We start from the raw sequence: 576,716 nt of genomic DNA on the forward strand, positions 1-576,716 counted from the left end.
ATCATCCAATGCGAGACTGCCTCCATGCAGTTCCGAAAGCTGAGAGCGGAGGAACTGCCAGAATGGGAGAGGGACACCATAATCTGGGTGTCGTCAGCATATGACACCACCTCCATCCCAAAAGATCTTATTAACTTGGCAAGTGGGGCCACATAGATGTTAAAGAGGGTCGGACTTAAGGCCGACCCCTGGGGGACCCCACATTGAACCGGAAAGGATGGAGAAAGGTATTCACCCAATTTGACCCTCTGTTCCCTCTGGTCAATGAAGGAAGCCAGAAGGCTCAAGGCCACACCCTCCACCCCTATCTCCCTAAGGCGAAAAATTAAAACCAAGGGAGATAGGGTGTCAAAGGCGGCTGTCAAGTCCAGCAAAACCAGAAGGGCAGAATGGCCCTGATCTACCTCACTGCGGATGTTATTAAGCACTACCGTAAGGGCCGACTCCGTGCTATGATGTCTCCGAAAGCCATGCTGAGAGTGATCAAGACAACCCGAGATGTCCAAAAATGGCATCAGATGCTCATTCAGATGGATTTCGAGCATCTTTGCAGGCGCAGGAAGCAATGAGATCGGACGGAAGTTTTTAAGGATTTCAGGATCTAACGTTGGTTTCTTTAGAAGAGGCTTAACCAATGCACTCTTTCACACAGAGGGAAAGGTGCCCTCCTGTATTGCCCGGTTCATGATACTCAGGAGTGGAGGCAGGAGAGCTTCCCGACAATCCTTAAGGACTCTAAGGGGGCAGGGGTCCAAAGGAGACCCTGACCTGATCTTACTTAACAACAGGTCTAGTTTTTGAAGGGAGAGCAGTGGAAAGTTGGACAGATTCACCGAAGAGGCCACCGTTCCACCACCCACAGCAGATAAAACCGAGGGTAGGTGCGACAGCGCAGCCCGTTGCAACTCAAGGGCCGAATAAATATCGGCTATTTTAGAATGAAAAAAAGGGAAATCTTGTCACAAAGACCCTGAGAGCTGGGAATAGGGTCGGGCACTTGCAGGGAACACAGAGAATCTGCAATCTTAAAGAGTTCTCTAGGGGAGGTAAGAGCGGTGGTCAGCTTAGAAAAGTACTCCTGCTTTTCTTTAATAACCTCTAATTTATATCCCTTAAGGAGAAGTGTATGTCTTTCCCTCTCCTGATCATCCCAGCTCGCCCTCCATAGCCTTTCCTGCTTCCTGCAACCTTGTCTTAGAGCTCTCAGAGACTCCGAGAACCATGGGGCCGAAGGTCTCTTCATAGCCGAATAACGAAAAGAAACAGGAGCCAACACATCCACCGCCGAGGTGATGGAGACAGTCCATTCAAGTGCCACTGTGCTGACATCCTTTGCTGTCCCCGTAACTAAATTAGAAATTAAGGGAGCCAAGGTGTCATTGGAAATACTCCCATAATTGCGCTTAGGTTCTCTCTTACTAGGGCCACTCAGCTTAGTATTTGCGGGAGAGGCCAGAAGCTGCAATGGGACCGCTAAATGATCTGACCAGACCAACGGTACCGGTACATCTGTCGTCAGCCTTGAGTCATTCGAGAACACCCCATCCAGGATATGACCTGCCCGGTGTGTAGCACAGGTAACCAGTTGCTGAAAGCCACAAGCGGCCAGTGGCTCTAAAAGGGAAAGAGTTTCTCTAGAATCTAAATTTTCCAGATGAAAATTGAAATCTCCCAAAACGGTAAGTTGGACACAGCCAAAATAGGGCTCTAGGAGATTAAACAAAGAATGGCTGAACTCCCCTCTCGGTCCCAGGGGTCTATAGATCAGTATGCCAGCAAAAGGGGCAGCCGACGGAGAAGTTATCAAAAAGTGTACGGCCTGCAGGGTATCTGAAGGGGCGGATAGGACAGAAATACGACATGAGTGGGAAATCTTATAGAGGATCCCCAGACCACCTCCCCTATGCCCCTCTCGATCCGACCTGAGCAGCGCATAGCCCTCTGGGACAGCTTCCACCAGGTCAGGCCCCGAGGAATCAGATGCCCAAGTTTCAGTAATGAACACCCAGGATGGCTTTCTTACCTCCACAAACTCACTGAAGGCGATGTTATTCTTAACCAGAGATCTGGCATTAATGAGAAAGCCAGTTTCAATTGCAGGCATAGGGTGGAAAGGAGAGACTGAGGGAGGACAAACAGTAGCGGCACACTCTAACTGCGCCATGCCGTTTCTGAAGTAGCAGCAGCCAAACGTGGCATCGGAAAGAGCCTCCGGGCGGCATGTAAAATGACATGCTAACCATGGGGGTCTAAGGGCGAATAGCTCCTGGTAAAGATACTTAGAACTGACCTCTCTGTCACCACTTTCTCCTGATGATTTCATACCTTGCCTGACTCCTTGCCCGTCCTTGGCGCGGACGGGCGCAGACGGGCTGGACTCTGGCGTGACTCCGGTGCGATTTCGGCGCCCCCGCTGCGCGCCAACGCTGCGCGTATCCATACTAAGTTAATATAGGGATCTAGCGCGTCAGCCGAACAACTAGAGCGCAGACCAAAATGGCGCCCACCAAGTGACCCTTCCTACCCCCAAAATGAGAAACGCTGACATCCAATCTCCATCTGCCTGGATGACCAATCTCCATCTTCTTCTCACTTTACTGCGGTACACTTAGCCTTCTATTGTCTGTGATGCTCTCTGAGGACCAGAGATAAAACTTCATCGTGACAGGACAATTTTTGCACTGATACACGATGAACTATATTACAGCCCAGAGTAATTACAAGCAGCTGAGATAAATTCAAGCAATCAACTCATCACTTTTAGTTTTTTCCTTAATTTTGCTCTGAAAATCAAGGATTTTAAATCAGCAATTTCACTTTTCGATAAATAGAATATGTAATTTTTAGTTTGTGCAAAATATCTGCAGTGCAGTTTTAGTAAGCCATTGGTTTCAGGATATCACACAACCAGGACAGGACCACTGTGGTTTGATTGTTTTAGTCTGTGCAATGAGACATGCTTTGTTAAAGGCATTAAATGGTGTTAACACCACGTCCACAATGTCTGCATGCATTTTATGCGTGTTTAAACCTCTTTTAGAGTAAAAGTGAAAGTCGAAGATGAGAGGAACAACTTTGCACATCAAAAGCGAAAAGGAGTACATATACTCCACACCCGGGACCACAAGTGTTGAGTGCTCAAGCAGACCCATCTCCCGAGCAGGGAGCCGGGAACAGCGTATTCAGAGCCACACCAAGCATCATCCAGCAGCCCAGACAGGAAGACAAGGGCTTCCTACAGCCTAACCAAGAGGCCATGAACCTTTCCACCACATGCCACAGGCCCATCAAGAAGCTAATGGGGATGCCCAAACATAGCCTACCACAACAATTACCAAAGTTGTCTTACCTCCAGTGATGGTGGCACCTGTGTCATACAAAGAGCAGGCACATCCCAGAACTAATTCCTTTACGACAAACACATGGGAAACTTCTGCATGCATTGACAGAGGTTGGCAGCATAATTTGAGAAGAGTAAGCTTAAATCCTGCCTCAAGGAGCAAAGAGGAGGACTGGCTAATGATCGGAACCAGCACCACACAAATATCAGTCTTTACAGCGCCTGCCTTTACAACGCATTGCATAGACAAGGCATTTTTGGTTTGCCTATAACTTTGGCAACGTTTGACGAATCTTCACAAAACTTTCCAAAAAAGCAAATTCACCTTCACTGAGGGTTTTGGGGTTAACCTTCATTCGGGGAGTTGAGAAAAAATGATGGTCCTAAAAGCACATTCCCCCATGCATTGTCCATAGACTTCTTTAGGCAGCGGTACTACAAAAACTGTTGAACGGAATTACAACTAATTTGGCAGGAAGCTAGATCTTGGCCCACAGATTGTGCTTTAGTGGAAATCCTTTTACTAGTTTTGGGAAATTAAGGTTGAAAAATAATTGAGAGAGTTCTTCTAATGCAATAAAAAAAGAAGAGCATTCTGATAGGCCCAGGGAGCTTTTTTTGCCCTTGAGCAAATTAGTTCCCATGAGAGTCAGACTCCTGCATGAGTGAGTCCTCTATGGCCTGTTGGGGGACTGCCATTTTTCAATAAATATATATGGGGTGGGGCATGATTGGGGCCCCTCTGCCCAAGTCCATTTAGAACCTGCATCCCCGGGGCCAGGTATGTCAAATAAGGGTTGGCGGTGCAGCTTATCCCCACCCCAAGCCTTAAAAGGCCCCAGGAACCCCATCCTCCAGAGCAATAAATACCTTTAAAGGGAGAGGCCATAATGCATTTCTCCCTGAGCCTTCAAAGACCCTGGGGACCCCATCCACAGGAGCTGGCTCAGTGACTGTGTCCAGGGGAGCTGACCCCCGGGACACAGTTGTTTCCCTGCCCTCACCAGTGTACACAGGGAAACACATGTTTGCTCTCGCCTGGCAGTAGGATTTTTAAATCTCCTGCCAGATGGGAGCAAACACGCAAGTCTGCTCTCAGCTGGCAGGAGTTTTCAACATACTCCCATCAGCTGGGAGCTTCCCGTCTTGCACTCCTGCGGGCAGGGAAACAGAACAAATACTGCTCCCGCCCAGAGGAGCTGGCATTGTTAGCAGCGCCATCCAGCAGGAGCAATGTTAGCCCCAGCACCATGCGAAGACCCAGCTGAGGCGGTAGGGGCCCTGTGGTCCCCCTCTGCCACCAATGTTGGTGGGTGCCCAAGATGTGCACCAGGACACCCAACTATATTTTGGACATACCCCAGAGGATGGAGTCCCCGGGGCTGAAATAAGCTTGAGGAGGTGGGGGCGCACGGCACCCCTCCCCTTTAGAATAACATAGGGCCCCAGGGGATGGGTCCAAATATGGCTTGGGGAGGGGGCCATGCAATCCCTTCCCCTTTTTTATTGTATTTGGCCAAAGGGCCTATTACGGCTCAGGGAGGCCCGGGATTGCGACCCTAAGGGCCCAAGAAGGCTCGGGAGGGAGGCAGTGGTGTAACGAAATTTGAGAGGGCCCCCCTGCAAGATGCATGGAGGGGCCCCCGCTCTGAATTTTATCAAGAACTCCTAGGAGAAAGTACTGTGCTGAGGGGGCCCCCTCCAGTTCGGGGGCCCCTCCACACAGCGGGGGATGCGGGGGCCTGTGTTATGCCACTGGAGGGAGGCCTTAGATCCTCCTCCCCAGTTAAATTGTATGTGGCCCCCCAGGGAGATGAGGCCCTCTGGGGCATTTTAAGGTCTGGAGAGGGAGGCCACACCGCCCTCTTCTCTCTTTTATTGTATTTGGCCCCAAAGGATGGGGTCCCCGGGGCCTGTTATTGATCAGGTAGGGGTCTGTACACTCCTTCTCTTCTCAGAAATTGGCACTAGGGGTTACGGTCCCTGGTGCCCATGAAAGCTCGGGTAGGGAGGCCGCACATCCTGTCCCCTGTTTAATTGTATTTAGCCCTGGGAGATGGGCCCCCATGGCCTTTTAATGCTTGGGGAGGGGGGCTGCATGGCCCTCTCCTCTTTTTTCTATTGTATATGGCTCCAGGGGATGGTGTCCTCAAGGCCTATTTAGGTTCGGGGAGGCGGGCTGCACGCCCACATCCCCTTAGAAATTGGCACCAGGGATGGGGCCCTGGTGCAAAACAAGGCGGGGGGCACCCATCCCTGTCCCCTGTTTTAATTGTATTTGTCCCAGGGGCCTTTTAAGGCTCGGGAGGAGGAGCCACCAAAAATGGTGTGAAGTACTTTGTTGAAAAAGGCTTAACATATATTTCACTTGCTTTTATCTAGTTAAAATCTGCCACACCCACTTTCTTTTTGTGTGTCTTCTGCATGTTCTTGTCGATTGTTTGTAAAAAGATTACGCTGACTTTTAGAGAGGACTTTATGTAGATTGCATGTTTGTCCTTTCTGTTGCGGGTTTGTGAACAAAAATGATGGTGCAACGTTATTAAGTAAAACATTTCAATTTGATATGTTTAACTATCATGATTTATTTGGGGACGATTTGTATTGATGGTGGTGTGTGTGTTTTCTATGTGTGTGCGTCATCGATCATAAATAATGTTGCAAAGCTATCTGCAAATTTATATTCCATATTTTGTACTGTGGTATTATGTGCTTGAGGGAATTTGTATCAATGGTGTGTGTGTGTTGTGCTTCATTCGTGTGAGTTTTCAAACATAAGTAATGGTTCATAGTAGTTATGTCTAAATTTGAATTTATTGGACAATTCACAAAGATGTTCAGGAGTATGTGTTGCAGTATTGCTGTTGTACTACATCATATACTACGCCAGTCCTATCTCTTATGAGCAGGGCTCTCCACTGAGAGTGAGTAGAACTATGCACATATAGGGGCATATTTAGAAGGAGAACACAGTCCTGGGCACACGTTCTGGGTATATAACAATGGTAAAAATGTCTCATATTGTACCAATTTCTGTGGTCGACACCAGTATATTTGTTCGAAATTATTTAATAATGCAACAACAAACAAAACAACCAGTCGACACGTGTTTTGTCACATGAGAGAACTATCCCGTGACTTCTTCAGGGCTCTTGGAGGTTAAGACACGTCCTGGTGTGCCGTGTAGAGACGAGGGTGGAGTGCACGAGGAAGTGTGATTCGCCTTAGGGAAAGTGTTGCTTAGTATGTCCAGGTATTGGAGGAGGCAATTAGGTGGGTGAGCCGTACTGCGGGGAAGTGTGAGACGCCTAGGGTACAATATTCGGAACATCCAGTATCAGGAGTAAGCAAAGGGCGCGTGCGCCAAACTACTCAAGTGGGTTGGAGAGGACAAACAAACACTGGGTCTGTCTCGATTTCCGGATACCGCACCCACCCTTTGTTTACTCCTTACACTGGTCGTTCCGAATATTGTACCCTGGGCGTCTCACACTTCCCAGCAGTGTGGCTCACCCGCCTAATTGCCTCCTCCAATACCTGGACGTACTAAGCAACACTTTACCTAAGGCGTCTCACACTTCCTCATGCACTCCACCCTCGACTCTACACGGCACACCAGGATGTGTCTTAACCTCCAAGAGCCCTGAAGAAGTCACGGGATGGTTCCCTCATGTGACGAAACACATGTCGACTGGTTGTTTCTTTGTTGTTGCATTATTAAATACTTTCGAACAAATATACTGGTGTCGACCACAGAAATTGGTACAATACGTGAAATTTCTACCATTGTTATATACCCATAACTTGTGCCCAGGACTGTGTTCTCATTACTGGGGTGGGTTTTACGACTCACACGTTTACGGGGGTTACAGGGTATTTCCCCCGACCTGGTAGCTCCGTGCTTACTCTCAGCATAACAAACATAACGCGTACTAGTCTGAGCACCAAGCTTCCTGTTTTTACTAAAAACCCTACATCAAGATAGCATATTTACAAGGAATTAGCATAAAGCAGCATCGCAAATCATTTTGCCGCCCAGCCCTATGCCAATTAAAAAGGACAGGAATGCACTGTATTTACAAGATATGGTGCATTCCTGTCCTTTCAGCGAGGACCGGTGCACACTAAGTAGCTGTGCGCCAACACCGGCACCCTTGCACTTTAGTGCAAGGGTGTCTCTGTTGTTGGCACAATTGTTCTTGTGCAGGAAGGGGTACCATCCTGCACAAAAACAATCATAAGAGGCATTTTCCTTGTTCTATGTGTTCTGCATATGGAAAGAGGAAAAAACAAGGAAAAATGTAAACATTTCTCCTTGATACGCCTGCTCTCAGGAGGCGCAAGGTTTTGGCGCTGCCCCAGGTTTACCTGATATTGTACATCTTGGACAGCGTCAATTTCTATGGGGAAGATTTACAAGAAAGGGACGCATCTGTACAGATGCGTCACTTTCCCTGCGTCACCCTTAGAAACCCTTGCGCCACCATAGATGCGCCGTATTTACAATACGGCGCACTATGACGCAAGGATTGACGCATCTGTTGGCGGAAAAGTCACGCATTGCTGGAGTCGTGTCGCAAACACGATGCAACTTCAGCAATGCGTGTTGAGTCCTATTCCCACTACACTGCGTCACTACATACCCCTGCTTAAAGCAGGCATAAGGTTTTGACGCCGTGGCATCCTAAAAGTGGCGCAGTTACGAGGCCTTCCTGCATGGGAACGCGCACCCTGCATACATTATACCTGACGCAGGTATAATGTGACGCAGGGATTTACAACGTGACGCATCTCCCTAGATGCGTCACGTTGTATATAGGCTGCATTGTTTCCACTGCTGTTACGTCAAAAAAGTGACGCATCTGCAGTGCAAAAGTCATGCAAGGGGCTTGTAAATCTGCCCCTATGTTTGTTGAGTGGGAACACCCACAGCAACATCCATGGAACGCCTCTTTCATGCAAGCGACTTACTCTGCCTCGCCGTACACCATATCTACAAGGTCATGAAAAGCCACACAGGATGGCTTTATGTGCCCTTGTAGACATTACTTAGCCCTGTGCGCCACCGGACATCACAAAAAGAGACGTTCCGGCGGTGCGCAGAGCTTATAAATATGTCTCATAGTTCTACATTTTAGCTGTAAATGTGAAAGCGGCAACGGGTGGGTGGGTAAATAAATTAAGAATATCTACTACGACATGAGATAAGCAATGGGTACACCAAGGAGTGGCACAGAAACAGAAATTCAAAATACTACAGAGCATGCACTTGAAAAATTAATATTCACCTCAGGGGACAGCTTGGTGCTAAATAACAGAAGTTATTTAATGGTACTCTTTTTTTATGAACCTCGTAAGGATGATAGGTCACACTCTGGGGATATTTACATGGAGCTTGCACTTCTGTTGCGTCATCTTTTTGAAGCAGCCGCAGCGCTTTCTTTGCTCTATATTTACAAGGTGACACATCTAGCAGCTGTGTCACTTTTTCTTGGTCTGTGTCGGTTTTTACCTTCATCAGAATTGGCTGAGTCGGGTTAGTTTTAATGTATGCAAAGCAGACGTTCCCACCTAAAATCCCCCGGAAAACTGAGGTAGTGTTTATGACATTTTGTAAAAGTGCTGCAACTTTGGGAAGAGGCCCGATGAGCTTGAGATACGTCAAAGTTCATACGCCTCTAAAACCCAGGTGTAGGAATGACGCATTTGCCGTGGCTTAGGTATCTGACCAGCTGAACTGACTTGAAACAGTGTAATCTGCTTTGTCACATCCCCTCTACAGGTAAGTGCACACATAAGGTAGGTAGCACAGTAAATATCACATCACACATCATCAGAGAGTTGTATGCACTCACAATGTACTTTCACATAATATGTCACACATATGTGGTCATAGTGGTACACATAAGTACACTATGCCCACTTGTATATGTAACAACCAGGTCCAATGTAATAGAGTGCAAGGTAAGTTTTTCCTCTTTTCACAATCTATTACATTGGTCCTCACATATGAGGCTATTTTAATTAGGCAAAACTGACGCATCGCCTCTGATTTCTGATGCATTGCTGTAGTTACATCAGTCTTGTGACCAACTACAGAAATTCGCCACTTTTGGGACTGTTGAGTAAGAATTTCTGACACATCCTTGGGACCTTGCACCATGGAGTCCCGTATTGTAAATACAGCACTTCCATGGTGTTGTAAGGTTTTTGATGGCGGCACAAGACATTTTGACACATCGCTGCCTTGGCACCATTTTTTGTAAGTAAGGCACTTGGATTTGAACATGTGACCCTGAGGTCAAGCATATATACCTACAAAAGGGTAAATCAGTCGAAAGTCGCAACATCTATCCCAATCCAAAGAGGTTCAAATCTACTCCAGCCAAGTACTGGAGTAAGTAACATGCCACACATGGCTACTTACAGAAATCAATGAAGTAAGGAACCTAAACTAAAGGAAAATAAGTGGTCTTGTTCATTTAGGCATGGCAGACATCTGTAGAAAGCACATTGTAAAAATATATCTTTAAATTTTGAATGAAAAAAATGGTCATGTAACTTTAGACCTTGTAGGTACCTTGCAAATCACAATATAAAAATATAAACATACCATGAAGACACTGAGAAAGTTACAAATATATACATTATTAATACATTTAAAAAACACCACTATTCTCACATCTAACACTAATGAACACACACTCAAAGGCACATTCTAACATATAGCATGTGCTAAAAGCACACACACACACACACACACAGACAATGACACAATACAGCTTCAACTAATATTTGGCACCACAACATCTTGCAGCACAAGAGGAAGAGGGAATGTCCAAGGGTCGGGATTGTATTTTTGTGCTACCTCTTGTAATTCTTGTTGGGTGTGTATTATTTTCCTCAGTTGATGTCTATTTTCCTATTCTTTTCAATCCATTCTTCTTCATAGTTCAAGGGAGATATTCACCTATGCACATCTACATTTGGCTGATTATGCCCTAAATAAATCCATAAAGTTACTACTCATAGGTTTATGTTTATGGTTGTCTTTTGAATTGCACATGTCTACACCACCTCATGTAAGGGGATAGGGACAAGTATGCCTACAACTATACATAAATCTTCATCCAGAGATACTGAATTGCATCTAAGCAGTGATTGACACCCAAGCGAAGGTTTAAATATACATGCACAGAGCTCTTCACTCATAGATTTACTTTTCTATATCGAGCTCCATATGCTCCACTGTGAAGTTGTGCATCTGAGGGGATTTGAAGTGATGGTGTGGTGTGTGTTATATTTAATATGCGTGTGTATTTGTGTCTGTCTTTTTTATTAAGTGTTCATAAAGACAGACAATGGAGCAAAGCTGTTAGAAGCAAATTTAAATTCCATATGTTCTGCTGTGGTGTGTGTGTAAGTAGTGTGTATTGCTGGTGGGGCATGTATCTTGTGTACTTTATGTGTCTGTGTGTATAGGTATGTGTGTCTCTCTCTTTAATGAAATGTTGACGAACAATCAACATTATGCCCAGTAATTAGCTTGAACATGAAACTACGTTTGTTGCACTCTGTTGTGCCTATTCATGATCCACCAAGTTGTGAATTTTCACTGCACCAATTTCGGATTGTGTGTTGTCAACATGTTGTGTCCACCTTTACTACTGCAAGCATTCATACTGCTGCTAAGTACTTCTTTAAAAGATTCAACTCCACATGTCCCATTCATCTGTTAGGTGAAGAATGAGTAGGTTATGTCAAGGTGTGTGTTAGATCTGTCATCCTTAGGGTGGTCTTTCCCTAAGACTTTTTACATTTTGCCTCCTGTTTTTGCTGATTCTTTTTATTGGCCTTAGGACTCTGAGCACTTTACCACTTCTAACCAATGCCAAAGTGCATTTGCTTCTTCCCTAAACATGATGACATTGGTATATACCTGATGGGCATATTTGTTGTACTGGTAAATCACTTGTAAAGTGGTCCACTATAAACCCAGGGCTTGTATTTCAAATGCTACTAGTGGGCTGCATTACTGATTGTGCCACCCACAGAAGTAGCCTTTCAAATCTGTCTCACGCCTGCCACTGCAGTGACTGTGTGCAGCCGCGGCCACTTCAGGTAAGAGCGGTGGGGCAGTGGAGCTGGATGGGGGGATTTCAAGAGACGACCACGAGGGAACATTAATTATTTATTTAATTTTCCCTTGTGGTCGTCTCTCTAAATCCCCCCCCCCCCCCAGCCGGTCTGACTGCCCCACCGCTCTTACTTGCAGCAGCCATGGCTGCCTGTGTGTGCAGTTTATTGCCACTTCGACCTGGCATTTAGAACTAGTTGTCAAGCCATAAACTCCCCTTTTATTACATATAAGTTACTCCTAAGATAGGTTCTTGGTAACCCTAAGTGCAGAGTGCTAAGTGAGTAAAAGATGGACATGTACCTTTAGGTTTTGCATTTCCTGGTAGTGACAAACACCCACATTTGTTTTTCACTACTGTGAGACCTACCCCTCTCATAGGCTAGCATTGGGAATTCCTTAATACGTTTTAAAGCCGTAATTCCTTATCAGCAGCTTTTTCATGTTCCATATCTTAATGATGATATAATGATAAATCCTCCTCATTGGGGAGGTTGGATTTAACATAACTGTTTTAGAAATGCCACTTTTAGAAAGTGGACATTTCTCTCCATTTACTGCTCAGTGTGGTCCTGACAGCCTGTCTCCAATACACATCTGGCGTGGGGACCAGCTACACTATGTGCATTCCCTGTAGACTGCCACAACACAGGAATGATAGGTGTGTCTGAGTACCCATCTACAGCCATCTGCATTCTGATTGCCTTGTCTGGGCAGGATGGAAGGGAGGGGCTTGAGACTCAGGGATATCAAAGTCTCTACCCCTGCTTCTGTGCCTGGCTCACTGGAAGTGGTCCAGATACTTGTAACATGGATTTCGACCCATCTCCTGTCTGCGTGTAGCAGAAGTGGTGCATCAACCTGGTTTCAGGAGTAAAATCGGCGTATCGCATAGGAACCAGTGCTTTTCCTCCTGCATCGGACAGCGTATCGCTACCGCTGTTGCGTGGTGAGATTGATGCATCAGCTGGACTGCATGGCAGAATCTGGCACATCACTCAAAGCCTCTCAGCTCTGGCACCCTTCTTTGGAACTGACTTATTGCCTTTACTGTGTGGAGAAGATTGAGGCAGCTCGCTGTTTGCAACCAGGAAATGTACTTTGTTCACCGGATTCTGCATGGGTCATGTAACAGGCTGGCGCCTGAAATTTCACTTTGACCAGGTCCAGCGTGACCTAAAGCAACCTTTTTAGCGCTACTTGCTTCTAAGCACTTTACTAAATTTACTCCTTTAAAATTCAATATCTCAACTTCTATACATTGGATTTTTGTTGTTTTGATCTTGTTGTGTTCAGAAAATAATAATCTATTTTTATAAAGCTAAGTGGAGCCTTTGTGCTGTGTATTCATTGGGTTACTGTGTGCATGTTGCACAGATACTTTACAGATTGCTTCTTTCGATAAGCTTGATTGCTCTTAGCCAACCTATTAGAGGGTGAACATAGGTTATCTTTTAATGTGTATATAGCTTACCCTGACTAGAGTGGTGGTTCCTGCCTGTCATGGGTGTATACTTCAGCCAACCAGGAATCCCATTTCTAACAGTGTAGGCTTTGATCACACCGACTCGAAGCATGCAATGTTCATTTAAATGTGTTTTCAATGTTCCATTTTTATTTAAGTTTACAAACTTACAATGTATTCCACCAGAAATCTATGATGTTACCATGCATGCCTTTAACATACATGCCTTCACCACAGAGCCTTTCTCAGGCATACGACTTTACCAAACATGCCTTTACCATGCATGACTTTACTACACATGGTTAGTTTATGTAAGGTACTTAATTTGTATCTTTCCATAACTAATGGCCTTGCCATGCACTGCTTATGTCCTCACATATTACATCCCTATGACATGTTCTATGATATCATTGATAACATCAGTGATGACATCTTAAGTGACATCATTGATGACAACACCATGTATGTGTGGACTCGAGTTACAGTTACTTTAGTTAACTATAAATTTCAGTAGTTTTTAGAATTTAAAATATTATGTTTCACCTAACATAGTGTCACTGCAACCTTTCTTACTCCCGAAATGGGAGGACTCATACTTTGATCTTGGCAGATGATACAGGCTAGCAGCTCTATAAATAGAACAAACAGAATAGGAGACATTGGGCACCCTTGACAAGTGCCCTTTCTGACAGGTATCTCCCCGGCTAAAATATTATTAATAATTATGTTGGCTTTAGCATCGGAGTATAATGCTTCCAGCAATCACGTAAAACTATGCAGAAATTCAATCTTATGAAGATTTGCATATAAAACATCCCAGTCTATGAAATCATAGGCTTTTTCCACGCTGAGCATTATACTGGCAGCCTTCATGTTTGCAGAGACATTCTGCCAGGGGGGTATCCATTTTGGTCCATATGAATAACTGACTAGGCTGCCTATGATAGCCTGTTAGCAGTAATTTTAGTGAACAGCTTATAATCACTGATGAGAAGAGTTACGGGGGGGGTATAAATTAAGGCCCCTCTCTAGTTTATCTTTCTTTTAAAAGCTGCCCAGTGCCGACTCGGTAAAGGTGCTGGGTATGGTACACCGATGTAGAATTTGATTAAAGAGGTGAACAGTTGCGATAATAGCACCTTGTAAACCTCTGCAGGTATACTGTCCTTACCGCTAGCTTTGGCATTCTGTAATGACTTTACCATCTGCTAAACCATCACCAGAGTTATTGGAATAGTCATAGTTTTGACTTGTTCTGCTGACAGCATTGCAACATTGATATCTCTTACCCACTATGTCCAATATAGAAGGCGGTGAGGGCATCACACGTGTGCGCACTGGTGAGTATTTCAGTTATATTGACTGGAAGTATTGTGTTTGTTCAACGCTCAACTCTCCGTGGTCCACCGCTCCTAGGCCACAATCCTCATATAATCATCAGCTCATGGAAAGGAGCGTTTCTTGTTCTCCAATGTAATCAATCAATATTATTGTATCAAATAAGAATCAAGTCCGTAGGCAAGCTTTCTTTGTATAAAAGTTCTGTAGTTTATTTGTAGACATCAATTTTTCCCAAAAATCATCAATCGAAGAACTTGTATAACATAAATTACATCAGCCTACACGTTTCTTCTGTACTTGGACGTCATCAGGGCTGAAAAAAAGGAAAGAATATGTATATCAATTTTTATCACCTGAACTTATTCCATACAATCATTTTTATCATTACAAATAACATCATAAAGTATCCATATCTTGGATCGAACACTAACTGAAAAAGCCTGCCTATATCCAATCTATAAAACATTTGTTCGCCCAGGATGTTACTTAAATTTCATAAAACTTCATGTCATAATATCATGTGCCACATGGTTATATACATTCCCCTCCACTGATTATTATTTTGTTAATCTTAGTATTGGAGTTCCTGATCCATCCCCAATGTCCTTGTGTTATTAACAGCATCAATCTTCATAGATAATATATACAATTAATGAGAAATACCCCAATATTTATGCATTGTCACATGGGGCACATGATATTACGACATGATGTTTTACATAATTTAAGTAACATCCTGGGCGAACAAATTACATTGCGCCAAATGGCAATCGTGATGCAGCGTGCGCAATGTAATTCATTTATTTATATATTTATGTACTTACCTTGGTTCGGCCGTATGCCGGAGTTTACTACTTCCCACCCTGCCCCCCCACCCGGCCTCTCCCCGCCCACCGCCCAGCAGCACTCCCTCCAGGAGCCGCTACTGCTCAGCAGGTTAATAAAATTGTGACTCGGACCACTAAATAACTGGGTTCAAGATCTCAATTTAATCTGGGTTCAAAATCTCAATTTAAGCTTTACAGGGAAATGCTAAATATTTGCCCTGAAGGCTCAAGTACATAGTCGGAAATCAGAATTTTTCTGAATCCATATAAGCAGCAAAAATTATAAGAGGAATGCACAAAGTCTCGGGAAGAACAGGAAACTCATCCAAATTCTAACTTTCAGATTCACACGTAATACCAACAGCATCTTTGGAGGAAAATGAAGGGCTCTGGATAATCAGTCAGAGTTCATGGAATACCAGGACAAGTCTCTGGCTCACCCCCAAAATCAAGAGGCTTTCATACACATTTTATGAATTGAAAATGAGCGAAAACTGCAAATTCAGCACGGCATGACTAGTGAAAACACAGGTTGAGCAAATCAGAATTAAGATTGTCATAACTATCCAAATAATTCTAACCCATTTTCAAGGAACTGAAAAGTCCAGCAGCTTCTGTGTTGTTGCTGTCCTGAGATGCTCAACACAATATGAAAAATATTTCAAACAAAGACCCATACACCAGTCATTTTTGTGCCAGCAGATTGGTATCCCGGACACTTTAGTATATAGTACCACCTGTGAAGTTTTCAGATTTTTTTTCTGCTAACCTGATCCCTGTCTAAGCAATAGATTTCACTCTCTGCATGTACTCACATTAAAAAAACATACTTTTGATAAAATCCATGCTTATCTGTGCAAGCCGGCTGCTTTGTCATCACCTCCAGACATTGACTCAGGAAGGATGATTTATCAATACTGTAGAAAAATAAAATGGGTAGTTACTCATCGGACAAAGATGTGTAGAAACTGTGCAATTTTGCAAAATAGGGGCAAATATATTTCTGTCTCAGAAGAAGAAGCTAATCATTTTTTTCATTTCATTAGTCTTTATTCGATTAAAAATCATGAAAGACACAGCATCAACAAATATACAAAACCCACATCAATAAATTACATAAAAAGATATTAAATATTCCAAGACTAATATGATAGCAATAAAACAGTACAAATCAATAATCCACAAAACATGGAACCCAATAATAGATTTTAAGTCTGCAAATGTTTCCTTCTTATGACCCAACACAAGGACCAGAACTTCGCCACGGCAACTACAATAACCTCCTTTGTGTCGCACTTAAAAATGTGTAAAGCTGTTTGCGCAGAACTTATACCTAATTATTTGCACAGGGGCTTAATCCACTTCATACGGGGTACTCTATATGCTGGGCAAACAAATAGCACATGTGCAATAGTCTCTGGAATCCCTGGGCAACAGTGGCAGGAAGTATCCATATTTAAACCCAGATTTTGACCCCAATTTTTGGTAAATGATTTTAAAGGTAAGCATCCAACTCTGAATTGATGGTACAACTTCCTGTCTCCAATTCCAATAATAATGTCCCTGTAGGGTTCCAGTGAATAATCGAACTTATGGTCCATAAAGAGATCAGTTAGTGAGCCCCCAGTGATCTGAGCGTAAGATTTAGATTGGGACATCTCAACATACAGTCTCTTGAGCTCTATCTTCGACGGGAAGGAATTCCCAACTGGATCGAGCCAAAATTGTCCTAGGTTCATAGCCATAAGGACAGCTCTGATTTTTTAGAGCCAAGGGATTTGGCGGGACTTATCCACCCCTATAAGATGTTTGAGAGCCAAGGCGTAGGGTGCTAACTCTGGGGTGGTCCACAAGCGTCTCCAATAAGCCAGTGGTCTAAACCCTGCTATCTCTTCAAATGTTACACTCCCCAGATCCTGCAGCAATGGTTTTAGGGGTGTAGATTGAGGTAGACCAGGTAGGGATCGCAAAAACTTATTTTGGGCAAGTACCAGGGGTTGCAGGTTTTCAAAACCCCAAAGTTCCGCACCATAGAGTATTGACGCTTGGACCTTCCCATGTTACATCTTCATTACTGGAGCTATAGGTTTAGTTAAAGAGGATCTATGTTCTTTTAGGAGTGCTCCCGCTAGTTGGTTATGTTTAATTACCGAGAGATCCAACTGATGGTTCCAATTAAGTCTCCGTCCCAGAGTCACCCCTAAATATGCAAAATGGTCTGTTTGTTCAATAGGGGCATTATTCATTCTGAGTGATATACTAATTTTTTTCCTCTTATGTAGGACCATGAATTTTGTCTTCCCAACATTAACCTCCAACTCATTATACACTGCAAAAAAGTCAGAAGCGATCCAGAGCATGTTGGAGGCCCTTTTTAGTTTTGGACAATAAAAGAGTATCGTCCGCAAACATTAAAATCGGTATTCTTGACCCAGCAAGTGTGGGGGCATCCGTGGGGTAATCTGTGAAATAGGGGACAACGTTGTTAATAAAAAGGGAGAATAAAGTGGGAGCAAGCACGCACCCCTGACGCACACCTTTAACCACTTTAAAACTATTAGTGATCTCCCCTTGCCCTCCCTATCTCACACAAGCAGAGTTGTTTTCATGGAGCCCAACAATAAATGATAAAATCTCTAATGGCATCCCAGCCCTTTCCAAAGATTCCCAAAGCTTGTTCCGTGGAACCAAATCAAAGGCGGATTTAAGGTCCACAAATGCCGCATATAGGACACCACCACCCAACACTACTGTGTTCCAATACAGCATCATAAATCTGAATACCTGGTCAATAGTGCTGACATGGCTCCGGAAACCCGCCTGATAATTTAAAAGTATATCATTTTCATCTATCCACTCTGCTACCCGATTGAGTACAATTTTGGCCACCAGCTTCTGGGTAGTGTCAATCAGGCTGATAGGCCTATAATTGGATGGCAGGGCCCGATCGCCCTTTTTGTATATAGGGATTATTTCAGCCCCCCGCCATGAATCGGGTATGGGGGCACCTCCTGCAATACCATTAATCAATATTTGGATATATTTAACCCAATTTACACGATCAATTTTAAAAATATCTGAAGGGATCCCATCTGGGCCTGGTGCTTTCCCGGCCGGTAAACCTTCCAGTACATGCTCCACCTCTGCATAGGAAAATGATAATGCTCCCACTCTTGGGTAGGACAAAGAGGAAAACGGGATCATCGGATTAGTGCAGGCGAACTGGGTCTCAAAAAAGATAACCCAGTCATCAGGGGATACATGATTTACCGGATTAGGGTTATCAATACCGCTTCCCCATTTAATAAGGTGCCAGAATTTACTCCAATTCCTATCCCAACATGATGACAACAACTCCCTCCAACGTGACTCGTCAAACATCCTCTTTGCTGAATATTGGGTTTGCTTATATGCCGCACGACATCTCCTGATTTCTGGAACTTGCCCCACTTTAATTGCAAAAGATAAAGCCCTGAAATCCCTCTTACAGTCCCCATTGTACCACTTAGCCGACTTAAATATTTGTTTTTGTTATTGGCACAATTGGGGTTTGGGCCTGATTTAAAAAGGATTGACCTCAGCTTCTTAACCATTACTAAATGCTAATCATATATGAATATTGTGGGAAAAGGCATCCAGATTGGTTTATTGCTAGCATGAGGACTCTGCACACTGTATCCATCCCTGTCCACAGCAAGGGAGGAAGCTGTTTCCAGATCAGAAAGATAGGGCTCCTCATTTCCACAGTGCTGGATCTGGAATGGGCTTCAGAGCTCCTGCCAATGTTTCCAGTCAAGTGAAACACAAAGGGCCATGTGTACGAACACATTTTCTGATAGACACAGAATGGGCAAAACCCTTTGATACATCTGGCAAATGTGCTGAAATGTTTGCAACCTCCACTGTATTGGAAAAGTGGCATCCCACCACTAGCTCCTCCGAACACTCCTGAATCTTGCAAGAGACTAGAAGATAAGGACAGGCAGTCCATTTGCTTCCTGATATATGTTGTTTACCTGTGAAGAGGACTGAAATGTGATCTGATCTCCACTTGTACCTACTCAGTAGAAGAGAAATTTAAGGGTCAGCTGCCTGTTCCTCTGTACTGCCTCAGGGGCATAAGGGCTGAAGAAGAGCTGCATGCTGTGTCAGAAAACCAGCTGCCCAGAGTGGACAGCATTGGGGTCCCTGGGAGCCCTTCTTGAAAAAGACCCTCACACAAGAAGCCTTCACTGGAAGCCTGGGAGCTGTGGGGAGGACCAGGTCATTGTTTACAGCCTAGATACCCACGCCTGCAAGTGCCTCCACAACACCGGACCCCAATATCTCAACGATAGAATCTCCTTCCACGTACCCAAGAGTAACCTCTTATCGTCTGACCTTTCCCTTGCCGAACCACCGCGCATCTGCAGAGCAAGAACAAGTGGCAGAACCTTCTCCTACATCGCGGCCAAGACATGGAGCGAGCTCCAGATGAACATCAGACTCGCCCCCACCCTGCACATCGTCAGGAAGACCCTCACGATCTGGCTCTGCGACTGACCAGAGCTGCCCCCCTCTCAGCGCCTTGAGACCCATCACGGGTGAGTAGCACACTTAAAGAATCCCTGATTGAATGATTGACTGAGCCTCTTTAAGAAACCATGGGCCTCATGTAGGTAAATAAAAAATACAGATTCTTAAATACCGAACCGTACCGATCCGGTATTTAAGAATCGGTAAGTTATATGTAGGTAATAATTCGGTAATATTTACCGATTCGGTAACAGTCGGTATCCAAGAATCGGAATTTACCGAATCGGTAAATACCGAGGTGGTATTTACCGATTCGGTAAATACCGACGTGTTATTTACAGAATCGGTAAATACCGAAGTGTCATTTACCGAATCGGTAAATACCGAATCGGGAAAAAATAATCACATGACTGGATGAAACAGCCAATCCTGTGCAACCACACCCCACCCAACCTGGAAGTGGCCACACCCAGGCAGGTGCACACAATTAACAGACTCTGGAGAGCCTTGGAGTGCAGAGGAGAGGCAGGGAGCCAGTGCCTGTTTGTGCAGCACAAATTCATCATGTCGACGCAGGGGACACTGAGAGATGGAGGGGAAAGGAGGAGGAAGATGAAATTCAGCCCCAAGGAACTCCAGGTGCTGGTGGAGGAGGTGGTGAAGCAGCACCAGCAGCTGTTTGGGAGGCAGTCCCTGCAAGTGCCGGAGGCAGAAAAGCGCAATATTTGGCTGGGTATCCAGGCGCAGGTCAATGCTGTGGGAGTGACCCACAGGGACATAGAGGTACTCAAAAAGCGCTGGTATGACCTGAGGATTGTAACCAAGAGGAAGATGGGGGAAATCCAGAAGTAGGTCAGCCAGACTGGAGGTGGAACCAACAGGGCACCTGCCCTCACCGACCTGGAGGAGCTGGTGGAGGCCACAATCGAGCACGAGAGCGTCGTGGGCCTTGGGGATGCCGACAGCTCTGCCAGAGCCGCCACCCAACAAGGTAAGACCAATGCACAGCAATGTAGCCCCCCCTACCCCTATCCCACATCCCCCATTGTGAAATGAGAATCCCACTCCAGTCCATGTGTTAGTGCAGACAGGCAATGCATTCTGGGATATGTAGTCAGGGAACCCCCAACCATGAAGTAAATAGCACAGGACAACAAGGCATGGTACACACATTAGCCACAAGCAGGCAGAGGACAATGTGAGAGTGTAACATGAATTTATTGTGATGCATGCAATGCAGCCCTTCAGGTACACTGAGCTGATGTTGCATTTCTGTCCACAGATGTGACATCGCGCAGGACAGGACATGCTGCAGGAGAGAGGGCACACCGGCCACACAGATCAGCACTGGCCAGCACCAGTTCAGCCCAGGGAGCAGTGCCACAGGCAGCCGCACCACTAACACAGGCAGCCTCACCTCAACCACAGGCAGCCTCACCTCAACCAGAGCCAGCCTCACCTCAACCAGAGCCAGCCTCACCTCACCCAGAGCCAGCATCGCCACTCATGTTTGAGTCACCGGCCACATCACCGCCTGCATGTGTGAGATTGAGGAGGCGTGCTTCTGCCAGGCTGCGAGCCTTAGACACCTCGTCTGACGACAGCAGGGGCCCGGAGCAAAATACTATGGGCCAGGATGGGAGCCATGCCACTGTGCCCTACACCTCACAGGTAGAACAGACGGGTGCAAGACGGCGCCGCAGGTCCCGTGTGCAGAGTCCACCAGCAAACATTGACAGCCATGGGGTCTTCTCGGGGCTCGAGGGCAACATGTTAAAGCAACAGCGCCTGCAAACAAAGGCAGTCATGTCAGTCCAGAGGCATATACGGGGCATGAAATCAACTTTTGTCAACATGGACAAGAACATCAGCACAATGGCAGCGGGCATTCGGGACATGTCCCAGTCAATCCAGCTGTTGTGCAGCAAAATAGATGCTGACATGGATGCATGGCGCTGGGAACGGCAGAGGAGGGACACTAACACCAGGGCACTCAACCGTCTGGCAACTGCCACTTCTCTACTCTGCCGGCGCTCTGTGTCGATGCAGGAGGGCCTGACACACTGCTGCAGCGACGTGTCTCGGGGGATGGTGCAGGTCACAAGTGCACTTGAGGTGCTATTAACAAGTCAGGCGGCCACAACTGCTGCAGGGGATGCTGTGGAGAGCATCGACTCCAGCAGCAGGAGCAGCATCACACCCCCCGTCCCAGATACACGCAGGAGCAGCAGGCGGCTTGGGGTTGGCAGTAGTGAGGATGCTCAATCCGTGCCATCCCACACTGCAGCGCGTGTGCGCAAACATTGATGCAGCCCTGCATTGCAAATTCCCAATGGGTGACATAACCCTGGACTAACCCCTTGTAAATATACCATGTTGCCAGATTGACTTGATCTTGTTGTAATGGCGTAGTGGTGCATTAAAACTACGTCATGACATACCACAACTGGCTGTGTCCCCTTACTTACTCAGAAATAGTTGCATGTGATCTCTGCCCGTCTCTCTCTCCCATCTATTGCAGTTGGCACTCCAGCTGCGTTGGCCTCTGGCTGGCCTGACTCATCCTCGTTGTCCTCAAAATCTGTTAGTTCCACCTCTGTACCTCTCTTCGTGGCAAGGTTGTGCAGCATTGCACAAGTGGCAATGATCTTGCAGCAGTTGATGGGTGTGTACTGGCGTGCGCCTCCGCTCTTGTGGAGGCAGCGGAACCTGCTTTTCAGTAGTCCAAACGTGCGCTCCACCACATTGCGTGTAGATTTATGTGCCACGTTATATCGTCTCTCACTCTGGGTTGATGGGTGTAGGTAGGGAGTGAGGATGAATGACCGGCAGGCATATGCACTGTCTCCTAGGTGAGTAAAAGGGAACCATCAGTCACATGCCTCAATACACTATGATTTGCAGGTTTCATGGGGCGTCATTGTTACTTACCTAGCAGGTATCCCTCTCCAAATTCTCCGGCAAGCAGTCGTGTGTAGATCCCACTGTTCTGGAAGATGTAGGAGTCGTGGGTGCTCCCAGGAAACTTCGCTACAATATCAGTGATGATGTTCCCTGCATCACAGATTACCTGCACATTGATGGAGTGGGTGGACTTTCTGTTCCTGTAGATGTGCTCAGTGTCAGCTGGTGGGCAGATTGGGATGTGTGTGCCATCAATACAGCCAATGACATGGGGGAACTGTGCCATGTGATAAAAGTCAGTTTTAGTTTTCTGCAGTTCAGCCTGTGTGTTTGGGAAGCTGATGTAGTGGTGCATTCTCTGCATCATGGCATCCAGGAACTTCCTGAAGAAACGGGACAGGCAACTCTGGGATACACCGCCCACCGCAGCTATCACCCCCTGGTAACTGCCAGATGCCAGTAGATGTAGGCTGCAGAGCACCTGCACATGTGGTGGTATGGCATGCGCCCTTCTTGTTGGCTGGTCCAGGAGTGGGTGCAGGTCCCTTATGAGGTCCGTGATGGTTTGGGGGTGTAGCCTGTACCTTTCATGTATCTCTGCGTCAGTCAGTTGGAAGAGTATGATGCGCTGTCTGTAGATGCGTTCCTACCGTCTCCATATCCTCAGACCTGCTGCCTGTAGACGTAGGCGCCTTGCAATGACATACAGAGCGGCCATGTTGTCCACGCTGTTGCATTTTGGGATTGCTTATATGCTCTGTTGATGCTTACCACCTGCTTTCACTCAGTGTTAATTACCGACTCTTAATTACCGATTTTCAGGGATTTCTTAATTACCGAATTTACCTACATGTCTTTTTCAGTTTTACCACTTCATATTTACCACTTCATATTTACCACTTCATATTTACCACTTCATATTTACCACTTCATATTTACCGAATCGGTAAATATGTATTCGGTAAATATGAATCGGTATTTTAGTAATAGGTAATTATGAATCGGTATTTACCGCTTCATATTTACCGAAAACTGGTTTTTGGCCTCCTACATCTCACTTGACTAAATACCGGTCGGTAACGGCATATTTACCGAATTTCGGCCGTTACCGACCGGTATTTGGCTACCTACATGAGGCCCCATGTATATTGTTTGTGGTAAGAGGCAGGGAAGATGTGCAGAGAGGTCTGTCTCACCCTTTGAGCTGTAACTAGAGTCCATCCAAAGAATATCAGGAAGACTGAATGTGTTGAAGTGTGCCAGCATGGTAGGCACCAAACTCTGCCTCTGACTTCCCAGCATTTGGGCGGTACCACCGTTTGCTTGTAACTATTTATAGTTTTTGCTTTTGGGGCAAATATGGCATCTGTTAGGCCTTTGTGAGAAATGCACATAGACCAACTGTGACTTTTACATTACTTTTCTTCACAAGGGCATCTTTTCACATTTTCTTAAAAGCTACATATCTTTTGTCCCTTTAATCTATGCAGACCATTTTGTGTCATTTTGTTTATTAGAGTTTTCTTTGTTTGGTTTAGGAGTGTCCTATATTCTTATCTTTAATGTTGTTTGGTACTCTTTGAACCTATCTCCCATCTCTCTGGTAATAGCATGCTACCAGGGCCTGTGCAGAATTTCTCAGTGAATTGTGTTGTAACCAATACAATGTATGTCATTAGATTGGGAGGGACAGCTTCTTCCAATTTAATCTCACACTTTATGATAAGCTTTGCCACCGCGTATTTATGCATCTTATCTTCTGGGAGTGTAATAATACATTAACATGCACACGTTAAAAACAAGACCTACTGTCGTGCCCCATCATTTGAAAAAGAAGCCAACATGTTTCATTGCCTGTCAATGCTTTTCGGCAATTTCTTCAGGGCTAGGGGTCAATCCTTGCCACACTGAAAATCACAGTTAGATACCAGGTGGTTGCCCCCTTTTAGCATACCTGCAGCCACCTTCTAGGGGTTTAGTGCACGCGTCCACAATGCCCCCACATCTTAATCACAGTTGCTCTTCGTCAAACGGTAAATCGACGGCGTTTGGCTCACTCGCTCCCCGCTCCAACCGTGAGCAAACACACAGCAGGGGGAACAACCTTTACAACGCAACTTTTACAACGCACTACCTTTACAACACATTTTTTACAACGCATAATCCATTACAACGCATGACATTACAACGCATGACACTACAACGCATTTTTAAAAACTACCTTTACAACGCATTCCATTACAACGCATACTACCATTACAACGCATACCATTACAACGCATAATATTACACTACACTATCCAACACTTACCCTACTGTTGCACCCCCTGGAGTTAGAATAGTAATTCTTACCCCTATACTATCCAACACTTACCCTACTGTTGCACCCCCTGGAGTTAGAATAGTAATTTTTACCCCTATTCTATCCAACACTTACCCTACTGTTGCACCCCCTGGAGTTAGAATAGTAATTTTTACCCCTATACTATCCAACACTTACCCTACTGTTGCACCCCCTGGAGTTAGAATAGTAATTTTTACCCCTATACTATCCAACACTTACCCTACTGTTGCACCCCCTGGAGTTAGAATAGTAATTTTTACCCCTATACTATCCAACACTTACCCTACTGTTGCACCCCCTGGAGTTAGAATATTATTTTTTACCCCTATACTATCCAACACTTACCCTACTGTTGCACCCCCTGGAGTTAGAATAGTAATTTTTACCCCTATACTATCCAACACTTACCCTACTGATGCACCCCCTGGAGTTAGAATAGTAATTTTTACCCCTATACTATCCAACACTTACCCCACTGTTGCACCCCCTGGAGTTAGAATAGTAATTTTTACCCCTATACTATCCAACACTTACCCTACTGTTGCACCCCCTGGAGTTAGAATAGTAATTTTTACCCCTATACTATCCAACACTTACCCTACTGTTGCACCCCCTGGAGTTAGAAAAGTAACTTTTACCCCTATACTATCTAATACTTACCTTAAATGCAATTTAATATTATGCGTTGTAATGGTATGCGTTGTAAAGGTAGTATGCGTTGTAATGGAAATGCGTTGTAAAGGTAGTTTTTAAAAATGCGTTGTAGTGTCATGCGTTGTAATGTCATGCGTTGTAATGGATTATGCGTTGTAAAAAATGCGTTGTAAGTGCATGCGTTGTAAAAGTGTGCGTTGTAACATCATACATCCCACAGCAGAGATTAAAATTGGGAGTAGTGCCAGTGGTTGTTGAGCTCGTTTTTACAGTGTAGGAGCTAGAAAAAATTATTTTCAATTGCTCTTACAGTAGGGGTCAGGTTTTTCACATTTTTTTGTTTCAATTAAGTTGGGCACATTTCTTCACATATATTTTGTATGGTGTGGAGGCTGCCGATGATGATACGTGGAGCACACTGATGAGAACCTATCAGTAGCTCCCTGGAGGGTGTTTCCGTGAGGTGCCTCCTCACCTTTCACACACTTTTTGGTGGTGGAAGAAATTGCGGGTAGTGAGAAACACAAATGTTTTAAATATATTTTTAAATAGGGATAGGAGCACCCAGAGTGTACAGCATCGTTGAGCTAGTACCTAAAGTAGTGTCACCTTTAAGAGGTGTGGGGGTTGCTCATGCTGTTGTATCCCGAGATATAAAGCAGGTTTTTTGTGATAAAAAAAATGATTATTAACAAATCAAGGAACAAAATGAATAAAAGAGTGAACTCTACATATCTCAAATTATATTTCATCACACATCCCTAACTAATTAGTTTAGCCCATGCCATTTATAACTTGCTGAAATACTTGGTTACTTATATTATCTCTATGCAGCATTTTCTACAGCCCAGCATACCTCTATGCCATAAGCACTGAAGTTAGAGATTCGTTTTTCAGCATCACTCCAGCATCTGCCTTGCCCAATAAAATTGATTACTTTTTTTTTTATTCAATCCAATCCAAAGCAAGTGCCAATCTTAATCAATGACATGCATATTTTAACGCTCACTGACAAAAAATCATACAGAGAATGACAAAATTACAATATGAGGGCTGTGCCTAACAGCGAGAGAAACATACCAATATAACAAAATAAACTAGACAATAATTGAATGACACTGTCAATTCATATGTCCTATCATTGGCCCCCATATGTGAACACCCAATTTTGTCCTTTTCATTGATTTCAAACAATAGAGGCTATATTCCAAATTAAAAATATTGTAGACTTTGGCCAGCCACATCTCAAACGATGGGGCATCCTGCTGCAGCCAGGCAGACGCAACACATAACCGTGCTACCGCCACCGCTATAAATATGAGATATCTAAATGGATGGCATGGTTGGCCCAGCTTAAGACTATCGCCAACTCCTGTTATCATTACATCCTTTGTTATATAGACTTCAACCCCAGTGATTCCAGGCAAAAGTGCCTCAATATGCCCCCTCAATTGCACAAGATATATACAATCATAAAACATATGCATGATGTCAGCCCTCTCCATAGCACATCTAAAACACTTCCCATCATTTGAAACCCCCCACACCCCATTTCATCATCCTCGCTGGTGTGTGATACAAATTAAATAGTATTGAGCTTTCAAGTTGGCTGACATCAAGATTTTCCCTGCGATATCGATACAGACCATTTACACTAGAATTGATTACTAGTATACTTTACACCTTTTTCTTACATGGTAGCCCATGGAGTGAGGAGGGGTGTGCTGAAGCTTGACTGTTGACACTTTTAGACCAAATGGTAAAAGTGCTTATGCTGAGATTTCAGAAGTATGTAGAAGCGGCCACTGTTGCAGCATTACAGAGCAGCTCCGCAGATACAACACCAGGCTGCTGCAGAGAGTGAACAAGGCCCTTCTCTGGCTTGTTGAGAATAGTGAAACAATATGTGGCACTTGAGCAGACATACATCAAAAGCTAAAAAGCCCAGCTAAAAGGTCTAGCTTAATAATGAGCAGGCCTGTCATATATGCACTTCAGTGGAATCCCTGAACACACAATAGCCATGTTATGTGACATTATAAGGCAATTTTCATTGAGCTATACCACTCACATCAAGTTTTGTGCAGCTTTGCATCAATCTCACCCTATTTTATTTTACTTAAACCTCCAGCATATTCTCAATGTGTTCTTCTCTGATCTTATTCAGAGCAGAGCCAGATAACTGTAGCATGCAGAATCATCAGCTGCCTGAGAGAGGAAGCAAAGTGTTGACACACAAACACTAGAAGAGCTGATGAATTTTACATGAGAGAGTCAGGGCAGGCAGAGCTCACATTCACAATACAGAGGCAAACAAATGCAGTAGATTAAAAGTAAAAAAAATATGCAAGTTCCTGCCCTGCTATAGACTCTTTTGTATTCCACTGGCATCCTTGCTTGATTTTTGCTCGATTTTTCTTACTTAAGGACCCTAATGAGCTTGATCCCTAGAGGCTTGTTATGTTGACCCCTTTTAAGAAACAAGAGGTGGATGGAGTCACTAAAGTCTGCTAATGGATTTGGGATGCAATTGACATAATGGAATAGTATGTTCAGTTTGTGGGAAATTGACATAATGCCTGAAAAATGTACAATCCCGTAGAGGGAAGCTAATAAATTAGTGGTAATGGATTCAGACAGTACAAAATAACAGATGTTAACATGCAGCAGCAACCTGTCCATATGGGGAAGGGGCCACTCCCCCTTACCTTTTTTCATGGAAAAAAAGTGTCTGTCTGGATGAGCAAAGGTAAGCCTGACCGACACACTTCTGGTTAAGATCAGGCAGCCAGGAGTCTGACATGCTCTAAATGCGCAGGCTCCTGGCTGCCTGAGCAGAACTATGCTAGGCTAAGGATGTCATAGACCTTTAGGTGTGATCTCCTCAGCCTGGCAACGGTGCCTTGAGGCTCAGCCTTTCATCATGAGGTGGAGCACCACTGATTGCCTTGGACATTGTCTCTTCAGTTTTAAGCCCTGAAGTGCCCAGGGCCAAGTGTCAATCAGTAACACCTCGTCACAAAGTGGGGTGGGGTCAGCAGTCTCACTGACCTCATCCCACTCTGTGACGAGTGAGGGCCTGCTGCCTTCCCAGGGAAGGCAGTAGTTCCAACCCTCCTGAGAACTCCGAGGCATTCCACTTGTGCAGTGCGGGAACGTTGTTTTGTTTTTGAATATTTTGTGCATTTGCGCATCTATAAATGTATTAATTGTTTGTGTGTTGTGAATTGGTGTGTTTGCGAGCGCCTGGGTGTAAGTGAGTGTATATCTGTGTGGCCCTCCACCTTCGCCAAAATTACATAGCGCCACTGTTAACCTGCATATACCATAACAGGCTGTCGTGAGGTTGGCGCAGAAGAGACTCTTTGTACCGGGCTGACATGGTCCAGGTAGTACCCTATCTTATGGATAGGCCAGATAGGCTAGGCTAGTGCAATGTTGCCAATTGGATTCCATTACCTGATACTGGACAAGTCTTTGTTTTTTCAATGCTTCCTTAGGGCCTCCGACCCACCCTCTTCATCCACAAATGAATGAGTTCTTCAAGTGTCCAGGGATAGCTGCGAAGTCAGCATGGGTGAAGCTGCTATTGTCAGCTCTCTGCTCCATCCACAAATAAAAGGCAATGGCGTCCTTTCCTATTCAACAAAAAAGACAGTGTACAATTCACAGATATTGTTGAATGAGTAGCTGTGCCTTACTCTTGTAATACTCCAGGCTTACCAATGAATTTCAGGAGTACTCCTTGTTTACTGCAGGAATTCAAAAGTAAGCCATGAGTATGTCATATTTTCACTTAGCTTGGACCTTTTACTAGGTTCCAATGTGATGCAGCACACATATAAGCTGCAAAATCCATCAAGCTACTCAGGTAACCTTTGAGATTTATGTCCCTGGGTCTAATGGAACCTCATTCTATTTCTCAACCAACATGCTCTGTGGAATTATTGTGTGCATTGCAGAAAAATCTTTAATTCTTCTTTTCAATCACTGAAAAAGTGGCTTTTGGTTGAAACTTCCTTTCTACAACATCATCGTCAGCTCCTGCACTTAATATTCTTTCTACCCTTCATGATCTTTGCTGACTGCAGCAACGTTGGTTCTGGTACCATAGCAAAATGACCTTTTTTTGCTACAGTTCTTGCACTGGTTGTTTAAGTTGTAACAATTCTTAAACTCAGGCTATGGTAGTTACTACCATACCTACTGCATCCCCTGTGTCCTGAACCTCCAGTCCTCTTGCCTACTTATATGATTGAATCCTTCTCTTCTTGGATGCTATGTCAGTAACCCGTTCAATGTTCTCGATTCGCCATCTTGTTCAGGTAGGTGTTGACCTTTATACTATCTTAGTTATCTCAGTGACTTCTCTAAGCATAGGACTTTCTGGCAGCCCATATCCTTTCCTTCATGTTTTTAATGGAGGACTGAATTATCAATTATTAGTCCTTTTTTTATACACATATATATTTTTTATTAGTTACTTAAAATCCAACACATACATAACGACTTCTACATTTCCAGCGTCATGGTGGCGATCTGAAAACTGACCAAAAACTGCCCTGTATTACAGTGTAAAACATTTATACCCCACGTCCAGTCCTCAATTCCATGGTCTATCAGCCCTTCCCTCCCCTGTAAATATAGCATGTAGCACCACAGGACTCAGTTTAGCGGATCTCCACATCGACCCCATGGTGTGATCATGGCACCGGTACTCCTCAGGTCTCAAAGTTCTGTCAGAGACAACCTGTAGAGTCAGCCATACCAGGTTTTGGGGTGCCATTCCAGTGTGTTTCTAAGGGGGACCCATATGTCCTTCGGTTGTGAGGTCACTGGGAGCATCAGTACATAGGTTTCAGTGCAATCATTGGAGACGTTTTGGTCGTGGAGCCAGACATTGACCTTGTGCACTACAAAGCATTGCTACTCTGTGTTTAGACAAGAGCAGTGCTATTGCTGTGAAGCGCCTGGTTCCATTTGGTGTATCTTTAATATAAAACCCGAGAGCATTATGAGTGGATTAGCCATTAGGTGTTAATTTGTTGTCTGGTGTAACATGTTTAGGACTGCATTCAAATGGGCGAGAATGGGGGGCACTCCCAGGCCAGCTGTAAAAAGCCCACATGCTCTGTCCCACAACATGTGCAGCTATGAAATGGTGTTGGGTCGAGATCGTGTTGGTGGGTCGGTGTCCTCTATCCCTTGTGCAGGTATTTTAAATGTAGGATATGTGCTTGTAATTTGGGGATAACCATCCCAGCTGTGTACAAAAATATCTTCATTGCAGGTCAGACAGGGGCACACCCAGGTCAGTCTCCCATGGCTGCCTGGCTGGCTCAGTACTGGTCACTCAATTGTGTGATACACAGGCATACAGCCGAGGCAGCCATTGCTTCGTATCAGAGGACGTAATCAACTGAGTCAGTGTTGTGAAGTAAGCCGGTTCTGCAAGGTGCCCCAGAAGTTTTTCCTGTACAGTAGTCCAAAGCCTGGCTTATGTTAATTGCTGTAGTGTAAGGAAACGTTCATCTGGATACAGGTTACCAAAGTCGACGTTTTCTGTACTGCACATTCCAAAAGTGATGGCTAACAAAGGATTACTAAAAAAACGAAGGGCCAACAAGTATAGAAAGGAGGCATCCATTCTGTGAAAGAGCATGCGCTGTGGTGGCTCCTCCGCTAAGGCGGAGGAGCGTCGCCCCAGTGCTCATTAAGGGAGCAATTAAAAACAGAAAAATAAAATTATAATAACAACATTATTATATTTTGATTTAAATGTACTGGCTCTGTTGTTTGGGGGTGGGGCAGGGAGGGCTGTTTAGAGGCTGGGGGAGGAGTGGTGGTACCCTCCTAAGTGTGCATGAATGTTTGGCCGGCCCTCAGAGACTGGCCAAACATTTATGCGCACTTCACATGTTCTACACCCAATCTGCATTACAGCCTGGGTGGAGAACATGCCCAGGGACCTATTACCTATCTGAGCGCCAAACCACAGGTCTCAGACCAATCACAACACTGCATTGCAGCATTGTGATTGGCTCAGGGGGAGCCTGAGTGCTCACCAATCACAACGCTGCATTGCAGCATTGTGATTGCCTCACGGGAGCCTGGGCGCTTCCTGCTTCCATAGAAAGCAAAAAGAGGACAAGAGCACAGAGGAAAAGTGGCGGCCGGCCGCATCCAGGTTAGCAGGTTTTTAAAATTAAATTTTAATACCTTTCCCCCGTCCCTCCACCCCTACCCATGCCTATTTGGTAGCAGCTGCTACAGAGCGTTCGCCATGCCCAGTGTCAGGTACCTGGATTCTCCACAGGAGCAGAAGAGACGTAATCTCCAAATGCCCTCCTGCCGGCATTACCCACTAGAATAAAGTGCAGTCTTACCAGCAAGGGGGAAAGGGGAATGGGAAGAGAGAAGAGACTGCTCCTACATCCGCTATACTCTTTGGTAGGCTCACACTACTACTGGATTTCTTCTTTCAGAAGGAGGAGTACCTAATGCACAGAGAGGTGAACAATTAACATCCTAGCTACCATATACAAGATTTGCTAACTAATCAAAACAGTTATTTGCCTACCACGAGCCTTAGGAGTAATAGCTCCTCTTCTATATAATGTTTGATATTGCAGTGAGGAAATAGTAGATCAACAGTACTTTAAAGTTCCCTTGACAACTTCTTACTGTTCAGCATGCCGTACAGGAACACATAGTTTGTAAAGGATTTTTCTCTTAATACTAGATTGTGCTTCCAATGAGTGAGCTCCTTGTAGAGGTGTCACTGATGCTTATTTATCTCCAGCACATGGGCGCACAAAAAAGAAGCTGGAAGGGAAAGATAGGGAAGGTAAGGAAAGGAGAAGCGCCCCGAAAGGATTTGTCATGCGAAGGTTACGCAGGACGACAGCCCAGGAACAGGGCCGGACTGGGAACCAAAACCGGCCCTGGCAAAGTGCTCGGCCGCCCCCCACCCTCCCGTTGGGGGTGCGGCCGAGCTCTTTGCCAGGTCCGGTTTTCGTCCGATTTTGTTACAGGGCCGATTTTGCAGCTCTGCTGCAAAAACGGCCCTGTAACAAAAGTGGCCCCCAGGAGCCCAAAACCGGCCCCCACCCTTGCGGCGCACCGGGGGATTGCCCGGTGCCCGCTACGGCCAGTCCGGCCCTGCCCAGGAAGCAAGCGCTCTTTCTATCTTACATGTGGATTCTCTGAAGGTGTGATAGCGAAAGGTGGGAAGAGACGCCACTCTCCGACTGAAGGTTGACTGATGAGGAAAGGTGCTCTGAGGAGAGACGTCGCTCCCCGACTTAAGGCTAACTGCCGAGGAAAGTTGCGATGAGGTGAGACGCCACTCTCTGACTGACTGACTCACAAGAATAAGTGCGCTGAGAAAAGATGCTGCTCTACAACTAAATAGACTGCAGGAGACAGGAAGTGCTGGAGAATAAACGCTGCCCTCCCAAGGTCTTTGCGATACTCTGAGAGTCAAGGTAAGTCTTTTTCGAAGAAGAACAGAACTCCAAAAGTGACAAGATTTGTGGAGAAGTACACTAGAACTCTTAACCTTACTGTGGTTCTAATTGAAGTGCGTGACGTGTTGCTTGTGCACCTGCCTTAACACTTGAATTCTCACGAGAGTCCCCACATAGAACTTTAAATATTTGTGCAAACACTGTGGCCATCTTGTAGTGTGGATCCTTCTAAGGGCTCTAAATGGTCATCCAATGGTTAATCACTGGACGTTTGGTAAGAACTCTAAATCTGGATCCCTGCCTACTCCTCTTGGGACCCTGCATAATAGTAGCCTTATAAAAAAAGTTCCTGACACCCAACACATTGTAGATACTGTTTTCCCCTCCTCTGTGGTCTAGGCAACTCCGGAGGGAATGATTAACATCAAAGGAATTTTGTCGACCCGGTCCCATTTGAGTATTAAGCAAGGGAGTGTTCATCTAGGTGGTTTCAATGAGCAGCAAATAGGCATTGCACCACATAATATTAAAATTCAAAATTGGGGACATCAAGGCCACCATGTGTGTAAGGAAGAGTCATCATGTCTCAAGAAATCTGGCAATTCAGTTGGCCCAAAAAGGTTTGCCCAATAGGGATTTGAGGGTGAGGAAATAAGTGCTTTGTTAGTGGAATAGGGATATTTAAGAATAAATTAAGGAACTTCAGCAATACTACCATTTTAAGCAGCGCTACTTTACCTGCCAAGGAAAGGGAAAGGTTAGTCCAGGTATCTATTTGCCAATTTCACCTTATGACTTCATCTGCGACCTTGAACAGCACTCACATGCCCATCACTGACATTAAAAATTCCCCTACTAACGGTGACCTTTTCAAATCATTAAGGGACTCTAGTCCTTCATCCACTCTTCAGGCCCACCAAGGGGTCCCTTTACATAGCCCCAATCACATAATGACTTCCCCTGCTAACTTGAACAGCACACATATGACCATTGCCCCACTGCATCTAGGACGCACTGACTCACCCAACATGACCCGACAACCCAGACATCACCACCTCCACCCACTGATGTCTGGGTTCACTGACAGCCATAGCATTGGTTACCTTTCTAAAACTTCCTCCATACCCATACCTCCTTGCACTAACCTAGATACTGCTTTTTTGCCTACCACTTCGCCAAAGGTTCTCTCATTCTCCCCCATGAAGCCGGCTCTCTCAAGCCGCACTGACAGCAATATCCCTCAATCCCTTGTGATTCCCCATCTCTTGAACATAACTCCACTGCCTCCCAAGCTCCCTTACCACTCTAAAACACCCTACCCCCTGCCGCTCCCAGCTGGCCAACAACACCTGAACTCCTCCTTCGGGGTCGGCCCCTCTCCTTATTGTCCTCATTTGAGTTCCACCACTACTGCCACCCTCATGAACGGCCCCTCTCTGTCCCGATCCACGAACAATGATCCTCAGCACTATCCTACCTCTAGACTTAAGGAAATCAACTGGGTGCTACAAAAACTCAAAATTAACCCTGGGCGTAGTTTGCGTAGTAGCGCTATGTGTAGCTATGCGAAGTGCACTTCGCACTACGCACGCTGCGCGTAGCTACGCAAACTGCGTAGTGCGCTGGGGAAATGCTGTTCGCAATAATTGCACAGTGCCGGATGCTTGTCCCCACTGTGCAATCATTGCAAACGGCATCATGCACAGTGCAAGCAGTTGTTTTCTGCCGCTCAAATAGATTTGTACTCGAGCAGCAGCTTTCTCAACGCAGACTGGTAGTTTCTCATCGTGAGCGGTCGCGAGCATACGCGACCACTCGCAATGAGAAACCTGACCTCCCCGCGTTGAGAATTTCGCTGGGAGGTTTATTTTCCATGCTCGCGATCGGCAACTTGATGTTGCCGATCGCGAGCGAGGAAAAAGTCTCGCCGGGATGTTGATATTGCTTGCTCGTAGTCGCCAACTTGACATTGAGGACCGCAAGCGAGCAAAAAATGCCCGCTACGCTACGCGTTTTTGCACTATGCTATGTGCGATTCGTGTAGCGCGTAGTTGCGCAAACTGGGCCTACTCTAACTATGCCTCTAAACCCTCTTAGACATCCTGTCCATAAGCCGGTCATACTGGGGCCTATTACACTTAATCTGCATAGAGCTCCCAGAAATAACTCTAGTGCCTTAAACACTGCTAACCTTATGCAAGTTCACATTACACAGCCTATTCCCACTGACTCCAAAACACACTTGAAATGCATGCTTCTCAACTGTAGATCAGCTGTGAAACATGCCACGGAAATTGCTGGCCTCTTCCTTGATCAGGAACCTGACCTCCTAATCCTCACTGAAACTTTGCTTAAGGTCTCCTCAGGACCTGTCCTTGACATCCTAGTCCCTCCTATCAACAACTTTATCAGACTTGATAGAGATAAGAGAACAGGTGGAGGCATCACCTGTATATACCATAACAGTCTCTCAGCAAAGCAATCTCCCTCCGCAACTCTCTCATCTTATGAGTATTTGTGCATAGACATCATCAGCAAACAAAGACCCATATGCAACCTGCACATCTTTTACCATCCAAGAGGAGACAACCTCTCTCTGGTCGAACAAACTATGGAAACCATCTAATCCAATTTAGGTCTCCATTGCCCCCAGATCTTCCTGGGAGACTTCAATCTACATTGGAATGACCCGAATGATCAGGCTGTGAATAGTCTTAAAAACTTCTAGCTGACCCCAATCTGAGTCAATTGTGTGACACCCAATCGCACAGCTTGGGCTCGACCCTTGATCTAATCATCTCCAATCCCAACTCCATTCAGCTGGAATCGATTGCCCCTTGTGACTTGTCTGATCACTGCTATATCACCTTCCTCATCCTAGAACAATGGAACTCCCAAAGACTCCAACCCAAGAAACTGACACACTGGAAAAGATCGTTGCAGAATGCAAACGTAAATGAGCTCATAGCCTGTAGCAATCTGTCCTTGCCTCCTTCCATGTTCATGTCAGACGTCCATGAACTTACTGAGCACTACAACAACTCCGTGTTAAAAGGTCTGAATGCAATCGCCCCTCTGCAACAAAAAATAAAGTCCAGCATAGACTCTAAACCATGGTTCAATGATAGCTTAAACTGAGATTAGCAGAACGCTCATGGAGATCCTCCCCATCTATTGAACTCCTTAAGCTTTTGAGATTAAGCAGGAGTCTGTACAAAAAACACACCAGAACAGTGAAAGTGACCTTCTTCAGAAGCCAACTGGACCAAGCCAGAAATAACCCCAAAATGCTGTTTGATCTAGTTAAACTTCAATCCAATAACACTTCCGTTCAATCACCATTCATCCCCAGTCCACAACCTAACTGCGAGGACTTTGCCGGGTTCTTCCTTGGAAAGTCTAACAAGATTGAATCTGATCTAAGGTCTGCCCTGATTGATCTATCATGCTTACAGAACTCCCCCCTAACCCCGCAGTCCCATCTTGCGGCATGTCATACCCCTAAAAACAATGCTCTTTGGAGTCAATTCTCAACCTTCGACGATACATCCTTTCTCAACATTCTTTCTACCCTGAAACCCTCAAATCACTTCAATGATCCCCTTCCCTCCTATTTCTTTGATAAGGTCCCTAGTTCCACTCTGGATTAAGATTGTTAATGCCTCCCTAAGTCAAAGTTTGATCTCTGACTGCTTAAAGTCTGGGCTGGTTCTGTCTATTCCTAAAAAATCTATGGCAGACCCAGAGGATCTGTATAACTTCCGACTAATCACTTCCGACCAATCATAAACATCCCTACTCTGGCAAAGCTCCTTGAGAAATGTGTTCATGTAGAACTGTGTAACCACACTGAGGAATTCCAGCTTCTTGATCAATTTCAATTGGGCTTCCATCAGGGCCACCGCACGGAAAAAGCCATCACTCATATAGTCGATGACGCTTTTGCAATGCTTGACTGGAACGAATCCTGCCTATTAATCCTACTCGGCCTCTCATTATCTTTTGATACTGTCAAACATGACAATCTCCTAAGCCTTCTGGAACGTAGGCTGAGGCTCTCAGGCTCAGTACTAAAATGGTTTGCCTCTTTTCTCCATAGCCGAACACAGAGAGTTAAAACCAACAAAACCCTCTCCAATTCCAGTCCTTGCACTCTGGGGGTTTCCCAAGGCTCCTCTCTCTCATCCACACTTTTAAAACTATTCATTGAACCTCTTACCGAAATCCTCAAAGCATTCAACATCCAATATCACAAGTATGCAGATAACACCTAGATGTACATGAAAATCTCTTCTCCTGACAATATCAAAACACTCAACGGAACCCTGCACAAAACCCAAAACTGGTTAACCTTCAACCATCTCAAACTGAACGCCCTCAAAACGGAATTCCTCTGTATCTCCCCACCCAACCAAGCCCCCATCTTGGAGGAATATATGAAAAGTCTTTCTGTCCTCAACTGCACACCACATATCATAGACTCTACGAGATCCTTTGGAATAATGCTGGGCAAGAACTTGAACATTAGCGCATCTATCAAAGGAGCGAACCTCCAATTGAGCATCCTAAGAAAATTAAAACCCTTCCTTCCCCCGATGACTTCAATTCCACTGTACAAGCATTGGTCATCTCACGGCTGAAATATGGCAGTGTAATCCTCTGCGGTCTACTGAGGTACAGACTGGCCCATCTCAAGGCTTCACTGAAATCTGCTGCCAGGCTCATCACAGGCTCCAAGAAAAGCAATCACCTCTCCCCAGATTTGAAATTTCTAAATAGGTTACCTTTCGAGGCAAGTATACAACTAAAACTTGCCCGCATGACCAATAAAGCCCTTCATTTCAACACTCCTCTGAATCTTACAAAAAATCTAGAGCTTTCGGGCGGTGCCCGTTCCTCCAGGAGATCCAGTACCTTGTTGCTTAAACCAAATGTTTTTGTTTTAAATTAAAACTTATAATCGCTCCTTCTCAGGGATTTCCAGAACAATCTAGAACTCTCTACCTATGGAAACTACACTGATTCCATTAACAGTATCCTTGAAAAAGGAGGTGAAAGCTGTACTGATGAGTACTCTTCTGAGTTAGAAGTTTAGCCGCGGCCTTTCGTTATATCAGCCTAGAACTGGTTGGTCCTTCCTAGCCCATCAATCTGCTCCACCTCATCTACTGTCACAACAACTCTTCTTGCTGTATTATACTTACATGTTCTTTTGCCTTCCTTGTCATGCTCCTCTGCTTACTTATGATTTCTTGCAATGTTGCGGGGCTGATACCCGCCATTATTATGACGTATTATGTTGTTAGTTTTGTCTGTTGCTATGTTTTGTCACTACTGCCTCCCCTTATGTGTGTCGCTATTCTCTGTAAAGCACTCTGATACCCTCTAGGTTTATGTTCACACTATACAAAACTATTTTTAAAAAATAAATAAATTGTAGTTGGTCAATGATCTAACCCTAATTAAGGCATATAATATCCTCTACCTCCCTGTGTGGGATATTTCCCAACCCGAAACCCATCTAAGTGGGTACTGTAGATGGCAGGGCTCTGAGCCATAGGTTAGTGGGAATATATCCGTTTTAGCCTAGTTGATGGTGTGCCAGAGTACCTACGAAATCCAATAATTTCTCTAAACAACAATGATACATTATCTTCTGGGTGTTCCTCAAAAGCTAAATATAATTTGCATACATTGATAATAATATTTTGCTGGAGCAAAAGGAGAGCCCCCTATGCATGAGATTTTCTTTAAGGTGTCGGGCTTCCATGGCTAAGATGAAGAGTAGAGGAGAAACGAGTGCTTCTGTATATTGGGAATGGATCTGAAAGTAGACTATTAACAGTAACTCTCGCAGTAGGGTGAGTATAAAGCAGTTGATTCAATGCCTGGAAACCCTTCAGAAGCCATACCATCTTAGTGCCCAATCCTGATGCGGTTTAGAAATCTTCCCAACCAAATGGGTTTGGGAATGGTTTCTGACCGACTCGGATTGGGAGAGTCTGACCTACCGAGTACGATGCATCCGGATGCTTCCAAATACGATTTGATTGCACTCCCATTGGTTTCAATGGGAGCCTATGTTCCGACCGAATGCATAGGCTCCCATTGAAAAAAGGGGTGGCTGGGGAAAATCGGGCACCCTGTGGTGGGCACCCCCTGGTGCCTGCCACACTGTGCATGGCTGGTAAGGGGGGATCCATTGGTACCCCCAAGGGCCCGATTGGCAAGGCTCCGGGTGCAGGGGTTCCCAGTAAGGGGCCTCCAATGTCTCATTCCAACTGCCGATTCGAGTCAGACGGCACAATTATAAAGGCTGTCCAAATACAGCATCATACTCGGTCTATCGGAAATGCGGCCCATAGAGACGTACGATTCTGCTCCATACTGCTCAGTCATTCCAAATGCGTCGGGTTCAGATTGGGATTTTCCTAACGGCTAACTCGCATTGTACTCGGTCGGAAACCTTTCCAAGTAAGTCGGAAAGACACGTTCCTGATCCGATTAGGACGGAGAAAATGTCGTTAGGAGGACTTCCTAACCGCATCGGAATCGGGTCCTTAGTGTTTCCATAAGAAATGGCCATTCCAAGTAATGAAATTCCTTTTTGGCATCTTGCAATACCACCACCGTCCTAAACTGTGGTTTAAATAGGTGTCAAAAGGTGAATACAGTGCGCGGGGAAAATTGATGAGGAGATGTCAGGCACAAAACCAACCTGCACCGGGAAAATTATTTTCTTGAGTAAAAAAGACAGTCTATTTGCGATCACTTCATCTAAAAAAAAATTGTCAGGATGTAGTAGCGGTAATGGCTAGCACTCCATCAGAGAGCATCTCTGTGTATACTCGTAGGAGGTGAGGTACTAGAATATACTTATAACCCTTATAAAAATCTGTTGTCAAGCCATCAGAGCCTGGTGCCTTCCCCCATGCCAGGGCATCAGTGGCTGCCACTATCTCCTCTACCGAGATAGTATGGCTTAAAATATGCTAGTGGCAGCTGTCCACAAACAGGGAAGTGTAATAGCTGTCTTATAAGATAAAGTTGCTGCTGGACAGCTATGATAAGAAGCCCTGGCCTCGTTACATGTGAACTTATGAGCATACTCATGTGCACTTGCATGCGGGCTGACCATTTGCGACTACCATATTGAGCAGCCTGGTATCTGCATACTGGTAGCCTGTCGCAGAAGGGAACCTTCAAGGATTGGTGTTGACCTGGGTTAAGCCTTATAATGGGAGTGGTCATTCATAGTGTAGGTCGGTAGTGTTTACTGAAAGTCTGTGATATTTAACTGAGTTGCACATTATAAGTGAAATCTGCACCATAGTACAGCTTAGCCCCACGTAGGCCAGCAGGGTCCTGTGACATATCAATCTCAAGGTAAACATGCATCTCAAGTGTAGATTCACAGTCCCTTTCCTCATATCTACACTCCTTATGGCACCTTGTCTTTGTCCTCCTCAACTGGGCAAAGTGAATTTCTCTGCTGGCCAGCTGGAGGAACAAAGGCATCCCCACACAATGGAGTCATTAACAGCGCTTTACGCAGTTCCTAAAAAAGTAAAGGATGGAAAAGAAATCTGCATCTGTTAATTAACTGTTCACACTACAACTGGGCTGGGAAAGCCAAAGCCCACAAACATAAAGGAGGAAGGCTAAACCTCTGGAGCGAAACACAGGAGGGTCTCCCCTTTTGAGTTTTGTTGGGAGGGAATCAGCGAGCTGCATCAGATGGGGTCAGAGCTAATGCTCCCAGGACAGCTCTTTTCATGGACCACTTGGAGTCATAATTTAGAAATGTCCCAGAATGTTCTGAAGGAAGGCTTGAGCAATGTGGTGTGATGATGTGGCACCTTAGGATTTACCAGGGTGCCTGACTTGTAGAACTTTCCATCCTGGCTTAAATATCCTTGCACAAGAGAGAGACTTTGAGAAAACACAGGGCCTAGGAGTGACAATGGCAAATAAATATCCAGCTAGAAGGAAAAGTGTCCCTCGAGGATGGACTGAAGGACTGTACCTCTAGCTGCCATCCAAGACTTAGATTGGCTTCTCCAGGGCCATTGGCTCTGACCCTCTTATGCAGCTGAGAAACAGTTGGTGGAAAGGAACTGCTGGGGGACCCTGAATGGTTCTCCTGAGACTTCTGTGGACTGGCCCTTGGCTCCATGACACACAGGTGCCCTTCAAGAAGTCTGGAGGCTGTGGGACTTGGGGAGTGTGGCAGTGAGGGTGTTATGCTTACTGGCTGTTCAGGGGCTGTGGAAGATGCTCTTTAAGCAGGAGAGAGCTCCACGAGCCCAGGCAGAGGAGAGGTCTGGTGCAGAGAGGCAGAAAATCAAGCTCCCAGCAACAAGTACCCTTGAGAGGCCAGGAGTCCTGAAGGAAATGCCCCCAGTGGCCATGGTCCTAACCAGGAACAAAATGAGCCTGAGAACAGAAAACTTGGCTCTACGTAGTCGGAGAAATCCCCATTTAATCATTTCAGGTGGTGGCATCCTGAAAGATACTTTGCCAGACCCTCCAATGACTTCACCGAATGTCCAGACATTGGATAATTTCCCTGCTCTCACGCCTGAAGATGTAGATATACTACAAAAAATAGTTAAGTCTGGCTCTCCGTTAGATATTATTCCCACTAAGATCACTTCTCGGCTCTCCAATCAACTCGCTGCCCCCATTTTCTCAATTCTCAATTGCTCCTTGAAAGAAGGCTGTCTTCCTCTTGATTGGAAGACGGCACAAATAGTTCCTATTCAAAAAAATCCCAAAGCGCCCGTCGAGGATTTATCCAACTATCGTCCTATTTTGCTGCTTCCTTTTCTGAGCAAGCTTCCAGAAAAGCATATCAACAAACATCTGTATGAATTTGTCGAAACCTCAAACTGCCTTGATCCATGTCAATCGGGCTTCCGACCCAGACATAGCACAGAGTCTGCTTTGGTTGCAGTTACTGATAACATCAGAATGTCATTGGGCAATGGTCAAGCAGTACTTCTCGTGCTGCTTGACTTATCTGCAGCCTTCAACACTATCTCCCATTGTGGAAATGTGCTTTTTAGTGAGCACACCGGTGCAGGGGTCACCCATCTCTGTCCACGGGTCCTTAGACCAACAAAATAGAGATTGGCACTGAAGCTGGAATTCAAATAACAAGTTTATTAATCACTCATGAGTAGGACTACGTCCACACAGCACTCTCAAGTGCTGCCTGAGGTAGTACATTGAAGTCACAGATCATAGGGCATTATATACAGCTTTGTCTGCACTGGTAAGCATGTGGATACAAATAGAAGGTACAGGCGTACACAGGAATAGTTACCGACAAACATGGGGAGATGGGAAATCACTTAGTCAGCAAAGTGGGAGAAGGAACAGGAGTGCTTCTGGCAGTACTAAGAGATTGACAGTTGAGTCTGAGACCAGGTGTTCTGACAGCTACCAACTCTTAACATGCATATTGCTTTTAGCTGAGTCAGAAAGTCAACTAAAATAGACAGCAGAGGCAGGGAAAAAGATGAGTAGCAGAGGATGGGACAACACTGATAGAAACTCCCCTCTGGCACTGGTACTGTTGGATCTATCCGCCGCCTTTGACACGGTCAACCATACTATTTTGGCCGACCGTGTCAAGTTTGCTGGTATCCAAGGTGCGGCAGCCCACTGGCTCACTTCATTCCCGGAGGATGGCTCCCAGGCCGGTCGCCAAGGGCATTTCTTGGCTCCCCCGCGTAAAACTACCTGTGGTGTTCCACAGGGCTCGGCCCTCTCTCCACATTTGTTTAATCTTTATATTGCTCCCCTGATTCAGTCCTTGAAAGACAGAAAGGTGACGGTCTTCAACTATGCAGATGACTTACAGCTAGCCTTTAAGACTGACAATTCACATAGCTCTGTCTCCGATTTTCAGCCCACCATGCTGCATATCCAACAATGGATGGACCATAACCACCTCAAATTAAACCCTGGCAAGACAGAGCTTGTTCTCACTGGAGATAGCCACAGGTTCTGGGGCCCACACTATTGGCCTCCAGAACTAGGACCCGCCCCTTCCCCCTCGGCCAAAACACTAGGAGTCTCCCTCAACAATGATCTTTCATTGAAAACTCAGTTTGGCACAGTTATCTCCAAGTGTTTTTTTCAGCTGCGCAAGATCAGGAAGATACATCATTTTCTTACTCAGGATGCCCTGATCCAGGTTATAATTGCCACTGTCCTGTCGCACTTGGATTATGCCAACTCGGTGTACTTAGGCATGCCACTCTACCTATTTAAACGGCTGCAGATGGTTCAAAACCATGAAGCCAGACTGGTCTTTCGACAACCGAGATGGCAATCAGCAACTCCCCTACTGAGGAAATTGCATTGGCTCCCCATTTCCCAGCGCTGCACCTTCAAAACGGGCTGTCTCATCCTTAAAGCTCTGCATGGCAACAGTCCCGTATTCATCAACAGCTTGCTTCTTAGGCACACTCCATCACGCAATCTAAGATCTGCCCACCTCGCTCTCTTAACCACCCCGGTTTTCAAGAGAGTACGTCTAGGTGGTTGCAGATTTGCTGCTCTCGCCCCTAAACTCTTGAACTCCTTCCCACTAGAAATACGGTCCTGTACTGACCTTCTGCAATTCAGGAAATCCCTTAAAATGTGGTTATTCTCTCAAGCCTTCAATTAACTAATTCATTCCAGCATATCGAGCCTTACAGCGCGTACACCACCTGGTGTATGCACGCTCTATAAATTATTATTAACATTAACATGGGAAAATTACAAAGCCAACAAAATGGATGCCACAACCAAGATGGCTTCAGCTTATGCTAACGGAAATGAATCCAGATTTCCACAGACAACCCTTTTAGCATATGCTGATGAAATTTTCTTATGCTTTTGAAGGAATATGAAAAATATCACTGACATCGATCTGCATCATTTCATATACCCAGCAGTTGGTAATGTTTGTGGCATTGTGTGTATGGTGCAACATCTGAATGAAAGTGTTATTGAGGTAGGACATTTTGTGCTTCTGCTCATGATAAGGAAGAGTAACGTAATGATGTTCAACGGGGACAGGAGTAGTAGCAGTCAATAGATTTCGGATAGAAGCTACTTACTCTACAATCCATGTTATTATAGCAACAGTAACAACAGTCAAAGTAAGTCCAATAGCAATTATTGTTCTTTTGCTACAAATTCTTGCAGCAGTTGGTTTCTTCTCCTTAGGCATATTCATTTTGTCAACAAACAACAAAATAGATGGTGCCCTAAGGTCCTGGGCAGGCGTTGATTTCTTCACTAACATTGAGACGAGTAGTCACTAATAGACTACCCCCCTTTGTAGTCAGTCTTTAACTACGCAGGACAGTGGCTCAAACAGTCTTTTTCAGCAACGAAGTGTCTTTCTTCCTGGGTCGCAGCAGATATCAGGATGTATCAGGAATCGTGTTGTCCGGGAAGACTTCCTCAGATCCTTCAGGTGACGTGGCTTGTCCTTTCTTGGTGACCAGGATATCGCGGTGATCTGCCAACGCAGCTGGGCTCACTAGGTCTTGCAACACTTTTCGACAGTGTGTCGCATGGACCAAGTTCTTCCAGTTCGTCACTCAAACTGCAGTCCTGGTAGCCAATAGTACCTGCTCCGGTCCTTGCCACCTCGGTGCTAGGGAGCTGGTCCTCTGGAAGGACTTATTTACCACGTAATCCCCAGGGCGCAAGCAGTGGCCCTCACCTTGCGACTTGTCTGGAAGAGTCTCCTTAACCTGTTGATAAAAAGAAGACAACCTATCAGTCAATTGAGACAAATAGTAATTCATCAATACATAGCGTACATCATGTATAGGGCGTGGCATAGGAATTCCCCAAATATTCATTGGCCTTCCGAAAACCACCTCATATGGTGTGAGGCCAGATCGTGTATGTGGTATCGATCTAATGGATAGCAATGCTAAGGGCAATGCATCAGGCCATTTCAAAGATGTGGAAGCCTGTATCTTAGCCAATTTTAGTTTAAGGGTAGAATTGTAATGTTCCACTAGTCCTGCTGATTGTGGGTGAAAAGCAACATGAAACTCCTGCCTAATTCCCAACCCTTTCATGAGATACTCAGCAACTTGCCCAATAAAATGGAGTCTGTTGTCACTCCACAAAACTCGACAAATACCAACTCATGGAAAGGACTCCTTTAGGAGCACCTTTGCTACAGTACGAGCTGTATTATCTTTCATAGCGTATGCCTCCACCCATTTACTAAAGGCACAAACCACTACCAAGACATACTTCAGATTGTTACAGCGCTCAAGATGGATGTAATCCATTTGCAGGACCTCAAAAGGTGCAGCGGGTATCGCAAACCCTCCTGTTGGAGTTCGTGTTCCCTTTCCAGGATTATACTGGAGACAGATCAGACAGGACTGGACTATTTTCTTAGCCATGCCGACAATCTCTGGATGATCCTAAACTTGCATAAGTTGCTTTGCTATTGAGGATGCTCCAACATGTGCCATGTGAATCGTAGGGTGTAAATAGGCTGTGGGTAACTTCTATTTGGTCATTTCTTTATTCCTCCAACAGCCCTCATCATCCAATGCTCCCTCCTTGGACCATTGGTCTAACTCATCAACAAAGGCAGATTGTTGCATGTCCAGGACCTCTTGCCTGGCATCATGTCAACGTTCAGCCTGTGATTTAACTACATACATAGATGTGGTACTTTGCTGCATTGCGTTCTCCCGAGCTGTGTAATCCGCAAAGTCATTGCCTGCTCCTATTTTATCAGTCACTTTCTTGTGTGCACTACATTTAACAATCGCCACTTTCTTAGGATAGGTCAAGGCAGTAAGGAGATTATGTACTAATTCCCCATGCACTATTTGTGTCCCATGTGAAGTGAGAAAGCCTCTTTCTTTCCATAGCTGCTCAAAGTTATGAGCCACGCCGAAGGCGTATTGGCTATCAGTGTAAATGTTAACAAGCAAATCTGTACTAAGCTCACATGCTCGGTCAGTTCTATCAGCTCGGCTGCTTGAGCTGACTTCTGTGGGATACGAGCTGTCTCAACTACTCTCTGAAGTGTTATATTTGCATAAGCAGCAGATGTCGTGCCATCAGGCAACTTCAAGCAGGACCCATCAACCCACAATTCCCCATCAACACTAGAAAGAGGTGTATCTTGTAGGTCAACACGACCCTTTGTGTGTTCTTCAGGAAGGGATATACAATCATATAGCTCTTGTAACTGAGACTGGTTAGCTGAAAGTGGCAATAATGTACCAGGATTCAGAGTCAAACATCTTTTCAACGTGATATGAGAGGCCAAAAGTGTCAATTCATATCCTGTCAAGCGAGCACTAGTCAGATGCTATGTCTTTGTTTGATTTAGCAAGGCATCGACTGAATGAGGTACTAACACAAACAATCTATGTGACAAGACTATTCCCTCACTCTGACGTATGGACACAGCCGCTGCTGCTACCGCTCGGAAACAACCAGGCATCGAGCGAGCAACTGGATCAAGGACAGCTGAGAAATATGCACCAGGACATTGTTTATCACTGTGTTTCTGTGTTAAAACCGAGAGGGCAAACCTTCCCTCTCATGTACATAGAGTGTAATCTGGAGTTCCTAATACTGGTGCAGAACAAACAGCTTAACGTAGCTGTTGGAAAGCATTCTGGCATTCAGTAGTCCATGGGAGAGGCATCGGAGTGTCTTTAGTGAAAAAGGGCCAACAAGGGTTTAAAAATGTATGAAAAGTTAGGGTTCCACTGCCTACAGAAAGTAAGTAAGGCCAATCAATGCACGGACGTCCTTCTGAGTATGGGGCACAGGTGTGTCTAAAATGGTCTGTATGTGATCTGGTGTGAGTGCATGTCCCTCCTTAGACAGGAGGTGAACTAAATAGGTAACCTGCTGTCTACAAAATTGCAATTTCTTACATGAAACTTGATATTGAGAGGCAAGGAATGATAATAATGACAGCGTTCCTTCTTTACACTGTTCAGGGGTATTAGCAGTCAACAAGATGTCATCGACATATTGAATAAGAGCCACCCCTTTCGGCACAGGAAAAGAATCAAGCTGCCTTTTCAATGCCTGACTATAAATGCTAGGACTCTCTGTATACCCTTGTGGAGCTCTACAGAATCTGTATGATCTATTATTCAAAGTGAAGCAGAACAAATAACGTCTATCAGGGTGAATAGGTATTGAAAGAAATGCATTTTTCAAATCTATGACACTAAATGTAGTGGCAGTAGGAGGAACCATAGTAAGAACTGTTGTGATGTCAGAGACTACCGGGTATTGGGGCACTACACTTTTATTAACCTCTCGTAAAGCAATAATGAATCTGTACATTTTAGTGTCAGTGTCTCTTTTCAAAATAGGAAGGATAGGGCTATTACAAATGTTATAAGGGACTTCTTCCACAACCCCCACCTTGATCAAATCCTGAACAATGTGCGTCAATGCTTCCTCGCCTTCCCGAGATATTTTATATTGGGGCAGTTGAGGCAATGAAGCACCTTCCTTCACTTGAACATGCACTGGTGGAATAACCATTTGTCTCACATCGGTATCTGATGTAGCCCATAAAGTATTAGGTAACGATGCCAGAGCAATATCTTCTTTAATGAGACAAGACCTCTCAACCATTGGATAGTTATAATTTAAGACAAGACGCAAACCTTCTGGGGAACATCGTATTGTAGCATGAAAATGTTTGAGCATATTGATACCCACAATGTTATCCGGCGTGGTAGGGGAAAGTAAAAATGGACATACTGCAGTGAAATTATCAAGACTAAATGTAAGTGGCTGTGACAGTGGGATAGATGTAGGTGTCCCATCGAATCCTATCGATGTTATCATTGTACCAGACAGGGGAGCCCTGAGAACCAATTTTTTAGACAGAGCACTACAAGTAGCTCCTGTATCAACCAGAAACCGATCAGTAGAGCCCAAGACATTTACATCAACATAAGGACCTTTCTGATCTACTGGGACCTCAACCGGTTCCTTACCCCATCCTAGGCATTCCTATGCATAATCAGAATCCCCAAAAACATCAGCCGAATAATCTGACATTTAATATTGATTTCGTCTATCAAAAGTATTAGAATAATTTTGTCCGTGTTCAGCTGCCTCAAACCGGGGGCGAGGTCCTATTTCTCCCCTATTTCCTGAATTCCCTGGGCGTCCTCTCATGCTTCCTCTACCCCGTTGATACTGCTGACCTCGCAAAAGGGGGCACTCAGAACGCCAATGTCCAATGTCTTTACAATAAGCGCACTGACCAGAAGACAAAGTTGATCAAGAGAAAGGGGGTACACCAGGGGTATATACTGCACGTCCGCCTCTACCACCACCTCTGAATGGTGGACCATATTCTTGAGCCAACATAACTTTCGTTTTTAACTCCTTTACTCTCTTATCCTCTTTGCCTTTTGCTTCCAATTCCTGACGGTCATAATACTGGGCCATAGTCAAAAGGGAGACTAGGGAAGACGTAGTCCATGAACTCTCACTGGCCTTTAGGCGACTAGCTATTTCTGGCAACATGTTAGCAACAAATTTGTCGACGAACAAATGCTTACCCGTGTCATCTGTCAATGACTGCCCACTAAAGTCATGAAATGTTACATCAAATCGTGTAAAGAAATCAGAAACTGACTCATCCACTTTCTGTTTACAAGACGCTAACGTTGTCCAATCTATTTTCCTAGGGGGTATAAGAGTTTTCAACATAGTCACAATAGCTTTGGGAAGATCTCATTTCTCCTGTTGTGGTTTCTGCGCAGGCTCTCTAGCCGCATCTATTTCTTCTAAATGCACCCAAGTATCACCATATACTACATTATCATCTTTTTTCCGAATTGTTCTCCACGTATCAGGGGGCAAAATAAGTCCAAAAAACATATCAATATCTGGCAAGGCCATAGTGCAGGAGCTATTGGCGCCTTCCACTTCTTCATAGAAAGCGGCCGGATTTTTCCACGGCACACGCAAAGCAGCTTTAAGACCCATAAAATCTGTTCTACTCCAAGGAGTATAGACCCAATAATAGACAAAATATCCCTTTGCATCATCGGAATCTTTATCATCACTTGTTCCCGCACCCTTCGGAGGAACATACAAAGGTGCAGCTTTACGCATCGGTTTTACAGTAACTACAGTATCACTAGGGTCATTATCTGTCCCCGAAATGTCTTCTTTCTGCACTGGGGTCTGAACTGTTTGTGCAGTTTTAACTTTACCAGCTGATTTTTGCTCCGCTTTTAAACGTAGTGTATCATATCTTAATTTAACTACTCGCCTAATTAAATCAGGTATATTTGAAAAAAGAAAAGTTCCATCATTTAATTGTTTATAATCAGAATTGATATCAGTGGGCTCTAAGTTTTTAGAAACGTTTCTAAAACCAAGTATTACCTCCCAGGTAAACTTCTCTGCAAAATATAACTGCTCTAAATCCTTCCACTGCTGAACCAGCGCTACAAGATCTGGGGCAGAAGTAGTCCCATGAACTTCTTTGGGAGCAGTGGATCTGATAGTAGCTTTTTCATCAACAGTCAAAGTAGAGCGAGTCTGCCACCCATCTTGCTTATTTAAGTCTTTATCGTCTGAGGAAAAATGTTCTTCTTCAGAAAAATCATCCTCAGGAGCAGAGGGAAATTTATACGGGGCAGAGGTCGATCTAACAAGATGGAGTCATCCTGAGGTTTATTAAGTATGGGATAAATGGGGCGCCTAATAGGGTACTGGCCAGTTACCTCTAAACGACGCTCCCTTTCCTCTTTTTCTTTTATTGCCTTCATCTCTTTATTTTTTAATTCAAACGCTTTTTGATATATCGTTTTTCGCTGTTCTTTTTCTGCTATAGATTCTTCTTTCCTCACTCCCTCTCCCTCATTCGTACACAATTAAACACATCTTGTCAACTTTTTCTCTTGCTTAGGAGACTTAGGGAAATCGGCCTCCAAGGGAATGCTCTAAAATAGATGTTGAGTTTCTTGTCAGACAGAACTCAGACCATCAATTTGGGCTCTTTTCGTTCTGAGACCTCAAGACTGACTAATAGAGTACCTCAGGGCTCTTGTTTAAGCTCTACTTTATTCAACATATACTTTACCCCCTTAGCGGGATTACTGAGGAATTTACAATTTATTCCAATCTCCTATGCTGATGATACTCAGCTCCTAGTTTCCTTTGATAAAAACAATCCTAATGCTCATTCTACCTTTTCAGAGGGTATGACGGCTATCGCAGGCTAGATGAGGGATAACTTCCTCCAGTTTAATACGGGGAAATCTGAGATCATGCTCTTCAGAGATGCAGTGGTGAGGTGGGCCCGAAGATGGTGGCCAGAGGAAATGGGCTCCGTCTGGATCATAAACTAACATTCAAAGAGTATGTCACAACTACTGTTGGGGCATGCTTTCATGTATTAAGTCTCCTCCGGAGAATATTCCCGTTCTTACCATCAACTACTTGGAAAACTCTGATCCAGGAACTAGTGCTAAGCCGGCTGGACTACTGCAATGCCCTGCTGATCTCAGCTAATGAAGCTTCCTTAAAGAGATTGCAAGTAGTCTAGAATACTGAGACTCAGATTTAAAACCTGTTATATGGTCTACAAAGTTTTAAATAGCCTCGGTCCCAGCTATCTATCAGATAAACTCACCAAATATGTGCCACCCAGGTCTCTTGGATCTGGGTCTAAATCTCTACTTCTCATCCCGTGTTATAAAAAATCCCGCTTGGGTAGCAAAGCTTTCTCCTATCTAGCCCCTTACTATTGGAACCAGCTCCCCATCCATTTGCGCCATTGCCCAGACTATCTGAAGTTTAGAAGGCTGCTCAAAACCTCACTGTTCTGATTTGTGTGTTTTTTTGGTTGGCTGTAGCAATCTATAGCGCGGATTTACCCCTATTGGGGTAATTTGGACGCTTTATAAATTAAATTCAAATCAATTGGGGACCAACCACAAAACATAGCATGTATCACTCAGCTGTTTCTTTCAAACTTCCCCTGGGAAGGCCAACCCCCAGAGGTCCATACAACCTTGATGTTCTTTTTTTCAAAGAAAGGGGAGGGGTCTTACATGGGGCCCCCTCCCCAAAGCCACATTTGGCCCCAGGGACCCCATCTCTTTGGGCCAACTAAAAAACAAAGTACTGTCCAAGGGATCCCATCCTCTTGGAAACCAGTGAACTTGTCTGGTTGAGTCGCCCACCCCAATGCCCATGTTTAGGGGGGGTGAGGCACACCGACCTGCTGCCTCCCTGCCCATAGTCTGAACAAGCAGGGAAACTACACTTCTCACATGTGCTGGTCAAAGCCAAGAAAGGACTAGCTCCCACTGTGGCAGGAGCAAAGAAACCATGTTGCCAGCTTCCGCATCCCGCATATTAAGTGCAGTGCGTTCGAGACCCAGCTGGGGCCGTGGGTCTCATAATTCTCCCCCAACAATCCCCAAAAGCTTGTGGTGTCTCAGATTGCACCAGGGCACCTTAAAGAACAATGAAAAACATAGTGTAAGGCTGTCTTCTTACCAGCAAACCTCCATAAATCCACACAAGAAGCTTAATTGAGCAGATTCCTTCTTTGTGGTGTTCCAAGATTAGGCAGGGGCACCACAGTGTATGTAGACTGTGGTGTGGGGGGCTGCAGAGAGTGCAGTAGCGCTCCCCCCCCCCCGCAGACTATGCTTTGAAAGGTTGCCCTAAGTCTTCCCGGGGGTTATATTTATGTCCAAGGAGTGGTTTTGTTTGGTTTTGAAACTCTTGTGGTGCTTGGGATTTTGCTCATAGGTTCTGGAGTGTGGAGACCTCGCTTGGTTGGCCCTAAAGCTAAACTCTTGTTGATCAATTCAATGCTTTAATGATAATGTTGATTGTTAACAGCGATACAAGGTTTACAGTGCAATTAATGCTATCGAATGTTAGTCCTATCACATTCACTTCAGTGGTGGCTTATAACATTTGTGCATATTGGTACTGTCCCCACTGATTTCAAGGAGGGTGTAATGGTAGATTATAAATGGTTGTCTCCACTTAATAATGTGGTGACTGCCTGACAAAGGCAATAGGCCTGTCTCATTGATAATGAAACCCCTTAAATTGTGATATTGCATCTGGTATAGGTGGGAGGAGTATTGCGGTTAAAGTGTTCAAGACCCACTAGGGATGTGCCATGATAGGAGGATGTCACTAAATGTATATCCAGCTACCTGGTTGTATATTTTTGTAATGAATGCATAGTTGGTACTATATGTGTGATAAAAAAAAACACTTTTCCTTTTTATAAGAAAAACCACAGACTGGATAATTTATTGAGTGTTGTTTATGTTGCATACCAGTGAGTTGGGATTACTAGCCCATTCCACCTCCCTTGAGTAGACCTTGAACTGCTCTACTTCGCTACCCTAAGAGAGTCAAGTGCTACAATGGGGTACTTGATGCAAAGTAAAATGACAATTGCAGACTTATTACTTGTGAAGTACTCAAATCCTTCACAACTAATAACCCAATTTCTTACACTACTGATAGGAACGTTTTTGTGAAAGTTATTGTCGGGTGAGTAAAATGCATGTGCATATTTGCTCATGTGAAAACCCGCTGGGCAAGTTCAAACGCATGTGCCACCTTTTTGTTGTCAATGGACAATGGAGAGAGCCAGAGTACCACCATCTGTGAGAGTGTTCCGTTCCCTTTCTCTCAGGTTTACAACCTTTTCCATGGTGAAAAATGGTCATAGAAGAGAGTCCCACAAATGTGTAACGTTGTGTGTGCACGACCTCGCAGAGATCTCCAGAGCTGGAAATCCCATCCCTGCTCCTAGGATTAGATTTACTCGCATGAAAACCTTTGTGTATGTAAATCTTTTACACATGCAAAACCAACTTTTGGAAGTTCCAAAAGGGATTTTGCACTTGTAAGAAAGTCTATTTTAACGTGTAGGTGAACCACACTAACACGCACAAATAGACCTCGGAGTCTGACCTTTTAAGTATAGACACGTACCATACCACCGCCAGCAGTTAACATATGTGCCAAGCAAGGACCTGAAAAGGGAGGACCAAAAGTCTAACTAAGCGTGTGATGCAAGCCCAGAGCTTGCTTCAGACTTAGGGGCATATTATCAAGACAGGCGATAAAATTATCGCCGCTTTAGCGGCAGAAAACTGCCGCTAAAACGGCGATAATGACCTTGATAATATGCTCTATGGAATTCCAATTGAAGTCCATGTTAGATGTGAAGCCCATTATCTCAGTTTTAGCCGCAGTTTTCTGCCGCTAAAGCAGCGATAATTGTATCGCCTGTCTTGATAATATGCCCCTTAGACTTTAGTGAATTCATTTTGGATATTTGATGAATACAGTGTACAGATAGGAGACTCAAAGCTGGAAGTGGTCCACGTCTCTGCTCGCTTGCAAGACGTCTGCTGATAAGTGTCAGTTCCATTTTAAAAAGTTTGAATATTTTAATTGCCAAGAAACTTTAGAAGGTGTTTTAGGATCTGTGCAAGAGCCTCGCAGACTTTCTATAGTGTATGCATCGCTCAGGGCCTTTGCTAATGGAGCTATTTGCTTTCTAAATACATGTGAACACCATGGCCTGATTACAGGAGAGCCTCGAACACATATTTCAACGTGAAAAGCTAACTGTGGCATCTGCAATTACCTGAAATATGTTTTAGCTTAATGGTTTCAGTCAAGTTCAGTAACCATACAAGAGAAACATTAGGCCACTTAGAACATCACATAATTAATGTATACAGATATGTCAGCTTCCCTCAAGCACATCATAGATCAATTACTTCCTCTTATTAGTGCTGCCAATGAAATCAAGCGAAAGGAGCTATGTGCACAGCATAACTCCCATATCTCAAGGTTCATTTATTTGCTTCAATCTTTACATTTGGTACGAAGCTGGCAGCATTTAAAGGGGCCATGTAGCAACCCAGACCAATAGTATTAGAAGTGGTTTTGCCATTGTGCTTTGTAAAGGAATGAGCTGTTTATGCTGTGACTCATGCTGTGCTGTACGTGTATGTGCCAGCAATGCTTTGTGACCTCTTGCCCATCTCTAAATAGGCCATAGAAGGCAATAGTAACCAGGAAGTGTGCTATGCTGTAACACTTCTCGCAAGCTTTACATGTTGTCGTAGACAGGAATAGGGATGCAAATCCCAGGTGTATCCTCAGTCCTTGTAAATGTTCAAGCAGGGAGTCCTTCCTCAAAAGGCACGGCCATTCAGTCCCAGTTGCAGGGGTGAAACATGTACCCCATAGGTAGACTGGCCATTCTGGCATTCCTATATTTCCCAATTGCGCTTGCAGATGTTGTCCAGAAGCTGATCCCGTGCTCACTGTGCCACTGTCACCAAGTCATGCCCGGTTGAAGAGCTCCAATCAGAGTGAAACTGGTCTTGGTTTACTTGTGTTCTGGTTCAGATAAGACCTAGCCTTGCGGTTCGGGCTTTACTGTTCCTTTCGATGCAGGACCTGGACTCATTTGCATATGACTGGTTCTAATGTGAGGTGGCGCGGTGGGCAAAAGTATGATGGTTTACAATGCTACCCCAAGACGATTGGCGGTGGTTCGATTTATTGCAAGCATTCCTCCCATCACCTTTTGTGTTTTGGTGCATTCAAATGTGGGTCTGCATTTCTTTGTGTGCATGTATCTGTGTGTGTGCCTGTATGTGCGTCTGTGTCTGTGTGCTGGTGACACCCTGGCATAACAGAATCTCTTCCTGACAGTGTGGTAGTTCATGTCTGTTGAAGTGATGTCTTTGCATGTTGTAGCCCTCCTTCACAATAAGGACCCAATGCTGGTGCTTTGGTGACTTTGGCATGGTGTTTCCAAACTAGATAATATGGGGCTCTTTCCAAGAGTATTCTGCTTGCTGTGTCCCTCGCTGACATAATGGTGGCCTTCTGCTGGCATAACGGTGGCGCTGGCCAGTTGCAGCCTTTCTTCTTAATGTGGTTGCCCATTTGTGTGTAAAGGTGTCTTTGGAATGCTGTAGCCCTAACTAACATATGGTAGTTGACCTCTGGGATAGTAGTCGCATTGGAAGATTGTGGGGCCATATTATCAAAGAACGGCGGTAACATTATCGCCACTTTAGCGCAGGAAACTGCCGCAAAAGCGGCGATAATGGGCTTGATAATATGCCCTTGTGAATTCCCATAGAAGCCCAGGTTCACACCAGAATGTTATCGCCGTTCCTTGATAATTCTTATTGGGCGATGAGAGGCCGATCCCTTGCATAACAATGACATTGGCTTATTTTGGCATCCCTTGAAATAACGGTGGCCCTTCTCTGTATTATATTGACCTTGTGATATTGTAGTGCTTTTTCACATAATGGTGATTTACCCTTGGCATATTAGAGGGCCTGACATCAGAGTTAGATCCTTGACATAATTTCGTCATCTATGTCAAAATGATGACCCTAGCCTATGGTGTCCCTAACTTGCCTGGAATCAATTTTAAATGGTGGGCATCAAGGCATTTAGTGGTACCCCTGGCTTATTGTGCACATTCCTGACATATGATCGTGATACAAAGAAATGTTCAACAGAATCTGTTCAAGACTGCTTTAAGCCTAAGAATGCCAAAACTGGTCTGGCGTTTCTTTTCTACCACTCCGAGGGTAAAGTCCTGGCATTGTAGTCTGCACTGTTCCTCTTTGAGTAAGAACTAGTATAATTTGCATAATATAAGTGTTAGAAATGGGATTGCTGGTTGGGTGAGGTATGCACCCAGGCCAGCCAGGAACCACCACTGGAGACAGGGTAAGCTAGATACACACTAAAAGATAGCAGGTGCTCATTCTCTGGTAGTTTGGCTCAGAGCAGTCAGGCCGATCTAAAGGGGCAATGTGTAAAGTGTTTGTTGACAACACACAGACACTAACACAATTAATACCCTACAAAATGAGCCCACACAGGATTAGAAAAAGAAACAATATTCTGAGCACATTATGATCAAAACAACAAAAATCAGAATCAGTAGAATTCGAGATAGAATTTTTACAGAATAAATGCGAAACCAGTGCTTAGAAGTCACTAGCTTTAAGAGGTGTTGTGCAGTGGCCAGAGTGCCTGACTCCGGACTACAGGGTTCATGGTTCGATCCCCGGCGCCGGCAGCAGGTTAGCCCAGCACCATGTGATTCTGGGCAATAGCTCGCTGAATCTTCCCGACGGCTCCCAGCACCGGGACACCACTTCAGAGGTAGCTGTGTGCTTTACAAATACTGGTATTTCATTTCAAAAGGTTTCTTGAGGTCACGAGGGACTGGTGCAAATCTACATTTCAGGCCTACCACAATGGCTTACAAAACCCTGCTTCATAGTGGGTCACAATTCAACCTACCTCATGAATATTAATGAGGTAGGCCACAAATTGCAACAGACTACGAATCACAGCCATCACAGGGATGTGTAATGGCTTTTAAATAAACCATTTTTTAATGCAACCCATTTCATTTAAGGACAACAGGAAACGTGCACCACTGCTTATTCTTAAAATTGTTTTTGCCAACATGACAAAGGGGAAGGCACCCCTTGTTGCGAATGGCTTACCAACTCCTTTGAGGACCAGATTTTGGTTGCAAAACTCTGATACATCCATACCAGATTGGCATTTGGAAGGGAAGCTCTAAACACACCCCTTCCATATACCGATTGAGTATTTGGTTGCAAAGACTGATTGTGATTCGGTAACATGTTACTGAATCCTAATTTGTGTTTTGTACATACAAAAAAGCCTTTTTGCAGTTGCAAACAGTCTGATTCTGATAATCAGACGTTTTGTGAAGGCAAAAATGCTTCGTACAACAGGCCCAAAGTCTTTTTGACTACTTCAGCAGCGGCTCCTCTGCTATGGCGGAGGAGTGTCGCCCGCCCAGCCAGCAGTCAAAAAATGAAAAATAAAACGATAATGAACCTGTATTTATTATAGTTTTATATGTCTCTATAGCATTGCCTAGGGGCAGGGGCCATGGGAATGACAGGCAGAGAGGGAGTGTTAGGTGCACTGGATGTCAGTGCGCTTGACTGTTTGCCCGGCCATCTCAGGCTGGCAAAACCTTCATGCGCACTGATGCTCTCTCCAACCTAGCTGCGTTGCTGGCTCCCAGTCTCCCAAGGAGTGAAAATCATTGGCGCTCAGGCCAATGGTGATGCTGCTTTCATGCAGCGTCAGGATTGGTCCAGGGGATTCTGGGAGCCTGTGCCTGCAGTGCACGGTGATGAAGCCAGAGAGGAGTGTCAGAGCTTCGGACAGGTAAGTTCTTTTATTATTGATTTTTTGTTGTTGTCCGTCCCCAGTTCCCCCTCTCCCTCCGCCTCACCGCTTTGCCCAGACATTGGTCGCTACTGGACTTGTTTCTCAATATTTCCCATGAAAGGGACATGTGACATTGGGCTGTGGTTTGTTGGGTTGAATTGGTGTGTGGATGCTGCTGGGTCAGATGGCTTGCTTCCAGATTGCCGTGAGATGATATATGTAGATAGGTTGTGTGTCCTAACACAGTATTTATGTTTTTAGAGTGAGGCAGACTGCCCTGCTTGAGTACAAACTACATTATCGAAATCTCCAGCAGACTCGGGCTGAATGAATGAACTTCGCTTCTGCAGATTGCGAGCGTGATTCAATTCCTGACAATGGGGTCAGTCAATACTAGACTGATAGTCATATCCATCAGTTGACTCTTGGGTCTTTCAAGATTCCGAAGTAGGTCATCTCAGCCCAGTCCGCGATGGACAAACAACCCCCCAACTAAAACTACTGATGGATGCCATGCTGCTCTGGACATGCATAGCATTGACATGCAGAACCATTGCTCTTTCTATGTCAAATTACTATGGACTTTAAGATCCTCTGAGCAGGGATTTTCAAAGGTGATGAAAAATTCGGAAAAAATGTAAAGAATAGTTCAAGCATTCAATATAAATTCAAGAGGGATGCATCTATACCAAATAGGACAATAAATAACTAAGTAAATATTTGTATTTAAAACTGTTGTTAGTGCATTATACATGGATATCATGAACACTGGCATATTCCAGAGGACATGAACCAATAAGAGTGTTTTTTTTCCATCATAGAATTCAAGTAAAAACAAAAACGTCGCTCAAAAGTACAGTAAATGTTTTGCCTTTCAGAGTATGAATAAAGGGTGCGTGTGGAATTCTAATAAAATCTGCGAATAAGTGGGGAACTCTAAAGGACTGAATGTATGTTAAAGTATTACCTGAAAAGAATGCCAAGCTCTGGTATAAAGTGACACAGAACTTACTGCAAATGAAGCAGACTCAAAGCCTAATTTCATTAATAAGAATATTAGAAATTACATTTGTTATGAACCAAAAGACATCCGGATGTAGACAAGCAGTAAGTTATAGCAAGGTGGTTTATTAAGTCCAGTTACAGATAAGAAAGATGGTAAGTAAGATGTCTGTTAGCGCCTCCAGGAGCAGTGTAGTATCTTCAGAAGGACAACAGCCTCCCTGCTGCTCAGCCTGCACACTCCAACTGACACTCAGCACAACACCAGGCACCCATGCACTCTATGACATCATCAAGCACTCAGCATTCCACTCATCACCAAGCACTCCAACACTCATCCTGGTGAGCAGTAGGGAAGATGTAACTAAGGGAAAGGAGAGACGACAGTTAAGTCATAACAACATTATAAAGGTCTGAAAAAGTATTCATGCACCTAATGTATGACTTATGACAAGACGATATCTGTTTGAGTGCATACTTAAATCAGCCAATGGATTGCATGGTTGCCAATGTTGCAGCTAGACATGAGGGGCGAAGCTAAGAACCAATAGCCAGATGTAGGTAGCTAAATACCGGTCGGTAATACCGAAAATTGGTAGATTTTAGCGTTACCAGCCGGTATTTAGCAATCCCCAATGTAGGAAAGGAATCGGTAATAAGGAATAGGTAAATACCATTTCCTTATTAACGATACCTATTTTACCGATTTGGAGTTACCAAACCCCCAAATACCGAATCGGGAAATAAGAAACGGTAAAAACGAGAAAAGAGATGTAGAAAAATTTGGTAATACCGAATTTCCACAAGTTCGTTATTTAAGAGTCGGTAATTACCACTGACTCAAAGCAGGTGGTAATCAGGTGCACTGTATTTAAACAGCCCCAAAATGCAACGGTGTGATCACTATGGCAGCCCTCTATGTTACTGCAAGGCGGCTACGGCTACAGGCAGCAGGAGTGAGGATCTGGAGATGGGAGGAGCACGTTTACAGACAGCGCATCACACTCTTCCAACTGACTGAGGCAGAGATCCATGAAAGGTACAGGCTACACCCCCAAACCCTCCTGGACCTGATATGGGACTTGCACCCACTCCTGGAGCATCCAACACCAAGGGCGCACGCTATACCACCACATGTGCAGGTGCTCTGTAGCCTACACCTACTTGCATCTGGCAGTTACCAGGGGGTGATAGCTGCGGTAGGTAGTGTGTCACAGAGTTGCCTGTCCCGTTTCTTTAACAAGTTCCTGGATGCCATGATGCAGAGAACGCATCACTACATAAGCTTCCCAACCACAAAGGCAGAACTGCAGAAAACCAAGACAGACTTTTACCAAAAGGCACAGTTCCCGCATGATATAGGGTGCATTGATGGGACACACATTCCAATCTGCCCACCTGCAGCCACCAAGTACATCTACCGAAACCGAAAATCCACCCACTCCATTAATGTGCAGGTAATCTGCGATGCAGCCAACTTAATCACCGACATCGTGGCCAAATTTCCAGAGAGCACCCATGGCTCATGCATTTTCCAGAACAATGGGATCTACACACGCCTGGCTGAGGGAGAATTTGGAGAAGGATACCTGCTAGGTAAATCGCTGTGACACACCCCGATGTATACTGCAGATGAATGTGTTGGGGACTGTTATTAATGGCACTGTCTTTCCCACCTAGGTGATAGCACATATGCTGTGCAGTCATTCATCCTCACTCCTTACCTAAACCCATCAACCCCAAGTGAGAGACAATACAATGTGGCGCACAAATCAACACGCAACGTTGTGGAGCGCACGTTTGGACTATTGAAAAGCAGGTTCCGCTGCCTCTACAAAAGTGGAGGTGCACATCAGTACTGACCCATCATCTGCTGCAAGATCATCGCAACTTGTGGTATGCTGCATAACCTTGCCACTAAGAAAGGTACAGCAGTTGAATTAACTGACTCTGAGGACGATGATGATGAATTTGCACAGCCAGAGCCCAACACAGCAGGAGTGGCGCCAGCACCAGATGGGAGACAAAGACGGGCTGAGATCACACACAACTATTTTTGAGTAAGTAAGGAGACACAGCCAGTTGTTGTATTTGAATGACGTAGTTTAATATATTGGCACTACGCCACCACATGAAGGGCTCAATTTGGCGGTCCTATTTGTAAACACCCTACAACGATGTAATGGGTGAAGTCACCCAGTTAGCTAGACTAAGTGTGGCTTGCATTACCTCCTGCGGCCACGCAAAACATTGCTGCATTCCCTTTGCAGACTGTTGTCACTGGCAATCAATCCAGTGCCAGCACCTTGATGTCTGCTGCTCCTCCTGGACTCAGTTACAGGGGGCGTTACACTGCTGCGACTTGTTGTCTCCTCACTGTCGCCCACATCACCTGTACCAGTATTGGCAGCCCGATTATTTAGGAGCACTTCAAGTGCAGTGGTCACTGTCACAAGCCCCCTTGACACATCACTGCTGCAGTGTGCCATTCATTCTGCATGACCATGGACCGCCTGCAGAGCAGAGAAGTGGCAGTGGAGAGGCGGTTCACCGCCTTGGTATAATTCTCCATTTTGTGCCTCTCCCTGCACCGTGCCATCCTGTCCTCATCAAGCTTGCTGCACAGCAGCCTCACTGACTGGGACATGTCCCTCATGCCCTCAGCCATGTCCCTCATGCCCTCAGCCAGTGTTGTGTTCATTGAGCAGATGCCCTTCTCTATATTCTGCATGTTTGCTGTCACGTGTCCCATCTGCCGCTGAACTGATCGGATTGCTTTCGCTTGCAGGCGCTGGACCTTTAACATGTTCACCTCCAGACCTGCAAACGCACCATGCTCCTCGCCCTGTAAAGATGGACTGGGTTCCCTAGCCCTGCGGCGTCTGGCACCTGTGTGTGATCGCTCTGTGGGGGACTGTGATCCTGCATTATTGCCATCCACTGGCACCGTTGACTGTTCTCCACCCCTGCAGTCTTCCACGGACAACTCCATCTCTTGGAGTATGGCAACTGCATGCCTCCTGGGTCTTGGTAATGCTGGTGATGCAGGTGGTGGTGTTGTTGTTGCAGGTGGTGGTGTTGATGCCGGTTGTGGTGTTGTTGCAGGTGGTGGTGTTGATGCCGGTTGTGGTGTTGTTGCAGGTGGTGGTGTTGATGCCGGTGGTGGTGTTGATGCCGGTGGTGGTGTTGATGCCGGTGGTGTGGTGTGACCTGAAATGGCCTCCTCCGTTCTCTCCCTCTGGGGTGCCTTTCCTGCCTTGAAATGTGCAGACCTGCACAATTTCTCGCCTGTGGAGACAAATTGTACATTAGATCACTTGTCTGGCAGCATTTCGAAAAAATACATTTTCATGTGTGCCAATCTATCTGACTGTCCTCTGCATGCTTATCACTGATGTGTGTCACATGCCTTTGTGTTCAGTGAGATGACTGTTATGATAGCTGTTACACTGACTATATCTCCCATAATGCATTGCTGGAGTTTACTAAAACATGTACTGGAGTGGGATTCACACTGCCTCATTGGGGAATGGGGTGTGGGAGTGGGGGGCGCAGCTTGGTGTGCATGCATCTTACCTTGTTTGTTGCCAGCTCTAGCTGAGCTGTCTGCATCCCCGATCCCGCTGACACTCTCAGGCTCAATGGTGGACTCCACCAGCAGTTCCAATGCAGTCAGTGTAGGTGCTCTATTTCTTCCTCCACCTGTCAGGGTGGCTTGTTTTTTCCTTTCGGCCATCTTCTTCTTTGCCAGGCTCCTGACGTAGTACCACCTTTTCTTGAGTACGTCTATTTCACAGTGGGTCACTTCAATTGCATTTACCTTTTCCTGTCTTCCAATCCATATTTTTCCGTTCTGGGATTCTGGAACTTGCAGTGACTGTTTCCCAAACAGCTTTGTGTGTTCTCTTACCACCTCCTCAATCAGGCCCTCCAGCTCCCTTTCACTAAATTTGAGTTTCTTTTCCTTTCTGCGCCATCATTTTCACTCTCCTTGGTGGCCATTCTGCAGTTTGTATCAGGAAATGTTATTTCAGTTGCTCCTGTGTTTTCCTCTGCACTCCCTGCCTCTCCAGCAGATTCTGATTCAGTGCAGCTGCATGGGTGTGGCCACTTCCTGGTTGGGAGGTGTGTGGATGCACAGGATTGGCTAAATCTTCAATTTATGTTTTTTTGAATTACCGAATCAGTATTTACCGATTCGGTATTTAGGAATCGGTAATACCGATCGGTATTAAGGAATCGGTAAATGTTACCGATTATTACCGATTCAGTATTTTTTTCCGATTTTTTATCTACATCGGAAATACCGATTTCTTGATACCGATTCGGTAAAATTCGGTATTCAGAATTCGGTATTTCTATTTTACCTACATCTGGCCCTAAGTGTGAGAAATTGGGTTGTTGATTGCAGGGGCTGTGGGTGGGGAGGTACCTTCTCAAGCAACAGCCACAATCCCTGTCAGGGGAAGTACAAACAGTAACTAAATTAACCTGTGCTTAACCCTCTAGTAGTATGGCACAAAAGCAGTCCGGATTAATTTAGAGATAATGTGTAAAGTATTTATGCAGCACAAAAACAGTACTAAAGTGAAAATACAACACAATAAAAATCCCAAACCAATTCAGAGAACTAAAGTGCAATTTATTAAACATTTTTACACCAACATGACAAAAAATCCAGTCAGTAGAACCAGGGATGTGCAATTTTAAATGCATCAGGTAAGTATAGGGCCTAAAGACACAAAGCGTCATTTGGGCAATCTGGCCATCTGAGACTGGTAAAAGTCGCAAGTTTAGGCTGACCACGATGGAGCGTGGTCGGTCTGAATTTCTGCAGTGGACCTATTATACCCCTATAAGCCTATATATATTTTATCTAAGGAAAAATGATTACTCTACTAGATTAACCCAGTGGGTACCTCCACTTGACATGGTCCTGTGATGGAGTGCAATCACATTGAATGAAGGTTACGACAACTCTGTCAGGTGTGGTATGACTGGACCCTGTAGTTCCTGTCTTTGGCCACGTAAAAGTAATGGCATTGCTGAAGAGGGGATTTGTGTCCCTGGTTCTTCTGCTGGCTAAAAGATGGATGGCTTGGAGATAGCACAGGGGGATTGCTCCTAAGTTTAAAACAATGGCTTGATGACCTAATATACTGCAACAAACAATTGGACCTTTATGCTGAATCTTAGCCTCATACTTCTAGGCTTCACGATATATGGCACCCTTTAAAGCTGTATCTCTTGCACAGTTGTTGGCTCTGATGACTAGGGAAGATCTTGTTCTTGCTATGGAACCCATCAATGTCATTTTTGGTTTTGCTGCTGCACAATTTCTATGGAGTTAGGGCATTGATCAAAATGACTTTAATAATACACACAATATCAACTCTCACTGTTTTCTGGTCTACTCGAGGATCCGCTGTGTATGCTCCTCCTCTCCTGCTCAGGACTATGACATGATGTTGTACCCATGTGATTATAATCGACTTCTAATGCATAGATAACTCTGCATTGTACTTTGGTAAATTTCATGCATTGCCACTGATACCTATTTGAAATGATGCAGTTTGTTGTTGTCTAAAATAAAAAATAAAGTTATACTATTTATTTTTAAATACAGTCGACCACTTACTTAGCTAGGGCATTTGAAATATAGTCAAAAACTCTAAAAAAGTTTATACATCTTAAAACAAACTTGTTCATTAGGAGGATACATAAAAAGATGCAATAATTCATTATGTGTTTGTAGCATCAAGTAGAGACATGGTAAGAAAATTTGCCAAATAGTTTTATTTTAGATGCAGCATAAGCAGCCGCCCCGACAGTACACGCAGGTACTCTTGGTTTCCCGCAATCCAACGCTCAACTGCCACCCCTCTTGAATCATAGCATTCTATTTGGAACTTGAAATATATAACATTCTATCACAGGCAAATATATAGATTATTAGGCAGAATACAACACATCTTCCCTCCTCATCTCTCAAGATTCCTTCTCAACACAAAGAACACACAACAACACAGCACAACACAAATAACTTAAGAGAGATTCTATTCATGCCTGAAACCTGACTTGTTTGGCGGCCTTCTGTGAACTCCTGTGCACAGGAGGGTGTCCCTTCTCCCCTTTATGGTAAGTAGCAATGGAATCAACCACAGAAGTCTCCGGGTGAACACTTTTTCTGTCTGCTAGGTCAACTGTCTTATCCCCCACCTTCACAACCCTTGAGAGATTCCACCAATGACCACCCACAACTCTGACAGCATTGCCACAAATTTTCTCAATTTTTACAGTATCACCAAAAGTATCTCTACCATTTTGTGCATGGATAGCAGAGTTGACTCGTACCAAATCCCCTACCTGTACTACCACATTTTTCACACCTTTCTTTTGATCATACCAGCTCTTCTGCTTGCTCTGAGCGAGGCTGACATTCTCTCTGGCCAACTGCATCAGGTTTTCAATGTCTGACTCACTCTTCAAACGTTTAGACATCCATGCTGGACTGGAAAGTTGTATTTGCTTTCCTACTCCTCAATAGCTGAAATGGTGAACATTTGCTTGAAGAATGAGGAGTAGTCCTATAAAACCACAACCTACTTCTCACAGATTTGACAATATCAGGGTTTCCACTTTTTTGCCCATTTAATACATTCTCCATTGCTCCCAGTTCATTCATCAATGAAACCGCTGGAATGGGGATGATATAATGAGCTCCTGAGATATTTAATATCCCATGATTGAAGGTAACTCTTTAATTCCATGCTGAAAATTGGGTAACATTATCAAGAATTAGAATTTCTGAAAACCCCTCTCTCAAACAAATCTCTGTAGGGCACTCCAATACAGTGCTTGCACCAGGCTCTTTTACAAATGTACGATCCGGACACTGGGAACAGTAGTCCATCAATACCAGGACACATTTAGTACCATCAGGTAAAAATTCATAGGGGCCCATAACATCAAAACCCAATTATATCCAAGGTCGCAACGGAATCTCAGTGGAAGTCAGGGGAGGGGTTATACAAACTTTTTTCTGATGAAGAATATACACAGCAACCATCCACCACCTCTTCAATAACCGCATCCATTCTGGGACACCAAAACGAGTCACAAATGCACCTTTTGGTGAGAGTTGAACCAAGGTGCCCCTCGAGGGCCTTGTTAATTATGCCACACCTCAACTGATGTGGAGGAATCTATTTGTCAGACCTAAGTAACATCCCATCTTCCATTGAAAGATCCTAAGAAACTTTGAAGTATGGCTGAAGCATGAGAGGTAATATCTTTTCCCTCTGTCAACCATTTTTAATGTGCTTTAGCATCTGTTGTAACACCTGGTCCTCTGCTGGAGAAACTCTCCATTCTTCTTCAGAACAAACACCTAATTATGTTACCTCAATGGATGTCACCAAACAGTCCTCAACATCTCCATCCATAAGTTCTGCTAAAATTAGTTCATCATCATCACTGCTTTTATTTGGGAACCAGGAAAGAAATGTGGCTCTGCATTCTTTTCCCCAGCAATGCGTATAACTTCAAATTGGAACTGTAATAGTTATGTAGATAACCTCAACCTCCCTAAGGTACAACACTTAACATCTCCCCCTCTTAAGATAGATGCCAGAGGTTTCTGATCTGTTTGTAGACAGAACCGCTCACCCCAGATATAGCAGTATATATTAAAGATAGGTTCTGTCGAGAAAAGTACAATTGCTTTGAAAAGTTTTACGTTTGGCCTGTTGAACTAGGACAGCCAGTCAATGGTATACAATCAACGCTGATAACCACAAAGACAATAAAGATGAGCCTGAAGTTGTGAACTCAAATTGTGACCGGTATATTAAAAATCATATATTGTATAAAACATATATCAATATTTAAGGACACAATACTGTTCCACAACATATACAATTACATACATACATAAGAACCATATAAAATACATTGCATAAAACACAATCCAAAAGATAAGCCAATTGACATTATCAACACATATAGAAAATAACTTGATTGGGCATCTGTATATCATTATTTTACATATTCAAAAATATGGCCTTATTCTTTGGCGTAGATATGTCAGATATTACTACAGAACACCTATTCTTTACGTTGATGTTTCGACCCCCAATGTTGAGGGTTTTTACAGAACATCATCCAGGGTCTTCTTCAGGACAATGGACATACTTCAGTCTGTATGATGGAGGCAGTACCACAGTTAAAACCTTTCTGTGTGTTTGGGACTGTCCCCAAGGGCCAGTTAATGCTTCCTGAATTGCAAAAGCAAATAGATTCTATGGAAACAGGGAAAGGGATACTGGACTCAGTATTAGAACTACATATCCAGCACAGTTTACAGCCACACAGTGTGCTTAAACAGGGAGCAGTCGTACTTTAATTGTCTAGAAGCTCATATCAATTGAAAAGGACGCAAAACAACTTGTTCCATCATCTGTTCTGATACCTCAAGGGCTTACTGAATGGAGCTCAAAAAAGAGCTTGGTATTGCCACAGAGAAACTTTACTTGAAGTTAATAACAACCTTAATGGAGCTAACAATAGAGTAGTATGTGTATCCACATTCAACAATAGACATAATGAGATTAAAAAAGATAATTAATTATCTTATCTCGGATGAGAATGACACCGATTAGAAACCACTTTTTGACTTTCAAAGCGGTAGAAATGTACTGGATTTTGTGATTAGTTCATATTTGAGGACACCACCAGCTGGGCCCAACTGTTGTTACTTCCCTTTCCAGGCCACTTCAAATTTGGACGATGTAAGGCTTGTGACCTCACTTTGGAGAGAAAAGAATTTATTTACTCAAATCGTAGCTATAAACTCAAACATCGAACGAATGTAATTCTACAGATGTCATTTATGCTATCACATGCCCCTGCGCCATGCTATATGTAGAGCAGACTAGGCGGAAAGTCAAGGCTAGAATCCTACAACATTGCTCAAGAATTCCTTGCAAGACACAGGGTGCACCCCTGGTTGAACACTGCAATCTCATGCAACACACAGCTGACAGTCTACGATGGTGGGTATTGAAAAAATGATTCAGAACCCTAGTGGAGGGGACTTGCCATCCATTCCTAATTTGGGACAGTTTGTAGACAGAACCGCTCACCTCAGATATAGCAGTACATATTAAAGATAGGTTCTGTCGAGAAAAGTACAATTGCTTTGAAAAGTTTTACGTTTGGCCTGTTGAACTAGGACAGCCAGTCAATGGTATACAATCAACGCTGATAACCACAAAGACAATAAAGATGAGACTGACGTTGCGAACTCAAATTGTGACCGATATATTAAAAATCATATATTGTATAAAACATATATCAATATTTATGGACACAATACCGTTCCACAACATATACAATTACATACATACATAAGTACCATATAAAATACATTGCATAAAACACAATCCAAAAGATAAGCTAATTGACATTATCAACACATATAGAAAATAACTTGATTGGGCATCTGTATATCTTTATTTTACATATTCAAAAATATGGCCTTATTCTTTGGCGTAGATATGTCAGATATTACTACAGAACACCTATTCTTTACGTTGATGTTTCGACCCCCAATGTTGAGTGTTTTTACAGAACATCATCCAGGGTCTTCTTCAGGACAATGGACATACTATGATTCTAGCGAGTGCAAATGGAAACATTGCGAGATACAGTTAACAAGGGGTTGAATGAATCTGAGGAGATATCAAGACAGGTTTCCCTATTGTGCATGGGATAGACATCTAGTGACTCCAATTGCCTGTTACAGATCAGCCAAATAATGAGCACGGTATTGTTTTAGCATGCATTCAATCCATCACACGTGTATCTGCATAATTTCTGCACTTCAACGTGTATAACTAGAGCAATTGTTGTTGTTTTTTTACATAAGCTATGTTTTTCACATGAGCAAAGTTCTTCAAAGTAATGTGGATGCTTGACAATGCCATTTTGATCACCAAGTATGTTACATGTCAGCCTCCGAAACGCGTTCAAATGATCTATGTTTAGCATACAGCTTACTGAATCTAACATGTATTATGTGGCGGTATTGCATTTATTACCCCATCGCAGACATACACTTGAATATCCACAACCCAGAGGGTTATCGTTTGATTAACTTCGCACAAAATGGAGCACTGTCCTTTAACTCTGACAGACAGCTGGCCAGGTGCTGATTTCACCTGTTGTTCTTTGACAATGACGGCTGGCAGAGGATTTCTTATCCAGTCGATTTTGAATCGGCACCACGTTGACATTACTACCGGGAAGCTTGCGTCATACATAAACATTGAGCAGGCGGTGATTTTAGGATTCAGAAAGCCGCTGGCACCACGTTGTCATGACAACTAGTAAGCTCTGGTATGATGACTTTCACGTCATCTAGAGATATTGAGCAGGTGATCACTGACTCCGACATGCACGCTTAGGTAGAACCATTCCTTTTTTAACCTACACCTGGGGCTGTTCATTAGACTTTGGACACACCACGGAGACAGACCGATGTTTCAGTACCTCCTTTGAAGGTAGCCCGTACATGGTGGTTTTTAAACAGAAATCATTTTCTAGTAATAACTTTCTATATTTAATTTATCTCTACTGATCGGGTACAATCTGTGTTTTTTGTATCAACAGAAATAATTTGAACACTGAGACGCAGAAAGCATTATTGGCTCCTCCTGAACAGGAAGCACTATCAGCTTCAGTTATCTAACGCCAGCACCGATGATGGCGTCATTTCCAATTGATATGAGATAATAGACAATTAAGGTAGGACTGCTCCCTGGTTAAGCACACTGTACAGCTGTAAACTGTGCTGGATATGTAGTTCTAATATTGATCCTGGCATCCATTTCTAAGGGTGGGCAGAGAACTCCGCTCCGCCAGCGCAGTGTGCAGAGATTTGCCCACTGCATGCTCCGCTGAGAACGCGAAGGATAGGGCAAAACCACGACTCCGCAGCGGAGCGGAGCGGAGTTTGCCAGCCCCCCCCGCTAAATAGGCTCCCTGCCTCCACCCCCCCCAATAAAAAATATTTTACAATTAATTTAAAAAGAAATAAACACGAGATGAAATGTGCATGTGTGCGGGCATGCGCAGTTGTCGCAAGATGTACGTCTGACGTAGGGGGCTTGCAGGAGAGAGATGGCGAGGAGGAGCAGGGCAGCCCGGGAACGCCGCAGTACAGGTAAGTGTGTTTTTAATTTTTTTTATTAATTGTTAAATATTTTTTATTATGGGGGGTGGTGGCAGGTGGTGGAGCAGAGTTCTACTAAGTTTTTTCCCAACTCAGTGGACCTCCGCATAGTGGCACTACGCCAGCTCTGCCTGGGGTTATCTGTTTCCCTTTTTCCATAGAATCTATTTGCTTTTTCAATTCAGGAAGCACTATCAGGCTCCTGGGCACTGTCCCAAACACACAGGAAGGTTTAAACCATGGGGCTGCCACCGTGATACAGACTATTGAATTACAAGATAGGGATATTAACGGTCGGAGCGCCTTATATGCTGTTTTTCCCACATGTCTTATATCTCTGACACTTAGTCAATAGTGTTTCCCTAAATAAAGGCATCTACTGAGACGTTGTGAGATTGTGTGATCCCTCCTTTCCTATCACAACTAGGAAGCCTTTGTTGCAGGTGAGAGTGGCATGTATAACTCCACCAGTTATTTTACGAACATCAGGTTCACTATCACATTGACACGCAGTATTCTTTATCATACAGGCTGTTCAGAAATATGTCCATAGTCCGGAGGAAGACCCTGGGTGATGTTCTGTAAAAACACTCTACACTGGGGGTTGAAATGTCGATGTAAAGAATATGTGTTCTGTACCAGTATCTGACATGCCCACGCCAAAGAATAAGGCCATATGTTTGAATATGTAAAATAAGGATATACGGATGTCCAATAAAGTTATTTTCTATGCATCTTGATAATGCCAATTGTCTTATCTTTTGGATTGTGTTCTATGTAATGTATTTTATATGGCACTTTTGTATGTATGTATGTAATCTAATATGTTGTGGGACAGTCTTGTGTCCTTAAATATAAATATATGCATTGTTTTATAAGATATATGCTTTTTAATATATCGGTCACAATTTGAGCTCACAGCATCAATCTCATCTTTGAGGTTATCAGCGTTGATTGTATACCATTGATTGGTTGGCCTAGTTGAACAGGACAAACGTAAAACATTTCAAAGCAATTGTACTTTTCTAAACAGAACCTATCTTTAATATATACTGGGCCCTGTGAGCTACTGGGACACCCCATTGATATTAATCACATCAGATATAGCAGCAGAATTTTTTAATTTCCCACCCACACGCAAACAATTCTTTCTGAATAGGGGGGCGCTAGGTGGCGCATGTGCGGAATGGCTGCCTCTGGGTGAAGCTCCCGCAGTTCGATGGCACAATCCGTCCATTAATCCTCCTTCAAGGCCAGGCATCATCTCAAAATGTAAGGCATTGATGAAGAACTACTTGATATACAACTCAGGCGAGTTCTACGAATATTGGAGGCGTGAGGAGCCAGTAAGAGGAAGAAATAAACCCGACCGGCGACGGAGCCTGCCTGGCCGGAGACTGAGCTGGGAGAGGCATACCTACGGGAGGCCGCTGCGCTCACGTGGCGTGTGGGCCGCATCGGACTGAAGATCGCCGCTGCGGAGGTGGGGACAGGCCGCCGCCGCGCCCGGTGCGAACGGCAGCTGCGGCACGAGTAAGTAAGGACAGCCACGTCCAGGAAACTCGTGAGCGCTGCGGGTGGCAAACGCGGAGCGCATCGGGGCCTGGGCAGGACATAAGCTGCAAGCACTTGCGGAGGCCTGGGCCCGGATTGGAAACGCTAGAGGGGGAGCGGCGGTAGAGCCTTGCCCCAAACATCGGAGTGCTGCCTATATCAAAGTGAGCCCTTGGACCTGGCTGGCGGCAGAGCTGACAGGGACGCTGCACTGGGAGACACTGCCGTGTGTGCAGCTATACCGAAGCGTCCGGGGGCTGAGATGCCACTGATCAAAAGCCGCAGCGGTTGCTGCGCTGAGCGGCAACAGAGCGCGCCATTTCTGCCTGTGGGGGAACTATCGAACATAAGGCAGACACATAGGGACTTGGATATAGCCCGCATAATCTCCTGGAGACGCCACACACGGATGGGCCTTGACACTTGAAGGAACAGTGATGCTCAGACAAAGTCAGCGTGCTGAAGCAGGATGGGGGAGGACTGACCATATGAGGTGGCTGTGTGGGGCTGTCGGGGAGGCTGCGGACACCGCGAGTTGACTGATGTGCAACCCCTGAAGAGTGCTATACAGAATACCTGCGACGGCCTGGCCTCCGTTCTGCAGCCTACTGTCAGGATACGGCCCTTTGTGCGGACGGTGAGTGCGGCCTGCACGGCGTTCCCTTGCGCGGCAACTTACAGCGCTGTGCAGAATAGCGAGGTGTGCTGACCGGGGACTCCATGTGAGAAGCGAACATTGCCGGGGAATACTAACGGCCATGTGTGCTGCCCATGAAGCGTAGAAGATTGAGAGCAAACTGAGTGCTGCACTGATAGACCACGCTACGAGATCTCCTGGGGATACTCTATAGCAGGGAGGCACCCCGGTCACGCCACGAACTGCGGTGCCCTGTTCACTGGCCGATAGGGGCATCTAGGGATAACTCGGTGACGTCGCTCGCGGCGGAAAAACTTGTGCGGCTACCTGAACCCTCCTGGTGCCTGGAGGTGTCACTTCGCGACTCGGAGAGATGGGGCAGACAGATCCTCGCCAGCCTCGGCTCCAGTTTGAGGCGAAAAAGAACTCCAAGATGCTCCCGGAGGGCAGCACTGAACCCACGGCGACAAGCGCTCGAGACCTACCGATGGAACCTGACGTGGACATGAAACTATCCTAATGGAAGTACGACAGGGAATAGCTACAATTGCGGGCAAAATGGACGACATGACCACGCGCATGGATAATATTGTATGCAAAATAGATGGGCATGAGGACCGGCTCAAGGAGGCGGAGAAGCACATATCAGATTCGGAAGACGCTGCTGCGCACATGCAGAACACGATGACTCAAATGGACAAAATCCTAAAAGTCATTGCGGCTAAGAGCGAGGACATGGAAGCGAGAAGTCGCCGCAACAACCTCCGCCTCCTAGGAATAACCGAAACTACCAACACAGGCAGGTTGGAGCTGTACGTTGAGAATCTGCTGATGGCGACAATAAGGGTAGAATCCTTTTCCTCTCAATTTGTGGTGGAGAGAGCGCATCGGTCACTGGGCCCAAGACCACCGGTGGGCGGAACGCCGCGGGTCATCATCGCCCGCCTCCTCAACTATAGAGACCGTGATGTGGCCCTCAGGATGGCGCGGGAGAAGAAACAACTCCAATATGAAGGAGTAACTTTCACTATATACCCGGACTTCACCGCTGCAGTGCAGGAGGACAGTTGAAAATTTCTTCCTGTGAAACAAAAGCTCCGGCAAGCACAAATCGACTATGCGCTGCTTTACCCGGCCCGGATCCGCATCACTCACCAAGGCAAACAAACATTCTTCACTAAACCACAGCAAGCTGAGGACTTTCTGAAACAACTGAGACGCCATAATAAAGGGGAGCAACCTGTAGCAGGATCCCTGTCGCCCACCACATCGGACATTGATTGATCAGGTAGAGACGAAGCCGACAGATGCTGGCAACCAAATTAGATGTGAGCGACACATCTCATCTAAGCGATGGACATGAGTTACTTGACGAAATATTTCCTCACGTCACACAGCTTACTGGCCCTGGCAATGGAGAACTTTCATGAACCACATTGGACACGCTTGCCTTCTCGATGGGGTATAGAGGGCACTTGCGCTTGCGTGCCCCTGAGAAGGCAGGTGTTACCTGTGAGCTTCCTGGTGACAAACCCCACCTGGGAAACCCCTCTGTGTGTTTTTTCTTTTTCTAGATTTCTTTCGGCACTAAGCAGGGTTTCTTAGCCCTTTTGTAGCGGATTAATTTGGGAAGAGAGAGGGGGGGGGAACAGTGGTACTGGCATGGTTGGGATGCTTCAGTGGGAGGAGGGTGGGGGGATAGGTAGGGGGAATGTTTTAGAGTTTATTCTGATGTTTCTAGACAGACAAACGTGCAACTGTACAGATGGGGATAGTAGGACAACTAATAGGATACGAAAGGCTCCTATCACTGCTAATGGAGAGCGCGGAAGGCAGGACACTTGACAATTGTATGGGGATACTGTCCTGGAATGTAAGGGGGATGGCAGACCCTAGAAAGAAGAGACAAATACTCTCCTATTTAGATCGGCATAAAATCAGAGTAGCGTTCTTGCAGGAAACACACTTTGCTCCACAAAACATCACATTTGCGGGGAAATGGGTGGCTTACAGATTATTTTCCTCATACTCCTCCGATGCTTGCGGGGTTGCCATCCTCGTTAAGCGCCATGTGCCCTTCGTGCCGCAGGGAGAGCTCGTAGATCCACAGGGAAGATATGCGATAGAGGTTGGGAGCTGATACTTTCACGTTGGTGAGTTGCTACAGCCCAAATGTAGACACACCAGACTTCTTCACTGTCCTATGGGGTAAAATATTGGCGCTAGGCACCACACACGTCATCTGGGGGGAGATTTTAATGTAGCCTTCGACCCTGGCATGGATAGATCCACGGCGCTGTCGCATCATTCCAATCGCACGCAGGCAACGATGCGGGGGATCATGGAGGAGGGAAGACTAATCGATACTTGGCGTCACATGCACCCACAATCCACGGAGGGCACGCACTTTGTGTCAAGCGCGGCATCATGGGCACGGATAGATTTCTGCCTAACATCCAGAGGCCTAGGGCCGTCCATTAGAAGAGTAAGCCACCTGCCGCGCACATATTCAGACCACTCACCAGTACACCTTATGCTTGATTTGATGGGGGGGGGAGCAAAGCGGGTGTGGCGACTGCAGCCCACAGCATTGCTGGACGCGGTGTTTCATGCCGAACTGGAGGAGGAAATTCGGCTTTTTTTTCAGAGAAATAAAGGATCTGTGGACTCGGTGGAGACTATATGGGAAGCATTTAAGGTCACGATCAGGGGTGTGTGCATATCAAAAAGCTTTGGAGTGCTCCGAGATATTTGAGGGAGACTCCAGAGATTAGAAAGAGAGCTGAAGACACTGGAGGTGCAGATGACTCAGGAAGCCAGAGGACAGGCACAAGTAGAGTTCAGGGACAAACTATCGGAATACACAGACACAGCAGATCGTGAATCCAAGTTCTTGGGGAAATACTGGAAGGCTCGTAGATACGGAGAGGGAGAACGCCCGGGAAGGGCGTTAGCGGAAGCCATACAGAAACCTAAGTTCTCCAACTATATTCTTGAAATAACAGACCTGAAGGGGGAAATGTGCCGGGACGAGGGGATGGTGCAGGATATATTCGTGGACCATTATGCTAAACTGAATGCGACACAGCGCGGAGACCCCTTAGAATTTGAGACGTTCCTGGGAGATGTTGCATTGGGATGGCTGGAAGATCACCATCGAGAGTTCCTATGCGCCCCGTTTGAGATAGACGAGGTCCGTGAGGCAATAATGCAGCTGAAATCCGGGAGGGCGCCGGGTCTCGATGGACTCCCTGCTGAATTTTATAAAACGTACGTGGATATTATGGCCCCTATACTGAAAGAACTCTATGAGGAGGCCTTTTAGGGCGGATCACTACCCCCTTCCATGTGCGAAGCACTGATTACGTCGATCCTAAAGCCTGGCAAGGAACCACAGTTTTGTACCTCCTACAGGCCACTATCGCTTCTTAACTGTGACACCAAGATATTGGCAAATCTCATGGCGAATCGAGTCCTTCTCCTCATAGGCAAGCTGGTCCTGCCGGATCAGGCGGGCTTCCTTCCAGGGAGGGCAACCTTGCATAATCTTCGTACACTGTGTTCGGTTTTACAGAATGTATCGCCGGAGCTCCCGTTGGCTGCGGTGTTCCTAGACGCTACTAAAGCTTTTGACTCAGTTGAATGGGATTATCTATTTGGTATTATGCTCCGCATGGGGTTTCCCCCGGGATTTGTGTCATGGGTGCAGCTGCTCTACCGAAGACCCACTGCTAGGGTGCTCGTTAATGGTCGAGTTTCGCCTGCCTTTCCCGTTACAAGAGGGACTAGACAGAGATGCCCATTGTCCCCCCTCCTGTTCGCCCTCGCGATCGAACCCTTGATGTGCAGACAGCGACAGCATCACAACGACAGAGCGCTCCGATGCCCCCTACGGCAAATATTGATTTCAATGTACGCTGATGATCTGACTTTGTATGTTCGAGACCCCCATACTAACCTCAACCCCCTATTACGTGAATTTAAAATCTTTGGGAAAACTCTCTGGAATCCATATTAACTGGGAGAAATCGCAAGTATTTCCCTTGACATCGGCAGCGGTCAAATTCCCACTGGACTATCCGCTTGCGTGGTGCGACACAGACTTGAGATATTTGGGGATTCAGGTCTCGGGAGATAGAGAGGAAATGATTTGCCTAAACTACGGCACTGCCATGAGTCGGCTTACTGACAATGTCACTCGCTGGATTGCCTTGCCCCTGTCAATGGCAGGTCGAGCCTCACTGATTACGATGGTGATATTGCTGCAGTTTTTATACCTATTTCTCAATCTCCCTTACCATCCGGGACGGTTCTTTTGTAAAACACTGAGATCCGAGCTTATACGACTATATTGGGGTGGTAGGAGGCCGCGGGTACAGTGGAAGGTGCTTACCAGACCCGCACTGAGTGGAGGATTTGACATCCCGGACTTTGAGCTATACCATGCCTGCGCCCAAGCCCACTACGCCTACTACTGGGTGCATCCGCCGGCATGCATGCCAGAGGTAGCGGCGGAGCACTGGTTGGCAGACCCGATTCCCCTAGATGGAATGATACATGCACTCTCTTGCTCTCGAAACACTGCGCCAACTACAATCACAAGCACTGTGGACGCATGGCAGTATGTTATGAGGACCCTGGGGATATCGACCCTTTGCTCCCCGATTTTACCTCTGACGTATGACCCCCGACTGTCACTGCTGCAAGAAACAGGTTTCAGACACTTATGTGCCCGAGTGAGTAGACGAACCTGGGGAGATCTATTTTGTAGTGGTAAATTTTGTACGTCTGCTCAATTTTTTGGTGCCACACAACACACCCCTTTAGAAATGTTTTGGTATGTAAGATTGCGACAGGGCATGCAGGACATTCTCCCGAGCTTTCCGCAGGAGCCAGAGATACTAAAGCCACTGCACCAGATGTTACAGAGCGTGAGTCCTGGGCACTTAGGTGCCGATTACGATCCTGGAAAAAAATTCCCCGTACGACTCGTATCCGGTCTTTTTACCGTACGAATCGTACAAGTGCCGTAAAAACTGCCAAGTACGATTCGCATGGGAAAAAGTCCATACGAATCGCATTGGGAATTATTCCCCACACGTCCTCGGGTCGGAAAATGTGTCCGACACATCCTCGGACGATTTACCGTACAAATGTGAAAAGTGAAGTCCGACCGCGCTAGTACGATCCATCCCGTGCGTCCGATGTTACAACCGGATGGAAAAAACACTGTCCGCACCGAACTCCCATAGCAACCATGTAGACATGTGCCTGCATACGCACCCAACACTCCCCCCAGCCCTCCTATGTACGAGTCGAATCCCCACCCGTGTATGTACACCCGTGTATGTACGAGATGTACCCCCACCCCTGAATGTACACCCGTGTATGTACACCCGTGTATGTACGAGACGTACCCCCACCCGTGAATGTACACTCATGTATGTACACCCGTGTATGTACACCCGTGTATGTACGAGACGTACCCCCACCCGTGAATGTACACTCGTGTATGTACACCCGTGTATGTACACCCGTGTATGTACGAGACGTACCCCCACCCGTGTATGTACACCCCCGTACGTACGGCCCGTACCCCCACCCGCGTATGTATGGAGCGTACCCCCACCCCAACCGTGTATGTATGACCCGTACCCTCACCCGCGTACGTATGGAGCGTACCCCCACCCCAACAGTGTATGCACGACCCGTACCCTCACCCGCGTACGTATGGAGCATACCCCCACCCCAACAGTGTATGTACGGACCGTACCCCCACCCCAACCGTGTATGTACGGCCCGTACTCACATCCGCGTATGTATGGAGCGTACCCCCACCCCAACAGTGTATGTACGACCCGTACCCTCACCCGCGTACGTATGGAGCGTACCCCCACCCTAACAGTGTATGTACGACCCGTACCCTCACCCGCGTACATATGGAGCATACCCCCACCCCAACAGTGTATGTACGGACCGTACCCCCACCCCAACCGTGTATGAACGGCCCGTACCCACACCCGCGTATGTATGGAGCGTACCCCCACCCCAACAGTGTATGTATGACCCGTACCCTCACCCGCGTACGTATGGAGCGTACCCCCACCCCAACAGTGTATGTACGGACCGTACCCCCACCCCAACCGTGTATGTACGGCCCGTACCCACACCCGCGTATGTATGGAGCGTACCCCCACCCCAACAGTGTATGTACGGACCGTACCCCCACCCCAACCGTGTATGTACGGCCCGTACCCACACCCGCGTATGGATGGAGCGTACCCCCACCCCAACCGTGTATGTACGGCCCTTACCTTCACCCGCGTATGGATGGAGCGTACCCCCACCCCAACCTTGTATGTACGACCCGTACCCTCACCCGCGTATGTATGGAGCGTACCCCCACCCCAACCGTGTATGTACGGCCCGTACCCACACCCGCGTATGTATGGAGCGTACCCCCACCCCAACAGTGTATGTACGACCCGTACCCTCACCCACGTACGTATGGAGCGTACCCCCACCCCAACATTCTAAGTACGGAGCGCACCCCAGGCCCCAACACCAGCACATTCACCCAACATCACGCATGTACGAGTCGTACCAAGCCAGACACAAGGACAGCACTGTACAACAAAATTGCCAAAGTACACACCGTACACACGCTAAAAACGCACGTACACAACCAGGACAAAGCAAAACAACACAAGAATACACAATTCGAATGGCACAAAGCCACAAAACATGTCCAACAAGCACAAATACAACACATTCACTGACCTGAAACTGCCAAATTCTCAAACAGAGGCCCAAAACACAACCACTCCTTATAACACACTCACCCAAAGTTCAAACACAGCCACACCCACCAATAGACAAATAAAAAGGGCCAACAGACACAAACCATGAGCCTTTGCAACAGACTCACTGCTGCCAGACCCCACAGACAACCTACAGCACTATACTTGAACCTTTACTACACCTTACACTTGCACACCTTCACACACCCACCTTCACAAACACCCCCTCATCACATTCACACACACACCTGCACAACCACACCCACACACCCACAACCATCCACACCCACTCCCCCCACAACCATCCACACCCACACCCCTCACTATGCCCATTAACAAGAATCCAAAGTTCACTAGCCAAGAGTTGGAGGTCCTTGTCGACGAAATCCTCAGAGTCGAGCCACACCTCTTTGGAACATTGGTCAGACAGACCAGCAATTCCCAAACAACAGCCATGTGGCAGAGGATTGTCGATGCTGTGAATGCTGTTGCATCCACCAGAAGGACCAGGCATGAATGCCAAGCCAGGTGGTACGATCTGCGGAGGAGGGTCCGAGCCAAAATGACCGACGAACACAACCAGGCCAACATCACTGGAGGAGGGCCGCCCCGCAGACCCGTACAATACCATCCCTGGGAGGAGAGGGTGATAGCCATACTGCCGGTGGTGTCAGTGGACGGAGTAGAAGGACTCCGAGAGCCGGGTGAGTACACAAACAACTCACCTCACATGGGGGGAACGTCATCCACAACCAAACTCACAATCAGGCACGCAACCACCCCAAGCTATCGCATGACTCAACCACACTCCATGAACAGGCACATGCCACTAGCGCCACCATGCCCCATGCACCCAGCTGGACAATGCCTAGTCACAGGCCACAGAAAACACCAACACAAGACACGGTAAGCCGGATGGCGGGAGTGTGGGCCCCAAAAATCACATAGTGCAACTCAGAAGCAGACAACAATGCCCTCTGCCCATATGGCCTAGGTCACAGCCAGACAAACAGTGTGTCCCCACACAGGAAAGACTTGCCAGCAAATGGCGGACGCCTTGCATTAAGACATGGGGGTGAAGTCACGTTTTTGCACATGACAGCAGCTAATGAACAGCCAACACTGTGAAAGAGTGGCAGCACACACCACCACAGCAGCAGCGCAGACACAGACACTACAACCAATGGGTGCCTGGAGATCAGAAACAAACTCACATCAACAAGCCAAGGGCCATTCAAAGATCTGCAAAAAGTGTGTGCCTAGGAAGCTGGGCTGAGGTGACAGAGGGTGACACACAGACGGAGGGAGAGGGGGAGAGAGAGGGAGGGAGACACAGGGAGACGGACAGAGGGAGGAGGCTGACACAGGGAGGGAGGGAGAGGGGGACAGAGAGGGAGTGAGAAAGGGACACACAGGGAGACCAATTCAGCCTTGTGGGGTGTGGGAATGTCTGCTCGTCAGCAGGTGGACTGCGTGCATGTAGACAAGGGTGGCCAGTGCCTGAATCCCCCTCTCTTCTCCATGGCAAAACACTGGGCCATGTCTCAACCTGTGCACCAGCACAACGCCAGCTAGCTGCATTATATAAGTGTGTGGAACAACTCCATGTGCCCACGTACAGTGCAACACGGAAGGCGCCAATGCATGGCTCGCCACACCTGCTCACTCCACTGCTGACTGTAGTCACAATTGACGCAGCAAGTAAGACTGTGCCACACATAGGTAAAGTCTCAAAAGCTGGGGACAAGGGACATACCCATGCACAAGTGCACTGTGAGTGGAATGCAAGACATATCCAAATTCCCAGAGGAAATGTGCCAAATTAGAAACAAATGAAACATGGATGTTGCATTGAACAAAATTAACATTGTCTCTCTCACACACAGGTCAATGTTGTGGATCACCCCCCAACACTGGGGGGGAAGACTCACAGGACCCGGCTCTGCGGGATGACGGACCCACCGGCAGCGACGACTCTCACCACTCTGTGGACGACCCCGACCAACCTGGCCCCTCTGGTGTCCAACCACCTGCAGCACCTGCGTCAGGTACAACTGGGCAATCCACCACCCCCACTCCTGCCACATCCCAGGAGACACCCAGGATCCCTGCCCCACCACCACAACGCAGCCAGGCTGACCAGGAGGAACACGGTGTACCGGACACCCAGGAGGAGGCAGGCGACAACGCTAATGCCACCCCTCAGGGGTCCCGGAGACCCGATGTGCCCACAAGGGCAGGCTTGGTGCAAGTGGGCAGGGGTGGTGGGAGTGGAGGACGGCGGAGGCGTGAGCCTGACCAGTTGGCTGCGGAACCGGTATATTCCCATGTCAGAAACATCCTGGACACATACCGGCAGGACACCACGGGCATGGCCCAGGTTGTGTCCATCCTCGAGGAGATCAAGACCCAGCAGGCCCAGCAACATGCGGAGCAACATGCCTGTCTACTGCGACACCAAGGGAGGATGGAGGACAGACAGGCTGAGCTCGTGACGGTGTTCACGGGAATTCACCGTACACTCCGTCGGATAGCCGACAACATGGGCAACCCTCCCTGTGCCACCAGGCCAAGAACATCACCACCCACAGGGAGGGATCAGGAGGAGGAGGAGACATCCGACGGAGCATCCCAAACATCGTTACGGCCTGCTTCTGAGGGTTCCCGCAGGAGGGCGGGTCGTCCACGGAAAAGACCGTGAGGGTCGGCACAACAGCACCATCTCCCAGGACACCTGGCCTGGCACCTGGCCCACTGGACCAACAGCAGCACATTAGCAAAAGACATTCTCTGCCACATGGACTTGCTGGTCACTGTCTGACCAATGTTGACAAAGACCTCCTGAGGCGGAAAGCCGGGAGTTTTTACTTGAGACTTATTTAAAAAATTGTCTGTTTGTTTTGTGTTTGCCTGAACCTCGCTCCCCCCCTGGGCATTTCAAATATGTTTGGCCTACCTGCAGTTCCCGCACAGCGTCTTCATCGCTGCCTCGGGTCTGCATTCGCTCCTGCCATCACTTCCTGGAACTCCCCGGGAACTCCCCAGGACACGCCCACGAGCGCTGGGCGCGCCCCCTGCAATCGTCAATTGACTATTTAACGCGCATCTCGCACTCGCGCTCTGCATTATCAGCAACCTCGTGAGGCGGAAAGCCGGGAGTTTTTACTTGAGACTTATTTTAAAAATTGTCTGTTTGTTTTGTGTTTGCCTGAACCTCGCTCCCCCCCTGGGCATTTCACATTTGTTTGGCCTACCTGCAGTTCCCGCACAGCATCTTCATCGCTGCCTCGGGTCTGCATTCGCTCCTGCCATCACTTCCTGGAACTCCCCGGGAACTCCCCAGGACATGCCCACGAGCGCTGGGCGCGCCCCCTGCAATCGTCAATTGACTATTTAACGCGCGTCTCGCACTCGCGCTCTGCATTATCAGCAACCTCGTGAGGCGGAAAGCCGGGAGTTTTTACTTGAGACTTATTTTAAAAATTGTCTGTTTGTTTTGTGTTTGCCTGAACCTCGCTCCCCCCCTGGGCATTTCACATTTGTTTGGCCTACCTGCAGTTCCCGCACAGCATCTTCATCGCTGCCTCGGGTCTGTATTCGCTCCTGCCATCACTTCCTGGAACTCCCCGGGAACTCCCCAGGACACGCCCACGAGCGCTGGGCGCACCCCCTCCCTTCCTTCTCCTGCCTATAAACAATGTTGCTCCACCGGACGCGCAGCGGACGAGCGCAGCGAGGTGCGCCGAAGGCGCGCCTAAGGCAAGCCCGTCTGCGCCCGTCCGCGTCCGACCGGGGCTCGGGGCCAGTCACTCTGCCCTTCCTGTTCTTGTAACTCAATATTCTTCTGCGGACATTCTTAAGCTGCACGCCGCCTGGCCGCTGGCCTCCACTACATATTCGCAGCTTAACCATCTGGGGTTAGCCTGTACTCGTCGCTCCTTTCCCGAGTTAGTTGCTCGCACACACTTCCCCTCCCCTCAAATCTCTCCTCACCCTTCCTCCCGGCGCCCGCTCCCCAATCTGGAACTCAAAGTATGTTACCTTAATACCCGTTCATTCGCAAAGCATCAGACAGAAATCTTTCACCTCCTCGACACTGACAGTCCCGATATTCTATTTCTTACTGAAACTTGGTTGCACCACGGCTCCTCCCCTGACATTCTGGCCGCCATTCCTCCTGGCTACTATATTGTTCAAAGCAACCGGACTTCCGGTAAACCTGGAGGTGGCGTAGCAGCCATTATCAAACATCCTCTCAGGTTTTCCGTCGTCACCACTTCTTGCATCCCCCAGGTTGACTGTCTTGTTGTCAGATTGGATTCCTCTGCACCGCCCCTCATTTGTGTCTTAGTTTACCGTCCCCCTCAATCTATGCCAGACTTTCCACCCTTGTTTGGAGATTTTCTTTCCCAGATAACCATCAACAACTCCAAAATCCTTGTCCTCTGGGACTTCAATTATTGGCCTCTGGATGAGAAGGAAAGCGCCTGCTCGGCAGCCTTCTCTGAGCTATTGCGTAGTCTAAATTGGTGCCAACATGTCAATACTGCCACTCATACCAGAGGACATATTTTGGATCAGGTCTGGACCTCCAATCTTGTGATATCGGCCCTTCTCATCTCGCCATGTGCCTGGTCCGACCATTTTTCCATTGCTTTCTCTCTCAAAATCTCCACTCCCCCAAGCAATTCCCTTGATTCCAACCATTCCGCCCGTAATTGGAACAAAGCGGACATTGACCACTTCTTTCATCTACTCAGGACTTCCATCCCTTTGGAATCCGACTCTCTGGACATTCATGCTCAGAACCTAAATCTCTGGCTTGAGTCTGCCAGCGACGTGGTTGCCCCCCTCAGACGGATCAAACTCAGACGTCTTCATGACGCACAAAAATGGTTCTCTGAGGACCTTAAAGACTTAAAACTCGGCCTTAGGCAAGCCGAGCGCCAGTGGCGTAAAGATTACTCCTCTGCAGCTAGGGCAGAGTTGTTGTCCCTTCTTAAAGGCTATAAATCCGCCATCGCGTCTGCTAAAACTTCACACTTCTCCAATAAAATCATGGAGTCAGCCAATAAAGCTAAAAACATCTTCGCGATCGTCGAGGAACTATCCCATCCTGACAGAGTGTCCATCAAACCCCTCCCTTCCCAGATGCTCTGGGATTCCCTCAATCACTTCTTCATTGAGAAGATTGAAAAAATCAAAAACAGCATCCAGGCACCGCCCCTCCCTTTCCCTTCCCTGTCTCCAGTTTCCCCTTGTGTAGACCCCTTTCCTTCCCCTCCCCTTTCGCGGATCCCTGCCATCACGGAATCAGAGTTTCCCGCTCTCCTCAGTAAAGTCTCCTCAGGATCTCCCACTGACTGCTGCCCCCCCAAGATCTTATGCAAGGCCTTCTCGGCCTGCCCCGTCCCCCCTTTGGCTCTTCTGAATTCCTCCCTCACCTCTGGTCAAGTCCCCTGCATTTTTAAGACAGCAGAAGTGGTACCTATTTTAAAAAAACCGACTGCCGATCCAACAGTTATGAGTAATTTTCGCCCCATCTCTCTCCTTCCCTACCTCGGGAAGGTACTAGAGACCCATGTCACTAACATCCTGAGCTCCCATGTCGAGCGATCCCATTTTCTCGATTCCCAACAGGCCGGATTTAGGCCTGCTCACTCCACCGAGATGGTCATACTTTCCGTTATGGAAGCACTACGAAGAGGAGCCGACTCTAACATCTGCCAGGCCCTGGTTCTCCTAGACTTGTCGGCCGCCTTTGACACGGTCGACCATGTGATCCTGGTCGACCGTGTCAGACAGGCCGGGATCGAGGGTACTGCCCTTGATTGGGTTCGCTCGTTTCTCTCCTGCCGCCAACAAGCGGTTCGTCTGTCACAGTTCTCTGCAGATAAGGTTGACTTGACCTGTGGTGTGCCTCAGGGATCCTCCCTGTCCCCTCTACTCTTTAATCTTTACCTCACTCCTTTGATCAGCTCTCTCCGAGATAAAAATGTCTCCGCATTTAATTATGCGGATGACATTCAATTAGTCTTTAACATCGACTCCTCGGACCAGTCAGTTGCTGATTTTCAAACTACCCTCTGTCACATCAGTAATTGGATGGGGGCAAACCATTTGAAACTGAATCCCGACAAGTCCGAACTGGTTCTTGTCGGTGGCCCTTCCAATCCTTGGAACTCTAACTTCTGGCCCGTCAGTCTGGGTTTGCCTCCCTGCCCTTCTACCTCGGCTAAAAGTCTTGGAGTTATCATCAGTAAAGACCTTTCTATGAAACCTCAGATTAATGCCACTATCTCTGCCTGCTTCTTTCAGCTGCGCAAAATCCGCAAAATTGCTCGCTTTCTTACTACTGAAGCTCTTACTCTGGCCCTCTTAGCCCTAGTCATTTCCAGAATCGATAACGCTAATTCTCTATATGTAGGCATCCCCGACTATCAACTCAAACGCTTGCAACTTGTTCAGAATCAGGCAGCCCGCCTCATTTTCCATCAACCTAGGCACTGTCATACTCGCCCCTTGTTAAAATCTTTGCACTGGCTCCCTGTCTCTGAACGCTGCAAATTCAAGCTGGGGTGCCTCATTTTCAAATCTTTGGCTGGTCTTAGCCCCGTGTTTATTTCTTCTCTCATTCACCCTTATGTTCCTACCCGCAATCTGCGCTCGGCCCACCAGGCTCTCCTCAAAGTTCCCAGAGTTAAGCGCAAGAAATGGGGCGGTCTTAGATTCTCGTTTCTTGCCCCTTCTTTTTGGAACACTCTTCCCTTGGATATAAGATTGGCCCCATCTTATACTCACTTCAGATCTCTTCTTAAGACTCACCTTTTCCGTTTTGCTTACAACTAACTTTTCCCTCTTTTCTTCCTTGCTCTTCTCCCTTTCTCTATCTCCCCCCTCTCTTCCTTCCCTTTCCTCCTCAGGTAGCTGCTTATCCTAGCGCCAAGAAACCGCATGGTGAACGTCGCGCTTTACAAATTTCTTTTACATTACATTACATTACAAAGACTGTGGCATGGACTCTGAGGATTTCCAATGGCAAGGACACCAACTCCCCTAGTGAACTTTGGATTCCACACACCCGGAAAGCCCCTCATGTCATACCCCCCCACGTACCCCAACAAAAATAAAAAGTTACACGATAAAGAGATGATGCCTACATTTTGCATTATTACCTTACATGTGTCTTGTTAAGTCTAACCATGCCTGAGTTCTCATATGACTTCAACCATCCACACCCTGGGGCCTGAGTCTGGCACAGGACACACATGGGTCACAATGTATTAGGCAACACAGACATGGAGCACCATACACACCCGTGATGGGCCCAACCAGCTGAGGGGGTGGCCGCACAACCGTGCCGACAGACATGTTGAGTACAGCGACAGCCATTCGCAGAGGTCAGGGATCATGTGGAGTGTCCTGGGGGGCACCCAGGTATGTGTGGACAGGTGGCAGAACCATGTCCTGCAAGCTTGAGTCAGGTGGATGCAGAGAATGGTGGTGAAAAGAAGAGCCTTCACAGGTTTCTTTAAGGTTTTCTTGTAGATTTATTAATGGTACAGCATCCCAGCAGGGAGCAACTTCTCATACATCCAATGGCTCTCTTCAACTGTCCCCACTTAGAATCTTCCCCATGTCATTCTACAAGTAACTAGGTAACAGTCCATGACATCTCCTGGCTGGAGATCTCTACATATCTCCCTTTTATACAACAACAAATACAGTGTAAACACTATTATGGAAATACAGAAGGATCAATAAATTCAACATATTTGTTTCTCTAATAATACATTATATAAATGCAAAATCAAAATTAACATTTTTACTTTCTAATTATATTACCAGAAAACATCTTATAACCTTTGTACATTGCAAACATAAATAAAAATGCTATTTCCAATTTATGGCATTAGGAAACATAAATCAATATTCTTATTTCCCAACTTATGTTTCCAGGAAACATCCTATGGTCTTTGTACTTTGCAAACGTTTCCTAAACTCCACATCGTATCATCTTCCAATATCACGATATTGGACTTCACGCCTTTGATTTTTAAAGGTCCCAAATATTTACCTTCACCCTTACGGACCCATTCATTCTTCCGCACCACAACCCAATCACCAACATGCAATGTCATATGCTTAACTCCCTTTCTAAAATTATAAGTGTCTTTCATCTTCCGTTGACCCACTTCCACTTTCTTCAACACTTCCTCACGATCAATCCATATCTTATCCTTCTTATATAACCAAACAGGACATTCCTTTTTCCCTGGTTCTCTACCTTTAAGGGACACAAAAGGGGCTATTCCAGTACTAGAATGAGGGGTAATCCTATGAGCCCACATCATTTTTTGCAACTCCTCCCTCCATGACAAACCATTTGCAAGGGATAACTGAATGTTTTCCATTATTATTCGGTTAACCCTTTCCACCAAACCGTTAGCTTGAGGTCTAAAGAGAGCTACCTTTTCATGAACAATGCCCATTGTTGCAAGATACTCTTGCATCTCCCTTGAAACAAATTGCACACCATTGTCGGTCACTATACTGCCTGGTATACCTTCCTCCAGAAAGATTCCCTCAAGGAATTTTATTACGTTACCAGTATTGATTTCACCCATTGTCCCTATCGTGAACCATTTAGAGTGATAATCTACTAAGACTAAAATGAACTTATCTCTTAACCCCAACTTGTTCACTGGCCCTATAAAGTCCATGGCTAACTTCTCCCACGGTCTTGATGGAAATTTCGTACACTCCAATGGGGGTTGACGTACCACTTTAGACTTGTCACTGTTTAAACAAATTTGACAATTTTTTACTAAAGCTTCAACTTCTGAATCTACACCAGGCCACCAAAAAGATTCCCTCACTCTTCGTTTTGACATTCCTTGCCCAGGATGACCTTCATGAATTATGTTAAGAATATGTTTCCTCACATCTTTAGGAGGTACAACTTGCCATCTTCTCATAACATTTCCGTTACTCAGGCTTAACTCTTCTCTAATTTTGAAAAATTCCACAAGTTCCAAATCCTTGCAGTCTTCAGAATTCCAACCATTAATGATCTTACCTCCTACCTTCCTTAATACAGGGTCATTTTCCATAGCTTTGCTCCATTCTTCAGGCAATAAAGCAACAACATCAATCTTACTAATAAAGTCAGTATTTGTGTTCACACAAATCTCATCAGACTTCACATCAAGAGGCATCCTTGATAAGTAATCAGCGACTACATTCTTTACTCCTTTAACATATTCGATCTCATAATTAAATTCTAAGACAGACAATAGCCATCTAGAAATTCTTGGGGTTATACTCCCTTCTAACCCTCTTCCACCCTTGAAGATGTACAACAATGGCTTGTGATCAGTTCGTACTTTGAAAGGGAGACCCCATAGGTAAAACTTAAAATGGCACATCGCCCAACAACATGCCAAGGCTTCTCTTTCAATTACTGAATATGACTTTTCAGCACCTTGTAATCTCCTTGAAGCAAAACCAATGATCCGCTCCTCCCCACCGATAATTTGAGATAACACTGCTCCAACACCAACTCCACTCGCATCTGTAGTTAAAAAGGTTTTAGCACTCACATCAAAACGTCCTAAAGTAGGTGCTTCAGATATTTTCCTTTTTATAAGATCAAAACTTTCTTTACAACTTTTTAACCATTCAAAGAGAATATTTTTTTTCATAATTTCTCTTAATGGTTCAACAATCTCAGTAAAGCTATTTACGTATTTTGAACAACAATACTCCGCTAATCCCAAAAAGGATCTAAGCTCATCCTTATTAGTTGGTTCAGGAGCCATTGTAATAGCATCAACAATACTTTTCTTAGGTCGTATTCCCTCTGAACTCACCTCATGCCCCAGATATTCAACCTTTTCCTTTCTCAATTGACATTTTTCCCGTTTGATCGTCAGATTATATTTTTCTAACCTTTTCATCACTTCCTCAAACAACTTATCATGATCTAATAAATCAATCCCAGCAATCAAGATGTCGTCTTGGAAACACCAAATCTTCTGCATATCACCAAAAATGTTCTTCATTGCCCTTTGAAAGACGGCTGAAGCCGACGCCAAACCAAAAGGCATCCTCTTGTACCTGTATGCACCAAGAGGTGTAGCAAAAGAGGTCAAATGCCTGGATGATTCATGTAGCTTAATCTGATGGTAAGCGGCAGACATATCAAGGACACTAAAAATCTTGCCCTCACCCATTGTTGACAACATCTCCGATATATTAGGCAAGGGTTCTCTGTCTACCCAAATGTTTTTGTTAAGATCTCGTAAGTCTATGCAAAGACGAATTTTGTTTCCATCCTTAGGGGCAATCACAATCGGAGCCAACCAATCAGAAGCCTCAATTGGTTCTATGATGCCTTGCTTCAACAAATTATCTATTTCCTGACGTAAAGGTTCTAGCATGAGGTTAGGGACATTTCTCACCTTATGGACAACAGATTTGGCATTTTCTTTTAAAATAATTTTATGTGCAAATCCCTTCAATAATCCTAACCTAGAACTAAAAACATTAGGATATTTTTCAAAAATCTTTACATCATCATTTACATTATGGACATTACATTTTTCCAATACCATAACCGGTTCTTTGGCATTAGGATTGATGATGATATTTAGATCCTTCTGATGGCGCCATCCTAGAAGATCTGAGCCATAATCTGTGATATATATTCTGCCCCTAACTACCTCACCCTTAAATTTTAAAGACATCCAAGCCATACTTAGAATTTCAATCCTTTTCCCCGCATAACCTACTGCACGTATATCAGGGTTTTGCATGACAAGACCACTGCCCCCAGGCCAATTATTTTCAAAGGACTTATTTGATATTAGAGTATATAAACTCCCCGAATCAGCCAACACTCTTATCTCTTTTTCGTTGATCAAAATATTACAATGTGGCTTTTCTAGCTTATCAGTACTTTCCATCTTTATATTGGGCGTATGTCCCCCAAGGCTTTCTTTTATATCCCATCCTCGTTGCCATGAAAAGAAGAGCCTTCACAGGTTTCTTTAAGGTTTTCTTGTAGATTTATTAATGGTACAGCATCCCAGCAGAGAGCAACTTCTCATACATCCAATGGCTCTCTTCAACTGTCCCCACTTAGAATCTTCCCCATGTCATTCTACAAGTAACTAGGTAACAGTCCATGACATCTCCTGGCTGGAGATCTCTACATATGGCCTGGCCAACGTTGGATGCATGGGGATGGCACATGTCACAATACCCACACAGTCATGGACATCATGCACAATACACAGTCTAATCCCACACAAACAGCTTGCATCTTGCTACTCGACACATAGACACATAGCCACTATCACGGAAAACCATGCCAGACATGCCGTATGCACCATGGCAACACACCAGCATTGACTGAGAATAGGCACCTTGGAGGCATAGGGACACCTTTATAATTCATGTATTCGGGAATGCAGAGGCAACTCGGAGTACACATACACAGGTCATGTGGAGTAACATGTGGGTCCAACACTGGAACCCCCCTTCTGCAGCACAAATGCGTGATAGCCATGGAACTGGCACACAAGTGTCGCCTAACAGCTAAACACCCCCTGCTGCTCACGGAGAGGCTGCCATACACCATTGATCCTCTGATGTGGAAGTCCCACACCATGTCAATGTCAAGCCAATGCAAACCGTATGTGTCAGAGGGCAGTGTTACACACATTGATGCCATCATCACAATCCACTATCCCATCACAGATGACTGTCAACAAGTCTGACCATCTATTCAGGTGTACCCAGCTACATGTCATGTGTCCCATGGTGATGTGACATGTCTGCAGAGGAACCAAACATCGACAGGGGCAGTGTGCACACATCGTAAACAACTGCCACACCTAATACACCCCTGATGCATCCCTTACCCTAAGGAGACTTCCAAACGTGTCCGTGCGTGTAACGCTGAGTCAGCACACGATGACGTGTCCATGAGGAATAGCAGTGCCACAACAATGCAACCGGCAGACGGCATGTGCAGGTACCTGGGGATGAGAGACACACAAGTCAGCCACAAAAAGCACAGCCACTTGCATGTGCATGTACTCGACACATGTAAGGATGACAACATGCTAGGTCACAATTATGACTGGGGAAATACACTCATCACTGGCACCATCACTCGAGTGACATCCACACACACCTCTGACTCACGTGGCATACATGCAGATGGACACACACATCGCAACACATGCCACACGGGGACCAATGCGTGCACACTCAGACACTGGTACTCACCACTAAGCAAAGAAGTCGCGTATGAGCCGACTCCGGATGTCCTCTTGCGGAACCACATCCTCCACATCACTAGCCCCATTGCCAAGCCCTTCGTCCTCCATGGGTGGATGGTCCTGATCATCTTGATCCAGGATGAGTGGCACAGCTTTCTCAACTGCCATGTTGTGCAGCATGCAGCAGACCATGAAGATTTTGCAGACCTTCGCCGGGGCATATGGGAGGGCGCCGCCGGTCTTGTGGAGGCATCTGAATCGGCTCTTCAGGAGGCCAAATGTCCTCTCTATCACTCGCCTTGTCCGGCCATGGGCGGTGTTGTAGCGGAGCTGGGCCGGCGTGATGGGGTTGCGGAGAGGTGTGATCAGCCATGGCATGTTGGGATAGCCAGCGTCCCCTACATGGAAACCACATGGACATAAGTAGGACAGGAGAAGCGGTCGTGCTGGAAGTCTACGCAAAATACAGGACACAGAGTGTACCCACCAACAACACATGCTCGTTCGTTGCGCCTCATGATGTAGGCATCGTGTGCTGATCCTGGAAAACGAGCACAGACATGTGAAATCACCATGTTGGACAGACACACCACAAGGGCATTGATGGAGTGGTAGTGTTTGCGATTCCTGTACGCTACCTCCTGTGCCTGTGGTGGTACCAAAGCCACATGTGTCCCATCTATGGACCCAATGACATGGGGCATCCCTCCCAGGGCATAGAATCCACGCTTGACCCCAGTCAATAGTTCAGGAGTTGGGAAATGGATGAACTCATCCAGGTGAAGCAACATGGCCTCTAAGAAATCATGCAGCACACGGCTGAACATGCTCTGGGACATGCCACCAACATGAGCTATGGTATATTGAAAGGTACCCGTGGCAAGAAAATGTAGGGCTGCCATTACCTTCAGCTTGGGTGTCAGTGCCGTAGGAAACCTGTGCAGCGGTTGCAGGTGTGGTGCCAGCCTTGCCGTCAACTCCTCAATCAACGGTTGGGGGAAGCGGTAGCACCGTATACAGTCATTCTCCCGCATGTCAGCCAAGTCTGGAATTGGTCGGGGAAGAGGCGGCGCTCTGCAGTAATTTGGAAGTGACAAGGAAGAGTGAGTGCACTACACCAACAATTTATTTGTACTGAACACATGTTAATCTGTCAATACACATATGCTACATACGGAGTCAGGTATGTGCCACATGCCCTGGACACGTATGGCTGCCAGGTGTCACTCCTACCAAGACCCAGCTACACACGGAGATTGTGAACCTCCACATGCCATGGCATGGGATTAGCTGTGTCCCAGTGTAAGTGAACAGCCAGACGCAACACAGGAGTGACATACATCAACACATCAGCAGAAGTAGGATGTCGATTTCAGAGACAGGTAGCGGAACACTAGAGCCACAGGTCACATGACATTACACTAGGACAGCCCACACACCTTGCCAATAAGGTGTACATGTAATGACTCACCACACATACATTGAGAGGATGCAGACATGTCCTTGTTACGCTACTCTGTGTCCCATGCATACATACGCACCTCACATCCGATACCATATGTGGCCTGGTGTGCGTAACAGTGTGCCATGTCCATCTACACACAGACACATGTTGGTTGCTGCAATAGCTGATGCTTTTGAGGGAGCACCAACATCAAGCTAATGGGAACACACCACACATACATGACATAGACACATCGTGCACCGTGGGTAGTCACATGTCTGGTGTGGTAACCCCTGTAGCGGGCATCAGGGGACACTTGCGTGTGTTGTTGACTGTGCCATGCCAGTGACGCTCATCCCAAGTGTTCAGTACGACATGCACACATGTCAAAGGAGTTAAGGGCATGCCTGGCACATATTGCACCGTCACACATAACATCTGTACACATCTCATCATACATCTATTGCCTTCTCGACTCAGGAGTAATGTGCCACATCACAGCCTTTCACACCTGTGCCCCACACATGTAGTATTGCCCAGACAATGCCTTGATGTCCATCCATGGACAAGTATGTCAGCTCTATTCCTTCCTGTGTGCTGCCTGTCACCACTGTGATGTGTGAAAGGCACCGTACATTCGCTCAGAGGGCCTGTGTACGTTCCCTATCACTATGGGAGTGCTGCCGTATGCGTACCCATAGTGATAGTGAGCGTACGCACGCGTGTACGGTCCGTATCACTATGGGTATGCATACGCGAGCACACCCATAGTGATAGTGAGCGTACAGGCGTGTGTACGGTCCGTATCACTATGGGTGTGCTCGCGTATGGGTACCCATAGTGTTAGTGAGCGTACAGGCGTGTGTACGGTCCGTATCACTATGGGTACGCATTTGCGAGCACACCCATGGTGATAGTGAGCGTACAGGCGTGTGTACGGTCCGTATCACTATGGGTACGCATACGCGAGCACACCCATAGTGATAGTGAGCGTACAGGCGTGTGTACGGTCCGTATCACTATGGGTGTGCTCGTGTATGCGTACCCATAGTGATAGTGAGCGTACAGGCATGTGTACGGTCCGTATCACTATGGGTGTGCTCGCGTATGCATACCCATAGTGATAGTGAGCGTACAGGCATGTGTACGGTCCGTATCACTATGGGTACGCATACGCGAGCACACCCATAGTGATATGGACTGTACACACGCCTGTACGCTCACTATCACTATGGGTGTGCTCGCGTATGCGTACCCATAGTGATACGGACCGTACACACGCCTGTACGCTCACTATCACTATGGGTGTGCTCGCGTATGCGTACCCATAGTGATACAGACCGTACACACGCCTGTACGCTCACTATCACTATGGGTACGCATACGCGAGCACACCCATAGTGATAGTGAGCGTACGGGCGTGTGTACGGTCCGTATCACTATGGGTACGCATACGCGAGCACTCCCATAGTGATACGGACCGTACACACGCCTGTACGCTCACTATCACTATGGGTGTGCTCGCGTATGCGTACCCATAGTGATACGGACCGTACACACGCCTGTATGCTCCCTATCACTATGGGTGTGCTCGCGTATGCATACCCATAGTGATACGGACCGTACACACGCCTGTACGCTCACTATCACTATGGGTACACATACGCGAGCACACCCATAGTGATACGGACCGTACACATGCCTGTACGCTCACTATCACTATGGGTGTGCTCGCGTATGCGTACCCATAGTGATACGGACCGTACTCACGCCTGTACGGGCCGTTGCTATGCATTTGGGGTGCCCTAGCGCCCCGGAACGCACCGTACCTGTGTGTGAAACTCCAAATTACATAGGGGACACATGGGGGAAAAGTATAAAGGCCTACATGCATGCTGGTTGTCATGGAGACCAAATTTAAAGTATGATTTTTTTTCTGCAGGTGCAAGCAGAAGTCAGTTTGAATGAATCTACTTTGTTGCAATGTGGTTCTGGAGTTGACATCATGCTCAAGAAAAAAAACAATTAAAACCCACTGACTGTGCTAGGTTTGAAGGGATTGGAGGAAACATAGGATGCAAATGTGAGTGACCAATCACTCTGTACTCCTGTGCATGAAACAGGCCAGCAAGGCAGATATAAGGCAGCCAGGTCCCATGAGGGAGCACTTGCCTGCACATCTTTGGATTCTACGACCCAGCTGCTGCTCCTGAGTCCCTGGAACCATGTCAAGGTCTGTGGAGAGGGCACAGCCTTTCACCCTGGAGGAGAACCTGGCATTGCTGGATGTGATCCTCCCACAGTACCCCCTGCTGTATGGGCGACGAGGGTATCAGGTGAGTGCAGAGTCTACTAGCACACAGACTGTGTCCCTTTTTTGTGACTGTGACTTCTGGCATTGTGTCCAGGTGTGACACACATGCAATGTACTGTAGGGGGGGTTCCAGGGGGGGGAATGCCTGATATCTCCCAGCCAGAGCATGCTGTGGTGCATGTCTGCCTTTCTCACTTGCATTGTGTTTACTGTGACAATCACTGCATGGTGCATGCCACATTCTGCCTGTCTTATCCTCCTGGGAATGTAGCCTCTACAGTCCTCATGTGATTATGTGGTCAGCCCAGTGTGACAGGTGACTGTACCCACAGATGTGTGTTAGTTCTGTGTACCTGTGCTGAGAGTGTCCACATGATGTGTTCGTACCCTGGACATCGGTGTGTGTGTAAGTCCCCTGTCATGTGGGTGGGTGCATATGTGGAGTGTAGCACCCGGGCTGCATGAGGGATGGATATACCCTGCCCATCTGATGTGAGCAGGGAGCAGTGCTGTGTGTCTGACGTGCAGAGCCAGCCCCACACCTGTGAGCCCCCCCGTCTAGTGGCACATGTGCAGAGTGAGGTTTGTCGCTGCATTTGGCAATGGCAGGTGAATGTCCTGTGCCTGTGTGTGTCTGTGTACTCTGCTGAGGTAGCGTCAGTGGCCTGTGGCATGTGACTGCTTAGAGGTGCTGCACATAATCCTGGTGTAGCTTGTGATGCACAGTGTGAGCCTGGATCATTGATTGTGTCATTGCCCTCATTCCACCTGTGTACTTTCAATGGCACGTACTGCTTTTGCCCTTCCCCAGAGGATCATGTCCCTATGACAAAGGTGCAATGCGTTGGATGCATACTATGCCTTGTTGTAAACAGCAAATTTGTTCTAATATGTGTCTCTGTGACATGTGCCAGGTGTATTGATGTAGTGTCACTTGTTCATCCTCACAGGTAGGCGCCTCTGCCAAGAAGCAGATCTGGATGAACGCCGTCAGTGCCGTGAGGAGGACGGAGGGTCGCAAGCGGCACCTGGCCCAGGTGAGAAAACGCTGGCAGGATATCCGGTGCTGGACGCGAAGGATCGCACGGGTCCTGCTGGGGGACTCACCTGAGACCCAAAAGAACCATGGGCGCCGCCGTCTGACCCACATCCACAAGCGTGTTCTGGCGGTGGTCTTTCCAGAATTGGACAAGCGCTTACAGCAGAAGCAGCAGCAGGAAGGGGGTAGGTACATGTGTGTTTGTTGTGTGTCACCAGCATTTGTAAGTGCACAGTTGCATGGATACACTGCAAGGGTTTAAAGGTGCTGTGCAGATCCGGTTACCCACAGTATAGCGGTGCTCTCTTGCCTCCCTTCCCCTCCTTGCAATGTGTTCCCTGGTCTGTGTGTAGTCACTCCTTCACAAGGTTATCTAGGCTGGCACTTTATCCACGTGAACAATGCCTGTAGCATCATGTGTAGGGGTGGTGTGTTACAGGTTTTGGGACCTTGCCTGTGCCCTGTCCAGTTCAGTACTTGTGGGTTCCATGTCAGTTGGCACTGATGCTGAGTCCAGACATGGGAGTTAGTCTCTCAAGTGTCATGCCTTACAGCACGCATGTCCTATGTTGTGGCCTGTGACTTGATGTGCATGGGTGTGCGATACGCATGGTGCAGGGATGGTGGCGTGTGTTGCAGTCATTCCCATTCAGGACCATGGAGTTGTGTGGCCACTACTGTCCCCTGGGGCATATTTTCCTAGGTGTCATGTGTGTCATCACAAAATGTGGACACTCTCAGTGTCTACAGCATAGGTTGTGCTCTGTGCCATTGTCCCCTGGCACCATGTACATTGACGTAAAATGTAGTACAAGTGTCCACTGTACAGCCTGACCTGATTTTCCTTGTTCATACTCACGGTGGCCAGTACCTGTGTGTCTTGTTACAATCATCTGATGATGACCATTTGTACATGATTATTTGGACAGGCGCACCTTGGGTATTTTGTGTCCAATCTTGCATTTATCCAGCCCATGTGTATTTCACCCAGACTAAGAGATGTAAGTGCTTCCTGTGTCTCAACAAATTGTCTCATGTAGGGGGTGGTTGGTGCGGGCAAAGCCTACATGTCAAAACCTGATATCTCCTTGCTAGGTCTGGCCAGTGTGTGATGTTTGTCTGGACATACACTCAAGGTGCAGTGAGCCAGTCATGGTGGGCATGTTTTCAGTATTACCTATGCAGCATGTGCCTCAAGTTCATGGATATGGTCCCTGCTCATCCCTATTTTCGGCAACGCTGTGTGGTGCAGATGCAGTGCTGGATTGTCCCCAGAGCCTGGCTCCTCTGTCAAAATCCATTTCATGTCATTTGCTATTGTGTCATGCTCTCCATAGTTTTTCAGTGGCATGGTGGGTCAACCAACTGTGTGTTGCATGCCCTACATATGAACCTTGTTTTGTAGATGTTACTCATCTTTCTCTTCAGGCTATGCACTGTAACCTATGTAGATTGGACTCATGTGACATATGTATACAGGTGTATGATTAATTGCTGTCTCTTCACCTTGCCCACAGCATCGTCGGGGGACACGGAGGGAGACATCAGCACAGACGGAGCGGAGGGACCGAGCACCAGTGCCAGCGGTGACATCTTGGCTGGCACATCGAGTGGAACTGAGGCGGAGGAGAGTGAGGCCGAGGACCTGTCCAGTGCCACCACAGAATATGAAGCTGACGGGTCCGAGGATGAGCTCTCCGAGTGGGCGGAGGCTGCACCAGCAGCTGACAGCGGCACAACATCTCTCCCCGCCCCCTCCATTGCCATCAGCCGCCTCCCACTTGCTCGTGTCCCTTCCCAGCGTGCCCGGTCACCACATGTCTCCTTCCTGCCAGGCACCGCACCCCCTGCCCCTGTCTCCACTGCTGCCGCCAATGCCGAGTCTGTGGACATCCAGCGGCAGTTGCAGGTTGGTCAGGCTGCGATGCTTAATGTCCTCCATGGCCACAGCCAAGTGCTGAACAACATGGAGGCATACTTGGAGGGCATTTTCTCATTGCAGGCTGACCAACGCAACTTGCTGAGGTCCATTGACTCGACACTGACTCCAGCAGTGGGTCTCCTGCAGCGCTTCGTCCAACCCCCTACCCCTGACCCATCCACACTTCCCACTCCCATGCCTGTCCCACGTACACCCAGACGTCAGCATGCACCCACCACAACAGACACAGGCACCACACCAGCAGGGAAGGTCAAACGCACACCTCCTGGCACGCACACACAGGGTGAAGTAGGCACACCCACTGGGTCGGGGGGCAAACGTAAGACACGCAGCCAGAGTGGGAGTCCGCATTCCACCAAATCCACTCCCTCCAAATCCCCTCCCCTCAGCTCTCCTGGCCACATATCCAGAAAAGACTCCTTCATGGCCGCTCTGTCCCTGAGCCCCACAGTGACACCACCCCGCAAGCGGTCAAGGGAGTCCCCGGTCAGGGTGGTTGAGTCCCCCCCTGTCCACACCCTCCCCCAGTGGCGCTGCGACCCATCCCTCTGACCCCCCCCCTCCTTGGGGCCTGTGGTTCCTTCGGGTGCAGGGGAGTCGCTGGAGGACCTTGCTAAGGTGTGCAGCGACATCCTGGCCTCCGCCTTTGGCACTGCCCCACCCCCTGTGGTGGAGTCCTCCATCCCTGCACCCACAACGCCTACCCTTCGCCCTCATGTCCCTGCGGTGCCTGGTCCTTCCCCCCCACATGATACCCCCCCCCTCTGGAAGACGAAGGAGTCTGACTGTGCAGGCAAGCTAGGGGACACGCGTCTCACTGTGTCCTCCACCTGGATTTGAACTTTGGATTGCCCTATGGGCATTGTACATTTTGAACTTTCAAGGGACAAACAGATTTTTGGATGCTGAATAAAGCAATTTCATTTTCCTTAGTACACTTCTGTCTGTCTGGTATTGCTGTTGGTAGACCTGCTCCATTATTTTGGGTGGTGATAATGTGTTGGGTGTGTGGGAATTGTAGTCTTGTGCTGGTCATAGGGTGGATCCTGGTATCTGTGTGCCATCACAAGCTGTTGGCTACATCGCTTTGTTCATGTAAGCAGTTACTGCATGGTGACATCGTCCCAAGGTGTGTTCCTTCCTCTGTGTAACCTGACATCTTCCCTGCAGGGTCATTCCAATATGTGGTGCTGAGCTGTGTCTACATTGGCTGGGTGTGTGACGGACTCGTTAGACTTGGGCCATGCATGCTGAGCGATGTCTCCACCTGCATCATTCGTGGCGTCCTTGGTGGTCACTGTACTTGTGTATGTAGACTGTTGTGGACATGTTTTCTTTTCGGCGCTATGCATGTGTATACTCCCAGCCTCGCACACATGTGGTACATGTACCACAGGATCTTTGTGCACCTGACTGACATTTGTGGCCATTGGATCTGTGAGTACTCCACCCTTTTCTTTGAAGGGGCACTGCTGTGAGTGTTAGGCACCCACCCCTCCTGTGTCTGGCCACTGCTGGGAGGACTCTGCACACACCCCTCCTGTGTCTGGGCACTGCTGGGAGGACTCTGCACACACCCCTCTTATGACTGGGCACTGCTGGGAGTGTTAGGCACCCACCCCTCCTGTGTCTGGGCACTGCTGGGAGTGTTAGGCACCCACCCCTCCTGTGTCTGGGCACTGCTGGGAGGACTCTGCACACACTACTCCTGTGTCTGGGCACTGCTGGGAGGACTCTGCACACACCCCTCATGTGTCTGGGCACTGCTGGGAGTGTTAGGCACCCACCCCTCCTGTGTCTGGGCACTGCTGGGAGGACTCTGCACACACCCCTCTTATGACTGGGCACTGCTGGGAGGCCTCTGCACACACCCCTCTTATGACTGGGCACTGCTGGGAGGACTCTGCACACACCCCTCCTGTGTCTGGGCACTTCTGGGAGGACTCTGCACACACCCCTCTTATGACTGGGCACTGCTGGGAGGACTCTGCACACACCCCTCCTGTGTCTGGGCACTGCTGGGAGGACTCTGCACACACCCCTCTTATGACTGGGCACTGCTGGGAGGACTCTGCACACACCCCTCCTGTGTCTGGGCACTGCTGGGAGGACTCTGCACACACCCCTCTTATGACTGGGCACTGCTGGGAGGACTCTGCACACACCCCTCCTGTGTCTGGGCACTGCTGGGAGGACTCTGCACACACCCCTCTTATGACTGGGCACTGCTGGGAGGACTCTGCACACACCCCTCCTGTGTCTGGGCACTGCTGGGAGGACTCTGCACACACCCCTCTTATGACTGGGCACTGCTGGGAGGACTCTGCACACACCCCTCCTGTGTCTGGGCACTGCTGGGAGGACTCTGCACACACCCCTCTTATGACTGGGCACTGCTGGGAGGACTCTGCACACCCCCCTCCTGTGTCTGGGCACTGCTGGGAGGCCTCTGCACACACCCCTCTTATGACTGGGCACTGCTGGGAGGCCTCTGCACACACCCCTCCTGTGTCTGGGCACTGCTGGGAGTGTTAGGCACCCACCCCTCCTGTGTCTGGGCACTGCTGGGAGGACTCTGCACCAAACCCTCCTATTTCAGGATATGTTCGCTTAAAACATACATGGGTGTGGGTTCGCTCCATGCATACGCGGGTGGGGGTACGGTCCGTACATACACGGTTGGGGTGGGGGTACGCTCCATACATACGCGGGTGAGGGTACGGGTCGTACATACACGGTTGGGGTGGGGGTAGGCTCCATGCATACGGGGTGGGGGTACGGTCCGTAGGTACACTGTTGGCATGGGGGGTACGCTCCATACGTACGCGGGTGAGGGTACAGGTCGTACATACATGGTTGGGGTGGGGGTACGCTCCATGCATACGGGGTGGGGGTACGGTCCGTACGTACACTGTTGGCATGGGGGGTACGCTCCATGCATACGGGGGTGGGGGTACGGTCCGTACATATCCGTACCCACGCTGTGGAATGCTTGTGCGGGCCGTACCCAGGCCTTTGCCACGTGGGTACAGCCGTCCCGCCATTGTTGGGGTGACGTAGGTGTGGGCGTGGTACGACTCGTACCCACGCTCTTAAGGCATGGGTACGGGACTACCTGTATTGTTGTGTTACCGGTTCGCGTCGTCAACCACTTCCGTTGTGGCGGACGCTGGCTTTGCTGGACACGCCCCCACCCCCTCGTAGTGACCAGGGCCTGGGGGTCAGGTATGTCCAGGGCATGTGTGCTGTGTGACTTTGGTAGGGGTTTTGTGGCCTGCCCCTGCCCCCCCCTTTCTCCCCTCCCTTTGTTGTTCTGACCTTCTGCGGCGTCTGCGTCGTAACCTGTAGAGGAGGTCGACTGCTATGAGGGCCGGGATGACACGTAGGTTCGGGTCCATGTCTGTCCGTCGCGTGCAGGTACTCCTTGTTCGCGTCGTCCTTATTTCCCGGCAGTTTTTGGCTGCCGGAAAATATTCTCCGTGCGGGATGACGTCGGTGCGAATCGTACTTCCTGGTTTGTGAATGGCAGGCTGCGTGCGTCCCAACGTCACGTCGGCGCTTTCCCGTATCACATTTGTATGTATATTTTCGTCGGTCGGTGTTTTGTACGATTCGTACGGAAATAGTATTTCCGTGCGAATCGTACTTCCATGTTTGTATCTTGTTACAACTGAGTACGCGTCGGACGGGGAATATGCTCCGTCCGACGGTTCGTACCCGGTTTTTACAGGATCGTAATCGGCACCTTGGTGTCCAGCTTGTACCGCACGATACGAGCGGATTGCGAGATCCCTCATAACAAAGCGCGGATGCACTGGACGGCTGACTTGAACAGGAACATAATGGATGAACAATGGCGATACTGCTGCTCACAAACTGCGGAAATCTCAGCAAGTGCCAGGTTGCGTATCATCCATTATACATTTTTGCAGCGTATGTATACTCCGGCAGGGATGTGCCGCTTTGGGCTGCGGGACACGGACCGATGCGATAGGTGTGGTGGAATGGGAGCTGGGTTCCTGCATTTGGCCTGGGAGTGCCCGAGGGTGAAGGAATACTGGGGACAAATCTTTGAAGCGCTTTCTGAGATGACGGACTTACTGATAGACTGTGACCCCTTAGTTGCGCTGTTAGGCTACACTAGACAAATCCCAAAAGCACAACGCCGATATGTCTCACTTTCGCTGCTATTAGCGAAATGCAGGATGGCCTGCAGATGGGGTAGAGGGCGAGCCCCTAAATTTAAGGAATGGCTGGAAGACCTGGTATACTGTCAGGAACAACTTACAATACATGCGGAAACATTGCCCTACACTTCAAAACCAAGAGATATATGGGGTCCCTTAACGCAGTACTTGCAGGCTCGTGCTGGCGGATCCCCCCCGACTGACCCGACAGCAGCAGGGAGCGATGGTAGAATCTCCCCCTTGTAGCCAAGTGCTGTCTTGGAACTTGGAGAAATGATAATGCTTCCTCGTCTGGTGGTAGCGGGAGGGGGTATGATGTAGGAGTGGACCGATCTAGGCAATAGGCAATATACTGTGTACCTAGTGCCAACTAACTGACCCATCTGAAGAGATAGTGTCAATAGGGACTACACAGAGATATGTACTTTATCTGACTAAGGACTAGCTGAAATGAATAATGGGCCCCACGGGATGTACCCGTACATGCAATTGAATATTTAGGGGGAAACTACCAACGATTGTGGACATGTCCTATGGCCTTCCTGTTTGTGTATTTCTGTATCTGGTAATCATACACTTTGTATGTGTTGCTCTGTCTATGTACTGCATGTACTGTTGTTGCATTGAAATTTACAAATAAATAAAAATAAAAAAATAAAATTCTTTCTGAATAACCAAAAACTTGCAATTCGGTATCACGCAGAACCCTTGAAGCGAATTCAACATTATGCTCTACTTCATTATTTTTTTGAGTGAGCACAGCCCCAAAACCCACCGTGAAGAAACATTGTAAAGAAGGATTAAATGGTTTGAGAGCTTTACTCTCACCCAACTGAGATGTAATCTATGTAAAGGCTTCTGAACATGCCTAATCCCAAATAAATATGGACACTTTCCTGAGAAGACTAATGATGGGTCTAAATTTTCGTGTATGCTCTGAGTGAACCGTGAGTAGAATTCACACAGTCCTAGGAAGGCTTTAACTCTACACTTATCACTAGGAGGGGGTGCTTCTATGATAGATTTTATCAACTCCAGCATGGATTTTATGCCTTCTTTGGAAGTCACATGTCCCATATACTCAACCTCACTTGAAGATTTTGAGAACTCTTTTAATAATGACATTGTGTTCAACTGCATCTTTACCAAAATTCAGTATATTGTCTTGGAAGACCAAAACACCTTACACCCCTTTTAACATGTTGTACATTATGTTTTGAAAAACCCAATGCCACTGAGGCGAGCCCGAACAGCATATGGCGACACAGGAATATACCTATTGGGGAGACAAAAGATGTAAAGTATCTCAACTCCGGGCGAAAATCTACTTGCTGGTATGCTGAAGAATTATTGAGTTTAAAAAATAAACTTGCTCCAGCAGTTTGAGCAAACGTGTCAGTCATTTCAGGTAGTGGGTGTAAGACATCCCAGATTTCGTATTGCATCGCAGTGGGCTGTTCAATTTCCTTTCTGACCGTCTCATTAAAATGGAGATGGTTAGAAAGGAAATCAGCCGTTCATTCCAGCTGGCTTCCGACGGGCTCAGAGAGCCTGTTCGCCAGTTGGACAGTGGCCTATAATCTCAAGGGCGGCTCTATCTGCTCTTCAGATTACGATGTCGGTTTCCGACATGGTTTCCATGCTGGTCTGTCAGACATGGAAAACATGTTGGAAAGCGTCTGTGGGGGTCCCCAGCAGGGCCCCCTTGGGTGCATGGCCATTGGCTGCAGGCCGCCCCTGTTGATCCCTCCACCTTGTGTCAGGCACCTTGAGGGTATTTATGGGAGCATGCATTCCAGCCGGTTTACAGTCGGAATACATGCTGCCGTAGTAAAATGTAGGAATGCGACCGAACAGTGTTCTGACGCATCCTAATGAGGCGGTCGGGAACGCCGACTAGGTGTCGGTTGGTCCCATGACCGATGCGGTGTCGTGCTTAAGTGATTCCGCCTGGCATTGTAATGACCTCCTATGTGTGCTTAGATCAACACACATGCGCAGTTGGCCACTCCGCTTGCGCGCTACTTCTAATGGGGACAATGATAAAGATGATTTAGTAGGCTTGATGATACCCTGTTCACACAATGATTTGAGTTGGGTCCTTCCTTCACCTTCATCTTGTGTTTGAAACCCTTTATGTTACCCAGAGTATCTGAAAAGAATTCAGGGATCTTGCGTTTCATTCCTCTGCAACATCATTACATTCCAACACCAACAATTCCATTCCAAATAACCTCTGGTGAAACCACCGTAGAATGCTGAACCTCTTTATACTCACATAAATTTTTACTTCAGTTCTCCTACCCTTAAATTAACGTATATCCTCTATGTACCCTAAGAGCTCAATATTTTGCCATCATAGCAGACAGGAAAATGGTCCGATGGAAATAATTTTTTGTCACTCCATGTGTCCTTGAATAATGTTTGGGTGATCATAGTGATTCGTGCTCCAGAATCAACCAGGAGTCTTACGTTTTTGTTGCAATAGGATTGACACATGAGGATGGATCACTGGAAACAGGACTGCTGCAACTATGCCATTAGTACAAAAATACAAGAAAGTTCATCCTGCATGTGGAAATGTGGATTTTCCTGATCAGTTATGTCCCCTATCTTGGACCCCAACGGTTCTATATGCATGTTACAAGTACATGTATGTTCCCTCCAGTTCCAGTTTCTAAGACGCAAACATATGTGTGTCTACCGTCGACATGTTCTCTGTCAGATCCGCCATCGATGGGCTGGATATTCGATTCCTAAGTATGAAAGGCCACCGACTTTATATGGCTAAGTTACTCCATTTTTACAGTTCAGGCAAGTAGGCCCGATTCTGTCCTCAAAGCCTTTCCCTGCTCTCTGTCTCTGACAGCTTCAGCTTGAGCTCGCATCTGTATCCATGAACTTTGTCCTACTCCCTGTGCAGCTAACGGTGCCTGCCTCGGCCAGTTTTCGCCTGCCTGCCAAGAAGCTGTATTTCACCTTCGAATTATCTATTTTGCTCTCCAGCCGATGCATTCCTGTCTAGTGATTTAGGTAAACATTTCCTTTAGCTCACAAGCAAAGGACTCAGCCTTTCCGCCCTCCTGCAAATGATTCATAGCCCTGTTGCCATGGAAAGTTTTCTGCCCCTCGCATCTCATATAGACACTTAGACGCTTGTACACGCACACACAGTTAGTATAGAACAGATTCTGTCCGAGAGTCCTTCCTTGTGGATAACATAGTTCTCTAAACATAGGATGTTAGATATGATTTGGGATTAGGTTGACTTGACCCCCCAGACTTCTCGTCTCCACATGTAGAGCTAAATGTCAAGTCCCTTCACCCCCTAGTTGCACGTCACTCACACGTCATGCTGCTGCGCGCGCATCTATGCCAAGTATCATCTTATAGATCCACCTATGTCTGATAATCCTAACCAATCATGTTTCTTTTATTCCTTATTACGCCTAGTTTCGATTACGTACCTGTTATGTCACTTTTCTTATCAAATGTTACGCCTTCTACATTCGTTTCATTGTAATGTACTTATTATAAAAATGCATGTCTGTCAATAAAGTATTGTACTTCACTTCCTGAACCCTCGTGGTGACGGAACCTGAAGGCCGCGACTCGAGTCGGCCATTAAGAAGTGGAATAAAGCCCATTTAGAAAACCTCTTATACCACGGATTCTGCCTCTTGTTATTTTGAGCTATTTTACTTTATTTTAAGATTCCGTATGAAATTCAGTCCGGTAAAGAAGATTTTATTTACCACATAATGGCGCCCGAATAGGGACACTTTCTCATCTCACGCGCCGGCGGTGCGTTGCAGGCCCGGTCTCCTGCCACAGCTGGACGGACCATAAACGCGTACCAGCAGGATTTCCTGTAAGCTCCCTCCGGTCAAGCGGGGGCGACTGAGGCTGCGATCAACCCAGACGAGGCGGTGAGAAGTGCGAAGTATCCCGACCAGAGCCTAGCTGAGAGAGCAAGATCCGAGGTATACAGAGGCCCACCAGATATTTCGAAATCCCGATGTCCAGAGGGTCCGCTGTCCGCAGTCATCGAGTCCTGTCCATTCTCTGAGGCCTTCCGTTTCAAGGAGCTACTCGGTGAGTACCATCGCCGGGGAGGCGTGTTGACGCGCACATAGGTTGTGCCGGTCAAGACGGATTTGGGTACACAAATCCGGTCTGCACTGTTTTAGCAGTGTATATGTACTGTTTAGCAGTATATCAAGTATTCCGAAGTATTCAGTTACTGTCAAGAATTCAGCGTGGTGATTAGTTAGGCAGACTGTCATCATTGTCGGTCATTGTTAAATGTTTAATGTTTAATGTTTTCAGAAATGTCTTGCATATTGTGGTATGAATGATTGTTCATTGTACACTGTTCATTATTGGGGTTTTTTTCGTATTAAGTAAGTTCAAGAGTAAGTATCAGATCAGTTGTCAATATGCCGCTCTTCTCGAAGTTAAGACAGATTACTACCAGAAAAGGGGTGCTTGAAGAAGCAGTTCCTATTCCTCCTAGGGACACTCCAGGGCATTTTATGTACCATAAGCATGGCTTAGATGCCATATTGTTTCTTGATCTATGGGTAGATTATACCAAGGGATTGCCGGAAAGTCAAAGGTGGCCCGTAGCGGGAACCTGGGATGCAGAATGCATCATGAAAGTGGAGGAAGAGTTATGGAAAAGAAAGGTCAGACAATCACAGAAAGACGCTGTTGAGTTATGGCGTAAAGAATCTCATAGACGAACAGAAAAAGCACGTAGACAAGAAGAGAGGAGTAAAGAAAGTTCAAATAAAGTTCAAGAAAATCTATTAATTGAGGAAGGTATCCGAGTGAAATCAGAACAAGTAAATAGACAAAGAAATGCTCTTATGAATGGTATGTATCCCCTTCTAGCCGAAGGACTACCTAAGGCTGTTACAGAGATGCCAAAAGACTTGCCACCCCCATTATTTCCAATTAAGGTACATCAAAAAGGGCATCCCAGAACCGCAGAAGATGTTTTTCTTTCCTCATATCTAGACGATGCAGCTCCCGAGTATGCTAACGCCACACCACATAGACCGTCTGGCGGAGGGGTTCAACGTCAGGATCAGGTATCTGTACCCGTGCAACAGCAAGTCCCGACGCAAGCGTCGGCCAGCACATCTGTTTCCGCATCTGTCTCCGCAGTCGATTCTACAGGGGTGTCGACGCCCATAGTTGCTGTGTCACGTTCAACGAACCCATTCACACCCGACGCCCCAGATGGGGCCACGGGAGGTGCTAGCAGTACCTTTACACCACCCAGAATAAATAAACTTGTTTTTCAAGAGTCAGCGCATTCTCGTACACCTAAATTCGTAAGTGAACGTACGCTTAAAGAACTCCTTGTAAATTGTAGATATGACCCGGTGGTTGGTAAAGAGGATGAAATGGTCCTGGCATCATTACGTATCAGGCGAGCCGCAGAGTATTTAGCGAGGTTACCAGGGATGATTACGCATCTAGATAACATATATCATTTTGTTCAAACAGGACGAGATCCAGGATGTATTAACAGAGCTATGGAATTCCAGAAAGTAGAAATACAGGGGGAACTGTTACGTTTCCTCATAAACTGTGTGATCAGAAATCAAGACCGTCCGGGGGTAGACCCGAATGCAATGCTTATTCTTACAAGATGGAGTCAGAATATATCAGAAGGGAGACACGATAAGCAAAATTGTATAATAGCCATGTGCCGAAAAATCCGTAAAGAAATAGAGCGTATTCATGAAGAGAGATTGGGAACAGACGAGTTTGAGCAAGATGAAGTGTCCGAATCAGGGAATTCCGCAAGACAGTCAGAGACCATAGCCTATGTAGGCAGAGGAAGATCCTGTGAAAATACTAGATGTTTTTCTGATCCCATACACTCTGTATGTCCAAATAATAGCAGAACGTATGCGACGCCTATAATAAATCTGAAGTCTCCTGAACATTCGTTTCAAGCCGCAGATAAAATACTACGAGAACGAAGGGGTTACCACCTCCTCGATTCCATGGATGAGCAAGAATTAGCCAGATCAGCTGTTCACTGGATTGACAGTCCTGAAAAATACGGTGATGAGACCGTAGCACACACGTTTTTTAATCTCAGTACAGATGAACAACGTTTAGCTGGAATCTATATGATTCAGCAACTCCTCATATTATATAAGAGCCAACATGCTGACCCTGGTCCTTTACCTGATATATTAACGGAACTACTCACAAACAGATGGGGAGGTTCTAGTAACAAGCTAATTAAAGAGATATTAGTGTCACGTAAGCAGTATGTCCTTTTTGTAAGTCCGGATTCTCTCTCGCTGCCCCGCAGAGAAAGAGCGCCGTACTATATGGATAGACAAAATCCCTTACGAGAAGTGCACCCAATAAAAGGCGAAGACAATGAGTTTCACCGTGTATTTGTTTACACACCCATATCAAAAATGGAATTATTAGAAATGAAGAAAGTAGTACCTAGTCATGATAAAGACCCAGCGGGTTTCCACCGAGAAATTAAAGACATGTTACTAATGGGAGAGTACACCTTTCCTGATATTATGACGATATTAAAGGTGCTTTTGCCTGCTGGCATTTATGAAAAACTGAAAGAAAAAGAGTGGGAAGTGGGAGACCAAAAGATAGACTGGACAGCATTAGCAGAGGAAGAAAGGGCCCGAACTGCAGGTTCAGGGCTCGGGGATAAAGTTAAACTGTTACCAGGTTTACTAGTACAGGTACTGCCACGTTTATTAACTACAAAAAAGGAAGATTGGGGTGCAATCACAGCCTGCAAACAAAAGCAAGATGAAGACACAAGCGATTATTATGCTCGATTTGAAAAATGTTTTGGTATAAATAGTGGTATAAAAGCAAGTAGTGACTCATATCCACATTTATTTGTGACAAAATTAGTGGAAAATGCATTGCCTCCAGTAAAGAATAGAATATTGAAATTCGAGAGTACCTGGCAAAGTAACACTCCGTCGCAAATGCTACAAATGTTACAGTATCATCACAATAGAATTAGGGATGAACAAGAACACGAGCATAGACGCATGAAGGATACAAAAATGAAAATGCTAGTTTCTCAGACAGTACCAGCAGATGGTCACAAAAAGGGTGTGACACATTCTGGTGATTCTGCAGTTCCTGTAAAGGGAACCTGCAATTACTGTAAACAACTGGGCCATTATGTACACGATTGTCCAGTCCTGAAACGTAATATAGCTACAGGTATTGCAAAGGAGAGACCACGATTAGTTAGACAAGATCAGAATGAACAAGGAGCTATGCAGCATGGACAGTCCATGCCAGTTCAACAACAGTCCATGCCAGCCTCACAGCAACCCATACAGTTTGTGCCAGCTGCACCACCGTTGCCTGCTACTGCCACACAAACCACAACACGACAAATGTATCAGACTGCACAGTATGAATACCCTGAGTATCAGCGTTACGCATGAACCAGCCTAGAGAGGGAAGTTGACTTACCGCTTATCGAGATTCCTGTAGATCAAGAAGGACCTTATGTACATAGTGAATTATTAGGTCAAGATAGAAAATTCTTACTCGATACAGGGGCAAGTCGAACAACTATAAAACGTAGTGAAGTTCCAGGGGCACCCCTCTCAGGCTCTCAAAATGTTTCCCTTGGTTTTTCGGGAAAACCTATTGTTAATGAAGTATCACAGCCTCTACCACTTACGATAGGACCTTTGACACGAACTACAGATTTATTGCTTACTAAATCATGCCCAGAAAATCTGTTAGGAATTAAAACTCTGAAAGCACTAGGAGCCATAATATGTTGTTCTCCGGAAGGAGTAAGGTTGTTTTTACGTGATTTTAAAGGTCACTATGTGTCTAGAGACATGGATCCCCGACTACAGACTTTACCAGTACATCTATGGGCACAAGGCCCTACGGATGTTGGCTGCATGAACATTACACCCTATCGAGTCACACTGAAAGCAGGAGTGGTACTACCACGAATGCGACAATACAAGTTACCGCATGATGCTGTAGTGGCTTTGCTGAAAATCATTGATGAGCTGATTGCCCAGGGAGTAGTTGTAGAAACAGACTCCAATGTATGTAATTCACCGATAATTCCGATTCTTAAACGAACTGATCCTACTGCCCCACCAGTGTACCGATTGGTTATTGATTTGCGTGAACTAAACAAGTGTATTGTACCACAATTCCCTGTGGTCCCTGATATATCATCATTGTTGACAGCAATTGATTCCGAAGCAACATTCTTTACTGTAATCGATCTCAAGAATGCCTTTTTCAGCGTCCCAATAGATCCGGAAAGCCAATATTTGTTCGGATTCAGTTTAAATGGGCGCAGCTTTAAATTCTCACGCGCTCCCCAAGGATTCACAGAAAGCCCCAGCATCTACAGCCAAGCACTGAAACGAGAACTTGACAGTATCCACATGCCAGTCAATACTGCACTGCTTCAATATGTCGATGATCTGCTGATCACCGCAAGAAGCGAGCCAGAATGTGAAAAAGCTTCTCTGACAGTTTTACATTTCCTAGCCGACAAGGGGCACAAGGTGTCTCCTTCTAAGCTGCAATTCTGTGTCCAGCGAGTTATTTATCTTGGTCACTCGCTGTCCAAGGAGGGAAGGCAGCTTACACCAGATCGCATCCAGTTAATTGCTAACATGTCAATACCCCAGACACAAAAGGAGGTGCGGGCTTTCATAGGCCTCACTTCATATTGTAGGCAGTGGATCCCTCAGTACGCATTTCTAGCAAAACCACTCATTCAGTTAACCACACAGGAGGCAGCCACATCGACTGTTCTCCCTTGGACTCAGGAACATACACAAGCTTTTGAAAGCCTAAAGGAAGCTTTATGTCAAGCACCTGTTTTAGCAACACCATGTTATAGCAAACATTTTACACTCTTTGTCACAGAACGCGAAGGTACTGCCTTGTCAGTACTCACTCAGGATCAAGCAGGATCACGCAAGCCATGTGCTTATTTTTCCAGTACATTAGATCCCGTAGCTCAGGCTTTGCCTGCATGCCTGAAATCAGTGGCAGCGACAGCTTTAGCAATCAGACAAAGCGATGCCATAGTGTTAGGACATCCATTGACAGTACAAGTACCACATGCAGTAGAGGTTCTTGTGAACCGAACACAAACACAACACTTGACCATAGCAAGACTTACCGGTTATGAACTGACATTGTTTCAACCACACATAGAGATCCGACGGTGTAATACATTGAATCCTGCTACACTATTACCTGTAATTGGAACAGACCCACTAGCTCATGATTGTGTTGAAATCATTGAAATAAAGACGAAACCTAGACAAGACTTGACAGACGTTCCATTGTTAGATCCAGACCTGACGTTGTATGTAGACGGATCGTGCATGAGAACAAGTACAGGAGATTTAGTGGCCGCGTATGCAGTCACAACAGACACTAAAGTTATTGAGACAAATTGTATAGATACTTTGTCAGCCCAAGCAGCAGAACTTATTGCTCTAACGCAAGCCTGTATTCAAGCCACAAATAAGAAAGTTAATGTATACACTGATTCACGTTATGCATTCGGAGTTGTACACGACTTCGGCGTGCTGTGGCGAGAGAGAGGTTATTTAACCTCCCATGGTGCCCACATTCAGCACGGACCCCTCATTCATGCTTTGTTAGACGCAATACATCTACCCACTGCTATATCGATTATGAAATGTAAAGCACACACGAAGGTTACTGATATCATTTCTCAAGGCAATGATTTAGCTGACAGAACAGCTAAACAGACTGCTCAGAATCGCACATTAGACATGACAAAGCCAATAGTTCAGACACCAACACAGTGTATGACAATTAAGGATCCCGCACTTGACGTAATTGACATACAGACACATGCCACAGCAGAAGAAATAAAGAAGTGGACTGAACTAGGAGGGATCCAGACAGATCATGGATGGATGACGAAGGAGAAATCTGTATGGTTTCTCCCTGATTCCATGGTTCAAGCCATTATAGCTACAGTTCACAGTCCAGCACATTTAGGAGAGAAGGCTATGCTAGACAGCATTCAGCACATTTGGTTCAACAAACATTTACGAGCAGCAGCTAAACAAAAAGTTCGTACCTGTATGATATGTTGTCAGTTTAATCCAGGAAAGGGTGTTCCCGTAGAGCAGGGTGGATTTCAGCCTCCTGACCATCCTTTTGAAGTCCTCCAGATGGATTATATTCAGATGGAACGTTGTCGAGGATTCAAATATGTTCTCGTAGTTGTCTGCGCTCTCTCCCGTTGGACAGAGGCGTATCCCGTATCAGATTACACTGCCCCGACTACTGCCAAGCAGCTAGTTCGAGAATTCTTCCCACGGTACGGTTTACCACGTGTTGTATATTCAGATAACGGCCAGCCTTTCTCATCCGAATTAATGAAACATGTCTCACTTTTGTTGGGATATCAGTGGAAATTCCACTGTGTCCGACACCCCGAGGCAGCAGGTCTCGTGGAACGACATAATCAACTTTTAAAAATCAGATTGTCTAAAATATGTCAGGAAAAAGGTGTGGACTGGATAGTAGCCTTACCAGTTGCGCTATTTTACATGAGAATGGTAGCACACTCTCGAACAGGGCTATCACCTTATGAGGTGATCTTTGGTAGACCACCGAATATGTGGGGGACGCCTATACCCCGTAAAATAACTGATGTTGACTGTAATATGCTGACAGATTACCTGGCTTCCTTGATGTCTGCACTACAATCTTGTCGTTCACAGGTAGTCGCAGCTTTTCCCGACAACACCGAGGTGAAACCTCATGATGTAATTCCCGGCGATTATGTTCTCGTCAGGAATTTCGATCGGAAAACCCAACTGGAGCCAAGGTGGAGGCTTCCTAAGTTGGTCCTGCTGACGACCAGAACAGCTGTGAAGATCGAAGGGAGAAAAGGCTGGGTGCATTCCAGCCATATCAAGAAATTTCATGGACTTCCTCCTGACACAAACAGTACTCCCCGTGTGTCTTCCCCCATTGACTCAAAGCTACCCTTGGCTGAGGCCAGTAGCACTGAATTCTATAAGCAGAAACTCAGGTCCAGATCCAAACTGTCGGACGATTTGATTGTTTAAGTCCTCTCCAAGGTGAAGCGGTTGAATCTGTCCCGACATGTATCCCTTAGGTCTGAATGATGTAGAGTCCAGAATCATAATGAAACGACATGCTTATTGTAAATTACTGCGTAGCCACTGTATTGTGACTTTATTAATTTTGTTTTCCTTGAGTTTTTTAATAGTTACTGCAAGTATATTGTTGCATATGTATTATCCTGTTTCTAAACGTGCTTTCAATATAACTGATGAACATTCTTTTAGTGACCTACCCCCACATGAGTTGTCCTATAGACTTGCGCTGCGCAACAACACCTTCATTAGTATGTTACATCATTCCCATCAGACTAGTAATGCCACCAATTGTTGGGTGTGTGGCCGACTCCCTCCCTATCAGAATAACAAAGGAGTTCTGCCTTTCTTTCCACATCCGTTCACACACAATGGCTCCTGTGGAGCATGGTTTAGTTTATTAAATTCCATAGACCCAGACACAGCAGTTTATCAACAACATTGGATATGGGGAAATCTGAATCTAGTTTTATTCAAAGTCTGTCACCCCAATAAGGAGGGTCACCCCAGTAGAACAGGAACTGATTTAGAAAATGAAGTGTATAAATTAGGTAATTTTACGCCTAATCTTATGATTTTGAATGTCAAATCCGAAGTTGAACTAATTCTGCCCACTATGTCTGTATTTCCAGTTAAGGGTGAATTATGTGTGAGAAAAGTTGGTTCCATACATATGGGCCATAGCCAATGCGTTACTACAGTAGAATATAGTGATCAAGGTAAATCTTCATTTAGAGCTTCTCGCCATTCTTACTTTATATGTGGTCAGACTGCATATATGCGTCTGCCTCTAGATTGGGATGGTACCTGTTACATAGCATTCCTTCTGCCACCTGTTTTCCTAGCTCCCCCTGATTATTATCGAAATGTTCATTTAGTACACAAAAGAGAGCGTAGAGATCTCCCAGTTGTCGATTATACTGAGACGGCATGGGACAAGTATGTAGATTTCAATAAAGGTATCTTTCCCTATATAGGTACCATATCAAATAGTAAGCTGATACGCAGACTCACCAAGACTCTTGAAGCTGTAGTAAACGAGACTATAGCCGCCCTAGGCAATCTGACAGAGGAACAATCAGTGATGAGAATTGTTGTTCTCCAGAATCGTCTTGTCCTTGACGTCATCCTGGCCGATAGGGGCGGAGCTTGCAGGGTCATCGGATCCAGCTGCTGCATATTCATACCAGAAAATTCGCCATCTGTATATAAAGCTATAACACGCCTTCATAAGATTGTAAGCCAGATACACGAAAATCCAGGCACTTGGACGTGGTCCGGGTGGTTTTGGAGTGTGATATCAGCCTGGGGATGGAGAGTTCTATCCTTCCTAGGTATTGGCCTTCTTATGCTCTTCAGTTGTTGTTTATGCCTGCAATGTGGACCAGCGATTTGTGGTCTGTGTGCCACATCATGCATTCCATATCACAGTTCTCGTTCAAAATACCGGAAGAAGAAGGAAGAAGAAATGATGCTCCATGAGCAAATCGATGGAATGATGAAGATTGATATCTCTTGAAGGGCAAGTAGGGGACAAGGAGGGAATGTGGAAATGTGGATTTTCCTGATCAGTTATGTCCCCTATCTTGGACCCCAACGGTTCTATATGCATGTTACAAGTACATGTATGTTCCCTCCAGTTCCAGTTTCTAAGACGCAAACATATGTGTGTCTACCGTCGACATGTTCTCTGTCAGATCCGCCATCGATGGGCTGGATATTCGATTCCTAAGTATGAAAGGCCACCGACTTTATATGGCTAAGTTACTCCATTTTTACAGTTCAGGCAAGTAGGCCCGATTCTGTCCTCAAAGCCTTTCCCTGCTCTCTGTCTCTGACAGCTTCAGCTTGAGCTCGCATCTGTATCCATGAACTTTGTCCTACTCCCTGTGCAGCTAACGGTGCCTGCCTCGGCCAGTTTTCGCCTGCCTGCCAAGAAGCTGTATTTCACCTTCGAATTATCTATTTTGCTCTCCAGCCGATGCATTCCTGTCTAGTGATTTAGGTAAACATTTCCTTTAGCTCACAAGCAAAGGACTCAGCCTTTCCGCCCTCCTGCAAATGATTCATAGCCCTGTTGCCATGGAAAGTTTTCTGCCCCTCGCATCTCATATAGACACTTAGACGCTTGTACACGCACACACAGTTAGTATAGAACAGATTCTGTCCGAGAGTCCTTCCTTGTGGATAACATAGTTCTCTAAACATAGGATGTTAGATATGATTTGGGATTAGGTTGACTTGACCCCCCAGACTTCTCGTCTCCACATGTAGAGCTAAATGTCAAGTCCCTTCACCCCCTAGTTGCACGTCACTCACACGTCATGCTGCTGCGCGCGCATCTATGCCAAGTATCATCTTATAGATCCACCTATGTCTGATAATCCTAACCAATCATGTTTCTTTTATTCCTTATTACGCCTAGTTTCGATTACGTACCTGTTATGTCACTTTTCTTATCAAATGTTACGCCTTCTACATTCGTTTCATTGTAATGTACTTATTATAAAAATGCATGTCTGTCAATAAAGTATTGTACTTCACTTCCTGAACCCTCGTGGTGACGGAACCTGAAGGCCGCGACTCGAGTCGGCCATTAAGAAGTGGAATAAAGCCCATTTAGAAAACCTCTTATACCACGGATTCTGCCTCTTGTTATTTTGAGCTATTTTACTTTATTTTAAGATTCCGTATGAAATTCAGTCCGGTAAAGAAGATTTTATTTACCACTAAGTACAGGATCGAAACCTCATTATCAGACTCAGAATCAGTCTTACAATCAGAGTGTGTCACACATGCTACAGACCTGAAAGTATTCTTTCTCTTCTGGCAAACCTTGGCAAATTGTCCTAACTCTTTATAGCAATTGCTGGTGACATTTCTGGTTGGGCAAGGTTTACCATTTCTCACATGCAGAGGGTTAACACAACAGAAAAAAATATTAGAAGAGGAATGTTCAATTTGAAACCTCAAGATTTGTTACTGCTATTATTCTTGTGAAACTCTGACATTTTCTCTGATGATTTGCTAACTTCAACCACATTCACTGATTCCAAAGGTTTCTCTTCAAGTTCCTTTACAGAAATGTTGGCTACCTCTTTGCCATTTTGATGGCTTCATCTGAAGATGGGTTTCCAATGGATAATATTTTCTGACGGATCTATTTATCTTTGCACTGGCAAATAAAGTGGTCTGTAATCAACAGATCTGTAAAATATCGCAAACTGGCATTAAGAGACCAGTCTCTGAAGTGCTGTGATGTATGTGTCCACGTCTTCGTTGATCTTCTGTTTACGTTTGAAGAACTTGTGTCTGAGAACTATTAAATTGGGTTGTTTATTGAATCTCCTTTAGAGTTTCTTGACTGCCTCTTGACACTCATCAAGCACTTCACCTTCATCCAGCAGTAATTCAGGTACATTCTTAAATGTGGCTCTCCCCTAAAAACCCAATGAGGGTAAGAGCAGACTTTTTTTCTTTCTGGCATGAACCTGGAGGTGTCAATTGCTCCTAAATAAGTTTCAAAAGCATCAAACCAAACTGACCACCTGACAGATGGATCTCCAGGAGCGTCTTGAATAGATGCAGGTGGAGCGACTGATTGCATTACAAACACAGGAACACATGATAAATATGTTGCGTAATATCGTCAACCTAAAAAAAGTACATTTGCTAAATAGTATTAATGTTACTAAAGGTACAAATATGCTAGGTACAGGAAAAATGTAAAGAAAAACACACCAATGCCAACCTAGAGAATAAATTAACAAGCATCCATAAGTGTGCCTGTCCCTGTGCTAAACTTCTAAACGTCCATTAGTGTGCCTGTCACTGTGATAATGTTCTCAAAATGAAAAGCAATGTGGCTGTACCAATGGTAGCATAGTGACAAATAAATGAACAAGCATTTATAAGTGTGTCTGTCACTGAGGTAAATTTCTTGGCATCCATTGGTGTGCCTGTTATTGTGATAATGTCTTTGAAATGACAAGCAATATGACTCTGTCATGCAGCCAAAATATAGTGTGTATATCACAAGCAGGAGATGCTGTGAGTGTACTTGTCATTGATGCCAAAAAATGCAGGTGATAGATCACCCAAAATGGCAGCTGAAAAGATGGCTGAGTGTTACAGACTTTTCAAAACAACAACCATTGAATCAAACTTCCCAAAAAAACACAAGTTCGAGACCGATTTTTGAAAGGTAGGGAAAATTACCACAAGCATAGCGGCCACGAGTCTTTTCACTGTGTTAAACTCTGCTTACACTGTTTTAAACAAATGCAGCCATCAAAACTACACATAAACATGGCAGCCTCAACATGGGCTGGTTAGTGTTGCATGAGGTGTTTAAATAAAATATCGATTATCAAATATTGACATACAAGAATATCGGGTTTAAATTATCGTGACAAGGAAATATCGATGTCAAGAATATCAATGTCAAGAATATTGATTTGAAGGTAAGTAATATTGATTTTTTACATCTACAAGTCATTAATATCGTTTGCAAAAAACTCGTTGTTTGAAATATCGTTTTCTAATTAGTGTTATGCATTTTAGTATTTATTTTAAAGGTATGTGATGTAAGATTTTTGTGTTGTTTATGTTTTTTAATATATGTGTTAAATTTTTAGTAGGTATCAAATTTGATTTCATTTAATTATATGTTTTTAGTTCCGGAGTGGCTTGTCGGCTTAGAGGGGAATAAAATGGGAAGTAATTTAATTATAATAAATTAATGATTATTTTTTATTTAATAAAATTTATTTAATTGACATTTAATTGTGTTAATTGTGCTTTTATTTCTTTAGGTAAATTTTATGTGTGGGTTGTGGGGTTTATAGGGGTAAAGGGTGGCTAGTAAAATATTTTTAATAAATTAATAATTAGTTGTTAATAAAAAGTAATTAATGATGATTAATTATGTTAATAGTGTAATTTTTTTGGTGCGGGTTGTGGTGTTATGGGGTAAAGGGTGGGAAGTAATTTATTTTTAATTAATAGTTAGTTGATAATTAATATTAATTGATTGATAATCCATTATGTTAATTGTGTAAGTTTGTTAGGTGCGGGTTGTAGGTTTATAGGGGTAAAGGGTGGAAAGTAATTTATTTTAAATTTAATAACAACTAGTTGTTAATATTAACCCCTTCGATGCTCATGACGGAATGGTTCCGTCATGAGCATCGGTGCCCCTGTCTTCATGACAGAACCATTCCGTCATGAGGCCAGGGGCACGAAATACCTCTGCTGCAGATAGCAGAGGGATTTCTATTTCACCCCTGTGACCTTGGGAGCTGGGAAGAGCTTCCCCAGCTCCCGAGGCCCCCTCCCTGGTTTCTGTGCCATGAAGATCAGCGCGCACGTCGCGCTGTCTTCATGGCACAGAAACCGAAACTGAAATGAGCCTTTAGGCTCATTTCAGTTTCAGGCTCATTTCAGTTTCGTTTTCTATGTGCTCAGGGGGCTATCTCAGCCCCCCGGGCACGTAGAAAGACGGGAGGGGTATCATTGGAAAGGGGAGAATCTTCCCTTTCCAATGGTACCCCATCCCCAGTGGATCCTTGCTTGGGGATCGCCCCAGGAGGGCGCAAGCAGGGATCCACCCACTAGACACCGGGGGAGTGGCCCCTCGGGCAAGTGCCTTCGCTCCCCCCCTAAAGAAATGGGCAACATTTAGTCTTTCTGCCCCCCCCTGGGGGGGCAGATGGGGCAGTAGCCCCCAATATGCCCCCTGGGGGGGCAGAAAGCCCACTAAACACCAGGGATTTTTTTTGGTGCATTTATTTAGGGTGGGGGCTGCCTGAAATGGACACGCTAATGCCCCCACCCCCTGCCACCATTACAGACTTTCTGCCCCCCCTGGGGGGCAGATGGGGCAGCAGCCCCAATCTGCCCTTGCCCCGGGGGGGCAGAAAGCCCACTAAACGCCAGGGATTTTTTAGTGCACCAATTTTTAGGGTGGGGGCTGCCCGAAATGGGAACGCCAATGCCCCCAACCCCCTGCCACCATTACAGCCTTTCTGCCCCTGGGGGCAGATGAGGGCAGTAGCCCCGAATCTGCACCCCGGGGGGCAGAAAGCACACTAAACGCCAGGGATTTTTTTTTCGCACCATTTTATTTAGGGTGGGGGCTGCCCGAAACGGGCATGCCAATGCCCCCAACCCCTGCCACCATTACAGACTTTCTGCCCCACCTGGGGGGCAGATGGGACAGTAGCCCCCAATCTGCCCCCCCGGGGGGGGCTGAAAGCCCACTTGATGCCAGTGATTTTTTTTCCCGCAATTTTTTTTAGGGTGGGGCTGCCCAAAACGGGCATGGAAATGCCCCCACCCCCTGCCATCATTACAGCCTCTCTGCCCCCCCAGGGGCAGATGGGGCAGTAGCCCCCAATCTGCCATCGCCTGGGGGGGCAGAAAGCCCACTGTACACCAGGGATTTTTTTTCGCGCAATTATTTTTAGGGTGGGGCTGCCCGAAACGGGCACGCCAATGCCCCCAACCCCCAACCACCATTACAGCCTTTCTGCCCCTTTGGGGGGCAGATGGGGCAGTTGCCCGCAATCTGTCCCCCTAGGGGGCAAAACGCCCACTCGATGCTCGGGATATATTGGGGCAAATCTGAATTAGGGTGGGGGCTGCTCAAAATGGGCATGCCAATGCCCCCACCCCGCCCCCACAAAAATTACAGCCTTTCTGCCCCCCATGGGGGCATTAGCCCACAATCTGCCCCCCGGGGGGCAAAAATCCCAGTAGACGCCAGGGATTTTTTGGGCAAATTTTAATTAGGATGGGGGCATTGGCATGCCCGTTTTGGGCAGCCCCCACAATAATTAAAATTTGCCCAAAAAACTTCCTGGCATCTTGTGGACTTTCAGCCCCCCCTGGGGGGCAGATGGGGGTATTAGCCCCCAATCTGCCCCGCCAAGGGGGGCAAAAAACCCACTAGATGCCAGGGTTTTTTTTGGGAGCAAATTTGAATTAGGGTGGGGCTGCCCAAAACAGGCATGCCCATGCCCTCACCCTCTCACCGGCAACAATTACAGCCTTCCTGCCCCCCCTGGGGGGCAGATGGGGCATTAGCCCCAAATCTGCCCCCCAGGGGGGGCAAAAAGCCAAGTAGACGCCAGGGATTTTTTGGGCAAATTTTAATTAGGATGGGAGCATTGGCATGCCTGTTTTGGGCAGCCCCCACCCTAATTAAAATTTGCCCAAAATACTTCCTGGCGTCTTGTGGACTTTCAGCCCCCCCTGGGGGGCAGATGGGGGTATTAGCCCCCCATCTGCCCCACCAAGGGGGACAAAAAGCCCACTAGATGCCAGGGTTTTTTTGGGGAGCAAATTTGAATTAGGGTGGGGCTGCCCAAAACAGGCATGCCCATGCCCTCAACCTCTCCCCCGCAAAAATTACAGCCTTCCTGCCCCCCCCTGGGGGGCAGATGGGGGCATTAGCCCCAATCTGCCCCCCAGGGGTGGCAAAAAGCCAAGTAGACGCCAGGGATTTTTTGGGCAAATTTTAATTAGGATGGGGGCATTGGCATGCCCGTTTTGGGCAGCCCCCAACCTAATTAAAATTTGCCCAAAAAACTCCCTGGCATCTAGTGGACTTTCAGCACCCTGGGGGGGGAGATGGGGGCATTAGCCCCCTATCTGCCCTGCCGGGGGAGCAAAAAGCCCACTAGACGCCAGGGTTTTTTAGGGGCGAATTTGAATTAGTGGGGCTGCCCAAAACGGGCATGCCCATGCCCCCACCCCCTCCCCCACAAAAATTACAGCCTTCCTGCCCCCCCTGGGAGACAGATAAGGCAGTAGCCCCCAATCTGCCCCCCCGGGGGGGCAAAAAGCCCACTATACGGCAGGGATTTTTTGGGGCAAATTTTTATTAGGCCGGGGGCATTGGCATGCCCGTGTTTGAAACCCCCAACCTAATTAAAATTTGCTCAAAACAACCCTGGCGTCTAGTAGGCTTTCTGCAGATGGGGCATTTTGAGGCAAATTTTAATTAGGGAGGGGCTGCCCAGGTTGTTTGGTGATAGGCAATTTTGATGTTGCCTTAATACGTTTTGGGCCCCTGCCTGTCGCGGGTACTTGGGCCTCCCACACAAGTGAGGCACCATTATTATCGAGAGACCCAGGGAAACGCTGGGTGGTAGGAAATTTGTGTCAGCCAGGTGATGCCACAACTTTCCCACACAAAAATGTGTGAAAAAAGTGATTTTTTCAGCTAAAATTTAGGTTTGCAGGGATTCTGGGTGAGGAAACTTTGGGGAATCCACGCAAGCCATACCTCCCTGAAATCCCCCGAGTGTCTAGTTTTCAGAAATGTGTGGGTTTGGTAGGTTTCCCTAGGTGCCCGCTGAGCTCTGGGACAAAAACCCAAGTGACCCCCCCTTGCAAAACCAGGTCGTTTTGAGATAGGCAATTTTTATGTCGCCTCACTACGTTGTGGGCCCTTGTCTGTCGCGGGTACTTGGGCCTCCCACATGAGTGAGGCACCGTTTTTATCAGGAGACCCGCAGGAACGCTGGGTGGTAAGATATTTGTGTCAGCCCGGTGATGCCACAAATTTCCCACACAAAAATGTGTGAAAAAAGGTGATTTTTTCAGCCAAATTTGAGGTTTGCAGGGCATTCTGTGTTAGGAAACTTTGGGGGATCTATGCAAGCCATACCTCCCTGGAATCCCCCAGGTGTCTAGTTTTCAGAAATGTGTGGGTTTGGTAGGTTTCCATAGGTGGCCGCCGAGCACCGGGCCAAAAAACCACGTGACCCCCCTTGCAAAACCAGGTCGTTTTGAGATAGTCAATTTTCATGTCCCTCACTACGTTGTGCGCCTTTCCTGTTGCGAGTACTTGGGCCTCCCACACGAGTGAGGCACCGTTTTTATCAGGAGACCCTGGGGAACGCTGGGTGGCAGGAAATTTGTGTCAGACCAGTGATACCACAACTTTCCCACACAAAAAAGTGTGAAAAAGGTGATTTGTCCAGCTAAATTTGAGATTTGTAGGGCATTCTGGGTAAGGAAACGTTGGGGGATCCACGCAAGCCATACCTCCCTGGAATCCCCCCGGTGTCTAGTTTTCAGAAATGTGTGGGTTTGGTAGGTTTCCCCAGGTGGCCGCCGAGCACCGGGCCAATAACCCAAGCGTCCCCCCTTGCAAAACCAGGTCGTTTTGAGATAGGCAATTTTCATGTCGTCTCACTACGTTGTGGGCCCTTGCCTGTTGCGAGTACTTGGGCCTCCCACACGAGTGAGGCACCGTTTTTATCGGGAGACCCGGGGGAAAGCTGGGTGGTAGGAAATTTGTGTCAGCCTGGTGATGCCACAACTTTCCCACACAAAAATGTTTGAAAAAAGTGATTTTTCTGCAAAAATGTAGGTTTGCAGGGGATTCTGGGTAAGGAAATGTTGGGGATCCACGCAAGCCATACCTCCCTGTAATCCCCTGGGTGTCTAGTTTTCAGAAATGTGTGGGTTTGGTAGGTTGCCCTAGATGGCCGCCGAGCATGGGGCCAAAAACCCAGGTGATCCCCCTTGCAAAACCAGCTTGTTTGGTGATGGGCAATTTTGAAGTCGCCTCAATACGTTTTGGGCCCTTGCCTTTCGCGGGTACTTGGGCCTCCCACACGAGTGAGGCACCATTTTTATCGGGAGACCTGGGGGAACACTGGGTGATAGGAAATCTGTGTCAGCCGTGTGATGCCACAACTTTCCCACACAAAAATTGAGGTTTGTAGGGGATTCTGGGTAAGGAAACGTTGGAGGATCTATGCAAGCCATTCTTCCCAGGAATCCCTTGGGTGTCTAGTTTTCAGAAATGTGTGGGTTTGGTAGGTTGCCCTAGATGGCCTCCGAGCATGGGGCCAAAAACCCAGGTGATTCCCTTGCAAAACCAGGTTGTTTGGTGATAGGCAATTTTGATGTCGCCTTTCGCAGGTACTTGGGCCTCCCACACGAGTGAGGCACCGTTTTTATCGGGAGACCCGGGGGAACGCTGGGTGGTAGGAAATTTGTGTCAGCCTGGTGATGCCACAACTTTCCCACACAAAAATGTGTGAAAAACGGATTTTTTCTGCAAAAATGTAGGTTTGCAGGGGATTCTGGGTAAGGAAACGTTGGGGGATCCACGCAAGCCATAGGTGTGCAAGGGATTCTGGGTAACAGAACCTGGTGCGAGGCAGTCGAGGTCCCTATCCTGGAATCCCCCGAGTGTCTAGTTTTCAGAAATGTGTGGGATTGGTAGGGTTCCCTAGATGCCGGCAGAGCTAGGGTTCAAAAACAACAGCCAGGCACTTTTGCCAAAAAAGGGTCATTTTTCACTGTGAAATTGTAGTGTATCCACGTCGCGTTTTGCACTGTTTCCTGTTGCGAGCACTACGCCTACCCACAAAAGTGAGGCACCATTTTTCTCGGAAGGCTTTGGGGAACGCAGGGTGTGTGGAAATTTGTGGATCCATGCAAATTCCAGAACTTTCCACCACAGAAATGTGAGGAAAATGTGTTTTTTTGGGCAATTTTTTAAGTTTGCAAGGGATTCTGGGTTACAGAACCTGGTGAGAGGCAGTCAAGTCACCCCATCCTGGATTTCTCTGGGTGTCTAGTTTTCAAAAATGTATAGGTTTGCTAGATTTCCCTAGGTGCCGGCAGACCTAGGGTTCAAAAACTACAGCTAGGCATTTTGCAAACAAAAGGGTCTATTTCAAAGTGAAATTGTGGTGTGTCCTGTTGCGGGCACTAGGCCTAACCACACAAGTGAGGTACCATTTTTCTTGGAAGACTTTGGGGAACACGGGTTTGGTGGAAATTTGTGGATCCACACAAATTCGAGAACTTTCCACCACAGAAATGTGAGGAAAATGGTTTATTTGGGCAATTTTTTTGGTTTGCAAGGGATTCTGGGTAACAGAACCTGGTGAGAGGCAGTGGAGTCACCCCATCCTGCATTCCCCTGGGTGTGTAGTTTTAAAAAATGTATAGGTTTGCTAGGTTTCCCTAGGTACCTGCAGAGCTAGGGATCGAAAACTACAGTTTGGCACTTTGCCAAACAAGGGTCATTTTTCACTGTGTAATTGTGTTGCGTTTTGCGCAGTTTCCTGCCGTGGGCACTAGGCCTACCCACACAAGTAAGGTACCATTTTTCTCGGAAGACATTGGGGAACGCAGGGTGGGTAGAAATTTGTGGATTCACACAAATTCCAGAACTATCCACCACAGAATTTGAGGAAAATGTGTTTTTTTGCACAATTATTTAGGTTTGCAAGGGATTCTGGGTAACAGAACCTGGTGAGAGGTAGTCGAGTCACCCCATCCTGGATTCCCCTGGGTGGCTAGTTTTTAAAAATTTATAGGTTTGCTAGGTTTCCCTAGGTGTCGGCAGAGCTGGGGTTAAAAAACTACAGCTAGGCACTTTGCCAAAAAACAGTCATTTTTCACTGTGAAATTGTGGTGTGTCCACGTTCCGTTTTGCGACGTTTCCTGTCGCGGGCACTAGGCCTACCCACACAAGTGAGGTACCATTTTTCTCTGAAGACTTTGGGGAACGCGGGGTGGGTGGACATTTGTGGATCCACACAAATTCCAGAACTTTCCACCACAGAAATGTGAGGAAAATGGTTTTTTGGGGCAATTTTTTGGGTTTGCAAGGGATTCTGGGTAACAGAACCTGGTGAGATGCAGTCGAGTCACCCCATCCTGTATTCCCCTGGGTGTGTAGTTTTAAAAATGTATAGGTTTGCTAGGTTTCCCTAGGTAGCGGCAGAGTTAGGGTTCGAAAACTACAGCTTGGCAGTTTGCGAAACAAGGGTCATTTTTCACAGTGAAATTGTGTTGTGTCCACGTTGCGTTTTGTGCCGTTTCCTGCAGCGGGCACTAGGCCTACCCACACAAGTGAGGTACCATTTTTCTCGGAAGACTTTGGGGAACGCGGGGTGGGTGGACATTTGTGAATCCACACACATTCCAGAACTTTCCACCACAGAAATGTGAGGAAAATGTGTTTTTTTTGGCAATTTGTAGGTTTGCAAGGGATTCTGGGTAACAGAACCTGGTGAGAGGCAGTCGAGTCACCCCATCCTGGATTCCCCTGGGTGTCTAGTTTTTAAAAATGTATAGGTTTGCTAGGTTTCCCTAGGTGCCGGCAGAGTTAGGGTTAAAAAACTACAGTTAGGCACTTTGCTTAAAAACGGTCATTTTTCACTGTGAAATTGTGTTGTGTCCACGTTGCATTTTGTGCCGTTTCCTGTTACGGGCATTAGGCCTACACACGCAAGTGAGGTACCATTTTTCTCAGAAGACTTTGGGGAACGCGGGGTGAGTGGAAATAGGTGGATCCACGCAGATTCCAGAACTTTCCACCACAGAAATTAGAGGAAAATGGTTTTTTGAGACAAATTTTTAGGTTTGCAAGGGATTCTGGGTAACAGAACCTGGTGAGAGGCAGTCGAGTCACCCCATCCTGTATTCCTCTGGGTGTGTAGTTTTAAAAATGTATAGGTTTGCTAGGTTTCCCTAGGTACCGGCAGAGTTAGGGTTCAAAAACTACAGCTTGGCAGTTTGCGAAACAAGGGTAATTTTTCACTGTAAAATTGTGTTGTGTTCACGTTGCGTTTTGTGCCGTTTCCTGCCGCGGGCACTAGGCCTACCCACACAAGTGAGGTACCATTTTTATCGGAAGACTTTGGGGAAAGCGGGGTGGGTGGAAATTTGAGGATCCACACACATTCCAGAACTTTCCACCACAGAAATGTGAGGAAAATGTGTTTTTTTTGGCAATTTGTAGGTTTACAAGGGATTCTGGGTAACAGAACCTGGTGCGAGGCAGTCGAGGTCCCCATCCTGGATTCCCCTGGGTGTCTAGTTTTTTAAAATATATAGGTTTGCTAGGTTTCCCTAGGTGCCGGCAGAGCTAGGGTTAAAAAACTACAGCTAGGCACTTTGCCAAAAAACGGTCATTTTTCACTGTGAAATTGTGGTGTGTCCACGGTCCGTTTTGCGACGTTTCCTGTCGCGGGCACTAGTCCTACCCACACAAGTGAGGTACCATTTTTCTCTGAAGACTTTGGGGAACGCGGGGTGGGTCCACACAAATTCCAGAACTTTCCACCACAGAAATGTGAGGAAAATGGTTTTTTGGGGCAATTGTTTTGGTTTGCAAGGGATTCTGGGTAACAGAACCTGGTGAGAGGCAGTCGAGTCACCCCATCCTGTATGCCCCTGGGTGTGTCGTTTTAAAAATGTATAGGTTTGCTAGGTTTCCCTAGGTACCGGCAGAGTTAGGGTTCGAAAACTACAGCTTGGCAGTTTGCGAAACAAGGGTCATTTTTCACGGTGAAATTGTGTTGTGTCCACGTTGCGTTTTGTGCCGTTTCCTGCAGCGGGCACTAGGCCTACCCACACAAGTGAGGTACCATTTTTCTTGGAAGACTTTGGGGAACGCGGGGTGGGTGGAAATTTGTGGATCCACACATATTCCAGAACTTTCCACCACAGAAATGTGAGGAAAATGTGTTTTTTTGGCAATTTGTAGGTTTGCAAGGGATTCTGGGTAACAGAACCTGGTGAGAGGCAGTCGAGTCACCCCATCCTGGATTCCCCTGGGTGTCTAGTTTTTAAAAATATATAGGTTTGCTAGGTTTCCCTAGGTGCCGGCAGAGCTAGGGTTAAAAAACTACAGCTAGGCACTTTGCCAAAAAAGGGTCATTTTTCACTGTGAAATTGTGTTGTGTCCATGTTGCATTTTGCGCAGTTTACTGTCATGAGCATCAGGCCTACCCATGCAAGTGAGGTACCATTTTTCTCGGAAGACTTTAAGGGAACGCGGGGTGGGTGGAAATTTGTGGATCCACGCAGATTCCAGAACTTTCCACAGCAGAAATGTGAGGAAAATGTGTTTATTTGGACATTTGTTTAGGTTTGCAAGGGATTCTGGGTAACAGAACCTGGTGAGAGGCAGTTGAGTCACCCCATCCTGTGTGCCCCTGGGTGTTTAGTTTTCAAAAATGTATAGGTTTGCTATGTTTCCGTAGGTGCCGGCAGAGCTAGGGTTAAAAAACTACAGCCAGGCACTTTGCAAAAAAGGGTAAGTTTTCATTGTGAAAATGTGGTGTGTTCACTTTGCGTTTTGAGCCGTTTCCTGTCGTGGGCAATATGCCTACCCACACAAGTGAGGTACCATTTTTAGCGGGAGACTTAGGGTAATTCATATTTGTAAAGTAACTGTTATTACCTATTGACTTTCAATGCATTTCTGCCTTCCAAATGACAATGTGTAAAAAAGAAGTTATTTTGAAAAATGACTGATAATTCTCATGCTAGTATGAGTGTTCCCAATTTCGGAAATTTGCAAATATCTACTGTTTCTAAACTCTATATTTTGTTCCCATTTCATAAATACATAGGTGTCTTTCATACCAATTTTTACATGTATACATTTTCCCAGAATAATTACTAAATACCCGCTACATAATAAAAAACCATTGCAAGTTGCTGCTCAGTTTTTGGCTCTTGGTTCGTCGGGTTCTTGGTGAACCTACAAGCCCTATATATACCCACAACCATTATGGTCCTGCGGATGTAACGGTATATTGCTTTCAAAGAGCTGTCATAATTAGAAGAAGTTACAGGTGAAAACGTTGACATAAAAAGCTAGTTTTTTCAACTAATTTTCAATTTTTCCTATATTTAACTCTTAGTTTCTATAAAGAAACCTTGAAGGATCTACACAAATGACCCCATGCTGAATTCAGAATTTTGTCTACTTTTCAAAAATGTATAGCTTTCCAGGATCCATTATTGCTTTCATACCCATTTCTACCATTAACTGGAAGGTGGTTGAAAGCACAAAAAATAGCAAAAATAGGCTATGTCCCAGAAAAATGCCAAAACTGTGGAAAATATTTGGGTTTTCTGACAAAAGTCTGTCATTCCCTAAAAGCTGGGAAAATTGTGATTTCAGCCCCACAAACCCTTTTCTGAAACCATTTGCAGGGAAAAACTCAGATGCTTTCATTTGCAGCATTTTTTTCCTATTTTTCCCCAAAAAAACACAAATTAGCTGTATTTTGGCTAATTTCTGGGACCCCTTCAGGGGACTCCCCAAACCCTGGACACCTTTAGAATCCTCATGATACTGGAAGAAAAGGACGCAAATTTGGCGTGGATATCTTATGTGGTCAAAAAGTTACAGGGGCCTAAGCGCGAACTACACCAAGTAGCCAAAAAAAGGCTTAGCACATGGGGGAGAAAGGCCTAGCAGCAAAGGGGTTGATTAATTGATTGATAATTATTTATGGTAATAGTGAAAAAACACTAGGTGCAGATTGCGGGGCTATAGGTGGTAATGGGTAGAATTTTTTTTTTTTTAATTAATTAATAATTAGTTGATAATTAATATTAATAAATTAATAGATAATTAATTTTGTTAATTGTTTAATTACTTTTTTTAGATTTGGGTTTTGGGTTTATAGGGGTAGAGGGTAGAAAGTAAATACATTTTAATTACTTTATAATTAGTTGTTAAATACTATTAGTTATTTAATTGAAAGTTCATTTTAATTGTGTAATACATTTTTTTAAGTTTAAATTTTAGGTCCACGTTGTGGGGATTATAGGGGTAAAGGGTGGGAAGTTAATTAAGTTTCATGATTATAATTTGGTTTCTCATTAATAATATTTGTTTAATTGATAATTAATTATGTCAATGGTGCAAATCCATTTTTCTTTTTTAGATTTTAGATGTGGGTTGTGTAGGGGTTTGGAGATGGAAGTACATTAATTTTAAGCAATTAATAATTATGGTAATTGTGTAAATATTTTTTGTTAAATGTTATGAATGTGTTATGTGCTTAGGGGGTCATTGCGATGTCGGGCGGAATCCCTTCCGCCCAGCACCGCTTCAGTCATGGGACTGACCAAAACCCGGTCGGTGGTCCTGACTGCCTCAGTAAGATGCGGCTGAACACTGATCTTACATTTTACTATGGCAGCATGCATTCCAGCCATAAACCGGCCATAATGCATGCTCCCATAGTGAAATGGGAAGTGCGGTTCAATCCTGCATCCCGTGGCAGGCACCTCAAAGTGCCTGCCACAAGGTGAAGGATAAACAGGGGGGCACCATAGGTGCCCCCTCGGCCTTCAACCGGAGGTCGTGCACCAAAGGGGGCCCTTCTGGGGGCCCACAAAGATGCTTTCCGACATGGTTTCCATGCCGGACAGACCGGCATAGAAACCATGTCGGAAACGGTCATGGTAATATCAAGGGCGTAAAGAGCCGCCATTGAGATTACAGGCCGCATTCTGACTGGCGGACGGACTCTCTGAGCCTGTTGGAAGCCAGCCATAATGACTGTCCGGTTTCCTTTCCGACCGTCTCCATCCTAATGAGGTGGTCGGAAAGGAAATCGAACAGCCCATTACGATGCGACGGTAATGGCTCCGACCACAGGTCATAGTCTTTGCGAGCTGTGGTCGGAGCCTTTACAGCTGCATCATAATCAACCCCCCAATGTATGTAATAATTAATGTTTTTGTTAATAAATGAATTCTAAATAAAAATATTTATTCATATGAAAATATTTTTTTATTTTATTAATAATATTTGTAGGTTTTCGTGACATGTATTTATAATTGTGATATTTTTTTTATATTAAATATTGTTTTATTGTTCAACACATTTCTATATTTTTTTATTAACTTTGTTTTTAAAATATTTGTATATTGTTGATAGTATTTTGTTTGTTTTTAATGTTGAACAGACTGGAGTGGGAATAGTAAATTCTACCCTTCCGCAACCCAACACTTTCCCTACTGTTGTACTTATTGGAGTAGGAATAGTAAATTGTACCCCTCCACTACCCAACACTTTCCCTACTATTGCACTTATTAGAGTGAGAATAGTAAGTTTTAACCCTCCGCTATCCAAAACTTTCCCTACTGTTACACTCATTGGGGTGAAAATAGTAAATTTTATCCCACCGAAATCTAACACTTTCCCTACTGTTATAGTGATTGGAATGGGAATAGTAAATGTATCCATTTTTACTCAAACAGTTTTGCTACTGTTGTACTGGCTGGAATGGGTACAGTAAATATTACTTATCCGCAAACACTTTTACTACTGCTGCATGTATTGGAGGAGATTTGTAAATTTAACCAGTTTTATTATTTTTGCGTTGTGTGACGTGGGAGTAATAAATGTTTTATATATAAATTTTAATAGTTTGCGTAGTTTGGTATAAATTGTAGTGGGAACAGTATATGTATTACATTTACATTTTATAATTTATTTTCTGCTGGTACAATTTATATTATTATCTTTCTGTTTATTTAAAATTATAATATTTGTAATTATTAATATTTTTAATGTGTAAAATAAGTTTTGCTGCATTTAAAGAATGTTACGTTGTTTAGTTTTTATTTCATTAGAACTGTTTGTTTTTTAAAGATTTTATGTTAGCTGGTCAGAGCCTTTACAGGCCTCAGCGTATTCGGCCCTTAAACATACTATACCCCCTTTGGTGCACGGCCTGAATGTTAGAACTCCAGTCAACCTCAAAATGTCAGAGGTGATTCAAACAAGTTAGCGTTGCATGCACTAACTATACCAGACATTCACAGCACTAGGTAATGCTCCGGATAGTAACCGGAGTGAAATACAAGCCAGAACAAGCATTGGCATAGCCAATAGCTCTCGCCTTTGGGACCTTATAAGTGTTTAGCCATGCAACATTTGATGTTGTTTCACCAAGGATATTGTGCTGGATAACTAAACACTTATAAGGTCCCAAAGGCGAGACCTATTGGCTATGCCAATGCTTGTTGATATATACCACCATCCAGTGTCACTGGAAATCTGATTTCAAAATTCCTGAAAAAGAGCGGGCCCAACATGTCCGACCTCCATTTTCATTTTTCATAGACAAAGCCAGCACCTTCCCCAAGTTCATTCAAATCTACTATAAGTTGCGAAAACCAGAACCTTATCAGATGAATCAAATGAACGTCTAACATCCACATTACGAGCATGTAGATTGTAACTGTAACAGTAGGCAGAAAGGTGATATTTATGGCAACATGTTTATTTTTTGCACACCTTGGGTAATAAGTACAAAAGATAGACTCTCTTGGCATGTTTCTACACATTTCACTACAGTGCAATATTTTTTTAAAAATCTGACAGATAATAAACTGATTCTAATATATTTTCGTTACAAAAATTGAACTGCTTTTTGGTATATTTAATTAGAGATTCTACATGTATTCCTCATACTTGTAAATATGTGGCCTCTCATTTGAAAGAGCATCGCACCAAGGATTTAAGTGGTTTGTGGGAAAGGTGATGGTGTGACTGTTTATTATGCAGAATAAAGTTCCCCCTACCATACATTATGGGTAGATTTCAAGTCACTTTGGAGTTAAATGACCTTATATGTGAATTCTGTCCTCAGCCTCGATATGATCAAGGAACTCCTCAGTGACTTGCAATATCCCTATAATATATGTCAGGAGGTACATTAGCCCATATATAGGTCCTTCACTGGGTACCAGACAGAAAAATTATTTAACTGAGCAATAACAGTCGACAACAATAATGTATTAAAATTAAACAGTTCCAGAAGCAGCGGTCTTGTTTCACCAAAGAAATTCCAATAGCAGATTGACGCCACCCACTCATTGAAACATCGTTACGTCACATGAAGTTTCATCATAACATATTAGAGATAAATGTCTACCACATGTAATACTCCAATGAGGTATAAAGACCTGGTTCATACCCCTAAGACTAGGCAACAAAAATAACCAAATTCGAAAGGAAAAGATTGTTTGTACTCTGTCATACATTCCCCCGGTACTGAAAACTTGGAGCTGCCTTAGATGAAGCCAAACACACACTTTCTTTTAAAAGATCACAAGTCAGACAGGTTAAATCATGGGGCGTTTAAAGCATAACAGAGTTTTAATGCAGCAACATGACACTTTCTTCCCCCTTGACATCGCTTAATGATGCCCAGCCGTAGGACACTGCCAGCACTGTAAAACCTCGACTGCAGCAGCACTTAAAAAAGAAATACAAAAGTTACAAAATAAGTTGCACTTCTGTAAAACGGACTCTTCTAAAAAAAAAATAATAATAATTTGGATGCCACAACCAGTGCTTAAATAACAATAATGCGCTTAACACCCAGGTACGCTCTGGGTATACACCACTTTTCTTCTGGCTGTGTTCTGTGCTACATCCGCACTCTTGTAGTCATAACAATGCCACCCACCACCGCCGAGAAGCCGACCATCACCACCTGGGCCCCCGCATCCGTCGAGCTCATCTCCTCAACCATGAAGAAGACGCTATCAGGAGCCCCAATGGACCCCTGCCCCCCTCACATCTTCCACAGGGCCGCTGCTGTCATCGTACCCGAACTAGGACGAACAATCAACTCCTCCCTCACATCCGGCATCTACCAGGACGATTGGAAACGCGCAGAGGTGAAGCCCCTCCTCAAGAAACCAATGGCCGACCCAACTGACCTGAAGAACTACCAGCCCATCTCTCTACTCCCCTTCGCAGCCAAGGTCACTGAAAGACTCGTGAGCGCCCAGATGACCACCTTCATCGAAGAAAACTGCATCCTAGATACTTCCCAGTCTGGCTTCTGCAGCAACCACAGCACCGCGACCGCCCTCCTCGCAGCCACCGCCGACATCCGCAGGCTGCTAGACCAGGGGCACACCACGGCCCTCATCCTCCTAGACCTCTCAGCAGCATTCAACACCGTCTCACATCGCACACTAGCCACCAGACTCCACAACGCTGGAATACAGGGATCTGCCCTCGACTGGATCCAATCCTTCCTCTCTGGCAGAACCCAGAGGATCAGACCCCCCCCTTCCTCTCCGACCCCACTGACATCGTCTACGGAGTATCCCAAGGATCTTCACTAAGCCAACACTCTTCAACATCTACATGGCCCCCATCGCCGCCATCGTAAGACAGCACGGGCTTAGCATCGTATCCTACGCCGACGACACCCAACTCATCCTCTCCCTCACCAAGAACCCAGAAATCACCAGACTCAGCTTCCAGGAAGGAATGCGAAACGTAGCAGCCTGGATGAAGGACAGCTGCCTAAAACTCAAATCCGAGAAGACCGAGGTCCTCATCCTTGGGCCTTGCACCTTCGCCTGGGACAAAACCTGGTGGCCCTCTGCCCTTAGGAGTTCACCCACCCCGACTGACCAAACCCGGAACCTCGGCATAATCCTCGACTCCTCCCTCTCGATGAACCACCAGACCAACGCCGTCGCCTCCACCAGTTTCAACTGCCTCCGCATCCTCCGCAAGACCTTCAAATGGATCCCCCCGACTGCAGAAAGACTGTCACCTACGCTCTCATTACCAGCAGACTAGACTAAGGCAATGCCCTCTACGCCGGAATCAACAAAACTCTTCTACGCAAACTCCAAAACATCCATAACACTGCAGCCAGGCTCGTCCTAGGGACACCACTCCACGAAAATATGACCCACCACCTACGAAGCCTCCAGTGGCTCCCCGTCGAGAAGAGGGTCACCTTCAAACTCCTCACCCACGCCTACAAATCCCTCAACAACATCGGACCCAAATACCTCAACGATCGAGTTTGTTTCCACGTACCCAAGAGAAACCTCCGCTCTGCTGACCTCGCCCTGGCAGAGGTCCCCTGCATCCGCAGAAGCAGAGCCGGCGGGAGAGCTTTCTCCTACATCGCAGCCAAAACCTAGATCGAGCTCCCGGTCAACATCAGATGCTCCCCATCCCTCCACACGTTCAGGGAGGACCTCAAGACCTGGCTCTTTGACTGACCCAGAGCTGTCTCCCCCCCCCAGCGCCTTGAGACCCTCACGGGTGAGTAGTGCGCTCTATAAACCATTGATTGATTGATTGATTGAATGTTCACGTTTTAGGTTCTGTCTACTGCACGTACTCAAGATCAAAGAAACTTCAGATAAACTCAATCTCCAGGGGTGCAGCAATACCAGCAAACAGCTGTCCACCAAAAGCAGCACATCCCAACACTCCCAAATCAGGCGGGAGATTCCCAAATATAAGTCTTAACTCCCAGATTCCGAACGTGCTGAAAAAAATCCAATTGGTTTTGCTTTGCTGCAGACTCTAACCAACTTCAGTAAGTGAAGCTAAGAGGATATAATCGGAAAGCTAGTTTTATTATGATTGACAGGAGACTGGAAAGTAATAGGAAAGCCTTAGTTTCCATGTATCCAACTATTGGTTAGAAAAACTACCCACCCCTAGCAAAGACGGCCCCTGTGTTGTCAACCACGCTTCTGGTAAGCGATAGTGAGCCCCTTTCATCCCACTTTTTGTTTATAATTTAGTCAGTCGCTTATTGAAAGCTTTTGGAGAACTTTAGTTCCAAAAACATCTTGTTAATGGCTTATTTTAAAAAGCCCGATTCGTTGTAGACGTTTGTGCCCGACAGCTGCTACTAACAAGCATTGGCATAGCCAATAGGTCTCGCTTTTGGGACCTTATATGTATTTAGTTATGCAGCACAATATCCTTGGTGCAACAACAACTGTTTCATGGCAAAACACTTATAAGGTCCCAAAGGCGAGACCTATTGGCTATGCCAATGCTTGTTGCTATTTTGTGGTACTGCAATATAAAGGGATGTTATTTGTCACAGTTTACAGTTTGGATTAGATCATTGATGACACTATCGTTCATAGGATCACGATGTCTCCAGTGACAACTTCTTGCTGCCCAGGTTGCGCTGAGGGGTTCCTTTTCCGGTGGTTCTGCTGTCCTGATCGAGCCGAAGGTCCTGCTGCAGTTGTCTCCTCTCTTTGTGTGTGTGGTTGTGGCTGTGGGTGTGGTTGTGTGTGTGTGTGGTTGTGTGTGGTTGTGGGTGTGGATGTGGTTGGGCTTGGTTGTGTGTGTGGTTGTGTGTGTGGTTGTGGTTGTGTGTGGTTGTGTGTGTGGTTATGTGGTTGGTTGTGGTTGGTTGTGTGTGTGTGGTTGTGTGTGTGGTTGTGATTGTGTGTGTGTGTGTGTGTGTGGATGTGTGTGGTTGTGTGTGTGTGGTTGTGTGTGGGGTTGTGTGTGTGGTTGTTTGTGTGTGGTTGTGTGTGTGGTTGTGTGTGTATGTGTTGTGTGTGTGTGAGTGTGTGTGGTTGTGTGTGTGGTTGTGTGTGTGTGTGGTTGAGTGTGTGGGTGTGTGTGTGTGTGTGTGTGGTTGTGTGTGTGTTTATGTGTGTGTGGTTGTGTGTGTGTGTGTGGTTGTGTGTGTGGTCGTGTGTAGTTGTGTGTGTGTGGTTGTATGTGTGGTTGTGTGTGTAGTATTGTGTGTGGTTGTGTGTGTAGTTGTGTGTGTAGTTGTGTGTGTGTGGTTGTGTGTGTGGTTGTGTGTGTGTGTGTGGTTGTGTGTGTGTGGTTGTGTGTGATGTGTGTGGTTGTGTGTGTGTGTGTAGTTGTGTGGTTGGTTGTGTGTGTGTGGTTGTGTGTGTGGTTGTGTGTGTGGTTGTATGTGTGTGTGGTTGTTTGTGTGTGTGGTTGTGTGTGTGGCTGTGTGTGTGGTTGTGTGTGTGGTTGTGTGTGTGTGGTTGTGTGTGTATGTGTTGTGTGTGTGTGGGGAGGTGTGTGTGGTTGTGTGTGTGTGGTTGTGTGTGTGTGGTTGTGTGTGTTTGTGTGTGTGGTTGTGTGTGTGTGTGTGTGGTTGTGTGTGTGGTTGTGTGTGTGGTTGTATGTGTGTGGTTGTGTGTGTGGTTGTGTGTGTGGTTGTGTGTGTAGTTGTGTGTGTAGTTGTGGCTGTGTGTGTGGTTGTGTGTGTGTGGTTGTGTGTGTGTGGTTGTGTGTGTGATTTTGTGTGTGGTTGTGTGTATGTGTTGTTTTACCATTTGTAAGCCCTGCAAATGCGTAGTGTTACTATACCAGATTAATAGTGATCAAATTGCCGACCTCGAAAGGCGCGAAGGCTGTCTGTTTTGCAGGGATTTGAACATTTGACTTGTATAGCAGTGCAGATATCAGCAGTGATCATTTAACTTACAGAGCCATCATTTCGGTTCGATTTCGATATATATGTTGTATAGAAATGTTGATGTATTTGTGTATTGCATCCTGCAGATTAAATAGTTTGCGTTTCTCATGTCACCACCCACATATAATTATCCAGAAGGAAAAAAAGTGTAATGGCGATGGAGCAACTTACACTTCTAAAGGAGAGTTTGTAGATTTTTTTGCGCTGTAGCCCGATTTTATTGATGATTTTGACAAAGAGTTAGTAAAATTCAGAGATGCTGTTTACCGCTTGTAAATATCCTTACAACGAACATAACATAACTCGTATTGTTATTTTGAGTTGCTTGTTCGCTCTCTGTCCTCTGGGGGCAGTGGTGCTGTTGCAAATGCAAGCATCCAGGCATGAGAGTGGCATTCGCCCAGTATGTTGTATTTGCAAGTGGATTTGAATTAATGTTGGCTTTCTGAAATTTTAGCAGAATAAAAATTATGTATATCAGTAGCCATTATGTTATGCTGCATCATGTTAACTTGCTTACGCTTGGAAGCGCAAAGACAGGGGGAAGGGCAGAGGCAGGGAGCAAGCAAGAGGAAAGACAGATGGCGCTGAAGGCTGGCGGTTCGAGCGTGCACGCTCGCGTGAACGCAAGCTTGTCGCCAGCCAGCAGCACTTTGAAAACTCACCTACTAAAGTCTCTCCGAGCAGCGCATGCGCGCTGACTTAGCGAAACCTAAAAACTTGGCACTAGTCATCCAATAACAGGAGAGCTCTACATGCTCTTGGCCAATCATTGGCAAGGAGTATACAAAGGGGCAGATCCTTGTGTTTAAGAAGCACTGTGATTATGAGAAGGACGTCCTAAATAAATAAAGTCAACAAAACAAACAAGCAAGACGAATAAAGCGCTCCAATACCTTCGGGTCGAGTTCGTGCTGTATACATCTGCAAAAAAGAAACCGGCATGCGGAACTACACGCACTAGCAGGCCAAAATCCCAGGTTTCAATCTGCTGATTAAAAGAATCAAACTAGTTTGCTTCATCATTTGAGATCCTCTGCCGTTCCTGAACTAGTTTTAACACACTTTTTGCACTGAACTGTTTGTTTAATAGCACTGCACTCCTCATTCATACCATTAGCTCATCATTTGAGGATTTAGTACATCCTCCTGTGTGCTACTAAAACATCCCTGAGCTCCTCCCTCTCAGAGAGGGGGTTGTAGCCCCCAGAGGAACTAGGTTTTTCCTCTGGGAGGAGGATCCCAAATGATGAAGCATGTCACCTAGGGTGAGTGAGGGATTACGTCCTAAAAAGGGATTGCCCTTTGAATTATTCAATTGGGCATAGTCCGTTTACCACACTTCATCTTATTTTTCAGTTTTTTGTATGTATAGACCTCAGGGTTTCATATTGTTTTTTGAAACACAGCATTGCGCCTTCAACGCTGGTCAGGCCGGCAGCGTAGAGGCTTACAAGAATATCAGTATAACCAGCATGTGAATACATAGCATGCCGCCTACAACTACTTCGGGCCGGCCGCGTCAAGTTAAACATTGCACTAAAACTAAACAGGCTGTAGAAGGGCCTTCTAGCCATGTGGAGCATGGAGCAATATAGCATAACCAGTAGCATGCTAGTTCAATGATCAGGGACCCCAGGGAGGTACAACCAAATTTGTGGGGTTGGGGAGTGTGGACGTGCCCCGCAGGGTGTCTGTGCCTCAGCGACCCTTGCAGTACTTGTTGTCCCGCTGTGTCAACGCGTTTGCGTGCGTGGGTGGTTTCAAGGCCAGGGTGGCATTAAGAAAGAAAACGACAACGGCGATGAAGTAGAAACTGTACAGGTCGTGGTGTGGTGTATGGTGTGGGGTGTCTCGTGTCTCCTAAGCAGTAAAACGTGTGGGGGGGAGTGGTCGACAACCATGGTGTCCGGGCCCACCCATGAAGGCAGGGCATAGACACCTTTCTATCACTTGGGAAAAGCTGCAGGGCCCTCAGCTTTGGGGGACTAATGCAAGTGAATTCTATGCGCATTAAGTAGGATATCAGTGGCTGCCACATGCATTGGAATTTCTTTTCAGTGTTTGCGATGTTATGAGAGAGTCTCTCCATTGCCAGTATGTGCCACAATATGACGAACCACTGAGCTACAGAGGGGGGCAAGGTTTGTTTCCATGCGCACTCTATGAGCTGTCCACTGCTAATAGTAAATGGATGATAAGGGCCCAGTCCGTTCCGGTCATTGCTGCTAGGGTTGAGGGGCGTATACCTAAGACTGCCACGTGCTGCAAAGATGGGATCTGGTACCGCACGATGCCCTTAATGTGTCACAGGACCTCCTTCCTAAAGGTGGCTGTCACTTGGCATGACCACCATATGTGACAGAGAGTGCCTTCCTATTTCCCACATCTCCAGCAGAGGTTGGAAACTGTGCAGTATGTGGTGGCAAGGCGGAAAGGCATATAGTACCATTAGAGTATTAGCTTGTATGTGGGTTTACGGGAGGCAAGGCTGCGATATGTTTTGGGGATGTCGTAGTCTGTCCCACTGCTTGGGAGAGAGTCCTCCTGGGGGTTGGGTCCTGCCACGCGGTCTAGTAGCGGTGGGTGCGCATCAGGGTTAAGTGTTGTAGCACCTGAAGGTTTTGGAGATCAGTCCCCTAGTCCCCTCAAAGGCCAGCACCAGTTTTTCAAATAGGTTAAAAATGCGCGTTGCCGCAGCACAGATCTCAGGGGCAGAGAGACTGTGTTCCAGTTGCATGTATTGATGCCATGCGGGGTAGCTTAAATTCGGACCTGCAGGCATAGAATGTCATGATGTCATCCCCTGTAAATAAGTTGTGAATCGTGAGGCACTCCCCGTCGCTCCATCCACCAAACGCCTGTGTTGGTAAGCCCTGACGGAATTCAGGGTTGTGTGCAATAGCGGTATTTGGGGACAGAAACGTGGTCAGTCCCTTTTTGACCGCTATTTTGTCCCATATTTCAAGGACTGTTTTAGTTGGCGCCGAGACATATGCACTTCGGGCATCTTTAGGCAACCAAGCAAGGTCCCACAATGGCTGGCACGCCCCCATACGGTCCATGTCGAACCAATGCTTCTCACTCTCCTGCACGGCCCACTCGAAAACGTATCTCAGATGTGCTGCCCAATAGTATTCCTGTAGGTTTAGGGAAGCCAAAGCTCTTCTATCCCGTGGGTACATCAGAAGTGAATGTGCCACCCGTGGTCGCCTCCCGTTCCACACAAAGGCACGCAAGTCTCCCTGGAGGTGCTGAATGTCCACATGTGGAATCCGGGTTGGCAGTGCCTGAAACAAATATAGAACCCGCTGCGGAATATTCATTTTAATAATGTTGATGCGTCCCAGCCATTTGATTTGGAGGGGTTTCCATCCTTGAAGGTCGGCTAGCACTGAGAGGCGAAGCATTGCCCAATTTATATGGGACCAGGAGCAGAGTGTGGGGGTAATCTAGAGCCCTAAATACTTGATGGAGTCCACCGTCCATTGGATGGGGGTCATACCTTAAAGCAATCTGGCCTTGGGGACCAGGATATTGATGTTTAGAACAACTGATTTAGAGAGATTTATTTTGAAGTCGGAGACGGCTACAAAGGTCTGCAGGTTTTCAACCACGCATGGGAGCGAAAGTTCAGGCTGGGTCAGCGTGAGCAGGAGGTCATCGGCGAATAGGTTGAGCTTATGGATTTGGCCTCCAAAGGTTAAGCCCTTAATCCCCTCTGGCTTCCTCACTCATATGGCCAATGGCTCTCTGGCTAATGCAAAAAGGAGGGGCGAGAGTGGGCATTTTTCGCATGCCCCTATGTAATGATATCAAGCGTGTAGCCCGTCCATTCAGTTTGATGCAGGCTGTTGGGGCTACATACGATGCCATGATCTTCAAGATAAACTCCCATCCAAGGCCTATTTTACTCAACACGGTGCAGAGATAGGACCAGTCTACCTGGTCGAATGCCTTCTCCGCATCGAGCGAGAGGGGGCATATAGGGATGTTCAAGTGTTGTGCATTTTCGACAAGGTGTACTATGCGATGGACATTGTCTGCGCCCTCCCGGTGACGCATAAACCCCACCTGATTGGGGTTGATGAGGCCAGGTAGATAGGGCTCAAGGTGCGTGGCTAATATTTTTGTAAAAATCTTGCATCAGTGTTGAGCTAGGCTATCAGGCGTTAAGAAGAACACTGTGCCGGGTCTTTGCCTGTACTAGGGATTAGGGTGATCTCAGCCATGGCCATGGTGGGGGTGAGGCCTGTGTCACCCCCAAAGGAATTATACAGGTGCAAGAGGTGTTCCTGCAGCTGCGGGAGGAAGGCTTGGTAAAAATGCACAGTGAGCCCATCCTGGCCTGGGGCTTTACCTAGGGGGAGACTCTTGACGGCTGCACCTAATTCCTCTGTCGTAATGGGGCTATCTAAGAGGGACGTGTGATGCGTGGACAGGGGCTCCCACTCACAAGCAGCAAGGTAGGAGTGGAGCCTCTTGGGAGAGGGGTTTTCCTGGGAGTATAGCCGCTGATAAGAATCATGGAATGCCTCCGCTTTATCCTTTTCTGCCATTGCCCACGTGGCATCACCTGTCTGGATTTTGTCAATGTGTGCTTTTGCCTGGCGCTGTCGCAATTTTACGAGCCAGTAGCCTGCCCACCTTGTCCCCCTGCATAGTATTTCTGCTGCAGGGCCAGCAGGGCCTGCTCTGCCTTTCCCGTGCGATGCGCACGCAACTGACCAGGCAGTAGGGCTAATTGTCTTTTGATAGGTCGGGTTGGAGCCTCTTCGTCCATTCGCTCAAGCAGCTTGATCTCTGCAGTGAGTTTAGATTCTACCAGTTTCGCTTCCCACCCTCTGGCAATAGCAATGGACTTATTGTGCCCCGGACCGTTGCTTTGGACCCATCCCACAGAGTGTGCAGAGTGATCTCGGGGAAGGTGTTAAGGTGAAAGTATTTCTTGATACTCTTCCATATCTCCTCCACGACCACCGGGTCTCGCAACAGATGCAAGGGCATATGCCATTGGGGTGGGAAGTTCGATCCCCCCATGTGAGTTTGAGATGCGCAGGATCAGAGATGGAGCTGGCAAAGAGTTCCACTGAGCACAGGTGTGTAAGGAGAGATGGCGTGACGAAAGCATAAGTAATGCGTGAATGGGAAGTGTGTGCATGTAAATAGTAGTAGTCCCTGACGTCTGGATGTTTGTATCGCCAGGTATCCACCAGGCCCCATCCTTCAATGTCCCTCTTAAGATGTGCCAACATTGACCCCATATTTTGAAATGTCACATTGCTTCTGTCTAGGGTAGGGTCACAAACTAAATTGGAGTCTCTGCATACCACCTCATCCCCGTCCACCCCCTTGAGTTGTTCAGATAGTACGCACCGGATGTACATGTCTTGGGTGGTGTTTGGGGCCTAAATATTAAGTCCCGTCAACTGTTGCAATCTCAGATATCCCCCCATCCCCATTCACGTGAGTTACAGAGGTGCAATATTTGGCCTTGCTCAGCACCCCCACCCCTGGGTCTAAAAGATGGCATAGGCCCAGTAACGGGGGGGATACTTCGAATGCCCCATGCGGTGCAGGTCTGCCTTCATCAGGTGGGTCTCCTGTAACATTACGATGTCTGGGTCGTGGTGTAGGATGTAGCGCCATATTTGCTTACGCTTGTTCTGGGAATTTAGAACCTGGACATTTAGTGAGAGAAGTTTAGCGTCTCCCATGGGTAGTAGTTGATCCAGGGGGGAAACCTCGTCTGATGTATATTGTCTAACTGCACGAGGTTAACTTATGATGCGTTGCAGGTGAGAGTAACCGTCCACGCACTGGGCACCCGCCCTCCCACCATGTGGTCTCATCCCCCAGACCTCCATCTGTGTAGCCCACCCATTTATGGAGAGGTGAACGCCAGTTTGCCTGTGTCTCCCACCCCCTGCCCAAGGCCACAGTTACCCCACTGCTAGTGATGTCATAATCGATTTGTAGAAGCATCCAAAATAACATAAAAACCAACAGTGGACCAACTGGGCCCAACAAGGCCTTCTCTGGGCGTGGAGACCGGCACCAAGGTGCTCTGATCACGCTGGAGCTGTCACCCTTTATAGGAGAAGGTTTGGGGAGGCAGGCCATCGAGGGTGCAGTTTGAGTGTCAGAGTGCAGTCAAGGCAGGCCCCGTGACTTGGCAATGTCGCCATGAAAAGACTGGTGGGGATTAGTGAAGGGGGCCCATTGCACTTGGGGGGTACCTATGGTACCCCCCTACATTTCACGGCACTACGCGGCAGGCACCGTGTGGTAGATGCCACGTAGTGCTGGGAAATGCACAACATGGCATTTTAACATCGCGGCAGGTGCTGCTGTCAGCAGCACCCGCTGCAATGCTAAAATGCTGGATCCGTCCGCCATGGTGGCGGTCGCATCCTGATCTGGCGTGCGGGATTGCCGCATACATGGCGGGCGGTCCCGGTTTACACCCGGATGGCGGACGGACTCCAGTCCGACCGCCATTATAATGACCCCCTTGGTTTTAATAGATTAATTTTACAGAATTGTTTAAAAGTGGACAAGCCCTTTATGATCCCATGGCTGGTTTATACCTCCCATACCATAATGTCTTTAGAGAGGCCCGATGTATATGCTAATCCCAGTAGCATAGTTAGCTCTGATCACAAATGGGTTGCCGCAGCATCTATGGGCAAGATGGCAACGGACCGGAAGGACTCTGCAATATTGAAACTCTAAGTCTGACATGCGATCTTAGTGAAAACTGTTAGTAATTTAGAACCCTGTTTGACTTGGAATATGACACCTCATCAGTGACGCTTATTGACTTATTTTAGGTTGAATTTATTTCCGCGCTTAGGTACCTTTAAACATGGCTGTTTTAAGGAAACTTAATAATTTAGCATATACGTTTTTGCCACCAATTTTAAAATCTATTTATTTTACTCAAGTCAGTCTGGCTTTACTGTATTTACAGTTTTTAAATTTACCTGCAGTTTGTTTCTTTCTTGTATGTTTTCTTTCAGGATTTTAAAGCAAGTATGAATATGTTGATGTCAATTTTCGCTATTTTTAACTGATTTGTCTTTTATGATTTTATTTCTAAAATCTAATAAAGATTATGACTATGACTATAATTACAAGTAATTAAATGAACATTAATTTATTCTTTTTTACTAACGTATCATGTTTGTATAGGATTTACAGACCACAAGTTATTAGGGTAGTTTACATGTAACTTCAAGTCAATTGACGGGAGAAAATATATAAAGAATTAAAGAATTCAATGGATGAGAATTGTAAAGGCAGTATATAGCCAGCATTTATAATGTGTGTATAAATGCAAGTTAGGAGGGTAATTAAGTTACTACTTTCCTATGCCTGATACTAATCTGAATCCTAAACCCAATCATATTTGTAATCCCAGAAGAGGTTATATTGTTATAAAGGTAAAGGAGTAAAACAGCGACTCTTAACATTTTGGCTTCTGTGGACCCTTAATTAATCATTACTGGAGCCTGGGGTCCCCTCTGAATCATTATTGGAATCCAAGGATCCCCACTGAGTAATTACTGGAAGCTTCGGACCCTGGCTTAAGCATTTTCAATGATTTGAAATGCAAACCGATATACAAAAAATACAAAAACAAGCCTTTTTCAATCAAACAAATAATTGGTGAAACATTTCATTTAGTGTACAAACAAATATAGAAAAATCTGAATTTTAATTTTAACGGGAAGTTTAGAGCTGTTCTAAATTCAATTTAGGCCACTCATCATCCATACTATATTGTGTTTGATGCACTTGCACTGCTCCTACAAATCAGTCTGAGGATACTAACTCAATTTTTCTCCTCCTAATTCAAATTCTTTCACATTTACAGAGCATTTAAAATTTTCAACTTTAAATTTTGTTTTTTCATTCATGTACACTTTATTAATCTGTTTTCTAAGCAGTGGCAGACCCCCTAAGTAGGCTTTGTGGACCCCCAGGGGCCCCATGACCACAGGTTAAGAACCACTGGTGTAAAGGTAATGATCAGATGAAGTATGGGTAAGCATATTGTAGAGGTAATCAACAGGAGATTTAACATTGCTGTGGTGGTACATTTTCTAAGAGATAATATTTGGGGTGTAGTGGTATATCCCAAAGCTGTTATACTTGTTATATATTCGATCTAAAGCAACACTGGACACCAATAACCAATTTTAAATTTGAAGCTGAAGTGTTTTCCACATTAGTTTATTGTATGGGCTGTCAACAGAGAGCACAAGTAGGCAGCATAACCCATAAGGTCCTGAGGGAAAGAAAGGCACGGTGCCAGACTCTGTAACTGTGACTGAATAGCAAACAAGTAGGGGCATGTCACAAATAAATCATAAATACAATATAAGAGACAAGGAATGCAAAGAACAAAAAACATGTTGAAAACTGACATCCTAATGCCTACTGTGGTGCCTCTGCAGGCACCACCTCCATTGTAGGGATGAGGCTCTGACCACCGCCCCGAAGGGCTCCTTGAGCCTTTTGGAGGCAGCGGTCTGAATCTTAAAAGTACTGCCCTCTAGTAGGAGCAATGTCATATAGTTCCTATATATTCTATGTAGGATCTGCACGTTCGGATAACATAAACTGTGAGTTTGGTGGCAGACTGGTTCCGAGCACCCCCATCGGGTATGTTAGCCTGTTTGCATTGGCTAGCTCACAGTGCCACTAGAATTTCCTCTTATCAGGGAGAGAATAGTTTCTGGCAACCTCAGAACATGACAACCTTGATCCCTCAGGATCGTGGAAACAATGTACTACTTTTCGCTCAGTCACTCAAGCTCACTTAGTTCGTCTCAGGGATACACAGAATAAACAGTCTGGGCGTTTCAATAAGTATTTATTGAACGGTTGGTATTCTAGTGTAGAATATATGAGCTGTAACAACCATTAGACAGTAGCAGAAATATATGGTTAACAATACTACAAAAGTATAGGGATGGTATAGTTCTACCATCTTGCAGTAATCATAAATATATACAAGTACATAGAATACATGATAATAAGTGTGAACTCCTACGATGTCTCCCTAACTAGATGTACCTAAATGTACCTAGCATTTGTGTAGGTGTTATGCCAAGAACCCCGCTAAGGTCTAGTCAACCCCATTCCCTGAATAAGGAGAGAATATGGGACCCCGTCCTGGTCTCAATTTGGACACCCCGCAAGGGATGTTAGACCACTGCTAGCTGGAGTGTCTGCATGCAGGAACCTCAGCGTCTCTGGTCAGTGTGTCAGCCAGGAAGTCACGGTCTCCTCTGTATCTCTAAGCAAGACATGATGTATATTTACCCATAGGTCTCCCCAGGGGTCCTACCTTGGTTTGTTACTGTGTCGGCCTAAAGGATGACGTTGCGCTTGAACGTTAACATAGATATTATACAGGAGATGTTCGTCCTGCTGTGAGCCCTGCTGTGCTTCTAAGAAGCCGCATGCATAATGTATCAGTTTCGAACCAGGGAAAAACCTGAGTTCTGAATGCAGTGGTGTATCTAGGTAAAAGGTCAGTGCCTAAGAACCGTTATGTGTGCAATGTAGGGAAGAATGTAGGTGAAAGGTTATGATGTTACCTACGCCTATATAAGGTACCTATATGGAATACAACAGCACCTGGAAACCATTTGGGAAAAAAATGGCTACTAAAACAATTTTTGCATCACCTCACACAGTGGAGTAGTGCAGCTCACTGGTTAGAGGCAGCAGACCCGGAAGCAGAGGATGGCCCGGGACCAGGGTTCAATTCCTGACGCGGCAGGGTCTTGGACCAGGGCCAGCGGACTCGATAATTCTCGCCTCGGTGCCTACTCTAACCAGGGATCACACTCGACAACTCTGGGCATTAGCTTGCCTCATCTCCACAACAGCCCCCCACATTCGCCGGGGATGCCTGGTTTCACCTTGGAGATACCCATGAGGGACCATCTCACAGGGATAGCCAGGACGGGTTCCCCTGCAGTCTACAGCACCACGACGCCTCGGCAGCAGTGCGCTTTACAAAAAACACATACAAAAACACATACACAGTGTTGGTATGGATATTTAAACAGCACATTATCTCCATTTGCAAGGCCTCTAAGAATGGCACAAATAAACCTAAGTAACATTAATGCTGAGAATTAACAATATAATTCAAAGCAATAGGTTTCTCACTGTTTCCTAAATATAAGCTGAACATGTGTTCAGAGGGGATTCTTAACCATCTTTATATAACTCAGGGCAGCCATAGCCGCTGCAGGTAAGAGCGCTGGGGCCAGGTGAGGGGGGATTTCGAGAGACTACCACAAGGGAAAATTAATAATTTATTTAATTTTCCCTTGTGGTTGTCTCTCGAAATCCCCCTTCACCTGGCCCCACCGCTCTTACCTGCAGCGACCGCGGAAGACTCAGGGGCTTGGACTGTGAATGCTCATCTGTCCATTCTAAATGTAAAGAAGTAGAAGCCATGAAGATGCAGAGAGTAGGTGCCTGATCGGATCACAACTTGGCTTGAATGACTTGAAAGTAACCCTCCTAGGACATGAAGGGAGTTGCAAAAGGCAAGAATAGGGTGTCCTCTGTAGGGTGTTATCACTAAGACTTGAGGCGGTGTGGTTTGCAGTCAGTCGGGTGAAGGAGCATTATACAAGGCCGGTGATCAAGAATATTTTAAGGAAATGTATGGTCCCCCCATTGTTTTTGACCGATGCTGCTGGTCCCCCAACCAGACCTCAGTGCAAGCCTCTGACCAAAAAGTGTAAGTTACATTGGCTATACTTAATTGGCATAGGCTAACTTACATATGACTCGCTAGTATATGGTATCTAGGGTACCCATTGCATGTAAATTAGAGAGCCCCACAGGGACTGCAGCACTTGTTGTGCCACCCTGGATTTGACAAGAGTAAAACAAGTCTCCCAGTCCGCCATTGTAGACTGGAAGGGCAGTTTCAAGCTTCAAAATTTAAAAGTCATGGCAAAGTCAACTGTCCTCCTGAAACATGTGCAAGTCATCCCTATGGCAAGTCTACTAAGCCCTAAGGCAGGATGCAGCATATTTCATCCCAGGACATGTATTTTGCATGATCTGACAGTAAAAACACAAAACTGTTACATGCTGACCCCTCAGCTGTGCTAATTCTTGAACGGTGCAACCAAAGTTTATACTCCAAGGTATCAAACCACTTGTTACATTAAGCCAGACTTAGTTTTCAAGCTAAAATTAATGTAACAAGGTACAGTGTGCAACTTTTACAAAAGTTGCCACTTTCTTGTCTTCAATTTCCTGTGCCCTTAACAGTTGCACTTGGAGCTTGTACCTGAGACAGCTTTCTGCCCTCCTGAGGATACATTCTAAGAACTCTGAGGAAAGGAAACACTAGGACCCTGCACTGGAGAGAGATGTTGCCTCCCTTCTGCAGGAAGCAACACAGGTATTTGCCCAAAAGGTGAGCTCCAAAGCCGAAGCCACCTTTGGAGCAGCACCATTGTTTAGGCAGGCAAGCTTGCACCAAGGAAAAAGAGGTGAAAACTGTTTTTCAGGGGCGTTAGCCCCCTTGATAGTTACACCTCTGGGTTGGGTTAGGGAGCTCAGGACACGAAGAGAGGGATTCTGCCATCTTGGAAGTGGGCAGAATTGTGCAACCTAGCATAGCCAGATGCCAAACTTCCCAGGAAGTGGGCATCAGGAGTGAGGGAATCTGGTAGCCCATTAGTTACCAACCACATCCTACCCTGAGGGGGTATAACTTCTGGCACCCAGAACTCCTATCTCGCCTGGACTAAAAGAAGGACCAAAGAAGAACTGCCCTGCTGCACACTTTCCTGGTGAGGAGAGGCTGCACTGTCTTGAACTGCACCTGCTGCACCTGGTGGCTTGCAAAGAAGAGGAACTGTGCCTGCCTTGTGCTGCTCAAGCAGAATTCGTCTCCAGAGCCCAGCCAAAGCAAAGAGACTCCAAGGGTCAGACGACCGGCTTCTTCTTTGTAGCCAAGGAACACATCAGCTAAAGAAGCCTGCTAAGGGCGAGTGGTAGCCCAGATCCCCGGATTGCCGCTCCCCATGGTCTTGCAGCACCAGAGAGTACGAATCAATGCTCAGAAGTTGCACCCAAGGCTGAGGGAAATCATTAGAGTGCAGCTTGGTCATCCAGAAGGCAAGCTACAGCCCAGAGAAGGAGTTGGTTGTGACCGTTACCTCCGCCAACTGGTATTCCTGTGGCTACTGGACTTCAGCAAAACCAGAGACGACATTATGGGACATCGAAACCTGTTTCCAGGACCCCTTCATCCCCTTTGTGGACTTTGAAGTACCTTCAGGAACACCCTCATCCATAACGTTCCATCCACAGCATTCTTGAGCATCCTGTATCCTGAGCATCAGGACCACTCCATAGGAATCCATTGAACTAAGGATAAAGTGCCTGGATCTGCCTAAAGGCTGCTTCTTCTGTGGTGGCAATTGATTCTGAGGGCCTTGCTGGTCCCCCTGATTGGCTCCCTACTGGAGGTGGCCAGCTAAAATGACTCTAAATGACCAAAATGCAGCAAGTACAACTTTTTTCTGAAAACGTTTCTGTGTCAGATTTGTTTGAATTTGCCAATGCCTATTCACAGGACAGTGAATTGCTTTGATTTACTATACCTTGTAAATTCTATATCTCCGGAGCCCTCTGGTGGATAAGGATAAAGTGCCTGGATCTGCCTAAAGGCTGCTTCTTCTGTGGTAGCCAATGTTTGAAAAATTAAATAAAAGAGCAAAATGATAGAATTAATTGATGCTATAGCAATATTATCTGTTTAGAGGAGTTCTGACAACATTTGGGCCAGCTGTCACTGTACCTGCTGCACCATTCAAATCATGACCCTAGTGCCTGCAAGATAACTGCAATTGTAACTGCATGTTTAGTAGTAAAATATAGCAATATTTGGTGTTTAGGGAGTTATGTCAACTTTTGGCCCCAGTGCCACTGCCCCTGCTGCACCATTCAAATTATGGCCCTATTAGCTACAAGGTAGCTGCATTGTGACTGCCTGTTTAGTAGTAAAATATAGCAATATTTGGTGTTCATTCGGGTCCCTAGAGCTTTTGGCCCCACTTACTCTGGCCTGTATAGTACTAAAATATAGCAATATTACATGTTTAGAGGAGTTCTGACAACTTTTGGGTCAGCTGAGCGGGAACCTGCTGCACCATTCAAATCATGACCCTGTTGTCTGCAAGGTAACTGCGCTTGTGGCTGCTTGTTTGGTAGTAAAATTTGCAATATTAGGTGTTTAGTGGGGTACCTAGAGGTTTTGTTACTGGTGCTAGTGTACCTGCTGCACCACTTAAATCATGACTCTATTGCCTGCTAGATAAATGCACTTGTGACTGTCTTGTTTAGTAGTAACATTTAGCAATAATCTGGGTTTGATTGGGTCCCTATAGCTTTTGGCCACAGTGACACTGCGCCTCATGGAAACAGTCCATCCCGAATTGCCAAGCCATGTCTTCCCTGGACCAGAAACAAGCATCTTGGGACCGGTTTCGGGCCAACTGCCCTCATCAGCCAGGATAGCTTGAATCTAGTGGCAAAGTGAGCAAGAGACTCAAGTCTGGGCATACCATGCCAACTTAGGGCGAACAAAGCAAACACAAGGAGATGATGGACGGATCACTGAAACTTTTCAGACACAGATCTGGGTTGAATCCATCATTGTTCTTTAGCTCACTTTGCCACCCCTGTTCAGACATAGCTATATGCAAATCAGTCTTGACCCCGTGCATCATGGGAACAGTGCAGCCCGAACTGCCAAGCCATTGGGGTTCGCCCTTCTTTGCACAGTAGTCCTCAGACCAATAAGTAGAGATTGGCACAGAAGCTAGAATATCAAGAAAACAGTTTATTAAACCTCATGAGTGGAACTACATCTATACAAAACCCTCAGTGTATGAGGTAGTACAAGGAGTAGAAGAACTTTGGGACTTTTATACCCACACAGGAGTTCAAAAGGAGACGGTACAAGTACACACAAAAATAGCTATTCACTTACATGGACATACAGAAAATGCTCAGTCAAAAAAGTAGGAGGAGAAATGAGTTGCTGACATCAGTTGAAACAGTCTGACATTCACAAACTAAGACAGGTGCATTCTAGAAGCTGGGCCTTTCTGAGCATGTGCAGTGCTCTGGCTCAATACTGAAGGAGTTAATTATAGTTCGTGACTCAAGTGAAATACAAGAGCAGTCAACAGTGAAGAGGGAGAAAGCTCATGGCGAGCGCATGGTCAACTAAAATGGCTGCCAAAAACGAAATGGCTTCAGCTTATGCTAAGAATGATCTCTGCCAAACTTCCACAATGCCAACAATACCGTGACACTGGCCTTCGAAGGTGTGCGCCCACTTGGGTGTAGGCCAATGGTACGGACAGGGCGAACACCGGTGTTCAGCTCATGGCTGGCTGGGATCGCTCTGCGAATGAGGCCAGGCAACAGACTCATGCATCTGCAAGACTGATACACATGACACCTGGCATGCATGTGCCAAGAACTCGAGCGTCTTCACGCTCCCACCTGATCCCCGTCCCTGTATGCCCGCCCTCCTGGTACATGCCACATTGCAACATTGTGTACTGTAGCCCTGGTGGCGACAACACCCCAAAACAGAGACACACTTACCGTACTTCATGCACAGGCCCAGGTCCGGATCATGCCCTCCTCCCCCCTGCCGAACTAGCATACGCAGCCTGTGCATGCAGGGGGGCAGGTGCGGGGCTACATGTCCAGGGTCACTGCCAACACTGAGGAGACATGGCAACGTCCGCAGAAGACAGCACACTGTGATGTTGCAGGGCCCGTGCCCATCATGCTGCCACAATGAACACACAAACATACTTGCTCAGATGGAGAAAATGGCTACGGGCACGTGCGCATGGCCACATTTATTATCAGGCACACTTACCGAGTGACACCTGTGTTGGATGTGTGTGGGGTATGTGCACACCAGCTGGCAAGGGCTGCCTGGTGCAGTCAGAAACTGACAACAGTGTACATTGTAAAGGACACAACCATTCAACCATAAAGGCCCCATGATTTGTGCTGCACAGAGTTAGTAGCCCCGGATGCACGGCGTCCTGCATGGGCCTGCCGCCACGGGCCGCTGACTTGCAATGCACTGGGGCAGGGTCATGGGTGCACAGTAGGTTCACGGGATGACAAGGGGCCTTGTCGTGGAGTGTATCGATGGGCAGTGGAAGGTGTACCCCAAGGGCAGGATGCAGAGGGCATGCCCATGCTGATACAGTCACCATGGTGGAGATGAATGGAACAGACACATGTCGGACGCCAAGTCCGGTCCAGCCAGAAGAAGATGTAGAAAACCACCAGGCCATGGGCTCTGACGCCACCAAGGTCCAACCAGATGGTGCCCATGACTCATTACGCACAGAGTTAGTGGCACCAGTGCTGTTAGGGGATGCCTCCTGCGATGAGGCGTGTCCAATGGTGTGGAGTCCTTCACATCTTACCCAAGACACAGTTCCACATGTGTGACCTAATGGACCGCAGTGTAGGCCTGATGCAATGGTCAGCACGGGCCATTCACCGAGTGTCTCTGGCATAGGTTGGGTGGCCCCACCGCCCTGCGTAGTTGATGTTCAGTGGCACCACGGGACACGGACTTGCGATGAACAGGGTTGATGGCACCAGGTCAGTTGTTGATAGTGTTCGGTCACCTCCGTGACTGTGGTGCTGGATGTGGGACCTACTGGTCTGCAGGGTAGTCCTGGTCCCTCATCCACGTGTCGCCGGCTGGTGTTGAACAGGGTTAGTGTCGCCGGCTGGCATTGAACAGGGTTAGTGGCACCACGTGTCACCGGCTGGCGTTGAACAGGGTTAGTGGCACCATGTGTCACCGGCTGGCGTTGAACAGGGGTAGTGGCACCACGTTTCGCAAGATGCCCATATGGAACTATGCCTCACTGTGAGAAAGTGCCATCTTTCTTGCATGGTATGCCCCCACTTTTTGCTGAATTGCTGAATGCTTGACTGAGTGTGCCCTGGACTCCTGCCAATCAGGTGCCCAGGGCCTATGTTCCTTCCCTACAAATCTAAAACCCAAATTGGCAAACCCTGGCCACATGTCAGCCCCTGGTAAATGGTACCCTAGGTACCCAGGGCCTTGTGACCAGGGAAGGCCTCTAAGGGCAGCAGCACTCATTGTGCCACCCTTAGAGGCCCTGTACCCTAACACACACACACTGCCCTTGCAGGCTGAGTGTCTGGGTACAGGACAAAACAAAGAGTCGACATGGCACACATCCCTGTGTGCCATGCCCACCACCTACACTGCCCTGGCATACGTCAGCCACCCCTCCAGCTGGGTGCCCTATGCCAGTGGTGTGGGCACAGGAGCAGGAGCACTGTTCCCCTACAGTACCCAGGTCCAGTCCTGGGCACTGTAAGTGCAGTGCTGCCATTTAAGACTACTTGGTGCTGAGAGCTCGTCAAACACAAACTCCACAGCACCATAATGGCAACACTGAAGACTGAGAAGTTTGGCACCAAACTTCTCAGCACATTAAACCCACACTAATGCCAGTGTGGGATTTAATGTACCAAGCACCCCAGAGGGCATCTTAGAGATGCCCCCTGAAACCTAACCTACAATCCACGTCTGGACTGAGAGGCTGCCTAGGCTGCCACACAGCAGACATGTTGCAGGACCCCTGGGTAGGAGAGCCCCTGCTCTCCTGGGCCTGCAACAATGCACATCCTGGGCGAGGTGCTATATCTCCTTCCCCAGGATGGGCAGCGGGAAGCTTCAAAGGCACGCCGCTTCTGTGAGCTTCCCCAGGCCATTGCATCCCCCACTCTGGTGGGAAGCTTGGCCGGAAACCCCAAATAAGGACAGGGGATGTGCCAGTCTGCCAACCCCACCCCTCAGGTGGGGGAGGCGAGGTGAAGCACATCTCCGGGCTCTCGCCATCTTGAAGATGGGAAGCCCTGCCCCATCAGGACTAGGCTACTGCCTCCCTCCGACAGGAGAGAGGCAGGACAGGGGGTGTAAACATTGGTCCCTGCCCTTCACCTACCTGTAACGCCCCTAAATCTAGTATTTAGGGGCACCCTGAACCTTCCTTCCCCAGATTCCAGATTCCGAAATCAGAAAAAGAGCTAGAAGAAAGAAGACCTGCCCTGCAGCTGCTAAGAAGAGGAAGACACCAACAGCTTTGGCCCCAGCCCTACCGGCCTGTCGACCCTCGAACCTGCTTCTGCTCCAACCCGGCATCTCTTGCGGCCAGCAACCTCACAAACCCCAGAGGACCTGGCTACCTTTTGACGCTAAGCCCCTGGGACTCCCATGAGTAGAGGCTCTACTCAAAATCTACTTCTAATCCCTGGCAGCAGCCCGGGACCGCGAACCCTTTACACTCTGCACCTGCCAAGCCTGGCGTGTGCCGGAGTGAACAAAGACCACGAGGACGACCCCACGGCGACTGTGACCCAGAGTCCAGCACCCAAGGACTTCCCTCGACACTCCTGAAGAAGCCTGCAGCCTCAGAAAAAGGTGTCCCCCAACCACAATAAACAGAGGGTAAGATTTCCCGACACCAAAAGGCACCCCTGCACCCGGTGCCCCGCGGCCCCCTGTGCCCAATCCCGGGGTACCTACCTATCCTCCAACTACCCAACTTACCTCTCGAAGTGGTGGTGGCACCTGAAGAATCTTCGTCCCCGAGCCTGCAGTCTTTTTCTAAACCGGAGCTTTCCCATTGAAATCAATTGAGCGCCCGAAGGCTCAAAAGCACCCTGCACCCAGCTGCCCAAGTGGCCCTGTGTGAGACCGGCCTCACGGCGTTGCCCTCCCAATCATCCAGCCAACCTGCAACCACCCTCAAGACACGACATCCCCGACTCCGGCCGCCCCAGCCACCCAGATCCGAGGGCCGGCCAGAGCCCTGACAGACTCGACACCCTACCACGCATGTCCGACCGAGGGAGCGGGAACCCTCGAGCCAGACCCAGAGGCGCCAGCCCAGTCACACCTCGGGTCGCCTTCCCCGGGAAGACTCGATCGGCCACCAGGCCCCTGGGGAGCAGGCGCCTCCCCTGCCGAGCGTCTGGGGTCCCTCCCAGACCCACCTGAAAAGACCAAAGAAGTGAGCGGCAGGAAATCCCGCCGAACCCCCTCCGTCACCCCAGTCCCCCCCTCTGCGAGGACTCCGGACTTCAAAGAGCAAGCGGAGTATAACAAGGGGTGCCGGAGGAACGAATGGAGAGAAGACCTGGAACCATCCGAGCCTGCTGACGCTGTCGCGGCTCCTGAACGCTGAAGTCACCTGGGCCTGCTGAGTGACTCGCGGCCTCTCGCTATTGAACCATCTGAGCCCTGCTGACGAGGTCGCGGCTCCCGAACACTGAACCACCTGGGCCTGCTGAGTGACTCGCGGCCCCCAGCTATTGAACCATCTGAGCCTTGCTGACGGAATCGCGGCTCCCGAACTTCGACCACCTGTGCCTGCTGAGAGACTCGCGGCGCTCCCCTTGAGGACGACTCGGTAAGAGATCGCCCAGAGACACAACACCCTCCAGCTCGAGGATTGTGAGCTATCCGAAGGGTATTTCGCAGAGACACTATCTTGAAAGACTGTCCCGCTACCCCCATTCCCCACGACCGATTTGTGGTACCTTGTGCCACTGCTGTACGGCTTGCACCTTGGATCATAAAGATCCCTTGAAATCATCGATAAAAGAACCTATCGTCCCACAAAGAATACGTGTGGTGTCACTCTGTTCGTAGTGTTAGCTCAGGGTGTGCGCGCCTGGTTCGGCCTACGTAGGAGAGGTGGGTCAAAGGGGTGGGCAAGACGTGTTCGAACCCCCCTCCGGCGAACGCCTTTCCAACACCCTGGCCGTGCAACCTCTACACCTATCCACTTCCCCACTTTCCCTGAATAAGTGACCAGGAGCCCAGCTCCCACAGCAGTGTGGTCTGCTAGTCAGCAGCCACCAACCAAGGCCCCCCTACCTCTCGTAGGATAACATTGGGCCCAACTCTCTCTGCACCCGGCTGCCCCTGTGCCGCTGAGGGTGAACCAACTGTACCTACCTGACCCTGGGAGACCCCTGAGTCTATGCCCAGAACCTTAACTCTGCCAGTCGAGTACTTACCTTTAAACCGATAACTCAATTTTCTCCATAGGGTAACATTGACTGGTTTTTCCTGAAATTTCTTCTGTGTGGACTTTTCAAAACTTAAAATATTCACCAAAAATCAGCCGAGTAACGAAAACGAAAATACTCACCTGCTATTAGGTGAGCTCCCAGTGCTGGATCTTGGTGCCCAGCACTGACTCTGAAAAATACTTACAACTGTATTTACCAGTAACCCAATTTTCTCCCATAGGAAATCATTGACTGTTTTTCTGTGAAATTTCTTTTGTGTGAATTTCTGTAAACTTTAAATATTCTTTAAAAATCGTATAATTTCTGAAAACGTAATTACTTACCTGTTTTGGATAAAGGTCCCAGTAATGAGTCTAGGCACCCAGTACTGGAATACAAAAGTAACGAGAACATACTATACCTGCAACTTGAATTTTCTGCCATAGGGAATCATTGACTGTTTTCTATGAAATATTTTCTGTCAACTTTTAAAATAGCAAAATATTGTCTAAAAATCATCACAGTAATTAAGTCGACTTTTATCACTTGATTCCAAGTACTGACCCAGGACTGAATCTAGGATCCACTCCTGGAATTCCATAAGTAATCCTAAAAGTAATCTGTTGCAAATAACTTGAAACTTCCATTGAACTCAATGCATTTTTGTGTTTAATATTGTGTTGCCTATTGCAACCACTTGTAACTTTCTACAAAAGTCAATTGCATATTACAAAAGTATTTATATAAAGCATCTCATCCTGAGAAAGTATATTTTAATACCTATTGTTGGTTCTAAAATAAAACAAGCATATATTTTTTATATATAAACCATTGGCCTAGATTTCAGTTATTGAGTGTGTGAGACCATTTTCTGACTGAGTGCGTGCAACAAATGCTTTACACTGTCCTCTGATACTGCCTTACTGCTCGACAAAGCTACCACTTTAGAGAGTAAGGTTATATCTAACTTTAGCCTCTGCCAAACCTCTGGGGACTGTGGACTCTGTACACCCTGTACCTATTTGGGAACAGTATATACAGAGCCACTTTCTCACACTCACTGATCGGGGGAGTCTGGTGCTGTGGCCGCTGCTCTGGCTTTGGGGTCACTGCCATTCAGGACTGAGGACACAGTTTCACATATGGGACCTACTGGGCCAAAGATTGCGCCGGTGTAGTATGCGAATGAGGATGGAGTAATGTGGGCCAGCGTCAGGGGGCCAGCGATGTTCTGAGAGGCTGCCAGGGTCGCGGCCCTCGGGCTTTGAGCTTTTGCCTGAATGTAGTGGGCCCTGCGTGGCACACGCTGGTGTTGGCAGGTGATCAGTGTGACCTGGCTGCTTGGGGGGGGGCCTGACGGGTTCGGGGTCCAGCAGGCCGGGGTACGGCAGGTGCACAGGATCGCAGGCAACTCTGCTCACGTGGACGGCGGCGGCCTCGTGGCGTGGTGAGAGGCCCACCCTAGCAGAGACGTTGGGCTTTCCGGATGCCAGGCCATCCCACTCTGCGCACGCTTACGGGAGGGACGTAACAGGCAACATTTCCACTAACTACCCCACTGGCCGGGGTGACATGGTTGTGTCCACTGGCCACTACACTCCATACACCAGAGGTGCATGTCGCCATGGATATGGGTGTGTTCTGCATACTGCGGTCTGTCCAGCACATCTCCGCCACACTTGGCATTGTGTACTTTGTCAATCATGGTTCTCCTGCCTCATTCACACATGCCTGGTTGCTACCTCTCCCCACATTCGGCTAGGGTGTGGCTGAGGTGCCATGCTGTTGATGGCTCATGTGCAGGGCTTGCCCAGGTTAACATTGTGAGTTGTTCTGTCGTGTCTGGTGGCTGAGCATGTTGTTTTACTTATTGGTTGTGAATTTGTGATGTGTGCCTTTCCAGGGTTGTGAGTTGCATGGTTGTGGAGTTGAGGTGAGTGGGGTGTTCATTTGGAACTTGCCAAGTTGCTGTGCATTTCCCTTGGTGCCATCCTGGGAACGCTGGTTGCCGATGGACTGTCGGAGGATGGAGGTATCATGCACACTGGCTGGGTATTTTGAGGCTACATTGGTGAAGGTTCCACGGTGTTCGGTTGTTGCCTGCACATTGATGTGAGACATGTGCTTTCTGTCGCGGTGATTGTGTGCTGTGTCGGCAGGGAGCACAGGTATGACATGTGTGCTGTGGATTGCCCCAACACGTGCGTGCATCCAGATATTGCGTATGGTCCCTGCTTGGTGTCCAGCGGATCCTGCACATTGAGTTGGACTTATAGGGACTGGGGTACCAGGCTGTGGTAATGTCTAGGACAGGTGTGAGGGACTTGGATGTGGCTGGCTGTGTGACTCCTCCGACTCTGGCGGGTGTTGGTTGGGGGGTAGCAGGGGCCAACAGGTGCTGCACAGCCAGCAGCTTTGTGTGGGGTGGGATGTTGGTTGTCTGCTGTGTTGCTTCAGTCGGCCTGTTGGGCGTTGTTGGCCAAGGTTGTCCTTTCGGGCCTGTAGTGGGCAATGACAATGTCAGGTGTTTGGTCTGTGAGGCTGGTGCGTTTCCTGGGGGTCCGCTGTCTTTGGCTGCGCTGCCTCTGTGGTGGTCTGTGGGCTGGGGGGCGGGGTGTTCCGGGTGGGGGTTGGGGTCCTGGGGTGGTGGCGGTGGGTGTTGTGGTCCTCTTGGGTGTCCGGCCACATGACCAGTGGCTCTATGGCATCTGTTGCCCTTCCGATGTGGCTGTGGTCTGTGCTCCCTTTTGTGGTGCAGGCTGTAGTCCGACTTTGCACCAGGTCAGAGCAGGTGTTATTTTCCTGCTGCTAACGCACCTTATCGCCTCTTTTGTGTTCTTATTGCAGTTCTGTCTGGTCGTTGTGAATGTTGTAGAGTGGTGTTGTCGCGGATTTTGGCACGGGAACGCCTACTCTGCATCTCATTACCGATAGTTGCGGGGTTTTCTGTGGCGATGTCTTTTGCGGCTGCTATCGCAAATGAACTGGTGCTGTGGGCTGCTAACTCCAGCTTGTGAATGGGAAGATAAATTTATCGCAACTTTGGGTGCGATAAAGTGCCGTTAACTCCGCAATAGCTCCTTGAGAATATGCCCCCTAGACTTACTTGCCAATATTTTATCTCAATATTCTGTCCTCGGTATTATGTTCCATCAACGTTGTGGTTTATATGTTCAGGGTGCCCACCAGAGATGGCCCAAACTTGTGCAGCCCCTTGTCAAGATTTGCTTTATAATCAAAGAACAACAATTTTCTATTCTAAATCTGCGCCTCCTGCCCCCCCTCCCCCTTTGAGGTTGAGGGCAATTATCCCACCCAGAGCATCCTTCTGGGATGATCCGGTCTTCTGGGGACCATCAAAGTGACAGAGGCAGCAAGAATCAGCAATCAAGCACAGAGGAGGAGCTGTGCCTCTTGTTTATTCTCACCGGTGCACTTTTTTTCAGGGACTGTTCACTTTTGAAGATGTGATATTTAATTCATAAGACTCGCTGCGTGTCTGCTCGCGATGGAAGACTATTTTTTTTCTTTTTTTGAGACAGCCCTTGATTCCCCAAAAATGACAACAGCTGGGCTTTGAAAGTCTGCAAGCAGCAGACTGCGAGAAGGCGCTATTTGTTAGGAATAATGAGGCACGATGTGACACGGGATTTTATTACAAATAATGGACAGTAAACTTCAAACCGCCGTGCATGTCATTAAGACAGGAACAAGAGGGAGCGGAGCTGAGTCGGAGCCTAATTAGCATGCGCTGCAGAGCCGGGATGAACTGCGCCAGGAACCCTGCTCTTAAGGGAGTGTCTAAAAATTCCCTTTTGACTGGCTTTTCCACTGAAGAGTACAACGAGTACACATGGACATTTAGATTTTTTTCACTCCTCTCCTCTGAGGTAGATAAAAGTAGCACAACAAGTTTGAGTAGTCCTGATATCAGATGGCTCAATAAATAGTGCTCTGTCCCTACGGAAACACTCCACGTGATATTAATATTGACATAGTGAATAAAAGTCAGCCCCTGGGAACCATATATGGACTGCAGAAACCCACTGAAGCTTCACTGTCTAGGGTTGCCACCTGACCAGTATTTTACCAACCTGGCTGCTATTTCCAGACCAAGATAAGATTTAAAAACTGATAAAAGTCATTGAAATCCGATGTTTTTCCCCATTGAAATATAAACTTAAAGCAACTTTTTCTACAGTAGTGTGAACGTACTGTGTTGAAAAATAATGCAGTCAATTTCCCACTAACTGCTAATCTACTATGAACTTCTGGCCCTTCCAGAACTCCAGAACAAGCACATTTGGCTGGTATTTTTCTCTGAGAACTATACAATGTACAGCACAGTGTATGGTAGAATTTATGTAAGAATCTGTTCGTAGTTAGGAGACTCAACCACTGAGAGGGGTGCAGTTTGCTCTGTAAACTAGGGCCACCTTCTCACACCTCTTACTCCTGTTACTTCCTTCTCATCTTGTGGAACGCGTGATCTTATTGCTGGCTGTGAGAAGCTGGCCTGGTATATGATGTCTACTAATGTAAGTGGGCACCTTGCACCAGTCCAGACAATTTTATGGTGACTTAAGAGGTCGTAGACAGCCTTAGAAAGCTCTCTAAGTGGCAGCTGTGGAGAGCAGCTTTCAGGCTTATTCTAGAAGGAGTTTAAAGCAGCTTGTTTTACCAGAATGCAATCTTATAGTTTAGATTAATTTAAAAAGAAGCACACAAAGTATTTATAAAAATTTGTATTTATTATATAATACTCTCAAACACATAGAAATATCTCCTACCCGGAGATATATACAATGCACACAATACTTCAGCAAAGAAACCAAGTAAATAGCACGAAATACACAGTGGCCCCAAGGGGGGACCAAACCATACACAAAGAAAGTGGTACAAGAACCTTGACTCGGATCAAGACAAGGTAGTGAGGACGTAGAAGTGCTGTGACCCCTAGAAACCACCCAAGGTAAGTAGATAGGGACCCCACGGAGAGCGCGTGCAGTGTGGGAACACAAACGCGTGTTCCATCCAACTCTACATGTAAGCCGCGGTTGGCTTTTTAAAGTTTAAGGACCCTTCCCAGTGGACTCTGAAGAAACCCAGTGAAAGACAGAAGGTTGTAGAGCCACCCCACCCATGGATACCCTAGTACCCACATTACCTACACCAGGGAAGTCAGGTGCATATGTGTGAAGTGGTGTCGGAAACCGCCGTCGAACCCAATGGAGGACTTCAGGAAAGTGCCACTGCTGGAAGAGGAGAAAGTGTCTGGTGGAATCCGAACATAGATTCTTGATGAGAGGTACCTGCAAGCAGAGGGGACAGAGTCTATGTCACTCAGGAGTGACCTGGAGACTTGGAAGACGAATACCCTCCGATGTCGGGTGTTGCAGGATGGGTGACGATGACCTCGACTCAGCAGCTGTGAGGACCAGACCATGCTGAGGATGACCAGGAGCCTTGCAGGAGCTGTCCCATGAAGGATGTCGAGTGCTGGGGGGTCAGTGTCCGGCGGGAGAACCTACAAGCCTTGGCAAAGGTAAGCAATGCAGGAATCAAAGAAGGAGCAACGTCAGGAACAGCAAGGTCCAGGGGACTCACAAAAGGCAGGAGAGTCAGGGATGGCCCCGAGCAAACAGAGGAGCCCAAGAGAAGCAAAGGTGACCCTTAACTGGACCCACAGGCCGGAGGCACTGGAGTCACGAGAAGACCCCTAAGCACCTCACCAAAAGATGCAAGCCACGATACACATGATGTAGTGTGGCTGAAGATTCTGGTCACTGGAGGTGCTCAAGGTTGGAGCTACTTGGAGTCCAAAGATCTTCTTGGAAAGAAGCCAACAAGCCTTTGCAACTGCAAGTTGTACGCGGTGAACAGGGGTTCGGTTATTGCAATCCCCACAAGGGTTAATGGCCTCAAACTTGGTGAGACGGCTGTGCAGGCCTCAGGAGCTGTGGAAAACCACCACTAGTGTTGCAGAGCCCACAGAGTCCAGAGGGGCTCAGGATCTGCAGACCAGTCGACTTAGTTGCGGTGCCTTCAAATGCAGGGGAGTGACTCCACTCCAGGGGAGATTTCTTCAAGTGTCTTTGTTGCTTCACAGGCCTTAAAAGGTTCCTGTATCATGCACAGGCACAGACGATGCACCAGACTGGAAGGGAGACGAAGTCAGGCCCAAATGAAGTCCAGAGTGCCCAGACGGTAGACGTGCAGTGGTGTCAGATTTAAATCTTATCCCACGATGAATCTAGGGACCTACACCCAGGGAAGCCCTTAAGTACCCTAGGGAAGTGTTTGTAAGATTCAGGGGACCCTCCCAGGGTCGGGTCTGGACAGGGGGGAGGTTACTCCCATGTCCTTTGTCCAGTTTTGCACCAGGGCAGGGGCCAACCGCTCCCGGGACTGGTTTGAACTGAACTATGCACAGGGACACAAAATGTGCACCCCATGCAGACTGAGTGGCGCTGGCAAGCACACCCACCCTATCCCAATACACTAAATCCTGTCTGGGAGGTGGTCACACCTCCCTGTAACAGGATGCTTATTGTTTTGTCTTCCCCTGCTCGAGCTTGGCCCAGCAGCAGGAGGGCAGAATCGTGTCTCTGGTCGGCAGCAACCATTTTGTGCCGTCTGGGTTAAGAAAGCTGGTACCGGGAACACTGACAGCCTAACGGAGAGCTCTTCCCGTGCTTGGAATTATACCCCCACTCCGTTTATGGTGTGGGGGTATGATTCCAAGATGTTTGATACCAAACATGATAGGATTCGTTGCAACTGTTTTCGAGGTGGTCATCGTGTAATTACGCGGTGCTCTCTATATAGTAAATGGCTGCTTCACTGACAACCCGGGAGAATGGACTCCATAGGCTGCAGGGGTGTCGTGCTCATGCAGGGGCACCCTTTAACTTAAAACCAAGCACCCTGCCTTCAGTATGGCAAAGGCCTGCTCTAGGGGTGACTTATAGGTTTTAAGTGCAGTGACCTTTAGATATAGGCAACCTATATCTTTAGTAAGTGGTACTAGCACCAACTTACACAGGCTGCAATGGCAGGCCTGTAGTTCCATTTTGAAGGGTCTCTCATGGGTGGCATAATGCATGCTTCAGCCCATGGAAGACCTCTGGGGTACCTATGCCCTGGGTACCTTAGTACCATATACTAGGGACTTATAAGGGTAACCCCCATAGCCAATCTGGGATGTACCTAAGTACTGAACACAACAATTAGGGAGAAAGCAGGTAGACTGGGGTCCTGATTAGCCGGATCCCAGTCAGACTAGTCAATAATAGCTTAGGACCAGGCAAAAAGTGGGGGTAACCATAGAAGTAGATCATACGTTCCTACACTGGCCATCCAAAAGCAGGCTAACAGCTTCACTTTCAGAAAGTTAGTGGCTATCTGGAGTTATCTTAATGGGCTGGCTACTGCTGTTGACCTGGGTGGTGATATGTTTGAATTACTTCAGGACTCCCCTGAATCTGTCTTTAGTGCCCAAATTGTGATCTAGCTTCTGATACCTTCAGCTAGTGTTTAATTTGTAAAATAATAATAATAATAATAACTGGCAGGGCCAAAGATATTTCTCAGAAGCCCTCTATGGATGGCATCATCCACTGTCCCTGGCAGTTGTTGAAATACCAGAACTGATGCTACCTACAAACCATCACGTTCCTGAAAAGGTAACAATCTGGTCAATTACAGGTCACCCAAACCTGCATGGATACCCTAGGCAAGCTGGCGTTGCTACTGTTTAATGCATGTAGAATGGTTAAAGATGCTACTGTTACACTGTGTTTAAAACTAAACAAACATCCCCACCATGTGGTGGAATGTCATAAAAATGTGCTGTGTTAAGAGATGAGTGCCTGTGCTGAGCCCTGACAAACACCAGCACATATCAAGCACTGTCTTCCCTGGCTTTGTTAACCTCTGCTTTCTCAGCTGGAGTGGAGATGGTACTGCTAGCAGACCTCCTTACTCGGACAAACTGATCCTCAGCCAGCAGCGAACAGATTGGTTCTTGTCAAAGGTAAGTGACAAGCACTTTAGGGCAGTGTGACTGGTGTAGCCACACCTGGCAGTGACTGCGAAGGGGGAGGGGATGCTGGGTTTAGAAATATTGGGTTTAAAAGCTAAAACCACTGCAGTGTGCTTTGTGTGTCCTTCAGTTTTCAAAAGACACCCAATTGATGGAAGGAATGCAGAACAAATCAAAACATTCACCCCCAGTCAAGAGATCTGGGTTAAATCCATCATTCTTTTGCTCACCGTGCCACCCCAGATTAGACCTGGCCATATGCAAATTAGTCTTGAACCTGTGCCTCATGGGAACAGTCCAGCACGAACTGCCAAGCCAGGTCCTCCCTGGACCAGAAACAAGCATCCTAGGACCGGTTTCGGGGTTTCACCCCTCCTCAGCCAGGATAGCTTGATTCCAGTGGCACAGTGAGCCCAGGACCCACGCTTGGGCATACCTGACGCACTTAGGGCGAGAAAGCAAAAGACATTTCACCCCTCTTCATCCAGGATAGCTGACATTTCACCCCTCTTCAGCCATGATAGCTTGATTCAAGTGGCACAGTGAGCCCAGGACCCACGTCTGGGCATACCTGAGAAAGCAAAAGACACACAATTGATGGCCGGAATGCAGAACAAATCAAAACATTCACCCCCAGTCAAGAGATCTGGGTTAAATCCATCATTCTTTTGCTCATCATGCCACCCCAGCTTAGACCTGGCCATATGCAAATCAGTCTTGACCCTGTGCCTCATGGGAACAGTCCAGCCCGAACTGCCAAGCCAGGTCTTCCCTGGCAACAATATGTTAAGATAACTCTGGTGATCAAAGTTCCTGCTGGAGAGAGATTGTAGAACTGTCGAGTATCAGGTTTGACTCATCATAAAGAACGTGTACCATGCAGCCCACAGAACTGTATTTAATATGGATAGCTCAGTGGGTTACTGCTTTTCTCACAGAAATCCTCTTGTTACTTGCAGTCCATAAGTTGCGGTCCTAATAGAGCACAGTGACTAATGAACTGTCATCAAAGATCTGCTTGCAAACTGATTGATATAGGTTAGAACGCTGTGATTTTTACCCCGTCCTAAAGTTGCTAAAATGGGTTTGTTTGGGTAGAGATACATTCTATGAGTAAAGCCAAGCCGATCCACTTTGGTACCTTTTACTCCTGAGTTTGTTTATATCCAGACCAAACACTCTTAAAATGCACTGCATACTAGTGTGGATGACGTGATTCCTACACATTGTACTCCTTATTGTGTTATGTACCATTTCCTATAGACTGATTTACACGCATATGATTCACTGTTTCTGTATAATGTTTGTGTGGTATACAGTGCTCCAATATCCTACATTTGCATGAGTAGCGCTGTAAAACAACTGCAATGCATGTGAGAGAGGAGCTATGGAGGGATGAGGGACACTGTTGGAGGGTGGTAGTGAGGGAATCCGTGGAGAAGGGGGTTACTGGGGGCAGGGGGTGCCAACAAAGATTGCCTCACGGGGAGCCACAAAGCGCTAAAGCTGGCCCTGGTGACAAGAGAGCAGTGGTTTGGCTCACCCCCATTGGCTACTTGGAGCAGCTCTTGTTCATGGGCATTGCAGTCCACAGGTGTATTTCTCTTAGTGCCAGGAGGCTAGTTTAGATGCATATTTCACAGGAAGCCAGCCCTGGCTGCTCTATTGGTGTGTGCTCATCAAGGAGACTCTAAAGGGAGTGAGGGCACAGATCTCTCTACAGACTGAGTCTTGCACAGGTCAAGATATGCTGCAGGAGATCACTGGTCCCCACGTGCAACTTGTATCTGTAGCTGCAGCGGTGTCTCAGCAGCTGAAGGTTTTATCTGTGTGTCAATAAACTTCTCCCTTTGTACAATACAAACTGCATTTGGGGCAATATTAAATAAACATTTATTTCTACTGTAGCACGTTTCTTATATATTGGGCGTGGCTTACAAACTATAAACTTTTCTCTTATCCCTTACATACAGTCAAATAAAAGGAAATCAATAAAATGAAAGTATGTCTAGCTGAAGGCAGTCAACTGAACTTCCAGCTTTTACTTAGTAATACCTAATCAAACGTGTATTGAAGTATTCAGGGGGCGTGGTTTTCTGTCAAATGCATTTGGCTGTGAAGTCATAAAAGTCCAGTGATATCAATATGTAAATAGAGTGCTTCAGTTTCCTGACATGTAACTTTGTTGTATGGAAAACAACACAGAAGCATGTTTTAAAACATGTAGTACGCTTTAGTGCTTCTTACCAAGTGTGTCAAGGACTTTTTGGTGATTGGCACACATCATGTTCACCCAACATCTATCTAGGAAGATTTCCTATTTAGTTTCAGATAGGTCTATCCTGTTATTTGTATACTTTGAAAATCAGTTTGATGTAACATATTGAACAATTGTAATAATTTAACTCACAATGATAACTCCCTTCTTTCTTAGGTCTCGCTGGCGAGATTTAATGCTTTAGGGTATCTTTCACTAGTGCGGTTTAAGCCCCGCCCCTCTTTTCCATTGGCTGGCGTCACCGTTTACGGTAAACGGTGGCCAGCCATTGGAAAAGAGCTTCCAGTGACGTACACTTTTCTCTTTTAGAGCCGTCCCAGTTGGACTGGCTGCCCCGACTTACTGCTGGCGTAAAAGGTTTGTTATCTTTATGGGGCCAAACACATGGACCCCTAAAGATAAGAAACCTTTTAGCACAAAAGGAAGTCAGGCGAGCCAGTCCAACTGGGACGGCTCTAAAAGAGAAAAGTATCTCTGGCTTCTCTGGTGACTTTAACAGCCGTGGGCGCTATACCCCGACATTGTCACGTGAGGGCTTGTGTCTCACTCTTCACCAACCAGCAGGAAGCGCGTGAATCTTCTGGGAGCGAGGGGCACTTATGGAGGGGAGAGAGTGTATCCCCCACGAGCACGAGAGTACCTCTGAGGCACGTGACAGTGAGTGCACGTGTGAGGGCGTGTGAGATCCGCAGAGCCGTGTTTTTTGTCTTGCAATTTTATATAGCTCGAACTCAACTCGGAGGTATCATGGCGCTATACACGAGCACCAGCTGTTGCAGACGGGCACATCCATGTTTTGTTAGGTGTGGGGAGATGAAGTGATTTGCCCAGAATCACAAGAGGTTGAGCTGCAGAGACTTGAACCTGGTAAACCAGCTTCGAGGTCATATGCTCTAACCATTAGGCCGCATCTTAATGAGTCCAGCCTGCAGGGACAGGGGCCCATGTACTTTCACTCCAGAGTGTGTCACTCCTGGGCGTGTCACTCTTAAGTTTGTCAGTCCTGTGTTTCTCTCCTGAGGTTATCACTCCTGGATGTATCACTACTGGGTGTGTCATTACTGAGGGTGTCACTCCTGAGTGTGTCACTGGGGCGTGGGGGAGAGCAAACAACCCTGTACTGGTCACCATGTTCTATTTGTATGCCGATGCTTGTTTAAACCCGAGAGGCGCTTGGTGGGCGTTATACCCCAACCTTGTCACGTGAGAGCTTGTGTCTCACTCTTCGCCAACCAGCAGGAAGTGCATGAAACTTCTGGGAGAGAGAGGCACTTATGGAGGGGAGAGAGTGCATCCCCCACGAGCACGAGAGTACCTCTGAGGCAAGTGACAGTGAGTGCATGTGTGAGGGCGTGTAAGATCCGCAGAGCCGTGTTTTTTGTCTTGCAGTTTTATATAGCTGGAACTCGGGGTGCTTTACACAAGCATCAGCTGTTCAAGACGGGCACATCCATGTTTTGTTAGGCGTGGGGAGATTAAGTGATTTGCCCAGAATCACAAGAGGTTGAGCCGCAGAGACTCGAACCTGGTTACCAAGCTTCGAGGTCATACGCTCTAGCCGTTAGGCCACATCTTATTGATGCGGCCGCGAGACGCGATATGTGGTGGGGGAGAGGGAGAAGCGGGAGTTGTGTGCGCGCGCGGCCAATGCTTGGAAAAACAAGCATTGAAAATGCAATAGGTCTCTCCTTTGATTAAGTTAAAGCCATTTGCTTTGCTAATGGTATTGTGTAGAAAAGCAAATGGCTTTAACTTAATAAAAGACGAGAACTATTGCATTTTTAATGCTTGTTATAAATTAGAGACAAGGAGCTGTAACTCATGTGGCTACGTTGCACAGTGTGTTACTGGAAAACCTGGGCTGAAGTTAAGGCTTTCCCACTAGGCCGAGGTGAGTTGATCCTGGACAAATAACTTTACATCACTTTACCTGACTGCCCTTAATTGTAAAGTTTGGGAGAACATCAACCCAATGTACATCATATATATAATTTAAAAGAGTGCAATGTTGTTACCATTTATTAATATTAATGATCGTGCATACATTATGCAACTAAAATATATCTGTTTCTATGTACCCGTAACACTATCCATACATTCTTGCTTAAATGTTTCTAACATTTTCCTTGGAAACGATGAACTTTTATGTTTTATTTAGTGCAACATTCTGATGTAACATATGAAACTGTGGCTTAACGGCTAGCGCAGCGGACTTTGAAGCTGGGGATCCAGGTTTGAGTCTGGCGGGAGGCTGAAGCATCCTGTGATACTGGTCAAATCACTTAAAATCCCCGTGCCTAAGAAGCAAAATTAATGTGTCCGCCTGTAATGCAACTGGTGCTCATGTACAGCGCTCTGATACCTTTTGGCTGAGTCCGCGCTGTATAAAAATGCACAGAAAAAAATCTGTCATTCCTTGACTGAAGGATTTACAGACAGAGGTGAGATCTGGAGATGTGAAAAAATGCCTGGACTGGAGGGCAGGCGAGAAAGATTAGACCTGGACTGTCGAAGAGTTAATGCTCCAAGAAGACCAGAGGCATGGTATGGCAGAGTGGTCTGACCAGCCCAGAATGAGAGGAGGAGCAATGACAATACTATCAAAATATATTGCATCAGGCAAGTGAGCGGAACTAATGGTGGGGAGCTTAGTGTCTAGGACATTAATGAGAAGAAAGACATCTGCGTCCTTGGGGCCCTCCAAGCGAAGGCTGAGGCCCCTAGGAATAATACATGTAAGTGATTTAGCTGAAGCTAGGGGTTTTGTGAAGGTTCTTTTCTCTGATGAATATAGCAACCGGCTGACTTTCCAACATGAAATCTGAACCTGATGTTTAGTTAGGGAACCAGCTTTAATGAGGTAGCAGTTGGGAGGTAGTGAAGGGTCATCTGGAGAAGTGGAGTTAGCACAAGAGAAGATGCGTTGTGTAATGATGGAGAGAGATGAGAAGTGCAATCCATGAAAGAAAAAAAAAGTCTTCTTTCTTCAGGCAACGACGAGCACAGTTGGGGCAGGCCTTATCAGAGAAGTGATTAAAAACACTTTTTAATTGAGCCTTGTTAGAGGAGAGAAGTAGCCGCGATTTGTTGCGTTGAGTCTTTGTAAAAACACATTTTCCTTTTCACTCTGAGATTGGAGGTGTCTCCCTTTCATGGTTCACAGCTAGAGGTGTGTGGCGCGCGGATCTGACGCCAGGCGCGTGGCACGCGTGGCTCGCGGTCGGGCCCAGGCATATGTTTTGCTTATTAGCAGTGCGGGCGGCTTCCCATTGTTGTGTGTTTGGAATCCACACGCTCGGTGCGCCAGTGGTTGCTGCACGGCCTTCCATTAGCAGTGACCTAAAAAAGACCTCCCCCCCCCCCCCCCAAGCCTCCCCTTCGCCTGCCTCTGCCCCGCTTCTTCCATTAAGCCTGATGTTAATCTCCTGCCGCCGACCACGGGTCACAAAATGGAGCTAATTAAGCTGCAGCCCGCGAGCCGGGTGAGACCTGCGTGAGAAGTTAAAACTAATGACTGGTGGGAGATTCAGGCGCGAGGAGTCACTTCGGTCTCCGACCTCCAATGGGGTTGCATTCTAACAAACCTTCCAACTCTGAAATAGTACACGTATAACTCAATTATCCGCGAAAAGAGGGCCTGTACTAAAGCGCCCTTCTTCCATAATTCTTGAATTTAGGGTAGTAGAGCCCTTTGTTGAGGTTAAGCGATCTGAAGCAATTGTTGGGCGCGTAGTAAGTAGCACTATGAACTACAATAAATAAATACACGTTATAATTGAGACTGAGAGCAGAGCCTTCCTTAACGAAACTTAAATACGAATTCTCAAAGTTATAAGCCTCATATCATTGCTATTATGTGACCCCATGACATGCCCTACAATTTCACCGGTCATGACTTTCAAGCTAATAGCGCTTCACATGCTGGGAGTTTTTGAGCCCCTGCCTGCAGTAACAGTGCGCTAAAGGCCAGGACTCGCTGAAGCTATTCATGCCTAAAATTGTGGAATGCATTACGGTTTTCCGAAGACCTAAATTATGCCATGTATGAACAGTGAGGAGGAACGACTGTAAAACTGAAGTTTCTAAAAAAAACATAACTATTAGGTGAGGTGTAGTAAACACTCCTCGTGATATATATGTTTTGCAGTATTGAATTCTAAGAGCAAAACACAATAACGAACAGCCAATGGGATTTGAGGGAGCCAACATCTGAGTGAAGGGCACTGAAAAAGCTAGCCACCTATTGGTGGAAAGCACTCGTAGGGGCATATCAGCAACAACCGGCGATAATTATCGCTAAGCGCACTTAGCGCTGGGATAATTATCGCCGGCTAGCGTGGATTTTTATCACTGAGATAGCGTGCTATTAGCAACGCTTATCTCAAAAGCGATAATAATCCTCACGCTAACTGCCTAACGTGAGATTATCGCTGGAAACCCAGCGATAATCTCACGCAATGTGGCGTTAGCTTGATGATAGGGACTCACAAACTTAGCCATGATATCCACCTTCCATAGGATATCATGGCTAAGTCAGTCCTGAAGCAGGCGTAAGGAAAGTAGCGATAACAGGTGTTAACGCTACTTTTCTTGCCGCTATGCTTTATAGCTTGGGGCTTGATGATAGGAGAAATGTCGCTTAGCGACATTTCTCCTGTCATGTCAGGTCAGGAACGCCCACTTTGCATCTCATTAGAGATGCAAAGCTGGGCGTTAGGAATTCCTACGCTAACGCAAGTTTTCACGCATTAGCGTGAGCTTGCTAATTAGGTGATAAAATTATCGCCGCTTTTCGGCCGAAAACAGCCGCAAAAGCGGCAATAATTCTATCGCCTCGCCTTGCTGATATGCCCCTTAATTTCCTAGATTCTGTGTTTAAGCAGTTTATCCAGGACAGGACTATCAGAACCAAAAAGCTTTGGCAAAACCAAGAGGTCTAGCCTTGGCTGATGCTCCCACCTTGACATATGCTTCTAAAGAAAATTTGAATAAAAAACAAAAATAGTGATATGTCTGTTTTATTACTGATGTTTTAAACAACAGGTGTTCCATTTGCTGCATGTTACATTTTTTAGTGTTTTTGTTTGCGACCGATACACAAATAAATGACAGCCCAACAAAGGGGCATATTAGCAAGGGCGTCATCACCGCTTTAGCAGCACTTTTCGCCGCTAAAGCGGCGATATTTTCATCGCCCTATCAGCAAGCTGTCGCTAAGCTTCCTGGCAAAAGCGACCAGTTTGGGTGCAGCTTTGCATGTCAGCGATATCTATCGCTAATGACATGGAAAGTAGGTGTTCCCAACTTCAAGGCAACTGAAAGCAGTCGCTATCTTACCTTCCCCCTATTACCAATGGCCACGAAGCGATGAAATAACTCGCGCAAAACGCGATTATTGCTTGAATCTTACACCTGCAAAAATCCAGACATATGCATGCTTAACATGGGGGGTGGATTATGGTGATATGACCACAGGGTCTTATCAGCAAGATTATCGCTATTTTGCAGGGAGCATCGCTGGCAAACCAGCGATGTTCCCTGCTAAACGGCGATTTCCCCGCTATCGCTGGAATTTTTGTCGCCCTGGAGAAACGCGCTGTTAATAACGCGCTACCAGGGCAATAAATTCCAGTGATGGATGGTGATAAATAAAAAAGCGCTAAGCGCGCTTTGCGTTATTTATCACCGTCCCTAGATAATATGCCCCAAAGTACCCTAATCACAGGTAGTTGCAAGGTCACCTTAACACTTACCAAATAAATCCTCATCTAATTGGACAGCTGAAATGTAGTTAAAATAAAAAGTAAATAAAAAAGCCACTTTGAACCAACTTTGTCACCGAGGAGAAAGCAACTATTTTTAGGAGGATGTGAACAACGTGCGCAGGCTTTATGCAGTCACTCAAAGCGAAGGGAGCTAATGGGTTAACTGTGGTGGGCGGAAGCAAAGTTTGAATGGCAGTTTAATTGACTACTGGATGGAGCCTGCTGAATTTTTTGTAAAACGAAAAGTCTGGGGAAGGCTGGAAACTCAAAGAAACCCTTCATAGGTAAGCTGCTAGTGTGTGGAATTGGGAAACTTGAGATCTTGGTTAGGAATACTTCAAAGAGCCAAAGTCTAGAAGTAATAATTAATCCTTTTTTTAAAATGCATTGAGGATATTTGACTTTCCAGCTAATGTATTTGGAGGTTTGCTGTTTTATGGCTGTAAGAACATCTCGAAAGGGATTAACTGCAGTACTGATTGGGACAAATGTGTAGGATGTGAAAAAGGATGTCCACTTCAGCGGAGGTGTGAACTATCAGCAGAGTATGACTCCACATCACTCCTAGTCACCAAGGGAACAGAGCTGCATCCCTGATGTTTAGCTAAACAACCTGTAGCATTCTGAGAGTTGTAGTCCTCTTTCACTTTAAATATCCAGTTGAATGAACAACCCTAATTTGTAAAAGAACAGCCCAAAACTAAATCATTTCATCAATGGTGACATGGAGTCATCTGGTAATATGATGTAACACAAAGCAGTATCAATCTGCACAGTGTTTTGCGGGTGCATTTCAGCTAGTCATGCCTTTTTAGGTCAACAGTGCCATGCTTGCTGGGATCCGTGGCTTCATTGCTCCAAATGGGATAAATATCAAAGCCTGTTTAATATTGCTGGCTGACACATTAGGGCTGGCTTTAAGTTATACTGTGATGTGTGACAAGTTGTCAGAGATGGGGATACCCACAAAGCACACGACTGAAGTGCAGAGTATACTGTGCCTTGGATTTAAAATTAGATAAGTAATTTTCAACATTTTAATAAATAACAAATGGCCCAATTGATATGTGACCTCTACAAACAAACCTTTGTTCTTCAACTTTGAATTCTGGTTTGTATTTCTCATTGCAATTATGGGCTCAGAAATGCCAGTGAGCAAAGTGCTGATGGCATTTCAGTTTATGCCAATGTTATACTTGTGTGTATTAAATGGACATAATTACAATTGCTGATAGTAGGTGTGAAGACTTGGATGGGTGTTACACAGGCGTAATTAAGATGAATCCACAATGAATGGCATAGGCCAAGTTTGCAGAGTTTACTCACTTTTCCCACAGCTATGCACTCGCATAGTTTCACTTGCAAGTGTTGCATGACTCCGGTGACTGGCCAGCATTTTGTATGTGAGTGCATTCCTTGCTTAGATTTTCATTATAAATGACTTATTACAAGTTATACTTGCAGACCAAATAAAAAAAGACTTTCTACGGTCCCTTGTTTCACGCAAGAGGCCTACTCAAGTAGAACTTGAGTTTACGTGGAAACAAATGCATATTTTTAATTATTGTTCAAATCTGTTTTACTGAGTGTTTAAACAAGGGTAACACATACTCCCACCTACTACTGCTCGGCCTATCAAAGCTGGCTAAGGTAGGGAGGAGGTAAAGGGAAGGGGGAATAATGGAACTTTGGAGGGAGAAAGTAGGGGGAGATAACAAGAAAGACGCCCTGTTCGCCTTTGGGACCTTATAAGTGTTTAACCATGCAACACTTGATGTTGTTGCACCAAGGTGCTGGATAACTAAACACTTATAAGGTCCCAAAGGCGAGACCTATTGGCTATGCCAATGCTTGTTCAAGCTTATGAGTGAACAGGGCGTCTTTCTTGTTATCTCCCCCTACTTGCTTGTTTATTTTCCTAGACATGGAAGCTATTTTCACATGCTTCATTCTTCGAGCCAAAAATGCCTAAAGTTTCTAGATTCTGGGAAACGGAGCTGGATTTCTTTGGGAAGCCTTAAACTTAATGTTACTCGTTAAAGCTCTGTTTCTCAATTGGAGACGCAAGCTGGTTTTCCAAGATTTACCATATGTTCATGTACCTATCAGTATGCATTTGCCGAACATTCTTGCTGTCTGTCATTTGTATATTCAAAACCAAATCACACTCCAGTCTGGGCTTGAAATATTTGGGAAGTCATACCCTGGACCAACACAAGGCGCCCTAATGCGACATTAATGGCAACTTATTCGCGACAAAAGTGCCAATACAAAATGACTACAATTGTTATTTATTTAGTGAATCTGTTGTGCCTTATGGTACCAGTGCACCACATAGGGTAGTGACCTGGCCAGTATCTTACCAGTAGGGCTGGTATTTTCTTGTCATTCTTCTCATGGGTGGTAGTACAAATTGTGAAAGTCTGCACAAACCGGTACTTTACCACAGTGAAATGTAAGCTTAAAATAGCAAATAGATGAACAAAATACTTCAAATGTGCCTTACGAGTTACCTAAGCTCTTCCTAAATTAGTATTAAAATAAAAACTGCAGAATAGAAGAATGGATTTTTTCCTCACATTCGTACTGAAGTGCAACATCTTGACCCTTCCAGAATCTCAGTCCGTGTACAAATAACCGAAATTTTTAGCTCAGAAAGGTGGCAGTTTCTAACTGTGAAGAAACTTTGAAGACATGGAAGAAAGAGTACGGCGACTAAGAGGAAATGCGTGTATATTTTTTCTTGTCACATTTTGTGGACTCGAAAAAAAAAAAGACTCATCATGGCCTGTTTAATGGACAGGTTGTCATGGCAGCTGCAAGGCAAAGGGATGCGCTGGCCTTGGTAAATAGAAACTGGCTCCCGTGGAAGTCAAGACACAAGAGCACACCTTGCACCAGCTGGAGCCGTGCATGGGCCCCTCCGTGGCATGGCGCGCTCTCCAGGACGTCGTGTGAGCTCCGGCCTGTGCTCCCGGTCACTCAGGGAGCCGAGCCCTGCCTCCTAGCTGCCTGTGGGGCGGCGAGGACTGAGCTCCACCTTCTGAGTGGCGAAAGGAATGGACGCTGCCAAAGACAGCTCTGGGCAGACTTGAAATACCTGCCCGCTGCGCAGAGCGCTCTCTCGTGTGCATGTGTGTGCGTGAGCCTGTGTGTGTGTTTGCTGCGCGCGCTCTGTCCTCGCCGCTCCACACGTTTAACCGTGGATTGAAACCTGAGGGCGAGAAGGAGGTACAGGTAATGGGACAGAAAGGCTTCTCGAGGGAAGTACAGGTATGGAGGCAGAGGGGCTTCTTGAGGGAAGTACAGGTACAGGGGCAGGGGCAGAGGGGCTTCTCGTGTGGGGGTTTATGCCTTAACAGTGCCTGTGGAGGCTATTTTCAGTGGGCGCCGGCCATGCACCAGCCACGGCCAAAATGGAAGCAAGCGAGATCTGGCTGCCAGGTGAAGGCAAATGTGCGTTAGCGACGCTACTAGCCCTTTTGAGCTGGGCGATGGGTTAACGTGATGTACGAGAACGACTTTATAACCAAAACACCTGCTCCTTGTGGGACTGAGACGGCGCGATTCCCGGAGACGTTATGTGCAGTCCTGCTTAGTTTTTACGACTACATTATATAGTGACTTTATATATTATTTCTTTTTTTTGTTCTCAGGTGGCACAGGGGTCTACTCGAGTGGAGCGGGTTGAAAGGCTTTAAAAGGCACTTGTGCCAAATCTAAGCCCTATACCCTCAAAATATTAGCAAATGTATGTTGCTTTCGTAAGAAATGTACTTTAGAAGTAGATGCTTCTTGAGTTTTTGTTGTTGCTGATTGTTGAGTTTTGATGTGTTTTTCTTATATCAAGCCTTGTGTATATTACCAAAGCATGCCCCCTCATGTTTGTGCACAGTCAGCTTGTCATTTTGTTTTCGGAATGCTTTTTTGGTTGTAGCGAAAAAGCTATTGTCTTGCAGGATGACGCATGCCATAGTTTGATATTTTTCCAGACACAGCGTTATTACAACAAGCGTGCGCGCCTCACTGTAAAAAAAAAACTGTCGGCAAAAGTGAAAGCGTTGCCCGTGCGGGAGCGAGCAGCGCCAGGAGCGATAATTGAGAACAAATGGCAAAAAAGCTCGCTCCCGCAAGGGAATCGCCAGACGTGCACGTGTTGCCATTGGAAGCAATGCAACGTGTGCACGTTTTTGCCCGCAAAGCTGTGCCGATTCCTAAAGGTCTCTTTCCTAAGCAGCGCTTGCGCACTGCGTAGGCGAGACCTAAAAAGGATCCATTTGGCCCTTTAGGAGCAGGCCCATATACACCGTTGCAAACTAATCCGGGTTTGTGAAGTGCAGCGCTCATAGATATTTCAGGCAAGGGAGTTCTTAAAATTAATTTGTGAGAAAGTTCACGCAGGGGCCCCACTGCTTCTCAAACTGTTGAGGCTGGTGGTTTATTGTAGCAGAGATCTTCTCCATGCCCAGGGTGTGCCACAGCTTGTGAAACCAGTCAATATCTTCCGGCATGTAGCCCATACCCTAATGGGCTGTGAGTACCGGCCTGGCTGGCCACAGCACTAGAGTTATTGGCTTGCCTCTTGGAATATGTAGGGGGTGTGTGAGAGTGTTAGGGAGGCCAAGGAGGATATAGCTAGGGAGCTCGGGTAGGCCTGTGTTAAAAATTTTTTCAATGTCGACCAGCACTGAGTCCCAGTAATGTTTCAGTTTGTAGCAGTGCCAGAGTAAGTGTGTCAGCGTGCCTGTGGCCCCACAGTTACTCCAGCATGCAGGGTAAGTACCTAATTTCCACTTTGCTAGTCGTTCTGCCGAATATCAGTAGTGTGTTATTTTGAGCATTGTCACCTGCAATAAATGTCTGCCTATTATTTATCTGTTAGGGTACATTCTAACTCCGTTTCCTATCTGAGTTCCGCCAAAATCATGACAGGGGATGGCGTCCGGAGCAGCATTTTATAGAGTTTAGATAACAGCTGTTTGCTGTCTGGTTTAGTGATGAGACATTTTTCAAAACTGGAAAACTGGCAAAGGGCCTAGCAGCATAAGGCTTAATGGAAGGCTGGATGACCCAATTCTGAATGTGGATATAGCACCAGCATTCAGATTATGGTATCCCATGCTCAAGTCTGAGCTGGTCAAAGGTCATACAGCTCTCTGGGACGAAGAAGTCACCAATTCATTTGAGGTTAGATTCCTGCTACCCGATAAACCCCCTCATCCATTGTGGCCGGAAGGAAAGTCGGGATTGCCAGTTGCTGGTGTAAGAGGTGAAAGCAGTGTGGTTAGGCCTAGGGAGAAAGAAAGCCTGTCCCAGGCCTCCAAAGTGGCCCTGGTCACCCGCGAGAAGTGGACGCTCCGCGGCTAATGATGTTTCACCAACCAGGGGACCTTCCATATGCGCATCCCAGCGATTGCCTGATCTATGAGGGACCATTATTTCTCTGAATCAGGTCTGTGGCACTCCAACATGTAGCACCACTGAGCAGGTAGGTAGTAAATGGTAAGGTGTGGTATGCCAAGGCCGCCGTCTGCCTGCTAGAGTCAGGCCTGGTCCCGGCCTATATAAGGTGTTTTGCCCTTCCATCTTAAAGACTCAATCATGCGTTGTAGTTTGGAAAAGTGTAATTTTAATTATATTAACCATTTGCAATCTGAATCCGAAATCCGAAATGTAACTTTACCTCAATAATGGAATAATATTATTAGGATATTATTCTGTAAAAACATGCAGAGATCTTAGGAATAAGAAAAGCATGTGGTTGTACAATTCATTAAAGATTGAATCCTAGATGGAGTTATAACTTCTTTCTTTCATGTAGGCACCCGAGATCAGGAGGCCATATATTGCAAAAGGTTAGGCTAATTAAGCTATTTTATAAATCCAGGAATCTAGCAACTGCCATGAATCGCCTTCTGTAAATGATCTGGCTGGAATGTTGGTCTTGAAAAAACAAATTCATATCTTTAATTGTGGATTACCATGCTATGCTATGCTAGGCATTTGTAAAGCGCATGGCTACCCGGCGGGCTTCTCTGCGCTGAAGTCATATCCTTCCTATAGCTGCACGAAGGATGAATCACTCAGAGGTAAGTTTTGTGAAGCTTCCTGAAATTGGTTTCTTTGTTGGTCAGTCCTAAAGATAGAGGCAGGGAGTTCCAGAGTTTAGCTGCCAAGAAGGCAAGGGAACATCACCCACTTCCTACTTTCTTGATTCGAGGTACCAAAAAACAGCCTCTTGTCTGCGGAACGCAATGATCTTTTCGGATTGTGAGAGGTTCATGCTGAATTAAAGAGGAACTTTTACTGTGCATCTTTTTATGGGCCAGACAGAAGGACTTAAATCGGATTCTTCTACAAACCAGCAACCAATGCAGGTTGGCAAGGGAGGAAGAAATCAAATGATGCTTTGGGGTTTTCAACAAAACGCGTGCTGCAGCATTCTGGACCATCGGTAAGCTCTTGACAGCATACTGTGGGCTTCCAAATAGACTGAGCCACCATAGTTGAGGTAGGACAGGACGAGACCTTGAACCACAATTCTTTGACTGGCACGAGGGAGTGGGGTGGGGGGGGGTGGGGGAATGCAGCTCAGAATTTTCCTTAAGGCCCGTAGAAGGCCAACGCAGGAAGAAGCGAGTTTTCTTACTTTGACATCCATGGTGAGATGAATGTCTATACAAAAACTCAAACATTTAATTTCAATTTTAGGAGGGAGGTGTTCACTGCTATATATGGGCTACTGGAGTTCAGACCAGAGAGTGGGGGTGTTCCCAACTACCAGAACCTATGTTTTATCTCCATTGAGTTTTAGGTTACTGTTGGTCATCCAGTCAGTAATGCAGACATTGAGTTTGGAGTAAATAATTCCTATATTTGGAGGTAAAGAGATGACAATTTGTGTATCATCAGCATGTGATACTGGGGAGAATCCATGCTCTGTTATAATGTCTGCCAAGGGCTGCACATAGACATTAAACAGAATGGGGCTTAATGAGGAGCCTTGAGGTAGCCCAAATTCCAAGAATGAGGTGTCAGAACAAAAGGATTCCTCGCTCACTTGGGAAACTTCTTTTCCCCAGAAAAAAGGTTAGCCATTTCAGAGCTGTGCCTTTAATTCCTACCTGATCCAGTCTTTTGATGAGATTTGAATGGGTCACCATATCGAATTCAGCATTTAGGTCTAAAAAGATGACCACCGCTGTTCCGTTAGAGTCAAGGACTGCTTTAAGCTCTTCAGTCATGGATAACAATGCAGTTGCCGTGCTGTTTCCTACTCAAAGTCTGTTTGTGTGGGATGTAAGAGTCTCTCCTATAGAAATGTGGAAAGCTTCATGTTTACACATTTTTCCACTACCTTACTAATGCATGGAAGAAGAGAGAATGGTCTGTAGCTTTCGAGAAAAGAGGAATCCAGAGTCTGTGTTTTAAGGAGTGGCTTCAGCATGGCATGTTTCCATGCTTTAGGCACTTCGCCATTCTCTAGGGAGTGATTGAGTATTTTGGCCATGAAAGGGCAAATGGGATTTCGACATTTGACTAGGATGTTGGGAGGGCAATGTCCAACGGGGATCCTAATCTGATTGTAGTAAGAAGATTGTATATTTCTTCTGATTTGATTTCAGCAAAGGAATAGATTTGTAATTCTGTATTTCAGTTTTTACATTCTGTTTCCAGAGTGATGCTTGTGAAAACTTTGTGGATATGAACTGATAATTGCACATGGAATTCTTAAATATTATAAAAGTCCATTGTTTTTGTGTGTTTTTTTTAAACTTGTCTGATCATTGATTTTTTTTTATTGGTTTGTGAAATGGATGGGTGTAGGAAATGTCCATCATTTGTGTGATGTCCCACCAGGTTTTTGCCCTATCTGTTTTGCTGGCACTTTAGCCCTGCTAACCAATAGTAAAGTGCATGTGCTCCCCCTGGGTCAGATTGGCATACCCTAAATTGGTATAGTTAACTTGTCTATAAGTCCCTAGTATATGGATCAAAATGATTCAAGGGCCTGGAAGTTAAATACCACTGGTGGCTCCAGCACCTAGGGTGCCATCTACTATACTAGCAGTGCAAACATGGCTTCAAGCCTCCCATTGTAGCCAGACTGGAACAGTGCAAAACATGCACCGTGACCTGTAAAAATCAACCCCTTTTGACAGCTACAAACCCTCTGTTCAACCTGTCCGTCATAGGGTGGTCCTTCCCCAATTGATTTACTTCAAGATCTTCTTTTTTGCTGACCTTATGTTTGTTGGTCTTGGGACTCTGGTAACTAGTGCTAAAGTGCTTGTGCTCACTCCCTTAAAACATTGATAAATTGGCTTATACCTACTTGGCATATTTAATTTACTTATAAGTCCATTGTAGAGTGGTATACTGTTGGGTTTCCCTTCCATTCTCTGTACGTTTGGAACCCCTGTATGTCAAGAGAATGGAAGGAACATTGTGGAGCGGGGGTTCGGGGTCAGTTACTAGGTGTTCATTTCAGCGTCGGATCGCTTATGCTCTGTCCTGTTGACTACTAAATAAAAGTATCTTGAAGACATCTTACCGGCTTCCTGACTTCCTTACACTGGCGACGGGCTGCCAATCAACGGGCCCTCCACGTGGGCAAAGCTGTCGACGATTCGTCTGTCCGTGCTGTGTCCAGTAGGTGCTGGGAGCTTCTGATTTCGTTCCAGCTGATTTTGGACTGCATTCCTGCTTGTCGGTAAGGTGCATAGGTGGTATGGCACTCCCAGGATCACTGTTTTTGTGCCATTCTGCCTGGATTTGTTTTGCCTCCTAACCGCCATCGCTGCTGTGCGCGAGTGCTCCTCTTCTCATACGAGCGTTCTTTCTCCATTCTCCTCTGTGCGGTTCACGGTGATCCGCACACCATGTCACGTCACAATGCTTATGCTAACGTGTGACGTCACAACATTTACGGCAGTGGCCATCTTTAAATCAGGCCTTTCTCCATAGCCTGCAACGTTTTCTTCAGTCAGGCAAACATTCGTCTGTGCCAATCTCGGTGATCTGCACACCTTTTCAAAATAAATCATCTTCAGGCATTTTTCCTTTGCCTACAACAACTTTACAGTAATTTGGCCACACTTGCAGTGCCATTTTCGGTGATCCGCACACCATTTCTTTATTTAAGTATTATAAGTGCTGATCTCGGTGATCCGCACACCAGTCATTATAATGCCTTCCTAAAGTGCACACAATTTTACTATTTTGCAAAACATCATTTTAGTTAATTCGCAATGTTACTATCTATTTCTCCACCAGCGCCTTTTATACCCAATCCTGCTTCTCCAGAAATTGAATCGGAAAAATGGAAAGAAGGGTTTGAAGCGTATCTTGAAGCTCTTGATGGAGAATCTTTTACTTGTAAAAAGAAACATGCTGTTCTAAGGCATTGTTTAGGCACTGAAGGCCGCAATATATTAAAACACATTCCTAAGGAGACTGTCATCATTGGTAATGGGGAAGGCGACAATATGGTGGATGAATATGCTACTGCCATCAGAGCATTGGATAATTGTTTCAAAGCTTGCAAAAATATTACTTTGGAAAGACTTAAGTTCTATAAGAGGGTTCAATTACAAGGTGAATCTGCTTCATCATACGCTAGTGCTTTGCTCATTCTTGCTTCTTCTTGTGGATACCAAGCTTTCGAAGAGGATATGATCAAAGAACAGTTAGTTGAAAAGACCAACAACAAAAAGTTTCAAGAGGCACTTTTAGTCAAATCTGACCTGACTTTACAAAAGGCTTTAGAGATCGCAACAAGAATTGAAAGCACTTCTTCGTACATGGAACAAATGTCTTTAACCGACAGCAATAACCAAAAAGTGTTTGCAGTTAAATCAAAATATCAGATGTCTAAGGATCTAAAAGTTAAACCAGATAAAAAAGTACCAGCACTACGTCAAGCAAAACACTGATGTGTTACCGATGTGGTAGTACTACTCACCTTTCTAATGCTATATCGTGCCCAGCCATTGATAAAATATGTGTCAAATGCTCCAAGAAAGGACATTTTGCTGCTGTTTGTCACTCTAACAGGAACACACCGTTCAAGAAAGTACACAATGTCGAATCTTTAACAGAAGAAAATTGTTCATCTCGCGAAGAAGACGAAATTGTCACTATTGTGGACATGGACTGTTCCAATGGTATTTGGGGTGTTAGCCCCCAAGGTCTGAAGAGACCTTTGTGTACAATTATGGTGAATGGTGTAAATGTACAAATGTTGGCAGATTCTGGGTCTCCATTCACTTAAATAAGGGAATCACTCTGGAAAAAATATTCTCTAGAGCAAATTCTCAATTTGTCTTGTGTACATCCCATTGGTTATGGTGGAAAATTATTGATGTAATTGGCGAATGTAATGCTGATTTTGTATTCAGGGATAGTAAGTCCAAAGGTGTTGTATATGTGGCAAGGGATGAAGCATGTCTCCTCGGGTGGGGAGACCAAGGTAATCTTGGTATCATACTTGATCCAAATAACGCACAACAGGTAATGTTTAAGAAAGATTTCTTTCAGGTCAAACTGTTCAACCAAGTTCTTGGGTCTTTTCAAGGGTTTCAAACACATAATTAAATTATCAAGTGATGCTCAACCTGTGTTACACAAGGTAAGAAAGGTGCCTCTACAATCTGACTTAAAGAAAGGATTAAATAGATTGTGTTCATGCGATGTAATCGAACCTATTTAATCCTATGATTGGGTGTCCCCTGTGGTTCTGGCTAAAAAGGCCAATGGCAATCTGCACATGTGTGTGGATTTACGTGATCTAAATAAGAATATATGGATTTATCAGCACCCCCTGCCTAACATCACGCAGATGACATCTACTCTCAAAGGTGCCAAGTTCTTCAGTTTATTAATTATGTCATCTGCATATCATCAGATCGAATAACATGCTAAATCAAAACACCTTACTGCTTTCATCACTCCTGAAGGCCTTTTCCAATTTAAGCACATGCCTTTTGGTCTGGCCTCTGAATCTGCCATCTTTCAGAGAGTGGTTGAAAGTATGTTTAAAGGCATGCCCGGAGTCATGGCCTTTCAAGATGACGTATTGGTGTATGGCGAAGACCAGAATCAACACAATAACAGATTGTGCCAGGTTTTATCTTTGTTAAAATCAAAGGGTGTCACCCTTGGGATTGACAAATGTAAACTTAATTGCACTACTGTGGACTACTTAGGGGGCAAGTTATCTGCTGATGGTGTGCAACCCAAGCACAACCTTGTTAAGGCCGATGAAGATTTTAGAATTCCAAGTGACAAGGAACAATTAAGGTCCTTTATGGGCCTCATTGAATTTTATTCCCGTTTTATTCCTAACTGTGCATCCAAAACTTTCAACATTAGATCTCTCCACAAGGAAAACTTTTGTTTCTCTTGGAGTGATGCATGCACTAAGGAATTTAATTTAATCAAACATGAAGTAGCTCATGCTATTCCCTTTAAAGCATTTGATCCTTGTGACAAAACTATAATTATGACTGATGCCAGCCAAAAAGGTTTAGGTGCCGTTCTTTTGCAGAATAGAGATGGCAAAGATGAAGTGATTGCATTTGCTTCGAGGAGATTGCATGGAGCTGAACCTTCTTATTATGTGATTGAGCGTGAAACCCTTGCTTGTTGGTGGGGCATCACTCATTTCAAGCATTATTTGTGTGGTTCAAATTTCGTGGTACGGGTTGACCATAAACCACTTATCGATCTGTTCACTACTAAAGGGGGAGGGAAAGCAACCCCTAGAATTGCAAGATGGCAATTCAGACTTCTGGAGCACAACTTTAGCATTGAATATGTACCAGGGAAAAGGAATCTACTTGCTGATTGTCTAGCTAGGTTACCGTCTGACAACAGCATGTTTGTTGAAACCAGGGATTCTCATGATGATTTTGAATTGGTGTGTTGTGTTATTGATCACTCTGAGAATGTTATTTCAGAGAGGGAGTGGAGAGAAGCTTCTGAATGTGATCTGGAGTTTAAGAAATTTGGAATTTTTTTATGTCAAGGATGGTTTCACAACATTGACAAACATAATTGTGCCTACAAGTAAAAGCATGTTTTTGATGAGTTATTCACAGTTAACGGTCTTTTATATAGATCATCATTATTAGTTGTTCCTGAAGCCATCAGTAACATAGTTCTTACGTTGGCCCATGAGGGCCACATAGGTATGGGTGCCATGAAAAGAAGGATAAGAGAAAACTTTTGGTGGCCGACTTTAGACAGACAGGTTGAGCATTTTCGTAGGGATTGCATTTAATGTGCTCTTAGTGACAAATCACAAGTAACCTGTCCTTCTCCTATTGAAGCCATAGAAGTTCATGACAAACCTTGGTTTAAGGTTGCTGTTGACATTATTGGCCGTTTGAATTTGTCTGCCAATTTACCTGAGTTTGGCATTGTTCTTATGGATTTTCATAGTCATTGGCCAGAAATCAAGTGGGTAAGAACTGCGGATTTCTCCTCTATCATTAAATTTCTCAGGTCACTTTTCAGTAGAGAGGGTGTTCCGGAGGAGCTCCTCACTGATAATGGCCCCCAATTTGTTTCAATTCAATTTGAAGAATTCCTATGTTCTGTTGGTATTAAACATGTTAAAACCTCACTTTATCATCCAAGAAGCAATGACCTTGTGGAACATTTTAACAGGGTCATTAAACAGAATGTACAATTAGCTAAAGCTAGCGGATTGAATTACAAAGCAGACATTGAAAAAATCCCATGGGCTGTTCGCACTACTCCCAATTCTGACAAAAGTGTGTCTCCGTTTGTTTTGTTAAGAGGTCGCATACCTTCCTCTAAACTTTTGAGAAGGTGGATGGGTGATAAAGAGTTTGTTGTGTCCAAGGACAAGATTGATGATGTTGCACAAAACAAATATGATCAGACTCAGTCCAGCCCTGTTCATAAGCAATTGAATGTTTGTGTGGGGCACATGGTGCGGGTGAAGTGTTCTAGGATTTTACCCAAGGGGGAATCCAAATTTTCTGTTCTTAAGAAGGTGGTAAAGGTTAATAAAGGCGCTGTCAAATTGGTTGATGGTAGATGGTGGAACAAAGGGAAGATTGCTGTGTCCAAAACGGGTTTGGGTGTTCAACCTAATAGAAATATTAACAATGACACTAATTCCACTTCCCGTTCCCCGTCTTCCAGGACCGTCAAGTTACCTTCCAAGTTTCATGATTATATTTTGAAATAACTCTTATGATTTATCTACAATGTGACCCCCAAGTTTCCTTCCAAGTTTCATGATTATATTTTGTAATAACTTTTATGGTTTATCTTCAATGTTAATTTTGTCTTTACTTTGTGTACATAATTGTTCTCTGTTTCTATTTACATTTTTCATTGTTAAGGGGAAAGATGTGTTGGGCTTCCCTTCCATTCTCTGGACGTCTGGAACCCCTGTACGTCAAGAGAATGGAAGGAACATTGTGGAACGGGGGTTCTGGGTCACTTACAAGGTGTTCGTTTGAGCGTCGGATCGCTTATGCCCTGTCCTGTTGACTACTAAATAAATGTATCTTGAAGACATCTTACTGGCTTCCTGGCTTCCTTACATATACCATGTACCAGCGACTTGGCAATTAAATGCTAGCATGCTACCAGAGGGTCTGCAGCACCTATTGTGCCACCCACTTAAGTAACTCTGTAAAAACATGGCCCAGGCCTGTTATTGCAGCCTGAATGAAGTTTCAAACTGCCATGTCGACTTGGCATTTAAACACCCTTGCCAAGACTTAAATTCTCAATTTTTACAAATAAGTCACCTCTAAGGTATGTCCTAGGTAGTCCATAGTGAAGGGTGCCGTGTTATCAAAAAGTTGGACATGTACTTTAAGTTTTTCATGTCCTTGTAGTGAATATCTCACTAATTTGTTTTTCACTACTGTAAGGCCTATCTCTCCCATAGGATAACATTGAGGTTGCCTTATCATCTTTTAGAAGTCTAATTTCCAAATTGGAAGAGATAACAGGTTTGTCTTTTATGTCTCTGGTGTTGGGATTTATAATCCTAACTTATGGCGAAGTGAGATTTTAAATGACAATTTTGAAAATGCCACTTATAGAAAGTTGGCATTTTCCTGCCCTTTGCCCTTTTGTTCCCGCAGCCTGTCTTGGAATACATGACTAGGTGTTAGATTTTGTGAATTCTTCCCAGACAGTCACACAATAGAGAGGTTAGAGGTGCCTTGATGAGCCATCTGCTGGCAGGATGGGGGGAGGAGCTGAGCACAGCCCCACTTGCAACTGAATAGCATGTGCCGTGTCTTCACACAATGGGCCTAATGATCCTGCATTGTCACTTCAGCCGGCTGATTGGATTTTTGTCATTTTGGTCTTGTTTTATTTATTAACCTTTTGCTCTTTTTTCTTACCTGCTATGTGTTCTGTTTTGTGCTATTTTCACTGTTTTACAGTGTGAAATGATGCATAAATATTTTACACATAGCCTCTAAGTTAGGCTTGACTGTTCTATCGAAGCTACCAGGGGGTTGAACACAGGTTAATTTGGGTTTTGCCTGTGCCTTACCCTGACTAGGAATGTGGTTGCTGCTTGACTTGTGCACACACTCCAGTCAACCAGTAACCCAATTTCTATTCCCTCCTTTTAAATATCAATAACTCACCCTATCAAGCCCTTGTAGCCTGCAAGGAATCAAGCATGGTATTTAAAAGTACAACAGGGAGTAATCTAAAGTGAACGTTCTTACACTGACTAGCATCCAAAAGCTATTCTCACTGTAGGAAGTATGGCTGGCTCATTGAGAAACACTGGGAAGCAATATTAAATATTAATTCTTCTATCCTGAGGTATAGACTAGCTAGAAAAATGATTCAACGACTGTTTTTAATATTTATTAAGAGCCCAACTAAATGATAAAGTTGGATTGTTTAAAAATAATAAGGAAATGTAACTTTTAGAAAGTTACCTTTTCCCTGCCTGAAACTCCTGAAGGCTAATTTACATAAGCCTTCTAACTCTAAGTTCAAATAAGCTATGCGTCTTAGAGTTATTGATGGATGTTTGTCAAATTCAGTCAAACGACGAATGCTGAAAGAAACTCTTAGTCTGAAGAAAGTGTTGATGGGTGGCAGAGCTGATTATTATGCTGGAAGACAAGCTGCTAACATGGAGGCCGGAGGTCCCCAGAGTTAAACAGTCATGAGTATAAAAAGTACACACAGGGCCTGATTATGACTTTTGATGGTACAATGGCGGGCAACTTGCCACCACCATGACCCCACACCGCCAAGAGTTGCCACAACCCGCCCGCCAGATTACACTTTTTTTGTAGTCTGGCGGATGGGCGGTGTGTTGTTTAAAAGGCTCATTGTGAGCCTGAAACAGCAACTCTGAGGGACCGCCAGTGCACGTTCCTGCGCAGGAAGAAATACACCATGTCATGCATATCTTCCTGTGCAGGAACTGGGGTGCAGAAATACAGGGTGGCTCAACATGTCCCCTCTGCATGCACCCCTTTGAACAGGGGCAAGAGTTTCCTCACCACTAACCTTTTCATGGGGGAAGAACCTCCGTGGCTGTGCTAGCGGTGAGTAAAGTCGTAATATGCTTTGCAAGCATATTGCGGCCCTCAGACCACAGCGGGACCGCGACAGCTGAAGTCCTAATAGGGCGGTCGGATCGCAGGTGCGGTGGTGGCTAGACTGCCACAGCCGTGCCCACACAAGTCTGTCAGTCATTGACCCGCCAGACTCGTAATTAGGCCGAAAGTGATGTCTACATGTAAAAAAAAAGTTATGTTCTAGATGTGGATTTTCATTACCACACAAAGGTAAATGTCCCGCCATTGGACAGATATGTAAAGGCTGTGTGAAAGAGAACCATTGTGTGATGGTTTGTAAAGCAAAAGAAAAAGTAAGTGCGCACAGCACTAAGGCAAAATGGCCACCAGAACATTCTAGAGCCCTAAGGACCCTCAAGACACACGGGGACTTCATCCCCAACTAGTAGTGCACCAGGAGGCTCATTTGCAGAGTGGTGGAGAAAGGGGGCTGGCCTCTGAAGACCTCTCAGTAATCAGGCTGTGTGGGACTTACTGGAGGTAACAGGATGTGCAGTTGGGCCCTAAGGACCCTCAAGAGCCAAGGGGACTACATCTCCTAACTAGTAGTGCACCAAGATGCTTGTTTCCAGAGTAGTGGAGAAAGGTGGTGTGGTCACAAAAACCTCTCAGCAATCCCACTGCGTGGGACTTACTGGAGGTAACAGGAGAGGTAGTTGGCCCCCATGGACCCTCAAGAGCCAAGGGGACTTCATCCCCCAACTAGTAGTGCACCAGGAGGCACTTTTTCCAGAGTGGTAGAAACAGGGGGCGTAGCCTCCGACAACCTCTCAGCAATCCTGCTGTGTGGGACTTACTAGAGGTAACAGGAGGGGTAGGTCACCCCAAGAACATCCTTGGGGGCCAATTACCCCTCTTGTTACCTCCAGTAAGTTCCACGCAGTAGGATTGCTAAGAGGCCACACCCCCTTTCTCCACCAGTCTGCAAATGCTTCTTCTGGCGCACTGCTGGTTGGGGTATGAAGTCCTTTTGGATGGTTAGGGACCCTGGGGGCCAAAAAGCCCTCCTGGTACTTTCTGTAAGTCCTACACAGTGGGATTCCTGTGAGCTGGTCAGAAACCTGGCACCCTCTCCCCACCACTCTACAAACGCCAATATTACTTAAAATTCACTGAAAAAAATGAAGGTTAAAGGGACGAAATAGTAAGAAATTAGAATATAAAAAACTTTAGAAATTAGAAATTCACGGAAAAAAAACAAAGGTTACAGGGACGTTATAGTTAGGAAATAGAATTAAAAAAACCTTAGAAATTCACCGAAAAAAACAAAGGTTACAGGGACGTTATAGTTAGGCTCAGGTTTTACTCATACAAAACTAGTGAAATTCAGCAGTTATAGTTAGCTGAGCTAACTACAACTCACGCCACCATAATGCACTGCTTATAACCTCACATATTACATCCTTCATGACATGGTCAGTGACATCAATGATGACATCAATGATGACATCTCAAATGGCATCACTGATGACATCACTGATAACATCATCTACAAAATCATGGACACCCCCACTCACACACCCATAGAACCTTTCATACACCCATAGAATCTTTCATACGCCCAGTCCTACACAACCATTCACAAACTCATTCACAAACCCATACCAGAATTTACGCACCCACTCACTGATTCATAGATCTATACACAAATCCACTCACTCACCCATACAGCCACTCATACACCCACTCACTCCCTCACTCACTCACTCACTCACTCACTCACTCACTCACTCACTCACTCACTCACTCACTCACTCACTCACTCACTCACTAATACAGCCACTGGCATATCCACTCATACAGCCATACAACCACTCACACACTGAATCAGTCACCCATAGAACTACTCATATGTATCCAGTCACTCACCTATACAGTCAATCACACCACCACTCACTCACCCATATAGTTACCCATACAGTTACACACACACCTACTTACTTACTCATACATATACTAACACATACTCACTCACCTATACAGTCACTGACACAAGCACACACTCACCCATACAGCCATTCTCACATTTGCTCACTCACCCATACAGTCACAATGATATCCCTTTCAGTAGTCACACACCCCCTTGCCCACCCACACTGACATTCAGACACTCATACAGGTACTCAGACAACCAATCAATCACTGTTAGACCTGGCACCTTGGCGTGAGTTTCCCTTCCACTTTTTTGATGGTGTGCCTCGATTGTTTTGCTGGTGTTGTCCGCTCAGGGCACTGCGCCACGGCTGATCCGTGCCGCAGTGCAAGTGCTCCCTACGTAAAGTGTACCTGTAATTGATGTCCATGATTGGTTTATTGGATTCACTATCAGTCCCCAGTAAAGTGCACCAGGGGTGCCAGGGCTTGTGAATGCCAATGCTGCCGGTGGGCTTGCAGCGCTGGTTGCGCCACCCACAGAAGCGGCCTTGTAAAATGTGTCTAGGGTCCGCCACCGCAGACCCTGTGCGCGGTCCGGGACCGTCGCGCTGACTGCGCAAGTGCCCCCACTTGCCAGTCCCTAAACCTTCCCTTACTTGCATATTAGCCACCCCTCTGGTAGGCCCCCGGGCAGGGTGCATTGTAGGCATAAGGTAGGACATGCCCCGATGTGTGTGGCATGTCTTAGTAGTGAATTACAGCCCTTTCCGTTTTTCACTATTGAAGGCTACCTGCTCTCCATAGGCCAGAATGGGCTGCTGGGATCACGCCAACGCTGTGACCCCAGTGGACTCAGAGAGCATGGTAGAGTGTCAAGTTTAGTATGCCTGAACTCAGAATAATAAAATACTTCTTGTAGTCAAGTTTATTTTAATATCCTGGGTTTGTAAATACTACTTTTAGAAAGTTAGTATTTACTGACCTGACCATCTCAGTCCGCCTCTGCTGTATGTGTGTGTGTTCTGCCCAGCAACAGTAAGGAGCAGGGTGGGGGGATCCCCAGAGACAGGTTGGCTGCCAGGTGGTGGGTAGAGAGATTACACCTGGATGGGTGGGAGGAGTACACCTTGACTCTTGAATAGACCTGTGCTCTGCCACCACAAAGCCGGCGCCACCCCCTGTGGGGCGGCTGATGTCTCTGCCCTGCTGCTGAAAGGAAAGAGCAGAGTCACCATAACAAAGTGCTCCAGAACTGGACTGAGCCAGGCCTAGGCCCCCTGGCGCTAAAGAACAAAAGAATCATGGTATAAAAGTAGGAGCCTGGCTCCTAAGAAATCAGAATCCTGTTTACCACCAAGAACCTCTGCCCGACTAGAAGGAGAAGAAGACGCCGGAGGAGCTGGCCTGCTGCTTGCCTTGCTGAGAGAGGAGAGGAAGAGACTTACTGAAAAGACTTTGCTACTTTGTGCTTGAACATTCTCCAAGGGCTTGATCTGAGCTTGCCCCCTGAACTGAACCCCAGGAACAGTGGGTTCTCTGTGCTTCCTGCTCGTCCTCCAATTCGAGCCGTGTGTGCATCCCGCTGGAAAAGAGACTGCGCCCCTCATCGCCCCTCCTAGGGCCGTGACACTCAGAAGCTCGCCTGCCTCAAACCCGTGAGAGCCCCGCTCCGTCCCGAGCCGCTCTCTGTCCCCGGGCCAGGCCGCCTGCCTCCCTGTCACCGCCTGCTACTGGAGCGCGCTGACCGCGCTATCACCCCTCCTGCCGGAAGCCGTCCGACGACTGTGATCTACGCCGGGTCATCTAGCCGCACTGACCGTGCCCTGTGACCCCGCTTCGCTATCCCCGGACATCTCAGGCCGCGCCGCCCCCGCTGTGGAGACCCTCCTGCACCGCCGTGCTAAAGGGTCGCTGGCCGCGCCTGCCTACGTGCCCCCACCTGCTGATTGAGGACCCAAGAACACTTCCCAAGCTGAGAGTCGCACCGATCTGTGCCGGCTCTCCACATCACGAAAGAAGTTCCAGTATCGGGCTCGGGGCCCGCAACGCCTTATTTCCCCGTTCGCAGGAACCGATCTCTGTGAGTACTGGAACTACAAGTAAAGAGACTACGAACTATCCATTTGAAACTACGAACCAAGAACATTTGCCTGCTGTATAACCTGGTGGCCTAGCGACAACGTTATTGGTCTTGTGATAAATCTGTTGAGATATATATACCTTATTTTTACATAAAGAATCGTATTTTTATATATACCCAAGTCTGGTGTCCGTTTCTGGGGGGATTGATGTATTTACTGTGTGTACGATTGTAAGTGCTTAACCAACAACGCCTGAGGAATCGCCTTGGCTGCTCACGCCACGCACCTAGAGGGTGAGCAAGGGTCATTCGCGAGGGGTTATCCTGCGCCCTGACGTGGAGGAGAGGGTTCCTGCTTGACACAAGGGCAACCTTGCGCCAACCAGAGATCCCCGACTCTAACATTGGTGGCAGCGGTTGGGATTTCGGATTTGCACTTGTAATTTGCATACAGTGAATTATTAATCGCCAGATAGTGAGAGCAGACCAAATAACGCAGCCACAGGTTTGTAATTGTTGAACTTTGTTGAGACATCGGCCATTACTGCAACCATGCCTGGCTCGCTCTCTGCTGGAAGAGCGCTCTCTGTGATTTCTGGAATAGATGAGGTGGATTGGGAGAGACTGGAAGGTTACACAACGGAGCAATTGAAAGGCTACAGTGTAAAATTCAGAGTTCCCCATGCTGGATTCAGGAAGAAGAACCAGTACCTCAAGGCGCTGAGAGCCTGGAAAGAGTCACGAGACCCACGGAATGCGGGGGACATCGTTCCACCCGACAACCTTGAGGAGCCCAGCAGAGTCCGGTCGCCAGAGGAGCTGGCAGACAGGGCAGCCGACAGGGCGCATGCAATGGAGATGGCAAAGTTGGCCGGACAAATGGAAATGGAAAAGCAGAAGTTGGCCCTGGAGGCACAACAACGCCAAATGGATCATGATATACGATTGAAGGAGTTGGAGCTGAAGGCGAAAAGTTTGGACACCGCTCCTTCTGGTGGCAGCACTCCACCAGCGCAGGTAGAGTCTAAGGTGTACATCCCCAAAGATGTAGTAAAGGAGTATTTTAGAAAGGATGACATAGGGCAGTGGTTTGGAGCCTACGAGGTGGCCATGTCCTCACACCGGGTCCCTGAGAAAGACTGGGGAGCGGGGTTGTGGGGAAGGTTCCTTGCGGAAGGGCGGGACACACTGTTAGATTTGCCCTTAGAAGTCCAGACCTCATACCCCCATATGAAGGAAGCTTTAATGACCAGGTATGGGTTAACTCCGGAGCTATATAGACAGAGGTTCAGGGAGACCAAGAAGATCCCTGAGAGTACGTATGTGGAATATGTGACCTTTTTCTGCAGAGCGCTGGATGGTTGGGTGAAGGGTAGCAAAGTGAATGATTATCAAGGGCTGCTTGATTTAATTGCATGGGAGCACTTGTCCAGTCAATGTTTTCCTGAGCTACGCCAGCACCTAATTGATAGCAAGCTGTCCAACCCGAGGAAGCTTGCTGAGGAGGCGGACCGCTGGCTCAGCACCAGGGTCCACAAGGGTCAAGTGGGAGACTCCGCCAAAGGTGGGCAGGGTCCCCAGCAGAAGAGTGGGGGGGACAAGGGTAAACAGAAGGGGTTCCAAAAAGGCCCCCAAAGTAATTCCCAAGGGAACCAGCAGAAGGGTTCTCAGCCTCCCCCACCCCCGCAGCAGAACGGGGCCCCGACAGGTAGACCTGTTCCAAAGGGGCCCTTCAATTGTTATAGGTGTGGTGACCCGGGTCACATTGCCTCTGATCCTAAGTGTCGCCTGTTTGGTAAGACCGCACCCACTGGTGCTCCACCCCGGCAAGTAGCTAGTGTTAACTTTGGGGAGGAGGTAGCAGTCCAGGAGGGTGGGGGTCCCGGGCAGATGACCCTAGTCTCGCTAGGAGACAGTGAGATGGTCCCTGTAACCTACCTGCCCTCTAACACTAAGAAATATGGGCAGGTGGTGACCATCAATGGAAAGAAGGTTGAGGCTCTTAGAGATACAGGAGCCAGCGTGACCTCGGTGAGGCAACACCTGGTGTCTCAAGAGCAAATTGTACCCAATGCCTACTGTAGGGTTGTCAATGCTGACAACGTAGAGAGTCGTTGTCCAATGGCTCAAGTTCCCTTTGAGTGGGGGGAGGTCTCTGGTACTCTACAAGTCGCTGTGAGAACTGACATGCCTGTAGACTGTCTGCTAGGGAACGACCTGGAGAGTTCCCCTTGGGAAAAGGTGGAGAAGACCACGCATCTGAGGATGGTGGGTCTACCCGACTGGGCGTGCGTGACCACCCGGTCCATGGCAGCCAGTAGGGGTGTTGAGAGGGTCCTGGAGCCTGAGGGAGAGGTCCAGGAACCGGCCTTAGGGAGAAGGCGCAGGAGGCGCGGGAAACCGGCCCCCGAAGTTCCCACGGCCCGGGAGGAAGTAGACCCTGAGGGGGATGCTCTGGAGCCTACCGGGGAACAGATTGCCGAACTGGGAGATCTGCCTGAGCTGACCCATTGGCAGCAAGAAGGAGGTCCCTCCAGGGAGGAATTCTGCAGGGAGCAGAAAGAATGCCCTTCTCTCGTGGGTATGCGGCAACAGGCTGCAGACCAGGCCAATGGTGTTCAGGCCAAAACACACTACGTGTACTGGGAGAGTGACCTCCTGTATTCCGAGCCTAAGGCTGCTGAACCTGGGTCAGCCCGTGTGCTGGTGGTACCCCAGAAGTTCAGAACCTTCCTACTGGGGCTGGCTCATGATGTGCCTTTAGCAGGACATTTGGGGATGGACAAGACCTATGACAGGCTTGTCACCCACTTTTACTGGCCCCAAATGCACAAGAATTCCGATTCCTACTGCAGAACCTGTCAGACTTGCCAGGCAAGTGGTAAGAGCGGAGGGAAGCACAAGGCTCCTCTGCAACCTTTCCCTGTGGTCGGTACGCCATTCCAACGAGTGGGTATTGATATTGTGGGGCCTCTGGACCCCAAGACAGCCCTGGGCAACAGGTTCATCCTGGTCTTGGTGGACCATGCCACCCGGTACCCTGAAGCCATCCCTCTGAGGACAGTGACGGCTCCCGTGGTGGGACGGGCACTGATGGGAATTTTCTCCCGAGTGGGATTCCCTCTAGAGGTGGTGAGCGACAGGGGGACCAATTTCATATCCACGTATATGAAATCCCTGTGGAAGGAGTGTGGGGTAACTTACAAGTTCACCACTCCTTACCACCCCCAAGGAAATGGGTTGGTTGAGAGATTCAACCGAACCCTCAAAGGCATGATCATGGGCCTGGACGGTCCAATGAGGCGTAAGTGGGACGTCCTCTTGCCATGCCTGCTCTTCGCTTACCGAGAGGTGCCACAGAAGTCTCTAGGATTCAGCCCCTTTGAGCTTCTGTATGGTCACCCGGTAAGAGGACCTCTGAGTTTGGTAAAGGAAGGCTGGGAGCAATCTCCCAGGAAACCTCCCCAGAATGTATATAGTTACATGCTGGCCTTCCGAAACCAGACTCGGCGTTTCAGGCAACTTGCTGAGGCAAATCTGGAAGCCAGCCAGAAGGAGATGAAGCGGTGGTACGACCGGAATGCCCCTCTGGTAGAGCTTCAACCTGGACAAAAGGTGTGGGTCTTGGCCCCAGTGGAGCCTTGTGCACTTCAGGATAAGTGGACAGGTCCATTTGAGGTTGTGGAGCGCAAAAGTCCTATCACCTACTTGGTGGACATGCAGACTCCCAGGAACCCTTTGAGGGTCCTACATGTTAACCGCCTTAAGCCCCACTTAGAGAGGACCGAAGTGGGCATGCTGCTGGCCACTGATGATGGAATGGAAGAGGAGACCGAGCCCCTTCCTGACCTCTTAGTGGCCTCTGAGAAAGATGGGTCAGTGGATGGAGTTAACCTCTCACCCACCCTGACGCCCGAACAACAGGAAGATTGCCGCCACTTGCTGGGACAATTTTCCGACCGATTCTCCCTGGTTCCTGGTGTCACAGATTGGTGCGTCCATGATGTGGACACAGGAGACAGCTTACCTGTGAAGCACAAGGCTTACAGGGTAACTGACAGGGTCAGAGCTTGCATCAAGGAGGAGGTCTCCAAAATGCTTGCGCTAGGGGTGGTTGAGTCCTCCAGCAGTCCTTGGTCCAGCCCCGTGGTCTTGGTCCCAAAGGCTGCTGCGCCGGGAGCCACACCTGAACTCCGGTTCTGTGTGGACTACAGAGGACTCAATTCAGTCACGAAGACTGACGCGCACCCCATCCCCAGAGCTGATGAGCTCATTGATCGGCTGGGGGCTGCCCGGTTCCTCAGTACGTTTGATTTAACGTCTGGGTACTGGCAGATCGCCTTGACCGATGGGGCCAAAGAGAGGTCCGCATTCTCTACACCAGATGGGCACTTCCAGTTCCGAGTCATGCCATTTGGGATGAAGAATGCCCCTGCCACCTTTCAGAGGTTGGTCAACCAGGTACTGGTTGGGCTGGATGCGTTCAGTGCCGCCTACCTGGATGACATCGCAGTGTTCAGTGCCACCTGGCCTGAACACCTGCGCCACCTCTGGGAAGTGTTGATGGCGCTGCGCCGAGCAGGCCTCACGATCAAGGCAAGCAAGTGCCAGATCGGGCAGGGTTCCGTGGTGTACTTGGGACACCAAGTGGGGAGTGGCAAGGTGGCACCCTTGCAACCCAAAATTGAGACCATCCTGGCTTGGGAACCCCCCAAGACGCAGACCGCAGTGAGGGCCTTCCTGGGGCTCACTGGGTACTACAGGAGGTTTGTCAAGGGCTATGGAACGATCGTTGCCCCCTTGACAGAGCTGACTTCCAAGAAGCAGCCCAGGAACGTGATTTGGACGGACACCTGTCAGAAAGCTTTCGACACCCTGAAGACTGCCATGTGCACGGCGCCCGTGCTCTTGGCCCCTGACTTCTCCAGGGAATTCCTAGTACAGACAGACGCTTCAGAGCATGGTGTAGGGGCTGTTCTTTCACAGATGACTGAGGAGGGCTGGGACCAACCCGTAGCCTTCATCAGTAGGAGGTTACTTCCCCGGGAAAGTAGGTGGAGTGCAATTGAGCGAGAAGCATTTGCTGTGGTCTGGGCGCTGAAGAAGCTAAGACCCTACTTGTTTGGGTCTCACTTCCGGGTTCAGACGGACCACAGGCCCCTCAGATGGTTGATGCAAATGAGGGGTGAAAACCCGAAGCTGTTGAGGTTGTGGAAATGTGGATTTTCCTGGTCAGTTATGTCCCCTATCTTGGACCCCAACGGTTCTATGTGCATGTCACAAGTACATGTATGTTCCCTCCAGTTCCAGTTTTGATGACGCAAACACATGTGCGTCCACCGTCAACATGTCCTCTGTCAGATCCGCCATGAATGGGCTGGATATTCGCTTCCTAAGTATGAAAGGCCACCGACTTTATATGGCTCAGTTACTCCATTTTTTACAGTTCAGGCGAGTAGGCCCGATTCTGTCCTCAAGCCTTTCCCTGCTCTCTACCTCTGACAGCTTCAGCTTGAGCTCGCATCTGTATCCATGAACTTTGTCCTACTCCCTGTGCGGCTAACGGTGCCTGCCTCGGCCAGTTTTGCCTGCCTGCCAAGAAACCGTATTTCACCTTCGAATTATCTGCTTCCCCCTCAGCCGATGCATTCCTGCCTAGTAGTTTAAGTAAACATTCTTCCAGTTACCAAGCAAAAAGGCCCATCTTCTCTGTCCTCATGCAAGTAATTCATAGCCCTGTTACCATGGAATATTCCTACCCCCTCGCATTTAGTGTAGACACCTAGACGCTTGTACATGCACGCACAGTCAGTATAGAATAGATTCTGTCCGAGAGTCCTTCTTTTATGGATAACATAGTTCTTTAAACATAGGATGTTAGATATGATTTGGGATTAGGTTGACTTGACCCCCCAGACTTCTTGTCTCCACATATAGAGCTAAATGTCAAGTCCCCGTCACCCCCTAGTTACACGTCAATTACACGTCATACTGCTGCGCGCGCATCAATGCCAAGTATTATCTTATAGATCCACCTATGTATTACGTCATAACCAATCATGTTCCTTTCTACTCATTATTACACCCATTTTCGGTTACGCAAACCAAACGTCAATGTCCTTATCAATTGTTACGCCTACTGTATTCACTTCATTATAATGTATGTACTATAAAAGTTACTTCTTGTCAATAAAGTATGTACTTCACTTCCTGAACCCCCGTGGTGATGGAACTTGAGGCATCCGATTATAATCGCTTATTGGAATAAAGCCCATTCCGAACCTCTAATATCACGGATTCTGCCTCTCATTTTACTGAGCTATTTTATAATGTTTCTGTATCAAATTCAGTCCCGGTAAAGGAGAAATATTTACCACATGATGGCGCCCGAACAGGGACACTTTCTCATCTCACGCGCCGGCGGTGCGTTGCAGGCCCGGTCTCCTGCCACAGCTGGACGGACAATAACGCGTACCAGCAGGATTTCCTGTATCTCCCTCCGGTCAAGCGGGGGCGACTGAGACTGCGATCAACACCCAGACGAGGCGGTGAGAAGTGCGAAGTATCCCGACCAGAGCCTAGCTGAGAGAGCAAGATCCGAGGTATACAGAGACCCACCAGTCCGAAGTCAAGCCCAGTGTCCGACGAGTCGAGTCGAGTCGAGTCCAGTCCGGTTCAAGTTCAAGTTACTGAGGCCTTCCGTTTCCGAAGCTACCCGGTGAGTACCATTGCTGGGGAGGCATTTCTGACGTGCACATAGGTTGTGCCGGTCAAGACGGGTTTGGGTACACAAACGGTCTGCACTGTTTTAGCAGTGTATCTGTACTGTTTAGCAGTGTATCAAGTATTCCGAAGTATTCCGAAGTGTCTAGTTATTGTCTAGTTATTGTCGAAGATTAAGCTTGGTGATTAGTTATGCAGACGATCATCATTGTTGTTTCAGTTAAAGGTTTAATGTTTAATGTTTAAAGTGTTTAAGTATATCGTGGTATGAATGACTGTTCATTATCGTGTTTATTGTATTAAGTCTGTTCAAATTCAAGTATCAGGTCAAAATCAAGTATAAGGTCAGTTCTCAATATGCCGCTCTTTTCGAAATTAAGACAGATCACTACCAGAAAAGGGGTTCTCGAAGAAGCCGTCCCTATTCCTCCTAGGGACACTCCAGGGCACTTTATGTATCACAAACATGGCTTAGACGCTATATTATTTCTTGATTTATGGGTAGACTATACCAAGGGATTACCAGAAAGTCAGAGGTGGCCCACAGCGGGAACCTGGGATGCAGAGTGCATCATGAAAGTCGAGGAAGAGTTATGGAAAAGAAAAGTCAGACAGTCACAGAAAGACGCCGTTGAATTATGGCGTAAAGAATCACATAGACGAACAGAAAAAGCACGTAGACAGGAGGAGAAGAGTAAAGAGAATTCCAATAAAGTTCGAGAGAATCTATTAATTGAGGAAGGTATCCGAGTGAAATCAGAACAAGTAGACAGACAAAGAAATGCCCTTATGAATGGTATGTATCCCCTTCTGGCCGAAGGATTACCTAAGGCTACTCCAGAGATACCGAAAGACTTGCCAACCCCATTGTTCCCAATAAAGGTACATCCTAAGGGGCATCCTAGAACGGCAGAAGATGTTTTTCTTTCCTCATATTTAGATGACGCAGCTCCCGAGTATGCTAATTCCGCCCTACATAGACCGCATACCAGGGAGGTTCAACGCCAAGATCCAGTACCCGTATCCCTACAGCAACAAATCGAGTCACAAGTTCCGGCAAGCACATCTGTTTCTGTATCCGCTCCTACAGCTACTTCTATGGCTGTGTCCACACCTGTAGTTGCTGTGTCACGTTCGACGAATCCTTTTACACCCGACGCCCCAGATGGGGCCGCGGGAGGAGCTACCAATGTCTTTTCTACGCCACCCAGAATAAATAAACTTACTTTTCAAGAGTCAGCGCATTCACGTACACCCAAACTCCTTAGTACCCGTACGCTTAAGGAACTTCTTATAGATTGTAGATATGACCCGGTGCCTGGAAAGGAGGACGAAATGACCCTAGCATCATTGCGTATCAGACGAGCCGCAGTGTATTTAGCGAAGTTACCAGGAATGACTGCGCATCTAGATAATATATATCATTTTGTCCAAACGGGGCGAGATCCAGAATGTATTTACAGAGCTATGGAATACCAGAAAGTAGAGATACAGGGGGAACTGTTACGTTTCCTCATAAACTGTGTGATCAGAAATCAAGACCGACCGGGGGTAGACCCGGAAGCAATGAAAATTCTTACAAGATGGAGCCAGAATATATCGGAAGGGAGACATGATAAACAAAACTGTATAATAGCCATGTGCCGAAAGATCCGTAAAGAAATAGAACGCCTACACGAAGAGCGATTAGAGGTAGACGAGTTCGAACAAAACGAGGAAGAAGGGTCAGGACTGCCCACAGGACAGTCAGACACCATAGCCTATGTAGGTAGAGGAAGATCTTGTAATAGGAATCAGACTAGATGTCATACTGACCCAATACGTCCAATATGTCTAGATAATAACAGGAATTTTCAAATACCTATAATTAATATAAGGTCTAACGAGCATTCGTTCCAAACCGCCGACAAACTACTCCGAGAACGAAGGGGTTATCATTTCCTCGATTCTATGGATGAACAAGATTTAGCCAGGGCAGCTGTCCATTGGGTGGACAGTCCCGGAAAATATAGTGATGATACAGTAGTACGCACATTTTTGAATCTTACCCCAGATGAACAAAGGTTAGCTGGGATTTATATGATTCAACAACTCATTATACTATATCGGAGTCAGCATTCGGACCCTGGTCCCTTGCCTGACATTCTGACTGAATTACTTATGAATAAATGGAGAGGTCCAGGTACTGAATTAATTAAAGAAATTCTAGAATCAAGAAAGCAGTATATTCTTTTTGTATGTTCAGAACATGTTCCATTGTCCGTCAAGGAAAGAACTACGTATCACATAGATAGACAGAATCCCTTACGAGAAGTGCACCCAATAAAGGGTGAGGACAATCAGTTTAAACGCGTATTTGTATATACGCCCATATCGAAAATAGAATTGTTAGAAATGAAGAAAGTGGTACCCAGTCATGACAAAGACCCAGCGGGTTTTCACCGAGAAATTAAAGACATGTTACTCATGGGAGAGTATACCTACCCCGACATTATGACAATATTAAAGGTGTTGATGCCTGCTGGCATTTATGAGAAACTCAAGGAAAAAGAGTGGGAGATAGGTGATCAAAAGATAGAATGGTCAGCATTAGAAGCAGAAGAAAGGGCCCGAGGTCCAGGTTCGGGGCTTGGGGACAAAACTAAAGCACTACCAGGTCTACTAGTACAGGTACTGCCACGTTTATTAACTACGAAAAAGGAAGATTGGGGTACAATTTCAGCCTGTAAGCAGAAGCAAGATGAAGACACTAGTGATTACTATGCCCGATTTGAAAAATGTTTTGGTATAAATAGTGGCATAAAAGCAAGTAGCGAATCATACCCACATCTGTTTGTAACAAAATTAGTAGAAAATGCTCTGCCCCCAGTAAAGAATAGAGTATTAAAATTCGAGAGTACCTGGCAAGGTAACACTCCAACACAAATGTTACAAATGTTACAGTACCACCACAATAGAATTAAAGAGGAACAAGAACATGAACACAGACGCATGAAAGACACGAAAATGAAAATGCTAGTTTCCCAGACAGTTCCAGCTGAAGGACATAAAAAGGGTATGACACATTCCGATTCAGCAGGACCTGTAAAAGGGACATGCAATTATTGTAAAAAGCCAGGTCATTACGTACACGATTGTCCAGTGCTAAAACATAATATCGCCATAGGTAAAACACAAGAAAGATCACGGCCACTAAGACAAGATCAGAATGAACAAGGAGCTACGCAGCATGCCCAGGCCATGCCAGCCGCACAACAGCCAATACAGTTTGTGCCAGCTGCACCACCGTTGCCTGTTGCTGCCACACAGACAACAACACGACAAATGTATCAGACTGCACAGTATGAATATCCGGAGTATCAACGTTACGCATGAACTAGCCTAGAGAGGGAAGTTGACTTACCCCTTATCGAGATTCCTGTAGATCAAGAAGGACCTTATGTACATAGTGAATTATTAGGTCAAGATAGAAAATTTTTACTCGATACAGGGGCAAGTCGAACAACTATAAAACGAAGTGAAGTCCCAGGGGCACCCCTCTCAGGCTCACAGAATATTTCCCTTGGTTTTTCAGGAAAACCTATTGTTAATGAAGTGTCACAACCTCTGCCACTTACGATAGGACCTTTGACCCGAACTACAGATTTATTGCTTACTAAATCATGTCCAGAAAACTTGTTAGGAATAAAAACGTTGAAAGCCCTAGGAGCCATAATATGTTGTTCTCCGGAAGGAGTAAGGTTGTTTTTACGTGATTTTAAAGGTCACTATGTATCTAGAGACATGGATCCCCGACTGCAGACTTTACCTACACATCTATGGGCACAAGGCCCTACTGATGTTGGTTGCATGAATATTACACCATATCGAGTCACACTAAAGGCAGGAGTGGTGCTACCACGAATGCGACAATACAAGTTACCACCAGATGCTGTAACGGCTTTACTACAAATCATTGACGAGCTCATTGCCCAAGGAGTAGTTGTAGAAACAGACTCCAATGTATGTAATTCACCGATAATTCCGATTCTTAAACGAACAGATCCTACAGCTCCGCCAGTATATAGATTGGTTATTGATCTGCGCGAGTTAAACAAATGCATTGTGCCACAATTTCCTGTGGTCCCAGATATCTCGTCATTATTGACAGCTATTGATTCCGAAGCAACATTCTTTACTGTAATTGATCTCAAAAACGCCTTTTTCAGCGTCCCAATAGATCCGGAAAGCCAATATTTGTTCGGATTTAGTTTAAATGGACGTAGCTTTAAATTCTCCCGCGCACCTCAAGGATTTACAGAAAGCCCCAGCATCTATAGCCAAGCACTGAAACGAGAACTTGACAGTATACACATGCCAGTTAACACTGCTCTGCTTCAATATGTCGATGATCTGCTGATCACCGCTAGAAGCGAACCCGAATGTGAGAAAGCATCACTGACAGTTTTACAATTTCTAGCCGAAAAAGGGCACAAGGTGTCCCCTTCTAAGCTGCAATTCTGTGTCCAGCAAGTTGTTTATCTTGGACACTCGCTGAACAAGGAGGGAAGGCAGCTTACACCCGACCGCATTCAGTTAATAGCTAACATGCCAATACCCAAGACACAAAAGGAGGTGCGGGCTTTCATAGGCCTCACTTCATACTGTAGACAGTGGATCCCGCAGTATGCATTTCTAGCAAAACCACTCATTCAATTGACAACACAGGAGGCAGCCACATCGACTGTTCTCCCTTGGACTCAGGAACACACACAAGCTTTTGAAAGCCTAAAGAAAGCTTTATGTCAAGCACCCGTTTTAGCAACGCCATGTTACAGAAAACAGTTTACACTTTTTGTTACAGAGCGCGAAGGTACTGCCTTGTCAGTACTCACACAGGAACAAGCAGGAGCACACAAACCATGTGCGTATTTTTCTAGTACATTAGATCCCGTAGCTCAGGCTTTGCCTGCATGCCTAAAATCAGTAGCAGCAACAGCTTTAGCAATCAGACAAAGCGATGCCATAGTGTTAGGACATCCATTGACAGTTCAAGTACCCCACGCAGTAGAGGTTCTTGTAAATAGAACACAAACACAACACTTGACCGTAGCACGACTTACAGGGTATGAACTTACATTGTTTCAGCCACATATAGAAATAAGACGCTGTAACACATTGAATCCTGCCACACTTTTGCCAGTAACCGGAACAGACCCACTAGCCCATGACTGTATTGAAGTTATTACTGTAACAACAAAACCCAGACAAGACTTGACCGATGTTCCATTGTCAGATCCAGACTTGACATTTTATGTCGATGGTTCATGCATGAGAACAAGTACAGGAGAGTTAGTAGCCGCTTATGCAGTCACAACAGATACTGAAGTCATTGAAACTAATCGTATAAATACTTTGTCAGCTCAAGCCGCAGAGCTCATCGCTCTGACACAAGCCTGTATTCAAGCCACGAATAAAAAAGTCAACATATACACTGATTCACGTTATGCATTCGGAGTTGTACATGACTTCGGCGTGCTGTGGCGAGAGAGAGGTTATTTAACTTCCCACGGTGCCCACATTCAGCACGGACCCCTCATTCACGCATTATTAGATGCAATACATCTACCCACTGAAATATCAATTATGAAATGTAAGGCCCATACGAAGGTTACTGATATCATTTCCCAAGGCAATGATCTAGCCGACAGAACAGCTAAACTGACTGCTCAAACTCAGACCCCCGACATGACAAAGACAATAGTCCCGACACCGACACATTGTATGACCGTTAAAGATCCTACTCTTGACGTAATTGACATACAGACACATGCTACACCAGACGAAATAAAGAAATGGACCGAGTTAGGAGGGATCCAAACGGACCAAGGATGGATGATGAAGGAAAGGTCTGTATGGTTCCTTCCTGATTCAATGGTCCAAGTCGTAATTAACACTATACATAGTCCGGCACATCTAGGAGAAAAAGCTATGCTAGACAGCATTCAACACATTTGGTTCAATAAACATTTACGAGCAGCAGCAAAACAAAAGGTCCGTACCTGTATGATCTGTTGCCAGTTCAACCCAGGAAAAAGTGTTCCCGTAGAACAGGGTGGATTTCATCCTCCTGATCACCCTTTTGAAGTCCTACAGATGGATTATATCCAGATGGAACGATGTCGAGGATTCAAATATGTTCTCGTAGTTGTCTGCGCTCTGTCCCGTTGGACAGAGGCGTACCCGGTTTCAGATTACACTGCCCCGACTACTGCCAAACAGTTGGTTCGAGAATTCTTCCCACGATACGGTTTACCACGTGTTGTCTACTCAGATAACGGCCAGCCGTTCTCATCCGAATTAATGAAACACGTTTCACTTCTGCTAGGATATCAGTGGAAATTCCACTGTGTCCGACATCCCGAGGCAGCAGGTCTCGTAGAAAGACATAATCAGACACTGAAAATCAGACTGTCCAAAATATGCAGAGAGAAAGGGGTCGACTGGATAGTAGCATTACCAGTTGCACTTTTTTACATGAGAATGGTAGCACACTCTAGAACAGGGCTATCCCCGTATGAGGTGATCTTCGGTAGACCACCGAATATGTGGGGGACGCCTATACCACGCAAAATAACTGATATTGACTGTAATATGCTGACAGATTACTTGGCTTCCTTGATGTCTGCACTACAATCTTCTCGTTCACAGGTAGCTGCAGCCTTTCCCGACAACACTGAGGTGAAACCCCATGACGTTGTTCCGGGTAATCTTGTCTTTGTGAGGAATTTCGACCGAAAGACTCAGCTGGAGCCCAGGTGGAAAGCACCCAAGTTGGTCCTGTTGACCACAAGAACAGCCGTGAAGATCGAGGGCCGCAAGGGCTGGATTCATTCAAGCCACATCAAGAAATTTCATGGACTATCTTCGGATATAGACACTGTGCCCTGCACTCCCTCACAGACTGATACAAAACTCCCTTTTGTTGAACCTAACAAATCTGAAAATTATAAACTAAAGCTTAGGCCCAACCAGTCGAGCAATTTGATTGTTTAAGTCCTCTCCAAGGTGAAGCGGTTGAATTGTCTCTGACATGTATCCCTTGGACCTGAGTAGAGAAAATACCCGAAAAATGTTGAAACGACAGGCGTATTGTAAATCACTGCGTAGCCACTGCATAGTGACATTATTAATTTTGTTTTTATTGAGTCTTTTAATAATTTTTACAAGTATGTTGTTGCACATATATTACCCTATTTCTAGACATGTTTATAATGTTGCTGCTGAACATTCTTTTAGTGACTTACCTCCGCATGAATTGTCTTATAGACTTGCGCTGCGCAATAACACTTTCATTAGTATGTTACATCATTCCCATCAGACTAGTAATGCCACCAATTGTTGGGTGTGTGGCCGACTCCCTCCCTATCAGAATTATGAAGGAGTCCTGCCTTTCTTTCCACATCCATTTACACATAATGGCTCCTGTGGAGCATGGTTCAGTTTAATCAATTCCATAGACTCAGACACAGCAGTTTACCAAGATCATTGGATATGGGGAAACCTGAACCTAGTTTTACTCAAAGTCTGCTACCCTGACAAGGAGGGTCGCCCCAAAAGAACAGGAACTGATCTAGAAAATGAAGTATATGGATTAGGTAATTTTACACCTAATCTCATGATTCTAAATGTCGTATCCGAAGTTGAGCTAGTCTTACCCACCATGTCAGTATTCCCAGCAAAAGGTGAATTGTGTGTAAGAAAGGTTGGTTCCATACATATGGGCCATAGTAAATGCACTACTATGGTAGAATTCAGTGATCAAGGAAAATCTTCATTCAGAGCTTCTCGCCACTCCTACTTTATATGTGGTCAGACTGCATATATGCGTCTACCCCTAGATTGGGATGGTACCTGCTACATTGCATTCCTTTTGCCACCTGTTTTCCTAGCTCCTCCTGATTATTACAGAAATATTCATTTAGTACACAACAGAGAACGGAGAGATCTCCCCATTGTCGATTACACTGAGACGGCATGGGACAAGTATGTAGATTTTAATAAAGGCATCTTTCCCTATATAGGTACTGTTACTAATAGTAAGCTGATACGTAGATTAACTAGAACCCTTGAAGCAGTAGTGAATGAGACTATTTCCGCCTTAGGCAATTTAACGGAAGAGCAGTCTGCTATGCGGATTGTTGTGCTTCAAAATCGTCTTGTCCTTGACGTCATCCTGGATGATAGGGGCGGAGCTTGTAGGGTCATCGGATCAAGCTGCTGCGTATTCATACCAGAAAATTCGCCATCTGTATATAAAGCCATCACTCGCCTTCATAAGATTGTAAGCCAGATACACCAGAACCCAGGCACTTGGACTTGGTCCAGTTGGTTTTGGAATGCGGTATCAGCCTGGGGATGGAGAGTTCTATCCTTCCTAGGTATTGGCCTTCTCATACTATTCAGTTGCTGTCTATGTCTACAATGTGGACCAGCGATTTGTGGTCTGTGTGCCACATCGTGTATCCCACATCAAGATTTTCATTCAAGATCCCGGAAGAAGAAAGAAGAACAAATGATGCTATATGAACAGATCAATGGATTGATGAAGATTGATATCTCTTGAAGGGCAAGTAGGGGACAAGGAGGGAATGTGGAAATGTGGATTTTCCTGGTCAGTTATGTCCCCTATCTTGGACCCCAACGGTTCTATGTGCATGTCACAAGTACATGTATGTTCCCTCCAGTTCCAGTTTTGATGACGCAAACACATGTGCGTCCACCGTCAACATGTCCTCTGTCAGATCCGCCATGAATGGGCTGGATATTCGCTTCCTAAGTATGAAAGGCCACCGACTTTATATGGCTCAGTTACTCCATTTTTTACAGTTCAGGCGAGTAGGCCCGATTCTGTCCTCAAGCCTTTCCCTGCTCTCTACCTCTGACAGCTTCAGCTTGAGCTCGCATCTGTATCCATGAACTTTGTCCTACTCCCTGTGCGGCTAACGGTGCCTGCCTCGGCCAGTTTTGCCTGCCTGCCAAGAAACCGTATTTCACCTTCGAATTATCTGCTTCCCCCTCAGCCGATGCATTCCTGCCTAGTAGTTTAAGTAAACATTCTTCCAGTTACCAAGCAAAAAGGCCCATCTTCTCTGTCCTCATGCAAGTAATTCATAGCCCTGTTACCATGGAATATTCCTACCCCCTCGCATTTAGTGTAGACACCTAGACGCTTGTACATGCACGCACAGTCAGTATAGAATAGATTCTGTCCGAGAGTCCTTCTTTTATGGATAACATAGTTCTTTAAACATAGGATGTTAGATATGATTTGGGATTAGGTTGACTTGACCCCCCAGACTTCTTGTCTCCACATATAGAGCTAAATGTCAAGTCCCCGTCACCCCCTAGTTACACGTCAATTACACGTCATACTGCTGCGCGCGCATCAATGCCAAGTATTATCTTATAGATCCACCTATGTATTACGTCATAACCAATCATGTTCCTTTCTACTCATTATTACACCCATTTTCGGTTACGCAAACCAAACGTCAATGTCCTTATCAATTGTTACGCCTACTGTATTCACTTCATTATAATGTATGTACTATAAAAGTTACTTCTTGTCAATAAAGTATGTACTTCACTTCCTGAACCCCCGTGGTGATGGAACTTGAGGCATCCGATTATAATCGCTTATTGGAATAAAGCCCATTCCGAACCTCTAATATCACGGATTCTGCCTCTCATTTTACTGAGCTATTTTATAATGTTTCTGTATCAAATTCAGTCCCGGTAAAGGAGAAATATTTACCACAAGGTGGTCCATCTCCCTACAGGGTATGGACTTTACGGTGGAACACCGTCCTGGTACAGATCACGCCAACGCTGACGGTCTGTCCAGGTATTTCCGCCTTAGTGACGAGGAACCCCCTGGGCAAGGGTAGTTCTCCCCACATTTCAGCTGGAGGGGACACGTGTTAGACCTGGCACCTTGGCGTGAGTTTCCCTTCCACTTTTTTGATGGTGTGCCTCGATTGTTTTGCTGGTGTTGTCCGCTCAGGGCACTGCGCCACGGCTGATCCGTGCCGCAGTGCAAGTGCTCCCTACGTAAAGTGTACCTGTAATTGATGTCCATGATTGGTTTATTGGATTCACTATCAGTCCCCAGTAAAGTGCACCAGGGGTGCCAGGGCTTGTGAATGCCAATGCTGCCGGTGGGCTTGCAGCGCTGGTTGCGCCACCCACAGAAGCGGCCTTGTAAAATGTGTCTAGGGTCCGCCACCGCAGACCCTGTGCGCGGTCCGGGACCGTCGCGCTGACTGCGCAAGTGCCCCCACTTGCCAGTCCCTAAACCTTCCCTTACTTGCATATTAGCCACCCCTCTGGTAGGCCCCCGGGCAGGGTGCATTGTAGGCATAAGGTAGGACATGCCCCGATGTGTGTGGCATGTCTTAGTAGTGAATTACAGCCCTTTCCGTTTTTCACTATTGAAGGCTACCTGCTCTCCATAGGCCAGAATGGGCTGCTGGGATCACGCCAACGCTGTGACCCCAGTGGACTCAGAGAGCATGGTAGAGTGTCAAGTTTAGTATGCCTGAACTCAGAATAATAAAATACTTCTTGTAGTCAAGTTTATTTTAATATCCTGGGTTTGTAAATACTACTTTTAGAAAGTTAGTATTTACTGACCTGACCATCTCAGTCTGCCTCTGCTGTATGTGTGTGTGTTCTGCCCAGCAACAGTAAGGAGCAGGGTGGGGGGATCCCCAGAGACAGGTTGGCTGCCAGGTGGTGGGTAGAGAGATTACACCTGGATGGGTGGGAGGAGTACACCTTGACTCTTGAATAGACCTGTGCTCTGCCACCACAAAGCCGGCGCCACCCCCTGTGGGGCGGCTGATGTCTCTGCCCTGCTGCTGAAAGGAAAGAGCAGAGTCACCATAACAAAGTGCTCCAGAACTGGACTGAGCCAGGCCTAGGCCCCCTGGCGCTAAAGAACAAAAGAATCATGGTATAAAAGTAGGAGCCTGGCTCCTAAGAAATCAGAATCCTGTTTACCACCAAGAACCTCTGCCCGACTAGAAGGAGAAGAAGACGCCGGAGGAGCTGGCCTGCTGCTTGCCTTGCTGAGAGAGGAGAGGAAGAGACTTACTGAAAAGACTTTGCTACTTTGTGCTTGAACATTCTCCAAGGGCTTGATCTGAGCTTGCCCCCTGAACTGAACCCCAGGAACAGTGGGTTCTCTGTGCTTCCTGCTCGTCCTCCAATTCGAGCCGTGTGTGCATCCCGCTGGAAAAGAGACTGCGCCCCTCATCGCCCCTCCTAGGGCCGTGACACTCAGAAGCTCGCCTGCCTCAAACCCGTGAGAGCCCCGCTCCGTCCCGAGCCGCTCTCTGTCCCCGGGCCAGGCCGCCTGCCTCCCTGTCACCGCCTGCTACTGGAGCGCGCTGACCGCGCTATCACCCCTCCTGCCGGAAGCCGTCCGACGACTGTGATCTACGCCGGGTCATCCAGCCGCACTGACCGTGCCCTGTGACCCCGCTTCGCTATCCCCGGACATCTCAGGCCGCGCCGCCCCCGCTGTGGAGACCCTCCTGCACCGCCGTGCTAAAGGGTCGCTGGCCGCGCCTGCCTACGTGCCCCCACCTGCTGATTGAGGACCCAAGAACACTTCCCAAGCTGAGAGTCGCACCGATCTGTGCCGGCTCTCCACATCACGAAAGAAGTTCCAGTATCGGGCTCGGGGCCCGCAACGCCTTATTTCCCCGTTCGCAGGAACCGATCTCTGTGAGTACTGGAACTACAAGTAAAGAGACTACGAACTATCCATTTGAAACTACGAACCAAGACCATTTGCCTGCTGTATAACCTGGTGGCCTAGCGACAACGTTATTGGTCTTGTGATAAATCTGTTGAGATATATATACCTTATTTTTACATAAAGAATCGTATTTTTATATATACCCAAGTCTGGTGTCCGTTTCTGGGGGGATTGATGTATTTACTGTGTGTACGATTGTAAGTGCTTAACCAACAACGCCTGAGGAATCGCCTTGGCTGCTCACGCCACGCACCTAGAGGGTGAGCAAGGGTCATTCGCGAGGGGTTATCCTGCGCCCTGACGTGGAGGAGAGGGTTCCTGCTTGACACAAGGGCAACCTTGCGCCAACCAGAGATCCCCGACTCTAACAATCACCCATACAGCCACTCACATTCCCACTCACACACCCATCAGCCATATATATATATATATATATATATATATATATATATATATATATATTCACTGAAAAAACAAAGGTTACAGGGATGTTATAGTTAGGCACAGATTTCACTTGTAAAGATCCAGTGAAATTGAGCTGTCATGTTACCTGAACTAACTATAAATTACACTCCCGCAATGCACTGCTTATGACCTCACAAATGATATCACTAATGACATGGTCAGTGACATCACTGATGACATCATCAGGTGAGTGTAAGTGTATTTAAGAGTTTATGGGTGTAAAATATATATAGTAACCTACTACAGCAGTTAACTTAATATACTATGTGCACTACTATTGAGTGATACTACTTCTAACATATATTATGTGAGTGGCTGTGTGACTATGTCCTTGAGTGTATGGGTGTGTGAGTAGCTGTATGGGTGTATAAGTTAATGTGTGAGTCTGTGTGGGTGAGTGAGATGCTGTGTGAGTGGCTGTATTGGAGAGCAAGTGTTTGTGTGAATGGCTGTATGGGTGAGTGAGCAGATGTGTAAGTGCTTGTATGGATGTATGAATGGTATGAATGTAAGTGGTTGTGTGGGTGTGTGAGTGAGTGAGTCTGTGAGTGCTTAAATGGTATGAATGTAAGTGGTTGTGTGGGTGTGCTTGTGAGTGAGTGGCTGTGTTGAAAGGCTGTTTGGGTGAGTGAGTGGGTGTGTGGTGTGACTGTACAGGTAAAATTGATGGTCTGTTAGCAGCTGTATGGATGAGTGTATGGCTATATAAGTGGGTGTATGGGTGACTGGTTGCATGAGTGACTGTATGGGTGAGTGAATGGTTGTGTGAGTGGCTGTATGAATGAGTGAGTAAGTGGATGTGTGAGAGCCTCTACAGAGGAGTGAGTGGGTATTTGCATACTGGTATGTGTCTGTGAATGGGTATATGAGTGGTATGTGTCAGTGGGCATATGAGAGGTTCTATGTGTCTGTGTGGTTCTGTGGATGATGTCGTCAGTGATGTCATTTGAGATGTTATCAGTGATGTCACTGACCATGTCATGAGTTATGTAACATGTGAGGTCATAAGCAGTGCATTGCGGGTCATAAGTTATAGTTAGCTCAGGTAACTATAACTGCTGAATTTCACTGGTTTTGTATGAGTGAAATCTGAGCCTAACTATAATGTCACTTTAACCTGCTACTCCACATTTAAAACATATAATTCATAGGAGAAGCCAGAGAATTAATGAAAACTCTCCAACTCCCAAAACATTTACTGATAATAACATTCTTATGGAGTTGCCTGTAATGCATAACCACAAAATGCTTCTTATATATGACAACAAATGCCATGAAACATTAATACTAATATCTAGCACTCTAACTTAGCAATAGTAGAGAATCTGACATTTGGATGATGGATGACGATGGAAGGAACATTTAAAAGTATCCCCATCCATGATTCCAAAAAAACACTGTTCCTGCTAAAATAATACTACAAAGCCTCTTTAATATGTCTTGCTACCGGAAAAGTAGTCTTCCACTTACAGTGAACCTTTATTCTCGTGATAATAAAATGTAGCAAAGGTCCTGTGAAATAATTAAATAATTGAAAAAACACCCATCTCCAAATATAATTCACAACCAAGAATTAATACTCTTCCCATCCTTATCCACTATAACCCAACATCCCGTTCCTAAAAATATTTTTCACAAATAACATTAAAAAATAGAATAAATGACTGTTCCACAGATATAACTTGCAACCCAAACAAATTACCACCAAAAATTCAAATGCTGCCACCCATATCCCCTATAAATCTAACCTCCAGTTCCTAAAAATTAATTTGGACATACAAACTAAAATAAAAATAAGGATAAACTGCTATTCCCCCGAAATAAAGCCCCACATCAATGAAAAATGCCTAACACCCTTAATTTACGCAATTCCCAACATATTTCCGGTAACCTGAGCATCCTACATCACAAAATGTATCTGCACAAGTGAAACAAAATAAAAAAAAATGAATAGATTACTGTACCCTAGAAATAAATAGCCACATCCTAAAAGAAATGAAAACCCCTTGCATTAGTAAAATTGATACTTGTATAGCGCACTACTCACCCGCAAGGGTCTCAAGGCACTTGTACGCATACCGCTGTGGAACCCATCCTGGCTTTCCCTGTGAGGCGTCCACTCCTGGACACCCCCAAGGTGGAGGCCAGGCATCCTTAGCGTTGTGGGGATTAAGCAAGCTATTGCCCAGAGTTGCAGAGTGGGACTCCATGATTGGAATGGCACCGAGGCGAGAATTATCAGGTCCGTGGATTTTTTGTGCCCAAGACCCGCCGAGGCAGGGTATTGAACCCTGGTCCCAGGCTAGACCTCTGCATCAAGGTCTGCCGCTCTAATCATTGAGCCACACTTCTCCACGTAGTACACACCCCACCCTTATCCTCTGGAACTCTAGCCTCCTGCACCTAAAACTGAATATGCAGGAATAAAATAAAATACTGTATCTAAAAAAAAAATACCCACACCCTAAAGAAAAATACTTGCACTTCAAAAATTTAGCATCATAAAAATAAAAATACCGTGACCCCTGTAACTCTGACAAACTGTTCGTAAAAATTAAAGTACACTAAAGAAGTATAATAAAAAGAGCTTTGAGAGTGGGATATACTCCATTGCCACTACTTCTTGCTACTGTCAAGGATCTCAATATTTCCTGATGTTGGAAAAGTAATTCCTGGGCTCTCCTATAGTCCCTGTTTCACCAGGGCAGGTCTTTAAGCACTAATATGTACAGTTTTCAAATAAAGAATTTGGTAGAAATTGCTATTATGGAATTGCAAAATGAGATGTATGTAAGAGTGTATTCCACTTATAGAGATTTCTACAAATTCAAAATCACAATTCAGAAATTGCTATTTCAGAAATCACAAAACTGTGATTTACTAATAAGAAAATTGCAAACTAGGAAAAGTTGCATTCTGGATGCAGAATAATGATGTCAGACCAGGTAGGTAAGAAATATAGGGTGCGGCCACAACCCTGAAGCCTAAGAAGGTGCTGGAAGGAAGGAGTGCACCTGTCTCACCACTGGCAGTGGAATACCCATACTTAGAGAACACTATGTTTAAGGCAGATGGGGACAAGGATTCTGGAAGCAAGAAGCGCAAAGTCAAATTTCTCAGAAAAAGAGTTGGAGCTGCTAACTGAAGAAGGTGTGGCACATATGGACCAGCTCTTTAGAAAGACTTCATATACTGTTTCTGAGGGCCAGAAGAACAAAATATGGACCGGCATCCTAGAGAAGGTGAACTTCATTGTTGTTACCTAGAGGACCATTCCAGAGATCGGAATACACTGGTATGACTTGAGATTCTGCACCAAAGAGAAGGTGGACAGTAGGATGGCTGAGGGTCATGGCTCTGGTGGTGGACCCGCCAAACTCTCATGAATTCCCTGATCAAGGGGACACTGGAACCAGAAAACTTGTTGGGATTGTCAGACATTGACACCTCCAATCCTGCTGGGTCCAGTCAGGGTAAGTCAACTCCTCTTTACTTACTTAACATAGCATAATGTTTGTAATTCCTAAAGTACAACATGTCAACAAACTCTAGTAAGATGCTTGTTGTACCTTGGCAATCCATCATGCGAGTTGTAGTACACCAAAGTTACATGCTGTACTGTGTGCCAATAACTGCACTACACATATATGTACCTTATAAACATGTCACATAAAGCACAGTTACAACAACATTGTGAAGAACATTAAGCATTTATTTACACTAACCAGATAGATGCATTTCCACAGATCTCATACAGGACATGACAAAAACAATTGAGGCTGGAGAAGTTACTGACATACACGTAGAAATGGAGGACACAACAATTGCAACTCCTATACCCATCACTCCAACTCCAAATACTAGAGGCCCTATTATGCAAAGGGTGCACTTTCTCTGTTTGCGCCCAGCGCACCTTAAAACTGGTGTGCCAGTGCAAACAGGGAGAGTGTCCCCAATTACATGGAATGCAACTCGTCTGTACTTTTAAAGGAGATGTCTGAGGGGTCGATGGGACCCTCTCCTCCCCTCCAGAGTGCTTCCATCGGGGGGCGCACAGTGTGCCACCTATTAGATGGCGCATCCTGAGAGCATCTTTGCCTCTGCGCCCTCATCTATAATAGGGCGCAGAGGCAAAGGGATTCCCTCCTTTGTTTGGGGCACACCCCATACAAATGAGGGAATGCCCCCTGAAGATAGCGCTGATGCTTTATGTGGCCCAGCGCTATCGGTATTACGGAAGGGGCTGCACAAGCATCTGCAGCAGCTTCTGTAATACCTAAGTGCCCAGAGGTCATGCACAGTGGGTGTAAACACCCGTTGAGCCCTTGGGGCACTCTTGTAATACGACCCTAGGAGAGCAATCATTGCACCACTACCAGAATTTGTGGAAGGTCATGAGGGACAATTCCAAAGCAGGAACAGAACTACATCTGTAGGCAGGACACACAGACACAGTAGAGTCCAACCAGCAACAGTACACAATGACAATATGCCAAATGACATGACAGACAATTCTCCTGTGTACAGTGGCCTGGAACATTCCATCATCTCAGTACAGCCCCTGCAAACCAAACACATGTCTGTTAATTGGAATTTGCAAAGCATGTTAAGGCCAATGCTGTGATAGCAGAAAGGGCAAGAACGCTGTATTGCTGCTATGGAGAAGGAGCAACGTCTGGAAAGACGCAGGCACAAGCAGCACATGGCACGCTTTGATGCCTTCACTTGGCCAATAAATCGATTGGCAGTAGCCACAACCATTCTTGCAATGAAAACTGTCAACATACAAAATGACATGGGGCACTGCTGCCAAGATATTGCATGTGGGCTAGTACAAGTAACCACAGCCCTTGAAAACATACAGACCCAAGACCTGTCTGTCCCCAACATTCTGCCGCCACCTGAGAGTGAAGACGGCTCTAGCATCAGTGCCACATCTGTGCAAGAAGGATGCTGTACCAGGCGTACATGCTGAAACACTTCAGGATCTGAGATGTCCCCTCTTCCACAGGTCATGTTTCTGAGAAGGCAACCAACCCCAGAGGCCGGAAAAAAGTGATTTTAATAAACACTCAGAGTAATGAGACTGCTTTGTTTGTTTTTTCACACGTTGTTGCTTTATTGAAACAATTTCACATCCACAATGGAAACAATTAATTAAGGAGAGATGCATGGTCACAGCCTGAATAAATTGTGATTTTTCAGTTATGCACGAAGCCTTACCATCATGTGTGATGTCTATTTCTTAGATGTGGTGATCATTCTTACCTCAAAATAATTGTTGGTGATCTCTGTGCATCGAGCATGACCCTCTGCTGCACGTGTCCAGTCTTGCTGAACCTGTACTGGTGGTAATTCCTCCTCTGAGTTAGATTCAGCTTGATGCTGATGTTGTGCAGACCCTCTTGGCAATGGTGTGTAGAATGGCACATGTGACAATGATCTTGCAACAGGTCTCGGGTCTCTAGAGCCATGCGCCACCATTTTTGTGAAGGCAGCGGAATCTGCACTTCAGTATGCCAAAGGTATGTTCAATAATTGACTGTGTTGTCTAATGTGGCCTGTTGTACTGCATTTCATTCTGGTTCTTGGAGTCAAGTATTGTGTCAGTATCCAAGGACGCAAGTCATATGCAATTTCCATAATCTTTGCATAATCCATTAGGTCATATTACACAAACATTTCTTGCCACTGTAGGAACTGAGTCAGCAATTTTCTTACCAAGTAAAAAGCAGTCACCAAATTCTCCCTGAGACAGTCAGTTATGTATTTTACTGTGGTGATACTTGAAGAAGTCATGTGTGCTGCCTGGGAATCTGGCTGCAAGGCCTGTTATGATGCATGAGGCATCACACACTGCCTCTACATTGAGTGAGTCTGAGCATTTCCTATTTCTGTAGATGAATTAATTTGCTGATAGGAGACCTATGGAAATATGTGTGCCATCGACTTAGCCTATCACATTGGGTTACTGTGCAACCCAGTAAAACATTAATTTGGTCTGGGTCAAATATTGGAGGGTATTTAGAAAATATATGTATTGGTTAACTTTGCTAACCATGATGTCCAGAAACATGTGAAAGAACTTGGATAATGCACTTTGTGACACACTCCCTGCCACTACTATGCCCCCCTGGCAACTGACAGAAGATAAAAGGAGTAGCTAACACAATACCTGCAAATGTGGTGGGATTGCTTTGCTTCTAAGTATTGTGGTCTGTAGCTGGGGTTGTAACTCAGCAATTAATTAGAAGCTTAGCTCACTAATGAGTCTGTAGTTCTCACATATCTCCTCCTCAATTTGTTCAAACAGGGAGACCCTCACCCTAAAAATCCTCTTCTGTCTCCTCCTCCTTTTCGGTGCCTTTTTATAGTTTGAACATGGTTATAACCTGATACAAATTGATGGAAACTTCATTTCCTAAATGGCCATTTTGCAACTTTATTAATTTCATTTATTTATAAAGTTTCTATATAGTGCGAACTAGACCCGGTGAGGGTATCAGAGCACTTTACAAATGTTTCATCAAAAGAATTAAAGTGAGAACTACGCACATACATATAAGTAGCTAACAGGAGAGCGTAAATGTTGTCTGTACTCGTTGTAGGTCCGGAGGTATTCAGGAGTGCGTTAGCTATTCTCGCTTAGAGTTCATCGTGGATTATGGTAGGTGAGCTGCGTCTGGTTGGTACCCAACTCGCACCAGAACGGGGATTAGGAGAGAGATTTATTTATTAGTAGTAGTTTGACTTCTTTTTTTTTTTTTTTTTTTTTTTTTTATTCGAGCAAAATTCATACAGCATAATACGTCAAACAGTACATAGAAATACAATAACAAAACTGAAATAAGGGTTCAAATCAAAATTTAAACAAATAAGCAAATATAAAGCCCAGCAGATAACTTGTTTAGTTCAAAAGAGGTGGATCATTAGATCTATGTTTTAAATACCATTTAGAAATAGGAGCCCAAATCTGGGCCCCGAGAAGCCGGGCTTTTTTACCTCTAGAACTATAAATTAAAAGCTCCTGTTTGTATGTTGCTAAAAATCGGCTAAGCCACATCTGAAAAGTAGGTGAATCTGTGTCTTTCCACCATGCAGCTAAAATAATACGAAAAATAGCAGTACCCAAAAAAAGTATCCTTTGTTCTTCCATATTATGACCGAGCGATTCATCATGTCCCAATAAATAAAGAGTTATCGAGTCTTGAATATGATGACCAAATAATCGGTTCCAAAAGCCCATGAACGAAGCTTTTAATAAATCTAATTTGGGACAGCTTGCAAACATATGTACTAAATTCTCTTGGGGTTGATTACATCTCGGACAGCTATCATCAGCCCGAAGACCCCAAGAAAATAGCTTTGCGGGGGTAAAATAGAGGTTATAAAGAACTCTGTAATATTGGGCTTTAAGATTCGAGGGAATAAAAAGCTCAGATGAAAGAACCAGGCAAAGATCAACATTAACATTTGGATTAGCTAATCTTATAGCCCAGGCCTGTTCAACCCATTCGAAATCATCTGGAGTATTTTGGTTCAGCAGTTGATAAAAAGTGCCAATCCTAGTGGAATGTTTCCCAATAATAGAGAACAGCTTAATGTCATCCAATTTAATACTGGGCGTCCGGTCACGAATGCTTGTAAACACCTGCAGGTATTTCAAAAAGTCAGAGGAAGGAACATTAAATTTCTGTTGTAGCCGTCCAAATGACAAAGTAATATCATTGCCAAAGAAATCATCCACTGTATTAATACCTAAAAGTTCCCACCTACGGGTGGTAGAATCGTTAAGACTGACAGGTATAATTGCACTGCGCCATAAGGGGGTGTATTTCGAGTATTTTGGAATCGATAAATATTTAGATACAGATTTCCAAACCTTCCAAGCATATGTGACTACCCTTAATTTGATTTTTTTGTAGTATAATTGCTCAACCTGCCTTAAAAATAAACCTTGACATTTATTTCCAAGACTCAGCTCATAAATAGAAGGGATATAATATTCCATACTAGGCGAGATAGTAGTTTTATACCTAAATAGTGGAGCCATTTGTTGAAGGAATGTTGCCCATAAGTATAATTTTAAACTGGGAATCCCGAGCCCACCTCTCCTCTGGGGCAAAGTCAAAAACGATAGGGCTCTTCTGATCTTTCCAAAGCTCCAAATAAACTTAGACATGGAGGAATCAATAATCTTAATAAAGCTATCTCCGGGTAAAAGCGGGATTGCTCGAAACAGATAGAGTATTCTTGGAAAAATATTCATTTTTAAATAATTGGCCCTGCCAATTATAGATAGATGTAAATTATCTATTCTCCTAAGGTCAACCTTAATTTTATTAATCAAGGGAGTATAGTTAAGATGATCAATTTCACTTACATCAGAAGAGAGACATATACCTAAATAGGTAGCTTGTTTCACTCTTAGGGGACTATCAAAGACAGTATTATTTGTGCACAGAACCATTGTTTTATCCTTGTTGAGGGAATAACCTGAAAAGAGGCCAAAGGACTGAGTGATTGATTCGATTTCCTGAATGGCCTCAGCGGGATTTGTCGTTAAAATGGCCACATCATCGGCATAGGCCAATACTTTCGTCGATGACACACCAATATCAATAGGCCGGATAACGGGTGAGGAAAGCAATTTGACAATTAATGGGTTAATGTAGAGAGAAAATAATATAGGAGAGCAGGGACATCCTTGCCTCGTGCCTCTCTGTATATCAACAAACTCCGACTCAACACCGCCAATGGAGACTTTTGCTTTAGGATCGATATACAGGGATTTTATAGCTCTGATGAACTTATTCCCAAAGTTGTTAAAATCCAGGATGTTCCAAAGAAAGCTCCATGATACGCGGTCAAATGCCTTCTCGGCGTCGAGAAGGATCATCGACATCTCACCCCCCGTGCTGCCCATGATATTAAAAAGGGTGATGGCTCTCCGCGTATGGTCCGTGGTACCCCTACCTGGGATAAAGCCGTGTTGCCATGGGGAGACAAGATGTTCGATGATCCCACTCAAGCGATTAGCTAGAATTTTAGCATATAATTTTGAATCAGAGTTTATCAACGATATAGGTCTATAGGAGGATGGATTATGTGGGGGTTTGCCTTTTTTCAGGAAAATAGCTATGTTGGTATGTTTCCATGACTCCGGTGGAAGTGAGTGATACTGAACCCCCAAAAACAAGTCCAGTAGATAAGGTAGAATTTGTTTGCCTAGCGCCTTATAGAGATCAAGTGGAATTTTATCCGGTCCGGCAGCCTTCCCATTTGCTAAATCGTAAAGTGCAGTTTCCAGCTCCGACATTGAAATTTCTCTTTCGAGATCTTCTTTAACTAAATCATCAACCACCGGGTTGAGGTCCTGACCCGATAGCCAATTTTAAAAAAAGTTTTTAAGGCATTATCAGAGTGTGGATTATCATTGTGATACAGTTTTTGGTAATATTTTCTAAATGCCTCTACAATCTCGCTTGAAGATTCATATTCCTGACCCTCATACTCAATCTTCTGGATCTTGTTTTGAGATAATTTTTGACGTGTTCGAAGAGCTAAATATCTGCCTACATTCTCTCCGGACTCATATAACCTGTTTTTATTAGCTTCATATGTTTCTACCGCTTTCCTAGTTAGGGTACTGTTAATTTCAGCTTTTAATACCAGTATTTTTTGAAGAGTATCGAGAGTTGGAGCTCCCTGTTGTATCTGGGTAGCGTGCTGTGTCTCGAGGTTTGACAATTCTCTCATTAAACTCAGATTAATATTATCTTCAATCTTTTTACGTTTAGCAACGAACGCAATAGTCTCCCCCCTTAATGCAGCTTTAAAACAGTCCCATACGATCAGTCTCGAGGCACTAAATTGATTGCAGTCAAAAAATTCCTGGGCCCAAGATGTAATATGGGCTATGTATTGATAATTAACAAGTAACTTTCTATCAAAGGACCATTGCGTTTTCGGCTTCGTATTGTTTGGGGAGTCAAATATTAGGGTAAGTGCGTTATGATCTGAGATCGTTTTCGGGGATTTAATTATATCTACCAAGAGCTGGAACTCTAATGATGACATAATATAGTCAATTCGGACATACTTGTTGTGTGGATAAGAGAAATAAGTGAAACCGTCATCATTTTTTTTTTTAGCCCCCATATATCCTGTAAATTATGGCTATCCATCAATTGACGCAAGGCCCTATATACCTTAGGTTTACGTCCCTTGTAATTGATAGAATTTTGATTATAAAAATGACTCCCTGTAGCTATGTTTAAATCCCCACATAAAATAAGGGGTCCAAACCAAGAGGCTAATTCCAACTCTAGATCTCTGAAGAGTAGGGGATCATCCAGGTTTGAGCCATAAATTGCACAAATTACGAGACCAGATTTTAATTGAGCTATGGCCCACCTGCCATGACTATCGGCCAATGTTCGAATAGGATCATCGATTAAGGGCTTTACAAGAATGGCAACCCCGCGTGTTTTAGTTGTTTGTGATGTTGCTATAATAACATTATATCCTGGAATATTAAGCAGTTCTTTATCAGATTCAGAAATATGCGTCTCTTGTAAACATAAAATATCGACAGGATCCTGCCGCAAGAGTTGGAATAATTGTGCCCTTTTATTTCTGTCATTTAAGCCCGCAATATTCCAACTACAAAGTTTTATTCTCCCCATCTATAGAAACAAGAAAAATTTCCAAATCTAAATACAAGAAAGAAGATAGGTTTTATAGAAAACAAAGCATACATCTTAATCTGGTCCCCTCTGATTACTTGGATATATTCCATGTACAAAAAACTGAAAATTACCTTATTTGCATGAATTTGCTCATTTTGTGTTTTTTTCCCCTCTCCCCCCCTCCCCCCCCCTCTCCCTCTCCCCACCCCCCCCCTCCCCAAACGGCGGCCAACAGGGCATGAGACTCCAAAGGAGTCTAAGGCGATGGAGAGATATGCCCTAACCAGCATAAGAAGAATAACCATCAAGAGTGAAAAATCAATAAGACCATAATGGTGCAATCGTAGTAAAAAGAGCAAAAAGATAAAGAGAAAAAAAAAAAAGGGTAGACAAGCTAAGCAGCCCAACCCATTTCAGCAGTCAATGCTACAAGTACTACTAGTATATGTAATATGTAGTATGCATGATATAAACAAAATAGTTTAAAGTCTTTAAAGGGTTAAGTTCAGGACAGGCTATCCAAAAATTCCTTAGCTTTAATTTCTGACGTAAAAAATTTAGCCTGACCATTGTGAATAACTTTTAGCTTTGCAGGGTTGTTTAAATACACCTGTATTTTTTTTTCCTGAAAGGGTTTGATTAATTGGCGGAGACGCCATCTCCTTTCAACAGTAGTGTGACAAAAGTCAGGCCTCACAAAATAGGAGATAGTGCCTCTGTTACGCCGGGCTTCAGGTCTTGCTTTCTCCGTGATAGCCTGTCGGAGTAAAAAATTACCGAAAAAAACCAAAATTGCACGGGGGTACCCCCCTTGTGGTGAAGACTTTAAAGCAATTGGGACTCTATGGGCACGTTGGATTTCTAGGTCCCAGTTCCAAGATGCCAGCTCCGGAAGTGTGTCTTTGAACAGTTGAATTATAAATGAGCGTACATCATCGCCCTCAATTTTCTCTGGTATTCCAAGTACACGAAGGTTGTTGCGTCGAAGGCGATTTTCCATTTCCTCCATTTTCCACCTAACATCTTTCAAATCGTCTTCATGAGCCTCGGCTTTTTTCTGAATTGTAGCGGTTTCAGTTTCGTTGGCAACTATACGATCTTCAATCTCCGTCAGTCTTGTGTTGAAGGTTGTAACAGTTTTAGAAAGCTTCCGGACCACGCCTTGAACCTTATTAAGGGCTACTTGCGCCCTACGACCATCCCTGGAGGTCTGTTCCCGATGGGAAGCGATAGCCTGAAGTACTGTATCCATAACAGCTGATAATGTAGCGCTTTGCGGCTCAATGGCAGGCAACTCAGAATGAGACACAGAGGAATGGTCCTGTGGGTTTGATAGCACCGCTAGGGAATGATCCCGTGCTGACCCCGATGCTATATGAAGGCTCCTTCTCTTCCGCAGCACAGACCGCCTGCTCTCCCTAGACTCTCCATAATTTGAATCATAATCGCTTTCTGTTGGCGCGGTATCAAGACCAGTATTAATTTTAGAGTCTGAGTCTGAGTCCGAATCTGACTCTTGAGACCATCTAAGCTCCTCCAAACCTTCAGATATAGAATAGAAATCTGAGGGATCTTTATCAGTATCAAAAGAATCAGAGGCATACGCCTTCCCACTAGGAACCAAGGCGCGATGTACGCATTTTTTTTTGGTATTTTTGGCATTTGCAGGGGAATCGGCAGACACAAAAGGGGCATTAGAAGCCACAGCAACTAGTGAAGGGGGACAAATAACTTTGGCAACCCTACCTTCGAAGTCTTCATTCATTTGCACATGGTCTTCAGAGATCGGTGGTTGAATGCTCCCTTCTCCCCCCTCTCCTCCTTCTCCCCCTGGATTTACCGGTATACTTCTTACTGATTCAGTACCAGGCAAACTCGCCATAGTTTTTTCTTGTTCGAGAGCACAAGCTCCAGCTCCAGGCGGGTCATTCTGGATCAGCGAGACCAACTCGACAGGGGTGGACGGGGGAGCGGGGGAGGGAATCCCAGGCACTTTTTGAAGTAGCTCCATTACTGAAGGGCCGGGTCCCGGAGTAAGGGGGAGTTGCTTTGATGTCTTACTCGGTCTCACGGAGGCAACGCCTGGGCAGCTAATTTTGTCCGAATCCTGAATCTCCCCGCGTCGCGTTGACAACTCGCGGTCTCTTAGTGCCTGCTTCGCTGCTCGAGTTTTGGAGGCTGCCGAGACTGCCGCGGCGTTCTTTGGAGCCATTGACGTGCCTTGGTCCAAACCTGCCGTGACCAGCACACTAATAGTATTTCGCGTACTTTTTAACTTTTGAGCAGTCGCTGTGTCGTCTCCCTGGTCAGTAGCAGCGGAGGCTTCGATGCAAGATCCAGTCAGCCGTGAACGTGAGCGTCCGACTGCCCGCAGCACTACGAAGCCGATCAGAGAAGCCAGGACCCGCAGGTGAGAGTGCTTAGAAAATGAGATCGCCGAGCCTCCTCCCGATTCCATTAGGCTCGCAAAGTGCTTAATCCCTTGAGTCCTTTGAAGTTAAAATCGAAGCTTCAGCATAGTTCAGAAAAGTTTGTATATTTCTACCGATAATGAAAGGCACCCGTTTAGTCCATTATAGTCAGAGCCAGTGCTGGTCAGAGAGATCTCACAGCGGTCTAACACACCGCCGCCATCTTGCCCCCTGACTTCTTTTTTGAAGGAGGTGGTAGAGGGGTTCATTCTGATTGCCGGGGGCAGGGCATTCCAGATCCTAGGTGCTAGCCTGGAGATGCGGGTGTAGGTTTTCTTTTTCCAAAATTTTTGCGGTTTCAATAGCAAGGTGTTGGTGCTTCTCATAGTTCTGCTACTGCCTGATAATTCCAGTTTATTGGCTAGATACTTTGGTGTGTTGAAGTACAGGGCTTTGTGTGTCGTGTAGGCAATTTTTTGCTGTGATCTTGCCTCATACGGGAGCGAGTTCAGTGACTTTATAGCAGGGGTGATATGGTTGTTCTTTTTGGAGCCGGTGACGAGTGTTGCAGCCGCGTTGAGTCAGACTCTTAGAGGGGCTAGTCTGGAACTAGGTAAGCCAAATAGGGTTGTGTTCCCATAGTCTATTCTGGGTATCACTAGAACTTGTACTGCTGTTTTTAGGTCGTCGTCATTGAGGAAGGGTTTTAGGGGCATATCAACAAGGGCTTTATCTCTGCTTTTTTGGCTTTAAAAGCCAAAAAAGCAGAGATAAAACTAGCACCCTATCAACAACAGGGTGATAACATGCAAATTCGCATGTTAGCACCCTTTTACTCTACGCTTCTCCTTGCATCTCTAATGAGATGCAAAGGGGACGTTCCAGAGTAAAATAATAGGAGAAATGTCGCTAAGCCACATTTCTCCTATTATCAAGAATATCTCTAACCCTGTTAGAGACAAAAAAAGCAGCGCTAACCGCGGTTAACGCTGCTTTTTTACGTCTGGTATTTTTCTGACTTAGCCATGATATCCTATGGAAGGAGGATATCATGGCTAAGTTTGTCTGTCCCTATCAACAAGCTAACATGAGATTATCGCTGGGTTTCCAGCGATAATCTCACGTTAGCCACTTAGCGTGAGGATTTTTAACGCTATCTCAGCGATAAAAATCAACGCTAGCCGGCGATAAGTATCCTAGCGCTAAGTGCGCTTAGCAATAATTATCGCCGGTTGTTGTTGATATGCCCCTTAGTTTTTTGAGAATGTTCATTTGAAAGTTTGCTCCTCTGGTGGCTGTGCTGATGTGTTCCTGCATGGTGAGATTCTTGTCAAGTATTATTTCCATTGATCTTATAGGGTCAATGATGTGTGATGTGCAGTTGAAGGCTGTTAAGTGTTTCATCCAGTTTTCTATGTCGCCGTGTCCTTGTGGTGGGGAGATTAGGAGAAAGTCTGTTTTGAGTGCATTGAGTTTGAGGTGGTTTTTTGTCAGCCAGTTGTGGGTTTTTTGCAAAGTTGTGTTGAGTGAGCGGATATCATCCGGAGATTATATTTTTAGATATAGTTGGGTATCATCCACATACAAGTGGTAATGAAAATTGGAGAGTTTCCGAATTTCGGTTAAGAGTTCCATGAATGGATTGAAGAGGGTAGGTGATAAGTAGGAATCTTGAGGGACTCCTAGGGTGACCGGTGTGGTTGTGGACAGTGATTTGTTACTCTTGATTCTTTGAGTTCGGTTGTCTAAGAAGGAGGCAAAACACTCTGGGACAACCCCTGATAAACCCATTCTGTCAGGGCAGTTTCTGTGCTACGATTCTCCTGGAAGCCTGATTGGCACTGCTCAATGAGGTGGAATCGAGGTATGTGGTTGCACAGTTGGGAATGGATGCATTTCTCCAGGAGTTTTGCTAGGGAAGGAATAGTGGATATTGGAAGGTAGTTACCTGGCGTTTAAAAGTGCTCCAAGACTCTTTTGTTTTTGAGGGTAAGTCCATGTCGGCTCAGAGTTTGTTCAGTCTGTGGCATGTGGGGGTTAAGTGGAGGTGACAATGTGAGATGTTTGTTTGCTGTATAAAGCTCTTTTTCTATCATTTTAGATTTTTCCAAGAAGTGGGAGGCAAATGTGTTGCAATTAGGTTGCCAGTTGGGACCTAATGAGGAGTTGTCGGGTTGATGAGAGGATTGATGTTTGATAATTTCGAGCAGTTTTCTTGGTTGATTTCTAGCATTGTTTAGTTGATCTTTGAAGAATTTTGCTTTAGAGATTCTGATGTCTTTGTTAAAGATGCTCCTACTCGATCTTAGATGCTCAAGGTGCTCTAGGGACGGTGAGCATCTCCAGGCCCGTTCCCCTAGTGTTAGGTTGCTGTGGTGATCCTTCCAGTCACGTGGGTCGATTGATTAAAGTATGATGGAGTTTGACCTAGCAATGACAAGATCTAGTGTTGCGCTCAGGATGTATGTTGGGCTATCGCAGAATTGGACAAGTTCAAGGTCAGTTAGGAATGTTTTTAGGCTGTTAACTGTGGGGTCATTATGGTCGTTCCAATGAAGGTTGAAATCTCCGAGGAAGATTTGGGGGCAGTGTTGGAAGAGATGATTTCCATGATTTGTTTGGTGAATGCAAAATCGTTGCCTGAAGGGTGTTAGAACAAATGTAATTTACATAGGGGACTGTTGTTGGTTGCAATGCTTCTGCTTAGATATTCGCACGTGGTAAGGTCGGTTGCTTGTGACTAAGTCACCGTAAGTTTGATTTTATGTATGCAGGCTATGCCACCCCCAGACCTTTTTGGTCTATCTGCTCCTATATTTGTCATAGCCTTGAGGGATTAGAATGTCAAGTAATGGTGCTGAGTCGTTCTTTTGCCAAGTTTCAGTTAGAAAAAGTAGGTCATGGTCACGGTTGAGGATAATGTCTGCTATGTTGGCTGCATGTTTCCAGGCCGATCTGCAATTTAGGAGTATGCATTTCGGGTGGGGTTTGGTGTTCGGTGAGGTTTTCTCTGTGATGGGTACTGGTTTGAGGTTCGCCTATTTACCTCTCTGGTGTTTGGTCTGTGTTCTCTATGTGGGTTTGAGACACTTGTTAAGATGGGATTTAGGCTATGAGGCAGGTCATGGTGTGCATTCTTGTACGTACAGAGAATGACTTGGATGTCATTGTTTGATAAAGGGATATTGGTCCTGGCCGGTCTCGAGGAGGATATGTGTAGGGGAGTGGATTTTCATGTAGTGCACTGGGGTGTCTGGGAGTTGTAATAGTTTGATGGCCGGTCAGAGTGGTGTATGAATTTAACATATTTCATAGGGCCACCTGTTGCAGGCTAGCTCAGTGGTGAAGCTTGTTAGTTTCTGTAGGGCGAATTTAAGTTGTTGTAATACCTGTGTAATTTCCTCCAGTCTAGACTCAATCCCTGCGTGGTACCAGGAGGTTGGGGTTTGGGGCATGGTGTGCTGAGGTGTGTGTTTTTCCTGAGTCTCGTTGATGTGAAGAATAGGAGAGGGGAGGGTTGCATGGAGGGGGATTTGAGTTTATAATCTTGCCTTGTGTGTGGGGAGGGGGTGATGAATATACATTTGTCATTGCGCCGCTCTAAGGCCCTACTGGAATTGTTGAGAGCGCATGGGCTGAAGTGGGTAGAAGGGGGTTGTCTCTACCTCGTATGGCGGAGTGTCTACGATGGTATAGTGTGGTCTGATAGGTGTGGTGGAGCGTGGTGGGTGGGGGATGACTGTATGTGGTGGCAGAGCTGTGGGTGGATACAACCTGGGGCTGCTCGAGTGAAGATCTGGGGAGGTCTGGGAAGAGGGCAGTCTTATTTTTAATTACCTCCTGTTTGATGATAGGGAAGAACTCATTGAATAGGTTGAGGTTGTGGTCAGAAGCCTGTAGGAAAATAATCCCATTGTTAAAGATGGAGATGGTTAATTTTGCATTGAGGGCTGTTGAGGGGGCTACTGAAAGTCTAAGGCTGTGAGAAGTTTTCCTAGATGTAGGGATATAAAGCATTGAGTAGAGGGCTTTTCTCCATTGGGCTCATTTTTGTGTGTAAAATATGAGATAATTAGTAATGACACATTTAGATGTGCAGAAGTATTGGTCAGTTATAATGTTTCTGAGTGCTGTTTGAGAAGTCAGTGTTTGAGGGCTTTGGTAGCTTTTTTTGTTAGATTTGGTGGGTAATTGATTTTGTGGGCGTTGCGGCTGGCTGAATTTACTATGTTGTAAGGTGAGAAGTATGATGAGGGTCCATGATTAATGAGGGCCCTTAGGATCCTCCGATGTCAGTTGTGGGAAAGAGATGCTAACACTATGAAAGTATATTGTAGCTTGTCCGAGAAGTGTCAGAACAGGAATAGTGTCATCTTAGCCTTAAAAAGGTGGGCATTCCAATTGCATATTTGGTGGCTACTTAGTTGTGGGGGGAGATCATCTTTTCTTACAACTTTGTTGTGGGTAGAGTATTCAAAGTGGGAGCAGTCAGTAGCTTTCAAAGATGTCCGACGCTGTAGCCTAGGAAGTTTCTGCTTGGGTGCAGGTAGTCCTATTTCCCTTTTTAGTTTCCAGCTTAAGTCCTTTTTAGGTCTCGCCTAGCTATTGCGTAGCAATCGCAATGCGAGACTCTAGTAAGGGGCTCCCAAAAGTGCTCCCAAAAGTGGATTGCATGGCGAGCACGCGCACAATCACGTGCATCGTGCCACCATGCAATCCACTTTTGGGGAAGCGCTTCAGCCCACTGGCACGTGCACTGGCGACAGGCGTGCGGTTACGCGCACAATGACGAGCAGAGGCGCCATATGGCTTTCCTCTCTAGTCATGGTGCGCGCACATCGCACACCACTCGCCAGCCAGCCTGCTTTCACTTTTGCGCCTCAGTCTTGTATTTTTTGTGAGCGGGTGTTTCCCTTCCTCGCTGAGGCATCTGACCCCCTTTGAGGCTGGGAGCCATTTAGTAAGAAGGCTTGCAATTGCTGCTGTCTGGCGCCTCCCTCTCCCGTGCGAAATGTTCACTTCCCCCTTCAAGCAAGGTGATAAATCAATCCAGAGCCGCTGGTGGCTGCAGGCGTGGCGAGCAGATGTACTGCACGTGTAGAGCTGCTTCTATTTTATTTTTGTCAAAGATTGCTAACATTTACCGGGTTTGCACAGGTTTAGGGGGCTGAGATGACGTAGAAGAGCTTTCTCAGGAAAACCATGATCAAAATGTCATTATATCAGCCTCCCACCTAGAAATCTATTCCATAGTCAGAACATCACTGCCACAGTATTCTGCATGCTTTCCACCACCTCTCTCTTTATGTTGGAGTCTCCCCAGAAGGTTACCGCCATCCCTACAGACTGGTAACGCTTATTTACAGTTTTACCCAAATTATATGACATTTCTTGAATACCTCGGCAAAGAGAGATTAAAATATCCCTCACTGAAGTGACCACAATCCAGTTAAGTAGAGGAAGAAGTGACCACAATCCAGTTAAGTAGAGGAAGAAGTCAGGTTTATTACCGCTCATCACAACAGCTTCCAGGGAATAAACAGCATATTCAAGTGTAGACATTCCATCACCCAGGTGATGACAGAACACACAGTAAGTGATTACATCACACCTTAGATATTACACTCACGTTGCCCCATTTCATGCTGTCACCTTCAGGAAGACCTGGCTTCGGCTATTTCCCAAAAGCAATAAGAGAATTATACATTTTCAGATCAAATCTACAAAAGTACAGAGACTGGATTAAACAGACTGCTAGAGTAGTGAAAAACTGCGCTGAATGTTCATTTGCACCAGATCACACCTTGCAATACTGGAATAGTGTGCTGTGTTCCACCTTTTCATTTTGCGACAAGGACAGCTGCTTTCTGGCAGCAAAGATGAATGTTCGTGTTTAGTTACTGTTAGAAAAGGTAGACGGACCGGGAGGGTCGGCCGGGGTCAGGAGGAGAGGTCTCCGGGGAGAACCGTCTCCAGCGGTCGTACAGACAAGTAACTTCCCCCCCACAGACAGATACCACACACGGATAAGGTTCAGTGTTCTTTATAAGCACTTCTTAAGGTACGGTGGAATGGTACAAGGAGGTCTGGACTCAGGGGTCCCCTCGATTCGAGTCTCGCAAGGTGGGAAAGGGGTAGCGGGACAGTCTATTTACCAGTCAGGTAGTTCGGGTGAGATGATGAGCTCACAATCCTCGAGCTTGGTGGTTAGGTGGTACGGGCCGCGGCAGCGCCAGCAGGTCCCGGTGATGATGGTCGTACAACGGGCCGCGGCAGCGCCAGCAGGTCCCGGGGAAGATGGTTGTTACAACGGGCCGCGGCAGCGCCAGCAGGTCCCAGGAAGATGGTCGATGTACGGTCCGCGGCAGCGCCAGCAGGTCCCGGTGAAGATGGTTGTTACAACGGGCCGCGGCAGCGCCAGCAGGTCCCAGGAAGATGGTCGATGTACGGTCCGCGGCAGCGCCAGCAGGTCCCGGTGAAGATGGTGATTGCAGAAGGCCGCGGCAGCGCCAGCAGGCAGAACGATGGGTCACAAGAGCGGGCTACGGCAGCGCCAGTAGACCGTCAAGGCTGAGTTCACTCGGTGTCTCTCGACTCCAGGATACAACTGCCTTCCTGCTCCGGAGCTGCCCCAGTTATAGGGCTGGTGCCCTTTGATGTCCGGACCCTCGCACTTGGAGGTCGGAGGGTCCGGGAAGAAGGTGTCCAGACACCCAGCAGGGGGTGGAGCCAGTGCCCGGGGGAGCTGGAGGCGATCGGCACCTGGCGGGGGAAGAGCTCTTGACACTTCGTTCTCCCATTGACCTGCCAAGTGGTCCGCTCACCTCCTGGGTGGAGGGTGGTGCCGGAATGTCGGGGCCGGCCAGGCCCGGGGTTGGGGTCGGGGTGAGGCCACGCGGCCGCGTGGTGCAGGGCCCAAGATGGAGGCTTGACCCGGCCGGGGAAGCCGGTGGGGCTGGACCCCGTGATGAGTAGTGGTCCGAGGGCAGAAGATCCGTCGGGAGACGGGGTACAGGTGCTTGTCGCGGGGGTATGCCTGGTGGGCCGGAGCTCGGGCCCTGTCGTGCGGGGAGGGAGCGAGCCCTCTGTGTGGCCTGTCCAACATGCGTCCCCCCCAGCTGAAGGCGGGGAGAGTCACCCATCTCCTTGGGGACTCTCTTCGTCGAGGCGGAAAAAGCGGGACAGGCCATCCGCGTTGGCGTGGTCTTGGCCTGGTCGGTGCTCCACGGTGAAGTCCATTCCCTGCAGGGAAATGGACCAGCGCAAGAGTTTTGGGTTCTCCCCCCGCATCTGCATCAGCCATTGCAGGGGTCGATGGTCGGTTTGTACCCGGAAGTGGGTACCGAAGAGATAGGGTCGGAGCTTTTTGAGGGCCCACACTACTGCAAATGCCTCCCTCTCGATGGTGCTCCAACGCTGTTCTCGGGCCAGGAGACGTCGACTGATGAAGGCCACCGGCTGGTCATGACCTTCGGGGTTCAACTGAGAGAGGACGGCCCCGATGCCGTGGTCGGAGGCGTCGGTCTGCACCACAAATTCCCGACTGTAATCGGGGGCCTGGAGCACAGGGGCGGTGCACAGGGCGGCCTTCAGCTTCTCGAAGGCCGCTTGACAATCAGGAGTCCAGTTAATCCGCTTCGGTTGGTTCTTGGACGTGAGACCCGTGAGGGGCCCCACGATGCTGCCGTAGTCCTTCACGAACCGCCGGTAGTAGCCGGTGAGCCCCAAGAAGGCTCGGACCTCGGTCTGGGTGACGGGGGGCTGCCAGGACTGGATGGCCGCAATCTTAAGTTGTAGGGGGGCCACCAGCCCCCTCCCCACTTGGTGCCCAAGGTAGGTCACAGACCCTTGGCCAATTTGGCACTTGCCGGCCTTAATGGTGAGGCCGGCCCGCTGGAGGGCTTGTAGGACCTCGTGGAGGTGACGGAGGTGGTCGGACCAGTGGCGGCTGTATACAGCGATATCGTCCAGGTAGGCAGCGCTGAACTCTTCGAGCCCCGCCAAGACCTGGTTCACAAGGCGTTGAAACGTGGCGGGGGCATTCTTCATGCCAAAGGGCATGACCTTGAATTGATAGTGGCCATCGGGGGTAGAGAAGGCTGACCGTTCCTGAGCCCTGGGTGTGAGGCCGATCTGCCAGTAGCCCGCTGTTAGGTCGAAGATACTAAGGTAGCGGGCGGCCCCCAGCCGGTCGATCAGCTCGTCTGCTCGGGGGATGGGATGAGCGTCGGTCCGGGTGACAGCGTTCAAGCCCCGGTAGTCGACGCAGAATCTCAGTTCAGGTGCGGTGCCGGGGGCAGCGGCTTTGGGAACCAATACAACCGGACTGGCCCAGGGGCTGTCCGAGGGCTCGATGACCCCGATCGTGAGCATCTTGGCCACTTCCTCTTGTATGCAGGCCCGTACCCGATCTGGTACGCGGTAGGCCCGGTGTCGGACAGGGGGGCTGTCCCCGGTGTCTACGTCGTGCAAACACCAAGGGGTGACCCCGGGGGTGAGGGAGAACAGGGCAGCGAACTGCAGCAGGAGGTTCCGGCAGTCCTGGCGTTGCTCCGAAGTGAGGGCGTCAGAAAGCCGGACCCCCTCCACGGAGCCGTCATTCTCCTGAGTCTTCAGAAGATCCGGGAGGGGTTCGGAGTCTTCCTCTGCCCCACTGTCCGTAGCCATCAGGAGGCTGAGTTCTGAGCGCACAAAGTGTGGTTTGAGTCGGTTGGTGTGGAGGACCCGAAGGGGGTTCCGGGGGGTCCCCATGTCGATGAGGTAAGTGACGGGGCTTTTGCGCTCGACCACTTTGAAGGGCCCCGTCCACTTATCTTGCAAGGCACATGGTTCGGTGGGGGACATCACCCATACCTGCTGACCAGGCTCGAATTCAACGGAGGAGGCATTGTGATCATACCACCTCTTCATGTCCTCCTGGCTGGCCTCGAGGTTTGCCTTGGCCATCTCCCTGAAGCGCCGGGTCTGGTTTCGTAGGGCCAGGATGTATTTGAAGACGTCTGGAGGGGTTGTTAGGGGGGCCATCTCCCAACCTTCCTTGACTAGGCTGAGGGGCCCTCGCACAGGGTGCCCGTACAGGAGTTCAAAAGGGCTAAAACCGAGGGACTTCTGGGGAACTTCCCGGTAGGCGAAGAGGAGGCACGGGAGTAGTACATCCCACTGGCGACGGAGGGGCTCTTCCAATCCCCCAATCATCCCCTTGAGAGTGCGGTTAAAACGCTCCACTAGTCCGTTCCCTTGGGGGCGATAGGGGGTCGTGAATCTGTAGGTGACCCCGCATTGTTGCCAGAGGGACTTCATGTATTTGGATATGAAATTTGTGCCTCGGTCGCTGACGACTTCTCGGGGGAAGCCTACCCGGGAGAAGATCCCCATTAGGGCCCGGCCAACCACCGGAGCTGTCACGGTCCGTAGGGGCACCGCCTCGGGGTAGCGGGTGGCATGGTCCACTAGCACTAATATGAACCTGTGTCCTTGTGCCGTGCGGGGGTCCAGAGGCCCCACAATGTCTATCCCCACCCTCTCAAATGGGGTGGTGACCACAGGGAAGGGTTGCAGAGGGGCTTTCAGCTTCCGACCACTCTTCCCGCTGGCTTGGCATGTGGGGCACGATCGGCAGTGGTTCAGGACGTCATTCCTCATTTTTGGCCAGAAAAAGTGGGTCACTAGGCGACTGTACGTTTTGTCCTGGCCCAGGTGTCCAGCCAGGGGGACATCGTGGGCTAAGTTGAGCAGAAAGTCTCTGAAGCGGAGAGGTACCACCAGAACTCGACCGGCCCCCAGCTCGGCGATTCTTTGCTCGCTGTAGAGCAGGTCGTTATCCCAGTAGACCCAGTGAGTTCCGGTGGCGTCCCCTGCGTTTTGGGCGCTGGCTTGTTGGCGGAGTCCCTCGAGGGAGGGACAGGTCTGTTGTTCCTGGCGGAACTGTTCTTGGGTGGGCCCCCCTTCTTGACGCCACTGAGCCAGATCCGGAAGGTCCTGGGGTTGCGCGTCCTCTTCGGTCGTCGGGTCCGGGAGGCCGGCCTCGCCGTTGTCCTCTACTGGGGCGACCGGGGGCGGAGGTGCTGGCCATTCGGGTTCTTCTGATCGGGGGGCGGCACGGGCGGCCATGGACCGGGTGGTTATGCAGGCCCAGTCCGGGAGGCCCAGCATCCCCAGGTGCTCTCTTCTCTCGACGGTGGCCCACGGGGAACTCTCGAGATCATTCCCCAGGAGGCAGTCCACGGGGGCATCGTCCCGGACCGTCACTTTCAGCAGGCCGGAGACCCCTCCCCATTCGAATGGGACGCAGGCCATTTTACACATACTCTCAGAGTTATCTGCCGAGCGGACGGGGCAGAGAATGTTCGGCAGGATCTGCTCGGGCTTCACCAGGTGACAGCGGACGGCCGTCACACTGGCGCCGGTGTCACGCAGGGCCTCGGCCCTCTGTCCATTAATGGTCACCCACTGACCGTATTTCCTGGTGTTGGCGGGTAGGGGAGCCCGCGGGACCATGTCTCTTCCCCCTAAGCACGCCAGGACCATGGCGGCCGGTTCCCACCCTTGCTGGGCCGGCTCATACTCTTCGGGTTCCTCCGATAATCGCTCTTCCCCCAGGGCGGCGGCTGCTACCTGGCGGGGCTTGGGTGTTTGGTTTAGCGGGCAGCTCGGGTCATTGGCGTAGTGGCCTAGTCGCTGGCACCGGTGGCACGTGACATTGGCTCGGAACCCGGGCCGCAACGGGGGGTTGCCCCGGCCGGCCGAAGGCGGGGTGCTGGCCACGGGTGTTGCTGGCAAGGCGTCTCTCCCTCGACCCTGGCCCCCTCCTCCTCCCCGAGGACGGTGCTGGCCTTGGCTGCTTCTGTTCTGGTCGTGTGGCCCCTTCCGGCCCACTCGGGTGCTTTCCCATCGGTCAGCTTCGGCGGCGAGCTGCCGGGGGTCAGTCAGCTTACTGTCGAGGAGGTGCTGCCTGAGCTCGACGAAACAGTTGTTTGACAGGTGCTCCCATACCATAAGGTTGAAGAGTTGTTCGTAGGTGGTGACCTGACTCCCCTTGATCCAACCCTCGAAGGCACGGCTGAAATAGTTCACGTATTCCACCCAAGTTGTACCTGGGATCCGGGTGCAATCTCTGAACCTCTGGCGGTACATCTCAGGTGTGAGGCCGTAGCGGGTGAGGAGAGCAGCCTTCATGTGGTCGTAGGACGACATTTGGTGATCTGGGAGCTGCAGTAGGGCATCGCGACCCTCGTTGATAAACCTCCCCCAAAGTCCGGCTCCCCAATCACTCCGGTCGATCCGGTGGGAGGTCATGGTGATCTCATAGGCTTTAAACCATTGCTGTATGTCGTCTTCTCGGACATACTCGCGGACAACATCCTTGGGGATATGGACTTTTTTCTCAATTGGCCCCGGGGTGTGTGGTCGCTCAGGCACCCCCAGTTCCTTATTCTGTTTTCGCAGTTCTATCTCCGCTAGTCGGCGCTCGTGCTCGAGCGTTATTTTTTTCTCCTCCAGCTCTCTCTGTCTCTGCTTCTCTTCTCGTTCATCTCGGAGCCGCATGTGCTCGAGGTTGAGTTTCTGTTCAGCTAACTTGAGTTCCCCATCCATCTTGAGTCGTGCCATCTCCAACTCGTGTAATCTGACTCTGTCCCTTTCTCGGATCTCCTCCTGTGAGAGGCCCGTTCCCCGCTCCTCGGGAGCCGTGGCGTTCCCCTCTGGTGTGACGCTGTTTTGGTCTGGTGTGACGCTGCTTTGGTCGGAGGGTCCTGCGACCCCAGTTTCTGTCCATGACTCAAGGGCGCGCTTTAGATCATCCTTGGTACTTAGGCCGGTGGTAGCAATACCAAGTTCTATGCAAAATTGTCTCAGTTCGCGGTGGTTGTATTCTTCTAATTTCTCCATTTGGAATTTCTCGGTGGGGCTGCTATCTTTGGTCGACATCGTGTTTTTGTCGTGGGGTGAGCTACTCTCTGTACGATTACGCGTTGATTCGGATCGCGCCGCTGGCCACCAATGTTAGAAAAGGTAGACGGACCGGGAGGGTCGGCCGGGGTCAGGAGGAGAGGTCTCCGGGGAGAACCGTCTCCAGCAGGTCCCGGTGATGATGGTCGTTCAACGGGCCGCGGCAGCGCCAGCAGGTCCCGGGGAAGATGGTTGTTACAACGGGCCGCGGCAGCGCCAGCAGGTCCCAGGAAGATGGTCGATGTACGGTCCGCGGCAGCGCCAGCAGGTCCCGGTGAAGATGGTTGTTACAACGGGCCGCGGCAGCGCCAGCAGGTCCCAGGAAGATGGTCGATGTACGGTCCGCGGCAGCGCCAGCAGGTCCCGGTGAAGATGGTGATTGCAGAAGGCCGCGGCAGCGCCAGCAGGCAGAACGATGGGTCACAAGAGCGGGCTACGGCAGCGCCAGTAGACCGTCAAGGCTGAGTTCACTCGGTGTCTCTCGACTCCAGGATACAACTGCCTTCCTGCTCCGGAGCTGCCCCAGTTATAGGGCTGGTGCCCTTTGATGTCCGGACCCTCGCACTTGGAGGTCGGAGGGTCCGGGAAGAAGGTGTCCAGACACCCAGCAGGGGGTGGAGCCAGTGCCCGGGGGAGCTGGAGGCGATCGGCACCTGGCGGGGGAAGAGCTCTTGACACTTCGTTCTCCCATTGACCTGCCAAGTGGTCCGCTCACCTCCTGGGTGGAGGGTGGTGCCGGAATGTCGGGGCCGGCCAGGCCCGGGGTTGGGGTCGGGGTGAGGCCACGCGGCCGTGTGGTTCAGGGCCCAAGATGGAGGCTTGACCCGGCCGGGGAAGCCGGTGGGGCTGGACCCCGTGATGAGTAGTGGTCCGAGGGCAGAAGATCCGTCGGGAGACGGGGTACAGGTGCTTGTCGCGGGGGTATGCCTGGTGGGCCGGAGCTCGGGCCCTGTCGTGCGGGGAGGGAGCGAGCCCTCTGTGTGGCCTGTCCAACAGTTACGGACCCAAAAAAAAAACCTCCGCGGGGAGCAAAGGTTGCCAGAGTGAGGGCTGACTCCGAAATGAATCAACGCTACATTCTTGGTGGCATTCTGCTTGATGCTTATATTGTGAGTTGTTGTCGTTGTTCTTTTGGCTTTATTTGTTCTGTGCGTTGAAGCTAGGTTCTCCTGGTGCTTATGTCTGCATTATAAATTAATAAATTAAGCTAAAAACAATCATCCGACCTAATCCATCCATCCTTCCAGCCACCCGTCAGTCCCTCCGTCCATCCATCCATCCATCAAGCCACACACGTCCATCCACCCATCTATCAATCCACCATTCAATTATCCATACATCCGTCCACCCTCATATCCGTCAGTATATCCATCCACCTGTCAGTCCTACCATCCATCCATATACCCACCCACGTCTATCCATCCATCCACCTATCACGCCTCACACTGCGGCACGCCTCACACTGCTGCACGCCGCAAACTGCTGCACGCCGCACACTGCTGAATGCCTCACACTGCTACATGAAACACTGCTGCAAGCCTCACACTGCTGCACGCCTCACACTGCTGCACTCCACACACTGCTGCATGCCACACACTGCTGCATGCCACACACTGCTGCACGCCTCACACTGCTGCATGCCTCACACTGCTGCACGTCGCACACTGCTGCACGCCGCACACTGCTGCATGCCTCACACTGCTACACGAAACACTGCTGCACGCCTCACACTGCTGCATGCCTCACACTGCTGCATGCCACAGACTGCTGCATGACACACACTGCTGCACGCCACACACTGCTGCACGCCTCACACTTATGCATGCCTTCCACTGCTGCATGCCTCGCACTGCTGCTTGCCTCACACTGCTGCATGCCACACACTGCTGCACGCCTCACACTGCTGCACGGCGCACACTGCTGCACGCCACACACTGCTGCACGTCACACACTGCTGCACACCTCACACTGCTGCACGCCTCACACAGCTGCACGCCTCACACTGCTGCACACCGCATACTGCTGCACGCCGCACACTGCTGCACGCCGCACACTGCTACACAAAACACTGCTGCACTCCTCTCACTGCTGCATGCCTCACACTGCTGCATGCCTCACACTACTACACACCACACACTGCTGCATGCCACACACTGCTGCATGCTTCACGCTGCTGCACGCCACACACTGCTGCACGCCACACACTACTGCACGCCACACACTGCTGCACGCCTCACACTGCTGCACGCCTCACACTGCTGCACGCCGCACACTGCTGCATGCCGCACACTGCTGCACACCGCTGCACGCCACACAGTGCTGCATGCCTCACACTGCTACACGAAACACTGCCGCACGCCACACACTGCTGCACGCCACACACTGCTGCATGCCACACACTGCTGCAAGCCTCACACTGCTGCACGCCTCACACTGCTGCACGCCTCACACTGCCTCACACTGCTGCTTGCCTCACACTGCTGCACGCCACACACTGCTGCACGCCTCACACTGCTGCACGGCGCACACTGCTGCACGCCACACACTGCTGCACGTCACACACTGCTGCACACGTCACACTGCTGCACGCCTCACACAGCTGCACGCCTCACACTGCTGCACACCGCATACTGCTGCACGCCGCACACTGCTGCACGCCGCACACTGCTACACGAAACACTGCTGCACTCCTCACACTGCTGCATGCCTCACACTGCTGCATGCCTCACACTGCTGCACGCCACACACTGCTGCATGCCACACACTGCTGCATGCTTCACGCTGCTGCACGCCATACACTGCTGCACGCCACACACTACTGCACGCCACACACTGCTGCACGCCTCACACTGCTGCACGCCTCACACTGCTGCACGCCGCACACTGCTGCATGCCGCACACTGCTGCACACCGCTGCACGCCACACAGTGCTGCATGCCTCACACTGCTACACGAAACACTGCCGCACGCCACACACTGCTGCACGCCACACACTGCTGCATGCCACACACTGCTGCATGCCACACACTGCTGCAAGCCTCACACTGCTGCACGCCTCACACTGCTGCACGCCTCACACTGCCTCACACTGCTGCATGCATCACACTGCTGCACGCCGCACACTGCTGCACGCCTCACACTGCTGCACGCCACACACTGCTGCACACTGCTGCACGCCTCACACTGCTACACGAAACACTGCTGCATGCCTCACACTGCTGCATGCCTCACACAGCTGCACGCCACACACTGCTGCACGCCACACACTGCTGCATGCCTCACACTGCTGCATGCCTCACACTGCTGCACGCCACACAATGCTGCACGCCTCACACTGCTGCACGCCGCACACTGCTGCACGTTGCACACTGATGCACACCGCATACTGCTTGTTAGACGGACCGGGAGGGTCGGCCGAGGACAAGGGGAGAGGTCTCCGGGGAGAGCCATCTCCAGCGATCGTACAGGTGAGCAACTTCCCCCCCACAGCTATACACCACACAAGGATAGGATTTAACGTTCTTTATAGGTGATTTCTTAAGGTACGATGAAATGGTACAAGGAGGTCTGGACTCAGGGGTCCCCTCGATTCTAGTCTCTTGGTTTGGGAAAAGGGGGTAGCGGGACAGTCTGGCCACCAATCTGGTAGCTGAGATGGTATGGTGGATAGCTCACAATCCTCGAGCTCGATGTTCTAGCTTGGACGGTTCTCTCGGTGTCTCTCGACTCCAGGATACAACTGCCTTCCTGCTCTGGAGCTGCCCTAGTTATAGGTCTGGCGCCCTTTGATGTCCGGACCCTCGCACTTGGAGGTCGGGGGGTCCGGGATGAGGGAGTCCAGACACCCAGCAGGGGGTGGAGCCAGCACCTGGGGGAGCTGGAGGGCGATCGGCACCTGGCGGGGGAGAGCCATCGGCACTTCTTTCTCCCATTGACCTGCCAAGTGGTCCGTTCACCTCCTGGGTGGATGGTGGTGCCGGGATGTCGGGGCCGGGCCAGGCCCAGGGTTAGGGTCGGGCTGAGGCCACGCGGCCTCGTGGCGCAGTGTCCAAGATGGCGGCTGATCCGGCCGGGGGAGCCGGTAGTGGTTCGGCCCCATGATACATGGATGTCCGGGGGCAGGAGTTCCGTTGGGAGACGGGGTGCGGGTTGCCCTTGTGGGTAACACCTGGGAGTCCGGGGCTTGGGCCTTGTCATGCGGGGAGGGAGCAAGCCCTTCATGTGGCCTGTCCAACACTGCTGCACGCCGCACACTGCTGCACGCCGCACACTGCTACACGAAACACTGCTGCACGCCTCACACTGCTGCATGCCTCACACTGCTGCACGCCTCACACTGCTGCACGCCACACACTGCTGCATGCCACACACTGCTGCATGCTTCACGCTGCTGCACGCCACACACTGCTGCACGCCACACACTGCTGCACGCCACACACTACTGCACGCCACACACTGCTGCACGCCTCACACTGTTGCATGCCACACACTGCTGCATGCTTCACGCTGCTGCACGCCACACACTGCTGCACGCCACACACTACTGCACGCCACACACTGCTGCACGCCTCACGCTGCTGCACGCCTCACACTGCTGCATGCCGTACACTGCTGCATGCCGCACACTGCTGCACACCGCTGCACGCCTCACAGTGCTGCATGCCTCACACTGCTACACGAAACACTGCCACACGCCACACACTGCTGCACGCCACACACTGCTGCATGCCACACACTGCTGCAAGCCTCACACTGCAGCACGCCTCACACTGCTGCACGCCTCACACTGCCTCACACTGCTGCATGCATCACACTGCTGCACGCCGCACACTGCTGCACGCCTCACACTGCTGCACGCCACACACTGCTGCACACTGCTGCACGCCCCACACTGCTACACGAAACACTGCTGCATGCCTCACACTGCTGCATGACACACTGCTGCACGCCACACACTGCTGCATGCCTCACACTGCTGCATGCCTCACACTGCTGCACGCCACACAATGCTGCACGCCTCACACTGCTGCACGCCGCACACTGCTGCACGTTGCACACTGATGCACACCGCATACTGCTGCACGCAGCACACTGCTGCACGCCACACACTGCTACACGCCTCACACTGCTGCATGCCTCACACTGCTGCACGCCTCACACTGCTGCACGCCACACACTGCTGCATGCCACACACTGCTGCATGCTTCACGCTGCTGCACGCCACACACTGCTGCATGCCACACACTGCTGCACACCACACACTACTACACACCACACACTGCTGCACGCCTCACACTGTTGCACGCCTCACACTGCTGCACGCCACACACTGCTGCATGCCGCACACTGCTGCACGCCTCACACTGCTACACGAAACACTGCTGCACGCCTCACACTGCTGCACGCCACACACTGCTGCACGCCACACACTGCTGCACGCCGCACACTGTTGCACACCGCTGCATGCCACACAGTGCTGCACGCCACACAATGCTGCACGCCTCACACTGCTGCACGGCTCACACTGCTGCACGGCTCACACTGCTGCACGCCGCACACTGCTGCATGCCGCACACTGCTGCACGCCTCACACTGCTACACGAAACACTGCTGCACACCTCACACTGCTGCACGCCACACACTGCTGCACGCCGCACACTGCTGCACGCCTCACACTGGTGCACGCCACACACTGCTGCACACTGCTGCACGCCTCACACTGCTACACGAAACACTGCTGCATGCCTCACACTGCTGCATGCCTCACACTGCTGCACGCCACACACTGCTGCACGCCACACACTGCTGCATGCCTCACACTGCTGCATGCCTCACACTGCTGCACGCCACACAATGCTGCACGCCTCACACTGCTGCACGCCGCACACTGCTGCACGTTGCACACTGATGCACACCGCATACTGCTGCACGCCGCACACTGCTGCACGCCGCACACTGCTACACGAAACACTGCTGCACGCCTCACACTGCTGCATGCCTCACACTGCTGCACGCCTCACACTGCTGCACGCCACACACTGCTGCATGCCACACACTGCTGCATGCTTCACGCTGCTGCACGCCTCACACTGTTGCATGCCACACACTGCTGCATGCTTCACGCTGCTGCACGCCACACACTGCTGCACGCCACACACTACTGCACGCCACACACTGCTGCACGCCTCACACTGCTGCACGCCTCACACTGCTGCATGCCGTACACTGCTGCATGCCGCACACTGCTGCACACCGCTGTACGCCTCACAGTGCTGCATGCCTCACACTGCTACATGAAACACTGCCGCACGCCACACACTGCTGCACGCCACACACTGCTGCATGCCACACACTGCTGCAAGCCTCACACTGCTGCACGCCTCACACTGCTGCACGCCTCACACTGCCTCACACTGCTGCATGCATCACACTGCTGCACGCCGCACACTGCTGCACGCCTCACACTGCTGCACGCCACACACTGCTGCACACTGCTGCACGCCCCACACTGCTACACGAAACACTGCTGCATGCCTCACACTGCTGCATGCCACACACTGCTGCACGCCACACACTGCTGCATGCCTCACACTGCTGCATGCCTCACACTGCTGCACGCCACACAATGCTGCACGCCTCACACTGCTGCACGCCGCACACTGCTGCACGTTGCACACTGATGCACACCGCATACTGCTGCACGCAGCACACTGCTGCACGCCACACACTGCTACACGAAACACTGCTGCACGCCTCACACTGCTGCATGCCTCACACTGCTGCACGCCTCACACTGCTGCACGCCACACACTGCTGCATGCCACACACTGCTGCATGCTTCACGCTGCTGCACGCCACACACTGCTGCATGCCACACACTGCTGCACGCCACACACTACTACACGCCACACACTGCTGCACGCCTCACACTGTTGCACGCCTCACACTGCTGCACGCCACACACTGCTGCATGCCGCACACTGCTGCACGCCTCACACTGCTACACGAAACACTGCTGCACGCCTCACACTGCTGCACGCCACACACTGCTGCACGCCACACACTGCTGCACGCCGCACACTGTTGCACACCGCTGCATGCCACACAGTGCTGCACGCCACACAATGCTGCACGCCTCACACTGCTGCACGGCTCACACTGCTGCATGCCGCACACTGCTACATGCCGCACACTGCTGCACGCCTCACACTGCTACACGAAACACTGCTGCACACCTCACACTGCTGCACGCCACACACTGCTGCACGCTGCACACTGCTGCACGCCTCACACTGCTGCACGCCACACACTGCTGCACACTGCTGCACGCCTCACACTGCTACACGAAACACTGCTGCATGCCTCACACTGCTGCATGCCTCACACTGCTGCACGCCACACACTGCTGCACGCCACACACTGCTGCATGCCTCACACTGCTGCATGCCTCACACTGCTGCACGCCACACAATGCTGCACGCCTCACACTGCTGCACGCCGCACACTGCTGCACGTTGCACACTGATGCACACCGCATACTGCTGCACGCCGCACACTGCTGCACGCCGCACACTGCTACACGAAACACTGCTGCACGCCTCACACTGCTGCATGCCTCACACTGCTGCACGCCTCACACTGCTGCACGCCACACACTGCTGCATGCCGCACACTGCTACACGAAACACTGCTGCACGCCTCACACTGCTGCATGCCTCACACTGCTGCACGCCTCACACTGCTGCACGCCACACACTGCTGCATGCCACACACTGCTGCATGCTTCACGCTGCTGCACGCCACACACTGCTGCACGCCACACACTGCTGCACGCCACACACTACTACACGCCACACACTGCTGCACGCCTCACACTGTTGCACGCCTCACACTGCTGCACGCCGCACGCTGCTGCATGCCGCACACTGCTGCACGCCTCACACTGCTACACGAAACACTGCTGCACGCCTCACACTGCGGCACGCCACACACTGCTGCACGCCACACACTGCTGCACGCCGCACACTGTTGCACACCGCTGCATGCCACACAGTGCTGCACGCCACACAATGCTGCACGCCTCACACTGCTGCACGCCTCACACTGCTGCACGCCGCACACTGCTGCATGCCGCACACTGCTGCACGCCTCACACTGCTACACGAAACACTGCTGCACACCTCACACTGCTGCACGCCACACATTGCTGCACGCCGCACACTGCTGCATGCCTCACACTGCTGCACGCCACACACTGCTGCACACTGCTGCACGCCTCACACTGCTACACGAAACACTGCTGCATGCCTCACACTGCTGCATGCCTCACACTGCTGCACGCCACACACTGCTGCACGCCACACACTGCTGCATGCCTCACACTGCTGCATGCCTCACACTGCTGCACGCCACACAATGCTGCACGCCTCACACTGCTGCACGCCGCACACTGCTGCACGTTGCACACTGATGCACACCGCATACTGCTGCACGCCGCACACTGCTGCACGCCGCACACTGCTACACGAAACACTGCTGCACGCCTCACACTGCTGCATGCCTCACACTGCTGCACGCCTCACACTGCTGCACGCCACACACTGCTGCATGCCACACACTGCTGCATGCTTCACGCTGCTGCACGCCACACACTGCTGCACACCACACACTGCTGCACGCCACACACTACTGCACGCCACACACTGCTGCACGCCTCACACTGTTGCACGCCTCACACTGCTGCACGCCGCACACTGCTGCATGCCGCACACTGCTGCACGCCTCACACTGCTACACGAAACACTGCTGCACGCCTCACACTGCTGCACGCCACACACTGCTGCACGCCACACACTGCTGCACGCCGCACACTGTTGCACACCGCTGCATGCCAAACAGTGCTGCATGCCTCACACTGCTACACGAAACACTGCCGCACGCCACACACTGCTGCGCGCCACACACTGCTGCACGCCGCACACTGCTGCACGCCTCACACTGCTACACAAAACACTGCTGCATGCCTCACACTGCTGCACGCCACACACTGTTGCATGCCACTGTTAGACGGACCGGGAGGGTCGGCCGAGGACAAGGGGAGAGGTCTCCGGGGAGAGCCGTCTCCAGCGATCGTATAGATGAATAACTTCCCCCCACAGATATACACCACACAAGGATAGGATTTAACGTTCTTTATAGGTGATTTCTTAAGGTACGATGAAATGGTACAAGGAGGTCTGGACTCAGGGGTCCCCTCGATTCTAGTCTCTTGGTTTGGGAAAAGGGGGTAGCGGGACAGTCTGGTTACCAATCTGGTAGCTGAGATGGTATGGTGGATAGCTCACAATCCTCGAGCTCGGTGTTCTAGCTTGGACGGGCCGCGGCAGCGCCAGCAGGTCCCGGTGAAGGTGGTCGTTACACGGTCCGCGGCAGCGCCAGCAGGTCCCGATGAAGGTGGTCGTTACACGGTCCGCGGCAGCGCCAGCAGGTCCCGATGAAGGTGGTTGTTACAACGGTCCGCGGCAGCGCCAGCAGGTCCCGACGAGGATGGATGATGCAGAAGGCCGCGGCAGCGCCAGCAGGCAGGACGATATTTCACAAGGCAGGGCTACGGCAGCGCCAGTAGTCCGTCAAGGCTGAGTTCTTCTCGGTGTCTCTCGACTCCAGGATACAACTGCCTTCCTGCTCTGGAGCTGCCCTAGTTATAGGTCTGGCGCCCTTTGATGTCCGGACCCTCGCACTTGGAAGTCGGGGGGTCCGGGATGAGGGAGTCCAGACACCCAGCAGGGGGTGGAGCCAGCGCCTGGGGGAGCTGGAGGGCGATCGGCACCTGGCGGGGGAGAGCCATCGACACTTCTTTCTCCCATTGACCTGCCAAGTGGTCCGTTCACCTCCTGGGTGGATGGTGGTGCCGGGATGTCGGGGCCGGCCAGGCCCAGGGTTAGGGTCGGGCTGATGCCACGCGGCCTCGTGGCGCAGTGTCCAAGATGGCGGCTGATCCGGCCGGGGGAGCCGGTAGTGGTTCGGCCCCATGATACATGGCTGTCCGGGGGCAGGAGTTCCGTTGGGAGACGGGGTGCGGGTTGCCCTTGTGGGTAACACCTGGGAGTCCGGGGCTTGGGCCCTGTCATGCGGGGAGGGAGCAAGCCCTTCATGTGGCCTGTCCAACATGCGTCCCCCCCAGCTGAAGGCGGGGAGAGTCACCCATCCTCTTGGGGACTCTCCTCGTCGAGGCGGAAAAAGCGTGACAGGCCATCTGCGTTGGCGTGGTCTTGGCCCGGTCGATGTTCCACAGTGAAGTCCATTCCCTGCAGGGAGATGGACCAGCGCAATAGTTTTGGGTTTTCCCCCCGCATCTGCATTAGCCACTGCAGGGGTCGATGATCGGTTTGTACCCGGAAGTGGGTACCGAAGAGATAGGGCCGGAGCTTTTTGAAGGCCCACACTACTGCGAAGGCCTCCCTCTCGATTGTGCTCCAGCGCTGTTTTCGGGCCAGGAGGCGTCTGCTGATGAAGGCCACTGGCTGGTCAAGACCCTCGGGGTTCAGCTGGGAAATCACCGCCCCGATGCCGTGGTCGGAGGCGTCCGTTTGTACAATGAATTCCCGACTGTAATCGGGGGCCTGGAGCACAGGGGCGGTGCACAGGACGGCTTTCAGCTTCTCGAAGACCGCTTGACAGTCGGGGGTCCAGTTAATCTTCTTCGGGTGGTTTTTGGACGTGAGACCCGTGAGGGGCCCCACAATGCTGCCATAGTCCCTCACGAACCGCCGGTAGTAGCCGGTGAGTCCCAAGAAGGCTCGGACCTCGGTCTGCGTGACTGGGGGTTGCCAGGACTGGATGGCAGCAATTTTGAGTTGCAGAGGGGCCACCAGACCGCTTCCCACCTGGTGTCCGAGGTAGGTCACGGACCCCTGACCAATTTGGCACTTGCCGGCCTTGATCGTGAGGCCGGCCCGCTGGAGGGCTTGCAGGACCTCTCGGAGGTGGTGGAGGTGGTCGGACCAGTGGCGGCTGTATACAGCGATGTCGTCCAGGTAGGCGGCGCTGAACTCTTCGAGCCCCGCCAAGACCTGGTTCACTAGACGCTGAAAAGTAGCTGGGGCATTCTTCATGCCGAAGGGCATGACCTTGAAGTGGTAGTGGCCATCGGGGGTAGAAAAGGCGGACCGTTCTTGGGCCCGGGGTGTGAGACCGATCTGCCAGTAGCCCGCTGTCAGGTCGAAGATGCTGAGGTAGCGGGCAGCCCCCAGGCGGTCGATCAATTCATCCGCTCGGGGGATAGGATGAGCGTCGGTCCTGGTGTCAGCGTTCAAGCCCCGATAGTCGACGCAGAATCGGAGTTCAGGAGTGGTGCCGGGGGCAGCGGCTTTGGGGACCAGCACGACCGGGCTGGCCCAGGGGCTGTCCGAGGGCTCGATGACCCCGAGCGTGAGCATCTTGGATACTTCCTCTTGGATGCAGGCCCGCACCCGATCTGGTACGCGGTAGGCCCGGTGTCGGATAGGGGGACTGTCCCCAGTGTCCACGTCGTGCAAGCACCAAGGGGTGATCCCTGGGGTGAGGGAAAACAGAGTAGCAAACTGCAGCAGGAGGTCCCGGCAGCCCTGGCGTTGCTCTGGGGTGAGGGCATCGGAGAGCCGGACCCCGTCCACGGAACCGTCTTTCTCCTGAGTCTTCAGGAGATCAGGGAGAGGCTCGGAGTCTTCTTCCGCCCCACTGTCTGTAGCCATCAGGAGGCTGAGTTCCGAGCGCACAAAGTGGGGTTTGAGTCTGTTGGTGTGGAGGACCCGGAGGGGGTTCCGGGGGGACTCCATATCGATGAGATAGGTGACGGGGCTCTTGCGTTCGACCACTTTGAAGGGCCCCGTCCACTTATCTTGCAAGGCACATGGTTCGGTGGGGGACATCACCCACACTTGTTGACCAGGTTCGAATTCGACGGAGGAGGCATTCTGATCGTACCATTTTTTCATGTCCTCCTGACTGGCCTCAAGATTCGCTTTTGCCATTTCCCTGAATCGCCGGGTCTGATTGCGTAGTGCCAGGAGGTACTTGAAGACGTCTGGAGGGGTCTTTAGGGGGGCCATCTCCCAACCTTCTTTGACTAGGCTGAGGGGCCCTCGCACAGGGTGCCCGTACAGGAGTTCGAAAGGGCTAAAGCCGAGGGACTTCTGGGGAACTTCTCGATAGGCGAAGAGGAGGCACGGAAGTAGTACATCCCACTGGCGACGGAGGGGCTCTTCCAATCCCCCAATCATTCCCTTGAGTGTGCGGTTGAATCGCTCAACTAGTCCGTTCCCTTGAGGATGATAGGGGGTCGTGAATCGGTAGGTGACCCCGCACTGTTGCCAGAGGGACTTCATATATTTCGAGATAAAGTTTGTGCCTCGGTCGCTGACGACTTCTCGGGGGAAGCCCACCCGGGAGAAGATCCCCATTAGGGCCCGGCCGACCACCGGAGCTGTTACAGTTCGCAGGGGCACAGCCTCGGGGTAGCGGGTGGCGTGGTCCACCAGTACCAGGATGAACCGATGTCCTTGTGCTGTGCGGGGGTCCAGGGGCCCCACAATGTCTATTCCTACCCTCTCGAACGGGGTGGTGACCACTGGGAAGGGTTGCAGAGGTGCTTTGAGCTTGCGGCCGCTCTTCCCGCTGGCCTGGCACGTGTGGCAGGACCGGCAGTGGTTGAGGACGTCATTTCGCATCCTCCGCCAGAAAAAGTGGGTCACCAGGCGACAGTAGGTTTTGTCCTGGCCCAGGTGTCCAGCCAGGGGGACATCGTGGGCCAAATTTAGCAGGAAGTCTCTGAAACGGAGGGGCACCACCAGCACTCGACTGGCCCCTAACTCCGCGATTCTTTGTTCACTGTATAACAGGTCGTTATCCCAATAGACCCAATGGGCTCCGGTGGAGTCCCCTGCGCTCTGGGCGATGGCTTGCTGGCGGAGTCCCTCGAGGGAGGGACAGGTCTTCTGCTCCTGGCGGACCTGTTCCTGGGTGGGCCCCCCTTCTTGACGCCACTGAGCCAGGCCGGGAAGGTCCTGGGGCTGGGCGACCCCTTCGGGGGTTGGCTCTGGGGGGTCGGTATAGTCGGTGTCCTCTACTGGAGCGATCGGGGGAGGAGGTGCTGGCCATTCTGGTTCTTCTGGTCGGGGAATGGCACGGGCGGCCATGGACCGGGTGGTTACGCACGCCCAGTCCGGGAGGCCCAGCATCCCCAGGTGCTCTCTTCTTTCGACAGCGGCCCACGGGGAACTCTCAAGGTCATTCCCCAGGAGACAGTCCACGGGGGCATCATCCCGGACCGTCACCTTCAACATGCCGGAGATCCCTCCCCATTCGAAGGGGACGCAGACCATCCGACATAGACTCTCGGAATTGTCGGCTGAGCGGACGGGGCAGAGAATGTTCGGCAGGATCTGCTCTGGTTTTACCAGGTGACAGCGGACGGCCGTCACACTGGCCCCTGTGTCACGTAGGGCTTCGGCCCGGCGCCCATTAATGTTCACCCACTGGCTATATTTTCTGGTGTTGGTGGGTAGGGGAGCCCGCGGGACCATGTCTTTTCCCCCTAGGCACGCTAGAACCATGGCGGCCGGTTCCCACTCTTGTTGTGCCTGCTCATATTCTTCTTGTTCCTCGGAGATTTGTTCTCCCCCCAGGGCGGCGGCAGCTACCTGGCGGGGTTTTGGCGTTTGGTTCTGCGGGCAGTTCGGGTCATTGGCGTAGTGGCCGACTCGCTGGCATCGGTGACACGTGACGTTGGCTCGGAACCCCGGGCGCATCGGGGGGTTGCCCCGGCCGGCCGGGGGCGGGGTGCTGGCCGTGGGAGTGGCCGGGACGGTGTCTCTCTCTCGCCCCTGGCCTCCTCCTCCTCCTCGGGGACGGTGCTGACCTTGGTTGTTCCGGTTCTGCTCGTGTGGCCCTCTCCGGCCCACTCGGGTGCTTTCCCACCGGTCAGCTTCGGCGGCGAGTTGCCGTGTGTTAGACGGACCTGGAGGGTCGGCCGAGGACAAGGGGAGAGGTCTCCGGGGAGAGCCGTCTCCAGCGATCGTACAGACAAATAACTTCCCCCCCACAGACAGATACCACACAAGGAGATGCGTTAGCGTTCTTTATAAGCACTTCTTAAGGTACGATGAAAAGGTACAAGGAGGTCTGGACTCAGGGGTCCCCTCGATTCAAGTCTCTCAAGATGGGGAAAGGGGGTAGCGGGATAGTCTGGTTACCAGTCTGGTAGTTGAGGTGGTATAGGGGGTAGCTCACAATCCTCGAGCTTGGTGGTCTAGCTGGTACGGGCCGCGGCAGCGCCAGCAGGTCCCAGTGAAAGATGGTCGATACACGGTCCACGGCAGCGCCAGCAGGTCCCAGTGAAGATGGTCGATGTACGGTCCGCGGCAGCGCCAGCAGGTCCCGGTGAAGGTGGTCGTTACAACGGGCCGCGGCAGCGCCAGCAGGTCCCGACGAGGATGGATGTTGCAGAAGGCCGCGGCAGCGCCAGCAGGCAGGTCGATAGTTCACAAGATAGGGCTACGGCAGCGCCAGAAGTCCGTCAAGGCTGAGTTCTCTCGGTGTCTCTCGACTCCAGGATACAACTGCCTTCCTGCTCCGGAGCTGCTCCAGTTATAGGGCAGGTGCCCTTTGATGTCCGGACCCTCGCACTTGGAGGTCGGAGGGTCCGGGATGAAGGTGTCCAGACACCCAGCGGGGGGTGGAGCCGGTGCCTGGGGGAGCTGGAGGCGATCGTCACCTGGCGGGGGAGAGTCCTTGGCGCTTCGTTCTCCCATTGACCTGCCAAGTGGTCCGCTCACCTCCTGGGTGGATGGTGGTGCCGGGATGTCGGGGCCGGCCAGGCCCAGGGTTAGGGTCGGGGGGAGGCCACGCGGCCTCGTGGCGCAGGGCCCAAGATGGCGGCTTGACCCGGCCGAGGGAGCCGGTGGTGGCTTGGGCCCGTGATACATGGAGGTCCGAGGGCAGGAGTTCCGTCGGGAGACGGGGTGCGGGTGATTCTCGTGGGTCGCGCCTGGGGGGCCGGGGCTTGGGCCCTGTCATGCGGGGAGGGAGCAAGCCCTTCGTGTGGCCTGTCCAACATGCGTCCCCCCCAGCTGAAGGCGGGGAGAGTCACCCATCTCCTTGGGGACTCTCCTCGTCGAGGCGGAAGAAGCGGGACAGGCCATCTGCGTTGGCGTGGTCTTGGCCCGGTCGGTGCTCCACGGTGAAGTCCATTCCCTGCAGGGAGATGGACCAGCGCAATAGTTTTGGGTTTTCCCCCCGCATCTGCATCAGCCACTGCAGGGGTCTATGGTCGGTTTGTACCCGGAAGTGGGTACCGAAGAGATAGGGCCGGAGCTTTTTGAGGGCCCACACCACTGCGAAGGCCTCCCTCTCGATGGTGCTCCAGCACTGTTCTCGGGCCAGGAGACGTCGGCTGATGAAGGCCACCGGCTGGTCATGACCCTCGGGGTTCACTTGGGAAAGAACCGCTCCGATGCCGTGGTCGGAGGCGTCTGTCTGTACTACGAATTCCCGACTGTAATCGGGGGCCTGGAGCACAGGGGCGGTGCACAGGGCGGCCTTCAGCTTTTCGAAGGCCGCTTGACAATCGGGGGCCAGTTAATCCGCTTCGGTTGGTTCTTGGACGTGAGACCCGTGAGGGGCCCCACAATGCTGCCGTAGTCCCTCACGAACCGCCGGTAGTAGCCGGTGAGCCCCAAGAAGGCTCGGACTTCGGTCTGGGTGACGGGGGGCTGCCAGGACTGGATGGCAGCAATCTTAAGTTGCAGTGGGGCCACCAGCCCGCTCCCCACCTGGTGCCCCAGGTAGGTCACGGACCCTTGACCAATTTGGCATTTGCCGGCCTTAATCGTGAGGCCGGCCCGCTGGAGGGCCTGTAGGACCTCCTGGAGGTGGAGGAGGTGGTCGGACCAGTGGCGGCTGTATACAGCGATATCGTCCAGGTAGGCAGCGCTGAACTCTTCGAGCCCCGCCAAGACCTGGTTCACAAGACTTTGAAATGTAGCGGGGGCGTTCTTCATGCCAAAGGGCATGACCTTGAAGTGGTAGTGGCCATCGGGGGTAGAGAAGGCGGATCGTTCTTGAGCCCGGGGTGTGAGACCGATCTGCCAGTAGCCCGCTGTTAGGTCGAAGATACTGAGGTAGCGGGCGGCCCCCAGCCGGTCAATCAATTCATCCGCTCTGGGGATAGGATGAGCGTCGGTTCGGGTGACAGCGTTCAAGCCCCGGTAGTCGACGCAGAATCTCAGTTCAGGTGTGGTGCCGGGGGCAGCGGCTTTGGGGACCAATACAACCGGGCTGGCCCAGGGACTGTCCGAGGGCTCGATGACCCCGATCGTGAGCATTTTGGCCACTTCCTCTTGTATGCAGGCCCGTACCCGATCTGGTACGCGGTAGGCCCGGTGTCGGATAGGGGGACTGTCCCCGGTGTCCACGCCGTGCAAGCACCAAGGGGTGACCCCGGGAGTGAGGGAGAACAGTGAAGCGAACCGCAGCAGGAGGTCCCGGCAGCCCTGGCGTTGCTCTGGGGTGAGGGCATCGGAGAGCCGGACCCCGTCCACGGAACCGTCGTTCTCCTGAGTCTTCAGGAGATCCGGGAGGGGTTCGGAGTCCTCCTCTGCTCCACTGTCCGTAGCCATCAGGAGGCTGAGTTCTGAGCGCACAAAGTGTGGTTTGAGTCTGTTGGTGTGGAGGACCCGAAGGGGGTTCCGGGGGGTCCCCATGTCGATGAGGTAAGTGACGGGGCTTTTGCGCTCGACCACCTTGAAGGGCCCCGTCCACTTATCTTGCAAGGCACATGGTTCGGTGGGGGACATCACCCACACTTGTTGTCCAGGTTCGAACTCGACGGAGGAGGCATTGTGATCATACCATCTCTTCATGTCTTCCTGGCTGGCCTCGAGGTTCGCCTTGGCCATCTCCCTGAAGCGCCGGGTCTGATTACGTAGGGCCAGGAGGTACTTGAAGACGTCTGGAGGGGTCTTTAGGGGGGCCATCTCCCAACCTTCTTTGACTAGGCTGAGGGGCCCTCGCACAGGGTGCCCGTACAGGAGTTCGAAAGGGCTAAAACCGAGGGACTTCTGGGGAACTTCTCGGTAGGCGAAGAGGAGGCACGGGAGTAGTACATCCCACTGGCGCCGGAGGGGCTCTTCCAATCCCCCAATCATCCCCTTGAGAGTGCGGTTGAATCGCTCCACTAGTCCGTTCCCTTGGGGGTGATAGGGGGTCGTGAATCGGTAGGTGACCCCGCACTGTTGCCAGAGGGACTTCATGTATTTGGAGATGAAGTTCGTGCCTCGGTCGCTGACGACTTCTCGGGGGAAGCCCACCCGGGAGAAGATCCCCATTAGGGCCCGGCCAACCACCGGAGCTGTTACAGTTCGTAGAGGCACCGCCTCGGGGTGGCGGGTGGCGTGATCCACCAGTACCAGGATGAACCTATGTCCTTGTGCCGTGCGGGGGTCCAGGGGCCCCACAATGTCTATTCCTACCCTCTCGAACGGGGTGGTGACCACCGGGAAGGGTTGTAGAGGGGCCTTCAGCTTACGGCCACTCTTCCCGCTGGCCTGGCACGTGGGGCAGGACCGGCAGTGGTTCAGGACGTCGTTCCGCATCTTCGGCCAGAAAAAGTGGGTCACTAGGCGACTGTAAGTTTTGTCTTGGCCCAGGTGTCCAGCCAGGGGGACATCGTGGGCCAGGTTGAGCAGGAAGTCTCTGAAGCGGAGAGGTACCACCAGTACTCGACCGGCCCCTAGCTCTGCGATTCTCTGTTCGCTGTACAGCAGGTCGTTCTCCCAGTAGACCCAGTGAGTTCCGGTGGAGTCCCCTGCGCTCTGGGCGCTGGCTTGTTGGCGGAGTCCCGAGAGGGAGGGGCAGGTCTTTTGCTCCTGGCGGAACTGTTCTTGGGTGGGCCCCCCTTCTTGACGCCACTGAGCCAGGCCGGGGACGTCCTGGAGTTGCGCGTCCCCTTCGGTCGTTGGCTCCGGGGGTTGGCCTCATCGTTGTCTTCTACTGGGGCGACCGGGGGCGGAGGTGCTGGCCATTCCGGTTCTTCTGGTCGGGGAACGGCACGGGCGGCCATGGACCGGGTGGTTATGCAGGCCCAGTCCGGGAGGCCCAGCATCCCCAGGTGCTCTCTTCTCTCGACGGTGGCCCACGGGGAACTCTCGAGGTCATTCCCCAGGAGGCAGTCCACGGGGGCATCGTCCCGGACCGTCACCTTCAACAGGCCGGAGACCCCTCCCCATTCGAATGGGACGCAGGCCATTTGACACATACTTTCAGAGTTGTCTGCCGAGCGGACGGGGCAGAGAATGTTCGGCAGGATCTGCTCGGGCTTCACCAGGTGACAGCGGACGGCCGTCACACTGGCGCCTGTGTCACGCAAGGCCTCGGCTCGCTGTCCATTAATGGTCACCCACTGACCGTATTTCCTGGTGTTAGCGGGTAGGGGAGCCCGCGGGACCATGTCTCTTCCCCCTAAGCACGCCAGGACCATGGCGGCCGGTTCCCACTCCTGCTGGGCCGGCTCATACTCTTCCTGTTCCTCCGATAATCGCTCTTCCCCCAGGGCGGCGGCCGCTACCTGGCGGGGCTTGGGTGTTTGGTTTAGCGGGCAGCTCGGGTCATTGGCGTAGTGGCCTAGTCGCTGGCACCGGTGGCACGTGACGTTGGCTCGGAACCCGGGCCGCAACGGGGGGTTGCCCTGGCCGGCCGGAGGCGGGGTGCTGGCCATGGGTGTTGCTGGCAAGGCGTCTCTCCCTCGACCCTGGCCCCCTCCTCCTCCCCGAGGACGGTGCTGGCCTTGGCTGCTTCTGTTCTGGTCGTGTGGCCCTTTCCGGCCCACTCGGGTGCTTTCCCATCGGTCAGCTTCGGCGGCGAGCTGCCAGGGGTCAGTCAGCTTACTGTCGAGGAGGTGCTGCCTGAGCTCGACGAAACAGTTGTTTGACAGGTGCTCCCATACCATAAGGTTGAAGAGTTGTTCGTAGGTGGTGACCTGACTCCCCTTGATCCAACCCTCGAAGGCACGGCTGAAATAGTTCACGTATTCTACCCAAGTTGTACCTGGGATCCGGGTGCAATCTCTGAACCTCTGGCGGTACATCTCGGGTGTGAGGCCGTAGCGGGTGAGGAGGGCAGCCTTCATGTGGTCGTAGGACGACATTTGGTGATCTGGGAGCTGCAGTAGGGCATCGCGACCCTCGTTGATAAACCTCCCCCAAAGTCCGGCTCCCCAATCACTCCGGTCGATCCGGTGGGAGGTCATGGCGATCTCATAGGCTTTAAACCATTGCTGTATGTCGTCTTCTCGGACATACTCGCGGACAACATCCTTGGGGATATGGACTTTTTTCTCAATTGGCCCCGGGGTGTGTGGTCGCTCAGGCAACCCCAGTTCCTTATTCTGTTTTCGCAGTTCTATCTCCGCTAGTCGGCGCTCGTGCTCGAGCGTTATTTTTTTCTCCTCCAGCTCTCTCTGTCTCTGCTTCTCTTCTCGTTCATCTCGGAGCCGCATGTGCTCGAGGTTGAGTTTCTGTTCAGCTAACTTGAGTTCCCCATCCATCTTGAGTCGTGCCATCTCCAACTCGTGTAATCTGATTCTGTCTCTTTCTCGGATCTCCTCCTGTGAGAGGCCCGTTCCCCGCTCCTCGGGAGCCGTGGCGTTCCCCTCTGGTGTGATGCTGTTTTGGTCTGGTGTGACGCTGCTTTGGTCGGAGGGTCCTGCGACCCCAGTTTCTGTCCATGACTCAAGGGCGCGCTTTAGATCATCCTTGGTACTTAGGCCGGTGGTAGCAATGCCAAGTTCTATGCAAAATTGTCTTAGTTCGCGGTGGTTGTATTCTTCTAATTTCTCCATTTGGAATTTCTCGGTGGGGCTGCTATCTTTGGTCGACATCGTGTTTTTGTCGTGGGGTGAGCTACTCTCTGTACGATTACGCGTTGATTCGGATCGCGCCGCTGGCCACCAATGTTAGAAAAGGTAGACGGACCGGGAGGGTCGGCCGGGGTCAGGAGGGGAGGTCTCCGGGGAGAACCGTCTCCAGCGATCGTACAGACAAGTAACTTCCCCCCCACAGACAGATACCACACACGGATAAGGTTCAGTGTTCTTTATAAGCACTTCTTAAGGTACGGTTGAATGGTACAAGGAGGTCTGGACTCAGGGGTCCCCTCGATTTGAGTCTCGCAAGGTAGGAAAGGGGGTAGCGGGACAGTCTGTTTACCAGTCAGGTAGTTCGGATGAGATGATGAGCTCACAATCCTCGAGCTTGGTGGTTAGGTGGTACGGGCCGCGGCAGCGCCAGCAGGTCCCGGTGATGATGGTCGTTACAACGGGCCGCGGCAGCGCCAGCAGGTCCCAGGAAGACGGTCGATGTACGGTCCGCGGCAGCGCCAGCAGGTCCCGGGGAAGATGGTGGTTACAACGGGCCGCGGCAGCGCCAGCAGGTCCCAGGAAGATGGTCGATGTACGGTCCGCGGCAGCGCCAGCAGGTCCCGGTGAAGATGGTGGTTACAACGGGCCGCGGCAGCGCCAGCAGGTCCCAGGAAGATGGTCGATGTACGGTCCGCGGCAGCGCCAGCAGGTCCCGGTGAAGATGGTTGGTACAACGGGCCGCGGCAGCGCCAGCAGGTCCCAGGAAGATGGTCGATGAACGGTCCGCGGCAGCGCCAGCAGGTCCCGGTGAGGATGGAGATTGCAGAAGGCCGCGGCAGCGCCAGCAGGCAGAACGATGGGTCACAAGAGCGGGCTACGGCAGCACCAGTAGACCGTCAAGGCTGAGTTCACTCGGGGTCTCTCGACTCCAGGATACAACTGCCTTCCTGCTCCGGAGCTGCCCCAGTTATAGGGCTGGTGCCCTTTGATGTCCGGACCCTCGCACTTGGAGGTCGGAGGGTCCGGGATGAAGGTGTCCAGACACCCAGCAGGGGGTGGAGCCAGTGCCTGGGGGAGCTGGGGGCGATCGGCACCTGGCGGGGGAGAGCCTTTGACACCTCGTTCTCCCATTGACCTGCCAAGTGGTCCGCTCACCTCCTGGGTGGATGGTGGTGCCGGGATGTCGGGGCCGGCCAGGCCCGGGGTTGGGGTCGGGGTGAGGCCACGCGGCCGCGTGGTGCAGGGCCCAAGATGGAGGCTTGACCCGGCCGGGGAAGCCGGTGGGGCTGGACCCCGTGATGAGTAGTGGTCCGAGGGCAGAAGATCCGTCGGGAGACGGGGTACAGGTGCTTGTCGCGGGGGTATGCCTGGTGGGCCGGAGCTCGGGCCCTGTCGTGCGGGGAGGGAGCAAGCCCTCTGTGTGGCCTGTCCAACACAGGGGTCCCCTCGATTCTAGTCTCTTGGTTTGGGAAAAGGGGGTAGCGGGACAGTCTGGTTACCAATCTGGTAGCTGAGATAGTATGGTGGATAGCTCACAATCCTCGAGCTCGGTGTTCTAGCTTGGATGGGCCGCGGCAGCGCCAGCAGGTCCCGGTGAAGGTGGTCGTTACACGGTCCACGGCAGCGCCAGCAGGTCCCGATGAAGGTGGTCGTTACACGGTCCGCGGCAGCGCCAGCAGGTCCCGATGAAGGTGGTCGTTACAACGGTCCGCGGCAGAGCCAGTAGGTCCCGACGAGGATGGATGATGCAGAAGGCCGCTGCAGCGCCAGCAGGCAGGACGATATTTCACAAGGCAGGGCTACGGCAGCGCCAGTAGTCCATCAAGGCTGAGTTCTTCTCGGTGTCTCTCGACTCCAGGATACAACTGCCTTCCTGCTCTGGAGCTGCCCTAGTTATAGGTCTGGCGCCCTTTGATGTCCGGACCCTCGCACTTGGAGGTCGGGGGGTCCGGGATGAGGGAGTCCAGACACCCAGCAGGGGGTGGAGCCAGCGCCTGGGGGAGCTGGAGGGCGATCGGCACCTGGCGGGGGAGAGCCATCAACACTTCTTTCTCCCATTGACCTGCCAAGTGGTCCGTTCACCTCCGGGGTGGATGGTGGTGCCGGGATGTCGGGGCCGGCCAGGCCCAGGGTTAGGGTCGGGCTGAGGCCACGCGGCCTCGTGGCGCAGTGTCCAAGATGGCGGCTGATCCGGCCGGGGGAGCCGGTAGTGGTTCGACCCCATGATACATGGCTGTCCGGGGGCAGGAGTTCCGTTGGGAGACGGGGTGCGGGTTGCCCTTGTGGGTAACACCTGGGAGTCCGGGGCTTGGGCCCTGTCATGCGGGGAGGGAGCAAGCCCTTCATGTGGCCTGTCCAACAGCCACACACTGCTGAATGCCGCACACTGCTGCATGCCGCTGCACACCACACAGTGCTGCATGCCTCACACTGCTACACAAAACACTGCTGCACGCCACACACTGCTGCACACCGCACAATGCTGCACACTGCTGCACGCCTCACACTGCTGCACACCACACACTGCTGCACGCCACACACTGCTGCAAGCCTCACACTGCTGCATGCCTCACACTGCTGCATGCCTCACACTGCCTCACACCGCTGCACGCATCACACTGCTGCACACCGCACACTGCCGCACGCCTCACACTGCTGCACGCCACACACTGCTGCACGCCGCACACTGCTGCACGCCTCACACTGCTACACGAAACACTGCTGCATGCCTCACACTGCTGCACGCCTCACACTGCTGCACGCCACACACTGCTGCACGCCACACACTGCTGCATGCCTCACACTGCTGCATGCCTCACACTGCTGCACGCCGCACAATGCTCACACTGCTGCATGCCTCACACTGCTGCACGCCGCACAATGCTGCATGCCTCACACTGCTGCAAGCCGCACACTGCTGCACGTCGCACACTGCTGCACGCCTCACACTGCTACACGAAACACTGCTGCACGCTTCACACTGCTGCACGCCACACACTGCTGCATGCCACACACTGCTGCACGCCGCACACTGCTGCATGCCGCACACTTCTGCACGTCTCACACTACTACACGAAACACTGCTGCACGCCTCACACTGCTGCATGCCTCACACTGCTGCACGCCACACACTGCTGCACGCCACACACTGCTGCACGCCTCACACTGCTGCACGCCTCACACTGCTGCATGCCTCACACTGCTGCACGCCTCACACTGCTGCACACCACACACTGCTGCATGCCACACACTGCTGCACACCTCACACTGCTGCACGCTGCACACTGCTGCATACCTCACACTGCTGCACGCCGCACACTGCTGCATGCCTCACACTGCTGCACGCCACACACTACTGCACGCCACACACTGCTGCATGCCTCACACTGCTGCACGCCTCACACTGCCTCACACTGCTGCACGCATCACACTGCTGCACGCCACACACTGCTGCACGCCTCACACTGCTGCATGCCACACACTGCTGCACGCCGCACACTGCTGCACACCTCACACTGCTACACGAAACACTGCTGCATGCCTCACACTGCTGCACGCCTCACACTGCTGCACGCCACACACTGCTGCACGCCACACACTGCTGCATGCCTCACACTGCTGCATGCCTCACACTGCTGCACGCCACACAATGCTGCATGCCTCACACTGCTGCACACCGCACACTGCTGCACGTCGCACACTGCTGCACGCCTCACACTGCTACATGAAACACTGCTGCACGCCTCACACTGCTGCATGCCACACACTGCTGCATGCCACACACTGCTGCACGCCGCACACTGCTGCACGCCTCACACTACTACACGAAACACTGCTGCACGCCTCACACTGCTGCACGCCTCACACTGCTGCACGCCACACACTGCTGCACGCCACACACTGCTGCACGCCTCACACTGCTGCACGCCTCACACTGCTGCACGCCTCACACTGCTGCACGCCTCACACTGCTGCACACCACACACTGCTGCACGCCACACACTGCTGCACACCTCACACTGCTGCACGCTGCACACTGCTGCATGCCTCACACTGCTGCACGCCGCACACTGCTGCACGCCTCACACTGCTGCACGAAACACTGCTGCACGCCTCACACTGCTGCACACCTCGCACTGCTGCACGCCACACACTGCTGCACGCCACACACTGCTGCACGTCTCACACTGCTGCACGCCTCACACTGCTGCATGCCTCACACTGCTGCACACCGCACACTGCTGCACGCCTCACACTGCTGCATGCCTCACACTGCTGCATGCCTCACACTGCTGCATGCCTCACACTGCTGCACGCCTCACACTGCTGAATGCCGCACACTGCTGCACGCCGCACACTGCTACACGAAACACTGCTGCACGCCACACACTGCTGCATGCAACACACTGCTGCACGCCGCACACTGCTGCACGCTACACACTGCTGCACACTGCTGCATTACTCACTGCTGCATGCTGCACGACACTGCTGCACGCAGCACACTGCTGCACACCGCACACTGCTGCACAGTGCTGCATGCCTCACACTGCTACACAAAACACTGCTGCACGCCACACTCTGCTGCATGCCGCACACTGCTGCACACCACACACTGCTGCATGCCTCACACTGCTGCATGCCTCACACTGCTGCACGCCTCACACTGCTGCACGCCGCACACTGCTGCACGCCGCACACTGCTGCACGCCTCACACTGCTACACGAAACACTGCTGCACGCCTCACACTGCTACACGCCACACACTGCTGCACGCCACACACTGCTGCACGCCGCACACTGTTGCATGCCGCTGCACGCCACACAGTGCTGCATGCCTCACACTGCTACACAAAACACTGCCGCACGCCACACACTTCTGCAAAACGCACACTGCTGCACACCACACACTGCTGCATACCTCACACTGCTGCATGCCTCACACTGCTGCACGCCACACACTGCTGCGCGCCACACACTGCTGCACGCCACACACTGCTGCACGCCGCTGCACGCCACAGAGTGCTGCATGCCTCACACTGCTATACGAAACGCTGCTGCACGCCTCACACTGCTGCATGCCGCACACTGCTGCACGCCTCACACTGCTACAAGAAACACTGCTGCACGCCTTACACTGCTGCACGCCTCACACTGCTGCACGCCACACACTGCTGCATGCCACACACTGCTGCACGCCTCACACTGCTGCACGTCTCACACTGCTGCACGCCTCACACTGCTACAAGAAACACTGCTGCACGCCTTACACTGCTGCACGCCTCACACTGCTGCACGCCACACACTGCTGCATGCCACACACTGCTGCATGCCTCACACTGCTGCACGCCTCACACTGCTGCATGCCACACACTGCTGCACGCCACACACTGCTGCATGCCTCACACTGCTGCATGCCTCACACTGCTGCACGCCGCACAATGCTGCACGCCTCACACTGCTACATGAAACACTGCTGCACGCCTCACACTGCTGCACGCCACACACTGCTGCATGCCACACACTGCTGCAGCCGCACACTGCTGCACGCCGCACACTGCTGCACGCCTCACACTACTACACAAAACACACTGCTGCATGCCTCACACTGCTGCATGCCTCACACTGCTGCATGCCGCACAATGCTGCATGCCTCACACTGCTGCACGCCGCACACTGCTGCATGTCGCACACTGCTGCACGCCTCACACTGCTACACGAAACACTGCTGCATGCCTCACACTGCTGCATGCCTCACACTGCTGCATGCCACACACTGCTGCATGCCACACACTGCTGCATGCCGCACACTGCTGCACGCCGCACACTGCTGCACGCCTCACACTACTACACGAAACACTGCTGCACGCCTCACACTGCTGCACGCCTCACACTGCTGCACGCCACACACTGCTGCACGCCACACACTGCTGCACGCCTCACACTGCTGCACGCCTCACACTGCTGCATGCCTCACACTGCTGCACACCACACACTGCTGCACGCCACACACTGCTGCACACCTCACACTGCTGCACGCTGCACACTGCTGCATGCCTCACACTGCTGCACGCCGCACACTGCTGCACGCCTCACACTGCTGCACGAAACACTGCTGCACGCCTCACACTGCTGCACACCTCGCACTGCTGCACGCCACACACTGCTGCACGCCACACACTGCTGCACGTCTCACACTGCTGCACGCCTCACACTGCTGCATGCCTCACACTGCTGCACACCGCACACTGCTGCACGCCTCACACTGCTGCACGCTGCACACTGCTGCACGCCTCACACTGCTACACAAAACACTGCTGCACACCTCACACTGCTGCAAGCCACACACTGCTGCACGCCACACACTGCTGCATGCCTCACACTGCTGCATGCCTCACACTGCTGCATGCCTCACACTGCTGCACGCCTCACACTGCTGAATGCCGCACACTGCTGCACGCCGCACACTGCTACACGAAACACTGCTGCACGCCACACACTGCTGCATGCAACACACTGCTGCACGCCGCACACTGCTGCACGCTACACACTGCTGCACACTGCTGCATTATTCACTGCTGCATGCTGCACGACACTGCTGCACGCAGCACACTGCTGCACACCGCACACTGCTGCACAGTGCTGCATGCCTCACACTGCTACACAAAACACTGCTGCACGCCACACTCTGCTGCATGCCGCACACTGCTGCACACCACACACTGCTGCATGCCTCACACTGCTGCATGCCTCACACTGCTGCACGCCTCACACTGCTGCACGCCGCACACTGCTGCACGCCGCACACTGCTGCAAGCCTCACACTGCTACACGAAACACTGCTGCACGCCTCACACTGCTACACGCCACACACTGCTGCACGCCACACACTGCTGCACGCCGCACACTGTTGCATGCCGCTGCACGCCACACAGTGCTGCATGCCTCACACTGCTACACAAAACACTGCCGCACGCCACACACTTCTGCAAAACGCACACTGCTGCACACCACACACTGCTGCATACCTCACACTGCTGCATGCCTCACACTGCTGCACGCCACACACTGCTGCGCGCCACACACTGCTGCACGCCACACACTGCTGCACGCCGCTGCACGCCACAGAGTGCTGCATGCCTCACACTGCTATACGAAACGCTGCTGCACGCCTCACACTGCTGCATGCCGCACACTGCTGCACGCCTCACACTGCTACAAGAAACACTGCTGCACGCCTTACACTGCTGCACGCCTCACACTGCTGCACGCCACACACTGCTGCATGCCACACACTGCTGCACGCCTCACACTGCTGCACGTCTCACACTGCTGCACGCCTCACACTGCTACAAGAAACACTGCTGCACGCCTTACACTGCTGCACGCCTCACACTGCTGCACGCCACACACTGCTGCATGCCACACACTGCTGCATGCCTCACACTGCTGCACGCCTCACACTGCTGCACGCCACACACTGCTGCACGCCACACACTGCTGCATGCCTCACACTGCTGCATGCCTCACACTGCTGCACGCCGCACAATGCTGCACGCCTCACACTGCTACATGAAACACTGCTGCACGCCTCACACTGCTGCACGCCACACACTGCTGCGTGCCACACACTGCTGCAGCCGCACACTGCTGCACGCCGCACACTGCTGCACGCCTCACACTACTACACAAAACACACTGCTGCATGCCTCACACTGCTGCATGCCTCACACTGCTGCATGCCGCACAATGCTGCATGCCTCACACTGCTGCACGCCGCACACTGCTGCATGTCGCACACTGCTGCACGCCTCACACTGCTACACGAAACACTGCTGCATGCCTCACACTGCTGCATGCCTCACACTGCTGCATGCCACACACTGCTGCATGCCACACACTGCTGCATGCCGCACACTGCTGCACGCCGCACACTGCTGCACGCCTCACACTACTACACGAAACACTGCTGCACGCCTCACACTGCTGCACGCCACACACTGCTGCACACCACACACTGCTGCACGCCACACACTGCTGCACGCCTCACACTGCTGCACGCCTCACACTGCTGCATGCCTCACACTGCTGCACACCACACACTGCTGCACGCCACACACTGCTGCACACCTCACACTGCTGCACGCTGCACACTGCTGCATGCCTCACACTGCTGCACGCCGCACACTGCTGCACGCCTCACACTGCTGCACGAAACACTGCTGCACGCCTCACACTGCTGCACACCTCGCACTGCTGCACGCCACACACCGCTGCACGCCACACACTGCTGCACGTCTCACACTGCTGCACGCCTCACACTGCTGCATGCCTCACACTGCTGCACACCGCACACTGCTGCACGCCTCACACTGCTGCACGCCGCACACTGCTGCACGCCGCACACTGCCTCACACCTCACACTGCTACACGAAACACTGCTGCACGCCTCACACTGCTGCACGCCACATACTGCTGCACGCCACACACTGCTGCACGCCGCACACTCTGTTGCACACTGCTGCATGCCACACAGTGCTGCATGCCTCACACTGCTACATGAAACACTGCCGCACACCACACACTGCTGCACGCCACACACTGCTGAACACCACACACTGCTGCACGCCTCACACTGCTGCACGCCGCACACTGCTGCACGCCGCACACTGCTGCACGCCTCACACTGCTACACAAAACACTGCTGCACACCTCACACTGCTGCAAGCCACACACTGCTGCACGCCACACACTGCTGCATGCCTCACACTGCTGCATGCCTCACACTGCTGCAAGCCTCACACTGCTGAATGCCGCACACTGCTGCACGCCGCACACTGCTACACGAAACACTGCTGCATGCCACACACTGCTGCATGCAACACACTGCTGCACGCCGCACACTGCTGCACGCTACACACTGCTGCACACTGCTGCATTACTCACTGCTGCATGCTGCACGACACTGCTGCACGCAGCACACTGCTGCACACCGCACACTGCTGCACAGTGCTGCACAGTGCTGCATGCCTCACACTGCTACACAAAACACTGCTGCACGCCACACACTGCTCCATGCCGCACACTGCTGCACACCACACACTGCTGCATGCCTCACACGGCTGCATGCCTCACACTGCTGCACGCCTCACACTGCTGCACGCCGCACACTGCTGCACGCCTGTTGGACAGGCCACACAGAGGGCTTGCTCCCTCCCCGCACGACAGGGCCCGAGCTCCGGCCCACCAGGCATACCCCCGCGACAAGCACCTGTACCCCGTCTCCCGACGGATCTTCTGCCCTCGGACCACTACTCATCACGGGGTCCAGCCCCACCGGCTTCCCCGGCCGGGTCAAGCCTCCATCTTGGGCCCTGCACCACGCGGCCGCGTGGCCTCACCCCGACCCCAACCCCGGGCCTGGCCGGCCCCGACATCCCGGCACCACCATCCACCCAGGAGGTGAGCGGACCACTTGGCAGGTCAATGGGAGAACGAGGTTTCAAAGGCTCTCCCCCGCCAGGTGCCGATCGCCCCCAGCTCCCCCAGGCACTGGCTCCACCCCCTGCTGGGTGTCTGGACACCTTCATCCCGGACCCTCCGACCTCCAAGTGCGAGGGTCCGGACATCAAAGGGCACCAGCCCTATAACTGGGGCAGCTCCGGAGCAGGAAGGCAGTTGTATCCTGGAGTCGAGAGACACCGAGTGAACTCAGCCTGGACGGTCTACTGGCGCTGCCGTAGCCCGCTCTTGTGACCCATCGTTCTGCCTGCTGGCGCTGCCGCGGCCTTCTGCAATCTCCATCCTCACCGGGACCTGCTGGCGCTGCCGCGGACCGTACATCGACCATCTTCCTGGGACCTGCTGGCGCTGCCGCGGCCCGTTGTAACATCCATCCTCACCGGGACCTGCTGGCGCTGCCGCGGACCGTACATCGACCATCTTCCTGGGACCTGCTGGCGCTGCCGCGGCCCGTTGTAACAACCATCTTCACCGGGACCTGCTGGCGCTGCCGCGGACCGTACAACGACCATCTTCCTGGGACCTGCTGGCGCTGCCGCGGCCCGTTGTAACAACCATCTTCGCCGGGACCTGCTGGCGCTGCCGCGGCCCGTACCACCTAACCACCAAGCTCGAGGATTGTGAGCTCATCATCTCATCCGAACCACCTGACTGGTAAACAGACTGTCCCGCTACCCCCTTTTCCCGCCTTGCGAGACTCGAATCGAGGGGACCCCTGAGTCCAGATCTCCTTGTACCATTCAACCGTACCTTAAGAAGTGCTTATAAAGAACACTGAACCTTATCCGTGTGTGGTATCTGTCTGTGGGGGGGAAGTTACTTGTCTGTACGATCGCTGGAGACGGTTCTCCCCGGAGACCTCTCCTCCTGACCCCGGCCGACCCTCCCGGTCCGTCTACCTTTTCTAACATTGGTGGCCAGCGGCGCGATCCGAATCAACGCGTAATCGTACAGAGAGTAGCTCACCCCACGACAAAAACACGATGTCGACCAAAGATAGCAGCCCCACCGAGAAATTCCAAATGGAGAAATTAGAAGAATACAACCACCGCGAACTGAGACAATTTTGCATAGAACTTGGCATTGCTACCACCGGCCTAAGTACCAAGGATGATCTAAAGCGCGCCCTTGAGTCGTGGACAGAAACTGGGGTCGCAGGACCCTCCGACCAAAGCAGCGTCACACCAGACCAAAACAGCATCACACCAGAGGGGAACGCCACGGCTCCCGAGGAGCGGGGAACGGGCCTCTCACAGGAAGAGATCCGAGAACGAGACAGAATCAGATTACACGAGTTGGAGATGGCACGACTCAAGATGGATGGGGAACTCAAGTTAGCTGAACAGAAACTCAACCTCGAGCACATGCGGCTCCGAGATGAACGAGAAGAGAAGCAGAGGCAGAGAGAGCTGGAGGAGAAAAAAATAACGCTCGAGCACGAGCGCCGACTAGCGGAGATAGAACTGCGAAAACAGAATAAGGAACTGGGGGTGCCTGAGCGACCACACACCCCGGGGCCAATTGAGAAAAAAGTCCATATCCCCAAGGATGTTGTCCGCGAGTATGTCCGAGAAGACGACATACAGCAATGGTTTAAAGCCTATGAGATCGCCATGACCTCCCACCGGATCGACCGGGGTGATTGGGGAGCCGGACTTTGGGGGAGGTTTATCAACGAGGGTCGCGATGCCCTACTGCAGCTCCCAGATCACCAAATGTCGTCCTACGACCACATGAAGGCTGCCCTCCTCACCCGCTACGGCCTCACACCCGAGATGTACCGCCAGAGGTTCAGAGATTGCACCCGGATCCCAGGCACAACTTGGGTAGAATACGTGAACTATTTCAGCCGTGCCTTCGAGGGTTGGATCAAGGGGAGTCAGGTCACCACCTACGAACAACTCTTCAACCTTATGGTATGGGAGCACCTGTCAAACAACTGTTTCGTCGAGCTCAGGCAGCACCTCCTCGACAGTAAGCTGACTGACCCCCGGCAGCTCGCCGCCGAAGCTGACCGATGGGAAAGCACCCGAGTGGGCCGGAGGGGGCCACACGAACAGAACAGAAGCAGCCAAGGCCAGCACCGTCCTCGGGGAGGAGGAGGGGGCCAGGGTCGAGGGAGAGACGCCTTGCCAGCAACACCCGTGGCCAGCACCCCGCCTCCGGCCGGCCGGGGCAACCCCCCGTTGCGGCCCGGGTTCCGAGCCAACGTCACGTGCCACCGGTGCCAGCGACTAGGCCACTACGCCAATGACCCGAGCTGCCCGCTAAACCAAACACCCAAGCCCCGCCAGGTAGCGGCCGCCGCCCTGGGGGAAGAGCGATTATCGGAGGAACCCGAAGAGTATGAGCCGGCCCAGCAAGGGTGGGAACCGGCCGCCATGGTCCTGGCGTGCTTAGGGGGAAGAGACATGGTCCCGCGGGCTCCCCTACCCGCCAACACCAGGAAATACGGTCAGTGGGTGACCATTAATGGACAGAGGGCCGAGGCCCTGCGTGACACCGGTGCCAGTGTGACGGCCGTCCGCTGTCACCTGGTGAAGCCCGAGCAGATCCTGCCGAATATTCTCTGCCCCGTCCGCTCGGCGGATAACTCTGAGAGTATGTGTAAAATGGCCTGCGTCCCATTCGAATGGGGAGGGGTCTCCGGCCTGCTGAAAGTGACGGTCCGGGACGATGCCCCCGTGGACTGCCTCCTGGGGAATGATCTCGAGAGTTCCCCGTGGGCCACCGTCGAGAGAAGAGAGCACCTGGGGATGCTGGGCCTCCCGGACTGGGCCTGCATAACCACCCGGTCCATGGCCGCCCGTGCCGCCCCCCGATCAGAAGAACCCGAATGGCCAGCACCTCCGCCCCCGGTCGCCCCAGTAGAGGGCAACGGCGAGGCCGGCCTCCCGGACCCGACGACCGAAGAGGACGCGCAACCCCAGGACCTTCCGGATCTGGCTCAGTGGCGTCAAGAAGGGGGGCCCACCCAAGAACAGTTCCGCCAGGAACAAAAGACCTGTCCCTCCCTCGAGGGACTCCGCCAACAAGCCAGCGCCCAAAACGCAGGGGACGCCACCGGAACTCACTGGGTCCACTGGGATAACGACCTGCTCTACAGCGAGCAAAGAATCGCCGAGCTGGGGGCCGGTCGAGTTCTGGTGGTACCTCTCCGCTTCAGAGACTTTCTGCTCAACTTAGCCCACGATGTCCCCCTGGCTGGACACCTGGGCCAGGACAAAACGTACAGTCGCCTAGTGACCCACTTTTTCTGGCCAAAAATGAGGAATGACGTCCTGAACCACTGCCGATCTTGCCCCACATGCCAAGCCAGCGGGAAGAGTGGTCGGAAGCTGAAAGCCCCTCTGCAACCCTTCCCTGTGGTCACCACCCCATTCGAGAGGGTGGGGATAGACATTGTGGGGCCTCTGGACCCCCGCACGGCACAAGGACACAGGTTCATCTTAGTGCTAGTGGACCATGCCACCCGCTACCCCGAGGCGGTGCCCCTACGGACAGTGACAGCCCCGGTGGTTGGCCGGGCCCTAATGGGGATCTTCTCCCGGGTAGGCTTCCCCCGAGAAGTCGTCAGCGACCGAGGCACGAATTTCATATCCAAATACATGAAGTCCCTCTGGCAACAATGCGGGGTCACCTACAGATTCACGACCCCCTATCACCCCCAAGGGAACGGACTAGTGGAGCGTTTTAACCGCACTCTCAAGGGGATGATTGGGGGATTGGAAGAGCCCCTCCGTCGCCAGTGGGATGTACTACTCCCGTGCCTCCTCTTCGCCTACCGGGAGGTTCCCCAGAAGTCCCTCGGTTTTAGCCCTTTCGAACTCCTGTACGGGCACCCTGTGCGAGGGCCCCTCAGCCTAGTCAAGGAAGGTTGGGAGATGGCCCCCCTAACAACCCCTCCAGACGTCTTCAAATACATCCTGGCCCTACGAAATCAGACCCGGCGCTTCAGGGAGATGGCCAAGGCGAACCTCGAGGCCAGCCAGGAGGACATGAAGAGGTGGTATGATCACAATGCCTCCTCCGTTGAATTCGAGCCTGGTCAGCAGGTATGGGTGATGTCCCCCACCGAACCATGTGCCTTGCAAGATAAGTGGACGGGGCCCTTCAAGGTGGTCGAGCGCAAAAGCCCCGTCACTTACCTCATCGACATGGGAACCTCCCGGAACCCCCTTCGGGTCCTCCACACCAACCGACTCAAACCACACTTTGTGCGCTCAGAACTCAGCCTCCTGATGGCTACGGACAGTGGGGCAGAGGAAGACTCCGAACCCCTCCCGGATCTCCTGAAGACTCAGGAGAATGACGGCTCCGTGGACGGGGTCCGGCTCTCTGACGCCCTCACTTCGGAGCAACGCCAGGACTGCCGGAACCTCCTGCTGCAGTTCGCTGCCCTGTTCTCCCTCACCCCCGGGGTCACCCCTTGGTGTTTGCACGACGTAGACACCGGGGACAGTCCCCCTGTCCGACACCGGGCCTACCGCGTACCAGATCGGGTACGGGCCTGCATACAAGAGGAAGTGGCCAAGATGCTCACGATCGGGGTCATCGAGCCCTCGGACAGTCCCTGGGCCAGTCCGGTTGTATTGGTTCCCAAAGCCGCTGCCCCCGGCACCGCACCTGAACTGAGATTCTGCGTCGACTACCGGGGCTTGAACGCTGTCACCCGGACCGACGCTCATCCCATCCCCCGAGCAGACGAGCTGATCGACCGGCTGGGGGCCGCCCGCTACCTTAGTATCTTCGACCTAACAGCGGGCTACTGGCAGATCGGCCTCACACCCAGGGCTCAGGAACGGTCAGCCTTCTCTACCCCCGATGGCCACTATCAATTCAAGGTCATGCCCTTTGGCATGAAGAATGCCCCCGCCACGTTTCAACGCCTTGTGAACCAGGTCTTGGCGGGGCTCGAAGAGTTCAGCGCTGCCTACCTGGACGATATCGCTGTATACAGCCGCCACTGGTCCGACCACCTCCGACACCTCCAAGAGGTCCTACAAGCCCTCCAGCGGCCCGGCCTCACCATTAAGGCCGGCAAGTGCCAAATTGGCCAAGGGTCTGTGACCTACCTTGGGCACCAAGTGGGGAGCGGGCTGGTGGCCCCCCTACAACTTAAGATTGCGGCCATCCAGTCCTGGCAGCCCCCCGTCACCCAGACCGAGGTCCGAGCCTTCTTGGGGCTCACCGGCTACTACCGGCGGTTCGTGAAGGACTACGGCAGCATCGTGGGGCCCCTCACGGGTCTCACGTCCAAGAACCAACCGAAGCGGATTAGCTGGACTCCTGATTGTCAAGCGGCCTTCGAGAAGCTGAAGGCCGCCCTGTGCACCGCCCCTGTGCTCCAGGCCCCCGATTACAGTCGGGAATTTGTGGTGCAGACCGACGCCTCCGACCACGGCATCGGGGCCGTCCTCTCTCAGTTGAACCCCGAAGGTCATGACCAGCCGGTGGCCTTCATCAGTCGACGTCTCCTGGCCCGAGAACAACGTTGGAGCACCATCGAGAGGGAGGCATTTGCAGTAGTGTGGGCCCTCAAAAAGCTCCGACCCTATCTCTTCGGTACCCACTTCCGGGTACAAACCGACCATCGACCCCTGCAATGGCTGATGCAGATGCGGGGGGAGAACCCAAAACTCTTGCGCTGGTCCATTTCCCTGCAGGGAATGGACTTCACCGTGGAGCACCGACCAGGCCAAGACCACGCCAACGCGGATGGCCTGTCCCGCTTTTTCCGCCTCGACGAAGAGAGTCCCCAAGGAGATGGGTGACTCTCCCCGCCTTCAGCTGGGGGGGACGCATGTTGGACAGGCCACACAGAGGGCTTGCTCCCTCCCCGCACGACAGGGCCCGAGCTCCGGCCCACCAGGCATACCCCCGCGACAAGCACCTGTACCCCGTCTCCCGACGGATCTTCTGCCCTCGGACCACTACTCATCACGGGGTCCAGCCCCACCGGCTTCCCCGGCCGGGTCAAGCCTCCATCTTGGGCCCTGCACCACGCGGCCGCGTGGCCTCACCCCGACCCCAACCCCGGGCCTGGCCGGCCCCGACATCCCGGCACCACCATCCACCCAGGAGGTGAGCGGACCACTTGGCAGGTCAATGGGAGAACGAGGTGTCAAAGGCTCTCCCCCGCCAGGTGCCGATCGCCCCCAGCTCCCCCAGGCACTGGCTCCACCCCCTGCTGGGTGTCTGGACACCTTCATCCCGGACCCTCCGACCTCCAAGTGCGAGGGTCCGGACATCAAAGGGCACCAGCCCTATAACTGGGGCAGCTCCGGAGCAGGAAGGCAGTTGTATCCTGGAGTCGAGAGACACCGAGTGAACTCAGCCTGGACGGTCTACTGGCGCTGCCGTAGCCCGCTCTTGTGACCCATCGTTCTGCCTGCTGGCGCTGCCGCGGCCTTCTGCAATCTCCATCCTCACCGGGACCTGCTGGCGCTGCCGCGGACCGTACATCGACCATCTTCCTGGGACCTGCTGGCGCTGCCGCGGCCCGTTGTAACATCCATCCTCACCGGGACCTGCTGGCGCTGCCGCGGACCGTACATCGACCATCTTCCTGGGACCTGCTGGCGCTGCCGCGGCCCGTTGTAACAACCATCTTCACCGGGACCTGCTGGCGCTGCCGCGGACCGTACAACGACCATCTTCCTGGGACCTGCTGGCGCTGCCGCGGCCCGTTGTAACAACCATCTTCGCCGGGACCTGCTGGCGCTGCCGCGGCCCGTACCACCTAACCACCAAGCTCGAGGATTGTGAGCTCATCATCTCATCCGAACCACCTGACTGGTAAACAGACTGTCCCGCTACCCCCTTTTCCCACCTTGCGAGACTCGAATCGAGGGGACCCCTGAGTCCAGACCTCCTTGTACCATTCAACCGTACCTTAAGAAGTGCTTATAAAGAACACTGAACCTTATCCGTGTGTGGTATCTGTCTGTGGGGGGGAAGTTACTTGTCTGTACGATCGCTGGAGACGGTTCTCCCCGGAGACCTCTCCTCCTGACCCCGGCCGACCCTCCCGGTCCGTCTACCTTTTCTAACAACGCCGCACACTGCTGCACGCCTCACACTGCTACACGAAACACTGCTGCACGCCTCACACTGCTGCACGCCACACACTGCTGCACGCCACACACTGCTGCACGCCGCACACTGTTGCATGCCGCTGCACGCCACTCAGTGCTGCATGCCTCACACTGCTACACGAAACACTGCCGCACGCCACACACTGCTGCACGCCGCACACTGCTGCACACCACACACTGCTGCATGCCTCACACTGCTGCATGCCTCACACTGCTGCACGCCACACACTGCTGTGCGCCATACACTGCTGCACGCCACACACTGCTGCACGCCGCTGCACGCTACAGAGTGCTGCATGCCTCACACTGCTATACGAAACGCTGCTGCACGCCTCACACTGCTGCATGCCGCACACTGCTGCACGCCTCACACTGCTACAAGAAACACTGCTGCACGCCTTACACTGCTGCACGCCTCACACTGCTGCACGCCACACACTGCTGCATGCCACACACTGCTGCACGCCTCACACTGCTGCACGTCTCACACTGCTGCACGCCTCACACTGCTACAAGAAACACTGCTGCACGCCTTACACTGCTGCACGCCTCACACTGCTGCACGCCACACACTGCTGCATGCCACACACTGCTGCACGCCTCACACTGCTGCACGCCTCACACTGCTGCATGCCGCACACTGCTGCATGCTTCACACTGCTGCACACCGCTGTTGGACAGGCCACATGAAGGGCTTGCTCCCTCCCCGCATGACAAGGCCCAAGCCCCGGACTCCCAGGTGTTACCCACAAGGGCAACCCGCACCCCGTCTCCCAACGGAACTCCTGCCCCCGGACATCCATGTATCATGGGGCCGAACCACTACCGGCTCCCCCGGCCGGATCAGCCGCCATCTTGGACACTGCGCCACGAGGCCGCGTGGCCTCAGCTCGACCCTAACCCTGGGCCTGGCCCGGCCCCGACATCCCGGCACCACCCTCCACCCAGGAGGTGAACGGACCACTTGGCAGGTCAATGGGAGAAAGAAGTGTCGATGGCTCTCCCCCGCCAGGTGCCGATCGCCCTCCAGCTCCCCCAGGCGCTGGCTCCACCCCCTGCTGGGTGTCTGGACTCCCTCATCCCGGACCCCCCCGACCTCCAAGTGCGAGGGTCCGGACATCAAAGGGCGCCAGACCTATAACTAGGGCAGCTCCAGAGCAGGAAGGTAGTTGTATCCTGGAGTCGAGAGACACCGAGAAGAACTCAGCCTTGACGGACTACTGGCGCTGCCGTAGCTCTGCCTTGTGAATTATCGTCCTGCCTGCTGGCGCTGCCACGGCCTTCTGCATCATCCATCCTCATCGGGACCTGCTGGCGCTGCCGCGGACCGTTGTAACGACCATCCTCATCGGGACCTGCTGGCGCTGCCGCGGACCGTTGTAACGACCACCTTCATCGGGACCTGCTGGCGCTGCCGCGGACCGTGTAACGACCACCTTCATCGGGACCTGCTGGCGCTGCCGCGGACCATGTAACGACCACCTTCACCGGGACCTGCTGGCGCTGCCGCGGCCCGTCCAAGCTAGAACACCGAGCTCGAGGATTGTGAGCTATCCACCATACCATCTCAGCTACCAGATTGGTAACCAGACTGTCCCGCTACCCCCTTTTCCCAAGCCAAGAGACTAGAATCGAGGGGACCCCTGAGTCCAGACCTCCTTGTACCATTTCATCGTACCTTAAGAAATCACCTATAAAGAACGTTAAATCTTATCCTTGTGTGGTGTGTATCTGTGGGGGGGGAAGTTACTCATCTGTACGATCGCTGGAGACGGCTCTCCCCGGAGACCTCTCCCCTTGTCCTCGGCCGACCCCCCCGGTCCGTCTAACAACCGCACACTGCTGCACAGTGCTGCATGCCTGTTGGACAGGCCACACGAAGGGCTTGCTTCCTCCCCGCATGACAGGGCCCAAGCCCCGGCCCGCCAGGCGTGACCCACGGAAATCACCCGCACCCCGTCTCCCGACGGAACCCCTGCCCTCGGACCTCCATGTATCACGGGCCCCAGCCCCCACCGGCTCCCCCGGCCGGGTCAAGCCGCCATCTTGGGCCCTACGCCACGAGGCCGCGTGGCCTCCACCCGACCCTAACCCTGGGCCTGGCCGGCCCCAACATCCCGGCACCGCCATCCACCCAGGAGGTGAGCGGACCACTTGGCAGGTCAATGGGAGAACGAAGCGCCAAGGACTCTCCCCCCGCCAGGTGTCGATCGCCTCCAGCTCCCCCAAGCCCCGGCTCCACCCCCTGCTGGGTGTCTGGACACCTTCATCCCGGACCCTCCGACCTCCAAGTGCGAGGGTCCGGACATCAAAGGGCGCCTGCCCTATAACTGGAGCAGCTCTGGAGCAGGAAGGCAGTTGTATCCTGGAGTCGAGAGACACCGAGAGAACTCAGCCTTGACGGACTACTGGCGCTGCCGTAGCCCTATCTTGCGAACTATCGTCCTGCCTGCTGGCGCTGCCGCGGCCTTCTGCAACATCCATCCTCGTCGGGACCTGCTGGCGCTGCCGCGACCCGTTGTAACGACCATCTTCACCGGGACCTGCTGGCGCTGCCGCGGACCGTACATCGACCATCTTCACCAGGACCTGCTGGCGCTGCCGCGGACCGTGTATCGACCATCTCTACCGGGACCTGCTGGCGCTGCCGCGGCCCGTACCAGCTAAACCACCAAGCTCGAGGATTGTGAGCTAACCACCAGACCATCTCAACTACCAGACTGGTAACCGGACTGTCCCGCTACCCCCTTTTCCTACCTTGAGAGACTTGAATCGAGGGGACCCCTGAGTCCAGACCTCCCTGTACCATTCCATCGTACCTTAAGAAGTGCTTATAAAGAACGCTAAACCTTCTTCTTGTGTGGTATCTGTCTGTGGGGGGGGGAAGTTATTTGTCTGTACGATCGCTAGAGACGGCTCTCCCCGGAGACCTCTCCCCCTGTCCTCGGCCGACCCTCCCGGTCCGTCTAACATTGGTGGCCAGCGGCGCGATCCGAATCAACGCGTAATCGTACAGAGAGTAGCTCAACCCACGACAAAACCACGATGTCAGCCAAAGATAGCGGTTCCCTGAAAAGTTCCAAATGGATAAGTTGGAAGAATATAGCCACCGCGAACTTAAACAATTCTGTATGGAACTAGGCATTGCTACCACCGGCCTGAGTACCAAAGACGATTTGAAGCGCGCCCTTGAGTCGTGGGCAGAAACTGGGATCGCCGGATCCTCCGACCAAAACAGTGTCGCACCAGAGGGGAACGCCACGGCTCCCGAGGAGCGGGGAACGGGCCTCTCGCAGGAGGAGATCCAGGAAAGAGAAAGAACCAGATTACACGAGTTGGAAATGGCACGACTCAAGATGGACGGTGAACTAAAATTAGCCGAGCAGAAACTAAATCTAGAGCATATGCGGCTCCGAGAAGAACGAGAAGAAAAGCAGAGACAGAGAGAGCTTGAGGAAAAAAGAATAACACTCGATCACGAGCGCAAACTGGCGGAAATAGAACTTCGGAAACAGAATAAAGAACCGGGGGTGCCTGAGCGACCGCACACCCCGGGGCCAACCGAGAAAAAAGTCCACATCCCCAAGGATGTTGTCCGAGAGTATGTCCGAGAAGACGACATACAACAGTGGTTCAAAGCCTACGAGATCGCCATGACCTCCCACCGGATCGACCGGAGTGATTGGGGAGCCGGACTATGGGGGAGGTTCGTCAACGAAGGTCGCGATGCCCTGTTGCAGCTCCCAGATCACCAAATGACGTCCTACGACCACATGAAGGCTGCCCTCCTCACCCGCTACGGCCTCACACCCGAGATGTACCGCCAGAGGTTCAGAGATTGCACCCGGATCCCGGGTACAACTTGGGTGGAGTATGTTAACTATTTCAGCCGAGCCTTCGAGGGTTGGATCAAGGGGAGCCATGTAACGACCTACGAACAACTCTTTAACCTTATGGTATGGGAACACCTGTCGAACAACTGTTTCGTCGAGCTCAGGCAGCACCTCCTCGACAGTAAATTGACTGACCCCCGGCAGCTCGCCGCCGAAGCTGACCGATGGGAAAGCACCCGAGTGGGCCGGAGAGGGCCACACGAGCAAAACCGAAGCAACCAAGGCCAGCACCATCCTCGGGGAGGAGGAGGAGGCCAGGGGCGAGGGAGAGACCCCCTACCGGCAACACCCGTGGCCAGCACCCCGCCTCCGGCCGGCCGGGGCAACCCCCCGATGCGTCCTGGGTTCCGAGCAAACGTCACATGCCACCGATGCCAGCAAGTCGGCCACAACGCCAATGACCCGAGCTGCCCGCAGAACCAAACGCCCAAGCCCCGCCAGGTAGCTGCCGCCGCCCTGGGGGAAGAGCGACTATCAGAGGAACAGGAAGAGTATGAGCCGGCCCAGCAAGAGTGGGAACCGGCCGCCATGGTTCTGGCGTGCCTAGGGGGAAAAGACATGGTCCCGCGGGCTCCCCTACCCGCTAACACCAGGAAATACGGTCAGTGGGTGACCATTAATGGACATCGGGCCGAGGCCTTGCGTGACACAGGCGCCAGTGTGACGGCCGTCCGCTGTCACCTGGTGAAGCCCGAGCAGATCCTGCCGAACATTCTCTGCCCCGTCCGCTCAGCCGACAATTCTGAAAGTCTGTGCCAAATGGCCTGCGTCCCCTTCGGATGGGGAGGGGTCTCCGGCCTGTTGAAAGTGACGGTCCGGGATGATGCCCCCGTGGACTGCCTCCTGGGAAATGACCTTGAGAGTTCCCCGTGGGCCACCGTCGAGAGAAGAGAGCACCTGGGGATGCTGGGCCTCCCGGACTGGGCCTGCATAACCACCCGGTCCATGGCCGCCCGTGCCGTCCCCCGATCAGAAGAACCGGAATGGCCAGCACCTCCGCCCCCGGTCGCCCCAGTAGGGGACAACGACGAGGCCAACCCCACGGAACCGACGACCGAAGGGGACGCGCAACCCCCGGACCTTCCCGGCCTGGCTCAGTGGCGTCAAGAAGGGGGGCCCACCCAAGAACAGTTCCGCCAGGAACAAAAGACCTGCCCCTCCCTCGAAGGACTCCGCCAACAAGCCAGCACCCAGAGCGCAGGGGACTCCACCGGATCTCACAGGGTCTACTGGGATAACGACCTGCTATACAGCGAACAAAGAATCGCAGAGCTAGGGGCCGGTCGAGTGCTGGTGGTACCTCTCCACTTCAGAGACTTCCTGCTCAACCTGGCCCACGATGTCCCCCTGGCTGGACACCTGGGCCAGGACAAAACTTACAGTCGCCTGGTGACCCACTTTTTCTGGCCGAAGATGAGGAACGACGTCCTGAACCACTGCCGGTCCTGCCCCACGTGCCAAGCCAGCGGGAAGAGTGGCCGTAAGCTGAAAGCCCCTCTGCAACCCTTCCCAGTGGTCACCACCCCGTTCGAGAGGGTGGGAATAGACATTGTGGGGCCCCTGGACCCCCGCACGGCACAAGGACACAGGTTCATCCTGGTACTGGTGGACCACGCCACCCGCTACCCCGAGGCGGTGCCCCTACGAACTGTGACAGCCCCGGTGGTTGGCCGGGCCCTAATGGGGATCTTCTCCCGGGTGGGCTTCCCCCGAGAAGTCGTCAGCGACCGAGGCACGAACTTCATCTCCAAATACATGAAGTCCCTCTGGCAACAATGCGGGGTCACCTACAGATTCACGACCCCCTATCACCCCCAAGGGAACGGACTAGTGGAGCGATTCAACCACACTCTCAAGGGGATGATTGGGGGATTGGAAGAGCCCCTCCGTCGCCAGTGGGATGTACTACTCCCGTGCCTCCTCTTCGCCTACCGAGAAGTTCCCCAGAAGTCCCTCGGTTTTAGCCCTTTCGAACTCCTGTACGGGCACCCGGTGCGAGGGCCCCTCAGCCTAGTCAAAGAAGGTTGGGAGATGGCCCCCCTAAAGACCCCTCCAGACGTCTTCAGGTACCTCCTGGCCCTACGCAATCAGACCCGGCGCTTCAGGGAGATGGCCAAGGCGAACCTCGAGGCCAGCCAGGAAGACATGAAGAGATGGTATGATCACAATGCCTCCTCCGTCGAGTTCGAGCCTGGTCAACAAGTGTGGGTGATGTCCCCCACCGAACCCTGTGCCTTGCAAGATAAGTGGACGGGGCCCTTCAAAGTGGTCGAGCGCAAAAGCCCCGTCAATTACCTCATCGACATGGGGACCCCCCGGAACCCCCTTCGGGTCCTCCACACCAACAGACTCAAACCACACTTTGTGCGCTCAGAACTCAGCCTCCTGATGGCTACGGACAGTGGGGCAGAGGAGGACTCCGAACCCCTCCCGGATCTCCTGAAGACTCAGGAGAATGACGGTTCCGTGGACGGGGTCCGGCTCTCTGATGCCCTCACCCCGGAGCAACGCCAGGGCTGCCGGGACCTCCTGCTGCGGTTCGCTACCCTGTTCTCCCTCACCCCCGGGGTCACCCCTTGGTGTTTGCACGACGTGGACACCGGGGACAGCCCCCCTATCCGACACCGGGCCTACCGCGTACCAGAGCGGGTACGGGCCTGCATACAGGAGGAAGTGGCCAAAATGCTCACGATCGGGGTCATCGAGCCCTCGGACAGTCCCTGGGCCAGCCCGGTTGTATTAGTCCCCAAAGCCGCTGCCCCCGGCGCCACACCTGAACTGAGATTCTGCGTCGACTACCGGGGCTTGAAAGCTGTCACCCGGACCGACGCTCATCCTATCCCCCGAGCGGACGAATTGATCGACCGGCTGGGGGCCGCCCGCTACCTCAGTATCTTCGACCTAACAGCGGGCTACTGGCAGATCGGTCTCACACCCCGGGCTCAGGAACGGTCAGCCTTCTCTACTCCCGATGGCCACTACCAATTCAAGGTCATGCCCTTCGGCATGAAGAACGCCCCCGCCACGTTTCAACGTCTTGTGAACCAGGTCTTGGCGGGTCTCGAAGAGTTCAGCGCTGCCTACCTGGACGATATCGCTGTATACAGCCGCCACTGGTCCGACCACCTCCTCCACCTCCAAGAGGTCCTACAGGCCCTCCAGCGGGCCGGCCTCACGATTAAGGCCGGCAAATGCCAAATTGGTCAAGGGTCCGTGACCTACCTTGGGCACCAGGTGGGAAGCGGGCTGGTGGCCCCGCTGCAACTTAAGATTGCTGCCATCCAGGCCTGGCAGCCCCCCGTCACCCAGACCGAGGTCTGAGCCTTCTTGGGGCTCACCGGCTACTACCGGCGGTTCGTGAAGGACTACGGCAGCATCGTGGGGCCCCTCACGGGTCTCACGTCCAAAAACCAACCGAAGCGGATTAGCTGGACCCCCGATTGTCAAGCGGCCTTCGAGAAGCTGAAGGCCGCCCTGTGCACCGCCCCTGTGCTCCAGGCCCCCGATTACAGTCGGGAATTCGTGGTACAGACAGACGCCTCCGACCACGGCATCGGAGCGGTTCTTTCCCAATTGAACACTGAAGGTCATGACCAGCCGGTGGCCTTCATCAGCCGACGTCTCCTGGCCCGAGAACAGCGCTGGAGCACAATCGAGAGGGAGGCCTTCGCAGTGGTGTGGGCCCTCAAAAAGCTCCGGCCCTATCTCTTCGGTACCCACTTCCGGGTACAAACCGACCATCGACCCCTGCAGTGGCTGATGCAGATGCGGGGGGGAGAACCCAAAACTATTGCGCTGGTCCATCTCCCTGCAGGGAATGAACTTCACCGTGGAGCACCGACCGGGCCAAGACCACGCCAACGCAGACGGCCTGTCACGCTTTTTCCGCCTCGACGAGGAGAGTCCCCAAGAAGATGGGTGACTCTCCCCGCCTTCAGCTGGGGGGGACGCATGTTGGACAGGCCACACGAAGGGCTTGCTTCCTCCCCGCATGACAGGGCCCAAGCCCCGGCCCGCCAGGCGTGACCCACGGAAATCACCCGCACCCCGTCTCCCGACGGAACCCCTGCCCTCGGACCTCCATGTATCACGGGCCCCAGCCCCCACCGGCTCCCCCGGCCGGGTCAAGCCGCCATCTTGGGCACTGCGCCACGAGGCCGCGTGGCCTCCAGCCGACCCTAACCCTGGGCCTGGCCGGCCCCGACATCCCGGCACCACCATCCACCCAGGAGGTGAGCGGACCACTTGGCAGGTCAATGGGAGAACGAAGCGCCAAGGACTCTCCCCCCGCCAGGTGTCGATCGCCTCCAGCTCCCCCAAGCCCCGGCTCCACCCCCTGCTGGGTGTCTGGACACCTTCATCCCGGACCCTCCGACCTCCAAGTGCGAGGGTCCGGACATCAAAGGGCGCCTGCCCTATAACTGGAGCAGCTCTGGAGCAGGAAGGCAGTTGTATCCTGGAGTCGAGAGACACCGAGAGAACTCAGCCTTGACGGACTACTGGCGCTGCCGTAGCCCTATCTTGCGAACTATCGTCCTGCCTGCTGGCGCTGCCGCGGCCTTCTGCAACATCCATCCTCGTCGGGACCTGCTGGCGCTGCCGCGGCCCGTTGTAACGACCATCTTCACCGGGACCTGCTGGCGCTGCCGCGGACCGTACATCGACCATCTTCACCAGGACCTGCTGGCGCTGCCGCGGACCGTGTATCGACCATCTCTACCGGGACCTGCTGGCGCTGCCGCGGCCCGTACCAGCTAAACCACCAAGCTCGAGGATTGTGAGCTAACCACCAGACCATCTCAACTACCAGACTGGTAACCGGACTGTCCCGCTACCCCCTTTTCCTACCTTGAGAGACTTGAATCGAGGGGACCCCTGAGTCCAGACCTCCCTGTACCATTCCATCTTACCTTAAGAAGTGCTTATAAAGAACGCTAAACCTTCTTCTTGTGTGGTATCTGTCTGTGGGGGGGGGAAGTTATTTGTCTGTACGATCGCTAGAGACGGCTCTCCCCGGAGACCTCTCCCCCTGTCCTCGGCCGACCCTCCCGGTCCGTCTAACAATGCCTCACACTGCTACACGAAACACTACTGCACGCCACACACTGCTGCACGCCGCACACTGCTGCACGCCGCACACTGCTGCATGCCTCACACTGCTGCATGCCTCACACTGCTGCACGCCTCACACTGCTGCACGTCGCACTCTGCTGCACGCCACACACTGCTGCACGCCTCACACTGCTACACGAAACACTGCTGCACGCCTCACACTGCTGCACGCCACACACTGCTGCACACCACACACTGCTGCACGCCGCACACTGCTGCACGCCGCACACTGCTGCACGCCTCACACTGCTACACGAAACACTGCTGCATGCCTCACACTGCTGCACGCCTCACACTGCTGCACGCCATACAATGCTGCACGCCACACACTGATGCACGCCTCACACTGCTGCACACCTCACACTGCTGCACGCCACACACTGCTGCATGCCTCACACTGCTGTACGCCACACACTACTGCACGCCACACACTGCTGCACGCTACACACTGCTGCATGCCTCACACTGCTGCATGCCTCACACTGCTGCATGCCTCACACTGCTGCACGCCATACACTGCTGCACGCCACACACTGCTGCGCGCCTCACACTGCTGCACACCTCACACTGCTGCACGCCTCACACTGCTGCACGCATCACACTGCTGTACGCCACACACTACTGCACGCCACACACTGCTGCATGCTACACACTGCTGCATGCCTCACACTGCTGCACGCCGCACACTGCTGCATGCCTCACACTGCTGCACACCGCATACTGCTGCACGCCGCACACTGCTGCACGCCTCAAACTGCTACACGAAACACTGCTGCACACCTCACACTGCTGCATGCCTCACACTGCTGCACGCCACACACTGCTGCACACCACACACTGCTGCATGCCTCACACTGCTGCAAGCCGCACACTGCTGCATGCCGCACACTGCTACAAGAAACACTGCTGCACGCCACACACTGCTGCATGCAACACACTGCTGCACGCCGCACACTGCTGCACGCCACACACTGCACACACTGCTGCATTACTCACTGCTGCATGCTGCACGACACTGCTGCACGCAGCACACTGCTGCACACCGCACACTGCTGCACAGTGCTGCATGCCTCACACTGCTACACGAAACACTACTGCACGCCACACACTGCTGCACGCCGCACACTGCTGCACGCCGCACACTGCTGCATGCCTCACACTGCTGCATGCCTCACACTGCTGCATGCCTCACACTGCTGCACGCCTCACACTGCTGCACGCCGCACACTGCTGCACGCCGCACACTGACGCACACCTCACACTGCTACACGAAACACTGCTGCACGCCTCACACTGCTGCACGCCACACACTGCTGCACGCCACACACTGCTGCACGCCGCACACTGTTGCACACCGCTGCATGCCACACAGTGCTGCATGCCTCACACTGCTACATGAAACACTGCCGCACACCACACACTGCTGCACGCCACACACTGCTGAACACCACACACTGCTGCACGCCTCACACTGCTGCATGCCGCACACTGCTGCACGCCGCACACTGCTGCACGCCTCACACTGCTACACAAAAACACTGCTGCATGCCTCACACTTCTGCACGCCACACACTGCTGCATGCCACAGAGTGCTGCATGCCTCACACTGCTACACGAAACGCTGCTGCACGCCACACACTGCTGCACACTGCACACTGCTGCACACTGCTGAACACCTCACACTGCTGCATGCCACACACTGCTGCACGCCTCACACTGCCTCACACTGCTGCATGCCTCACACTGCTGCACGCCGCACACTGCTGCACGCCTCACACTGCTACACGAAACACTGCTGCACGCCTTACACTGCTGCACGCCTCACACTGCTGCATGCCACACACTGCTGCATGCCACACACTGCTGCACGCCTCACACTGCTGCATGCCTCACACTGCTGCATGCCGAACATTGCTGCACGCTTCACCCTGCTGCACGCCGCACACTGCTGCACGCCGCACACTGCTGCATGCCTCACACTGCTACACGAAACACTGCTGCACGCCTCACACTGCTGTACGCCTCACACTGCTGCACGCCACACACTGCTGCACACCACACACTGCTGCACGCCGCACACTGCTGCACGCCGCACACTGCTGCACGCCTCACACTGCTACACGAAACACTGCTGCACGCCTCACACTGCTGCACGCCACACACTGCTGCATGCCACACACTGCTGCATGCCTCACACTGCTGCACGTCTCACACTGTTGCACGCCTCACACTGCTACAAGAAACACTGCTGCACGCCTTACACTGCTGCACGCCTCACACTGCTGCACGCCACACACTGCTGCATGCCACACACTGCTGCACGCCTCACACTGCTGCACGCCTCACACTGCTGCATGCCGCACACTGCTGCATGCTTCACACTGCTGCACACCGCTGTTGGACAGGCCACATGAAGGGCTTGCTCCCTCCCCGCATGACAAGGCCCAAGCCCCGGACTCCCAGGTGTTACCCACAAGGGCAACCCGCACCCCGTCTCCCAACGGAACTCCTGCCCCCGGACATCCATGTATCATGGGGCCGAACCACTACCGGCTCCCCCGGCCGGATCAGCCGCCATCTTGGACACTGCGCCACGAGGCTGCGTGGCCTCAGCTCGACCCTAACCCTGGGCCTGGCCCCGACATCCCGGCACCACCCTCCACCCAGGAGGTGAACGGACCACTTGGCAGGTCAATGGGAGAAAGAAGTGTCGATGGCTCTCCCCCGCCAGGTGCCGATCGCCCTCCAGCTCCCCCAGGCGCTGGCTCCACCCCCTGCTGGGTGTCTGGACTCCCTCATCCCGGACCCCCCCGACCTCCAAGTGCGAGGGTCCGGACATCAAAGGGCGCCAGACCTATAACTAGGGCAGCTCCAGAGCAGGAAGGCAGTTGTATCCTGGAGTCGAGACACACCGAGAAGAACTCAGCCTTGACGGACTACTGGCGCTGCCGTAGCTCTGCCTTGTGAATTATCGTCCTGCCTGCTGGCGCTGCCACGGCCTTCTGCATCATCCATCCTCATCAGGACCTGCTGGCGCTGCCGCGGACCGTTGTAACGACCATCCTCATCGGGACCTGCTGGCGCTGCCGCGGACCGTTGTAACGACCACCTTCATCGGGACCTGCTGGCGCTGCCGCGGACCGTGTAACGACCACCTTCATCGGGACCTGCTGGCGCTGCCGCGGACCATGTAACGACCACCTTCACCGGGACCTGCTGGCGCTGCCGCGGCCCGTCCAAGCTAGAACACCGAGCTCGAGGATTGTGAGCTATCCACCATGCCATCTCAGCTACCAGATTGGTAACCAGACTGTCCCGCTACCCCCTTTTCCCAAGCCAAGAGACTAGAATCGAGGGGACCCCTGAGTCCAGACCTCCTTGTACCATTTCATCGTACCTTAAGAAATCACCTATAAAGAACGTTAAATCTTATCCTTGTGTGGTGTGTATCTGTGGGGGGGAAGTTACTCATCTGTACGATCACTGGAGACGGCTCTCCCCGGAGACCTCTCCCCTTGTCCTCGGCCGACCCCCCTGGTCCGTCTAACAACCGCACACTGCTGCACAGTGCTGCATGCCTCACACTGCTACACGAAACACTACTGCACGCCACACACTGCTGCACGCCGCACACTGCTGCACGCCGCACACTGCTGCATGCCTCACACTGCTGCATGCCTCACACTGCTGCACGCCTCACACTGCTGCACGCCGCACACTGCTGCACGCCGCACACTGCTGCACGCCTCACACTGCTACACGAAACACTGCTGCATGCCTCACACTGCTGCACGCCACACACTGCTGCACATCACACACTGCTGCACGCCGCACACTGCTGCACGCCGCACACTGCTGCACGCCTCACACTGCTGCACGCCTCACACTGCTGCACGCCTCACACTGCTGCATGCCATACACTGCTGCACGCCACACACTGCTGCACGCCTCACACTGCTGCACACCTCACACTGCTGCACGCCACACACTGCTGCACGCCTCACACTGCTGTACGCCACACACTACTGCACGCCACACACTGCTGCACGCTACACACTGCTGCATGCCTCACACTGCTGCAAGCCTCACACTGCTGCACGCCTCACACTGCTGCACGCCATACACTGCTGCACGCCACACACTGCTGCACGCCTCACACTGCTACACACCTCACACTGCTGCACGCCTCACACTGCTGCACGCATCACACTGCTGTACGCCACACACTACTGCACGCCACACACTGCTGCATGCTACACACTGCTGCATGCCTCACACTGCTGCACGCCGCACACTGCTGCACGCCTCACACTGCTGCACACCGCACACTGCTGCACGCCGCACACTGCTGCACGCCTCAAACTGCTACACGAAACACTGCTGCACACCTCACACTGCTGCATGCCTCACACTGCTGCACGCCACACACTGCTGCACACCACACACTGCTGCATGCCTCACACTGCTGCACGCCGCACACTGCTGCACGCCGCACACTGCTACAAGAAACACTGCTGCACGCCACACACTGCTGCATGCAACACACTGCTGCACGCCGCACACTGCTGCACGCCACACACTGCACACACTGCTGCATTACTCACTGCTGCATGCTGCACGACACTGCTGCAGGCAGCACACTGCTGCACACCGCACACTGCTGCACAGTGCTGCATGCCTCACACTGCTACACGAAACACTACTGCACGCCACACACTGCTGCACGCCGCACACTGCTGCACGCCGCACACTGCTGCATGCCTTACACTGCTGCATGCCTCACACTGCTGCATGCCTCACACTGCTGCACGCCTCACACTGCTGCACGCCGCACACTGCTGCACGCCGCACACTGCCGCACACCTCACACTGCTACACGAAACACTGCTGCACGCCTCACACTGCTGCACGCCACACACTGCTGCACGCCACACACTGCTGCACGCCGCACACTGTTGCACACCGCTGCATGCCACACAGTGCTGCATGCCTCACACTGCTACATGAAACACTGCCGCACACCACACACTGCTGCATGCCACACACTGCTGAACACCACACACTGCTGCACGCCTCACACTGCTGCACGCCGCACACTGCTGCACGCCGCACACTGCTGCACGCCTCACACTGCTACACGAAACACTGCTGCATGCCTCACACTTCTGCACGCCACACACTGCTGCATGCCACAGAGTGCTGCATGCCTCACACTGCTACACGAAACGCTGCTGCACGCCACACACTGCTGCACGCTGCACACTGCTGCACACTGCTGAACACCTCACACTGCTGCATGCCACACTGTTGGACAGGCCACACGAAGGGCTTGCTCCCTCCCCGCATGACAGGGCCTGTTGGACAGGCCACACAGAGGGCTTGCTCCCTCCCCGCACGACAGGGCCCGAGCTCCGGCCCACCAGGCATACCCCCGCGACAAGCACCTGTACCCCGTCTCCCGACGGATCTTCTGCCCTCGGACCACTACTCATCACGGGGTCCCGCCCCACCGGCTTCCCCGGCCGGGTCAAGCCTCCATCTTGGGCCCTGCACCATGCGGCCGCGTGGCCTCACCCCGACCCCAACCCCGGGCCTGGCCGGCCCCGACATCCCGGCACCACCATCCACCCAGGAGGTGAGCGGACCACTTGGCAGGTCAATGGGAGAACGAGGTGTCAAAGGCTCTCCCCCGCCAGGTGCCGATCGCCCCCAGCTCCCCCAGGCACTGGCTCCACCCCCTGCTGGGTGTCTGGACACCTTCATCCCGGACCCTCCGACCTCCAAGTGCGAGGGTCCGGACATCAAAGGGCACCAGCCCTATAACTGGGGCAGCTCCGGAGCAGGAAGGCAGTTGTATCCTGGAGTCGAGAGACACCGAGTGAACTCAGCCTGGACGGTCTACTGGCGCTGCCGTAGCCCGCTCTTGTGACCCATCGTTCTGCCTGCTGGCGCTGCCGCGGCCTTCTGCAATCTCCATCCTCACCGGGACCTGCTGGCGCTGCCGCGGACCGTACATCGACCATCTTCCTGGGACCTGCTGGCGCTGCCGCGGCCCGTTGTAACAACCATCTTCACCGGGACCTGCTGGCGCTGCCGCGGACCGTACATCGACCATCTTCCTGGGACCTGCTGGCGCTGCCGCGGCCCGTTGTAACAACCATCTTCACCGGGACCTGCTGGCGCTGCCGCGGACCGTACATCGACCGTCTTCCTGGGACCTGCTGGCGCTGCCGCGGCCCGTTGTACGACCATCATCACCGGGACCTGCTGGCGCTGCCGCGGCCCGTACCACCTAACCACCAAGCTCGAGGATTGTGAGCTCATCATCTCATCCGAACCACCTGACTGGTAAACAGACTGTCCCGCTACCCCCTTTCCCACCTTGCGAGACTCGAATCGAGGGGACCCCTGAGTCCAGACCTCCTTGTACCATTCAACCGTACCTTAAGAAGTGCTTATAAAGAACACTGAACCTTATCCGTGTGTGGTATCTGTCTGTGGGGGGGAAGTTACTTGTCTGTACGATCGCTGGAGACGGTTCTCCCCGGAGACCTCTCCTCCTGACCCCGGCCGACCCTCCCGGTCCGTCTACCTTTTCTAACAGGGCCCAAGCCCCGGCCCGCCAGGCGTGACCCACGAGAATCACCCGCACCCCGTCTCCCGACGGAACTCCTGCCCTGTGACCTCCATGTATCACGGGCCCAAGCCACCACCGGCTCCCTCGGCCGGGTCAAGCCGCCATCTTGGGCCCTGCGCCACGAGGCCGCGTGGCCTCCACCCGACCCTAACCCTGGGCCTGGCCGGCCCCGACATCCCGGCACCACCATCCACCCAGGAGGTGAGCGGACCACTTGGCAGGTCAATGGGAGAACGAAGCGCCAAGGACTCTCCCCCGCCAGGTGCCGATCGCCTCCAGCTCCCCCAGGCACCGGCTCCACCCCCCGCTGGGTGTCTGGACACCTTCATCCCGGACCCTCCGACCTCCAAGTGCGAGGGTCCGGACATCAAAGGGCGCCTGCCCTATAACTGGAGCAGCTCCGGAGCAGGAAGGCAGTTGTAACCTGGAGTCGAGAGACACCGAGAGAACTCAGCCTTGACGGACTACTGGCGCTGCCGTAGCCCTTTCTTGTGAACTATCGTCCTGCCTGCTGGCGCTGCCGCTGCCTTCTGCAACATCCATCCTCGTCGGGACCTGCTGGCGCTGCCGCGGCCCGTTGTAACGACCATCTTCACCGGGACCTGCTGGCGCTGCCGCGGACCGTACATCGACCATCTTCACTGGGACCTGCTGGCGCTGCCGCGGACCGTGTATCGACCATCTTCACCGGGACCTGCTGGCGCTGCCGCGGCCCGTACCAGCTAGACCACCTAGCTCGAGGATTGTGAGCTACCCACCATACCATCTCAACTACCAGACTGGTAACCAGACTGTCCCGCTACCCCCTCTTCCCATCTTGAGAGATTTGAATCGAGGGGACCCCTGAGTCCAGACCTCCTTGTACCTTTTCATCGTACCTTAAGAAGTGCTTATAAAGAACGCTAACTCATCTCCTTGTGTGGTATCTGTCTGTGGGGGGGGAAGTTATTTGTCTGTACGATCGCTGGAGACGGCTCTCCCCGGAGACCTCTCCCCTTGTCCTCGGCCGACCCTCCCGGTCCGTCTAACATTGGTGGCCAGCGGCGGGATCCGAATCAACGCATAATCGTACAGAGAGTAGCTCACCCCACGACAAAACCACGATGTCAGCCAAAGATAGCGGTTCCACTGAAAAGTTCCAAATGGATAAGTTGGAAGAATATAGCCACCGCGAACTTAAACAATTCTGCATGGAACTAGGCATTGCTACCACCGGCCTGAGTACCAAAGATGATTTAAAGCGCGCCCTTGAGTCGTGGGCAGAAACTGGGATCGCCGGATCCTCCGACCAAAACAGTGTCGCACCAGAGGGGAACGCCACGGCTCCCGAGGAGCGGGGAACGGGCCTCTCGCAGGAGGAGATCCAGGAAAGAGAAAGGACCAGATTACACGAGTTGGAAATGGCACGACTCAAGATGGACGGTGAACTAAAGTTAGCCGAGCAGAAACTAAATCTAGAGCATTTGCGGCTCCGAGAGGAACGAGAAGAAAAACAGAGACAGAGAGAGCTTGAGGAAAAAAGAATAACACTCGAACACGAGCGCAAACTGGCAGAAATAGAACTTCGGAAACAGAATAAAGAACCGGGGGTGCCTGAGCGACCGCACACCCCAGGGGCAACCGAGAAAAAAGTCCACATCCCCAAGGATGTTGTCCGAGAGTATGTCCGAGAAGACGACATACAGCAGTGGTTCAAAGCCTACGAGATCGCCATGACCTCCCACCGGATCGACCGGAGTGATTGGGGTGCCGGACTATGGGGGAGGTTCGTCAACGAAGGTCGCGATGCCCTGTTGCAGCTCCCAGATCACCAAATGTCGTCCTACGACCACATGAAGGCTGCCCTCCTCACCCGCTACTGCCTCACACCCGAGATGTACCGCCAGAGGTTCAGAGATTGCACCCGGATCCCGGGTACAACTTGGGTGGAGTACGTAAACTATTTCAGCCGAGCCTTCGAGGGTTGGATCAAGGGGAGCCATGTAACGACCTACGAACAACTCTTTAACCTTATGGTATGGGAACACCTGTCGAACAACTGTTTCGTCGAGCTCAGGCAGCACCTCCTCGACAGTAAATTGACTGACCCCCGGCAGCTCGCCGCTGAAGCTGACCGATGGGAAAGCACCCGAGTGGGCCGGAGAGGACCACACGAGCAGAACAGAAGCAACCAAGGCCAGCACCGTCCTCGGGGAGGAGGGGGAGGCCAGGGGCGAGGGAGAGACACCCTCCCGGCAACACCCGTGGCCAGCACCCCGCCCCCGGCCGGCCGGGGAAACCCCCCGATGCGTCCAGGGTTCCGAGCCAATGTCACGTGCCACCGATGCCAGCGAGTTGGCCATTACGCCAAGGACCCGAGCTGCCCGCAGAACCAAACGCCCAAGCCCCGCCAGGTAGCTGCCGCCGCCCTGGGGGAAGAACGACTATCAGAGGAACAGGAAGAGTATGAGCCGGCCCAGCAAGAGTGGGAACCGGCCGCCATGGTTCTAGCGTGCCTAGGGGGAAAAGACATAGTCCCGCGGGCTCCCCTACCCGCCAACACCAGGAAATACGGTCAGTGGGTGACCATTAATGGGCATCGGGCCGAGGCCTTACGTGACACAGGCGCCAGTGTGACGGCCGTCCGCTGTCACCTGGTGAAACCCGAGCAGATCCTGCCGAACATTCTCTGCCCCGTCCGCTCAGCCGACAATTCCGAAAGTCTGTGTCAAATGGCCTGCGTCCCCTTCGAATGGGGAGGGGTCTCCGGCCTGTTGAAAGTGACGGTCCGGGATGATGCCCCCGTGGACTGCCTCCTGGGGAATGACCTTGAGAGTTCCCCGTGGGCCACCGTCGAGAGAAGAGAGCACCTGGGGATGCTGGGCCTCCCGGACTGGGCCTGCGTAACCACCCGGTCCATGGCCGCCCGTGCCGTCCCCCGACCAGAAGAACCGGAATGGCCAGCACCTCCGCCCCCGGTCGCCCCAGTAGAAGACAACGACGAGGCCGACCCCCCGGAACCAACGACCGAAGGGGACGCGCAACCCCAGGACTTCCCCGGCCTGGCTCAGTGGCGTCAAGAAGGGGGGCCCACCCAAGAACAGTTCCGCCAGGAGCAAAAGACCTGCCCCTCCCTCGAGGAACTCCGCCAACAAGCCAGCGCCCAGAGCGCAGGGGACTCCACCGGAACTCACTGGGTCTACTGGGAGAACGACCTGCTATACAGCGAACAAAGAATCGCAGAGCTAGGGGCCGGTCGAGTACTGGTGGTACCTCTCCGCTTCAGAGACTTCCTGCTCAACCTGGCCCACGATGTCCCCCTGGCTGGACACCTGGGCCAAGACAAAACTTACAGTCGCCTAGTGACCCACTTTTTCTGGCCGAAGATGCGGAACGACGTCCTGAACCACTGCCGGTCCTGCCCCACGTGCCAGGCCAGCGGGAAGAGTGGCCGTAAGCTGAAAGCCCCTCTACAACCCTTCCCAGTGGTCACCACCCCGTTCGAGAGGGTAGGAATAGACATTGTGGGGCCCCTGGACCCCCGCACGGCACAAGGACATAGGTTCATCCTAGTACTGGTGGATCACGCCACCCGCTACCCCGAGGCGGTGCCTCTACGAACTGTAACAGCTCCGGTGGTTGGCCGGGCCCTAATGGGGATCTTCTCCCGGGTGGGCTTCCCCCGAGAAGTCGTCAGCGACCGAGGCACGAACTTCATCTCAAAATACATGAAGTCCCTCTGGCGACAGTGCGGGGTCACCTACCGATTCACAACCCCCTATCACCCCCAAGGGAACGGACTAGTGGAGCGATTCAACCGCACTCTCAAGGGGATGATTGGGGGATTGGAAGAGCCCCTCCGTCGCCAGTGGGATGTACTACTCCCATGCCTCCTCTTCGCCTACCGAGAAGTTCCCCAGAAGTCCCTCGGTTTTAGCCCTTTCGAACTCCTGTACGGGCACCCTGTGCGAGGGCCCCTCAGCCTAGTCAAAGAAGGTTGGGAGATGGCCCCCCTAAAGACCCCTCCAGACGTCTTCAAGTACCTCCTGGCCCTACGCAATCAGACCCGGCGCTTCAGGGAGATGGCCAAGGCGAACCTCGAGGCCAGCCAGGAAGACATGAAGAGATGGTATGATCACAATGCCTCCTCCGTCGAGTTCGAACCTGGTCAACAAGTGTGGGTGATGTCCCCCACCGAACCATGTGCCTTGCAAGATAAGTGGACGGGGCCCTTCAAGGTGGTCGAGCGCAAAAGCCCCGTCACTTACCTCATCGACATGGGGACCCCCCGGAACCCCCTTCGGGTCCTCCACACCAACAGACTCAAACCACACTTTGTGCGCTCAGAACTCAGCCTCCTGATGGCTACAGACAGTGGGGCAGAGGAGGACTCCGAACCCCTCCCGGATCTCCTGAAGACTCAGGAGAACGACGGTTCCGTGGACGGGGTCCGGCTCTCCGATGCCCTCACCACAGAGCAACGCCAGGGCTGCCGGGACCTCCTGCTGCGGTTCGCTTCACTGTTCTCCCTCACTCCCGGGGTCACCCCTTGGTGCTTGCACGACGTGGACACCGGGGACAGTCCCCCTATCCGACACCGGGCCTACCGCGTACCAGATCGGGTACGGGCCTGCATACAAGAGGAAGTGGCCAAAATGCTCACGATCGGGGTCATCGAGCCCTCGGACAGTCCCTGGGCCAGCCCGGTTGTATTGGTCCCCAAAGCCGCTGCCCCCGGCACCACACCTGAACTGAGATTCTGCGTCGACTACCGGGGCTTGAACGCTGTCACCCGAACCGACGCTCATCCTATCCCCCGAGCGGATGAATTGATCGACCGGCTGGGGGCCGCCCGCTACCTCAGTATCTTCGACCTAACAGCGGGCTACTGGCAGATCGGTCTCACACCCCGGGCTCAAGAACGGTCCGCCTTCTCTACCCCCGATGGCCACTACCACTTCAAGGTCATGCCCTTCGGCATGAAGAACGCCCCCGCTACATTTCAGCGTCTTGTGAACCAGGTCTTGGCGGGGCTCGAAGAGTTCAGCGCTGCCTACCTGGACGATATCGCTGTATACAGCCGCCACTGGTCCGACCACCTCCTCCACCTCCAGGAGATCCTACAGGCCCTCCAGCGGGCCGGCCTCACGATTAAGGCCGGCAAATGCCAAATTGGTCAAGGGTCCGTGACCTACCTGGGGCACCAGGTGGGAAGCGGGCTGGTGGCCCCACTGCAACTTAAAATTGCTGCCATCCAGTCCTGGCAGCCCCCCGTCACCCAGACCGAAGTCCGAGCCTTCTTGGGGCTCACCGGCTACTACCGGCGGTTCGTGAGGGACTACGGCAGCATTGTGGGGCCCCTCACGGGTCTCACATCCAAGAACCAACCGAAGCGGATTAACTGGACCCCCGATTGTCAAGCGGCCTTCGAAAAGCTGAAGGCCGCCCTGTGCACCGCCCCTGTGCTCCAGGCCCCCGATTACAGTCGGGAATTCGTGGTACAGACAGACGCCTCCGACCACGGCATCGGAGCAGTTCTTTCCCAAGTGAACCCCGAGGGTCATGACCAGCAGGTGGCCTTCATCAGCCGACGTCTCCTGGCCCGAGAACAGCGCTGGAGCACAATCGAGAGGGAGGCCTTCGCAGTGGTGTGGGCCCTCAAAAAGCTCCGGCCCTATCTCTTCGGTACCCACTTCCGGGTACAAACCGACCATAGACCCCTGCAGTGGCTGATGCAGATGCGGGGGGAAAACCCAAAACTATTGCGCTGGTCCATCTCCCTGCAGGGAATGGACTTCACCATGGAGCACCGACCGGGCCAAGACCACGCCAACGCAGATGGCCTGTCACGCTTCTTCCGCCTCGACGAGGAGAGTCCCCAAGAAGATGGGTGACTCTCCCCGCCTTCAGCTGGGGGGGACGCATGTTGGACAGGCCACAAGAAGGGCTTGCTCCCTCCCCGCATGACAGGGCCCAAGCCCCGGCCCGCCAGGCGTGACCCACGAGAATCACCCGCACCCCGTCTCCCGACGGAACTCCTGCCCTCGGACCTCCATGTATCACGGGCCCAAGCCACCACCGGCTCCCTCGGCCGGGTCAAGCCGCCATCTTGGGCCCTGCGCCACGAGGCCGCGTGGCCTCCACCCGACCCTAACCCTGGGCCTGGCCGGCCCCGACATCCCGGCACCACCATCCACCCAGGAGGTGAGCGGACCACTTGGCAGGTCAATGGGAGAACGAAGCGCCAAGGACTCTCCCCCGCCAGGTGCCGATCGCCTCCAGCTCCCCCAGGCACCGGCTCCACCCCCCGCTGGGTGTCTGGACACCTTCATCCCGGACCCTCCGACCTCCAAGTGCGAGGGTCCGGACATCAAAGGGCGCCTGCCCTATAACTGGAGCAGCTCCGGAGCAGGAAGGCAGTTGTACCCTGGAGTCGAGAGACACCGAGAGAACTCAGCCTTGACGGACTACTGGCGCTGCCGTAGCCCTTTCTTGTGAACTATCGTCCTGCCTGCTGGCGCTGCCGCGGCCTTCTGCAACATCCATCCTCGTCGGGACCTGCTGGCGCTGCCGCGGCCCGTTGTAACGACCATCTTCACCGGGACCTGCTGGCGCTGCCGCGGACCGTACATCGACCATCTTCACTGGGACCTGCTGGCGCTGCCGCGGACCGTGTATCGACCATCTTCACCGGGACCTGCTGGCGCTGCCGCGGCCCGTACCAGCTAGACCACCTAGCTCGAGGATTGTGAGCTACCCACCATACCATCTCAACTACCAGACTGGTAACCAGACTGTCCCGCTACCCCCTCTTCCCATCTTGAGAGATTTGAATCGAGGGGACCCCTGAGTCCAGACCTCCTTGTACCTTTTCATCGTACCTTAAGAAGTGCTTATAAAGAACGCTAACTCATCTCCTTGTGTGGTATCTGTCTGTGGGGGGGGAAGTTATTTGTCTGTACGATCGCTGGAGACGGCTCTCCCCGGAGACCTCTCCCCTTGTCCTCGGCCGATCCTCCCGGTCCGTCTAACACACACACTGCTGCGCGCCTCACACTGCCTCACACTGCTGCATGCCTCACACTGCTGCACGCCGCACACTGCTGCACGCCTCACACTGCTACACGAAACACTGCTGCACGCCTTACACTGCTGCACGCCTCACACTGCTGCATGCCACACACTGCTGCATGCCACACACTGCTGCACGCCTCACACTGCTGCATGCCTCACACTGCTGCATGCCGCACATTGCTGCACGCTTCACCCTGCTGCACGCCGCACACTGCTGCACGCCGCACACTGCTGCATGCCTCACACTGCTACACGAAACACTGCTGCACGCCTCACACTGCTGCACGCCTCACACTGCTGCACGCCACACACTGCTGCACACCACACACTGCTGCACACCGCACACTGCTGCACGCCGCACACTGCTGCACGCCTCACACTGCTACACGAAACACTGCTGCATGCCTCACACTGCTGCACGCCTCACACTGCTGCACGCCATACACTGCTGCATGCCACACACTGCTGCACACCTCACACTGCTGCACGCCTCACACTGCTGCACGCCTCACACTGCTGCACGCCTCACACTGCTGTACGCCAGACACTGCTGCATGCCACACACTGCTGCACGCTACACACTGCTGCACGCCTCACACTGCTGCACGCTGCACACTGCTGCACGCCTCACACTGCTGCACACCACACACTGCTGCACGCCGCACACTGCTGCACGCCTCAAACTGCTACACGAAACACTGCTGCACACCTCACACTGCTGCATGCCTCACACTGCTGCACGCCACACACTGCTGCATGCCACACACTGCTGCACGCCTCACACTGCTGCATGCCTCACACTGCTGCATGCCTCACACTGCTGCATGTCGCACACTGCTGCACGCCTCACACTGCTGAATGCCGCACACTGCTGCAGGCCGCACACTGCTGCATGCCTCACACTGCTACACGAAACACTTCTGCACGCCTCACACTGCTGCATGCCACACACTGCTGCACGCCACACACTGCTGCATGCCACACACTGCTGCACGCCTCACACTGCTGCATGCCTCACACTTCTGCACGCCTCACACTGCTGCACACCGCACACTGCTGCACGCCGCACACTGCTACACGAAACACTGCTGCACGCCACACACTGCTGCACGGCACACACTGCTGCACATCGCACACTGCTGCACGCCACACACTGCTGCACACTGCTGCATTACCCACTGCTGCATGCTGCACGACACTGCTGCACGCAGCACACTTCTGCACGCCGCACACTGCTGCACGACGCATACTGTTGCACGCCGCACACTGCTGCACAGTGCTGCATGCCTCACACTGCTACATGAAACACTGCTGCATGCCACACACTGCTGCACGCCACACACTGCTGCACGCCACACACTGCTGCACGCCACACACTGCTGCACGCCGCACACTGCTGCACGCCGCACACTGCTGTACGCCTCACACTGCTGCACGCCTCACACTGCTGCACGCCGCACACTGCTGCACGCCGCACACTGCTGCACTCCACACACTGCTTTTATGCGAGTTTATGCTACTGACATTGTAAATGACAATACCTTTTATTTGTTTTAAAACCAAAAGATAAATAAAAGGCATTGTCATTTTACAATGCCAATAGCTCAAACTCTTATAAATGCGAGACCTATTGCATTGCAAATGCTTGTTCTATTCTGGTTAGGGATGGTCCAGTCCTCTTTTGCTTTAGTTTGCAGGGAGGGCCTCCATTTCAGATTGAGGGCGCACAGAGGGGCCCCAAAATGTCCGCCCTGTAGAGAGTGGAGGCAGGGCAAATGATTTAAAAATGGGCTCTGTGATCTGGCCCTCCCACTCGATGTGTACAAAGAATCAGGCCAAAAGGCCCCTCCTCTGTTCCCCCACACGTGACCCTCGGATCGCCAACCTTTCCGTGTTAGCTTCAAATCCAAATCCGACCTATGTTACAGTTATAGCCTGTACCGACCAGAAAGGCATAGCCCGCATTCCGCCTCCCTCTGAGACCCCTGTGTGACTAGACAAGGAGGGCTCACAGGTGCTGCCGGAGCTCGTCCCCTGAATCCTCCACACTGTCTGATGGCTGGGATTAGCTCAGATGGCCCCTCGGTAGTGGGCGCCATCAATTCCATGGCCGGCTTCCATCCCCAATTATTTGTGTTGGGGACTCACCAGCGGGTGGAGCAGCGTCTGAAGTCTCCGGCATCGGGCGTTGTCAGCCCACCGACACATCAGCGAGGCGATGGGTCCCATCCTGGGCCCTTCGTTACGAGGTTGAGGGTGCTGTGCAGAAGCACCGATGCGGGGCAGGCATGCTCCGGCAGCTCACCAGAGTTGTCCTGAGCAAGTATTCATAAAATAAGGAAATGCTTTGTACAGGGTGTTAGCGAATCGTTATTTGGAAATCCCTATTTGCAGTTTCCTGTTTAGCGATTTCCAAAATGCGATTTCTACTAGAAATTGCATTTTAAATCATCAAAAATGCCTTTCGTACATTGTAAAATGGCATTTTACATTTCCTAACGGCGTGAAATTGCAAAGTGCACCATTAGAAAATTAAAAAACGCATTTGTACATATTGCCCCAAGTCTTTTTCAGACAATTGCTGTCACAAGGACCAGGGAAGTCTAGTCACAACCTACCAGCTGGTCGAGGTGGCTCTTCTTCACAGAATGGATCGCTTCTCTGCTTCTTTGCACTGGTAGCTGTGAATAGTAAGCCAGCTAGATAACACTTGTAGAGCAGTTATAGTCCCTGATGGCCAATAGAACACAGACCTTCAGGTTTCTTTGCCCATCTGTCATGGAGGGTTTTGTCTTCCTTTGGGTATTCTTTCAGTTAAAGGAGTGTTCTGAATAAATGGCGGTGAGGTGCCATTTTTATCCTTTGCAGTAGGCAGTGAGCGGAGAATTCCCTACACCAAACATCCCCTTGAAAACCTAACTTCTTTAGTCAGCACTCCCTCTCTCACTACTGGAAAACTTTCTTGAGCCTTTCAGTTCTAGCCACGTCCTTGCTGCAGAAGACTTGTGCCCTCTTGAGATGTCACCCCTTTTCCCTTCTTTGGGAAGAGCTTTCTCTCCAGCTAAGAGCAGAGAGATGAATGTCTGTGGGGACCCCATTTGGGACCCCATTTGGGATTTCCAATTGAATAAGATGAGTATTGTGGTAGTCCTTTCAGATACAATTTGTTTGTGTACCCACCCAAATGCCCTATCACTACTGAGTGGTCATTTGTTGACACTACTGCAGTGCTTATAAAGGGTCCCATTGTCCTTCAGGAGGCTAGCAGGTCATACTTAATTAGAATGCTAATTTCAGTGCTTGATGAAAGGCAGTCAAGGAATCTGATTCAATTCCATTTTACTTGCAGCTAGCGCAAGGACATTTTTTCCCCATTAGTAATCAGAAAACTCTTTTTTTTTAATTTAGCAATAGTTTGTAACTACTTTCTATTTAAAAAGCAGGTGCGTTACATGAAAGGGAAAACTAACTTTTACAAAAATATGTTTTGTTTTCAGAGGCTAAGGTGTAAAAATCAGCTGTTATTTACATTCTGACCTTCAGGAAAAATGCTGCTTGGCAATAAACATCTTTTGACAACTTTCCACTTTGAAAATATAGGGCCTTATTTAGAGTTTGATACCCTCTCTGGCCAGGGTAGTGGAGGTATAACCTCTGCCTCCCATGCGGATTGCCACCTGCCATATTCAGGGATCTCTGTCTGTCCGGCAGAGATCTGTATTCCTTTAATTGAGAGATTGACGGGCGGAGCACTCCACCATATTTGTGACAAGGTACCCTGTCTGCCAAACTCTAAATCACCTCCTTAATATATCCCACTTGTATATATTAAGCTCAGAGCCCTGTGGGCTTCCAGTGCACACACAGGTGAGACTGACTAAATGTATGCCAGTAAGCACTCTACATGGTGAAATACTCTTTATTGCCATATATCACTGAAGTAGTTTTAAAACTGCAGGCTTCCCTGGAAGCGATGGAGGTCTCTGGAGACAATCACTGTAATCATATATGGGTTGTGGAAATGCACACTGCAGTTCATATATGACATTCACTGGTACATTTCCTGTCCTCCTCGACCATAGTCTTAGAGGAAAGGTAAATAACACAAATGGGTGTAACCAGTTTTACAGTTCATTTTGGGACTGAGCGCACACCCTGTGGCCCTGGATGGTAGTGTCACAATGGACAGTCACAACACTGACAAAACAATTCCAGAAAAGGTGTGTGAGACCGGCCTCGTGGCGTGGGCCCTCCCGACCAGCAAGTTACACTACAACCACGCCGAACCTCGTGGGCACGGCCTCCCGGCTTCCGTGGACCAACATCCCGAGGGCCGACCAGATCCCCAACGCGCATGCCCGGCCGAGGGAGAACGAAACCCCCCCCCCAAACCAGACCGAGAGGCGCCGACCCTGTCACACCTCTGGTCTCTCCCCCGAGGGAGGTTTCGATCGACCACTAGGCCCCCGGTGAGCGGGCGCCTCGCCTGCTGGGTGTCTGGAGTCCCTCCCAGACCCACCTGAACAGATCAGGAGGCCGAGCGACAGGAAACGCCGACACACCGCCCCCAGGCACCAGACCCCTCTCCGCGAGGACTCTGGACTTCAAAGATGAGGGGGAGTATAACAAGGGGTGCTGAAGGGACGAGAGGCAGAGAAGATCTGGACTGACGAGAGCCTGCAGACTTGGTCGCGGCTCGATCGCTGCCCGAACCGAAGAACGCTACCCGAACGCTGAACCATCTGAGCCCTGCTGACGCTGTCGCGGCTCCCCGAACTCTGAACCATCTGAGCCCTGCTGACGCTGTCGCGGCTCCCCGAACTCTGAACCATCTGAGCCCTGCTGACGCTGTCGTGGCTCCCCGAACTCTGAACCATCTGAGCCCTGCTGACGCTGTCGCGGCTCCCCGAACTCTGAACCATCTGAGCCCTGCTGACGCCGTCGCGGCTCCCCGAACTACGAACCTCCGGTGCCTGCTGAGTGACTCGCGGCCCGCTCCTCCAAGAGAAACGGCAGAGATTGCCGAGAGAAGCAACATCCCCTCAGCTCGAGGATTGAGAGCTGTGCGCCGGATACCTCGCAGAGACACTGATTCAAAGACTGTCCCGCTACCCCTTTTCCCTCATCACGAGATCGCTGCCGCTTGCGGCCATAATTCTGCACCTGCCTTCCGGATCATAAAGATCCCTGACAACTACCGATAAAAGTCTATTGTCTTACAAACGAATTACTGTGTGGTGTCCCTCTATCCGCAGAAGAAAGAAGCGTAGTGTGTGCGATCCTAGGTGCGAGACCCTTCCAGGAAGGGCCTCCCTGCTCTTGCTCGGCCTAACTCTGGGAAAGGTGGGCCTCAGGGTGGTCAGGAACACATTCCGCAGCCTCCCCGGGGAACGCCTTCCAACATTTGGTGGCAGGCGACGGGATCCGAGCCAACACCTAGAGATCGTGCAGTAGACGACATACGCATTACCAAGAAGGATGGAAGGAGAAACTTCCCTAGGTGCCGCAGGCACCAACCCGAGCACGGCATTCCAAAAAGACCAGTTGGAATCTTATACACACCGAGAACTGAAACAATTTTGCAAAGACTTTGGAATCGCTACCACCGGACTAAGCACGAAAGAGGACTTCCAGGGGGCATTAAAAACCTGGGTCGAGGCAGAAACTCCCCGGACACAAACAGAAGGAGAACCTCCCAACGAACCACGAAGCAACCCGGGGAGGAACGGCGCCCCCGAGAGGGGCCTATCCCCAGAGGAACTAGCGGACCGAGAAAGAGATCGCAACCACGAACTAGAACTAGCAAAATTAAAAATCGAAGGAGAGCTAAAGCTGGCTGAGAAAAAACTGGCGGTGGAACAGTTACGCCTGTAGGAAGGTGGATATCTGACTATGGTTACCCCCAACTTTTTGCCTAGTGTCTAGCTGGTTTTTTGACTTAGTTGGCCTGAGATCCTGCCATTCAGGGTCTCAGGCTGTCTGCTCTCTCTTTAAAATGGACTTCATGTACCCTAGGTACATAACCAATTGGTAAGGATCACCTTATTGGACCCTGTACAGTGTACCCTTGGTACCCAGGGCATAGGTGTACCCTAGGCCTACCAGGGGCTGCAGCATGTATTATGCCACCCCTGGCCTGGCCTTCCATTTTTACACAAGTGGCTGATCACTCAGCAGGGGCAAGGTCGTGTAATCACCCCTTACTTAGGTGTAGTATTCCTATACCTAACTTACATATAGACACATGTGTACCTATCAGTCACTCCTATGGCAGGCCTTAACAATCCTGGAGGCAGAGTGCTTGGTAACATGTGAGATGGTGCTCTAGCATGAGCTGAGCCTGTCTGCAGCTTTCGGAACCAAGTCCTTATAGCTGTTCTATGATATAGCCTACCATATACTCTTAAAGTGCCTTATAATCTTAAACGGTTATGGTAACTATGGTTTGGCTTTATCGAAACATGTCGTGTAAGGTGTCTAACACTGTGGAATAATACCCCCATGCCATTTCTGGACATGAGGATATTATTCCCCCCTTCTAGAGGGAAAGACATGTTAAAATCATACTTCACTGTTAGCCTCTGACCAAAGCCTCAGCATCACAAAATGGATGCTGATGCCACGACACAAGTCTGACCTCCTGCAGCTGGGAGTGATCCCAGCCAGGGAGGCCTGGACAATAGGTTTCCTGCTTGGGGAGGTGCTAGCACCTCCCCAGACAGCCTTTCGTGTATAAGGGCAGGGTGGGCTGAAAGGAATGAGACATGCCTGGGGCACACAAGGTGTTCCTTGCATAGTCCAGTTCAAACCGGCGCTGGGGCACTCCAGCCCCAGCTCTGGCACGAAACTGGACAAAGGGAAGTGGGTGTAACCACCCCCTCCCAGGTCCCACCCATAAGGCGTGACCTAGCAGGTATCCCAGCCCCCCAGATTAGTATAAGAGTGGGAGTTGGGCCTCAAGACTTTAGATTATCCTGAACCTGCAAACTTGAACAGAAACTCTGGACCTTCAACATTCGACGAAAGAAGAAGACTGAAGAATCTCCCTTGTGGCCAAGGAGTGGCTACCCTGTGCAAACAGGCACCATCAAGAGACTACCCTTTGCTTTGCCCACGTTCTACGAGGAACCGACTGCAGAGCCCGACCAGAGCCTTGACTTCCAGACTTCTCCGACCCTGATCCACATCCACAGCAGAGCTGAGATCCGTGGAGGCGACGAGCGACGTGGGACCGGCTACCTGGGAAAAGTGGCTAGTAACTTCAAGCGCAGCTTCTGAGGCACCCTCGAAGTTGTGCACCGGGGATTGAGAAGCCCCAACCCCAAGCACCATCTGCACCGAAGATCAGCCCCCCACACTCCACGAGTCCTGCGTGGGGCCCTTCTGCATTTTCCTGCTTGCCGCGTCTGTCCGGTTGCTTGCCCGCTGGCTAGTGGCCTGTTGGACTTGGCCCTTCTGGCAGGTTCACCCCTGGACTTTTTGGCTTTTTATTGGTGACTTGGTGTGGTAATTTTTTTGGTTTCTGCGCACTTTCCCTGTGGCCCAGGGTAAAGTGCGTGCGTGCGCTGAGTGCATGTGGTGAGATAGGCCTGCCCTCCCATAGGAATGCATGGGGAATGTATGTGTCCCTAGTAGTTCCTGATGCGTGGGGTGTGCAGGCCCGAGTTTGGTATGTGCGGACTCGTGGGAGTGAATGCTGCGCGATGATGTGTGCGGCGTGCATGTACCTAGTGTGGAAGTGCCACTTCTAGAAGTGGGCACTTCTGTGTGCAGTGTGTCTGTCGCGTGATTGGCTGGTCGTGTCATGTGACGGGCTAGGGATTCCCCAGTGTCAGGATGAGTCACCCAGTGGTGAATGGGGAGATCAGCAGCTAGATGGGTGGGAGGAGTCCACCTGGGTCCTGAATAGGACAGGGTTTTCCAAACACAATGCTGGCCCCGCCCCCTGTGGTGCGACTGACGACCCTAGCCCTGCCAGTGAATAGAGTGAGGGGCTGAGCACATCAAGGGTGCTCCCCAACCAGCTGCGACTGGTTTTCCCCCTCACCCTGAACCCAGAACAAAGGGTTTGCCTGTATAAAAATGGGGCTGTGTCCCCACAGAAACTGTTCTCTGCCAGGATCTTACCTGAGGGGGGCTGCTGCTGCTGGGCGCCAGGAGAGACCGCCACTGGGGACTGCCTCCCTGCTGGAGGGCCCTGTGAGCTGGCCCCTGGGCCCAGTCCTGACCCCCCACCTCTGAAGACTTTGTTCTGGACCTGATTTTTATCTTTAAGCGCTGGGAGTGCCTCGTTTTGCCCCTAAAGCGCCTGGAAGCGCTTTTAATTGCGTTTAGCGCTCGGAGCGCTTTAATTCTGAAAGCCGGTGCCCACCCGGCATTTGCCCGTTCTAAACACATCCTGAAGTCCCCTGGCAGGTGCCCACCCTGCCAGGGACATTGCCGTGGTCGTCGGCGGGTGCCTACCCCGCTTAATTGTTATTGCGCTCGCGGGTGCCCACCCCGCTTATTTGCGCTGATCTATACGTAAATCCGAAGGCGGGAGCCCACCCCGCTCTTCGGAGAAAGCCGACATCGCAAATCACCGCTGCAGCCCGGGCCGGGACATCCCGGAAGTCAGGCGGGCCGGGGGCGGGCCGCCGGGACAACGAGAACAGGAAGAAGGAGGGCGGGAGCCTACCCCGCCTCCCACCGAGGACTCGCGCTGGGTTGAAAGCCCCGGAGCCGGCAGGAGCCTACCCTGCGCCCCGGGGCCCTGAGAAGTACTGTGAGAGACCACGCGGGAGTCCCAGGTAAGCGGGACTCCGTGTGGGTGGTAGACTCTGCCCTGCCCCCCCCAGCGGCGCCGCAGTAGCGGGCCGCTCCCACGGGGGCCACCCTAACGAGAACGCTGGTGGCGCTCCAACGGAGAGGAGCACCGGTGTTCATTCCCGAGCGGCCCCGCTTGGCAGTGGGCCGCTCCGACGAGGCTCCCTCCCTCCGATCAGGGGACCAGCAACTCGGGGACATTCTTGTTTTTAGAGCCTGCGAGGCTCTGGGGGCACGATTCTTTTTGAGTCCATGAGAAGGACTCCAACGAAGGGGGACTAAGTGTTCACCGAGCCCCGTGAGGCTCTAACGCGGTGCCCAGGTGTTTTCAGAGCCCACGAGGCTCCCACGTTATTCGGGGGCATTTCGTTGGTCATTCTGAGTCCCAGAGAGGACTCCAACACTTGGGGGCATTCTTTTTGGCAGAGCCCAGGGAGGCTCCAAGGCATGCCATATTTGTCTTAAGAAGCACAGTGGTGCCCACGCTCCTTTCCCAGCTGCCCAGCACTTAGTGGGCAGCTGCAACGTTTAGGTTGTGCTCCTGGCTGGCGCAGCCTGCGCAGTCCTGCCCCTAACTTTGCTGAACATAGGGCGTCCTAGCCCCGACAAGGCCAGATGGCCTAGGGACTGCCACAGTAGTGGCTAATGTGAGTTTTGGCGTTATTGTTCCTTTCCTGCACCTGAAATGTTTTTATGCATCATGTGTTTTATTGCTTTACACCTCTGAATGTTATGCATCATGTGTTTATGTGTTTAGACCCCTACAGGTATTGTGATACTTAGGTGGTTGTTTTCTCCCTAGTACAGGTGGTGCTAGTGAGGTCCTGATTCCCTGCGCAATACTGTCCTAAGGTGGTTAGGGTTGCGTAGGTGGTACTTACCTGATACCAGTAGTGACTGGTTGTGTGCTAGGTGTAATTTTGTGCAACAGTAATTTTATTTCCTATGTTCCAAGTGCTATGTTCTAAGAGTGCTAATTCCGGACAGCGGTCCATGTGGCCCTGTCCCCTGTACATATAATCCCTTGTAAATTCTGCCCGTGCCTGTTGGCACTTTGTAGAGTGTGTGTTTTTATCTAATGTGTTGTGTATAATACAAAGGCTATTTTTGTAGAATACCTTGTGTGGAGTTTCCTTTGTGGTGGGCCTTGGGTGTTGTTGCTGGGTGCGCGCGCAAACGCTTTACACATCGCCTCAGAGATAAGCCTGACTGCTCGTGCCAAGCTACCAAGGGGGTGAGCAGGGGTTATCTTTGGCGTGTAACTTCCTTGCCCTGACTAGAGTGGTGGTTTCTGTCTGGCTTTGGCGCAAGCCCTAGCCAACCAGAAATCGCCATTTCTAACATGGCCTTTGTGACGACGCACCCTGAAATCTTCTGCGCTGGTTTGGCTCCTCCAGACTGGCTCCCGCTTCTCTGCAAAGAAGAAGCACCCCAGACCTTCCTGGTCTGCACCAGAAGCAAGTCCTCCATTCTTCGTGGGTTCCGCTTGCCAAGGCTTGGTGAGTCCTAGTCCAACTTCGACGCCACCGACAGCAAGAGCCTTCGTGGGACAGCTCGCCTCCTGGTCCTGGTCATCCTCGAAGCTTCCTGGTCCTCCTGGCTGCAGCGACAAGCTTCACCTTCACCTGCAATCTTCACGACATCGCCTGGTTCCTTCCTGGTTCCACGTGGTCACTGGCTAGTGACCTTGACTCTGTCCCTTCTGCTTGCAGGTCTCCTCTCTTCTTGATCCCAGCCTTGGGATCCACCGGACACTCTTCACTGACTGCCTGTCAGCATCTTTCTTCAGGCATCCATAGGAGTCGACGACGAAAACCGACGCATCTTCACCCCTATGCACCCGCAGCCTGTGGGCTAGGTAACTTGGGTACTCCGGTGCTCATCAGGATAGTGACTATCCTAGTGTCTAGTTTTCCAGTCTCGACTTCCTAGCTACTCCGGAAGTGTCCTAAATCTATCGTTTTCTAAACTGTACTATTGCTAGTGACTTTTACGCATTACGCGTGAGTGTTTCCACTCTGCACACGAATCCCGTGGGCCTCCCACTTCCTAACTAACGCTAGTGTAGTGTAGCCCCAGCGATTCCCTAGGCCTATTCTATTTCCGTGACAGTGGTCCTTATACCACTTACTTAGTATATGGTTTGCGTGGCCCCTAGGGCCTAACTGTATTACTTACCTGTGTGACTTAATGTATGCTTAAATAAGACTGTGTTGTACTTACCTCTAATCTCATAAAGAGTGCTGAGGGTTTGACTAGAATAAATACACTTTATTTTATATATATATCTGTTGTGGTGTCCTTTCATTTGGTATTCAAGGGATTATATATGGTATCACAGCTGGCTTCACATGCCATTCAGAGTTTAGCCTAAGACTGCTCTTGTCCATGCTACCACTAGGATAGCTGGTCTATAAGGTTGACTTTACAACCAATCACCATAAGGGTATTTGGACTGATATAAGGTGTACACTAGAACTAGTGACATCATACATCAGGCCAACTTCTCACATTGGTGGGCAGCGGTTGGGATCTGAGCTTGCTGTTGTAATACCATTGTAATCTTGAGATACTAAATTGAAAGATCACACAGATATTGTCTAGGTACATATAACATAGATTATAATACTTAAGTCCTACTGGACTTAGTAGTTGTAGGTTGAAGGGAGTAACACACCCTGACTACAACTACTAGAGAGGTTTAGTAGATACAACTAGTGTAGGTAGGTGCACACACCACACCCTCACTAGAATCATGTCCCTGAATGGAGATCACACTGATGCTCCCTCAGGAGAGGAGAATCCTAGACAGGTTCCCTCTAGATATGATGCATTCACTTTCCAGGAGATGAGACAACTGTGTACCTCCAGGAGATTAAAACAGGGTTCCAACCCTACCCTTAGACAGCTAGTGGAGCTTCTGGAGGCCTATGATGCTGAAAGAGCTGCCAAGTATGGTGCCATAGCTGTAGATAAGGGTCTACCCACCACAGAGGAGTCAGATGGGACTTCAGATGAAGAGGTAGACAGCCAGGGCCAAGTAGGAAGACTTAGCCAGGCTAACCTAAGCTTACATGGGAGTTTGCATGGGGTCCCCCCATACAGACCCCCAAGTGGGCTTACACAGAGAAGCAGGAGGGACAGATCCCCTTCAAGGGAATCCATCCACTCCCATGTCTCTAGCATCTCTAGTGTTTCCTCTCACAGGGGAATGACTTCCCCTGAGAGAAAGAAACATGAAGCCAGAATGAGGGAAGCTAATCTGAGGATTCAGAGGGAAGAACTTGCCCTTGCCAAGGAGAAGCTTGCTCTGGCTAGAGAGCAAAAATTGTGTGGGTCAGAACCCACTGGTGGCAGCAACATTCCTAGAGATAGGGATAGGTCTTATGACCATAGAAACCTAAGCAAGATAGTCCCCCCATATCAGAATGGGGATGACATCCACAAGTGGATGACTGCTTTGGAGAGGGCCTGCAAAGTACAGCAGGTACCCCAGAGTCAGTGGGCAGCTATCTTGTGGCTCTCCTTTTCTGACAAAGGTAGAGACAAGCTCCTCACAGTCAGTGATGAGGATGCTAACAATTACAAAGTCCTGAAGAGTGCTCTGATAGATGGGTTTGGCTTAACCACTGAGCAATATAGGTTGTTGGTCAGAGACACCCAGAAGACACAGACACAGGACTGGTCTGATTTTGTGGATTGGGCCACTAAGGCTTTGGAAGGTTGGTTAACTGGCAGCAAGGTGCAGGACTATACAGGATTGTACAACTTGATTATGAGGGAGCATATCCTTAGTAATTGTCAGAACCAGCTTCTCCATCAACACCTGGTAGACTCAGATTTGACCTCTCCCCAAGAATTGGGAAAGAGGGCAGATAAATGGGTCAGGACCAGGATTAGGCCTAAAAATCAGGGTGGTGACCAAAAGAAAGATACCACCAAGCCTCAAGAGAAGGGTGGGGATAAAGCAAAAGAGAAATCTTCCTCATGGCCCCAAAACTCCACACAGGGTGGTGGGTCCCAAGCTCCCTCCTCTACCACAGTTAAAAAGCCTTACTGCCATGAGTGTAAAACTCCTGGGCATTGGAAAACTGACAGCAGTTGCCCAAGGGCTAAAAACAAAACTGTTCCTCCAACTACTCCTGTCACACCACCTATTACTGTCAGCAGTAATCCCCCAGGTGGTGGGAGTGCCCCCCAAAACTTGGTTGGGTTTTCTTGGGGAACACAGGGGGACCGTGGCTTAGCCAATTCCCCTACAGCAGCTACTCTTGTCTGTGATGGTGGCATGGGGTTTGCCAACTTCACTGCCTGTCCCAACACTTTGGGTAGGTACAGACAGGAGCCCTACATCAATGGTAGAAAAGCTGAGGCCTACAGAGACACTGGAGCTAGCATCACTATGGTGGCCCATAGGCTAGTTCCCTCTGAGCAGCTTTTGCCTGGTTTCTCATACCAGGTCACTAACATTGATGGCAAACAGAACAGTCATCCCATGGCAGAGGTATGTCTCAGCTGGGGAGGGGTCACTGGCCCTAAAAGGGTGGCAGTGTCTCCAACCTTGCCTGTGGACTGCTTACTGGGGAATGACTTAGAACTCTCAGCTTGGGCTGAAGTTGAACAAGACACCCATTCTAAAATGGTAGGCCTTTCACAAAAGGGTAGTGGGGTTGTGCCCGCCACAACCCCTGTCCAAGTAGATTTCCTCCCTGAAAAGGTTGGAAGGGCAGTGGTAGCCACAGCCCAGGCAAAGACAGACTTCCCTGTAGAGACTGGCAGAGCTGTGACAGTCACAGCTCAAACCCAAACTGAGTGCCTCCCTGAAAAGGTTGGCAAGGCTGTAATGGTCTCAGCCCATACTCAGACTGACATAGGTGTAGTGAAGCCTGAAACTATGGATCACTCCACACAAACAGAGAGTAGTGGGGAGGAAGAAAAATCTCCCTCTCCCCAGACATTAGGAAAAGGTCAGCCTCCTCAGGGATCTGACCTCACCCCTTGTGAAGGAACTGCCCCAGAGGTAGCCAGGCCTGGCCTGGCAGAGCCTCTGATGTCAGTGGCCCCTTCCAAGGTGGGACCCAGTCTGGTTCAGGTAGCCTGCCTCTTTCTACCCTGCCTCAGTCAGCCCAGGGCTGCAGAGGTCAGGGAGGCCAGTGGACCCCAAGAGGGCCCATGTCCACAAGAACCCCCCCATCAAAAGAATGAGGATTGCCTGGCTAGTAGCCCTAGCCAGGTGATGGGTAAAAACATTCCTGATGGATCCCCTTTACAGGTAGTTAGGGACCTCCCCCAGAGGGATTCTGTTGGGCACAGGCAAACCTGGGACCTTAGGGCCCCAAACCTGACCTGTCCCTCCAGTAAGCCCACAAAAGGGACCCAGCCTCCAGCTTTAGGTAGCCAGAGGCTGACCCTGAGAGCACAGTGCAACTCAGTGAAAGAAAGAAAGGCATCCATGGTGGAGGATGATTGGAGGAAGCTGAGGCCTCACTTTGAGGACACTCACTTCAGTACTCCATCTCAACACCAGCCTTTTACTTTGCAAAGACACCCCAAAGGTAGAGATTCCCTATGGTGGAGACCCTATGATACCTTTAGGAGGAGGGATTGCTTAGTGGACCATGAGACAGGGGGTAACCATGCCAGTGCTGGTTCTTCGTTATATGGCCACTTAGGCAATAGAGGCTTACCTTGTCAAGGCCAGCCTTATCTCCTTTCGTTTGGGGGGGGGTTGTGTAGGAAGGTGGATATCTGACTATGGTTACCCCCAACTTTTTGCCTAGTGTCTAGCTGGTTTTTCGACTTAGTTGGCCTGAGATCCTGCCATTCAGGGTCTCAGGCTGTCTGCTCTCTCTTTAAAATGGACTCCATGTACCCTAGGTACATAACCAATTGGTAAGGATCACCTTATTGGACCCTGTACAGTGTACCCTAGGTACCCAGGGCATAGGTGTACCCTAGGCCTACCAGGGGCTGCAGCATGTATTATGCCACCCCTGGCCTGGCCTTCCATTTTGACACAACTGGCTGATCACTCAGCGGGGGCAAGGTCGTGTAATCACCCCTTGCTTAGGTGTAGTATTCCTATACCTAACTTACATATAGACACATGTGTACCTATCAGTCACTCCTATGGCAGGCCTTAACAATCCTGGAGGCAGAGTGCTTGGTAACATGTGAGATGGTGCTCTAGCATGAGCTGAGCCTGTCTGCAGCTTTCGGAACCAAGTCCTTATAGCTGTTCTATGATATAGCCTACCATATACTCTTAAAGTGCCTTATAATCTTAAACGGTTATGGTAACTATGGTTTGGCTTTATCGAAACATGTCGTGTAAGGTGTCTAACACTGTGGAATAATACCCCCATGCCATTTCTGGACATGAGGATATTATTCCCCCCTTCTAGAGGGAAAGACATGTTAAAATCATACTTCACTGTTAGCCTCTGACCAAAGCCTCAGCATCACAAAATGGATGCTGCTGCCACGACACAAGTCTGACCTCCTGCAGCTGGGAGTGATCCCAGCCAGGGAGGCCTGGACAATAGGTTTCCTGCTTGGGGAGGTGCTAGCACCTCCCCAGACAGCCTTTCGTGTATTGGGGCAGGGTGGGCTGAAAGGAATGAGACATGCCTGGGGCACACAAGGTGTTCCTTGCATAGTCCAGTTCAAACCGGTGCTGGGGCACTCCAGCCCCAGCTCTGGCGCGAAACTGGACAAAGGGAAGTGGGTGTAACCACCCCCTCCCAGGTCCCACCCATAAGGCGTGACCTAGCAGGTATCCCAGCCCCGCAGATTAGTATAAGAGTGGGAGTTGGGCCTCAAGACTTTAGATTATCCTGAACCTGCAAACTTGAACAGAAACTCTGGACCTTCGACATTCGACGAAAGAAGAAGACTGAAGAATCTCTCTTGTGGCCGAGGAGTGGCTACCCTGTGCAAACAGGCACCATCAAGAGACTACCCTTTGCTTTGCCCACGTTCTACGAGGAACCGACTGCAGAGCCCGACCAGAGCCTTGACTTCCAGACTTCTCCGACCCTGATCCACATCCACAGCAGAGCTGAGATCCGTGGAGGCGACGAGCGACGTGGGACCGGCTACCTGGGAAAAGTGGCTAGTAACTTCAAGCGCAGCTTCTGAGGCACCCTCGAAGTTGTGCACCGGGGATTGAGAAGCCCCAACCCCAAGCACCATCTGCACCGAAGATCAGCCCCCCACACTCCACGAGTCCTGCGTGGGGCCTATTCTGCATTTTCCTGCTTGCCGCGTCTGTCCGGTTGCTTGCCCGCTGGCTAGTGGCCTTTGTGACGACGCACCCTGAAATCTTCTGCGCTGGTTTGGCTCCTCCAGACTGGCTCCCGCTTCTCTGCAAAGAAGAAGCACCCCAGACCTTCCTGGTCTGCACCAGAAGCAAGTCCTCCATTCTTCGTGGGTTCCGCTTGCCAAGGCTTGGTGAGTCCTAGTCCAACTTCGACGCCGCCGACAGCAAGAGCCTTCATGGGACAGCTCGCCTCCTGGTCCTGGTCGTCCTCGACGCTTCCTGGTCCTCCTGGCTGCAGCGACAAGCTTCACCTTCACCTGCAATCTTCACGACATCGCCTGGTTCCTTCCTGGTTCCACCTGGTCACTGGCTAGTGACCTTGACTCTGTCCCTTCTGCTTGCAGGTCTCCTCTCTTCTTGATCCCAGCCTTGGGATCCACCGAACACTCTTCACTGACTGCCTGCCAGCATCTTTCTTCAGGCATCCATAGGAGTCGGCGACGAAAACCGACGCATCTTCACCCCTATGCACCCGCAGCCTGTGGGCTAGGTAACTTGGGTACTCCGGTGCTCATCAGGATAGTGACTATCCTAGTGTCTAGTTTTCCAGTCTCGACTTCCTAGCTACTCCGGAAGTGTCCTAAATCTATCGTTTTCTAAACTGTACTATTGCTAGTGACTTTTACGCATTACGCGTGAGTGTTTCCACTCTGCACACTAATCCCGTGGGCCTCCCACTTCCTAACTAACGCTAGTGTAGTGTAGCCCCAGCGATTCCCTAGGCCTAGGCCTATTCTATTTCCGTGTCAGTGGTCCTTATACCACTTACTTAGTATATGGTTTGCGTGGCCCCTAGGGCCTAACTGTATTACTTACCTGTGTGACTTAATGTATGCTTAAATAAGACTGTGTTGTACTTACCTCTAATCTCATAAAGAGTGCTGAGGGTTTGACTAGAATAAATACACTTTATTTTATATATATATCTGTTGTGGTGTCCTTTCATTTGGTATTCAAGGGATTATATATGGTATCACAGCTGGCTTCACATGCCATTCAGAGTTTAGCCTAAGACTGCTCTTGTCCATGCTACCACTAGGATAGCTGGTCTATAAGGTTGACTTTACAACCAATCACCATAAGGGTATTTGGACTGATATAAGGTGTACACTAGAACTAGTGACATCATACATCAGGCCAACTTCTCACAACGCCTACAAGGAGAACTAGAGGAAAAGAAACGACAGAGAGAACACGGCGAGAAAAAACTCCAACTAGAGCACGAACGTAGCCTAAAAGAAATCGAGCTCAAGGCTAAGAAGGCGGAGGCCCGACCCTCGGAAACCCAACCCATCTCCTCCACCGTGGAACCAAAGGTCCACATCCCCAAAGATGTGGTGAAAGAATACTATAAGAACGACGATATTCAGCAATGGTTCAAGGCCTACGAAGTCGCCATGACCTCCCACCGAGTCCCGCAGAAGGACTGGGGGGCTGGGCTGTGGGGCCGGTTCCTGAGCGAGAGGAGGGATACCCTGCTGGACCTGCCCTCCACCGTGATGAACTCCTACAGTCACATGAAAGAGGCTCTAGTAGCAAGATATGGGCTCACCCCTGAAATGTACCGGCAATGGTTTAGAGACTGCAAAAAGATACCCGGTACCACTTGGGTGGAGTACGTGAACTTCTACAGCCGGGCCTTGGACGGATGGATCAAGGGCAGCAAGGTCTCCACCTTCGAGGAGCTGTTCGACCTAATCGCATGGGAACACTTGTCCGCGAATTGCTTCGTAGAGCTGCGCCAGCACCTCCTGGACAGCAAACTCACAGACCCTCGAAAACTGGCCGTCGAGGCTGACCGATGGGTGAACACCCGTGCCTCCCGGGGCCCCGTGGGGGACTACGGTCGCCACAGTCAGGGACCCCCCCGCCAGAGGGGCGGAGGGAATCAAGGCCGGCAAAGGGAGCTTCCGGGGGGATCCCCGCTCAGCCCTCCCAGAGGACAATCTCCGCCCTTTCCAGCTCCACCTCCGGCCAGCACCGGGCCACCAGGGAGTCCAGGGCCCCGAGTGAGGATCACCTGCTTCTGCTGCCAACAGACCGGACACTATGCCAGCGACCCCCAGTGTCCCCTGTACCAGCGGTCCACCACGACGACCCCGCAAACTCGACAGATGGCCTCCGTAGCCCTGGGGGAAGAGATAGAAGACTCCGAAGAATGGGAACCAGCCGCCATGGCCTTGGTCTCCCTAGGGGATCGAGAGATGGTCCCCGGAACGTCCCTGCCCGCCAACACGAAGAAGTACCGACAGCAGGTGACGGTCAACGGTCACCGCATCGAGGGCCTCCGGGACACGGGGCGAGTGTCACGGCGGTTCATTGTCACCTGATCTCCGAGGACCAGATCCTGCCTGACGCCTTTTGCCCCGTCATCTCCTCAGACAACTCCGAGAGCCTCTGTCGGATGGCCCTAGTCCCCTTCGAATGGGGGGGAGTCACCGGCAAGTTAAAGGTGGCGGTCCGAACCTCCCAGCCCGTGGACTGCCTCCTGGGCAATGACCTTGAGAACTCCCCGTGGGGACAAGTGGCACGAAGAGCCCACCTCGAGATGATGGGCCTCCCCGAGTGGGTATGCGCCACCACGCGCTCAATGACTCTCCGGGCGCCGTCCTCCGAGGGGGGAGAAGCCCTGCCGCTAAACACCACCACCATCCCCGAGATCCAGAATACACCACCAGAGGCCAACGACCCCCTTCTGGACGAACCGACCGCTCCCGACGAAGGGTCAGTGCCTTCCGACCCTGAAACCCTGACCAAACTCGAGGACTTGCCAGAACTGGCCCAGTGGCCCTGCGAAGGGGGCCCCTCCCGTGAAGAATTCTGCCAAGAACAATCCACCTGCCCGTCCCTCATCGGACCCCGACAACAGGCCGCGGCCCAAGCTGCAGGCGACCAGACGGGCACCCACTGGGTATACTGGGAGGACGGCCTCCTGTACAGCGAACAGAAGTCGGCCGAGTTGGGATCGGCCCGGGTACTAGTGGTACCCCTACGCTTCCGAAGTCTCCTCCTGGGCCTGGCCCATGATGTACCCCTGGCCGGACACTTAGGCCAAGATAAGACCTACCAACGGCTCGTCACCCACTTCTATTGGCCCAAGATGCGAGCAAATGTGGAGGCCCACTGCAAATCCTGCCCCACGTGCCAGGCCAGCGGAAAGAGTGGGGGCAAGCGCAAGGCTCCGCTTCAGCCCTTCCCCGTCGTCAGTACCCCTTTTGAGCGGGTAGGAATCGACATTGTGGGACCGCTGGACCCCAAGACCGCCCAGGGCCACCGGTTCATCCTCGTCCTAGTGGATCATGCCACCCGTTACCCCGAGGCCATCCCTCTCTGCACCGTGACGGCCCCCGTGGTGGGCCGGGCCTTGATGGGGATCTTCTCCCGCATGGGGTTCCCCCGCGAAGTCGTGAGTGACCGGGGTACAAACTTTATCTCCCGTTATATGAAATCCCTCTGGCAGCAGTGCGGAGTATCGTACGAATTCACCACCCCGTACCACCCCCAAGGAAACGGACTAGTCGAGCGCTTTAACAAAACGCTGAAGGGAATGATCATGGGCCTCGAGGAACCCCTACGCCGGAGGTGGGAGGTCCTCCTCCCATTTCTCCTGTTCGCCTACCGGGAGGTTCCCCAAAAATCCCTGGGGTTCAGACCATTCGAACTATTATATGGATACCCCGTCCGAGGACCCCTGAGCCTGGTCAAGGAGGGGTGGGAGACAACCCCCCGGGGGACCCCTCCGGACGTGTTCCGATACATCTTGGCGCTCCGCAACCAGACCCGAAAATTCCGAGAACTCGCAGAAGCAAACCTCGAGGCCAGTCAAGAAGAAATGAAGCGCTGGTATGGCCAGAATGCTACGCTGGTCGAGTTTCAGCCGGGCCAACAAGTCTGGGTCATGGCCCCGGTGAGACCCTGCGCTCTCCAAGATAAATGGACTGGGCCCTTCAAGGTGGTCGAGCGGAAGAGCCAAGTCACCTATCTCATCGATGTACAGTCCCCGCGGAACCCCCTCCGGGTTCTCCACGTGAACCGCCTCAAGCCCCACTTTGTACGGACCGAATTAAGTCTACTCCTGGCCACCGACGATGGGGCCGAAGAAGACACCGAGCCCCTTCCAGACCCCCTGGGGGCGAAGGAAACCGATGGATCCGTGGAGGGAGTGAGACTGTCGACCGCCCTCACAGCCCAACAGACCGACGACTGCCGCCAGCTACTAGGGCAGTTCACGGATCTCTTCTCCCTGACCCCCGGGGTCTCCAGCTGGTGTGTCCACAACGTGGACACCGGAGACAGCCTGCCGTTGAGATATTGGGCCTACCGGGTCCCTGATCGGGTCCGGACCTGCATCCAGACCGAGGTGGCAAAGATGTTAGACCTCGGGGTGATTGAACCCTCCGACAGCTCCTGGGCCAGCCCGGTAGTCCTGGTTCCGAAAGCGACTACCCCGGGTGTTGCCCCCGAGCTGAGGTTTTGCGTGGACTACCGAGGCCTCAATGCGGTCACCCGAGCAGACGCTCACCCTATCCCCCGTGCCGACGAACTCATTGACCGCCTTGGGGCTGCCCGCTACCTCAGCACCTTCGACCTGACCAGTGGGTACTGGCAGATTGCCCTCACCGAGGGAGCCAAGGAGCGCTCCGCCTTCTCCACCCCGGATGGGCACTACCGCTTCAGGGTGATGCCGTTCGGAATGAAAAATGCCCCGGCCACCTTCCAGCGGCTGGTGAACAGGGTCCTGTCCGGACTAGAGGGGCTCAGCGCCGAATACCTCGACGACATAGCGGTCTTCAGCTCCCAATGGACCGAGCACCTCCAGCACCTCCTTCAAGTCCTGCTGGCTCTGCGCCGAGCCGGCCTCACCGTCAAAGCTAGCAAATGTCAAATTGGGCACGGCTCCGTAACCTATCTGGGGCACCAGGTGGGGAGTGGGCAGTTCGCCCCCCTCCAGCCGAAGATCGACGCCATCTTGTCCTGGGAATCCCCTGCCACCCAAACGGAAGTCCGGGCCTTCCTGGGCCTCACCGGCTACTACCGGAGGTTTATTAAAAACTATGCCAGCATCGCAGGCCCTCTCACAGAACTAACCTCCAAAAAACACCCCAAGAAAATACACTGGACTCCCTCCTGCCAGAAGGCGTTCGATACCCTAAAGGCCGCAATGTGCGCGGCCCCAGTGCTCAAAGCACCCGACTACGCCCAGGTGTTTGTGGTCCAGACGGACGCCTCGGAACACGGCATCGGGGCAGTCCTCTCACAGTACGACGACAAAGGCATAGATCAGCCCATAGCCTTCATCAGCCGAAGGTTACTGCCCCGGGAACAGCGGTGGAGCACAATTGAACGAGAGACGTTCGCAGTAGTCTGGGCCCTCAAAAAGCTACGGCCCTACCTGTTCGGAACACACTTCCGAGTACAAACCGATCATCGACCACTGCGGTGGTTGATGCAGATGCGAGGGGAAAACCCCAAGCTGCTACGCTGGTCCATCTCTCTCCAGGGGATGGATTTCACTGTGGAACATCGCCCCGGGACTGACCACGCGAACGCGGACGGCCTGTCCCGATTTTTCTGCTTCAGCGAGGAGAACTCCCAAGTGGATGGGCAGTTCTCCCCGCCTTTCAGCTGGGGGGGGCACGTGTGAGACCGGCCTCGTGGCGTGGGCCCTCCCGACCAGCAAGTTACACTACAACCACGCCGAACCTCGTGGGCACGGCCTCCCGGCTTCTGTGGACCAACATCCCGAGGGCCGACCAGATCCCCAACGCGCATGCCCGGCCGAGGGAGAACGAAACCCCCCCCCAAAACCAGACCGAGAGGCGCCGACCCTGTCACACCTCTGGTCTCTCCCCCGAGGGAGGTTGCGATCGACCACTAGGCCCCCGGTGAGCGGGCGCCTCGCCTGCTGGGTGTCTGGAGTCCCTCCCAGACCCACCTGAACAGATCAAGAGGCCGAGCGACAGGAAACGCCGACACACCGCCCCCAGGCACCAGACCCCTCTCCGCGAGGACTCCGGACTTCAAAGAGGAGGGGGAGTATAACAAGGGGTGCTGAAGGGACGAGAGGCAGAGAAGATCTGGACTGACGAGAGCCTGCGGACTTGGTCGCGGCTCGATCGCTCCCCGAACCGAAGAACGCTACCCGAACGCTGAACCATCTGAGCCCTGCTGACGCTGTCGCGGCTCCCCGAACTCTGAACCATCTGAGCCCTGCTGACGCTGTCGCGGCTCCCCGAACTCTGAACCATCTGAGCCCTGCTGACGCTGTCGTGGCTCCCCGAACTCTGAACCATCTGAGCCCTGCTGACGCTGTCGCGGCTCCCCGAACTCTGAACCATCTGAGCCCTGCTGACGCCGTCGCGGCCCCCCGAACTACGAACCTCCGGTGCCTGCTGAGTGACTCGTGGCCCGCTCCTCCAAGAGAAACGGCAGAGATTGCCGAGAGAAGCAACATCCCCTCAGCTCGAGGATTGAGAGCTGTGCGCCGGATACCTCGCAGAGACACTGATTCAAAGACTGTCCCGCTACCCCTTTTCCCTCATCACGAGATCGCTGCCGCTTGCGGCCATAATTCTGCACCTGCCTTCCGGATCATAAAGATCCCTGACAACTACCGATAAAAGTCTATTGTCTTACAAACGAATTACTGTGTGGTGTTCCTCTATCCGCAGAAGAAAGAAGCGTAGTGTGTGCGATCCTAGGTGCGAGACCCTTCCAGGAAGGGCCTCCCTGCTCTTGCTCGGCCTAACTCTGGGAAAGGTGGGCCTCAGGGTGGTCAGGAACACATTCCGCAGCCTCCCCGGGGAACGCCTTCCAACAAGGTGCTTTACTAAAGGTAAAATTTCCACAGTTGCAAATTTAAGGTCAGGGGCAGGATGTTGGGCATTACACAAAGGTCTTACCTGCAAAGGTAGGCGAATAACTTGCAAGTAGAAGTGTCCTCTGCTCAAAACGCTCACAAAGATTTTCCCTCAGGAAATGGGTAAGTTTATTTTAAAGATGGGAATGGGAAGGGAACACCCCGGAATTGAATTGAGGTAGAATTGACTTGTATCTCACGAAGGGAATTATAACTGTGTACGGAGGGAATGAATCAGGAAGTGGGGAAATTAATTTACTGAGACCCGCCATCTTGGCACGGCGCGGTCTAGTCTTTTTTACCACGGAGGGGATAAAACGGCACGCTTTGCTAGCGCGCAGCGGGCGCGATGCCGGCATGCCGGAGGTGCGCCTAAGGCAAGCCCGTCTGCACCCGTCCGCGCCTCGGACGCGCTGCCCATGCCGAATTCTGTAACAAAGGTAAGATGTCTGTTAACAAACATAACCCCCGTTTACACCATGGACGATCTTAAAATTCTTAACAAAGCTGAGAATTGTTGTCCCCACTCTCTCTCAGTAGGCTCCATGGAAGCAGGGAGTTGTGACTTGTATCACTGGTCCCTCCCCCTTCCCCAGATCATTGAGGACCATTCCCCTCCAGGGGAACGTATGTTCGTTCAATCCGCACCTATGAGTCAGCGTACTAACATTGATCTAAAACTGATGCTTTTGAATACTCGCTCTGTGAAACAACACGAATACCAAATTTTGGAGCTACTCTCCGACTCAAGGCCGGACGTGCTATTTCTCACTGAAACATGGCTGCACGAAGGTTCTAACCCCACTATTGCCAATGCCATTCCAACTGACTACCTTATTGTAAGGAGTGATCGTGTAGGGGCACGTGGAGGAGGAGTAGCAATCATTTATAAAAATACACTCACCTGCTCTACTCTCCCGAATTTGGGTCTAGAGAATACGGAAAGCATAAGTTTCCTTCTAAAAACTTCTCCACAGTATTCTATTGCTGGGGCCTTGGTCTACCGGCCACCTGGGCAGGCTAAAGGTTTTCTGGAAGGTTTGAACTCTGCCATTTCTCCCCTGGCTGCCAAATATGAACACTGTTTAATCTTAGGAGACTTTAACATTCACATGGATCTTCCCCATATTCTGGACTCGACAAGGCTGTACGATTCTTTAAACATGCTTCATCTCTCTTCATATGTCACCCATTCTACCCACGACAAGGGACATATATTAGACCAAGTTTTTTCTAATAAATTTATTGAAATGGACATACCCTTTCCCGTAGCCTGGTCAGATCACCATCTACTTACCTTTAGCATTAAAGAAACACTCGCTACAGCATCTAAGTCCTATGTACCACGGACTAGTAGCTTTAGGTCATTTAAATCAATGACCCCGGCTGCCATTGGAACTTTTCTGAAATTACATCCTATCTCATTTAAGGACAATCTTGCAGCTGATGTTTCTTCGCTCGACAACTGACTTGAATCTTGTGTAAACAATATTGCCCCCCTCCAAACTCGAGTGGCCAATAGAGATAGACCATCTGCTCCCTGGTTTACTGAAGATCTTAGAAAGAACAAGTATCTAGAAAGGTTATGGAGACAGGACTATGACACATGCGCTAAGCAAACTTATAAAACTGCATTAAAAGCGTATTATAATAAAATTCGCACGGAAAAAATGATTTTCCTCAACACAAAAATTGAGAAAGCAGGCAACAAAAGTGAAGAACTTTTTAGGGTTGTAAAAGATTTTACGTCCCCTAATGCCTTAAAAAATCCCTTCACTCCTACCAAAGCTTGGACTGATGGCATTGCCCTATATTTCTTCAATAAAATTTCTTCTCTACAAGCCTCTTTTGAAGTGGCGAGCCCCAACTGGGACACGAAGCTGGATTGGCTTCTCCAGCAACCTCCTCCTACGGTAAACTGCTTACTACATTTCCCTGTAATCCCTTTAGAGAAATCTCTACACCTTCTCCGCTCTTTTAAGTCAGGTTCCCCAGCAGACCCTTGCCCTGCAAAAACCCTGGCATTGATTGCTGAGGTAATTAATCCGGCAGTCAACAGGGTACTGAATCTTTCACTATCCACGGGGACTGTTCCGGAGCGTTGGAAACTGGGTAAAATTCTTCCCCTGTTAAAAAAGCCCTCTGCGGACCCGTGGACAGCTAGCAACTACAGACCCATCTCACTGCTTCCTGCCCTATCCAAAACTCTTGAGAAATATGTTAACCAAATCCTCGGAGAGTTTGTACAATCAAACAACATTCTCCATCCCAGTCAGTCTGGTTTCCGTGCTAATTACAGCACCGAAACCGCTCTCCTTGAGGTATCAGAATCAATAAAAGTCACTTTGGATAACGGCGGCGAGCAGTATTGGTACTGCTTGATTTATCGGCAGCCTTCGATACCGTACCCCACGACCTTCTTCTCGATCGCCTCTGGAGGTGCGGTATTGGGCGCAACGCCTTACAATGGTTCCGGTCTTATCTAACCATTTGACAGCAAACTGTCTGGTCCCCTCCATTTTATGCCTGCATTCAAGCAATGAACGTAGGGGTCCCCCAAGGCTCCATCCTGAGCCCCACATTGTTTAATGTGTATGTGGCTCCTTTGGCACTGTTGGTCGAATCTTTCGGCGCTAGAATCGTCTCTAATGCAGACGACACTCAACTGCTATTCACATGTGCTAAGGGTGAAGTCTTGGACGGGAAAACGATTAAGCTCTGCCTCTCTGTGGTCTTTAACTGGTTTAATGCCAATCACCTGAGATGCAACTCTGATAAATCAGAAATGATTTTCTTCGGCGACGCTCCGGATGATAAATGGCGTGATTGGTGGCCATCAAATATGCCTCCGCCCACTGATTTGGCTACTATGGTTAAAAACCTGGGGGTGAAACTAGATAGCAAACTCTCCATGAGTGCCCAGGTCCAATCAGTGGTGGGCACATGCTTCGGCCTGCTTAGGATGATGCGAAACTTTCTACCACTGCTCTCCCAGTCTCACAGAAGGATAGTCGTACAGGCCGTGATACTTTCTCGCCTCGATTATGTGAATGTTCTGTATCTGGGTCTCCCAGAATATCTTCTCAATCGTCTCCAGGTGGCTCAGAATGCCGCTGCTCGAGCGATTTTCTTAGCTGATCGGCGCTCCCACACGACCCCCCTCTTGAGAACACTCCACTCGCTCCCAGTACGTAAGAGGGTACTCTTTAAAGCACTGGTACTGGCCTTTAAGGCCTTTCATATCATCGGCGCTCCTTATCTAAGGGCTCGTTGCCAACAGTACGTACCTTCACGCACGCTACGGTCCTCATCAGCCCAACTGCTTCACACTCCCAGGTTCTACTTCACACGACGGGGAGGCCGTACCTTTCAGGTACTGGTGTCCGCACTATGGAATAATCTTCCAATTGAACTGCGCCAGGAAAACAATCTTTTGTACTTCCGTCACAAACTAAAAACATTGCTGTTCTTATGATCTGTGTCTGTGGTATGTGACTGCTGAGTGCTTTTTTACGGGTCCTATGACTAGCGCCGGGACACTCTTGGGAGTAGCCACGCACTCAACAAATACCCAGTAACATAACATAACAGAGTAAAACAGTTTTATCCACAGTGCAAATTTTACTCCATGGAGAACAAAAGAAAGTAAATAGGGAAATGCAAATATACACCAGATGTTCATTTGCCGAAAACATTTTGTCGCAGAAATTCCACATTAGCAAATTTTAAGTATTGCAGTACTTATTTTTCAGCAGTACTCCCGGTGCTACTTTGAAACTTGTTAAAAAAAAAGAGTAATCATTCTGTGGTAGTAAAAGATGGACTTCTTACCCCTAATGCTTTCGAGTTTGTACAATATGTTCAGAGTCGGCACCTTCAATAAGCAAGCCTAATTCCCCTGTTTCCATTGACAGCTCTAAAATGTTGATAATGACAAAGAACAGCAGAGCCTTCTTATTGAAAGGTGGATTTGATGAAACATGTATGCTTCCTTCTGGTGAAAATTATTTTTGAAGGAAATATAATATTTCGCCATTGTAGAGTCTGCTGAGAAGAGTTTTTCCGTTTCTCCCTGACAACACACGGAAGACCCTTATTCAGACGCTAGTCTTGAGTCGTTTTGACTACTGTAATGCTCTATTGATTTCGGCTAACGAGGCCTCGTTAGACCGCTTACAGGTGGTTCAAAACACAGCAGCACGATTGGTGCTGAATGTTCCCTATGGATCATCTTCGAGTCCGTTGCTGCAGCAGCTCCACTGGCTTCCGGTCCGCAAACGCATTAAATTCAAGGTTTGCTGCCTCGTCCACAAGGCGATGTATGGCAACGGTCCAATATATCTTGAGGAGAAACTTAGCAAATATATTCCCCGTAGAGACCTTCGATCCAGCTCCAAATCCCTTCTCAAAGTTGCCCGGATTAATAAGTCTAGGACTGGGGGGGAGGCTTTCTCTTATCTTGCACCACAGAACTGGAATTCGCTCCCTATTACACAGAGGCAGTGCTTGGACCATCTTCATTTCAGAAAGTCCCTGAAAACATTCCTGTTCTAGACGCCTCACATAGTATCAACACTTTCTCGCATGCCTGTAAGCGCAGAGATAACCCTTTGGGGGTGATTCAGGTGCTATATAAATAAATAAATAAAATAGAGTGTCTTGAAATATTTTTCCCTGTAGCAGATGTAGACACATCAGGTTTCTCTCAAAAGGTCTTTTGAGGTTACAACCTCAAAAGGCTGAATTAAGGGTCATAAATCCTAATGCCTAATTTAAAGGGTTAGGATTGAGGTTTTTTTTTTATAGTGAATCCTACTGGACATGAGAATATATTCCATTCTTGTAAATTGAGAATTAGGGTCTGGACCGCAGATGTTCTTGGGGGGAGGGGCTGGCTGTCGGCCATTAAGAATGTGACATAAACTTGAAAAGTCATCACTTTTGAGTGTCCAGAAATATTCCCCGTCTTTTCTCACACACAATCTGCAGACTTAACTTTAGTGCTGCAGCCCTCACTAATTTGTGTGTAAGTGTCCCAAAATCCAACTTGTGCCCAGTTGGTGTTGGAAAAGGCAGTTCTGTACAGGGAATATATTTTATGTGGAGTAAAGAATAAATAAATTAAGGTGAATTTTCACCTTAATCCTAAACAGAAAATGCCATTCTGCCCTTCGACCTTTATCCACTAATCTAAATTTAGGTTTAGATGTATAAAGTTACAATCTTTGTACACATACACACATAAGCAGGGCCATTTTTGTGAATCACAAAAAACATTAAATATGCAAAAATCGTAGGCTTCAGCCGTTGACTCATAAACCACAGGGACCACGTGGATCTACTGCGGTTCATCTCCACGGCCTGTTCTGGACCCGGGGAGCAGAAACAGGCACCACAGAAGGCTGCAGTAGTTATTCGCTGTCCCAGGTCTCCTGGCCTCTGCGAGGTACCAGGGGTATAATGCAGCTCCTGCTGCACTGTAGCACCCTCACCCTTCAGGGATCCCCCAAACTGGCTAGTGGGCCCATATGCAACCCAAGGCCATAGAATATCTGTGAGTAGAGGAGAATCAGGGGCCTGTCTTACGAATTCTGCAGGAGGGCCCCTTCATTGTACTTATGCTATGCTACTGCATGGCTGGGCGTGGTAGGCCTTGCTCACAAACTATGACATTTGCACGTGCATTACCAGGCATGAGCTAGAAAAAAAGATGCTTCCTCGCAGGAGCTGGAACCTGGGGCACTTTATGTTCGAAGCGAGGCTCACCAAACAAGACAATGGATGTAGACTTACATATCTGTAAGACAAGTGATGTAGACCTTACATATCTTTAAGACAAGGGATGTAGACCGTACATATCTGTAAGACAAGGGATGTAGACCTTACATATCTGTAAGACAAGGGATGTAGACCTTACATATCAGTGAGACAATGGATGTAGACCTTACATATCTGTGAGACAAAGGATGTGGACCTCACATATCTGTAAGACAAGGGATGTAGACCTTACATATCTTTAAGACAAAGGATGTAGACCTTACATATCAGTGAGACAATGGATGTATATCTGTAAGACAAGGGATGTAGACCCTATATATCTGTAAGACAAAGGATGTAGACCTTAAATATCTGTAAGACAAAGGATGTAGACCTTACATATCTGTGAGACAAGGGATGTAGACCCTACATATCTTTGAGACAAGGGATGTAGACCCTACATATCTGTAAGACAAAGGATGCAGGCCTTACATATCTGGGACAAAGGATGTAGACCTTACATATCTGTGAGACAAGGGATGTAGACCTTAAATATCTTTAAGACAAGGGATGTAGACCTTACATATCTGTAAGACAAAGGATGTAGACCTTACATATCTGTGAGACAAGGGATGTAGACCCTACATATCTTTGAGACAAGGGATGTAGACCCTACATATCTGTAAGACAAAGGATGTAGGCCTTACATAACTGTAAGACAAAGGATGTAGACCTTACATATCTGTGAGACAAGGGATGTAGACCCTACATATCTTTGAGACAAGGGATGTAGACCCTACATATCTGTAAGACAAAGGATGTAGGCCTTACATATCTGTAAGACAAAGGATGTAGACCTTACATATCTGGGACAAAGGATGTAGACCTTACATATCTGTGAGACAAGGGATGTAGACCTTACATATCTTTAAGACAAGGGATGTAGACCTTACATATCTGTAATACAAAGGATGTAGGCCTTACATATCTGTAAGACAAAGGATGTAGACATTACATATCTGTAAGACAAGGAATGTAGACCTTACATATCTTTAAGACACGGGATGCAGACCTTACATATCTTTAAGACACAGGATGTTGACCTTACATATCTGTTCTAGACAACATTTAGGGGCGTAACATAAGGTCCCATGGTCCAGGGGGGCCCCAAGGCCCAGGGGCTCTTTTCTAGCACTGTGCATGGGCGGCTGGCCCTGGCCTGAGAGCTCCTTACTTGGTGGGGGTGAGGGGTCTCCATGCAGTTTGCAGTACGTGCCCCCTCAAGTTTCGTCCCGCCACTGATGACATTTATAAGGAAGACAAAAGGACAATCTCGGTCAGATGTTTATGACGCCACGTGTATTCTTTAGGACTTATATATCAGGCTCCGCTCTTGATAGAAACGAGCACCCCCCTGCAAGTGCCGCGCCGCGCCAGCAATCTCCAGCTATGAAACGGCTCGGGAAATTGAGAAGGTGTTTTCAATATGCCCCCTGCGCTTTCAGGTTGGGTGGAATAATTAAGGGTCCATTCATCCCTTATCAAATTCCACTCAGAACGTGCTAAAACTGACGTAAAATATATTCACAATTTGAACACAAAGATCTCTCAGGGATAGTGCGTCACTACTCCAGGAGTCGTGGCTCGCCCGGCCGGCCTGGCAAAGGTGCTGCGGATGTCATCAAGGGAATTAAATCTAGGTTTGCAGCGGACGGCACAGATCCGAAAAGGGGCGCGTGGCTGATAATGCGTCCTTCAACATCAGACAATGCGGGGGATTTGCAATGAAAATGGGAAATTGCTGCCTGCTTATCTACGCGTACTGTACCTCGACTCCGTCTAATGAAAGAGTAGGGCCCGGGCGGACAGCGCCATGGCGCATTAAAGCAGAGAGGCCACATAGCGCCAAGTGGGCGGATACTTCCGGAAAAAAGCTGTAGAATGCGGAGTTCGAAGTTGACATTGGTACATGTGAGAGAGGTTTAAACACGAACTGAAGGGTTGAATATTATTTGATGCCCGGGGCATACACAGTCAAGTGGATTCACGGTGATGGACGCCGCTGTTGAAATTCAACACACATTAAGTGAGCCAGTTAATCGAAAAGATATCCAGATCTTTTTTTACCGAAACATACATCAATTAGCTTGTACCGCCAGCACGAAGGCCCATATGATATTCAGACATTGTTAGGAGGTGTAAAATAAATATTGCTAAAAGTGGACTTCTGTGCATTTTAAATCAGTTTGTTATTTGGAGAACAGCATTAGTAAACAAAAAATTCAGGCATAAAGTCGCTGAATCAAGTCCTTGACTACCAGCACCAACAAAGTGTGCTACTAACCATGCATCTTTAATTACAGAAGCATCATTTCTGCAAGCCATTCCCCATTTAATTCTTAATTTTTATGTTGAGGCCTACCATACAGTGCTGCGGTCTGATTACAAGGACATATGGTGACATACTGAAAAAACACATAGGAATGCATTCCCTCCCTTGCTTACTATCTAGTTTGTCGCTTACATATGCTTGTTTTCTATTCACTGGCATTATTTGGTTTAGCCCGTCCAGCATGTCTTTATCCCTTCCGTGGAGCACAGCCTGCTTAACGTCTCTCGTCTAGTCTTACTTTTAAGTGCTCGCTCAACAGGATTTCTTTTTCTTTTTGTAAGCACTCCATGAGAGTGCATATATTTTCCATTGGTCTTCCTGGGGCCTTATTACGGAAGCGTCCCGGGGGCGGAACTGGTGTTTGCGCCTGCTTTGCCGGCCCCAGGGGCATTTTGGGCTTACAGAATGAGTCACAGACACTTGTGCATCCCCTTCTGTAATACCAAGAGCACTGGTGCACATAAAGCACCAGCGATATCATCAGAGGGCTTTCCCTCATTTGCATGGGGGAGTGGCCCCGATGCAAATGAGGAAATCCCTTTACCTCTGTGCCAGTGCTGTTTTTACAGTGGCGGGCGAACTGGCAAAGAAGCTGTCAGTCAAGCAAAGAAGCTGACAGGTGCACTTTCATTACGCCCCCTGATGTCAACCCTTTGGGGAAGGGGTCCCATGGTCCCCCAGACATCCCATTGCAGGCGGGTGCAATCACTCACTGCATCTGCCTGCAAGGGGATCTTTATTCCCCCTTAAAAGTGCAGGCAGGTTGACACTTGCAGTGTGGAACACAGAGCGGCTTCAAGGCAGCCGATCCATTTTTCACATGAATATGCTGCGGGGCAGCAAACGCGCTGCCCTATGGGCAGTGTGTTCAATGTGATAGGGTGCACTTTCACTGTTTGCGCACAGCACACCTATTTTAAGGGGGCCATGGCGCAAATGGAACATGCACCCTATCTATGATAAGGCCCCTGGTGTGCTTCTCTGCCCACCGTAGTGCTCCACATTGTTCTATTTTACGTGTTCTTCTCCCCCGCAGAACTCCACAGTGTCCTTTCTGGCTGTGTCCTCTCTGTCTTCTTCCGCTCGCCCTCCATGTTGCTTCATCTGCAGTCCGATCTGTGCCCCCAACCTGCTCCCTTGTTCTTGTAACTTATTGAAAAAAAACTTTTGCTTTCACACCTCCTGCTTTGCTGAATTTTCTTTTGTTGGCTTTAAGACTCTATGCACTTTACCACTGCTAGCCAGTGCTAAAGTGCTTGTGCTCTCTCCATAAAATGTGGTAAAATGACGCACACCAGATTGTCACATTTAATTTCACCTGTAAGTCCCTAGCAGATGGTACTAACTGTACCAGGTGCAAAAATAACAATTGATGGACAGAATGCTGAACAGTGTCAAACATTCACCCCCAATACAGAGATCTGGGCCTAAATCCATTGCTTTTCTGCCCACCATGCCTTTCCAGATTAAACCCAGCCATATGCAAATCAGTCTTGACCCTGCTCCCCATCGGAACAGTCCAGCCGAACTGCAAGGCCAGGTCCAGGGGAGGCTCCAAGGTAAGGCCCTTTTTATCCGCCCACCACTGCCAAATTCTTTTATGTTTCTGAGGGCATCCCCGGCTCAGAAGACTGACACCTCTAACCCCATGCAGAAGTCCATTCCCCTCTTCCAGACACCTACTGGGGGCGGTGTATCTGTCCTCTACAATCTATCTATGTCCTGTTTGATGAGTGTGAGGCCTAGTAATAGGGGGTGACGCTTGTATCTGTTGCCCCCAATCCCATCTATGCTATGTAGTAAAGTCAATATGGGAGATCTAGGAAGCTCCCACCCCAGGACTTCGGCAAGGCATGCGACTACTCCTTTCCAGAACTGATCTAGAATGACACAGGTCCATACAGTGCGTAGGAAAGCGCCCTCGGCATTGCCACATCACAGGCACTCGGGGATGCAACCAGCCCGCCCTCCAAAGCTTATACCGGGTATGGTAGTCCCTGTGCAGGTATTTAAATTGGATCAGTCACAAGCATGAAGAGATGGCCGCCCCCCCTAGTAGATTCCAGGGCTTCCGTCCAGTCATCATTATTGATGGGGCCCAGATCTGTCTGCCATGCTATTGTAAGGGTATCTAGGGAGGTATTAATATTTGTGATGAGAAATTAATTTATTTTGTAAATTTTATGATCACCGATATCCCCCATCAGAAGTTTGCCTTCTTTTGGGTTAAAATAAGGGAGGGTTGTGTTGTTGGGTATATATATGGCATTAATGCATGGTGGAATTGAAGGTATTTGTAGAAATGGCCATGAGGCATGGAGTATTCCACCTGTAATTCCTGAAACGATTTGAGAATGGAACAGTGCATTCCATCACCCAAGGAGGATATCCCAATCTGGTTCCAGCCTCGAAAACCCCGGAGTTCAGCCAGTTGAGGAAGTAACCTATTATGTCACAACGGGGTCTCACATGTAAGGCGGCCCGCCCATCCCATCCGACGAAGAGACTGGCTTCACACTAGTATCACAACTCTCTTGGCGGGGGTAAGGGCCCGAACTTCCGATCTGCCATATAGGTATGTGTGTAAATTGGGGTCTCCTAGTAGCCATCACTCGACGACATAAGCTGGGTCATCTCCAGAACCATACTACCAGTCATTGAGCAGCACTTGGAGGCGCGAGGCCGCATGGTATGACTGAACATCTGTATCTGCAATGCCCCCGCAATATGTAGCTTGAAATAATGTTTGTAGTGCCACCTGAGACATTCAACCCCCCATAAGAACTGACCCTGAATAGCATTGGCTTGTCGGAACCATGACAGAGGAACCGGGTGAGTAGGCAAGGGAGGGTCACCATACTAAATAAGTCAGAACGCCCGTACAAAGACAACGGCAAACCCATCCAGAATCTACTTTCGGCCTTTACACTGTCTATCGTTGAGCCCAGATTACGGTCCCAGGACACCTTTTGCTTATCCGACAGAAAGACCCCCAGATACTTCTGGCCCTCTGTGGTCTGCAACAGATCCGTCAACCATCGGCTATCACCAAGTGTCCCCCGCAGCGGCCATGAGGTAGATTAGCCATCATTCATGTAACAGCCTGAAATCTGTCTAAAGATCTCCATAATCTGTAGGATCTTGTGGTCCGTTCTATGTGGGTCAGTGAGAAAGAACAGGACATCATCCACATATAAGGCGATGTGGTCGGATATTTCCATCGTCCACTCGAAGACCCAGACCAGAGCATCCATGCAGACCCAAGCAGCTAAAGGCTTGATGGCAAGCGTAAACAGGAGAGACAAGGAGAATCCCTGTCTAGGTCCGCGTCCGATGGGGATCGGGGGGGGAGAACCATTGCCAGCTACCCGCACCACAGAAGCTGTCAAGTCGGTATAGAGTAGCCAAATGTATGTCAGGAAGCACAGACCAAGGTTCAGATGTTTCAAAAGTATGAATAGATATGCCCAGCTAACCGAGTCGAACACTTTGTCTATATCTGCTAAAAGCAGGGCAGCTGGACTGTCCACGCGATCAACTGCAGCAATTGCATTGTGAGCCCGTCTAATATTATGGCGTGCTGCTTGGTGGGGCATGAAGCCCACCTGATCCGGATAGACTAGGTCTGACATATGGGGCATCAGTCTGTTTGCAAGGGCTTTTGCTAGCAGTTGTCCCTCCATGAGGGCTATCGGGTAATATGAGGCAATGAGTTCGGTGTGTCTCCAGTCTGGGGGTAGGCAAGCAGCCCGAACCGCAGTTGTATGGTTGCCAGGTAGTGTGGGCCCAGTTGAGACATGTATGCTTTATAGAATTCACATGGGAACCCGTTGGGACCAGGTGCTTTTCCGAACCATAGATCTGACAGCGCAGGCGTCAGTTCCTCCTGTGTGAGGGGTGTCTCCAAGGACCTCCGAGCCTCAGCCGACAAGGCCTTCGGAGGCATAGTCTCAAAGAATTTCTCAATCTGTGAAGCATTTATCACTTCCCTCTAAGTGTACAGGGTCTGGTATAAGTCGGCAAAGCTGCACGCTAGCACATCTGGATCAGTGAGCACTGCGCCATTTATATCACAAATCGTGGGAAGATGGGTCGCCATTAAGGCCTGTCGACACAGTCTCCAACTTGTCACCCCAAAGGTCGATTCTGCTCTGGGAGGCCAACTACGCACACTGTGCCTCCTCCATCACTTCCCCCTGGTACTGCTGTTGGAACAGACATATTAGTCTATGCAAGTAATCAATGGGGAGGGAAAAAGAAGCTGTGGTCCAGTCGGCTTCCTTATCACTTATGCAAAAAAATCAATGGGGAGTGGACCACTTGTCCTGTATATCCAGGGTCTTTTACGTTCTTGGTTCCTTCATAAAAGAACCCTCATAACTATACACAGGTATGGCAGCGGCATGAACTGGGTTACCGCTTATGTGTAATAGTACAGCATCATCATTGGGTCTTTTTTTGTGTGTATGCTGACCTCCACCCGGAGGAAGACCATCTGGTTAGACAGTAGCGTCCAGACATGAAGGTTCAAGAAGTGTGAGAAGGTCCATGTCAAGTGAGTTAAAATCTCTGGATCATTGTATCGAAAGCAATTTTATTCTGGAGATCTTAATCAGAGAAAAGTAAAAGAAAATTCGAGTGCGGAGGAAGACCGAGTTACTGGTCTACCGTACTAAAAAGATAAAAGGTCAAAGGTCGACATGTTTCAGCCTACTGTCGTATTCTATAGGCTTTCATCAGGACCAATGCAAGGAGGGCGCATTGTGGCTCCTTATCTAGTGGGAGTCACCCACTAATGTGATTAGAGAGGTCAGTTCGTTTATCTGTACCTAATTAGAAGAGAGAAAACAGTGGTTTTTCTAGATAGTTCGAGGGAGCAAATAATCATGAAATTCTGTCCCATGAATTAATTTGGAGCTACTACCTTAATTTGAAAAGAAGTGAAGGTTAAAAAGAATTGGACTATTTTGGTGAATATCAAGCGAAAAAATGGGGCGGCTAGGTGAAGAGGAAAGGATTGTGATTGTGGTAGGTCTTGGCGCGTGTGCTTTTAAGTGCAAACGGCTGGTTGTTCGAATAATATTGGTGAAGAAATATATCATTGATTGTTAGTTAAATTTGTGGTTGATTCGTAATGGCGAGTATATCTCAAAAAAGGTTGAATACAAGAGATTTATGATATAAGCTTAAAGTCATTAGTGAAAATCGTCGGCAATGTGTGTCTCAGAAGGACAGGCATTAATGTGGATTTCGACAATATCTAAAAACAGAGTAACGCCTATTGTAGTGATTACCGAAAGGGAGATGGAGATACTTGGAAAGTGAATCAAACATATAACGTTAATGATTACCATACAATTATTTACCTCAAGTATAGAACAGTTCTGTATTCTGGAGGTGCCCGGGGGCATGAGAGAACCGTATTTCGGTGTCTCCTCGTTCGATGACTTGTTCTGCCTCTGCCCGCTGCACCTCCGATTGGATGTGCTGGTGGCGTCTTGCCGTTATGTAGCGGGAGGAGAATGAAGATGGAAGAGAGACTGGTTTTTTATGTGTATTCTCTTGGTCGTGGTTGGCATTCATGGTGATTGGCAATCTCGCGATCAGAAGGAGGATTAGGATAGAAGAGGGACTAGTTTCCTTATGTACATTCTCTTAGCGGTGGTTGGCATTCACAACGGTTGGCAAACTCGCGATCGGTGTATGCTTCATTTGGGTCATTGTCTGTGAAGTGTGCAGATAAATGTATGCCCATGATTTGTTGCTGCAGGCTGGTATAGATTCCGGTAATGGACAGAACAACAAGGAGGTTATTTACAGTTATTGATTGGTCTCTAAATATCAAAAAAGGGGGGTTATTGATGAAAATTGTCATAAAAAGAGCGCTGCAGGATTTGTCTGATCTTCAAAAAAGGGGGGGGCTCAAAGGGTACAGATTATGCCAGTGTGTGCCAAGGAATATCATCATTAAGGCCCTGGTGATCCGTGCCCAGACGGTGAATCCAGCGTTGTTCTTTCTCAAATAAAGTGCGTTCAGCAGTATGATTAACGGATTTCAGACTCTCCAAAACTACCCATTTTAGGTCATTGGCATTGTGATTATTCTCTACGTAGTGTCGGCTCATTTTAGTGGTTAACCTTTTGCAGTTCACATTGCTTTTGTGTTCCGTGATTCTTTGTTTTATCTTGCGGCAGGTCATGCCTATGTACCTGAGATTACAAGGGCAGGTTATCATGTAAATCACATGTGTAGTATTGCAATTGGTGTGTTGACGTAATGCCCAAGAAAAGTTGGGGAGAAGTTGTATGGTTTTAGTAACCTTTGTCGTATTGCATACTGAGCATGTGCCGCAGGGATAGTGTCCTGTGATTGGTTCAAGATTCCATGCTGCTGTGATAGTTTCCTTTTTGGTATATGGCGCTGGTCTGGTATGTACTAGGAAATCCTTGAGGTTTCTCGTTCTTTTATTAGCGAACCTTGGTTTTGGCCATTGTAAAGAGTCAGAGGTAAGGATCCTCCAATTTCTGTTGACAATCTTTTTTACTGTGTTGGATATCGTGTTATAAGTCGTAACACATGTCAAGAGATCCTCAGGTTCTGTTCGTGTAGAAACTTGTAGGAGGTTCTCTCTCGGTTGGTGACGTGCTCTTTTCTGGCACTTGTTGATTATTTTCATCGTGTAATGTCTTTTGACAAGTTTCTCCCTTAGATCTTTCGCTTGAGTTTTGTAAGTTTCAAGATCGCTGCAGTTTCTTTTTAGTCTGAGGAATTGACTGAATGGTAGGTTATCTCTCAGAGGGCGTGGGTGGAAGCTCTGGTAGGATAGTAAACTGTTTTTCGCCGTGGGTTTATGGTACGTTTTTGTTTGGAGGATGTTGTTCTCTGAATAAATCGTGACATCAAGGAAGTCAAGTTGTCGTTTATCCGATGTGTGAGTGAATTTAAGGCATTCATCTCTAGAGTTGATCCATCCTATGAATTCTAGTAATGTTTCTGCATTGTCTTCCCAAATCATGATCACGTCATCTATGTAACGCTTCCAGAATTTTATCTGTGTGAAGTAGGGATTGGTGGGGTTCCTTATGTGATGTTCTTCGAAATTGCTGACATACAGACCCGCCACACTGGGAGCGAATGTGCTCCCCATAGATGTACCGTGGCGTTGTCTGTAAAGTGTTCCATTGTACTCAAAATAATTTTCTGTCAGGGCTAGTTTGCAACATTCTAACACGAAATGTCTTGGTGTAGAATGGATCCAAGGTTCCGAAAAAAGAATGTTTTCCAAGGTGTCTAGTGTTTTCTGTTGTGGGAGACTGGTGTACAGACTCTCCACGTCCAACCCCACTAAGTACATGGTGTTCTCATTATAGGCCTGCTTTTCCAGTTGGTTCAGGAGGTCTCTTGTATCTTTAAGGTAAGTGGGTGTACGTTGTACTAATGGTTTGAGGAACTGATCAGCGAACTGGGATAGAGGTTCCAGTACAGAGCCAATCCCAGAGACGATGGGTCGTCCTGGTGGGGGGACTCTGTTCTTATGAGTCTTAGGTAAAGAGTAGAAGTATGGTACTCTGGGGGATTTGGTATTGAGGAAGTCTGCCTCATGTTTAGAAATCCAGTGGTTAGTTAGTGCTTCTTCTAGCATTGAGTTTATGGTCCTTTGTAATTTGAGGTCAGCATACACACAAAAAAAGACCCAATGATGATGCTGTACTATTACACATAAGCGGTAACCCAGTTCATGCCGCTGCCATACCTGTGTATAGTTATGAGGGTTCTTTTATGAAGGAACCAAGAACGTAAAAGACCCTGGATATACAGGACAAGTGGTCCACTCCCCATTGATTTTTTTATATTAGTCTATGCACCACACCCCCACCGTCTCTTCTTCCCTGCCTCTCCAGTTCCATAATGCGGGCCTCCAATTGTATCATATTGTGGCTGCGTCCCTTACACGCACAATAACTAAGGTTGAATCTTCAGATGGTGAGCTTCATAGCTTTCCATAGCGTGCCCGTAGATGAGGCTGTCGCCACGTTGAGAGTAAAGTATTCATTCAAGACCTTGTGAATATGGGTACAATAAGACTGATCCTGTAAATGCCATAGGGAGAGCCTCCACCAGAATGGGGGCTGACCCGGGCCAACTAAGAGCCACATGGACATTTGGGAATGATCTGAGAGCCCACAGGGCAATATTGTATCCTCTGTCACTCTATGTGCAAAGCTCTGTGGGACTAAAATGTAATCGAGCCTGGAGAAGGATTTATGAATTTAGGAATAGATGTTATAACCTGTATCTTTGGGGTAGTGAACCCTCCAAGTGTCCTCCCATCCCAGTGAATCCATCAGGTATTTCAACTGGGACTCCTGTGTCCTCCCACTCTGCACCAGATGCTCGCCATCTGTCCCTGTCTGGGCATAACACATCATTCCAATCCTCCCCAATGACCGCTAGACCTTCTTGTGTAAGCCCCCATACGTCTACCAAATGATCCACAAAATGTTGACTAAGGGGTGGGGACGTAGATGTTACCAAGCATGACCTGTTACCCAGATATGATCCCATGCACCAGGATGTACCTGCCCTGCAGATCTGCCCACACCTGCACTAGAGTGAACAGGATCCTACGGTGTATCATGACAGCCACTCCCCTTGAGCCACTTGTGAAACCCTGCGTGAAATGTTTGTATGTATCCATAGCAGGATAGGATAGGATAGGATGGTCATTTATAAAGTGCAAACGTATGCCGGAGCGTCTTGGCGCTGGTAGAGAGAGAGGGAGAAAGGTTGTCTTTATCCGCGAGTCTCGTTAAAAAGCCATGTTTTTAACTGTTTCCTGAAAGCCAGATGATTGCTTAATGATTTCATAGAATGGGGAAGATTGTTCCAAAGACTGGCAGCCCGGAAAGAGAAGGCTCTGCCACCCCATCTGACTTTACGTATCCGATTTATCTTGATGAGGCTTTGTGTGGTAGACCTTAAAACCCCACCGGGCACATACGGAACGAAAAGCTTCTGAACGTCCTTGGCTCCTCCTCCAAATATAGCCTTGTGCACTAAACATATAGCCTTAAATTCTATACGCTGCTGGATCGGGAGCCAGTGTAGTGTTTTCATGCCGCCAGAGATAGAATGGTCTCTGGGTACAGCAATCAGGAGTCTAGCAGCAGCATTTTGAAGAGTCTGCAACCTCTTCATCTGGGTCTTATTTTATGCCTAGCAGCAAGGCGTTGCAGTAGTCAAGTCTCGATAGTACAAGAGCCACCACCAACCATCTTGCGAAGGTCAGATTCGATGAGAGGAAGAGTCTTCCGCAACGTCCTTATTAAAACGGAACATGCTGAAGCAAGATTGCTGACATGTGCTGAGAAATTGAGTTGATTGTCAAAGAGCATACCCAGATTCCTGACTTTATGGACGGGACTAGGACATTCCCCCGCCTCCACCGGCCACCAAGATCCGTTCCACACCGGGCTGCCCTGGCCAAACTCTATGATCTCGGTCTTCTCTGTATTAATTTTCAGGAAACTCTCCCGCATCCAGCACATAATCTCAGACAGGCAGCTATGGAACTTAAGAGCCACCTCGTCAGATTGATCCATGGTCGAGACTATGAGCTGGGAGTCGTCAGCATAGGAGATAATGGTAAAACCATATTTCCTGATGAGCTTGGCCAAGGGGGCTACATAGATGTTAAAGAGTATTGGTGATAAGGCAGAGCCCTGCGGTACCCCACAGGGCAGCTGGAAAGTGCTAGACTGTAGACCATCCCATAGCAGACTCTGTTCCCTACCTTCGAGAAAAGAAGAGAGGAGGGACAGAGCGGTTCCCTGCACACCAATCTTCTGAAGTCACCGCTTCAACACCGTGTGGTTGACAGTGTCGAAGGCCGCAGACAGATCTAACATCCCTGGTACTGCCCTGCCTCCCCCATCTACAACACCACGAATTTTCTCCGCTGCCACCAGGAGTGCTGACTCCGTGGAATGCTGAGCGCGAAAACCGTGCTGAGAAGGGTCGAGCAGCTCATGGGAAACCAGATATTCTGTTAAGGCCCGGTTTAACTCCCTCTCCATGACCTTAGCCGCCAAAGGGAGTGCCACAATCGGACGGTAGTTCTTCAAGATGTGCGGATCCAAAGTAGTTTTTTTTAACAATGGTCTATTATTGCCCTCTTCCAGCTTGAAGGATAGCTACCAGACGCGATTACTTGATTTATCAGCGGGGACAGCTCTCCAGCGATAACCTCTGCCGCACGATGAAATACTGATGGGGGGCACGGGTCAAGAGGTGATCCTGATTTCGTTATGGTGATCAGCCTACACTTTTCCTCCACAGAAATGGGAGCGAAATTGCTAAAGCCCGTGTCGTCCTTGAGATTAGCTGCCTGCTGCTGGTCGCCACAATCCACATTGGTAGGCAAGCTCATAAAATCGTTATGGATTATCTGAACTTTCTCCTGAAAGTACAGAGCTAATTTTTGGCATGTTGCTAGGTCAGGCCGATATGTATTGTCTTGAGGAGGCTTCGAAAGGGCCGATATGGTTTTAAAGAGCTCCTTTGTTGAATTACCGGCTTCCCTGATCTTGGTGGCAAGAAAAGCGCTTTTAGCTGCAATTATTGCTGCCCTATAGGCTGTGAGAGCGTAATTATACTGTTCTTTGCCCTCCACACTATAGTCCCTTCTCCACCCGCGCTCTGCCCTTCTGCAAATGCTCTTCTGGACCTTAAGCTCTTTGTTATACCATGGCGCAGATGGTTGGGTTCTTCTGGAACCCAGCAGCTTCTCAGGTGCAACTTTGTCCACCGCCGCCGCCAGCCATCCATTGAAGAGCAAATCAGCCTCCGAAGAGTCTGAGCTATGAGTAGGATGCAAACCTCCCAGAGCAAAGCAGAGATTATCAGTGGTCACCTGAGACCATGGTCTAATCTTCTGCTTGCCTGGCCTAGGGTCCTGAGCGCACGCTGGGGCTCCGGTCGCAATGTTAAAAAAAACAGCCCTATGGTCAGACCAGGGAAGAATCATAGTATTCACTATTTCCAGATTCATGTTGTTAGTGAAGATACCGTCTAAGGTATGGCCCAAACTGTGCGTCGGGCTCTTAACTACCTGATTAAAATCTAATGCTGCTAGATTTTCAATTAGCACGGCCACATCTGGTTGATCCGTAAGCTCTAGATGATAGTTAAAGTCACCTAGAATCATAAACGGATGGTAGTCTATCCGAGATTCTAAGAGTTGCATGAGCTTTTCTGGAAAAATAGTCTTGGGCCCAGGTGTACGATAGACTAATACTCCTTGACACTTATAAGAGTTGCCAACATAGATAGTGAAGAAGAAAGCTTCTGCGGGAAGATCTAGGTCTGTCTCCGTACGAATTTTTAGATGTGTTGCATATGCAATGGCTATCCCTCCCCCTCTTTTACCTATTCTATCCTGGGAGGTAACCACATATCCTGTAGGCAAGGCAGTGTTCCAGTCTGGACCTGATGAACTATCCGTCCAGGTTTCGGTTAAAAAGAGTATGTCAGGCGCACTACGTTCGATCAAGTCATAGATTTGATAGCTGTGTTTATGCAGAGAGCGTACGTTTACCAAGATGCAGCTAAGTGTTTGCGATGTTCTAGCTCTTGTTGTAATGTGCTCGTCCTCTGGGTGCTTACTCACTGCCACTGCTATATGCTGGCTGTTCCTCGCACACTTCATTCCCACCCCTATGTGCTGCCCCTCCTTCTGGAAGTCACATCTAATGCAGGGTCCAGGCTCTAAGGATTCCCCACATGGGTCACAATCATGGGACCTACATGGTACAGTATCCAGCGCCAGCAACTCGCCTCTACTGTAAAGGTGAATATGAGCGGGGGCAGGGGTTTTGGCGCTGGGCGCTGAGCGGGCGCGGACGGGCGCAGACGGGCTTGCCTTTGGCGCGCCTCCGGCGCACCCGCTGCGCGCGCCCGCTGCGCGGTCGTCTCAGCTGCAACTTTTAAGTGTAATGGCCCCGCCCACCCTAACTAACGCATCGAGCCCAGGTGCAATGCGGACCCGCCTAGCCGGGTCCGCTTGGGTCGAGCGTCAAGATGGCAGAAGGAAGAATCGGCAGCCACAATACACTCCCAGTGAGTAGTTGACAACTAAATACAGTGGCAAAGTTATGCTGTGTGCAAAGGTGTGTTCGGCGGCAGTTAACCACCTATAATTCTGCTGTTTAGGAGCAACACAAGCGCGCTTAAAGGAAAAGTGCAGTCACAGATTACAAATCCAACTGTGATTCCACTGTTTAAAAACAATACAAAAGCGAATTAAAAGAGCATGAAGTCACGATTTAAAAGTCACCGCTATAAAAACAACACTTTCAGGCAATAGTTAAAACGAAGGTGGGGGAGCGAACTAATACTGCAATGCAACCCTCTCTACTACCGCTGTGCGGTTGTCTCAGCGCCACTTTTAAGTGTATTGGCCCCGCCCACCCTAACTAACGCGTCGAGCCCAGGTGCAATGCGGACCCGCCTAGCCGGGTCCGCTTGGGTCGAGCGTCAAGATGGCAGAAGGAAGGACTCGGCAGCCACAATACACTCCCAGTGAGTAGTTGACACCTAAATACAGTGTGCAAAGTTATGCTGTGTGCAAAGGTGCGTTCGGCGGCAGTTAACCACCTATAACTCTGCTGTTTAGGAGCAACACAAGCGCGCTTAAAGGCTAGTAGGCTAGACAGGGAGTTTTTGTGCCCATTAGATGTGTCTCTTGTAGGAGTAGAATATCTGCCCCAACACGTTTTGCCTGGTAGAGTATTGTGCCACGCTTTACCTTATCTAGCATGCGTTTCAGCCTACCATGTACAGGGGCGGCCTCAGTTTCCAGAGCAGTCATCTTTATATGGGAGCCACACAGCTCATAAAGTAGAGGTATGGGGACTCCCACCTAGGAAAGCACAAACTATGCAGACAGTTTTGAAACAAACATTAACTTTGCCCCCTCCCCCCACCCGCATACCTCAAAACAGCTGAAGTATCTATCGCAGATGGTATCCTATGTGGACTCCAACAGGAGGCAGGCATAGGGTCCTTCCAATGGATCCCCGAACACCCAATCATCACAGTGTCAGCTTGAAAGGGTCTAGGGGTTCCTCTGTAGCTGTGCAACCCACAAAAGAAATACCAGGATACTGCATAATTTAGGATAAGCATGGAATCACGTAGCCCCAGCATATAACCTCTAAGACATTTATTTCCTAGAGTTGGATGACTCATCTTCAAGGCTCACCACCCATTTTCCATTACGGGCCCTGGAGTGCCACGTCGACCTGGGTTGGTGTCTACGTTTCTCTTTCAGTTTGTTTTACAATTGGCACGGTTCTCCCGACGAGGAACCTGAATCTCGATGCAGTGGAGTGTGTAGTTTCAAGTGTCCCATTTCGTCTGTCCATGTGAAGACTTCATGCAGCGTATCAAAAAGTAGGGGTGCAGGAATTATAGATTACACGCAGTCTGGACGGGAACAGGAGAATATATGGAATTTTGAGGTCTCAGAGATGGGCCTTGGCCGTCTGAAAGGACTGATCCTGCTGCAGCGCCATTTTGGTAATAGTCAGGGAATATTATTATTCGATGTGATTCATACAGAAGCTCACCCTGGGACCGTGCCTGCATAAGGATGCTGTCGCGGTCGTGGAAATTCAAGAGTCTGGCGATAATGGGCGGTGGTTTGGCGCCCGGGACCAGCCGTTGGAGTAGGGCCCTAATGAAGCAGTGTGATAATGTGTCTGATGGGATCCCAGAAGTAAGCCAGCCATTCAGAAATTTACAAATGTCCTCTCCCTCGCGGTTGTCGGGAAAGCCCACAAAGCGGAGATTGTTTCTGTTGGCCCGATCCGCTGCATCTTCCACTTGCATAGCCAGGCACTTAGTGAGCTTTTCAAGGGTGGATACCTTGGCCTGCCACTAGAACCGTATCCTCCACACTGGAGACGCTGGTCTCATCCTCAGCAATGTGCTTTACCATATTACGAAGTTCTTGGAGCAATAGTGTCATTCCGGAGCCCACAGCTCCAATTTTGGCCTCCAGCATGTCTCTAGACTGCGTGATCGCAGCAAGTAAAGCAGCATTTTTGGGCACCGCGCCAGTGACCCCGCGGTGTCCGTGTAGTGAGCTCCCCGCATTAAAGCAGTCTATCATGCTCTGCTTTGCTGCATTAATAGAGGGTTTATCTTTAGTCATGGTGAAGGGCTGTTTTGAATGTGGCTCCTCACCAATAAGCCACACCCAATCCCTGCACTCCCACTTGGGAGGCAAATATACCACTGCACCTTTGAATAATATACACTTTTGAGCATGTCTTACCACCCCTGGCACAGCAAGACTGCAACACAAAACAAACAGCACCTTTTGAAAATGGGTTTTATTTAAGAAAATGCAAAGACTCTATCACTTTTAGAATAAGGCTTGGGGTTTATTACATAATACTCTCTAAGCAAAGGCTATCTCAGATACCAAATGCATAAGATTCAAATATATGTAGCAAACTTATAATCTAAAGGCATGAATCAATAACTGAGCAAACTATAATACTGATTAATAAACAAGCAATAACTGATATAAGATAAGGTACACTGGACGTCCTGCAAGAGATCAGAAAGATATACATATATAGAGAGCAGAGGAGTACTCTGGATGTGCACCTCCCACACCACAAAGAAAACACCTCCAATGATCAAAGAACCACACAACTCAATACATCACCTGGTGCATACACTGCCCACTTCTGACTGGGGGAATTACAGCCGGGGATCAGAGCTCAGCAAGCCAGGGTTCAATCCGAGATAGACACGTCTGCCCTCGCTCGGAATCCAAACTCCCAGTTTCTCAGCCTGCAACCCTCAGCTATAAACACACTAGAAGATTCGTGAAAGACCTCCTCCCACCGCCAGAGGAATTTTACCAGAACTGGCCAAGTTCCAAGCAAGCATCTCCATGGCAGTAAGGAGCTCTCAAGTCTCTTCCTCCATTCGCACTTCTTCCAGCTTGACGAAGCTCTCACAAGGCCTTCCACAGTACACTAAACAAAAACAATCGCTCAGGACCTTGAATGTGAATAACCCAAACAACTTGCAAACACTGCTGTGCACGCATCAGCAAGGCAAAGTCAGACATGAGGCCCTGTCAAAGGCAATAGTCAGCACCTATAATTCTCATCCACACAACTTACAAGCACCACTGTGCACACAGAAAAGTTTGAAGCAAGGTAAAGTCAGAAGGCAGAATGACATTAGACTACGTCAAAGCCAATAGGTCAAAGTCATAATTCACCTAACCCAAATAACATTATACACTTAATCCCTCAGTATACAACATTGAGCACCTGTGTGCACCACCACCCACAAGACTGCACCTCAACATCCCATACCTTCTATTCTTGGAAAGACTATTCCACTAAAAGACAGAAGAAAAGCAGGCATATGCAAAACCATCCTACATTAAGGCTAAGGTAACATAACACACTTAAGTCAATACAGAATGGTGGTGGTTGAGGGTCATCATAGGGTGTCAGACCACAAAAGTGGCTGATTCACTACATTGCACCCCATGACCCTTGATCATCACCATTCACATATGTCAAAAACAAAATCTAATGAAGCACTGCATCTCTTTACTGCAAAAATGAAATCATTGCAAAGCAAATAGCAACTGTATATCATAACTGAAAAACAAAACTACCATTGAAGCACTGCATATCTCAGTGGAAGTAAAATCATTTAAAACCACATTTCTAAATTGAAAGGCACAACTACTAAAAAGCACATGTTGAAACAGCAACTCATGTGTTGAAGTCGCTACACAAAAATACATAATTCAAAACAAATGATGACTAAAAAGCAACTATGATCGAAATGCTCCATTGCAAAACTGAAAAACTCATCAAAAGTATATGAGAATCACTTTAGAGCACATAAAGTCTGCATTCTCTAAATACATGTAGAAGCAATAACTCAGGTGCATCTAGAAATAGCTCATAGATATCTGAATACATGTTGAATGGATACACAAAATAAATGAATCAAGCTTTTGAATGCTCCTAATGCCTCTAATGGTTAAACTGGAAACTCTACTGCCAAACTCATATATCGTAACAATAGCAACTGGTTATTACTCTGCAGTCTCTAACTCAGAAAATATCTAGTCTGATTGCAGTAAAGCGTCTCTATCGTTTTTTTCTCTCTAAAATCAAAAACAGTCCTTCTGTGTGACAAAACACACAGCCGTCTCCCATCGCATTTGAACTTCACGTTGATAAAACAGTTCTGGCAAAGCACATCCTGTAGTTCTCTCATTTGTTTTGTCTTTGCTGTCACACAAGCAGGTACCCTGTGTGAAAGACACACAGCCTTCATGCATGTAAAGTTGTCCTCACGTGAAAGAAACAGTTCCACACTCTGCTGATCCCTCTTTGCTTGAAAAGAAGCAGTCCATCATGTTCTCCGGTATATGTTTGTATCTCCTTGACAAGGGAGGACCCATCCAGTCTAGTCAGCCATAGGCATCAGCCGCCACCGTCTGGTCTGGCGATCACTCCAGGCTTGGGGGGGGGAAGGGGAGGGGGAGGGGGAGAGGGAGGGCCCCACTCACAGGGGAGAAGGGAGTCCCACTCACACGCGGAGAACTGGGCGAATCTGAAAAAAGAAACAAGCATCACTCTTCTTGCAAAAAACATTTTTCAAAAGCACCTTGCATTTCTAAAAATATAATATTGTCATTTCTGTCTACATAGCTATCCTCTAGCTCTGGGGAATTATCAAAGAATTCTACCAACGCTTTAGTCTCTGAATTCTTGGTAAAATCTCTCTTTTTCTATACACAGCAAGAAGGGCTGGGGCAGTCTCCTTCTCTCACTTCTCTCACTGCACCCCTCACAGGTGCTGCCCCCCTTCACAAATCTCTGCGGACACCAAATGGCCCCTCGCCAAACATAACAAGCAGAGACGTCTCTGCTGTCTCTAGCTCCCACCTTATCTCTTCAAGGTCAACGTGCTCTGAACTCCTGACCACTTTCGTCTGTACCTATCTGCTCTGCGACTCTCCTCACGGGGGGGGGGAGAACCTGCGCCTTTGCAAGCCTCCCAGACATCTATGCCCAAGAAGCTGTCCCTGCCTACCGGGGAGAGGAGCTGAGATGACCCCTCCCGTAGGAATTCCTCCTCAGACTTCACAGAAAGCCTGAGCTCCTCTTCGCGTTACTGGATGATCTCACTGCAAGCCTCCCAAACATCAATCTGAAAGACGCTTTCAAATGAACAACTCTTTACATGTCTGAGAGGAAAAACAGCTTTAACCTCTCCTGACCTCCAGCAAGACTTCACATTCTTTAATCTGAAAATGCTCCCCCATTCTGTCTAACTAATTCAAGCAAATTCTTAACTGTCATTAGTCTATCACCTCATGGAAAAAAAAAAAACTAAACTGCTCTTGACATATCAAAAAGAAAAAAGCATTGGCAATATCAAAAGTCACATATCAAGTCCCATGCTACTTCTGTAACAATATCTGGGACAGCATCAGTCAAAAAAGGTATATATTTGTCCAATTCACAATAATCAACTGTCATGCGCCAAGAATTGTCACCACCTCAATCTGTCAAGCCCTGCATGATCTCACTGATCCCTTCACGCCCATCTGGCATTCTGTACTGTTTCAAATTAATTTCCTTTGTAACATGGGGCACCTTCACTTGGAAATCTTGTGTTTCAAACTCCACCTCAGGACCTTCTATTAAATCCTGTGCAAACTGTTTTTCTGTCTGTACATGCCACTTAACAACCATTGCAATCTCCCATAGGCAAACCACATTTTCTGTAACGCTGTTCTGTCCACAATCTTTTGGTGCCAGAAAGCACAGAATCATCTGCATTTGTCCAACCTCTGAATTTAAAAGTAACCTTTCATTTCCCTGCACTTTCCTGTAATCATTGTACACAATCTGCTGTTCACATCCAAAATCATATTGTTGCATTTCTCTTTCGAAGCAAAATGCATCATTCACTGTCATGTCTAATTCATGTGTGCAACCGGTGATCGTTAAGCCTAAAACATTAGTCTGTTTACTTTCATGCACATTCCTTTCTGTCTGAGAAAGCTCCTCAGAAGAATTAATTAAAACTGTCTGTGTAGCTCGTAGACTGACTGCATTCTCTGTAACATTTATCACATCTGAATCATTCTGGCTGGTCAAAGTAAACAGCTTCACAGCCTGGTACACGTTTAATTCTGTCTTCAAAGATATATTTTCAAACTGGGCATCAACTAGCTCTGTTTTCAACTCACTACGTTCTTTTTGCAAATGCCCACATGTTTGATGCATATTAACCAACACATTTAAAATAACACCGCTGTCTCTGTCTAAAAGGTCATTAATCTCCTGCTGATTAACACCCTTCATTGCAACTCCGGAGTCTGGAATCTCAAGGGAGTCCCACGCATCAGGAGTATGCTCTGACATCTTACATTCACTTTGCAACTGAAAACATTTGATATGCATTCCTTAACAAACACTTGAAAGGGATCCAGCCCTTTCTGCCTCACGTAGCAAGCTATTTATAAGCACTTTTTACAAAACACACTTAAACACACACACACCAATTCTAACTCAGCACAATTAGCTCACTTCACGAGCCAGCACATCATATGGGCTACCCCCATGCAAATAAATCAATTGATATCTAAGAGTCTGCTTTCAATTTCTAAAAAAAAAAAAAACGTATTTCTTCCCCTTTTAAAATCAATGTTCAGATCCTGCAACCGACTACGCCAAAATGTTTTGAATGTGGTCCTCACCAATAAGCCACACCCAATCCCTGCACTCCCACTTGGGAGGCAAATATACCACTGCACCTTTGAATAATATACACTTTTGAGCATGTCTTACCACCCCTGGCACAGCAAGACTGCAACACAAAACAAACAGCACCTTTTGAAAATGGGTTTTATTTATCAAAATGCAAAGACTCTATCACTTTTAGAACAAGGCTTGGGGTTTATTACATAATACTTTCTAAGCAAAGGCTATCTCAGATACCAAATGCATAAGATTCAAATATATGTAGCAAACTTATAATCTAAAGGCATGAATCAATAACTGAGCAAACTATAATACTAATTAATAAACAAGCAATAACTGATATAAGATAAGGTACACTGGACGTCCTGCAAGAGATCAGAAAGATATACATATATAGAGAGCAGAGGAGTACTCTGGATGTGCACCTCCCACACCACAAAGAAAACACCTCCAATGATCAAAGAACCACACAACTCAGTACATCACCTGGTGCATACACTGCCCACTTCTGACTGGGGGAATTACAGCCGGGGATCAGAGCTCAGCAAGCCAGGGTTCAATCCGAGATAGACACGTCTGCCCTCACTCGGAATCCAAACTCCCAGTTTCTCAGCCTGCAACCCTCAGCTATAAACACACTAGAAGATTCGTGAAAAACCTCCTCCCACCGCCAGAGGAATTTTACCAGAACTGACCAAGTTCCAAGCAAGCATCTCCGTGGCAGTAAGGAGCTCTCAAGTCTCTTCCTCCATTCGCACTTCTTCCAGCTTGACGAAGCTCTCACAAGGCCTTCCACAGTACACCAAACAAAAACAATCGCTCAGGACCTTGAATGTGAATAACCCAAACAACTTGCAAACACTGCTGTGCACGCATCAGCAAGGCAAAGTCAGACATGAGGCCCTGTCAAAGGCAATAGTCAGCACCTATAATTCTCATCCACACAACTTACAAGCACCACTGTGCACACAGAAAAGTTTGAAGCAAGGTAAAGTCAGAAGGCAGAATGACATTAGACTACGTCAAAGCCAATAGGTCAAAGTCATAATTCACCTAACCCAAATAACATTATACACTTAATCCCTCAGTATACAACATTGAGCACCTGTGTGCACCACCACCCACAAGACTGCACCTCAACATCCCATACCTTCTATTCTTGGAAAGACTATTCCACTAAAAGACAGAAGAAAAGCAGGCATATGCAAACCCATCCTACATTAAGGCTAAGGTAACATAAAACACTTAAGTCAATACAGAATGGTGGTGGTTGAGCGCCATCATAGGGTGTCAGACCACAAAAGTGGCTGATTCACTAGAAGGGCCAATACCCAGCATAGGCTAGCCCAGAATCGCACTACCTGAACAACTCCTCTCTCTAGATAAGTCTGATCAATTCACCAAAGTCTGCCGGGACCTGGACCTTCAAACTCACGTACAGTAACTGGCCTCAGGTGCCACCAGGGCAAGGATATATTAAGTCTGCAGTCGCAGCGCCAGTAATTCACTGAGGTGCAGGCAAGGGAGGGCCCCTCCTAGCCACAAGCCACACCGGGACCCAGCCCGGCCACTTTCATGGTTGGGAGTATGTCCCCCCCGCTTCCGTGGTTGGGAGTATGTACCCCCCCAGCAGGTGCCTCACCTCTTGTATAGCTGTTTTTGGGTTCCGGCCCTCCCAGCAGGTAGGTGTTCATCCTGGGGAATGGGCCCAGCCTACTCAAGTCCACGATCAAGCCAACAGGCTAGGATACCCGCAGTAAACCAGGGGGGCCACCGGCACTCAATCACGCAGCCCCCAAATTCCTTCACTGCTGCGCCTGGACCGGGCGCGGACAAGCCAGGGCCGGGCAACTTGCTTCTGCACCACCACGTGGGCTGACAGTCTTCACACTCCCCGGCTGGCGCAGCCCAGCACACCCACCGCCCCAGTCGTGGCCACCACAGCAGCTCTGGGTCTCTCTGGTGCCACGTGACCTACTCCCTATCCGGTCCACGGCAAGGCCGGGTCTCGTCCGCCACAAAGCAAGGGGAGCCCAGGCTGTCACCAGCCGGCAGACTCTGATCCGCTGCCCAGGGAATACTCTCACCAGCATCACGTCTCCTTCCGCTGCTCACTGTCGCAGGCCGGATCCGCAAGGCCCACACAGCCCCTAGCGCAGCCACGGTCTCAGCTCATATGTCTTCCACGCAGTCAGTCCGGCACCAAAGAATCGGCCCGGATGTTGACCATGCGGTTCAGCAATCGGCAGGAGGGCCGGGGATGATCTCAGCAGCAGGTATCCGGTAGGATGAGGAAGGATATTAATATGGGCTGACAGAGCTTGCCTGAAGCGCGTCCACCATGTTGAACCTCGCGCCACGCCCCCACCATGTTTGATTTGGTCGTTGTCTTTACTGAACAGTAGACGATCAGGTTTTCTGGTATCCTTGAAACACTTTAGTTTAGTTTGTACCAAAGTACAATACTACTGATTTACATGGAGGAAAGAATTCTTGTAATAGTGATTTGCATCCTCTAATGTATACAGACATTACTGCCTACAGATACTTTCTCAGCCTTGTATTGACACACGTTTCCACCCACAACTCATTTCCTTTTCTAATAATCAACGATCACTGTATTGTTTTATCCAGAATGGAACATTTACAAGTCTGGTATATACTCTCAACATCGGGTGCTGGTTCACTGAAAAGCACATGCATGATCCTGTGCAAATTATTTAAATGCAAATGTTTTCTTTCTAAAATTATTCTAAAATAAATGGGCATCTTATTGCATGTTTCATTTGCTTTATTTACTTATTTCAAATACAAGTTAAACATAAAATTAACAAGTTAAGCAAACATCCTAAAATAAAAAGCCATTAAAAGTTTCCTTCTAAAAAGACAAAATAAAACAGGACGAGAAAACAGATAAGCAGCTTCAGTTTTAGAGAACAATTTGGCACTTTGACTCAAGGCACCCAAGTTGTCCCTTTGTCCTATTGTTCAGTAAAGTGTCAGGAGAGTTTATTTATGCTCCATTGATCAAGGATTGCTGAACTTTTGCTATGACTTTTTGCACCAGTCATGATGCAGTGATTGTTAGGTCTCGGCTACAGGCAGTTTAGCAATATATATTGTACAGACCAGTTTGTTCTCATCCAGTCTGCAACCATGATCTTGCACTTGCGATAGCTCGAGCCTGCTGTCTGCCGCTCAAGCCGCTCGAGTCTGCTGCCTGCCGCTGAAGCTGCCTGGGCGAGCCGAGCACAGTTCCTGCTTACCGCTTCCCGCCGACGCCGAACCACTGTACTGTTTCGCGGCACCTCCTGGATGGCCAGGTGCAGGCGGGTGAGGGCAGAGAAGCAGGAAGAGGCTGTAGAAGCCCTGCAACTACCGGTCCACCGAAGCTGCCGCGGCAATCCCAGCAGGAGGCAGCAAGGGGCAACAAGACAGAGGAGACTGAGGAGGCCGTCAGGCAGGTAATCCAGTGGTAATCCAGCGGGCAGGTCAGGCTGGCAGTGGCACCCTACTGAGACAGAAGGTTGTTGCAGCTTGTCTCGGCGGGGACCCAACCTGCACATCTGTGTGGCTGACCGTTGTGGCTGCTGTGGTCCCCCGGTGTCCGGACTTCCATCTTGCAGCAGGGGCTCTGCATTTGCGGTAAAGAGAAGTCAGGGGAAACTACCAGGAGGGAAAGAGGGGGGCCTTAACAGAGATATAGTCACCCCAACAACATCCAGCCTCCAGTCCCCTCTCCCTGTCACCCATGCCCGATTGACCCCCGTCGTATCTGGCCCACATGCCGCCACACGGGGACTGGGGAAATATCCCTTATCCCTGCCCCGGAGGCCCTCAATGGACAAGAAAGCCCTGGGAGTGCGAGACCGGAACTGGGGAGGGCACCAGCAACTGCCCAGGGTCGCCGTGTCCGGCTTTGTGACACGCAATACACCCAGAGCTAGCCGGAGTCAGTCGGAGAGTCAGCCGGAGAGTGAACAAAGGGGGAGTGGGACCAGCAACCTTGTGACACTCTCCAGGCATGTTCAGTGAAAGCAACCAAATGGCCTTCACCTCCACTGGACCAGCTGGACCCGGAAATGTCCAACCAAACTGTGTCAAATGACACCAACATACGCCGAATAAACCTGGAGTAGACCAGCTTGGAGCAAAGCGACTACCACTGACAAAGAACGCAAATACACAGTCTACATCTGGAAACTGGTCTACAACTTACCTTTTAAATTGGGGGACAGGCCCCAGTTGAAAAAAAAACAAATGAGCAAGCAGGATACAGGGGTGGAAAATGACAAAGAAAGTGCCAGGGACCAAAACCTCCAGCAAAATCAATAGTATGTGAACGTCATCTATGGAGACTCATGCCCGCCATGAGTCCACCCCCATCGCACATTCAAATTCCAACGTCATTACAATCCACAAATACTTCACTCCAACACCGGCCGTGCCGAGTGCACAGGCGAAAGGGGAGTCATGAAGTAATGCTACACCTTATGAACCACCCTCAGCAAGCCAACAAAACCAAATGAAGCATCAAGCAGATGAGGGTCAGAGCCAGGCACCCTATTCAAAAACCAGTGAGAAGACGGCCAATGGGAGTACTTTCTGCCCCTTGAACATTGGAGCTCATTGTTCTTTGACCTAAGATCTCCCGCAGGTGGAGACAGGGCAAGGAAAACCCAAAGTCCTAGAAATATTATCAGCACTGGACTCCCAGAAAGAGGAATGAAAGTCAAACCCCGGAGGAGAGACAGCGGCCTTCACCACTACCTGTCCCTCTCACAAAGTTTGTCAGCAATGAAGCCCTATACTCTCAATTAAAGTTCATCCTTTTTGGGCCTGGGAGACAAGACTCCCTCGGGGGAACAGATCTCCCACTACCTACTTGGCGCAACAAAGCTCACAACCCAATCCGGGTGTCCTCAGCAAAATTCTCTTTTATTTTCAATACATTCAACATTGACGACCGTAAACAATGCCCTCACATAGCAAACGCAAAAACTTGAAATTCAAAAGGACACCATGCAGGCAATAGCAACAGCTATAGAGAATATAGCAGCCAAAACTAACAATTTAGTGGGGAACCTGGAACTGCTGAAGAAGCAGCACTCTGCAAAGTGTTCCTGCCTTCCAATCGTCGAGAAGCTTAGTTCTCTGTCAGAAGTTTTTATATCTCTAGTCGCAGAACTTAAACAAAGAAAAACAACAATCACAGACCACCAGGAACACTGCACAGAGGAAAGGGACCCGACCAAAGGAAAAAACAACATAACCAATGAGACTGTTGGTGCAGAAACTTTCACAAGCCCCCTGAAGCTGATCACAACGAAGAGCCCAAATCACGCTCCACAGAATCAACACGCTGAAGTTAGGCCCTCCACCTAACCCAAAAACCAAGCCAACAACCCGACTGTATCCCCAGACACTCCTCCAACTTCCTCGCAGCTGGCAACGGCGACGAGCCTAAATGAAACCAAACACGACTCGTCAATGAAGGGGTATAGCGGGGCTCCGGAGCCAAGGACCAGCTGACAACCTCAAAGGGACTAGCAAGCTGCTATCCTGAAGAGCAAAAAAAATGCCTACAGAAGCAATCAAAAAAGATCAAACACCAGCGTTGTGTAAAGGAGCTACAATTGCGCCTGGCAGCATTAGACGGCAATGCCCAGTTAACAACAGCAGTAGCAGCACAACCACTCATAAATTCACCCCATGGGTCAGACCGGGTAGATGAAGGGCAAAAGCAAACCCCACAGGAGATCGCACTACCCTCACAAATAGATAGCGGAGGGTGCACCGACAAAGCACGATACAGAAACCGACAGAAGCAAGACGGGCCCCCACCCAAAATGGACAACACAGGAATGCCTCCCCCCTAACAAACAGTACAGGGGTACGAGAGAATACAGCAGCTCAAATGGATATCAGAGTAATATAAAAATATAGTCCTGGCCCGGAAACAAACCCCTGTACCACAAGGGGCCTTGCACGAAGGGTATCTGAAAACACCATCATAGTGCTAACGCCCGAATATACATCTCAAGGAGGCTTAGATACACTAATTAGGGCCAATATTCTACAAATTCTTCCATACATTCCACAGTTAACATATCTCACAACTGAAGACCCTGAACAACAACACAACAAGAAAATCGACAATAAAAAAATGGAAAACCAGCACAATTGCTCAAAAGACTATGACAGAGATTGCTCAATTTGCAAAATGGGGGATGCACATGAACCCAAAGAGAAAAAATACCCACACGTGCTAACGGGCAGATACAGCAATAGGAAAACACAGCCACCGCGAACGTCCATTTTAAGAGGCACTACCAAAGTCACCTATCCTACATCATTCTCCAACTTGAGAATACATTTCTCATCTACCCTTGTTGCAACAGGTCGTGAAAGTGGGAAAGCCGAGTCATATACTCTTGATCAGGATGGAACACTAACAACCCTGCCAGGGCAGCGATCAAACCGCTTCTTAATGGGCCTGCAAGCGGAACAAACAAGATCATAAAAATAATTTCATAAAACGTGTTTGAACTGAAAACCATGCTACAGAACAGGGATGCCTTTGAATTTCTACAGAATGGGGGCCTGTTGTGTCTCCAGGAAACCTGGCTACTTGCCCCCCTGGTTATACCAGGATTCGAGGAATTCCAACACCCAGCAAAAAATCACAATGCATTTGGAAGGCCATCAGGGGGCCTATCTATATATGTAAACTTGGGTATCTCCATAACATCAGTTAAATCCCCATTAAGTATGGACATGGTCCAAGCACTGCACTTGCAAAGCCTGAAACTGAATGGATTCCCCATAACAATTCTACTCTTGAACATTTATTTTAACTGCAAAGACAGCCAGAGATACGGCAAGATGAGGGAACTGGTCAACACACTGGAAGTACTGCTCAGCAATTACCCAAACTGCAGGATAATAATGGTCGGCAACTACTTCACTCACAACTTGGGACCAGAAACAGATGCCTCTCGACCTAGGGACCGCGCTGGCAACTTGCTCAATACATTTTTAAACACATATAGTCTAAGGTCTGCACAAGCGGTAAAAGTCGCAAATCATGCCATGTCTAGAGATTGCCAGGGAAAACCCAAATCAACTATAGATCATATTTTTATGAGCCACTGCCTCCAGGAACATGTGGTGGAATTTCAAAAGCCAGTACAACAAACCAGTGACCACCTTCCATTGTTCACAGCTATATGACTGCAAACGGTTACTCTTAAGCATACTACCCCCCTGGGTGCACCTAACGGGGAGGAAATACACTCACTCCTAAGCCGACTGAAATGGAATAAAATCAACACATCTGGCCTGACAGCCTGGATAAGAAATTGGCTTCCACTCAACAGTGACTACGCTGAAGGGAACACACCTGCAAAATGGTCAAATCTGGTCCCAGAGCTGAACTGCCTATTGTTATAAGACAACACCAAATCATCAGCCAGAACCCAACGAAGGGTGTGTTGCCAGCCCAAGCCACGGTGCAAAATAATCTAACTAAGCAAGAAGGCACTGATGAAAGCCAATCTCCAGGGACATGCATAGGAGAAACATATGGAATTTTAAAAGGCAACAAAAAGACTCCCAATGGCTGTACATCCATAGCCTTCTAACCCCAAGCAGACAAGCAGAATTTTGTCTATACATCAACAGGCTGATTGGGCACGGTCACAACCGACGAAACTGAGTTTCAAGTCACACATGGGTTTACCATGTGAAAACACTCTACTGCAACTCTTCTTACAACATCCCTCCAGACCATCAACGACCACCCACGAGCACCAGCCTGCACAATGTCACAGGTAAAAAAACATGGTAAATTAAATAACCAAAGAAGAACCAAGTGAACCTCTCGATGTGTACAACACATGCTAATAATACTAAAGAACATCAGAAGCAACGGAGCCCCAGGGCCCAATGGCCTTCCTGGACAACTTTTTAAAGAGGACATCGTATTCTGGGCAACAATACTCACCCCGTTATACAAGTTTTGTATGACTAACTCAACAGTCCCTGAAGCCTGGAAAGGATCACTACTGCATCCAATCCATAAAAAAGGTGACACCAAAGCTCCAAAACAACTACAGGATGATAGTCCTCCTGGATATTGAGGCAAAAGGATATGCAAGTTTGCTCCTACAAGACCTACAAAACTGGGCTAATGAGGATGGAATACTACCAGTCTACCAACCCGGCTTTAGGACAGGAGCATCAACACTGGATAACATTCTAGCCCTAGCCTATCTGGTAGAACAGTCCATACGGGATAAACAGCGCCCTCTCTATGCCTGCTTTATTGACTACACAGCAGTGTGAGACTGTATCAACAGAAACTTACTCTGGTGAAAATGACAAAACTGGGGGATCCGAACCAGGCTGCTGAATGTCAGTATTGCCCTCTACACCAGAACCTGGGTATGCGTCAAACTCACCCGGAACAGAGTCACAAAGAAGATACACATGGACCGAGGGCTGAAACAAGGATGCGTATTGTCACCGTTACTCTTTAATTTATACACTGCAGTTTTGGCAAAAATATATCAAAAGCCAACCTGTTAGTACCCAAAATTGGGCGACCAGATTATTCTTAATCATCATCATCAAAAGCTTTATTTCGATAAAATTATATCATAAAAGCATACAAACAAACGTAAAAATAAAATAAAAATCAGAGCGAAATTCAATGAAGGCGAGAGAGTGATACAAATGTCAATGGACAGAATACTGGATAAAGATGCATTGCTATATCCTTTTTCCACTCCCCCCTCAACATAACAAGTGACATCTAAAAACGTTTTGAATAAATAGGTTAAAAAAAACAGTCACAAGGTTAAAAAAGTATTAAATTACATTTGATACAAAAAAAGAATTGTATCCCCTGAGCATTTTGACATGGAGAGAAAAAAAAAAGGAAAAGGAGAGGCATTATATCATATTGTAGGGAGGCGAAAAGAAGCATGTTACGACGAAGGACCCAGGAGCTTTGATCCAATCAACCAGGACCAGGCAAGAAATTTGGCCACCCCACATACAAGCAAAGCACTAGTATCCGATTGTAAAATTCTAAGCGCTAGACGATGGTTCACAGTGCCCAATTGTCTGCAGACTGGACTCAACCATCTTGCCCTAGGATTTTTGTAGACTGGGCACTCGAATAAGAAGTGCGCTACAGTTTCCGCCTTCGCTTTGCAACATGGACAACTTGCAATCGTTTGATAGGGGGGTTTCCATTTACTTGTACGCTCCCGAATGGGCAGCGTACCAAATCTGAACTCAATATACAGTCTCCTGTCTCTAGGCTTCTGGATAAGGTCAAGGTAGAACTCCAACCTTGTCACTGGTTTGTGTAAATAAAAGGCCTCAGTTAATCTACCAATATTCACAGCAGTGTTCTCTTGGTTGTCAATCCAAATCCAATAAGCCTTCTTTAGATCGGCCTTACTTAAGTGCATTCCAGACTCCCAGACTTCTCTTAAGCCCATTGCAAAGAAGGACTTTTTGATGTTAGACAGCCAAGTGATCCTATGGGAACCCGACGAGCTCATCACTTCTATAAGGCCCTCAACATATTTGGAGAGCTCGGGGGTACGCCATAGGCGGGTCCAAAAAAGCAAGGGGCGTAGTCTGGCAAGGTCCCTAAATGAGCACCTGCCCATATCTCTCATAAGAGGCTTTAGCGGGGTGCCCATGGGGAGCGAAACCAGATCCCTGAGGAATTTGTTTTCCGACATTGAGATTTCATTAACATTATCGAAGCCCCAGAGTTCAGCCCCATAAAGTGCAGAGCTTACAGCTTTTGCAGCATAAACCACCAGTGCGGGAGCGACGGGCCTGCTCTGGGATGAGCGATGTTCCTCCCCAATAGCCCCGCAACTCTCTTGTGGTTTAGGAGCATTTTATCGATGTGGGGTCTCCAACTAAGTTTGTCGGAAATCCTAATTCCAAGGTAATCAAAGATTTTTACAGACTCCAAGGGGGCTCCCTCTAGAGTAAAATTAATTTTAGAAGATCTTGAAGGATTAAACGAAAGGAGCTTAGTTTTTGAGGTGTTTATGGATAAGCCTCTCAGATTGCAAAAGAGGTTGAACCTTTCAAGAAGCTTTTGCAACCCTGCTGATGTTTTGGAAATTAGTAGGGTATCATCAGCAAAGAGTAAGGCTGGAATCTTATCGCCCGCCAGGGCCGGGGCATCAGCAGGAATCTCCCGTAAAAAGCTTACCACTCCGTTCACAAATAAAGAGAATAGAGTGGGAGCCATGACACAGCCCTGGCGCACTCCCTTGATGACCTGAATTTTTGACGTTTTTTGACCCTGACAACCCCATCTTACCTGGGCAAAATTGCCCTCATGAAGGCGAATCAAGAGGTCTAAAATAGGTAGCGGGATTCCCAAATCACAAAAAACCACAGTGGTAGGGACAATTTGCGCTGGGAAATGAAGTATTGGTACTTGTGTGTAAATGAGAACCCTTGCTACTAGGTTAGCAATACGACGACCACCAACATCGTAATTTAGGCAAACAGAGTTTACCTTAAACATCAACAATTTATGAAAACCGAGCAAAAGGGTTCGAAGTAAGAATCAAGTAATAGTGCTAGTGCACATCAATGAAAGTCTCAAATTAAATTCCAGCTGTTCATATCTTGTCTTTATTTCTTGACAAAGCTTCTTCGTTGCAAGCCCCCTGCCAGCCAACACGTGTTTTGTCCTGACTATATTAGGTCATGGACTTCATCAGGGCTGCAGGCAAAGAAATAACCAAATTCCATAAGTATATATTACTAATCAAAAAACATACGTACAACTGTACTGACATCAAAAACTATAATACTAATTGTACAATTTATTGTACCACTTAAACCTAATAGATAAACGTGATGGTCGGAGCAAGACATATGATGTGTAAGTTCACCGAAAAGTAAGGGTTGTGATCAGTGAATATAGGAAAGGAAGCGAAACTACAGAAAGGGAGTAAAGATTATTAGGAGAGAACCCAATGAAAAAACAATAGATGTAGATATCAAGAGTCAAGTAAGATCAAGAAGCTGTCAGTACCTTGAGGAAAAGACAGCTACTAACCTAGACACTAGTGCCCTTAATAGAGGCATAAGAAAAAAAGGGATATTTTATAAGACACCTGAATCCAAGTGACCCACCAGTAAGGTTAAGCCATTGCCAAGTGTGATCTAGTAATTATTAATGCTAGAAAATTAAAATTCGAACAGATAATGCATTGAACTCACCAATACTTGGTGTGATCAAGGGCTTTGTCTTATAGGTCCAGAAGCCTAATGCTACGTCCGCATTCTACAAGTAAGCAAAATATTATCAACATAATTAGTGTTCAATCAAGAGTAAAATCCTCTGTTAAGCGCCAATTGCGTAATTATTAAAGAGCGTACCAATAAAATCTCTGGCTGCTGGCTTCAGTCCAATTTCTCAAATATAACGATCTGTAGTATTCAGCTCTAGTTATCAGTCATGTGACCTAAGACAGGAAGAAAACCAAACTTTACCGCACTATCCGCTTTATGCCAGGGACACTAGTTCGGAAAACTATCAACTGCAATCCATAAGCAGACTAACACAGCCAGCAAACGGCCATGAGGTATAATAGTATTAATGTAGGGCCACAAACAAATTAAAGTAAACCCATGAAATAATGGCAACGCAAATTCATAGAGCCCTATGAGCTCCTACGTATAATTATATTAGCATAACCATGATCTAATACTCCGTCACAAATTAACACCTCAAGAGGTTTAAATATCTTAAATTATCCCATTGCGCTAGATCTGCGCTTACCTCAGTGCGTTCAGAACGGTCCGAAATCTCGACCTCGTGTAATCATCTCGGCGTCAGCAATGAGCGCCATGTTGATATGGAAATAAATAGTCCTGTTAGACGAAGGACTCTGTAGCTCGGTATTCATGCTTCGAATAAGCACCATATTAGAGCAGTACATGATTTGATCCATCGGACAGCGTAAGTCGTACTAATAAATTAAACTAAATGAGGCAGAGCCTAAAGTAAACGATATGCTTATAAAAGAAGGCTGCCATTACCTAATTTCTACTCCTAACAGTTACTGGCTTCCAGTGAGTCGGAAATGGCGCGCTATCTTGGATCGGGATCGTCACATTAAAGTTAAGACTTCTAAGTAACGCGCCATCTTTGATAGGACTGAGACGCCAATGGCGTTAATATAGAGTATTCACTACGAAAGTAATTCTTTATCTAACTTCTAAAACTAAACACGCATATCTGTGAGAATCAATCTCAAACTCAGGTAATTAAGGTAATTGAACAATCGATAAGTATGTATGTACAAGCTTCTAATTATCTATTGAGTGAATTATTAACTCCATAGGAGAAAGAAAAAGAAAAGGAAAAGATGAGTTGCCAGACACCAAATGTGCCCCCACCAAGGCATACAGTAATGTACAACATATTATTTTGTATACACTATCTTAGAACAAGATGTTACAGTCATCCAGTAAACACATGGGAAGGCAAGAAAGGGGAAGCACATAGTAAAGTTCCAAAGGGTTATTCACAGTAATTATTCAATATTTAACAGAGTTATTTGAAATTGACATCATTGCCTGAGGCTAACGTGAACAGGAGTAATATAGATACTAACATTCAGTTATGTACCCAAAAAGTACTGTAATTCATTTTCAATATTAATCCCCATATTCACCGCATGTAACCTCAGAATCCAGCGTGCTTCAGACTGCCGCAGCTTTAGTTCTCGATTGCCACCTCTAATATCACTTGGTACTGATTCCAGAGCATGAAATTTAAAGTTCTGTTGTTTGTTCTGCTCTGAGCATTCTAAAGCATGATGAACTATAGGGTATCTATCATCCATATTCTTCAATGCTCTGAAGTGTTCCGCAATTCGAGTTTTAAGGTTCCTAACCGTACTACCCACATAGATCATTGAGCATTTGCAGATAATAACGTAGATGACAAACTTAGTATTGCAATTAATATACTGGGTTATGTGAAATTTTCTGGATCCATTATATGTGAATTCCTTAGTTCCTGATAAAGCATGTTTGCACATACTGCAATCACCGCATTTGTGAAAACCCAAGCTTCTGCTCTGTAGCCAAGACTTAGTATCAACTTTTTTCTTAGGATAGCTTGGGCTGACCATATTCCGAATTGTTAAACCTTTACGGTAGGTAAGACTTGGGTAATTGGTCAGGATTTTGTTAAGGTCAGAGTCTGATGTGAGAAGTTTCCAATGGCGTTTAAGTATATTAAACACTTTATGAGACCAAGGGTGGAAATTTGTTATCATTCTCACTAGTTGTTCTTGTCTACCCTTAGGGTTATGATGTGATTTTAAAGTATCATTTCTGTTGAGAAGACTGGCTCGTTTTTTTGCCTTCTTGATTATATTTTGATCATAACCCCTATCCAAAAATCTCGCTTCAATATCTGTTACACTGTTAATAAAATCAGTATCCTTACTGCAGTTACGGCGTGCTCTATGAAATTCTCCATAGGGAATCGAATTAACTTGCGTCCTAGGATGAGCACTTGCTGCATGCAGTACTGAATTACATGCTGTCTCTTTTCTGTGCATACGACTGTAAATGCACATGTCTTCAACAAAAAGTTCCACATCTAGAAACACAATTCTTTGTTTGCTGTGAGCCATTGTGAATTTCATATTAAATGAATTGCTGTTTAGATGTTCAAAAAAACCATTAAGTTCATCAATACTACCTGTCCAAATTAGAAGACAGTCATCTATGTAACGACCAAGAAACATTATATATTCCTGCCATCTCGTGCCAGATGGGCCCCAGATGTGCACCGCCTCGAACCACCCCATGAAGAGGCAGGCAAAGGACGGCGCAAATCTGGAACCCATCGCAGTACCGCACGTCTGTTGGTACCACTCTCCCCCAAACAAAAACACATTGTGTTCTAAAATCATTCGTGACATATCTATTATCATTTGTGAATGTTCTAGGAATTCAACAGGTCTCTTATCCAAGTAATAGCGTAAAGCTAATAAGCCTTGTTCATGTAATATATTGGTGTAAAGTGACACCACATCTAATGTGACTAGGGTCATAGACTCATCCCAAGTGATGTCCGTTAGTGTATTTAAGATGTGTTTCGTATCTCGAATAGTTGATGGTAGATTGTGGACATAAGGTTGCAAGTAGGTGTCCACAAATTCTGAGATACGTTCAGTCGGTCCACCTATTCCCGACACAATTGGTCTGCCGGGTGGTGAAGTCGCATTTTTGTGGATTTTAGGCACTGTATAAAGGCAAGGATATCTGGGTTTGTCAATCAGGAGATAACGAAGTTCATCATCACTGAGTAAGCCCACAGTGTTCCATTCTTTAAGCTGTTCATTAATCACTGTCTTGATAGTTAAAATGGGATTACTGGGAAGTTTCTTGTACCATGATGTATTGTTTAATTGGCTCAGTATCTCTTGTTCATAATATTCTGTAGACATTATTACAATATTACCTCCCTTGTCGGCTTCTCTTATTGTGATTGACAAGTCTGCCCTCAATTGTTTCAGTGCGAGTCTTTCTTTAGATGTTAAATTATCAACATGGGGGAAAGATTTCCGATGGTTAATAGTTTTTTCTAGAGCATCTAAATCCTTTTCAACCATCTTATAAAACAGGTCAATGCTGTTACCTGACGCAAGGTGTGGAACCCATTTTGACTTGAGTTTGAGACCACTGTCCTCCCTTAGGTTTGTTGTACAGTCAAGGTCTTGCAGGACCTTATGCATGGTAATGGGATCCTGTTCATTTTCCGTAATAGATAATAATAAGACTCTATCTCTTATATCTTGGATAGATAAATCACCAACCATAGTATCTGTGGTACCTTTTTTATTTGGAACAGTAGTAGTGGCAAAAAACTTTTTTAATTTAAGGTTTCTAGAGAATTTGAAAAGATCTATTTTCACATTCGTCATGTCACAAACCGGGGATGGGCAAAATCCCATACCCTTGCTTAGAACCGAAATCATGTCAGTGGACAAAACAGTATCAGATAGGTTATTAACCTGTATTCTCTCATTATCTTTATTTATTGTTTCACCTTGCTCCAGGATCTGGTATTTACTCTTTCTCTTGTGTTTTGATTTAGTGCCCCCCTACAGCCTCTCCTTGCTTTACTCTTAAATCCTCTCTCGCTCTGTTGTTGTTCTCTTTGTTGCCTATCCTTATACGTTGTACTTCCCGTAAAAAACTGTTACCCGGAAGTACGTTAGGCACCCCTTCTGTTATTCCCTCCGTTCCTGATACTGAGACATTACTAGATGAGGCAGAACTCACTGTACTGAGTAAAGATGATCTGCTACTCGTCAATTGTTGGTCCTGTCTGACCAGGTTATCAAATTTTTTGGCAAATGTGAATACTCTACCATTGCGGTAGTCTATTTCATCACGTTTTAATTTACGAGCTTTCTTTTCTTTTGTTTCCTCTTCAAATTTGTTCAAAATGTTTTCCAAAATGGCATAATTCTTTTTGGCTACTTCAGGCAAATTTATTTCAACAATTTCTTTTTCCAAAATGTCAGCTTCTTCTGCTGCCTTTTGGACTTTTCTTTCGGCATTTTCTATAACAATATTCATCAGACGCATAGAATTACCAGTGAGTTCTTTTTCCCAGAGGAGAAGTAAATCCTCCTCGAGATCATCATATGTTGGAAATATAGTAAATCTCAAGCCTCGTGGGATTCTTTCCAATCGAATATATTCTTTAAGGGTAGCTCCATCCCACCATTTACCTATTTCGGTTTTTTTGAGTCTTTCCAATCTGGAAAATTTAGCTTTTACTCCCTCATTAGTCTTCACATTACCTTGCGAAACCGCTTTGTTTATTGAAATTCCTGCGTGTAAGTTTCTAAAGAGTTCCTCAGCTATTTTATTTCTGTCACTTCTAGAGCTCATGTTTGACAAGTTTACTATGCTTCGTAGCACACTTCCCGCAGCAGTCCCAAATATAAGACACAAAAAACCACAGTGGTAGGGACAATTTGCGCTGGGAAATGAAGTATTGGTACTTGTGTGTAAATGAGAACCCTTGCTACTAGGTTAGCAATACGACGACCACCAACATCGTAATTTAGGCAAACAGAGTTTACCTTAAACATCAACAATTTATGAAAAACGAGCAAAAGGGTTCAAAGTAAGAATCAAGTAATAGTGCTAGTGCACATCAATGAAAGTCTCAAATTAAATTCCAGCTGTTCATATCTTGTCTTTATTTCTTGACAAAGCTTCTTCGTTGCAAGCCCCCTGCCAGCCAACACGTGTTTCGTGACCTAATATAGTCAGGACGAAACACGTGTTGGCTGGCAGGGGGCTTGCAACGAAGAAGCTTTGTCAAGAAATAAAGACAAGATATGAACAGCTGGAATTTAATTTGAGACTTTCATTGATGTGCACTAGCACTATTACTTGATTCTTACTTTGAACCCTTTTGCTCGGTTTTCATAAATTGTTGGGATTCCCAAATCCTTCAGCACCGACCAGAGACGGTCACGAGGAACTAAATCGAAGGCAGTCTTCAGATCTATAAAGGCCAAATGGAGACTGCCCTTGCCAATCGAGACCACCTTCCAGTGGAGGAGAAGGAGCTGAAATACCTGGTCAATTGTTCCCACATTTGCCCTAAAGCCTGCCTGATAATCTGACAAAACGTCATTTTCAATAGTCCACGACAAAATTCTCTCTAACAAGACCCTGCCAATCACCTTCTGGCCAGCATCAATGAGGCTGATTGGACGGTAGTTGGCAGGATCTTCCCTAGAGCCCTTTTTAAAACTTGCGATCACCTCTGCCCCTTTCCATGATTCGGGGACAGGGGATCCTCTAAGAAGGGCATTTAGTAAGAGAGTAAAATACCTAGCCCAATTTTGAGGGTCTGCTCGAAACAGATCACCTGGCAATACGCTGACAACATGGTCTTAATGGAACACACGAAGACAGGCCTTTAAAGAGCACTGGATGCATGAAGTATTTACAATGAAGAAAGTGAACTGACAGTGAACGCTAGTAAAACAAAAGTAGTTATCTTTAGAAAACATGTTAACAAACTTAAACATCTGTGGAAATTGAGCAACCTGAAAATATCCACAACAACTAAGTATAACTACCTGCGAGTATGGATCATGAGCAATGGTGAGCTGACAGCACACATTGCATCCATAGAATCCAAAGCCAAGGCGGTGACGTACGCCCTTTGCAAACTCAATTTAAAATTGTGTAGTCCGACAACTGAGCCTATCCGTAAGGTTATAAGAGTCAAGCTAATTACTTCAATCTCCTACGGGCAACTATTATTTCCCGGGGCCCTAATCAACATCATGGAGTCTGCCAACTGCCATGCATTCAAACAGATTTTACAGATACCAGCATACGCCAGAAATGCTCTAGTACAGCTGGAATTTGGAAAGTAAGCAACTTTAAGAACATTGGGCTTCGGTCATCCGCTATTATCGAGGGACATGTGCTGCCGCTTCACGGGCAATGAAAACAACCCTGAAAGAAATTTTCATGAAAGGGAAAAACCCTTGGGCAGATGCTTTATCAACTGCCCTAACTGAGCTGCACCTAGATTTGTCCAACTGGGGTTACTCTATTGATCAACCGGGCCTGCTTGAAACAATTTAAAGCAAACAAGTAAGAACATTATCAAAGCAGGACGACATGGGGACTATAGAGTCCTCTAGCAGCAACATTGGGATTCTAGTCAGTTCTTACAAGGAGAAAATGAGGCAGCCTTACCTTGATTCAGTTCTTAACAAACCAATATTAAAGCAAATCCTATCGGTTGGACTCATGGTTACACCAATAAAAGACATAAACATGCTCTGGAAATCTTTAGAGGGGTCACCTCCTGCACACTCTGCCATCGGTTTGAGGAGTCCCTGGTACACCTAGTTTGTACCTGCCCTGAACTGAGACACGCATGTTGCACTTTATTAAAACCCTTGTTTTTAAAATGCGGCACCTGTACCTGCATTAATGCAATGAAGCTTCTCTTTAACTTAGAGATCCCCCATGGAACTGGCTAGATTAGCAAAATTTGCATGAAAATTTAAAGAACTCTTAAGCAAAGATCGAGCCTCAACCTAAAGTAAGACTTCAGGCCCAAATCCCTGAGCATATATTAAGTATTTACTGACCTCTATTTTATGTTTTTTGAAATCATTTGAAACGTCCGAAATGAAATGATATTTCACCGTTTTTATTCACGATTGAAGAAGGTCTTTGGAAAGACACACTGTGCATGGCCTTTTGTAGCAATTTTTATTAATTGAAACAATAAAATTACTTACTTACTTTCTTACTCTTGTAGTTGGTGATGTTTGTTCTGGAAGTGGGAGTTTTGTCTATCAGGGAGAGAATGAGTTGGGTGTTGTCGGCATATGTGATGATGGAGATGCCTTGGGATTGGATGATGTTGGCTAGTAGGGCCACCAAGATATTAAACAGGTTGGTACTGAGGGAGGAGGGGACTCCACAGATCGGTTTCATGGTCTCTGATGTGAATGATGGCATTCTGACTCTTTGCATTCTTTCCATGATAAAGGAGAAGATCCAGCGGAGTGTAGGTCCTTCAATGCCTATGTTGTGGCAACTTCTGAGTGTAGTGGGAGATTATGTTGAAGGCTGCAGATAGGTCAAGCAGGATGAGGGCTGCTGTTTCTCCTTGGTCCACAATGGACGTCTTTGGACCTGGCCCTTTCTGAAGGGTCACCCCCAAACATTTCGCCTTTTGCCTCCTCCTCTGTTCCTGATCCCGTTTTTGCTGTCGTTAGAACTCTGCACACTTTACTACTGCTAGCTAGGCATAAAATTCATGTGTTCTCTCCCCAAAGCATGGCAACAGTGTCTCATACCCAATTGCCATATTTAATTTACTTAGACGTCCCTAGTAAAGTGCACTACATGTGCCTAGGGGCTGTAAATTAAATGCTACTAGTGGGCCTGTAGAACTGCTTGTGCCACCAACCTAAGTAGCCATCTAACCATGTCTCAGGCCTGCCACTGCAGGGCATGTGTGTGCAGTTTACTGCCACTTCGACTTGGCCTTTAAAACTATTTACCAAGCCTAAACTCCCCTTTTATTACACCTAAGTCACCCCTAAGGTAGGCCCTAGGTAGCCCATAGGGCAGGGTGCTGTGTAAGTAAAAGGTAGGACATGTACGTATAAGTTTTACATGTCCAGGTAGTGACAAACAGCTAAATTTGTTTTTTCACTGCTGTGAGGCATACTCCTCTCATAGACTAACATTGGGAATTCCTTAAAATACTTTAAAGCTGTAATTTCTGATTAGAAAGGTGTAGCTGCATCATGTTTTCATATCTTTGGGATGGTAATGATAAATCCTTCTTACTGGTAAATTAGATTTAATGGTACTATTTTAGAAATGCCACTTTTAGAAAATACTGCTTACTGCTCTGAGTGCCTTGCAGCTTGTCTCCAATACATGTCTGTGCTGGGTGACAGCTAAACGTTGTACATTCTCACCAGACAGCCACAAACACAAGAAGGCTAGGTGTGGCTGAGTACATTCTGGCGCATTCTGATGCCCATGCCTTGGCAAGAAAGGAAGAAGGGGCTCACACGTACACTTTAAAGGGTAGTGGCCTGACCCCACACAAAGGACTGATTACTACCCACCAATAGTCTGGCAGATAGGCCTGGGTTGAAAGGGATACTGGTGCACTTCAAAGCCATTCTTTGAAGTCTTCCCCGCTTCAAATGCATATTTGGGTATCAGTACTGGGTGAGTGACCACTGCAAATCAGACACTTCTGAACATCTGTCAGAAGAGCTGCTGTGCTGCTCAAAGAACTCAACTGGACTGCTGATCTGGAGGGTCTGCTATTCCATTTGCTGCCCTACTGCCTGCTGCTCTCTGACTATGCTGAAGGAGAGCTGGACTCTGCCTTCTTCCAAATGATCTCCAAGGGCTTGTTGGCTTGCCTCCTGCTGCTTGTTGCGGGAGCAAAATTGGTGCATCGCTTGAGAACCATTGCTTTGCCTCCAGAGATCGATGCATTGCACAGCTTATCACAGCCGCTGCAGCTTGGTGATTTCGATGAATCCCCTCAACTCTGTGGCAGAAACCGGCACATCACTCAATGCCACTAGACTCCGGCACCCGTCTTCAGAACTGACGCATCACCCTCACTATGTGGAGAAGATTGACGCATCTTACTTGTGACCAGGAAAGATACTTTGTTCACCTGGACTTGCGTGAGTCCTGTAGCTAGCCGACACTCCATCGTGGTCAGACGAAACATTGACTTTGCCCAGTCCAGTGCGACCTAAATTAACCTTTTTAGTGCTATTTGTTTCTAAACGCTTTACTGCATATATTCATTTAAAATTAAATATCTTAACTTCTACACACTGGATTCTTGTCATTTTGGTCTTGTTATATTTATAAAGCCATACTTTATTTTTCTAAGCTGTTGTGGAGTCTTTTTGTAGTGTTTTCACTGGGTTTCTGTATGAGTTATTGCACACATTCTTTACACATTGCCTTCCAAGTTAAACTTGCCTGCTCTGTGCTAAGCTACCAGAGGGTGAGCACAGGATAATTTAGGTTGTGTTGTGACTTACCCTGACTAGGATTGTGGTCCCTACTGGAACACGGTGCATACCTCTTCCAACTAGAGACCCAATTTCTAACAATCTTGTTGTTGTAAGTGGCTGCAATGAGGGTTTCAGACCTGTGGTTCTTTCGGAAGCCAAATTGGGTGTTGTCCATTAAGTGGTGGGTCTCGAGATGGATTTAGAGTTGTTCATGGATGGCCTTCACCCTCACTTTGGCTTGATGCGGGAGCAGGAATATTGAACAGAAGTTGCATAGTTGGTTTGCATTGGTTAATGTTTTTGTTTAAGAGATTGTTGACTTCTGCATGTTTCCAGTTACCTGGGAATGTCGTGGATGGGATGTAGGTGTTAAAGACGTAGGAGAGGGCGGTGCTGATTGGGTAGGCTCCCAGGTTGTAGATGTGGTGGGGGCTTGGGTCCTTGGGGGCTCCTAAATTGATGGTCCCTTGGTAATCGCTGTGTCATCTCTAGTGAGGGGTGTCCAATCAGGTTGCTGTCTTGGTTGGTGGTTGGTATCTTGGCAGTGAGGTCGGCAGTGTCCAGTTGATGTGCAAAGTAGCCCTAGATATTGGTTATTTTGCTGTGGAAAAGGTTCAGTAGGTCATGGCAGAGCTATTGTGAGGGGGAGATGTTGTTGACAGTTGCAGAAGGTGTAGTGAAGTCATTTATGATGAATAAGATCTCCTTGCTGCTGTTGAAGCTTCCTTCAATGCTTTCCACTCGAGCATGTTTCTTGGTGTCTCCTAGTTGCCGGTAGTAGAGTCTGAAATCAGCCTTGTAAATGGATCTGTTGCCGGTTTCATAGCTGGTTCTCAATTACCTTTCAAGCTGTTTGCAATGTTGTTTTGATTATTGGAGGTCCTCTGTGACCAGCCTGCTTGGTTGTTGTGTTTTTTTGTTTGTTGAATTTGAGGGGTGCGAGGAAGTCTACGCAGTTCTTGATCTAGTTGTTGAAGTTTGAGATATCCTCGTCAAGGTCTTTCGTGGGTTTGTAAGACTGGGTTGATCCATGGTGAGGGTGCTGCACCAGTCTGCTTCAGAGATTTTGCCCCAACTGGGACTTGGAAAGCTAATGCTGGTAGATGCATTGACTTGTGGTGTGTTGATATCGAAGTGGATGATGGAGTGGCCCATCCATATGAGCGGTGTGGCTGTGATGTTTATGATGCTGTCACTAATGGTGAAGATGGGGGTTCAGTGTATGTCTTGTGGTGTTTGTGGGACCTGGCACACGCTGGGTGAGGCCAATGTTCCACACGCTTTCAAGCAGAACTGTGGAGCAGTGTTCGGTCCTGTCTTCCAGCTGGGACTGTGAGCAATAGGTTGGCTCTGGAGTCGATGGTAAATGGGGTAGCAAAGTCGATTATGAGTTTGGTTAAGCCTGTTTTGTGGTACTAGCCGTATGTAGGTGAGGGTTCCATGCATGGTGAAGTTATCAGAGAATTGGAGTTTGAAGTGCAAGTGTACCATGGATGGGGTGGTGATTTCCACAATGGTCATGCACTTGATGGATTCTTTGAAGATGATTGTGAGTTCTTCTCCAGGCTCGTGGTTGTGGACCTGTGATGCGATCTTGTAGCCTCTGGGTATTGCTGTGGCAATGTCAGGGGCTGATTTGGAGTTGAGCCAGGTTTACGTGATTAAGAGGAGTTCTGGTCTGTCACTGTTTAGTAGGACTCCGATCTCTATAGCATGTTTGCTGAGTGATCGTGTGCTGAGCCACACACATGCAAATGAGTGTTGTTGTGTGGGTTAGTGGAGGCGTGGGGTGTTGGTTGCGGGTCGCATTGTTGGCTTGTTTGTGGGGTGTGTGTATGGGAGGCTGCTAAATAATTGACAGTGGGAGCAGGAAAAGGCTTCCACTCTGTTATGAGGTGCAGCTCGGCAGCAGCATGGTGAGCAGTGTGCCAGGTCGAGTGACCAAAGGAAGGCTGTGGAGTACCATTGGGGGTGATCGGGACAGGGTTTCTTGTTTGGATGCGGTCCATGCATGGATGGACGCAGACGGGCTTGCCTTTGGTGAGGTGCACATGCAACAGCTGCCATTAAGAAGATCCTGGAAGGGAAAGTGCCATGGTGGGTGCCCAGCGGGTCTTCTAAGAGTGGAAAGAAGAGGCAGGAAGGTGATGCGCAAGGAGCAGGTGGGAAAGATGCGTAGGAGAGGGAAGGGAGCAGAGGGGCCTAAGACAGAGAGAAAACTTCAAGAAAAGGTATGAAGAAAAAACTGTATAAAAGACACAAAGAGAAAGTTGCACAGAAATTAAAAAAGGCCAACAGAGAGAAATGCACAAAACAGAGAAGTGGAAGAAAGGGTAAAAAAGAGCAGAACACAAAAATAGGTGCTTGTGAGAAAGGCACTAAAGAGAGAAGGCAGAAAAGTGGAAGAAAGGGTAAAAGAGAGCACAAGGCATATAAGAGGCAAAAAAGAGAGAATGTCACTAATGAGGGAAGGGTGGAATAATGGAAAGCGGAAAACAGGCACAACAGTAAATATGGCGGACAGAGATCAAGTCAGAGAGAGAGGTGGCTGGGTGAGAGGGAGGGTAGAGGGCAGAGCGGCCAAGGCGAGAGCTTCAAGGTGAAGGCCGGGTCCAATTTGACCGAGACTGGTCTGAAGCCCAGTCTCAGGTAAGTGGGTGGGGGCCTGGGCCTAGGCACCTCCTCAACTTTAAAATAATTATAGACTATTTGCAATACCTTTGTAAGATGATCACCTTCTGCTATTTTTAGTTTTGTTATTGCAAACGTATGCCTGCTGTGTGTAGACGGCAGCATGTTTTCTTTTTTCTACTTTAATTCTTTTAATTTATCTTGCATACCAATTTAAAGTTGTGTGTGTTTTATTGCGGTGTGTCAGAGGGTGAATGGAATGATGAGTCAGTGGATTGATAAATGGATGTATGAGTGCAAAGATAAGTGACATAGTGCTTGTAGGATGACTTATTAAGTATCTACACCCATAAGTGACATAAAAGCCACTTTCATAAGCTAGACTATTGGCATTGACAATGCTTATTAAATTCTTTGGGTTTTTGGAAAGGTAGCAAGCCCTGTCTTTACCTGGTGGATCACATACTCTATTTCAATTCTACTTTGACCTGTAAATGACAGAAGTAGCAGTTCAATTCAGTTTCCTTTTTGAATCGTTCGGCTATCAACAACGAGGACCCTGTGATTGGTTTTGAGGCTAGATGGTGGTTAGTGGTTCTCGTGATGACCCCAAACTCTCTATTGATTTGTAAATGATTGGTACAATACTCCAATTTCCAGTATTAATCTTGGGGTGGCATGTAAGGAAGCATGGCCTGGGACTGGATATCAGGGTGGCAGTCAGTGGGCTGGAGGCCTGTCCAAATTCCATGTGGCATAACTGGCCATGGGCTACTCTTCCTTTCCTGGTGATTCATTGTCTCATCCTCTTCCTGTCCCCACTAGCCCATGTCGGCCTGCCTCAGTATCCATGCACATGTGCTTGATTAAACATATAGAACGTATCATCAGTATTGATCAAACTGTTCATCAGTATACAAATAGCAGTTTGATATAGATATATTCCTGACAGCTATGATGGAATGCGTGCTCTTTACAGCAGTTTTTTGTTAAGTGTAATTTATGAGGTTGCAAGTTTGCAGATGCAAGAGGTAAGTACCATCATTTATATTCATTGATGGGTTAAGAGATAGTTAGGTTGGAATGAATGCTGGAGCTGCTTTCACCACGTCATCCAGCATGAAAATGTAAAGCTGGCTTCAGTGTCCGACTGGGAACGAAAAGCAGCCGTGGTGAAAATATTCAAACTAGCTTCGCTCTCTTCCACCTCTCCTAATTCTCTCTTTTTCTCTCTCCCTCCTCTCTCTTGCATCTGTAGCCTCTTGTGCCTGCTGTTATTATGTGAGGGAGGTGGCAGGGATGCCAGCAGGGAACCCAGTCATTTAAATACTTGCCTCAAGTGTCTCAAGGCCACTGGGCAAGTTCCCAATTGAGTAAACCGTGCTACAGCAACAAATGATGGGCCGAATGCTGAATAAATCAAACATTCTCCCCCAGTCATGAAATCTGGGTTCAATCTATTGTTCTTTTGCTCACTACGCCTCCCCAGTTAGGACCCAGCCATATGCAAATCAGTCATGACCCTGCTCCTCATGGGAACAGTCCAACCCGAACTGCCAAGCCAGGCCTTCACTGGACCAGAAACAAGCATCCTGGAACCGGCTTTGGGGTATATCACCCCTCATCAGCCAGGCTAGCTTGAATACAGTTGCGCAGCGAGCAAGGGACCCACGTCTGGGCATACCCATCCCACTTAGGGTGAAAAGTGCTGCGGCAACAAGATGGACGGATTCCTGAATAAATCAAACAGTCTCCCATTGGTTATCCCCATCGTTTTTTTGCCCACTACGCCACCATAGTTTAGACCCAGCCATATGCAAATCAGTCTTGACCCTTCTCCTCATTGGAACAGTCTAGCCCAAACTGCCAAGTCGGGTCCTCCCTGAACCGGAAAAAAGTATCCTGGGACTGTTTTCTGGGTATATCACCCCTCATCAACCAAGCTAGCTTTAATCCAGTGGTGCAGCGAGCAAGGGATCTACGTCTGTGCATACCCATCCCACTTAGGGCGGAAAATCCTGCGGCAACCCACCCCAGGATGCTTGTTTGTAGTCCAGGGAGGACCTGGCCTGGCAGCTCGGGCTAGACTGTTCCCATTGGGCACAGGGTCAAGTCTGATGTACATATGACTGGGTTCAAACTGGAATGGCATGGGGAGCAAAAATTTGGGCCAGATCTTTGTACTGGGATGAATGTATTACATTGTGCTGCATTCTGTGCATCAATTGTTCTTTTTGCATTTGTCACCCTGAGTAAGACGATTATGCCCAGACATTGGTCCCGTTCTCTCCATGACACTGGAGTCAAGCCATCCTGGCTGATGAGGGGTGATGCCCCGAAACTGGTCCTAGGATGCTTGTTTCCAGTCCAGCGAGGACCTCGCCTGGCAGCTCGGGCTGGACGGCTCCCATGGGGAGCAGGGTCAAGACTAATTTGCATATGGTTGGTTTTAAACTGTACTGGAGTGAATGTTTGACATTGTTCAACATTATGTCCATCAATTCTTCTTTTTGCGATGGAGTAAACCAGCACCAGGCCCTGGTTTATTGGATTTTCTAAAATAAGAAAGTCATCTTCAACACAGTTCATGCAAACCAGTAATGAATACAAATGTGAAAATATTTACTCAGTGATATATTTAATTGGGACATTCATTAGACATGAGGAAGTCTTTGGAAGTGCATGTGAATTAATAATCCACATTTTCCCTTGGGCTTGCTTGGCTTTCGGAACAAATCTCAGGAAACGTTGCTGAGTATCCAAGGATAACTTTGGGGTACACTATTGCTCCTTATGGTATCGATATACAAGTACAACCCCCCAATGTTACTCATTAAAATGTCGCTGAAAACAGACATACTCAGCACATGTGTTAGAAACATTTACGAGTTAATACATTTGTCTGACAGTTGAGGTTGGAAACACACACAGGCAATTTCTACCCTGTTTTTTCCGAACCCTGCTGTTGGCTAAACACACATTTATTTTTAAAGTTTTATATAGCACGAACGTGACCCACGAGGGTATCAGACCGCTTTACAGTATAATAACATAAAAGGATGAGGTGGTATACACACATTCAAAAGTGTCAATTCGTACATAAGAAATCTAAAATATATGAATCACAAACATAGAGGACCGTGAAATTGCAGGACGTTGTACAATAGACAGTTAGTGAACATTAGGTGATTGTGCTAGCAAACATAGATATTAAGACTTTCCATCGATTCACAATAGATATAAAGTGTATAGAAAAACCAAGTGGGACACACAGCCGGCTAAGCGTTACAGTACATACAGTTATTGAGCAATATGAGCTGTGATAGTAGTCTTACCAAAAAATAGTCTCGTCCATTCCACCTGAGATAGGTAATGGCATTCGGATCATAAAGATGACTGGGTGACATAAGGCATAAGGCATGTATTTGTTCATTAGAAGTATTTTTATTTCCTTTTTTAAGGCGGTAAGGGAAGTGATTCCACGCACTACTGGAGGTAAGGGGTTCCAAATCTTAGGTGCAATCCCTGAGAAAGCTCTACAACCAGTTCTCTTCTTGTGGAAGGATTGAGGTTTCAGAAGGAAAGTGCTCGCACTTAGCAGTTGTCTACAGCCTCCAGTCCTTTCTAACTTTAGAGCCAAGTAACTGGGTGTATTGTTGTGAATTGCTTTGTGTGTCATGCAGGCCACTTTAAAGTGTATTCTTGCCTCGTAAGGCAACCAATTCCGGGCTTTCAAGTATGGAGAGATGTGACTATTTCTTTTTGTTCCTGATGCCAGTCTAGCCGCAGCATTAAGTGCTGCACTCAGTGGAGCCAGCTTGTATTTAGGGAGACCACAGTGGGTGGTGCTTCCGTAGCCTACCACTAGGGCTTGTACTGCCATTTTTAGAGAAGCCTGAGGGAGGAAGGGTTTGAGTTTCCTTAATATACTCAACTTGTGATTAGCACCCTTGGTGGCGATAGAGATGCGCAACTGCATATTCAGATGTTTGTCTATAGTGATTCCAAGTGATTTTGCTGAGTCAATGATGAGGGGGACACAATCAAAGGAGGTTAGGTGTTTTAACCATAGGTCAAGCTTTGGTGTGTGGCTCGGTGGCGAGATGAGAATGAATACCGTTTTTTTAGTATTCAGCATGAGGTGGTTGTTTGTGAGCCAGCTTTTCGTGTTCAGTAGAGTAGTGTTGAGGGCAATGAAGTCTTCTGGCGAGGTGATTTTCAGATACAGCTGGGTGTCATCCGCGTACAGGTGATATAGGATGATCGCTGATTTCAGAGCATTCGCCAAAGTCTCCATTAGGAGGTTGAAAAGAATGGGTGATAGGACAGATCCCCGAGGAACACCAAGGGTGACCATAGAGGGTTGCGAGAGTGAATTCTTCATCTTGATTCTTTGAGTTCTGTTATTCAAGAAGGAGGAGAACCATTGCAACACTGTGCCCGAGAGACCCATCCATCGTTCCAATAGGGATAGAAGGTTGTCATGCTTGACCGTATCGAAGGCGGAGGACAGATCAAGAAGTATCAATAGGCATGATTCATTGCGGTCAAGCATTTTTAGTATGTCATCCATAATATGTGTGAGAGCAGATTCTGTGCTGTGTTTTTGGCTGAAGCCCGATTGGTGACTGTCTAAGAGGTTGTAATGCTCAATGTGGTTGCAAAGTTGAATTTGTACACATTTCTCCAAAAGTTTTGCAAAAGTGGGGATGTTGGTTATAGGACTGTAGTTGTTTAGATCAGATGGAGTGGCGTCTACTTTCTTTAGAATGGGTGTGACCTGCCCTATTTTAAGGCAGTCCAGAATGACACCTTGACTCAGGGAAGAATTTACAATTTTAGCCCATTGTGGTAGGATCGATGTTTTTAAAGTTTTGAACAGGGCAGGAGGCAGGGGGTCAGAGAAATAATTGGAAGGGTTGATTGCTTGAAGAGTGTTGTCGATACTTTGTTGAGGGATTTGCAAAAAGGTGTGCCATGAGGCATTGTTTTTAGTGACTTCCCCTGGATTATTAAAATGTACTTTGAATAGATCGCCACAGTTAGAATCTTGGACCATAGTTTGCAGTAGCGCCATCCTGGAATGTATGACATGCTCAATGGTCTTAGTCTTTTCATGGAAGAAATTGGCAAGCACATCACAGGTAGGTGTGGCCAGGTCGTTTAATTCCCTAGTTAGTTGTATTGCAAGAGTTAGTTGAATTGCATGATTGATGCTTGACGCTTTCAAAGAGTTTTTTTGGTCGGTTGATAGCTTGATTCAGCTGAGTTCTGAAAAAGTCTGCCTTTGCCTTAAGAACCTTCCTATTGTAAGAATTCCTTAGCTTTCCAAGGTGCTCAAGGTTATCAGTGGTAGGAGCCGATTTCCATAGACCCTCTGCAACTCTTAGATGTCTACGCTCCGAGTTCAGGCCCTCATTGAATCAAGGTTTGGAAATCTTAGAGGAGACATGTTTTTCCTGGAGGGGTGCTGTAGAGTCCAGGATTTCGAGTAACAAGGATTTGTAGAAGGTTGTGAGGTCATGTACATCAGTCATGTCCATCATGCGGGTCAGAGCGGAGTTACAGCGGTCTACTAAGGTGATGGGGTTGATATTTTGTAAGTTCCTTTTCCATTGCCTTGTTTTTGAGGGTTGGCCCCTTTTTTGAGTAGCTTCGAAGTTGATGTTGAAGAGGATGCAATAATGATCAGACCAATCGCATGCAGTGATGGTTTCAAGTAGAACGATGTTTGATTTTGCAATAATGAGGTCCAATGTCTCTTCCTTGATATGAGTTGGGCTGTCACAGAATTGAGATAGCTCCTGTTCTGACAGAAACTCTTTAAGACAGCCTACAATATGATCGTTTTTGTTGTTCCAATGGAAGTTAAAGTCACCCAAGAAAATATGAGTGACTTGTGAGTTGGCATTGGATGCCATGATCTCCATTATCTCATCAATACAGGTCAAGTTATCGCCTGGGGGTGGTAGAATATGTGTAGCTTGCTGGTGATGCGCTTAGCATCAGAGATATTAATGCAAAGGTAATCACAAGAGGATAGCCCGATGGCGTCCGCTTGCTTGACTGAAATTGAGTTCCGATAAATGCAGGCGACCCCTCCCCTTAGTTTCCCGATTCTATCTAGTCGGATTAGGTCATGGGAAGGAGGAACCAGTAAGTCGAGGATGGGTGAGGAGGAGCTATTTAACCAAGTTTCTGTGAGGACCATAATGTCTAAATCATTCTCTAAAATGAGATTGAATATATCAGTAGCATGTTTGCTAGCAGATCTGCAATTAATAAGCCCACACTTCAACTTGTTAATAGAATGGTTTAAGGTAATCTGTTCTAAGTTGATATTTGTGAGGTTATCTCTATTTACAGATCTGTTGTTCGAGAGTCGGTTCTCTTAGGGGATTTGTTACAATGGTTTGAATAGTGTCATATTGGGACTTACAGTTGTCAGTATCCCGGGCATAGGATGTGAGGAGGTCGTCAATTTCTCTGTCAGATAGTTCATCACATGACCTCCTAGGCCACGAAGGGGAGGGCAAACAACCCGGGTTAGAGTTTTTGGGGAGTGTGAACTTGAATATGTGTCTAGTGTTTTTTTTTGTTGTTTTTTTTGTGCAGAGTTTAATATAGCGCGAACTTGACCCGAATCCAATCAGGTATCAGAGCGCTTTACATAGCACCAGTTACGTTACATGAGGACACACATTCATTTTTTGTTAGGCCTGGGGAGATTAAGTGATTTGCCCAGAATCACAGGATGTTTGGCGTCATTACCGAGACTCGAACTCAGTTTCCCCGGGTCCGATGTCGAGCGCCCTAACCGTTAGGCCAACTCCTCTCCCCACATTGATTTGGTTATACTGAATAGAGTTCTCAGTGTGAGCCTTCGTGGGGATGGAGTTTCTCATTTGGAGACTGATTTGATTCACGGTGTCATTGGTGGCTCTGTGTAAGATAAGAAGTTTTTTAGTGATAGTAGAAAGGTTATGCATCTTGTCCTTGAGATGGGATAGGCCAGTGGCTAACTCATTAAGTTGAGTGTTCCAGACTGAATTGGAAAAGTAGGTAGTAGGAGTGGGCGAATGATCAATTATGGAGGGTGATCCGCCCGTGGAGTCATAGTGCATGGACTCCAAATGCTTGGGGATATCTATATTAGGTAAAGGTTTATGATCCGTTATAGAGGGCGATCTGCCAGTATGTTCTGAATGCAAAACCACGTTCTCCATTTGCTTTGGGAATGCTTCAATAGGGGTCAATGCGGGAGGCTGAACCAGGAAGTTTAATGTGGGCTCCACGTCCATGAGAGGAGTGGTATAAAGGCTAGACAGCCAGATGGGGGCTTCCTCGTGAAGTTGGGGAAAGGTCACTGTGATCTGTGAATGGATGGGCGGGGTGAGAGTAGCGGGTGTAAGGGTTTCCTCAGATATCGAAGAGGACAGTGGGTGAAGGGGGTCTAAGTGACCCGCTTTGATTGAGGGGGGAGAGGAGTACGGTGTTGGTGGCATCCCATTTGGTGCCATCCCGCGAGGAACAGTGGTGCGTCAGACATGATGGGATCGGTAGCACAGCCTAACCTTGTCTCTTCTGGTATGGGGGATCCAGGAGTGGACTCGACCAAACAGACTAGGTGGTAGGGATTACTGGTGGTTTCTACACTGTTGCGGATAGATGCTAAGTACAATCCAGTCACACCTGGGCAAGGGGGCCCATGCATATTTGCCCATGCCTGGGTGGCTGGACATAATGTCAGGGACGACATAAGTCAGATTGGGCCAGTTTGATGTAGTATTTTGGAGACGAGTAAGGGAGGCCTCTAAATCCTGAGGATGAGCGGATGCGGTGAGTGTGCTATTCTTATTATTTACTGTTTGAAGAGCCTGTCAATGATATCAAGATTATCGTTAGAGGCTTGTATGAGAATATTACCATTGTTGTAGATAGTAATGGTGGCATTCGCTGGGCAGAGGTCCGAGGCAGTAACCGTCAATTTGAGGGCATGCGTGATTTCTTCGTTATGGAAATTCGGAGCATAGCGTAGAAGGTATTTCTCCATAGGGCACATTTTTTCGTGTGGAAGATAAGATCGTCGGAAATAATGCATTTGTTAGTGCAGAAGTATGTGTCTAACACAAGAGTCTCAGGATGATTTATGAAAAGCCTGTGCTTGAACTTCTTTGTAGAGTTTTTGGAGAGGTTGGGTGGGTAGAGAATGGTGTAGGCATTGTGGCCAGCAGGTTCAAGGTCTATGTCCATATTTAATTTATTTATACATTTTTTATTTTATTTCTATTTTTCCCTTTCTCTACTTTCCTTTAAATCTCTCACTCAATCCATCCAGCCCCCGTCTGTTGGAGGTAGATTTAAAATAACATATGAGCTAAACAAAAAAAAAAACACTGAGCTGCACAGGACAGTGAACAAGAAAAGAAGAGGAGATAGGGGTGTCAACTCTTCAGCAAATACAACTCGTTATCAAAGTACTCCCTCACTCATACACTGCAATGTAGTCCCCCTTATTACCTTTCCCTTAAGATATCATTGTCTTAGACCAGTATCATGTCCTAGACCAGGCACTTCAATTGTAAAGTCGATTTTACTCACTCAGTAGCTTGTACCTCCTTGAGTGTAGACCTGTTTCACGTATAATAGCATTGTGGACGAGAGACACGGTTTATAAATTTTCTCAAGCAGGCACCATTTTAGAGACAGTCAGGTTGAATGTAGTCCTGTTTCACTGTTTATTAACAGTGTGGACGAGAGGCCCGTTTTTTTCCTTACTAAATGTGTCACAAGCAGGCACCATTTAAAAGTCTGGCGTCCAGCTCTAAAACTCTATGCTGAATCACAGGACCTCCTTGCAAGATGCAATCCGCTTCCCCATATTAAGCCCCTCACAGACCTTCAGTTAGCCCGAGGATCACGACAGATAAACATTTTTAGTTAATTTTAGCCCTCAAGATGCCAAAAAGAAGCCCAAGAACCTCTTCTGCACTAGTGAATTGGCAGAAAACAGCATCATGATACGGCTTCTAGTCTATACTTTTCCCCCCAAAATGGCAATGTCTAGAGCACACACATTTACTCGGAATATTTGAGCTAATGTGCGAACTGCAGACACAAAAGCCGGGAAACGCAGTAGGACAATTATGGGCCTGTGTTAATACACTTTGAGGCACATTCTCAAGGAGTTATCGTCGAGTTACTGGCACTTTATCGCAGCCAAAGTTGTAATAAAACTAATGACCTATTCACAAGCAGGTGATAACAGCCCATATCACCAGTTTACCCGCAATATCAGCTGCAAAAAACATCGCCACAGATGAGCCTGGCAACTATCGCTAATGAAATGCAGAGTAGGCGTTCCCATGCCAAAAGCCGAGACAACATCACTCCGCAACATTCTCACTGACCAGCCAGATCCGCGAAAAGACCACGAAACATGCGATAAGGCATGTTAGCAGCAGGAAATTAGCACCTGCTCTGACCTGGTGTAAAGTCGGATGACAGCCTGCACCAGAAAAGGGAGCCCAGCCCAGAGCTACACCTGAAGGGCAACAGATGCCATGGAGCCACTGATCATGCAGCACGGACACCCAAGAGGGCCACAACACCCACCGCCACCACCCAGGACCACACCCCCCCAGACCCCCCACCACCCCCCGCCCAGACCAACACTGAGGCAGCGCAGGCGAAGACAGCGACCCCCTGAAAAGGCACCAACTTCACACACCCAACACCAGAGAATGACATTACACACCACAGGCTCAAAGGGACAACCAATATCCCACCTCAGCAAAGCTGCTGGCCGTGCTGCACCTGTTGGCCTCTGGTACCTACCAACCAACAACTGCCAGAGTCGGAGGAGCTCTATCAAAGTTCCTCAAACCTGTCCTGGATGCCATCATCAGCTTGGTACCCCAGTACCTATACTTCCCCCACACTGCGCAGGAACTGCTGGGGACCAAGCAGGCATCTACGCCATAGCTGGCTTCCCGCACTTTGTGGGTGCAATTGACTGCACATGTGTCCACTGGTGCCCCCTGGCAACAGTACACACAATAACCGCAACAGAAAGCACACGCATCCCATCAATGTTCAGGCAATAGCAGTCCCCCGGGAAATCTCCACCAACATCGACAACAACCACCCAGGCAGTGTGCATGATTCCTACATCTACCGACAGTCCATCAGCAACCAGCACTACTAGGATGGCACCTAAAGAAATGCACTGCTTGTTGGCAAGTACCAAATGAACACAACACACACCTCAACTCCACAATCATGCAACTCACACCACTGGGAATGCACAGGTTACAAACTCACATAGAACATGCCAAACAACATGCCCACCCACCAGACACGACAGCACAACTTACTGTGTGAACCTGGGCCAGCCATGTACATGAGCCAAAAACGTCATGGCACCTCAGCCACACAATAGCTGAATGTGGGGAGAGGTGTGAACCAGGCATGTGCGAAGGAGGCAAGTGACCCATGAATGAGAAGGTACCCATTGCCAAGTGTGTCGTGGATGTGATGGCGAGACTGCAATATACAGACAACACACATGTCCATGTCGACATACACTGCTGGTGTATGGAGTGTAGTGGACACAACCATGTCACCCCAGCCACTGAGGAAGCTCACAGAAATGTAGCTAGTTACGTCCCCCCCGTAAGCATGAGCAGAGTGGGCTGGCCCAGCGTACACCAGGCCAGTGTAGGGGTGTGAATAAAAAGCACATAGCTTTGGGCGTGGTCCTCTTCCAGAATTCCCAACGTCTCTGTCAGGGTGGCACCCCTCAGCCCGTCATGAGGCTGATGTCGTTGCCGTGAGTGGTGTGGCCTGCGATCCTGTGCGCCTGATGCACCCCAGGCCACTGGTTCCCGAACTTGACTTGCCCGTCCCTGTGCACCCAAGCCTCATTGCTCACCTGCCGACACCGGCGTGTGCCGAAGAGGGCCCACCACGTGCCGGTGCAAGCTCCAAGCCCAAGGCACGCGTACCTGACTACCTGCTATGACCATCACGGCCTCCACGAGCAAGGCCCGCATTACTCCTATCTCGTTGACGTACTCTACCGGCATACACAGTGGACTAGTAGGTCACACATTTGGAACTGAGTCTTGATTACACTATGGCAGAGAACAATATTTATGGCTGATTTGAAGTCACTATGCTCCCTTGGATGTGGTGCCACCAGGTCTTAGTAGTGCATCACAACCGCACGTTTCTGTGGGCCCACGCGGACTACTGCCCTCGGCCTACGCTGCGCCAGAGTAGGTCACACAATTGGAACTGAGCATAGATTTTTCAATGGCAGAGTACATATCATTGCATGCAAGGAGAGGAGTAAGAGGATGACGCGTTGCAGTCAGGAGGGAAAAAGGATCATCTTTACGGAGGTGATCGAACACTACCGACAACTGCCTTGGTGTCACTAACTCTGTGCATCGAAAGCCAACGACACATGGCTGTGGGCCACTGCTGACCGCTGCCTCCGGCCTACACTGCGGTCAAGTAGGTCACACATTTGTCTTGAGTTAGCGATGGCGGAGTTCATATCATTGTACCAGCATCATCACAGACTGCATCCCCTCTCAGCCCCGGTGCCACTATGTCTGTTCCCCGACATTCATGGACACTCTGGTTGAACTTTAGTGGCATCTGAGTCAATGGACTGGGGGTTGTCTTCATCCTCATGTAGCTGATACAGAAATGCTGCTGGAAACGAGGCTGTAGCACTCCACTCCTCCATTTGCTGCCTCCGGACGGCCTTTGCCCTCTGCATCATGCCCTGGGGGGCACCTTTCACTGTCCCCGCCACCCTCCACCACATTCACCTCGGACATCGATGAGGACCCGCTCAGTCCGCATGGCCCTGCCTCAGTGCACTGCAAGGCACTGTCCCGTGGCGGTGTGCCTGTGCCAGCCGCTGTGCATCCGGGGCCACTAACTCTGTGCTGGTCAAGTCTGGGACCCTTTCTTCTGAGATATTGGATGGCCTCTGAGACGATGGTCTTGGGGTCATCGTCACCATGTGTATGTGGCCCTGCCCTGTCCGCTGTCTCCGGCCTCAACTGCGGCCCACCAGGGCTCACACATCAAATCGAGTCCTGCCCGGCCCGGACGTCGTATCAACGCAGGAAGCACACGTCACCCTCGCCAGTGTTGAAAATTAAAACAGCGATATGATTAAGCATTCACTAAAGACATGAATTCCCCTTCCTTGGACCAAGTTTCTCTCCTTATGTTGACTAATGTCTGGACTCCATTTTGTACTGTCATGTCTCCATGTGCTCAGCACGAGAAGAGTCCTATCTTCGTGTCAGTTGCTCTTGTAATCTGCCTAGTAACAGTCTATAAATAGCTCCTTTGTCCGTCTGGCGCATGCCCAGACTTGACCACATCTGTTATCAGTTAGTCCTTGCTTGACCATGTTTCCGCGGGCTTAGGAGTGTGCTAACTCCGCCCACATATTGATTCTGTATCGAAAATGACCATAAAAGGTAATGAATGCTGCTTCATATTGTATCCACCCACTAATGAGCCCCTCTCTTGTGTATAAAAGGGGACTGTGTACGCAAGTTCTGTGTGCTACTCTATGCAATACTGAAGAGTGTTGTATGGGTTGTGGGACCACCCTTAAGGGTTAATAAACTCTGTCTTTGTATTTTGCAGTTTTCGTGCCAACTTCCTTCTAGCTTTTGTTACAGAAGAGCGAACCCTTGTATTCGGCGGGCCTAGCTGGGGCCTGTATTCATCAATTGGCGCCCAACGTGGGACTCATCGGCGACTCGGATGCTCGAAGGACTGGTCGTGACGAAGGTGAGGAATTTTGCCGGGGATGTGATCACTGCCAGTGGCGTTTTGGTCCTGGCATCCCGAGGTTTTCTTCCTTCCCTTCCGAACTGACCTTCTGGGTGGCGCCGGTCCTCGACTGAGACCTCTTCTGTCGGTTTGCCGTGACAGCCGTTTGGGCGAATTTTGGAACTTGGCAGTTGGAATCTGGACACTCTTGATTGGTAAGAACCGTTGTACGGTACTTGCTCCGAGTTTTGAAGCCTGGGTTGGCTATTTGAGTTTGATTTGTGATGACCGGTCATATCTTGTATTGCTTACTGTGAGAATATATGCGTTGCAACACATATAGGCAGGTAATGTGGAGATATTTCTCCGGAGTTGTGTAAATTTGAACGGCGCAAAGTTTAAGTGCCATTTTTTGATAATACTGCATATTTTGCATTATTTTTGAGCATGCCTGCTTTTAGCGCACTCCGTAAGTGGTGCTGCTGCTTTGGAAACCGGTTGAACCTCGAGGAATCTGCTCCAGCCCCCCCAGAGGGGACTCCTAATAGGGATATGTATGTGAAGCATGGTCTTTCTTCTATAATGTACAGCACAGTATGGAGGAAATACACCAAAAAGGATCCTGAGTTGCGCTGGCCTTTGTATGGATCGTTTGATATGCGTAAGATTGAGTATGTGGAACAGTGTATGTGTAAACGGCGTGCTCGACAAGACATGTTTGAATGTGTACGGTTATGGGTGAAGGAAGTGCGTGAGCGAGAGAAACGTGAGAAAGCGCTGTTTGATAAAGAGCAACGGAAAAATGATCATGTGCGAGCACAGGAAGCGAAGCGTCGGGAGGAAAGAGAACTGGCGGAGAGACAAGAGAAAGAGCGTAGGTTGCAAGTCTCGGGCCAATATGCTGTCCGCCAGCCACTTTATCCTGTCCTTACTAATCTTGAAGATGATTTTTATTTATTAGATCGTTCTCCGCCCCCTTATGTTGGCGCGTCCGCCCCGAGATCACAGGAGTCTGGATTGGTTTCGGATAAGGTAGACACGCGGTCTATGTTATCAGTTGAGCGTATGGGTGAGCTTCGGAAAATTTCTCTTCGTGCACTTAAGGGCAAGTTATCCCTTGCTGAATTGTTGGACTCTTTGGAAAAGTGGCGGGATAGAGAGAAGTTGTATTTTCTTGAAACCTTTTCTGATGAAGTGATTACTGCCTTTTGGAAATATTCAGACGTTTTTGAGCCTGATGATGTAGTATTAGATGCTAAAGCATTACGTAACGGTGTTTTTTCTCCCTCTAAGGCACCTGATGCGGTCCGGCGACTGTTTGCATTGCGGGACGCGGCGAGTGATCTTAAAGAGAGAGCGCGCCTAAAGGCAGGGGAGGAGGAGCAGTCGGATCCACGTATCGCGATGACCAATCATCTACCTCCCACTCAGATAAGACCGAACTAGTGCATGCTAAACCGATGCGAGAGGCGGCACCTTTGTATGTTCCTCCTAAAGGAGCGGGAACTAGTTCGGATATTACTTCTGCCGATGCTAAGGGATATTTTGTGTATAATTGGGTCTATACTCCCTGGCATAGGGCTGATGTTATGGCATTAAAGAATGCATTGCCTGACCCCCGCAAGAATCCAGCGGCCTTTTATGAAGAGGCCGAAGGGGCCTTGAATTCTTGTACTATGACTTTAGCAGATATAGATTTGTTCTTTGGGCTCATATTACCACCGGATATGTGGAGATCTGTGCGGAAGGTGGATGATGTTCCCGCTTTTAAGGCTAGGTGGTCCGAGATTGAGGATGAGGATAGGGAGAGAAAACCCGCGCAAAAACCACCGCGGATTATTTTAGATCTTCCTGCTGCTATCTTGACCAAGTTGAAAACGATTATTCCCCCTAAAAAGATTGATTGGAATATGTTAGCATCGTGTAAACAGAAGGTTGATGAATCAGTCTCAGATTTCTTTACACGCTTTGAGGAGACATTTCATGATTTCAGTGGTCAGTCACTTACGGATGATACGGGTCGACATCTTTTTGTGGATAAATATGTGGCGAATTTATTAACGGGAATAGCAGCTCGTTTAAAAGCGAGTGAAAGTTCTTGGTCCACCTCGTCTCCGGCATCCCTCCTGACTATGGCTCAGTATTATGAGCGTCAGGAACATGAAGCGAAGGGGAATGAGGAGAAGAAATCGAAAGATTTGAAAACTAAGGTGATATTGGCACAAGTATATGGTCCGCCTCGTCGGGGTGTAGAACGAGGTAGGGGAGGATTCTATGGTCCCCCTTCGGGTCGGTCAGATGTAAATAGAAATCAATGTGCGTATTGTAAACAGTCGGGTCATTGGGCCAGAGATTGTCCGGTGTTGTATGCATCTCGTCAGGGACGTGGTCAGGGACCACCGAGAGGTAGAGGGGGCTTTTCGAATTATAGAGGGAACTCTAATGATCGTACTCGATTTGAGTCTAGCGTACAGCAACGGGATAGGCCTAATGTGTTTGATAGGCAACACCAGTATCAAATGTCTGGGAACGACCGTTCTGGGTATCATGACTCACAGCATGCATAGGATTGCGTCGGATGGGGGTTAGAATCAGTTGAAGTGCCGGTTGATCAGAAGGGTCCTTATGTTTCAGCAAATGTTTTGGGTTCTACTGATCGGTTCCTAGTTGATACAGGAGCTACCCGCAGTGCGCTGTCCAAGCAATTGGTTCCGAGGGCTCCCCCATCTGGCTTAATGGTTACATCGGTAGGGTTTGATGGTACACTCTCTCGAAGCCCTCTTTCCCGACCCCTTGCATTCCATGTTGACCACTTTTCTGCGCCCTGTCCGTTTCTGCTTGCCCCGAACACGCCTGACAACATTATGGGTCTTGATATGCTCAAGCATTTCAGAGCTACGATCCGCTGTTCCCCCGCTGGAGTACGTGTGATATTAAACGATAATCACCCGATGACAGAGCGGATGTGTGTGGTTGCGGAGGATACTGCATTAGCTTCCCTCCCTCTTTCTTTGTGGGCCACTTCGGATACTGATGTGGGACAGATGGTGATTCCGCCTGTCCACATTAGTGTCCAGGAGGGTGCGGTGTTACCACGCCTCCCTCAGTATCGTATTTCCCAGGAGGGGGAGGAGGCACTCATACAGATTGTGCAGGATTTGATTAAGGTGGGGGTAGTGGAAGAAGTTCCCTATAATGTTTGCAACAGTCCTATCTTACCCATTTTGAAGAAGGATACAGATACCAGGGTTTATCGGTTTATTATTGATTTAAGGGAAGTGAATAAGATAGTGATACCTCAGTATCCAGTGGTTTCTGATATCACGACGTTACTCACTTTGGTCCCGCCAACGGCGACCGCGTTTTCAGTTATTGATTTGAAAAATGCCTTCTTTTCGATTCCTATTCACCCTGATAGCCGATACCTTTTCGGTTTTACTCTGAATAATAGGTCTAATAGATTTTGTAGAGTTCCCCAGGGCTTTACAGAAAGCCCTAGCATTTACAGTAAAGCATTGAAACGGCAATTGGATTACTTTGGTCTGCCCGAGGGTGTCGGCCTTATACAATATGTTGATGACATCTTGTTGGCGGCCGACACTCCGGAGCTGTGTGAGAAGAGTACGTTATCCTTGCTTTCCTTTTTGGCATCTCACAATCACAAAGTGTCGAAGAAGAAATTGCAATTCTGTAGACCAAAGGTGACTTATTTGGGTCACCTTTTGTCTAAAGAGGGGCGTGCACTCACACCAGATCGTATTCAAGCAATTTTGGACACGCCAGTGCCTTCCACACAGAAGGACGTGCGTGCATTTTTGGGTCTTGCTTCTTTTTGTAGGCAATGGATATTGGGGTTTTCACACATAGCTAAGCCATTGTTAGCACTTTTGATAAAAGACACACCAATTCCTCTTCCCTGGTCAAATGAGTGTGAAATTGCCTTCCAGCAATTGCGACAGGCCCTTTGTTCAGCACCAGTGTTAGGTACCCCTGATTATACGAAGCCCTTTTCACTGTATGTGCATGAGAAAGATGGATGTGCATTATCAGTTTTAGTGCAGATGCACGGCGACAAGCAGCGCCCTTGTGCATATTTTTCGGCTGTACTTGATCCTGTTGCCCGAGCATTGCCTGGTTGTTTTCGCTCGGTTGCGGCGACAGCTGTGTCAATACGCCAAAGCGAGGGAATTGTGTTATCTCATAAGCTGTTGGTATTAGTCCCCCATGCTGTTGATGCCTTGCTTAATCAGACAAAGACGCAACATTTGACCAGTGCCCGTTTAACGGGATATGAGTTGACGCTTTTGGCTCCTCATATTACGTTAAAGAGGTGTGCAACGTTAAATCCAGCCACATTGTTGCCGTTCCCGGAAACTCAGTCTGAAGCACGAAAAGCACATGATTGTATTCTTGTGACTGAGGAACAGACAAAGGGTCGTATTGATCTCCAGGATACGCCCTTTACAGATGTAGATGGAGAACTGTGGGTGGACGGATCATGCCTGAGGCTACCAGATGGTACGACTTCAGCAGCGTATGCAATTACCACATTACAAACAATAGTGGAGACTGCACGCATACCGCAGAAATCAGCTCAAGCAGCGGAACTGATAGCATTAACACGAGCATGTGAGCTCAGTGCAGGATTGTGTGTGAATGTTTATACAGATAGCCGCTATGCCTTCGGAGTAGCGCACGATTTCGGCCTACTCTGGAAGGAGAGAGGCTTTCTAACGTCACATGGAGCACAGATAATGTACGGGGAGTTAGTTCACAACCTTTTGACTGCATTAACATACCTAAAGAAGATTGCTATAATTAAATGTAGTGGCCATAAGAAAGTGGTTGATAAAGTTGGAGAAGGGAATGCTTTAGCAGACCGGGTGGCACGAGAGACTGCGATGCAGCCTGGTGCTACTGCAATGTATGTTGTGAAGTCACAGGCAGAAAGATGGCACGATGCTAGGAGAGAAGTGCTGGAAATACAGAGGACCGCTTCCGATAAGGAACGGGAGCAATGGTCCAATGATGGAGAATTGGATGATGAAGGGTGTTGGAGAAGTAAGCAGATGGATAAGTGGAAGTTACCCACTGCCTTCGTGCAACCTATGGTTCAGATGGCACATGGACTAGCGCATGTCGGAGCTTCCGCAATTGTTAAATTACTCACACAAGTTTGGGAGCATCCGGAGATCGCTAGTACGGCAAAGAGGGTAGTGCAGACCTGCATGATTTGCCTGAGGTATAACCCGGGAAAGGGTACCCGAACTCCAGCAGGAGGATTTGCGACACCTACTGCACCCTTTGAGGTTTTGCAGATGGATTACATTCAGCTCGAGCGCTGTAACAATCTGAAGTATGTTCTAGTAGTGGTTTGTGCCTTCAGCAAATGGGTTGAGGCATACCCTACGAAAGATAATACTGCAATGACTACAGCCAAGATGCTATTGAAGGAGTTTTTCCCTCGATATGGTGTTTGCAGATTGTTGTGGAGTGATAACGGACTTCATTTTATAGCAGACGTTATCAAGTATGTCCTGAAAGGCCTGGGAATTACCCAAAAATGTCATGCAGTGTTTCACCCTCAGTCTGCGGGATTGGTCGAGAAATATAATGGTACTCTGAAGCTTAAGATCGCGAAGATTCAAGCTTCGACTTCTTTGACTTGGCCAGACGCTTTACCGCTGGCATTATTGTCAATTAGATCGATACCGCATTCTCGGACCGGTCTCACACCTTACGAGATCGTGTTTGGACGCCCAATGAATATTTGGGGTCCACCAAAACCGAGGTCAGTTTATGATGTACCTTGTGTAATGATGAATGATTATCTGGCACAGTTAACGGATAATTTGGTTTCTATTCATCAACAGGTTCGAGAAGCGCTCCCTGATCGGTCCACAGGTGAAGGTCATAATCTCCGACCTGGAGATCAGGTGATGCTGAAAGTCTTCGAAAGGACGAACAGTCTGGAGCCGAGATGGGTTGGTCCTGAGCAAGTCTTGCTCGCGACGAGGACAGCTGTGCGGGTTTCTAATCGGAAGAACTGGATCCACTCCTTGCACTGTCGTAAAGTGCCGCCTGGATTGGTGGAGCCTGCTGTGTTGACCGACCATCGAGAAATCCTGACTGCGGAGAAAGGCCGTGCTGTGGAACCGAACGACACTGAGGAGCTCTTCCCGGACCAAGCGATTCCTGGAGGAAGAAGATATCATCTCCGACCGAGGAAGTGATTTTTTTTGCATCCAAAGACGTTGTCAGAACGGCCCTTGGGTTAGTGAAACGGAGAGCCAATGAGGCAAGGGGGGGGATCAGCCCTGCATTAGTGTAGTGACACCCGTCTTGGCCCGAAGGTGAAGAAATCAACGGCTGCCTAAGGGGAAGAGTTCTGACAACCTTTTAGTTTCAGGAAGATATTGACTTTCTACTACAAGATGGAGAAGAAGAAGATTCTTTGTGCGACAAGTTTTATTATCATTGTGGCTATTGTTGGTATAACCACATGGTTTGTTGAGGATGTGACTCCTGCCCGTGAGTTGCTTGTTTTGACCACTCCAGTGCCTGAGGAGCACTATTTCTATACCCTTCCGTATCAAGAATTGAAGCATCGTCAGTCTTATTTGAATAACACTTTCATCCAGATGTTGCATCATACCCATGTTGCTACAAATGCTACGAACTGTTGGATATGTGGTATGATGCCAGCTCATCAGAAGAAAGGAGGAACGCCATTCATACCTCTTCCCTTTTCTCATAATGGCTCTTTTAGAGCATGGTATACTTTGCTTTTTGCCACACGGAAACCTACAGTGGGACGACTACTTTTCAGACTCAATAAGGAATGTCATCAAGATAAAGATGGTTATCCACAAGCGAATGGGACAATATGGGAATGGGAAGAATATCGACCAGACAATGAATCGATCCCCTACATTTTCACGAACACCAGAGACACTACAAGGAATGAACACTTTGTGATTCAAGTGGCACAAGCTCAAGCGGACCTGTGTGTCCAGAGTGTGGGTTATATTCCTGTTGGTGTTAGCGATTGCATTATTGTATTGAACATAGACGGGTTGAATAATAGTACTTTCTTAGCCTCCCATAACACATACTTCGTATGTGGGAATAAGGGTTATTATCGTTTGCCCGCTGGCTGGTCCGGAGTATGTTATGTAGCATTCTTATTACCTCCTGTATTCTTGGCACCTGCATCTTATCATAAAGATTTGAAGTTGTTGAATAATGTGACTGTAAATAGGTATAAACGTACTCTATCTATTGATGATGTTGATCAAACTGATACTAGCTTGCAGCAGTATATTGATTTTAACTTTGGATTGTTTTTCTTTGTTGGAGCTGCCCTAAATAGTAGGAAAGTTCGAAGATTAACAAGAGTTGTAGAGGCTGTGACAAATCAAACCGCTGCTGCTCTTGGGAATCTTACGGAAGAATTACAAATTACTAGAATTGTTGCATTACAGAATCGTATGGTATTAGATGTTATGTTAGCTGACCGAGGTGGAGCATGTAAAATTATCGGAAGTAGTTGTTGTGTGTTTATTCCTGACCATACGCCATCAGTTTATAATGCTATCAACAAATTGCATAAAATTGCAGCAGAAATCTATACAGAAAATGGCACTTGGACCTTTTCTGGATGGTTTTGGGCATTGATCACTACATGGGGATGGAAGGTTTTAACTGGTCTCTGCATTATTGTAGCAATTCTGTTTTCGTGTTGCATTTGTGTCCAGTGTGGCCCTTTACTTTGTTCTCTATGTGTTTCATTTTGTATTCCTGATAAGAAAGCTATTGCCAATGTCACCTATCAGAAACATTTAACTAAAGAGGTAGAAGAGATGATGAAAATTGACATATATGATGATTATCCTAATAAGCCGGATGTCTTCAGTAAATGCTGAAAGGGTCGTCTGTTGAAAATTAAAACAGCGATATGATTAAGCATTCACTAAAGACATGAATTCCCCTTCCTTGGACCAAGTTTCTCTCCTTATGTTGACTAATGTCTGGACTCCATTTTGTACTGTCATGTCTCCACGTGCTCAGCACGAGAAGAGTCCTATCTTCTTGTCAGTTGCTCTTGTAATCTGCCTAGTAACAGTCTATAAATAGCTCCTTTGTCCGTCTGGCGCATGCCCAGACTTGACCACATCTGTTATCAGTTAGTCCTTGCTTGATCATGTTTCCGCGGGCTTAGGAGTGTGCTAACTCCGCCCACATATTGATTCTGTATCGAAAATGACCATAAAAGGTAATGAATGCTGCTTCATATTGTATCCACCCACTAATGAGCCCCTCTGTTGTGTATAAAAGGGGACTGTGTACGCAAGTTCTGTGTGCTACTCTATGCAATACTAAAGAGTGTTGTATGGGTTGTAGGACCACCCTTAAGGGTTAATAAACTCTGTCTTTGTATTTTGCAGTTTCCGTGCCAACTTCCTTCTAGCTTTTGTTACAGAAGAGCGAACCCTTGTATTCTGCGGGCCTAGCTGGGGCCTGTATTCATCACCAGGACCAACTCCAACCACTATCAGTGGTACTGGCAGACTAACGGAGTTGCTCACACCTGTCGTGGATGACATCATCTGCCTGATACCGTGCCTAGCACTCCAGGTGCCACTAACTAAGTGCACCATGAGTCATCTTCCATTACTGTTTTGGTTATGTGCTGTGGCGAGTTCACGCAGCAATGTCTCCTCAGGCAGTGTGGTGGACCTGGGATGATGATGGTTACGACGATGCAGGTGTGACTCCCCCACACTGCAGCTGCATCAGGAATATCCCGAAGGGACACAATCCTAGACATTTTGCTCACATGAGAGCGCCACGCTCTGGTGCCCCAACCTCAGTGCACTGCACCTCACGGACACTTCTGTTTGCTCATTGGGTGGCCTCTGTACTTGCTCCGGCTACCACCATAATGCACCGCTGTTGTCTCTGTAATGCTGGTGTTTACTGTTTCCGTCTTCATAGAGTTCACTGTTGTATTTGTTGCCAGCACCAACCACTTCGTGAGGGCTGGCTTACACACCCCACACACATCCAGGACAGGCGTCACTGTACATGTGACCCTGCCAATAAAGGGGCCGGGCGCACGTGCCCTTAGCCTGTTCCACAGAATATCTGCGTGCGTCCGTGTGGTCATGATGTGTGCATGAGTGCCCCTTGCCCTACAACATTACATTGTGCTCTGTACAGCAGACACAGCCATGTCCTCGTAGGCAGCGTGTTAGTGCTTGGACATGTAGCTTTGTCGTCAGCCACTCTTTACATAAGGGGAGTGTACTGGGCCATTGTACGGAGGTCCAGCGTGGGTGTGTGAATGGTAATTCCAAGGCACTGGGTGTGGTTCAGTACAGGTAATGTGCAAATGCATGTGTCTCTGTCACAGTGTGGGTCACCTTTGTGGGGTGCAGGTTTGCCCTGATGGGACTTGGAGACCCCGTATGTAATGTTATTCGACTTCCATGAGCCCTGACCCCACCCGCACCTGTTCGGCCAACTCCTTTCGGCATTCTGACACCTGGCATTTGTATGCGATGTGTGCCTCGGTGGCATGTTGGTTGCCAGCCATGCTTGTGGGTGCTTCCTGCTGTGTGGTCAGTGCAGGGGCTGGGTTCTCCTCTATGTAGCTTGTCTTCCCTGGTGGTGGGTTGCCTGGGATGTCCATGAGCTGTTGTAGGCAGTGTTCCCTGCAATGTGCGCATGTGCGCGTGTGCGCGCCCGTGCACCTCAGTGACCTTGAGCGCGCACTGTCCTTAGTGAAGCGCACACATACCAGGAGAGCATTCGTGCCACCGCTTTTAAAACGCAAGCGGCGCGAAAACCGGTAATTTGGAGGATGTGGGGACGCTTTCCATAGCAAAGGGCTCTTGCACTTGCCACATTTCTTTCCTAATGGGCCACAGCTGCGGGCTGATTGTGGGCCATTGTGAAAATATTCCCGTTATTTGCAGCGCAGAAGGGTGCTGCAATTAACAGGAATACATTCACAAGTGCCCATTATCAGCCCTCAGCCGCGCTCCACTAAGAGAAGACATGCATCAAGTTAAAAAGCACGGCGTGTAAAGCACACGTCGTGCTTTTGGGCTTGCTGCATTACTGTCAAAACTAGGCAGCCTTGGGATTCAGCAACCCTGCCTTTCGGAAGTAGCTCCAAAAAACAATTCCGACTCCCTGTAGTAATAATAGTTGTTATAATATTATTATTAACAAATGTAGGGAAAAATCCCATCAGAAAGGAAGGAGGCATGACAGGGGCCAAAGAAGGGGGCTGCTGTAAATATAGACTACCACTGCAACCACCACTGATTGAGGCGTCATGATGGAGGCTCAGCTGAGGCACGCTGGGCCGGACTTGGAGCACCTCAACATAGAGTGACTCACACTGAATCACCGGATCATGTGATTGTATCAGTGGCATTGTTGCAGTGGGGCACTTAGCTGAGGAACGTGATGGTGCAGAGCCTCTTGTAGAGGAAGGTGAGAGAGAAGGTGTATGGGTTGGTGAGAGCAGATTAGCACTTTGTTATCAAGAACCACAAAGGGGGGTCCCCCGGGTAGCTCAGGAGGGGAATGTGCACGAGAGAGAGCCACTCACTTCTAAATATATATCACTTAGACTGCTCCGTAAAAGTTCAGGATAATTATACTAATATACAACGAGCTCAGTTTAATTCTGTTCATTAGCTTGGAACTAACTTGATAAACTGTGAAAAACATTTTCGTTTTCACTACCTAGTTGTCAGAGGTTATCCACAATTTTCTAAAAACACATTTCTGAATATTTTCCCATATTTAGAGAGAACTCAACTGCATCTACATATACTTATAATGCAGAATAGATGACTCCTTTCAAAATAACCTGAATGTCTCGAATTGCTGTATCTGGTTCTAAAATGGCGAGTTCACATTTGCCTGCCTGGATCTAAAGTAAAAAGTGTGTGGTGAATAAAAGACGCTAGAGTGTGTGGGGAATAAAAGACGCTAACAGTTCATCTGGCGCACCCGAGATTCTTTGGCAGCGGAAAAGCGCCATCTCTCAACCGAAAGACCCATTTATTTCTGAAACCTTGTCAGGCTACTGCCAATTATTAAATAAACCAGGTTAGTAAACAAACAGTTATGAAAGCGGAAATTCCGAGTAGAGGTGACTCAACGCCAAACATTACAAAACATAGACAGCGCTATGAAATGGTGACTGGCGCCACATATACTGACGTTGGGTGGGGACTGTAAACAGTACTTAATATGTAAAGTATTATAACGTGAAAGCGCCCACAGTATTTATTAAGCGCTTGCTGCTGGGGCTACCGAATTCCGGCGTCGCAGATTACCAGGACTGTTTCGTCTTGATGGCGCATCATGACTCTTTCACCTCTCTACACTTCCCGTCTCTTTATTTTTACGAATATAGGTTCCCTTTTAATCTCTTCTTTCACCATTTCCTACTGTTTTCCTGTCTTTGTATTCCCCATCGCCCTTTCTGCCTTTCTCTATTTGAATGGAGATCCTATTATAATAAATACATCCAGGACCACCGATACCCACCGCCTCCAACCACTGGCGCAAATCAAGCACTGGTGTCTGTAAACAATGAGGGCCATATTATCAAGAACGGTGATAACATTATCGCCGTTTTAGCAGCAGGAAACTGCTGCTAAAGCGGCAATAAGGGGCTTGATAATATGCCCTACAGAATTCCAATAGAAGCCCAGGTTCTGGTGTGGAGGACAGCAAACCTGGGCTTCTAGAGGAATTCACAGTTTCCTGCCACTAAACCGGCGATAATGTCATCGCCGTTCTTGATAATATGGCCCTAAGTGGCTTGTTACCCAACACATCCGTATTCATTTTATTATCTGCAGGATGTAAGAATGAATGACCAGGATGGGAGCCAGAGGCGCAACTAGAGGCACATTTTATTTTGGGGGAAAGGGGGGGGGGGAGTTGGGGAGGGAGGGGTATATGGTGGCTGATTCTTCCAGCAATATGCAGAGTGGAGATGCAGGGGGCTCTAAGAAAATACAACAAAGCCTAGTTAGCAAGTAAATGGTCTTTTAAAGACCTGTGAAGCACTCAGGTGCGGCTGTGTGGGCCCGGGAAGCTGTCTCAGCCAGGGCTGACACACAAAGGGGGGGGCTGAAGCCCTTTGAGCCTAATGGGTGTTGTGCGCCTGGTTGGAGCCAATTACCTTTACTGTGAACGGGATTCTCATCAGCAGGCATGTGAATACCCCACGTAATTTAATGATTACAGTAAAGGAAGGAGTGGGTTGTTTGATTTCAAGGGCAATGTACTCAGAGTTGAGAACTCATAGCAAATTCAAAAGAAGCGTAATTATATCAGATTTGTTTTTATATATATGCTGTACTCCAAGCATACATTTTCAACAACATTAGCCAGATTTCCAAAAATCAATCCAATACGCAGAATTTGACAAAATTAATCCCTCGGGAGTTTTGAGAATTAGTTCAGAGCCCAACTTTTATTTATGTTCAAGATAAACACATTTTTCAATCAGCCCAGCCAACGCGTTTCTACCCTTTAGGACTTCATCAGGGCTGTGAAATTAAAAAAAAAAAACATACATAACTCATGTGAGTCATGCAATGATACTCAGATGGCATAGTACAAAATGCAAACACAAGGAGAGCGCTGAAACTTTTCAGACACTCACCCCCAGTCACAGATCTGAGTTGAATCCATCATTCTTTAGCTCACTTCGCCACCTTAGTTCAGACCCAGCTATATGCAAATCAGTCTTGACCCTGTGCCTCATGGGAACAATTCATGTCATGGTGTGTGTATCCAAATTGCAAATCTGCCTTAAGCCCCTTAACGTAGGTTGTATGTGTTGAAATGCACCGTCTTTTCAGTTTTTTTAAGCAAAAGTTTGGAGTGATATTTGGCACTACGCACAAGCACGGTCTGGTTCCTAGCGCACCTAGCCATGGCTGCAGCGCACAAAGCCCCTACGCTGCCACAGACAAAGTAAAAAAATTTGGAACATTGGTTGTAGGGCGTCGGTGTCGAAGGTGTGGTGGTCATCTCCAGCATCACTGATGGGTTGTCTGGTCAGGTCTGCTGGAGGTGTTGTTTGTCCCTCTGCAATATGAAGGGGAGATGCATGTTGACATTGTGTTGACATGTATGTTTGCGCATTGTTCTTGTTGACATGCAGACTGTATGACAATGTACTTTGTGACTGTTTGGGCGATGTTGCCAAATTGATGCGGGACATTGGACTTTTGGACTACGTGACAGATGTGAGGTTGTACGCGTATGTATGAATCGGTTTCCTGCTCTGTTCGATGTGTTTGGCCTGTTTCTGTGCATAAGCGGACCCAGTTGTGTCCCCTGTTCTGCAGTCTCGGTGTTGCACTTTGTACAGCATTGTCGTGAGATGTGCTGTTCTTGCTATGTGTGTGTGCTGCAGTGTGCTACAGGGTTCAGGGACATGATCCTGGGTCATTGTGGGTGTGCAGTGTGCTACACATCGTTGTGTATGTGTGTCATTGTGCCCATCTCCCCCGTCTCCCCAGTACCTGGTCATTGCTCACCCTGTTGATGTTGTGTCTGGTCCCCTGGAGCTGTATCCGGACTCCCGACTGCTTGCACCGTCTCCAACCTGATGACTGTGGCCTCCATTTCCTCCAGCTCATCCTGTGGTGCAGGACTCCCACCTCCTGTCGCCGTTGCTGCCTTCCTGTTGGCAGCGGCTTTGTGCCTGGTTTGGCTTTTCACATCATGCCAGCGCCTCTTGGCCTCCTCCATTGGCCTCCTCGACACTCCGACTGCATTCACGGTAGTGTAGTTGTGGGCCAGTTGATGGTGGCGTTCTGTCACCTCTGTGACGCTGATCTGGTTTTCCTGTGGATTGCACCCCGTCTTCCTCTCCCTCTTCTCCTTGGCCTTCCCCGAGCCCGTTGTTCCTTGCTGGTGGTCTGTGGGGTTTGTGGGGTTCGCGTTGATCTCTGTGCTTGGTCAGGGTGCATCCATGTTGCTACGCACTTTAGATTGTTTCTGGTGTGATGTTTTTGTAGCTTTTATAGTGCATTTTCCCGCCAGACGCGTGGGATTTGCAGTTAAGTTACTTTTGCAATGATTATCACACGTTCTTGAGAATATCCCCCTTTGTTGGCTGCAGTTCATGAGGTAAAACTGAGCTGTTCAGAGTCACTATATGCTCTACAAACAGCTAAATTTCAGAGCCAGAGACCTGAGGCTGTATCAATATAGACGTTGTAGCCTCAGTGCACATCCGATCACCTGTTTTTACGTGCTTTTAGTATGTGAAGTGAATTCATTTAATCCAACATTTCTCTGGGTTTAGTTCAGCTCAGAAACATTGAGCAAGGTTTGTCTCCTTCTGTTTCTGGGGCTAATAAAATTGTATATCATTATTTAATATTTTTTGTTTTAAATGATTTAAAAAATAATAAATAATATAAATAAATTCAACATATTAGGAATTAAAATACTGTAGCATTCTATTTTATTATTTCTAGTTTAATAATGAATATTTGAAATTAATTAACATATATATTATACATTAACATCAGTAACTATTCTTTAGAATTAAATCGGTTTGTATTAGCAGAGCATATATTAAAAACAATATTTACAAATGGCAGTGGTAGAACATCTATTCCCCTTGTGCATTCAATGTCAGCATACAAGTATTATTTATTATTTATTTATTTAAAGGTTTTGTAGAGCGCATAGTAACCCTAGAGCATCCCAGCGCTAAACCCGAGACTCCATTGGTTTCAGCCGGGGAGGGGGTTATGATTGAGGAAAAAGGAGGGTCTTTAGAGTTTTCCTGAACTGGAAGAGATTGGGTTCTGTCCTCAGTCTTCGTGGTAGGTTGTTCCAGTGTTTGGCCGTGTGGACCGAGAAGCGACGGCCACCGGCCCTGGCTTTTTTAACTCTGGGGACTGTGATGAGATTTTCATCACTGGATCGGAGGGCCCTATTCGCTTTGTAAGGGATAATAAATTCCTTGAGGAGAGGGGGGCCGTTGTTGTTAAGGGTTTTATGGGCAAGACAGAGAGCCTTGAAGGCAACCCTTTCTCTCATTGGGAGCCAGTGAAGTAACTTGAGGGCTGGCTTAGCCGAGGATCTTGCAGGTGTGCCAGTGAGCAGGCGGGCTGCGGCATTTTGGACTTTCTGCAAGGTGTTGAGGGTGGCTTCGGGAGCTCCCAGGTAGATTGCGTTGCAGTAGTCCAATCTCGCCAGTATGAGGCCCTGAATCGGGAGTTTCTTGGCGTTCGCAGGGAGCAGGGGGAAGACCTTTCTACAGGCTCTGAGTAGTCCGAAGCATGTTCCTGCCGTCTTTTTTGCCTGAGTTCTGAAGCTCAGGTCTGTTTCAATCCAGACGCCTAGGCTTTTTACTTCTTCCTTAGGAACGGGGGGGTCACCCAGGCAGTTGGGCCAGAGGTGAGTCGGCAGGGAGGGCCCTTTGTGGCCAAGCATTAGTATCTCGGTCTTTGACCCGTTTAGTTTTAGTGATGAGAGGTTCATCCAGCGACGGACTTCGGTGAGGCAACTGTGAAGGTCGGAGGGGGAGTGGTGGGGGTGTGAGAGGGTAACCACCAGCTGGGTGTCGTCGGCGTAGTTTATGATTGACACGCCGAACGGACTGACCAGTTTCTCCAGTGGGGCCAAGTATACGTTGAATAACGTAGGGCTTAGGGATGAGCCCTGCGGTACTCCACAGCGGAAGGGGATAACGGGTGAGTGGCTGTCGTTCTCCCAGACTTGGAAGGAACGGTCTGCTAGAAAGGATTTTAGCCATTTCCGGGCCGTACCCCTTACTCCAATTTCTCCCAAACGTTGGATTAAGGTAGGATGGTCCACAGTGTCGAAGGCCGCACTGAGGTCCAGGAGGATCACTGCCACTGATCCTCCCGTGTCCAGGATGCTTCTGGCCTTCTCCACGGCTGCCAGGAGGGCGATGTCAGTGCCCTGGCCTGGTCGGAACCCTGTCTGAGAGACCCCAAGAAGGTTGTTGCTCTCCAGGAATAGCGACAGTTGTTTGTTCACTAATTTTTCCGTGATCTTACTATTTCCTGGGAGAAGAGAGATGGGTCTATAATTGGAGAGGTCCTGTGGGTCCAAGGAGGGTTTTTTTAGTAGGCCTTTGACCGCTGCAGCTTTCCATCTGGAGGGGACTATACCCTGCGAGAGGGAGGAGTGATCAGCGCCGTGAGGGGGGGAATGATGGTGCTGGTCACTTTTTTCAGGAAGCTGAGGGGTGCAGGGTCGAGGGGGGACCCACTTTTAACTGAGGCCAATGTTGCCGCAACCTCTTCCGTGGTCACTGGGCCAAAGGAGTCCAGGGAAGGTGAGGGGCTGGTAGGATCCCCGTCCATGTGACCCGGTTGACCCGGTTCGGAGGGGGGGATGGCCATGAGAATTTTTTGTATTTTCTCGTCAAAGAAGGTAGCAAGATTAGTGCATTTGCTTTCCGCTTCTTTGGGGTCGAGTGGTTTGAGGGGGGGATCAGGGGGATGAAGGAGTTCTTTAAGAACAGCAAAGGTTTTGTGTGCCGAACTTGCAGCACTTTTGATTCTGCTCTCGTAAAATGCGATTTTGGTGTTACGTAGCTCCTTTTTGTAAGCTTTTACGGAGGAACGGAAGGTGACTTTGTTCTCTTCTGTTTTGTCCTTCCTCCAGAGGCGTTCGTTCCTCTTGCAGGCCTTCCGTAGAAGGTTAAGTTCGGGGGTGTACCAAGGGGATGGATTGACTCTCTTGGTGCGTTTCAGAGAGCTCGTTTTTGGCAGGATGGCGTCAAGAGATTGAGTGACCCAGGCGTTAAATTCGTTGTCCGCGGCTATGGGGTCTTGAGAGGGGGGGGGGGGACGTTTTCCCTGAGTTTGGCGTCCCAATCTTCTGGGTTCAATTTATTCCATCGTCTAGTCAGGGTTCTGATTTTGGGGGGTTGAGGGGGCGGAATATTGATAGGCCATACAAAGGGGACCAGGAAGTGGTCGGTCCAAGGGAGGGGGACGTGATCTTGCGCTTTCAGATCTGGGATGTTTGTAAATATGGGGTCGAGCAGTTGCCCTCTTTCGTGGGTGGCCTGCGGATTTTTTAGGTCAAGGCCGGTGGAGGTGATGTCCTGTAGAAGTTCTAACGCCTGCTTGTCGACCGGGTCCAGGAAGTGAACATTGAGGTCCCCCAGAAGTAGATAGTTGGAGGAGGTCGTACTCCCGATGGAAATCTGATCGATAATTTTGCTTGGAAATTCCGCCAGGTGGCCCGGGGGACGGTAGACCAGCGTTCCTGTTAGCGAGGTAACTGGGGAAATTTGTATGGTGAAATGACAGCTTTCGCATCCCTTGATGTTGCCGTCTAAGGATCTGTATGTAAAGACGTCCTTGTAAATTATGGCTAGTCCACCTCCTCTCCCCTCTGGTCTGTTCAGGGAGCACATGAGGGAGGGAGTGCGAGGACTGTGTCAGGGCCGTTACTGGACGTGAGCCAGGTTTCAGTCAGAAATAGTATGTCTGTGGCGTGGTTTGCGATAAGGAGGTTAATTTCGAGCGCGTGCTTCGCGAGCGACCTACAATTGAGTAGGCCTAGTCGAAGTACACTGGGAGCCGGATCCGCGCCTGCAGGGTTGCAGAGGTTGCATCTGAGGAATGGGTTGTCGGCCGTCAGAGTGCGCGTGCAAGCAGGGTGTTTCTGGGGTCTTAAGGCTAAAAGCTTGTTCCGTGGGTATGTCAGGTTGTTCTTGGCAAAAATGGGCATGGTGGTAGGGCCCGGGGCCGGCTGGGCCCGGACGGGCCCAGACAGGCTTGCCTTTGGCGCGCCGCCGGCGCCGGCGGCGCCGGCGCGTCCGCTGCGCGTACGGAAATGACACATACTTTTATCAGACGAGGGGCGTGGCTTCCAAGGGGGCGTGGCTTAGCCGCACGCCGGCAATGGCGCCGAGTTTGTTGTTCGAGAGCCGCTTTCAGCGCTGGGCAGCTGAGCGGTGGATTGAGCAGGATCGAGTCCTGTGCAGCCAGGTAGGGAAGGTATTTAAAATCACAGAAATGCTCAAAGTGACTCACAATATCCCACGTGCATACAATTAAAACAAGGTGTCTATCTCCCGGCTTTTCGCCTCAGGAGAGTCTAGGTTCTATTGGTGCCCCTCGAGGTTACAGAGACTGCACCCCACTGCCTAAGGTGCCAAAACTCAGGAGCCTGATTGGACCCAGTGAGAACATACAACAGAAATAATCCTCGGCACTCCTATTAAATTTTATGTTAGTTCGTAAAGTTATTCAAGCAAGTCAATTCAAAGTACCAGCAGGATATCAATATTGTTCTTGCCGTATCAATATTTAATATGAATATATGCCAGAATCTTGAATTACAAAGTCAAAAACAATAACAATATAATCTGGATAAACAGCTTGATGTGGCAATCCTCCTTTCAAGCATTGAACCGGCAACGCTTGAACCGTGTTTCGTTTCATAGAAACTTTTTCAAGGCTTCAATCATTGTTTGTATGGATAACCAAACAGTAATATATATCTGTCCAAGTCCCATGTAGCTGCATCTCAAATTTGGGAACGACTGCGCCGCGAGGGAGTTTCGAGTCTATAAGGGGCATATCATAGCCAAAGACCTTTGTGACTACTGAAACTGATAAAATAACAAATGGATTCATACCAATGAAATACTTGACGTGGTCCACTACTATACAGAGAGACAAAAACATAACTAGGGACAAATGAATCGCCATGACAAGACTTGGACAGATATATACTACTGTTTGGTTATCCATACAAACAATTATTGAAACCTTGAAAAATTTATATATTAAAAACAGTACACCACATATTTGCCTACAACCCAGTGGGCCGGCTGTGTTAAGGGTCATCAAAGAAATGGAACAAGTAACTGTTTGTTATGCAAATTAAATACACAGCAAGCCACCTACAACACAACCTGGGCCGGCCGTGTCAACAAAAAAGCTGGTTGAGGCCAGCTGCATAGTAACTTCAGTTCTTGAGGCGAACATCAGCTAACTGTGCGAGGTGCCCTCATAGTGTAAACCTCAGGCGGAAACAGCTATTACTAAACCAATAAGTCTGCCTTTTCTCAAACAAATAAACATCAACACAAAGAAAAAAAACTTCTTGATCCACACTAGTGGGACAAGAAACCAACCTCCCACCCTTCTCTATCCCATCTCCGAATGAGCCAAGATTCAGTAATAGGAGCAAGGGCAACACCAGTCAGGGGAACATCCAGACCATCCCCCCCGTGATGCCCACCCAGAAACAGATGTCTCAGTCTCCCCCTGCGAGTCTGGTCTCAATTTAAAAAAGCACAGATAGACTGGACAGGTCAGCTCTCGAAATTCACAGGAGGGTATTGATATAAAGGGAGCCCAGATCTTCGTATAGTCAGATTTATCCCCCAGGGTGGCCATTGATAATCTTTCCATTCCCAAAAGGGACCACAATTGGTGGAGCCACTGTGTGTGCTCCGGGATTCTATCAGTCTACCAACAAGATAAGAGCACCCGGTAGGCGGCATTAAGTACCAGGGCCATCTGTCTGCCTTTAATTGAGCATAGAGGAAAGTCCAGTGTATTTGGCAAGCCCAGGGAAAGCTGTATCAAAGACCTTATCTATTTCATCTAAGATTTTATCCCAGTATATAGTGAGTTTTGGACAATTCCATAGAAGATGGAGGAGAGTGCCAGGGCTTCCACAACCTCGCCAACATAGCCCATCGCATTGAGAGTTCCAGTTCAATAATCGAGAGGGAGAGTAATACCAATATGAACTGATTTTGTATGATGTTTCGGTATGTCCCATGGTATGTGCAGTATGATGAGTCCTATAAAAAATGTCCTCCCACTCTTTGTCTGAGAGTGTTTGGCCAATTTCCGCCTCCCACCGCTTCTGAACCGCAGATCTGACCATGCGAATGTTCCGGGAAAGAAATTAGTATTTTTCAGAAATTAGTCTTTTGTCGTCAAGAAATGCTCACTTTTTGAACGAGAACATTGGTCTGCCAATTAGGGGACGAGTGGATGCACCCAATACCCAATGTAGCATTTGTGCGTGGAGAAAGTGATCTGAGTTAGATGGGTCATAATCAACCGCGAGTTGTGTGAAAGGGATATGGACATATGATCAAAAAGGCAGCTCAGTCACTTGCACCCTCCCCTTACCCAGCAGGCATCTACCCCCAGGAGGGGTGTCAGGATTCGAGAATATGGGCGTGTTACAGGAGAAGAATAAAGCCCCCAAGCTCGATAAGACCTAGGCAACCACACCTCCCTCCATATATTACGCTCTGCAACCGTCTGGTCCATAAATACCCAGTGTTTCTCCGTACTCGGACGGTTCCATTCCACCAAGTATCGTAGTAATGACACCTGAAAATAGCGATTCACGTTTGGCAAAGCGAGGCCTCCTTTCCTTTTCGGACGCTGCAACAGATATTTCTGCAACCTAGGGGATTCCGATCCCCAGATGAAACGCTCAATCTCCCTTTGGATGTTAGGGAGCACGCCCAGGGGTGGCAGAAGCGGAAGAGTCTGAAAAATATATAGTGCCCTTGGAAAGGTGTTCATCTTCACAGCAGTGAGCTTGCCTAACCCCGACAACGGTAGCCGCTGCTATTGTGTCAGATCCTTGCGTATGCGTGAGAGTAATTTGGAATAGTTTTCTTCGTGGTTTTTTCTAGGCTCTTATTGAGGACCAGCCCCAGATATGTTATCTCCTCTGTAACCCAATCAAAATCAAACCGAGCATGTAGGGTTCCTATGGTGCCCCAATTGGAAGTCAAGTTCAACATTTGCGACTTTTGCAAATTGATTTTAAAACCAGGTGCCGGGCTTAAGGCATTCAATTCCACCACAATAGCTGGAAGAGACGTCAACGGGTGAGCAATGGAAAAAATAATGTCATCCGCATATAGACTGACCAAATGTCGGTCAGCGCCAAATATAATGCCCCTAGCATTAGGATTTTCACGAAGTCTTTGTGCGAAGGTCTCCATGTAGAGGGAAGCTGAGCAACGGTGATAAGGGGCAACCCTGTCTCGTACCTCTCCTGATTGCGAAACCCCGAGATCGTACACCATTCACCTTGACCGAAGCGCTAGGGACGCTATATATGCTCACAATCCACTTACGGAAATGTATGCCCAAACCTAGAGTAGCAAACAAGTAAGGCCAGTGCACCCAATCAAAGGCCTTTTCGGCATCGACCTCGAACCATAAGGCCTCCTCACGGGACCGCTGTACCTGATCGATTAGGTGACAGATCTGTGTAGTGTTGTCCTCTGCATTGTCGACCGGGGATAAATCCAGCCTGAACCGGCTCCACTAGGCCAGGCATCAACGGGTCCAAACGCTGGGCAAGAATACTAGCAAATAACTTTGCATCAACATTTAGCAATGAGATTGGATGATACAAGCTGCAGAGTGAGGGGTCCTTACCGGAATTGGGTATCACGGTAATCGAGGTTTGGAGCATCGATTCGGAGAGCGTACCTGTATCCGCAAATGGGTGAGCAAGGGAGCTAATTCAGTGCAGAAAGTCTTATAGAAGACTGCGCTGAACCCATCAGGTCCTGGAGCCTACAAAGGCTTACATCAGACAGTCGCAGATATCATCTACTCGATACATATAGGAACATCGAGATTTTCAGCCTCATTAAAACGGGAGAGAAGAGACCGCTGCCTCGTTTACATAGGCATGTGGATCTGAGGAGAGCACAGGCTCAGCAGAATACAATTCTGAGTAATAGGCCTGAAAGGCGTCAGAGATTCCAATGTCATCGGTGACCTTTGCCCCCTGGTCTCCAGCACTGTTTTTACTGCTTGTGCTTGTGGCTTGCTGCGCAGGCAATGCGCGTGTTCAGCTCTATTCAAATCTAGGTGCTGCAGGTGGAGCCGCTCCTTTTCGAGTTGCCTCCAGATCCAAGGGGCTCCAGAGCATTTGTGAATTACCTCTAGTTCATTTACTTTCTATTCAAGCTCCTCCCTCTTAGCACTTCCTATCTCATTCTCATGTGCAGCTTTAGCGATCAGAACCCCCCGGGCGACCAGTTTAAGTGCCCCCATACCGAATACAGAGCAGTGGAACCATCATCGTTAAGTGATAAGTAATCCCTCATTGTGGTCCGTAACGCATTTACATTTGTCGGGACAAAAGCATCGAATCTCTCAGGTGCCATTGTGGTGTCGAGGGCACGAGGGAGGAAGTGACCATGGTCAGAGTGATGTGTGCATGATCAGAGAGTGAACGGGCTTCGATAGAAGAGGCCTGGGTGCTTTCCCAGGCCGAAGAAGTGACAAAAAAGTCATCCGAGTGAGCGTAGGATTTATGTGCCACAGAGTAATATGTGTAATCACAGTCGCTGGGGTGTAAGACGTGCCAAGCATCTCTCAATCCACACTTCTCAAGTCATTTCCGACCAGGCAATGACAGGGCTCCCGCTTCCCCCGTCCTCAGACCAGAGCAGTCCATCTCCAAATCCATCACCAAGTTCATGTCTCCGCCCACTACAACTACAGGGTCAGGTGTGTGAAGCACCTTGGCGATTGCTTCCATCAAGAAATCTTCTTGATGTTCGTTAGGGGAGTAGATTGAAGCCACTGTATAGTGAAATGTACCCATCTGTACCCGCAGAGCTAGCAAACGCCTCTTAATCTCAGCCACTGAACCCAATACCGTGCCACTAAAGCGCTTGAAAAATAAGGTAGCCACCCCACCCCTCTTGCCCTTTCCGGGTGACCAGTACTGACATGGAAACCCTCTAGCTTGCATTTTATGTGTGTTTTTTGAGAATAGGTGAGTTTCCTGAAAAGACAAATATCTCCCCCCAGTGCTCAAGAAGGCAGAGTATCGCCTTCCACTTAACTGGGTTATTAAGACCAAGAACATTGAAGCAAACTATTTTAATCTCCATAAACCATATGGGGATAGCGAATCTAGAACCAATGAAAGTGCTGTCCAGCTGTAAACACTATGAGAGACAATACCTGAAAGGAATATTCTAAGAGGCTCATCGGAGAGGGATCCCTACCCACCCATAAACAGTTCAAACAAATCAATGACTCAGATACATCAAACGGAAGGAAAAAATACACAGTGTCCATCCCATAGGGGGGGCAAGAAATATGGAGGCAGCCAAGAGAGCAAGGGACATCTCCCAACATTAAGATAATCACCCCCGTCCCCATCAGGCCCAATCATGCTGAGCACCTCACCCATCCATCAATACCTCAGCCATTAGAGTCCAGGGAGTCCCCCTCAGCGCCGGAGAGAGTCCGAAGCACCGCAGATTGCTCTTTTACCATTGTTGCAGGATCAGGACATAAGCTGTCGAGTCTCGACTCAGACCGTGGGCCCCGCTGGCGAGTAGATGGCGCCCCATCCCTGTGGTTGAGTACTGGGAGGCCAGGCTGTCCATGTCTTGGTTTAACAGCTTGCAAGTCTCTGCCAGAGAACAGAATTGTTGGAGTTTGCCTTCATACCAAAAAATTATGCCGAACGGATGTCCCCAGTAATAAGCAATTCCAGCTGATCACAAATGATTGGTCACAGGTCAGAAGTATTTCCGTTTCTGAAGAGTACTGGCGGCCAGATCTTGGAAAAGCTGTGAGACTCGCTTCCTTCACTCTGAAGTCATTTACACAGACTAGGATGTCCGCCGGGGAATGGTTGGATTGTCGAGGGGGCCCCACCCGATGGCAGTGATCTATTTTAACCGTGTTCTCCACCGGAGCGTTCAGAACTGCTTGGAACAAAGCCTGGACATATCCCTCTAGTTCTTCACATTCTGCACCAGTGGGGACTGAGTGAATTCAGGCATTGTTCAGTCGCAACCTATTTTCCAGGTCTTGTGCCTGAAGATCAAGCTGTTGATCTTGCAAGTAGATTACATCTTGCTGGAGGCTGGAGATTTCTTCATCTCTAGCCATCGTGGAATCCTCAAATGCCACCACTCTCTCGCATACTGCATCAATATCCCTCCACACCTCTCTCAGGTCGGCTTTTAGGTCCGTTTTTATGTCCAGGATATCTTCACGTTGCAGTGCGAATAGGGACTGCAAGAATTTGCAGGTCACTGCCCCTTCGGCGCCCTCTCCAGCGACAACCTGTCCAGCGCCTTGCGGATCGGTAGCCCCTTGTGTGTATGGTAGCCGCTATGACAGGAGTGGGTCAGCAGGGTCTTCAGCAATAACTACGCGGCTCGAATGGTATAGGGGCAAAGCGAACCGGTCCCTCCCCGAGTAGGGGTTGTATTGCTCAGCGGTCAAGGAATCGGTTCCATGCCTCTCTTGGCTCCTCACCTTTAAGTGTTGAAATCAGCAATCCGGGCAACTCCCAGTCCTCAATGGCTTAAGTAGAACAGTCTCACATGGTGGGTCAGGGCTGGGCCAATCTGGGTGGACTACCGTCGGTAGTCACCGGGCTGACTTCACCAGAGCAGTGCTGGGCCAAGATCCACACAGAGGCATGGGCTGCGGGCATCGTCCTTGGTCTCCTCTTATTGTGCCACTGAGCACTCTTCAGACTCCCCCGAGCCTCTTTGATTGCAGGACTGCTTGGGACGGGCCCCCCTTCAGGGCTAGTCAGCCGGCCTCCCCTACGCTGACCCAAAGATACTGTTCTTCTGTGGCCCCTCACCCTCACCAGGCACTGGTAGAATCACGGCCAGCATGGGAAGTAGCTCTCAGTCGATGGATCACGGGGAGGCCACTCTCTCCAGGTGCCTCAACAGCCGATCTCGCAAGCCACCCAAAGTAGGCTGCCACAGCCTCCTCACTCTCCGGGCTCCACAGAGGGTCAATCACGTCTTGCTCCCCGCGAGGCCCCCTCAGAATCTCCACCGGGCCCTGCATCAATTCCGACCTGGGCAGCAGAAGATTGATAGGCCTCGTTCATAAATGGGCCGAGGGGTTGACAGCGCGCTCGTTGAGTATCGCGCAGGCCCACAATTGCATTAGTCGGCGTCACTGGCCCCCTCCGCAGAGGCCCGCACCCCTTCTTGCCCGGCTCCTTCTGCTTACTTGTTGATTGTGGGGGCACCGTCCAAGAACCACACACAGTACCCGATTAGCCTTGGGCACTGGCGAGATCGTGGCCCAGACCTCCAGCGGGCTCTGCCTCCCTCCGCAATGTCAGCAGCTGGCCCACTAAGCCGCAAGTCTGTCCAGGCTCCCTCGCACCTCGCTCGTTGGGATAAAGCCACACCCGGGTGTAGAATCGCAATCCTCGGGCAGGGAGCGAGCCCCCGGTCACCAACGATTCAGGACGAGGGTGCTTTGTCGATGATAAGGCCCGGAGAGAATGGAGCTCGAGCAAGACACGTCCGCTCACTCCGCCATCTTGACCACGCCCCGGTAAATATTCTTCAAAGAATAATGAACTTGATAGATCATTTTCAATATACTTTACCATATGGTGATCTCTGCCACAGTGGTGATGATCTTCACCTACCTGTGCAAAATTACTAGTAGCAGCCTTGCACTCACAAGCCCTGTTGTAGGAGGCTCCAGCCCCTACTTTGAGATTGTGGAGACATGTAGGTCTACAACTAGGAGTAAATCTATACCCAGAAATGGTGAGTAGCAAAAAAAGTTGCAGCATTACACCTAGGCGCAGTAGTAAATGTACACGAGTATATATATGAGAATATTTCCCATTTGGTTCAATAAATGCCCTTCAGACAGTGCAAGCACATAAACACAGATGCTCTGGGCCATTCATAATACAGCCCCAGGTGTTTCATCTAGCTGGAAGGAAGCAGAACACTACCTGTGCACTGCACTAGATGACAAGGGCTCTGAATCGCAACCTGCTTCGTAAATTTAAGAAACAGGGATGCAAATCTCTTTAAGAAACATGGGTGATAAGGCCTCTTTAAGTCTCCATTTTCCTTTGTGACTTGTAAACACTCGCAAAGAAAACACTGTTATTCACAAAGCCATACTTTCGCACTGCAATGCTACGTTTCTTCATTAAAAAAATTACAAAGCTGTTAATGAATTTTTTGTGTCAGCAAATTATTTCTGATTTTACTTAGACAAAGAGAGACTGAAAGAGATGAGTGAGAGAAAAATGGGAGGATAAAAATAGAACGGGATAAGGAGTGAGAAATAGTAGTAATATTAAGACAGGAGTATTAAGGGAATAATAATAAATATTCGAAATATCAGGTTCATAGTGCACTTCTTGCTACTGAAAATAACAAGTTTTGCTTTTTATGGTACTAAAGTTTCCGACCCTGCAAGGATGGAAGGCTGAGACGGCTGCAACGGCCTTGCCATGATTCGAATGCTTACCTCATGGAATCATCCTACAGGCTGACGGGTTGATGAGGAGCTGCGACACCGTCGAGAGAGGTGTAGAGAGGACTGTGATGCTCTGAGGCAGAAGCATGGATGACGTCATGGCGCTGAGATTTAGTGGGGTCCAATGTCTACAGACTTGTATCTGGGAGGTCCCCTGTAAGAGGGGCGCGAGGAAGGAGGGGCGCGCGCGTGAGCACTTTCATCTCATCAACTTCTGCGACGAAGCTGCCAGAGAGGCGCCCAAGTGAAGGGCTGATGGCGAGCGTCTTTCCCATTAATATTTTCCCGCCTGAAAGAGTGATCGATGGATTCCATCTGGCTACAAGGTAGCGTTAGAAGTCACAGTGTGTAACTGTTTGTCACAGACTGTCCAAAGTCAATCTTTTTTGGAAATTTGACAGATACTGAATTGCCCAAAGTCAACATTATATCAATTTCTTCTGTAGGAACATTTTAGAAAGTTGACATAAATTGATTTCTGTAAAGATCAATAGAGGTGCACGGGGGAGGTGTGCAGAGGGAGGGAGAGGCTGGGAACTGGGATGCCAGGTACTGTACAGGATGAGTGATGTTCTGTTCTGGGGACTCGTACGTGCCCTGCAGGCCTCGCGCCGTACCACAGCGAGCAGGGGACCTCTGTAATACGAAAGTGAAGGGTAGAAATCATACACGAAGGGGAGAAAGACAGCGGAAAATCATCGCAGGACCATTTGACATCCCTTGACACATCACTGTAGGAAGATGTTTTGTGATCTAATAGGGTATCTCTGGCTTTCTCCACTGTCCTGCTGGATTGTATGGGCATGTTTTAATGTTTATAACATCAATGCAAAAATGCAGAACACAGCTACGAGGTTTGAAGGGATTTAAAATTGAATTGGTAGATTTCTATGCACCATTTAAACAGACTTGCATCTCTGTCAAGCTAAGGTCATCTTCCGGGGAGGGAGGTTTCACCACCAAAATGGCGGCCTCTGACAAGGAGGAATGACTTGGGTGGAAATTCTGATGGAAAATGTTGGCACTGGGAGTGTCTCTTAACGTGGCGTTACATTGTCATTTCTTGCATATTAGTCTCCCTATCACAGTGGGGTAAATCTCAGGAAATTAGGGAAACTAGACAGTCATCCAAAGAGACAACTCTGTCAGACATGATGTAACTTTCTGCATATTAATTTCCTTTATAATATTTTGGTAAATTACACTATATTCTAGAAATTAGGCTTACATTTTCAGTTGCCGCAATCGTCGATCATAGATTCAACTCTGCCAGACATGATGATTGACCGGCCACCCTAGTCTGGGTACCACTACCAATGCCTGGCAGGCTGAATCTGAGACTCGCCAGAACCAGTGGCATTCTCTGCCATCTGAATGTCCACAGTCTAGCTCTTGATAGAGGGGGAAGGATGGAGTTTGCACTGTGCAACCTTGATGCAAATTCGAAACTCCACAATACCTACTTGGATGGAGCTTTCTCTTAATTGAGGCTTGAATCACCAATTCAATAACTCATCATTGACAGTGAACCTCATTAATGTCAGAGAGGAGTAGATTTGCAAACCACAAAGGATTTATTACCACATTAGTAAAGATACGAACTCAAATCAATCAGTTAAGACACAGGTCGATAATCATCTGATTACAGCATATGTAAATATTGTCCAGGCAGGTCAAACAGCAAATGCGAAGTCAAGTTATTTAAAGGTAGGGGGGGGCGTGGCTTGCGCGCCGCGACGATATGGCGGTTTGCGCTTGGGCTCCGTGCTGAGCCGGAGCTAACAGAGGAATAGCTGCTGTTTTCGGCTGCCCCGGTCATCGCGGATTTCGGACAGATGGATAGGAACATGTTACGGGTGCTGTGGAGGAGGTTTCCTGCTTCCTGAGGCTGCTGGCATGCATATTCTGGTTCCTGTCTGACGGCGCTCGGTGTTTCGCGAGCGGCCGCCATTTTGTCTCCTCAGAAGCGGTGAGACGTTTCTCTTCAGCGCGAAGTCGACAATGCCACAGAAGACCCAGGAATGTTGTTAGACAAGAATTGGTGACGTTTCTTCTATTTTTTCAATTGATATTGCTTTTTTATTTTTTGCCTGCTGCCTTGCTGCCTATTTTGGTAATACTTTTTGTTTTTTCTGCCTATTATTTTGTGCGTCAGAAGCATCGTCAAGGCCATTTTGTGGGGCCTCTTAGCTTAATGTTAACCTGCCTTTGGGATATTTCTGACTGTTGAAAGGAGCCTTTTTTGATTCCGGCAAGGAGTGATATTTTCGTGAGGTGGCCCCCCTCTCTGTCCCTGGAATCTGCCTTTATTATTTTTCTGTTCTCCTGCTAAGAGCGCACTATCCATTTTTGCTCGCTCCCTTATGTTGTATTGAGGTTTCCTACCTCACCTGGCATTTTCTTCTCGGAATCTGTCTGGAGTGGTGTACTGTTCTCCTACTGAGGTGGTGTGCTCTATGGCTGCAAATATGGGCCCGTCTTCAAATACTAAAGACGCAAAGGAATCTAAAGCGTCGCTTAAAAGGGCTAAGCAGTTATCTCCTACACCTAAATCTCCGCAAAAGGACCCCAGTCCCACTCTTGAGACTATCCTGACGCGCCTTAATGAGGTCTATGAAATTGCGCAGTCTACCAAGACCAACACAGATTTATTGCAAGTGGAAGTGTTAGCTATCAGGAATGACTTCAAGGCCCTGTCGCTTCGTGTTTCAGACACGGAAGCACGTATTAGCGGCGCAGAGGATTCCATGCAAAAGCAGTCCAGATTTATTTCACAGCTTGAGCGATCAATGGTAGCGTTGCGGAAGGACCTCACTGAGCAAGAAGATCGTAACCGCAGGTCTAACCTGCGCATTTTTGGTCTTCCTGAGGATGTTGAGAAAGATGCGCCTTCTATGATTGATTTCCTCTATCAATGGATTCCTTCCACACTGCAAATTTCCTTCCAAAGAGATTTTGAGCTGGAACGTGCACATCGTGTTCCCACTTTTCGTTCTAAGTCTGCTACGCAACCTAGGGCGATAATTTTTAAGCCACTGCGCCATCAGCATACAGAACAAATTCTGGCTCATATGTGGAAGGTTAGAGTTGTTTCGTGGAATGGTCATCGCATTTCAATCTCTCAAGATTTTGCCAGAGACACGGTCATACGGCGGAAGGGTTTTCTCAATCTTCGGAAGCGTCTATCTGAGATGAATATCCCCTTTTCTTTTGCTGGCCCCTCAAAATTCCGCATTACTTTTAAAGGTCGCTCTAGAATCTTTGATGAACCTGCTGACTTGGTCTCGTTTTTGGACAATCAGATGGAGCTACAGATGGAACTACAAATGGAGCCCTCGCTTGATCCTGGTTCTTCTGGCACCTGATGCGGTTATTTATACTGCAATGAATTTTCTTTTTTGGCAGTTCTATTGAGATTAGTCTCTTTTAGTTCTGCACGGTGGTCCTAGTGTCCATTGTTTTTGTTGTGCTTTTGTCGTCTGGTGGTGTTCCCTCCTTGTCGGTATGGTGTAACGGTCTTTTATTGTTGATAGTTCTATTGTATGAACCTTCCAAGATTTCGTGGTATTGTTTAGTGTTGTTTTGACGTCACTCTTCCGCGTTTGCCATCCTTTTTATCCTTCTCCTTCCCAAATTGTCTTTCCGCATTTTAGGTCCTGGTTCGTTTCTTATCCCAGTGTATGACTTCTTACTTTCTTTTATTGTGGTATGTGTATGACTTTCATCGTCTTTGGTTGTCTCATATCTGTGGAGTACGATAGTGTTTATAATATATTGGTGTATAGATTGATTACATATTTGACTCATTGATGAATATTTGTTGCTTATTAATTGCTATAGGTAGAGTTAGTGTTTAGTTCTATGTCACTGTTATAGCATTGATTGCTGTGTTTCGTATTATTAAGTGTCTTTTTCGACTAGGTCGGAATTCTATAGCTGTATTGTAATTGATAGGTTTATGTTTTCTTTACTTCCATGTTCATATATTTAAGATATTTTCACCTCTCTCAGTTAAATCGAGTGCAACGAATGATATGTATTTTTGGACAGTTATCTATTAGATTATCTATAGACTTTACATTTTTCTTTTTTGTTGTATTGTCTCAGTTATCTTATGTATCTGCCATAAGACTTCATGGTTTATATATTGATCTATTACTATATGCCGCTCTCCTCTTTATTTCATTTACTTTCTTCACAATGTATTATATAGTATCCTTTGGTATTTATTTCTTCTCTTTATTCTTCTCTTACTCTTAATCTGTCTGCTTTGGTTTGGCTCGATATAATAGTGACGATAGCTTTTAGCTCTCTTTTGCATCAATTACACTTTTTTATGATTCTGTTTCGGTATTACCTTTTTATCAATTTGGTCAACTGGTCGCCTGTATAGACTTATATGTTGTACTGTTTCTAGAACGGTTATTGATTCTTGTTCATACCCTTTAGATTGTTCTTCTTTTAAAATGACGTATAATCTGTTATGTTCTGTTTTGGGGCTATTTATGCTGATGGTTTCTATTCCTCATGTTGGGCTCTTTGCTCTTTTTCCATGTCCCCCCATTGTATGAATTCGGTCTTTTTCAGACCCTCCTTGTTGACCCTTCTCCCTCTTTCCCTGTCTTTCTTCTTGCTCTTTTTTTTATCTCTTTTTTCCTTTTCTCTTTGGATTTCCTCCGGGGATTCTCCCGGTTGCGTGTGGAGGTCTAGTGTCTGGAGGCGAGGTCTCTTAGATGTTGTAGTTCATATATCAATTATGCAATATCTTTTTCTCCTGTTAATAGGTCTATGGCTGGTTTGAATGTACTCTCCCTTAATGTCAAAGGGCTAAGTCACCCAGTTAAAAGGTCAAAGATTCTAGACTATTGTAAATCTCTTTCTTCGGATCTCGTACTTTTTCAGGAGACAAAGGTCTCTGTTAGGGAAGCGTTATTTCTGAAGAAGGAGTGGGTTGCTCATGTTGCTTGCTCAGATGCGTGCGGTAAAAGAAATGGGGTAATTACTTTAGTCTCTAAACATTCGGGTTTGTCTATCGTTTCCTCTGAACAGGATACAGAGGGACGCTGGCTACTATCTAAGCTGTCCGATGGTAATGCTGTTCTCTTTGTCATGAATATCTATGCCCCTAACAAGGATGATCCGTCTTTTTGGAAAACGATCACCAAAAAGCTAAATGACACGCCTCATTCTGGCAATCTTGTTGTAGGTGGTGATTTTAACTTACCAATGGATCCTATTCTGGATAGGAATTCTGCCTTTAATTTTTGTCCCCCTCAAGCACATAAACAAATGATTAATATGTGTTCTCTGACCCATCTTCAGGATGTTTGGCGTCTTCACAATCCCACTGGCAGTGACTTCTCCTTTTTTTCTTACCCTCACTCGTCCTTCTCACGTATTGATTATCTCCTGGTTCACTCCTCTCTTGTTCAAGCTTCCGCATCTCCGATTATTCACCCCATTTTAGTCTCAGATCATGCCGCGGTAACTTTCACACTTAGGTCTTTTGCTCCTAGGGCAAGGTCTCGATCTTGGAGGCTAAACACGGAAATTTTACATGATGTTTCCCAGGTTCAAGAGTTTTCCAATGATATTGAGACGTTTTTCCTTGAGAATGTTGGCTCAGTAAGCTCCCCTGTTGTTCTCTGGGACTCTTTTAAATGCACGTTTCGAGGTCAGGTCATTAAGTGTATGTCCAGGAGAAACGCTGCCATCAAATAAGAACTCACGGACTTAGCAGAGGATATTAAGTGTCAGGAATCTCTTTTTCGACATTCTAAGGATAAATCGTGCTTACAATCTATTAAGAATTTAAAATATGCATATAATACTATTGTCACTAAGAGGGCGCATATTGGTTTTCAGGCTCAGAAATCTAAGCGGCTACTGTTAAAAAGTCGTGCGGGCAAGACTCTTGCAGCTACATTAAAGTTCCAGGAGTCTGCTAATAAGTCTTCCCAAATCTCCTCTATTACTGACCATCTTGGTAAGAGGAAATTTCAGACTGAAGAGATTCTTGAGGTCTTTCGCGATTTTTATAATAAGTTGTATACCCCCTCTACTCAGGCGTCTTTTGAACAGTGCCAGGAGTTTTTGAAGACAGTGCCGTTGAAAACTATACCGGAGGATGCTAATAATTCATTAAATGCCCCGATTACCTCTGATGAAATTATTTCCGCGATTAAAGCCACTCGTTCCGGTAAGGCTCCGGGTCCAGATGGGTACCCTATTTTGTTTTATAAGACCTTCTTATCTGTGATTGTTCCGAAACTTCAATCGGTCTTTGATGCTTTTATCAAGGATGGCTCTGTGTCTGGCTCTGCTGCCGATGCTACTATTGTAGTAATCCCCAAAGAAGGAAAAGATCATTCAGACCCCAAGAATTTTCGTCCTATTTCCCTGCTTAATATGGAAGCTAAGATTTTTGCTAAAATCTTAGCTAAACGATTAGAATCCTTTATACCTCAATTGGTTCATCCTTCCCAAACAGGTTTTGTAAAGGGTCGTCTTGCACGTGATAATATCCGTACTTTCTGTCATATTCTAGGTGCCGCTAAGCGATCCAATCTTCCGGCGGCGGCCTTGGCCCTTGATGCTGAAAAGGCCTTTGATAAGGTTTCCTGGCCTTTTTTACGAGCTGTTTTATGTGCACATAACCTTGGTGATTCTTTTATCAGCATGGTTATGTCTCTTTATTCCCGACCTAGGGCTAACATAAGAGTGAATGGGGCCACCTCGTCCTTTTTTAATCTTTGCCAGGGTGTGGAAATATGGATTTTTATGGTCAGTTATGTCCCCTATCTTGGACCCCAACGGTTTCATGTATAAACCATAAGTACATGTATGTTTCCTCCAGTTCCAGTTATGAAGACGCAAACACATGTGCGTCCACCGTCAACATGTCCTCTTTCAGATCCGCCATGAATGGGCCGGATATTCTATTCCTAAGTATGAAAGGCCACCGGCTTTATATCGTTCATTTATCCCATTTTTCAGTCCAGGCGAGTAGGCCCTGATTCTGCCGTTAAGCCTTTTCCTGCCTTCTGCCCCTGAAAGCTCCAGTCTGAGCTCGCATCTGTATCCATGAACTTTGTCCTATTCCCTGCGCGGCTAACGGTGCCTGACTCCAGCCTGTTGCCTGCCAAAAACTGTATTTCACCTTCAAGATTATCTGCTCCGCTCCCTACCCAATGCATTCCTGTCTAGTAGTTTAAGTAAACATTCTTCCAGCTATCGAGCAAAGGGCCCGGCTTCTCTGTCTTTATGCAAGTAATTCATAGCCCTGTTACTATGGAAGATTTCTGCCCTCGCATCTAGTGTAGACACTTAGACGCTTGTACACGCACTCACAGTCAGTATAGAATAGATTTTGTTCGAGAGACCTTTCTTTCTGGATAACACAGTTCTTTAAACATAGGATATTAGATATGATTTGGGATTAGGTTGACATAACCCCAGACTTCTGTCTCCACATGTAGAGCTAAATGTCAAGTCCCCTTCATCCCCTAGTTGCACGTCAATTACACGTCATGCTGCTGCGCGCGCATCTCTGCCAAGTATTTCTGCTGACATTGCGAAATTCTTTCATGGAACCACCCATTTATGACATCATACCTGATGACGTTCTTTAGTTACACCCACTTTAGTTACGCATGTATGTTCTTATCTTTGTTATCAACTGTTACGCCTCCGGCATCTGTTTCACTGTAATGCCTATTGTATATAAATGATTACTTGTCAATAAAGTGGGGTCCTTCACTTCCTGAACCTTCGTGGTGATGGAATATGGAGTCCTCAATTCGAATTGATTTTGGAATAAAGCCCGTTCCGAACCTCTAATACCACGGATTCTGCCTCTTATTTTACTGAGCTATTATTATAGATTTTCCGCATCAAATTAAGTCCCGGTAATTAAATTATTTACCACATATATGGCGCCCGAATAGGGACACTTTCTCATCTCACGCGCCGGAGGTGCGTTGCAGGCCCGGTCTCCTGTCACAGCTGGACGGACAACAACGCGTACCCACAGGATTTCCTGTATCTCCCTCCTGCCGAGCGGGGGTAACTGAGGCTGCGATCAACACCCAGACGAGGCGGTGAGAAGTGCGAAGTATCCCGACCAGAGCCTAGCTGAGAGAGCAAGATCCGAGTTATACAGAGGCCCACCAGTTCCGAAGTTCCGAAGTTCCGAAGTATCGAGTCGAGTCCAGTCCGGTCCGAGTTCAGTTCAGTTCAGTTCCGAGGCCTTCCGTTCCGAGCTACCCGGTGAGTACCATTGTCGGGGAGGCGTTCTGACGTGCACATAGGTTGTGCCGGTCAAGACGGGTTTGGGTACACAAATCCGGTCTGCACTGTTTCAGCAGTGTATCTGTACTGTTTAGCAGTATATCAAGTATGTCTAGTATATGAAGTCAGAATTATCTAGTTAGTATCGAGTATTATGCTTAGTGAACGGCCATCATTGTTGTTCATTAAATGTTAAATGTTAAATGTTTTAAATACGTTCTGCATATTGTGGTGTGAATGACTGTTCATTATTGTGTTTCGTTGTATTAAACGTGTTCAAAATTAGGTATCAGATCAGATCAGTTCTCAAAATGCCGCTCTTTTCGAAATTAAGACAGATCAAAACTAGAAAAGGGGTACTCGAAGAAGCTGTTCCCATTCCTCCTAGGGACACTCCAGGGTACTTTATGTATCATAAACATGGCCTAGACGCCATATTATTTCTTGATTTATGGGTAGACTACACCAAGGAATTACCAGAAAGTCAGAGGTGGCCCGCAGCTGGGACCTGGGATGCAGATTGCATCGTGAAAGTAGAGGAAGAATTATGGAAAAAGAAAGCTAGACAATCACAGAAAGACGCCATTGAATTATGGCGTAAAGAATCGTATAGACGTACAGAAAAAGCACGTAGACAGGAAGAGAAGAGTAAGGAGAATTTAAATAAAGTTCGAGAAAATATATTAATTGAAGAAGGTACTCGAGTAAAATCAGAACAAGTAGACAGGCAACGAAATGCCCTTATGAATGGTATGTATCCTCTCCTGGCCGAAGGATTACCTAAGGCTACTCCGGAGATACCAAAAGACTTGCCACCCCCATTGTTTCCGATAAAAGTACATCCCAAAGGGCATCCCAGAACCGCAGAAGATGTTTTTCTTTCCTCTTATTTAGACGACGCAGCTCCCGAGTATGCTAATGCTGCGCCACATAGACCGCCTGCAGAGGGGGTTCAACGCCAAGACCCTCTTCCGTCTGTACCTCAGCAACAGCAAACTCCGACACAAGTTCAGGCAAGCACATCTGCTTCGACATCTGTATCCACACCTATAGTTGCTATATCACGTTCGACGAATCCTTTCACATCCAGCACCCCAGGTGGGGCTACCGGAGGTACATCAAACATTTTTTCCACGCCACCCAGAGTAAATAAACTTTCCTTTCAAGAATTAGCCCACCAACGTACGCCCAAACTAGTAACTCCCAACACGCTCAAGGAACTTCTAATAGATTGTAGATATGACCCTGTGCCCGGAAAAGGGGACGAAATGATGCTAGCATCATTACGTATCCGACGAGCTGCAATATATTTAGGGAAGCTACCAGGAATGACTACACACTTAGAAAATATATATCACTTTGTTCAGTCAGGGCGAGATTCTGAGAGTATTAACAGAGCCATGGAGTACCAAAAAGTGGAAATACAGGGGGAACTGTTACGTTTCCTCATAAATTGTGTGATCAGAAATCAAGACCAACCAGGGGTAAATCCGAAAGAAATGCAAATTCTTACCACATGGAGTCAGAATATATCAGAGGGGAGACATGATAAACGATCATGTATAGTAGCTATGTGCCGAAAGATCCGCAAAGAAATAGAACGAATACACGAAGAAAGATTAGCAGTAGACGAACCTGAACAAACCGAAGACGAGGAAGAATTAGAACTACCCACAGGACAGTTAGAAACCATGGCCTATGTAGGTAGAGGAAGATCTTGCAATAATACTAGATGCTTCACTGATCCGATACGTCCGGTACGTCCAGATAATAGCAGAAATTTCCAAACTCCTATAATAAATATAAGGTCCCCCGAACATTCGTTCCAAGCCGCTGACAACGTACTCCGAGAACGAAGGGGTTATCATATACTCGATTCTATGGACGAACAAGAATTAGCCAGGTCAGCCGTTCATTGGGTTAATAGTCCCGGAAAATATAGTGATGATACATTAGCACACACGTTTTTGAACCTCGCCCCAGATGAACAGCGTTTAGCTGGTATCTATATGATTCAACAACTCCTTATATTATATAAAAGCCAACACTCCGACCCTGGTCCCTTACCTGATATATTGACTAAATTACTCACGAATAAATGGAGAGGTTCAGGTACTGAGCTAATTAGAGAAATACTAGAATCCAGAAAGCAGTACATTCTTTTTGTATGTCCCGAACATGTTTCACTGCCCATCAAGGAAAGAACGACGTACTATATGGATAGACAGAATCCCTTACGCGAAGTGCACCCGATAAAAGGTGAGGACAATGAGTTTAAACGTGTGTTTGTATACACACCCATATCTAAAATAGAACTATTGGAAATGAAGAAGGTGGTACCCAGTCATGACAAAGACCCAGCGGGTTTCCACCGAGAAATTAAAGACATGTTGCTCATGGGAGAGTATACCTACCCCGACATTATGACAATATTGAAGGTATTAATGCCTGCGGGCATTTATGAAAAACTCAAGGAAAAGGATTGGGAGGTGGGAGACCAAAAGATAGATTGGACAGCATTAGAAAACTAAGAAAAAGCTCGAGGTCCAGGTGCAGGGCTTGGGGAAAAGACCAAAACACTACCAGGTTTACTAGTACAGGTACTGCCACGTTTATTAACTACGAAAAAGGAAGACTGGGGTGCAATATCAGCCTGTAAACAAAAACCAGACGAGGACACTAGTGATTTCTATGCCCGATTCGAAAAATGTTTTGGTATAAATAGTGGGATAAAAGCAAGTAGCGAGTCGTATCCACATCTGTTTGTGACAAAGTTAGTTGAAAATTCCTTGCCCCAAGTTAAGAATAGAGTATTGAAATTCGAGAGTACCTGGCAAGGTAACACTCCGTCACAAATGTTACAAATGCTACAGTACCATCACAATAGAATTAGAGAGGAACAAGAACATGAACAAAGACGCATGAAAGACACGAAAATGAAAATGCTAGTTTCCCAGACAGTTCCAGCTGACGGTCATAAAAAGGGTATGACACAGTCCAGTGTTTCAACAGGTCCTGTAAAAGGGACATGCAACTATTGTAAACAGCCAGGTCATTATGTACACGATTGTCCAGTTTTAAAACATAATATCGCCATAGGTAATACAAAAGAAAGACCACGGCCACCTAGACAGGATCAGAACCAACAAGGAGCCCCGCAGCATGCACAGGCCATGCCAGCTCCGCAACAGTCTCTGCCGGCTCCACCACCGCAGCCTATTGCTGCCACACAAACAACGACACGACAGATGTACCAGACCGCACAGTATGACTATCCTGATTATCAACGATACTCATGAAACAGCCTAGAGAGGGAAGTTGGCTTACCCCTTATTGAGGTCCCTGTAGATCAAGAAGGACCTTATGTACACAGTGAACTATTAGGCCAAGATAGAAAATTTTTACTTGATACAGGGGCAAGCCGAACAACAATAAAACGTAGTGAAGTTCCAGGGGCACCCCTCTCAGGCTCACAGAATATTTCCCTTGGCTTTTCAGGAAAACCTATCGTTAACGAAGTATCACAGCCTCTTCCCCTTACGATTGGTCCTTTGACACGAACTACAGATTTATTGCTTACTAAATCATGCCCAGAAAACTTGTTAGGTATAAAAACTTTGAAAGCTCTAGGAGCTATAAATGTTGTTCTCCGGAAGGAGTAAGATTGTTTTTACGTGATTTCAAAGGGCACTATGTGTCCCGAGACATGGATCACCGACTGCAGACTTTACCCACACATTTATGGGCACAAGGCCCTACAGATGTTGGTTGCATGAACATTACACCATATCGAGTCACACTAAAGGCAGGAGTGGTACTACCACGAATGCGACAATACAAGTTACCACCAGATGCTGTAGTGGCTTTACTGCAAATCATTGACGAACTTATTACCCAAGGAGTGGTTGTGGAAACAGACTCCAATGTATGTAATTCACCGATAATTCCGATTCTTAAACGAACTGATCCAAAGGCCCCGCCAGTATATCGATTGGTCATTGATCTGCGCGAATTAAATAAATGTATTGTACCACAATACCCCGTAGTTCCAGACATTTCTTCATTTCTGACAGCTATTGATTCCGAAGCAACATTCTTTACTGTAATTGATCTCAAGAATGCCTTTTTCAGCGTCCCAATAGATCCGGAAAGCCAATACTTGTTCGGATTTAGTTTAAATGGACGAAGCTTTAAATTCACACGCGCACCCCAAGGATTCACAGAAAGCCCCAGCATCTATAGCCAAGCACTGAAACGAGAACTTGACAGTATACACATGCCAGTCAACACTGCCCTGCTTCAATATGTCGATGATCTGCTGATCACCGCTAGAAGCGAACCTGAATGTGAAAAAGCCTCACTGACGGTTTTACATTTTTTGGCCAAAAAGGGGCACAAGGTGTCCCCTTCTAAGCTGCAATTCTGTGTCCAGCAAGTTGTTTACCTTGGTCACTCGCTGTCCAAGGAGGGAAGGCAGCTTACACCAGATCGCATCCAGTTAATTGCTAACATGCCAATACCCAAGACACAAAAGGAGGTGCGGGCTTTTATAGGCCTCACTTCATATTGTAGGCAGTGGATCCCTCAGTATGCATTTCTAGCAAAACCACTCATTCAGTTGACAACACAGGAGGCAGCCACATCGACTGTCCTCCCTTGGACACAGGAACATACACAAGCTTTTGAAAGCCTAAAGAAAGCTTTATGTCAAGCACCCGTTTTAGCAACACCATGTTACTATAAACATTTTACACTCTTTGTTACAGAACGCGAAGGTACTGCTTTGTCAGTACTCACTCAGGAACAAGCAGGATCACACAAACCGTGTGCTTATTTTTCTAGTACATTAGATCCCGTAGCTCAGGCTCTGCCTGCGTGCCTGAAATCAGTGGCAGCAACAGCTTTAGCAATTAGACAAAGCGATGCCATAGTGTTAGGACACCAATTGACAGTACAAGTACCACATGCAGTAGAGGTTCTCTTGAACCGCACACAGACACAACACTTGACTATAGCACGACTCACTGGTTACGAATTAACATTGTTTCAGCCACATATAGAAATCAGACGTTGTAGTACATTGAATCCTGCCACACTGTTACCAGTAAACGGAACAGACCCACTTGCACATGATTGTATTGAAGTTATCACTATCACGACGAAACCTAGACAAGACTTGACAGACGTCCCATTGTCAGATCCAGACCTGACGTTGTATGTAGATGGGTCATGTATGAGAACCAGTACAGGAGAGTTAGTGGCCGCGTATGCAGTCACAACAGATACTGAAGTTATTGAAACAAATCGCATAAATACCTTGTCCGCTCAAGTAGCAGAGCTCGTCGCTCTGACACAAGCCTGTATTCAAGCTACGAATAAAAAAGTCAACATATATACTGATTCACGTTATGCATTCGGAGTTGTGCATGACTTCGGCGTGCTGTGGCGAGAGAGAGGTTATTTAACTTCTCACGGTACCCACATTCAGCACGGACCCCTTATTCATGCCTTACTAGATGCAATACATCTACCCACTGCAATATCAATTATGAAATGTAAAGCTCATACGAAAGTTACTGATATCATTTCCCAAGGCAATGATTTAGCTGACAGAACAGCTAAACAGACTGCTCAAACCCACACGTCTGACATGATAAAGACAATAGTTCCGACAGCAACACATTGCATGACGGTTAAGGATCCCGCTCTTGACGTAATTGACATACAGACACATGCTACACCAGATGAAATAAAGAAATGGACTGAATTAGGAGGGACCCAAACGGATCAAGGATGGATGACGAAGGAAAAATCTGTGTGGTTCCTTCCTGATTCAATGGTCCAAGTTATCATTAACACTGTACATAGTCCAGCGCACCTAGGAGAAAAAGCTATGCTAGACAGCATTCAACACATCTGGTTCAACAAACATTTACGAGCAGCAGCTAAACAAAAAGTCCGTACCTGTATGATCTGTTGTCAGTTTAACCCAGGTAAAAGCATTCCCGTAGAACAGGGTGGATTTCAGCCTCCTGATCACTCTTTTGAAGTCCTCCAGATGGATTATATCCAGATGGAACGATGTCGAGGATTCAAATATGTTCTCGCAGTTGTCTGTGCTCTTTCCCGTTGGACAGAGGCATACCCGGTTTCAGATTACACTGCCCCGACTACTGCCAAACAGTTGGTTCGAGAATTCTTTCCACGATACGGTTTACCACGTGTTGTCTACTCAGATAACGGCCAGCCGTTCTCCTCCGAACTAATGAAACACGTTTCACTTTTGTTAGGCTATCAGTGGAGATTTCACTGTGTCCGACACCCCGAGGCAGCAGGTCTCGTGGAATGACATAATCAAACTCTGAAAATTAGATTGTCCAAAATATGTAGAGAGAAAGGTGTCGACTGGGTAGTAGCCTTACCAGTTGCACTCTTTTACATGAGAATGGTAGCGCACTCTCGAACAGGGCTATCCCCTTATGAGGTGGTCTTTGGTAGACCACCAAATATGTGGGGGACGCCTATACCACGAAAAATAACTGATGTTGACTGTAACATGATGACAGATTACTTGGCTTCCTTGATGTCTGCACTACAATCTTGTCGTTCACAGGTAGCTGCAGCTTTTCCCGACAACACCGAGGTGAAACCCCATGACGTAATTCCAGGGGATTTGGTGTTAGTGAGGAATTTTGACCGGAAGTCCCAGCTGGATCCTAGGTGGAGATCGCCTCAACTCGTACTGCTCACCACGAGGACAGCCGTGAAGATCGAAGGTCGAAAAGGCTGGATACATTCAAGTCATATCAAGAAATTTCATGGACTACCGTCCGATGTAAATAACACACCTTGCGTGTCTTCACCGATTGACTCAAAGCTTCCTTTGGTTGAACTGAATGACAAAGAACAATACAGACTAAAATTAAGGTCTACCAAGTCAGACAATTTGATTGTTTAAGTCCTCTCCAAGGTGAATCGGTCGAATTTGTCCCTGACATGAATCCCCTAGACCTGAATAGAGAAAGACACCGAAGATAGCGAATGAAACAACATGCGTACTATAAATCACTGCGTAGTCATTGCACAGTGACGTTATTAATTTTGTTTTTCTTATGTCTTTTAATAATAGCTGCAAGTATATTGTTGCACATATATTATCCTATTTCTAAACATGTTCATAATGTTACTGCTGAACATTCTTTTAGTGAACTTCCCCCGCATGAGTTGTCATATAGATTTGCGCTGCGCAATAACACTTTTATTAGTATGTTACATCATTCCCATCAGGTTAGCAATGCTACAAATTGTTGGATATGTGGCCGACTCCCTCCCTAACAGAACTATAAAGGAATTCTGCCTCTCTTTCCATATCCGTTCACACACAATGGCTCCTGTGGAGCATGGTTTAGTCTAATTAATTCCCAAGATTCGAATTCCGCAGTTTATCAAGACAACTGGGTATGGGGAAACCTGCACTTAGTTTTACTTAAAGTCTGCTACCCTGACAAGAAGGGACTTCCCAAAAGAACAGGAACTGATCTAGAAAATGAAGTATATGGATTAGGTAATTTCACGCTTAATCTCATGATCCTGAATGTCGAATCCGAACCTGCACCAATTTTGCCCGCTATGTCAGTATTTCCAGTTAAAGGTGAATTATGTATAAGAAAGAATGGCTCTATACACATGGGCCACAGTAAATGCACCACTGTAATAGAATTCAGTGATCAAGGCAAGTCTACATTTAGAGCTTCTCGCCATTCCTACTTTGTATGTGGTCAGACTGCATATATACGTTTGCCTCTAGATTGGGATGGTACCTGCTATATTGGATTCCTTTTGCCACCTGTTTTCCTAGCTCCTCCTGATTATCATAGAAATACTCATTTAGTACACAATAGAGAACGGAGAGATCTCCCAATAGTCGATTACACTGAGACAGCATGGGAAAAATACACAGATTTCAATAAAGGTCTCTTTCCCTATATAGGTACAGTTACCAATAGTAAGCTGATACGTAGATTAACCAGAACCCTTGAAGCAGTAGTGAACGAAACTATTTCCGCCTTAGGCAATTTAACAGAAGAGCAGTCTGCTATGCGGATTGTTGTGCTTCAAAATCGTCTTGTCCTTGACGTCATCCTGGCCGATAGGGGCGGAGCTTGTAGGGTCATCGGATCAAGCTGTTGCATTTTCATACCAGAAAATTCGCCATCTGTATATAAAGCCATAACTCGCCTTCATAAGATTGTAAGCCAGATACACCAGAATCCAGGCACCTGGACTTGGTCCAGTTGGTTTTGGAGTGTATTATCTACCTTTGGATGGAGGGTCCTATCCTTCCTAGGTATTGGCTTTCTCATACTATTCAGTTGCTGTTTATGCCTACAATGTGGACCAGCGATTTGTGGTCTGTGTGCCACCTCGTGTATCCCACATCCAAGTTTTCATTCAAGATTCCGGAAGAAGAAAGAAGAACAAATGATGCTATATGAACAGATCAACGGATTGATGAAGATTGATATCTCTTAAGGGCAAGTAGGGGACAAGGAGGGAATGTGGAAATATGGATTTTTATGGTCAGTTATGTCCCCTATCTTGGACCCCAACGGTTTCATGTATAAACCATAAGTACATGTATGTTTCCTCCAGTTCCAGTTATGAAGACGCAAACACATGTGCGTCCACCGTCAACATGTCCTCTTTCAGATCCGCCATGAATGGGCCGGATATTCTATTCCTAAGTATGAAAGGCCACCGGCTTTATATGGTTCATTTATCCCATTTTTCAGTCCAGGCGAGTAGGCCCTGATTCTGCCGTTAAGCCTTTTCCTGCCTTCTGCCCCTGAAAGCTCCAGTCTGAGCTCGCATCTGTATCCATGAACTTTGTCCTATTCCCTGCGCGGCTAACGGTGCCTGACTCCAGCCTGTTGCCTGCCAAAAACTGTATTTCACCTTCGAGATTATCTGCTCCGCTCCCTACCCAATGCATTCCTGTCTAGTAGTTTAAGTAAACATTCTTCCAGCTATCGAGCAAAGGGCCCGGCTTCTCTGTCTTTATGCAAGTAATTCATAGCCCTGTTACTATGGAAGATTTCTGCCCTCGCATCTAGTGTAGACACTTAGACGCTTGTACACGCACTCACAGTCAGTATAGAATAGATTTTGTTCGAGAGACCTTTCTTTCTGGATAACACAGTTCTTTAAACATAGGATATTAGATATGATTTGGGATTAGGTTGACATAACCCCAGACTTCTGTCTCCACATGTAGAGCTAAATGTCAAGTCCCCTTCATCCCCTAGTTGCACGTCAATTACACGTCATGCTGCTGCGCGCGCATCTCTGCCAAGTATTTCTGCTGACATTGCGAAATTCTTTCATGGAACCACCCATTTATGACATCATACCTGATGACGTTCTTTAGTTACACCCACTTTAGTTACGCATGTATGTTCTTATCTTTGTTATCAACTGTTACGCCTCCGGCATCTGTTTCACTGTAATGCCTATTGTATATAAATGATTACTTGTCAATAAAGTGGGGTCCTTCACTTCCTGAACCTTCGTGGTGATGGAATATGGAGTCCTCAATTCGAATTGATTTTGGAATAAAGCCCGTTCCGAACCTCTAATACCACGGATTCTGCCTCTTATTTTACTGAGCTATTATTATAGATTTTCCGCATCAAATTAAGTCCCGGTAATTAAATTATTTACCACAAGGGTACGAGACAAGGGTGTCCTTTGTCTCCTCTTTTATTTTTGTTGTCCATTGATCCTCTTCTTAGACTGATTGATGTACATCCAGACATTATGGGTTTTTCTTTTGGTTCCCATCAGCTAAAAGTAGCTGCCTATGCTGATGACGTTCTCATCTTTTCTGATGATATTGCACGTGCTATCCCGGCTATTTCTGAGATCATTTCCATTTTCTCAAAGGGTTCAGGGTATACACTGAACAGAGATAAGACAGAAATGTTCCCCTTAAATGCTTACTGCTTCTCCTCTCATATGGGTTCGGCGGGCTTTAAGTGGCAATCTAAGCAACTAAAATATCTGGGTATTTATTTTTGTTCCACCCTTTATGCCACGGTTACTTATAATGAATCTCAAACTATTCTTAAAGTGCGACATCTTTTAGATAATTGGTCTCCGAAGCATATCTCCTGGTGGGGTCGGTTCCAAACTCTTAAAATGATGATAACACCTATTATTAATTTTGTCTCTTCTATGATTCCAGTGAAGCTTTCTGATGCCTTCTTTCATGATCTTGATTTAATTACCTCCAAATTCTTATGGAATAATAAAAGGGCTAGAATTGCCTATACATTTTTGAGGAAACCCTATGAGTTGGGGGGATGTAATCTTCCTGATTGGGGAAAATATCAATCTGCTTTTTTAGCCTCCCAGGGCGCGCTCTGGTTTTCCCCTCCCTTTATGCAGGTTCCAGCTTGGTTGCTAATAGAACAGGAATTGGCCTCTCCGCTTCCAACTGCCTCTTTTTTAACCACGCATACCCTTATCATTCCATTTTCTAGATCTATTATTTTGGATACGGTTGCTGCGATTCGCAAATTGACATGAGAGTGGCGATTCCGCTGCATAAAACTAGATGGTCATCCATTTGGCGCAACTCCAAAATTAAAATTAATATTGATCCAGACTTGATGTCTTACTGGGCGGGGAAAGGTATCTCGCTTGTTAAGCACTTGTATGATTCCAATAATGATCCTCTTCCGTTCTCTACCCTGGCCCAGCAATTTTCTCTATCTAATTTAGATTTTTATACTTTTCTTAAGATAAAGGTAGCACTTGCTAGAATACAGCTTCAGCCTTCTTCCCCCATGATTATGCTTTTTCACCTATGGATTAAGTCTGGTCATGTAGCATCTAGGATTTATAAATTTTTGTCGTCCTCGACACTTCCTTCTCAAACTGTTACGCAGCAAAAATGGCTACGTCATTTCGAGCATGAAGTCACTGATCATATTTCTTCGGACACTTGGCAAGATATTGGTAGGCTCTCGCTTCGTAATAAAATCGCCCCCTCATTAATGCAATCTAAGTTTTTCTCTATTAATCTTCTTCACTGGACTCCCACTCGTTTACACGCGTTAAATCTCAAGGACGATAATCTCTGTTGGAGTTGTGGTCTTGCACCAGGTGACTTCCAGCATATGTTCTTTAATTGCTCTCTTCTCCAACCCTTTTGGGGTTTAGTTCACAAACACCTCATGCTTATCTTTGATATTGAGTTTCAACTCTCTTTTCCACTAATTCTTCTAGGTCCGTTGGCGGCCTCGGTACCGTTGCCCTTAGATGCCATGGAATTACAACTATTGGATCTTTTACTAACTATTGCGGTCAAAGTAATTCTCATGGAGTGGAAATCTTTTTCTTCAGTCTCTTATCATACTTGGTGGGCATGGGTTTCTTTTTTGCGTAGTGCTCATACGTCAGTTGATCATGCTCACCTCTCTCCGTCTATATCTAATGAGGTGTGGCGGACTCTAGATACGTACGTGCAAAGGGCCTCAGAGGGATTGGTGGCTCAATACCCGTTTGATGTACCTGGTTAATGCTGTCGTTGTTGCTGGGTGAATCCTTTGGAAATCCTCTTCTCTTCTTTCATCCTGTCTTGTCCTTCTTCCTCTTTTCTTCTATCTTTTTTCTGTCTTTGCTTTCTTTCCTTTCTTTCTTTCCCTTTATCCCCAAGTTAATATAGGATGATGATACTTTTTGATAAGCACGTCTCCTGACTATCTAGTGTCTCTTCCTTATTTAATGCATTCCTCGGATATTTCCAGATTAATGAACTTTGTATTGAAATTCTAGTGTTAATTCTCAGCTTTCCAGGTTGGATGTCTTTCAGCTGATATCATTTGTATCATCCGTGATTGTATACTATGCTTGTTCTTATTCCCTTAAAATAATAAATTCTTTTGAAATCAAAAAAAAAAAAAAAAAAAAAAAGTTATTTAAAGGTAGAGTAGGAAAATTCTGAACAACTCAGTTCCCCTACAGGGAGACGCCCTAATTCTAAACTAAAGTTGCAGGCAAAGTCCGGGAAATTAATCAGCAGCAGCTGTAGCAAATATAATATATAAAAGAGAACCAAATGAAGGTATTGATCAGGAAAAAAAGAAGTATACTTGCTCAAGAAATTAAATTTAGGAACACAAATAAAAGGAGCATTAGGTCTCAATAAGAGGAAGGGAAGAAGGGAAGGGAAGAAGGGAAGGGAAGAAGGGAAGGGAAGAAGGGAAGAAATAGATCTTATTTAGTCAGACCTGCTTCGGTCTGACAAAATAAAATCTATGAAACAGAACCAAAACATGAACTACACCAGAAAGGTACATTACATGTTTCCCACAAAGATGGAACAAATCAAGGTTAACATTCGCGATGTGCTTGGTGTCACCCACTTCTCACAAATCATACAACAAGTGATTTCAGTCCCATGGCCTTCAGAGGGATGGAGCAAGACAGGATCTCTTCTTCACTGACTCCTCCCATGTGCAGGTGCTGAGATGTACTGTTTACATTTTTAAAAGGCTACATCAAGTGGCCCTCATGCAAAATCTAACAATAAACAATACAATTAACAAAAACACAGCAAATCTTTGTGCATGAATCGAAAAAAAATATGCACAACAAGGAAGGATGCACCATTTAATGTAATATGGACTCTTTCAACTAAGACTTACAACGACTCTGTCTAAGGTAGGATCCACATTGCTACCCGCACTGTTGTACTTGGATAATTCAGTTTTAATTGCATATACTCCTAATGGTCTGCAGTTTTTAATGGATCGTTTTAATGATTTAATTGATGTTTTGGGCCTGTAAATTAAAGATTCCAAATCATATATGATGATATTAGGCCCAAAGAAAATGAAATCCAGGTCTCAGTATATTAAGAAGCATCATATTGGAAAAGCGGACATATTTTGTTATCTTGGAATCTTGATAGGCAGTAAAATGAACTGGGATCCTTTGATGGCTACTCATGTCCATAATTTCAACAGGGTTGCCCATAGCATAGATGTTTTCTTTCTATACATGTAGGATACAGCCACATTGAGTCTATTTTGCACGTATATAAAGCAAAGTGCATTCTGACTGTGTCATTTGGGGCAGACATTTGGGGATACAGGCCTTGTTCCCCAATACAAATAGCAGGAAATAAATGTCTTGGGAGGATATTACTGCTACCCCAATCTGTTCCCAAATATATGTATTCATCATAGGATGGTGTCTTCCTCGAGTAAACTAGAATTGTACCTTGCGATAGACATGCCAGTTTTGCACAGAAGATTTTTAAGATATTCTCGATTAAACTTATTTCCTCAACTCCTAGAGGGGTGGCATAGACTTCCCAACCTGTGCATGTGATATGGGTGCTGCACTAGATACTTTACGCATTACTCGTATCTGTCCAAGGTGGGCAAGTGTACAAAATAAGTATATTTGTCCCCTTCTTTTACCCTTGAATTTCATTCAAGATAATCCCGCATTATTATATTTGCAGTTTTTAGAGAATTTTAATGTATATTATTGTGTTACACGTTCTTGAGCTGGAGGGTATTATGCTTATTTATGATTCTTAAAGTGACACGAAATGTCTTTTTTAATGAAATCTGTACTTTTATGATTTGCTTTGTTCAATCGAAAAAAGTTAATTTGATGATGATGATGACGACTCCTGCTAAGTTAAAACGAACACACTCTAACTATGGTTAACTGTTAATGTAAGATCACTTATCATAAATCTAAATGTAAAATCATATGGGCATACAAGTAAGCAATGATTATGTGTGTTAAACATTAGCATGCCCTTAATAGCAAATCAAGGCATAGTGGCACTGAGTCATCACCCCACCCACTGATGTCACTTGCAGTTCCAAGGCCCTTTCGAAACTGCAGAGCTCAGCGTAAAGCACTATCCAAATCCAGAGATTTGAGAGTAACATCTTTTTTCCTGAGGGCATAAAAGCTATCACTGCAGAGTTCATGACCTCTCTCCATCCTATTGTCATATCCCTCACTGGCCTTGATGAGAGCCCTACTCCCCTGCCAATGCCACAAGCCTACTTCCTGTTCCTCTACCCTCTCAAAATGACAGCGCTCAGTCCCCACTTTCATCATGACACAGTTGTGAGAGTAAGGTGTCTCTCTCTGCAATCAGCTTCCTTCATGATCTCTTCCAATCTCTCACCAGACCAACAATCTGCACTTGCCATAGCTCCTCTTATTGAATGTGCTTTGAATCTGTCCACACATATTCCTACCTGTTCCATTACAGGTTTTATTTATCTAGCAATTGCAGCAGAACTTACCTCGCTGTAAGGTTTAACATAAGACAGCAACAATTGATTTTCACGATCACACCTCAACTGTAGGGCCCTGCTTCATATTCCAATAAGCATTCAGCTACACATAGTTTCTTACACTCGTCAAACAGTGGATAAAACACTGTTAGAACTGGGGGTCTCTAGTTGGCTGAGTAAGATACCTTAGTCCAAATAGGGACCCTTGCTTCTAATCAGGCAAAGGAGGGACACACTCTCAGCTGGCCCCTGCTCACCCCCGGTAGCTTGGCACGAGCAGCCAGGCTTATCTGCAAGGCAATGTGTAAAGTATTTGCAATCACGCTCCCAGTAACACAGTGATAACACCACAAATGGACACCACACAGGTTTTATAAAAATTGCGGTATCTTTATCAAAAAGGGATATGATTAGACCAAACGATAAAAATCCAACATATGCGTATTTGTAATATTTCACTTTGCCGGTTATTAGGCCAACAATTCACTTGTAGGTTCCTGCGGTATTAATGAGCAGTTCACGATGTTCAAATGCAGTCCTAATGCAATGTTATGCAGTTCATAATGCAGTTCGTAACGTAAGAATAATGCAGTTCGTAACGTAAGTATAACGCACTCCTCAATACAAGTAATACGGCAGTTCGTAAGGCAAGACTAATGCAATCCTCAATGCAAGTAATCAGGCATTTTGTAATACGGGAATATTACAATCCCTAATGCAAGTAATAAGGCAGTTTGTAATGCAAGTGCAGGGCAATCTTTAATGCACGTACTAAGGCAGTTCGTAATGCAAGACTAGTGCAATCCTCAATGCAAGTAATCAGACAGTTCGTAATGCAGGAATAATACAATCCCTAATGCAAGTAATAAGGCAGTTCGTAATGCAGGAATAATACCATGCCAGTCGACGCAATTAGCGTAGGGACCACTAGGCCCCAACCACAGAGACAACAGTCCTGAACTTTGGAGGGCTGCCCCGGTACTGTCGGGCAGATACGGGCCCCTCGGGGACTCAGCGCGTCTAATGCAATGCAGCAGGAGTGAGACCGGAGCACTCCTGTACTCCTCCTGCATGCCTCCCCAGGCCACACACGCTTGCGGCTCCCGACCGGAGTCCAAGCCTTACCTGGGGGTTGCGCTGCCTCGCTCTCTCTCTCCCCGCTCGTCGGACGTCCTGCTGGGTGGTCCCGATGACGGTACAATTCCGATGCTGGCGACGCTGTAGCCGGACGGGTTACGGCACTGCCTCCTCCATTGCTGACGATCTTGGGTAGATTCCTCTTGCGAACTACGATCACAATTCCTTTCACCTCACAACTTCCTTAGCTTAAAGAAATCCTTTAGCACGTTGGGGCTCAGGCCAGCGGCGGCGATCTTTATCCATAGCCTCAGTTACAATGATTGCTCGGGCCACAAACAGCTATGCAGCCGCATGGATGATGATTCACGCTGCGGTGGCAATGCGGTCACGGGGCACTTCACAAACAGCACCACGGAACCCACGACAGTCTCAGGCTACACACTCACAAAGCACCACTGAGACATGGTCAGAAACTTTTATATTCCTGAGTTTCCACAACAGGGAACCAGCTCTCCTCGGGCCCTTGGGGACAAGTTACTTCTAGACATAGCACACAGCAAAGTCCTCTCAAGCAGGGGGACACAGCACACAGCAAAGTCCCTTGTCCTCTCCTTAGTCAAACCAGCAAACTGCAGGCCAGCCCCAGAAAACACAGCAAGGGCAGTCCTTTCCTTCAGTCTCTTCAGCTGTTCTTCCTTGGCAGAGGTTCCTATTGATCACAAAGTAGTTTCAGTCTTATTCAGTCTGCATCAGTCTTGAGTTCAGGGGTTTCAGCACTTACATTTATACCCCTAAATGCCTTTGAAGTCTTTGTGTTCAGGGGGCTCTGAGCCTGGTCCAAACCAGTTCTGGGTGTCTTCCTTCCAGTGCACACCTTCTTCCTTTGATAGTGAGGGTCTGGCCCCAGACACTCCGCAGGAGGTGGAGGCATTCCTTCGTGGCAGCAGCACAGGCCTCTTCGCATCAACGGGGCTACTCCTTCCCTTACACCAAATGCAGGACAGCCTGCGTTGTCTCACATACTCTTCTCTGGTGTCAGGACACTCCCCAGACCCTGTCACATCCAAACCCAGACAGTTAATACACAACCAGGCAGAGACACACAGGATGGGTAGGATAAGAAACAAGCCTCTTTTAAAAGTGTGGATTCTGAACACACAATTTAAAAACCATTGTCATAGAAAGATGTGTTATCAAAATCTGAATTCAGGCACACTAAAATTCACCTCTCCATCATATGCCTATGGGAAGATATGCTCGAAACATGTGACACAGCATTCCCCATTCTTCCTATGGGCAAGATGGCCTTGCAACAGTGAAAAACGAATTTGGCAGTTTTTCTCTGTCAGTACATGGTACACACCTCAGTACATGTCCTACCTTTCACATACACTGCACTCTGCCCAGGGGGGTACCTTGGACCTACTATAGGGGTGTCTGATGTGCATAAAAAAGGAAAGGGTAAGGCCTTGCAAGTGGATCCACTTGTCAGGACAACAAGGCAGTTTAACAAACTGCGCGCAGGCACTGCAGTGGCAGGCCTGAGACCTCTTTTTAGGGCGACTTGTGTGGGTGGCACAACTAGTGCGGAAGGCCCACTAGTAGCATTTGTATTACCAGCCCTGGCACATATAGTGCACTTTATTAGGGACTTTACTAGTAAGACAAACATACCAATTATGGACAACCACTTTAAACAACACTTTCCACTAGCACTTTGACACTGATCAGCTTGGGCTTCACAGGGAGTACGACTGTCCTAGAAAAAACTTAGCAGATCTTTAAAAAAGGGGGACTGTCATTACCAGATAGTAGGTTATATTGTATGGCCTTTCTATGGAAGAACCTTTGGATGTTGGTTGGAGAACCCGAGACAACCACATGGGGCTCAATTTTGAGTGAAATGACTAAAGAGACTGATGGAGCTTTTTTATATAAATTTGGAGCGCAAATTTTTTTTTAAAAAGTAAGACTGAAAGTATTGAGAACTGCTTTAAGCCTATGGGTGGCAATAAAACAAATTCTCAAAATTGGGTACTTCTCAGAGTTCTCCCCAATATGGAACTCCCCGGGGACACCGGAATGTCTTAAGGATGCTCTGAGTTTACCTCTACAACAGGCAGGAGTTGAAAAATGGGGCGATCTAATATCAGAAGGACAAGGGTCCCATGGGAAGTCCTAAATACTAGGACAGGCAGTAGGCTCTCGAGATTTAAGTATTTACAGCTTACCTCATGGGCTATGATGGCAGAGCACAAAATTGGAGGTAACTGGGAATTTGAGATGTTAAATCAGGACCCTGTAAGGAAACCAAAAGGATGCGGAGGAGGAAAAAGCTCAAGATCCATGGGAGGTTTGGAATGAGGTGTTGCAGGAGGGAAGTATAAAGGATATGTGGGTTGATTCAGTTAAACTCTTATATGACATGATAACCCCAGCAAATCTTAAAATACACCATTTCTTTGTCATACATAGGCTATACTGGACACCACATAGATTGTCAAAATTTGTGCAACAGCCGGTGCCAAGATGTAAAAGGTGTAACCACCATCTGAAGGCAAATGATATTCATGTCTTTTTTACATGCCCAAGGTTAAAGGGCTATTGGAACTCAGTGGAAAAAGATATAAGTAATATTCTGGGAGAAAATATAATCTTAACAGAAATGCTGGTGCTCCTAGGAGTGGATTATGCAACTCAACAGGCATTACGATCTAAACAGAGGGGGCTATTGTTTTACTTAATCCTTCTGGCTAGAAGGGAAATTTGTAAATTATTGCTAGATCCCCAACCCCCTAACGCAATAGCATGGATGAATGTAGTTAAATGGACATGTAGATTGGATACTAAAAGTGGAAAAAAGATTCTGACTGAAGTCTGGGCACCTTTTTTGAACTGGTTGAACTGAAATGATAATCTAATTCAGAACTTAGTCCAATGATTACATCAACCCATGGATTGGGGAGGTAACGGAGTATTTCGTTTCCCCTGTGTCCTACTAAGAAGGACAATGAGGTGCAGTGGAAGGTACTGGTTGTAACTACCTGGACCATAGTAGGATTAAGGGTGCCTTGGTTTCCCGAATTGGCCCAGCGTGCAGTAACCATGGTGTAATGAGGACAAAAAAAAGGGGTAAACACGCCAAGAAATGCCATGTCTAACAAACACCTTATCAGACATCGTTTTAGTTCGCTTCCAAATCTCTTAAATACTCCATCTGGACCATAAATTCTGTTACTTACCTCTCTTCTACATGAGATCAAACATAGTAATGAAGCTAACTTAATTGAAAGCCTTTTCAAATTTAAATACTTGTCAACTGGCCAGGTTCGTAACAGACTCAAAACCAGATTCACATCTTTCAAAACATCATATCTCACTTTAGGAGGCCTCCCCAACCTCATACTCTTCAGAACTCTACCCACCATTGCATGTCATCCTACAGACTTTCCATTAACCTGTTCATATCCTGCTGAAATAGCCAACCTAAAATAATTAATTGCCCTGTAACTAAATCCTTTTTCAAACTGTTCCACTAAAAAAATCACTACCTCTACAACCGAAGGCTCCATGGGATCCATAATCCTTTACACAATTTTACTTCCTCTTTGGGTATTACCCCAACATTCTTTGCTTATGGGCTTTCAAAAACAAACTATGCACAGCCTTGTGCCGTCCTAGAAAGAGGGGTAAAAACTATTCTCAGACATTTTAACGCCATCTGATGAGTAAAACCTGCTACATATCTCCAAAGCCTTAACATCTGACACCCTTCTGAAAGAGATTAAGCAAAGTAAAGTTGCTAGTATCTAAGATATTTGTTTCAAATAAAGATAAACATTCCTTGGCCAGGATACGAATGCATTGAAAAACAAACTCACATCCCATAAAGAATCATAACGAGCTCTAGGTGGTCTCCTAAGCATTCTTCTTTTCATGACTCTATGGATCAAAGAATCACTTCCTACAGCAAAGCTATTCACCAAAGCATGCCCTGCCAAAACACCTGATCTATAATAATTAATAGTTCTGTAGGATAGACCTGAATTAAAAAGTTCTGCAAAAAAATAATTCCACCTCCATCACAGGAGCCTCCACGGGATCCAGATTACTTTCCATGAACCAGCTCGATCATTTCCTCCAAACTGCTCTTTAATGTGTAAATGCTCCTCTATGTGATTTTGCTCCACGCGACAATTTTTCTTCACACCGTGAAGAGGGCTCATGCTGTGATTTTGATCCATGGTGTGATTTTGCTCTACACAGTATACACACTATGATTTTGCTTCGCCCTGTGCATCTGAGCCTTTGCCAAGAGTAAAGGTAAGAATTTCATAGTAGACTTTAAAAGTCAAAAAGCAAGAACGAACCACTGCTGCAACATGAGGGCCAAAAGAAGTTTGATTGGCAAATTTATCCACAGATTGCACACAAGCACAGCTGGGGCTTGTGGCTGGTGGAGGAGGGATATGATCTAGCCAACAGTCACCATCCCAAGAGGGGGATGGAGAGCAAAATAGCAATTCTCTGTTTTGTTGGTGTTACACTGGAAATTACTGTGCCGCATCCATTGGAAAATAGCAGTCAAGCAGGATTTTAGCAGCATTTGTCATTTTCTTATCCACAGTTAGAAGGATCTGTGTATCGTGAGCATAAGGCACAATCTGAATGCCAAAAGATTCCCTCAATGAAGTCAAGGGGCTCATATATATATTAATAGCGTAGGGCTCAGAGCGGGGCCCTAAGAAACTCCAACCTTTAGTGGTTTAGGATCATAGGCATATGGTGACATACAAATTGATTGACTTCTGCCTGTCAAAAAAGAGCAGATCCAGGCTAAGGAACATTCCCAAATGCCTATATTTTCCACACGTTGAAGGAGAATAGAGTGCTATACAGTATCAAAGGCGCCGGATAGGTCCAACAATATCAAGGCAACCTGTTCCCCCTGGACCACACCCAGCTTGATGGAGTTGGTGACCTCCACCAAAGTGGATTCTGTGCTGAAGCAAGGGCGGAAGCCAGACTGGGATGGGTGAAGGAGTTGGCCCTGTTCTATGAAATTAGGCAGTTGGCCATTGATAATGTTCTCTAATATGTTAAAGAAGGGAGGCAATAAGGAGATGTGTCTAAAATTGTCACCAAAAAAGTCTAGCATGTTTCCAGCAGATAGGAACAGTTGCAGAATGAATGGAACTATTCCGAAGAAGGTTTTACGGTAGGATTCATGACACTTAAGCTAACAATAAGGATACCAGGAAGACAGGAAAACCAGACTTACAGGATTCCAGGACCTGTTCAGACTCCTCCCATGAAATGTTGGCAAACTCAAGGTGAGAGTATGAAGAGGTTTTTGCTGGAATAATGCTCAAATCATTCATCGGGCTCATGTCTGTGGAACCATCGAGACTTGCTGGTTTGAGAGCTTTCACAATACCATTTATTATAGTATAAAAAAATCAGATAGTGGCTCACACAGATTGGGGTATGCCATTTATATTTGAGCTCACTTTATAGCAAGCATGTTCCTAGTTGTGAGTCACTAAATCTAGACTGAAGAGATCCTCATGCCAGATGAGGTTCCAAGATGCAAGTGATAATACCTCACTGATCATCTTCTCCCATTGCCTTTCTGAAAATGTCCTCAGATATGACAGACTTTGAACCCTGAGCATCAATCAAGAAAAGTTAATCTATGATAAATACTCATAGTTTCACATTGGGTGCGATTAGCACACTCCTACTCTTTTTTTTTACTTATAACATGCAAGACTGGAGAGCTGCAATCTGCTCTTTTTTCAAACAACACTAATATCCCCTTGGAGAGAAAGCCAACCCTGCCTGAGATGTCCAGATTTGTGATTGAGAGCTAAGCCCATATGCAATAGGAAGGTCATAATCCATGCTTCCAACATTAAAGTACAAAACTATATCACACTGTCCAAAGTCCTCAAGGCCTGAAAGTCCTTGACCACATCAGCAGAAAACAAAAATATAATTGTTCCGACCATCACACATCATTGCATTGCCGGCTCAATCTCCCAAACCCTTTAACTCTCCTCTAACCCCTATTTGCCCACTGGGTTCTGAAATTGGACAAGAAAATGGTAGTATGGATCTTGGTTTTCGTGGCCATAACCTACATCGCTACTTGTTCTCTGACTCAGAAGGGGCTGCTGACAACATGCTATTATCAACGCTCCTATTAGTCATGAACATTTCACCAACAACATGACTGCTGTCAATGACCCTTATGATTCGATCTGCGTCCCCGCGGGCACCCATCCCTGCTCCATAAAACTGCTTCCCTGTTAACCCTTCCGTTACCTCACTTTCTAATACTAACAGAGTACACTGTAACGGCAACACACAAACTGCTTATTTTCTTATGGACTTTACCATCATGATCGTTGACACTCACAAGAGTTGCAGCACAATGTCAGCTGATCTACTGCAGCCCATCCTTCTGGCCAAGTCACTAATACCTGATCTAAACCAAAGTGGAAACTGCATGTCAATAGTCTAAATTAGATGACCTTCATGAAACAATGCAAAGGCTTCAAAGTATGCTCTGCATCTCTGCAAAGTGTGCTTTCATCTCAGGAGCTGATCTCCTGATGCCCCCCTTCAAAACTTGGTTGAAATAACCACTCCAAAGCTGACCTACACACACATGCCACCTCCAACAACTCCATACTCTAGGACTGCAGATGCAAAGGTTTCCATTATCTAGAGAACTAGATGCTGGAGTCAGAATCAGATATTTTTGCCCAAGTATCCTCGGTAGCATCAGCTCCCATAATATCAGTGTTTGTAATTTCCAATTTCACATCCACATCTGCTGTCTGTCAGGACTACAACCTTAAGCCTATTGGTAAGACCACTATTAAATGTTATCTTCTCACCTGGTTACGACTTCACTACCTTGACAGATATTCACTTAACACCTTTATTTTCCAATGGTTCACAGTGAACAGTATTAACACAACACAAACACCTCTGAAGCTTTGAATCCTAAATTGCCACCAGACGATAAGAAGAGCTTCACGGAAGGCTTCAGTGATTACAGAATTGATCAAATCATCTCAGATGACCCGATTTTTTTCACATATTTCAATATTCTTTGGCAAAAGGAGGTATATTCTCACAGCTCTCTCCTGAAATCTCTGTTGTTTCCAAAAATCACTTATTCCAACTTTGCATGTCTTATACACAACAGGGGCTTCACCATATGGGTGGTATGAATATACATGAGGCCTTATTTACAACAAAATGACGCAGTGCGGTTCTGCAAGACATTTTGCTGAGCCAAGCTGCATCATTTTAAAAGCACAGGGAGGCGCTATATTTACAGCAATATGACACATCCCTGTGCTTTCCCCTGCACTGGCGCACAATTGGCTGCCATGCACCAATGCTGTCTGCGTTGCGGTTATGATTGTTTTTGTGCAGGAAGGGACACTTTTCTGCACAACACAATCATTGATTGTGTTTTCCTATTTCTATGCGTGCTGCAGAATGCAGCATGTTTAGAAAGAGAAAAAAACGAGGAGAAATAAAAGTATTTCTCCTTATTGCGCCTCCTTACACCTCTTCTGGGAGGTGTAGGATTCTGACTCATTCACAGTTTTATGAAATGTTGTAAATCTGGGAATGAGGCAGAATCCATGGGTGTTGCGTGGGAACACCCACAGCAACACTCATGGCTCTCCCCTTTCACGTAAAGTTATGCGTGATAAGGGACCGTATTTATAAGGACATGAAAAGTCACACAGGGTGGCTTTGTGAGGCCTTGTAAATCTGGGCCAACACACAGCACTGCCTGTGCATAAAAAAAAGTGACGCACTGGCGTCACAAGGGGCTTGTAAATAACCCCCCATGGTTTTTGATCCGTGTGCACAATATGGAGCAGTACCTTTAAGTGACCTGCTACGCATTACTCGGAGCACAACATTTAGGGGGTGATTAGGATGGCGGGCGGACTTAAGCCCGCCCTCCATCCCTGCCGTGTTGGGACCGGCCGCCAGACATGCGGCGGTCCCGCACCACGAATTAGATGCAACTGCCACCCGGGCGGTCGCATTCCGCAATTTAACATTGTGGCATGTGCTGTTTACAGCACCCGCTGCAATGCTAGTTGCCATGTTGTGCATTTCCATGCACAACGTGGCAGGCACAGCGCTGTGCCTGCCACTTTGTGCATGGAAATGGAGGGTACCCCCCAAGTTCACCCCCAACCCCCCAGGCACCCAGGGCCCGCAACTGGCCCCCAACGCAAATCCCCACCAGCCTTTCCATGGCGACAATGCCGTCATGGAAAGGCCTTTATATCCCAGCATCCTAATATGGCTGGCGGTGCCTGCTAGGCACCGCCACCATATTAATGGCCCAAGTCTGCCCGGCTGGTAGTCGGAGCGACTGCGGACAGGAGAAAAAGCGGCGGACGGACTTTCCGTCCGTCGTGTTACCCACTGCCATTGTAATCTGGCGGTGGGTAAATCAGGTTACGATGTCAGGTGGATCGCCACCGTCGGGCCGGAGGTGGCGATCTGCCCACCATCGTAATCAGCCCCTTAGTATTGTGAGCTTCTTGCTCCTGATAGTGAATCATCACTTTGGAAGTTTAGAGACTCCGTCTGGATTTGGGATATAAAGGGATACAGTCAGACATATTTTTATTACAGTACAAACAACTGTTTTTAATAAAAGTATTTTTTTACAGCCATTTCAAAGTACTTCACATAATATGTTCTTATTATCCAGTTTAATACTTCTAAATTGCTTAGTCGAGGAAGGATGACAGACTGAGTTGACTCTGCTACAATTCAAACCTGTGGTAATCAGGTTACTGCAGCATTGGGCCATCTTGCCAGCTAGAGGACATTGTATGGGTATCTTTCAAGTCACCTCAAGTAATTTTCTGATATTTTTATTATGCTCTATGGACAAGTGAAGGTACACATAAAAGCAAGTGAAGCAGTTTCGCAAATACATCCATCCAAAATCTGAAACACCATAACAAATTCCCTCCGGTGATGGTTTAAGGGCTGGCAGGTGGTGCATCGCAGATGGGTAACATAACAAACTTCCACTCCATTCATAAGTACATCAGGGTGTGCAAAATCGCGTAATTTATTTCATGAAACTTCATGTAATTTACGCGAAATGCACTTTCGGGTATCTCGAGAGAAAACTGTATGCAAGAGGCTACCTTGCATTGAACAGTCACTTAAAGGCTGGTTCGCAGAGAAAATGTTTCTTACTACACATTTTCTGCTTCAGCCTGTCACCCACAAGACATTTTCTGATCGAGGCTGGCAGCTACAGTAAAATAGTACTCAAACTGTGACGCCTGCTTTATTTCCACACCCAGACATAGCCACATCACAGCCTACAACCCTACTCTTAAACACTCCAGACCCCAGACTTGATGAGATCATGATCGCACTACATCAAATCAAAGAAGAAATCCAAGCATTTAATGAGTTGATATCGAACCAACCATGGTTCTCTGGAGCTACAAGACAGCCCAAAGCGAGCGGGCTCCTGATGCATCTAACAAATACCTCAATTCCGATCTTACCTAGCTGGAAATCAGTTCCCTCCATTAATAACTCTACCCGCCCTCAACGAAGCAACAATTCGCTTTCAGAGAGGGATCTACTATCTCTACTTCACTCATATGCACCCTCCCTCACGAACCCTATCACGCCCTCTTCTATGACCATCCCAACTATCCCTCCCAACCCACACAGGACCATCAAACATAACATTAGAGGCATCATTGACAACAACCTAAAAATAGTCCCCCTCATTCAAGAACCTACATCATCCCTCATTACGCCCCGCCTCAAATGCATCCTCTTAAATTGTCGATCGGCCGCTAGACACGCAGCGGATATAGCTGACCTCATTCTCACGCAAGAACTGGACCTGATACTGCTTACCGAAACCTGCCTAAATGAATCCTCCTCACCTATCATGGACATACTAGTACCCCCTAACTATGACACCATCAGACTAGATAGGATTGATAAAACAGGAGGAGGCATCGCTTGTATACACAGGAGCAGTATTTCAGTAAGCAGATCAATTGCACCGGTATTCCCGACCTGCGAATACATATGCCTCAACATCTCCAGTAATGACAAACCAATATGCTCCCTACACACGATATATCATCCACCAGGTGACAACCTGGCCTTCACCGAACACTTCATGGACCTGGTATCAACAAACACCGGGCGCCAAAATACCCAAATATTCCTTGGCGACTTCAATCTCCATTGGAACGACCACAAGGATGCAGTGGTCAATAGCCTCAAAAATGTCCTAGAAGACCTAGACCTCACCCAAAGAGGCAACAGCCCCACACATGACAAAGGCTCAATACTGGATATAATAATCTCTAAAAGTGATTGCATTCAGCTAGACTCGATCCAACCTTGTGACTGGTCTGACCACCATATCATTACCTTCTTCATCAAGGAAATAGTGAAACTGAACTCAGTGCAATCCACAAGACCCAAAGTTTGGAAAAGAGACATTAAAAAAAATCAACCCTATTACTTTTCCATCCTCCAGCTACAACCTACTTCTGCCCCCCATGGGATCATCAGAAGTCCATGACCTCACCAATCACTACCTTAATTCCATGACCAGGATAATAAATGAGGTAGCCCCCATGCAACCAAAGAGAGCCTCCATTAAGGACTCCAAGCCTTGGTACAACGGAATGCTCAATGAAGACAGACGCTCTCTCCGAGCTTCGGAACGCACGTGGAGGTCAACTCCTTCAGCCAATCACCTAAATACACTAAGGAAAATGAGAAACGCTTATTTCAGAAAGATCAAGCGCACTAAAGCAGAATTCTTCAGCCACCAACTGGACCAGGCAAGAAATCGTCTCAAAAAACTCTTTGAACTAATCAAATTCCAATCTAAGGACCCTTTGCAACGTCCACAACACGTAGATTGCCGGCAACCCAATTGTGAAGAATTCTCCGCCTTCTTCACTCTGAAGACAGATAATATCAAGACTGACCTCCTTAATGATCTAATCTTACACACGGGACCGCACACGAAGACCCCCCACAAAGGCCAATGGCACCTTACCATTTCCCATCACAGCCTAACCTAAAAAATGATGCCGACTGGTCATCCTTTTCGACATACTCCGAAGAAGCCATAGGTAAAATACTTGGTGCCATAAACCCTGCCAATCACTTCTCCGATCCCCTACCCGCTAACGCTGTTAAAAACCTTAACCCACTCCTTCTTCCTCTCTGGACTAAGATCATAAACAGTTCACTTCAACAAGGTTGCATTCCGGACACCCTCAAAGTGGGTCAGGTCTCACGCATTCTAAAGAAACCCTTGGCCGACCCTACGGACCTAAACAATTATCGGCCTATTTCCAACATCCCTACATTGGCCAAACTCCTGGAAAAATGTGTACTCCTCCAACTGACAAGGCATATCAACCACTTTGACCTGCTTAATAAATACCAATCAGGCTTCCGAGCAGGTCACAGTACAGAATCAGCCATGACACATATAATTGATGACGCGCTATAAATCCTGGATCAGAATGGATCATGCCTACTCATCCTGCTGGACCTATCCTCAGCTTTTGATACGGTCAAACACGAGAACCTGTTGGATCTTCTGAAGCACAGAATGGGTTTATCAGGTTCAGTGTTAAACTGGTTTACTTCATTTTCCATAATCGAACACAACAATTCAGGGTCAACAATACCATGTCTAAACCCGTCCCAGTAACATTAGGAGTTCCACAAGGGTCCTCTTTATCCCCGACTTTGTTTAACCATTTCTTGGAACCCGTCACCGAAATTCTTCGAGCTTCTAACTTGCAATATCACATGTACGCTGACGACACTCAATTATACCTCAAGATCCACACCTTAGATGATATCAAACTGCTCAACGCAACGCTTGGGAATACCCAGACATGGCTGGCAAAAAACCATCTCAAATTAAATGCCCTAAAATCCGAGTTCCTGCTTATAGCTCCACCCGCCCAAGTCCCTGTAATGCAAGATTGGATAAAACACCTTACGGCACTCAGCGTCCAACCAATCATCGTTGACTCAGCGAAATCTCTGGGAATAACTCTTGACAGTAACCTCAATATGCAAAAACACATCAGCAACGCTTTTAAGGGAGCTAACTACCAGATAAACACACTGAGGAAGTTGAAACCCTTCCTGCCAATCAAGGACTTTAAGCAAGCAGTTCAAGCACTTGTTATCCCCAGAGTGGAGTACGGAATCGTCCCTCTTTGCGGCCTACCCAAGGCAACCACGGCACCATTAAGAGCCTCAATCAATGCCGCAGCGAGACTCATCACTGGTTCTAAAAGAAATGTACACATCTCACCGGACCTCAAATCCCTGAATTGGCTACCCCTGGAAGCCAGAATTCATTTGAAGATAGCGTGTATGACGCATAAAGCCATGCACCACAAAGCACCCAGATATCTAACACAGAAGCTGACGATCTCTGGGGGGCTCAGATCTCCTAGAAGTGCGGAAAACTTAATACTAAAACCACAGAGATTCAACAAGAAAAAAACATATAGCCGTACCTTCTCAGGGATGGCACCAAGAATTTGGAATGCTTTACCACCCGAAACCAGACTTAACCCCTTTATTGTCTCCTTCAAAAAGGAAGTAAAATCAATTCTCATGGCCAAATTCACCTGAGTACGGTCCAAAGAGTGGGGGTGATCTTCTTCAGCGTTGCCATTACCCGGACTAGGACATGGGTTCATCTAAGTAATTTGGACATTCCATCTTCCTGTTTCCTGACGCAAGGGGATAGAGTCCCGATGTACCTGATCACTTTGTTTGTGCAACATGTGTCTGTATAAATGTTACAACTTGCCTTTTTTTTATGTATAAAAACTCTATTTACTGTTAAGCGCTCTGATGCCCGCAAGGCTCTTGTTCGTGCTCTATAAAACTTTCAAAGAAATAAATAAATAAATACATTTCGGGCATTTTATGTAATTTGTGTAACATGAAATTGTGTGATTTAGGTGAGCAGAATTGAATATTTCGCACACTGGCCCATATTAAATATCAACTACAATTAAAAATTAATAAATAAACTTCTGAAATAAAAAAAAACACACTGGTTTCATGAAACATTCTTGAAGTGCATTCTTTTCTGTGACAAAATTAAAAGAGCGTGAAAGTTAAGAAGGCAATGATTTTCAAGCAAATGCATTATTGTAAATTGAGTTGGGTGGGGGGAAATAATGTGATATCCCACGGATCAAGGAGGGTGAAATTTTAAAAAATCTATCCAGGATTTACTGCAAAGTTAGGTTTAATTTGCATATTTGAAGTGGATTGGGTTTCTTGAAAAATGGTTTAATAAAACCAAGTCGGTTTTCGGACCATCTCCAAGGAATATATTTGAAATAAATTAAAGTCAATAAATATCCATGGAGATTATTTCCATATTTTGGTTAGTCTGAAACCTAACTAAAATGTTATTAATTACATGATTGCAAAGAGAGATATTGCGCAGCTTTGGGGTTCCCAGCGGCCTCCCACCGTGTCCGTCTGGAAGGAAAACATGGACTGGTGCATGTTCAGGGAAAAAACGGTGTATGTGGCCCGTGGTAAACCGGGGGCTTGGGGTAAAATTTGGGGGCAGTGGAACGCGTATCGTGGGTCTATCTGTGCTCCCCCTTTGGTAGATACGTCCGGGGTTGCCTCGTCCCCCTGATCCTTGAGGGTTCCTTGTGCATCTCGTACTTCGGAGTACAGATTTGGTTCTCTCGTTGCCCCCCCCTCCCTCTCAGGTCTTCTCTTCTTGACCGCCCTCGGGTGGTTGGGTGTTGACTCCCCCGGCTGGTGTTCGCCGCCCTTCATAAGTCGTTTCGCCTTGTTTGTTGTATTTTTGTATTTTTCTTTTTTTGTTGTTCTTTATACTAAAAGTGTGTATTCTGATTTCCTTTATGTGCAGTCTGATTTACTGTGATAGTGCGGAGCCCCTGTGGGCTAGCCATTGTTTTCTGATATGCTGGAACACTTTGACTACTAGCGGCCGGCCCTGGTGGTTGTAGGCCCGTGTTTGTAACCCTTTTATGCACAATAAAATCTTTTAAAAAAAAAATAAAAAAAAAAAAAAATTAAAAAAAAAAAATGTTATTAATTAGTTGGTTGTTGTGCTTATCCCTAATCCAAGGATTTTGGACTGCTTCATGACCTCTTGAGTAACCTGACCATATGCTAATTTAAATTCAGCTTCGAAATTTGCATGAATATTCAATTCAATTCAATTCAATTCAAAGAATCCTAATTCGGGCCTGTAAGGCCACAAAAAAGGTGCCCCACATTTAAAACCAAATAACAAAATGATTAAAACCAATAATATAGCAATTTCCAGAACTTAAAAACACATATAATAAAAGTCATTTGGCTAGCTATATCTTTAATCTAAAATGACTCTGATTAAAAATCCTAAAATCAATCAATCAATCAATCATGGCATTTGTAAAGCGCACTACATACCCGTGAGGGTCTCAAGGCGCTGGGGGGGAGAAGCTGCTACTGTTCAAAGAGCCAGGTCTTCGGTCTGCCGCAGGCAGATGGGGAGGGTGTTCCATGTCTTGGCGACGAGGTGGGAGAATGATCTGCCGCCGGCGGTCACTCTTCGGATGCGGGGGATGGTGGTGAGGGTGTGGTCTGTGGAGCGGAGCTGGCGGGTGGGGGTGTAGAGGCTGAGTCAGCTGTTGAGATACGTTGGTCCAGTGTTGTGGAGTACCTTGTGTGCGTGGGTGAGGAGTTTGAAGGTTATCCTCTTGTTGACAGGGAGCCAGTGCAGGTCTCTCAGGTGGGGTGTGATGTGGCTGCGGTGAGGGATGTTGAGAATCAGGCGTTCGAAGGCGTTCTGGATGCATTGAAGCCGTTTCAGGAGTTTGGCCGGGGCTCCTGCATAGAGTGCGTTTCCATAGTCCAGTCTACTGCTGACAAGGGCCTGGGTGACCATCCTTCCTGTTTTGGTGATCCACTTGAAGATCCTGCGAAGCATGCGGAGGGTGTTGAAGCAGGAGGATGAGACGGCGTTGACCTGCTTTGTCATGGAGAGGGTAGAGTCGAGGATGACCCCTAGGTTGCGTGCGTGGTCGGTGGGTGTTGGGGGTGTTCCTAGTGCAGTCGGCCACCAGGAGTCGTCCCAGGCCGAGGGGGTGGATCTGAGGATGAGGACCTCCGTCTTTGTCCGAGTTCAGCTTCAGTCAGCTGTTCCTCATCCAGTCGGCGACGGCCTTCATTCCTTCATGGAGGTTGGTTTTGGCGGTGTGGGGTTCCTTGGTGAGGGAGAGGATCAGCTGGGTGTCATCGGCGTAGGAGATGATGTTGAGGTCGGCTCGTCGTGTGATGTGGGCGAGTGGTGCCATGTAGACGTTGAACAACGTGGGGCTGAAGGATGAGCCTTGGGGTACGCCGCAGATGCTCTCGGTGGCTTCGGAGCGGAAGGGGGGGGAGGCGGATGCTCTGTGTTCTGCCGGAGAGGAAGGAGGAAGTCCAGTCCTGGGCCTTCTCTTGGATTCCAGCGTCGTAGAGGCGTGTTCATAGTGTGCGGTGGCAGACCGCTTCGAAGGCAGCTGACAGGTCCAGGAGGATGAGGGCCGCGATTTCTCCATTGTCTAGCAGGGTCCTGATGTCATCGGTGGCGGCGATGAGGGCAGTTTCGGTGCTGTTCCTCGAGGAAGCTGGTCAGTTGTTTGTTGACGGCCTTTTCGATGACCTTCGCCAGGAACGGGAGCAGGGAGATGGGTTGAAAGTTCTTGAGGTCCTTGGGGACTGCCTTGGGTTTCTTGAGTAAGGCGTTGATCTCTGCATGCTTCCAGCTCTCAGGGAAGGTCGCTGTCTCGAAGGAGATGTTGATGGTTTTCCGGAGATGGGGTGCGATGGTGCTGCTGGCTTTGTTGAAGATGTGTGAAGTGGTCTTCCGGGGATCCGGAGTGGACTGTGTTCATGATCTTGATGGTGTCGTCATCGTTGATGTTGGTCCAGGCGATCAGGTGGTTGGTGCGGGTGGTGGTTGTGGGAGCGGGGGTCTCAGTGGTTGCTGGGGTGGTGACGGCGTTGAAGCTGTCGTGGATGTCTGCGATCTTGCGATGGAAGAAGGTGGCCAGCGAGTCGCACAGGTCTTGTGAAGGTGGGATGTCATTGGTGTTGGAGCTGGAGTTGGAGAGTTCCTTCACGATGTTGAAGAGCTCTTTGCTGTTGTGTGCGTTGTTGTCTAGGTGGTCTTTGAAGGAGGTCCTTTTGGCAGATATGATGAGGTGGTGGTGTCTGCGGGCGTTCTTGTGGGCTGTGTAGCTTTCCGGTGTTCGTTAACGGATCCAGGTTTTTTTTGAGTTTTCAGCAGGTTCGCTTGGAGGCCTGGAGGTCTTCGGTGAACCAGCTGGCTTTCTTGCTAGTGTGGGTGTTGGAGGGCTTCTTGAGTGGGGCGAGGGTGTTGGTGCAGTTGTTGATCCACTGTTTGAGGTTGCGAGCGGCGGTGTCGTGGTCGGTCGGGTCTGCGGGTGGGCTCCGGGCGAGGGTGGTAGAAAGCTGGTCTTCGGTGACTTTGCTCCAGCATCGACGCGGCATCTGTTGGGTGCGGTGGTGCGTGCTGGGTTTCCGGAAGGTGAAGTGGATGCAGCGGTGATCGGTCCAGTGGAGCTCGGTGGTGTGGTTGAAGGAGACGTGGGAGCTTGCGGAGAAGATGGGGTCAAGCGTGTGGCCGGTGGAGTGGGTGGGTGTAGTGACGAGTTGTCTGAGTCCGAGGTTGGTGAGGTTGTCAATAAGGGTAGAGGAGTTGGTGTCATTGTTGTTCTTGAGGTGGAAGTTCAGGTTCCCGAGGAGGATATAGTCCGTGGAGGCGAGGGCGTGTGTGCTGACGAGGTCGGTGATGGAGTTGCTGAACTGTGCTGGTGGTCCGGGGGGTCTGTAGATGAGGGTTCCTCTGAGGGTGGTGTTGGGATTGGTGTGGATCTGGAAGTGCAGGTGTTCGGCGGTGCTGACGGTGTCGTCGGTGTTGGTTGAGACTTTGAGAGAGTTCCTGTGGACGATGGCGATTCTTCCTCCTACTCCATTGGTGCAGTCCCTGTGGGTGATCTTATAGCCTTCCGGGATGGCTATGGCGATGTCGGGTGCCGAGGAGGGTTTCAGCCAGGTCTCCGTCAGGAAGGCGACTTCTGGGGTGTTGGAGTCCAGTAGGTCCCAGAGTTCCACGGCGTGTTTGCGTGCGGAGCGGTTGTTGAGAAGGATGCATCTGAGGTGGTTGGGTTCTTTGGTAGGTGGGTTGGCGGGCCAGATGCTGGTGAAGCTGCAGTTCCGGCAGGAGAAGAGTCCTTGGGTGCGCTTTGGGGCGGCCAGGCAGCAGGTGCATGATCGTCCGGTGTTGAGTGCATGGAGGGTGCTGGAGTCGTAGCAGAGGCGGGCATCGTGGCGTTCGCAGGGGCTAGGGGTCCTGGCGCTGAGCGCGGTCCAGGCGCGGACGGGCGCAGACGGGCTTGCCTTAGGCAAACAGTTAAAAATAGTAGAAATAACGGTTGCTATGGTCAGAAACCACTTTAGCCTTCCATTGATTTTTTGCATCCCACTACGGCTTTAAGAAATGAGCCCACCCTAAAACAAATTTCAACAGTTGCAAGTGGTAGAGCGTCGCTTTACATTTTCGATGGGCCAGGTTGTTTAATAATGGCTTGAGTAAATGTCTGAACAGATGATTAAAAATTGGCAGAAAAACATAAAATGCAACAATGTTTGCTCAGAGAAGCCATCACAGGGGTAGGGCGGAACAGCGCTTCCCATAGAGCTAGAGTCATCCCAAAAACACAAGAGCCACCGAATCATGCCTGCTCTGAAGTGGAGGAGAAGGGATCTCTTCCAGTATGTGAGATCTAAAGACAAATATAGGGCAGGTTCCATAGAAGAAAAAGACCTATAAAAGGTCAGCACAGATGGCTTCAACAGTTCAGTGTTCAGCATCCTTGAAAAATGGTGATCTGAGAAGAAGGCGCTTAAACCTTGCGTTGTCCCCTTTAACAATGTTTTATAGTGTTGTGAACAAGGCTGACAGTCCCAAGGCATGGGGAGTTTTAGAGATGTAATCTAACCATGGAATTGTACTCTCCTTATCCAAGCTAAGACAATACATAGGCACACCTGTGGGTTGGTCCAGATGCTGACCCACAGCCATAGGGCGGCCAGACTGATCTTGTCTGTTATGTGTTGTGGATGTAACTCTAAATGAATGATAAAACTGGAGCTGGATGGGGGTAGGTACATGATCCTCCGGAGTATGCAATTTTCGTCAGCTTGAAGAGACGAAGTATTAATATAGCCCCAAAACCCAGCACCATATGTGTTGTCTGGGACACACTGGGCGATATAGACAGTTAAATGTGGAGCAATGGTCCCTTTATCCGCAACTATGGGAAGGTTCAGAACATCACCAGCCGTCCTAATGAGCTTCAGTCATGAGTTGGTTAGATGTGATTGCCAGCTGCTCCTAGAATTGAAGATTACGCCTAGATAACTAAAATCATTCATGCTGCTGAGCGACTGGTCCATTATAGAAAGCCTTGAAATTTTGATTTTACCAGGCCCACAAGCCATAATATGGGATATAGTAAAACTGGTGACCAAGTCAAGGCTGCTCATGAAGGCAGCAACGCGGTCCACTAGCATCCCCAAAGCAATTGGGGTTCGCATCAGTGGGACCGCATTGTCTACGAGCAGCAGTGCGGGTTCCTGGGTCTGGGCAATCCTGGGGGTGTCTACGAGACTCTTAATTAGATGGGGGCATGACCCATTAATATAAATAATAAAAAGTAGTGGGGCTAAGATGCAACTTTGCGCACCCCATGCTCAAGGAAGAATGAATATTCAACAGTCACTCTTTCCTTTGATTAACTATGCAGACAATATTTTGGAAAAGCCTCAAAAATGGATCATGCGATGATACGCCACCTGTAACAATACAGTGGTGAGTGATTGCAACTTAGACATGTACGGCTGCAAATATTAATTGCTCAAACTGTTTTGATTTTCTGTCATATCTGTCTGATGAGGTTGAATTAATCTTCATATCTCTTTCACTGAATATTGCTTATTTTATTGTTGAAGCTGCTACTGTACCTCTAACCTTAATGGTAAGATCATGTTCTTTTGTAACGTATTTGCTGTGCATTTGAAATGTTCATTAAAACTTTTTAAGGTTACCAGCTCTGTCACAAAGTGTGCCAATATGTATTGCACATTTGTGGCAGGCGAGTGAGGAACTGTTAGAAATGCTGCATCCTTTAAAAACATATATGAGACTAAGAGCAGGGGCCACAACCCAATTGGCCGCTTAAAGTCAGTTTTATCAACACTGCACCCCTGCAAACTCAAAATATGTTATTTGCTTTCCAGCTCACATCCTTTTTTGCACTGGAAAAGTACCTTTTTGTAGAGCAAATAGTGCTTTGCGCTGTTTTGTGCTACTTTGCATTAAGTGGGTGTTCCATGGATGGTACTTGAGCGCTCCAGGGTATTCACCCAGCCTTTGCATCAAAAAATAATGCCTCCTTGAGGCAGGCATAAAAGGTGAAATGCTTTTGAATTCTTCTTACATTTTACAAATTGGGACAGATTTACCAGTTTATCACACAGCGCAGTGCAGCAGCCGCGAATGCTGCTCTGCATGAGAAGGAGAGCATGAAGCGCCATATTTGACAGAAATATGACACTCTCCTCCCCTCTCCCTAACGCCGGCGCAGAAATGAACAGCCGTGTGCCATGGACACACTGTTGCACCAAAGTATAAGGGTGTCTCTGTGAGTCTAGCATAGCTTTAATACTGGAAGGATACCCTTCCAGTACAAAATACTATGCTTGAACTATCTTTAAACCTTTTCCCACTTTGTGCGTGTGCTCTACAATGCAGCATGCATGAAAAGTCAAGAAAAAGGAGAAATAAAAGCATTTGTAATATCTGAAATGGGTGCTATTTTCTGACGCTAAACCTTGTTGACTTTTTTAAGTAAATAGGGCTTATCATCAGAAACCGTGGGTGGTTGCATATTAACACCCATATACCACCCATTAATGCCCCCTTGGCGCTAAGTATTGCAAATCAGCGCTGTTTCAGAGCTAAAAAAGTTTAGAGCTGAAAAATATTAAAACAGATTTTGCATTGTTTTATGTTACATCTGTGATGCAAAATATATAATAGAAAACCTCTAAACCGGCCTATATATTTAAATAGCTAATCTAATTAGATTCTGCATTGCCAACATAGCCTGCCAAATATAATTTCATGTAATGCTGTTATTTTCTGTAAACACACTATAAGTCCTTTGTAATTTTTAAACCAAAGATTTATTATTTCTTTTATCTGTAAGGTTTTGAATCACATATAGTTAGAAACAAACAAAACATTTTTTTCTTTTTTTTGAATCCAGTTATAATTTTAGTGCAAACATGTTACATAATTCATATGCTAAAGTGACATCCTAGACATCAAAGACATAAAAATCCACTTACTAGTCATTCATACACACATTCATACCAAGAAATAAATAGGCACTATAGGGAAATTTTGGGGAGGGAAAGCAAAGGACCCTTGAATTGGTCAGATTTTTTTCCGGATTAACAGGATGAAAAATGTCAATCTTCAATATCACTGTGTTAGAAACAAATTCGCGGTCAACGCGCGTTTCAGTGGGGAGACCACCTTCTTCAGGACCAACAGCAATTAGTTAAAAAGTATATACAATGTGTCAAGATGTTTGTAGAAAAGACAAAAAGAAAATGGCGTTGGCAAGTTAAAAGGAAATGGATTTAATTTCAAAATGAGATTACTTCCTTAATATATTTATATCTTCTTTGTATACTGTTAATTTCCTTGTATGCTAGCAGTGCTCCAAAAAGTATGTCAGAAAAATCTGTAAAACACATGCAGTTGGAGGTGAAACACAGTACAGAGTACAACTGTTGTGAAACCCATTGATGTTAGTAGAGTAAAAGTTGGAAGAGTGCCAGGTTGTGACCAAGATGTATGGTGACAGGTTGAGGCATGCAAACCCAGGTAAATGGGCTTAAAACGGCTGACCTGTGAGTCAGAGAACAATATGCACATAAACTGCTGTAAGAGCCATCTGTGCTGTACGATACAGCGATGTCAATTTCTAAAAGAGAAAACAATTTTATTACTAAGGCTAATCTCTATATAGCTCTCATGGTTAAATCTAGTAGGAGAGCCAAAGTACCTGAAATGACTGAGATGGGGGGAAAATTCAAAGGAGAAGTTTTATTTTATATCCGTGTCTGCTTCTAAGGTGCCAATCGCAAAATGCTGTAAGAGAAATAACAGACTTTTTAGAGAGTGAGCCGTGTTGTGATGTCCTGTGAGTAAGGTTATATGACAGCAGGGCAAAATATCCCAAGGGCTTGATTACCTTGTCAGGGCGTGTGAAGAAAAAGCAATTTTCGCTCTGTTTTTTCTTGGTCTCCACGACACGGCTCACTCTCTAAAAAGCTTCATGTGCGCCAGCGCTGTCGGTATTACAGAAGGGGTAGCACAAGCATCTGTTGCCCCTTCTGTAATACCAAAGTGCCCCGGGGGCGCTCAAAGCAGGCTCAAATGTCCATTACATCCCTGGGCTCTTTCACAGTATGGCCACTGATAGGGAAACATCCTCGACAATGGTCAAAGCGGAGAATGGCTTTGCGGGTGCCCTGAATAGGGTAGAATCCTGCACTGCGCCTATCGGGATCAGCCTCTGCTCTACCAAGATGGTGGCACTGCGTGTTGGATCCCGACAGTAAGAGGATTTTCTTGACTTACCCTGACATTCGCCCACAGAATATATGATTGCTTATTCGTAATCTTGAGCGAGAGCGCTCCTCATGACAGAGCTGGCTGGACAGTGTTAAGAGGGGCACTGTTAGGTCGCATATCAGAGCTCCCGTCAGCAATGCTGCATGAGGTGTGTAACTCTGCCTATATTTGTGATCCGCAGCCTTTCTGTGCACTGCCAAATATCAGCATTGAAAGAATGCCCCTCATGTTCTACACAAGGTGTAATACCGAAATCTGGCCGCACTGTGATGCAAAAAAAGATATCTTACATCCTGTTGTCATTGAGCCCCACCTGCTCATTCTTGATTCCCTCCAATGTCATGCCAATCTGGTTGAGACATGTATTATTATGATAACCATGATTCTCTGATAGTAAAATTCACTGTTTACATCGGCACACGAACAGGTGCTTTATAATCAGGTCTGGCTGGCCCTTGCTTCCAATACTTTAGCATGGTTTCCGTTTGATATAAAGTGTGGGCGCTCCACTGGAACTGATCCCTTTCTGTTAAAGACCATATCTGCAATTATTAACAAGCTTTCTTTCTTAACAAACCGCTTCACCTCCTCCACTCCTAAAGAACACTGCTGCTCAAAACCAGATCCAGCTAGCATCTTGATAATAATTTGAATCCTGTTTTGGTTTCTTACTTACTGTCTCCTTCTTGTCAGCTGGTGATTCATTCATTTCTGACAGAAGATATGGGTTACCTCCAAGAACACAAAGATCTAAAAGGACATAAAGAGAAGCAGGTGAAAGGAAGCCTGAAAAGACCCAAACAGGAGCCTCCACTACCTGACTCACATGTCAAAGACAGAGGTAAGTAGACAATTCAATCACACTTAATACTATCTTAAAAAAGCTAAACTCTGACCATGGCATAGCCCAAAGCATGATATTCAACACAGATCTACCACAGGTTGAGTTTGCTGTGATACGGAAAGACTTAAGGGACCTCACAGCATCAATTACCAACTCTGAAGGAAGGAATATTATGGTAGAGGACCACAGCACCCTCAATTCAAAATGAGTAGAAAAATCTGACATCATGTTGGCAGGTCTGAAATAGGAGATCATTGGATTGGAGGGTAGAAATAGAAGAAGCAACCTCAGGCTCTTTGGTCTTCCAGAGCGTTCCAAAAATTAAAAATCCTCTCCTATCAATTTGATCACACTGTGGATCTCGAAGGTTCTGGGGATGTCTTTTGCAAAAAACGCCAAGACTGCGAAAGCTCACAGAGTTCCATTCTTCAAACCCAAGAATGCAATATATCCTAGACCACTAATTGGTAAACCCTTGAGGCACCAGCACTCTAACCTGGTGTTAACTCACATGAGGAAGGTTAAGTCAATATCCTAGAAAGGGGCCAGGATCTCTACTTCTCAGGATTTTGCAATGGACACTGTCATACGAAGAAAGGGATTCCTCACCCTACAGTGGAGACTTATTGAAAAATTGATCCAATGCTCCTTCATCTGTCCATACAAATTCAAGATCATCTGAAAAAAAATACATGATCTTCTTGGAATCCTCAGAACTAGAATACTTCTTGGACAATAAAACTGAAAGAGGATCTCAGCTCTTCCTTATAACCCCATAATGGTACTTTTTTTTTACAGTTAGCATTTTCTAAAGTTCTTCATCTATACCTATAGTTCCGCTTGCTTGGCATTCTGTACCCTGGACCTGTAAGTCATTGATTTATGTTATTTGAACTTGTAATCTTCATGTATTATGCATACACTTAGGACTCATTGTATTTCCTTAACCCTACCTTCATATGCAGATATTGTTACATAATACTACTTGTCAAAATCTCAACTTTTATTTCTGAGGGAGCGAGAGGAAGCCACAGTGTTAGCTCCGAACTTCAACCTTGACTGAATTAACCCACCAATAGTCAAAGCCAACCAAGATCGAAGGGGAAGGGAAGAGAAAAACGAAGGGAGTCATTAGGATGGCGGGCGGATCGCCACCATCGGCTCGGCGGTGACGATCTGCCTGCCATCCCAACTTGATTTACCCATCACCATATTATTATGGCGGGGGGTATCGCGGCGGACGCAAAGTGCGTCTGCCGCTTTTCCACCGGTCGGCAATCGTTATGATTGTCGGCTGGGAGGACTTGGCCGCTAATATGATGGCGGTGCCTATCAGGCACCGCCATCCATATTAGGATGGGTGCGTTTACTGGCCTTTCCATGGTGGTGATGCCACGACGGAAAGGCTGGTGAGGATGTGCTTCAGGGGCCCATTGTGGGCCTCCAGAGGGGGTGGGGGGTCCAGTTGGTACCCCCCATGGTACCGCCCTGCATTCCCATGCAAAAGGTGGCAGGCACCGCGTGGTGCCTGCCACGTTGTGCATGACAGTGTACAACATGTTAATTTGGCATTGCGGCAGGTGCTGCTGCAAGCAGCACCTGCCACAATGTCAAATATGTGGAATGTAACCGCCAGGGTCATGGTCGCATCCTAATCAGCGGTGCGGGACCGCCCCACGTCTGGTGCCCCATGGCTGGCGTCCCAGCACCGCGAGGATGGCGGGTGAACTGAAGTCCACCCGCCATCCTAATGGGACCCTAATTGTCCCACAGAGACTGTGCTGTGGTGCGAGTGTCTATACAGGCCATGTAATGCTTCTCCTGAAATGAGATAGAAGAGAAGAGGGTGTCAAAAAAAGCCACTAAGACAGGTAAGGGTTTTCTTTACGTGTCTTGTTTACATTAAATGATATACCTTAACAATTCCCCTCTTCCGTATATTAGTAGGAAGGAATGGCAGCTAATGATAAATTTGTATCTCTAAAGAAAGAAAGAGAGTACTTGTATATGTAGTAGAAACATGTGAGTACAAATCATGCACGTTCTATTCCAAAACATACTTATAGTTTTACTGTTCTTGACGTATAGAAGGCTCTAATGTAATGACTAGAAATGTAGTCAAAAGGAAGAAAGAAAAACACATACATTCCTAAATGTATTTCATTCTAGTCATAGACTAAGTCAAAAAAGAGTAAAAACAATATAAAGCCTTAAAAGACAGTGTGCACAAAAAGGAAAAAGAGTAAAGAAATAATACGAGGAAACTATTTTTATTCCCTAGAAGCAAGCAGAATTCGTCACATTGATTTTTCTTTGTGCATAGGTTATCCAATCAAAGGCAAAAAGCGTAACTACGTAATCCACAAGCGGAATGCACATTCAGATAAGTTTCTTAGGGCCAGATGAATCAATGCATTTTGCGATCGCAAACAAGCCGATTCTCAGAATCGGCCCGTTTGCGATCTCCAAAATGCATTTCGACATGTATCACGCAATAAGAATTCACAATATGGGTAATCGGAATTATTTGTGATTACCTAAATTGCAAATGCAGTTAGGGAATTGCAATTTGCGATTCTCTAAATGCTATTCTTGTAGCCTTCGCAAATTGCAATATCTCTTTAAGGGATAGCAAATTCCACCAACTTCAAGTTGGTGGTAGTTTGTGATTTTCTGTTAAAATGCACTGTTTTGCATTTTTTTAAGTGCCATGTGGGGCATATACATGTCCTTAGGACATGTGTATGCGCCACATGTGCACACATGCATATTTCAGGGGTGCAACAAGATGTCCTTTTGGAACCTTTGCACTCTTGAAATTGCATGCGCAATTTGCGAGTACCTTTTGGGTACTCGCAAATTGCGCATGCAATTCCCATTCATTCCTATGTGCCTCTTGGCCCATAGAAATGAATGGGAAGCCATTCCTTATTTGCGACTCGCAATTTGCGAGACGCAAATAAGGAATGAGTAGAAATCGCTATTTGAAATGCGATTTTTTATTTATTTATTCATTTATTTTTTATTTTAGGAGTTTTATGTAGAGCTAGCTGGACCCGAGGTATCAGAGCGCTTCACAACAAGTAACTTATATGCAAACAGGCAGTACATAGATTATAGTGGAACATAGGGATTTGCGACGGGTAGAGTTCGAACAAAGGAGTGATTGAGCGGAAGGAAACATGAAGGGTGCAGGTCAAACAAGACGAGTAGCCAATAAGTTTTCTTGTTCAGGGCGGAGGGAGGGGATCGGATTTCCAGAAGGGGTCCGGGGATAGAGGATTTCAGTGTCACAGGGCACAGAGTTAAAGTCAGATGGAGTGCCGGCTAAGGTACTTCCTTGGATCCTATCGGTTCGCTAGTGAGGGGTCGAGGAAGAGGACTTTGAGCAGGTTTTTGAATTTTGCAAAAGAGGGGATTGTTCTGATGTGGGGGGGATGGAGTTCCAGATTTTGGATGCGATACCAGCAAACGACCTGGCCACGGTTTTTTGCTTGCGTGTTTTCAGCGGGATGAGTAGCAGAGTATTGGAGCTCCTGAGGTTCCTGGACTGGCCGGCCTTTTGGAGTTTGGCGGCCAGGTATTCCGGTTTGCCTGTGTGAAGGGCTTTGTGCGTGAGGCAGGCTGTTCTGAAGCTGGCCGACATTTCAATTGGGAGCCATTTTAGTTCTCTGAGTGCAGGTGAGATGTGGTCGAATTTCTTAGTTCCGGTGTCCATTCTGGCTGCTGCATCGAAGGTTGTTTTGAGGCGAGCGAAGTGGGATTTTGCTGTACCAGTCAGGGCTGCAATCCCGTAGTCGAGTCTGAACAGCACCAGTGCTTGGGTGGCTTGTTGAAGGTCCTTGGGTGGGAGGAAGGGTTTTGTTTTGTACAGTAGTTTCAAATTGAGGAAGACGCTTTTAGCGGATCTTGTAATGTGTTTGTTCATGTCCAGTTTCGGGTCTAGGGTGATACCTAGAGATTTTACCGATTCTGCCAGGGTGAGGTTACCATTGAGGGCATCAATAGTTTTGAGCCATTCTGCAATTTGGGGATTCTCTTCTTTGTTGGAAATGAGAGGTATTTCCGTTTTCTCTTGATTGAGTTTTAGGTGATTATTTGAGAGCCAATGTTGTACCTTTCTGAGCGTGGCATTGAGTCTCTGGATGTCATCAATGGAGGTGGTTTCAAGATATAACTGTGTGTCATCAGAATATAGGTAGAAAGGGAGGTTGGAGTAAAGTGGTAAGGGGTTCAATGTAAATGTTGAAAAGCTGAGGGGAGAGCACTGACCCTTGTGGAACACCCCTGTTAACGGGGTGGAGGTCGGACTCAAAGTTTTTGATTCGAATCCTACATACATTGCATTTTGCGAGTCCTTAATAGCGAATCGGTAAAATTCGCTATTAAGGACTCGCAAAATGCAAGGTTGATACATCTGGCCCTTAGAGTCCATTATAAACAAGCAAGTGCGCAGAGCGCATTACCCAGCCTAGAACCTTTGGAGCACTGATTTTTTAATGCCTTTTTCATCTCTATTCTCTTGTAGGAATTTCCACATCTTGAGAAGTAGGTGCAGCTGGGAGAGGATCAGATGAGACGGACGAACAGAAGGGAACCACAAAGGAAATCCAATAAAGGAAACGTCGAGAACACCACATTGATGAGGAGCAACCCGGAAGCCAAGGTAAATGAACCGACAGCAGGAAGCTGCAGGCACGATAGAACTAGAATGCCAAGCAGCTTCCTGTCCATTGTCAGCTGATTTTAACCACTGCCTACTCTGCCCCCTATCGTGGCAGGCGTGACACTACTTGACCTGTTTTCAGATATCGATACAATAGTGATTTTACTGTAATATAAGCTCAGTGCATCAATTATGACTTGTTATACCTTTTTAGAATAGCTCCTGAATTAGATTGAGTCAAAACCTAATTTTTTTCTTTTGACCATAATTTTACTGCTGCTACCACATCTCTTATATACACCGTGGTGTCAACCACATTACTCCTAACCTCATGACTCTCTCAGGACTTTGCAAGTTATTTTAATGATTCACCTTCTTCCTGCAGGTTTATGGTATGTAACCACTTAGTTAAGTGATACTGCACCTGCTTACTCGACTATTTCCAAAATAACATCTTACTCTCTTACAGTGTCTCTGTTACATTGATATGGAACCATGTAGAAGTATTTTCTTTCCCTAAATTAACTTCTCTATTTTTATATGTTTTTCTAAAGTATTGGGGTTTAGCTCTATTATGTTTGCCTGTTATATGTTTCTCTGCTTGATGTAACAAATATTTTATTAAAGTTGCAGTATGCTTCAGGGTTAGGCCTCCGTGGCCTAGTTGTTCATCTCACATTTTATTTTAGTTTATGCCGATGTTCTACCTTTCACATCAACCATATCAATTGCTCGTTGTTGTCATATATGTTGAGATCCCCCTCGTATATGTCTCCCCATAGACTTACTTCAATTTCATTGTATCTCCAAGACTTTTCTACTATATTGTAAGGGTGGGTTTATTGCTCTCCAGTTCTTTTATTTTGCCCTGCTTTGTCACCTCCTGTGTCTCCTGTCCTGTTGGTGCATTCCACTCATCACCCATGTCTGACTAATGTGATTCTTGATTTGATTATTTATAAAGCCTCCATGAACAAGGATGGGGAATGATCTATTTCCAACTCTTCTAAAATTCCAGACACCTCTGCTCCCACCCTGGATGAAACCAAGCCAATCCTTCTCTTTCACCATCCACTTAGACTTCAACAACACACACCAGCAAACACGGTGCTGCCGTGCATACCCAGCACCACAGTATGACCTTTCTCCTGTACCTATTGCAATTTCACCTGCGACACCTCAGACATCACCACCACCAGGCACCAACTGTCCGCCCTGCCCCTCAACATCTTAATCCTAGGGAAACACTCCACCGAAACTTGTGACCTCCTCAACAGCAATATACCCAACCTTCTCTTCCTGACCGAAACATGAACTCCATCAACTCCTAGACAGCTCACAATCAGGATTTCATACCAAGCACAGCACAGTGATAGCCCTCATTGCGGCCACTGATGACATGAGAAGCATCTTTGACCTGGGAGAAACGGCTGCACTCATCCTCTTCTATCTCTCCGCAGCTTTCAATACTGCTTCCCACAAGTTACTGTTCAGAAAGCTTTAGCACCTGGATATCTGGGGACCAGCCCTCAAGTGGATATCCTCCTTCCTCATGGACATAATTCAACGAGTTAGACTCCCCCCCACACCTCAGAACCCAAAAAACTCATCTGTGAAGTCGCTCAAGGATCGTCGCTCAGCCAAACACTCGTCAGCATATACACAATGCCCCTTGAGGACATCATCGGAGCCCATGGCATCAACACAGTATCCTGCGCCAATGACGCACAGATTATACTCTCCCTTACCGACAACCAGCACCGCCAAAGCAAACTTCGTCAACTGCATAAAAATCGTTGCTGCTTGGAGGAAAAACAACTGCCTCCAGCTCAACACAGAAAAAAAGTCCTAATCTCAGCAAAAACCACTTCCCCCTGGGACGCTTCTTAGTGGTGCTCCGTTCTTAGCCCCCCACCCACTCCTGCGGACCATACCAAGAACGGTGCAGAGATAGAATATCGAATAACAAATATTGAGTTGCACAAATAGCGAGTTGCAAATATCGTGGGTCAGAAATATCGACAGCAAGAATATTGTGGTCAAGAATATTGACTTAAGGTAAGTAATATCGATTTTAAAAATATCGAAGTGATTAATATCGTTGACAAAAATATATTTGTTAAAAATATCATCTGTTTATTAATGTATTGTACTTTAGTGTACATTTTATATGTATGTGTTGTATTTTTTTGTGTAAGAATTGTTTGTATTTTTAATATATGTGTTAAATTTTTAGTAGTTATGCTTTTTATTTTTTATTTGAATTTTGCGTTTTTAGTTCTGTAGCGGGTTGTGGGTTTATATGGGAATAGGGTGGGAAGTAATTTAATTATATTAAATGTATTGATTATTTTGTATTTATTAATATTTGTTTAATTGAGATGTTATAGTGTTAAATGTGTTAAGTAATTCATGATTGATTAATAAATATTTGGTTGTAAATTAACTTAAATTATTTCATTGGTAATTAATTATGATAATTGTTTAATTAATTTTAGGTGTGAATTTTGGTGTTTATAGGACTAAAGGGTGGAAAGTAATTTGTATTTAATTAATTATTATATAGTTGTTAATTAATATTAATTATTTGATATTTATTTTGGGTAACTGTTTATTTTTTGTCTGTTGTTTTTACTTTTAAAGGGGTAAAGAGTGGGTATTAAATACATTTTAATTACTTCATAATTATTTGTTAATAGTAATAGTTTTTGATTTGTAAGTAAGTTTAATTGTGTTTTATTATTTTAGAGTTTAATTTAGGTGTGTGTTGTGGATATCATAGTGTTAAAGTGTGTGTAGTCAATTAATTTTTATTAGTTTTTTTATTAATAATATTTTTACATTGATTATTAATTACTTTCATGTTTCACCATACTAATTCAACACTAATCCTTTTGGGTTCCGGAGTAGCATGCTACTTGCGAAAAAAACGCTTCAAAACCCCATCAGGGGTAGCAAGCGCTATATAAATACAAAACTCTTTCCATCTTCTATCCCACCTCCTACCCTTCTCTATCCAAATAACTGAATAACATATCCACCACTCAAATTACTTCATATTTCACTATACTAATTTGCAACACAGATCCTTTATGGGTTCCGAAGTAGCGTGCTACTCGCCAGAAAAGCGCTTCAACACCCATCAGGGGTAACAGGTGCTATATGAATGCAAACATTTCTTCCTTCTATCCCTCTGTTATCCTTCTCACTCCAAATAACTGACTAATTTCCGCCACTCAAATTACTTTCATATTTCGCCTTACTAATTCACCACTAATCCTTTATGGGTTTCCGGATTAGCATGCTACTCGCCCCCCCCCCCCCAAAAATGCGCTTCAACACCCTATCAGTGGTAACAAGCCTTTTTTCTCTTCTATCCATCTGCTATCATTCCGAATTGAATAACTGACTAACCTATCCACCACTTAAAAGTTACTTTTATGTTTCACTATACTAATTCAACACTAATCCTCTATAGGTCCCGGTGTAGCGTGCTACTCGCCGAAAAAGCACTTTGACGTCTCGTCAGGGGTAGTAAGCGCTATATAAATCCAATTACAATACAAGACAGTTATGTTAATATTGGGAAAAAATGTAATAAAAAATGTTGAAGTGTTTTGGTATTGGTATGGTGTTATAGGGTAGGAAATATAATACATACATTTATGTAAAAATGTATTTATTTGTTAGTAAATATTTTCTAGTTTAAAAGATTTTTTTAAAATACATTTATTTATTATTTTATATTATATATTATTTGTAGGTTTTTTATATTTAATGAATATGATAATATTTTTCTTTTTATATCTTTGCTTTTTCATTTTTTAAATATTGTTTATTTATTTTTTTGATTCTTTATAATTTATATTTTTGTTTTAACTGTTTGAGTGTGAATAGTATTTTTTTTCTCTTCGCTATCCAACACATTCCCAAATGTTATACTCACTGGAGTGTGAATAGTTATTTTTACCTCTCCGCAATCCAGCACTTTCACTTCTGTTGCACTCACTGGAGTGGGAGTAGTAATTTTTACCCCACCGCTATTGAACATTTTCTCTACAGTTGCACTCACTGGATTGGGAGCAGTCATTTTTACCCCTCTGCTATCCAACACTTTCCCTACTGTTGCACTCACTGGAGTTAGAATAATAATGTTTACCCCTCCGCTATCTAACACTTTTCCTACTGTTGCACTCACTGGAGTTGGAATAGTAATTTTTATACCTCCGCTATCCAACACTTTCTCTACTGTTGCACTCATTGGAGTGGGAATGGTCATTTTTACTTCTCCGCTATCCAACACTTTCCCTACTATTGCATTCACTGGAGTGGGAATACATTTTTTACCCCTCCGCTATCCAACAGTTACTCTACTGTTGCATTCAGTGGAGTGGGAATAGTAATTTTTACCCCTCCGCTATCCAACACTTTCCCCACTGTTGCTCTCACTGGAGTGGGAATAGTAATTTTTACCCATCCGCTATCCAAAACTTTCCCTACTGTTGCACTCTTTGGAGTGGGAATAGTAATTTGTAACCTTCCGCTATCCAACACTTTCCCTACTGTTGCACTCTTTGGAGTAGGAATAGTAATTTATTCCCCTTCGCTACCCAACACTTTCCCTACTGTTGCTTTCACTGGAGTGAGAATAGTAGTTTTACCCCTCCACTATCCAATACTTTCTCTACTGTTTCACTCACTGAATTGGGAATAGGAATTGTTACCCCTCTGCTATCCAACACTTTCCCTACTATTGCACTCAGTGAAGTTAGAATAATAATGTTTACCCCTCCGCTATCCAACACTTTTCCTACTGTTGCACTCACTGGAGTTGGAATAGTAATTTTTATACCTCTGCTATCCAACACTTTCTTTACTGTTGCACTCACTGGAGTGGAAATAGTAATTTTTACTTCTCCGCTATCCAACACTTCCCCTACTATTGCATTCACTGGAGCGGTAATACATTTTTACCCCTCTGCTATCCAACAGTTATTCTACTGTTGCATTCAGTGGAGTGGGAATAGTAATTTTTACCCCTCTGCTATCCAACACTTTCCCTACTGTTGCTCTCACTGGAGTGGGAATAGTAATTTTTACCCATCCGCTATCAGACACTTTCCCTACTGTTGCACTCTTTGGAGTGGGAATAGTAATTTTTACCCTTCCGCTATCCAACACTTTCCCTACTGTTGCACTCTTTGGAGTAAAAATAGTAATTTTTACTCCTCCGCTATCCAACCCTTTCCTTACTGTTGTATTCCTTGGAGTCGGAATAGTAACTTTTTCCCCTCCACTATCCAACACTTTCCCTTCTGTTGCTTTCACTGGAGTGGGAATAGTATTTTACCCCTCGGCTATCCAATACTTTCTCTACTGTTGCACTCACTGGATTGGGAGTAGAAACTGTTACTCCTCTGCTATCCAACACTTTCCCTACTGTTGCACTCACTGGAGTTGGAATAATAATGTTTATCCCTCCGCTATCCAACACTTTTCCTACTTTTACATTCACTGGAGTTGGAATAGTAATTTTTATGCCTCCGCTATCCAACACTTTCCCTACTGTTGCATTCACTGGAGTGGATATACATTTTTTTACCCCTCCGCTATCCAACAGTTATTCTACTGTTGCATTCAGTGCAGTGGGAATAGTAATTTTTACCCCGCCGCTATCCAACACTTTCTCTACTGTTGCACTCACTGGAGTGGGAATAGTAATTGTTATACCTCCGCTATCCAGCACTTTCCCTACTGTTGCTCTCACTGGAGTTGGAGTAGTAATTTTTACCCCTCCGCTATCCAACACTTTCCCTATTGTTGCACTCTTTGGAGTGGGAATAGTAATTTTTACTCCTCCTATATCCAACACTATCCCTACTGTTCCATTCTTTGGAGTGGGAATAGTAATTTTCACTTCTCCGCTATTCAACACTTTCCCTACTGTTGCATTCTTTGGATTGAGAATTGTAATATTTACCCCTCCGCTATCCAACACTTTCCCTACTGTTGCACTCACTGGAGTTGGAATAGTACAGTTAATTATTTTGCTATCTAACACTTTCCCTACTGTTGCACTGATTGTATTGGGAAATGTAAGTCTAAATAATTTTTTAATAGTTTAATGTCTTAATTTATTATAGATGTTGTTTATATTTTAAATTGTTGATATATATATATATATTATTTTTATAGCTGTGTATGGCTATAGTGGCGCTTCTACGTTTGCTTGGGCTCTTTCTTTTATTGTGTAAAGTTAAGCAAGGGCGGGTGGTGTTGAGGCGGTGTAGTGGTACTGTGACTATTTATAAACCGTCTTATGGTATGGTGTATGTTTGAGTTGCAAAATTGTAAGTTTTAATAGCTTTTGCTGATGAGCGTTCCGGCAGACACCTATTGACATTAAGTCTATCTATGGCTATAGTGGCGCTAACCGGAGTGCAGGGGCTTGTTGTTTGATTTCATAAGGTTACGCATGGGTATGGGGGATGTGCGTATGATGCTGATTATAAGACGGACATTTGTAATTTGGGCATGTGTACTTAGTAAAGGTAATGTAGTTTGAGTGAGCCTATTTATTAACCGTGCTATGGTATTGTTTATGTTTTTCCCGTGAATTTGCATGTTTGAATACATTTTGTTGATAAGTGTTCCGGTACACACCTGCTAAAATTAAGCCTGTGTATGGGTATAGTGGCGCTACTAGGAATGGTGGGGGTTTCTGTTTGATTTCGTACGGTTAAGGAAGGGTGGGGTGGGTGTGGGGGAGGTGGGTATGTTTCTGATTAAAACACAGAATTTAGTAACGTGCAGATGTCGAGCTACTGAAGGTGATGTAGTACCACTGGGAGCACTTATAAAGTGCCCTATGGCATGGTATATGTTTTACCCCCAAATTTGTATGTTTTAATACACTTTGCTCATGAGCGTTCCTGTAGACGGTTGTTGAAATTAAGTTCCTGTATTGGTATAGTGTGTTTACTAGGTTTGGTGTGGCTCTTTCTTTAATTTTGTGAAGTTAAGGAAGGATGGGAAGAGGGTGGTGCAGTGGCAGTGTGCCCATTTATGAATGGGTTTATGATATGGTATATGTTTTTCTGGCAAATTCCCATGTTTTCATACGTTTTGGTGATGAGTGTTCCAGCAGACAGGTACAGAAATTACACAACATTTCTGTAGATAAGACATCTTCGTGCTGATAGACACTCTTGTACTGTGGTAGAAGGCTGATAGCATTGAAGGAAAATTATGAAACTTGGTGCCATTGTAGATTTTAATGGAAGGTTACACTGTTTGTTTGTTACTATGGTGTAGTTAGGGTTCTAAGTGGGAGAAAAAAAAGTGGGGGTGCTCTTAAAGAGGGGGAAAGCTCTTAAAGGGGTGTGGGCAATGCAAGTTGGGGCGTGGTCTAAATCAAGATAAGTATCATTGTGTGCTTTAGAAAATCCTCTCCAATTATCGTAGGTTCAGAAAAAAACATTGTTTAAAGGATTTCCCTTTCTTCTACAACGTGGGTAACCTAGCGTGATGTCTCCAGTTCTCAGTAGTGAGCAAAATAAGGATGCGTACATCGATGTGCATGCTGTCACTGCAGTGTAATAAAAAAAAAGAATTGACTATCTTTGAGAGGGCCGAAAATAGAGCCTGGTAGAAAGCCGTTTGAAGGCTGCCTGAAAATAAGTGCCGGTCCCCAGACCCAGCCCAATTAAAGCGCAATATCCATGCATCCTAAGCACTGCGCCATTCAACCATCTTTTAATTGATGAATATATTCCTACTTATTAACTACTGGCAGTAGCTAGTAGGTAGTTATAGTTAGGACCTATTTTCCATAGGAAATTCGCAACATTCTATTTGGAATAACGTTGGCACCGATTGACAAATCTTCGCAAAATTTTCCAAACTTTTGGCCAGCTCCGGTCCACTCCTATCCTGAAATTTCACGGTGATTCGTCAAGCGGCGGCTGAGAAAAAAGGGGGTCCCAAAATGCATTTTCCCCATGCATTTTCCCATAGGACCTGTTCACACAGCTACAGCCCGAACCGCTGAACGGAATTACACCAAATTTGGCAAAGAGGTAGTCCTCAGTTCAGACTCATGCCTTTTGCTTAAATGGTGTAAATCCGTTCAGTAGTTCATGAGAAAATTAGAGTTAAAAAGATAGATATATCTGGGTGGAGCCTAACCAAACATCTCATCGTGAGTACTTCATCCAAGAAGTGTTGGCAGCCATCTTGGGACCAATATACATGATAGCACCTCATTAAAAAGCATTTCAGTTAATAGAAGGTTTTAAGACTTTAGTTACATTATAAATCATTTGTTGATGGTACCTTACTCATTTTAGGAATTGTGGTATGTTCTAAGGTGATTTTACCATGTGAAAAAGCCTTCTACTGTGATATCATGAATCATGTTTGAGAGAAAACTATTTTCTCATACTTTTCCCACAGAGGTTTGGAAGGTGATCTATAAGCTAAACTGAGAGCATATTTTCTGTAAATTCACATTATCTTTCTCAGTCATATGAGAATGAAGTCTGACATTCTCAGTAAAACATGTACATCCAAATGTGTTCTACTGCAGCTTCCCAGAGTGTTCTAAAGAACAACTAGAGCGCTAACTATCCTACTTATGACAAACGTATTGCACACCTGAAGCCATCTTGATTGGAATAAAGTGGTAACTCTTAAAACATTTAATTTAAAAAGGTACAAAATGAGGGGGTTCATTTTGCCAGAGAAAGTATGATTAGTGCTGCAGAAAGAAAAATTAGGGCACATTTTGAGTGACTTCTCAAATCCTCTTCTATTTCATTAAAAAATTCTGACATGCAGACTGAAACATGCACTTTCAATACCAGCAGCAGACTTTGCTGGTGAGCAGTAGCTTTACTACAGTGATCTAATGAGCAACTAGAGTGCTAACATTCAGAATTTATGGCAAATGTGTGACACATCTGAATGCCGTCTTGATGGAACCAAAGTAAAAAACTGAAACTATTTCCTACTGAGGAGACTGCAGTAAATGAGGAAATTAGGAAACTTCATAACAAATAAATCTCCCAAGATAGCCACCAGCGACAAAAGAGCCCAAATGTAGCCCAAATATCACCCAGATGTAGCCCAAGTATAGCCCAATGACAGAATGTCCCAGAGTGTTCTTAAGAACAACTTGAGCGCTTACTGTCGTACTTATGACAAAAGTATGGCACACCTGAAGCCATCTTGAATGGAATAAACTGGTAACACTTAAAACATTTAATTTAAAAAGGAACACAATGAGGGGTTCATTTTGCCATAGAAATTATGATTAGTGCTGAAGAAAGAAAAATTAGGGCACATTTTGAGTGACTTCTCAAATCCTCTTCTATTTCATTAAAAAATTCTGATATGCAGGCTGAAACATGCACTTTTAATACCAGCAGCAGACTTCCGTGGTGAGCAGTAGCTTTACTACAGTGATCTAATGAGCAACTAGAGTGCTAACATTCAGAATTTATGGCAAATGTGTGACATATCTGAATACCTTCTTGATGGAATTAAAGTAAAAAACTAAAAGCATTTCCTACTGAGGAGACTGCAGTAAATGAGGAAATTAGGAAACTTCATAACAAATAAATCTCCCAAGATGGCCACCAGAGACAAAAGAACACAAATGCAGCACAAATATCACCCAGATGTAGCCTACATGTAAAGAAGTGTGCAAAACACTTATTTTTTGTGTATTTGCAGTTTTATATAGTGCAGACTTGTCAGGTATTGGAGTGCTTTACATGAGCATTGGTTACATCACACAAGATCAAATTCATTTTGGTTGTAGACATGGGGAGATTAAGTGATTTGACCAGAATCACAGAATGTTGAGCTGAAGCAGAAACTCCAACCTGGTTCCCCAGTTGCAAAGTCTGCAGCTCTGGAAGTAACACCACATCCTCTCCCCTAAGTGCAACATTTAATCAAGTGGTCAACTGGATGCAAATAAGACACTCTCATATATGTAATTTCTAAAGGAAATGCTCTAGGTATTACAGTTGTTCATTGGGATACTGTTGAGAGGCAGAGGCCAGGGAAACAGACTCTGAAAATTGAAGGCAGGTAGGAGAGTGCAAAGGCAACAATTTGACCACACTGGGCAGGCAGGAAGGGCAGTGGCAGCACAACAGACTATTGAGGGCAGTGGAAAGGGGGGCAGGGGCAACAAACCAACAATACAGGACTGGCAAGAGAGGCTGTGGCAATATAATAGACCATTGTGGGCAGAAGGAAGAGAAAGTGGTAGTACAACCATACATGCCAACAGACCCGTTTCACCCAGGAAACGTCCAATGTTTTTAAGCTCAAATGGGATTTATTTGATCTGTCTCCTGTCTACAATCTCCTCTTTTTCAATGTAACTCAAAGGGGAAATCAATACCCCAGTTTTTTTTCAAAATCTCCCTCTTACCAAGTTCAAAATGTTCACAAGTATGGTACATTGGATCATGGTAGGCAGGAGGAATTGGGGTAGGGACATGGACTCGGATAACAGAGGACAGGAGGGACATGGAGAGGTGCACCAAACTGACCCTACAGGGCAGGCATCAGGGTTTGCAGCAGCACAATACACCACACAGGGCATGCGGGACGGGAGTGCAGCACAACAATCCATAGAAAGGAATAGGGAGGGGACAGGACCATGCACATGGACAACAGAGAACAGAGGGGAAAGAGGCAATGGTAGCTAGCTGACCATAATGGACAGACAGGAGAGAAAGCTGCAGCATAACGGACCATAAAGGGCAGGAGGGACGGATCAGGGGCATTACAATGGAACAGAGAAGCCAGGAAGGAGAGAATAGGGGTCTGCACATGGAAACAGAGGGCTGGGGGCAACGGGGCAGGGCAGGAGCAGCAAGATGACCATGGAGGTCAGGCAGGATGGGCACTAGAAACAAGACACACCATGGAGAGCAACAGTGAGACTAGAATGGCATACACACAGACCATGGAGGGAAGGTGGGGGGGTCTGGGGCAGCTAGCTGACCACACAGGGAAGGTGGGAGGGGCCATGGCAGCACAGAAGACCATGCATGGCAAGTGGGAGGGTTAGTGGCAGAACAATGGCTATGATGGGCAACAAGGAGGGTGCAGGGGCATGCACAAAGGACCAGGGAGGATAGAAGGAAGGGTCAGGACCTGGGCACAGACAAGAGAGTTCAGGGGAAGGGGCCTCACAACAGACCGCGCGGGGCAGGCAGGAGGAGCAGTTGCAGCACAACAGACCAGGGAGGGCAGAAGGGTGTGGCAGTAAAATGGACCATGAAGGACAGGAGGAAGGGGATAGGGGCATGGCATGTGGACAGGCAGGGTGGAGGTGGCAGGGACAGGTTACAGTCATCTGATAATGCTAGGCAGGAGGGAGGGGAGTGGCAGCTCAACAGAACACTCAGAGTAGATAGGAGTGGCAGGTCCATGGAACATGGTCGGCGAAAAGGATGGAACAGGGCCATGCACAAAGACATCGGAGGGCAGGGGGAAGGAGAATAGGGGCAGCAAGCTAAGCACAGAGGCTAATCAGGAGGTCAATGATGGGCCATAGAATTGGGCAATGGAGGGCAGGAGGAGTGGACTGGTACATCATGCTAAATGGAGGGCAGTGGTAGCACATCAGACCATGCATGGCAGGAGGGAGGAGGCTAGTCCATGGATTCAGACAACAGAGGATAGGGAGGAGGTGGACGGGGCAGCAAGCTAACTGTTCAGAGAAGGTGGGTATTAGGAACTTTATTGTTTTTAAGATGTGTGTCTGTGCGAACTACTTAAAATATGAACAAGTATGCAGCATAATCTCACTTTTATTCAGGAAGAAGAGGACGTTTGTGACTGTGACTCCAGGCTCACTTGGCAGAAACAACCCCTGACCCTCCACCCCCATCGCAAAATGTAATGCCCGTGAAAAGGGTAGGTGGACGCAGTGTTATATAGAACATAGTCCTGAGAGCATGATTGAAAATGAAAACTAGATATAGTATATGGTATAAACTATGCACCAAAAAGTGTGATATAAGATGAACCGGGGTGTGTAATATAATATGAAATACATTGTGCGCAGTGACAGATTCATTGGAGAGCGCGAGATAGCACAGGCACTAGCGCGTGCTATGCAATATGCGCCTTGGAGTGTAATATGCACAGGGTTGTGTTGTGTAACCTAACTAGTCTCTAAAGTTGTAATATAAAATATGTGCTGGGGAGTGTAACGTTGCATATGCACTGTGACAAAGATATGGATCCCAGATTGTAATATGTATGGCATAGCGCTGTGCGTTATAACATAGGCATTGAGGAAGGCACGTTAGATGAGGCAATATAATCCGTGCGAAGGCAAGTGTGGCATGACATATTCACGGGATGGTGTCACAATGCACATTGGCTAGAGAGTGTCATAGCATACGCACTAGCTGGTGGAATACAAAACAGAGGTGTGTGGCACTCGGCGTGCACTGGTGGGTGTAACACAGCATTGGGCTCAGCCAGGAGAACGCTGTGACTCTCAAGTGAGGTTCGTCTCCTCTCCAGAGAGTAAAATAAAAAGTATTACACATCCGGCGGGCGGTGGATGTGTGTTTTATTAACCGTGAGGGGGGTTTCTTGCATAGTTTGGTCGAATTTTTGTCGAATCCCCTTTGAATGGCTTGGTGTGCGTGTGTATTAAATGTGCCCGTCAATAGCTACCCATGTTTATATAATAAACGACAAGGGTGTCTACTTGGAGAGTACCCACCGGCGGGGGCGCCGGGATTAGGCACGGTAGGGCGTCCGACATGTCAGAGCTTCACTAGCAGTGTAAATACATTCCACATGGATTCATTGTATGCACAGTCGCCTTTTAATGAATATCACGCAAATCGTCATGGTGATAGGTACATATGGTTTGTCCAGCATGTCCTAGGTGTTTCTATAAATATATATTTTTTTAAAATAATACAAAACCAAGGCCGGCCCCGGGAGATGGGGTCCCCGGGGTCATAAGTTGCCTGAGGAGGGGTGCAACGCAGCACCCCTCCTAAAGATTTTTTTTTTAAAAAGGCCATGACCCGGGGGTTGGGGTCCCCGGGGCCGATTAAGGCGTTGGGAGGGGGACCCCTTCCAAATTTATTTTTTTCAACCAAAAAGGGTGCAGGCCCTGGGGGATGGGGTCCCCAGGGCCAATAAATGAGAAAAAGAAGGGGGGCCACACAGCCCTCCTTCTTAAAAAAATAAAATAAATAAAAGACCGGCATTGTGCCGGAGGCCTCACCCCCTCCTTGCAGCACTCTGCAAACGCACCCCCTGGCCAGTTGTAAGTTGGGGAATTAATTCCCCTTCAATACTGAGGGTCCCTGAGGGCCAACTAGCCCAACAGGTATCTCCAGTATGCGTCAGGGAGCTGCGTTGCAGACAGGTGTTCTGAGGCCACGCCCCTTTTTACACCTCTATGCAACGCAGCTCTGTGGCACTTATTGGAGGTACCTAGTGGGCTAGTTTGACCCTAGGGACCCTTAGGATTCAAGGGGACTTAATCTCTCAACCCAGAATGGCCACAGGGCGTGTTTACACAGTGGTGAAGGAAGGGGACGGGGCCTGCGGTGACGTTTGCAAACACGCCCTGTGGCGCGTTTTAAGTTGGGGAAATAATTCCCTTTCAATCCTGAGGGACCCTGGGGGCCAACTAGCCCACCAGGTGCTTCCAGTAAGTGCCACTGCTTTGCGTTGCAGAGAGGTGGTGCAGGCCGTGCCCCTTTTTACACCTCTCTGCAATGCAGCTCTGTGGCGCTTACTGGAGGTACCTAGTGGGCTAGTTGGACCCTAGGGACCCTCAGGATTCAAATGAACTTAATCTCCCAACTAAAAACAGCCACAGGGCGTGTTTACACAGTGGTGAAGGGAGGGGACGGGGCCTGAGTTAACGTGTGCAAACACGCCCTGTTGCGTGTTTTAAGTTGGGGAAATAATTCCCCTTCAATCCTGAGGGACCCTGGGGGCCAACTAGCCCACCAGGTGCTTCCAGTAAGCGCCACTGCTCTGCGTTGCAGAGAGGTGGTGCAGGCCGTGCCCCTTTTTACACCTCTCTGCAATGGCGCTTACTGGACGTACCTAGTGGGCTATTTTGCTCCTAGGGACCCTCAGGATTCAAGGGGACTTACTCTCCCAACTTAAAAAGGGCGTGTTTACACAGTGGGGAAGGGAGGGGACGGGGCCTGAGGTGACGTGTGCAAACACGCCCTGTGGCGCATTTTAAGAGGTAGTTTTAATCCCCTGCCCTATTATATACTAGGGACTTACAGAGGAGGACCCCAACGCATAGTGTTCCCTAGTGTATGTAGGTGTTTTCACTGTATTATGAGTGTCTTTTAACATAGCACTGGCTCTAGGACTGGTTAGTCAGACTCAGTTACCACCAGTATCCGTCTGAAAAAGTTGAGGGTACGGGATGATTTTGCAACAAGGATTCTTTCTGCTCTTCTGTTTGTTCTTTCTTCACGTTATCCTACTTCCTGCACTTTTCTTCGTCTTTGAGGACTTCTGTTGCTTCTTTCTGCATTTCTTTTTTTTCTTTTTGTGTGTTTTTTCTTCTTTCTTCACATGTCCTATCTCTGCAGGCATAGTTAGAAATTAGCATTTAAAAAACCTTTGAAATTCACTGAAAAAACAATAGGTTTCAGGCACGTTATAGTTAGGAATTAGCATTTAAAAATCCTTAGAAATTCACTGAAGAAACCATAGGTTTCAGGGGAGTTATAGTTAGCTGGACTTTTCACTCGTACAAAACCATTGAAATTCCCCCATTATAGTTAGTTCAGCTAACTATGACTCGCGCGCCCGCAATGCACTGCTGATGACGTCACATATTACATCACTCATGACATGGTCAGTGACATCACTCATGACATCACTGATGACATCTCAAATGACATCACTGATGACATCATCCTTGTGATAGAGTGGCAGACCTCCTCTCCCCATAAGATAACTTTTGATACACACATTCAAAAATAGAAACTAACATTTTCAAAACAATGGACATACCAATACCAGTTACAACAACCTATTCAGTAATTAAGATCCACATACACATCCACTCATTCACCAACAGTCCTATATACTCACTCATACATGTACTCACTCATCATATGTACTCATACACCTATCCATCCTGTTACACAATGCCACTCGTCCATAGAGTTACTCACACACATAGTCACTCATGCTAATAAAGAATCAAACATCCTTTTACTTACATATACAGTTATACACACACTTACTTCTACAGAAACATACACATACTTAGTCTTTTAAACAATCACTTATAGAAACACATACTTATTCATACAGGAACTCTTCCAATCTCTCACTCTCACATATACTCACTTCTATACACTAATAGTCACATATACTAGTTTAAAACATATGTAGTTACTCATAAAGACACTATTGAGACAGTCATTCACTCACTAACACACCCATGCACACATTCATCCACCCATACAGTCCTGCACACATGCTGTCTTCAACACATACAAACAGTGAGTCACTCATTCATGCACCTATGCACTACGTAATACCCCCCACCGAACCATACAGACACTCAGACACTCATACTGATACTCAAAAAACCAACTAATAATCTATATAGACACTCATGTAGCTACTCACCAACCCATGCAGCCACTTATACACAAAGTGAGAGACTGATACAGATACTTACATATTTAAACATTACTCACTAAGCCATGCATTCACTAAGATACACTTAATCAGTCAGTTATACAATCAATTTTTCAAAAACAAATCATCCATTTAGACACTTATATACCCATTTATTCTTCCATCGACCTTGAGATATACATATATAAAACATATGTAATTTTCAGAAAAACACACATTCACTGGATGATGTCATCAGTGATGGCATCTGTGATGTCATTTGAGATGTCATCAGTGATGTCATCAGTGATGTCACTGACCATGTCATGAGTGATGTAATATGTGACGTCATCAGCAGTGCATTGCAGGCGCGCGAGTTATAGTTAGCTGAACTAACTATAACGGGGGAATTTCAATGGTTTTGTACGAGTGAAAAGTCCAGCTCACTATAACGGCCCTGAAACCTATGGTTTCTTCAGTGAATATATATATACATAAATCTGTTCGCCTGCTTATCTTAAGCATTTATGAGCGCACTCGCCTATAGTAAGCACTGTGCCATTCATGCAGCGATACTCCTATATATGCATAGATATAGCTGTCCCAGAATCAATCCTAAGCATTTATCAGCCCACCCGTCTATCGTAAGTACTGGTCTTTGCATTCATTCATCCTTCCATCCATACATTGATACATTGATCTATGTATCTATCCATTGATGCATCTGGCCATGCATCCACTCGCCCTTTACTCAACTATACATTCTAATTTCCGTGCATCGTCCGCCCCGATCTTAAATACGACGTATTATACTCATCCAGCTACCCTCTTAAGGCGTTGAAAAGGCTTGTGAAAAGCATTTACAGGCATATTTTTTAATAAAGAATAACAAAGCTTTGAGTTACTCTTTGTGGAGCATACTTAAACATCCTTCTGTGGTGTTGTTTTACACAAAGGTACATCTAGCGAAAGAAATGTAAATGAGCTTAAAAGTGTAATATGTTTATTTAGAAACATAACGTTTTGTTGAGTTGTTTATAGGTACACTGTTTTAAAGTGGCCGTGACTGACAGATACTGAATACCTGTACTTCTTATATGTGAGAAAGTGTACAAGAGAGCTAATTTGGGGTGGTGAGAACCTTGAGTTCTATATTTCCATGTGAAGTACAGTATAGGAATATAAAAGTAATTGGAAAGCTTTCATGTTCATATTAAAGAGGGGGTGTGAGAACTTAGTGAGGACGGCAAAGAGTGTGTTTTCGTAGCACTAAAACAAGACCGTGTGTAAAGTGAGAGCAGGTTCGTGCTGGAGTTGCCTTGTTGTGGTCGTTTGCAGAGGCGCAACCAGAGGGAGATTTCGGGGGAGCCTAATTCTTTCAGCAATAGGCAGAGTGGGCATGTAGGGGTTGTAAAAAGGGGTGATAAAGAAAAGAGTCACCTTTACAAAAAAATGATGTTTTGAAGACCGTTGAAGTACTCGGGTGCGGCTCTGTGTGTGTGCCCAGGGAAGCTGTGTCAGAGAGCCTAGTGGTCTGTCTGCTAATCACCCCATGATGATGTTGCTGGTGCTTTGCATAAAGAGAAGGGAAATACTGAGAGAAAATGGCTCTCTTTAAAGGATTTCCCTTCTCCTACAATGCGAGTCACTTGGCATGATGTCTGCACTTCTAAGTAGTGAGCATTGTGCATGCTCTCACAGTGTCACTGCAGTGCAATAAAGAAATAAAAACGGATTACGTTTGTGACGTTGGAAAATAGAGCCCTATAAAGACCCGTTTCGAGGCTCCCAAAAATAAAGTGCTGGTGGTCACACCCCCACAGACACCCCCTCCAGTTAAAGCCCTGGGTGCAGTGTTATGTTTGCGAAGTTCTTGATAAAATTGTTAGGTAATAATGGAAATTTTTATGTGTGCTGTTTGCTTGATAATATCATTCTAAGTACATAGATTAATTTTTTTTTAAATACTATTTATAAAGTTGTGTGCGGTGGGTTGCAGAGAAAGTGGTGTGGGGTGGTGGGGTGTTGCGGAGAGGTGAAAAGTATGAGGCAGTGCAGTTATCTATAAATTGTAAAGGAGTATGTAAATAATTAAATAAATACTTGCTGTATGTTCCATGGCACTACTTTTCATCCTAGTGCTCATCTGTCGTGCTCCATCACGTTGCAGCACTGGGCCTGGAAGTTGTTAGTGGAAGTTTTGCAACTGTATGTTATTATTTTAAGATAGTGAAGAAATGTGAAAAATAATTGAATCTATTTTTTGTTTTTCAGAAAATTATTTCGTTTGGATTGAAATTTGGAAATGCCTAGAAGAAGTGAAAAAAAAGAAAAGAGAAGAAAAATATATATTTGACGAAAAGGAAAGATCTTGAAGTAAAAAAAAATGCGACTACTAGAGAAACTGTTTGTTTGAGTAAAAGCAAAAGCCAATTTTTGAAAAAAATATTCCGAACATTTAGGTGCCGATTCCGATCCGGGTAAAAATTTTTGCGTACGACTCGTATCCGTATATTTTCATGTACGAATCGTACAAGTACCGTACAAACTGCGAAGTACGATTTGTACGTGAAAAATACATACGAATTGCGTCGGGAAAATGGTCCGAGAGGGAGCCGTAAATTTTTACGTCCGAATAACGTCGGGAAAAGCGTCCGATAGGGAGCCGGACATTTTTACGTGCAAATCGTAAAACAGAAGTTCGAGCGCGCAAGTACAATCCGTACCGGCCGTCCGAATACACAACCGCATGTAAAAGGCCCCGTACGGAGCGAACGCTGTAGCACACATGTACACGGGTAAACTTGTGCCCGGATACGAGTCGTACAGCCCCCCCTCACGCCACACATGTCAGCACCGTACCCCCGTATGTCAGCACCGTACCCCCCCTCCGCACCGTACCCCAACACCGTAGCACAGCCCCGCACCTGTACGCACCGTACCCCCACCCCATATGTACGCGCCATACCCCCACCCCCGTATGTCTGCACCATACCCCCATCCCCCATATGTACGTGCCATACCCCCAGCCCCCCCTATGTACGCGCCGTACCCCCACCCCCGTATGTACGCGCTGTACCCTCAGCGCTATGCGCTGGGGTACGGCACGTACATACGGGGTGGGGGTACGGTGCGTACATACAGGGGTGGGGGTACGGCGCATACATACAGGGGTGGGGGTATGGTGCATACAGGTACGGGACTGTGCTATGGTGTTGGGGTACGGTGCGTACATGTATGGGGCTGGGCTACGGTGTTGGGGTACGGTGCATACAGGTACGGGGCTGGGCTACAGTGTTGGGGTACAGTGCGTACATACGGGGTGGGGGTATGGCGCGTACCGGGCCCCCTTTTCCTCGTGCATCGCGGCATACTTAGCTTTTCCGGCACTTTTTGGCTCCCGTAAAAATATAGCTGTGCGGAGTCCTGTGGGTACGAATCGTACTTGCTGGTCCGTAAAACGCTGCCTGACTCCGTGCGGACGCCGCGGACGCGCTGTCCAGGTTCGGAATTGTATGTATTTTTTAGCCGCACAGTGTTTTTTATGATTCGTACGGAAATGGTATTTCTGTACGAATTGTACTTGCTGGTTTGTACGGTGGAATTCCCGGGTACAAGTCGTACGGAGAAAACGCTCCGTACGACCATTTGTACCCGGGTTTTACAGGATCGGAATCGGCACCCTAATGAGAAAAACATCACACAAAGCAAAAAGAAGAATTTTTCAAGTAAGGTGAAGCAGAGTTCAATTTCAAATACGAGGAAAAGGAAAGATGATAAAGAAATAGTATCTGGTACTCGGAGACAAAAATAATTTCAAGAAATTCGTCAGAGACTTTTTCGATCTAGAGGGATTCAGAATTTATTGAAAACAAATATAAAAGAAGAATGTTCCAATTCAAAGAGAAGCAGCGTATTGAAAGTATAGTGGATACTGCTTTCAATTTGAAACAGAAGTTGTTCATTTTGATTTTAAAGAGAATGAAAATATTGGATAGAATAGTCAAAGTATTGAACAACAAAAGTAGAAAAAAAAGACTTGTGAACAGAACCATCTTTTGTAAAATCTTTAGTGGACATTGGAGACATACTTCCAGTACTGAGCCTTTTTTTAATGAGGAAAGATACTTCCAGGAAAATAGTTTATCATTTGCAGTTGATACTGGAGGTCGTTGCTACGAAGTTCATGATGGTAATCCTCTTACAAAGGAGGAAATGGTTGGTAAAAGTGCAGAAGAGTTAATAGCTGAAGAAGTGCAAGGGAAACGTCCACGAGCTCCTGTGTATAAGTGAGTTGTAGTAGCATTTGTAGTATTCGACAGAAAGCCATTGATATCATGCGAAATTTGCTACGAGAATATACTCACAAAAGTATAAAACAGAAGATTAAGTTATTACAAGGACTAGATCCATGTAATGTAAGAAAATTTACTGGGAAGTATGGGCATTCTCTGGCTTGTCTTTCAAGAAAAGTTTGTAAAAGTGTTTTTCATCATTTGAGGATGTTTGCAGTACACCATTCAGAAATGTGGAACTTTGTAAAGAAACTGTACTATGTAAAAAGTCCTGCATTAAGTTTAAGTGAGCTGAATGGAAGTCTTTTATATGGTTCTTTATCAGATGTTCAGAAAAAGTGTGATGATATGGAAATGCGATATTTTGGTTCAATAGAGCAGTTCATAGAAAGTTATGTTATGTTATATGTTATGTTATATGGTACTTATAAAGCGCCTATCACCACCGGTCTCTAAGCGCTAGACAGACAACCAACAACATAATGACGCCTCCGCAACCATCTGCCTGCTCCAGTTAGACCGAAGATGTTACCTTTCCGAACAGAAATGTCTTCAGTTTTTTCCTGAAGGAGAGTAGGTGAGAATCTTCCTTCAGGCTGGATGGAAGATCATTCCAGAGTTGAGGAATGAGTACTGAGTGAGCACAACCTCCTTTAGTTTTTAAATTGAATCTGGGTTGAGCCAGATTTGGGACAAACCCCGAGCGTAAGGGCCTACCGGGAACATACTTCCTCAGGCGCTGTTTGACATATTCCGGGGCATTGCCAAAGAGTGCTTTGTGGGCCATGCAGAGGCCTTTGAATTGGACCCTAAGCTTCACGGGAAGCCAATGCAGTTTGCGAAGAAGAGTAGATGCATGCGAACTTCTGGGAAGAGAGAAAACCAGTCTGGCCGCGTCATTTTGCACAACCTGTAGTTTCCTCATCAGCTTCTGTGATAGGCCCAAATACAAAGCATTACCATAATCTAGCCTCGAGATGACAGTCACTGAGACGATAGTTTGCAGCGAGGAGGCAGAGAGAATGGTAGTAAGCTTACGTAACTGCCGCATCACGGCTGTGCAGGAGCCCACTACAGCCGACACTTGAGGGGCCATAGTAAGATCCGCATCGATCTTTAGGCCAAGACTCTTCACTACCGTCCCGGGGATAGGGGTTTTGCCGAGTTCTGGGGGCCAGTACAAATCATCCCAGGGATTGGCTTTGTTGGTTACCACCAACACCTCCGTTTTCTCTGCATTTACTTTGAGGAAGTTGTTGGTCATCCAGTTGACCGTGAATCTCAGAAGATTCCTGACTGATTCATGGGCCTCTGGTGTATCTCCCAGCTGAACCAGTAACTGCGTGTCGTCTGCGTAGTTAAAGACCTCACAGTTCCTGCGCGTGAGTTCATCCATCAGGGGTTGCAAATAGATATTAAAAAATAGAGGGGAGAGTGCAGACCCTTGAGGCACCCCCCAGGTCACATCCTTAATCCCAGATAACTGGTCCCCCATCTGAACCCTCTGAGTGCGACCCGACAGGAAGGACTCCAACCACTTGTATGCCTGGCCGGCAATCCCCAGCTTCGCGATACGGCTCAGCAAGATGGAATGGCTGACCGTATCGAAAGCTGCCGATAGATCTAGCAGAATCAGAGCGCAGGGTTGTTTATTATCTGCTCTTATTCTTAACTCGTCTGTGACCGTGGCCATAACCAGTTCCGTACTGTGTTGTGGTCGGAAACCTGCCTGCCTGACATGCAGGAGATGGTGTTCCTCAAGATAGTTGGCTACTGCGTTCAGGAAGTGTTTTTCCAAGATCTTACTTAGGAAAGGCAGTTGAGAAATAGGCCTGTAGTTTTTTAGTGCTTTAGGGTCAGTGCCCGCTTTCTTCAGAAGTGGGGAGACTCTGGCTTCCTTCAGAGATGCTGGGAGGTAACCCGCTTCCAATGAAGCATTTAGTAAATGCAGCAACTGGGGTTGAATGCCTGGCAAAGCTAGCTTGAAAATTTTCGGAGGGCAGGGATCACTGGAGGATCCTGATTTGATATGACTAACCAGTTCTGTCAAGTGCTCTCCGTCGATAGCTGGGAAGTTAAGCAAAACCCCCGCAGACTGCAAGCTGTCTGTACCGAGTTGCGTTGGTAGGCTATCAGAGAGCGTCGAAATATCCAACAGGATATCCTGCACCTTCTGGAGGAAAAATCCTTGAAAGGTGTCACAGTCAGGCTGGGCCAGACCGCCGCTTTTGTCATTCAGCTGCGTGAGTTCCCTAGAATAATAAAGGTTTCCCTTTGTTTATTCGTAGCCTCCCTGATCCGGCCCTCATAGAAGGCGGATTTCCTAGCTAGGATGGCCCGTTTGTAACTGGCCAGAAGAGTTTTGTATGTTAATGACTCTGTAAGCCCATAATCCCGTCTCAAGCTTCGCTCCACCTTCCTGAGAGCTTGCTTCTTTTCCCTGAGGGATGCATCAAACCAAGGGGCTCCTTTCCCTTTTTTCCGAGTGAGCTCTGATCGTTCTGGAGCTAGTTTGTCTAAGGCAGAGCGGATCCAGGCCATAATGGTCGTGGTCTCTGTGTCCAGGTTCCCCTGCTTCCACTTCGGAGGGGGGGAGGAGAGAAGAGTTGTGACTAAAGAGTCGGCCTCGATCTTCTTCCATGGGAGGACCTTCCTCCTTGTTTGTGGAGGGGCCGCTGTTAAAGGCTCTCCTGGGACCCAACACTTAATCAGATAGTGATCTGACCAGATGCAAGGGCTAACTTCCAGGACTTCCATTCGAGGAAGGGAGGACCAGACAAGATCAAGGGTATGTCCCTTCTCATGGGTGGGCCCTTTTACAAGCTGGTTTAGATGGAGAGTGGCAAGATTGGTTCCAAACTCGGCCGCAGTGGGCCCCCTGGGGATCTCGTCCCAATGATAGTTAAAGTCCCCAACCACTACCAGGGACTTATATCTGGATGCCAGATCGGTCAACAGCTCAAAGAAGGAATCATTAAATTCCGGCGAGCTCTGCGGAGGACGATATACTAAAAGAAGCAATATGCATGAGGATTTCAGTGATATTTTAATCCCTAGGACTTCTGCTCCAGCACAGTTTTCTGCGATGATTTGTGTTACCTTGAGATTCCTTTTAAACATGATAGCTACCCCACCCCCTCTACTATCCTTTGGGCGGTTATACCACCGAGCGTCAAAGTTGGGCGGTAAAGCAGCTATAATGTCAGGTGTTGAGGCAGTCCCTAACCATGTTTCTGAGAGCGCAAGGATGTCGATCTCACCCTCGTCCAGCAGTGTAAACACCTCTAAATGTTTCTGTAGGGATCGTGTGTTAAGCGTGGCCATTATCAGGCCTTGTGACCTTGTGATGACTGATTTAGCCTCTACCTGTAATAGGTCCTCCGACCGAAGGGTGGCAAGCGTTAACTTATCTAGCGTATTTCTCCCTTGATGGAGAGATCTGAGGGTAGCAGGAGTACAGACCCGCGGCCAACCAGGGGGGGAGGCCCTACGGCCCGTCCTGGCCCGGACGGGCACAGACGGGCTTTCCTCTGGCGCGACGCTGCGCGCGTACGCTGCGCGCGACCATAATGGCCTCTAAATAGCGTGTGGCAGGCGGTGCTCGCTCGAACTAGAGCGCAGTGCCGTAAAACGTCTTGGGGGCGTCTGAGCCCTACTCCCAAGATGGCGCTCGTGCAGGGATACAAACACCCAAGTGGTGAATGGTGCTATCGATGTTTTAAGGTGCAGGCAATGCGGTCAGTGGGGGACAAGCAGAACAATTTAATGCACATAAACAGTGAGTATACAATTTTAAAAACAAATTCTGAACAATTGCAGCAAAGCGATAAATTGTAAAGACCAGCGCGATGTTAGCGTGACGGTCAGTCTGTTGACCGCGCGCCGACCAACTGGCCCCTAAATACCATTTGCCAGGCGGTGCTCGCTCGAACTAGAGCGCAGCGCCGTAAAACGTCTTGGGGGCGTCTGAGCCCTACTCCCAAGATGGCGCTCGTGCAGGGATACAAACACCCAAGTGGTGAATGGTGCTATCGATGTTTTAAGGTGCAGGCAATGCGGTCAGTGGGGGAAGTGAAAGTTTGACAATTACAGATGTTGGAGGAGATGAGAAAGTGATTAGCACTGATCAGTTTGAAGAAGAAATTGGAAAGTTTAATGTAGTGTGCTCTGAAATACCAAACTATGTTTGTGTTTGTTGTCGATGTACTCATTATAAAAGTCAAAGTAGGAATGTTGATTTGTATTTGAAAAGTGAAAAGGAGAACAATGGTAAGTGGGAAGAATTTGCAACTTACTTGTTTGTTGAAGGTCGATTTGAGTTAAGTAGTGATCAACGTATATGTAAATATTGTTACAACAAATTTGATAGAGAACAAAATGCCTGCTAGAGCAGTGCATAATAAGTTGGAGTTAGTAGCTATTCTCCAGGAGCTGGCCAAATTGAATACATATGAGTCGGTTCAAATTCAATCTGTTTATCCTTTTCAAACTATAATTCGGATGGATCCTAAAACAGGTAAACTGCCACCAACAGACTTGCAAAGAGGGCTGAAAGGAAGAGTGGTGTACTTACCTTTGGATTTTAAGAAAAACATTAAACTATTGCTGGAGAGAAAGAGGAAGATAAGGCGTGGTTATTTTAGTAAATGGTGTACCCACAAAGAGCCGGAAAATATGGCAAGAATTTGTGGATGTTAATAAAGTTGAAAAGGCTACCTTACATCTTATAGAGAACAATATTTATTACAAAAATGTAAATGTGGATGAACAGGTAATACATTTAGAAGATGATTTTGAAATTTCAAGTGGTCAAATAGAGAAAGTGGACAAGTCAAGGACTGAAGAGATTTATGAACATTATACAATATGTCCTTTGCATTCAAAAGAAGTGATAGGAAGTAGCATTGAGTTATTTCAAATGAAAAAAGCACAGGGAACTCCAATGAGGGTATGGGAGTAAAGCTTGGAAGCTCATTGTTTTCCACAGTTGTTTCCTACTGGAGAAGGTACACAATATGATGACCAACCTGTACGGATTCCAGCTTCAGAATATCGGTCAACAAGATTATATTCTGAAGATCCTAGATTCCATACATATTTCACCTTTTGTTTGAAAGTGATCTGTCTTCTCTCTCATATGCAGTGAATCATATACTTAAAACTGGAGTTCATGAATCACTTCTTTCTGCGAAAGAATTTGTGGAGAAAGTTCAAGAAACAGATGAAAATTTAGAAGCACAGTTAATCAATTTGATGGCATGTCAACTTGGAACAAATGAGTACTGGTATCGTCGTCCTGGAGAACTCAAGTGTATGTTACGGAACTTAGGTACACCAACATGGTTTGTCACACTTAGCTGTGCTGTTTATGCATGGGAAGATTTTCTTGAGTTTTTAAGAGAAGCGAATTCTAATATAAAAAATGTTGAAATAAAGACTCCTGGTGAACTGATGTCCTGAGTGATGTCATCAGTGATGTCATTTGAGATGTCATCAGTGATGTCATCAGTGCTGTTACTGACCATGTCATGAGTGATGTAATATGTGACATCATCAGCAGTGCATTGCAGGCGCGCGAGTTATAGTTAGCTCAACTAACCATAACAGGCGAATTTCTCTGGTTTTATATGAGTCAAATGTCCAACTAACTATAACGTCCCTGAAACATATGGTTTTTTCAGTGAATTTCTAAGGTTTTTTAAATGCTAATTCCTAACTATAACGTCTGTAAAATCTATGGTTTTTTAAGTAAATTTCTAAGGTTATTTAAATGCTAATTCCTAACTATAACGTCTGTAAAACCTATGTTTTTTTTCAGTGACTATATATATAAATCATTATTTTTCACATCTATATGTTTTACATCAATATTTTTTATTCCTTATTTTTGTATTTACCTGTTTACATATGGGAGTCAATATTTTTGTAGCGGATATTTTTGTTTCGATATTTTGAACATCAATATTTATGTCATCGATATTCTATCAGTGAACCACCAAGAACATCGGAATCATCCTGGACACCAACCTCTCCATAAGATACAGATTAATGCCAGCTCCTAGACATGCTTGTACATTCTGTGAATGCTACACAAGATTATCAAGTGGCTCCCACTGAACACCAGACAAACTGTCACCCAGGCTCTTATCACAAGAAGACTTGATTACGGAAACACCTTCTAATCAAAATCCCAGCCCATGTCCTACTCTGACTCCAAATCACCCAGAATGCTGCCACCAGACTCATCCTAAACATCATGTGAAATAACCTGCTGCATCAAAAAGAAATGGTGTGATTATTCTAATGTTAAAAAATATTGTATTTCCATCATAGCCTATGAGCACAACCATGATCTGAACTTTACAGCATTAATATCTATGCTTCTAATGGGTATGACCCACAATTCTGGGAAGCCCTCACTTCCAAATTGGCGCCCCTTCCTCAATCCACTCAAATTATTCTGGGTTGGGACTTTAACCTTCTAATGGATACAATCTTTGACAGACAATCGGCCTTTAATTGCAGACCACGCAAAGCCCACAAACATATGCCCAATGTCAGCACCTCTCTCCATATTGAGGATGTTTAGAGACTCCATAACCCCACTGGTAAATACATGACTTTTTTTTCACCTCCTAACCAAAGATCTTCAAGAATCGATTATCTGTTGGTTAATCCTTCCCTTCTTCAAGAGATATTTTCTTACTCAGTTAAATCAATTCTCATATCCGATCAAGCAGCTATTACAATCTTACATAAAATCAAGATTTTGGTGCATGAATAAAGATATCCTTGAAGCTCCATCAGATTTTACAGATATTGCATGAGAGATCACGTTTTTCTTGCAAGAAAACAAGGGATCTATCTCTTCTCAAGTGGTGTTGTTGGACTCTCTAAAGTGCTTCACTAGAGGTCACATCATCATTAGCTGGATGATAAAGAAAAACAAAGCACATAAACAATCAATTGAATCCATATCTAAAAAGATGAAACTCCTAGAGATCTCTAACAGAAACTCTAAGAACCCAACTAACCTTGACACTCTCAAACAATTAAAATATGACTGCAACTCCATAATCAGAAAAAGGGCTCATCTGTAGGCCTGGGCGTAGTTCGCGAAGTAGCACTTCGCGAAGCTACGCAAAGTGAACTTCGCGAACTGCGTAGTACCTTGTTCGCACTGTGCCAGATGTCGTTTTCAATGATTGCACAGTGCGGACAAGCAACCGGCACTGTGCAATCATTGAAAATGGCATCTTGCACAGTGCGAGCTGTAGTTTTCTGTTGCTCGAGTAGATTTTTACTCGAGCTTCAGCTTTCACAACACGAACTGGTAGTTTCTCATCGCGAGCGGTCGCGAGCATACGCGACCACTCGCAATGAGAAACCTGACCTCCTCGCGTTGGGAATCTCGCCGGGAGGTTTATTTTCCATGCTCGCTATCGCCAACTTGCAGTTGCTGATCGCGAACAAGGAAAAAGTCTCGCCGGGATGTCATTTTGCTTGCTCGCGGTCGCCAACTTGACGTTGAGGACCGCGAGCAAGCAAAAAATGACCGCAGCACTACGCAACACTACGCTACGCGTGTTCGCACTGTGCTACGTGCAGTTCGCGTAGTGCGAAGTAGCGCGAACTTCGCAAACTACGCGAGCGTAGCGTAGTGCTTTGCCCAGGCTTACTCATCTGTGGGTCCGTGGCCAGAAAGGCAAAAAATGCCTCTGTCTCAACAGAGCTGGGAAATCTTTACTGATATATCTGAACTTTAAAACAAATAACTCCATAATCTCCAGCATAAAAGATATCTCAAAAACAATTAGAACCAAACCTAATGACAGCTTAAACATCTTCAAAATATTTAATGCAAACCTATATAAACTAACTATCTCGACCATTAACTTCTTCGACGCCGATGACGGAACGGTTCCGTCATGCACGTCGGTTGGGCTGTGCTTATGACGGAACCGTTCCGTCATGGCCCCGCCCGCGCTCCGAACTTTCAGCACCGCGCGGGAATCCGCGCAGCGCTGAAGAGGTTAAGAAATCTTGTTTGGATTTTCTGAAACACATTCCCCAAAATCATATCTGATATTGACAGATTGGCAGTAGATAAACCCCTGGAAAGGAAAGACATCCTTGATGCCATATACCAGCAGGCACACCCCCTGGGCCAGACAGCATTTCCATCAGTTTTTATAAATCTTTTGCTCTCACTATTATTTCTCCACTAGAACACACAAAATCATTTTGCATCATCTGTGAAGGTGTTGGGTATTGCAGCAATAGCTACTATCACAGTAATTCCTCCAGAAGTCAAAGATCACTCAGATAAAAAATTTTTAGACCAATATCCCTCATTAATATGGAAGCATAAATATATGCAAAAATCTGGGCCACCAACCTTGAACCCATTATCACAAAAATCATACTTACGTTCCAAGCTGACTTCATTAAGGGCAGATTAGCCAGTGATAATAGCCATACTCTCTGCAGCATCGTATAACAGGCCTCCCTGTCCAGCTCTGCTGTGGCGGCTATAGCATTAGATGCAGAGAAAGTGTTCAACAAGGTTACCTGGTCATACCTGGAGGAGACTTTAAATTGGTTTGGTCTCTGGGACAATGTTATAAAAATGGCTATGTCATTATATGCTAACCCCTCTGCTCATATTAAAATTAATGGCACCTTATCTGATCGATTTCCACTGCAACAGGGCCCTCAGTAGGGTTTTCCCTCATCAAAATGATTATTCCTTGTCTCCATAGACCTGCTCATAATTCTACTTAACTATTCTCCAGGTATTGAAGGTTTTAACAATCGATTTCAAATCACGCCTTACTCCAACGATATTCTGATCTTTTCAGAAGAAGCAGATTTAGCTATCCCTGCTCCAATTAACATTATTTAGGAATTCTCAAGATTTTCAGGGTACACCTTAAACGAGGACAAATTGGAGTTTCTGCCTTCTAACCCTTTATGACTACTGTATTGTATAAATTACACTAGCAATCATTGGCAGCCAAAATTTATCAAATTTTTAGGTATCTGGTTTAAGCCTAATCTATCTGATTCAATCACACACCACAAACAACAATCCTCACCTGAATCATTTATTCACATACTGGTCCCCGAAGAATATCTCTTGGTAGGGCAGATTAGAAACGATTAACATGATGGTCACCCTATTAGTAAAGTTCTTATCCAACATGCTCCCAATCCATCTTTCTCAGTCCTTTTTTTCTTCAACAGACAAAATAATGTCTGAATTTATCTGGTCTCATAAAAAAGCAAGGTGGTGCTTCTAAATTTCTAAATTAGTACATCTACCAGCCGACCTACCTGGCCATGCAAGGATACTGCTAGCTGGTTGACCAATCATCTCTATCTTCCCCTTGGATTTTAATTGAACAAACTCTCTGCTCACCTTTCCCCATCCTAGCGGTGTTGACTGACCATGGACCAATTCCCTATTAATCACTTTGACAAATTCTCCTAGACACTGCAAAAGACATATAGACAATTGCTGGAAATTGGTTTATTCGTTGAAAGAGTGGAACCTTACTCAAACAGAAACCACAATTCCTGCCAGTGTGAAGTCACAAGCAAACCCTCAATTAACCTCTGCTTAACCCACTGGTAGTGTGAGAAATTGGGTTGTTGGTTCACTGGGGTGAGAGCCCTGGTCAAGAAACAGCCACAATCTCTTGAAGGGTGAACCACTAAAAGTCACTAAATTAACCTGTGCTTAACCCTGGGTAGATTGGCACAAAAAGCAGTCAGACTTAACTTAGAGGCAATGTGTAAAGTATTTATGCAGCACACAAACGGTAATAAACTGAAAACACAACACATGAAAAGTCCTAAATCAATTAAAAAAAATAGAGTGCATTTTAATAAATTACTTGGCACCAAACGGCAAACATCCAATTAGGAAAAACAGGATTTTATGAAATGTAGATGTTTTTAGTAAAGACTACTGGCTAAAATATCAAACTCCAACCGCGGACATCTGGTCGTGCGAGACAGGTTGAAAGTAAAAAAATATGGTCAACCGCGATGGAGCCCGATTCGAATACAAGAAATGGTTTGGGCCCGGTCTGCGCTTACCTTTGGACTTGAAAAAAAGTCCGAAAAAAAGTGTCTGAGAAGGTAAAGTTCAGCAGGCAAGGCTGCAGGAGATGGCCGCGAGAGGAGCGTAGTCGTCAGATGGCCTTGGATCAAAGCTGCTGTGAAGATGTCTACGTTTGGAAATAGTCTCCAAAATAGAAAAGGAAAATCTCCAGAGGAATGAGACAGAGGACTATCGCCGAAGACAGTTCCGCAGGGTCGGATACCCCTTTGGTGACAGACCAATCCGACTGGCGATGCACCTCAGGCAAATATGCAAGCTGGTTAGTCCCGGTCTCCTCCTGGTTCACAGAGCAGTGTTTAGTCAAATGTGTCCAAAAGTGTCCTAAGTCCTTAGTTTTGGGATCTGACCATCTGGGCACCTTTAGCAACACAGCCAAGGGTCTAGGATCGGTGGGGCACGCCTTGGGGTTTAGGACTCATTCAGGCTGGGTACAGGTGCGCGTTCAAGATGGTGGGAGCCTTTTATGTCTCTTTGGCTCTTGACAGGAGGCCAGCGAACTATACCTTGGAGTCAATCTGGTAGTACTGGTGCAGGGGAAGATCTAGGGCTCAAAAGTAGGGCTGCCCTCTGAGGATTCAAGGCAGGCTCTGGGTAGCAAAGACGTCCTTTCAGGTACAGCAGCAGCCTGGCAGGGTACACAGCAGGTCACAGCAGCAGGCAGTCCTCTGAGAGCCCTTCGACAGGTCCAGTATTGAATTGAAGAATGGATCTAAAGTACCTATTTTTATACCCTGGTGACCTTCTGGAAGGTGCGAGAAGCTCCTAGAAAAGATTTTTGGAAATGCATGGAATATCCTGTGTTGTGTCCAAATAATTATTCCAAGGGCCACACTTACCATTGGCCCGCAATATTAGGTAAGAAGGAGCAGTTGGCAACGTGGAAGGTTCAAACGTTTATTAGCCACCACAGAACTCTATATAGAGGAGCCTCGTCGATCCTCACCCATCAGGTGCGCCGAGGAAGACTGCTGGCTCCTTGACAGTAACACACTTTTATACATCATCAGTACAGCATACAAAACCATATATGTGGAAAAGTACCAGTTAGTCCTGGCGCCCCTAATGAGCTCATGCCTATTTCTAGTTTCGGTTACACATACAAAGGGTTACTATCTTTACAGAGAAGGTCGAAAGGGTGACTCCCTTCTCGTCCCAGGCCTAGAGGAATTTGCCTGATACTCCCTTTTAGCAGATGTGACCTTGCTTCTCAGCAACTCAGCCTGTCTCTTAATTAAATGCAAGGAAAGGGGAAAGCAGAGGGTGTGCGGAAAAGACCACGTGACTCCCAAGTGAGAGAGAGAGGCGCAATCCAAGATGGAGGCGGTTCGGTTTCTCGGCCCTTTTTGTCGTGCTAAACATAATCGGGGATTTCGAACCGTTTAATACACCATAACGGGGTAAACGATCATTAGATATACTGCGCTAATCATATCGTAATATCTTGAATACCTCAGAACGGCCCTTTTAGCGCAGCATAGCTAATAACGAGGTCAGTCTTCGAAAATACCCTCATCAATCTGCATTAAGTCGTGCGTCTCCTTCTGAGCCCGCTGAGTATCTATTCTGGTTTGGACGGGCTCGGGCCTAGGGATGGATCGGCGAACTTGAGCAGCACAATATGCACAGCAAGCAGGCCCACACTGTAGACAAAGACAGCAGGTGAAAATGAACCCCACTATTCCTAAAAGAATCATAAATACCTTCCATCCCCAGGTGGTCACCAAATCCCAAAACCACCCAGACAAAGACCAAGTACCAGTCTCGGTGTGAATTTCTGAAGCTAGCCGATGTAGTTTCTGAATGGCTAAATGGACATAAGGGGCGGAGTCAGGTATATATACACAACAGGAGCTGCCGATGACTCTACAAGCTCCTCCGCGATGAGCTAGGATAACATCTAAAACAAGACGATTTTGGAGGGTCACAAGCCGGGTCGCCTGGAGCTCCACTGTGATATTAGTTAATATTCCTGCAGTAGTATTAACCACCCCTTCCACTACTCTAGATAGCCTCCTGACTTCTTTACTATTGAGGATGGGTCCCCATATAGGCAATGCCCCTTTTATGATATCAACGAAGTGTTGGGCTGGAGTGTCAGTCTGGTCAGTGGCATCATTTCTGGCGGCTTCAGCTTTTAGGCTCCGCCTATTCAAGGAATGAGATTTGTGATAATCAGAAGGAGCTATGTAGACCGGTGGGTAAAGGAAAGATAAGTAACATCGACCTGCCCATCCCCTGAGTAGCCAAGTGTATGCATTTTCACCGCACACGAAATAAACATTGGGAGGGGTGAGTGTTGGGGGACTACTGAAAGTCTGTAGTTTATAAGTGTAATTACATCTACTATAACCTACGGATAGATGTCCAGTACCCTACACGCAGAAGGAGGAGGACGTATTCAATACTGGGACCGGAATGATTTTCTCATCTGAGACATTTCGCTCCTGGAAATACTTGAAATACTCAGTAAAATTAAAGGTCATGAAATCCAACACTTCATCCCTCAACCAGGTATCATTCTCATGATCAGTGTATACGTTCATACAGGCGGTAGGATCAAGGGTACCATCCGTCCCCTCAGCATTAGGAGTAACACCTTGGTGTGACTCTATATAGGCTAAAATCAAGGCATAATCCTTCTCTGAGAATCGACGTTCATCTATAGCGTAGTGTTCATATAGCATGGATAACATTTTGAACCAGGCTTCGCAACTACCTAAATAAGACAAGGGCATTGATATGAACAGATCTTGCTTATGCATCACTGACGGGAGAAGACCACAGACCCAACAATCAGTAACATTTGTGGAACTATGAGTCTGGTGTAGCATCTCAATGAAAGCATTATGTAGATATGTCTGTCGGTGTCTCTCCTTATGGGGGGCAAAAGTCTGGAAATGATGTTCCTTAGGAGCAGGGGTAGACACTATCAAGGTGTGCACAGGATGGCGAAACTCTAGATATATAAACAGACCTAAGCATAGTACAAATGATACAATCAATATAGAAATGAAAACAATTTTAACACGCAAGCTCCATGAGGAGAACATTGGCAAATGCGGGGGAATGGTACGAGGTACTATGGGCCGCCCTTCTTCAGGGACAAAACGAGCAAAAGGGTACATTTTCTCACTAAAAGTCCAATATAATCTCGGGAAAAGGGCTACCAGCAGTCCGACCTGCCGGAGGGTGCTTCTTTCCTGTGTCCGTATAGAGCCTCACAGGCAGACTCCTATTGTTCAGAAAAACAAAAAAAAGAAAGAATAAAAACTTCTCGCGTTGGGGTCGCACTTGATGCAACCCTTGTTGAAAGGAAACTCCACCTGGGCCCCCACCAACCGACCAATGTCTCTACCTTCGTTCTGAACAGAGCTTTACTGAAAGTTCCATGCTCTCAACGAGTTCAGTCCAGTGTTCTACCAATCCTCAGATCTCTGCCGAGGCGTCCAACTTCACTCGCCACGGCTAGACCTGGGATTCCCTATTTCCGGGGCCGCAGGTGATATCGATCCCGACCAGGGGTTTCAGGATTCACAAACAAAGCAGGCACAGTGGGATCAGACGAGGAGCTGGGCTCCCGACCAGACGCCTCACTTGGAGCAATTGAGTAGTCGCAAAAAGGGTCTTTCAGGCTCACAGCACTCTCCCCTCGCCCGTCAACTTCTCTGCGGGTGTCCAGGGAAAGTCGTTTCCTAGTGCTGGGTTCGCCCTGGTTTGGCAGGCCTTCCTCCTGGTCAAGCTGCTCCCTTGGCAATGGGAGAGGAACTCGCTTAAGATGGGAGATATGGATCCAGCGCTGCTTACCCTCAACTTTCACCGCCGTTCGCGTTGCCAGGAGCACCTGGTACGGTCGGGACCAGCGCGGATCCAAACTCGATTTTCGTTGGTAGTTTCGAAAGAAGACCCACTGTCCAGGTTCCACGCTGTGTCCGGGTCCCTCCGGCAGGGGCTGCAGTACGGCAGATATCTGTTGATGAATGGAATGGAGATCTTTAGTTAAAGCATACAAATAATCAGTCAACATAGGATGGTCGATGTCCCTGAAGGTTTTGGGCCGGGGTACTCCCCACACGTTGGCAGGTCTGCCAAAAATTACCTCATGAGGGGAGATACCGCTCCGGGAATGGGGAGTAGTTCTTACGGACAACAGGGCCAGGGGCAGGAGATCAGGCCATTTTAATCCTGTCGTGTCCTGAAGTTTAGCCAGTTTCAATTTCAGAATCCCATTATATTTCTCAACTAGACCCGCTGATTGAGGATGTCGGGCTGCGTGAAACTTCTGCTGAATGGACAGACCCTTGCATACATGCTTAACTAAGTCCGCATTAAATTGTGTCCCGTTGTCACTCCAAATCACCCGTGGCAACCCATATCGAGGGAAAAACTCCTTTACCAGAGCTTTCGCGGTTGCCAGGGCAGTATTTTCCTTTGTGGGATACGCCTCCACCCATTTACTAAAAGTACAGATCACCACCAGCACGTATTTCAGATTGTTAACTCGTTCTAGCTGTATGTAATCCATTTGAAGCACTTCAAAAGGCAGGGTGGGCGGCGCAAAACTACCCGCCAAGACGGGAATTCTAACCCCAGGATTATGCTGGAGACAAATCATGCAATGCTGAACCAGGTTCCTAGCTGTCTTATGGATATTAACATTATACCAGACAGGATCCAATGTGGCACAGATGCCCTGGACCCCTACATGTGAAGGTCCGTGCGCCATAGTTACTACTGCATTTACAAATGCGTTTGGCAGTAACCATCTACACCTCTCTGACAAGTCAGTCCAACATCCATTCTCATCAAGCCTCCCCACCTGTTCTTGCCAGTATGTCAATTCTTCCGGGGTCACCTCCTTTTGTAGCTCTTTCACACTGTCTATGGTGTTGTTAAAAACCCCTGCCTCTATCATTTTTGTCACTACAAACATGGAAATGGTGTCAGACTGGGCTGTTTCTTTGGCGATCCTATCCGCAAAGGAATTTTCCCTCCCCACATCATCCACTATAACCTTGTGTGCACTACATTTCACTATGGCCAGGGTTTTAGGCAACGTTAATGCAGCCAGCAATCGGTCAACTAATGGTCCATTCTTTATCTTTTCGCCATGAGATGTCAAGAATCCTCTTTCCGCCCATAACCTCCCGAAGCTATGTGCTACACCGAACGCATACTGGCTATCGGTGTAGACATTTAGCTTCAAACCTTTCCCCAACTCGCAGGCCCTGAATAATGCAACCAATTCGGCCGCCTGGGCCGACCGGTATGGTATCTTGGCTGCCTCGACTACCGTTTGCAGGGTAGTGATCGCATAAGCCGCAGCTGTCGTACCATCCGGTAATCTAAAACAGGACCCATCAACATACAATTCTCCTTGGGCATCAAATAGTGGGGTGTCAGTTAGATCTATCCGGCCCTTGGTTTCTTCTTCAGTTCGAAAAATACAATCATGTATGTCTTGTCCACCATCCCCTGAAGGGAGGGGCAACAACGTGGCAGGGTTCAAGTTAAACACATCGTTTGATCGTTATATGAGGTGCAAACAGGGTCAATTCGTACCCTGTAAGACGCGCACTAGTTAAGTGCTGCGTCTATGTCCTGTTTAATAATACGTCCACAGCATGAGGCACCATCACTGTCAGATCCGTATTCAGGACTAGCCCTTCCGATTGTCTGATCGCTACAGCCACTGCCGCTGCAGCCCTCAGACAACTGGGAAGTGCTCTGGCGACGTTATCCAAAACCGCCGAGAAATATGCACAAGGCCTTTGCTTACCACCAAAGTCCTGTGTCAACACTGAAAGAGAACAACCGTCCACCTCATGCACGTAGAGCACAAAAGGTTTCCGGTAGTCAGGGGTGCCAAGCACAGGAGCAGAGCAAAGAGCAGTTTTCAGAGCAGAAAAGGCAGTCTGGCATTCATCAGTCCAAGGTAAGGGTTCATGCACATCCTTCGTAGTTAGATACAAGAAAGGTTTAGTCAAGAGAGAATAGTTAGCAATCCATTGGCGACAGTAGGAGGTTATACCAAGCAAAGCGCGGACATCACGTTGCGTGCGAGGGACAGGCATGTTAGTTATGGTCGCGATGCGCTCAGAAGTCAACCGTCTTCCCTCCTTCGACAGGAGATGACCGAGATAGGTCACCTCCGGTCGACAATATTGAAATTTAGAGAGCGACACCTTGTTACCATGAGTGGCCAAATGCCGTAGCAGGGTAACCGTGGCATCGCGGCAACCATGTTCTGTATCAGAGGCCACAAGGAGGTCGTCAACATACTGCAATAGAACATTACCTGGCGGCAATTGTAAGGAATCCAATACTCTTTTTAGGGCTTGGCTGTAGATACTAGGGCTTTCGGTATACCCCTGGGGGGCGCGACAGAATCTAAAGCTGCGGCCCCCCAATGAGAAACCGAACAAATGTCGGCTATCCGGATGTATGGGAATACTAAAGAAGGCATTCTTCAAATCAATCACCGAGAAAAATGTGGCAGTGGGAGGAATCATGGTCAAAATGGAATTAATGTCTGGTACCACCGGATATTGGGGTACCACAATCTTGTTAATCTCTCGCAGATCAATCACAAATCGGTAGGTATCAGCATAATCAGGGGATTGGGGTACGGGGGCTCGTTTAAGAATCGGAAGAATGGGACTGTTACAGACATTAGAAGCCGTTTCCTCCACCACCCCTGTTCTAATCAAGTCAGAAATAATGGCCAGTAAAGCGCGTTCCCCTGCGGGGGCTATTTTATACTGTGGGATCCTCGGCAATTTGGCATTCTGTTTCAGGGTGATGGACACCGGGGGAATTTGTAGGAATCCTACGTCAGTGTCCCCCAGGGCCCAAAGATCCTTCGGGAGTTGTGCAAGCTCAGGAGGTAGTGAGTCCGTTTTCGAAAAACATTGAACGGAGGGGATAGAGGTATTCCGAATGGTCAGATAAACTCCATCGGGGGAGCAATAGATGTGGGCATGCAATCTTTTTAATATATCCATACCCAGGAGATTTTCCCCACACTGGGAGGTGAGGAGGAAAGGTGATTCTATCGTAACCGGTCCCAGAGTAAGGGAAAGTGGCTTAGAAATGGGGCTCACCACCGGAGTTCCAGAGAACCCCACGGACACATTAGTCTGGCCAGACAGAGCGGCCCCCGGACCAGGGCACGTGAAACAGAACTGTTCATAGCCCCTGTGTCAACCAAAAACTTACCTGATGCATCCAACAATCGCGCATGGACATAAGGTCCAGCTTGATCTATCGGGATTGACACATGCCCCTTACTCTGCCCTTGGCTGTCCTATGCTTGAGTATACCCGGCGTCTTCGTCCGTCACACGTCCATCATTGTAGTACTGTTTACCCTGGCTTTGGTCGAAATAATTCTGACTGTTCTCACCTCGGGCTGCCTGTTCTTGTCTCGTGTATCCACCGCGATGCCCACTCATCCTTCCCCGTCCACGACCCCTTGACGCCGTATTCTGTTCATATAGTAATGGGCACTGCGCTCTCCAATGCCCCTCCTCTTTACAGAAAGCACATTGATTTATGCCCAGATCTGTTCGCCCAGCTGTTTGCGTCGGTCCCGCCCCTCTTGGAGCGAAATTCTGCAACCCTCGTCCTCTTCCTCTACCCCTCTCCACTTGCTGTAGTAACACTCGTGTTTTCAACTCCTTTGACTTTCTTTCTGTCTTATCCTTGCTCTCATTCTCCCGATGCTCATAATACTGAGCCATGCTCAGTATTGTGGAGGGCGTGGTGGTCGTCCAGGTACTCTCAGCTGCCTGTAACCGAGCCGATACCTCAGGTAGCAAATTGGTTACAAATCTATTAACAAATAAACGTACAACCCCCTCCGTTGCCAAGTCCTGTCCGCTGAAGTCAATGAACACTCCCTCAAACCTCGTGAAAAAATCAGAGACACTCTCGTCCTTCTTTTGCTTACAGGCCGTCAGCTTGTCCCAATCTACTTTCCTGGGTGGGATCAGTGAATGCATATAAGTTATTATTCTCTCAGGCAAGGCCAGTATCTCAGGTCGGGGCTTGTTCCCTGGTTTACGATCTCTATCCCAGTTTCTCAGTTGATCCCATGTCCGACCAAATTCCGTAACATAGTCCTGGTCATGTACCTGGCGCCAAATGTCCACCGGTACTAATAAGGCAAAGAATAATTCAATATCTGCCAACGTCATTACCGCTGACGAGGCGGCCTCGGTCAGTTCCTTGTAATATGCGGTGGGGTTCTTTCTAGGATCTGGCAACTGGCTTTTTAGGGATAGTACCTCACTCCGCTTCCAGGGGGTATAGACCCATTGTTCCTGGAACCGGGCGTCTACCCCGGGACGGGTAACGACGCCGTGGGCATCTACTACTGCGGCAACTTCTGGATGGAAGATAGGGTGCACTTCCCGCATAGGGAACTGGGAGAATCCGGCGGGAGTGGCAGACTGCAAACGAGTTCTATAAGAGACCAAAGTCTGTACCTTCCCATACACCTCCTCCGGTGTCAACTGAGATTTATGGACCTGATCAAGAATATCATATAATATAGCCGGAGCCTTCCCTTCCTGATGTACCTGTTCCCACACAGAAATAAGACGGTTGGCCATATGCTCCAGAGCATGCTGTTGCATCACCGGTTCATAGTCTCTCACAGTACTCCAAATATCGGCAAGCGTATAACTGGGATGTCGCATCCACTGGGATGCTTGTGTAGCAATAGTTTCCCTTTCTTCCGTTCCCAAGGCCGAACGAGTGAACAACTTCCTACCCTCAGTTAGACTGGCCGGACGTATCGGAGTAGTTGCAGCTGTTACCGGTGTGGTACTGGCGGAGGAGGAAGGCAGAACAGAAGGGGAAGGCATTGACCCCAGCGACAGCTGAGGGGTCCCGGCTGCAGCTGTCGTCAATAAATTAGGCAGTATGGCCATAACTTCAGACACAGATGTCGGTAACCGGGAGAGGTTCGGCAGGGAGGGAGGGGTAGTGGTGGCTGGGGGAGCCGAAGCCGAGGCCCCCAGGGACATATTTGGAGCCGGGGCCGAGGCCCCTGATACCTCCGGATATATCCTCTGTGGCACATAAGGGGGTGGTGGTCTGGTGTCCAGTAAATCCTCTATCTCATCTTCTGCATTCGGGCGGGTCACATAGCTCTTATCCACCTTTAGTCGAAATTCACGATTCATGCAATCCAATCCCCTTTCTACTCTGTCTCGGTCATAGGCCATAGCTTTCTGAGTAACATTCTGTCCTGCCTTGGCTCTGGCTACTTTCTCTTCCCTTATTCGCCGTTGTTTGGCCTCTTTCTGCCATGCAATGAGGGCGTCAAACATGGCCTGCCTACTTCGCCTAGAAAACAGCTGTTCCTGGAGGAACGCAATTTTCTTTTCATCAAATGAGCCCGTTTTGGGCCAGCGTAACTCCTCATTGCCCTTGGTATACTTATGCCACAGAGTGCAAAACAACAACGGAGAGATCCCATGTTTGACATACATAAAATGGCTAGGACTGCCCTCCGGCGGGGCAGGTTGGCTCTCAGCTAGTCTGGAGTCACTTGTTCGACAGCAGCAGCCAAAACAATTCAATTTACTAAAACAAGACATTTTTGTTAGTTTTCAGACATGTATACACAAACAACAATCAACATGAATCATACACAACATACAATCAGTGTCAGAGAACCAAGCCCGTCGACTCTGGTTCACAGTCCAAACACCAGACTGTGCGCGGGATTCCGGCCACCCTCCTGGCTCACCACTAAGGCCAGCCCCAAACGAGGACTCGCCCCGTCAGGAGTATGCCCTGTGGCTACCCAGTCTAGGTCGCGGGTCCTTCCACGCACAATCTGTTTTATAATCCTTCGGCGCGCCGTTTTTACTCAAATCAAATACAACCTGTATGTACTTCGAGTCAAACCACGGTAATGCTAACTTCGATCAAGCAAGACACCACCCTCCGGTGCGCGTCTTCAAATCAATGCACCGCTGTCCAGCGCGAGCTTCAAACAAATGCAATCCGTGTTAAAAATCAAAAACCGCATCGTTCTCAACAAATGCTCTCAAATCAATCAAATAGCACACCATCTTCAACGCGTGCTTTAACCAATAATGCACCGTTTACAACGCTTGCGTCAAAATCAAATCAATACTCACCGGGTGCACCCAGATACGAATGTTCGTTCTCCGCTGCCAACTCCTCCCGACCAAATCGATCCAGTTTCTGGGTTAAGCCCGTAGGACCCCGGTGAAGGGTAACTAGCAGCAGGGGACGTACCGAAAAGTCGTGCAGGGTGGGAGAAATCCTCAGGCTCCTCTCCCGCCAACCGGTCAGGACGCCCCCAACCCCACCACCCGAATACGGGGGGGGGGAGACCCTTTCACGGGGTCCCATCGTGGTCGCCAACTGTTGTGTCCAAATAATTATTCCAAGGGCCACACTTACCATTGGCCCGCAATATTAGGTAAGAAGGAGCAGTTGGCAACGTGGAAGGTTCAAATGTTTATTAGCCACCACAGAACTCTATATAGAGGAGCCTCGTCGATCCTCACCCATCAGGTGCGCCGAGGAAGACTGCTGGCTCCTTGACAGTAACACACTTTTATACATCATCAGTACAGCATACAAAACCATATATGTGGAAAAGTACCAGTTAGTCCTGGCGCCCCTAATGAGCTCATGCCTATTTCTAGTTTCGGTTACACATACAAAGGGTTACTATCTTTACAGAGAAGGTCGAAAGGGTGACTCCCTTCTCGTCCCAGGCCTAGAGGAATTTGCCTGATACTCCCTTTTAGCAGATGTGACCTTGCTTCTCAGCAACTCAGCCTGTCTCTTAATTAAATGCAAGGAAAGGGGAAAGCAGAGGGTGTGCGGAAAAGACCACGTGACTCCCAAGTGAGAGAGAGAGGCGCAATCCAAGATGGAGGCGGTTCGGTTTCTCGGCCCTTTTTGTCGTGCTAAACATAATCGGGGATTTCAAACCGTTTAATACACCATAACGGGGTAAACTATCATTAGATATACTGCGCTAATCATATCGTAATATCTTGAATACCTCACCTGACTCCCCTGCCCTGACTCCAAGCTGACAGCATTGGCAATGCAGGGTTGTTAGGACCTTTGTGTGAAGGCAGAGCACAGGCTATTCAGTGCTAAGTGGGGCTGTGCTCAGCTCCGCCCCTTCCTGCTAGCAGATGGCCCATTGAGACACACCTAATCATTATAATGTGTGATTGTCTGGGAAGGATTCACAAAGTCTAAATGTCAGCTAAACCCAGTCATGTGATCCAAGACAGGCTGCAGGCACAAAGGGCTAAGATCAGGAAAATGCCCACTTTCTTAAAGTAATGAAATCTACGACTAGACCACTGTGGTCGAGACAGGATATGCACTACCTAATTCACTCATTAAAAGAGTGTAATTAATGCTTCCTCATTATTGGTGTAAGCTTAACTGGTTCAAACATATTGCAAACAATTAGTAAACAACAAATTGAAAAAACAAAACTGTTTACAAGGATTAATCATGTGTTTTCCGAAGAAGATCCGAAGAATCCAAAGTAGAAGTACTTCAACAAATATTTCTTTTGGATGTGTAGTCTTTTATTAACACATCTGTTTGTTACGGCTAATCCTTTGCGAAAATCCAAAAAGTTCTTTAAAGAAAATCAAATCAATCCCAATGCATTTCGGGTGTTACAATCACCCTTCTTCAGGGGATCTACAAATACCAAGAGAATTCATATTTACAATATTTTACATGATTGTTTGAATTCGATTAGAAAAACTTAGTATTAGTTGAAACAAATGCTAGACATAATAATATTAAGGAGAAGAATGGTGTATCATCTGTCAGGAGGAGAGTAGATTGTGTAAAGTTGTTAGTAGAGTCTCCAAAAATGTTTACAAAGAAAGTTGTGACAATAAATAGTGAAGAACCACAGGGCCCACAGTGCACCAGCATGCCGCGTGTCTGTATACGTGAACAAGAAGCACTGTGTAAAAAACCGTATCAACTACCTTGAGTTGAGTATGTGATACGAAAGGCTGTCAGTGTTGAATCATTGAAAGAATCTGTCTCACGGCCTGTGGGATAAGAATCGGTATAAATGTGGGCTATTGCGGCGTGCGTAGGTTTAAAATGTTAGTTATGTGACCTGAGCGATAAGCACTCACCAATGATTACCTCGTGTGAGTTCAATGGAACGCAAAACTAATTAAGGGGCAAACCCAAAAACAGCGTGCTGCTTTCCTCGTAGGAACTCGATGACCATGTTACTTCTTGAAGGAGCATACATCTAGTGTGATATGCACTCGTGATACGTGCGGTTGATATGCCATGTATCTCAAGGCTTACGGGTCGATACCAAGGATCACTAAAAATAAAATAAGCAAACAAAGATGTAGGAACTTCGTTAGGTGAAACAACGTCGTGAAAATTACAAGCCTCGGAGAAAAGTTCCTTGCCTATATCCTAGAAGACGTAACTGTGTTAGCTGGAAAAATACTCCGGTGAGAGAAAGATCCCAGGTGTGTTATGCAGGGTGAGGACTTGAGCATATATCCTCGCAAAAGTTTGGTGCCGGTCACGTGCTGATTAATAAAGAGAAATGATGGACTAGAAAACCAAAGTAAAAGAATACAGTGTCGGCCATGTTGGGACAGTACCAATGTGGTTATGTGTATGAGCTGTAAAAAGAAGATATGGTATCTGAGCTGAAAATCAGAGAAACAAACAATAGGGTACACAGAATAGTAGTGGTTATACATGTCGAGTACAATTGTCCTCATGTAGACTAACAGTCGCCCTTATCTAAAGAATTCTGGCTTAATAAACAGTACGTGTGACAATTACACACCTTCATAACAATTAAAGTTGCATCAGTACATATTCAAATGAAGATCAACAATTTGGTACATTGTCGTGATGTGCTCTGTATGATTTGAGACATATTGAAAAAGACATGCATATGGACAATACATTCAAATTAAATTAATAAAAACCGTAAATATCGTGCTATTGTGATGCTCTGTAGTATGCACAAAACAAACCGTTACCTTGTGGTAATGTAACTTGAATGCTTCTAAAGAATGATAAAAAATAATATTGTGTTCTTGCGATTTGCACCCAGATACCCTGGAATAAGTCCGAGTGTTAAATTTTTTCTTTTTCTTTTTTTTTTTTTTTACAAGCGGTTGCGTGTAAACTGTATTAATGTTGTTAATTTGATTATATGAGACATTCTGTGCAGAAAGAATGACCCATCTAAGAAACTTGATGCTCAGAATGCTTGTGATAGTAAACCTGCTGCGCAATGCTAGATGTAATTCTAAACATGTGAGAAGGTTTATGTGTGTAAACGTAATGAACGCGGCTGGTGGTGGCTGAACTGGGCCTGAGCTCTGAGGTTCTTTGAAGTATTACTGGAGTATGCTAACTTGTGGACTGGTACTCATAAGAACAATACTTAAGAGTAATACTTCAAAGAACCTCAGAGCTCAGGCCCAGTTCAGCCACCACCAGCCGTAGAATTACATCTAGCATTGCGCAGCAGGTTTACTATCACAAGCATTCTGAGCATCAAGCTTCTTAGATGGGTCATTCTTTCTGCACAGAATGTCTCATATAATCAAATTAACAACATTAATACAGTTTACACGCAACCGCTTGTAAAAAAAAAAAAAAAAAAAAAATTTAACACTCGGACTTATTCCAGGGTATCTGGGTGCAAATCGCAAGAACACAATATTATTTTTTATCATTCTTTAGAAGCATTCAAGTTACATTACCACAAGGTAACGGTTTGTTTTGTCCATACTACAGAGCATCACAATAGCACGATATTTACGGTTTTTATTAATTTAATTTGAATGTATTGTCCATATGCATGACTTTTTCAATATGTCTCAAATCATACAGAGCACATCACAACAATGTACCAAATTGTTGATCTTCATTTGAATATGTACTGATGCAACTTTAACCCCTTCCATGCTCATGACGGAACGGTTCCGTCATGAGCCACGGTTGAGCTGTGCTCATGACGGAACCGTTCCGTCATGAGCCCGCCCGCGCTCGAACCCTTCAGCACCGCGGCGGAATTCGCCCAGCGCTGAAGGGGTTAATTGTTATGAAGGTGTGTAATTGTCACACGTACTGTTTATTAAGCCAGAATTCTTTAGATAAGGGCGACTGTTAGTCTACATGAGGACAATTGTACTCGACATGTATAACCACTACTATTCTGTGTACCCTATTGTTTGTTTCTCTGATTTTCAGCTCAGATACCATATCTTCTTTTTACAGCTCATACACATAACCACATTGGTACTGTCCCAACATGGCCAACACTGTATTCTTTTACTTTGGTTTTCTAGTCCATCATTTCTCTTTATTAATCAGCACGTGACCGGCACCAAACTTTCACGAGGATATATGCTCGAGTCCTCACCCTGCCTAACACACCTGGGATCTTTCTCTCACCGGAGTATTTTTCCAGCTAACACAGTTACGTCTTCTAGGATATAGGTAAGGAACTTTTCTCCGAGGCTTGTAATTTTCACAACGTTGTTTCACCTAACGAAGTTCCTACATCTTTGTTTGCTTATTTTATTTTTAGTGATCCTTGGTATCGACCCTTAAGCCTTGAGATACATGGCATATCAACCGCACGTATCACGAGTGCATATCACACTAGATGTATGCTCCTTCAAGAAGTAACATGGTCATCGAGTTCCTACGAGGAAACCAGCATGCTGTTTTTGGGTTTGCCCCTTAATTAGTTTTGCGTTCCATTGAACTCACACGAGGTAATCATTGGTGAGTTCTTATCGCTCAGGTCACATAACTAACATTTTAAACCTACGCACGCCGCAATAGCCCACATTTATACCGATTCTTATCCCACAGGCCGTGAGACAGATTCTTTAAATGATTCAACACTGACTGCCTTTCGTATCACATACTCAACTCAAGGTAGTTGATACGGTTTTTTACACAGTGCTTCTTGTTCCACGTATACAGACACACGGCATGCTGGTGCACTGTGGGCCCTGTGGTTCTTCACTATTTATTGTCACAACTTTCTTTGTAAACATTTTTGGAGATTCTACTAACAACTTTACACAATCTACTCTCCTCCTGACAGATGATACACCATTCTTCTCCTTAATATTATTATGTCTAGCATTTGTTTCAACTAATACTAAGTTTTTCTAATCGAATTCAAACAATCATGTAAAATATTGTAAATATGAATTCTCTTGTTATTTGTAGATCCCCTGTAGAAGGGTGATTGTAACACCCGAAATGCATTGGGATTGATTTGATTTTCTTTAAAGAACTTTTTGGATTTTCGCAAAGGACTAGCCGTAACAAACAGATGTGTTAATAAAAGACTACACATCCAAAAGAAATATTTGTTGAAGTACTTCTACTTTGGATTCTTCAGATCTTCTTCGGAAAACACATGATTAATCCTTGTAAACAGTTTTGTTTTTTCAATTTGTTGTTTACTAATTGTTTGCAATATGTTTGAACCAGTTAAGCTTACACCAATAATGATGAAGCATTAATTACACTCTTTTAATGAGTGAATTAGGTAGTGCATATCCTGTCTAGACCACGGTGGTCTAGTCGTAGATTTCATTAACAGGTGGCAGGGTAGAACCACCTCAGGCATTGCACACAATATCAGAAAAACGTGAATACGTTTAGATCAAGAGTTTCTTTTTTGAACTAACAGAGTGCGCGCTTAGCTGTCTTAGCTCCCACTTTCTTAAAGTGACATTTTCAAAACTTGTAATTAAATTTCCAAATTTACCATTAAAGAGGGATTATCATTAAAATCTCATAGGTTACAAACACGGCATATCTACCTGCTCCCAATTAGGATTTACAGCTTATTAAATGTAACAAGGGAAATGTTAGTCTATGGGAGGGGTAGGCTTCACAGTAGTGATAATTTAATTTAGGGGTTTTCACTACCTGCACATGTAACACTTAAAAATATATGTTCAACCTTTTAATTACACAGAACCCTGCCCTATTAGCTACTTAGGAGCTACCATAGGAATGTCTTATATGTAATGAAAGGGGAGTTTGAGGCTTATCAAGAGGGTTTAAATACCAAGTCAACATGACAGTTTAAAACTGTACCCAGGCTGCAATGGCTGGCATGGGACGTGTTTTATGGTGCTACCTCTGAGGGTGGCACAACATGTGTTGTAGGCCTACTGGTAGCATTTAATTTACAGGTCCTGTGCATATGGTATACCACCCTACAAGGGACTTATAAGTAAATTAAATATGCCAATTGGTTATAGGAAAGCCAAAGCATGTTTAGGGGAGTAAGCACAAGCACTTGAGCAGTGGTTAGCAAAAATTGGGAGGTAAGTTGGCAAAATGTTTGTGGGTAGATTACCCTAAAGCTAACAGGTCTAACATATGTACCCCCAGCTGAATGTGGGGAGAAGTACTCAACTTCCTGAGAGTGATCATCACTAAGGCAGAAGAACCTGGATAGATCATCAGCATTAGAGTGGTCTGACCCAGGTCGATTTTCCGCTGTAAAGTCGATTCCATGTAGAGAGATGTACCACCTCAATAATTCTGGATTCTCACCCCTCATTTGCATTAGCCACCTGAGGGACATGTGTTCTGTCTGAACCAAAAGCGAGTCCCAAACAAGTATGGTCTCAGCTATCTCAGTGCCCAGCCAGCAAAGGTTTCTCTTTCAATAGCACTCCACCTCTGTTGCCTGGGAAATAACTTCCTAGAGATGAAAGTTACATGCTGGTCTAGGCCCTCCTCATTGAGATGTGATAGAACTGTCCTACGTCATGTTCTGAGGTATCTATTTGGACTATAAATTCCTTTGCCTCCATCAAGATCACCTTTTTGGGCTGCTTCTTGGAAGTCAGCTCAGTCAAGGGGGCAAAAATGGTGGCATACCCCTTGACAATCTCCTGTAATATCATATGAGGACCAGAAAGGCCCTCACTCTAGTCTGGGTTTTTGGGGGCTCCCAGTCCAAGAATAGTCTCTATTTGGGCCTGGAGGGGCTGTACCTTACCCCCGCCCACAAGTTGCCACAAGTACACCACAGATCCCTGCCCTATCTGGCACTTACAGGTCTTGATAGTCAGACCTGTGTCTTGCAGGACCTGATGCTCTTCCTGCAGGTGAACTATGTCATCAAAGTAAGCAGCACTGCAGGTATCCATACCAACAAAGACCTGGTTATCCAGCCTCCTGAAGGTGTTATGGGTATTTTACAGCCAAAAGGGTATCACTTTAAACTGAAAGCAGTCCTCTGGTGAAGAAAAGACTGCCCTTGTTTTAGCCTTTCAGTTAGGGCAATCAGACAGTACCCTGAAGTTAAATCAAAAGTACTCAGGAACTTGGCAGCCTCAATGAGCTCATATGCTCTGGGGATGGGGTGAGCATCAGTCTTAGTGACTGAGTTGAGCCCCCTGATGTCCAAGCAGAACTGGAGGTCTTGGGCAGCAGCCGATGGGGCATCTTTTGGTACCAGCACCACTGGGTTGGACCAGGGGCTACTGGAGTGCTCAACCACCCCTACTTACAACATTTAGAGACCTCACCTTTGTCGCTGGCCCTCACTATGTCAGACAGCCTGTATATTTTGTTTTTGACAGGTGGACTGTCTCCAGTGTCAATATTGTGGATACGCATATGTGAGGAAAAACAGAGATGCAAACTGTCCCAAAAACTGGTGATAGTTCCTCTGCTGTACTGGGGTCAGGATAGGGGAGAGGTTGACACCCTCCACTGACTCATCTTTCTGTTTTGATGGCAGTAGGTCAGGAATAGGATCAGCCTCCTCCTCCTCCTCATCCGTCTGTTAACAGCAGCATGGTGACCTCGGACCTCTCACAGTGTGGCTTGAGGCGGATGATATGGAGTACCTGGAAGGGGTGCCTGTGGGTCTTAAGGCTCACCAGGTAGGTGGCCTCCCAGCAGTCTTGGAGGTCCCTGGAATCCACAGGCTACATCACACACACTTTGTACCCAAGTTGAAATTCCACAGGGGTATCCATCTGGTCGTACCACAGCTTCATAATCTCCTGGCTAGCCTCCAAGTTCTCAGAAGCTTTCTTGTAGAACATGACCGTCTGATTCCTGAGGGCTGGCATGTAGCTAACCACATCCTGGGGATGGGGTTTGTGGGCTCTTTGACCAGACTGAAAGGTCCCCTTACATGGTGACCATAAAGAAGTTCAAAGGGGCTGAATCCAACCCCCTTCGGTGGCACCTCCCTTTAGTCAAAGAGTAGACATGGTAAGATGACGTCACACTTTTGTACCATGGGGTCAGGCATAATATCATGCCTATAATCATGCCTTTTAGGGACTTGTTAAATCTTGCAACAAGTCTATTTGTTAATGGTATAGTGTGGAGAAATGTGTCTGTTACTCCACACTCCTTACACATTGACTTCATGTACACAGACATGAAGTTGGTGCACCTGTCTGACACCACTTCTTTGGGAAAACCCAGTCTAGTGAAAATCACCATCAGGGCCATAGCCACTGCAGGTACGGTTGCAGTTCTAAAAGGTATGGCCTCTAGGTATCTATTGCTGTGGTCCACATAGACCAGGATAAAACTGCTGCCTAAGGCTGTCTTTTTTATTTAATTTTTTTTGTAGAAAGTTTAAATTGTGCGAACATGACCACCAATGGTATCAGAGCGCTTTACAGTTTATATATAAAGAAGGATACAAGCAGTCAAAACAGAACAAACAAGGACGAAAGTTAAGTCTTGTAGAGCCAGGCCCCTCAGGAGCCCTGGCAGCTAGGACACAAATCTGCGTGGGTGGCCTCAGTCTCCATTGGAAGCTGCCTTTCTAAGGCAGAAGTTGATGCACAACCTTTCAAGGGGTGCCAATGACAGGTAAGGGGTTCAGGGAAACCTTCCGCTTTTTCCCCGTCTTCAAACTGTCCTGACAGGTTAGGCAAGTCCTACCGAATGCATCTGAGGAGATCCTCATCTGGGGCCAGATGTCCTGCCAGGGGAATTTCATGAGCCAGCCTCATTAGGAGAGCCTGTAGCATTGGGGGGCTACAAACACGTGTTACACCATGTTCGCCTTAGGCTCACTATAACGGAACTTGTTCTCCCAATATATGAGTTGATCTCCAGAGGTATCACCAGCTGCCTGGGCTTCAACTTGCTGCCTCATGCCCTTCAGGGTTGGGCAGTCCTCTGAACTTCTCCCTGCTGGGTCCCCCTTCTGCTTGCTGTCCAGCAAGCTCAGGCAAGTCACAAAGGGAGGCAATGTTCTCCCCGGTAGGCTCCGGTGCGTCGTCCTCCAATGCCCATCCACCTGTATCGTGGGACATTCAGGGGCTGGTTTCCCATGACCTTTGCCCTTCCCTCCCTTGGCAGCTGTCTGTGCTATTTCTCAGGCTCCAGACCTCCTTGACCCCCTTGCTCAGCAGCCGTGGGCTTGGTGGTCTCACAGACCCACTCAAGCAACCCTAATATTTCCAGGTACGACATGAGCCTTACTTCCTTCCAGTCAGTGTGCTCCAGGTAATTTCCTAACAGACAGTCCACAGGCATGGCAAGGCTCACAGCACCTTTCAAAAGACCTGAGACCCAGCCATTCAAATGGGATCAGATCCACAGGGTAGTGGCTCTCCTAGTCTCTTGCTACTACAACCATGTGGAATGTATTGGGAATCACCTGCTCTGAGGACACCAAATGACACCCCATAGTAGTCCTCCTGGTCCTGTGCCCCTCAGAGCCTCCACCCTCTGACCATTGAGGGTGACCCACTGCCTGTACTTGGAAATACTGGAAGTCATGAGGGCTTTAGGTAACATATCTTTGTCACACAGGGCTATTAGCATAACCTCATTGACATCTATCATCCTAACTTGCACCATCTCCTCCCCAAGCACTATGCTACCCAACCCTGGGGTCCACCCATCACTGGGGGCTGTGGCCGCTTGGGACACTTGAGATCACCCTGGGTGTGCCTACACTGATAACACGTGTAGCACTTGGAGACCAACTTACTAGTATTCTTATCAAAGGTGCCTTATTTCTGGTGGCCAGATTGGGATTGGGACCCTTTCCCTTGAGAATTGTTTTGAGGGCCTTGAGAGAACTCCTTCTTGTTTTTGTCTCCCCCACTTTCTTTTTGTGGGATCCGTAACCACCCTTTTGGAAGTCACCACCCAGATGCCTTCTTGGACACTCTGGTGCTGACCCAGAGGTCAGCCTCCTCAGCAAGCTAACTGGGGTCAGTCAGCTTGCTGTCTACCCGGTGTTGGTGCAGCTCTGTAAACCAGGTATTGAGCATGTGCTTCCTCAGGTTATACAGGCCAACAATTTCATCCACTTCTTGTCTGCTCTCAGGCCCCTCTGAGTGCAAAGTTTCAACAGCCCAGTCCTGCTGAGGGTGTCAAAGTTTCTCAGTTCCATCTCCACGGTGCAAAAAGGAAGATATGGAACTTACATTTAGAAAAAAGAGAAAACATCCAATGGAAAACTAAGGAAGAATTTAAAGAGAGGTCACTCTGATGTCAAATTATACTTATGGTATTTTTATGGACACAAATCTCTGTATGATACTGCACAAACACGAGTCCTGATCCACACCGCTGAACACCAATGTGAGAAATTGAGTTGTTGATTGACTGAGGTGTGAGTCCCGGTCAAGCAACAGCCACAATCCCTTACAGGGTGAACTACAAAACAATCACTAAATTAACGTGTGCTTAATCCTGGGTAGCTTGGCACAGAAAGCAGCCAGGCTTAAGTTAGAGGCAATGTTGAAAGTATTTATGCAGCAAACAAACAGTAATAAAGTGAAAACACAAGACAAGAAAAATCCCAAACCAATTTGTGAAATAGAGCACATTTTAATTAATAAAACGTGACCAAAACAACTAAAATCTAATCAGTAGAATCAAAGCTATGATTTTAAAAGTATTTAGTAAAAACAAGCTCCTAAAAGATCAAATCGCCAACTGCAGACATCTAGTCACGTGAGACTGGGTCAAAGTAAAAGAATAAGGCCAACAGCTATGGAGTACAGTTTGGATACAAGATTGCATTCGGCCCGGTCGTCGCTTACCTTCAGACTTAAAAGAAAATCTGAGAAAAACTGTCTGAGAAGGTAAAGTTCAGCGGGGCAAGGCTGCAGGAGGTGTCCAAAGAGGGAGCATTGCCATCGAATAGCCTTGGATTGAGGCCGCGGTTAAGGTTTCTACCTTCGGACTTAGTCTCCAAAATTGAAGTAAAAAATCTCTAGCGGGACGAGGCAGAGGGCTGTACCCGAAGACAATTCCATGAGGCTGGATACTCCTCTGGCGAAAGACCATTGAAAATGATTTGGTTATATGGAGAAGAGCACAGCAGGGGAAGCTGCAAAGTCAATCCAACTGGTGTGCACCTCTGGCAGATATGCGAGCAGGTTGGTCCTGATCTCCACCTGGTTCTCAGAGCAGTTTTTGGTCAAATGTTTTATAAGTCCTTAGTTTAGTGCATTTAGCAGCAAAAGCAAGGGTCCAGGACTGGTAGGACACCTCTTGGAAGTTCAGGAGTCACTCAAACTAAGACCAGGTGCAGGTTCATTTGTGTCTCTGTGGCTCTGGGCATAAGGCCAGCTATCTAGCTGGAGTCACTCTTGTAGTCCTGGTTTCAGGTAAAGATGCAGGGCTCCACAGTAGGGCTGGGCTCTCTGGGTTCAAGCAAAAACAACAAGGTAATTGATGATAAGCTTGATTTAATCTCAGCCACTGGCAATCTCTCAGGGTTGCATACCAATCCATTCATTGTTTGCCCACCAAGCCACCACAGTTTGAATGCAGCCATATACAAATCAGTCTTGACCGTGCATCTCAGGGAAACAGTCAAGCCAAACTGCCAGGCCAGGTCCTCCCTGAACCGAAACACAAGCAACCTACGACTGGTTTCGTCCTAGTTAGGGCCCTTCAGGTAGGTGTAGCTTGGTTCCAGAAGCACCGTTGAGAACAAATTAAAGTGTCTGTTATGCTCAGGTAACTATAAAAACCTAGCCCACTGCTATATCCTTATTGTTTCAACACTGTACCTTCAGTGCTTTGATCTTGTCCTTAGTGGAAATTTCCACGAGAAAACGGATGCAGAGCCCAAATTGTTATCCGCTTCCTGCCGGAGGAAAGTGTGTGGTATTTAGAATCATTATGTGTGCGTGAATCGAATAGTCAGATCGAGTAGCAGGGAGACTTGCCTTTGTCTTTTGTGCAATTCTGGTCTTCAGTTTAATGGTCACTTCTAAGCCCCATAGTGTAGGTTCGGCCTGTTAGGTGCTAAAACATTATTTTAGAGGGATGCTTCATGATATGCCCCCTAACTTCTACGTAAAACCCGTGATAACTAGAAATAAAATAACGTGCTTACCCAAAAAGTGACTATTTTAACCCAATATACACACCCTCAGGGTTCTACTCACTTATCTCAATTTGATCATATTTTGTGATCTTGCACAAATCACTCTTTCTTTCTGTGCCTCGCTTTGCCTATCTGCTAAACCAGTAAAGTTATTATTCCAACTTGGGGGCAGAAACCTTAATCAGTCTCACACAGTGTCTGTGGCCAAATTTGACTGCAAGATGTGCAGTCATTTTGCTCCCACTATTATTTACTCACAAATTACTCAAGTTTTACCTGGACTAATTTGCCTGACAAAACCTGATCCTGGTCAGGAGAAACAATTGCAGAATTTGGGTGTGGTATCGGCAATTTCGTACAGTAGCCCTCCTTCCAAATGAGAGGACTCAGAATGAGGCAGATCTAATCCAGGGTGATGTTAATGCCTGATTCTTCATAGAGACATTTATTTTAGGGCTGCTGGTTTGAAGCATGAGTCCTATTGCAAGGAAGGTAATGGGCTCCTTGGCTGCTGTTTGACAGGTGGTATACAGCAATACTCAGGGTGCAGTGGGCCCCTCAGGCTGCACCAATGGAAGGTCTGGCTCTGTACCTGTAGGTTGAGTATTGAAGACCTGTGAATTGACAACTCTGAGGAGCTGTTGAATCTGTGTATTATACATGGATCTCTGTCTGATTGGTTGATGTGTAGGTCACCTGTGAGACAGTTTTATGTGTGTGTGGTTGTGTATGAGAAATGGGACAAGAGAGACTGAGAACGAGTGAGAGGAAAAGGGAGAGGTGAGGAGGAGCCAGAGAGACATTGGGGTTACTGACTGCTTTCCATAAATATCGACTCTACCGACCGCTGACCAAATTGTGCGAATAGCGTCTGACGCCTCTATATTTTTTGTAACAAATGTATTTTGTCTATACTGCTTACTGTCAACACCAGACTGTTTGAATTACAGTATCACCTTCTGATACCATATAGAATAAATCACTATCCCTTTCTAAACATACATTAAGTGTATTACTTTGTGTACTAGATAGAGGCAAAAGGGTCCCCAAACACTCATTGCTGTATTATGTAAATGATGTTTTTCGAATCACCCCAATCATGCTTTCAGTTTGCAAAAGCGTAAGTCTGATGCAACACTAAATTAACTTGCACCTTTTTTGCTTCCCCTCGATACTTAAAATGAGTCAACCATCAGCCATTGTATAATAGGGATGTGTGGCAACTCAATCCATGACCACCATTGCACTAGTTAGTGATCTATACCCAGTCGCCACTTGTGTAAATAGAAGAGGTTTTGTACCCTCCATTACTTAGCTATACCATACCTGCCAAACAGGTACCCAGCTCAATGAGTGTGCGTTGTGCCAGGGGGCCTCCCACCTCTTCCATGATCCAATGTAAGGCTACCTTCAAGTCATCAAGGTGTCCCAGCGCTGAAGTCAGTGTTTGTTCGATTCCCTTCTAGTTAGGCTGAATGTCGGGACGTTCCCAAACCATGAACACCAGAGCACCGCTTGAGGACTAGCACCCAGTACATGTCGACGAGAGGGAGGATTTAATCTTTTGCAGGTGCTCTGGGATATACTAAATCCTATGCAAGTAGTGGAACAGAATAAGTCTGAGTTGGGCTGATACAGTGAGCATTCAGGGGCCATCTTGGCCTCCCTCCGCTTGTCGTTGCCAGTTGAGTCCAGGTCTGCTTCCCACCCCTCCCGCAGGTGGATCAAGGGTCTGGGGCATTGGCATTAAAGGAGTGATAGACATGCAATATACTCCCCCTGCCTGATGGACCTATCGTTATCCTGGCCTACAGTGGGCTGAACGCTGGCAGGTGTAGCATTCAGTCCCAGAGAGGATGTGGGCATGTATTTAAACTGGAGAAATCAGAAGAACTGGTATTAGTGCATTTAATATTCTGTCTTTAGCTCTCCAAAGGATTTCATACAGTCTTCCTTCCATATGTTGCCCAAATTGGAGATCCTGATGATGTCCCATCCCTTGAATTTGAGGGCCCTGGCTGGCCCCAGAAGAGAGCCTGTCCCCAAACCAAGAGCATCTTCCTGTGGTAGCTTACCATGCCACCCAACCTCCTTCAAAGCCCTATACCATGCAACCAACGTCCATGTCGCGATTGCAGGGAGGTTAGTGGTGGCCCTAGATTGATATAGACAGTGTAGGGGGCTTGTATCGTGACAAAGATCATGTTCCAATCGATGTGCAGCTTCAGCCCTATCCCTAGACATCCAATCCTTAAAAGCTGCCAAATGGGCATCAGTCATGCCTAGTCCAACCTTAAATGTCGCTTGCCTGTATTTGACCATTAATACTCTTGGGTGAACCAGCACTTATCTTGTGGATCCTGAACGTATATCAATGTGTAAATGAAGAACCTAATTAATTGTGCAGTGAGTCCTCTCTGGTTTCTACATACAGAGGAACTTGCTATACCTGATGTAGAGGATGCTGGTAAGAGGAAATTCATAAAACAGCTAGAGTCTCTGTCCACACAATTAATACGTATATTGTGTGTTGGTATTTATAAAGGAGAAATCTAGCCAAAGTCAAGGGAGTGGTTTACAAGGAAGTCTGGTTTTGCATTTGTCGAGTGTGTACATTGTATTGCACTCTGACAGTTTCCTGGCTACTGATGTTTCATGATTTGCCAGAGATACACAGTTCATCAGCTAGATCGGTCTGTTGCCATCCTTGGTGGACCTGTAAGTGATGCAAATGATATGGACATTGAGGATGGTAGGTAAGAGGAGCCAGTAGACTTTCATGAGGGTAGAAGTGATGTAGCTGAACATCTTCTGGTAATTAATGAAGGGGCATATTTACAATAACTGGCGCATCCCTGCATATCAGCAGGGATGCGCCAGTTATTGATCGCCACAGCTCCGCCACCATGGATGCGCCGCATTTACAATGCGGCGCACCATGGGACAAAAACAGCACAGATGCGTGACGCATCTGTGCCGTACAAGTGGCGCATTGCTGAAGTTGCGTTGCAAGCGCGACGCAGCTCCAGCAATGCTCTGGGGGGCCCTATCTTGCTAATGCTGCGTCAATCCCTACCCCTGCTTCAGGCAGGTGCAGGGTTTTGACGCAGCATGGGTCTAAAAGTGACTGAGTGAAATCTTGTAGATTTCACTCAGCCACTTTTAGGAGGCGTTCCTGCACCAGAACGCCCCCCCTGCGCAGGAACTCCTATATGTGGCGTAGGGCTTTACAACGTGACGCATCTCCCAGATGCGTCACGTTGTAAGTACCCCGCACCATGGCGCAGGATTTGCGCCGCCGCTGCGTCACAAAAGTGACGCAACGGCGGCGTAAATGAGGCGAAAGGGGCTTGTAAATCTGCCCCGAAGTGTTTTATTTGCAAGTGTGTAGAATGATTCTTGGGGTGGGCCAATGTAGTGTCTGTGAGACTGTGGAACTTGGTGTTGAATGAATCCATTCAGGTGTGAAAACATCAGGGCTGGATGACTGTTTTTAAGTTGATTTTAGGAAAGAATCGCTTCACCTTTTTTTCAAAAGAGAAACTTCTTGCTGATGTGTTCCTTGAGGTAATTGTCAATGTCAAGTATAAATCCACAGGTTGCCATGCACTCTACAAATACGCATAGTATATTATATTATAGTATAGTACAGTACAGTATAGTATAATAAAGTCCGGGTGATTTGGTGTTGCTTGGTTTTTTAAAAGGTCAGGGTTTATGTATTTATTTTAGGGTCTTAGTAAGATCCACTAACTACCCAACTAGCAGCATCAGGGTGCTCATTTAATGGGTGCGAATGGGTGAATGGGAGATGACAAATATAATAATGTGTCCCAAATGGACATGCTATTATGATGCCATATAAAGCCCTTGGGCGTGCAGAAGTCAAGCGCTAGGGTGTAAAGTATGAACCAGTCTTAGGCATCTGACCCGTTCATGCTGAGTTGGACTATTTTTTTTAATTTTTATTATTGGCAAAAACGAGGATCTCAATCTGAGTAGGGCTGTGTGGAAACGAGCTTTACAACGCAGTCATTACAACGCACTACCTTTAAAACACAGTCATTACAACGCAAAATCCTTTACATCGCATGCCATTACATTGCATAATGAATGTCATTACAACGCATGTCACTACAACGTATGCCATTACAAAGCATTATAGGTAAGTAAAGGGGAATAGTAATTTTTAACTCTACACTATCCAACACTTACCCTACTGTTGCACTCACTGGAGTGGGAATAGTAATTTGTACCCCTACACTATCCAAAACTTACCCTACTGTTGCACTCACTGGAGTGGGAATAGCAACTTTTACCCCTACGCTATCCAACACTTACCCTACTGTCGCCCTAAAAGTAAATGCGTTGTTATGGTATGCATTGTAATGGAATGCGTTGTAAATGTAGTTTCTAAAAATGCCTTGTGATGGCATGCAATGTAAAATCATGTCTTGCAATGGATGTTGCGATGTAAAGGCATGCGCTGTAAATGTTTGCGTTGTAACGTCATACATTCAGGGCTGTGTCAGGCTCCTTCTGGGTGTCCAGGTCTAAATGAAGTGAAAGCAGTGCTTGAGTCACTGATTATTTAGAGCGGAGGAGATTTTCATGTAGCGTTGTTTGTCATTGGTATGTTAGTAAATGTTTATGTTACTGTCAGTGAATAAGGTCCCAAACAGGCTCTTCTAGAGGTTGAAGATGATTGAGGCAGGATGGAGCTCTAAGGGATATTTCAGTTGCCAGGGGGTTCTGGAGATCTCGAGGTACTCATATGCAAGTTCTGGTAGCAGATGGATAGACATGAGGTGGTATAACTTCTTCTTTTGGGTTCCCCCGATGGCAGAGACTTCACCAGTGGAGACTTGCCAGGCTTCGCCATCAGGTCCACCAGAGCCCCGAGTTTACTTGGCCATTAATGTTGGAATACCAGCTGTCCCATCTACATTAGCTAGGCCACCACCAAAGCAGATCACTCATGGAAAAAAACAGTATTTAAAGGGTAGGCAATGTTTTGGAAAAAACTGAAATAATTTCAACAACATGCCTGGAAATCAGGCATTTGAACACCGATAGCATGCCCCCACTCTGATGATACATTTCCAGTACCCGTATTTGGAATGGGATAGTTCATCATGTGGCTCAGGAAGGAAACAGCAGTTTCAACGCGGGTGTTACCACGCAGGTAGGTAACAACGCGGTCATTACAACGACCCCGTTGTTACCACGCGTGGCTTTACATCGCAAGTCGTTTCTACGAATTGCGCTAGGTGGCGTGCAACACCTGCGAATGTATTAGATTTTAAATCCAACACATTCCCTGCTGTTGCTCTAACTGGAGTAGGAATAGTAATTTATAATATTCCTAAATCCAGTGCGCCATCTAGCGCAAGTTGAAGAAACGACTTGCAATGTAAAACCATTCGTTGTAACGACCGCGTTGTTACCTACCGCGTGGTAACACCACGCATTGTAAAGAAACATTATCGGCTCAGGAAGCTGAATGGAATATGCATGTCCTCGAGGTTATTTAGCTTTGGAATTCGGCGTAGAGGTGATCTCTAAGTGCAGCGGATTCTTAAGTGCTTGCACGGTGAAGTGCCTAAATCAGCCAAAAGGGTCGATATAAAATATCACCACTAGGCTCTGATTCAGGCATTCGCTCATCAAAGGTTTTCCGTGCAGTTCTTCCACCCACACTCGCATGGCTCTGTTGTATTCCTGTTCTTTGAAATATGTCAGCCCAATACCCAATGACTCTTGTTTACAGCAAGGTAATGCCCATGTGAGTGCTACAGATGATTCTCTTTCTCTAGCAGGCTTTAGCATTATTATTAAAATGGAGTTTTATTGTGCAATCATTCTTTAAAGTGACTATGTGCTGCCCATTCCCATCATCCCAGCGTGCTGTTAATCAGCTGCATTTCTTCTGTTTCTCTTCCCGCCTTTCTCACTTCTGTAAGAGCGTCTTGCCTGGCCGAGCATCATTTACAAAACTGTTTTGTTCATTTAGCTGCTGAAATAAATCAAATCAAATAAATGCCATACTCGCTCAGCTGTTTCGGTAATGGATGGATTATGCATTAGAGAAGGAGTTCAGCTCTTCTCACACAGGCGATCAGTGCTTTTAAACCCACACAGGCTGCTGAAGTGACTCGTCAGCTGATTGTCCAAGGCGGCCAGGGTGTAAGAACAGTGCAGGGAGGGGGAATAGGCATCCTTTGGAGGTGGGTGGAGAGAGGACGCAAAGAGCAATGTTTGCCAGGCAAACCTAGGGGCATATCTACCAGCCCCCAGTGCCACCGCAGCGCTACTTGTTTTGATGCTCCGTGGTGCGGCCCCATTTTCCATATTTACAAGGTGACAGTAAGCCACTTTACGTGGCTTAACGCCACCTTGTAAATATGTCCTTTTCCACTGCAGTCCTCTGCGGGAAAGTGGCGTGCAATGGGTGTACTGTGGCCGCTTCACCGCAACACCCGTTGCTTTTTGACGCTGCCACAGATTTACAAGACTGAGGCAGCGCAACATACTAGTGCCGTGGAAATCAGGCTTTAGAATGGAGTACTCTTTCCATGTGATAGAAGGTGCAAATCACCATTATTGATTGTTTATGTGCAGGAAGGTGTCCCTTCCTGCACATAAACAATCTTCCCTGCAGCGCAGACACCCTTGCAACATGGCAGCAGGGTGCCTGTACTGGCGCTAGTCAGCTTTTTTGCACTCATTTCAAAAGGGTGGCTTAAGGCTGCTTTGTAAATATGGTACCCTTTCACTCAGGTATCTGTGTGAAAGGGGCATGACATTGGTGTTCCTGTGGGCATTCCACCAAACACCCATTGCTTTTTGACGCTGACCCAGATTTACAAGGATCTGCATATCTGAGTCAGCACCAAAAACTAACCCCATGCAAAAGCAGGTGTCAGATTGGCGCATTGAGGAGAAATACTATTATTTCTCCTCGTCTTTGCGTTTTCAATGTGTGTTGCATTCTGCAGTATACATAGAAAGAGCAAAACACCATTAATGATTGTTTTTGTGCATGAAGGTGTCCCTTCATGAACAAAAGCAACCATTAAACAATGGTGATTTGCTACTTCTACGAGTCCTGCAGAATGCAGCACACATAGAAGTAGCAAATTGGCATTATCGATTGTTTATGTGCAGGAAGGTAAACCTTCCTGCACATAAATAATCATCCCTGCAATGCTGGCATCCTTGCACTATGGCACAAGGTGTCTATGTTGGCGATAGGCAGCTATTTTTAGCGCCTTCGCTAGTGAAACTACAGGGGCGAGTTGTATTCTTGTAAATATGGCTCATCCCTGTGTTTTGCAAATGGCGCGGCACTGCAAAATGGTCTGCAGCGCTGAGCCATTTCCTTATAAATATGCCCCCTAGTGGGTCAGTCATCATAGTGATGAAATTTCCAGTTACATCTCTGTTTGTATCACCGTAAATGTGAATGAACGCATGTAAATGTACATAGTGTGAAATTAGCCACAAAGCAAGGTAGCGCCAGACAAACGTGAGGAATGAAATGGGTTTCAAGGTGCTGTGAGAGGGAACAGGCTGAGCACACAGGTGGAAGGGTGATAACAGTATAATGGAGGATCCGTGGAAGGAGATGGTATTTGTTGGGGGGTACTGATGGAATTGGGGAGGGAAAGATTGTTTTAGTAGAGTTCATGAAGGAGGCGTGCAATGATAGGAATATTGGGGGATTCAGGGTGCAGTGGGGAGGAGAAACGAGGGGAAATTACAAGCCACATGCTTGAGGGAAGAGGAGGTGTTTGGTGGGAGACCGAAGAGCTGCTGGGTAGAAGGGGAGAGGGGGAGGTGTTCGGCAGAATGATGGCAATACTTTATTCCTGAAGCTTCCTAGGCTTTCAGTGTATATTTGAAGAAAGTCACAGTCACCTGGGAAGCAAGAACAAAGTTTAGGCTGAAGACAAACAAAGTGCTTAGGGGTTTCTTAAACAGTGGGGGATTTGAGGTACTGTGGATACTGAGAGAGAGTAAATTCCAATTAGTTGTGGCCAAGTGGTAGAAAGATTTGCTGCCTGATTTGAACCTCTAAATGTGGGGATAGCCATGAAATGATCTGAGAGATCGGGCAGGATAAAAAAATGACCTTTTCATTGATGAAGTTTGGGGCGTTGTAGTGCAGAGATCTGTGGGCAAGGCAAAACGTCTTAAACAAGCCCTCTTAATGATGGCAGCCAGTATAAATCCTTTAGGTGATTGGAGGTGTAGGGACAATCAGGAAGGTTTTATATTAGGTGATGTAAGAAATTCAGTTATTAGTTGGGGGGGTGGAGCCACTGTTTTATAAGGCTACTTTAGTGGCTGGATGTTAGACTTGGCATCTTAGGTGTGGTTTCCCCTGACTTTTTGCCTCTACCTCCTGTATTTTTGATGCTTTGCTGGATTTAGTTTATGCTGGCTTAGATGCTTTGAGCACTTTGCCACTGCTGATCAGTGTCAAAGAGCAAGTGCTCCCTGTGTAAATTGTTGTTACAATTGGTTCTCTCTGATTGGCATATTTGATTTACTGGTAAGCCCCTAGTAAAGTACACTGGAGTGTGCCAGGGCCTGTAAATCTAATGCGGCTGATGGGCCTGCAGCACTGATTGTGCCACCCACATGAGTAGCTCTGAAAAAGTAACTCAAGCCTGCCACTGCAGTTTCTGTGCGCAGCTGTTAACTGCCATGTCGACTTGGCAAGTGCACCCACGAGCCAGGCCATAACCTTCCCTTTTTCTACATGTAAGGCAACCCTGTGATAGGCCCAAAGTACCCGCCTGGGCAGGGTGCAGTATATGTGAAAGGTAGGACATGTACTGGTGTGTGTGACATGTCTTGATAGTGAAATACTGCCAATTTTGTTTTTCACTATTGAAAGGCTATCTTGCCCCATAGGATATAATGGGATTCTATTTATAACATCTTATAAATATAACTTCCCATTGGGACAAGATGGATAAATAAAGTTTAGGTTCTCTGAACTCAGAATTTAATAACACATATTTTAGTAAAGATGGGTTTTAAATTGTGTGTTTGAAAACGCCACTTTTAGAAAGTATGCATTTTCTTGTTTAACCATTCTGTGTGCCTCTGCCTGTTTGTGTGTTGACTGTTTGGTTTTGGAGTGACAGGGGCTGGGGATGTGCATTCACTGTAGACAGTCACGTGGGGGTTCGAGGTGTGCATGGCCCTTCCTGGATGACTCAGAGCTGGGCTGAATAGACCCTGGCTGAATTTAGAGTAGGGGGAGGAGATTTCCTTGCACCTGAATAGGGCCTCCCTTGCATAATGCTGTCTCCACCCCATGCAGTCATACTGCACCAGTGAGGACAGAACTGGTTTGGACTGGGCTCAGAGATCCTTGCACAAAGAGAACAAATACATTTTGGGGTATAAGTATCAGACCTACAACCCCTGTGATCAAGAGGAACTAAGGAGAAGAGCTGGAGAAACTGAGGAGAAGTACTGCCCCCTTGCTGTGTGCTTTCTGTGGTTGGTCTGCAATAGCTGTTTTTGCCAAGGAAAGGAGAAGGCATTTGCTGTGTGCTGTGCCCCTCTGCTCGAGGATGATCTCCAAGGGCTTAAGTAGAGATTTCTCCTGTTCTCAAGTCTCAGGCATACAAAGACTTCACCCCAGCTCCCCATAACTTCCTTGCTGAGAGTTCTGATCTGCCAAGAGGCGCCTGTGACTGTGTTAGGCCTCTGGAGCATGAGCGGCTCGTGGAGGGAGTGCCGCAGGGCGGTGGGGCGGGGCCGGGGGGAGGGTTGGGGGTAGTAAACTCCGGATCACGGCTGACCGGACTAATGTACATAAATAAATAAATAAATAAATAAAACAAATGTCATTGCGCGTGCTGTAACGCATTTGGCGTTTCAGCGTCGTTTTGGTCTTGTTGAGTTTAGATAGAGATACATTATTTTTCTAAACTAGTGTGGTGTCCATTTGTGGTATTTTCACTTTTTTACTGTGTGTTTTGAGTACAAATACTTTACACATGCCTTTGGGATAGGTCTGTCAGCTTGTGCCAAGCTAACCAGGGGGTGGGCAGGTGTTATCTAAAGTGTGTATCGCCTGTTAACATGACTAGAAGCAAGGGTTTCTATTGGGACAAAGGTATCTACTTCTGCCAACTAGAGACCCCCATTTCTAACACTGGCACAATGAGTGCCACTGGCCACTAGTAGCATTTAATTTACAGGTCTTCAAAACATGTAGCATCATGTACCAGGGACTTACAAATAAATTAAATGTACTAATCAGGTGTAGTTAGATTTTACAATGTTTTAGGAAGAGATTACATGCACAATACCTGGATAGGTTTCCCTGGTCAGATGATGGAATATGGACAATGGCCCTCTTCTGCAGATCCACTTGTCAGTTCTTGGCCCTTCTGAATCTAGTTGAACCCTGTGTCATCAATCTTCTAAGCCACTTTTCCTCTCCCAATCTGTGGAACCTATCTGTGAGACACATAACCTTAGTTTGCTCACAGACTCATCCCAGTAGGCAACAGTACCACCATGGCCAACAAGGTTATGTGGTCCATTGCTCTCCTTGGGGAGAACTTCGGTCCCCAACCCAAGGAAAACTATTCCCAAAGTTAATCAACTAACACAGGCCACTGAAACCTCTCAGTATCAAGATCCAGGCTCTGTGCTATCTGCTGCAGATTTAAGCTCTAAGCTGGGACCTTGCGCAGGTTTTACTTCCAGCCTCGGGGCTGGCAATGAGTTCCCCACTTGCTATTGAGTTTCCCCTGACCTCTAAGGTTTCCTGGACTAGGGGTCAACAGGCCCGAGTGTTGCGTGCCCTACTTCCACCCCCCTTTCCAACATTTCAGGGGTGGTATACTGATTCTGGCTTTTCAGCACAGGCTCAGTATCATGAGGCTGACCAGGTACCTGGCAAGCCAGACCTCCCTCAAGGGTGACACACTCTGTTTGTGTTATGCAGGGGTCTGCTTGGTGCAGATCTCCTCTCCTCTGTCTCTGAGAGAGCATGGGCAGCACCTCCATCTCAGAAATGGCCTCACTAGGATCCAACTTGGGGTGTTTTGCTGTCAGAGCTGACAACCCCTGATCCACTGGTCCAAACACTGTGACTGTCTCCACCTCCTATCCCTTGTTCGGAACCTTGGCTTCCTCCATATTCTCCCTTTGGGAGTAGTACCCCCAGAAACCTGAGATTTTAGTGTGGCCTGGGTGGCCACCCCACATAGCTCTTCTAACACCGAGGGTGCCTCATTTCATAGGATACAGTCAGTGGTCATCAGAGGGACTGAGTATGACCATCCTCATGGCCACTTTCCAACCCCATTCTAGGGATACCAGAGCCATAAAGTGGCTAAAGTACGGCCCTTGGGCCTGGGCTACCCTACACAAATGTCCTGGCAGGTACTGATTTTGGGAAACTAGCCTTTCCACCACCATGATCCGGCTGCAACCAGTATCTTTCAGCCCAGTGATAGGTATACTATTCACAGTGATCCTGTGGAAGTGGTTATTCCCATCCTCAGGGATCACAAGCTTACCCTCTGACTCTGTCTCCCAACTAAGGATGCCTAAACCATGTTCTACCCACTGCTCCTAGCAACTATCTTCGCCTAAGGCTCACTCTCCTCCTCCTCCACCCATAATCTGTCACCAGAAGCATAGTAACTTCAGAACTCTCAAAATGGGGCTTGAGGTGGTTGATGTGGAGTACCCTAAAGGGTTTTCTAGGGATCTGAAGACCCACCAGGTCGGTGGACTCACCTTCTGCTCCATCACCTAATATGGGTCTGTCAGGTGGTCCTTGAGTGTTCTGGGCTCTACAGTCTCGATAACTCATGCTTTCTGGCCAGGCTGAAACTCCACGAGAGTGGCCTTCTGGACATACCAGAGCTTCATCACTTTGGGACTGGCCTCAAGATTGTCCTTTGCCTTTTTTCATAAGTGATGCATCTCTTTGTGGAGTGCCAACCTGTAGCTGACTACTTCCTGAGGGGGTTTCCTGGGAGCTTGCTCCCACCTATCTCTCTGAGAGGTCCCCTAACAGGGTGTCCCTAGAGGAACTAAAATAGGCTAAGCCAAACCCCTTTCTGTGGCATCTCCCTGTAGGCAAACATTAGGCAGGGCAGAAGGGCATCCTACTTAAACACCTCATGGGCTCAGGTAGGCCCATTATCATGCCCTTAATGCTTTTGTATACTCTCCCCACAAGCCGGTTGGTTTGGGGTGACAGGCTGTGAAGAACTTGAAAGTCACTTCACACTCATCCCACATAGACTTCATGTATGCTGACATGAAGTTAGTGCCTCTGTCAGACACTAACTGTTAGACCTGGCACCTTGGCGTGAGTTTCCCTTCCACTTTTTGCTGATGTGCCTCATGTGTTTTGTGGTTGTTGGCTGCTCAGAGCACTGTGCCACTGCCAATCAGTGCCACAGTGCAAGTGCTCCCTTATAAAAAATGTATACATTGATTGGTGTCCATGTTTGGCTTATTTGGTTTACTATCAGCCCCTAGTAAAGTGCACCAGGAGTGCCAGAACTTGTAAATACAAATGCTGCTGGTGGGCTTGCAGCACTGGTTGTGCTACCCACAGAAGCGGCCTAGTAAAATGTGTCTGAGATCTGCCACTGCAGAACCTGCGTGCAGTCTGGTACTGTCGCGCTGACTGCGCAAGTGCACCGACTTGCCAGTCCCTAAACCTTCCCTTAACTACATATTATTCACCCCTCTGGTAGGCCCAAGGGCAGGGTGCATTGTAGGCATAAGGTAGGACATGCCCTGATGTGTGTGGCATGTCTTAATAGTGAAATACAGCCATTTTCGTTTTTCACTATTGAAGGCTACCTGCTCTCCATAGGCCAGAATGGGCTGCTGGAATTACTACACGCTGTAATCCCAGTGGACTCAGAGAACATGGTAGAAAGTCAAGTTTAGTATGCCTGAACTCAGAATAATAAAATACTTCTTTTAGTAAAGTTTATTTTAATATCCTGTGTTTGTAAATACTACTTTTAGAAAGTTAGTATTTACTGACCTGGCCATTTCAGTCCGCTGTGTGTGTGTGTGTGCTGCCTAGTTTCGGTGGGGAGCAGGGCTGGGGAATTCCAGGAGACAGGCTGGCTGCCAGGTGGTGGGTAGAGAGATTACACCAGGATGGGTGGGAGGAGTACACCTTGACTCTGAATAGACCTGTGTTCTGCCACCACAATGCCGGCTCCGCCCCCTGTGGAGCGGCTGATGTCTCTGCCCTGCTGCTGAAAGGAAAGAGCAGAGTCACCACAACAAAGTGCTCCAAAACCGGACTGAGCCAGGCCCAGGCCCCCTGGCGACAAAGAACAAAAGAATTGCTGTATAAAAGAAGGAGCCCTGCTCCCAAGAAATTAGATCAGATCCTGCTGAAAAAAGAAGAACCTCTGCCAGAAGAGAAGGAACTGAGAAAGCTGTAGGAGGAGTAACTGTCCCTGACCAGGGGGATTTGCCTGCAGTGGTTGCCTTGCTGCTGAAGGAGAGGAGAAAAGACTACAAAGACTTTTATTTCAACTTGTGCTTAAAAATCTCCAAGGGCTTGAACTGAGCTTGCCCCCGGAACGAAGTCCCAGGACCAGTGGACTTCATCCCCAGCTCCCCAAAGTCTTTTGGAAGTGCCTGCTGCTGTTGTTGGGCCTTCTGAGGGACTGCGTGTCGCAAGGAGCTGGAAGCGTGACGCAAGGGAGAGAAGCGTGCCGCCGTCGGAGCTGCTGCCGTCGCATCTCGCAGAGAGTGTCGCCGCTGCAGCATCGCATCGAGCGGAAGCGTCTCGCATCATTCCGGAAGTGTCTCGCAACGCCGAAGAAGCGTGTCACCATCGCAGCCATCGCTGCTGTCGCATTGCACCGCATCGAGAGGAGAGTCTCGCATCGAGGAGGAAGCGTGTCGCCATCGCAGCCATCGTAGTTGTCGCATTGCACTGCATCCAGAAAAGCGCCTCGCATCCACGGAGAAGCGTGCCGCCGTCGGAGCCGCTGCCGTCGCATCTCGCAAAAGGGGTGTCACCGCTGTAGCATCGCATCGAGCGGAAGCGTCTCGCAATGTCGGAGAAGAGTGCCGCTGCCAAGGCCGCTGCCGTCACATCTTGCCAAAGGTGACGCCGCTGTAGCTGACGCATCGAGTCGAGCCTTCTCGCAACATCGGAGAATCGTAACGCATCTGGGAGATCCCGGCTTTATTTCTTTTGCACCAAGAACTTCAACGCATCTGCATCGCTGCAACACTTTCGTTGCCCTGCGTGTCGCATCTAAGGTACCTTGACTTAAAGTGTCGCATTTAAGAACTTAAGAGAAACTAAGCAATCTTCTACCAACTAAGCAACCGTATTGTGTATTTTTAATCGTTTAATGGTCTTGTGATAATCCTATATAAAGATTCCTTATTTTTAATATAAATACCTGTGTGGTGTCCATTTGTAGTGTTGTCACTTGGTTACTGTATGTGTTCACAAATGCTTAACCTATAACGCTCTGAGATAAGCCTTGTCTGCTCGCGCCAAGCTACCTAGAGGGTGAGCAAGGGGTTGTTTTAGTAGTGTAACCCCTCATCCTGACTAGAGGAAAGGTTCCCTGCTTGTCACAAGTACTTACCTGTGCCAACCAGAGAACCCGGATTCTAACACTCACTAATTGGGGGATCCCCATCAGGGTCCTAGCCACTGAAGGGTCATTCACCAACCACGGAGGAATGTTCTCTGGGTACAGGGTGACATGGTCCACCAGGACCACGATGTACCTGTTTCCTAAAGCTGTCTTGGGGTCCAAGAAATCAACATTGTTGATGCCCACCCTGTCAAAGGGAGTGCCAATGACAGGTAAGGGGTTCTGAGGAGCCTTATGCACTTTCCATGAATTACCACTTGCCTGGCAGGTGGGAGAGGACCCACAGTATGCACCTGAGGCTGTCTTCATCCGGGGCCAATAGAAATGGGAGACAAGCCTGCCGAAGGTCTTGTCCTGCTCCAGATGTCCTGCCATGGACAGGTTGTGAGCCAAACCCAGTAGGAAGGTCCTGTAACACTAAGGGACCACCAGCACACAGGCTGCCTCAGATCCAGAAGCCTTATGCTCATTGTAAAGGGGGTCACTCTCCCAATAGATAAGATGATTTCCAGAGGTAACACCTGCTGCCTGAACCTCAGCTTGCCACCTTAAGCCCTATACAGTTAGGCACTCCATCTGCACTTTGGATAATTCCTCCTTGGTTGGCCCACTCTCAACTTGCCATCTGGCAAGCTCAGGCAGGTCTACTAGGGTGGCAATGTTCTCACTGGTAGGCTCAGGGAGTCCTTCTCATGTGTCCTTTCAAACTGGTCTGTGGAAACGTCAGATGCTGGTTTCCCTAGCCCCCTATCCCTTACTCTTCTGGTCAGCCACCATGGCCCTCCTGGGTAGCCATGGACCTTGTGGTCATGCAAACCCATTCAGACAATCCTAACACCTCTAGGTGTGACCTGTACTCCACCTCTTTCCAGATAGTGTGCTCTAGATCTTTGCCCAACGGACAATCTTTAGGTGTGGCAGGGCTCACAGATACTTTTAGAGAATCTGAGACCCAACCCCCCACTCAAAGGGACCAGATCAACTGCTAGGTGACTCTAGCAGTTGTCTGCAACAATGAGTTAGTGGAAGGCGTTACAGAGGGCGGGACACCAGTTGACACCCCACAGTAGTCATGCTGGCTCCTGTGTCCCTCAGAGCCTCCACCTGTTGCCCATTGATGGCGACCCTCTGTCGATTCTTAGAAGTTTTGGAAGGTATATGGGCTTTAAGCATCATCTCCTTATCCCTTCAGGGACACTAAGGGAACCTTTGTCCTCTCTCCCAAGTTACCTGGGACCACCTCCTTCTCAAGCGCTATGCTCTCCAACCCAGGTGTTTGCCCAGAGGCGGGGTGCTGTACCCTATTGGGACATTTGGTGTCTCCCTTAAAGAGCCTCTACTTGTAGCACTAAGTACACTGGGAGACAAACGTCCTTGTCTTCTTTGGCTCAGATTGGGACTGGTTACTGTTGTTTTTTGGGGAATTATTTTGGATTCATTTTGATGACTCCTTATTTTAAAGTTTTTTTTCTCCCCTCTTTCTTCTTGTGGGACCCTTGACCACCCTTTTGGGAGTTTTCCCCCCTCCTCCCCTAGATGCCTTCTTGGACACTCTGGTACTGGCCCAGCGGGTTGCCTCCTCAGCAAGCTTCCTGTGGTCAGTCAGCTTGATGTCCACTTGGTGCTGTTGCAGCTCTCTAAAGCAAATAGTGAGCATGTGCTCCCTCAGGATCAAGTTGTACAGCCTATTACAATCATTAACTTTGCTGCTCCTCACCCAACCATTCAATGCTTATGGGCATAATCTAAGAAGCCCACCCAAGACTGATTTTTGAAGTTTGTGGCTGTCCCTGAACCTCTGACAGTACTTCTCAAATGTCAGCCAACATTTAGTAACAAGTATGGCTTTCATGGGGGCCTACCAGATTTGATCTTCTACTGCTGGTGTGGAGTAAGCCTGGGCAAAGCACTATGCTACGCTTGCATAGTTTGCGAAGTTCGCGCTACTTCACACTACGCGAATTGCACGTACCACAGTGCGAACACGCGTAGCGTAGTGTTGCGTAGTGCTTCGGTCATTTTTTGCTTGCTCGCGGTCCTCAACGTCAAGTTGGTGACCGCGAGCAAGCAAAATTACATCCCGGCGAGACTTTTTCCTTGTTCGCGATCAGCAACATCAAGTTGACGATCGCGAGCATGGAAAATAAACCTCCCAGCGAGATTCCCAACGCGAGGAGGTCAGGTTTCTCATTGCGAGTGGTCGCGTATGCTCGCGACCGCTCGTGATGAGAAACTACCAGTTCGCGTTGAGAAAGCTGCCGCTCGAGTAAAAATCTACTCGAGCAGCAAAAAACTACAGCTCGCACTGTGCAAGATGCCATTTCCAATGATTGCACAGTGCCGGTTGCTTGTCCGCACTGTGCAATCATTGAAAACGACATCTGGCACAGTGCAAACAAGGTACTACGCAGTTCGCAAAGTGCTACGCGTAGCTCGCGTAGTGCGAAGTGCAATTTGCGTAGCTTCGCAAAGTGCTACTTCGCGAACTACGCCCAGGGTTAGTGTGGAGAAGTATATATCTTGCCACTGGAGCAAATGTTTCCACAAGCCCTCTCCCCAGTGTTCCTCTTGGATCATTTGTACCCCCAGGATCACCTCAAAGGCAGAAAACCATTTGTCTATGTCATCTCCCACCACATAACTGGGCACCAGATCTTTAGGAATGCAGACATTCTGGTTTCCTTCAGACACTGTGTGTGTACTGCCACCATTGCTGCTTGAATCTGTTTGCTTTGCCTTAAATTCCAGCTCTTTGAGACTATGCTCATGGGCCATTCTCCTTTCCTCTATGGCCAATTTCTTATCCTCCAGTGCTAGTTCTTTCTCCATTTCTAGCTTGGCCACTTGTAGCGGAAGCTCCCTTTCTGCCTTCTTGTCCGCTAGCTCCTCTGGGTACAAGCCATGCGAGAATACACTGCTTCCTGCTCTGGCAGGGAGTTCCGATTTAGGAGATGAGTCATTCCCCTCCGCTGAAGGCTGTATTTCATGGCTGATATCCAGGTCCTGATCCTGCTCATCCATATCTGCCTATGCTATCAGTGTCTGGTCGAACCTCCCACCAGGTCCTCAGAGCTTTCTGAATATCTAACATTTTGGTACCTTTTTTGGTGGGAAGTACTCTTTCCATACAGAACTGTTGAACTCAACCACAGTGTCATTTTCCAAGCTGGCCGGCTCAAATTCCAGCACTGCATTGATGGTCACAGAGTAGTTGGCAGCAATGAGATTATATTTGGAAAAAACAAAAGAAGCCAATCAAGGAGAAAGTTTGAAACTCGAAATGGTCTTAAACTATTTATCTGCGATGGTAGTGTAACACAGAATTACTGTATGACACTGCACAAACACAAGTCCAGATCCTCACCGCTGATCATCGGTGTAAGAAATTGTGTTACTGGTGGGGAAAGGGGGTGAAACCCTACTCAAGCATCGACCACAACCCTTCTCAAGGTGAAGTCACAAGCAAACCCCATATTAACCTGTGCTTAACCCTCTGGTTGCTTGGCACAGAGCAGTCAGGCTCAACTTAGAGGCAATGTGTAAAGTATTTGGGCAGCACTTCAAACAGTAATATAGTGACAATAGAACATAAGAAGAATCCCACTTCAAATTAGAACAATAGAATATATTCTAATAAATACAACACGACCAGCATGACACCTTCAGGCTCACTTGCAAGGGTCCAGGACTAGGATGATACCACTTGGCAGGGAAGGACTCGCAGTTGGCAACGTCCAGGTGAAGGTTACAAGAGACTAGCCATTGAATTCACTCTGGCTGCCCTGGGTACAATTTGCAGGTCCAATCCTTCTCACCCAGGCAAGAGAGCAGCAGGACAGCAATCCAGAAGGGCAGCAGTACGTCAGAGTGGCAGTCCTTCAAGCAGTACCGCAGTCCTTCCTGACAGTCTTGCACAGGTCCAGAAGTGTATGAAAGAGTTGGTGTCTGAGGTCCAATATTTATACCTGGTGCCTTCTTTGAAGTGGGAGAGGCTTCTAGAGAATTGACTTTGAAGTGCTCAGTTTTCATGCCTCGTCTGTCCTGGCTCCAGACTAACAACAGGGGGTATGCAATCCTTTGTGTGAAGACAGGGCACAGCCTATTCAGGTGTAAGTGGGGCTATGTTCCTCCCCCATCCTGCCAGTGATCCAGGCACACCTAAACTCTCTATTGTGTCTGACTGACTGGCAGGAGTACACAAAGTCCCACTGCCAACTACACCCAGTCATGTGTCCCAAGAGCAGGATGCAAGCTCTAAATGGCTATGGCCGGAAAATGGCAAACTTCTAAAAGTGACATTTTCTAAATTGTTATTCAGAATTTCACTTTTACATTAAAGAGAAATTTTCATTACAATTCCAAAGACACCAAACATGCCTGCTCCAAATTAGAAGTTATAACTTATACAATGTAATAAGGTAACTTCAGTATTATCCTATGGGAGAGACAGACCTTGCAGTTGTGAACAATGTTTTTCCCTACCAGGATATGTAAAACTTACATTTTATGTCCTTCTTTTTAAATACACAGCACCCTGCCTTCAGGGATGTGTAGGGCCCACCCTAAGGGTGACTCATATGTATTAAAAAGGACGGTTTCGAACTGTCAAGAGGTTTACCTTGGTGTAAAACTGCACACACAGGCTGTAATGGCAGGCCTGAGACAGGTTGGTGAGTATACTTAAGTGGGTGGCACAATCAGTGCTGCAGGCCCACTACTAGTATATCATTTGCATGCATTGTGTACTTCACTAGGGACTTACAGGTAAATTCAATATGCTGCTTGGGTATATGCCAATGTTACCATGTTATTAGGAAGTGAGCACATTCACGTTAGCAGTGGTTTGCAGTGTTAAAGTGCACAGAGTCCTAAGGCCAACAAAACAAGGTCCGAAAAAATGGTAGGTATGGCAACACATTTGGGTGAAGTCCACCATAATGTTGATAGGTCCAACAAGAATCAAATCAGAAAAAAACCTTCAACCACTAAAACAAATGACTGTGAATCCAGACTCTCTCCCCAACTTTGGCCCTCTCACCTAGCTGCCTTTCTTAAGTAACATCACTGAGAAAGCAGTCTCCACCCAACTCCTGGAGCAGGTAAACTAGAGCAATCTTCTGCTGTCCCAGCAATCTAGCTTCCAACCCACTGTAGAAGCTTCTTTTTAAGCAGTCACCATCGCCCTCATCACCAATGATAGAAGTTAACTTTGCCTCTTGATCCTGCTCAACCTTTCCATAGTCTTCAATACTGTTAACCCCATATGCATCTACTCACACCATTGAAACATGTGTTTCTCTGCCACTGTCCTACAATTGTTCACTTCCTAAAATGCCAACAGTTTGTCCAGTTAGATTCTTCAAGATCACAAATTCTCACCATATCTTCTAGAGTAATTCAAAGATCCCTCCTCTCTGCCATCATTTTGAGCAAAATACTAGAAACACATGTATTCTAACAACAACAGAATTTCTGTGAAAGCAGTGGTCTGTTTGACATATTGCAAGCAGGCTTCATATCCTATAAACGCACGTAGAAACTTGTACTTTCTTTATTATATGATTTGTGTAGACTGATGGATAACAGTGGAATTGGGTAATCCTCAGTAAGTATACTTAATGAGGTGGTTTTACTTTAAAAAAAAAAGAAAAAGTCTTTGTTGTACACACAGCTAAATACTATACACAGTCTCGCGGTTGGCAAAACAATACACAATCCCTTGGAGGATCCTCATACCAATGACCACGGTGCCATCTTCCACGTCAAGGTTTGATCAGAATGGGTAACTATCATCAAAAACCTTGCCTACTAGCGTAATCTCTGACTTGATGCAACAAAAATCCTGCCTACACACTTTGACATGAGATATTCAGTAAAGGCCTATTTAATTTAACTTAGACTTTCCATTACCAAAAACACAGCCATGCAGACTTTATAATACTTTTTCATAGTCATAAACATAATATCTACAGGCTTTGATACTGCCTTTTGACACTAAACACTGAACATCTTTTGCATTTGTATTAACATTAGTTATCTTACAAAGCCATAAGCCAGGTTTCAGGCAGACGTAAAATGTATTAACAAATGAGACTCTTCTTAGAGAGACCTACTGAAGACATCAGCAGGCTAAATGTAATAATTTATGTATAAGGTCTCTCCTTACTGAATGTTTCTCACTCAATGACCAGTCTAAAATTCACCGGGGAAGAGGTGTGGCGCTGCGGCCAGGGCGACTGACTCCGGAATCTGGGGATCACGGTTCGATCGCCGGCGGCAGATTAGCCCAGCACCATGTGACTCTGGGCAATAGCTTGCTTAATCTTCCCGACGGCCTCCAGCGCCTAGAGACCCTTACGGGTGATTGTTCGCGCTTTATAAATGTGGCTTATTATTATTATTATTACTTATAAGAGAGCCTCACTCTCTTTGTGGCTACTGCCGTGCAACCAGAACTGAAAAATGCCTCTCTTTACTGTATGTTTACTATAACACAAAAATCACCCATGTCCTGGTTTGGGGATGGGCTGCGCCCTTATCTTTGTGTTACTCATACACATTCACCACTCCTCCTGCTTCTCCCTGACCACAGTGACTCCACATAGATCGTGCACCCAGGGTGGGTGGCTCCCTCTCATTTAGCAACCACCAGGGTGTGGGAAAGTGAGAGATTGGAGCAGGCAACATCTCAGTATCCTGGAGAACATCTGCCTCCAGGCTTAGTGTTCTTGACCTGACCACAGAATACTCACGTAGGTGTGGCTACCACAAAGAAGCATAGTTTGTCGGCAATAAGTGTGCTCTTTCACTGAACCACATAGTTCCACAATGATGAACAGCCTACACACCCTAAAAGGCTCGGGACGATTCACAAAAGTAATCTGAGCCAAAAGTCTAAATTTACGACTTTTAGGATTCACAGAAGTCACTTACGACTTTTGGTATTCACAAAAGTCACTTACAACTCGTATCTTTACGTCTGCACTCCGGCCCATCTGAGCCATAAATCCCGCTTGGATTGGAGACACCTCAGTACCTCAGTGCGCATGTCAGTTTGGCCATCCTATGATGGCTGTCCAAAATTAGCAGTGCCCACCACTTCCCTTCCGTGACAGCCCTCGCAATGGCCCCGTCCTCAAGACTTGGCCCTCAAAGGTAAAATAAAATGATAATAAACACGTTTTATCATATTATTTTTCACGTTTTGAGGCTGCTGGCAGGGGGGGTGCGACGCTTCTTTGCCATAGCTGAGGAGCCGCCACTGAAGGAAACTTTCCCAGTCATTACGCATGCGCTATTTCTGTGTCCAGAGAAGTCCTGGTTTTGGAATCAGTGAAGCAGAATTACATACAAATCTGTTTGTATTCAAATGCCGTATTTCGTCGAGGAAGCATCTCGAGATCAATGTATTTTCAGCACAGTCTTATTTTGAAACTCTGTAAGGCAGGAAATGTTATCTCCCAGTCGATGTTTTAGCTTCCGTGTTACACAATAACACAAAGTGGCCCAAAGTCACTACAGATTTGCACTTGCACCAAGTGACTCAAAGCAATGCGAATCAATGCAAAATCTCACAAGGTTATTTACTGAGCAGCGTTAAAATTGATTTGCACTAGAAAGTTGCCTTTCTCTCAGCTTAAAACTCCCTTTGTGCTGCTTTGCATCACTTTACATTGGAAGGACATTACTACGCCATTACAATGTGAATCCCATCTGCTAAAATAGCCACATTGAGCTTTGTGTCAAAATCTTACCCTTCCTTTAAGCAGGCATTACCAAGAGAAAATGTTAATTTCCCAAACAAAAAAACGAAGTGCAAATCTCACATTCAGTGTGTGGGATCCTTATTAGTTTACCCCGGCACAGGCTTTTGGACTGAAAGGTAAAGCGCCCACTAAATCTACTCTGCTAGACAGCACATGGTTAACCTCTGCACCATCATGCCAGGCTGTGCAGCATGGAAGGCTACCTTTGGTGAGTGCCAGAGCAGGAGATGGCACAAGCAGCATGCAAATCTCAGTAGATATGGCTCTGGGCTATATTTTCCCCAGGCACAATGAAGAGTAGCACATTTGGTTGCTGAACTGCATGAAAAATTAATAAATGTGGCCCACAAATTACATTTGAAAAACTATTCTCCACCCTGTCTGAAGGCAATACAGCACATTCCTCCCTTTTCACCAGCGCTTGCAACTCTACGGCAGCCTAGCGTCGATGCAGGCTCTCTTGCATCATGGTGCAAGGGCACCTACGTTGCATGCAGGTTTGCTTTTGTGCAGGAAGGAACACATTCCTGCACAAAAACAATCCTGAGAGGCATATCTCTCGTTCTAAGTGTGCTCCACAATGCAGCACACTTTGAAAGAAGAAGTAACGAGGAGAAATAAAGCTATTTTTCCTCGTTACGCCTCACCTGAGAAATATCATTTTGGTGCATTCCCAGGTCTACCAGTTCTGTTAAATCTGGGAATGCATCAAAAACCATGGGAGTTGCATGGGAACACCCAGAAAATGCCCATGGAATGCCTTCCCATAACATAAAACATAACGCGTAAAGTGTACGTTCAACCAGAACGGTATTTTATGCTGAATATACATGTTTATTGTTACCCAACTCAATGGCACTCATGTTATCAACCTCAGAAGGATGAAAGGCTGAGTGGACCCACTGGAATTTGAACCTGTGACCATGAGGTCAAACACAGGCCCCTCCAGTAGGCACATTAGTTCACTAAGCCATCAGAGCCAGCATGTCCCAGGACAGAGTAAGTCGAGGAAGCGATTTAAGCTGAGTTGCCTTACTCCAGGTTTATGGACCCCTCAGGGCCGCTCACAGTGGCTTTACGTGGCTTCATAAATCCCATGTAGGGTTTAAATCATTCTTGCACCACATTGCGTGGTGCAAGAGTGATGCAAACTGGCTCATAAATAGGCCCCTCAATCTTTAAAATAACTGTAATTTGTTTTTTACGCAGCCCCGTTTTCCTTTATGAAAAACGGGCTTCATTAAAAAAAATGCTTACTTAATTTAATGGTGATCACAGACATGGTGGTCTGCTGACCCCAGCAAGCCATCGACCCTATGAAGGGCACAGATAAGAGCGAATTACAATTTGCAACCTACCTCTTTCGTATTTTTGAGCCATGTTAGATTACAACTCATTCCGAATCGAAACGTTATGAACCAAATTATTACTTTCTAGGTCGGTTTGTACAATCCTATATTGGTCTCGAAACTATTGGGTCAAATTGCAACCAGTGTCTTTGCTACCAGTATGTACTGGCTTATAGTTTGTGCAGGACTAGTAGGCACATATTTAAAACCTATACCTATATCTATACCTGTGCTGCTTCCAGTAGTACCAGCCTGTGGAATAATTTGTGGATTTATGGGATCATAGAGCATTTATCTCATTACAAAGGCCCAGCTGTATTTAATATTAAAATCCATTTTAAGTAATGCCATTCTTACACATTCTTCAATTTTCGAAAATGAAATGAGATCTGCCTGCTCTAGTAATCTCCTGTAATGGTGTTGCAAACCACTAGGTGGCGATAGCGCAGTATATATTTTTTGCACGCAGCAGTGAGTACCATGAATCCAGGGCTGAAACTGTGGAGCTGGAACCGTTTTCGAAAGCATCTGTAGTCCCATTCGCCTGATTAATGAGATGGTTTGCAAAGCCTATAATATGTTTGGATGAGAAATTGTAAGCTTGTACAGAAATTCTGGCATTTGAATTTTTTATATTTTTAATACAAATATCACTGCGCGTTAAACAAAGCTAGGATCTGCTTGACAGATGAAAGTGTACTTGCCTTAGATGAGATTTCCTTCCTCGTGGAACCCTTGTCTGACTTCTGCAGTTCAAATACCTTTCTCCAAATTACATGTCTGTTAGTGGCCGCGCATGAGACCCAGTTTAAAGACAGGATGGTAGCATCATGCTCCAAATCTCCATGGTGGGGTTATTTGCACCATAAGTGTGATTCCCAAACGAGCATTCTCGGCAGGAGGGATTACCCCCTCCCCGCCCCACAGACACATTCAGGGGCTGATTGAAAATGTCAAGAAGTTGGGAGAAGCAAATTAAAGAATTATTGGACGCTTTTCAATAGATGATTTTTGAGTGATTGCAGAATGTGGATTCAATATTTGCCATTTTTCTGGAAGTGGAGTGAGCTAAAGTTCGCCTGCAGCAGGTAACGTCTGGCAAATATTTACTCGGAGGGAGACAGAAGACCCATCCAAGAAAAAGTAACTCCTCTGGCTCTTGGCTGCCCTAGTTTGGAAAACGGCAAATAATGCAACCAGGAACAATACTTTTATAACTTCAGTGGCTGTAGTCCATACTCTGGCCCCCTTCTCCTTTGGTAAAGGCCATATCATTGAAAGTGGGGGTGTGGGGAGTTATGAAGTGCATTGATGCTCTGAACTCAAAGGGTCTTGTCTTGGTGGCTCTCCCCATTCTGGACCTGTGTTGTCGAAGGTCACTTGGAAGGAAAAGGAGGAATTCATGCTGATCCTGGACAATGCGAGTGCAAAGATTTGGGACTCGTTTTAGAAAGTTCTTCATTCGTTGCAAATTATTATTCTTTTTATTCATTTTAAAAGATGAAGAGATCAAATGGGGAAGTGCATCTCCAAATACCCTAACACGTCTGTAGGTATAATTATTATATGGTTTGGATAAAAGTCTGACTGGTCTTATTTTAAAGCTGATAAACAATTGAGAACCAAATAAATAAATAAACTTAGAGAGATTAAGAAATCAGAAATAAGTGAAACACTTCATTATAATACGTATTTAGGGGCAGATTTAAAATAACTGGAGCATCCCTGCATATCAGCAGGTATGCGCCAGTTATTTTGCGTGACTCAAGTTACCCCTTGCGCCACCATCAATGTGCCGCATTTACAATGCGGCGCATCGTGGTGCAAGGATAGACAGATGCGTGACGCATCTGTCAGCGTAAAGGTCATGCAGTGCTGGAGTTGTGTCGCAAGCGCGATGCAACTCCAGCACTGCTCAGGGCTGCCCTATACCTAATACGCTGTGTCACTCCTCTCGCCTGCTTTAAGCAGGCGTAAGGATTTGACGCAGCGGGGGTGTAAAAGTGACTCAGTGAAATCTTGTAGATTTCACTGCGTCACTTTTACGGGGCTTCCTTGTGACTGAACGTCCACCCTGCATACATTATACCTGACGCAGGTATAATGTAGGGCAGGGCTTTACAATGTGACGCTTCTCACTAGATGGGTCACGTTGTAAATATGTTGCATAGTGGTGCATTGTTTACGCTGACGTTAGAATTTTAGCTAATAGCTAAATGTATGTTACTAGTAAGGATGCCAAAGTCCTCACATAAATCTTTAAGAAAAAACGAAATCAGATTAGGATTTTTGCTGAATTTGTCCAATGGGCTGTTTGGGTTCAAACAATGCAGATCACATACCGAGATCAGGGGAGGCCAACTGGATGTGTGATGGCATGGCCCTTGATGGTACCCAATGGGTATCACTTTACAATTTCAAGTCACTCCTCATGAAATGCTGGGAATACAATAAGGTTTACATGTGCTCCAATTATGGATGATCTACAATTCTTCTCCAGTGAGAGATGCAATTCAATGCCTGGCAATTGCTCCTGCAGCTCAGGCACCCTACCAAAATGGCGCTAGGGTGCCTGCGCTAGCGCTGGGCAGATTTTTTTAGTGCCAGCACTAGGAGAAATGCAGGGGTGCACAATATTTTTGTAAATACGGTGCATCACTGCATTTTAAAACTGTTGAGCGTGGCATTACCAATTTTAGAGTAATACCATGCTCTGCCAGTTTATTGGAAATATGCCCTCCCTGTTTCCTCTCTGTAACAACATCATCCACTTTGTATTCTACTTGCTTCACAGACATATAAATAAACATATTACTATGTACTTTTTCAAATGGATCCTCTTGCATCTTTTTTCTGTACACCCATGATAAATTCAGCTTCTCCTTCCCTGACTAACCACTCAGGTTTAAAATCCATTCTAGGTGTCCTCCCTTGCAGTGGCGACCTCCTCCGCTAAGGCGGAGGAGCGTCTCCCCACCGGTCAAACGGGAAGCAGATTTATAATAAAGTAATGTTATTATCATTTTATTATTCCGATCAGCAGTCAGTGGCGGGGGCTGGCCAGAGCAGGGGGAGGAGTCGTTTGCACTCCCCAAGTGCTCATCACTGTTTGCCCGCCCTTTGGTTCAGCCAAACAGCCATGCACACTATACATGTTCCCTACAGGCTGCATTACACAGCCTGGTGAACATGCACAGGCTCCTTGTCCCCACCTGAGTGCTGAACAACGACACTCGGACCAATTACAATGCTGCATTTTTTCTCATTCCCTCCCATCCCCCCAAAGGGGGGATGAGCGGATTCATAAATCAGCCTATTTATTCACTGGTATAGCTTGTGGGGATGGGGGTGCAAGGGAAACCCTAAGGGATGTGAGCGGCATATGCGACTGGAAATCTGGATTCTTTAAGCAGTGCACCAGTGCCTCCCAGGCTAGCATTTCAATCGTGCCTATGCCCTCCTAACATCTCTCAGTAGAACCTTACCTTCATAACTAGCCATCTTCTCTAGCTCCTAGGGACTTCGAGTTTCTGGTAATTTCCCTCTCTGCTACTACAAACTCCAAATCTTGGAATCTACTTGTGACCCTAGTTTTCGATGTATGAGTTAATCAGCCCAGCAAGCAATGGGTTGGGGAACCGGGGCTTCTCTATGACCTCTCCAATAACTTTCTTTACCTCCTTGTAGCAATGCTGCAATGCTGGACATTACCACAGCATGTGCATGAGATCTGCTCCTACCACCCCACATCTCGGGCAGACAGCGTTGTTTGCCCTGAAGTACCTATTACTGCTGTCCGGTGTGAGATAAGCCTTGTCTAGTACATAGAAATTAATCAATTTGAATCTAGTGTTCCTGGATACTTTTGGCATCCTGTCCAGTATTTTAGCCCAGTCGCCCTTGGGAACAAGAATCCCCAGGTCACCCTCCCATTTGTTAAGTGGTTGCAGTACTTCCTCCTGTATTGCGCTGTAAAGGGCCATTACTGCTCTGTAGGTGCCCAAAGATGTCACAATGTATTAGTAACTCTTATGGGGCTGTGGTTCAGTGAAACCCATGCTCCAGTGTTTGCAGAATGCTGTTGTAACTGCCCTGTGAAGTAAGAAGTGGCCTTGCGGCAGGTCGAATACCGTCCTGAATTCCAGAAAGGGGAGGTGCTTCCTATCTTGATATATATCTCACTCTTTCATTACCTCATCAGTTACGTACTCTCTCTGTCAGTCCTCCTAAGTTTCCACCATTGGACAACGCTGTAAGCGCTGAGAGGTGTAAGTCATGCATATATGGTAGGTTCCTACGCATCTTCTGAAGACAGTGAGTCCAACACCGATGCATCTCTTGGAACTCCCCGGTATCATCCTTATGAGGTCGCCCCATCTTTAAGACCACACCCAGCAGCCTATGCAGTATTGGAACAAATGGCCCAAGCGCCCTGCCCGGATTCTTCTTGCCCGCCATCCATTGCATGAACCACTGCAACTGCGCTGATATATAATATAATTCAACTTCAGGTACTGCTAGTCCTCCGTCTGTCACCAGGCGTTATAATGTCATTGGCGCTACTCGCCTGCGTTCTAGGCCCCACAGAAACCCAGTGGTCAAGGAGTCTAGTTTCCAGAGCATTCCTCTTTGGATCCATATAGGCAGTACCATAAAAGAGTACAGTAGCCGCAGTAGCGCTACCATTTTAAGCAAGGCTACTTGCCCGCTACCGAGAGGGGGAGCGTTTTCGAGAACTCCATGTTCGCTTTCAATGATTTAATGGCGAGTCCCACATTCCCTTCCAGGAGGTCGGTCGGCTCATGAAAGATTCTAACACCCAGGTATTGAAATCAGCAGGCCTCCCACTGAGTCTAGACCCCTCGGAGGTCTTAATTTCCTTGCGTCGAGAATAATAAAGATTTTTGCCAATTAACCTTTAAGACCAACATATCCCTGGCTCCCCTCAGGCCATTGTTGTGTTCCCAAGAAAGAGCAAAAGGTCATCAACATATAGGGTTTTGCGGTGAGGACAGTTTCCCACTTGTACTCCCTGGTACTAATTTCCCAATCTGGCATGGCAGGGAAATGGCTCCATCGCAAGTGCAAATAGCAATGGAGATAGGGGCAGCCCCGTCTCGTCCCTCAGCCTATACTATGGCTTCCCGAAATGGTCTGACCTGTACGGACTCTAGCCGTAGGGTCTCTGTGTAGGAGATTGGTCCATGTAAGGAATCCCTGTCCCAGCTTCATGTGCTACAGTACCCCATTTAAGTTGTGCCATTCTACTGTGTCAAACGCTTTTTCGATATCAACACCAAATATTGCTGGTTGACTGTGGTCATAAGTGGTAGCCTTCTAGAGGGGCAGTAGCCACTGTATATTAAGTGCTGGACTTTGGCCTGGGATACATCCCACTTGGTCTGGGTGTATCAGTTTGGGCATAGGTGGGAGGAGTCTGATTGCTAAAATTTAGCGTAATATTTTGTAGTCAATATTAAGCATTGACAGGGCCGTATGCTTTGTAATTATACGCAGGCTTACCATGTTTCAGCAATGGGATCACCACTGCCCCTTTCAGAAACACAGGAAGGTTCCCTGGTCTCTAGCCACTTTATAGAGGTCTACATGCTTTGGGGCCAATTCCTCATTATATTTATCAAAAAAACTCAATTGGGAGCCCACAGGACCCCAGTGTCTTCCCCCTTGCTAACACCTTTATCGCCGCCTGAACGTCCTGTATGGAGATGTCAGTCTCCAATGCCTCAGCTTCTTCTTGCGTCAGAGTATGAAAGGGCAGTGAGGCCAAGTAGGTCTCAAGTGTCTCCTTGTTGTGTTCTATGTAGCTTGAGCACAACTCCGTATAGTAATAGAGAAATTGTTGGTGAATCTCATCATGTCTGTACAGTTTGGTGGCTACATAAGTTGTCATGATCACCAATCCCAGCTTTAATGGGTTAATTAGCCATGCCGACAGGGTTCCTGTGCTGTCACGCTCCGCATGGGCCTTGACCATATAACACCTATAATCCAAACATTAGAGTAGTTCCACCTTGCCACCTGTTCCTTACACTCTAGTTGTCTGGGCTGTAGATCTGGTCACTCAGGTCTGCATCATTCCACTTCACGCAATTCTAGCTCAGCTGCCAGGACCTCCTGCAATAGCGAGCCTCTAACAACCACAGCCTCTGATATACATTTTCTACCAATTACTACATTAAAAGTGTCCCACTCTATTTGCAGGAAGAAGGTTATGTCTCTATTGTATGTGAAGGATTGCCTAATATAATCCCTGATTATTTCTTGGTAGTGTGGGTTTCCTATCGAGTCAGGTTTTAGTCGCGTGGTTTTGAACACTTCTATTTCAGGTGTAGTAGTAATGGGTTGTGGTCTGAGATGGTGCAAGTCAGATATTCCACCTCATGGACTAGATGTGAACATCTGGACAGCATAAGAATGTATCCAGTGTTATATGCAGTTCATGCAGGCACGGAAAAAAGGAATAGTCTCTTGCCTGCTGGTTTATTCGCCGTCAAGCATCTATTAGCCCCCGCCTAGTCATCCAGTCTGTGAAGGCCCAAGCCATCTGAGTGACTGGAGTATCTCTCAAAGGAGGAGGCAATCGATCTAGTTGGAGGTCTACAATACAGTTAAAGTCTCCTCCCATTACTGTCGAATGAATAAGAAAGAGGCCAATGACCTTGATAACTCAGCCAAGAATGTCCCCTGGTCGACATACCTTTCCTCTTGGTCTAGCAAATGTCCTGTGTGTTGGAATGGTACCCCCGCTTTGATCCAAATCATAGTGCCCTGGGTGTAAGCTGAGAAAGTGGTGAAATAAGCTTGGCCCCTCCATCGTCTCTGTAGCGCTACCCCCTCTATAGCTGTTAAGTGTGTCTTTTTTAATAGTACATACCCCTCCTCTTTAAGTAGGAAAATACTTTAAACCATTTTGTCATTGTGCGCATCCCTCTGATGTTCCATGTAATTAATTTATACATCATGGGGGTAGCCATTTTGCCTTAGTGTAACCTCCCAGGTAGCCTCCATCCTGGAATACACATATATCTCTTCAGTGACCCCAAAGAACAAGCAGTCCTGACATGAGCCCGTAGGGTGCAACTCAGTCTCACATGCAACCAGCATTAAAGTTTTTATCCCAACTCTCGTACGCTAGGGTGAGCAGGCAACGACTCCCATCCAAACTTGCAAATGTTTTGCAACTCGTCATAGGATTACCCACGTATAACTCTGTCTAAGGGAGTAAGGCTTCACCCAACAATCTGTATAAAGAATATATTCCCCGGCTCAGTGGAGGATTGTCATACTTTCATCGTTCTCTCTCCACTACAACATCTGTCAATTTCCCATCTTAGGCTTGAGTTACTATCTGCTGAGCACTTCATATAATTTTGTCCGATGTCTGATTTTGGGCAGAGTCCCCTTCACGGACGCCATGGACCCCTGATAGTAATCTGAGTATCTGGCCTCCGTAACACCATCCACTGATACGGGTCCCGTTCTGCTGCTGCTCAGGGAGGCCACTTCCTCAATGGTCTTCTGCCACTCTTGTTGAACTTACTCCAAGGTGGAGAATACTGTGTTTCGGCATTTGGGTCTCCGTTGCGATCTGGACTTGCGAGGGTGCACTCTGCGTGGGACTAGGCTGGAGCCAGGTTGTGGGCGACAATACAACCAATTCCACACCTCCTGCGGTGTCTGGAAGAACTGCGTGCCTTCCTTTGTTGCCACTCTTAATTTACCTGGGAAAATCATTGTATATGCTATGCTCTACTGTCTGAGTTTTTTTCTTTGCATCAAGAAGGACGATCTTTGTCCTTGCACTTCTCATGAGATATCCAGAAAAATTCCTGACCATACTATTCTCCACAGTAAGATCTCGTTTGCATCTACGATATGATCTCTATACTTGAAGTAGAGCAGACGCTCAATCATCGAGGCGCGGCGAGACTCCTGGGAGTGGGGGTCTCGCAGGAAAATGGAGTAAGGCTCTCTTATGCCACCTCTTCTTGGAGCCATTTTTTTAGATACCCCACCATGTTGGTTCCTTCAACGCATTCAAGCAAGCCTATTACATGGATGTTATTTCAACATAATCGGGTTTCCTCATCCTTTGCTCTCGGCTCTCGGCTCCAGGTTTCTGACCTAGGCTTCCAATGCATTAAACATCTCAGTCGCTGACGTCAAGACCGGCGGCAGGCCTGCTATATCTCTCTCCATTGAGGTAACTGGCTCAGCTAAGCAGGAATGATCATCCTGCAATATGCTCAGATTCGTCACTAAAGTGTCTATTTTGGTCTTCAGTGCCTTACAAGAGGCTGTTATGGCTTGCATGATATCTTGCTGGGTTCGGCCTACTGGTGTGCCCAATTTCCCAGGTCTGTCGTCTTCCTCTCGTCTGTTGTTCATGCTTTCAGCCACTGAAGTGGTTTCTGTTTCCTGGTCCTTTTTACCCATAGCCGCTGGGGTGAGGGCAGGCGACAATGCCCAATTGCCAGGCTGTAAGATGGTGACTTTGACTATATCCGGACAGCCAGCAAACAATTCCTAATGAGAGACTTTTTTGTGTAGTATAAGGGCAGTTGTCATAGGATCAGGGAGGGACTCTCTTGCCTCTGATAGATGGGAGTATACCATCTTGCAAGCCCCCTTCAGCCCTATTGGTACATGGACGGGCTGGTATTTGCCTGCCAGGTGGCACTGTAATACACAGGAAGGCCGTATAGTCAGCGCTGCACACCGTTCCTTGTATCTTGAGGTTGTAATAATTTTGAAATGATCAATGGTCTCTGGGCACCGATAGGGTCCCGGTCCACTGCTTTACGGCTGCTGGGCACTAATGATCCACGAATGCCTCCTCTCAAAAGCACTCTCCACAGCTTGTATTATTATAGTTACAGTCTGCGCGCTTTCATCTGGTCTGATACTAGCGTGGTCTATTCAGATCACTGGTTTGATGCGATAGGAATACTGCAGGCTGCGTTTCGCATTCTTTTAAATCGCGCCAAATCTTTTCTTTTAAAACTTGGGATTTTGCCAAATGTTATTGTGTGTACTATGTGATTGGTGAACTTAAACTTACCTAAAACCCCGCCCCACACCCTGGTCCGTCACGGCAAGTGCCATTTGAATGGAGGGTGAATACAGGGCATTTCACGTTTCCCTCACTTCCTGTCACCTCGGCTTCCGGATGGTGAGCGGGCTAGGGCTCACGTTGCACCACCTATTTAATTCCATGCCAGAGCAGACGCGCATCGGACGTGCGCAGCGGGCGCACCGCCGGCGGGCGAAAGGCAAGCCCGTCTGCGCCCGTCCGCGCCTGGCCCGAGCCTAGGGCTAGAAACCCTGCTCCAGAAGTCGGTAAAAGAAGTCGTATATCATACACGAGTGAGGAGCTAAATTAGATAGCAGTCAATCACTGTTGTCAACGTCTGGATGTGCAGAAAGAGGACAAGCAATGTGAGCAATGTAAATTGCCATTCAGTTTTCCGAGAATAGATGAGCTAGAATCTCAGGGTATCCCCACTATTAAAAAGGGAGTCATGGTCTTTAAGGCAGATCCTAAACCCTATTTTAGAATCAAGTTTGCAAGAAGCAGACTTTACGATTCTAGGGGATTTTAACTATCATCTAGAGAAATCAGTAGACAATAATGCCGCCGCACTGATCGATGCTATGGCCGGGCTCTCCCTGAACCAGATCGTCAAACAGGACACCCATGAGGCCGGGCACACGCTTGACGGGATTTTTTCCTCCAACCCTAACCTCAAAATCCCTGAAATAATGCCTGTTCCATGGTCAGACCATAAAGCTATTTTATTTTCTGTAACTGTGAACCAAGGGCAGCCAGCTTTATCTAATAATCAGAAGCCAGTCACCTACCAGGACTGGGCCAAAATTAACGCCCCCACACTACAGGAAATACTTCTAAAGACTAAACCCGAACCAGCGCCGGACAATAATCTGGCACTTGAGAGGGTATCCTCCTGGATAAAGACAGCGGTAAACATGGTAGCACCAACTAAAAGCTTCATCCCCAAAAGAAAAAAGCCATCAGAATCAGGGTTCACAGAAAAACTCAGGGGTCAAAAACAAGTATGCAGAAGGACAGAAAGAAAATAGAGATCCAACTACGACCAAAATTTGAAAAGTGATTATGCCCGAACTCTGACAGATTATAAAAAATTGGTCATAGGAGAAAAAAGCAACTACTTCACTAGAAAAATCAATGAGGCTAAGAATTCCAGTAGGGAGCTCTTTGCGACAGTTAAAAAACGTGCAAATCTCCCCGTTGGGAATCAGTTGGACAGCAGCACTGAACTCTGCAATACATTAGGACAGTTCTTCGTGGACAAAGTCTCTATGGTGTACAAACTATTTAAGACCAACCATAACACCAAGACCTTACCTAACTATCCTAATCCGGATATGGGCATACCAAACCCTGATACTGGTCTCTGCTTTACGCCCCCTTCAGTAGAACAGATCAGCCAGGCAGTAAAGACCATCAGGTCCGGAGACCCAACTGACCCATGTCCGCTTAAAATAATGAATTTGTTCCCAGAGTTACTTAGTGAACAGTTATATTTCATGTTCACAGAGATAATTCAGTCAGGACTCTTCCCAGATGCCTGGAAAACAGCATCAGTCATTTCACTTCTAAAAAAATCGAATCTGGACCCTAAGGAACCCAGCAGCTATCGGCCAATTTCCAGAATCCCTTTCCCAGCTAAGGTGTTGGAAAAGCTGCTTAACAAACAACTGACAGATTTCATAGCATCTAGACATCTTCTGAATCAATCACAGTATGGGTTTAGGGAGCAGCATGGAACTGAGAAAGCTCTGAGGGTCTTAGGAGTATTCTGGACGCAGGAGGGAAGGCCTCCCTGATCATATTAGATCTATCGGCGGCATTCAACACCGTAAACCATGAGATCCTCCTAACTTGTCTAGAAGAATTGGGGGTCCAAGATTCAGCACTTACGTTGATGTCATCTTTTCTAAGGGACAGAACTTTTTCAGTGCTTCTGGGAGAATATGCATCCAATTCCTTCAGGTCACCGTGTGGAGTGCCCACTATTTTCAACATTTACGTTGCTCCCCTGGCCTCGATCACCAGGCAATGAGGGTTCTTGCCGGTTTCGTACACCGATGACACCCAAATAGTGGTGTCAGTATCGTGCAAAGTAGACAAACGGCAGACTGCTTCAGGGACTGCATGATGCAAGTGAATCAATGGATGCAGCTTAACTGTTTAAAGCTGAATGGCGATAAAACAGATGTTATGCTTCTGGGCTCCAACACGGATTTCTGGTCCCCCAAGTGGTGGCCTGACAGTCTGGGCGACTGTCCAATCCCAGTCTGCAAAGTCAAAAATCTGGGAGTCATATTCGATGAGAAATTGACCTTTAACGCCCAGATCAATAATCCGTCCTCAACTAATTGGTATATATTAAATATGATCAGAAGAATATGTCCCTTTATTCCCCACAATTCGTGCAAAACAGTGGTCCCGGCGCTGGCCCTGTCCAGATTGGACTACGGTAATGCTTTATATGTAGAGATTCAAGCCCAATATCTAACTAAGCTGCAACGTCTCCAGAATGCAGCAGCAAGGCTAGTGCTGGACATTCCCAGATCCGAATCAGTCTCCCACAGACTAAGGGCCCTCCACTGGTTACCAGTGGACAAAAGGATAAAGTTTAAGTCATTGTGTCTGGCTTATAAGGCACTTCATGGCTCAGGACCACAGTTCTTAAGAACACACCTCAAATGGTATGCCCCAGCAAGAAATCTAAGATCTACTCACGCAAAACTTCTTCAAGTACCCAAGTTCAAGCAGGCTAGGTGGGGAGGAAGAAGCTTCCTGTGGAGGTCAGCCAAGTCATGGAACCTTCTACCCATCACAATAAAAAGTAGCCTGTTGCTTCTGGCCTGCAGAAAGGCAGTAAAAACCTGGTTGTTTCCCTGCTAAGCTAGAATCGCACCTCTGCAATAACCTAAAGCGCATCAAACAGTAGTGCCAAGACGCCCTCGGGCAATCGCGCGCTTTAGAAGTTCAATAATCAAATAAAATAAAATAAAACAACTGGTGAGATCTAATTGCCAGTCGTCACTCCACTACTGGTCTTGACGCTTGTCAGAACGTCCCTCTATTGTATGCCAGATCATTATTAAGGTAACAGAGCCCGCTCTCAGGGAAGTGCTCCTTTGTAGATACCGGTGCTTCTCTGTTCACGCACAGTCACCATCTTGGGAACTTGGCCTCCTGGTCCACATGGATTAGAGAAATGTTGGAAGGAAGGAGGATCATTCAGTAGCACTCCACTCAGCCTCTGTTTTTCCATGGTGCAGCACTCACCCCTCGGGTGGTGCTTTGTGAGCTGTTGAGGATATTTGAAGGACTCAAGTTTATATTTGTTTTTTGCGGACCGGCCTGCGTCTCTTTCATTCCCTGTTCATCAGGGGAAGGGGGCAGAAGCGCGATCGACTGTCAGATCTGCTGCTCAAGGGTGGTCCTTTGTGGTCGGAATGCCATGTCATGTTTACCAATGCTGCATCCCCCTCCACCGCTTACTGTTGTCGGTAGCACAGCCTCTGTTGCTCGCTTCCATGTCACACAGATTTCAGCCGGGCTTCCTATGGCTGGGCAGGGTTATCTCCAGCCCACAGGCCGCTGTCACTCTTCTCCGTGCTGCGTCAGTTTTAGATCTGCTACCTGCTACTGGTCAGAGTAACCTCCAACTCCTCTGTGATTGCAGCAGCAGTCTCAGCACCAGCCGCGATCCTCAACTCCACAGACCCTTCAACAGTCCAGCATACTCCTCTTCCTTCTTATTTGGGTCCCCGCTTGGCGCCACCTCCCCGCACCTGCATCATTCACCGCCATTGATACTAAAGCAGTCGTATCAATCACAGCTGAAAGAGCACAAGGCTAGGCCCTCTTAATACTCCACAGTGTGGACCTAAGGATGGATAGTGTTCTGCTGCTGCTGCCTTGTGTCCCTGCTCAGTCCACAAGGCCTGTACATGCGGACCCCATTTTGGGCGTACTGCCTTCCAGCTCTGACTCTGAGCTGCGAAAGTCACTAATCTATCTCAAATGTCTCACAACTTTCTTCATCCAAGCGCTGATGACAGTGGGGAGGGCCTTTCATAAATTTAGCACCCCCTGAGCCATATAATAATGACAGGATGATGTTGGATGAGGGTCTACCAGCAGGAGCACCACTTTGTGCTTCCTAAGCCATCTGCATCAGTCCATGCCCCCCAATATTATATGCTCTTGCGTTACCTTTGGCCATATCCTGTCCTTTCCTAATGTGTAAGCAAAATGTGGCACACTCCCCATTGTCAAATAATGCTTTTGATTGTCAGTATTAAGTCCACAAAATGCAAATCCCCTTAATGCCATAGGCACTTGAGCATCATGTTCTTTTTCAGGTAGTGGATAATACATTAAAATGTCATCTTCAAAATGGCTTAGTCCCTCAAAGATGTTGCTCTACACTTCTTGGATTGCCATTGGCCCTGGCATAGGTTCAGACAGCATCTGCTTAAACTGATTGGTCCCAAAAGGAGACATAAATGCTGAAAAGTGACAGAATGTTTACTGGAGAGAATGCATTGATACACCCAAATTCTTTCAGTGAGATCTTTCAAGTCAACACATATTGTGTTGTGCATGCAGTCTCTTTGAGAACAGCTACTCAGATGCGTCTACTGCCTCTGTCTGTCATTCGCACATTCAATTTTCTTCTTCAAGTACACAACAGGCACACTACACACCTTGAGCACTACTGAACAGTCTCCTTTTTTGAAAATGAAGTTATGGCAAAAAGTTTTGATTTTCCATAACCTGTCATTGAACATTTCAGGATACAGTTTCTACAAACTTCTTCTATCCAGTTTATCCTCCTCCAACCAAACAGTCTCAATTTCATAAGCAATTCTGCCATAATATGTACTTTCTGGGTTCAGTACGAACCCAGAAAGTACATATTATGTTCAGGGCACCACTTCTTCCATAATATATTTTCCCTAGAGTAGCTTTGAATCTTTATGTGTTCTCATCCACGAGCCACAAATTTGTTACTAGAGGTTCTAATCCCACCTTCACGCTTTCATATATTCCTCAGCTCCCAGTATATTGCATTTTGCCCTAGAATCCACTAGCATCTTTAAAATCCACCCTGACACCTCAAGGTCACAATTCAGATGTTTCAGATCTTTAATGCCTGCATATCCCAGTCCACTGTAGAAATGTCCTCATAAACAAGACTGGTAACAGATGTGTGAAGGATATGTGCTTATGGCCTGTTTGTCCCACAAAAAATTATATGCAGCATTAGCTAATGTATTATCATATCCATGTATTCATCACACACTTTAAAAAATTGTTTTATATCTGGCAAGGGGCCGTTTTAGATGTTTCGGTGAGCTAATGTAATCTGCATTCAAATGATCATAAGCTCAGCCCTCTGCCCCCCACAGCCATTGGTGTTATGTCAATAACACATACACCATCTGTTGGTTAATTTCAATCGATCTTCATGACGTATGGACTTCTTCTAGTGCGCTGAGGCGAATGGCCATTTAATCGGTTTAATTGGTAGATCTGTCCATGAAAGATGTGCCCCCATTTTGTTTCACTTGTTTGTGACTAAAACTGGCTGTTGGGGGTTCCAGTTCTGGTTTCAGTTTCAGTGCAGAGAGGTGGAGAAGGTGGAGAGCGAGTAGAGAGTACACCATTCTTCACAACTTTGGGGCTAATTACGAACTTGTCCGGAGCTTTCCTACCGAATCGGTTCCCGTAATGCTTTCCAAATTACTCGACCGCGAGCTGCCTGAACAACGGAGTATGATGCTTTGCATGTAAACTACTACTGACTCATTTGAATGCAATCTGTCTGACCGATTCATCTCGAAACAAGCCCGATGCGACCGACTCGTTCGCTATTGCTGAAATATAACATTTAGGGCATGATTCAGACTCAGTTTAACCCGCAAACAGATGATGATGGATACGACGCAGTGTACAAACCGTGTCTGTTTGTGTCACAAAAGGCAACTGGAAAATGTCAAATAATGTCACAACAGGCATTGGCAAAGCCAGAATAATGAAAATATTAGCCACACCCACCAATCAACCTATACAAAGGGTCAAACAGATGACCATGATCCTTTGCACCAACTGAACAGCTGAGAGGACACCAAAATAACCACAGACTCACTGCTCTGTGCCTCATACACTCACACTTCATTCACAATACAACTTGCACTCATATTTATTTCCCCAATGTATACTCCATCTTCACCCTCACCCTCACCATGCCCCCCAAGAAGCAGCCAGGGTTCACAGAGAAGGAGTTGGAAGTGCTTGTAGATGAGTAGCGCCACAGTTGTTTGGGAACCAAGTCCAAAAGACCTCCCTGTCCCAGATAAATAGGATGTGGGACAGGATAGTCAACAAGGTGAGTGCTCAAGCACCTTGCCTGCGCACAATGGATGAAATCACAAACAGGTACTATGATGTGCGAAGGAGGATCAAGAAACTGATGGGCAGAGAACATGCCCAGAGCCAGCAGACTGGCGGTGGCCCTCCTGCACCACCAGGGTACAACACTTCCGGGGAGGAGAAGGCCCCTGCCATACTTCCGCAGGAGGGCATCTATAGAATACCTTGATCACAAGACTCTGGTGAGTACTAATTGCACATGTCAAGGATACAGTGATATAAATGACTGTTTTCCAAGTTTCTAAAAACTATAGTAAATGAGCAGGTGATGTGAATGCCATATTGACTAACAGTATACCTGCAATGAGATTTAAAAGTTAGCAAATTAAAACCATGTACATACTACTTACAAACTCACAACAAGGCCTTCTGCTCCAAAGAACAGTCACCAGCATCAGCCATCTTGCAAGCACAGTCACACACTCTCAGGAAAGCGGAGTTACAGGTAGGCTGGTTGGGATGGCTGGGAAGGTGGGTGGGGGCATAGGCCTGATGGGCAAACACTCCTCCTCCCACCCATCTGGGCCTATGGTTACCTGCCAGTGTGGGGAAGTGTACTTGCAAGATGACTCTCAATGCTACATGGTGTTGATGTTGAAGCCAAATACCATCATGGCCATGCGCTACAAACACCAGTCCCCAGGGTCAGCCATCTTGCCAATACATTTCCATTCACTCTCAGTGACTGCATAGTCCCATGTGTGCTGGTTGGTCTGGATGGGAAGATGTGTGGACTGGAGGACAGGGCATGATGGGAGTTGAAGTCTGTGCAAATACTCCTTCTTTCACACAGCCCAACAAGCCCACCAGGAAACATGCATACCTGATAGTGGGTGTAAAAGTGCTGGAAAGGTGGCTGACACTGGGAACTTGTGTAAGGAGCACAAGGCGTCCATGGGAGTTGTGGGCAAAGAAAACAGCAGGCACCAGTGTCAGCCATGTTTAATTTAAACTTTACTTGTTATCAGGACATCACTCATGATGGCCTGGTTGGGTTGGCTGGGAGGAGGAGTGTCTGCTCTGACTCCATCTACAATTAGCCTCTGTCCTCCACACACCTTCCCACCAAGCTCGAAGAGCACACCTGGGACCATGCTGTCCCTGATGGTGAGTGGAAATGTACTGACAAAATGGCTGACACAGGGGACTGGTGTTCTGGACCATTAGGCCCTGCTGGGAGTTGTGGACAAATAGGCACCAGTCATCAGTGTCAGACATCTTGCAAGTACATACCCACTCACTGTCAGGGAAGCTGAGCTACAGGTAGGTTTTGGGTGTTGGGTGGGAAGGTATGTGTGGGACTAGGCCTGATGGGAGTTGTATCCATTACAAATACTCATCCTCCCATCCTACCCAGCTAACTCCTCTCTGCCTATGCTTACCGCACTGTGAGGGGAAGTGTACTGGCAAGGTGGCTGACCCTGTTGCATGGCATTGAACTTGAAGCCAACTCCCATCAACGCCCTAGTCTCCAAACACCATGCAACAGCATCAGACATCTTGCTAGTACACTACCATTCACTGTCAGGTAGCCATTGGGCCAGATGAGCTGTTTGTACTGTTTGGGAGAAGGAGTGTTTGCTCTGACTACATCTCCCATCAGGCTCTGTCCTCCACACACCTACCCACTGTAATAATGAAGGATGTCTCGTAGACAGGTGGCTTAGAACAAGTCGTAGGTTTATTCATCAAGTTACAAATGAAACCCCTGCAAAATTAGGTATGAACTTGGAGCAAAACTCGGCTAAACCCAAGAATGAACGAACTTGATCCTTACTGACTGGAACAGGGGCTTTAACTATGCTTTCAACCAAATTGAGCTTAGGACTAATACCATCAGAAGAAATGGTGTGCCCCAGATAATCCACAGACGACACACGGAACTTACACTTTTCTTTTTTTACAACCAAACCAGCTTCTTGCAACCTTTCCAAAACTTTCCAAAGCACCTCATCATGGTCACACACATCCTTACCATAAATCAATATGTCATCCTGAAAAACTAGAACCTTCTGCAACCCAGCCAGCACCTTATTCATCACCCTCTGAAGCACACACAAACTGCCAAATCGCGGCACATGTAGGCAGCAGGCAGTCAAATAGAAACTGGCACACTTGAGTTGTGGTCACTGGTGGAGCGTTTCCGATTCGTTTTTTCCAGTTACCTCTTTAGTTCTTAGCTCTTTTAAACACAGTCTCATTCCTCAAGCTTTTCTCAATTCCTTTAGTACATGGTACAACACGGTACAGAAGAAAGAAACTGACACTCACATTGTAGGGCGACCGATGGATAGGTCACTGGTGGGGCTCTTGAGTGTCAGCTTACCAAATTTCACTTGTAATCACTTTTCAAGTTCCAGTTCATAAGTTTCAATAACAGTTTCCTTCAGCAAAAACGTAGCTTGTAATCCCTAGTCACTCACAGTTTCAGTACAATTTCTCTCAGCAACCAGCTTGAAAGCTCTCTCTTGAAGTTCCTTTCCACTTGTAAATCCATTAAGTTCAAAGTCCATAATCCATAGAAGAAGCACACACGTAGATTCTTTTCCAATCGTCGCCAGTGTAATAATGAAGGATGTCTCGTAGACAGGTGGCTTAGAACAAGTCGTAGGTTTATTCATCAAGTTACAAAGGTCATATATATAAGCTCATTAGATCTCTTGTAGAGCCCCACCAGGAGCAGCCTCCCTGCTGCTCAGCCCATCTCTTCCAACTGCCAACTCCTCCAGTCCCTCACACCCAACATTCTAAGTGACATCACACATGGCTGAGCAGCAAGGGACAGAATAGTAATAAGGAAGATGCACACAACACAACAGGTTATAACACCCACCCATCCCAATTAGCTTACCTGGGGCTCTGCTTTGCTCACAGTGAGTGGCAATGTGCTGCCAAGATGGCTGACACTGCTGACACTGCTGCATAGTGTTTCGTGCACAAGGCATGTTTGGGAATTGCCTTCAAGTTTAACATCATGCAGCAGTGTAAGCCTCCTTGCTAGTATACTTCCCCTCACTGACAGTTAGCCATCGTCTCAGGGGAGTAAGCTGGGCTGGGCTGGGTGGGAGGAAGAGTATTTGGAAAGGCTAAAACTCACATCAGGCTCTGTCCAACATACATCTTCCCACCCAGCACAAACAGCCCAACAGGAACTAAGCTTACCCACAGTGTGTCCAAATTTACTAACAGGATGCATTTCACTGGCCACTGGTGTCTGACTTTTCCACGACTACCAACAGGGACTTGTGCTCCAAACACCAGGCATCAGTTTCAGCTCTCTTTGTCAGTATGTATCCACTCACTCTCATGGAGAACATAGTCCCAGGGGTGCAGTTTTTGAATGTTGGAATGTGTGTGTGTAGTACTGGGCCATTGAAAATACTCCTCCTCCCACACAGCCCTATAGGCCCACAATGAAGCATGCTCACCTGACAGTGAGTGTAAATGTCACAACAAAATGCCTTAGCTTGGTGAATGGTCTTTGGAGCACAGGGCACTGATGGGAGGTGGAACAAAAGCAGACACCTTTCCAGAGTCTCAGACATCTTGCAAGTACATTGCCACTCAATGTTAGGAAAGCCTATTTCAAGGTTGGGTGGTTGGGCGGGAAGGTGTATGTAGGACAGGGTCTGATGGGGTTGTGAATAACAGCAATCACTTTGCCACACACATAGCACAGCCACTTAATTGGAGGGGATGTTTACCTCACAGTTAGCTCATGTGTACTACCTAGATGTCATACACTGTGGACTGATGTCTGAAACTATCACAACTACCACATTTACCTCTGTGCTACAAACACCAGCCACCAGCTACAAACATCTTGCAAGTACACTTACCAACATTGTCTAGACAACACTCTCCCTGGTGGCCTGGTGGGGCTGGGTGGAAGGAGGGTGTAAGTTTCACTATTAGTACACAAGCAATCAAACCTTTGTTCATCAAAGGTCTTTGCCACAAAATGGCATGAATCAGAGTTTGTGGACTCAACTGTCTATGGAGGCTAGATACAGAATGCATGATCTGTGTAGGCACAAAGCTAAGCAGTACATTGTGCTACTCACAGCTATTCACATGTGTATAATGAGATGAGAACAAGAAGCACCTCACTCATATCAATCCAAGAAATATCTTAAAAAATACAAGACTGTGAGTGTGTAGTGTGCCATAACAGTGTGACTGCGAAAGACATGCACTAAGCCCAGTACAGAGGTCTCAAAAATAACTACATTGGGAGAGAAAGAGTATGTATGTCAACCTGAAAGTACAGATGTGGAAAACAACAACACATCTGTATTATTCACAGGGTGTCACAAACTAGTCAATGTCATTGGACATAACAATGTCAACTATAAACAACCTTCTCATGTTTGCACAGAGCTGGACATGCTCATCAATCCCCATTTTGTCTAAATGACATTGTTCTACAAAAACATAGGCCAGCATCATGGCTGAAGGAGGCCAATCTATGTACCTAAACTCATCATTAAGTTCAGTAGCCTATGTAATGGGTATGATTTGAGGGGCTGTGGACATTCACACCATTCATTGTGTCTTTTATGTACCCACAGAGTGAGAAGGGAACACCTCTGGAACAAACCAAGACAACCAGTCTCAGACTCAGGTTGATCCTGAGCCCTCCAGCGTTGGTCACTGTGCCAAGATGATTGACTAGAAGAGCCAGTTTCCTTGTAGGAGAATAACTGTCAGCGTCAATGGCAGTGAGATAGTTCTCGAAATCTTTCAACCATTCAGACCATTTCAATTCAGGTTTGCCAGGTTTTACTAGGAAAGGTGCTGACTGGATCACTCCTTGAGTGGATGCCATTATAACACTAGTCCAGGCATTAAATGATGGCAAATTTGATCACCAAAAGTAATTTATCAAATAAGGCGAATGTCGTAAACTGAGTTGCAGATGTAATGTAAAAAAAATAATTGTATTATTCCCATAAGCGAGTAAAACTGAAAACTTAGATATTTGTTGCCAAATGAAAGTATTAATTTTCCCCTTTTTTTTCCTTAAAATTGCAGGCAAAACTCACTGTGAAGCAACAGGTCCGGTAAAAGGTGTGCGAATCACCGATACTAGCGTCGCACCGAACAGAAGCGATGTAGTAAATGATTCACAAAAGAAACGCTGCTTCGTTTTTACAACTGACGGTGGAATCGCTTCATTACCAAACCAATATGGCCGCCAGTGAGCCTGTGATATCAGGACGCTCACGCAGGGGCTGATGGGAGGAAGAATCTGATGACGGCACTGGAGAGGATCGGAATGACAGAGGCGCAGTAGAGGAACGAGACTGGAACGTGAGCGGCGGAGCGAGCAGGTAGGCGACTTTCAAAAGTGCCTTTCTCGCGTCTCGCGCTCGCGTATCCTGGAAGCAGGGAAATCCAAAATACAATTCACCAACCTGACTAGCAGGGACAAGCAAGTTGATGTGAAGCAGAAAATCCCCAGGAATACGACAGCACTAGTCCGGTGGGCTTGAAGAAGTCGGCAACCAAATCATCAGGAATACTGGCGATTTACCCCACTTCTGGTACCAATTGTAGTATGTAGGGAGACGCCAATAAATCCAAGGAGGCTGGCTGCATGTAATCCACTATTTTATTTCAATGCAAGTATAGTGGAGGAGAACATGGAAGAGCCCACGGAAAACAGCAACCGATAAGAAGGGAGATAACAGCAACTGCTGCTTCATTGAATAATCGTGACATAGCTAGAATCTTAAGTAAAGGTTCTAAACAATTAAAGAAACAGTGAATAAATAACAAATTAGTATACCACAATCTCTCAACCATCTTTGGACGACGAGGAACTACCTGGCACATCAGGTGGGGTTCAGGCCACAGCACCAGCACCAGCTGCAGTAACATCAGCATCCTCTGCGACCACTCCTGCCTCAGCTGACAACACCCAGCTGACCTCTACCCTCACGGACACACCAGCCAAAGCCACCACTGACAGCCAATCACATTCTAAACAAATCAACACCAAATAAGCTTATATAGGTGTGTGAGAAAAATTACATGCTTAAAATGTACCCACATAAGGATCAAGAATTGGTGGATATGTGGGACACCACATACAGAAAGCGTCTCATTCTGATAATTTGGCACACTACTGTCCAGGATGGACACTGTCATGTTGTCAGGTCAGCATCACACATACAATTACATACACAAACCATTAACTATATTGGAGTTGCATATATGATGCCTTCATACACTTGAGTCCGGGGCAACAAAGATACACTGTTAAAACACAAAACAAATACATCATTTGTCTGGGTTCATAGTGTCGCGGTCTAATCATTCAAATGTAAATGTTTTAACCATGAATTACACACAAATTCTTTATAGTCATAAATCACACTGATTGCACACTAGGTCACAGATTTACATAATGCCATGTCTGTCTGTTCCCTAGAGACTTTACTTGCCTGCACTACCTGCATCATTACTGCACCTCCCCATCTCTGTTACCACATCCTCTGGGAGCTACTATGGCACATACAGTGGACAGGGCCCAAGCTTTCAGTGAGGAGGAGAACCACACCCTGCTGGATACCTTCCTGCCACTGTACAGCCAGCTTTATGGCAAACCAGAGGAGCAGGTGAGTGATGATCGCACTGCATTTTCATTGGACATGTGCAATTGCCATGTTATACTACCATTAGGAATCTCATTGGCAAGCATATAAAATGCTATCTGTAACTTTAAAAGTGTGTAGATACCGATTCTGGGCAGGTACACTGCTTTAGGACTCTGTGTACTGGGGTGAACATCTTATCACTGTTCTCATGGGACAGAGTCAGCATTGAACACAGGATAACTGCACAGAATGCCATATGCCTAGCCCTTAGATATTGTTGCCAAATTGAGCATTAACAGTGTGTCCAGGTTTCTGACTCAGAAACATGTTGCATGTGCACTAAGTTTCTGTCACCATGTCATCCTTACAGGTCAACCCCCATGAAAAGGCAAAGATTTGGAGGACCATCGCCAAGAAGGTTCGCTCCGTGGGGTTGGAGCTTCGGCGCGTCCGCCATTGCCGCAAGAGGTGGCAGTACCTTTGTGGCTGGGCCAAGAAGATTGCTGAGGTCCAGCTGGGCCTGTCACTTCCTGGCAATAGGGGTGGGCGCCAAACAATGTCCCCCCACATGCTTCGCATCCTAGCGGTGGTCTTCCCTGACCTGGATGGACAGTTGAAAGTCAGACAGCAGCAAGGAGGGGGTGAGTATGTGCACTGTTGCACAGCTTTGTTAGACATGTATGTTGCAGTACCTTAGCCTGCTGCACCTTTTAGAGATTGTAAGTCAGCCAAACCCACTGATCAGTTTTGTAAGATGCATGTGCACAGTGTTAATTTGATGCCCAGTTATGTACCTTTCATCAGGGAGATGTGAGTCAGTTATGTTCAGGGAAGTGACCGTAGTACCATTCTCATGTGATCTCCACAAATCACACAAACATGTGCATTGATATAACCTTCTGGAGTAATGCAAATGGCCAACATGTGATATCACCTTGACTAATGTATTTACTGTTCTCATTGTGGTTTTCACAAATATGTGTAGCATGTTGTTATTGGAGAAAACAAGTGTGAATAGGCCATGCTATACATCCCTGCAGCAGGTGACATCAACATTGAGGCATTGGTGAATTTTACTTGCTCATTGTGCCACTGGTAAGTCCAAGCCATGTTGCTCAGTGTTATAAGATGTATCCCATGGGCCACTTATAGGTATGCTAACTCTGGTCATCTGTCGTACTGGCCAGTCACATGATTGTGTGAAATGTTCCATTCTCTCCATTGAAAGGAATGAGTCCATGTGTCTGACTCTGTAACATTGACAACACATGCCATTCTGTGACAAACTCTGTGGTCACTGGTTGAAACATGGCTGAAAATGTGAGGTCTGATGTTAGATACACATTCACAACAGTTGCCATGTCTGTAAATGCTGTTGAGTATACATACTTGGGGCTTTGTAAACCACATGTATGATGCATTACTGTCAGCCTGAGAGGTGTTAAATATTCATCATCTTGAGGTGCATCAACAAAATGAGATGGGAAAGAAGAGCAACCTAAGTTGTTGGAAGTGTGCAATATGTCTAATGGAAGTGAGGAACATTCAGACTTGGGCCATAAAAATGGGGACCTCTGCAGTCTAGACGGGATTGGTACACAGTGTTGATTGGACTCATGAAGAATGGAGGTACAATACTGATAGTCTGTACAGACAGTGCACCCAGACCAGCCATTGGCATGTTGTTCCACCAGAGGTATTGTGAGGAGGCAGTTATTAGACTTGGAAGTGTGTTGACCATTGATCACATCTGAAAATGGTAAGCTGTGTATAATGTGCACAACATTCTGATTCATCCTCATGACACTATGCATTGATGACACAAGAAAAGGGACCACGTGCCTCTCACCCTATCTATGTCTAATACCTAGGTGAATCCTCAATCAGACTTAGATGTGTGACCTGACAGTAGTGAACCTAAGTTACAGGACAAATGAGCACAATCACTGTTATCTGTGTGACATGACTCATGCAATGAGTATGCAAGCTTTAAAATGGGCCCGGATGTCATTTGACCTGTGACATTAGAGACAGTGTTTCCCAATTTAATGACAACGGATTGAAGAATGAATACTGTGTCTCAATTTAATTGTGTGAATCCTATCCCCATTGTGCGCTCTATACTCCCTTGCAGGAGATGAGACAGGTATTCCAGGACACAAGACCAATGACTAAAACAAAAGATATGCTCTACCTGTTTGAATAACAATGGATCGGTAGATCTCACTGATAAGTAACCCAAAAGGGTCGCTTACGGCCACACCATTTGGAAGAGGGCACACAAAAAAACTAAATATTGTGATTGAGAATTGTATTTTTATTTATTTTTTGTTCAATAATTTTCTTGATATATATACAAAAAACATATGCTCAAAATATGCATACAGTAGATTTTTGAAAGGATATATTCAGTTAACCAAGCTAGGCCCCCTCAGAGGGGTGAGAGGAGTGTATAAACAGTTAAATCACAATCATGCTCAACAAGCAACCCATACAATCTTACACAATCAACCAAAACATTGAACATACATTTTCACTACGTTTTAAGTGTTTTTTATATACACACAAGAACACTCTCCTCAAAGTCTTGGTGTATCTTGATTGTTGGACACCACCAAATCATACAAAAAACCACGCCGACGCGCGTTTCGGTGCAATCACCCAACAATAAGGGTGCCACCTTCTTCAGGGCATAATTTGTATGCGTTTTCTGTAGTCCAGGGGGCCTGTAGAAAGTTAATAATTAAAGAAAAAATGTCTCATTGGGAGTAATAAAGTAATTTTTCAGTTATTGTCATCGTATACATCAATTGTAGGTTAAAGAACATCAATAAATGAATTATATTTTTTCACAAATCGATTTTTAGACCAAAACGGTGTGGCGAGCAGGCGCTCAAATTGGGTTTCAATTTAGCAAAACAAAATACTTATTAATGAACATATACAATATGAATTATCAAAACGTAATAACCACAGCAGCTGCACATCGTATGCCGCCTCTCACTGGATAGATTGACCTTGGAGGAACCAAAACAAGATGCAAGGACCCTGACATCGATAGTGATATAATTGTAAAGAGAACAACAACAAAGAATAAAGAGAAGAGTCAGTCTATGGTACACTGTATTGAATTAAACACTCACCTGAGTTTAAATCCTGAGGTGCATACAAATAGATTGAAAAGAGAACGCGGGAAAGGATGTAGGAGGAATCACTCCTGTAAGTGTCCTGAAATGGGATAAAAATAGAAGAAGAGAAGCACCCATTTATAGATCATTTAAACAAAGGTTGGGCTTAATTCGTTCGTAAATGGTAAGTCAACAACTGCTTGCCTTGCAAGTTGTGCGGTAAAGGATGAAGTCGGAAAAGCTTCAAGATCAATAAAAAGCCCCCTAGTTCTGTTCGTGCAGATGGTCGATTCCTTTAAATGATTGCAGGCTAGAAAAAAAGGAATAAAAATTAAACCAAAACATAAGCTGAAAGTGAGGTAATCCTAAATGATCATTTAAAATAGCTCATGTCTGATAATCAAAGATCCAAAGCGGACAAAATCTGGAAGCTGACATTTCGTAAATTATGAGTTGTCCTGATAGAGTACACGATGATAAAAAAAACAACTATTGGCTAGGATCTAGGAGGAAGCGTCATGATGGGGGCGTCATGATGGAGATAAGAAATTAGTTTCCTTAAATATTGCTCTCCCTATATTTAAATTGGGGTACCCCTATTCTTAGTGGAAATTCCAGGACACAAGACCATCAGGTGCAAAAGACTATACATCACCTGCTACAAAGTGAAGTAGGCGACATTGTGATCCTGGCAATTGATGTTGATACATCAAATGTTGCAGATACCCATGTGTGAGGGAGCAATGTTTAACTTGCAGAATGACACGTGCCATGTATGTAAATGCATGTAAAGGCGTTAGCATTAGTAGAATTGATGTACTTGTTTGAACTGTTGGGATTTGTGACTTCACCTATGTGTGAAGTACATACAGATGACTTATAATAATAATAATAATATTTCACATTTGTAAAGCGCAAACAATCACCCGAAGGGTCTCTATGCGCTGGGGGCCGTGGGGAAGATTAAGCAAGCTATTGCCCAGAGTCACATGGTGCTGGGCTAATCTGCCGCCGGCGCCTGGGATCGAACCATGTTCCCCAGATTCCGGAGTCAGTCGCCCTGGCCGCGGCGCCACACCTCTTCCACTTATGTGATTCTTTTTCATTTGTATTCACAGCATTAGCACAGGGAAGCGGAGGAGACAGTGCTATGGATGTAGGGGGAGCAGTTCGCCAGTCTGGGACCTTTGCCGAATCGGACATGGAGGCATCCACTGGTGGGGAGGATGAGGGGAGCCACACTGATGGCAGGTGTGCAACTCCACATCCAACATCTGAGGACCAGTCAAACTCCAGTGATTGCTTCTTGGGGGTGGAGGACACAGGAAATGATTCCTCAACATCGGAGTCCACCACCACCACCACTCCCATCTCCATCTTCCCAGCTGCTCCCTATCCAACTGTCCGTGGCCGCTCTTGTGGCAGGGGAGCCATCTCCTTTGGGCCTATCACCTCACCCCCTGTCCCTGTCTCCCCTGCTGACCTCAGTGTGGAGGCGATAGATATCCTGAAGCAGATGTGGGGCAGCCATCAGTGCTGAATGTCCTCCATGCACATACCACTCTTTTGATACAAATGTTGTCATTCATGGAGGGAATTCGCTCTGAAATGTCTGCGCTACTACACAAATCCAATCAGGCACTGGCCTCCACACTGACGTTAGCAGTGTCCCAGCTCCAGCAGTCCTTCCGCGCTCCTACCTCTTCCCCATCCACAGTCCCAACTACCCTACCTGACCCAAGCACATACATACATACACACACATGCACATATCTCAAAAGCCACACACAGCATACAAACACACAGACACAAAGGCCAACCCACACGCGTGCAAACTCAGTAGACTGACAGCATACTCACCACCAAGGACATACCACCAGATGACACATGAATCCACCGATACTCCGCAGACTTCAGAGCCCTCTGCCTCCACAACACCTGACCTTGCCTCTCCTGTTCGCTCCACTGGCCAGAAAGTCTTCCTCTTTGACCATGGCCTCTTCCCTGCCAACCCATCCACAACCCATACCAAAAAGAAGAAGCAACCTACCCCCCGGCCCAGACATCTAAACCTGCCTCCCCACCTTGGAGGAGAAAAGGCAACCCCACCCCCCACAAGTCACACCGGTCTCCCAAGCCCAAAACCCCTCCACCAACATAGACTACTCCGGGTAAGCCCTGTCCCTCCCACCCAAAAAGAATTCCCAATAAGTCAGAGGCCCTCCCCATCCCTGAATATACAGTCCATTATTATACCATCCCCAAGTTGGTTAAACCAAGCACCCCCTCCATCAAGCACTCAGACTACAGCTGACCCCCCTCAGTCTGAGCCTGCCACTGCAGTGGACCCACAGCCCCCTCAATTATACACAACCACTGCAGTGGACCCATCCACCCCTCCTGATCTCATCCCAGTCTTCCTTAGTGTTGTCCCTTTGGTGCCTGGCATGCCCCCTAATGCCCCTCCCAGGGGAAGTGACCCCTTACAGTTTCAGTGCAGGCAGGAGTAGATGTGTAGATGGGCAGGACGTTTGTGCCTATTGCACATATGGACAAATATGGACTGGCCATTGGCTTATGTTGGTTATACTTTTGTTTTTAACATGCAGAATAAAGCATGTCTCCAGTTTTTTACTGCTGATTTCTGTGTCCCACAAATTGGTTGCAAGTCAACTGTAAATCATGTACAATTGGTAGTGTAAGTATCCAATGATGTTAGTATGTCATTGATTGCATGTGGTACATGGAGTATGTGAGCTTTCACAGTATGTATTCAAGATTTTCGTGTCTACATTTGCTGGGTGAAATCGACCACATACGTTTTGGCTATGACAGTAACATCAGACATGCACATAGGTCATGCTTTCATATGTCAACATAGCTCAAGTGTTTCAAATTGGAACAATTCAGGATGAGCATGCTGAATATGTTTGTTATATGCAGAATGTCACCTATATCATCCTTACACCGGGGTACATATGGAGGTTGACTACGTGCTGGTGACATTGAACACAGCCATGTACACAGGGTAATGGTACAATATTTGCATGTGACTTGATAGTGGTGGACCCATGTCTGTGTCTTCTTTAGATCTGGTAGACAAGTGGCAATGCATACCTTGTCACAGAAGGAATGCCACTGTAGGCAATTCCCCTTCATGGCTGTGTACTCATCTGATGCATTGCCTGAGCCCATGGTGAGTGTAAGGTGAGGAGCATTGTCACAGTCTTCAGACCCTGTTGCGTCCTAGGACTTTACTTTCTGCAGATACTCCAGTTCTGCAAGGTGTCTGTGGTCTTAATAGTCCATTGCTTTCTTATTCATATGTGAGTCATGCCATCCTGCTTTGGTCTGGATACATCATGTAGATGTTGTGTTTTGTCAGTACAAACTTGACTTTAATTTTCACTGCCGCACATCATTCGCAGTTGAGCATATGAATTGTGTCCTTTTGAGCTATGCTTCATGCTTTTCCAGATCACACATAGCTGAACTAGGGGTGCTGTGATGTCTGTTGGATTGCCTTGTGCTGCATGTGCTAAGCCGAGTTGACAGTGAGTGCATAGGAGTGTTGTGGGTCCGTCTGCAGTGCAAATGCCATTGGAGCCAGTGTTAATTCCATGCTTTCAGTTGCCACACAGGGGAGGAGGTGAAATTTAGGTTCTGAAGCTTAGCTGCAGGTGTGTTTAGCAAGGTTAATGTTGCATGTGCTAAACTGGCTCAAACAAGTGTAGATGTGAGAGCAACTGGTGTTTCCAACTTTGAAATAGACTGGAGACTCCTACATAATGGAGCCAGGACACATTTAGCTATTGTCAAAGAGTGTAAGGTATGGGTTAAGTTCATGGGCAGTTACTGTGTAGGAGACATGAAGTACCCACATTGTACCAATGTGAGGGGTGGTACATGCGGGAATGTGAATCAGACTATGCAAGCTTGTTACACTGGTTTAATCCTGCACAAGGTATGTTAGCAATAGCTAGATGTGAGAGGGGTATATCTAGCTAGACATGGTTAGATTATGGCAGGTGATGAGAGGTGTAGTTAGTGGCACTATTGTGAGATATAACTAGAACCTTGCATTTACAATGTGAAAGGTTAGTTGTTAATGTGCCTAAGTCAATGGGGTTATTGGGCATGGAAGACATATGTGGATGTGACAGGGCCACAGAGAGACATGGTTTAACAAGTCATATGTGACAAAGTGGATAAGTGTATGTAAAGGGTATACACCAGTTGTATTATCCCCCAAACCCCAAATTTGCATCTACATCACTGGGTGTTTTGCCGCCCAATCCCCATATTTTCATCTACATTACCGGGGATCTTACCCCTCAACCCCCATAATTTCATCTACATTACTGCGGCTTTTGCCTCTAAACCCCATATTAGCATCTTCATTACTAGGGGCTTCTCCCCCATACCCCATATTTTCATCTATAGTACTGGGGCTTTTGCCTCCAAACCCCATATTTGCATCTACATTACGGGGGGTTTTGCCCCCTCAAACCCCATATTTTCTTCTACATTACTAGGGCTTTTGCCCCCAAACCACAGATTAGCATCTACATTACTGGGTGTTTTGCCCTCCAAACCCAATATTTGCATCAACATTGCTGGGGGGATTTGCACTCCAACCCACATATTTGCATCTACACTCCTGGGGGAATTTGCCAACCAAACTCAAGATTTACATCTACATTACAGGGGGTATTTGCCAACCAAACACCAGATTGGCTCAAAATTGCTGGGTGAATTTGCAATACAATCCAGATTTTGTCTAAAAACATTGCTGCGGGTATATGCCCCCAACCCCAATCTTGACTCTGCATTGCTGGGAGTGTTAGACCTCCACCTCCCAATTTTGGCTGGACATTGCTGGGAGTATTAGCCCCCCTAATCCCTCTTTGTGTCTGATGTACTGGAACGATTGCCTCTATATTGCTGCAAGTATTCCCCCCCAAATTAACTGCAGTTTTGCACCTGCTTTCTCTTCTGTTGTCTTTCGCGGGGTAGTTACGTTATTCTGTATGGATAGGTGTCGGAAGCGGCTTTTTTCCCTGGAAGGGCTAAAACAGAAATGGGAGGAGGACCTGGGGGGCGAGATCCCTGAGAAGGCATGGGCTGAAGTGATCAAAAGGCCTTGGAAATGCTCCAGAAATGCCCGGTTTCATCTGGTCCAATTTTTATTTTACATAGGGCGTACCTTACGGCAGCGAACATCAAGCAATATTTTAAAGTGGCAGCAGCACTTTGCCCAAGATGTGGTACAGAGGGGGCAGGCTTTCACCATATGCTGTGGGACTGCGTCCAGTTGCAGGCTTATTGGAGGGACGTAGCGAAGCTAATATGTAACATTGCTGAGAGGGATGTTGATCCGGGGCCGGAGGTTTGCCTGCTCCACTAGTTCCCCCACACCTCCAAAACCAAGGTCACAAGTACGTTTATGGATCTGGGCCTGGCGCTAGCAAAACGGTAGATAACCGCACTCTGGAAGTCTAAGAATGGCGCCAGTTTTACTAGGTGGAAGGCTGCTTTTATTAAATGGGTAGATTGTGAGGGGGTTGTTAGAGTGCAGGCGGCCACTCGTGCGAATAACGATAAAGCTTTGGACGCTGCAAGGGCTTGGGAGGCACTAACATTATTGTTGAGATCGTCTGACACTGACTCTGATGCGGAGTCTGTGGCTAGAGGTCGGCAGGATTTGACTTAGTGTCTGCACACTGGGGACTCGCAGGAACATTCTACAGCACCCCGAAAATAGGCGGGCGCTTGATGCTACAGATGGTTCTAGTCACCCATGCTACACTGCGAGTTCCACATTCTGTACTAGTTAGTGTTAACTGTTCCATGTGCCACGCTAGGGGGTGGGGGGAGGGCCTGTAGGGGGAGGATTTAAGGGTGGGGGAGGGAGGGTTCTCTTTATTGAGTGCATGTTCCTTCTTATTGCTGGTTGTCTTTTATTATTTGGCTTTTTTGTTTGCCCTGGATTGCTTGAATACTGCATTGGTCCCATAATTGCTATTGTTGAGGATGTTGCTGCGCTGGAGAAGTTCCAGCCGCTTATTGATAGCGGCACTCAGGAGCTACCTTGTGGACTGAGCATTGACTGCATTGCTATTTTGTTTTTCCAGCAGCAGCATTTACTTCACCCCATAGTGGGGCCTTTCGAGTGCCCTTATGATATATTTGCTGTTAGTTGAAACTTGCATGTTGTATGTGCATGTTGATTTTGCCTCTAAAATGAATAAACACATGTTACAAAATAAAAATGGGTAGGTGTCGGACTTACCTTCTGCGATGACCGCGTCGGTTGCGGTTACAGTAGTGCTCAAAGAGGTAGAGCATACAGATGACATGCACAATGGGATACATGGCTGTACCATCTTGCTCGCAGGAATCGTGTAATGGTGCGATTTTCGAGCTAAAATACCCCCTTTCTGGATGCTCTGACGTGTTGGTTGTGGCAACCGAATCACCGCATAATTGCGCCTCGTACTTGGGTGTTCGAAATCAGACCGGAAAGTGCCTCCTGATGACTTCATTCTGCGTATCCAGAGGCTTCTCATTCGGAAAATGAAGACGGATTCGGAGTGACCGAGTCGTTCAGTAAGTAAATGATTTTTGGCATCGTTCTTCGTCATTTGTAGGAACCGGATCCCAGTACGAGACGGTTGGAACTTCCAACACCAGACAGCACTGGGATGGCCTTCCTAACGACATCCTAATCGTGCCCTTTGTGATTTTTCAGCCATGAATGCCGAGCAGCGAGGAGAAAGCGGTACAAGCGGCGTGAGCGGGGAGCAGAGCGAGAGACGTGACAGAGAGCAAGCACATTAGTATGAGGCTCCTTACCTGCCCTTCACTGCTTATGGTTTCTTGGCCGCTGCCCCTGCAGTTTATCTATTATTCTTTGCAACTTTGTGGCCTGGTGGCTTCACAGCTCTATGTCACTTTATTTTGCAAGGGAAGCTGGAAAACATCATGCTGAGGGCTGGCAAGTACTGAGGTAAGTATCTGGTGTGCAGCACATCCTCGCTTGAGCAGCGCTACAGTTTTTCTCATGCCATGAGTCTCAAGCACTATTTTGGTTTTTGGATCCTAGTACATTGTCCCATGCTGTGCTGCTGTCTGGTGGCTCCTGAGCTTACCAGTAGACAGAGCTTAGAGATGGAGGTTTGAGGCCTTTCGATGTTTTCAGTTCTACCATTGGAGCTTTGTTTCCTGACTGTTGCTCATTTGGCAGCCTGCCCTACGCTTTGGTAGACCCTTGTTAGTGCAAGCCCCAGGTGTTAGACCTGGGACTAAGGGTTGAGACCCTGGGTGAATAGTGCAGAAGTGACCTGACTAGGTCTGATGATGCTTGGGCCCCAATTGGGGCCCCCCGCTGCACTTTTGCCCAGGAAACAAATTTGTGAATATGCCTTTGGCTCCTGCATAAAGCATCGGGATTGACTGGGAACATTACTGCAGTGCAAGGGTCTGTCCAGCGGATTACATTAACACAAGAGGGAGAGGGGGTGAAAGGTCATAATATCGGTTAGATAAGCCACTCCCATTTCATCATGCACTGAGAATTTGGGGGTACTTTGTATAACGGACAGTAATCATCTCAAACCGGTCTTTTTAACAATTTGCCGCTCGTCCTGAGTAGTATATCCCTAGATCTGACTCCTATAGACTACTTTGGAAATACATTTGGCCCTATTAGTCTGTAAAGGAGCCCCAGTGGGTTTACTACAGAACCATGAAGCAAAGTTAAAGGCAGGGGCATTTGCCCTAACAAAAGCCTCCTTTTTCATGCTAACCAAGGGGCGCCAGATCAAGGCAGAATCGAACTGCAGACCCAAATAAGAAAACACGCTGATATTTGCCACAGAAGAAGACCCAATTTGAAAAGTAGTTGATTTTGTGGATTGGACCAACAAACATCACAACAGATTTTTTATCATTCACTGATAGATCCAACTCCTCCATAAAGTGGACGAAGGAATTCAACAGTAACTGCAGACCTGTAGTGGTCCTGGCCATAAAGACCGCATCGTCTGCGTACAGTAAAACTGGTAGGCACTGCTAACCCACCTGTGGGCAATCTACTTTTATGTCAGCTAAAACCTGCCCCAAATTGTTGATTTATAAATCAATAAGGAATGTGGCCAGGATACAACCCTAATTACAATACACACAAGATGGAGGGGGAGAAGGCCTCAACCTTACCTCATTCTCCTCAAACACGATAGGTATACACAAAAGGAGGTAAAGTTAATATCAGTCACAAAGAATCTTTACGAATATATACAGTTGTGAAAGGAACACAAACACTTTGTTAAAACTGCACTCACCCACAACAAGTTGTGGCATGCTTCATCATAGGGCTACTACTAAACGCCTCTGTGCAAACCCACGCTAGAGCCGGAGCAAAAGGGAGGGGTAGACAATGCAAACACAAAGTTAAAAGGAAAAGAAAAGGATCCTACAAAAGTGCAGACGGATAATGTTTAAAACTGACTAGGAGATATCTTCATAATCGTTTTATTCCTAGCTTCCCTAGTCAGGTCTAAACAAGGGTATTAGAAACCATCGGATGGTGGTGGTGTGAGTGAGGTAATACACTCTTCAACCCTCTCTTTTGCATAGAGGTCAACATGTTTCTGCCGGGTTCGGATTCTTTAACTGGCATTCATCAGGACAATCAGGATCCCTATGCTACTTTTCCGGATATTAAAAAGGTGGAGTAATACCTAGTACAGTGTTTGCATTAGAGGGAATTTTGTAATATCTGAAAAAGTCGCTTAGAGGAATCTACCCTTGTACTACACCCTTTCCAAGATGCAAAGGATGGAGAATTATAGATTTCCTTGAAATGGACCACCCAACTGTCTCCAGTAATGTGGGCCTCCAGGGAAGCAGCTGCATCTGCTTCAAAGAAAGGGCTATTGATGATACTCCAAAATTTAGAACTATAGTTCAAAGTTCCAGCCTCAATCAGATCTAACCAAGCCTCCTCCTTTAAGTTGTTCTTGCGTCTAACCAATTCTTATTTGTGCAAGCTCTGGTCCTTCTTGGCTAAGGACGGATTCCTGGGCTTGACACTGTGTGCTCTCTTATGATTTCTTAGTGCCTGGTAGCAGTCTGAATCAAACCACCTCAGCAACATGCCGTGTTGCTGCGATACTGGCGCCTTTGAAAGAATTGAAATGGAGTTTGAGATCTCAGAGAAAGCCTCCAAGATGCTGGATGGTTTGCTCAGTTGGGATGTACAGGTTTCAAAGTCCTTCTTAAGCTGGGAGTAAAGGGAGTTATAATAGATCTGGGATTATCTGGGACCACTTAAGCCTCCTGCAATCATCGGTGGCCTGAAAAGTTCCTCTTACACCCACCCTGGGGTTTGGACCAACAAGGTCAAACGGATTGTAGCACACACCGGGTTGTGATCACTAAAGGGGCTCAAAGGAATTGCAAATTCAGAGATATAGGGGAAGAAAGGCAGAGAGACAAAATTAAAACCATAAAATGACTCACAACCTCTCCCTGTAAAACTGGGGTTGATATCCTTCCTCATGGAGGACAGCTTACCCATTGATGAAACTAGGTCAAACTCATTTAACATGCCATTGAGACTTGTGCCCTATTGGGTATGTCCCATGTGTATTCCAGACATAAGCAAACAACCTGAAGCCTGTGCTCCATCTACCCTCAGATCCCCACATAAATTAATGTTAAAATCCCCAGAACCATTATATTTATAGTGGACAAGTTAAAACCTTTCAAGTTCTATAAGTATAAGGCCAGGACTTGAATGTTACAGATCCCCAAAGAGTAAGAGATAGCGTTATGAAAATTCATCAATTGCAACTTGCTAGACTCCATTGAAAATAAAACAGCTTGCAGGGTAGAGACTTCTGTAGATAAAACTTCAAAGCTGCTACTAATGGCGAGAGACAAAAAAAGATCAGCCCCAAATTGGTCTGCCCACCTGTGAAGGAGTTACAGGCATAAAAAAGAACTTATAGCCCTCCAGGAAGAAGCAGTTAGTAGTGGCCCATGTCTCCTAAAGACAGATCAGATTAAAGCCTTTAATGAAGGCCAGCCACTCTGGGCCACTAAACTTTCAAGCCAGTCCAGCGATATTCCAGCTGATGGTTTTACACTCCTTACAACCCGAAACAATGGAAATGTGTGATCCTCTTCAGAAGATTGCCCCAAGACAGTCAATTACAACCATCTAAGGGTGATAATGGAGTAAATCTGTTTGAAAGGGCCAATTTGGGGGGTGGGGGGTTTGCCGTGTGTCCCGGGCCAGAGCCAGTTCTCCCAGGGCATGCCTCTGGCTGAATTGTGAGGTGTCCGATGGTCCGATGGTCTATAGAAGAACCCCAGGGGATGGCCACAGTAGCAGAGATGGGGCCACTGATGGATGCGAAGATTCTCCCTGCTATGTGCGGCCTGCAAAGATTTAGGATAATACAGTCACCCGCAAGGTTTTTCTTGACCCCGCCTACCCAATTCACTCTTCGTACCATGTTGGTATGTCCTTCCACCCAGGCCCCAAGGACTATATTTAAACCCAGCCAATTCAAGACTTTGTTTTTTGGTTGGTGAAAATTCTCTGAGGTACCTGATGAGATGGAGGCTACATTCCCCAACACTACCACATAGGGTGTGGCTTCAGGAGGTAAGTTAATGATAACTGACCTGGACGGAGGGGTACTGTAGTCAGGAGGACATGAAGCAGGTTGATATTATTATTATTATTATTAAGCATTTGTAAAGCGCAGCAGCTACCTCCAGCGGAGGTGTCCCGGCGCTAGCATCCATAGAGAGAGGGGGAGATACCGGGAGAGAGGTCGAGTAGTTAAAGGGTAGAGGATAGGCCAAACAGCCATGTTTTGAGGGCCTTCCTAAATGGCAGTTCCTCTTTTATCTGACGCAGGGGGTTAGGCATCATATTCCACAGCGTGGCAGTTTTTACTGCGAAGGCTCTTCCTCCTAGCCTTGCTTTTCTAAAGCGTGGAATGGCTAGGAGGTTCAAGTTGCTGGATCGTAGAGTTCTGGAATTCTGATATTTTTGGAGCCTACGTCTCAGATAGAGGGCCAACCTCTCTGAGCGCTTTGTGGGCTAGGACCAGAGCCTTAAACATCACTCTTTTTTTAACCGGCAGCCAGTGTAAGCTTTGCAGATGGGGTGTAATGTGATACCGTAGTGGCACATTTCTGATCAGTCTAGCAGCAGCATTTTGGATTCTTTGAAGTCTCCTCAAAAGATAGTCAGGAGATAGTGGTGGTTTATTAAATGAGTATACATCCATCCATGAAAGGGGCACTGGAGCAACTGACAGATAGAACCCAGAGCTCCAGTGACTACATGGTTGTAACTTGCACAATACCACATCTCCCTTTTTATAAAATGAACAATAATACAATACAAGTAACAGAGGAGTTATCTTTACAATTCCAAAGAGTTTCATTTAATATTACTGTAAGCTACATTTAACCGTACACTGTAAGCCACACCCTCCTTTTAAAGAAATAAATAAAAGAAGAGAAATATTAAAAATTAGGAAAGTGGCTCTATATATACTGTTCCCAAATAGGTACAGTGTGAATAGAGTCCACAGTCTCCTGACTGTGTCCCATCTGTGTCTGACCACCTCATCACCACTCGGAACAGACAAATCCCAATGATGAACCACCAATTAACAGTAGTGTGTTATGCACCCACACATCTGGTACCCCATTGCAAAGTTGTGGGATGAACATAGTAGCACTCAGCAAGTTTCAACTACAGGAACATATCAAGGGAACACTGCCTGTGTATGAAAAGGGATGTGGACACACACACACATGCTCATACAACACACACCATGGGCCCAGGCTATGTCACGGGACAACACCTCCTTGACATAGCCTGAGGGGACCCAACTCCTGTGTAAGTCCAGCTGTGCCAAAAATAGTCACAGCACGTCCCACTCATGTCAGCAGAACACTTGGTCAGTCAGCCATCAGTTACCACACAATGAAGGCTCTGGTCACAACAGCCTGGGTACATGAGCCTCCCCCAAGTCAGCTGCACATACTCAACACATATGTCCAGCAAGTTGCACAGAGGACCCAGTTGCTCCTATACCAATGATGCCCACACCTGTAGGTCCAGTGGAGATGCGCCCAAAGTCAGGGAAATAGACAAATTGGACAATGGGAAGCACATCATATGTGCATGGGTGCAAGCCACAGATATGACCATGCAAATGAAATGTTCACAGAGATGTCCACAAATTGTTGATCATGACACACACAGTTAGCTGCAGAGGATGACATGGATACCGACCAGAAGAGGATACATATCTCATGGACCACATGGAGTACTTCACATCAACAGCTCAGTATTCAACATTGGAAACCAAGTATTACAGGTGCAAGGGCATGCTAAACAACATCAACCTAATGTACAGCTAAATCAGGTTCACAAGGATAAAGAAAAAAGCTTTATTCAGCATATGAAAATTTAAACGTCCGTTCAAACAAAAGGTCAATGGCCAGTCCATCATCAAATTACAAGGAGTGAACTTGAGTGACAACTGTCACACGTGGCTTGCCTGCACTGAAAGGACAGGGGACATCACCTCGGAGGGGCATATATGGGGGCAGGCCAGGCACTTCAGGGACAGGATCAGGGCGCAGCAGAAGGAGGCAGTGAAGGGGTGGTGGATGCAGGGGAGTCACTTGCAACTGCAGTGGAGCAGACTGAAGTGGTGGGTGCAGTCACAACTGTGGGGCACAAGTCAGATGGGGTGGGTGCTGGCACAACTTCAGTGGGCAGGTCAGATGGAGTGGATTGTGTCCCCACTGCAGTGCCCAAGTCAGACGGGTGGTTGTGGACTCCACTGCAGTGCCTAAATCCATGTGAGCAGAATGGGGTGCAGGTAAGGTCAGCAGGACAGAGAGGGGGACACGGTCTCCACATCAGTGGCACTAACCGTCTGACTAGGTGTGGAGGAGCAAGTGGTAGGGGGGAGGGCCTCAGCATTTTTGGGATGGTGTATCTGTGGGTGGGGGAACCTCTGGAGTGGTGGCCTGGGGGATGGAGGATGGAGACTTTGCCTTGGAGCTGCGTGGTGGTGGTGGGGTCTTGCTCTTCTGGCTCCGGGGGGACTTGCGGGCGGGGGCCTCAGGCTGAGTGCACCTAGGGGTGGGTGTCTGGGTGTGAGGGGCAGTCCCCTCTGTTTGTGGGGACTTCCGCTTCCCCTTGTAATCTGGATCTGTTGGGTCGGTGGGGAAGAGGCCAAGGTCACAGAGGAAGAGCTTCTGTGGAGATGGGGTTGCAGGTGAGGCAAGGGAAGGGGGCTGGGAGGAAGAGGTTTTGGAGGACTGTGGAGTGGTTGTGGATGACTGTGTGTGTGTCTGCAAACAATCCCCTGTGAGCATGGTATCAGTCCCCTGCGCTTGCTTGTGTGCACGTCTAGCCCTTGTTTTGGGTGTTTTCTGTGCTGCCCGTGTCTGTGGCTTTGTGAGAATGTGCAGGTGTCCATGTGCATGGGATAGGTAGGTTGCTAGGAATCGTGGGTGGTGCAGGGGTAGGAGGGGTGCAGGACTGTTGGAAGAGGGACACTACTGCCATCAGGGAGGGGGCCACAGACTGATTGGTCCTCTGTAGGGTAGACATGCCCTATGAAATGCCCTCCATGAACGACACCAGTTGCCTCAACAGAGTGGTGTGTGCATGGAGGACACTCAGCATCGATGTTTGCCCTACATGGATCTGTCTAAGTAAATCCACAGACTCCTCATTCAGGGCAGCAGAGGGACACAGCGTCAGGGGGTGCGGTGCCTGGCACAAAGGAGACATGCTCTCGAACACGGGAGCCTCCATGGACCTCTGGGATGGGAGCTGATGGGAGGGTGGTGATGGTGGTGGTGGGGGCGGTGGTGGGGACAGCCTCACTAGCTGTGGTTTGGTGGCTTCTGACACCCGCCTCCACAAGGGAGTCATCCTCAGACCTGCTGTGGCCCTCAGCTGGGGTGGATGGTGCTGACGACTCCTCAGTGTGGCTCCACTCGCCCTCCGTGCCACTGGGTCCCCCCGACTCCTCTCCTTCTGTCCCTGCCAGGCTCTGTGGCTCCTCCTGGTCCGTGGAGCTGTCCCCTCCTGTGGCTGTGGATGTATCTGGATAGGAATAGGAAGAAAGAGAACAACATCAGTCACCTGCACTGACTGCACACACCACAGTGAGTACATCACATCACAGGGCAAGCCCTGGCATCATCAGCTGAACACTGCTCAAAGTGCCAACACTGTTTAGAATAAGCCAATTGTCATTCTCAACATCAACCATGGCACACATATCCCTCCTTGACTTGCACCCATATGTCTGTTGCATGTTGGATGCTAATACACCAATGTCTCGACATGCACCACCCGCACATCAGTTGGACATGCAAGTGAACATGTATGAGTATGTCACTATACACACAGCACATCTCTTGCCACTGACTCAGTACAGGTGTCCGTATGAAGGGATGTGCAGAGACTCATTTCACATGCTTGTGATGCATGCCAGCAACACACACTATGATGTTCTCATGTCCTGATAGTCAGTGCCACAATGGGGTGCATGGTGCACACTTGAACACAATGCAGGATCACTCATAGCAAATTAAATGCCATGGCACTGGCATGCCTGGAAAGTCAGTCAACACTGTCTCCTGTCACAGGGGCACGGCATCCAGACAACAACAGCATGCACTGTGTCACAATCATATCTCAGGGGTAAAGCAAACTCTGCAGCTGACAAGTGCACTTGCCCATCCCCTGCAGACAACATATCCAGGACCCAGAAGACCCCACATCATGCAAATCAGACATATGAGTCTCTGCAAACACAACTCCATGTATATTAGCACATCACAGTCTGCCGTGCATGTAACCCAGCTGCCTGAAGTACACAGTTGCATACACCATTGTGTGCTGTCAGATGATCACACACCTATATGTCACACAGGTATTTTCTCCCACAGTCACATCTCAGATGTCCTGCTGACCCTCAAAATCATGGACACCCCAGTTGACGTAACAGGAAGCCACACCATAATGACACAGAGGCAGACACCTGAAGGCACTTTTCACTAAGCACAACCTGTAAGTTGATACACTGGAGTGGGATTACAGAGTGTTTCTAAATGCCCTTGAGGAGGCATGACTGCCCAGGTCTACGTGAAACAGTGTTTGGCCCTGGACAGTAGTCAGGTGGCTAAGCAAGTGTGACATACTTGATATACATACTCCTGAGGCCCACAAATTGGAATCCCCTGCTGCATGGGTTTGTTTGAAATACCCCAGCCACATGTGGCGAGTCAGACCAGCAATTGGAACACATATCAAGGGCACACACAGATCACATGTCAGATAACAGGCATTGGGCAAACAATTGAACCACCCATGAAACACACAACAGAGTCACGGGAACGGTAGCTGAAGCATAGCTGACTGCAGGGACACAGTGCCCTAGTGACACAAGCAACAGGCTGTAGGGGCCACACCTGTGGAACAGATGAGTAGGGTGCATCACACAATTGAGGGACCTGAGTATTGGACTACAAGACCTACGTAATGTGGAAGTGTGACCAGGCCAAAAGACTGCAATTAGCATGTCAGACATAGTACACAGATTAGGCATGGACTTACCCCCTTCTTGCTGCTGTCTGGCCTTCAGCTGCCTATCCAGGTCCGGGAAGACCACCGCCAGTATCCGGAGCATGTGGGGTGTCAGGGTCCGGTGTCTGCCCCTCCTGCGTGGAGGTGACAGATTCAGCAGGACTCTAGCTATCCTCTGGGTTCAGCCCCGAATGTCCTGCCACCTCTTCTGGCAGTTGCGGATCCGGCGCTTATAGACCCCCACCGAACGAACTGCCCGGGCGATGGTCAGCCATATCTCCTGCTTATGGTGGGCATCAACCTGTGAGGATGACAAAGTTAAAAGTACATTAACACAAATGCACCATATTTGTGCTGCACACATTGGGATATACATGTCATCATCAAAAAGGGTAATGAGTTACACAGGTAGTGCAACCATGGGGAAGGACAAATCCACTGCATGTCTGACATGTTAACAATGCCTGGGAAGTTTAAGCTTGCACTAATGCACTTTAGCAGCAGAACACCTGTTCATTACATGTACCTACACACTTTGGGTGATGAAAGTAGTTAGTGAGAATGCGTGCCACTGGTGTACACACTGCTAGTACTGCTAGTCAGACAACATGCACAATTAGGAAGGCAGTGGACTGCACACTCATCTGCTCCCCTGGTTTCCCATACAGCTTGCTGTACTGTGGAAGGAGTCCGTCCAGCAGGGCCTGGTTCTCCTCCTCAGTGAAGGCTGGGGCCCTCTCCAGAGTACGTGCCATTGCAGGAGCCAGAGGATGCAGAGACAGCAGCAGTGGTAGCAGGGATGTGGTCCAGGAGCATGTCGTGCAGGCAAGTGAGCTCCCTGGGGGCCAGCCAGCCTTATATCTGTGCTGAAGAGGCAGAATCTGTGCCATGTGTCCCAAGTGATATGTCCAACACGGTTGCATTGTATGAATCTGGTCAATCCATGGAAATGTACGACTCTTAAACGCCTCTTCATCGTTCAAATCTTCACCATCATGAAACCATAGGAATTGCAACATTGTTGTAGGCATCCAACTGAATTTCCAGCACACAACTCGTACAAGTTTTGAATCCACATCCATCTCCATGACAGTCCAGAGCCAATGGGTGCGGCCGGCTCGGTCAACTGACTGTACAGCGCATATTTTGAAAATACACATGCACCCGTCTCCATACGATTCAATGGCCAAGGCATACGCCTGTCTCGGACCATGCCTGCCCGACGCGTATGCAAGATAGTCACCCGCATCGGGCCTCATTGCAGTCAATGGCAAAGCGTACCCACGGCTCGGTCATGAACCGTGCAATGCATACGCATTGTCACCCACGTCGGACTTCATTGCAGTTAATGGCAAAGCATACGCACGGCTCGATCATGAACCATGCAATGCAGACGCATTGTCACCCGCGCCGGACCTCATTGGTGTGACTATTCGACGGATTCAACACACAATTACTTGCCAGGGACACCTGTGCACACCTACCACACTACAGCATTGGCCACACTGTGTCCCATGTCATGTAAGGCTGCATTCCCTGTGTGTTGGGGGGGCCAGATTTGCTTTGTTGGGTGGCACTTTTGTTCAGCCACTCCCAGGCTGTTACGTGTACATGGGGGCAGAATCCTTTGTGTGTCGTGCACATTACCACTGTGATGTGCAAATGTAAAGTAATGGGCATGAGTCACGGACAAAGGTTCATGTTGGATATGTTTAGGACATGTCACATACACCCTGAGTCTTGAGGTGATGGCATGTACGTCACAGTGAGACCTGTCGCCACAATTCTGACGTGCACCCACAGTCTGTGTGCATGTTGTGTCTGATCAAATGTGCCCAATGGGAGACAGTCTCCACATCCATGTGGTATATGCATCTACCTTGATGCTGTGTGTGTGTCTAAGAGACGTACATGTAGGACCTGCAGGGACAACAGTGGCCACTACCTTAGGGACTCACGCTTGCCTTGTGGTGTGTACGTGTCAATGTGGCAATACAGGGACCCTGGGTATCTGCATGGCAAAGATCTGTGATGCCTGGGAGACATCAGGC

General features: G+C 47.7%; 1 long non-coding RNA gene across 1 annotated transcript; it reads right to left on the reverse strand.

Moving 5' to 3' along the window:
• Nucleotides 1–339,547: 339,547 nt before the first annotated feature.
• On the reverse strand, nt 339,548–344,607 carry LOC146801669 (uncharacterized). The gene is made up of 2 exons (XR_014968058.1): nt 344,482–344,607; nt 339,548–341,833 (listed from the first exon to the last, which is right to left on the reverse strand). It is a non-coding gene; the product is annotated as an uncharacterized LOC146801669 (long non-coding RNA).
• Between the last annotated feature and the right edge of the window lie 232,109 nt (nt 344,608–576,716).

The sequence above is a fragment of the Triturus cristatus genome, chromosome 8 (genome assembly GCF_964204655.1).
Source record: "Triturus cristatus chromosome 8, aTriCri1.1, whole genome shotgun sequence".
Taxonomy (NCBI): Eukaryota; Metazoa; Chordata; class Amphibia; order Caudata; family Salamandridae; genus Triturus; species Triturus cristatus.